The sequence below is a fragment of the Mercenaria mercenaria genome, chromosome 15, assembly GCF_021730395.1.
Source record: "Mercenaria mercenaria strain notata chromosome 15, MADL_Memer_1, whole genome shotgun sequence".
Classification (NCBI taxonomy): domain Eukaryota; kingdom Metazoa; phylum Mollusca; class Bivalvia; order Venerida; family Veneridae; genus Mercenaria; species Mercenaria mercenaria.
Window position 1 is genome coordinate 60,227,071 of NC_069375.1, and position 576,716 is coordinate 60,803,786.

The 576,716-nt window shown below is 34.6% G+C and overlaps 11 protein-coding genes and 1 long non-coding RNA gene across 16 annotated transcripts; 3 read left to right on the forward strand and 9 right to left on the reverse strand.

Annotated features, from left to right (window-relative positions):
* Positions 1-15,488: 15,488 nt before the first annotated feature.
* On the reverse strand, positions 15,489-479,383 carry LOC128549107 (uncharacterized). 2 transcript variants are annotated; one of them, XM_053525361.1, is made up of 15 exons: positions 479,186-479,383; positions 53,606-54,173; positions 52,996-53,154; positions 48,961-49,299; positions 48,053-48,134; positions 40,227-40,820; positions 39,883-39,945; positions 39,215-39,622; positions 38,750-38,974; positions 37,330-37,395; positions 33,211-33,773; positions 32,340-32,498; positions 29,779-30,192; positions 28,367-28,448; positions 15,489-19,698 (listed from the first exon to the last, which is right to left on the reverse strand). In XM_053525361.1, the coding sequence occupies exons 2-15, from the start codon at positions 54,158-54,160 to the stop codon at positions 17,003-17,005; spliced, it is 6,405 nt and encodes a 2,134-aa protein (XP_053381336.1). In that variant the 5' UTR covers positions 54,161-54,173; positions 479,186-479,383; the 3' UTR covers positions 15,489-17,002. The 2 variants fall into 2 exon arrangements, with proteins under 2 accessions (XP_053381336.1, XP_053381337.1); XM_053525362.1 differs by lacking the exon at positions 479,186-479,383 and adding an exon at positions 128,161-128,243.
* Positions 98,298-107,863, reverse strand: LOC128548797 (uncharacterized). The gene is made up of 5 exons (XM_053524276.1): positions 107,303-107,863; positions 106,412-106,570; positions 104,314-104,727; positions 103,374-103,455; positions 98,298-100,032 (listed from the first exon to the last, which is right to left on the reverse strand). Exons 1-5 carry the CDS (start codon positions 107,861-107,863, stop codon positions 99,026-99,028), a joined length of 2,223 nt encoding a protein of 740 aa, XP_053380251.1. The 3' UTR covers positions 98,298-99,025.
* Positions 146,302-148,176, forward strand: LOC128548798 (uncharacterized protein C1orf112-like). Its single transcript, XM_053524277.1, has 3 exons — positions 146,302-146,515; positions 147,114-147,290; positions 148,111-148,176. Exons 1-3 carry the CDS (start codon positions 146,330-146,332, stop codon positions 148,174-148,176), a joined length of 429 nt encoding a protein of 142 aa, XP_053380252.1. The 5' UTR covers positions 146,302-146,329.
* On the forward strand, positions 148,675-149,773 carry LOC128549114 (uncharacterized). Its single transcript, XR_008367474.1, has 2 exons — positions 148,675-148,710; positions 149,495-149,773. It is a non-coding gene; the product is annotated as an uncharacterized LOC128549114 (long non-coding RNA).
* On the reverse strand, positions 153,977-427,904 carry LOC123555994 (uncharacterized). Its single transcript, XM_053524278.1, has 3 exons — positions 427,425-427,904; positions 158,811-158,892; positions 153,977-156,654 (listed from the first exon to the last, which is right to left on the reverse strand). The coding sequence occupies exons 1-3, from the start codon at positions 427,770-427,772 to the stop codon at positions 153,977-153,979; spliced, it is 3,108 nt and encodes a 1,035-aa protein (XP_053380253.1). The 5' UTR covers positions 427,773-427,904.
* On the reverse strand, positions 171,635-172,666 carry LOC128549112 (uncharacterized). Its single transcript, XM_053525375.1, has one exon. The coding sequence runs from the start codon at positions 172,469-172,471 to the stop codon at positions 171,737-171,739; it is 735 nt and encodes a 244-aa protein (XP_053381350.1). The 5' UTR covers positions 172,472-172,666; the 3' UTR covers positions 171,635-171,736.
* LOC128549113 (uncharacterized) lies at positions 192,204-194,143 on the reverse strand. The gene has a single exon (XM_053525377.1). The coding sequence runs from the start codon at positions 193,946-193,948 to the stop codon at positions 193,217-193,219; it is 732 nt and encodes a 243-aa protein (XP_053381352.1). The 5' UTR covers positions 193,949-194,143; the 3' UTR covers positions 192,204-193,216.
* LOC128549111 (lithostathine-1-beta-like) lies at positions 202,626-208,244 on the reverse strand. Its single transcript, XM_053525374.1, has one exon. The coding sequence runs from the start codon at positions 208,055-208,057 to the stop codon at positions 207,320-207,322; it is 738 nt and encodes a 245-aa protein (XP_053381349.1). The 5' UTR covers positions 208,058-208,244; the 3' UTR covers positions 202,626-207,319.
* On the forward strand, positions 322,316-413,181 carry LOC123524644 (uncharacterized protein C1orf112 homolog). Of its 3 annotated transcripts, none has more exons than XM_053525369.1 (23): positions 322,316-322,349; positions 334,317-334,478; positions 338,838-338,877; positions 339,856-339,944; positions 341,185-341,274; positions 341,949-342,089; positions 358,419-358,505; positions 361,731-361,806; positions 362,323-362,546; positions 364,102-364,253; positions 365,772-365,920; positions 369,516-369,590; positions 375,876-375,962; positions 378,087-378,211; positions 378,857-378,939; positions 380,656-380,785; positions 404,474-404,659; positions 405,141-405,365; positions 409,062-409,166; positions 410,686-410,877; positions 411,479-411,655; positions 412,137-412,172; positions 412,962-413,181. In XM_053525369.1, the coding sequence occupies exons 2-23, from the start codon at positions 334,389-334,391 to the stop codon at positions 413,115-413,117; spliced, it is 2,715 nt and encodes a 904-aa protein (XP_053381344.1). In that variant the 5' UTR covers positions 322,316-322,349; positions 334,317-334,388; the 3' UTR covers positions 413,118-413,181. The 3 variants fall into 3 exon arrangements, with proteins under 3 accessions (XP_053381344.1, XP_053381345.1, XP_053381343.1); XM_053525370.1 differs by lacking the exon at positions 322,316-322,349 and adding an exon at positions 322,395-322,543 and having other exon boundaries at positions 334,319-334,478; XM_053525368.1 differs by lacking the exon at positions 322,316-322,349 and adding an exon at positions 325,199-325,268 and having other exon boundaries at positions 334,319-334,478.
* LOC128549110 (uncharacterized) lies at positions 434,277-438,995 on the reverse strand. The gene is made up of 2 exons (XM_053525373.1): positions 437,062-438,995; positions 434,277-434,976 (listed from the first exon to the last, which is right to left on the reverse strand). The coding sequence occupies exons 1-2, from the start codon at positions 437,495-437,497 to the stop codon at positions 434,348-434,350; spliced, it is 1,065 nt and encodes a 354-aa protein (XP_053381348.1). The 5' UTR covers positions 437,498-438,995; the 3' UTR covers positions 434,277-434,347.
* Positions 479,384-493,992: 14,609 nt separating the features above from the next.
* LOC128549109 (uncharacterized) lies at positions 493,993-509,862 on the reverse strand. Of its 2 annotated transcripts, none has more exons than XM_053525371.1 (5): positions 509,751-509,862; positions 506,050-506,623; positions 505,640-505,798; positions 502,148-502,196; positions 493,993-498,323 (listed from the first exon to the last, which is right to left on the reverse strand). In XM_053525371.1, the coding sequence occupies exons 3-5, from the start codon at positions 505,790-505,792 to the stop codon at positions 496,111-496,113; spliced, it is 2,415 nt and encodes an 804-aa protein (XP_053381346.1). In that variant the 5' UTR covers positions 505,793-505,798; positions 506,050-506,623; positions 509,751-509,862; the 3' UTR covers positions 493,993-496,110. The 2 variants fall into 2 exon arrangements, with proteins under 2 accessions (XP_053381346.1, XP_053381347.1); XM_053525372.1 differs by having other exon boundaries at positions 509,744-509,785.
* Positions 509,863-534,338: 24,476 nt separating this feature from the next.
* LOC128549108 (uncharacterized) lies at positions 534,339-553,001 on the reverse strand. The gene is made up of 6 exons (XM_053525364.1): positions 552,910-553,001; positions 549,376-549,949; positions 548,782-548,940; positions 541,803-542,411; positions 540,862-540,943; positions 534,339-537,925 (listed from the first exon to the last, which is right to left on the reverse strand). The coding sequence occupies exons 2-6, from the start codon at positions 549,934-549,936 to the stop codon at positions 535,269-535,271; spliced, it is 4,068 nt and encodes a 1,355-aa protein (XP_053381339.1). The 5' UTR covers positions 549,937-549,949; positions 552,910-553,001; the 3' UTR covers positions 534,339-535,268.
* Between the last annotated feature and the right edge of the window lie 23,715 nt (positions 553,002-576,716).

Consider the following 576,716-nt stretch of genomic DNA (forward strand, 5'->3'; position numbering starts at 1 on the left):
GTAATACGCATAATGTTGTAATGTCTGTGTATTGCATTATTTAAGATAAATACATAAGCTATCAAGTGACTATATATAATACTCAGATTTTTTTCTTTACAAAAGTAAGTACAGATGAAAAAATCTTAAATTCAGTTAAAGGTGGTCGATCATATTACATTTTGAGCAACATTTTTTGACATTTTTCAGTTTTCACATACAATCGAACTCCGATGAGTCGAACTCGAGGGTCCCGTGGAAATTAGTTTGAGTTTTCCGTTGTTCGAGCCTTTCAAATGCCGGCCATTTTGAATTTGGGAATTCGAAGGCATGATGTGGACAATTATTTGGACTAATAAAATGTAATGACTGACACAAAATGAATTGGCAAGCACTTTTTAGTTATCATTTTTAATGTATAATGATTCTTCCTTCACAATATTTGACAATTAATTCTGAGGTGATCAATTAAAATTCACAGTATGTTTAAAAAAGTGTTATCAATTAGAATAGTGTACTAATCGAACAGAACAGATATATTATTCAGCCTTGTACATGTGTACATCGTCAAATATACATTGAACATAATAAAACATCAATAAATAAAATCACAATGATCGAAGTTATACAGGATGCAGAGGATGAATTATTCTGTAATAATTGTTGATAAAGATAATTTATGTGACAATGCGGTTCTAAGATATAGACATAGATTAATTAACATATTTCTATTTACTGTCTTTAACATCTTAATAAACTTATACATACTGGGTCTTATGTAATAACATATATATTTTTTCTTATATCAGTGTAACAAAAACATATTAAGATAAAATGATACTCGTCCTCAACGTCATGGAGATTACAGTATGTAAGTATCATTCACCTCTAACAGTTCTATTTACACCATATTAAATATTAATATTATTTGTCAGTTTGAACATGTAGCGAATGAGATGATACTCTAATTTTAGTAAGAAATATTCTTAGATTACTTGGCAGTATATAATGGTAACAATCGTATATAAATGAATCTTTAGACTAGCCACTAGACTGATAATAATATACTTCTACATTTTTCCTTTTTTGACGAATTTAATTTTATAGAGACAAAAGCCAGTCTATTTTAGAGATTTTCACAGAGGAGTGATGTTGAAATTATCAGACTATGATATTGGACATAGAATATAGACTGGCTCAGTTCACTACATTTAGTCATAAAAATGTAAAAAAAATATATATATCATAGTCTAGGAGCTAGTCTAATGAATCTTTTACATGGTTGTATAAATTCAATACAGCACTGTTCTCTTTATCATTATATGCCAGTTCTGTATAAAACAGTCTATAACTCTTTTCTTAAATAAAGGTGCAAAAACTTTATCGTTTACAGATTCGGGATATTCCCACACATAATTAATACCGTAGGAGTAAAGTCCAAGGGTGTATCGTCCCAGAGGTGTAATGTTTTGATACTGTGGTATCGGCCCTTTGTTCAAAAATTACGACTTGTATTTCTTACGACTCACAATTAATGGCGCGTTGTTTGATGTAAACAAACTGAGGTGAATTATTACACACTTCTTAAATTTCAAAGAAACGTCACGTCTATAACAAAAAAATAAGATAGAGAATTTACCAAATTCATGTATTGTCCAAGTGTCCAGATGTAAATAGACAAGATTTTGGTATTAGGAATCGCAACTCATTCAACGAATAATTCGTCCCACAGCCAGTTCGGCCCATAGGTATTCAACAATACAATACAAATACAATACAAATTTTATTTATTGTCGGTATGGTACAACAAATCAACATTAGCTTTGAACAGCTATTGACCGACTTAACGCATTTGTTTGGTCAATAATGATGTTGTAAAGGTAAATTTTATTTACCGTCGCTTTGTGAAACAATTAATATAAGCTCTGAAGAGCTTTTGAGCGACCCTATTTTAAGAACAGTTAAAACCAATTAAACCTTACCCCCAGCAACTTGCTGGTACCCATTTACAGCCGGTAAACTGAATAGCGAAATCTAGTAGATTTCGCGAAATCTAATCAAATTAGCGAAATCTAGACATAAAATTTAGGAAGTTTTTCTTATCCACACGACGGTCGTGCCGATTAGTATTCTTATCCGCACGACGGGTGTTTCGGTGGCATTTCTATTTTTGGCGTAATATATCTTAGTTAAAAATACTAGCTGTAACAGCATCATGTTCATTGTTTGAGCTATCAAATAAATAGACTGATTGGATATTAAAACAACCATTATTAGTAAATTTAATTGAATAATTCATCCATTGCAAATAAATCAAAAGAATGCAAAGAACATATATTCTTGCATAATTAATAATAGTTAGCATAACTTCATGCCGTTATTTTATTTTTCATATTATGTTTTTAATTCAATAAATCGTGTGTAAGGCAAAGGTAAAGGTAAGCTTTTGAGCGACCCTATTTTAAGAACAGTTAAAACCAGTTATACCTTACCCCCAGCAATTTGTAAGTGATTCAACATAATGCGAGTAGGTGCATGCTAAAATTCTACTTTATGGAGATCTAATAAGGCTTTTGAAAAATTGTTTCCGGTAACATGCCCCCAAAAAAAAAAGGTAGGTAGATCTAGATCAGATTTTTTTTTAAGTGAGACTTTTCAGAAATTATTTATGTGACAAAAAATGAATACAAATAAGGGGGTTATGTCTTTCAAGCATTAGTAAGTTGATTTCTAATGTCACTGACCATGTTTAAAGCATAAAAAGTGCAGTATTGCAACTTTTTGTCTCCAAGGAAAAAAGGGAAAACTTCAGAAAAGATTAACTAAATTTCACATATGTATACAGTATTTTTAGTTGTATCAATAACAAAAATACTCGACAGTCGGACTTTCCAATCATGTCAGCAGATTGTCGTGCGAATAATGAAACTATTCGGCACGACCGTCATGCATATAATTATGAAAATAATCGACACAATGGTCGTGCAGATAAGGAAAATTATCAGCATGACCGTCGTGCCGATAGCCTCAGCCTAAAATTTAAACTAATGAATATTTTTAAAAATCCTTTCAAGCTTTTATTAAAAATATAAATCTACGTGTGCATGTCAATTTTCAAGAAAAAAAAATATTTAGGGTGTTTTTGAAGCGAAAAACGGGTCTAGATTTCGCCCGATTCTACATGTGCGGAAATATCAAGTGTCAGGCAAAATCAAGATATAAAATCTAAAGTGATGAATTTTCTTTTTAAATCTTTTTAGTTTTTTATTAAGAATATATTTATAAGTTTGCATGCCAATTTTCAAGAAAAAATATTTATCTATAAGGTGGTTTTGAAACGAAAAACGTATACTGGTTGGGAACCATTTTCCGGACACATTTTAATATTTTTGGCTCCATTATTCCCTAAAAAAATATTTGACAAAAATGAAGCCCACACTGCACAAACTTCAGCTCCTGCCGCATCCAATGTTGTAATCAGCATCGCGTTGTGACGTAAAATATGGGTTCCGTGGGGCCTCAAATGGGGTCACTAAAAGAAGTTATTTTGCCCGTCAGGTAAACGAGTTTCCGGACAAAAATTTTGACGGTGTTTTGCAGTCAATCTGATATCAAAATAAGTAAACTATTTCTACACATTTCTTGATCATTCATCTCTTCAAAATTGCACTTGAAACATATCCCGACTTCCAATAGCAGCTACGAAAGCAAACCGAGGTTGACTATAAAAAACTCGAATTTCGTCTAACACGAATTCTTGATAACTCCAATAAATATAGAATTAAATTAATGCAAAAATTGACAGCCGCGCACCTTACGTAACTTTTACCGTGAGATTTAAAGTAGAACATGTTATCAGCAGACAATCATTATGTAGTTTAATTATTTAGTCCCAACTTGATACCTCGGCTAGTGTGAACTACTGCGCATGCGCAATGCTATCTTCATGCCCCTTTAAGACAGAAAGTTGTTTTGTAAACGCAGGTGAGTTATCATCAAAACCCAAACATAATACAGCCTTATAATATAGTGGTTTGTTGTAGACATGAAGAACGAACATTTTAATGATCTAGATGAAACAATTACATGAATAACAACGAAATAAAGCGGATATTACATGTGTCCGGAAACTGGTCCTGTCCGGAAAATGGTTCCCAACCAGTACAGGTGATGATTTCGCCAGAGTTTATATGCGCAGAACTTTCAAGTGACATGCAAAATCAGGACATAAAATTTAAGGTGATGGACATTTTTTGAAAATCATTTTAAGGTTTTATTCAGAATATATTTCTTAGTTTACATGTCAATTTTCAAGAAAAAATATTTATATATAAGGTGGTTTTGAAACGAAAAAGGTATACGGGTGATGATTTCGCCAGAGTTTATATGCGCAGAAATTTCAAGTGGCAGGCAAAATCAAGACATTTATAAAATTAAAAGTGATGGATATTTTTTGAAAATCATTCTAAGGTTTTATTCAGAATATATTTCTTAGTGTGCATGTCAATTTTCAAGAAAAAATATTTATATATAGTTTGGTTTTAAAACGAGAAAAGTATATGGGTGTTGATTTCGCCAGAGTTTATATGTGAAGAAATTTCAAGTGGCAGGCAAAATCAAGACATAAAATCTGAAATGATGAATATAATGATATATATATATATTTTCTTGAAAATTGACATGCAAACTTATAAATATATTCTTAATAAAAACCTAAAAAGATTTAAAAAGAAAATTCATCACTTTAGATTTTATATCTTGATTTTGCCTGACACTTGAGATTTCCGCGCATGTAGAATCGGGCGAAATGACCCGTATATGTTTTTCGCTTCAAAAACACCCTAAATATAAATATTTTTTCTTGAAAATTGACATGCACACATAAATTTATATTTTTAATAAAAGCTTGAAAGGATTTTTAAAAATATTCATTAGTTTAAATTTTATGTCTAGATTTCGCTAATTTGATTAGATTTTGCGAAATCTACTAGATTTCTCTATTCAGTCATACCCATTTACAGCTGGGTCGACTGAGGCAATTGTGATAAGGTGCCTTGCCCAAGGACACACCGCAATGGGAGTAGCCAGGATTCGAACCAGGGGCCTTCACCTCTGTAGGAAAGCGTCTTAGCCCCCTCGACCACTGCGTCCACGCACGTTGTATATCATAGGCCAATTTCATTAACATGTGTCCTGTGCAAAGTTCTTGAACACATTCAATGATTGTTTCCTCGTCAATTGTTAAGCACTTCACCAACCATGGTATTCTGTATGACCTACAGCATGGATTTAGGGAAAAAAGGTCATGCGTTACTCAGTTATGTTAGTAAATGATCTGGTCACTTACAATAAGAAACAAGTAGATCTTATACTTCTAGATTTTAGTAAGGCTTTCAACAAGGTTAGCCATGAGAAAGTCCTACTAAAAATGCATGAATATGGAGTCGGAGGTAACGCACTAAGATGGGTCAAAGGCTTCTTAGATAATGGGATCCAATCAGTAGTCCTAAATGGCACTACCTCTGATGCCATCCCGTATCATCAGGTGTCCTGCAGGGTCTGTACTTGGTCCCCTGCTCTTCCTAGCTTACATAAATGACCTCCCACAAAACATCAGTTCCAAAGTCCGTCTGTTTGCAGATGACACGGCAATATATCTAACATTGTCATCAACAAACCAATCTGTCACTCTCCAAAATGACCTAAAACTTCTAGAAAAGTGGGAGTTGGAGTGGGATATGGAGTTCAACCCCTCCAAGTGTCAAGTGATCCACGCCTCTAGAAGGAAACATCCTATCCCTACCAAGTATTACCTACATGGAGTCCAACTTGAATTGGTCAGCTCAGCTAAATACCTAGGCGTGGATATCTCAAATGACCTATCATGGGACAATCACATAAATAGGTCAACCAAAAAAGCTAACCAAACCCTAGGGTTCTTACGAAGAAACATTAAGGTCAAATCCCAACCCGTTAAGACCATTGCTTACCAGACTTTAGACCCAGCTAGAATATGCCTCCGAGGTATGGTCGCCCCACACCCAAACCCAGATAGACCAAATTGAAAGCGTCCAAAGGAGAGCCGCCCGTTGGATCAAGACTGACTACGGCCATACTTCTAGTGTAACAGATATGCTACACTCCCTAAACCTTCGTCGACTGGATTTAAGGCGTATAGATTCTAGGTTATCACTCTTCTATAAGATTCATCATGATCTGGTTGCTATCCCAGTCTAGATTACCTTACCCCAATGACCCGATGTGTCCGCTACGGCCATTCCCTAAGTTATAAGTTAATTACTGCAACCACTGACTATTACAAGTTTTCTTATTTTCCGAGAACTGTGTACCATTGGAACCAACTTCCCGTCAGTGTCGCCCACCTCCCTACCCTAGAGCAGTTCAGTGCCGCAGTTTGCAGCCTTGAACATGTCTCGCTCTAGTTATCCTGCTAACTCAAGTTTTAACCTTTTTATTTCACCAAAGTTACTTTTTTTTGTTTCTTCCACTCTAAATTTTTATCACTATATTCTTTCTCTTTATGATTTTGATGCGCAAAACGTCTACGTCCCCGCAAGGGGTTTGACTGTTACGGAAGATAGATAGATAGATAAGAGACAATCACAGATAGTCCAGGACCCAAATATAAATCCAGCCTCCATTTACTGTAAATATGAAAATAGGCGCTGCCTATCTGATGGGAAAACCTACTTTTTGTTACCTAGTCATACGGATTATAAGATTCTTTCACTGGTCGTAGGTGCAGATAGGAATTTCCAGCCTAGAGTGTAACTGTTTAGGCGGTAACAAGGCTCCTGCCAAGTAACCTCCTAAACAGTTACCCGAGAGCCGGATATTCGCATCTGCACCTATAACCAGTGACAGAATCTTTTTCTGGCATACCGGTATCAAGAAATAATAATAAAAATAAAATCAATCAAATGGCTTTCTTGTCAGAACTGTAGTGAGAGTAGGTTTATATGCCACTTTCAACAGCCTTGCTGTTTGGTTAACCCTTTAGCGACGTGGTTGAGTGTCCGCCTTAAGATCTCAAGGTCCGGGGATCGAGCCCCAGTAGGGACCTTGGTATTTTCTCTCCCAGGGTTTACTTTAATGGTGTCAGAAGTGTTTTACGGACTCATGCGGTGGGCATGGAGTGTCATTCTGGAGAGCTGGTAAGCTCTGAAAAGTAAAGGGGGAGAAGTGTAGTGAGAGTAGGTTTATATTCTCGATATCGACATTATATAATAGAATAAATCATGTTTTCCGGTATTACCCACCAATAAACACCCGTTCCCGGTTTTAAGGTGAGGGGTGTATCGGCCATTAAGCTGTATAGCGATAGTTTTTATATTATCCTTTTTTTAAGGTTTAAACAAAGAGAATGAATAAAAAAAAGTATTGCAGATTATCATAAAACATTGTCATTAAGATTTAGCAAAAATATCCTCAAAAGTTTAATTTATTTATGAAATTTTATCTTTTATTCTACACTGCCGCTTCCATTGCTCGATACCAAAGGTGTGAAATTATTTGCATTTTTCAAGGTTAAATTATTTTTGCAAAAATTTTGTTGCCGATGTCGTAAAATACTATTTTCATTGTGAGAAAGTAAGAACTTTCCTAAAATCTTCTGGCAAAAATAATCGCTGATACTGTACAGATCTGTATATCGGTTAATCTCGCCAGCCCCCTTGACCCTATTTATGGAAATACTGGAAGACGGGATTCATCCTATAATGTCAATATGGTCAATGCCACTTCCAACAGCCTTGCTGTTGGGTTAACCTTTTAGCAACGTGGTTGAGTATCCGCCTTAAAATCTCGAGGTCTGGGGTTCGAGCCCCAGTAGGGACCTTGGTATTTTCTGTCCCAGGGTTTACTTTAGAACTATTTCTTATAGCAGCATATTTAAACAAAGCGTGGGAAACATACATTCGTAAACAGGAAAGATGTCATGACGTAACAGAGTTTAGTTCCGGTTTTGTTTTATCAGTTGCAGCGTAACGTTATGAATTTTTTATAAAATAATGTTTTTTTTTTAATTGAGAAATACTATTGGGAACTGTCAAGGTATTGTAATTTTATTCTGTTTATTTGAAATAAAATATAAATTACTACATAAATCCAGCTGGCTTACGGAAGGTCGGTGGTTCTACCCAGGTGCCCGCTCGTGATGAAATAATGCACGGAGGGGCACCTGGGGTCTTCCTCCACCATTAAAGCTGGAAAGTCGCCATATGACTTATCATAAGTCGGTGCGACGTTAAATCCAACAAAAACAAAAAAAACTACATAAATTTTCTACATATATATGTAGTTTCGTAAATTGGTAATACGTCATTTAAAGCACGCAAGTCATCTTACACCCCCGATTTTTCCAGCACCGGTAAAAATACTGGAAATCCCCGTCTGGTATGCAAGAAGCCTTCTTTCTGCATAAATGAAAATTATGAACAAAGGCAAATGTTTTAAAATGTTTGGTGTAAATGAATGTAGATCTAATCATTTCTTTAAATAATAAGTGCCCTGATTAGACTGACAATGGAAAAAAGTGTCAGTGTGTGTGTTCGGGTTTAACGTCTTTTTCAACATTTTTTCAGTCATATAAACGACGGTGTCTACTTGTAGCAGTGAGCACAATGCCCAACTTTATAGTGCTGCCTCACTGGAATATCACGCCATAGACAATGGCATGATACCCCACCCAGTCACATGATACTGACACCGGGCTGACCAGTCTTAACACTATCCCCTTAATGCTGAGCGCCAAGTGAGGAAGCTGCTAGTACCATTTTTACGTCTTTTGTATGATGCGGCCTGGGATCGAACCTTCGACCTCCCGCACTCGAAGCGGACGCTCTACCACTAGGCTACCGAGGCGGTTAAAAGTGTCCCTGAGTTAAAGATACATGTAATAGTGATATCTGGGTGCTCAGAATCTAGTCCCAATATGCACCATAGGCCACCAATTACTACGTACTAATATTTAAAACTGTCTAGTATATCGTCTTCGGTACATATATCTACACGCGGCCCTATGCGCCTTAACGATTATGCCTTTGCTGTCAATTTGTTTTTATATAGTACAAACTTCTGAATCCAGGAATGCAAAGTTTCTTTTCAGTTCATGTGTTACTATAAGTTTAAAAAAAAAAACCCAAAAAACAACAATTTACACATTAAGCCAGCCTGCATAACATCACGCTCGACCTCATGTTCTTCATGAAACTTTTGTAGTATAGATCATACCGGAACTTACATAATCCTGTTATCCTAAACACAGACTATTGCAATTCTTTTAAATGCTATTATTGTCAAATGACACTCTTTTAGGACAAATTTAGCCTGCTAATACAGCTATGGTAAACCTCTTGTATGGGAGAATGACCGACAACCATTTACATGTAAAATTCCTAGTTCAAATTCTGTCTAAAAAGTTCTTGACTGAAACTGTAACCATGACACTAAGTTCAAACTTCAAGAAATCCAATTTAATTTACCAAACTCCTAACAGTTTAGGGCCTTTTTGAATATGATTAAGGTTAATTTCTTAGCTCAGTAGGGATCGCAGTTGGGGCCTCTCAAGTTTACATTTTACATACAAGCCAACATTTTTTTCCAAGTGTAAAATTGTAGTCAATGAATTGATTTTTTGAGAAAGTAATTGCAATGTATGTGAAAGACTGTGGAAGGGAAGGGAGATAAGCAACATATGCTTTTCCATGCCTTTGAATTTTTGTTCAAAATTTACAGGCAGAACATTGGTTAACTATACACATTAATGATATCTGCTCCAATATTTGCAAAATTTGTGATAAATACATGTATCAGTAAAAAAATTAAAACTGGGCAAAAAAAGAAAAAGAAGCATCCTGGGTTGGAATTCCAGACCTCGCGCATGTGAAGCCATGTACGCTACACCATTGGATGACGGGGAAATTGTGATGTTATTTGGTCAAAAATTATGTATATATAAATAAATTTTGTTACGGCAACATGTATAAACTAATTGATTGAAGGTAAACATTAAGCAGGGTTGCATTTCACTGCCACAGGTGGCAGCATCATTGATTGGTCACCCCCTCCCCACTTGTACCACCTAAGACCCCTGATACAAAACTAAAAAAAAAAATCTGACATTCTCAGCCTTTCCTAAATATTCCTACCCTACCAGACCCCTGATACAACCCTGAAAAAAAAATCAAAACAGTACCGTACTTATTAGAAGGTATAAAGTCTGCTCTATATCCATTTGCCAAACATTGTGGAACATAGGACATTGCCGTTTCAGCGACTCGGAAACATTCGGAAGGCATATCGCTACACTTATCATTCACTTAGATAAAAAGGTCTGCAATTCTACAGTTTACTTCAGATCTAACGAATGACTATGTTCTAACAAAATATTTTACTTTCATGGTATTTCGAGTTATTCGAAGCCATCTTGAAACTGAAACACTCATCCAATCAGATTGCGTGTTACAACGCAGGTACTGCCAACTCCAGATGGCTTCCAACAACAGACTGTTTTATTATACATGTATGTAATATGACTGTTCAAATTATACAACTAAAACACAAGAAAATGTTTAAAAATTAAGGTATTTTCTTTAAGAATGTAACATATTGATGAAAAATAATGTTTTTTTAGTACATCCCTGTTTCCCCTGTAATTTACTGGTAATCCTTGTAACGCGATTTTCCTCTACAATTGTGCCTTGCCATCATTCCCCCAAAACTAAATAAAAATCTCACCAGTCAAGTTCAACATGATGCTTAAATTAATATAATAGTCTTAATATATTTTATGCGAGAGATAGAAATGTTATCAACACAATTGTCGACCATTGTGTGAAAAATTATGAAAAATAATTCACACAACAGTCATACTGATAGACACTTCTTTTTAAGAAAGCATCAAGCGTAAAATAGTCCAAAGGATTTAATGAAAACTTAATATATGGATATTAATATCATAACAGGTACATGTATAACATGTTTCATTCATTTTCGTTTTTTTCAGATGTTAACTGCAGACTTTACAGAAAAATAACAGAATGAATTAGAGACATTGAAAGGATGTTATAATCAACATGTCACAGACTTCGTTTCTGGAATCGGTGGTCACCTGGGATGAAAAACTCTGCCAACAAAACTTGCAGGAAGCACTTCCAAAACTTGTTGTATCCTTAAACTTGCTTTATCATATTTCATACATTATTAGAAAATTCTCTTTTCTTGGTGCTGGAATTTCGAAAGTATTTTGTAATTTATATCATTACATATAAAAGAAGAAAGGCTCTCACGTTTACTGATTTTTGTAAACGTTTACACGTTCTTTCAAACATGAAATGATATCACTGTTAACCGCAATCAACTATAATTGTCCTTAGTTTATTTTACTGGCTATTTCCTTCCATAACTGGGCCCACTTTCTTAAATGCATTATTTTCTCAAATTAAACAGGAAAGAATGTACATATCGTAAATTCTGGGCTATGTTTGGCAACATTTTCGTAAGCTCAAGCTGTTTTGATGTTTCCGGGCTACGGTTGGCACTGTTTCATGCAATTCCATTGCAAAATGGAACAATTTTTTCAATCAAATCACAATTAGCACTGTATACAGCATTCTCACATGGTATTTTTCCATTCTGATAACGAAGTTGTCACTTACGAATCGAGTGTGCAAAATGGCAGTTTACTGTTTACTGAAAAAGAGGCATATAATATTGTTAACGGGCAGAAAAAAATTGTTTCATTCAGTTTTATGAAATCAAGAGACTTACAAGTTTGATGGTTGGAAGTATGTTCGTTTCTTTTAATCGTGTAGAAATTTTGTAAGTTAATGAGTCAAACATGACACGGACGCATTTAAACATGTAAACGGAGCCTTAAAAAGAAGTAAAACAAGTTTTTTTGATAACCTTATTAAGTCTTCTTTTAGATGTCCCATATTTGGGCTTATTTGCCTTCTATTGTGGTTTAGTAGGCATCTTTACAGACATTTCTTACATGCAGCTTTCTTTGAAAGCCTCTTCCCCTCAGAAAATTTCTTTCAGATTTATGCAGTTTTCCATAAAATTAACATTATATCTGACAGGATTTTATTCCCCATTGCAAAAATACAGGACTAATTTTTAGCTCACATGTCACAAAGTGACAAGGTGAGCTTTTGTGATCGCGCAGCGTCCGTCGTCCGTGCGTAAACTTTTGCTGGTGACCACTCTAGAGGTCACATTTTTCATGGGATCTTTATGAAAGTTGGTCAGAATGTTCATCTTGATGATATCTAGGTCAAGTTCGAAACTGGGTCACGTGCGGTCCAAAACTAGGTCAGTAGGTCTAAAAATAGAAAAACCTTGTCACCTCTCTAGAGGCCATACTCTTCAATAGATCTTCATGAAAGTTAGAATGTTCAACTTGATGATATCTAGGTCAAGTTCGAAACTGGGTCACATGCGGTCAAAAACTAGGTCAGTTAGTGTCAAATAATAAAAAACCTTGTGACCTCTCTAGAGGCCATATTTTTCATGGGATCTGTATAAAATTTGGTCTGAATGTTCATCTTGATGATATCTAGGTCAAGTTCGAAACTAGGTCACGTGCATTCCAAAACTAGGTCAGTAGGTCTAAAAATAGAAAAACCCTGTGACCTCTCTAGAGGCCATACTTTTCAATGGATCTTCATGAAAGTTAGTCAGAATGTTCACCTTGATGATATCTAGGTTAAGTTCGAAACTGGGACACGTGCGGTCAAAAACTAGGTCAGTAGGTCAAATAATAAAAACCTTTAGACCTCTTTAGAGGCCATATTTTACATGGGATTTGTATGAAAGTTGGTCTGAATGTCCATCTTGATGATATCTAGGTCAAGTTCGAAACTGGGTCAACTGCGGTCAAAAACTAGGTCAGTAGGTCTAAAAATAGAAAAACCTTCTGACCTTTCTAGAGCCAGACTTTTGAATGGATCTTCATGAAAATTGGTCAGAATGTTCAACTTGATGATATTTAGGTCCAATTTGAAACTGGGTCACTTGCAATCATTCAGTGTGTATACAGCTTCTTAAGTTATATTGTAGTTGATTGTAGCCAGTTATCATTGGCTGGAGTAACACCTGTAGCTGGATTCCCCACTAATCATATTGTAACTAGCGCTACATGTCAGTTCAACTTCCATTCTATTTTTAGAAAGTAATGTTTAATGGGGAAAACCCACTAACCAGTAAACATGAAATATATTTTGAAAAATGAGCGGTTTCGGCCAATGAAATTCAGGTTATTTTTAGAACATATAATAAAGTGTGTTTGCAACCAGCATGGATCAAGTCCAGCCTGTGCATTTGCTCAGTCTGGTTAGGATCCATGCTGTTCACTAATGGTTTCTCTAATTGCAATAGGCTTTGAAAGCGAACAGCATGGATCCTGACTGCACGGATGTGCCTGCTGGTCTGAATCCATGCTGGTCGCAAAGCTACTGTTGGTTTTCTCATGGCCTGGCTCATATATGATTCACCTAACCTAAAGTTACACCGATATCAGTAATAGTCTTTGTAGTCTGAACAAAAATTATTGTGCTGTGTATTTTGATGCTATATATATTGTTGAATTTACGTCTGTTCATAATCAGTTCACTTACACCCATACTTACTTGTCTTCTGTAGGAATTAAAACTTTTCCTGCTTGCATCAAAGATAGCTCCAACACATCTATTAAGAATTATACAAATTAATGCACATTAAATGATATCAGTTAAGACAATACTGAACACTTTGTTTACCTTTCAGGAAGAAGACAGAGAGTTACTATCTGTGATTGTTGATCTGGAGAAAAATGTTTATATGCTGGAGCAGGCAATTACATCAGAGACTTTATCCTCAGTATTCAAAAACAGATTAAAAATGGTCAGCTCTAAATTGTTGAGTTTGATAGATAAAACTTGATATTTTTCACCAAGTGTTGAAATGTAGGTGTGTACTGAGCCTATATTGTTAAGCTACAAAATTGCTAATTATTTCTATGACTGTGTTTTTACTAAATTTTTAATTGCAATAAAAGTTAAAACAATGTCAGTCTTATATTGTTACCAAGCTTTTATCAGTCCCCTACCGGTCTGTATCAGGGATCCAGTCTGTCATAATAACATGTTCATACACGCCATTTACCTCTTCTGTTCCCTCGCCCCTCGCACACACTCAAGAAGTAGATAACTTGTTCATACACGCCATTTACCTCTTCTGTCCCGTCCCCACTCCCCCTACACACACACTTTCAAGAAGTAGATATGTTCATACACGCCATTTACCTCTTCTGTCCCCTCCCCACTCCCCCTACACACACACTTTCAAGAAGTAGGTAACATGTCCATACACGCCATTTACCTCACCTGTCCCATCCACCTCGCACACACACATACGCTTTCAAGAAGTAGATAACTTGTTCATACACGCTCGAACAGCTCACAATTTAAAGGACAGACAGCCGTTTTTCAGCCCAGTATGGGCGATCGGTCAGGTCAGCACTTACAGCCAAACAGCAATATTTCAGCAAGGCTCGATCGGTCAGCTCAGTATTAACAGTACAGGGTCAGCTCATTATTTACATCACAGTGAGCTATTGGACAGCTCAGTACTTACAGCAGAGGGAGCGATCGGTCAGCTCAGTATTAACAGCACAGGAAGTATCGGTCAACCCAGTATTAACAGCACAGGGAGTATCAGTCAGCCCAGTATTAACAGCTCAGGAAGTATCGGTCAGCTCAGTATTAACAGCACAGGGATTATCGGTCAACCCAGTATTAACAGCAAAGGGAGTATCTGTCAACCAAATTTAACAGCTCAGGGAGTATTGGTCAGCTCAGTATTTACAGAACTGTGAGTATCGGTCAGCCCAGTATAAACAGCACAGGGAGTATTGGTCAGCTCAACATTTACCGCACAGGGAGTATCGGTCAACCCAGTTTTAACAGCTCAAAGAGTATCGGTCAGCTCAGTATTAACAGCGCAGGGAGTATCGGTCAGCTCATTATTTACAACACATGGAGTATCGGTCTACTCAGTATTTACGGCACAGGGAGTCAATTTTCAGCCCAATATTCACAGCACAATGGGCGATCGGTCAGTTCAGCAATTACAGCCATACAGCAATACTTCAGCTCAGTATTTAAAGCGCAAGGTTCGATCGGTCAGTACAGTATGATTTGCACAAGTTCATGTCATTATTTATAGCACAGGGGGTGATCAGTCAGCTCAGTATTTACAGCACAGGGAGTATCGGTCAACCCGGTATTTACAGCTCAGGGAGTATCGGTCAGCTCATTTTTTACAGCCTACACAGCGATCTTTCAGCTCAGTATTTACAGAACAGGGAGTAATGGTCAGCTCATTATTGACATCATAGTGAGCTATTGATCAACACAGTATTTACAGCAGAAGGGGTATCTGTCACCTCAGTTTTTACCAACATATTCCGGCTAAAATTGTCTATAGTAACAATAAAAAAAATAAAACATTTTTTTGAAAATTTATTTACAGACTTGTACATCAAATGTATAGATATATATAAGACACAAATCATCAGACTGTGTGCTGAGTAACTGTCTTATGTCGCTGTGAAACACAATATAATGTACTCAGTTATAAAGTCCGGTAAGTTACAGTGGAACATGAAAAGTCATTTTTTCCATATTGACGTTCAAATTTCCTATTGGGAGCACGACGTCATTTGCGACATCAGTTTCATTTCTTTCGTTACGTTTAAAAAGTATTTAACGGCAATATTTGCAATTCCGTTCATGTCAAAGTTATAGCGTAGATGCGTATGTTATAAGAAGATTATTAGATTTGCATCTGGGAATTTGCACTCGTTCTTAAATAATATTGCACAACTGAAATCGCGCAATAATTCCGCTCAGAGCTCGTGCATATTTCTATTATTCTAATAATTTAAAACTACAACGGTAAAAATATCCAAACAGTACTGTACTTTAACGTCGTTTCAAGTATAGAAGACGTTGAATTGTTCTATAATAAGTAAAGAAAGCAGATATTTCGATGTTTCAGAAACATAGCTAACCATCAAGCCAATCAATAAGTGAAAAATATTGACTCGCTGTAAAAGACGTTCTCTATAACAACATTTACTAAATTATATAAAAACACCGAAATCTGCTTTGAAATGTTACACAAGTTCGCACTCTTTAAGACAATAGTAGACATCAATAAACTTTGCCGAAAATATTTAGATCTACTACAGTATACCAATGTCTATGTCAAATTATGACATGACATATTACACATATCGCCGGTCCACAGTCTGTGATATGGAGCAGTCTATTGCTCAACATTAAATTTTGCTGTGCGAAAATTTAGTTCTGATGTCATGTCATAATTGCCAGCCATACCGGAAATGTTACAACTTACATATAGTAGTCTGAATAATAAGCACAGAATAAACTGTTTGAGTACAATCATGCCGACATATGAGTAAGTTCAACTATAAAGTGGTGAGCCGCCACATGTACACATACATTATTATGTCAAAGTAGTTCAAACAAAAAGCAAGTATTCAATATAAAGATAAATCAACTAACCTTTCCAAATTGTTAAGTTATGAATATGATAAGAATATTATACAACTAAAATCCTTCTATTTCATATCAAATATGCATTGCGTGATTAACGCAGTAAATCTGTTTGTCATATCATGTACATGTATATCATGTAGATTATGTAAAAAATGTTATTGTAATTATATATACAGACTAGAACTATCCGAAGTAAAAAGGCTTTAGTTTTATTACAATAATTCACAAATAAAGATATTTTTGCAGTTTGAAAATAAATATTCTAGAAGTACTTCATTTTTTTACACTGAACTTAAATGCATAATTTTATAAAGGTCCTACATGAAATGCTATAATATGAAACATTTGTGCTGTACCTTTTTCATGAAACGGTGTCAACATTTTTGCCTACTCACATGATCTATCTTTGCATTATAATAAACTCATATTCAGAGTCACTATTTCTTTGTAGTAAATCCAAAAAGACCTAAAGGACCTGTATAATCGTCTGTCACACGGAATAAATTCGTTTTCTCTCTAACATACTGGCGTGCAGTTGCTTCTTGTTTTTCATCAAGCATACTGTATCCATATATTGTCCCATCTCTAATGTTCATGTCAGAAGTTGTTACCTTTTCTACTTGTGGCAGCTCAGGAAGACTGTCTATAAACTTGCACCACGTTGTCATACTCATTCTTACACATCTAAGCGTTATTTTTTTCAGATTCTTCATATCACGTGCTATAATATTGTCAGTAAAAATAAAGTTCCCTAACGTTAGAGTACTGAGACTGGCTAATGATAGCAGCAGTCTGATAAGACTTTCAGTATCAGTTTCGCAAGACCTCCTACAATAATGGCCATACAGCTCAAGATGTTTTAATTTATCTGCTTTATATAGAATGTCGCACACTTGTTTCATCATGTCATCTCTTTCAATGGAAAGCTTACATGTTTCTAGATTGTCAGTGTTACAACTGACCATACGAAATGAACCGTCCATAAAATCAACATGTTGAAGTTGTTTATGTTTTGATAGGTCTATCATGTATTCAACGTTTTCATCACTACAATAAATATTGAGCGATATATGTTGAAGACTTGTAGTCTGCTCTAGGAATTTACACAACGGATTAAAATCATCACGTGTTAAAACTCTAGTACTTCCATAGGACTCAGAGTTCACCTGGAGGGAAATTAATTGTCGCATTTTCGGTAATATTGAAACAAGACGTGTTATCATAATATCAGCGTGTATACTCAAATGGATAGTTTCAAGCGTGCGAACATTTCTCTCAAGTATTGTAGTAACTTCATTGTCAATAGACCTACGGCCACCAAAGGTATCAGTTGTATATTTAATTACCTTTAATTGATCACATTTTACTAAATGTTTCACGGCAAGATAAAATTTTTCTTCATAATCATTTTTCTCATAACATTCATAATCATCTTTCTCATAACATTCATAATCATCTTTCTCATAACATTCTATCATGCTGTCTTCACGGTCTACTATTTCTATAGATAGAACATTTTTCAAAACAATATTATCACCATAATGTAGCAAATCCATAGAAGGGTGAAGATCGGCGATATAAACACGTAATCGAGCATTTTTTGTAATCGACATAACTTCTTCAATGCACTTTAAAATGCATGTTTGAATATCATTGATCAATGTATGATGATTTAGACTCATTTGAAGAGGATCCAGCATTTCTTTATTTCTTTCCTTAACCATCATTTTGTCAACAATTGTTACGTTATAGAAATATTCACTAATATTTGTCAACAAACGTGGTTCTAATCCACAAAGTATGATTAACACGTTTGACTGTTCTAAAATATCAACTGCTGTTTTGCAACTACCGAAGTATTTCCTTACGCACTTTTCGCAGACATCTGTAAGATCATGTTCATCCTTCTGCGATTTTAGCATTTCTCTGAACTGACTAGCTATATACTCTGCAGCTAAATATTCTTGCATCGATTTGTGAAAGAAGGAAATTGATGATTGTATACTTTCACTAAAACTTATGATTCGCTCTTCTTTTATAATACCACTGGCCAAACAGTCCTTTATCACATCACTTGGTATGTCCAACTGGGTCAGTGTGGTTTCTTTATTTTTGTCAAACAAGGTGTCGTACGCTAAATATGAAAGGTACTTCGTCAAATGTGCATTTCTACTTGCGGCCTTGATAGCATAAAGTTGGTTTTGACTTTCAGAAGTACCAAGTATTTTCCACTCAAAAAAGCATTCTAACATGCTTTTGTATATATCACACATTGAATTATCTCGGAGTTTATCATTAAACCATAGACAAACTAGTTGTTGCAAGACCAAGGGTGTATGGCTAATGTCGGACACTTTTCTCCTTTCAAGATCAAATATACACTCATCTGCATTTTTACATTTTTGATAGATGTCATTTAATATTTCGACTGTTTTCTTAGTGAGGTTTCTCATTTCATACCGATCAATTCCATTTAGTTTGATTTTTTTATCTACCTCGCTATCACTTATTGGCAGAGCATCAAATTTCCATTGTCTTGTAGTTGTAATAATAGTATAGTCTGCACCGAACCCGTGTCCTGGAAGTCCTGGGGTTAGAAACTGCGAACTGTGTTTTCTTTCTGGGTCCCATTCGTCAAGACCGTCAAGGATAATAAGACATTTACAAGATTCATTTTGTAAAATATCTCCAAGCGCAGGATCACTATATGATTTCTTTAGCATTTCTTCTATACTATTACGATCGGAAAAGTGTCGAAGTGAAACATAAAATAAGAAGTTAAATCTCTTCATTTCTTCAACTACATGTATGTCACGTTCGTCTAAACTGCATTCTTGATACGGATGAGCGATACACCAGAAATGCACCAACATTTTACAAAACGTGGTTTTACCTGAGCCAGCTTCTCCAATTACGTAGATATATTTTGCGGGCTTTTCATCATTTCTGAATAGTTGGTGCGTTGAAATCTTAAGCTCTTTCCATCTTTTAGACTCTTCATCTTTTATTTGTACAGTCATCCAGGGAGAAACATATATGTCACTTACATTTCTCCTATCTTTATGTAGGCGGGGCAACGGAGGTACCTTCATGATGTGCGTTTTATATAGTTTGACCAGCTTCTCCTGAAAGTCTTCAAAACATAATGGCAATATTAGAGCACGTTTGAATTTTATAAGCATAATTATTCTAAACATATATCTTTTTATACACTGGACTGTACTTAATCGAACAGTTGATTATGTTCTACCCATGTCTTTTCCCGTAGAATGATGGTATAATCCCAACAATGTCAAACCATATGAATACCTCTACATGTATTATTTAACTTTATTTCCATTTTTGCAGTATACGGACTGTTTCATCAATATTCAGTATGTCATATAAACCCTCGTGCCTATGGCGTACCATTTGGGTCTAAAGTTTCCATGTACCACAGGTAGTAAAAAATTATACCTGCAGGTATAAATTGAAAATGTACCCGTAGGTATAATTTTTATACCCGCAGGTACAAAATTATACCCGCGGGTATAAAATTATACCTACGGATATAAAAATTGTACCTGCGGGTATAATCAGTGGCGCTTGCGACAAATTTCCGTGATTTCGGGAAAAGAGACGATATTCGTTAGGTAAGTGTTCATGAAACGATAACCGTGAAACGTGTAAATGAAATACGCATGCGCACCGTTAAACGAGAGCCGTGAAACGAGAGTTTACTGCGCCTGCGCAGCGAGAAAAGAAACGATAACCGTGAAAAATCTGAATCGTTTAATACCAGAGAGACATTATCATTTATTACCATAACGGATTTATCTCCACCCCTTTATCTCATATTTAACTTAAGCTTCCTCACCCCCATCCCCCACCCCGCCATTTATTACCGTTTTTTTTTTTTTTTTTTTTTTTTTTTTTTTTTTTTTTTTTATTCAATATTTTTACACTAAGCCTGTGTAAAATTGGAAATCGCCTTTGCTTGAAATAACTATTTCACAACTTCGCTTATTTTATCTAATATTTTTACAGCTAACTGCAAAAAAAAAACAAAGAAAAGAGTAATTAAAAAAGAAAGCTGAAACAGAAAGCAGTGAAAACAGCAAAAAATATCCATATAAAAGTACATAACCTTCTTTCCCATTTCACTAAATTGTTTGATTCCGAACAGGCGTCATTACAATATCTACACTAATTGACATGTGACCAATATCCGGTCCCAAAATGTTCAAAGAGTAATACCGCCTTCGCTGTGTTTTGATCTACTTATAAAAAGTTCTCTTATTAGCACAAACTTGATCTGGTACGGGCAATATGAGCAATATATCCTCAAGGTGAAAGGCGCTATCTATTAAAGTTATTATGGTCGGGCTACAACAGTGAATAGCAATCTAAAAACAATATCAGGAGCTGATTTTCTATGAAACATACCAAAAAGGTCCGAAAAAGATTTCATTATTATAAATTTTATTAATTTACCTTATAATATTAGTTAATTAAAATGTAAATATACATGTCTATTTATAATGTTCTATAATACATAGTTAAATGGCCTTAAATTTTCTGATTACTTAAAAACTTTTATATTATTCTAATTTTAAACATATACATAATTTTAAGCCATATTAAGGCTAATTTTAGACTATAATTAAAAAAAAAACAAACAGGAGACATATCCTTGCACACTCTTTATCTTTTCGATAAGGATGGTCACCTGATTTTATCTAATTAGTTTAAATATAATTCTAAAGTAAAATTTTAAACCGTTTGACATAATAAAAATCAGAAACAAATGTCATTGTGTTTTCGTTTTTCGACAAAGGCCGATTTTGATTTTACCAATTTTATTAAAGTTTTATCAAATTTTATCAATTCTAACCAAATTTTAAACAAGCTAAGCCAGCATTTGTAAATAGATGTTAGGTACCTATGTTTGCATAAACAACATATAGAGCAGGGTAAAAGGTATGTGGAAGAAGTCACCATAGGAAATTCCAGTAGTGAGGACGTACAGTAAACAAGCAGACGACGACAGGCAACCGAAAAACAGGCAACAGGTAAACAGGCAAATTTTAGCTAAGAATTATACCGCGAAATTTAGGTGTCCCGTACAAAGGTAACGCGTGTAGAGCTTTTATTACCCAATAGATTTGCTTCAAACTTTCAACATCGATAAAGGATAGATATAGCTAGAATATCAAGGCACTTTCATTAAGATACAAACATAAAACTAAACAAAAATACATAAAAACGGCCGATTTTCAGTTAAATTACCGGTAAAATTTCATACAGGACGATCGCAAATAGCTATTATGTCTTAAAAGAAAATAAATTGAAATTAATGCGTACATTAAATTTGAACTTTCGGCTAGAAAAGGCAAAAAACAGAATAGCAGAATCTTTAATAATTAAAAAATGCCACCAATTTAAAAACAAACAGTAAAACGAAATCGTTAACCATAATGCGAATAGTAAGGTACATGGAGTAACATATTTATCGATATGTAGCCGTGGCGTGTAATCTAAAAATAAACCTGAGTACGAAAATGTATCGGACGTAAATAAATTGTTGTTATAAAGGTGTTTTTAAAGTCTTTAATAAATTTTTAAGATTTTATAATATTAAATATTGTAGTAGTGCATAGACTTAGTTCATGGGCAGTGGCAGTCTTTTTCTTGCGTGGCTTATGTGTAAGTCAGGAAGGTAACCGCGGGGCTGTAGCCCTCTACAGACGATAGGTTTTTGTTGCACAACACTAATTATTTCAAAGATGTACAATTCTGAAATTGTACATTTTTTACATACAGACAGTATTCCATTCCCATATAAATAGATTTACCTAGTAAACATAGTGCACCAGGTACTGAAAAGAATGTAACCATTAATAATAAAAAATAATATTCACCTTTTTTATTTCCCATGAATTTGATTACGCATGACACAAATGAGCCACGCCATGCGAAAATCAACATAATGGCTTTGCGACCAGCATGGATGCAGACCAGTCCGTGCATCCGTGCAGTCTGGTCAGGATCAATGATGTTTGCTTTCAAAGTTTATTGCAATTAGAGAAACCGTTAGCGAACAGCATGGACCAGACTGTGCGGATGCTGGTCGGAAACGCACTATGTTGGTTTTCTCATGGCGCGGCTTAAATCATTTTACTTTTCAGTGTCATCCTTTTTCCATTATGCATTATCAGCATGATTAGGTATGTCAGAGAATGCAGATGCGTACAGAAAGCGTATCACATGGGACACTAGACCGTGTGGCCGAAACTTTAACACTTTATTGACGGTCAACAATCTTGGCATCTTAACATCGCCTTAACAATTATCAGCAATTATTCTAAACTTTTAAAAATTTTCATCAAATATCTATAAATACATGAGCCACATCATAAGGAAATCAACACAGTGGCTTTGCGACCAGCATGGATCCAGACCAACCTGCGTAGACCTCGCAGTCTGGTCAGGATCCATGTTGTTCGCGAACAGCATGGACAGCGGATGCGCAGGCTGGTCTGGATCCATACTAGTTGCAAAGCCACTATGTTGATTTTCCCATGGCGCGGCTCACATAGTGCGACACCACTTTTTTCTTTAGTGTACTACGCTTCAAACTTGTTATATTAAAAATTCTAACCAGCAAATAACAACCATACATGTAGAGCAAAATCTATCGCGGGTTATTCTGCGTGCAAAGACGTTATCCGATCCAATTGCGCATCACGGTCATAAAAAGTAGTATCCATTTTTTTTCTAACACTGTTGATACTAGTGTGTCGTGTTAGAATCGAAATAATTTCTTAAGTGTGATTTATCGTAGAATAACCCGAGTTTTTCGTTCTTATGTGAAACAATATATCACTCAGGCCTCGGGCCTTCATGATATGTTATTACGCGTAAGAACTCAAATCACGGGTTATTCTGCGACAGACCACGATTGGGAACTTATTATTTCTTAAATATTAATGAACTAAAAACTGACTTTCATAAAAAATATTCTGCATGGAAAGAGTATACACAGTCTTCGTTTTCACGGTGATTGTCAGGGGCGGATCCAGTTTCCAGGGACATGACCCATAGAGGTAGCATATAGATGGGATGCGGGTTTGTTATCCTCTAATCTACCCGCCCGCTTAGCACAGTAGGTACAGAGTCGGTCGCGGGGTCGTGAGTTCGTTCCTTGGGCTGGGCAAATGTTCTCCGTGACTATTTAAAAAAAGACATTGTGTCTGATATAATTAGTCCTCCACCTCTGATTCATGTAGGGAAGTTGACAGTTACTTGCGGAGAACAGGTTTGTACTGGTACAGAATCCAACACTGGTTAGGTTAGCTGACTGAAATACTGTTGAAAAACGGCGTTAAACCTAAAACAAAGTTATCCTCTAACAGGTGCCAGTCAGTTAGTAAAGTAAAGTATAGTGTTACGTTTTTTGTTGCTAAATATGGAGTTTCGTTATGCATGATACTATATAGGATCGGGATGTTCCGACATTTTCCGTTTACATCACGGCATGTTGCTTCCAACACACATTTTTACCCACAGGCACGGGTCCGGTGTTTTTGTTTTTTTTGTTTTTGTTTATTTTTTGTTTTGTTTTTTTTTTCAACCTTTTATATGTTAGTCAAATGAAAAAAAAATCGATGACAAAAAATCCGGTCACAGTATCATATATATTGAAAAGGCGAACTACGCCAGCGTAACGCTATGGGAAGCTACTCGGCAAACTTGTAGAACATTTCAAAAATCAGAGTTTATACACTTGCAGCCGCTACCTGCATGATTGCACCTTTTAAACATTTAAACTGACCGCATAAATTGCTTTGAAAAACACAGTACTAGTCTCTACGAGCGAAATATTTCAGTTATCCCCGGTGATTTTATTCCGGATAGCGGACGTGTTCCTGGTTTTTATCAGTTCGTTTGGCAGCTGAAATCGCCGGGGATATTTGAAATATTTCGCTCCTAGGGACTTGTACTGTGCATTCCAAAGCAATTTATGGGGTGAGTTTAGTATTTATGGAAGGCTTTAAATGTTTCGAAGGTGCAATCATGCAGGTAAAGTCTATATATATATATATATATATATATATATATATATATATATATATATATATATATAAACTGGACCCGTGCCTGTGTTTTTACCTCGTTATTTTAAATACTGACAACATGACTTAGTTTATACATAATTTATTTTAGGTCGATTGTGAAGGAAGTTCTACAACTTATATTAATCACTCTCGACACCTCATTCCTGATGGAATCCATCGCCACGAGGGTATGAGAGAAGAGGCCAGTTTCCCTTTTAATGTTGAGCGCCAAGCAAGGGAGCTACTGGTACCATTTTTCACGTCTTTGGTATGACGCGGCTGGGGATCGAACCCACGACCTCCCGCACTCGAAGCGGGCGCTCAACCACTAGGCTATCGAGGCGGTTTGTTGACACCATGACTTGCGTTGACGAAGTACACACATGTTATTTTTTGATATCTAAATGCACTTACCTTATAAAATATGCACTGTTCCATGCAAATAGAGCACACATAATCCTTTGTGTATTTTATTGAAAAACATGTATAGTAAAAATCACACCCAGTGTAAAGCAAAAGCAAAATTCTTTGAAGAAAGCACCTAAAGTAAGAGGCGGTCAGCTGTTTAGAAGTCAAAGGTATAATAAAAGTGTGCGGAAAAATTTATCGCGTGCAAATTTTATGAACTTGCAAATATCCTAATTAATGGTTATAATCGATAGGTGTGATAATCCAATCAAACTCAATCAAAACTAAACAAAGTATGTGTTTCTTAAATTGATCTTATAAAAGTATACCCGCAGGTACAATTTTCATACCTACGGGTATAAAATTATACCTGCAGGTTTAAAATTGTACCCGCGGGTACATTTCCAATTTATACCCGCAGTTATAAATTTATACCTTATTTATACCTTATTACTACCTGTGGTACCTGGAAACTTTCGATCCAAATGGTACGCTATACATGTACGCCATACATGCCTTCGTAATGACATGCTAACATTGCAGTGTCTTGTTCAATGTTTTCATGCATATTATACTCACAGTTTACACTTTTTTTATCTGGTACACCTCTTTAAATCGGCTAATATATTTAATGTTTAATGTAGTTTAAGATTTGAAACTGAATGAATATATTCCATGTTTAATGTAGCTTACGACTGTAAGCTTACATTAATATATTTTATGTTTGAAGCTAACGATTGAAAGCTAACAATAAATTCAAACTCTCTCTTAAACCATGGCTACAATAAATAATCAACTTATCTTCTATCGTATTCTAAAGCTGATAAGGAGGTACATTTTTAAACAGTAATCTGTCTTAGTTTAAGTACGGTCTGTAGACCCTTGCCATACATAGATGTGAACAGCATAAGCATTCCAACATTGTCATTTAAGATAGAGGATTCTTTATCAGGCAGATGTAAGAAAGACTTAGTACTGAATACATGTGCGTGAAATTAGCCAGCGTAGCCAAAGTTTAGCCAGAGTTTAGCCAGAGTAGCCAGAGAAGTCAGAACTCTGGTTACTCTGGCTAGCCAGAGTTCAGCCAGAGAAGTTATAACTCTTGTTACTCTGGCTGTCCAGAGTAGCCAGAGTTCAGCCAAAGAAGTCATAGTTCTGGTTACTTTAGCTGGCCAGGGTAGCCAGAGTTCAGCAAGAGTAGTCAGAATTCTGGTTAGTTACTCTGGCTGGCCAGAGTAGCCAGAGTTCAGCAACAGTAAACATACTTCATCCAGTATCCAGAACTCTGGTTACTCCGGCTGACCAAAGTAGCCAGAATTCAACCAAGGGAAGGCAGAGTTTCTAGATTTTCAACATGTTCTGGCTACTCTGGTCAACTATAGTAGCCACAGTAGCCCGAGTCACCAGGATATCATTTGCTCTGGTTACTCTGACTGTTTATAACAGAGTAGCCAGAGTTCAGCCAGAGTAGCTAGAGTTACTAGGATTTCAACATATTCTGGCTGCTCTGGTCAGCCGGAGTAGCCTGAGTAACCAGGTACAGTGTTCGCAAAATAGTATCAGTCTTAGCTAAGTTTAATTATGGTACTTAATATGACATTGTCATTTCTATCATGGCATATTTATTTTCAGGTACATGTTTTTTTTACTGTCAATTTGGTGCCATTTTTTTAACAGAAGGAATATGAGACAATACACTGGGGATAAGATATGCCATGAATAAGATCCAGAACAGGTCAATGCCAAACAAAAGACCATGACAGTCAGGTCGCACTACACTAAATCACAGTGCAGTGTGGTATGGCATACAGCCGTATAAATACTGAAGACCCAGGATGGATCGGTGAAAATTAAAAGTGGTTTTACTTAATACATAGTAAGGGTTTTCTGTTTTATTTTAAGCACTAGCGCGATCTAAAACACTAAAACACGCTACTCGCCACGCCCCCCCCCCCCCCCCCCCCCCCCCCCCCCCCCTCCCCTTTGGACAAATTTGGCAGAAGCGACCAATTTGGACAAATCTGAGATAAAACTTTATCATGATTCTACGAATAAAGTTTGATGAATATTAACCACGTGGTTCTCGAGAAGAAATCGTTTAAAGGTTTTATATATTTTCATTTCTAGTGGCCTGTATGAGCCAAGTGCCATTATTTAGATAAACCCGTGAAGGACCTTATAATGGTGCTACAGATCACTTTTGATGAAGATTCCGTATTTTTTTCATGAGAGGAAGTCGTTTAAATGATTAGTCTGCTTTTATCTCTAGCGGCCCCTAAAATGGGTTAATGGGTTTGAAAGAAAGTTAGGGAGGACCTTACAATGTTGCTCCAGAAGTTTAATGAAGATCCGTCTTGCAGTTTATGAGAAAAATTCGTTTAAAGTTGATCCTTGAATCTATCTTTAAAGTTATCCAATGATCATCTTTCAATATGGTATTCTATCTTTAGATTTACTTCCCCCCTAAAACAAACCAAGGGACCTGATTTGAAGACAATTATAAGAAAAAACTTATAAAATGATGCAACAGAAGTTTGTTGAAGATACATGCAGCGATTCATTAGGAAAAAAATCCTTTTTTGTAGGCGGCAGCGGACGCTAAAAGGGTTCATGCGCCTTCATTTGAACAAACTATAGATAGGACCTTTTGGGATGCTAAAGACCAATTTTAAAATCGATTTTATGATACATGTATCATTAAATAAGTTAAAATCGTTCATTCTAACACGATCCGATTCATTTTCCTATTAAACAAAGAAAGAAGAAAGCAGTGAATTATCATACAACAAATCACTGTTCTGACGTCACATTTATTACGTCCTGCCGTCAAGCGGCATAGCGGCGCGCTGGAAAAGAAACCTATTGAAAACGGGCAAATATTTACTGCATCTCATCAAGGATGTACTTTAAAATCCTTTATAACGTGTTAGAATCGAAATAATATATCTCATTTAGTGATTTGCTCTTGAATAAATCATTGCTTGTCGTTCAGATGCGTATTATTATATCACTCGGGCTACGCCCTCGTGATATAATTCCTTCGCATCTGAACTCCAAGCAATGATTTATTCAACGACAAATCAATGGATGAGATATATTATTTCTTAAATAGTACTATTATGTCTGATTTTGTTATATCCATCAGCGATATCTTTAACTACACTATATTTAACATGATAAAATAATGTGAAAGACTATGATCATAAATTAGTTAATGACATTATAAAATGAATTAAAGATATCTAAAAATGTGAATAAATGGTAAAGCGGCATAAAAACCGTTGTAAAATATATTACCTGCTTTTTTCTTGCTAGTCTCTGCTTCTGTATTAGTTTCAGCGGTACTCGTCATTGAACTTTCAATCGTGTTTTTGTGACTCTGCATTAGATAGTTAAGATAGTCCCATTATTTATAGTTTAAAAGTTGTTTATGTTTACATGATAGATAAACATATACACAAAACATCCACAAAAGAAAAGTTCAAAAAGGGTCTAAATAAAGTTAAATTTCTACGTTATGAATATGTACCGTAAAGAAATATTTGTATATAAATTTGATGAAACAGATGTCTTTCTTAACGTTTGGATTCACCATTCAGCGTCAAAAGACTGTTTGGTTCGTCTCTCAAATGATTATGCAAAATAATGTTGCGATTTCTACAACGAATTTGCATGCTACTGTGTATATCAAAGTGTTACAAACAGGGGAAATCCTAATCTGATTTGATTTTTTTCGTTAACAACAATATACTAATGTGATTATTGACTGTAAATTTCGAATGGCTATATTAAGATCTTTCTATAGAAATACAGAAGACACAATTCCAGTAACATTTTTCGTAAATAAGATAGTTTCTAGTTACTCAAGAGGAAAATACTTGTAAACTAACAACAAGAGGGCTATGATGGCATTAAATCGCTATTATGAGCTACGTTGCTTGCATGACCAGTTTTGGTAGATAGTAAATAAAGGAAAATTACTGTAAAATTATATTGAAATAGTGCCAGTGTTTCCTGACAAGAATATTTCAAAGTTTCTACTAAATAGATATGTGTGTTTGGGTGGGGAGGTGGGATAAGAAGTTGAAGGAATAATGTAATATCAAACAAGAAGAGCTTTCCATTACATGCATATATGGAAAAGTGACCACACAACCAAGCGGCCATATTTTTATTTCTTATTTTACGAAACAGAATAATCTTTACAATCTTCATAAAAGGTCACCCTAGCACTCTAGAAACATTTTGTGTAAAATTGTTTTAAAAGTGGGCCTGGTGATTCTGACAGGAACATTTTCAAAGTGTCCAATATATACATATATGGAAAAAAATGACAACTCCTCGTTGCGGCCATGTTTTATGACAAATTAAAATAATTTAAACAATCTTTTAAGAAGGTCACACAAGGGTGAAATTATTTTAAAATCGAGCCATCAGTTTCATACAAGACATTTTCTAACTATTTGCTACTTATTTTCCCTTCTTAAATATAGTTAAAAAGTGGGCGGCTCGCCCTCTGACGGCCATGAATTTGACGAATCAGAATATTTTGAACAATTTTTGTAGAGGGTCACACTGCATTTTCATACGAGTAGATTCTAAATAAATATTTATTTGATATTTTTCCCGTATTACTTTTAATTAATTTTTGTAATTCTAGTCCATTTTGATTTGTTTATGAAAGAATAATTTCATTTTGATATTTTTACCTCTAACTGCGCTTTTGATTCTTGAAGTTTATGCTCTAGTTTTTCTTCTGTTTCTACCCGTTTTTTGGTCAGCTGTTTTTCTATGTCTATTCTTTTCATTTCAACTTTCTTTTTTGACTCATCTTCTCTCATCCTCAATTCCTTTTTGATGTTCTGTCCTGTCTGTTCTAGTTCAGCTTTTTTCATCATCATCTCCTGTCGTATTTTCTTCCTTTTCTGCTCGAGTTCAGATTTAATAACTAAACCTTTTCCTCCAAGCTTGCGCTTGCCTTCAGTAGCTTTAGTTCTTAGTTCATTTGTTGCATCTACTATTGTTTGTTTAAGTTTTCTTTCTTTCTGGTTGATTGCAGCAATGGCAACACGACGGATTTCGGCCTCGTCTGTAGTTGATATGATGAAATCGTCCTTCTTTAGCTATAAGTAAACAGTTTTCAAAACACCTAGGCAAAAAATACATCCAGTAAAAAGATAATTTATTGTGATTCGGTAGATCTGAAAACTTGTGATCTCAAGCAAGATCTAAAAATGGTAGTATTTGGAAAAAAATATAACTATTTTCAAAACAATATATATTTTAATGAAGCTTCTCACAGCTGTAAACTGACCCATGTTCTATCATTACATAATTAAAATGTTTAAGAAATGAAAAATTTTCGGTGTTCATGCAAAATAAACGACAAAATAGGATCGGAAAATTCATGAATCGCATTAGTGATTCACTTTCATTGGCCAATCATGTCCTGTCGTTCATTTCTCATGAACACCGAAAACAAGTTTTATTTCTTCTATTTACATTATATTTCATATCTATTTGTGTAACCCGGCCGCTCTCAGTAGGTAGTGCGTCGGTCTACAGATCGCGGGGTCGTGAGTTCGATCCTCGGGCTGGGCGTATGTTCTCCGTGACTATTTGATAAACAACATTGTGTCTGAAATCATTAGGCCTCCACCTCTGATTCATGTGGGGAAGTTGGCAGTTACTTGTGCTGGTACAGAATCTACGAATACCGCCGTTACATGACTGAAATACTGTTGAAAAAAGGCGTTAAACCCAAAACAAAACAGAAAACAAACAAACAAATCTATTTGTGAGAAAGATTATAAGTAATTATATTTTGTTGCATTTAATAATAAATTCAGCTTCAAGGCCATTCTGTTCACCAAACGGAACAGCTGCGTCATCATCTAAGGAACGTTCTCCCTGACTATAGGCGGACGTCCCGTCATTTCTATGCAGCGTTTACGTAACTTTCGCTCATTTCCTTTTGCTGTCCATACGAAATGAACAAAATACTTTTCAATGGAAAAGAATAGGACGATTGTAAATTTTTAAATGTGTGCCTACTTATTTGTAAGCAATTTGCAAAAAAAATTGAATATTTCGAATTGTCAAGCTTGTTCTAAGACATTAAATTTGAATCATTTCATAATCTATAGACAGATGGTGAATTTGATAGGTTTATCAAATAACACATAGATTCGTGGGGTATTAGATCACTAATAGTAATATTTACAAAATGACCTTTGCTTGGTATATTCTGAAAGGTTATAACCGTGTTTTGCACTATTTTGCATTTTTAAACAACTTTTACCGTGCCTTTTTTATAAATTTTGTATAACATATGGTATCTCCTCAAGCTCAAGTAGAGACAAATTTCAAAGTGATAGCCACTATCCAAAACGTTTGCGGAGAACTCATTTACCATTAATTTTAATAAAAGAAACATCAAACTATTGGTAAACAATGAATAAATACAAAATAAAAATGTCAATATCATTTTTATATGGTGCCTCAACTAACCGGATTTAACGAGACAGAATTCATACTTCAACATTGAAAAAATAAGGTCGGATGCAGTGTTTCTGTTTTGAATTTTGCTTACTCCACTTAAAAATAACCTTAGGGCAGACGTAAAACCTACCTAAATTTCTTCCACACTATATAATCTAAGAGAGAAAGCAAAATAAATAACTTTCACCGCATGTAACTCAATATTTTAAAGATCTGTAAGTCTACCCCTTCTGTTTAAGTAGTAAATTCACTTTGAACACCAAGAAATCGCTTATAAGATTAATCATTTTCCATTTCTCCGCAAGAAATCAATAAGTCCTGAAAGAAGTAAAAACTTACTAGAAAAAAGGAAAATAAGGGGGAAAAATTTGCCCCCCACCCCCACCCCCTAAGAATTGCAGTAAAACTAGGTTAATGTTAGGAACTGAATAATCTTCAAAAGGAGGTTCTCTATGAGTGATCTAATACCTTAAAGCTATTGATATTTGTTGCATTGTAGTCCTCTACCAATATTATTCATATTATGCCGGATCCAGAATAAATTCTTCTGTATCCGGTAAATGACGTTACGCTATGACGTAATGAAGCAGGGTTACCCTAAAAGTGAAATTACGATACAATTCCGAATTCGACCAACCCTATTATTTCAATATTCTTTTCTATCACCCAAAATACCTTATACATCTTCCCATCCGGAACATTTTCGTTGGAAAATATTAACAATAAAAAGAATGCAACATGCATTGATAATCAGTTAGGATTGCTATACTTTTTGCAACTTTTTGACCGCCATCTTAGATTCTTCTCTGTGTTTAATTTCTTTTTCATCTTCCAAGAGTTCTGTCATGTCATCTATATAACTGTTAACCTCAGTGTCATCCAGTTCCATGCTATTTGAATTAAATAGTTCTTTTCTAGCCTTTCGTACCTGTTTAATATAAATATTTTTTACTAGATTTAACGTCGCACCGACACATGATAGGTCATATGGCGACTTTCCAGCTTTAACGGTGGAGGAAGACCCCAGCTGCCCCTCCGTGAATTATTTCATCAGCACCAGCTGGGTAGAACCACCGACCTTCCGTAAGCCAGCTGGATGGCTTCCTCACATGAAGAATAAACATGATATATGCAAATAGTAACACTGAAACAATTATATGCGTGATCTATATCGTGGTTTGACTACAGAATTGACTCTCATTTCTAAAACATTAATTGTACTTTGTCACCTTTATTACCTTAGCAAAGTTACCCTTACGCTCTTATTATCTATGAAAAGGGATATACTTCTTTAAAGTCTAAATAGCTTCAGGAATAATTATCTCCAATGAAATAAACATAGAGTTTGAACACTGGTACTCATTATGTTTTCTTTTACCTGCCCTTATTTAACAGTATGACTGTATAGGTATTTTGTGCAGAGGATCCAAAATATATCGCTGCATTAACTGTGTGTATGGTTTGCAAAGTGCATGCTGTACGCCGCGGAACAACGACTTACTTTTGATATGAAACAAAAACCATCATATTCACGATTTTGTTTGCTGACGAATTAGAATTTTTTTAATTATTACATTCAATTGACACATTAAGTTAAATCTTGTTCTAATAAACAACACATAAAAATATCTGAAATTTACCCTTGAGAAAACATCTCTACCAGTTATCACACACTTGATGTGTTGCTGAAAACCTACGTTGTTCATCAGCAAATGCAGGAAGCCAGGAAGGTCAAACTCAGCTGCTCCTGATTTCTGTTCATATCCTGGAGCATTGACAAAACACTTTGCAATGCTCCATGGTTCAGTGCACCATTTCTTTGCATCTGTATTCCTCCAGTTTGGGGCAGGAGGAGTTGATGCGTGACGTTGAGTTATTTGATCGTAAATGGCACCGCACACGTTATAAGGACAGGATATTTTCCCAGTTGGATGTTGGCAGTTACAATCTATTTGACCAAGCGGACATTGTCCATTTCTCGTTCTGATATGATCAGGCTGAAGTCTGTGTACTTCACAAAGTCCACATGATACTGCCGACAGATTGTGCTTCCACTTGACATTACTTAAGATAGCTGTATGTTGCTGGTTAACTAGATGCTCACAGAATGGTTTCAAACCATCTTTAACGTATTTAAAACCTAGTCCCGCCTTCACCCAGTTCCAGTATTTCTTGTTCTCAAACTGAGATTTGTGTGCCATATCTGTTAAAATAAGATGTTACTACAATTAAACCATAACTGCAATTTTCAAACAATGTTAGACGGTCGATTATTTCTGATTTTAGTATATGCAAATCACTGACTTTTGGACGAAAACTCTGTAAAAAGAAATGGTAAATGTTACAAAGAAATAGTTGTAACTTTCATTATTTGTTAGTAAACATAATCCAGATTTATGATAATAATATGTACCTGTGACAACAAAAATGCTGTATCGAAAAATAAACATTTACATTACATTAGTAATGCAAAATAGATTTCAAGCAGTCAATATCCTCTGGTAAATAACAAAAACACACTCTACAAATTCATACACATTAAGAACGGCGACGCCTGAAATTTCAATAATTTCACTCATTTAATTTTAACATAGAGAGTATATAAGAATTAATCATATCATAAATAACATGAGCAATAATTAAAAGAAAACATAACGGAGATATTTCATAAAGATCAGATAAGTATAATGATAGTTCCAATTTTAAAATTTAAACATTTATGTGTGATACGTACAATTACATTTATTTGCATTTTATTTTTATTACTGAATGATTTATATGGATTAAGGAAAGAAAATAAAAATACGAATACGTAATCAAAACATGCTTTAAAGTTTAGCTGAATTTCTATGATACATACGCATTGCCCATTGTTTTAACACATTGTTTTGATACATCTTTTCATTTGTTCCTGATATTGCTTAAATAGTATTTGATAGCTTTCGTTGAAATTTAAGAAGACTATCTTTTTTTCAAAATACTTTATTTTAACGTAATGAGTTCACAAATTTTATTTGAACTTATAACAATGTGAGTATTTTTAGCTGCATTGCAATGTCTTAGTTTAAACGCAAGTTGTCCTTGATAATGATTGTTTAATCATGCATGGATAATTTATTGACTTTTCTTATAATGATTTTTATGTCGTATAAAAAGAAATATGTTAATAATGTTTACCTGTAAACGTACTGCTAATTTCACAGTGTTATACATGTGTGTGATCTCACTAAGGTAATATATTTTATTTTATGCTAACTAATGAAATACTGTATTCTATCAGTTAAATATATTTCATCACTCACACTGTGAAAATATGACATCTATATTTTTACACTGTGAGAGATATAGCTCCGCCCCCTCATTACTTTGTGTATGAATTTTAAATTATTTGCTTAAAACAGGATGAAAATTGTAACCGCACTTTGTTTTTTATAGTATATTTCTCGATTCAAACTATTTTACTTAAAGAGAATTTCATACCGTTATGCAGCAAAAAAACAAAAACAAAATGGAACTTTATGTTGCATGCGTCTTTATAACGTCACAACACGTGTGACGTCATGTCTGTTTACGTGCGTCTGTTTCTCGCGCTGAGATTAAAATAGTTGCAAAATGCACATCTCAACATAATTGAGCATACAATAAAAAGAAAATTTGTTTGTTTTTCGTGAATACGCGCTCGTGAAAATATTCGAAATTTTCTCACTTCTCAGTGAGATATATTCTATATTCACTCAAAACAAACAAATATCCTCTATTTAATTTTATCTTTGTTTTGATATAAGGTTAGTACTGAGCGTATCAACCTGTTAACTAGAGCATACTAACCCAATATATACACAAATCTGTGCACATACATTCAGAGCAAAATCTCTCAGTGCTTATCTATTACACTGAAAAGTGAAAACAAACTTATAATGAATTTCTTTTTGTTAACTTAAAAAAAACTTGGGGAAAATTGTTTTGATTACGGATACACTTTGACAAATAATAGTGTTGGAACGTTACTATCATATGTGTGCCATATTTTTACAGATAATCTGAGAAGGTAAAACAAATACTTCGCATAAAGGGGTTGTGACGTCGATCCATGGACGCAATGTATGCTCTCCTGATATTAGGACTACGACTGTGAACAATTTCGTTTATGGGATAAAACTGCGCATTCCCGCAAAAATTATGGTAGAGTGACAATCTGGGGAGATATAAAGGTAAGGTGGGACCCCTCTGTTAACAAGGCATATTATATGCCAAATTGTTTGTAATATGTGGCATCTAGCACTGCCGGCATAAATTGTCAAAAATGGTCGCGTTCCGAGAAATCCAAAATGGCGTAAAGGATGGACCCATGATTTGCCAATTACGTCAAAATTGTATGTAACAGTATTGTAATTTTACTTATAACGGTAATGTTAAATACTTGCTTAGATATTACTTATATTGTAATGTGTCTCAAATTGACAGCGCTGAAAACTTCGAGATCAAGGTCATTTCAAAGTTAAATGCAAAAATACTCCCACGATATTATTTCCTCTCTCTACTGTTTCTTATTTTACATCCACTTTGATTATAAATGTAAAAGCAAAATTGATAATCGCATGATTTTATTTTAAAGTCATAGTTTTAATGAAGAGTATTCATATGTTGTGGAAACAAATTCCTTTCATACCAGTAACATGTGTCCAGAATTGTCCCAAAAGTCGCTGTTACCATGATAATTTAATGTTAAAATGTAACAGATTAATTTCAAAGGTATAGTTAAATGTTCGCCTGTGTATTATTTATTCATATGATATATATCAAATTGATATACAATGCTGATTGCCTCGAGAAAAAATTCAAGGTCGTTTCAAAGCCAAAATAACTTAATAAGGCATGTAATTTGGAAATGTTATGTAATTAAATCACATCATGGACCAGTTAGCGTATTTCCCCCAACATCCTTTTAATTACTCTTTGAATACTTTGCAAGGGTATAATATTGAAAAGTATGTGCGTGCGTGCTTGCTTGCGTACGCACGCGTGCGTGTGTGTATGTGCGTGTGTGTGCGTGCGTGTGTGTGTGTGTGTGTGTGCGGAAGGTTTGGTTGATTTGTGTGTGTGCGCGTTTAAACAATTAAAAATAATTTCCTCATTAGAACATAACTTAATTACAAATGTTAAAGAAATAATGCACGCAAATTAACAAAAATGCATGGCAATAAACTACAATGTCGTACCGCCCAATGACAACCCCACCCACCCACATACAGCGCCGTTTTTGCACTGGAGGAAAGGAAGAACATATTTTACAATTGACATGAATGAGATTCTTTTAAAGGTAACTGTTATTTTGATACTGTTTTAGCATATAAAGCAGATTTAATTCCACCTACTCTTAAAATAGAGGACGTTGGTTTAGTTCATTGTCACTCTACCATTAGCAAAACGTTAAAGTAGCATCGAGATAAAAGCATTGATATGCATGTGCATACTTGTATATTGTATTACAATCAGGACACTCACTATCAACACTCACTATCGGCAATTTCTTCTTCAATACATAAATTATGATCTTTATCAGCTAGCGATTTTTTTTCAGTAGTTAAAGGTAATAACAGAAAGTTTTGAAGTCGATTAAATATCATATAAAAAGTTAAAATATTTAGCAATATCATCGCCTTACTTCAGTAACATTCAAAATATTAAAGAGTTTGCTGAAATGAAACGATAGCTTAGAATACGTACAGCAGTCAGAAATTATTAAAGAGCAAAGTTACCTTCATCAACAGGAGAACTAGCATTGTCTTCAACAGCTTCCTGCGACACTTCTGCTGACATTTTACCTATTATGGGAAAAATATAAGATGACACTTTCGAACTGTATTTTAACATTGATCAGTTCTAATTATATATATTTTCCTGTTACCTCGACATATGATTAAATTCAGAACAGTTTCTGTAATACATCTCCTGATATCCACTAGTTAAATAAATTCAGAATGCATGGACCTGAAATGTAAACCAAATTAACAAAATATGTTCTCTGACAACATCCATGCTAATGTCAATCGAATACTCATAACTTCAAGATTGATAGTCAGGGAGTATAGACTCGTCCGCAATCACGTCAATCGAACAGCTTCACAGCTTTAAAGTTGTTATTCATATTGGGTGTATAGATTTAGTCATGTAGAATATTAACTTTCATCGTCAGTCAAACACTCACAACCTTTGTACTTGTAGTTAGATTGAACATTCGCCTCCGCCGCCAACTGAACTCGCATAACCTTCAAACTGGTAGTAAGATATAACATTCACCTTCACCGTCAATCGAACACTAAAAACCTTTAGAATAGTAATCAGGAAGACAAATCACCTCCCTCATCAGTCAAACACTCACAACCTTAAGATTGAGTATAGTCACCTCCCATGTCGATCACACTCTTAAAAACTGAAGATTGGTTGTCACTAAGTCATTTCCGCTCTCTTTCGGACACTCACAACCTTTAGATTAGTTTTTCAATGATTATTGTCGCCGTCCTTGTTGTTTCATGTCAGCCACACACTCATAATTCTCAGACTGATTGTCAGGACGTATAGCCACCTCCGCCGTCAATCGGACACTCAAAATCGTTAGATGTAGTCTTAGACACTACAATTAGCGAACGGGCTTGTCTTAAAACCGTATATATACTCAGCGTCAGTGAAAAGTTACCACTTAATATATACCTCTTTACTATTTTATACAATATCGACATCACTTTTTCATGGCCTGTGCGCGGTCTATTTCTCATAGACCCTGTCTGATCATGTCTCCTAACCCATTTCATGACTGTCAGGTGAGAACAGCATATACCACGTGCAATTTCGCGACATGAAAGTTCGGCGTCAACCATGCCAATGTGGCATTCTCAGCAAGGATATTCTCGTTTTTTAACGTATTCCTTTTATTCTGCCGACTAACTTTCAAGTGCGATGAATGATTTGCGATAGAAAATTCGTACATGTCGACATCTGGAAAAAGTCATTTTGCACGTGCAACCCGTGCCTCAAATGGAGTTAATCGAATTTGACAAATTTTTACACCAGTGACGTCTCAGCTGCGTCAAAAATATAAGGGTCATTAGGGTGGTAACTTTTCAGTGACGCTGAGTATACATGCAAGCTCTTAAAAGTTTATGGTAATGGTTTATATACCTGCTTCCTTAATGGCTGCCTGGACCTGCTCTAAATTTACAGAAGGTGTAAATGTTATTTTTGTATTTAACTCATCGGATACAGCTTTTGATAATTCATTCAATCTATTTGTAGCTTCGCCAGTTTCAAACAGTGACCATATGCGTTCAATTTCTTGTACTGATTCAACCTTTATCGGCACTCGTATTGTACGTTCATACTTCGTAGTTTCCACTGTTTTCGCTCCTGCAAAAATATACATGTTGAGTCTAAATTCCACTATAAATCAAAGGGTTTTGATTTCATTATCAAATATCGTGTAACACGATCTGATTTAAAACCGATCTCCACGCTTGATTACGTGTGATTACAAATGTACATCTTCTGTAAAATTGCACATTAGGAGAAAAGAAACTACCTTGGACGATCTCTTAAAAACTACAGTAAAGGAAATGACTGAAAAAAAGATGAATTATATCAACTCACTTAGTTCATCTAGCAGGTCCTCCAAACATTCTGGTGTAACTGTCGCATCTATTCTGAATTGACCGCTCACATTAGGAAGAGTGGAACTCAGTGCAAGGGCAAGATCATTTAGAGAATCCAGGAAGCTCCTGCTCTCTAAATACATCAGCATGTTTAATATACCTAAATAAGTTGTGCATCTAAATTTAAGTAGGATGCACTTTTGTTCTGCTGAGAGTATTTCAACATCAGTCACGTTTTCAATGTCTTTAAGAATCTTTTTAACAACACTGCGAATTCTCGGAAAGTCATTTTCGTTTTCGACTTTGTTTTTTGCTCTATTAATAACCGTTGTGATGATTTTTTCAGCCAAGTCTATTTTCTTGCTTTCATTTACAGCTCCACTTAACGTTAGCTCAGTATCTATCACTGAAAATGAAATTCTGGAAATCAATCAACTTTAGAAACTGTACCATTACTAAGTTATCTGTTGTGAATGTATTTGTCAGTAAAATAATGTTGTTAAAAACATAATTTCGCGCTAGCCAGATAATTATTACGGAAATGTTGTGGTAACACTATATTTTCTGCGTTAGTTAAGTGATGCCAGAAATATCCAAGCGTACATATATATATATATATTTACATATTTTCGATTTCTTAACCATTGTAAATTTTTGTACGAATACCTTTTATAATCCTTTGATTTCGGTTTTCAGTCGCACAGATCTTGTTTAATTTGTCCATTAGGTCTGTGGAAAAAATGTGGAAAAATAGCCTGTTTAATATTGAAACAAAATGGCTCAGAATTTGACGTAACTAGCTAATATTCTTTTAAAACAGAAAATAATATAAATGATACTTGCTCAAGTTGTAAGCAGCCATACATTCATCAGAAGTCAAGGTAAAACGTAAGCCAGTTCTTGGGTCAGTGATGACATTTTTGTCAAAAACAAAATTAGGATAATCAAAATTCGCTTCGAAATAATCTAAAATCAAAATAGACTGACAAGAATCGTAAAAACACAGATACCTTTTCTCATTTCGCAAAGAAATTTGTTCTGGTTTTTCTGGTTCATTACAGCACGCAATGAGGGTTCTGTATCAGCTACCTGTTTCATAAGTTCTGCTTTTAATGATGGACTGATAGAGCCAGTTGTACATTCCTGAATGATCTTAAAACAGTCGCCTTTCATCTTTTCGCTTAACCCATTCGACAGTGAAGTGAGTGCTTTTTGTAATTTGTTCCGGATTTCTTCGTATTGACCGGCACTTAGCGACGAAGTATAGGCGTAAATCTCATCCCTCATCCTTTTTATAGATTTTAGGCCATTTTTCTCATCGTCGTTTAGTGACTGTTTAAAAACCGTCAGTGACACCGTTGTAAGCATAGCTAAATCCCATGTTTCTACATCGGTTACTCCAGCATCTGGAAACAATTTCTTCCTCTGCTCCTTTAAAAATTTGTCCTTCAGTTTCCTTTTGTGTTGTTTTAGAAGAATATCAAGATTTCCCCCGGCCTTTCGCAGTTCTTTGTACAAAGTTTCCTTTGACATCAATCGCCCTCCTTTCAGTAGCAAACTGGAGGCTCTCAGAAAATATTCGTCTTCCTTGATAACCATGTCTTCTGTAATGGGAAAGCTCTTACTCTATATCTCAATAAAACAACGGAATTTTAGAGGCCATATATACACTGTAGCTCGTCAGAACAACGGAAACACCAGGAAAAATGATATTAATTCTACTCATATACGAAAGAATGGGCAAAGTCTGTGGGTTTTATTCAGTTGTACATTCCTGAATGATCTAAAACAGTCGTCTTTCATCTTTTGCTGAATCTGTAGTCGGAACTTAAAAAAACATTCTGACAAGAAAGTTCCCAGAAAATCTGTATGTTCACTTCATATTGATATTAATGATTATGATTATGTCCCTTGTTTGTTTATTAGCTCACCTGAGCACAAAAAGCTCAATGGTGAGCTTTTGTGGTCAGTGACTGTCCGTCGTCCGTCGTCCGTCAACACCTTCCAGCCTAAACCACTAGTTCAGTTTTGATGAAACTTCACAGAAATGCTCATTGCATGATCCGCATTAAAAATCAGTCAAAGAAATGAATTCCATACAGAAATCTGGTTGCGATGGCAACCGAAAGGAAACATGTAAAAATCTTCTTGTCCAAAACCTCAGAACCTGGGGCTTTGATATTTGGTATGTCCTATACCATGTTTGTTCGAACTATTCCCCTAGGGTAAAATATGGCCCCGCCCCGGGATTCATGGTTTATATCGACTTATATAAGAAACAAAGTCTGATAATCTTCTTGTCAAAAACCACAGGGAATAGGTCTTTGATATTAGGTTTGTGACATTATCTAGTGGTCCTCTACCATGATTGTTAGAATTATGCCTCTGCGACGAAAAGAGGCCCCGCCCCGGGGGTCTCAAGTTTTACATAAACCTGTATAGGAAAAAACTTTAAAAATCGTCTTGTCTAAAACCACAAGACCTAGGCTTTTGATATTTAGTATGCAGCATTGCCTAGTGTTCCTCTACCAAAATTTTTCAAATTAAAGCCCTGCGGTGAAAATTGGCTCCACTCCGGGGGTCTGAAACAAAAAGACCTAGGCTTTAATATTTGGTATGTAGTATTACCTTATGGTCCGCTACTAACTATGTTCAAATTATGTTCCCGGGGTGAAAAGAGGCCTCTCCCCGGGGGTAAGTTTTACACTGACTTTTATAGGAAAAATCATTAAAATATGTTGTTCTGAAGCTCCAAGGCCTAGGATTTTGATATTTAGTATGCTGCATTGCCTAGTGGTCCTTAACCAAAACTATTCAAATTATGTCTCTTAGGCGAAAAGAGGCCTATATACGAAAAAACTTTAAAAGTCTTCATGCCGGAAACTGCAATGCATAGGCTTTTGATATTTGGTATGTTGCATTGCCTAATGGTCTTCTACCATAATTGTTCAAATTATGCCCCTGGGTGAAAAGAGGCCCTGCCCCGGAGGCCCGAAGTTTTAGCATTGCCTAGTCGTTCTTTAAAATGATTTTTCAAATTATGCTCCTGGGGTGAAAAGGGGACCCGACCCGACTTGTTCATGAGCTATATAGGAAAATATATTTCCAAAATTATCTGATCATATTTCCTAGATTGTTTAATTATAATTACCTGATGGCCCCAAGTAATTAGCGGTCACTTGACTGTGACCCTGACCTACTGAACTTGTTTTTTTAAGATACAGATTTGAAATTTGAATGACATGTACAGATTTGCACATCGATCATAACAGCATAGAAATTTGGACCACGTCAGTAACTTTCGATAAATATTTCAATACTCATCTTTAATGTTCTAAGCCCTGACCTACTGACCTTCTTTCTTGTTTTTGAAACTACAGCAAAGAGATTTGTATGATTGTTTAACAGATTTGAATTTCAGTACTTATCTTGACGAATCTTTACCATGACCTTCTCACCTAGTTTTTATTTGTTTTGTTTTTGTTTTTGAAGCTTTAGCAAAGAAATTTGTTCAAGCAAGCAATGAAACTCATGTGAACAATATAGGGCCATCAAGGCCCTCTTGTATACATACATCATTTTTCATTGGATGGAAGTTGCAGGAGGAGTACAGTTCATAATACTAATAGTAATAATACTAACGTATCTGTAATAATCCAAAGAGGCTGAAAAAAATAACAAAACAAAAAAATACGCCTGAATGCAGGTGTCCACTAAATGTTAAGAATGTTTTTACATGTGCATATGTTTGATGTCATGGGAGTGAAATTACATAAATTTGATAATAGACTAGTGTAAAAAATCTTTGACGTTGACGTCTTTCTAAGAATAGGAATCGTTGGTCCAATTCATTTGGTCTGTAATAGGTAAAGAAGCTTTTTCTATGTTTCAGCAGGAAACGCTTACATGTATGTGACAAAAAGAATATTGCATTTATGTCTGTCCACATTGAAATCATTAAACTCGTTGAATAAAATTTATAAAATGCTCGAGAGCTCGTTTAATACATTCAAGATGAAAAGAAACTTATGTAGTAACCTCTATGTATACCAAGTATCAGTCTAATTGGACAGAAACTATAAGAGGATTAAGTATATAACGTATACATATAGTAATATATAGTGAAGTCCAAAAGGAGGGGCATAACTTCAGAAAAAATAAATAGAAAATTTCAGGACAATGTACTGATTTCGGTCTTAAGTTCATTTGAAAATGGTTGAAACGATTGATGGGTGGAGTATCCGCAGCTATAACAGACGAATACATAAAGATTTAATTCCTATATATTCTATAGCTTTCTGTTACAAAGACACACAGCATTGTACATACATTTTATCACAAAACAAAGGGGACGGGCTACGAGTTACTTCAACGAGTGAAGTTTCAGTCAATACACGCAATGATTACTGGAATATGATCTTGCAAAATATATTGTTTTATTTCTACTATTCGAAGAATAGTCTAGCTATTCTACTCACCCTGGCGTCGATGTCGGTGGCGGTGTCGGCGTCGACATGGGCATTACACCTTGAGGTTTTGCATGCAAGTACAAATGGCTATCATTTAAAGGCATATAGCTTTAAAACTTCTTTTTTCTTTTTCTAATTCAATTACCAACCTCACTGGGTCAAGTCCCATAACTCTAACATGTATTTGGAGCAAATTATGGCCCCTTTTGGACTTAGAAAATTCTGATAAAAGTTTTGAATGCAAGTTTCTCCAAAACTAATGCAGATATTGAATTGAAACTTCACATGTGTCTTATAAACCAAGTTGATAGCACCTAGGCCTCTGACTCTGACATGCATCTTGGCCAATTTATGTCTCCTTTTGGACTTACAAAATCCTGTTTAATGTTTTGCGTTCAAGTACATAAAGCTATTTCTTAAAGGCAAATAAATTTAAAATTTACGTCTTCTTTTTCTTAGATCAATTACCAACCTCGCTAGGTCAAGTCCCATAACTTTGACATGTAGTTTGGGCAAATAATGCCCCCGTCTGGACTTAGAAAACTCTGGTTAAATTTTTGTGTGACACTTACTATCTGCAAAACACCTGTGTCTTCGGAGTTATAAAACTAATTGACTGCATTAAGTTTCATAACTATGAAATGAATAAAGAAAAAACCTTCTTGGTTTTAAAAGGGAGGTTAAAATAGGATTCCAAAAAATTAAAGAAATATATTTGACTAAAACTATGTAACCAAACCATGTCCCCCTTTGAATTAAGAACTTCTTAATAAGGTTTTGCATGCAAGTTACTATCCCCAAAACAAATGCAGATAATGGAGGTCTCTCAATATCCATATTTCTAATCAACTCTTGATTTTATTTATTTTTGACATACAAATTTCAGTTGAATTGGTATTGTATCGAATGGTTTTACATAGTTTTAGTCAATTCTATATCATATCTTAATTTTTGGAATCTTATTTTTAACCTCCCTTTTAAAGCCCAGCATATGTTTTTCTTCATTCATTTCTCCTCAGTCAGATGCTTTTTCTATAAATAGAAAGATTTTTGAAATATTTCAGGGACTGAAGATTAATCTTTACAAACAAATTGTGTATAATTGACATATTGGCTTCTTTTAGCTTTAAGCGCAGTCCTGTTTTGCAAAGGAATTTCAATACCAAATTAATGTTTTCATTTTGTTTAATAACACATGTCACTTACTCCAACTCTTTCAAAATAGAAAATATTCCCATGAAAAAATTCTTTTGAACTGTATTATAAGATTTCACTGTTTCCCTGGCAACCGTTCATTTTTGGAAAGGACAACCATGTAGATGATAATCAGTAATATCTTGATCAGGTTTGGTGATAAAACAATAAAAAAGTATCAAAACGGAGGTAAGACACTGGCCTTAAAATAGCAGCTTTTTTTTTTTTATTTAATTAACTAATTTGCATAATCATGAATATTAATGAGAATGTTATAAAATGACAAATTTTATTAGAAAATAATATTTATAATAATAGTTTTAAATCAATTTAAATGTACCAAACAGTTTTGATCTGTTCTGAAAGTGTCTCTGTGTGTTTGTCTTTAAATAATATTTTGTAACATTGATGGTAATGTTTACTCCAAAATTGGTAAGTTTAGCTGATTTGCATAAAATTAACCATAACCACAAAAAAACAAAAACGTCTCTGGAAACAAGATACCACTAAAATTTAATAAAATGATATAACTAATTGTTATCAATGAAATAACAATCATGTGAGCTATATTGTTTGGAAATGTAATTTAAATACCTTTTTGAAGGAGGAATCAGTATGTAACATACTTTACACATGTTACGTTACCATTTCAATAACCTTGCTTTATTACATTAATTATTTAAAAACAATAGATCAGACAGTTTTGATCTGGTCTTAATATCTCATAGTGTTGTCTAGAATAGTACTTTGTTATTCTGAAGGTAAACGATTTTTTTCTACATTAGGTATTTTAGCTAATTGGCATAAAATTATTCTATGCTGAAACAGACATCTCTAGAAGCAAGATATTACTAAAACTGAACAACATGATGAAATAAACTGTGATCAATAAACTTGTGTTATTTGAGCTATATCATATGAAAATATAGTGTAAATACCTATTTGAAGGAGGAATCTGTTTTTTATTTACTTTACACATGTTACGTTACATTCCAGTAATCTTGTGTTATTGTATCATTATTTTCTCAGAAAAAAGTAGAGGACTATTTAGGTATCAAGTTATTAAATACTTTAACAAAATAGTATAGTTCCATACTTTACAAGCAATGAGATTTTTTCCATAACAGTGCTTTAAAATACGTTACTACTGTATTTTGCTGTATTTAGAAATATGTAGAAAGAAATTTGAACTATTGTTATCAATATTATGATATCATAGATTTGTCAAAACGTTCAAGTATTAATTTCTAACATATTTTTTTATTCTGTATATATATATAATGTATACATCCCAGCTAACATCCATACACTGATAATAGGTTTACACTTTGGGGCTGCCTTTCATGGAAAATTATTTTTAATGGAATGTTTCTCTTGTTTTGTGTGATTGTAAGTGTATCTATGCAGTTACTTACGTGAGAAATAAAAGCTTTTGTTTTTGAGTTTCAGAAACACATGCATTATATTGAGATATTTATGGGCTATTAATAAAATATTCACTGTTGAAAAGCTGCACTGAATAAAAACTAAAAGACAAAATGAAATGTTTAGGTACTTTTAGTTATCTTTAGATTTAGCACCATTTAGCAACAGAAGTTCAGTTATGTCATGTTTAGCAGTTAACCTAACAAGTGCCCCTGGATTCTCTACCGGAACTACTCAGTTCTCTACAGGCAAGTGCTAAGTCCTCCACATTGTACAGGTGTAAGTCTACTTCTACTAAGTTGGCTTCAGACACGTTGTCTTTATTGAATCGTCATAGAGAGCAAAGGCCTCATCCAGATATCTGACTTAAGACCCTATGATTCAGCCTATCGAGCTAGGGTTGTTTTTATATGTTCTTAAAATGCTACTTTTAATAAAATTCAAAAAATACTTTTTATAAAATTTGTTGTTGTTTTTTTCTCACAGAAATACTGCACATATCAGCTGTATGATCATAATATCAAGAATGCACGGATGGATATTACTGTATGTTTTATTAAAATTTCATCTAAATTCATTGTTACATGGATGGTGCAATAAATAAATTAGGCAATTTCTGAAATAACAAAAGAAAACCTTTTTATAACTTAACAGTTTAAATAAATCAGTATGTGACAAATTTGGCTTCAAATTCTTCTTAAATATCTTTTTAAAAAGCAATGGTAGTGGTAACGTATTTTAAAGTGTGTTACGGAAAAAACATTGTCTGACAAGTAAAGAAGCATATTGTATTATTATAATACAAAATAGGTAATATTAATTATGTTTCTGGAATATTTTCTAAAAAATGATGAAATACAACAAGACTGTTGAAATGTTAACGTAAAATGTGTAATGTATGTTACATTTTTATTCTTCCTTCAATAAAATGTTAACTCTATGTCTGCGAACATTAAAGACCACATAAAAATAAATTGTTATTTCATTGATAAAAATTCATTTTATCATTTTATTTAGTTTTATGGGTCTCAGAACTTTATTCGTTTTTTGTGACACTGGTTCATTTTATGCAAATTAGCTGAGCACATCCGGTTTTGAGTGCAAAAGATACCATAAGAGTAACAAAATAATATACTGAAAAAGCACTGAGAGACTTTGAGACCAGACCAAAGCTGACTGGTTTATTTAAATTGATTTGAAACTTAGAAAATGTTATTTTTTAACAAAATTTTGTCATTTTGTAACATTCTCATTAATACTCATATTAAAATAAAAATGCGTTTATTTAAAGACAAATGTCTTCGCTCCATTCTGACACTATTTTTATTGTTTTATCACCCAAACTGACTAAGATATGACTAATTATCATCTATATGGTCGTCCTTTTTAAAAATGAACGGTTGCAATGGAAACAGTGAAATCATATATAGTTCAAAAGAGCTTTTTGCATGGAAAGATTATTTTTATTTCAATTTGGTACCTATGAAAAAAGTCTAATGGGGGTGCATGGTTGACCCAATTGGCCCCCGAACTATAATACTGCGTATTATTTATTGCTAGTGTGATCCATAAATGATACCATAATCAGCACAATACTTCAAGGCAAAAATACACAAAATGATATTAAAAAAAGAAAAAAGAAGTTTTAAAGCTATACTAAGAATATAAAAATTGAATTTAGGAAAACACAAAATAGTTAATAAAATTAACGTTAAAATGGCACGACATACAACTATAAAATAAATTACCTGTTCCCTCTCTGTCAGTTGCAGCTTCTTTTCTAGTCTCGGTGATAGTCATCTTCGAACATTCAATCAAGTGTTTGTGACCCTGAAATCAATATTCCGATATCCCCATTTGAAACGTAGTTTATTTTGTTATGCTAATATAACAGATTAACACATACACACTTGTAAGAGCGAACTTTCACTGTAAAGAATTATTCGTATCGGGAATGAAATAGTTGGGTTCACCTTTCAGCACTATAATTTGAAATTCGTAATAAAAATTAATCCTTATCTTTAATAAAGAAGACACACTGTCTGTTTGATTAGCCTCTTAAACGATTATGAATCATATAACTGTTACGAATTCTGCATCGATTTCGTACATCAATTTGCGTATCATAGAAAAAATGTCAAACCTCTTGCACACAGAGGAATTCATAATTTGGTTTGAAGTTGTTCTTTAATCTGTTTTCAAAATTAACTGTCTAAAGTAAGTTCTTTCCATAGAAATACACAGGACGGATTCAAAATATAGGTATATAATCATTGTCCTTTATATGAACATCGATTGTAAGCTGTATTTTGTTTACCTTTATCAGAAACCAATATTTATAATTTTGTATATTTTCAACAGAAACAAATGTTTGTGGTAGAAGTTAATTTTGCGTAAATAAAGCAGTTTTTTTTCTGCCAGAGGAAGGTGCCTGTAAGTAAAACAAATAAAGGAAAAGTCGCAACATTAACCTTGAGCAAGACTTAAAGCGAGCATAATAGTTTTGTATCCAATCTATAATAGTTTATTTAAAAAAATGTTCTCATTAAGAAAGCTACTTATTTTATAACTCTACTATTGAAATTTAAACTATGACTCCGATTGAGATGGGTATTTTTGTTTAAAAATCTAGTAAAATTTTAGTCTAATATTTTACCTCTAACTCTAGTTTTGATTCTTGAAGTTTCTGATTTAGCTTTTCTTTTGCTTCTACCTCTTGCCTTGTCAGTTCCTTTTTGATTTCGATTCCTTTCTGTTCAATGTTCTTTTTTGACTTATTTTCTCTTATCATGGATTCCTTTTTCATTTTCTTCCGTTTCTGCTCGAGTCCCAATGTAAAAGCTAACATTTTCCCTTCAAGCTTGCGTTTGCCTTCCACACCTGTAGCTCTTACTTCGTTGATTGCATCTACTTTTGTCTGTTGAAGTTCTCCAATAGCAATACGAACGACTTCATCCTCGTCTGCCGTGGATATGGCGAAGTTCGTCTGCTTTAGCTGAAAAACAATTGATAAATTCCTTTTACGACACAATATTTTTAGATCTGAACAGATGCAAATCAAACATTTTCAGTACCTAAGGGACAACTTAATAGACAAGACATTATCATTTGTTTAGATCTAACTGGCGTCGAATTATTTAAAGAGAGATTCAATTCGTGAAAAGTACGAATAACTTCATCCTTCTGACAATTATAGAAACATTTTACCTGTTTGTGATATGGGTCAGTAAGAAAGTAAGTTTATTTGTTTTTTACCTAGTTAATACATGCGCGTGATATTCATGATTTCGCCATCATGACCTACTAGTAACCATATTTTATGCAGAATACCAGTCAATAACACATACACATATACAATATTTGTTTTCTTGGTTTTCTCAACTGGATACATACGGTTATGCTGACTAGATTAGTTTTGACAATGTGTCACATTTTAGGCTACTTTATGTTATATGTATCAATTGGTTTAAATTACCAAATTGCATTCAAACAGTTTCGGAAGAAAAGATATAACAATATTTTCCCGTGATGGCCCTGAAGTTCATTATGACCTTTGTCCTTTGACTAATAAACACAAAACACTAGGGTTATCTACTGGCCACAGACAATCATCCTTAGAAGTTAGACACTTGTAGGCAAAAGCATTCTATTATCAGTTATCAGTAGGAAAACCATGGTCGACAAACATGTATTCAGGCTTTGACACAAAAACTAGTGTTCTTCAGTAATAGATGATAGATGAAAATCGATTTCAAGGTCAAGGTAAAAGTCACCATGACATTGACTAAGATTTGAAAATCCTACTTCAAATTCGAAAATGGTCATCTGCAAAAGAAATGCCGCAGCGCAGTGTTCTTCAGTTGACATTTTCAATCTCAAGGTCACTGTGGCATTGACTTTTGGCTTACTATCCCCACCACCCCCCCCCCCCCCCCCATACCCCCCCCCCCCCCCCCCCCCCCCCCCCCCCCCCGCGACCAAAAAAAAACCAACATATTTTCTACTGCCCTCAGGTAATCATCCTGTGAAGTTCGACACCTATAGGCCTAAGCGTTCTTTAGTATTCGATCTAAAAGCGTTTTCGGTCTCAAGGTTAGTGTGACCCTGACTTTTGACATACTGACTTTATAAACAACAGGAATAATCTTCTGACTAAAGGCCAGAGTATTGAACGTCTCAACTGCCTTGGCATGATAATTATTAGTTTGCCATGTGCATTTTCCAATATATTCTGTACAAATCATAATTTATTAAGTAGATAAAGCAGTTAGTGCAGTACATTCGCTAGTTTGTGCTGTACAATTAATAGTTAGTTATGGGCTTTTCCCAATTTATTCGGAACAAATAATGATTTGTCTTGTAGATAAAGCAGTTTGTGATGTACAATTCCTAGTTTGTCCTGTACATTTGCCAATAAATTCGGTACAAATCATAATTTGTTATAAAGATAAAAGTGTACTAGACGAACTAGTAAATGTACAGTACAAACTAATTTATCTACATAACAAATTATGATCTGCACCATATATTTGAAAATGCACATGACAAACTAGTAATTGTACAAAACAAACTACTAAATGGACAGCACAAACTAAGTATGTACCGGACAAACTAGTAAATGTACATAAAAAATGCTTCATCAACATAACAAATTAAGATTTGCATCGAATATATTGGTATATATATATATATATATATATATATATATATATATATATATATATAAATCTCACAAAATGTGAGCCTAGACTTTCTTCAGTTATCAATCGAAAACAGTTTTCCGTCTCAAAGCTATTTTGACCTTTAATCTACTGACCCTTAAATATATAGGGGTCATGTACTTACCACAAACAATCATCTTATGAAGTTTGACGCCAAATCATTCTTCAGTCGTTTAAAGTCTAGCGGTCTCATTGACCTTGACCAAGGGGACACAATTTCCACTCGTCCGCTCGCATTGACGAGTGGAATTTTCTATTCGGTCGTTCTGCACGAGTTAAAATTTTAAGTCACTTCTGGAAGGACTATTTTTCTCTGAAAAAAGGTTGACTCCGGATGACCTATTCACCCCCGAATTACTGACCTCAAGCAATCAACCAAAGGAGTTTGACGCATGTACGTTAAATTGTTAGTTCAGTTATCAATCGGAAACCGTTTTCAGTCTCAACTACTACAGGCAATCACCCTATGAAGTTCGACGCCTGAATGTCTAAGCAAACTTCAGTCATCAATCGGGAAGACGGAAGGATAGGCTGAAGGTCAGACCACTTTAATCCTCCCGTAAGAGATATATGTTTTAGTGATATGTTCGTGAATAAATACACGAAAGTCCTTTGAAAATTATTAGGTATATTTACCTTAAACAGAATATGTATCAATACATTAGTAAAGCTATATAACACCAAACTCTTTCATACTAATTTGCTTAGAAACTGTTGTTTAAAAAAATAATCATGCCGATGAAATATGTTTATTAAAATTTTATGTTTACTTTTTACTGACATGTAAGACATTAGTTTGAGTGCGTGAATTTCATGGTTTTTTGAATTAACGTGCCTTGATTGTCACTAAATTTAACCGATGACTCAATAAGATCATAAAAATGGTTGGATTAAGAAGACTTTTTCCAGATTGTCTAATTTACACTTTGTCAGATATCAGGATTTATTATGATAATAAATTTCATCCAGTCGTGTAGTATTGATTCTTTTGATAAAAATACATGACCTCAACCAAGATCTGATAATGGGTGTATTTGGAAAAAATACAACCCAAAACATGTTCTCTTATTGAAAAATAATCTAGAATATATCATTTTATCTTTCACAGTTCACTTGTCAATTTACTTATGTTCAATTAAAGACATATGATTAAAATGTTAAGTGTTAAGGTGTTTGTGCTTATCTGAAAGCTATAGTGTTAAGGTGTTTGTGCTTATTTGAAAGCTATCTGCCAATGATTCAAAAGATGCGAAATTTAAGAGCTAATTTTAATACAATAAAATGGAAATATCAATTAATCTTCAGAAAGACAATAAATTTGCAAGTTTGATCAATTCATATAGTTTGCCATTCATTCCTTATATGATTTACGATTTCCTATGCCGGATCCAGATTAATAATATTGATCATGTGTTTAAGAATTGGATAGAAATATTCGTCCCGAATGCACCTACGCATTGGGCGGCAACGATGCTTGTTGAGTAACCGCCAATGCGTAAGTGACTGAGGGACGAATATTTTTATCTGATTCGTGTCACTTGACCAATATTTTTTCTTGCATATCGTATACATAATTATAAGATACCAAACAATATATAATCAATGCATGAATCGCCAGTAACAGTTGTCATTATCAAGCACGATAGTCATCAGGCATGGGGTGCCAGATGGGTTTTGCCGGCAACATGTAAAATCACCGGAAATGCCAGTCCAATATACCAAATATACTCAAAGGAAACAGGTACACAGTTATGCTATGACTTCCAGAATCAGACAAGCAATCCTTTAGATAAGCGACATCTTAAATGCGAACTGAATTTGTCAAACGCTATCACTTCATGATTGTATTTTGTCATCGAAAATACCTTATACATCATTCCATCTGGAACACTTCCTTTATAAAACATATGCAATATATACAATAGAAAGAGTGTAACATGGATTGAGATACACACACAAAATTGTTTTACCTGTTGCAGCTTTATGACCGCAGCTTTAGATTCTTGCCTGTGTTTAATTTCAGTTTCATCTTCTAACAGTTCTATCATATCATCTATATAACTATTAACTTCATTGTCTTCTAGTTCCATTGTATGGGAATGAAATATTTCATTTCTAGACTTGCGTACCTGTACAATATATATTTCCTCAGAGTAAATGTACGTTAGATGACAAACATTATTTACAAACAACAACCATGAAACAACTGAATGCGTTACCTGCATCATAGTGGTGACCTGACTTTTTTCTCTTAGTTTTAAAATTTCAATCTAATATAAATACATACAGACAGTAACTGATACATTTTATTTCTTCTATTTTCTTCTTCTTTTGGTTTAGAGTCACCGACACAATAGTTCGGCAACGTAATTAAAAGTTGTTTATACAGAAACAAGCATTAGTATCGGACCTATGGTAGAAAACATTTCTGAGTAAAACAAAATCACCCGTTTTATCCGAAACAATAATTTATACTAATAATTTTTATATACAATTTTAATTACTTACATCGAAAATAGTTATTAACATTTAGTCATTTGTTCTACTCTATTGACAACAAGTATATGATGCAATATTTACCCTTGAAAAAACGTCTTTGCCAGAGATTGCACACTTGATGTGTTGTTGAAAACCTTTATTGTTTATCAGCAGATGTAACAAGCCAGGGCAATCGAACTCACTCACTTTCGATTTTTGTTCATATCCTGGAGCATTTATGAAACATTTTGCAACAGACCATGGTTCAGTGCACCATTGACGTGCATCCGTGTTCCTCCAGTATGGCGCTGGAGGGGTTGATGAGTGGAGTTGAATGATTTCATCATAGATTGCCCCACATACATTGTTTGGACAAAAGGATTTCCTTTTTGGATACTGACAGTTACAATGATCTTGACCAAGAGGGCACGGCTTATTTTGGGCTTGGTGAGGCAGGAGAGTCCGTACATCGCAATGCCCACAAGACACTGCTGAAAGATTTTGTGTCTGTTTAACTTTATTCAGGATATCAATATGTTGTTGTGTAGCCAAGTGGGCACAGAATGGTTCCAAACCTTCTTTAACGTACTTTATACCAAGTCCAGCCTTCACCCAGTTCCTGTATTTGACATTCGCTAGTTGAGCTTGGTGCGCCATGTTTTATATAGACCTGCAAAAGAAGAAAGTAGTTATCATGCTGGGTCAAATTTGTACGTCTTTGATTGTTCGATGCTGCTGAATATAGTGTTTGCAAAAATGTCAAACAAAAAACAACAGCAACTAAATGTTTAGGTATACATAACTTTAAGGGACTTGCAACTTTGTTCGAGTATCACCAGAACATTATATAACAACAATAAACGACTGATCATTTTGACAAAAATATAAATGATGTTTCTACTTAATAATATACAATATATTAAATCAACGAGTTTTCTTTTTTCTTCATATAAGAAACATTTTACACAGTTATGCAACATGACAACATGACATTATGTTGTTTTTTTGTTTTGTTTTTTTTGTTTTGTTTTTTAAATAGATATAAAAATATACTCTCATGTGTTATGATTTATAATAATGATAATTATTATTATAGCAGTAAAAGCAGTCACATAAAATTATATTCTTAACTAAATGAATGCAACATCAAGTGTAAAAGACACAATTATGACATGCATACCTTTTACAAGACAGCACAACTTAATTGCACACCGTATGAAAAAAAAACAAACAAAGAAAACGAAAATATACAATATCATTACATAGATTTAAGCATTTCCTATAAAACGGAACACATTTTCGTAACTATTTCAACATCACTGCAGTGTCCTTGTGTCCTAGAATATCCAGAATGCAAGAGCACTACAGTGATGAAAAAATCTTACAGAATCTGATTCTCCTAAAAGTTTTAGATGCAACAAAAAAAGAGAGAAAAAAGAACTCTCTTATCTAAGAAACGGCCATCACCTTATCTTGAGTTTGTGTTTATTTACATTGTAAAACATGTACACCTACAAGATATTTAATACTTCTATGTTTTGTAACAATTTTAAACTGTTTATTATTATGTAATTGAATAAAAATATACATCATTATTGTTTCAAGAAGCCTTATGTACACAATAAACAGAAGGATTTTTAAACAGATTTAAACCTTGATATTGTGATTATCTGTCTCTACTGGTTATTTCCGATGGATACTAGAGGTATGACTCCTGAGGCATATAGCGCCATTATGGATCCGTCAGCAGCGGCCGTATCAAAATTAACTTTTTAAAGGGCGTTTTGTTACTTTCTAGAGTAATGTATATAATCTATGGTGATGATGTCATTGTTTAAAATGTACATAACATACAAGTTCTTCTTTTGAAGGTAAATCTTGTGTTACTTCTCTTAATGATTGTTCATGTGTAATATTGAAAACATTCCTTTTCTACCCCTGTAATCATGCATTACGCTTTAACAAGTTTTTAAGACCTAATGTATTTTACAAATGCTCATGTGACATGATCTTTTACATTATGGAAATTCAAAAGAAATAGCCTAACATTTCCATCATTCGCATGGAAATCTTTTCTAAATGTCTGATATACCAGGGTAAAGCTTTCCCAGTTTTGCAGAATGGTTAGAAAATTTATTTAAAAAAACACTTAAAACAGTAAAAGTCCTTCTTTAAAAAAGGTCAGTTTAAGTGACAATATTGTAAAACAAGAGGGTCATGATGACCCAGGATCGCTCACCTGAGTAATATGAGATACATGTTTCAAAGGTCAAACTGATGCTAAAATATAAAGAAAGTAGATCAGTAGGTCACATTCATGGTCAATGAATATCAGTTTTAAGATTGGTGTGCTAAATTGTACCGTATTTTCCGGACAATAGATCGCGGCCTATACGTTTAAAAAAGTGAAATTTTCAGGGGTGCGGCCTATGCGCCGAAGCGGCCTATACGTCAATTTATTTTTTCTAAATGGGCCTTTCATGCGGCCTATGCAACGGTTTTAATTTTTCACTTGCATTTTGAAAGCCGATCGAATCATGTAAAATGTAAAGAATGGACAATATTGCCGAGAGGGCCTTTGCAAACTGCTCAAGAAACTTACATTCGGACTTAACAGTTCACTGCATTTGACGGATTAACAAGTGTGATTACCTGTAAATACAACCGATTTCAATGACTATTTATCGAGGACATTCTTTATACGACATGGTCATGTTCGCTGCATAGTGGTGTATACGCCGCGGCCAATATGCCGGAGCGGCCTATACGTTAAATTTTATTTCTGATATAGTTAAAATATACGGCTGCGGCCAATACGGTGCAGCGGCCTATTGTCCGGAAAATACGGTAGGTCATTCAAATTTCAAGGCTGCATCTTAAAAACAAGAAAGTAGGTCAAGGTCACAGTCAAGTGGTGTCATCAGGTAAATATAGTTAAGTAATATGATCAGATAATTTTTGAAGTACTTTTCCTATATAACTCATATAAAAACTAGGTTACCCTCGAGGCGGGGCCTCTTTTAACCCCAGGGGCATAAGTTAAACAATCTCATAAGAGAGCCACTAGGCAATACTACATACCAAATATTAAAAGCCTAGGCCTTGAACTTTCAGTCAAGAAGATTTTTAAAAGATTTTTGTTACGTAACTCTATGTAAAACTGTTGACCCCAGAGCATGGTCTCTTTTTACCTCAAAGACATAATTTGAACAATCATGGTAGAAAACCGCAAGGTCATGCCACATACCAAACATCGAAGACCTATGTCTTGTGGTTTCAAACAAGAAGAGTTTTAAACTGTTTGCCTATATAAGTCTATGTAAAACTTGGGACCCCCGAGGCAGTACTTCTTTTTATCCCAGATGCATAATTTGAACAATCCTGGCCGAGGACTACAAGGTATGCTGCATATCAAATATCAAAGGCCTAGGTCTTATGGTTTCAGACAAGAAGATTTTTAAAAAAATTTACTATACAAGGCTATGTAAAGTTTGGGAACCCCTGAGGCGGGGCCTCTTTTCACCCCAGGGGCATAACTTGAACAGTCTTTATAGAAAATTATAAGATGGTATCACGCGTCAAATATTGAGGGTATATCCCTTGTAGTTTTGGACAAAACAAAATTCAAAGTGTTCCCTGTATAAGTCTATGTAAACCATGTGACTTCTAGGGCGGGGCCATATTTGATCCTAGGGAGATAATTTGAAAATCTTGATAGAGGACCACTAGTGGCTGCATACCAAATAAAAAAGCCCTATGACCTGTGGTTTCGGACAAGAAGATTTTTAAAGTTTTTCATTTCGGTTGCCATGGTGACCAGAGATCTCTATGGAATTCAATGTTTAGACAATTTTAAAGCAGACTATCTAAGAAACAATTTTGTAAAGTGTCATCAAAATTGGCCTGGTGATTTATGAGAAGACGTTGTTTAAAGGAAAGTGTGGACGGACGACAGACGGACGCCGGACGCCGGACCGTGGGCGATCACAACAGCTCACCAAGAGCCTTTGGCTCAGGTGAGCTAAAAACAGAATACTGTATGTTGTCACAGATTTTCTCTCAAACCGCTTGTTTTGTAAAGTTACATTCCCTTGAGTGATTGTTCTTTTATGTTTCCTATGGAAAAAAACTATTGAAAATATTCGCATTTCCACGGGATAGCCTACCTTTTACTGGACTATAACTGATTTAAAAATGGGACAAAAGGGAACTTACAGTTTTGAAATTGATAAGGCTACGTAGCTATCCCCTTGTTATTGACACATGATTTTTGTTTGTTTTGCTTCATATAAGTTGTTTTGCCAAATATTGTCGTGACAAAATCAATTGACGTTCAATTAAAATATTATGCTATTCCTGTGCAATAGTTTTCATTCAATCTCGACGGTCTTACAAAATCCGTCATGAAAATTTAGATTGAATAACACCGCTACAATATCTCATTTCTATCTGATTTTGCAGTGCCTTTGTTTGGCTGATAGTTTGTCCTGCATCAAAGCTTTTGATTTTTATACAACTAAGACAATGCCAGTAAATGATATTTAAATTGGGTCACGATTGCTGCAAGCATCTGGAGTTTCTGAGGTCGATACAGAATAAAGAAGATCAACTATTTACTGTGTTAATGCCTTTATCTATTTCCTAAGAGACAGAATAGTTTAATTTCGGCAAGTTCACTTGCGGTTGGCCGAAAAGCTGTCTTAGAAGTCAGAAAAATGGATTCAATTGAATGATTTTAAAGCTAGCCTATCTTTTCTTCTTATTGAAACACGAATGGCAAGGTGAACGATGTCACAAATGTACGAACATTCTAATTTCTAGTCGTAAGGACTTGATTATAAGATTTCTCTCAGTGAATAAATACTACTAGTAGCTTTAAGCCCTTAAGTTAATCATTATAAATGTTCCTAAGTGTTGCGAATATTTGTTTTCAATATACACACCTATTTGTCTGAGCGCGTCCCTCTTGTTAAATATTGCCATTGGTGGTCAAAGGGTAAAAGGCAGTCGCATGATGTAATGGGGCCTGCTGTTTTTGAAAAGATTATATTTAAAAACTCTAATATATGCATACAGGTAAAAAGTGGCCACACTCCTATACCCTGGAATCCATGTTTTTTACGAAACAAAATAAGTTGAACAATGTCGGTAGAGGAGCACTCAAGGGCTATTTGTGTGAAATTATTTCATAATCTGGCCAGCATTTTCATACAAAAAGCGTTTTAAATGTTTCACTCAATTCATATACTATTAGGAAATCTCTGGTGGCCATGTCTTTTTCAGAATCGGAATAATATGACAAATCTTGGTAATGGATTACACAAGGACCATGTGTGTGTGTAATTATAAAAAAGGTAGGCGAACTGTTTCATACAAGATTTTTAAACTTTCCCCTATATACTTATAGAGATAATAGACCACGCCCCCTGGTGGCCATGGTTTTTGACGAATTGTTTTAAAATTTGAATGATCTTACAACAGGACCGTTTGTTTAAAACAATTTTTCAAACAGACAATGGGTCTATGGGGAAGTTATTAGAACAATTTCCTAATTTTAGCTTTGGTTTACCTTATGTGCAACCAAGCGGAACTGAAGAGTTGTGAAAGAAACATCCGGGTCAAGTTTGATCAACTTTACGGCTCTTAGTGCCTTCGTAAAAAAAGTGTGGCTGTCGCATCTTTTGTAATGAACATAAATGATATTAATTTCCTGTAAAATCCTATTTCCAATAGTTGTTTTCTTCATATTTGTCAAACGTTTGACTATTAATGAATGTAGTAAAAGAGGGTTATTATAATAATAGATCGACCTGGGATGCTGTATTCGGCTCGAGTGGATTTTGCCAGATCGGATCTCACGAGGCGCGCAAAATCAACGGGAGCCGAATACAAAATCCCAGATCTAGCTACTGTTATAACGACCCTAGCCTGGGAAGCCGTTGATAATATTTGTGCTTTGATAGAAGAAATCATACCTAATATTTATGCATTATAGATGCTACTAATGTGCGCTAATTAGTGTTAATTGGCATTCATCGAGTTTCTGATATTATCAACGCCTGGGGAAATCTGAAGGATTTTCCATGTCACTACTGATTATCGATTTTCTATAATTAGCCTAATTAACATGTGATCATATTTGCGCTTGTTTGAAACGAAAACGAGGCAATGATGCCGAAAATTCGGCAATTTTCGTAGATTACTAGGTCTGCATTAACTGCATATAACATCTTGACAACTATGACGCAAATTTAAGTTTAAACTTACATATTTTAAAGATGTTACAACTTGCTGGAAAAGCTATGGGAGGTACAAACTGGAATTTGTTTATGGCCCGGAAATGTTCGGAAACCTTCGGAAGTACACGATTCCGATCTGTCCGTGAGAATTCCGTTTCTATTTTTAGCCATGGATTATTGCTTTCAGAAGTTATCGTTCTTTATTAAACACCCACATATTTCGGGTGTAATAAAGGTGGCGCTTCGATCGGAAAACAGGTTTCCCCAGGCTGTCAATTTGCAGGTAAATAAAAGAGTAGAAATTGTCAGACTGGATTCCCAGGCTATAATGACCCTTTTATTATATACCTCTACCTTTTTGTTTGTTGTATTGTTATCGAAAGAAATTTTCAATGTTTATCGATATCTAAATGGAATTAATTGAAGTTTTTATGTGCGCTATTTATAGAGTTGTGTCAAGTCATGCATATTAATGAAAGTATTCCGGCAGGTACAATACGGAAGGTACTATAAAAGATACAATACGGAATTTGTGTCTGCTTGTTCATATTTTACCGTGAAATACAAGCCGATTTTTTACAGAATTTATATAGGTATATAATAAACACTTTTATTGAAACACTATTTTTGAATTACTCCCTTTATACCTCTAACGGTAAAAAGTTCATGTGCAGTATTAAGGTAGTTATGTGCGTATAAATCGAAACTTCAGACTAAACTAAGAAAATTCAGCAAATAAAAAACATAGGGTCGTGTGCTTGATTTTTGCTAGACGGATTTGAAAAAAAAAATGGTATCCTATGGGCAATCATAACTTTCATAACATTTTCAGAAATAGAAATTTTTCTACAAATTGAATGAATGTTAGGGGGTAAAAGAAACAAGCAACGGCGATGTGGGGAATCACTTGACTTACAAAGGCAGATTACACGGAAAAACGGCCGATAATTTCTCCGATTCGTCAGGAAAATCAAGGTATTTCTATTGATAAACATTTGTTTTAGATGTTCTAATATGTCCTATCATATGCCCCTTACCTTCCGATTTCCTCTGGTACCTTTCCTTTGTTCCATTCACCTATATTTTCCGAGAACACTTGGGAAGTTTGAATACATTCGCAGTATTTGGGATGACGGTATTTACGGACCGACATCATTTTGTTCAGAAAATACTAATTACTAAAGTAAACGACAGTACAATGACATTAAAACTTAACAAAGTATCCAGTCCATCATAAACATGTAACGGACTGGCAAAATCAAAGCTACCAAAAAGAGAATGTCGAAATATACGAAATGGCGCTGAACACGGACATAGTCTTCAAGGGCGCTGTGCACGTACAAGGTCAATGATTCAATCTTATATTATAGAAATACCTATATTGCCACGGGGCTTCTGTGTTTAAAAGTGTTTTACACATTTATAATGTCAACGGTTGAATCGCATTTTCTGAAAAACAAGATCTACGTAACCTTATGCACTGTTTTTGCTACTGTGTATCTTTTTGCTCTATTTATTTGACTCTTAAGCACTTTTCTAGCTGATGAAGATAAAATTACGCACTTGAGAATACATTACGATTTCAATATTTTTGTGTGTAATTTTATAGATAAATAGGACAACTCATTGGCCCAGAAAAAGATCTATTACCTAATCAAATGTGTCAATAACAATCATAAGAACACTTATAAACAGTAAATTACAATATTTTGTACATTTTCAGAATCACAATGTGTCTGTAACAATGTTGTTTCAATGAACTGTTTGTGCAAGCTTCTTCTTCGTTATGTAATATGTAGTGGTTTTACTGAGCGCGCCATTTCCGTCCGTTACACACTGCGTGGATATTAAGAGTTTTTGGTTATTGATATAAAAATATGCAAACAAGAATATTGCGAAAAACAAATTAGGTTTGCGTACATATTTCAAGTATAAAAAAGATGACGATATGGCTCAAAATAATTTTTGAAGAAGGCAATATATTTTTGGAAATTGTTACTTAAGTATCTAACATGCTAGACAGAGAAATAAATGTCTCCGTGTCAAGATAAAGATATATAATCTTAAGGGTTTATAAAATGTTGAAGTACCTTCTTTTATTAAACTGAACAGTAAATAAGGTTGTTTTCATATCAAATGGGGATCTTATATAAAACTTGGAGTACCTTACGTTGCTAAAAAGAATCTTGTACCAGTGTGTGTACATATTATTTCCCACTTCAAATCTAAACGTAAATAAAATTTAATACCAACAATCTGTAATTAAGTGTATAACAAATTGAAGAACACATAAACACATAAAAAAGTGCAATATTTCATACATGATGTTGGTTGGTTGCCTGGGTTTAACGTCGCACCGACACAAATGTAGGTCATATGGCGACTTTCCAGCTTTGATGGTGGAGGAAGACCCCAGGTGCCCCTCCATGCATTATTTTATCACGTGCGGGCACCTGGGTAGAACCACTGACCTTCCGTAAGCCAGCTGGATGGCTTCCTCACATGAAGAATTCAAAGCCATGAGTGAGGTTCGAACCCACATCGATGAGATAAACATTTTACCGACTTAAACCGTCAACAAAGCATTTTAAACTTCCTTTAATCAAACTGAAACTGTAAGAAAATATTGTAATTAAGTGTGTATGAATGTTTTTTTTGTTAGTTGTGATTACAAGTGATCGGTAATAAATTTTCTCGTGTGAACACTTTAGGTATTACGTACTTATTACAAGTCTTTAGAGTAATTGATATGAAAGTAAAAAGTAAGACAAGTCTGAGGATGATATTCAAAGGTTACCGCGTTAGGTAGATCTATCTATAATCAAAAATGTTTTATGTTACAGGTCTGACTGGTGTACCATTGACTTATGTGAAGCACACAGAATGTTTTCCCAAAGTACAGAATATGATGTTTCTGATCTTTACTTTTTTAATTATTTAGTAGTACGTATTGTTTATTCTTGCATGTTTCACAAGAAAAGGAGATTACGCTATTAGAGCCCTACGTCACGTTTATTTTCTTAGCGAAAAAGATACAGCCTTCCCATACTTGTACATTTACGTTTGATTTTTAAAGTCCGCTTTCTAAATTAATGTAGAGTGGAACTTCAAATGAATGAGGTTGGATTTGTTTCTGCATTGATAACCATACAGTATTTTGCATTGTTTTCAATATTGTGACAATAACCCTAAACGAAAATATGAGGTCAGACTTTATACAGGAGTATTACATGTAAAATATGCAGCATATCCAGTTAGAAATTAGAAAGGAAGCAAAGTATTCAATATGATACGTTTCACGGCACCAGATGCACATCATAGAAAAAAAAACAAGTGAAGAAACTTGACATATGAAAAGGTCACTTAAAGGGCTTTGTTGAGGTATGGAGTACATCTCGTTCAAAATCGATATATCTGTATTACATTTTTATCAATTGAAGAATTGAAAATGGTTCTGAAGAAAGTTATAAACGTCAACATGGAAAACTGTTAGAATATAATAAATATTTGAGAATGTAACATTAAGGATATTCTTGACCGATATTATAACCATGACATGAACATAGATTATTGAATATTTGAGTATAGTGTTCGACTTTACTTAAGTATAGTTAATTGAGGGAATACAATGATAAATATTTTGTGAACAAAAAAGAGAAATGATTTGTTGTTTATTTCTTCTAAATGTGTATATTTTTATAACGTAATACAAGCAATTCATCTTCGAATATTTATGAAATGTTACAAAAGCCTCTTTCAAAGAATGCAACCACCCATACGCAGACTGCATAAAAATAGTGTGTGCGTGTGTCCGTGCGTACGTGTGTGTGTATGCGTGTGTGTGTGTTCGGGTTTAACCTTTTTAAACAGTTTTTCAGTATCATAAAAATAGAGGTACGTGCAAATGTATACACGAATACATCAAATGAGAACATGAACACAAGAACACGAAATAATTTAAAATAAACAAGAGGGTCATAATAACCTTGGATCGCTCACCTCAGTAATATACGCTACATGTTTCAAATGTCAAACTGACGCTAAAACATTTGAAAAAAATGTCAGTAGGTCACATTCTTAGCACTAAAAATCAGTGTTAAGGTTGATATGCGAAGCTGTATATTTACTCCAAATTTCAAGGCTGTATCTTTTAAAAAATGTAGATCAGTAAGTCAATGTTACAGGCCTTTGACCCCTAATTACTTTGGGTCATCAGGTAAGTATAATTAAACAGTCTAGGAAATATGATCCAATAATCTATGAAATATTTCCCTATGTAACTCATATACATGCGACCCCCGGGGCGGGCCTTCCCACAGTTAATAAGTTTTATCTTGTTAGAAAACCATAAGGCAATGTCACATACCAAATATCAAAGGCCCTGAGCTTTCATCCAAAAAGATTTTCTATATAAGTCTATGTAAAAATTGGAACCCAGGGGTTTGGTCTTTATCTCGCCCCTGAGGCATAAATTGAACCATTTTGATAGAGGGCCAGTAGGTAATGCCCATACCAAATATCAAAGGCCTAGGCCCTGAGCTTACATCCAAAAATATTTTTTCTATATAAGTCTATGTAAAAATTGGGACCCAAGGGTTTGGTCTCTATATCGCCCCTGAGGCATAAATTGAACCATTTTGGTAGAGGACCAGTAGGAAATGCAACATACTAGGCCTTGCAGTTTCGGACAAGAATATGTTTAAAGTTATTTCTTACAAAAGCTTGATACCCCGTGGATAATTTTTGTCAAGAAGATTTATATTTTTTTATTTTTTTCTTGCAATGGTCATAATTTGCACCATCTTACAGGACCATTAGATAATGTCACATGCCAAATATCGAGGTCCTACGCCTTGAGATTTCGGACGAGAATACTTTTTAAGATTTTCATTTCGGTTACCATGGCAACCGGAGTTCTTTGTGGAATTCAATTCATTGAACAAGCTTGAAAGAGACTACCCTAGGTCATTTCTGCGAAGTTTGATGTAAATTTTCCAGTGGATTTGAAGTAGGAGATCTTTTCAAAAATTGTAAATCGAAGGACGACGCTTGATGGACATTGACTTGTTATAAAAGCTCAACCTGAGCATACAGTTACATACTGACATAAACGTACATGAAGAAGAAACGCGGCCGGCCAGCTCCTCCGACTGGTCAGGAGCAAACCGCCACCTTGAAGTTTATTAAAAATAGAATTACAGCACCAGTATGCAAGACTTCGATTCTTGGTGGAATCTCTTTATTCTTCTTGTTATAAAAGTTATAAAAACAGAACTTGATGAATTATGAAACAAGTAAAGAATCACAACACGAGAAACTGCATACAAATAGGGGTGTGTGAAATCTGTAAAGTAATATTCGGAAATTCTGTCGGTATTCCGAGTTAGGGTTTAGTGGTACTTGGGCGATTTCCTTCAATAACATTATCACATTGACCAAGCCTATGGTGCACGGAGACACTGTTAATACCTATATTGTAACTACAAAACTTTATATTTGTGAGGGGATTCCCAATGTTGTTTAAAGACATTTCAAGAATTGAAACACAGGTGGTTACCGAATTTTTGTATTTTGTAACATTTTCAACACCCGAAGTTCCAGGAAAATTAATACAATGACATTGGTTCATGTGCATATAAATAATGTCACTTTTGCAAAAAGTGTTCTTAGTGATTTTGAAAAGAGTCATTATTATGATAAGTAAGTAATGGTATATGAGATATTAATGTCTTAAATTTATATGAGGTATAAATATCTTAAATTTAAATTCCACTAGGGGATATCACAAAACACTATTTGGGCCATAAAAATGTATTTCAGTATAGATGATTTATGTGTGTATACATCAAAAATGCTGCAGCGGAAGATTGTAGATTTTGTTGTGTGTACACACGAGCTTTATTAAATTGAAACATAAGTATGTTACGAAAATTACTGCAATAATTTCTCAATAGGCGCGACTTCTTCTTTTGTATTATCTTCCCCTTTCAGATCCCACAGTCATGCAATTTTGACTTAGCACTTATCGCCAGATCACTAAACAAATATAACATATCTTAGTCAACGTAAAATCACAATGCAAGAAGTATTAACTGCAATGAGCTGTGAGAAAAAGACAACAGAATATGCAGACAATGTCCGGAAAGTTTTTTTTTGCGTCTTTTATAAGAATGATGTGATACTTATATGCGTCTGTTTTGTATGATATATACATTTAATGGTTGGAATAAAGCTTTGCATACTAATGTGAAACCTGATGCTATACAAGGTTTAAAAGACTTTCTACAAAAAATATCAAATAGAGAATGCCACCTTACAAAAACACAGCCTCCCCAAAACAAAACTCACAGCACGGAGATGTGCGTACCACCAACACACACTCAAATGCAAAACAAACAGACGAGGACAAAACGAACAAAAAAAGGAACACAATTTAATACCATCTTGGAACGGTCAGTGGAGAGCTTAAAACGAGTTATGGTGCGCACCCATTCTCATTCTTGCCTCTATCATGTTCCAAAGTCACGGGACAATATAAATAAAAGTAATTCCCGCAAGGTGAATCCCTGTCACCGCAATGGAAGCAAAAGGCATGACATGTAAAACACAACATGCCCCTGTGTAATTATATAAAAAGAAACCCTTAAGAACCAAGTGCATTTGCAGAAGACATAGCATCAAGATAAGGCGTCGTGCACTCGGGTAACATGTCATGCGCTTGAGATAAGACGTCGTGCGCTCGAGATAAGATGTCGTGCGCACGAGATAAGATGTCGAGCACTCATTATACGAAACAAGATGTCATGCGATAATATAATAATAAAAAAATAAATACTTGTCCTAAACATACTACATATTGCTAGATAAAGTTGATGGCTTAAATATTGAAACTCATACTCTTCGGAACATTAAATTTAAGTACATAGCTAACAAATTATCAGACCATTGTGTAAATAAAGAATGGCAAGATGTGTTATTGAAATATGGCTAGACACAATTAGTCAACTTACCGACACGTGTTACAAAGGGCAGCTCGTCTATCATTGATCATATTTACACAACTAGATGCGATCTAATTACCGAAGTATTAGTACCCGCTTATAGTATAAGTGATTACTTCCCATTATGTTTTACAAGATCACTAAAACATTCAAAATCTAAAAACCAAAATAAAACACATAAAACTGTAACTTACAGATGGTTTAAAAAATTGAATTTTAGGAATGAACTCTCTGTTGCGCCATTTGATACTATTGAAACAGTGACTGACCCAAACTTTCTTTACAATTATTCTATAACATTATTAATGATGCACTTTCAAAGCATTAGCCTTTGGAAACAAAAAGGGTTAAGCGTGATACTCACCCAGCACGGTTTAATGAAGAAATAAAACATGCGATTTTTCAATGAGACCAACTGCTTAAGAATAAAGAATTTAAAAAGTATAAAATTCTGCGAAATAAGATTTCATCAATGATTAAGAAAAGTAAAAAGGATATTTACAATCAGGCTGTAAAAGAAAACAGAAGCACAAGCTATCTTTGGAAAAATATTAGAAATATCTCAAACATGAGTATTGTATACGAGGGCATAGTATTACCGGCTAAGTTAACGAGTAATGGTCGAGTTATAGAGGGACAGACTAAAATACTGAATATGCTAAATGATCATTTCACCAATATATCAAATATTATTAAGAAAACAACTTTAGTAGAATCTGATTTCTCAAACCTTAATGACTTCATTGATAGAATTTTAAAAATTCTAATTTAAAATTAGTACCCATACATATTTTTTTATTGAACCTATAACACCTTTCGAAGTTCAAAAATATATTGATTAATTAGATGTGCATAAATCAACAGGATTGGATAGAACTGGTCCAAATATATTGCGCTACTGTGGTGACCATATTAGAACCTCGTTTGCTTTTATTATGAATACAAGCATTGTAAATGGTTTATTTCCTGATGCTCTCAAAGAGGTTAACGTTCTCCCAATATTCAAAGGTGGTGACAAAGAAGACCCAAATAACTACAGGCCCATATCTATTTTGCCAACGATATATGAGTGACACATATCAAATCAGATCCATTCATTCTTTAAGAAAACTAACATCATTTACAAAAGTCAATCAAGATTAAGCCAGTATCAATCATGTCATACAGCACTACCTAGACTAATAGAAGCATGGCTTTCAGATATAGATTCTGGTAAATATGTCGGAACTGTATTTTTAGATTTACGGAAAGCTTTTGATCTTGTTGATCATAACATTTTATTGCATAAATTGAAACTTTAACATTTTTCAGATAAAAGTGTTGATTTTTTCAAATCATATCTATCAAACAGAACCCAAATGATAAAAATGGGAAACACCAAATCTAAAAGTATACTTGTAACTTCTGGAGTTCCTCAAGGTTCTATTCTTGGCCACTTTTATTCTTATTATATAACACTGATATTACTTTAGCTTCAAAGAGTGGCAATATAGACTTCTATGCTGACGACTCTACTATGTATGAATCAGAGTATGATTTAGATAAAGTGCAAACTAAACTCCAGCAGAATTTAGATGTTGTGCAACAATGGTGCAATTTAAACAATATGTCACTTAATCTAAACAAATGCATGGTTTTGTGTACTAAACAAAAAAGTAACAATTGTAAAGAACTATTTTTAAGTATTTCCAAGCAAGGAATAGAAAATGCCAAGGTTAAAAAATTATTAGGTGTTAATATAGACAACACATTGTCGTGGAATGTTCAAATTGAAACAGATTGCACTAAACTTAGCTAAAAACTAATATTGTAGGGACGTTTATCGTACTATTTGACAGATGAAATGAAAAAGTTATTCTAAAATGCGTATATAATGACAGTATTTAATTATTGTTGTACTGCATGGTGTCAAGGAAATAAGAGTTCTTTAAAGAAAATAATGAAAATTCAAGGAAGAGCTGCAAATATAATTTTTAATAAACGTTCCAAACAAGAACAAATGATATGTTTAAGGAACTTTAATGAACATTATAAAGTAACTTCCACACGGGCTGTCTTATTTACAAAGCTTGCAACAATTTAGCACCTTCATATATCCCTGAAAGTTTAACATGTTCCAGCAACGAAACATACAATCTAAGATCTGCTGCTCATAATGACATAGTTATACCTAAATATCGTACAAATTATGGAAAAAGACTTTTGTTACAATGGTGCAAATGTTTGGAATTCAATACCAAATGAAATTCGCTCAACATGTTCTCTAACATCTTTTAAAAAAGAAATATAAAAAGTATATCTTGCAGTTGACTGCCTAAAGAATCTATTTGTTTATATCAGCTGAATTATAACTAAGCCATTATAAAATAATTGATTATTATAACTAATTGATTGCCTAAATGAAAATTGTATAAATGGATACTTAAAGGCAATATCTATTTTTAGGAGTATTTGTCTAAGAATGAATATGATATTAATAAGGATGAATGTGATACTAATTAGGTTATGAGAGAGTGTAAATTTGGATGTTGTTGTTTTTTAGAAGGCCACATTTAAAATTAAGATGTATCATTTGCACTTTGTATTGATCTATATCTTCATGTGCTACCTTCTATGTATAAAGATGTTATTAATAATATTATTATTATAAAAAGTAAGTCATCAGCTAAATTTAATTTCAGATACTAAAAACGTAAAAAAATAGTAACTTTAAACAGAAGGCATCTCTCATCTCGCATTTATAACCGTATTACGGATTTGATTTTGGTGACACTTCTCGGTACATATGTACCATGTTATCTCGCAGGACGCCATACATGTGCATACAGTTTATGAACATTACTTATCGACAAATTGTTTGTATCTTCTATATTAGACGTTTTAACAAACAAAATATAAAATAAATGCACTGTCTAGCATCGTTGGCGGGAGGGCATGGAAGGCTTCATATATATTACTGGTTTCACCGATTCGTCCGATTCATACAGACGGTACCTAAGTATAGAGAAAGAAATGTATCATTGATCATCGCTCAACTAAGACAATGAAACCTATTTCGTGACATTCTAAAAATGTAACAAAAAAGATTATTTAGATACAATCTCATAAGATATGACATTAAAATCTTAAGAACCTTCACTGAAAGTAATAAATCTGTAACAAGTGTACGGATTTGTGAAAAATTATAGGTGTAATAAACTATAGGCATCTGTTGACTTTTATATAACATAAACAAGACTACGGTTTTATATTTTATTGGTTCATCTAAATTTTAATAAGAGTTTTTTCACTGATCGAAAGGTTATAAATTGTCTGCATTTTTTTTTCAATTTTATAGTTATAATACTCATGATATTTCAACGTTTAGTTATATATATATATATATATATATATATATATATATCCAAATTTAGAAGAAACCACATTTTAGACAAATCAGAAGTTCGAAATCCTAGTAATTTGATAACGATTCTACATATATTAATGCGTTTACACTGGCTTACTGCTTAATGTTTTGCGACACTGTCACAGTTGTAAGTCTTATACAGTTCCGAAATGCACTTTATTTTGTAGAACAAACTTGGATACACACAAAGTCATCAAACTTTAATATCGTGTCCGTAGACTTTCTTCCACTTTTTTGTGGCAGATTGACATCACTCTCTGCTTTCTTTGAATTTTCTGGAGATCTCTCAAAAACTGGCACCATTTTTAAGCATGTCTTATGAAAACTAAATATTTTTCACCATGTGTTATAAAATCTCATCTCAATTTTTCATCTATATGTTTGGCCTATCAGTTGAGCAAAAACACAAAATAGCCTTGTAAAATCCCCAGAAAATACTAACTTTTGCCGATCTTCAGTATTTATAGGTACGTTAACTATTAATACATTTTCTTATAAAAATATCTGCATTCCCAGTAGTTAACCATTACATGGTGAAATATTTTCTAAAGATATCCAATGTGCATCATACACTAAATTAGTTAACTTTAAAATACTAAATAAAATTTACATGTAACAAATGCTCATTAAGTTAGTTAACATTGAAAAAATATATATATTTACTGTGTCTGTAGATATTCTAAAGCAATTAAATGGCATGTACAACAGTCACTTGTTGAAAAAAAACTTCCAGTTTTTTTATTGGGTCGTACACATTTATTCTGCACTTGTTTATAAATGTATTAGCTGTGTACTATTTATAACCAAACACATAGTGACAGTATTATTTATACACATTACAATGTTATCTAATGCAATGTTTGTACATGTTGGTTTTTCATTATGTATACAGAGGTCTGTTATTATGAAAGAAATTTAATTGAATGTGCATTTACTGTCCGGTTCAATGTTTCTTAATATAAAGCGCTTTTGTAGTTGGAAAAGACAATACGAAAACAAGCATGACTCAATTAGATAAAATAATGATGATATCTAATGGATTAAAATAGTTTTTGAAGAACGCAATAAATCTTTGGAAAATATTACTTAACTATCTAATATGCAATAAAAAGGAAAAGAATGTCCTGATGCAACGACCGAAAATCATAAAGTTTAGGATTTATTAAATGTTAAAGTACCTTCTTGTATTGAAATAAATCTTATATAAGGGCTTTTTATATCGGCGGGATATGAGTATTACAACTTGGAGTACCCTACGTTTCTAAAATAAACCATGAACATGATTTTAGTAATGTTCCTGTGTGATTGTTCAGCAAAATATCGTTGAGAAAATACCCACTTGAATACAAAAAGTAGATGCCTTCAAGCACTTTATTGCCTTCAACCGCCATAAGGAATATTTGTATCTTCCTGGGATCGAATTTATGGCTCTCTTGAGTAGTGTGTTCTTTCTATTGAACGTATTTACACAAGTAAACCCAAAAATCCCACGTCGTTTAAATATTCCGGATGGTCGATTCAATGTCACATATTGACACAGACAAGGTAGTGCTTCATTTTTGGCAAGCAATTGCAGAGTAAAATTACAAGTGTTCTGTTACACTTACATTTAAACATCTTTATATGAAATGGTCATCACTTTGATGCTTGATAAGGGATAAACTTAAATACGTATCTTACAGAGCCATCTAAACGTAAATATTGTATGTTTCATTTTGTCCCTGTAACTTTGTTTTATAATATTTTTATATAGTCTCTCGTGTCTCTTTTAGAAAGTTTTTCATGGAACTTTTATGGGATTCAATATGGATGTATTATGTACAGTTATGAAAATGAGACTTAAAATAAATATTGTACCTTTATTGTATTGTATAATAAAAAGTCTCGTGAACAATTATGCATTTCAGGATTTAGCAAGGGTTTTAGAGAAATTGCTTTAATACAGAAGTAGTAACTAACAGAAACACAACTGAGATTTTCAAAACTAATCAAACGTTACCGTGTTAAGCAGGTCGTTTCTGTTATCAAATATGTTTATCTTAAAGAATTGACTGGTCTTACAGTACCAATGTGTTACAAATAAAAGTTTTCTAAAAGTATAAAATATAACTTTGATTATGTTACTTTTGTTACTATTAAGTTGGATATATTGTTTAGACTTTTAATTTTCTATCTTTTAAAATCTGTTTACTAAAGGATTGTAAATTGAATGTCAAATGAATATTTTTGTAATGTTGTTTTCATTTCTCTTTAAGCAACCGGGGGCCTCCGTGGCCGAGTGGTTAAGGTCGCTGACTTCAAATCACTTGCCCCTCATCGATGTGGGTTCGAGCCTCACTCGGGGCGTTGAATTCTTCATGTGAGGAAGCCATCCAGCTGGCTTAAGGAAGGTCGGTGGTTCTACCCAGGTGCCCGCTCGAGATGAAATAATGCACGGAGGTGCACCTGGGGTCTTTCTCCACCATTAAATCTGGAAAGTCGCCATTTGACCTGTCATGTGTCGGTGCGACGTTAAATCCAACCTACCATCTTTAAGCAACCATACAACATTTTCATCGCTTTCAATATGACGTCAATAACACTGAACGAACAACTGAGGTCCATTTTGATACAGTGGCAAATCATTTTGCTGACTTATATTCATTAAAGCGGCACCGATGAGATGACGTTTAGGCAATACAAGCAAAATATGCGACACCTGTAATTTCATTCAAATAAAATATATTTATTAATTTATTAGAAAACAAAGTATTCAATTAGCTACACAACACTACACAAAATACACACCTCAGACTATATTAAGCCAATTTCTAGCAATATAAAAAATAAGTCTCTTAAAAACACTTTGTTGATGTCTGGCTTTAGATGCCATTTAAAATCAAAATCGTGATTTATTGTAGAATTGAGGTTGGTTGTTAAGGAAGTTATATAATTGACAAGCAAAATATAAACATGCAAGAATTTAAGACGAAATTTTCAAGGATGTAACATAAAAGGCATTCTATCGATACACTAAATAAATAATGACATGCAGATAGATAAATAATATGTTGGACATTATTTTCGTATAGATGATTTAGGAAATACAATGATCAATATTTTATGAATAACAAATCAGTGAAATGTTAAGTCTACAGGAAGACACTAAAAAGAAAACGCGACAAAAGATAGTTGGCACGTTGTCGTGTTGGCGGGGCGAAAACACGAAAGCTCGACAAATAAGGTGTCTGTCGTATTTCCGTGTCGGCCGGGAGAAGTCAAGAGAAATAAAATCACGACAAATTAAAGGGCGCAAATAGGAAATACTCATATTCACTAAAATGACATATCGGCAAATCAATATGTCGTGTCGGCGCCCTCTAAACGTCATGTTAAAATGCGTTTAGTTTTCGTGTTTTCCTGCTGTCGAGTTCGACTCGCCAACACGGCAGTACAACATGACATTACAATACGCCCTTATCGGTGAGTATTAAAGTGCTTTTCATCGTGCTTATAAAACTTTTTTTCGACTCGGAAATTTTGTCAATAATTCGAGTCAGAATTATGTGGTACTTATAAGACTTCCTCCGTTTTCAACGTTTTAAAAACGGAAAGCGGTGTTTCTGCGTGAGGCAATCTTTACATAACACTACATTAAGAATTCACGGTATTCTTAAAACTATCTTACAAAGTATATTTAATAATCTAATGATTACTGAGAGGACATATATATTTTATACTTATTATTTTTAAATTATCTGTCAAAATTTGATTTTATAAATGATTTATTCTAAAAGCACTACCAAAAATACCTTTTTGAATTATTTGTACATGGAAACAATTATAGTTTACAACATCGAAAATGTTAAAAAAAAATAAATTAAATAAAAAGCTAAAATGAAATGAAAATAAAATAAGAAATAATGAAATTGTTTTACCTTTAATTCCCAGGACTCGTTTCCGCCATGTTTTAAAGCAAGGTTTTGAATGGCATGCGCATATCGGTGACACATCTTAAATACCTAATAATTGCATAGATACAGTGACGCACATAGAAACAATGACGCATCTACCTACTTCATATTTTATAGCACAAAAAAGATATTGTACGAACAATTGTGAACTAAAGTTTATCTAATAAATATAATAAATTTTAAAGATAGTCTCTCCAAATGCTGTACGATACTTGTTATCAATGATATCGTATTAAAATCTATCAGTATGTAATTGCTTTGAAATATTTCCTGACAAAGTGTATACACGTTTTTACACTAAAAAACTTTCCATTTAGACCTTTAGAATATAAATTTGATCACTTATTTTCATGATAAGGAGTTCGCAGAACATCCCATTAAATCACATCGGATATTGAAATTGCATGTGACCTATCGAGGTATAGTATTGGTAAATGAAAAGAAAATATTTGTTATATGTTTTTACTTTTGCTTTAAAATTAAGACTAATAGAAATCTTTTAGATACAAGTGTAAATACAAAGAACTATTTATTAATAACAGAGTTCATTATAAAACTTTGTAGCGACTCAAATGAAAGGAGAAAAATAATTTCGCTTATGACTGGCATATGAACATTGCATTTATATGATGAATTTTATATATTATAAGGAACGTTAAAGGAGCAAATACATTTTTTTGTGTATAAAAACCATTATATCTTTTATGTATCAAATCTGCATTTCTGAAACACTTTTACATTACATTATATAATGGCTGGAACTATTTTTTCTTGAATTTCCTGGCAGGGCCTTTGCCCTAGTTTTAATTATTTCTTGATTAGAATGATTAATTCATAAGTAAATGATTGGCATCCAGCAAAGATAAGAACTGTCTGAGCCATTTACCCGCTATTTTTCCAATTTTGAAACCTTGAAATCCATTATCGGGAAAATGTATAGTTTCAATATTAAGCAGTAAAACTTGCTGAATTCAGTTTTATGACCTTGTTGTCTCTCTTCAAACAGAAAGAAATATAAGTATATCAGATACTAATTGAGCCACTACAGTCGAAACGAATACACATACCATATTAACGGAGGGTAAAATCAGGGGTTGCAGGGTCTTAAATGTAGTCAAATGGAATTACGTAGGGAAAACACCAAACTCGAAGTGACCAAGGCGGGACAAATTCTCCTTTTCATTTTATTGAATAAAAATATTAAAATTAAATCTGACAAATAAATTTGAATTTTTGAGTCAAACTGGCCAAGTGGAAACTTGGATACAGTTGAAAAAAATCAAAGAAATGATTTTATTTGCCTAGGTAAAATCCAGAGCGTCAAACGGAGCTCCAAGGTTTTGTGGGGCGGGGGAATTAGTCAGTGGGAGGGGAGATTTTGTCTATGTCCCGCGGTATTTATATGGGAGTAGATTTTAGGTATATATATATAACAACGAAATATATATATTTATATATGACTTTGACATGGATCTGTTTAACTTTTTATGTCTGTGCATTAATTATGTTCGATTTTATCATTCTTCCTAATGATTTATAAAAAAAACAAAAACATGTTCTTCCGCTTCCTAGTGTTGTTTTGTGTAAGAGGTTTTTTGCAACTACAAACTTACAAGATAAACGATCCATTTGTTTCATATTTCGAAAGTCAACTAGACTTTGTTAGTTGCTTTCGTTGATAACGGCTATATGTGTTCTATCTTATTTTGTAAAAATCTACTTTCAGATAATTTCAGGTTTTTTTTATCAAACATTAGCATTTGTTTATCTTCAATCAAAGTTATCGGTTGATGGAAGTTAGACCATGTTTGCATGTGCACAAACACCAGAAAACTGTTAATTCTTCTCATTTTAAATAAACATGTTTCTGCGCTGAGATTTCGTTGTGTAGAATTACTTTTATTTAAAGAGAATTCCTATAATTTTTTCCTTTCATAGATTTTTTTTTCAAATTAACATATATGATAGGACAATTTGTGCTGAAAACAATGAACAAATAAAAACAATGGGCCACCAGGCTTGTTTTTTGTGAAAAATTGTTTAGAACACACCCACGTTTTCTGAAACTGCCAGCCATTTTTCAACATTTTCATAATTTTCTGCTTTTTATTAATACTGACCAAAATATACATCAAGACAGCATGATAAGGTTTATTCTCATTGCAGATTTTATTATACGTTTAATTGATATCATAGTCGTAATTGTAATACTACATTCTAACAATAATGGGTACACATGAAAGAATAATATTGTTTTATATTCACTTTTGTGAACCTTTTTCGATGAAAAATACCCATGAAAAAGAACTCTTTCATAGAATATTTTCCTGTTTTTCTTGTGTATAAATAATTGTGAGCATAAAAATGGCTTAAAATGTATGGGTTACCAGGCTAAATTTTATGGTAAGACTGCTTGAATACAACACCTGTTCGGACGAAAAATGGCGCGAACCTGACCAAATTTATTACATGTATATTTGCTAGAAGTCAAAAGACGTTTTAAAAAAATCTTATTTCTCTCTATAACTGAATACTAGATAATCTGAAAGGTGATATTGTCTTATTAGTACTGAGTCAATTGCCTTACATTATATAACCAACACAACTAAAATGTGACGTGGAAACATAAACACAAAAAATGGCAAGATACCTGTCAGGCATGATACTTGTAAATGCAACATAAACCAGTATCAACATTGTGTTTTTAATGATTACCATTCAAAACCTGTTACTGAAGGAGCTCTAATCCAGTTGTAAGGGCTCGTCTTAGCTTATGTCTTGTTGGTATATTAATATACTTGTTGCGATTTAATCTCCATTTGGGTCCTTTCAGTTTTGCACATGGATGAAGAAGGTCGTTTGCAAATAGATGCGAGGGTTGATTTTGCTTCTTATCGAAGGAATCCTCGATTGTTTATACTTGCTGATGTTTAATATATGGACTTAATAGTTCTATGCGCATTTAGATATTGTGAGAGAATACTTAAATAGTATTTTGAGATTTTTGTTGAGTGATTTAAATCTGTAAGTTATGCAGTTTATATAGCAGGGAGGTAGGCTGGTATTATTTGCTTGATTTTAATATAGTTTGTATTTATTGTACGGATATATCTGTGTAATTACCGAAGGATTTAAACATAAATTGATTAATAGCTTTTCTATTATACTTTGCAGTTATCATAATGACTATTTGTTTCGTAATCTGCTACAATTTAATCCTGAAGTATTGAGGTGTTTATTTGTGTGTTACTGGAAGGTCGCGGTTGTCAAGAATTTTCCACGTTGTTCCAAATTCTCGACATGTGGCGGTTAGGTCAGCCTCCTCTAGCATATCTTAACGTTGTGTAATAAGAAGTTTGTTTGTTTCAAGTATACTGTATTAGGCCTCTGTTCACAGGGCCTCCACATCTGCATTTTAAACATATACTTTATATCATATTGACATTTATGTGAAACTGTGACCAATTTCTGCCAGCCTTTAATTTAAACGAAATTAGATACTAATTGCTTGCTATAGTAAAATTGTTAATAGTAAAAGTAATGTATTCATACAACTGTCTTGGGTTGTTCTTTTTAGTATTATTATTTCTGTGCCAAGCTATCTTCAGTAATGTGTTTTTAATGATTACCATTCAAAACCTGTTACTGAAGGAGCTCTAATTCTGTTGTAAGGGCCCTCTTAGCTTATGTCTTGTTGGTATATTAATATACTTGTTGCGATTTAATCTCCATTTGGGTCCTTTCAGTTGTGCACATGGATGAAGAAGGTCGTTTGCAAATAGATGCGAGAGTTGATTTTGCTTTTTATCGAAGGAATCCTCGATTGTTTATACTTGCTGATGTTTAATATCCCACCCTCCACTCCCCTTATTTTGCTTGTGTTCTCCTTTTTCTTTATAATTTCAGGTACATCTGATGTGTTCAAGTTCAGCCGACACCTTCCTTTCCTTCAGTCGTTACAGCTTCACATGGAATATTGGCAGTTTTCACATGTTGATGTATGGACATGACAGTGTCTGTTTTCCAGAACTGTGAAATGTGTATGTGTCATATATAAACGTTTAATGTAGTCACTGATTCTGTATGTCTGATTTTGTATACCTGATCTCCGTTGAATTCTGATCCCAGGTTCGGCGGTTAGGTCAGCCTCCACCAGTATATCTTAACGTTGTGTAATAAGAAGTGTGTTTGTTTCAAGTCTACTGTATTAAGCCTCTGTTCACAGGGCCTCCACATCTGCATTTTTTAAACATATACTTTATATCATATGTATTTGTATATTGAAATTTATGTGAAGCTGTGACCAATTTCTGCCAACTATTAACTTAAACGAAATTAGATACTAATTGCTTGCTACAGTAAAATTGTTAATAGTAAAAGTAATGTATTCACACAACTGTCTTGGTTTGTTCTTTTTAGTATTATTATTTCTGTGCCAAGCTATCTTCAGTAACTGATTATTGATAAAACTTCGCAAACATGTTACTTCATTCAAGATTCCTCGTATATTTAGGATTGTCTGTCACTTGTTTCAACAAATGTTGACTTCAATTCAGTTTTCCATAGTGTCGCAGAAAGATGCGCATGAAAAACTATAGGAATTCCCTTTAAGCACAAGCAATTTTGAAAACGAATGGTAATTGTTCTAATAAAGTAAGTGCTTATCTTTATATAATTAGTTAAGAAATAAGGTTATCACCGTTTATCGAATATAAATTAATAGATACTTGAGATATGTATACGTAAACCCAGCCTTTTAACACACTACTAAACCCCAGGTAAACTACATAGCTACCTCTTTAAGAGGTATACGGTAAACTGCTCTGTCGCAACTTCCAAGGTAGTGCACGTCGCGATAAAAGAACATCAACAAAGGTGAGTGTCATCATATCTTTTGCATTTTTACAAGCAGTGTATCAAATATCAAAAATCGGGGAATGGTAGACGATGTAGATAGGATTTACCTTTACAGAGAACTTTAAGTTTGCTAATTCATTCTTAATTTGTGGTCGTGGTGCTGTTTACCAACAAGGTGATTTAGCAGGAAAATTGGTCATTTTGTCATGAAAGCACTTTCATTGTCAAATATTTACATTTTAACTAATATCAAAAAGCAAACCGAGTAGGCGTGAGATAGCTGTAAAATATATAATGCTTTTGGAAATAAAATATGTACCGAAAATGGTTCGGGAGTAAAATTATTCACTTTTTATTGTGAGAGATAACTCTGTCGTGAAGGAGCTAGTCATGTCGCTAAGGAGATAGCTCTGTGTTGCATGAACAGAGCTCTGTGTTCATATAATTTAAACGTTTTAATATTTACTTTGGGTTGCCCTCACTTGAAATAATATAAAGTTACTGTTCCATTTGATATACATATGTATGAATTTTCAGTATATCGCTTTTATAAAAAGTTTTTCTTGAGGTTATAATTGTAAATTTTGAAAAGTTGTATATTCTGTTAACCTTTTTGCTTAGGTGAGTTATTGTGATCGCTCGATGTCCGTCGTCAGTCGTCTGTCTGTCTCTCTGTCAATAATTAGCTTGTGTATGCAATAGATTTGTTTGTTTGTTTTGGGTTTAACGCCGTTTTTCAACAGTATTTCAGTCATGTAACGGCGGGCAGTTAACCTAATCAGTGTTCCTGGATTCTGTACCAGTACAAGCCTGTTCTCCGCAAGTAACTGCCAACTTCCCCACTTGAATCAGAGATGAAGGACTAATGATTTCAGACACAATGTCGTTTATCAAATAGTCACGGAGAACATACGCCCCGCCCGAGGATCGAACTCACGACCCCGCGATCCGTAGACCAACGCTCTTACCTACTGAGCTAAGCGGCCGGACAGTGTATGCAATAGAGGCTGTATTTTTCAATTGATCTTCATAAAATTGAGTCAAAATGGTTTTCTTGTTTAAGTCTAGATCAAGTAAAAAATGTATCGTCTTGGGTCAATAACTATGTCACTAGGTCAAATTAAGGACATACCTTATCTATGGAATAGGAACTGCATTTTACACTCTATCTTTATGAAATATGATGAGAATGTTTGTCTGGATAAAATCTAGGGTAAATTTGAACATTGCTTAAGTGGAATAAAAACTAGGTTACCTAGTTAAATCAAAGGAAAGCTTTGAATATGTGATAGAGGCTGAAGTTTTTCAATTAATTTTCATGAAATTTGGTCAGAATGATTGCCTTGATGAAATTTAGGTCAACTTTTAATATGGGTTATCTTGGATAAAACAACTAGGCTACTAGGAAAACTAAAAGAAAAAAATGTGTTTGCAACTTTAATCAGAATGTTTGTCTGGATGAAATATTGGTAAAGTTGAAATATGAGTCACCTTAGATAAAAAAACAAGGTCACCTGATCATTTGAAAGAAAAATAATAAGTACGCAATTGGGGCTGTATGTTACACTGAATATTATAAAATTTAGATTGATGACTAGGTCAAGTTCGAATATTGGTGATCTTGGGTCACAAACCAGGTCAAATCCAAGAAAAGCAGGGACTGCATTTCACAGTGGATGATATATGAAATTCAATCACAATGTCTGTCTGGAAGAAATCTAGGTCAAGTTCGAATATGGGTCATCTAGGGTGAAAAACAAGGTTGTCTGATAAAATCTTTATAAAGATCTTTTTATGCAATAAGGGTTCAATTTTATACTGGATATTTATGGAATTGGATCAGAATGTTTTTCTCTAATGAACTCTAAAAGGAGTACTAATGTGGGTCATACGAGCATTATTGCTAGGTCATCCAGTAAAATCAAAGAAAAACTTTCTGAATGCAGTAGGGGCTACATTGTATGCAGAATGATCATAAAATTTGATCAAAGTGTTTACTTTGATCAAATCTACGTCAAGTTGAAATATTGATTATGTAGATTTAAAAACTAGGTCACCTGGTCAAATCAAATAATAACCTTGTGTATGCAATAGCGACTGCATTTTCAGTTAATCCTCATGGAATTTGACCATAATGTTGGTTCTTATGAAAAATCTAGACCAAATTTAAATAGGGGTCCTCTTGGTCAGGAACTAGGTCATCTAGTAAAATCAAAGAAAATCTCTGTGGATTCCATATATGGGCTACATTATTCAAGATGACCCATATTTCAATTTTACCTAGATTTGAGCCAGACAAACTTTCTGATAAAAATTCATGAAGATCCGGTATAAAATACAGTTCCAGTTGCAAACACAATTGTTTCTTTTATTTTCCTAGTAGCCTAGTTTTTCATCCAAGATAACCCATATTAAAAGTTGTCCTAGATTTCATCAAGGCAATCATTCTGACCAAAGTTCATAAAAATCAATTGGAAAACCTCAGCCTCTATCACATATTCAAAGCTTTCCTTTGATTTAACCAGGCGACCTAGTTTTTATTCCAGTTAACCCATATTCAAATTTATCCTAGATTTTATCCAGAAAAAAAAACCCTCATTACTTTAACTTTTATAAAGATATACTGTAGTGTAAAATGCAGTTTCTATTGCATAGATAAGGTATTTCTTTAATCTAACCTAGTGACCTTGTTTTCAACTCCAGATGATACATTTTTTACTTGATCTAGACTTAAACAAGACAACCATTTTAACTGCATATCATGAAGATCAATGAAAAATACAGCCTCTATTGCATACACAAGCTAACTGTTGACAGACAGACGACTGACGACGGACATCGGGTGATCACAATAATACTTGAGCAAAAAGGTTTACAGAATGTGCAACTATTAAACATTTACAATTATAACCTCATGAAAAACTTTAATAAAACAATAGACTGAAAATTCATACATATGTATATCAAATGGAACAGTAACATTATATCATTTTAAATAAGGACAACCCAAAGTAAATATTAAAACGTTTAAATTATATGAACATATATCCCTGTTTATGCAACACAGATCTATCTCATTAGCGACATGACTAGCTCCTTCACGACAGAGCTATCTCTCACAATAAAAAGTGAATAATTTTTACTCCCGAACCATTTTCGGTACATATTTTATTTCCAAATGCATTGTATATTTTACAGCTATCTCATGCTTACTCGGTTTGCTTCTTATTATTAATTAAAATTTAAATATTTGACAATGAAAGTGCTTTCATGACAAAATGGCCAAATTTACTGCTAAATCACCTTGTTGGTAAACAGCACCACGACCACAAATCAAGAATGAATTAGCAAACTTAAAGTTTTCTGTAAAGTTAAATCATATCTACATCGCCTACCATTCCCCGATTTTTGATATTCGATATACTGCTTGTAAAAATGCAAAACAATATGATGACACTCACCTTTGTTGATGTTCTTTTATCGCAACGTGCACTACCTCGGAAGTTGCGACAGAGCAGTTTGCCGTATACCTCTTTAAGAGGTAGCTCTGTAGTTTACCAGGCGTGTACTAGGAATTTGCGTTACATTTTATTTAAAACAATATTGTAAATGTTTGTCTTTCTAAAACATTTTGACGGCATGAGAGCACTGCCTTAATTTCAAACTATCCCGATGTTCTGAAATTTAAGGTAGTTCTGAACGTTTGGATCAATATTTTTTTCTACAATGTAGAATTTAATTTATCGCTGATATTTCAAAACTTCAGAATATACCTAGAAAATTCAGCAAATAAAAAATATAGGGTCGTGTGCTTGATGTTTTGATAGACTGATTTGAAACACTTGGACCTCGCCAATATTTCATAATTGGAGTCTATGGGAAAATCATTACTTTCATAACATTTTCGCAAATAAAGAATGTTGTACAATGTAGATTTTGATGAAAATTCTCACAGTTCTAAATAAACACATGGCCTATAATTTCATGAATCTAGGTACATTGTGCTTATTTTTGTAATATTTGATCATGATTAATGTGAACCAAATATTCACGCTTTTTAAGCCATTATTTAGATTATTTTAACGAGACAAATTTTGTTATATCATATTTTGACTTTAAAGATATAGAAACAGTGCAATTGTAATAAATTCATTCACAGGTTTCAATTAATTCATAAAATGATTTTCATTTCCGAACGCCGAATCCAGGCTTCATTCTACGTTTTCCGGATAAATGACGTGACACCATAACTTCCGGTTTTTCAAACGTGCAGAACTACCTTAACACATAAACGTTATATTTTGCGACGATTTTCATTTAATCAAAAAAAAATGTTAACCATTGTCAGCAAATTCCAAGAAATATATATTTTACCTCAGAATATTATATTATCCAGGACTCATTTCCGCCATGATGAAAAGTCAAATATGCAATGGTTATTACGCATGCGCGTATACTTCGAACACAATAATTTATATTTAAAAAGAAGGTTATCAGTTATGAGGTACAGGTCACATTAAATAAGATGCATTTTCTATCCGAAACAGCCAGTGTATTGAAATATTTCGGTTGACATGATTTAGATGGATGATCAGTTCACCAAAGATAAGGTGTTATCTTATTTTGTCTGTTTAAGCAGCTATAAAAAATCACTGGTACAGTAGTTATCTTTTAGTAAATGTTTGAAAATATTTATTAGTTTAAATTCAAACGGCGTAAAAGTAAAACGAAGTTGTCATATGATTTCCAATTAGAAGTACTCTAGTACATACCATTGAACTTGCAAAACATGTTTGTCAAATTCAGTGTTATATCAAACACCTTTTTAATTATAGGTACTTGGTATTGTAGCTGACGCTCAGGGTTAGAATTAACCAATTGTAAAACATTATGGTATTATCAAATTTAATCCGTGGAGATATAGCAGACCCGTGACGACTGAATTAATATTACACTCTATCCAATATACTATGATTTTGTGCGACGAATGAAGCGAACATCGTAATTATAATTTACCCGACGGGAAAATCTAGGCACTAGAATTTGTGGATTATCTAGGAATGATTCTAATATAAACTTGGTAAATTTAGTTACTAATCTTTACCTATCACATAATACAACAGACTCTTGCCATTTCCTTCATCATACAATAATGAGTAACTGAAAAGACAACAGGGAATAACTCTATGAACTATAACTATAACGGTGTATTTTTACATCTTGTAGTTGGCAAAACAAAATCATAGGATCAAACATGATGCTGTTATATTTCGATCTTCTCAGTTCGACTTTTATGTCGTGTTATTGGTACTGTTTAGTTTTTTCACAACATAATCATTTCGGCCTGGGTGGTTCCAATACTCCCGCTTTCATAGCCTTGGGTATTGTATAATCACCCCTTGGATATGGTGCCTGCTTTTTAATTTTGTCTTTTGACAGTTCCTGTGATTCCCAGGCTCCATAACCTCAGATCCCCTTCCTAAATTCCAGTTTGTTTAGTTCTGCCCATTGTTTTCTCGTTTTGGGCAAACCCATTATTTTATCTGGGGACCAAACGCCGCTCTTCATGGAATTACACGCCTCAACACGTGTATCATTGAAGGTTCCATGTTCACCGCCGATTGAATATATCTGCGGATGTCTCTAAATTGATTTTTGTACTTTTAGCATGTGTAAATGTTGAATTCTGCTCAACGCGGGGCTAGAGGGCGTGGACGGTAGTTTGCATTTCCACTATCGTCCATGAACAGGCTCAATCAAACCGAGCCTGCAACATTTTCGTTTTTGTCGTGTTGAGCGACCTGTGAAGTTTCCACTTTTTTCTATTTCAATACAATTTAATAATGGATGGTTTTAAAGAAATTATCTGTCTGAACTACTGAGAAGATATGCATAAGATGGCATGCTTCAATTCTTATAGGAATCTCACGGTCGAATATCCATTTAATGAAACCTGGAAAAAAACTGACATAATGATTGTGCAAACTGCTTATAACATACTAGTAACTGAACAATTGTTGGTAAACGCGCTATATCAAACACACAAATAAGTCAATTTGTCAAAGTTATAATGCATAACACTAACTGTAGACCTGATAAGAAAATAAACATAACAAGCATAAACTGTTCAGATAATCGAAGGGCTTATGGTTCGAACAAACAATGAGAAAGATCTAGATTTAAATGTTGACCGAATATTATATTATAACTGTTAGGGAAATGATAAGTACAGACATTTTGTCTGTTGAAACTTCGAATAACCTATGTAGTATGTGCAAACGTAAATGCAAAGTTAAGAAAGCCGACGATACTGCGTATCATATCATGATCAATAGTGTGTGACCTCTATCAAAGTCCACTCATCCCTGAAAAAAAAAGACACGGTCATGTTCTAGTACAAATCTACCTTTGACACCAATGGATGGATAATAAGAGTACTTAGATCTCTAAGTCAGCCAATTCTAGAAACAAATCACTTTGTATCACGATACATTGATAGAGCTGTTTAGGTAAGGCAACGATTAATAACCGATATGGAGTTAATTAAGTCACTCTGTATAACGAATTGCCTGATCAATTTCTACACAAACAGAATACCTGTGCATTGAAATCAAAACATTTTGCTAAACAACAAGGCAACCAACTGTGTTGTAAATTCATGTATCCATTTCACATTATTTATTCTGTTGTATCCATATATATAGAAAATATTTCATTTATCAATTACCTTGAATTCATTTAGTTCTGCATGTACAAAGCTAAGATATTTTTTCTAGTGACCCTTTTTTATTTGGTTGTATCCTGAAAAAGAGTACTTGACTTGACCTTTTTGCACTATTGCCCAGCACGAAAATTGGTTTCTGATGTCGTAAAGTTTATTGTCAGACAATAGTCAACACTTACCCCGAGGTCCTGATAAAAACGTTCAATGAATAAATATTTTGTCACTTTTATGGTGTTTTGTTGTTCATTTGCAATTAAATAGTGTGATTTGATGTCCAATAGATACAGTGTAACTTCCGAAAACCGAACGACCGCCAGACCAGCCTAAAAGTTCGGTTTTTGAAAGTTTCCGGAATTCAGAAGTTTGAAAGTTTGTAGTTTGTTTCAGAATTCGGAAGTTCCGGTTTTCAGAGGTTAAAATATATAGAAATAAGAACAAAAAGAAACGGGATCTTGACTTTCGTGCGGTTTTCAAAGGTTTCCGGTTTTCGGAAGTTACATTGTATAATGTTCAGAAATGACAGAAAAGAAATTTACCACAACAACACTGCTGTATATCTTTTGTAATATTGCATATACACGGAATTATTAAATATCACACCTATTTATTAAATATAAACCATTAAATCATGGATTTTTCGGATTGACTATGATCATATCTGAAACACTGATACCATTTCCTAAGATCATGTAATACTCAAAACATTTTTAAACTTCTGGTATGTGTACGTCTGTTGATATTAAAATAAATCAAAGATCAGTCTGTCTATTTTAGTTACTGAAGTCATATATGACTTCGAAGGCAGCAACTGGCTTTAAGTTGGATAGTTATCGTTCGCCTTTATACAAGTCGTTAATTAACATTATGTTTATTTTTGACAATAAAATGAAGAATACTCTGTAAGTGTGCAGGTACAAACACTATTACTTCTACGGTTAAGAGTAAGGAATATAGGCAAATATTTATTAGTCATACTAAGAAATAACTTTGTATTGCAATACATCACAGTTTCAGTAGTTTCTTAGTCTTATATTATTTTGGTTGATGGAAATATCGTAGCCGTGCTTCCTTCTGTCACTACAACTTGTATTTACCTTTTTTAACAATATAGATCATAACTGTAAAAAAGAAGGGCGATCTTTAATCATTTGATGAATGGTTCAAACAGAGCTTAGAACAAAAATGGGAGACAACTTAAAATAAAAAAATATGTTTTTAAGAAATACTTTAGAGATTTTAGCCGTATTAGTTTATATAACCGTTCATTTTGCTGGAAAAAAAATACAGTAATTACGTAACAACTTTAAATTAACTTTTTTAACATACATGTATATTTGGTTGTACATATTCCAGATCAGTTTCTATGCATATATTACATATAATATTACATTTCCTATAAGGCAGCATGATGTACCTTGAACAGAAGGAACTTTGAGATTAAGATTGTTCTTTAAATTTGTTAGTTAGGTTAGTATTTGTCACAATTTATACAGGTGCAAAGTGATAAGGCAACTTTAACAAAATCAATTTTTTTAAAATTTGGTAATCTGCTGTACATGTTCTGATTTAAATACCGATACACTTTAAAAAATGTTCGTAACTTGGCTAATAAGACACACACATTGCTTTTGAGATAACAGCAATGTTGAAATAGTTTGTTTCCTTATCGACAATTGAATTTTGATAGTAATCCTTTGGTAATGAGCTTATCAATTTGCCATCAGACTTAAAATCTTCAGTTCATTTCTGATTTACACTATATAGAAAGAATAAAATGTATACCGTCAGCCTGATGCTTCGCTCTTTAAAATTCGTTTTTTCAGTTTAGTAATCGTTATTATTCGTTATATGTGGAGCTACAATACTTCACCGAGAACAAAGCAAGTTGATGTAAAAGAGCGTAAGTGCTAGACGCGTTTTATTTATCAACTCAAAAGTCCAAAATATATAAGTCGAAACTCAGTCGAAATTTCGAATTGGAAACACAGAGTATCATTTTAGTATTTCGAAATTCTAGATAATAAATAACATGCACCTGAAACTAATGCTCTGCCATTATGGAATTCAGGCCAAGAGGTAAATAGAATAAATAGTTTGATAAAAGACTTCAAAAACGAAAAAGCATTGCAACATGCCATTAATGGGTAGATTGGTAGTATTACTTCAATTACAAATATAGCATCAGAACTACAGTGCAACCTCTACAGAGCGGCCCTCTCTACAGCAAAAACCTCTCCACAACAGCATCATCAAACTTTCCCATAGCTGAAATTTACTATCAATTTAACCTCTGTAGAGCAACAACCTCTCAACAGAGGTCAATATCTGCGTCTCCCAAAGGGTGTTGCTCTACAGTGGTTGCACTGTATAAACATTGTCAAAATAGGATCGTATTACTTCAATTACAAAAAAGGAATTCTAGTATAAAACAAGCGTTTTAACTTGTTGAACAGGTGGCAATATTTATAATGTGTTCTAAAGATGAAATAAAAAGTACTTTTATTCAAAATGTTCTAGATAAAACCAATACGAGTAAGTCTATGTAAACAAAGATATTTAAACAAAGACAGTAAAATGATAAAATGGTAAATATAGATAGCGCATCTAGCGCTATCAAAGGGACCTTGTATTATACCCAAATATTTAACCTCCCGTAAAGAACGCACGTATGAACGCACGTATGAACGCTAAATGATAAATTCTAATGTTTATTTTTGTTTGTTTTATTATCAAGATAAAAACATGGTTCTTGTATTCAAATAATTAAAAGAAGGGGAAAGATATGAAGTAGATTCGAATTTAAAGAATAAAACCATTCATGTAGTCTTTAAAACAAATAGAATAGCTATCTACCGTGTTAGTCACACTGTACATGTTTGATTTCTGTGTTATTCTTAAAGAAATGTTAACTTTATGTATAATCTGAATAACTGGATATGCCTCCTATTAGGGTCCAAGCTGGAAAATTATACCCGCTCGCTCCATGTAAAATCAACCCGCCTCTGAAAAAATCAAAGTTGAGAAAAAAAATTCGCTCGCCCGCTCCCATTTTTATTTTTTTTGAAAATTTTCCGAAGAACTATTAATCAATTTGGTATGGCCTTAAACTTGCAAAACACTTTCGACAAATTCAATGCTGTATCAAATTTAATCTTGATTAAAAGTGCGAGGTATTGTTTCTGTCGCTAAGGGTAAGAATCACTGGGAAAACATTATAATATAATCAAATTTAGTCCCGTAGAAATATTCAAGACTCGTGTCGATTAAATCCAGATTGCGCACTATCTGAATTACGATAATTTTCTGACGGACGGATGAAGCACACAGCATACGACTCCGACAGTGAAAAACATATACAGACAAGAAAATGTGGATTATCTAGGGATGATTCAAATATAAAGTTGGTGAAGACAGTAAATTAACCACATCGGCTCTGCCGAATCTCTTTCGCAATATTGCATATACACGGAATTAATAAATTCTTGACTTGATAGAAACCATGAAAATCATGAATTTGGTCATATCTAAAACACTGATACCATGTCGTAAAAACATGTAATACTTGAAACATTTCTAAACATGTGGTATGCGTACGTTTGTTGATAGTAAAATAAATCAAATGTCACACTGTCTATTTTAGTTACTGAAATGATATAAGTTATGACTGAATTCGAATGCAGCAACTGTCTTCAAATTGTATAGTTATCGTTCGACTTGTTACAATTCGTATAGATTATATACTAATTGACATCATGTTTTGTTTTTTTTTTTGACAATCTAATGAATACTCTGTAAGTGTGCAGGAACACCCGGACTATTACTTTTACGGTTAAGACATACATATAAAATATTATACCTGTATTTATATTATGTCAATGTTATATTAGTATTAACTTAGGTTTACCAACCACATTGTTTTAGCTTTATTTAAATTTTGATTTGCAGAAATTGTCTACGTGTACGAAATACATGTAAGCAAGTATCTGTGATACTAAGTAACAACACTTTTTGAATACATCACATTTTAGTAGTTTCTGATAATATTTTGGTTGATGGAAATAACCTAGTTGGAAATATCTGAGCCGTGCCTTCTTCTGTCACTACAACATGCATCTTCGAACAATAATTATATATAATTAAGTCATACCTGTAAAAATGAAAGGCGACCTTTAAGCAGTTTATGAATGATTCAGATGGAGCGTTGAACCAAAACGGGAGACAATTTAAAATACATGTACAAATTATATTTTTTAGAAACGCTTTAGGGGGGATGATTAACTGTATTTGTTTGAATCGTTGACTTTACTGGGAAAAATAGTAATTGCGTAATAACAGAAAAAAACACAATTTTAAACAGATCAATCGAAAAATATATTAGTAGATAACATAACATTTCTTACAAGACAGCATAAAGTACCTTGTGCAGAATTTTAATTTGTATTTGGCACGAATTATACAGGCGTGAATTGATGAGAACTTTAACAATATCAATTTTTAAATCTTGTTTAGCTTCTTCTTTGTATGTTCTAATTTACGTACCGTCGATGCAGTTAACAAACAAAAACATGTTCGTAACTTGGCCTATAAGACACACACGTTGTTTTTGAGATGACAGCAATGTTGAAATAGTTTGTTTTCTTACCGACAACGGATTTTTGATTGCACCAGATATTTTGTCATTCCTATGGCCAAGTGCTTATTAATTTGCCCCGTGACTTTAAATCCTAATTTATATTTGGATCATTTCTGTTTTAAACTATACAAAAAGAATGAAATAGATACAGCCTAATATTTCAGATGAAGTGACGAGTATCTGACTAGCTAATTCTGTAACATTCCTATACTTTAATTTACGTAAGTCACATCAGCAAATGAAAGAGTCACAAACAAAAATTAGTAACATTAATAAGGTTGCATTAAGATTATGTTAAATCAAACATGGTTTTGCTTTGTATTTGTAGAATAACTTGTGCATAAGTCTTGGATAGTAAGCATTGGGCTTGACCTAACATTCAATCAAGTGAAACATATCAGATTATGATATTCTCTGCCGATAAAGTATACAGTTATGCATACAAGACTGTTTTTTTATGCTTACAACAATACAACAATATGATATACTCAGACGGAAGAAATCAACCTGGGAAGAGAGAGGTTTTATACCAGTAAAGACGGAGTATGTTTTCAGTTGAAATAGGGGGTATGAAACAAAACGTGACTGCCCATGAACAGACTCAATCAAACCGAGTCTGCAATTTTCACAATTTGCCTTGTCCTTGGTGCTTCCGAGGGATCTACTTTCCAGATTTTATTTACACAGGGTGACCATAGAGATAGTAGGTTTAAAACCACTATATGTTGCGCCTCTTCTAGCTGTCACAGATGGCCGTACAGGACATAGCGACACAGAGGTATGTTATCTTCATAGTGCGTAACGAACACCATAACAGGAATTCAAGCACGCCTTAAATAAATGTTGCTAATAAAGGATATAAAGGTTTTTGGGAGGCTCAAAGATTTAACGGCCCGATAGCTAATTGATACACTGACTCGTTCATAAGCTTATCACTAGTGTTGAAGATATTGTTGATTGTCAACAAATATTATTGTATATTTCAGTAGGAAACGCAAGAGTGCAACTCACTGGAACAGTCAATAGCAAAAAACGACAATGAGAAGTTTAAGGTAGTTCTGCACGTTTGATAAACCGGAAGTGATGGCGTAACGTCATTTATCCGGAAAACGTAGAATAAAGCTTGGATTCGGCGTACGGATATGAAAATAATTTTATGATTTGATCGAAACCTGTGAGTAAATTTATTACAACAGCACTGTTGCTATATTTCTAAAGTCAAAATATTATATTAAAACATGTGACACGTTAAAAAATTTAAAAAAATGTCCTAAAATTAGCTTGAAATGTCCGGTTCACTTTAATCTTTGTCATATATCTCAAAAATAAGCACACGGACCTATACATTTTATTTCACCGAATTATAGACCATATGTTTATTTACAACTGTGAGAAGTTTCATCAAAATCTACATTGTAGAAAAAATTCTATTTGCGAAAATATTATGAAAGTTATGATTTTCCAATAGACTCCCATTATGAAATATTGTTTGAGGTCCAAATGTTTCAAATCAGTCTAGCAAAAATTCAAGCACACGACCCTATCTTTTTTATTTGCTGAATTTTCTTACTAATTATGGAAGTTTTGAACAATCAGTGCTTAATCAAATTCTACATTGTAGAAAAAGTTTCGATCCAAACGTGCAGAACTACCTTAAATCAGCTTTATTAGTTTACTGGCGTCAACCCTCACTCTTTAACCCTTATTATGTTTATATATAGAATTACTTCCCATCAGATGAATTTAAAAAGTTCAAACACAAGGATGCACATCCAAATATGAATAAGTCATAATACACGGAACCGTACACGTATACACTAAGTAATTTAGCAGAAGCCAGAGCACCAAAGCATATAACACATATAGGGCATAACGTAGCAGGACAGGGTGCAGTTAGTCCGTGCCTTGAGGCGATTTAAGAGCTTAATGCCACGGAGTCATGTTCAATTTGATATATTGCAAGGACGGGGTGTCTAGTAGGACATACATGACGAGACTGTTACCCCTTTGATACTTCATGCATGAACTTTCCCTTGAACTGGTTAAAAGTACTAAGACATCAAAGTGGCTTTGTGAAAGGGATCATCAAGTGGACGGATCAAAGTATATGAGAGACAGCATTTAAATCTCTTGTTCTTTTCTTGAATATCCCTCCATTGTATGGAACCCTTACACTAAGCAAATATTTGAACGGTTACAAATAATTCAGATAAAGAGCCGCTGATGGACACAAAACAGCTACGCTACCTATGAAACTGCGATATGTATGCTTTCTAATTATTGTCTGTGTCCTCTTGACGAATGAAGAACCGATGTAAGGCTGTTTCTCTAGCTTTATATAAAGACACATGCAGACTGGAATCTTGTTCCACTGCAAGATTCCTTCGATCATGACATGAATATACTAGTATGCATGTGTATAGCTCTGCTATTGTCTTCGACATACCTTTGCAATTCCAAATATTTTCGTTTATCATCTCTCGCTCATTTACACTTTTGAGCCTTTGTTTTTCTCCTTGTGTCCGCACTGTATTGGTCACACTGCACGTCAGAACAGGGCAATTTATGACTTCTAATCAGGAAATCATTTGCAGTCTCAGGGTCAGTGTAGCCTTGATCCCAAACCTAAGGACCCCAAATGCAAGAAAGGTCTTCCTCAATGCTAATTTTTATCTATTAAAAACTAACTCACTGAGTCTCGGCAACAAAACTTTTACCAGCGCTAAATTTGATTCAGTCGTGCGATGCAATATTTTTAAACTTTATGCTGTTTGTCGAGTTAGCCAATTACCAATATTGCCAGTGACAATAAAGTTTCACAAAGAAAATTGTTAATTACAGGCGCACGTGAATTTCGTGCAACACGGCTATTGTGAACTACTGACTTCACGGTTGATTGATTTTTTAAAATGTTACACGTGAAGCTCTTCAAGTGTAATGTGATATAAAAAACACAAGTGATTTGTGAACTAAAGTTTCTAAATAAAAAGTGCAACAGTGATAAAACTGGATAGTTTCTTTTGCTGTTCAGTATAACTTGTAATAACATTTTGTAGCTGACGTTGTTCGAATCAACTTTATGTATAATAGGGAAAGAAAGAATGGATTTCGATGTTTCAGCAACAAAAGCTAACATGTAATAAAAAGAATGTTACATTTGTGCGCATATTTATTAAACCTGTAGAATAAAAAGACAAAATATGCCATAGCTGCGGTACGATAAAATGCTATAATTCTAGTTATAATTGGACTGCCTATACACAGGTTTAACATAAGATTCAGTAAGCAATTTCGCATTATATTTGCAATGAATAATGTTTCAATTTTCAGAATCTGCGTTGCATTTTCTATGAATAATGGTCAATTGTCAGAATATGTATCTTACTGCCATTTATAGTTATATTTTTGTATGATGTAAAAAGGCAAAGAATATATAATTAAGATTAAAACAACGTTTGCATTCCCTTTTAAATAAGAGAACATTAGAACAAAGGTTGTCCATCCTTCATATTTGTTATGATGGCCTTTGAGAACTCTAAAAACTAAGTAAAATCTAGTGCAGGGGCCCATTGTAGAAATACCGAAAGTAGATCACTCCATTCATTTTAATTTTGAACGAAATGACTTTCATAGTAAGCGATAGAGCTTTTTATGAGTTAGACAATGCTATTATTTTTCATAAATCAACATTCCAATGTTCTGTTTCATGTTACAAAGTTAGTCTTAGAAAGTCAAAAAATAGAAAATATGTCGAAATTTATCGACTTTGCCATCTAAAAATAACATTTCTGTATGCATATGGTTGAGGACAGATCAGTAATTAGATTAACAACTATGTCTATATATGAGTTAATTCAACTTTCGGCGGTGAACCTGTATTGAAAAGAAAAGTTGAAACCCCACGAATATTCCGAGTGTCATTAATTTACAGATCTACATGCTTAAAGTAACAACCCTTCACCTGTATATTATAATGTCAAAATCTTTGAAACATGTATAATGAACAAATTAAGTAACTCTCTCTGTGTTTAGGTACAGATATACGTAAATATGAAAACAAATTCATTTTTATGTATTGCATGAAAATGTCATTGTGAATTTGTGAGGAAATTGTATTGGTCTACGTTTACTGAAAACTGATATAATGGTTGACTAAATGTGTTAGGGGTCGTACACCAAAATCACACATTAATACCAGGTATAGATACATTGAGCGTCGAGGACTGCCTGTCATCGCTGACATATAGAACCAACAAGTGTGTTGATTTCGGCCCGTAGAATGTTTTTCCACTCCTGAATTGATACTTTTGTCAGTTCATTGACCTTAAACGGTCTAACACAATGATTAAATTATCCCAATAGGTGTTCGATGGGATTTAAATCTGGTCTTTTGGCGAGCCAGTCATTAATTAATACAATGTTATTCGTCCAGATGAAATTCACAGTATATTTAGCTGTATGACTTCTGACATTATCTTGTTGAAACAGAGTGATGTTGGGATGTTTTGAAACCGTAGAATGACGTACCTCGCAAGGATTTCCTCTCGGTAGCACTGGGCATTCAAACTTCCATCGTTCACGATGCGCAATGCCTACCTAGACCAAGACGGAACATCCATGCCTGAAACGATCTTGTTCAAGAGCATAGCAGTCGGCATAACGTTTATTTCCTCTACTATATACTCGGAGCCTGCTATCAGTTCGATGAATTGAAAATCACGACTAGGCGGAGAAGAGATCAACGCTATTTCATTGTTGCATTAAATAGTAATGGTGTGTACGTGCCCAATTAACATGATTTACGCGGTGACGTCCCGTCATAACACAACCAACGTAAGAACGACATCCACGTCGACCATTCTCGCGCAGACGATTGAGCTCAGTTTTGTCAGATATTGGTTGTATATACCAGGGGTGTTAGCACAAGTGGCAGTTTGGAAGCAAGTTGCGTCGTTGCGCGCGGACGTCCACTACTTGGAAAATGCTCCTGTTGCTTGAAAACGTTGCATAAAGTTTCAATATAACAAGGCTAGGATTGGCAACATCATTCGTCGCCATATCAGTATTAAGCAAGTCAATTCACGTGAAGTCCGCATAAATTGCTTGAAATCTAGGCACACCAAAAAGAAACAAATTTGTTGTTTTTTTTTGTTCATCGTCTTTTTCTTATTGACAACAAATTCCATAAAATCTGACAGAAAGGTTTGGTTTTATTCACTCGGATTGCACTGGTGCGTGCATGCACGAGGAAATCGAGTTAAACGTTTGTGTGTTTGCGTGTGTAATGTTTACAATCAAGTTATAATTGGCTATATTCGACACATAATCGTTCGCCCGAACAAATGTAGGACATTTAACATATTGATTTATTTTCGTAACATATAAAATATGTATTGAAATCGGAAGTTTCTTTTTTTGTTGATCTAGAACAAAAAATAAGCAAAATTCTTTTTTGAATCGCTATAAATATGAAATAAAGTACAACCTAATTTATCGTATTTCAGACATAATTACATTGCTCAGTTAACGCAGCAGATTTTCTTTCGTAATTAAATACATGTATGTCATGTAAGCTATACAATACAATTATATCAGGAAGAATATCTGTGTGCTATACAGGCAAGAGCTCTCTGAGTTAAGTTGCTTTTGCTTTTTATCACAATTATCAACAATTCTACATGTACTTTTTGCATTATAAAAAGAACGATAGTACATGCATTCTTACATTCTTAGAGCTATTATAGAAAGATATAAATACTTATTTAATGAATCTTGAAGTATGTCCAATGTTACATTGAAGAAACGTGCAGTATGTTTAAGAAACATACAGTATATTTTGTAAATTTAATAGGAAACAATTGTATTGTACCTCTTTTTATCAAGAAATACTGTCAACAATTTTAAATTTGGACAAAATTACAGATTTTAACAAGTCACATATGTAAACTTACATATGTGTACATATATATACTTCTTTTGTAGTAAATTGAAACCAATAGGAATCATTACGTGTCACGCGGAATGAATTCGTTTTCTCTTGAACATACTGGCGTGCTGCTTCTTCTTGCGTTCTGTATTCAAATAATGTCTCATCTCTAATATCCATGTCAGAAGTATTTACCTTAACTATTTGCTGCAGTGCAGGAAGACTGTTTATAAAGCTGCGCCACGTTGTCATACTCATGTTTATAAACTCAAGTGTTATTTCGTTCAAATTCTTCATATCACACGGACGTGATATAATATTGTCACTAAAAGTAAAGTTTCTTAACTTTAGAGTACTGAGACTGTTTAATGATGACGGCAGTTTGGTAAGATTTTCTGTAGTAGTTTTGTATTCAGTTGCGTTCAGTCTTATAAATCGTATAAATCTTTCGTCATACAGATCAAGATGTTTTAATTTACCTGCTTTATACAGAGTCTTACACACTTGTTCAATCATGTCATCGCGTGTAAGACCAAGCTTACACGTGTCTAGATTTTCAGTGTTACAACTGACCGTACAGAATGTGCTAAACTTAAAATCAACCTGTTGAAGTTGATTATGTTTTGATAGGTCTATCATGTGTTTGTCGTGCTTATGCTGACGTCTTGTAGTATGATTCAATGTTCTACGATTTGGTATAACTCTGTATAATTTATTACATGTGTCATGCGAATCAAATTTTCGCACTTTCGTAACATCTGAAACAGGACGTGGTGTAATTTGTTTTGGGTTTGTATTTCTCAAACTGATAGTTTCAAGCGTACGAACATTTGTCTCAATTATTAAGATAATTTCATTGTTAATCCTCTCGGCACTATGGAAATCGACTTTAAATTTCATTGTCTTTAACTCCCTGAGGCCGATATCATAATATACATGCTGCGGCGAGATAAGAATTACCACCTGACGTCGAAGAACATCATCTGATCTTATCATAATCACATTCGCATTCAGTCAATTGAAATCATGCATGGAAATATTATTAACTTGGGTGTAAATCATCTATACATATAAAATCTTTAAAGTTTTAACAAATATTAATATATATCCACTTTCGTCCGTAACTTTTATCTAAATAGAATAATAATTTCATTTCGAAACATTCACCATTTTTACACACCTATTACGTTTTAATAAATATTTGAATATTTCCGATTTTATTACTTTTATTTTCAAATGTAAACACAATAAATTCCAATAGATATAAATACATTATTAACACAGAGTATTTACATTTACATTACCCAAAATTAACACCCATTTTTGAGTGAATATCGATGGTTTGTTTTGATGTATAATTAATTTCTAAACATGTACACAAACGTTGTGTGACACGCACTGAGATAGTTAGGTTGTAATACTTACACCCATTTTTGAAGAATTATTAAATTTACAAAAAGCGTTTATTTACACACATTTTTATGTATGAAACATGCTTTGCTGTGTTATTTTATCCATTTTAATTTAATGCGATGTAAGTGTACGAATATTTCCGCTATCTAAAACTTAATATTTTTCGAGCATTCATTTCTCTGATAATGAAATTTCATCGTCAGAATCATCATCCGACAAAACTGATACGTCAAAATCAGCATGATAATAAATATTTTCTTCAATGTAAGAAAAGTCTCGGCTAATTATTTTAATCTTTTGAAATACTGTATGAACGAAACATAGCGGAGTTCGTCTTTTTTATTTCCTTTACCGCATATTTACAAACATTTATTTTAACAAGGAAACTCATTATTAGCATAATTAATTATTATAACATCTAAGAAATAATAGCCGGTATGCAAAATAATTTTGCTTTTATCAGGATTATCAAAAATTAACAAGTACGTGACGCAATCAGCATGATCTCGGTGCTGCGACTATACTCGTCAATCGCCGTCCTGGGGAGTCCTGATAACGCGCCTATAGTCGGATATCGACGCTACAGGGGTAGAAAATATAGCGCCTTTAGTCGTATTTCGGCCCCAAGGAGTTAGTTGGTCACATTTTGTTAAATGTTTCACGGCAATATAAAATGCTTCTTTACTATCTTTTTTACAAATTGCTCTCATTATGTATGGACTTTCCACTATTTCTATCGATAGAACACTTTTCAAAACAATATTATGACCATAACGTAGCAAATCTGTCGATGGGTCAACGAAAAGATCGGCAATATAAACAGGCTGGTGAACATATTTTGCAATAGACATGACTTCTTCAATGCACTTGAAAATGCACGTTTGGATATAATTGATCAATTTATGGTTATCTGAACTGAATTGTTCCGGTACTTTATTTCTTTCCTCAACTACCATTTTGTCAACAAGTGTTATGTTATAGATATATTCACTTACATTTGTCAGCAACCGTGGTTCTAATCCACATAGCATAATTAACACATTTGACTGTTCTAAAATATCAAAAACAGTTTTGCAACTACCGAAGTATTTCCCTAGGCACATTCTGCAGACTTCCGTAAGATCATGTTCATCATTCTGCGAGTTTAGCATTTCTTTGAACTGACTAGTGATGTACACTGCAGCTAGATATTCTTGAATTGATTTGTGAAAGAAGGAAATTGATGATTGTATGCTTTCACTCAAACTTACGTTCCGCTCTTCTTTTAAAATACCACTGGCCAAACAGTCCTTTATCACATCATGTGGTATGCTCAACTGGGTAAGTGTTGAACTACTGAACGTCAGTGTGGTTTCTTTATTCTTGTTAAATTAGGTTTCGTACGCTAAATATGAAAGGTACTGTGTAACCTGTGTATTTCTACTGAATAAATCGATAAGATCTAGTTGTTTTTGAACTTCAGAAGTCCCAAGTGCTTTCCACGCCAGAAAGAGGTCTAACATGCTTCTGTATATAGCACACCTCGAATTATCTTTGAGTTTGTCAATAAACCATAGACAAACGAGTTGTTGCAAGACCATTGGTGTATGGCTTATGTCAGACACTAGACTGCTTTGAAGATCAATTATACACTTTTCTGCATTTTTACATTTTTGATGGATGTCATTTAATGCTTCGACTGTTTTCTCAGTGAGGTGTCTCATTTCAAACGTATCAATTCCATTTAGCTTAATATTTTTATCTACTGTGCTATCACTTAATGGCAGAGAATCAAATTTCCATTGTCTTGAAGTTGTAATAATTGTATAGTCCGCATCGAGGTTACGTCCTGGAAGTCCCGGGGTGAGAAACTGCGAACTGTGTTTTCTTTCTGGGTTCCATTCGTCGAGACCGTCAATAATTATAAGACATTTACCGGAGTCATTTTGTAATATATCTCCAAGAGCAGGGTCACTATATGATTTCTTTAACATGTTTTCTATACTGTCACAGTCGGAAAAGTGTCGAAGTGAAACATAAAATAAGAATTCAAAGCTTTCCATTTCTTTCTCCATGTCAGACACGTTTAAATTGTATTCCTGATACGGATGAGCGATACACCAAAAATGTACCAGAATTTTACAGAACGTGGTTTTACCTGAGCCAGTTTCTCCGATTACGTAGATATTCTTTGCAGGTCTTTCTTTCCTTCTGAATATGTCGTGAATAGAAATCTTAACTGCTTTGCATTCGTTCGACTCTTCGTTCATTCCTTTTACAGTCATCCAGGGAGGTACATACATTTCATGTACATTCCTTAGATCTTTATGCAAGCGGGGCAATGGAGCTATCTTTCTTACGTGTGTTTCGTATAGTTTGACCAGTTTCTTCTGAAAGTCTTCAAAACATAATGGCAATTAAACACCTTTTGCATTCAATAAGCATAGTTATTTTATACAGATGATATTTTACACTTGACAGTAATGAAACTGCTGAATATAGCCTACCCTAGTCTAATTCCCTGCACTGCAACGTTGGTGTAGACAAAAATGTATACCTATTCATGTTTTATATAATGGAATTTCTGTTCGCAGTCTGCAGTTTAAGTACTGTTTCTTAAATATGCAGTATTTACTTTAAACCATACCGCAAATGCTATTATTTCAGTGACAATGATGTTACTGTACAAGTTTGATTAGACCCAAAACGCGTTCCGTGCGCAGATATTGATCTCTATTTTAAGTGCTAGTGTCCCCAAAAGGGATAAGCGCCCCTTTTGGAAGTGAAATAGAAGAAGAAAATTAATGTTGCTACAAACTTAGTTTTATGAAGATCTATCAAGTGGTTCATAAGAAGTAGACATTTATATGTTGCTTTTTATTATTAATAGCGCTAGTAGCCCCTAAATTTGACGAAGTGCGCCCGTTGGATTACATTTTCAGAGTACCTTAGAACGATCTTTCAAGCAGTTAATTTAGGTGTTTGTCATTTGTTTTAGCTCTAGCGGTCCCCAAAAAGGAATCAAGTGCCCAATTTGAACTGTCTTGGCAGAGATACTTAATGATTTTACAGACCAGTTTTTATAAAGATCCTTCAAATGGTTCATTATAAGAAGTTTTTTCTATTTTTAGCTTTAGCGGCTCCATAATGGGACCAAACATCTTTATTTAAACATAATTTAGAGATAATCTTATGATAATGGTATGTTAAATGAAGCTCTGTCAAGTGGTTTAAGTGAGAAAAAGTCGTTTTTCTATTGTTAGTTCTAGTGGCCTTGAAAGACATCAAGTGCCATCTGTTTATAAATTCTTAGAGAGAACCTAACATTGATGCTACGTACCAAATTTAATAAAGATCAGGCAATTCATGAGATGAAGTCGCGTAACTGATTTTGCTTCACGTAGGTCGAAGCATATAACCACCGCATTGTCAGTCCGTCCGTCTTTCCTCAAATACAGTATGATAGTTATGTGGCTAGAAGAACAATAGATAACAGCAACTATTTATTCGGCTTTCTCTGTGGCATTAATGCATGGCTAAAGTGAAAATAGAGAATAAAGGAGTAGCCACATAACTACTTTGCCTTAAGAATGTTCATGTGTCCGTCCGTCTAGTAATACTAGTCCATTTCTCAGTAACGTCTGATTGGAATTCAGCGAAATTTCATAGACAAGTTTATCCTTAAGAGGAGATGTGTATATATTACATGTATTCATATTTTAGTTGGACGATTTTTCATTGAGAAATTGTCTTTTGGTTATTCAACACCAGTAAACTATAGTGACATTATTGTCTCGAGTATGTCACAGCAACCATTAGATGATAATCGGCGAAACTTGCCTTCGAAGAGGAGGTGTGCATATTCAGTTCACACATTTTTTCTCGACAATTACGTGCTTGAGGTCTTGTTTGAAGCGGCTAATGAGAAGCAGTCGTCTAAATTTAATGCTTATTGTTTCTCTCTTTAGCTTTGGCAAGCACTAAAAGGGGTCAAATGACCTCATTTGAACGAACTTGAGAGAGGACCTTTCCAGATCGCTACAGACCAAGTGCAGTGTAATTCAACGAATAATTTAAGAAAAGAAGATGATTATGTGAATAGTGGACAATGGACGATGAACAACTTAACTGTTATGTTCATGTAGCTGACCCTGAAACTTCGGTGCATATAAATTTATAAGTACGAGATCGTCTAGTACACTTACACTTTTTCAATAATGCCTTGCTACGTGAATGAATCTAAATGTTCCTCGACAAGAACTTACAGTTATTGTATTACATTTGTTACAAAAAGCAATTATATGTTAAACTTCAACCAAATGTTTCAAGTCAAACAAGGATCATAATTTGAATTACTTTCGAACAATAGTTCTCTTTCTTGGCTATGAATGAACGTGGGATGAAGAGGATGTATTGTTTGAGACTCATACAGCTTGATAGTAAGTTGCCCGCATTGTAAATAAAGGGTCACAATTCAAAGTATATCTTACCGAGATGTACCTAACGTTCTTATTTCAGCAGGCACGAAGACATTGCGTGAAGTTTCAGACCAGTGCAAGGAGTTTGTCCGAAATATATCTAACAATTAGTTGCTCGCAAAACTTGAACCGACTTTTCTAAGTCAAAAAAAGTTATAGTTTACATAAAATTCCTTTGATAATTACTTTTTCTAGTTATGTATGTAGATTAGGTATCTGAGAAGCATTGTATGTAGTTTTAATCCAATACAAAGAGTTGTAACTGAGGAAGAGCTTGATAGTTAGTGGCAGGCTAAACTTAAACCAAATTTGCAAAATTGAAAAGGGACATAATTTGTACAAAATTCAACTAAGAGTTACAGGACTTTGTTATTTCAGTATGTTTGATAATGCAGTGGTTACAAATGTACTAGAGTATGAATTGCACACAAAACTAAAAAGTAAAAGTGTTATATTCACGATCGAATAGCCATTCTCTAGTATTTGATAAGGATTCTTAGCCTTTCTGCAGCACATGTCACATAACTTGTTAAAGTTCTTGAAGTACTTGTCCAGAATTCCTAAATTGTTTTTTTCAAAACTTTATGTTTTGGTTTAACTTTTGCTTTAAAAGTAGGGATTTTTCTATTTCAGTGGAGGTGTCTCGATTTACATATTTGTTATCTGATTTTAATTTTCAGTGCAAAGCGCCTAATATTTTTACTTTCAAATTGTTTTCTTTGAATATTTAAACATCCCAGTAAAAAGCCGAATACAGAGTAGTTTATTCTTTATTCATTTCTTACCCCAAACGAATACCATTTCATACATAGAAAGTTTTTTTAAAAAAATCAAGGACTGACGATTCATCAAATGAAAATGCGTATCGTTATCATATTTACTTCCCCTAGTATCAAGTGCAATTCCGTTTCACGAAGAAATATTTGATCAAATGTTTTTAATCTTGTCTAATAAGTCAGTTATTTATTAGTATCACATGATACTATATATACTATGTATATAAATCAATTTTAGATATCATTGAAATAACTATGGATATCTCAAATTCGTTAATTGATATTTAAATTTAAAGACTATTTTTGGATATGTTCAATAATACTATTATGTATGAACTACTGATACCCATCAATATCATTGATAACATTATATATGTTTAGAATGTGCCAATATAATTAAAAAGATGTCTCAAAATGAAATAAGGATAGTACCATAAAATGAATTTATCAAACCGACAGCACATTAAAATGCAGAATGAAATTACCTGTTTTTACCCTTCTAGTCACAGCTTCTTTTCTAGTCTCAGTGCTATTCGTCATCGACTCTTCTATCAAGATTTTTTGACTCTGTATTAAATCATATAAACAGTCATGTTATCCCTGTTAAAATGTAGCTTATTCTGTTATGCTTACATAATGATAAGCACAAACCAATTGCAAGAATAAATTTATTATAACATAAAGAAATATTCGTATATCATATCGATGAAACAGTTGTCTTTCTAAATAGTTAGATTTATCATTCGGCTTTTGGAATTTTTAGAAACATATGATCTGCATCTTCAATAGGGAATGCATATTGGTTGTTTGGTTCGCCTCTTAAATAAATAAGACATATAAAACTGTTTCATCGAATTTCTGTTCTACTTTACATATCAAAGAAAGATCATTTTCCGTGTTACAAACGGGAATTCATGATACTTTTCAAAGTTGTTCTAAAATCTATTGTTAAAACTGTATAGCGACCGCGAATTTCATATGTCTACAGAAAGATCTTTCCACAGAAATAAAGAAGACGGATTCTAGGTATAGTTATAAAATCATCCACTTTTAATGCTTTTATAAACACCGATGAAGCTTTATTTTGTTCACTTTTTAAGGAAACGAATGTTTGTAATTTGTATACTTTTAACAGAAACAAATGTTGTTGTCAGACGCTATCTTTTTGTAAAATAAATAGTTTATAATTATGGAAAATACTTGTAAAACAATAAACACAGTAAAATGCACAATGTACCTTAGCTAAGACCTATAACAGATAAAAATGTATAGCCAATACATAACATTTCTTTTATTTAACGTCGCACCGATGATAGGTCAATTATGTTGTCAATAAATGGTATTTATTTGATAACTTCATCATACTGAAATTCAAACCACGATTCAGACCAGATTGGAATATATATTTTCCTTTTAATATTTTACCTCTAACTGCAGCTTTGATTCTTGAAGTTTCTGATCTAGTTTTTCTTTCACTTCTTCCTCTTTCCTTGTCAGTAGTTTTCTGATCTCATTTCCTTTCTGTTCAATTTTCCTTTTTGACTCATCTTCTTTTATCGCCAATTCCTTTTCAATCTTTTGTCCTGTCTGCTCGAGTTCAGCTTCTTTTATCACTAAGTCCTTTCTTATTTTCTGCCCTGTCTCCTCGAGTTCAGATTTAATAACTAAACTTTTCCCCTCAATATCATGTTTTTCTTCGTCAGCCGTAGTCTTAAGTTTGTTTCCTGCATCAGCTATCGTCTGTTCAAGTTCTCTTTCCTTCTTATTTATGGCATCCATCGCAACACGACGGATTCCGGCCTCGTCCGCAGTTGATATAATGAAATCCTCCAACTTTAGCTGTAACAGTCGACAGAATTATGTAAAAAGATGAAAAGGTTCTAGGCGCATGCGCGTACAAATAAGCAATTCTGTATTAAGAGAGTTCAGATAATTAGGCGACCATACACGTTTGACAATATATAAGCTATATCTATATCTACTGTGCTTTATATAGTGAAAATACCGATTTCGTTTGCTAGACTAAGAGAGAAGGAAAGAGCAAATTAATCTATATTCTGTTTCATCAACATAAAGCTGTGAAAATGTAACTTCAAACAGAACTTGAACATAAAACGAATTATTCTTTAAAATTGTTGGTTTTAATTACAAAATAATTGGCTATATTTCAGTAATCTGTTTCTCATTTTATAAGCTTTGTTGTTTCGGAACTCATGTTAATACTATGATTATCTATTACTAACATGCATTAATTAAGTAAAAAGCAATATTGCTTTCTCAAAAGACTTATTTTCCTGACTTTAACCAATAATTTATGGGGAAAGGCAATGTTGTTCTAATATTAATTCTGTCAGCTTGGATTTCTTAAAAGTTTAAAGAAGTAATGAAATTTTCAAAATCGAAGTACAAATAAGCAAGTTATGAGCATTTAAGTTTCTGGCCAAATTTGCTGCCATTTTGTTTCCATTGCAACAAAAAATAAAATTACTGATTTATTAAAAGTTTAGATAGATCTACACATTTGAACTGCATTTCGTTGTAACTGTATACAATGTCTACTTTTTCCAGCAATAATGAAAGAAATTATCATGTTTTACACCTTACACTCAAGAAACATATAAAATTAATGTTTTAAAAGGTTATTTGCTAACTTTTGTATTCAGCAGTGTGTAAATGTTGTCATGAATACACTAAAATGGCTGTCTTCATTATCAGCCATTTTCATAAATTTCAAACTGCCATACCATTTTCAATATTTGTCCAATTTTGAAAATTCTTCAAGCGTTATGAAAGACTTGTTGATGGCTTTCATATACAATTAACATATTTTCAGGCTTTCCTTACCCTTAAATCAGATCACCAGAATGATTCGACAGAACAAACATTTATTACATAATCATTCTCGAGTTACAGTTGTGAGATATTCGGTATAATGCAAACGGATTACTACCAAGTTATAATGTAATTAATAAACCGATTTCAAATTGAACTTCTTAATTTCCCATTGATGGTCGTATTGGCAAGGCTTGAGGCTGATACGAAATCACAGGATTTAATACAAATTTGTTGTTCAACTTACCAATGTTGGCTCGACTCAAAGATACCAATACCATTTAAGCAAAAAGAAGCAAAATATTTTATATATCTATACGAGTTCATTCAATATCTGTTAGCTATTCAAAATTGTTTAATTATACTGCAAAGAAAATGTGGTCACTTTAAAATTCAACGTGAGCGACTTGGCCCTATCTTTTAAAATTGTCAGAATGCTTGAATTCCGTTTTAACCCGGTTTTCTCGTATTGATACTGATTTCGTCATAGTGATTCAGCTATATTTCGTATTGGCTCTACCTATTTCATTTGATTTGCTTCACTGATCTAATAATCTGTATAATATTGAAAGTTCAAAGATAATCCATATCCAAAATACTTGATACATTTTTCCGTCTTTGATATTTCTCTGAGAAAGTATATAATACGAAATGTTTTAAAAGCATTGATAAAGAAACAATATTGTTTTACCTCTTGCAGCTTTTTGACCGCAGCTTTAGATTCCTGTCTGTGTTTTATTTCTGTTTCATCTTCTAATAGTTCTATCATATCATCAATATAACTGTTAACCTCCGTGTCTTCTACTTCCATAGTATGGGAATGAAATATATCGTTTCTACACATGCGTACCTGTAAATATAAATATATATGCAATACATTTATGGAAGGTATTATGTATGTGTACGCTGTACGCAACAGTTTAATCAGAAACCCCGTTTAGGCGGGTTGTTTGTGAATAATACCTTATTCCACTTATTCCACATTCTAACATGACTTGATTTGATTTCCAGTTAAGCAAAGAAGAAAATCAAGCTCTGTATATTCTGCGATAAACAACGGTTGACGCGCGGACTGGTAAGACAGCATTATGACATCAATGATGACGTCATATTGCCGCATGACGTTCGATACATTACTCCTCGCGTAAACGAAGCCCAGTATAATATCTATTAAAATATATCAATGAGCATTTCAGAATGAAAACAATCAAGGCCTTCTTGTTATATACCGTCTAATTTACCACGGTTCATCGTTCAGATGCTTCAGTATTTAACCACTCGCCGGGCTAACGCCCTCGTGGTTCAATTCCTACGCATCTGAACTCTGAACCGTGTTAAATTAGACGATAAATAACTCGAAGGCCTTGATTATTTGTTAAATATAACACAACACTGAATAGTTAACGAAGCAACACTGAAAATGTCAAGAAGATTTTTTGTTCAGCTACATGTACAAATCATATCTAACTTAATAAGTCGTTTATAAAACTTAATATATATAACTTAATGCCTCACGGTTATTATCAGCCAATAGTTGTGCATAATTCATAATACAACAAATATAAGAAAAAATCATATTTACCCTTGAAAAAACATCTGTACCAGTTACCACGCACTTGAGTTGTTGCTGAAATTCTATGTTGTTTATCAGCACATGCAACAAGCCAGTAAGGTCAAACTCAACCGAATTTATCTTCTGTTCATATCCTGGAGCATTTATGAAACATTTTGCTACAGCCCATGGTTCAGTACACCACTGATGTGCATCAGCGTTTCTCCAGTATGGCGCTGGTGGGGTTGAAGCATGGAGTTGAATTATTGCGTCGTGGATGGCGCCACATACCTTGTTTGGACACGGAGTTTTCCCGCGGGGATATAGACAGTTACAGTACATTTGACCAAGATGACACTGTCTAGGTTTGGTTTGGATATGGTCCGGCTGGAGTGTGTGTACATCGCAAAGTCCACATGACACTGTCGAAAGATTGTGTTTCTGTTTGACTTTATCTAAGATAGCAATATGCTGTTGCTTAACAAGGTGGTCGCAAAATGGTTCCAAGCCTTCTTTTACGTATTTAATACCTAGCCCTGCCCTCACCCAATTCCTGTATTTCCTGTTCTCAAGCTGTGCCTTGTGTGCCATTATATAGCTATGTCTGTAAAAAGGGAGGCAATATATGTTATTATAATATGGTATTAGGTAGCATTTAGTACACATCAGTTCGACAATGTTGCACTTAGAGTTACCGCTAATAATAAAAATGCCATTAGATGGTAGCTACGAATGAAGATCTAAGGGGAACAACTCTGAAATGTCACAACTTTGAAGCCATTATGAAAACAGTGGTCAAAAGTGAACGAAGCCTAAATAGGCTCTTTTCTCTAAGAACTCATCAGGCAGATAAGATATAACTAATATTTGTTTAAATCTCTTTATAATCAACATACAACAAGCTCACTTACAACAGTTACTTTATAAGTCGTAATGAAGCTCTGCTAGAAAATTTAGAAATGCATCAAAATTAAGAAGTCTGAAAATTTATTCAAGACATTTTACGACTTTCCGATTTTTTTTTCTGCAAATATTCTAAACTGAAATGCATTTTGCTCTAAACTCGAATAACTTGGTTTGAACATCTGATTTGAAATCCAGCAATTCGAAATAAATTCGTGGTATCACATAAACATAACAAACTACATGTAGAAGTTCGTTATATTCATCACTTCATTTCACTATTTTGAAATTGCTTCAGATGATGTTTTGATTATTTGAAGCATTTCTCTCATATCCAGGAGTGTTTTGTTTCAAACAAGTTTAACAAAAAGGGCCTTTGTCATCAAATATAAATTTAAAGTGCTGGCACTCTGCAAATTTTGGGCATTCTTTAAACTTGACTACTGCACAAAAATGTCCAAATATCACAAAGAGAATTCATCAAGGAAACGCGCCCATTAAATATACTATGTAAAAATATCAGTTAAGTCACGACGAGAAAAGTATCGAATGCGGCGATATCTGAAATAAAATCATGTGATAGATAAAAGGAAGAAATACGACTTTTCAAATATGTCGGTACATAATGATTAATTTTATATTTCACCGACGTTAGATAATGTGTATTCTAAATATAGGGAACAAGTTTAACGTCTTTTTCTGCAAGTGGTGCAAATGGACCAAACTATGAAAGCAGCTCATCGGGTAAATCATTACTACTGTGATCATATCTATCTCCTAGGAAAACTTTCTGGATAATAAATTCTGCGATTAAAATGTTTTGATAGTAGCAATACTAATTTTTTTATTAGATCTATTATGGAATGTTTATTTATTGTAAATTTATAATATTAGGTAGGGGTGTCAGCAATAAATAGCGTATGTGCCTTCAAATCAAAATATCTTCAGTCTAATTACAATCTACACTGGTCGCAAAGGCAGAATCGACCGTATCCACCATGATAATTGGGGGATATGATTTAAATCTATAAATTTCATAGAAATATTTAACTTTTTCATATAACCGCTTTGTAGTATTGTTATATTCTGAACTTATATTAAACATTTGTAGTGTAGGAAACACATTCGAAGTGTATAAAACACATTTGAGTCTATAAACACATTTTATAGTTTATGAAACACATGTGTAGTGTATGAAAATCTCTGTAAAACACATTTGTAGGATATGAAACACATTTGTAGTATAATAAACATATTTGTAGTTCTTTAACACATTTGTAGTGCATGAAATACATTTACAATGTATGATACACATTTTTGTATATGCAACAAATTCGTAGGGTAAGAAACGCATTCGTAGTGTATAAAAGACATGAAAAAAAAAACATTTGAAGTGTATAAATTTCATTTGACTATATGAAACACATTGTTGTATATGGAACACGTTTGTAGTGTATAAAACACACTTATAGTGTATGAAACATTTTTGTTGTGTATCAACACATTTGTAGTATAGGAAAACCATCTGTAGATATGAAAAGCATTTGAGTCTATAAAACACATTTGTAATATATGAAACACATTTGAAGTGTCAGAAACACATTTTAGCGTATAAAATACATTTGTCAGTGTATGAAACAAATTTGTTGTGTATTAACACATTTGTAGTGTATGACCACATTTGTAGTGTATTAACACATTTGATCTGCAAGAAATACATTTGTAGTGTATAAACACATTTGTAGTGTAGTGTATTAAAACATTTGTAGTGTATGACCACATTTGTAGTGTATGACCACATTTGTAACACATTTGTAGTGAATAAACACATTTGTAGTGTATGAAACACATTTGTAGTGTATGAAGCACATTCGTAGTGTATTAACATATTTGTAGTGTATGAAACACATTCGTAGTGTATTAACATATTTGTAGTGTATGACACATTTGTAGTGTATGAAACACATTTGAAGTGTATAAACACATTTGTAGTGATAAAACACACTTGTAGTGTATGAAACACATTTGTAGTGTATAAAAACGTTTGAATCTATAGAACACATTAATGTTGTAGTCTATGAAACATATTTTAGTCTATACAAAAGCAGCACAGCTCTCTAAATTTCCGCGAAATGCAATGTGTAAAACGAAAATGTGTATAATGTGAAATATGTAAATCAGAATGTATAAATTGAAACGTATGCAAAAGTTAAAGGGGTTTATTGATGTTTCATATCATACGCATAGTTTTTCCTTAGCAATAAGATTTCATTTGTGGGTTATGTGTCATATTGAGACATGCCCTATCTATAGTTAGCTGCGTGGAATTGAGTTTATTTTTTTATCAGAAGCAAGGAATTTGGAGGGGTTATTGTTGTCCTTAAAAAAGACAAAATTACACATTAGATATGCAGTCACTAAATAGCGATAATTGGTATCGTATAATGACGGATTCAAATGGTTCTCTAGTTATTTTCGCCCTGTAGAGCTATTTTCCTTATTTAATACATGTTTGCTTAACTTATATGGCAGATTTATGCTTGACATTTATGTAGCATTTTTTAATGATGTAAATGCATTATAGAATTTGTCATGGAAACTAAAGAAATACTGCAAAACTACAATTTTAACTCTCATTGCAGTGTGTTTGTTTGTCTGACTTTATTTCTTCAATCAAAATGACCTCACTTGTCTTTTGATTTTATTCAAGTTGACAATATTCTTTAAGAAAATATAAGTTAAAGACATTTGAAATGGGTCTTGGCTAATGCTGTAGCCATTGTATATCGAATAAAGAAGACCAGCTAATTAGTGTGTTTATGCCCTTTTCTATTGATATATTATACTTAGCAACGAAATAGTCTAAGGACCTCGGACATTTTCCTATTCAGATTGCCTATCCGATTAAGGAAAACTTGACATAGGGATAGACTTCTGAAATTGCATAGTTATGATAGTTGAAGACCATTTCTTGATAAATGCGACTTCATTTTACAAGTTTATGAACAAAAAAGAAGACTTTGTAGACATTTCTCATTCTCTTTTTTTTATTAAAATATGAACATAAATCATTTTTACGTTTTAAACATCTTTCCCACCAGTGACGCAACAAAATAGTTCACATGCCTTTGTAAATAATTATTATATACGTATGCTGCAAAAATGACACTTGGTCACGGGTGGGAAAGTATTTAAAATTGAAACAAACTACGTACAGGGTGTCAGCAAATAAATTTTAACATAAATATTTGACACTTATTGCATGTGTTTCCTAAACCTTACATATATACACAGTTTATTCATTTTTTTTTTACATATTTCAAGCACAGAAAACACTAAACTAAATAAATAGGGGACATAGAAAGTGAAGCTAGAAAGCAGACAGATCTTTATAAGTATATCTTATGAATTTTGCAATCAGAACAGTCTAAGTCCATCGATTGAGTGTTATCAGGATTGAGACAACTGCATCTGTCATAAGTCAAGAACCAAGCAAGTGGCTTCGACATATTACATATGTGTCTTCAACGTAAAGTAGACAAAGAAATACAGACGAACCTTTATGGGAATAGTGCGTCTTAGGTGCAATTTTTTTACCTTTTGTAGGACACAGTTGAAGCGAACATAGAATGCATTTTAAGAGCAACATTTGTTTTTATTTGATCCAGCATCCTATACCCTAACAAAAACTACACCAGACACCATCACATTAACTAACCTAATTGCTTCCAGAACTTACACTGACACCCATAGAACTAATACGGACTCGCCCATAACTAACACTGACACCCCCAGAATTAACATCAATTCGCTCACACATCTGAAACTTATTTCGAAGCCAACCGAAATACTAGTAAGGACCTCAAAGAACTAACACAGACACCCCAAGAATATCTATATAAATAAGGTTGATACTAGCTAGTGAAGTTCCACTGATATAAAATGCTTAAAGTAAGGCATCCCTGAACCCGTAGTGGAATAGGCAGTCTCTTGCACCCCTCCGTTTCAACTGAAAAAGGCCAACTACGCTAATGTATGGCCAGCTACACCACTGCATTTATTCAATAATAATCCTCCACATAATGACCGGTCAGTATTGTACATGTGTATAAATACAGTATAGCAATTGATGTATAGAAAACAAACAATAGGATATGATCAATGCATCAGTGTTATCATGGGCACTCGGGTGGAAATAACTTGAAGTACAGTTAGGGACCAAATGTTTTGTTCCACTCTTATTTTTTCCGTTTCGTTTATTTTGAAAAATGTCAATAAAACTGATAATCTCTATGGTATCAGTTTATTTATTGTGTCAAAATATTTCATAGTAGACATACCTTAAATACCAATGCTTATTTTAACTAAAAATACACATTTAAATTTTTTCAAAAATATGACCCTTAGTTACAAAGTGTTCGAATTTCAAGAAAACGAATATAAAATAAAACTATTTTTTGTGACAGTTTGATAGTAATATAACTTAGTTATCAGTATTTGAAGCTGTTATATAAAACTATCAGCTACTGAAGTCAAGAAATAGCATTGATCTTAGGGCAAAATCCCTAGCATAATGTCCGATGTCCTTTCGCGCTTGTGCACTTGGAAAGGTAAAAGGTAAAGGTAAAGGTAAACGCAGCCCGTAAATTACAAAAATGAACAACATTAGACTAAAACGCGACCTTAAAATACCTTCTAGACTAAATATCATTGTAGTAAAAAAAAAAGAAATCTATTAAATTTTTGAAACAGATCTTCTGGCAAATATAAAGAAAGAACAAATGTGACTTTTCAATGTCAATATATACTATGTAATAATCGCTCTTTATATTTGCACGGGCTTTAAATAGATAATGATCATTTTGAATATAGGTCTATTTCTTACGGTGGTACGGACGGTAAAAATATATAAGCAGCTTGTCGGTTATGACATAACTTAATACATTTATCACTAAACAAAGCATTCTGGAAATGAATTCTGCGGTCATGATCTTTTTAATAGTAGCAATACTGAGTAAAACTCGTAATTTGATTATGAGTATATGTGGGTTTTCACGGAATGCTTTTACTGTTACTGTTTATCTATATCTGGACAGGAAAAGGCGGTTGCCAGCCATAAAACGCGCATGCGCGTTCAAACAAAATAACAACCAAAGGCAATGTAAAATCGTCTAAATTCATTGATGATATTATACAAGAAGTCTAACGTCCTCCGATATTTGAACACTCACACGCAACATGTATTATGTTGCAACTATCGGTTATCTTCTGACATAAATATAGCTAGTGAAACTGAGTTTTAAAATCACAATATTTATATAGTTTACCTCAAAATATTGCAATATCCTGAGCTCATTTCCGCCATGACGAAAACACAGATATGTTACTTTCTTTCTACGCATACGCGTGTACATTGAGATTAAGTAGATATGTATTTCAAAAGAATGTAATTTGTTATTATTCAGATTTGAAAATTGTCAAACGAAGTTCAAGTCGCATTGAATGATAGTTAACAGAGCAAGTAAATACGATCAGATAATTATGTTTAAATAAGATCTTCAGAAGTTTTTCTTTTGTCACATATAATTGGATATGTTTGAAACTGTATATATAATTGAGCAATGTATTATGAATAACCTCAACAAAAACAGATTATATCAATACTATAAATGAAAGTTTATATTCAAAGACCCCCACGCGTTGTGATTTGCGTTAAAATGTATCACCCACCGGAACGTAAAATGCTGCCATAGTATTATATATTTACATGAAACCTGATGGTTGATAAGTTTCTTGTTTCCATAATTGCGACATGAGAATTATCATTCGAGTTTTCGCACTATTCACCCGCGCTTCAAATTATTAAATTGTTCCAAGAAATTAATTTTGTAAACACTGACAGATAAAGAACAAGAAGCGTCTTGTATGTGCGTAGTTTGTGAATTTGAAAGCAATACAACGTCCAAGAAAGACCGATAATGACAAAAAAGAAAACAGAAAAGTCAAGATATCATCTCGGTACAAGCCAAACAGCTTAATATAGGAGACCATGCAGATTAACGGGCCAACCTAAAAGGAATCTTCGCGATAGATAGTGATAGCATATTGCCTAAACTGATATTCCTGTGATGTATGTTTGCAATGTGTTTGCAGAACGGAATTCCCTTTTTATAAACCGAGAAAACCCCTAATCAGCAACCGAATGTTTTTAATCTATCTTATTCGTAAAACAACGATTTTTAACAAAATATTCTGAAAACTATATTGTGATATCAAACATGTGGCATACAGATAAATATTGGAAAAAGTTGGGTATTTTTCTTTTCGAAAAATCTCACACCACAATGTGTGAGTTAGTCGCTTGAATGCCTTGATCGTTGACTAGAAAGTTCTTAAGTATCTGAAACACATTCGATTCAGGTGATGAATTACATGACTATTCGTTGCGAGTATATTCTGGAAACCATTAATGGAGTAACGGACTATTGTCTGTTGTTAAAAGACAGAATTAAAAAAAAATGACAATTCCTAAAAAGGTGAATGTTTTACTTTAACGATAAACTTTACAGAAAGTAACAATAGAAATAAATATAGGTCACTGTGACAGTTAAAGACTAGTACTAAGCAACAAAATATCTTTCATTTCTCTAAATAAAGATGGTTTATTATTATCCAATTCCCCATTTTCAATGAAAACAAATATCTAAGCTTATAACACGTAGTTTTCTTTTATTATTAAAACAAAAAATTCTTCCAATTTTATAGTGAAAAAAAATCAGCGACAATCAACTGCACTCGAATGTGAAAGAACATGTTTAATTATCAATCAGGGCTTCTTACAAAAATACTTTAATAAAGGCATAATTGTACAATAATACAGTTCGAACATGGAAATGTAAACACCTCAAGATTAATACTAGTATGTGATTTAAAGTAATAAATTTTCTTTTTTTTTCAAATCACAGCTCTGCTACCGTTTGGTATGCGCTTCTAGGGGTTTGCAAATGTTTATGTCCGCATAGCTTCTGAGTTAAATGCAAAATATTGCATAACTATTAAAAATGAAATTAAAACCGTCACGCGAAAAAGTTGTGCTGGCGTGATCTTGGAACAAAACACAATGAAATGACAGAAAATAAATGGCTGGAAAGAGTTAACGATCCATCACTCGCGAACATCAGATTAAACATGTACAGTCATGTCTAAACCATTTGATGACGAACACAAACCCGATAAATGTAATATAGTTAAACCTAAGTCAGAATATTAATAGGTGTAACCTTTGATGGCCTCCGGCTCAACTTGTCTAATGGGCACGAGAGTTGTTTAACCTTGATTTCTTTTTCAATCCTACTTTTCCTGATGGCAGGGTACGCGTTCTCCGCCGCTGTTAAGGTGAAAATTTTGCTTATTATTATGTATTTCAGCGGGATCAATTTGATAGTGGCTTGTTATGGCTTTGGGTTTGGTAATTATAGGGGTGTTGAAAACAGATTCCTTACACAATTCCTTACAACCAGATCATTAAGTTCATATTGACCACGTTCTTCTTCAATTTGCATTTCTGTTTTTGCATCAGAATCCTGTTGAGGTGATGACCACAACTTAAGATTAGTTCGCCAGGCAGAACGACAACATAATTCGAAGGCTGACTTGTTCAGCAGATCAGAATCCAATTAAGCACAAATCGAAACACTTGGACAGAGGGCAAAAATATCATGCTACTGACAACATCCATAATAAATAAAATATTTACTTAAGATTGAATTATGCTATTTTCTGATATAAAATTTAAAGATGCATTATAACGTAAAGTAACGTATGAACTTAAAACATATATTTTTATATATGTCCCTCATCAATTTTACTTATACCCTAATAATTCTTAAGCCCAGTGCAAATATTTTCACTTTACAAAGGAACACTTTTCATTCAATGTATAATGATGTCGAATATAAGCAAACAGTAAAAATAGAATGAAAGGAAATTGAGAAAATTGCTACGAACTATCAATGCGACTTGGACTTTTAACATTTTTTTATAATTAATGACACAAGTGTGTTTGAATTTGCCAACAAAAAAGGCACGAGGTTTTAGTGTCATGATTTGACATCGCTCTTATAAAATCCGCGATCAGTTTGAATGATATAAATTGATATATGGTATCGCAAATTCATTAAAATTTTAAATTACCTTGAAATCCTAGCCCTTATTGATCATTCTGTTTCATTTTAAGTCTGCAAAGCTTTTAATGTCCGCACTTAAAATTTATATTAAACTGACAATTAAAAAAACTCGTGCAGTGCCTTCTAACACAATATGAGATATTATATTATGATGATATTGAAGTTTTACATGTTTGTCTGCATGTTTTTATAGAAAATAATTAATGCTTAAATATGTAAAACCAAAAACATGTACAATGTACAATAGATAAGCATAATGAAAATCTACTACAGAATAGAGGGGTATAAGACTCACTTTCTCAAATTTGTTATCATATAAACAGGTCTAGTATTGGTGTCATATAAGCAGGTATTTAGTCATGACCCATGTAGGTCTTGTACACTTTTTGTTATGACTGTTTATGTGCAGTATTAAAACAATACTTGTCTACCTATGTAATCATGCATATTCAGCATTTGGTTGGCAGGTCTATTTTTGACTTACGATTAAAGCATTATGGAACTTGAAAACATTTACTCAAAATATGAAACTATCCAAACCTTAATTTAACATATCAGACGTCATTTTAACCATCTTATCTATTGCAGCTATATAATGTTTATGTTCTTTCATCTTCTAATATTAGCATTGAGTTATGAGTAAGGTATTTTTAACAAGATTTTGAAAGTCTTAGGCCAGATGCATACATCTTTTAAAAGATTTTCAAGTGCAAAAAGTTTATGGTTTGCGCAATCGTTTTGACAAGTACGGCTTATAATGAAAAAAAATATGGTAATAGTATGAAGCTTTGTTAAAAAAGAACTGCTAAAACAATGAACTTTCCTTCTTTCCTTTTGTTATATAACCAGTCTAGAGTACCCTGTGTTTCCACAGATTTTTTTTTCCAAACACTCACTCATGGAAAAGTTCCATTCCCTTGAGAAAGTATTCTCGTATGTTACCCTTTGGGAATGTTGTTGAAAATGTTCGTACTAACATGGGAAAGTGTACTTTTTACCTAGATTGTTTCTGCTTTTTATTTATATGACTAAAAGGCAGCCTTGACACCGACGCGTTATGATAATTATTTTGATGTGTACATGTAATTGCTGTTTAGCCGGGTTTTTCAAAAACTGTAAAAACCTGTGTAGAAACGTTAAAGGAGTTCTTTGATGATTTATATCATACTCATAGTTTTCGTCATTATATTCAATTATAATCTATGAAGTTATTTCATATTGAGACATGCCCTATTTATGGTCAAACTACCTGGACTTGGTGTTATTTCATCTGAAACTGGGTTAAGAGAAGTGGTAATTGTTGTCGTTCATTAAATACTTTTGATAAAAAGACACTGAAAAACTTTAAATAGCTTTAGCTAGGGCTAGGGGTAATTGTTTTCGTTCCAAGAGACGAATTTATATTTTAGATATACAGATATTAATATGAATAAATGGTATTAAATAATTGCGGATTTGGATAGTTTTCAGTTTTCTTTGCGTTTAAATGACGTGACAAATGTATGCTTTTGATAATGAAATAATAGCATTACAGAATTTATCATGGAAACTTAGTAGGTGATACAGCACCAGTACATTTTCAGGTATCATGTTTTATCTCATTTTGAAGTGTGTTTATTTGACTGAATTGATTTCTTGCATCAAACATGACCCAACTTGTCTTTTAATTTTTATCAAACATTGACAATGTTCAAGAAAATATAAGTTAAAGAAATACAAAATGGGTCCTGGCTAATGCTACAGACATTTAAAGTTTCTCAGTGCCATACAGAATAAAGAAGACTAGCTATTTAGAGTGTTTATGCATCATCTATATTTTGATATATTATCCTTAGCAACGGAATTGTATAATTTCGCGCTTGTGCACTTGTGTTCGACTAAACAGCTTTCTATGTAATCAAAAATAAAACTTTGATTTAATTTTTTCAGCAAAAAGGTTCACTCTTTATTATACAATAATTACAGGGTGAACGGTGTGAAAGATTAACCAATATTAAAATTTCAAGCCATATTGATGTTCATCTGGTCAAATTCAGGTGAAGGCAAACACTTGAATCAAAAGACATTTCACATTCTGTACATGTTGATACGCCATGATATTTATTTTTGTTGAATTCCAGTTGGTTAAATAATGCTGTTAATTATCCATTGTTGGTTTCTGCACATGGCATATCCTATCGAGTTAAATAATCATATTAAGAAAACATTAGATATTTCCCTTCAGATAATTATTACTGACCTTAATTTTATTACTATAAATGAGGCTGATGTTCGATAAATTAGATTTAGATATACTTTTGAGTACAATTTTGTCATCATAGGTCAAAGGTCATTCACAACTTGTATATTCTTTAGTACTCAAAATAACAAAAAGGTCCAATGTTATGGTCAACATAGGTATCAGTTAGTCACAATTGCGTAGTAATAACGTAATAACTTGCGCTCAGCAGCAAACCTAAAATAATTACTAATTAATAATTACTTGGGTGATATTTGAATGAATCTTTTGACAGCTATAAACACGATGAATTTTTAAAATATGTAGGTACATAGTAATGATCCCTGTTTATATCTACATCGACTATAGAAAATGAATTTCAATAAAAGGCCTGTTTCTTTGACTGGTACGGACAGTCCTTATATAAACGCAGCTCCTCGGGTAAGACATTATATTTATTTCTAAAATACAACCTGGATAATTAATTCTGCGATCTTGTGTTTAGGTGTCAGAACTGAATAAATAAATCATAATTTAATAATGACTTTATGTGAATCGCACGGAATTATTATTTATTTATATCTACGATATCTCGTATAACTGGATTGAATGAAGCGGTTGCCAGCCGTACACAGCGCATGCTCCTTCAAATAAAAAACATGGTAACCAACGGCGTTGTTCATTCGACTACATTCATTGATAATATTATACAAGAAGTCTTCTTCCAAATTTGACTTTAAACTTTAACAGGCAGCGTTTGTATATTGCAACTATTCATTATCATCTGACATAGATATAAGTAAAATTGTGTTTAAAAAGATTAATACATATTTTACCTCAAAATGTTGTACTATCCAGGACTCATTTCCACAAAGACGTAGCTGTGTTTCTACGCATGTGCGAGTACATAGAGATTCAATAACCTTGTATTTCAAAAGAGTATAATTCATTTATAATGATTCAAATTGGCAAATAGAAAACGAATTTGAGGTCGCATTGAACGACTATTGACAAGTGCGTTTTAGTGTTCTTTCAAAAACTTCTATCTTTTCAGTAGATATTCCATTCCCGTTGCTGGGCAGCTAGGCCACGGCAGTTTCAGCTTCATTTAAGTCAGCAAATCGAATTCCCGTTATATTCTAATTTAGCCTCGGGAATAACTCGTAGTCACAGGGGCTAATGTCAGGTGAATATGGTGGATGATCAGGCGTTTTCCACTCATAATCCGCAATCAGTGGCGTCACGCTATGAGAGGTGTGTGGGACTGCGTTTTCTTGCACATCGGACTGGCGTTTTCGGTAATTTTACCCATGCCGGCAAAACACATCTGGCACCCCCAAGGCAGATGGCTCTCGTGCTGTTAATGACAACTAGTGGTTCATGCACTGATAATATCTTGTTTATGTAAAATACGAAAAAAGCAGGTACCTATATAGTTTCTCTCTGTTCCTTATAGTATATTTCTCGATTCAAAATACGTTAATTTACCGTAAAAACTTAATGTTACGATGCAAACGATAACACTAAAGTGGAACTTTGTTATTGTGCATAACGCAAAACATCATGACGTCACTTCTGCTTTCGGACATTAACTTCGCGCGCTTTGTGTTCGGCAAGCCTCAATACCGCCCAATGTGCAGGTGCCCTCGGGACGGATATTTTTATCCGATTCGTAAACACATGACAGCTATTATTAGTCATGAAGTGTGATTGGTCCGGCTTTTAAAAGTTCTGTGCGCTTTTTAAGCACTATTATTCTCAAGCATTTTCAAAACACTCTATTTGGTGTGCTCTGTTAATAGTTGGATCAACCTGAATCTTGTGACTTTTCAGAACTCCATGAATATCGCATACGAATAAATATCATCAGTTGCTTGATTTTCCATTTTTAGTATGCAAATCTGCTGATTGACGTCTCATTTCAGGCTCGTAAGATCATATCCATGTCTCATCTACTGCTACAATTTTGGAACGAATGTTTTTTCCTTCTACATTAAAGCGCAAAACAAAATTTGTAGCGATTGTTAAGCGACGTTCTGCCTGAGGGGGTACCCGTCGCGATGACACCTTGCGCATTTTACCCTTTTCTGTGAATTCGAATGAACAGAGCCAACACTAATATACACTTTCTGGGCTATCTCTTCACATGTAAGTCATCTGTCTGTTTCCAATAATAATCTCACGCTTAATATATTCAATGTATCCGTTGCACCGATATAACGTCCAGCACGCTGGTGGTCTTTCACTGTATATCTGCCATTCTTAAATTCATTTACCCATCTTGCTACTTTAAAAAATGAAAGAGAGCATTAACAGCAAGTTTGTAAGGCAATACCAATTTCCTTGGCACTTTTGTTTCGGCGACACTCTTATGTGACTACATTGGTCTTGTGACGTTACCACGTCCATGTTGTTTTGAGTGACGTCAATGGAAGGTGCGTGCTAATGACATTTAAAATAGGTCCTAGCTAATGCTGCAGTCACTTCAGGTTTCCGATTGCCGGTTGAAACTGGAAGATGGCGTCAGTCCTTTGTAGAACATGATCAACGAAAATGCATCCTATGTAATCAGAATGATATTGCCGACGAATATCATTATATGTTTAAATACCCGTTCTTCTGTCTGGCCAGGAGAAGACTGATCCCAAGTAAATATCATAATAGACCAAATGCACTAAAATGTATTGAACTAATGAACTCAGCATCCCCAACTTTACTGAAAAATGTTGCATTTTTTTCTAAACGAATAATGTCTTTTTTTTTAACAAGTGATCATATTTTAAAGGGTGCAGCTAAAGTACGGCATACCCTTCCGCTTCTGCCCTAGCAAATGTGATGCTTCTCCCCCAGCCCGTCATGTGGCAATATTACAATCTCTATTTATGTCACTTTATGGCTTTTTAATTCAGGAGAAGTCATACCATATTTTATCTGTAGCCCGAAATTTTCCAGTACCACAAATATGTAACAAGATGTACTATGTATCAATGAATATTAGACACATAGATTCTAGTATAACACTTAGAAATAACTTACCGCAGTTGTATATCTATCCCGCCATGAATAATATACATGTATGTCCATTTTATTTATTTTCATTTAATTAAACAACTGTTACGACACTTATTAAAAATCACATTAGTGAATAAACAATACAGCTCCACGTGTACAAATTCACAACGCGCACAGAATTCTCACTTATTTTGACCTATGTCAACTAGATCGAAAACGCCCCCGCACATGGGGTTTTCCACTAAAATAGTTGATAAATTCAAGGTCAGTATCACCCTTGTGAATGTGTACCGCGATGACTGTATTGTCCACCACATAGAAGGCTTTAAATGTAACAGATGAATAATATGAGGTCAGTAGATCAAAGATAAAGGTCACAGTAACAATTAGATAAACAGTGATTCAGGTTTTATAAACTAGAGAACACTTTGACATACTGTGCTGTAGATGACCACTATAATAATCTGGCACATAGGTCAAAGTTGAAATTCAAACCATACTGAAAATAAATGTGAGTTACATGCCCAGTCACCACTGACAGGCCATCATGGGAGACATATAATTTTGTCTCTTTTCTTTCTGTTGCCATTGTTATGAGACCAGCTCTTAAATTGGCTCTCTTCGAAATTGTGCACTTTCTACTTATTTTTCTCCAGTAATAGTACCTTAACTTTTGAAACCTAAATTTTCACTTCTGTTGCCATGGCAATGAAATATTTTTATACCTTTTTCGCATGCAAAATATAGTGAGTGAATTTAAATCCATTTTATCACTGCTAACAGTTTTATCTTTATAATTAAGTTGTGACAACAAATGATGAAAACTTACTTATCCTACGGAAACATTATTAAACTGATTACCAAATGACCTGTTACCATGGCAACTGAAAGGCTATTTTCCGCTTTCTTTACAGGAGCATTGTGAATTGTCAATTGTAATAGTGATCAGCCCATAAATGTCCAAATATCTAAATATTGAAGACATACCTTGCAAAATAGTTTAAAAATGCTAAATTTTAGCCATGTTGCCATGGCAACTAACAGTAAAAGTACACCTTTTTTATTCACAAATATACCAGACCAAGAATTATTCCTCTGTACATAATTTTAAATCATACTTTGAAACGTTAACAAAAATAAAACAACAAAATATTGTCTTTTAAGACATTTTTAGTTTCAGGATTCCAAAGAGTTATTTCCCTTAGTTAGAACCGTTTCTATGACAATTCTGTTATCGGGTTATACATGTTTAAATAGCCTGATGGGCTTACAGTAATATTTTAATTAAACATTTGTAACAGTAATCATTTATTATTTTGTTTTTCCAATTTATTTAAGTATACCCCCAAGATACGCTAATGCTTTCTTTCAAAACAGCACATAATGCAAACATTAAATTTTCCATAAACAATTGTCCTTGCAGATTTTAATGTTTATTTTTGGAAAATACATGCATTTAGGTAAGAAAAAGTATATACTTTATCATCATTTTGGTGGGGGCCAAAATCGGCTCAAGTCCGACGTACACCTTTCATAGAAAGATTAAACTTTTTCATATGACCGCTCGGTAAATAGTATTGTTATATTCAGTGCTTATATCACACATTTGTAGTGTAGGAAACGCCTTAGCAGTGTATAAAACCACATTTGAGTCTATAAAACACATTCTTGTAGTTTATGAAACACATGTGTAGCGTATGAAACATATTTGACTTAGTAAAACACACTTGCAGCATGTGAAACACATTTGCAGTATAATAAACACATTTGTAGTTTTTAAACACATTTGTAGTGTATAAAAACATTTATAATGTATGCAACACATTCGTAGTTTAAGAAATGCATTTGCAGCGTATAAAAAGCATGAAACACATTTGAAGTGTATGAAACACATTTGAGACAAAATTAACAATTTTAGACTAAAACGCGACCTTTAAACACATTCTAGACTAAATATTATTGAAGTATTAAGGAGAAAAGTATTAAATACGGCAATTTTTGAAATAGATCTTCTGACAAATATAAAGACATAAAAAATGTGACTTTTTTTTAAAAAAAAATGTCGATATATACTAAGCAATAATCTCTCTTTATATTTGCACGTGCTTTAAATAGATCCTGTTCATTTTGAAAATAGGTCTATTTCTAAGAATGGTACGGACGGCAAAAATATGAATTTCAAGCAGCTTGTCTGTTATGACATAACGTAAGATATTTATCACTAAACAAAGCATTCTGGAAAAAGAAATCTGCGATCATGATCTAAACAAATAGTAGCAATACTGAATACAACTCGTAATTTGATTATGATTATATGTGGGTTTTCACGGAATGCTTTTACTGTTACTGTTTATCTATATCTGGACAGGAAAAGGCTGTTGCCAGCCATAAAAAGCGCATGCGCGTTCGAACAAAATAACAACCAACGGCAATCTTAAATCGTCTAAATTCATTGATGATTATATAAAAGAAGTCTAACGTCCTTAAATATTTGACCTTTAACACTCAACATGTATTATGTTGCAACTATAGATTATCTTCTGACATAAATATAGTTAGTGAAACTGAGTTCTAAAATCACAATCTTTATATAGTTTACCTCAAAATATTGCACTATCCTGGGCTCATTTCCGCCATGACGAAAACACAGATATGTTACTATGTTTCTACGCATGCGCGTGTATATTGAGATTAAGTAGCCTTGTATTTCAAAAGAATGTAATTCATTATTATCATGATTCAGATTTGAAAATTGTCAAACGAAGTAGAGGTCGCATTGAATGATAATTAAGAGAGCAAGTAAATATGATCAGATGTTTATGTTTAAACAAGATCTTCAGAAGTTTTTCTTTTGTCACATGTAATTGGATATGTTTGAAACCGTATATATAACTGAGCAATTGTACTATGAATAACCTCAACAAAAACAGTTTATATAAATACTATAAATGAAAGGTTATATTCAAAGACACTACGTATTGTACACACCCACCTGTTGTGAGTTGCTTGAAAATGTGTCAACGGAACGTAAAATGCTGTAATAGTATTATATATTTACATAAACCTGATGGTTGATACGTTTCTAGCTTGTTTTCGTAACTGCGTAATGAAAATTATCATTCGAGTTTTTGCACTATTCACTTGCACTTTTTTAAATTGTTCTGATTAATGACTTTTGTAAACACTGATAAATATAGAACGAGAAGCGACGTGTATGAGCATATTTTTTCAAACTGAAAGCAATAGAACGCCCAAGAAAGACAGATAGTAATAACAATGAAAACAGAAAAGTCCAAATATCATCTCGGTTCAAGCCAAAACATCTTAATATAGGAGACCATGCAGATTAACGGGTCAACCTAAAAGGAATCGTCGCGATAAATAGTGACAGCATATTACCAAAATTGATATTCCTGTGATGTTTGCATGGCTTCTGAGTTAAACGCAAAATATTGCATAACTATCAAAAATAGATTAAAACCGTCACGCGATGAAGTTGTGCTGGCGTGATCTTGGAACAAAACACAATTAAATGACAGAAATAGCAGGAAAGAGTTAACGATCAATCATTCGCGAACATCAGATTTAACATTTACAGTCATGTCTACACCCCTTGATGACGAACACAAACCCGATAAAGGTAATATTGTTGAACCTAAGTTAGAATATTAATGCGTGTAACCTTTGACGGCTCTGACTCAACGTGTCTAATGGGTTCGAGCGTTGTTTAACGGTGATTTCTATTTTAATCCTGCTTTTACTGATGGCAGGGTACGCGTTCTCCGCCGTTGAGGTGAAAGTTTTGCTGATAATTGTGTATTTGAGCGGGATCGATTTGACGGGGGTGGGGGTGGGGGTCGGGGTCGGGGTCGGGGCGTGTTATCGTGTTATGCATTTGGGTTTGGTAATGATAGGGGTGTTGAAAGCAGATTTCTTACACATTTTCTTACAATCAGATTATTAACGTCATATTGACCACGTCAATTTGCATTTCTGTTTTTGCATCAGCATCCTGGTGAGGTGATGTCCAAAACTTATGATTTCTTCGCCAGGCAGAACGACAATGTCATTTAAAGGGTGACTTATTCAGAAGATAAGAATCCAATTAAGCACAAATTGAAACACTTGGACAGAGGGCAAATATATCATGCTACTAACAACATTCATAATAAGTACAACATTTCCTTAAGACTGCATTATGCTATTTTCTGATATAAAACGTGAAGATACATTATAACGCACAGACACGTATAAACCTAAAACATATATTTTATGTATGTCCTTCCATAAAATTTGAATACCCTAGCCCAGTGCAAATATTTTCACTTTACTAAGGAACGCTGCTTTTCATTCAATGTATAATGTATAATGATGTCGAACATAAGAAAACAGTAAAAAAGAGAATGAAAGGAACATTGAGAAAACGAACTATTAATGCAACCAAGGCTTTTAACATTTTTAAAAATAATTAATGCCATAAGTGAGTTTGAATTTGCCAGCAAAAATAAGGCACGAGGTTTTATTGTCGGGCAAGATTTTGTACAAAATTATCAGATAGCTATTTAGTTTAAATTTAAGTGTAGAAACTATGCCTTAATGTTATGAATATGATGTGGTTTGACACCGCTCTCAGTTTGAATAATATATACAGTTACTAATTATCGCAAATTCATAAAAATCATAAAATCACCTTGAAATCATAGCCTTTATTGATCTCTCGGTTTCATTTGAAGTCTCCAAAGCCTTTAATGCATATGTTCGCACTTAAAATTTATATTTAACTGACAATTAGAAAAGGTCGGGCACTGCCATCTAAGACAATATGAGATATTACATAATAATTATATTGAAGATGTACATTTTGTCTACATGTTGTTATAGAAAATAATTAATGCTTAAATATATAAACCAAATACATGTATAAAAGACAAGCATAATGAAAATCTACTACAGCATATATGGGTATAATACTCACTTTCTCAAATTTGGTATCATGTAAACAGGTCTAGTGCTGGTGTCATATACGCAGGTATTTAGTCATGACCCATGTAGGGCTTGTACCCTTTCTCTTATGACTGTTTATGTGCAGTATTAAAACAATACTTGTCTACCTATGCAATCATGCATTTTCAGCATGTGGCTAGCTGCTCTATCTATGTTTTATATAACAATAAAAACATTAAGGAACTTGAAAACATTTATTTCGATTATTAAATTGTCCTAATCTCACATGGAAAAGTTTACTTTTTACCTGGATTGTTACTGCTTCATAATGACTAAAAGGCAGCCTTTTCTCCGACGCGTTATAATAACTATTTTGATGTATGCATATAGTTGCTGTTTAGCCGGTCTTTTCAAACATTATAATGTGTCATGTGTTTTGTTCTCGAAAAAAGAAAACATATATGTCAGTAGCTGTAAATAAAAAGGGAAAGACAGCAATTCAGTGAGTTGCTGCAGAAACAATTTGTGGAAACATATTTTTTGTCTATAAAAGACATTTGCTGTTTATGAAACACATTACATTTTTTGGGGTTTGTAGTAAACTATATAAAACACAGTTTAATCTATATAACTCTAACATGTCTCGGAATTTAATGTTTAAAAATTATTGTGTAAAATGGTAAATGTATAAATGATAATGTGTACAATGAAGTATATGAAGAAACGTTAAAGGAGATTTTGTTGATTGATATCATACTCATAGTTTTCGCCATGATATTTAAATATAATCTATGATTTTATTTCATATCGACACATGCCCTACTTATGGTTAAACTGCCTGGACTTTGTGTTATTTCTTCTGAAACTGGGGCAGGGGAAATTGTAACTGTTGTCGTTCCATTAAATACTTTTAATAAAAAAAATCCTGAGATACTTTAAATAGCTGGACAACAGCTTTAGCTAGGTGTAATTGTTGTCTTTCTAATAGGCGAATTTACATTTTTGATATACAGACAATAGAAAGGACCGTGCCCCTTGTATATACTTTTGACTAGATATCATTCGAGTCACAAGAAAAGTATAAAATACGGCAATATTTGAAATGAATCTTCTAATAGTTATACATAAATGATGACTTTTTTTCAATTATGTAGGTACGTATGAATGACCACTGTTTATACCTACATCGACTAGGGAAAATGTGTTTTAATTAAAGATCAGTTTCTATGAGTGGTGCAGACGGTCCAAATATAAACGCAGCTCCTCCGGAAAGACATTAATATTCAAATTTATTTCTAAAATACAACCTGGATAATAAATCCTGCGATAAAAATCGTTTAATTAGTGTCAGACCTGAATATTATTCGTAATTTAATTATGACTTTGTGTGGATTGTCACAAAATGATAATAACTAGATGGGAGAGGGCGGTTGCTAGCTGTACAGAGCGCATGCGCCTTCAAATAAACGGCATAGTAACCAACAGCGTTGTTCATTAGTCTGCATTTATTAATAAATTTATACATGACGTTTTCTTCCTAATTTGATTTTTAACTTTAATTCTTGATTACCTTACACAGATATAAGCACAATTGAGTTTAAAAACATAATAGTTATATATTTTACCTCAAAATGTTCTACTATCCAGGACTCATTTCCGCCATGGCGAGAAACAAAAACAAAGACGTAGCTATGTTTCTACGCATGCGCGACTACATAGAGATTCGATAACCTTGTATTTCAAAAGAATGTAACTCGTTTATATTTATTCAAATGTGCGAATATCCAGACGTGTTTTAGGTGGCATTAAAGATAATTGACATGTGCGATTTTAGTGTATTATCCAAAAGAGAACGTAAGATGTCATGTTTTGGTCATATAACGAATATAAGAACATAGATAGGACTGTCAGGTTGATAGGATTGTTAGTGTAGTCAGGGTCAGTATTTAACTGTTGTTGTTTTTGTTTGTTTTGGGTTTAACGCCGTTTTCCAACAGTATTTCAGTCAGGTAACGGCGGGCAGTAAACCTAACCAGTGTTCCTGGATTCTGTACCAATACAAACCTGTTCTCCGCAAGTAACTGCCAACTTCCCCACACGAATCAGAGACGGAGGACTAATGATTGCAGACACAATGCCGTTTATCAAATAGTCACGGAGAACATACGCCCCGCCCGAGGAGCGGGCGGGGACAGCAACCTGTAGACACATGGTAGAAGGCTATATGCCATTTGTAAACTACAAATTATAAACAAATTATAACCTGTCAAATATTACAAGAAAAAGTGGTGTTGACTGTTTTGTGGTGAAACGCCGCCAGTAAACGGATTGCGTGGTGCTGTTAACGATCCGGCATTCGTTGCCTAGTAATCATTTGTAATATACCCGCTAAATTCAACATTAAACCTGTCTTATTTTACAGACAATTCATTCTGACGAATGAAAAAAGCGCCCATTTTACGTGCAGTAGCTCGCCCCCTCCCCCACCCCGAAAACTGAAGAATTTAGGGATTTTTAGGGGTACTTCTTTCAACTACACCATGATCTAACATTTTCGACCGAATTAGCTGCGATATAACCTAAATCTTTATCATAAAAATGAATTCAACTTTTCACCCGAAAACGCGTAAGTTTTATAAAATACTGTACACCGAACAAAATAAAGGCAAACAAACGTATTATCAAATGATGGTGTCTGACAGAACATTTTATAATCAGAACTTTCGATTGTCAGTAACAACCTTCCTTGCGAATCATTTAGTGTCAGACAGAACATTTGTGGCCTTCCCATCCGAATTGAACATCTCGTATTTTCGGAAGTAATGGAGATTTCGCCGGGATTTATGACGAGATAGGATGATGTTGGGAATTTTATTGAAGGTAATATCAAACATGTACCTTCAGAAAAGAGAAAAAATCCTCAGATCAGTATCAAACGCAATGAAAATCTGGCTGTGGATTAGCCATTTGTGTGATTATTTTGGTGATTTTTTTTAAATTAAGGAAACATTCCTTTAGATGCCTCTCGAAACCCGACAGGAGTCTTGTTTTCACTGTTACATATTGTGTATAAAAAAATTGAAAATACTTACCGCGAAACGAAAACAATTTCGAAAAAGTTTTACGTTGTCCGATCCAGTGTCATGTTGTCTTTGTGGTGTCGTGGTATCACGCTATAGGGTGTGTGAAAGGAAATCGTGAACATGTACACTTGAGCTGATGCACCAGAATGAAAGTGCACAATACGAACGTAATTCAAAGGCTGACTTTCTCAACAGACAATGCACCTTATCGTGCACATATTGGTCCCTATTGACCGATGGGCAACAACATTTGTATTTAAGTACAAAGATTTCTTCTTGATAACACAAATACATTGAAATCGTAATATTGTCTAATGTAAAATGTGAAGATCAATCATAATAATAATAATACACAAACTGATGTTGGAAGAACTTAAAATGTGTTAAATGTTTTAGTTAAATTGTATCGATGGTGTATTTTATAAAATGGGCGAGATATTTCATTGTTTTGGTGAAACATTTTACGGTATGTCGAACTACTAGTTTTTTGACGATTATCTAAATGAATATATCGGTTTAATCATTAGCAGTTATATGCTCAATATGATACATTCAGCTCAGTTGAAATACTGATTTTATTTACAGGCTATCATTAACAAAAATGTATGAAATAATATTAAGTAAAGCAATTATTTTGCCTAGATTTTTGTTATTTCAGCCGTGATAACAATGTTTAAAATGGGTTCAAACAAGATTTCCAAACAGTAAATCATATAGACACGATGACGCATACTACTATATTTACTTCCTGTTTTAAAGATAACATTAAAATGAAATACCATAGTAGCACTGGAGCGAAAAATGTAAACACAGTTATTTAACGTTTTATATACATGGTAGCCTATTCGTTTAAAGTTGCATAAACTGAGCTATTAGTCATAGCTGGTAAAGGAAGATGACCACAAATCTAAAACCTTACTATTGAATTTCTTTTTAAAACGTAATTCTTATTCTTATGGACACACAGCTTATGCCCCCGGTCTGTTTGTCCGTTCGTTCGTGCGTCCGTCCGCTCGTCCGTACGTTTTAGATTATTTAGGGCCCTCATTAATGACCAGATTTATTTCGCACTCACACTAAACAGTCCTTGAGGCAAGACCTTCAAATTTACCTATATATGATATCATGTTAACATATTTTGCATTAATTAGCTGTATACAAAAAGCAAAACAAGAAGTGAAAGTGTGTAATTTAATATAGATGAAGATCGATGCAAATCAAAAGATTTATTCCTTTCTTTTTACATTATTACTATAGATACATAATAATGATTTCAACGAGCTTTAAAACAGGAGATAACAAACACTTTGAGATATTCTTTCTTTTAATGTATGAAAAATAACTTCAAGATCTATAAGCGTTATGATATAACTTCTGTTAACGGCACATATGCCTCACTTAAGAGGCTGCTGTTTTCTTCCCAGGTAGACAGCTATACTTTGTAAATTACTTATTACAGTACTAGCCTCTATTACGAGAACAAATTTCAGTCATCCCAAGAATGTCGTTCTCTAGATGTAGTACAGTAATTTTACTGTACTATACAGTCATTCCTGTTTTAAGCAGACACCTAAGGGAGCAGCCAATTTGGCTGCCTAAGACTGCTTTTAAATAAGTAAAGCTGATATTTAAATACATATTAAATTTGGGAAGCTAGCTTACTGGCTACTTAAGGCAATGCTTGCTTACGGGTGGCTGCTAAGACAGCTTCTCCAGAGATCACACGTATATATCAGAGACAACATTTTACTCTGTATTTACCAAAGACAGCTTCTCCAGAGATCACACGTATATATCAGAGACAACATTTTACTCTGTATTTACCAAAGACAATTTCTCCAGAGATCACACGTATATATCAGAGACAACTTTTTACTCTGTATTTACCAAACACAGCTTCTCCAGAGATAACACGTATATATCAGAGACAACTTTTGACTCTGTATTTACCAAAGACAGCTTCTTTAGAGATTACACGTATATATCAGAGACAACATTTTACTCAGTATTTACCAAAGACAGCTTCTCCAGAGATTACACGTATATATAAGAGACAACATTTTACTCTGTATTTACCAAAAACAGCTTCTCCAGAGATCACACGTATATATCAGAGTCAACATTTTACTCTGTATTTACCAAAGACAGCTTCTCCAGAGATTACACGTATATATCAGAGACAACATTTTACTCTGTATTTACCAAAGACAGCTTCTCCAGAGATCACACGTATATATATCCGAGACAACATTTAAGTCTGAATTTACCAAAGACAGCTTCTTTAGAGATTACACATATATATGCGAGACAACATTTTACTCTGTATTTACCAAAGACAGCTTCTCCAGAGATCACACGTATATATCCGTGACAACATTTTACTCTGTATTTACGAAAGACAGCTTCTCCAGAGATTACACGTATATATCCGATACAACTTTTAACTCTGTATTTACCAAAGACAGCTTCTCCAGAAATTACATGTATATATGCGAGACAACTTTTAACTCTGTATTTACGAAAGACAGCTTCTCCAGAGATTACACGTATATATCCGAAACAACATTTTACTCTGTATTTACCAAAGACAGCTTCTCCAGAGATTACACGTATATATCAGAGACAACATTTTACTCTGTATTTACAAAAGACAGCTTCTCCAGAAATTACACGTATATATCCGAGACAACTTTTAACTCTGTATTTACCAAAGACAGCTTCTCCAGAGTTTACACGTATATATCCGAAACAACGTTTTACTCTGTATTTACCAAAGACAGCTTCTCCAGAGATCATAAGTATATATCAGAGACAACATTATACTCTGTTTTTACCAAAGACAGCTTCTCCAGAGATTACACGTATATATCCGAGAAAACTTTTTACTCTGTATTTACCAAAGACAGCTACTCCAGAGATTACACGTAAATATCAGAGACAGCATTTTACTCTGTATTTACCAAACACAGCTTCTTCAGAGATTACACGTATATATACGAGACATATTTAAACTCTGTATTTACCAAAGACAGCTACTCAAGACATTACACGTATATATCCGAGACAACATTTTACTCTGTATTTACCAAAGACAGCTTCTCCAGAGATCAAACTTATATATCCGTGACAACATTTTACTCTGTATTTACCAAAGACAGCTTCTCCAGAGATTACACGTATATATCAGAGACAACATTTTAGTCTGTATTTACCAAAGACAGCTTCTCCAGAGATTACACGTATATATCCGAGACAACATTTTACTCTGTATTTACCAAAGACAGCTTCTCCAGAGATTACACGTATATATCCGAGACAACAGTTTACTCTGTATTTACCAAAGACAGCTTCTCCAGAGATTACACGTATATATCCGAGACAAGTTTTAACTCTGTATTTACCAAAGACAGCTACTCCAGAGATTACACGTATATATCCGAGACAACTTTTAACTCTGTGTTTACCAAAGACAGCTTTTCCAGAGATTACACGTATATATCAGAGACAACATTTTACTCTGTCTTTACCAAAGACAGCTTCTCCAGAGATTACACGTATATATCAGATACAACATTTAACTCTGTGTTTACCATAGACAGCTTCTCCAGAGATCACACGTATATATCAGAGACAACATTTTACTCTGTATTTACCAAAGACGGCTTCTCCAGAGATTTCCCGTATATATCAGAGACAACATTTTACTCTGTATTTACCAAAGACAGCTTCTCCAGAGATTACACGTATATATCAGAGACATCAATTTACTCTGTATTTACCAAAGACAGCTTTTCCAGAGATCACACGTATATATCCGAGACAACATTTTACTCTGTATTTACCAAAGACAGCTTCTCCAGAGATTACACGTATATATCAGAGACAACTTTTAACTCTGTATTTACCAAAGACAGCTTCTCCAGAGATTACACGTATATATCCGAGACAACATTTTACTCTGTATTTACCAAAGACAGCTTCTCCAGATATCACACGTATATATCCGAGACAACATTTAAGTCTGAATTTACGAAAGAAAGCTTCTTTAGAGATTACACGTATATATCCGAGACAACATTTTACTCGTTTTTTACCAAAGACAGTTTCTACAGAGATCACACGTATATATACGTGACAACATTTTACTCTGTATTTACCAAAGACAGCTTCTCCAGAGATTACACGTATATATCCGATACAACTTTTAACTCTGTAATTACCAAAGACAGCTTCTCCAGAGATTACACGTATATATCCGTGACAACATTTTACTCTGTATTTACGAAAGACATCTTATCCAGAGATCACACTTATATATCCGAGACAACATTTTACTCTGTATTTACCAAAGACAGCTTCTCCAGAGATCACATGTATATATCAGAGATAACATTTTACTCTGTATTTACCAAAGACAGCTTCTCCAGAGATCACAAGTATATATCAGAGATAACATTTTACTCTGTATTTACCAAAGACAGCTTCTCCAGAGATCACAAGTATATATCAGAGATAACATTTTACTCTGTATTTACCAAAGACAGCTTCTCCAGAGATCACAAGTATATATCAGAGATAACATTTTACTCTGTATTTACCAAAGACAGCTTCTCCAGAGATTACACGTATATATCCAAGATAACTTTTAACTCTGTATTTACCAAAGACAGCTTCTCCAGAGTGTACACGTATATATCCGAGACAACTTTTAACTCTGTATTTACCAAAGACAGCTTCTCCAGAGATTACACGTATATATCAGAGACAACATTTTACTCTGTATTTACCATAGACAGCTTCTCCAGAGATCACACCTATATATCCGAGACAACTTTTAAGTCTGTATTTACCAAAGACAGCTTCTTTAGAGATTACACGTATATATCAGAGACAACATTTTACTCTGTATTTAGCTAAGACAGCTTCTCCAGAGATCACACTTTTATATCCGTGACAACATTTTACTCTGTATTTACCAAAGACAGCTTCTCCAGAGATTACACGTATATATCAGAGACAACATTTTACTCTGTATTTACCAAAGACAGCTTCTCCAGAGATTACACGTATATATCCGAGACAACAGTTTACTCTGTATTTACCAAAGACAGCTTCTCCAGAGATTACACGTATATATCCGGGACAACAGTTTACTCTGTATTTACCAAAGACAGCTTCTCCAGAGATAACACGTATATATCAGAGACAACATTTTACTCTGTATTTACCAAAGACAGTTCTCCAGAGATTACACTTATATATCCGAGACAACATTTTACTCTGCATTTACCAAAGACAGCTTCTCCAGTGATTACACGTATATATCAGAGACAACATTTTACTCTGTGTTTACCAAAGACAGCTTCTCCAGAGATTACACGTATATATCAGAGACAACATTTTACTCTGTATTTACCAAAGACAGCTTCTACAGAGATTACACGTATATATCCAAGACAACTTTTAACTCTGTATTTACCAAAGACAGCTACTCCAGAGATTACACGTATATATCCGAGACAACTTTTAACTCTGTGTTTACCAAAGACAGCTTTTCCAGAGATTACACGTATATATCACAGACAACATTTTACTCTGTGTTTACCAAAGACAGCTTCTCCAGAGATTACACGTATATATCAGATACAACATTTAACTCTGTGTTTACCAAAGACAGCTTCTCCAGAGATTACACGTATATATCAGAGACAACATTTTACTCTGTATTTACCAAAGACAGCTTCTCCAGAGATCACACATATATATCCGAGACAACATTTTACTCTGTATTTACCAAAGACAGCTCAAAAAACACTAAACCTATTATAACTATTATAATATAGAAGACTTTTTATTAACAATATCTATAAAATGTGTCATTTACTTCTAATTTAGTGTAAATATTTAGTTACATTTACGTATATAATAAATATATAAAAATGCAAACTATTTGTGAAAAGGAACAAAGTTTAATATTGATTCTGCAAAAACTGCGACATGTACAGATGTATCTGAACTTCAGATCAGAAACAAAATGATACAATTATTAATTATTTAGTTTCATCTTGTGTGCGTGAAAAACTGTTACTTTTGTATGTAGGATGAGTTAAAGATGTTACTGTATTGATAAAAATGTTAAAATGACAGATTAACATCATTCCGTATTCCGGTATGATATTTCGGAAGTTTTTGGTCGTTATCCCCGAATCACAACAGAGAACACTTTACTGAGTGCCATTCCGCAATCACATCGTCAAGTGCGTGTTAAACGCATGAAACATGGCAGAAGTGATTACGTTGAAAACTTTGTACCTGTGAACCCTATATACCCCACAGATTCTCAGTGAGAATTATATGTAAGGAAATTACTAAAAGGTCATTTTTTTCATAACTGTTCCTGTATGTGGTTTGAAATTAATACTGCATGGATCTCATACAACTTTACTTTCATGTGTTTTTGTGACCGAAAGACATAAAGCTCGTATAACGTGAAACAAATTTTTGTCATAGACTTTCTCGTTTAACAATGTGCGACCCTGAAATTACATATGTCCAAACTGTTCTCCATTGTTTGCTCTGTTCTTCACGCGGATAACGTCATGTGACCTATCCGGTTGCAATTCATATAAGATATCCGTTTTCTGATCAGAATGGTGAAAAGTAAAAAATGCTCTAATCTAAAACAATGAACTATTCATAAACTGCTACGTCCAAAATGTAGAAATAATAAGTAAGGTTATATATAATGGAGAGAAAATTTGATATATGAAATTATGATTTTGATTTTCTCATTAACTTTGGTACAAAATATTTCGCATATTTCTAGAAAAAAAATATTCGCGATTTTACAATTTTACAGATTCCAGATTCATCCATTTTGCTTTTATTGCTGCTCATGAACAAAATCAAACCGAGTCTGCAAATTTTACTGTTTGCCTTATTCTCAGTGCTTCTAAGGGATTTTCTTTTCAGACTTTATTTATTGCATTTATCCATTTATTAATCAAAGGTTTATTTATGCGAACTGCAGAAGATGCTTAAAGCTATATAAAAGTTATATCAAAATTAATAGCTCAGATGATGCATGATTTTGTATAAGGTGAAAACATATTTGTTTTAGCAGTTTTATTAAAATTTATCAGTCTGAGAGAAAAAGACTACTATTCGGAATGAATTGATATCCGGTAGAATAGGTCCACAAATTGAAACGAGTTACAGTCAATATGGTACATGCGACCACTGTCTGTGCTCAAATGCATTGTACTAAACGAATATTCATTTTAGAAACCAACGATCATTCAATGAATTGTCCAAGTAATATGTTAAAGACCATGTATGAAATGTCCTCAAGCAAAAGATGTCCACGGTAAGTGTTTAAGGAGCTGACATGTATGCTTGCCTGTGTAAGACCTGATTTCCCTATCCCTATCCAAGGGAGTGTATGGATCCTTGCATTTTTATATAGAATATGACGTCATTAAAGTGGCAGTTCTACGTCACTTCACCTAATTGCACGCTATTTAATTCATTGTTTTTCCATAGGGAAATACTGAAATATATATCCATGGCGCGTACTCGGACAAAAGTATACTTTCCCCAAAAAGTAGGCAATAATTGACTATCTTCTTTTATTTTCATTTTTATTGTATAGTGTACTAAGGACCAAAAATGCCCTTAAACAAAAGATACCCACGGAAGGTGTCCCCGATCTTATCTTATTTTCAATTATTTGGTTTAGTGTACTGGAAACTAACGACCATTTAAAATGTGTCCAAGCAAGTAAACTATCTTTATCTTTTAATGTATCTGCTGAGACGACCGCTTTTAAGCATTCCTTTAAAAAACATTATTTTAAAAAAACCTCGGTAAGAGTTTACCATCTTAAATAGTTTTTGCAATAATTTATATTGTACAGCGGACTTTATCTAAAGTAAATTCCACCGTTAAAATAAACCATATAATCAAATAAACTACATTTTTTGAAATCTTGAATTACTTACATTATTAAGATAAAACTGTGGTAGGAAAACAAATTTGCAAATAGGAGCCAAAGAACTTTCTACATGTGAGTTTTGTGTTATATTGTTACGTTCATTGTTGTTGATATAAACATGTGCGCAGTCAGTGTGCATGTGTATACATTAAAGCGAAGAAGTTTTAATGTGTACCTGCGATCTTTGAATATGGCTATTGTTGTTGTAACAAAACACAAGGAAGAAAACTCTTTCAAAGTTGCTTCGAGTTTTAAATAATAGTTGTCTCCGCTTATCAATGCTGAAGATAAACCAAGTATATTCGTGTAGAAAAATATATCTATATATAATAGATCAGATTTATACACGTTCGAAGGCGCCTTACATAGCTCATATTTTTGTTGTGTAGTGTGACCTGTGGTTTTCGACCTTCTCGTTTTCCTGAGTTTAATATTGTCAAACAACCTTAAAGATGTCAGTGTATTTGCATATTAGGAGATCAATATACATGTACAATGACGCACCCGATCAAATTACTTCCTGTTTTAAAAATAACATTAAAATGACATACCAGCGTAGCGCGGGAGCGAAAAATGTAAACATTACATTTTAACGATTTTCACAGTGGCCTATTGGTTTAATATTGCAAAATGAGCTGATAATTATAGTTGTTTAAGAAAGATGACCACAAATTACAACTCATGGTTTTGAGATTTTTTCTTTAAAATGTAAAACTTGCTTATAGCTAATTTCCCCGGTTTGTTTGTCCGTTCGTTCGTCCGGACGTGCGTCCGTGCGTCCGTATAAATTCTTGTCCGGGCTGTAACTCTGCCATCCATAAAAGGATTTTGAAATAGCTTGGCATAAATGTTCATCGTAATAGAATGACGTGTCATGCTCTGGACCGAGACTCATAGCTCCAAGGTTAATCTCAGAGTAAGAGGTCAAATATTAACAGGGTCTGTTTCATGTTCGGTCTACAACACTGCCATCCATGAGAGGATTTTGAAATATACTGGCATAAAAGTTTACCATAATGACACGAAGACATAGCTAAACAGACAAGTAAAATATAACAACACTGTAGGACACCGACCAAGACACAGAGACGCACAAGCACACACAGACACACACAAACTACACCGCACACCGCCTAAGGAATCCGGCAGCCAAAATTAAGGTTGGCACGATAATTTACACATAGTTAAAGGGGAGGGTATGTCGAAGCAAGGGAGCACAAATGCAAGGGAAAGAATGGGAGGGGATGTTTGGGGAATGAGGAGAAAAGAGGAAAGAAACGCTAAGAACAAACAAGACAACATACACAGCACAAAATACAAGACGGACGGAAAACAAGTTGAAAATAGCGGCATCGCCTTGAAAGGTTCAGAAACCCATATAAAGGAAACGGCGGGTTTAAACGCGTTTAGGCATGCCAACCTTGCACTTACCCTATTATCAACAAGTTAGACAACACAATGTAAATAAAGTCATTCCCCGCTGAGAAAGGCTCTAACATTAATGAAAAAATACCAGATCTTTCTAAGTAAAACATAAAAATATGGTAAACTAAGGAATAATTACACCAATGTACGCAACAACTTGCCTGAAGTCAGAGCACCAAGAGACTAACTTTTAAGAGCACGACGAAGAAACCTACAAGAGAAAATTTTACTCCTTCCTTTTGTAGGGTTTAGGAGAAAAACATCAAGGAGTCTTATAGGAAAGCGTAGCTACCTATTAACTGTAGAGAGGTCAATCACCAAACATGTGCTGTGCTTCTCGATTTTCGCTTTTTAACAAATTTTACAAATACAGTGTAACTTCTGAAAACCGGACCTTCTAAAAACCGGAAACCTTTGAAAACCGCACGAAACTCAAAGTCCCGTTTTTTCCCTTCTTATTGCTATATATTTTTAACTTCTGAAAACCGGAACTTCCGAATTCTGAAAACCGGACAATTTTTGAAGGACCGTTTATATTTTAACACTAATATTGACTTCCGAGAACCGAACACAAAAATATTTGCGGGTCTGTCTTTAAACATGTTTTAATTCAAAAACACCCGTGGCAAGTTATCAGCGTTCTTTTGTTTATCTATTAGCGGCACGCGATTTTTTGATACACATTATAATCACAATGACCATTTGATGCAAAAGTAAAGAATTAATCAGCGATTACTTTAATTTGTTTTCAATATATAAAAAATGATTTATTAAATGTCTTTCTTGTCGAAAACTTTTGTAATGTTTGAATGAAAGAAAGAAAGATTAATTTTAATTGATAAGTTACATCGATTAAACAACTTTAATCGCTTTATTAACATCAATTAAATATTGATGAACTCGAGACTTCAAAGATGGTAAAATGTAAGGGGAAAATGTTTGAGTAAATGCTATTATTCTTTTATACATGTACAAAAAAAGGAAATTTATTATACGTAATTGATTATCCTTAATGTTTGTAACATATTAATTTGATAATTATCAAATCAATTGATAAATCACTATATACAAATTTGTACAATTAAAAAGGATAATAACCTCCTTCATTCAACGTGTAAGAAAACATAAATCTAGAGCATAATGTCCACTTTGCCGGCAAACTTCAGAACTTCTGAATTCAGGAAACTTCCAAATACCGAACTTTTAGATTGGTCCGGAGGCCGTTCGGTTTTCGGAAGTTACACTGTATCTGATTAAAGTAAGGAATGTGTTTAATTTTGCGAATTTTATAAACTACATCTATATAGTATTCCGGCTTTTAAAGGTGTTCTTAGGTTTGCATTATGTTTATATTATATTTTAGAATATTGATGTAAGTTTATATCGTAGTACATGAACATTTTCTAGACATAAATGCAAATGAGTCTATAAGGAGACCAATTGAAAGCATACAATGCATCCAAGCAATATTATGGAAATAATAGTAGACTTGGTTTGATTGAAACATAATACATTGTCAACTATACTAAATAAAAGCAGACATGTAAGCTGACAAGGTAGAGCACAAGCAGAACAAAGGTTAAGGCAGTAAGTAGTGCACATTGAGCGACCAGTAAGTATGAAGAGCACAAAAAGCGATCAATTAGCTCAAAACGTAGAATACAATGAGCAACATGTAAGCTGACTAGGTAGAACACAAGGAGAAACAGGTTAACACAATAAGTAGAGAACCAGGAGCGACAAGTTAACTAAGTAGGTAGGACACAATGAGCATCATGCAAACTCAATTGGTATTGTGCAACTTGTATGGTGAATATGTACAACTCAATAAGCAACATGTAACTGGTTTGGTACAAACAGGTCAGCTTAATATGTAGAACACATGGAGCGAACAATCAATTTAGTAGTTAGAAGACAATAAGCAAAGCATAGACTCAGTAGGTAGAACACAATGGACAATATGTAAGCTCAGCAGATTGAACATAATAAGTGACAAGCAAGCTCGGTAGATATAACACAATCAGCAACATATAATCTGACTAGGTAAAACAGGTTAATTCAGTAGGTAAAACAAACGGAGCGACAAGTTTACTCAGTAGGCAGAACACAATGAACAACTTGTAAGCTTTTTAGATAGAAAGCATTGTGAAGGTTGCCCACTAAGTAGAGCATATTAAGCGGCCAGTTAACCCGGTAGGTAGAACACAATGCGCAACCTGTAAGGTCAGTAGGTTGAATATAATAAGCAACCTGTTAGTTCAGTAGGTAGAACGCAATAAGCGACTTGTAAGCTGACTAGGTAGAATATATTGAGAAACATGCTAACACACTTAGTTGAGCGCATGAAGCAAACATTTATCTCAGTGGGTAGAACAAAATTAGCATCATGTACGCTCAGTAGGTAGAACACAAAGAGCAACATATAAGGTCAGTTTGTAGAATACAATGAGCAATCAGTGAGCCCAGTAGGTAAAACAAAATGAGCAACTTGTGTGCTGAATAATTAGAACACAAGGAAAAACAGGTTAACTCAAAAAGTAGTTCACATTGAGCGGCCAGATTACTCATTAAGAAGAATATAATAATCAACCTGTAAGCTCAGAAGGAATAACACAATGAGCAACATGTATAAGACTAGGTAAAGTGCAAGGAAAAGAAACAGATTTACTCAGCAAGTAGAGAACATTGAGCGACCAATTAGCTCTGTAGGATTAGCACCCCGTATGCTCAGTAGGTTGAACACCTTAGCAACATCCAAGCAAGCTCAGAATTTAGAATACAATGAAAACATGCCAGTTCAGTATGTAGAACACAATATGTCAATATGTAGCATGTAAGCTGACTAGGTAGAACACTTGTAAGGAGAAACAGATAAACTCAGTTAGTAAAGCTTATTAAACGGCCGTTGAGCTTAGTGGGTAGTACATAACAAGCAGCATGTAACCTCAGTAGGTAAAATACAATGATCAACGTGAAATCGGACAAGGTATAATATAAGGAGAAACAGGTTAACTCAATAAGAAGAACGCAATGACCGACCAGTTAACACATTATTTAGAACACAATTAGTGCACTTAAAGCTTTGTATGTATAACACAACGAGATGCATGCCAGATGACTACGTAGAACACAAAAGCTGGTTTGGTGGAACATTGGACAAAACAGGTTAAATCAGTAAATAGAGCACATGGAGCGACCCATTAGCTCTGTAGGAGCACAATAAACAATATGTAAGCTCAGTAGAAAGAAAATAATGAACACCATGTAAGCTGACTAGGTAGAACACAATGAGCAACAGTAAGCTAAGTATGTAGAACACAATTAGCAACCTGTTAGTTATGTAGGTAGAACACAATGAGCAGTTTCTAAGCTGACTAAGACGATCACAAGGAGAAACAGGTTATATCAATAAGTAGTACACATGGATAGACAAGATACCTCATTAAGCAATCTCTCAGGTTTGCAGAAGGGACACAATGTGGGACGTTTAAGCTGATTAGGTAGAACACAGGAAAACACATCATGTAAACTCAGCAAGTAGAGCGCATGGAGCGACAAATTTGCTTATTATGTAGAACACAATAAGAAACATCTTACCTGACTAGATAGTACAAAAAGAGAAACAGGTTAATCCAATAAGTAGAACACATGGAACGACCAGTTAGCTCATGATGTAGAACAGAATGTGCAACCTGTAAGCTCAGCAGAGGAAATACAATGAGGAGCATGTAAGCTGACTAGGTAGAACATATGGAAAGACAGGTTAACACAATAAGTAGGAGCGACCAATTAGCACAATAGGTAGAACACAACAAGCAATGTGTAAGCTCCGTAGGATAAAACCAATTAACTATATGTGTAGAACATGATGAGCTACTTTCAAAATCAGTATGTAGAATACAGTCAGCATCATGTAAGTTCAGTATGTAGAACATAATGAGCAACATGTAAGCTTAGAAGGTATAACACAATGAGTACCTTGTAATTTGTCAAGCTTGAGACTCTTTCAAGTTAAATGTAATGTCGTCATCAAACTGAAGTGTTACAAGTTACACGTAATATGTATGTAAAACAAGAAAAACAAGAAATAATCATTGATTACATTTAATAACAATGTCAAACCAGAAAGTGTTACAACTTGCATATAATGTATATTACAACATGGGCCTGTTACCAATTACATGTACGATCTATGTCAAACCGCAAAGTTGATACAAGTTGTATGTAAAGTCTTCATAAAACTGGAAACTGTAACAAGTCACACAAAAGTTCTATGTCAAACTAGAAGCTGTTACACGAAACAGGTGTTGTTTTTATCGAAATGGAAACTGTAAGGTAACATGCATTGGTCTGAATGACATGTATAAAAGTAAGAGCTGCTCCATACCGATATTAAAGTAAAGTCAAAATGAAAGTAAAGAACCTGTACGTGTTAATTATAATGTCAAAATAATTAACTCAGATAACATCAATTTAATATAAAACAACAATGAATTATCAATTTCAAATTGATCAGTTGTTAATATGAAATCAAGAACAACTACATTACTTTCAAGTTTACTTGTAATTTGTATTTGGAGATTAACGCAGTAGGATTTAGTTGTAATCATGTACAGGTATATGACTGTTTAAAATTATACATACAATTTAAAGCTCTCTGAATTAAATTGTTTTTGCTTTTTATGTCAATATTTAATATTAATAAATGTACTTTTTGTACTAAAAAATGTGTCACAGACACGGCTGCTCCCGCAACATGAGAAAAGTCACAGGAATGGTACTGCTCACATACAACAAAAAGGACCCTTGGCCCTATTTATTTACAACAAGAGTGTCAGAATGTCACAATATACGCCCGTTATAGCAAATATACACCAGCACCTGTATTTGAAAATGGAATTTTAATTGTGTGGTAGTGCAGTAATTATAGCAATTCTTTGTTGAAAGTCTAAGCCCACACAAAAACCCCTTACCTGGTAAAGATACATTAAAATGCACCTACAATTTGAAAGCAACATCTATGTTGTACCACAGAAAAGTGCTCTTGGATTTTCCGTGCATTATTTCATCACAAGCGGGCACCTGAATAGAACCACCGCCTTTCCGTAAGTCAGCTGGATGGCTTCCTCACCTAAGAATTCAACGCCCCGAGTGAGGCTTGAACCCACATCGATGAAGGGCAAGTGATTTGAAATCAGCGACCTTAATCACTCGATCACGGAGGCAGTACAATCATGTTAAAATATGTTGGAACAAAATAACTTCACATTGATTTGACAATGAAAAACTTTCAATTCTGACTGTTTGTTCTGCAAGTTAAGTTATAACATTGAAACACTATGAGGTAGATGTAAATTTTGGGACAACACAGGCAATCAGCAACAATTAGCATTATCATCAAAGCTGAAATAATTAATATTTTGACCTTTAATGATAAAATTCTAGTATCTTGTGAATAAATGTTTTGTCTGTTTAGTGATTTAATTTAAATGGGATGATTCTATATATTTACAGGTAGAGTCATTGAAATATCTTAAACAGCTTCTTCATCACCATGGCAACACACCAGTTGACCTTCAGCTTCAGCATTCTGCTGTTGAGAGTGGACAGGGGAGACAATCTTCAGTGCATGATTGCTACAGTTGACAGAGTTGTTTGGATTGCTTATATCACACTTGGAAAATGAAAACTTTTTAAGGGTTTGTAATTTTTAAAATAAGATACATTATTGTTTCAATCATTTAATTTTAAAACTGTAAAAAATCTTCTGTTTTCCTATTTTTTTTTTGATAAGATTTTACTAAATTAACAATATATCTCTGTAATGTTTATGTACATATTTTAATTTTGTAATAAAAAAAGGTCCTTTTTAAATATTCGCAGTATTTACACCATTCCTGTCAAATATGTTTTAAAAATTTGTGCTGGTCACACTTAAAAATAAAGACTGTACTCCGGTTTTAGCAGGTAAAAATCTGAAATACATGACTATACCGTGGTACAATCCAAAACATCCTGATATACCATAGAATGAAATGTTAGTCTTGATACTAGACCCTAAATATTTGCAACAAATTAATGCACACATGTATTTCCTTTATAGCAGCAGGTATTCAAATGACATTTACTAAGAAACAGTTCTTAAAAGTATTTTAGTAAAACTGCACAACATAGTTACGAAAGAACAAGCAGTGTAACAACTTTATTATCAAAAAACAAGAGTTGTGTCCCTTTCCTATTGCAGATATTTGATTTACTGTTAAATCATGTTAAAACATAATTACATCATATTTACCAAGGTTTTGAAATTGAATGCGTTGGAATTGAACCAAAAAGACATTTATCCTAAGTAGGTAAATAAAGTGTCTGAAAGATGAACTCTGGTAAATCAAATGATAAAACACCTTGTTCTTTTTCATTCCTAACATGCTTGTTGAAATATAATGATAAAAATATGCTTAACTCTGTTCATCAGAGTAGTACGAGGGCTTTTCAAAAATAAAATAGGCTTTTCCTTTGAAAGTCACATACTTTATAGGGTGTAATGAGAAATAAATGCTTGTAATTTGCAATGTTTATGTAATAAAATTTTGGTCATACATGTTACATGTTCATAACATTTTCACTAATGGGCAAAGCACATAGACCGTTTTAATAACCATAGCTACGCATAACCAGTGCAGTCACTATTTCATCTATCATTTCTTCAGTTTGACCACTTAAACACGGGAGGCGGAAGTTGGCCCAGTTGTTCCAAACTTTAACAGGCGATTAAGCTAACAGTTGATTAACTTTTAGAGTTATTTTTCGGCATTTCAGACGACTTTGAAAAACAAATGTATAAGGTAAGAATTATGAAAAAATGAAAACTCTTTACAATAAAATCAAAATATCAGACTAGTGTTTCTCACAACGTCTAGTATTTTGAATCAAAATTTAACAGGCTGTTAGCTTAGAATATTGTTGTTTGTAACAAATGTAATAATTGTCATCTGTAAGAATAAACAAATAGACAGTTGTTAAGTTATGTACAGATGTTTGCAAACACCAACTGAAACTTGTTATTTATGCGTTAAACCAAACACAAAATGTTTTTAATAGTTTTTTGTTGGTGAATCATGCAGGAATTAATGCAAAACTCTTTAAGTTTTTAAAAACAATTGAGTAACGTTTGATGTAAAGTATTTCAGTGATTGGACCATGGGCATACTCTTGACATTTGAGTATATCCTTCCACATAAATGTGTACTTACATCTGTATAAAAGTGTTATTATTTACCTTTACAGCAACCAATGATTCTGAAGAAGATACCTATGCTGTATAGCATTCTGCTTCAAGACAACAATGCCCTTGTTCAACACACAGCCTTAGAATCACTTACACAATTTGCTGAGAGTACACCATATGAAACACTGGTTCCTGAATGTTTGGGGGACAATCAACAGTTACAGAATAAAGTTGTGGCTTTCCTTAGCAAGGTAAATATTTACATACACCAGAAATATATCATTTGTTTTTCGTTTCGGAAAAAAGACAGATTTAATTCAAGCAGTCGTAACAGTAGAATCAGCAGTATAATGGTGGACACTTTTGGATCATCTTTTGTATGAACATATTAAATTTTAATCAAAAGTAAAAATTGTTAGAGGTCTTATGATTATGTGATAGAATTGTCCTAACTTGAGTTACTGCCTGCCACTGAACAGAGATTTAGTAGATGTGATGTGCCTCCGTTTTTCAGTTGCAGTTGTTTTCTGTCTACCTCTTTCAGCAATCCAAAGGCCTAGAGTACAAACTGGTTTTTAGCTTGACTTTTGAAAGAACAATAGAAGCTATTATACTTGCCCTGGCATCAGCATTGCTTTTAATAGTAAGCTTCTCGATTTCACAACTTCTTTGATGATAATGATTTGTTATAATTGTCCCTGAGAATTGATGCTGTCCCCCCTCCCTCACCCTGCCACTCCCCCACCTCCAAGTTAAAGTATGCATTCAATTCTTCCTCAAATCCTTTTCATATCTTACTAATATTAGTTGGTAGAATCTCCCATTTTCTTTTGCATTCATATTTTTCAGTCAGCTGAGGTGAGTCCAGACTTTAGAGAACTTACTTACTTGAAACAGCAACAGGAAAAGCTCTGCCAACAACATGACAACATTGATATCCAAGTGATAGATGGGCTGCAAGCCAGTGAATTACTTGGGGAAATTAGGAAAGAAGCTAATGGAGATATGCTTGATGACATTGAAGAGGTATATCTATTTTCTAAAAACTATCATCATTGTAAATCATCAGTCAGAATTGGTCCAAAGCTTCATTATCACTTATAATGTACATAGTATCATTGAAAATTTTTCTGTTATCTGAAGAATTTTCACTAAAACAGGCACAACTTTGAGTCATATTTCGGGAAGTTGTCAAACAAAGTGCCATAGTTTAAACCATAATGAGTAAACCTGCAGCACAAATCCTTCAAATAGTAAAATAGCAAAGTGAAATAGCACAGTAAAATAGCAAAGTGAAATAGCAAAGTAAAATAGCACAGTAAATAGCACAGTAAAATAGCACAGTGAAATAGCAAAGTAAAATAGCACAGTAAAATAGCAAAGTAAAATAGCAAAGTGAAATAGCACAGTAAAATAGCAAAGTGAAATAGCACAGTAAAATAGCAAAGTAAAATAGCACAGTAACATAGATAGCAAAGTGAAATAACAAAGTAAAATAGCAAAGTGAAATAGCACAGTGAAAAAGCAAAGTGAAATAGCAAACTGAAATAGGAATTATTTCGGTTCAGCTGTGTATCTTTTCACCTAGTAAAGTTGAGATAAACAATTACGAAATGAAATATTTTTTCGGTATTCATGCAAAAAGATTCACAGAATAGGACTGGCAAATCCATGAATCGCACTAAGGATTAATGTTTGATTTGCCAATCCTATTCTGTTGTTCATTTCGTATTAATACCGGAAAAATGTTCATTTCTTATTATATACATTATGTTTGTAAACAAGATTGAATTATAAATTGCACACATTTTGTTCCATTACACATTAAATCCATTCTGTTCACCAGACGGAACAACTGCGAGGTCATCTACAGAACATCCTATCTGACTTATATGCGGACATCTCAAAGTAGCGACCCGTTATCACTAAGCATCATTGACCACAACTGTTGACATAACTTTTGCGCCTTTCCTTTTGCGGGTCATACAAAATAAATGTTATAATTTTCAATGCAAAAGAATAGGACAAATGAAAATATTTTAATTGGTCTGTCTTCCAGAACATGTATATGTACATGTATTATAATATATGTCTTGAAACCTCAATGTCTGTTACCCTAGTTTTGACATGTTTCTAGCATTTTATTTTTTAGACATGTTTCTAGCATTTTATTTTAATTTTGAACTCCAGATATACCAGCTAATCAAAAACTACAGTATCATATAGTGACCATTTCTTTTACTTCCAGGACAATATTATTATTTGTGTTGCATCAAATTCTTTAAGTCTGAACACCTGCTTCACAGAAGAGTCCTATCCCATTCTGTTGCAATTTCTGTGTGATCGGACATAATTGTGTTGTATGCACCTTTTTCTGTGATTTTTGTTCATATTTTTGTGTTTATTTCACCCTGTTTTAAAGAGGAAAAGATGTCAGAATACTGAAGTAAGATTTTTCTCCATCTTTTAATTAAGTAAAATGGTGATTGTACATGCAGGTGTTCTAGATATAAAGGCAAACCGTAGAATCTGTAAGAAAACTCTTTGGAGCATGGAATACAACTTTAGAAGTGAAATAATTGTAGATTCCATTTGAATGAAACGTGGAACACAATAAAGCAAAATAGTATCAGACTCTGTTTGATTTAATCTGGTTGTCCGACTTTACAAGTACCTGAATATTAGCTCATTTGACAATACATATATGAGCTGCGCCGTGAGAAAACCTACATAATGTGTTTGCGACCAGCATGGATCAGATCAAGTCCAGCCTGTGCATTTGCTCAGTCTGGTCAGGATCCATGCTTTTCACTAATGGTTTCTTAAATTGCAATAGGCTTTGAAAGCGAACAGCATGGATCCTGACCAGACTGCACGGATGCGCCTGCTGGTCTCGAACCATGCTGGTCGCAAAGCTACTTCGTTGGTTTTCTCATGGTCTGGCTCATATATATTTCACCTAACCTAAAGTTACACCGATATCAGTAATAGTCTTTGTAGTCTGAACAAAAATTATTGTGCTGTGTATTTTGATGCTATATATATTGTTGAAATTACGTCTGTTCATAATCAGTTCACTTACACCCATTCTTACTTGTCTTCTGTAGGAATTAAAACTTTTCCTGCTTGCATCAAAGATAGCTCCAACACATATATTAAGAATTATACAAATTAATGCACATTAAATGACATCAGTTAAGACAATACTGAACACTTTGTTTACCTTTCAGGAAGAAGACAGAGAGTTACTATCTGTGATTGTTGATCTGGAGAAAAATGTTTATACACTGGAGCAGGCAATTACATCAGAGACTTTATCCTCAGTATTCAAAAACAGATTAAAAATGGTCAGCTCTAAATTGTTGACTTTGATAGATAAAACTTAATATTTTTCACCAAGAGTTGAAATGTAGGTGTGTATTGAGCCTATATTGTTCAGCTACGAAATTGCTAATTATTTCTATGAATGTGTTTTTACTAAATTTTTAATTGCAATAAAAGTTAAAACAGTGTCAGTCTTATATTGTTACCAAGCTTTTATCAGTCCCCTACCGGTCTGTATAAGGGATCCAGTCTGTCATAATAACATGTTCATACGCGCCATTTACCTCTTCTGTTCCCTCGCCCCTCGCACACACTCAAGAAGTAGATTACATGTTCATACACGCCATTTACCTCTTCTGTCCCCTCCCCACTCCCCCTACACACACACTTTCAAGAAGTAGATATGTTCATACACGCCATTTACCTCTTCTGTCCCCTCCCCACTCCCTCTAAACACATACTTTCAGGAAGAAGTTATGTTCATACACGCCATTTACCTCTTTTGTCCCCACCCCCCACTTGCACACACACATACTTTCAAGAAGTCGATATGTTCATACATGCCATTTACCTCTTCTGTCCCCTCCCCACTCCCCCTACACACACACTTTCAAGAAGTAGATAACATGTTCATACACGCCATTTACCTCTTCTGTCCCCTCCCCACTCCCCCTACACACATACTTTCAAGAAGTAGATATGTTCATACATGCGATTTACCTCTTCTGCCACCTCCCCACTCCCCCTACACACACACTTTCAAGAAAATGATATGTTATACACGCCATTTACCTCTTCTGTCCCCCCACTCGCACACACACGCACACTTTCAAGAAGTAGATGACATATTCATACACGCTATTTACCTCTTCTGTACCCTCCCCCCTCACTCACACACACACACACACACTTCCAAGAAGTAGAAAACGTGTTCATACACGCCATTTACCTCTTCTGTCCCCTCCCCTCTCCCCCTACACACATACTTTCAAGAAGTAGATAACATGTCCATACACGCCATTTACTTCACCTGTCCCATCCACCTCGCACACACACATGCACTTTCAAGAAGTAGATAACATGTTCATACACGCTCGAACAGCTCACAATTTAAAGGACAGACAGCCGTTTTTCAGCCCAGTATTCACAGCACAATGGGCGATCGTTCAGGTCAGCACTTGCAGCCAGACAGCAATATTTCAGCAAGGCTCGATCGGTCAGCTCAGTATTAACAGTACAGGGTCAGCTCATTATTTACATCACATTGAGCTATTGGACAGCTCAGTATTTAAATCACAGTGAGCTATCGGTCAGCTCAGTACTTATAGCAGAGGGATCGATCGGTCAGCTCAGTATTAACAGCACAGGGAGTATCGGTCAACCCAGTATTACCAGCACAGGGAGTATCAGTCAGCCCAGTATTAACAGCTCAGGAAGTATCGGTCAGCTCAGTATTAACAGCACAGGGATTATCGGTCAACCCAGTATTAACAGCACAGGGAGTATCGGTCAACCCAGTATTAACAGCACAGGGAGTATCAGTCAGCCCAGTATTAACAGCTCAGGGAGTATCTGTCAGCTCAGTATTAAGAGCACAGGGAATATCGGTCAGCTCAGTATTAACAGCACAGGAAGTATCGGTCAGCTCAGTATTAACAGCACAGGGAGTATCGGTCAACCCAGTATTAACAGCACAGGGAGTATCGGTCAACCCAGTATTAACAGCAAAGGGAGTATCTGTCAACCAAATTTAACAGCTCAGGGAGTATCGGTCAGCTCAGTATTTACAGAACTGTGAGTATCGGTCAGCCCAGTATAAACAGCACAGGGAGTATTGGTCAGCTCAACATTTACCGCACAGGGAGTATCGGTCAACCCAGTTTTAACAGCTCAAGGAGTATCGGTCAGCTCTGTGTTAACAGCACTGGGAGAATTGGTCAAACCAGTATATACAGCTCAGGGAGTATCTGTCAGCTCAGTATTAAGAGCACAGGGAATATCGGTCAGCTCAGTATTAACAGCACAGGGAGTATCGGTCAGCTCAGTATTAACAGCACAGGTAGTATCGGTCATCCCAGTATTAACAGCACAGGGAGTATCGGTTAACCCAGTATTTACAGCACAGGGAGTATCGGTCAGCTCAGTATTAACAGTACAGGGAGAATCGGTCAAACCAGTATTAACAGTTCAGGGAGTGTCGCTCAGCTCAGTATTTACAGCACATGGAGTATCGGCCAGCTCAGTATTTACAGCACAGGGAGTATCGGTCAACACAGTATTAACACCTCAGGGAGTATCGGTCAGCTCAGTGTGTACAGCACAGTGAGTATCGGTCAGCTCAGTATTAACAGCGCAGGGAGTATCGGTCAGCTCATTATTTACAACACATGGAGTATCGGTCTACTCAGTATTTACGGCACAGGGAGTCAATTTTCAGCCCAATATTCACAGCACAATGGACGATCGGTCAGTTCAGCAATTACAGCCATATAACAATACTTCAGCTCAGTATTTAAAGCGCAAGGTTCGATCGGTCAGTACAGTATGATTTGCACAAGTTCAGGTCATTATTTATAGCACACAGGGTGATCAGTCAGCTCAGTATTTACAGCACAGGGAGTATCGGTCAACCCGGTATTTACAGGTCAGGGAGTATCGGTCAGCTCATTTTTTACAGCCTACACAGCGATCTTTCAGCTCAGTATTTACAGAACAGGGAGTAATGGTCAGCTCATTATTGACATCATAGTGAGCTATTGATCAACACAATATTTACAGCAGAAGGGGTATCTGTCACCTCAGCTTTTACCAACATATTCCGGCTATAATTGTCTATAGTAACAATAAAAAAAATAAAACATTTTTTTGAAAATTTATTTACAGACTTGTACATCAAATGTATAGATATTTATAAGACACAAATCATCAGACTGTGTGCTGAGTAACTGTGTTATGTCGCTGTGAAACACAATATAATATACTCAGTTATAAAGTCCGGTAAGTTACAGTGGAACATGAAAAGTCATTTTTTTCCATATTGACGTTCAAATTTCCTATTGGGAGCACGACGTCATTTGCGACATCAGTTTCATTTCTTTCGTTACGTTTAAAAAGTATTTAACGGCAACATTTGCAATTCCGTTTATGTCAAAGTTATAGCGTAGATGCGTATGTTATAAGAAGATTATAAGATTTGCATCTGGGAATTTGCACTCGTTCTTAAATAATATTCACAACTGAAATCGCGCAATAATTCCGCTCAGAGCTCGTGTATATTTATATTATTCTAATAATTTAAAACTAAAACGGTTTAAAAATATCCAAACAGTACTGTACTTTAACGTCGTTTGAAGTATAGGATACGTTGAATTGTTCTATACTAAGTAAAGAAAGAAGATATTTCGATGTTTCAGCAAAACATAGCTAACCATCAAGCCAATCAATAGGTGAAAAATATTGACTCGCTGTAAAAGACGTTCTCTATAACAACATTTACTAAATTATATAAATACACCGAAATCTGCTTTGAAATGTTACTCAAGTTCGCACTCTTTAAGACAATAGTAGACATCAATAAACTATGCCGAGAATATTTAGATTTACTACAGTATACCAATGTCCATGTCAAATTATGACATGACATATTACACATATCGCCGGTCCACAGTCTGTGATATGGAGCAGTCTATTGCTCAACATTAAATTTTGCTGTGCGAAAATTTAGTTCTGATGACCATGTCATGTCATAATTGCCAGCCATACCGGAAATGTTACAACTTACATATAGTAGTCTGAATAATAAGCACAGAATAAACTGTTTGAGTACAATCATGCCGACATATGAGTAAGTTCAACTATAAAGTGGCGAGCCGCCACATGTACACATACATTATTATGTCAAAGTAGTTCAAACAAAAAGCAAGTATTCAATATAAAGATAAATCAACTAACCTTTCCAAATTGTTAAGTTATGGATATGATAAGAATATTATACAACTAAAATCATTCTATTTCATATCAAATTGCATTGCGTGATTAACGCAGTAAATCTATTTGTCATATCATGTACATGTATATCATGTAGATTATGTAAAAATGTTATTGTAATTATATATACAGACTAGAACTATCCGAAGTAAAAAGGTTTTAGTTTTATTACAATAATTCACAAATAAAGATAGTTTTGCAGTTTGAAAATAAATATTCTAGAAGTACTTTATTTTTTTACACTGAACTTAAATGCATAATTTTATAAAGGTCCTACATGAAATGCTGTAATATCAGCTTAATATGAAATATTTGTGCTGTACTTTTTTCAGGAAACAATGTCAACATTTTTGCCTACTCAAATGATCTATCTTTGCATTATAATAAACTCATATTCAGAGTCACAATTTCTTTGTAGTAAATTGAAAGTCTAATGTATAATCGTTTGTCACACGGAATAAATTCGTTTTCTCTCTAACATACTGGTGTGCAGATGCTTTTTGTTTTTCATCAGGCATACAGTATCCAGATATTGTCTCATCTCTAATGCACATCAAAGAAGTTACCTTTACTACTTGTGGCAGCTCAGGAAGACTGTCTATAAACTTGCACCACGTTGTCAGACTCATTGTTACATATTTAAGTGTTATTTCTTTCAGATTCTTCATATCACACGGACGTGCTATAATATTGTCAGTAAAAGTAAACTTCACAAACGTTAGAGAACTGAGACTGACTAATGATGGCAGCAGTCTGGTAAGACTTTTAGTATCAGTTTCGTCAGAGCAGATAGAAATATTATACAGCTCAAGATGTTTTAATTTATCTGCTTTATATAGATTGCAACACACTTGATTCATCATGTCATTACCTGTAATTCTAAGCTTACATGTTTCTAGATTGTCAGTGTTACAACTGATCATACACAATGAACTAAACATAAAATCAACATGTTGAAGTTGTTTATGTTTTGATAGGTCTATCATGTGTTTATCGCGTTTACTACAATAAATACCGAGCGATATATGTTGAAGACTTGTAGTCTGCTCTAGGAATTTACACAACGACACACTATCATCATGCGTTAAATCATTTACATAGGGCTCAGAGCCCGCCTGGAGGGAAATTAATTGTCGCATTTTCGGTAATATTGAAACAAGACGTGTCATCATTATAATATCATAGTCTGTATTTCTCAAATGGATAATTTCAAGCGTGCGAGCATTTGTCTCAAGTATTGTAAAAACTTCATTTTTAATCCTCTCGTCAGTATCCTTATAAAATGTAAATTTAATTACCTTAAATTGATCACATTTTACTAAATGTTTCACGGCACAATAAAATATTTCTTTATAATCATCTTTCTCATAACATACTATCCTGCTGTATTTACTGTCTACTATTTCTATAGATAGAACATTTTTCAAAACAATATTATGACCATAACGTAGCAAATCCGTTGAAGGGTCAACGTAAAGATCGGCAATATAAACACGTAATCTATCATTTTTTGTAATCGACATCACTTCTTCAATGCACTTTAAAATGCACGCTTGAATATCATTGATCAATGTATGATGATCTAGACTCATTTGAAAAGGACCCAGAGTTTCTTTATTTCTTTCCTTAACCACCATTTTGTCAACAATTGTTACGTTATAGAAATATTCACTTATATTTGTCAACAAACGTCGTTCTAATCCACAAAGTATAATTAACACGTTTGACTGTTCTAAAATATCAACAACTGTTTTGCAACTACCGAAGTATTTCCTTACGCACTTTTCGCAGACATCTGTAAGATCATGTTCATCCTTCTGCGATTTTAGCATTTCTCTGAACTGACTAGCTATATACACTGCAGCTAGATATTCTTGCATTGATTTGTGAAAAAAGGAAATCGATGATTGTATACTTTCAGTCAAACTTACGTTTCGCTCTTCTTTTAAAATGCCACTGGCCAAACAGTCCTTTATCACATCACTTGGTATGTTCAACTGGGTAAGTGTTGAACTACTGAACGTCAGTGTGGTTTCTTTATTTTTGTCAAACAAGGTTTCGTACGCTAAATATGAAAGGTACTGTATCGCCCGTGTATTTCTACTGGTGGTATTGATAGCATACAGTTGGTCTTGACTTTCAGAAGTCCCAAGTGTTTTCCACTCTAGAAAGAGGTCTAACATACTTCTGTATATAGCACACTTCGAATTATTTTTGAGTTTATTATGAAACCATAGAGAAATAAGTTGTTGCAAGACCAATGGTGTATGGCTAATGTCGGACACTTGTCTACTTCGAAGATCAGTTATACACTCCTCTGCATTTTTACTTTTTTGATAGATGTCATTTAATGTTTCGACTGTTTTCTTAGTGAAATTTCTTATTTCATATTTATCAATTCCATTTAGTTTGATTTTTTTATCTACCTCAATACAACTTAGTGGCAGAGCATCAAATTTCCATTGTCTTGAAGTTGTAATAGTAGTATAGTCCGTATCGAGCTCACGTCCTGGAAGTCCTGGGGTAAGAAACTGTGAAATATGTTTTCTTTCTGGGTCCCATTCGTCGAGACCGTCAAGAATTATAAGACATGCACCGGAATCATTTCGTAAAATATCTCTAAGCGCAGGATCACTGTAAGATTTCTTTAACATATTTTCTATACTGTCACAGTCAGAAAAGTGTCGAAGTGAAATATAAAATAAGAATTTAAAGTGTTTCATTTCTTTCACTATGTCAGACACGTCTAAACTGTATTCCTGATACTGATGAGCGATAACCCAGAAATGCACCAGCATTTTACAAAACGTGGTTTTCCCTGTGCCAGCTTCTCCGATTACGTAGATATTTTTTGCGGACCTTTCTTTATTTCTGAATATTTCGTCCATTGAAATCTTAACTTCTTCCCATTCATTAGACTCTTCATGTTTTCCATCAGACGCTTCTTTCTTTACTTCTACAGTCATCCAGGGAGGAACATACCTTTCACTTACATTCCTTCGATCTTTATGTAGGCGGGGCAGCGGAGCAATCTTTCTAACGTGTATTTCATATAGTTTGACCAGTTTCATCTGCAAGTCTTCAAAACACAATAGCAATTACATGTTTGCATTCGATTAGTATAATTATTCTAAACATATGAACATTTAACACTCAACAGTTACCGAACTGCGGAATATATTCTACCCTGGTCTAATTCCCTAAAATATTAGTGTACACAAAACAGAATACGTCTACATGTTTTATATAAGGGAATTTTTGTCTGCAGTTTAAATACTGTTTGATAAATAGGCAATAATTTTTTTTAAACCATCACGCGTTCATATTGAAATTCTACCATTTAAGTGAGATGTTCAATGCTTTCATGTCTATAATACTCACATCTGGTACGTATCTGAGCAGCGGTTACTGCCAAAATTAGTAAATGTAAAATTCATCCTTTAACAAATTAATCAGACTGCAGTGCATTTAAGCACCGTCTAGACTAAAGCCGCAACCTGATCAATAGTATTCAATATTATTGTGTTCAAAGGATTGTATTTTAAAAACTTCATGCCGCTCAATTTACATTAACAAATGCATTGAAAAATTTGTTGCGATGCAGTACAAATGTACAATATGAAATCATCCGAAAACAAATGATACCAAGGTGAATCCATATAACATTACATTAATACGTGCAGTGTAAACCGAAATGATATATTATAAGTTGACGCTGTCTAATCAACAGAAGATTAAGACTTTCAAGTGGTTTGATATATCTTTTTATATATGATCGTTCAGATACGCGCGAGTTTAAAAAAAAAAATCTAAGCATCTGAATGATTGGCCGTGATAAATAAGAAGACAAACTTGCATGTTCAATTGAATATTGTAGAAAAAATATGCTGGGTTTCATTTATCCGAGTAGTAATGAAGCGGACGTCATGCTGCAATTTGACGTCATAATTAACATTATAATGCTCTCTTAGCGGTCCGCGCGTCAACCATTGTTTATCTTGGAATTTACAGAGCTTCACTTTCTTTTTTGTTGAGCTGGCAATTAGATCGATAAATGTTAGAATGCATACTGAAATCGCTATTTGTTAATCAGACTGGTGTTTTAAAACTTGACGCCAACATTAAGAAGTTTATCGCAACATGAATTCATGCGGTGTGAAATTAAATGATCATTTAAATTGACGCCGTCTTATGCATAATGACACCATGCATTCTAATTCTGAGCGACGTATAAAAATTGATGTCATTCATCCCAATATGAAGCCGTTTAACGAAACATGTGAATGTGCATTGTAAAAGCAAGCGATTCGTTACAACTTGACGCCGTGTAATGAATCTTTGAAAATTAGTCTGCCATTATGACTTAGAGGAGACACTTCCAAAGCTCTAATATGTTTTTAACTTTCACCCTTAAATGTAATATAAAAAAAACATTTCGGTTCGTGCATCGCATGCTTCAGTGGCAAGAGAGATCACGATGGCGCAGAGCAAAATTACTTGAAGTGCAATCTACAGAAAGAAAAATACTGAAGAAATAGCAGTTTTTGAACAAACTAAACGTATTTGAAGACTTTTCAATTTTATTCAACATTATGCTCACTGTTTTGTGATATAATAAATACATTTATGAATTTCCTTATTTATTTACGAATATCACAAATGGTGATATTAATAATCTCATTGATGGATATTACATGATACCATTATTATATCATGATATTGTAAATTATATCTTATATCACTCAGGGTATTTGTAGACACGAATGATTTATGGACAATGTTTGATAACTAGATATTTTTAAAACGGTAAATGATATCTTTAACTCTGTTTCATAATACCCATGGATGAACTTCGGATATCAAAAAATGACAATTAAGATGATAAAAAGTAAAATTAAGGATATCATAAATAAATCGATCATTTTTTTTGTGCTATCCCTCAATTAAACTTAAGATATCATCTAATGATATTAAATAAACCATGGATATCAAATTTTCGAGAATTCATCAAAAAGATAATTGATATCCAAAATCAAAAACGATATTTAATATTGCGTTTGAACTACTGATTTCTATAATTGATATCATTAACTACATCATATTTTAAGATGTAACAAAATACATAAATGGATATCACAAATGGAAGTAAAGGATATCATAAAATGATTTAGGATAGCACAAAATATTTTAAAACGATTTAAAATGACGCCGTCTTAGAATTCTGAAAGAAATTACCTGTTTTTTCCTCGCTAGTCACAGATTCATTTCTAGTCTCAGCGGTACTCATCATTGACCCTTCGATTGTTCTTTTGTGTATTAAATAATATAAAAAGTCCCGTTATCCCTAGTTTAAAGGTAGCTTATTTTATTATGTTAACATCATAGAAAAGCAAACAACACGCTTGCAAGAATGAATTTTCACCCAGATATAAAGGAATAGGAATTATCATGTAGATAGAACAATAGTCTTTCTAAACAGATGGATTCATCATTAAGCATTCGAACATTTTACAAGAAAATGTCCAGCATCTTCAACAAGGCACCCACATTGGTTGTTTGGTTCGTTTACGTAACATATAGCTGTTACGATTTCTAAACTGCATTTCTGGTCTGTCTGCATATCAAACAAGAGCGCCGCCAAGCGGGGCAATATACGCCCGAAGGATTACATCATAGGATGGGAGCAAAAAAATCCTTATCAGGTACAGGTATGTAAAAATACACCTAAAAATTGGAGGTACCATCCATGTTGTACCACAGAAAAGTGGTCTCGGTTTTTCCCTACGGCCAATAATAAAAAAGTTTTAAAATAAGCTATTTATAGTAACATAAAAGGGAAGTAATTCAAAAAAAAAATTGTTAGTACAAAAAAGAGATCTGCCAAATAAAAACAAGAGCACCGCAATGCAGAGCAATATACACAATGCAAAGTCATATATGACCTTTGACCCTTAAGTGTGACCTTGACCTTGAAGCGAGTCATCCGGAACATGCACTCCGCACATCGTCTCAGTGTGGTGAACATTTCTGCCAAGTTTCTTTGAAATCCTTCCAGCAGTTCAAGAGTTACGGAGCGGACACAAAACAAACTGATATGACTTTTGACCCTTAAGTGTGACCTTGACCTTGAAGCGAGTCATCCGGAACATGCACTCTGCATGTCGTCTTGGTGTGGTGAACATTGACTCCTAAGTTTGACCTTGACCTTGAAGCGAGACATCCAAAACATGCGCTCTGCACGTCGTCTCAGTGTGGTGAACATTTGTGTCAAGTTTCCTTGAAATCCTTCAAGGGGTTCAAGAGTTACAGAGCGGACACGAAATTGCTAACGGACAGACAAGAAATTGCTAACGGACAGACGGACAGACGGACACCAGCGTCATAACATAATACGTCCCTTCGGGCGTATAACAAAGGACCTACTGTGTTACAAAGCAGGGGAAATGATATTATTTTTCAAAGTTGGTCTAAAACTTATTTTTAAAGATAGATATTAAACGACTGCAGATTTCAAATGTCAACAGTACGATCATTCCATAAAAATATAAATGACGGTTTCTAGATATAGTTACATAATGACTGTCTTTCAATATTTTAATAAACATCGATTTCGCTGTATTTTCTTTACTTTTTACAGAAACAAATGTTTGTATTTTGTATACATATAATGGAAACAATTTTTTTTTGTCAGTAGCTATTTTATTCTAATTAAATAGAAATAGTTGCCAAAATAACCGTGAGATCTAACATGAACATGAATTTTCGATTTGTACCCAATATATAACACCATATCTGAAGTATAGTTTTCAATGATAAACGTATCTATTTGATAACTTTACCATACTGAAATTTACACCGCGATTCAAATACAGATTGAGACATCGACGTGAAGTTGGCAGTACAGCAGTAGCAGCAGTAGGAGCAGTTAACTGCTGTAACTGCTGGCAGTAGCAGCAGTTAACTGCTCCTACTGCCAGCAGTTACAGCAGTTAACTGCTCCTACTGCCAGCAGTTACAACAGTTAACTGCTGCTACTGCCAGCAGTTACAGCAGTTTATTGCCTGTCGCAGTTAACTACCACTAGTTACAGCTGTTGATCGTGTTTACTAACACCAGTTAACTGCTACTACTGCCAGCAATTATAACAGTTAATAAAGCTGTATTACCAGATGATTAGAATGGCATAAGGTAATTATTTTGTCAGTGTCCTACATATAATACTGCCAGCAGTTAAATTGTGTTATTAAAATCAGTTTTACAAGTTTCCTTCAGATGTGTAATAGGCCGTAAAACCTGCCCTTCTCGCTTATACATTTGTCCGTACCGTTTAAAGATCATTGAAGCGTTCTTAATCTATTTCTATCATGAATTATCTGCCTTTAAACTGACTTTCAAGGGCAGAAAATTCAGGATCAAGCCTGGATACCTATGATTTTAATACATATTTTTGTTCTAAACTTGATTCTCAGTAAGTATACAAAGTTTAAAGAAATTCTGCCCGTAGGAAATTTTTTGCCCTATCAAGGAAATTGTCCCATTTACCCTTAAATTCTCCTATAAACTATGTAATACCAGCAGTTAAATGGTTTAAAAGTCTCTCCCGTCGTGACTTTTTATTTAAATCTAAACCGCGATGCACGATGATACGATGACGAAAACGCGATGGCGCGATGGCACGATGATGAAACAACGATGGTACGATGATGAAAACGCGATGGCACGATGATTAAATCGCGATGGTGCGATGGTACGATGGTGAAATGTCGATGTAATATCGCGTTTTCATCATCGTACCATCGCGTTTTCACCATCGCACCATCGTGCCATCGCGTTGTCATCATCGTACCATCGTGGTTTTATCATCGTACCATCACGTTTTCACCATTGTGCCATCGCGTTATCATCATCGTACCATCGTGGTTTCACCATCGTACCATCGCGTTTTCACCATCGTACCATCGCCTTCCGGCTGGAAATGCGTAGTCCCGTGCACTTGTACTTTTGTCAACAATAGATGAATGTATCTCAATGTATTTTGTGAGAAGAAATTTACCATTTAGATTCTGCTGTTTTGCAATATGTTTTACAAAATGTTCAGTGCTCAGTTCATTAAAACTGTGCAAAACCTTCAAGGCCACGTCCTTTGTATTTTATGTATGCATGAAAGTAAATAAAAAGCTGGGTGTAATAGTCACATGATATTATTCAAACTCAGCTTATTCTTGTTAGGATGTAGAAGTTATATAGTGCAATGTGAAAATGAAATTCTATCAAGCCTGTATTTTACTGACACATAAACTGTACCACTGCGCATGACCACCGGAAGGCGATGGTATGATGGTGAAAACGCGATGACACGATGGTGAAAACGCGATGGTACGATGGTGATAATGCGATGGTACGATGATGAAAACGCGATGGCACGATGGCGAAAACACAATGGTACGATGATGAAAACGCGATGGTACGATGATACGATGGTGAAAACGCGATGGTACGATGATACGATGGTGAAAACGCGATGTTTTGATGATGAAAACGCGATATTACATCGACATTTCACCATTGCGTTTTCGTCATCGTACCATCGTACATCGCGATTTAGGATTCAATAAAATGTCAAGATTGTCCAAACGGGACACCGTAATGAGAGCATGTCACTTCCAGCAGTGATATGACCAATTAAAGCAGTTTTAGAGTTTTCTGCGTGTTACTGGCAGCAGTCAAATGGTTTATAAGACCAGTATACCAGTTTTTTTACATGTAACTTCCAGCGATTAAATGTTTACAAGGCTCCTCTTACTGCTAGCAGTAAAATGTTTATGACAGTAAAAAGCAAGGCTCCTGTTACGGCAAACGAGAGGAGTTTACCAGTTTCGAATATATTTCTGGTGTATTTACTGCTAAAAGTTAACCACTCAAGCGGCATTCAGCCCCGAGTTCCTAAAAACAAGAGTTATCCTTGGAAACACCGCCCCACCTCGACCCGGGTTTCTCCCAAACAAGAGTTTTCCCGGAATGGCGGCCACCCGTGCCTGGTGGGGGACAACCCTCTCTACAATGGCCACCCGGTCCGATCCAAAACTCAAGGTCTGGGGCGGAGCTGGGGGCGCCCAAACTGAAGAAAATGAAGAATTCCGAAAATGACCTAAAACCAACTTTGAGACCCGCTCACGAGTAAACAAGAGTTTTCCCGGAATAGCCACTATGCTGGCCACCCATAGACCCTCACCCTCTACAACGGCCACCCGGTCTCAACCCGAACTCAAGATCCCATAGGGACCTCCTATTAACTGCTGGAACGATTTTAGGCCACCCCGACCCACCCCCGCCTCACACCTCGACCCGGGTTTCTCCCAAACAAGAGTTTTCCCGGAATGGCAGCCACACGTGCCTGGTGGGGGACAATCCTCTCTACAATGGCCACCCGGTCCGATCCAAAACTCAAGGTCTGGGGCGGAGCTGGCGGCCCCCAAACTGAAGAAAATGAAAAATTCCGAAAATGACCTAAAACCAACTTTGAGACCCGCTCACGAGTAAACAAGAGTTTTCCCGGAATAGCCACTATGCTGGCCACCCATAGACCGTCACCCTCTACAACGACCACCCGGTCTCAACCCGAACTCAAGATCCCATAGGGACCTCCTATTAACTGCTGGAACGATTTTAGGCCACCCCCGACCCACCCCCGCCTCACACCTCGACCCGGGTTTCTCCCAAACAAGAGTTTTCCCGGAATGGCGGCCACCCGTGCCTGGTGGGGGACAACCCTCTCTACAATGGCCACCCGGTCCGATCCAAAACTCAAGGGTTGGGGCGGAGCTGGGGGCGCCCAAACTGAAGAAAATGAAAAATTCCGAAAATGACCTAAAACCAACTTTGAGACCCGCTCACGAGTAAACAAGAGTTTTCCCGGAATAGCCACTATGCTGGCCACCCATAGACCGTCACCCTCTACCACAGCCACCCGGTCTCAACCCGAACTCAAGATCCCATAGGGACCTCCTATTAACTGCTGGAACGATTTTAGGCCACCCCCGACCCACCCCCGCCTCACACCTCGACCCGGGTTTCTCCCAAACAAGAGTTTTCCCGGAATGGCGGCCACCCGTGCCTGGTGGGGGACAACCCTCTCTACAATGGCCACCCGGTCCGATCCAAAACTCAAGGTCTGGGACGGAGCTGGGGGCGCCCAAACTGAAGAAAATGAAAAATTCCGAAAATGATCTAAAACCAACTTTGAGACCCGCTCACGAGTAAACAAGAGTTTTCCCGGAATAGCCACTATGCTGGCCACCCATAGACCGTCACCCTCTACAACGGCCACCCGGTCTCAACCCGAACTCAAGATCCCATAGGGACCTCCTATTAACTGCTGGAACGATTTTAGGCCACCCCGACCCACCCCCGCCTCACACCTCGACCCTGGTTTCTCCCAAACAAGAGTTTTCCCGGAATGGCGGCCACCCGTGCCTGGTGGGGGACAACCCTCTCTACAATGGCCACCCGGTCCGATCCAAAACTCAAGGTCTGGGGCGGAGCTGGCGACCCCCAAACTGAAGAAAATGAAAAATTCCGAAAATGACCTAAAACCAACTTTGAGACCCGCTCACGAGTAAACAAGAGTTTTCCCGGAATAGCCACTATGCTGGCCACCCATAGACCGTCACCCTCTACAACGGCCACCCGGTCTCAACCCGAACTCAAGATCCCATAGGGACCTCCTATTAACTGCTGGAACGATTTTAGGCCACCCCCGACCCACCCCCGCCTCACACCTCGACCCGGGTTTCTCTCAAACAAGAGGTTTCCCGGAATGGCGGCCACCCGTGCCTGGTGGGGGACAACCCTCTCTACAATGGCCACCCGGTCCGATCCAAAACTCAAGGTCTGGGGCGGAGCTGGCGACCCCCAAACTTCGCGCTTTTACCAAATCTCTATGATGCGATACTACTGCCTCGGTAACGTCCGCCTCGAGAGCGTGAGGTCGTGGGTTCGATCCCTGGTCGCGTCATACCAAAGACACAAAAAATGGTAATAGCAGCTTCCTCGCTTTGCGCTCAGCTTTAAGAGGATAGTGCTAGGTCTGGTCAGCCCGGTGTCAGTATAATGTGACTGGGTGGGATATCATGCCACGTGTCTGAGGCAGCACTATTGTGCTCACTGCCACAAGCAGACACCGTGGTTTATATGACTGAAGAAATGTTGAAAAAGACGTTAAACCGAAACACACACACACGCACACATGATGCGATAGATGGAGTCCTAAAACCTAGTTTAGTGTCTTTACGGAGCCAGGAAATTCGATTCCACAGCAAGCAACTGTTTGTTAATATTTATTCCTATCTTCACGTCAATAATCTTAAAATATATCTCATTGAATATATATGCCTATAAAATACACGTACTCATTTTATTTAGAAAACGTGCCCGGGCCAAATACGAAACCATAATTGAACATACATGTAACTATCTAGAAAAGCGCGCGTTTTTCTACTTTCATTTTCATAACGAGCAAATCAAGGGAATTAATTACATCAAACTTGTTAAAACTACTTTACCATAGGCGTAGGAGCAAGGAAGTGGGTGTGTGTGTGTGTGTGGGGGGGGGGGGGGGGGGTAGCGCACCCTCTCTCCGATTTTGTGCTTTAAATAACAGTAAGGAAAGGAAACATTTAGATGCACTGAATGTACTAATATAGCGATTTACTTGATGTGATGTATTTTGCAAAGAAAGTGAATGTTTTTATTTACACAAAATACCTGATGTCAGCAACACCATCAAACTAGTGTAACAGCTTATTAACTGCTGTAACTGCTGGCAGTAGGAGCAGTTAACTGCTGTAACTACTGGCAGTAGGAACAGTTAACTGCTGTAACTGCTGGCAGTAGCAGCAGTTAACTGCTCCTACTGCTGCTACTGCTGTACTGCCAACTTCACGCCGATACATATTAAGGAATTCTTTTGACGACCTTTAATGAAAATAAAATATACTTGAAAATGATTATGGTAATTTCCTAATTAAGGTGAACGTGATGACGAAGTTGTTGATATATTTTATTAATTTCGAAGTATCCCTGTTTGACCGAAAGTTTAAATGTTTAAACTGATGAACAAAATAAACATTGCAACTAAAAATTTGTGGTCCAAAACAAATGGAAAAACTACAAATTTTTTATCTTACGCGTCTGTTGCAAAAATGATCATCTTCATATAAATGTACAGCATATCAACATTTTTACGCAAAAAGTGGATTTGTATCAGCAGATTTCTAGTTTTAGCCTTGAAGTGTCAATTTTTTTGTGGGTTCATACAAGTTAATAGATGGAGTTGCCAAAGGGGTTGAAACTAAAACGAAAAGTAAATAAGAAGTTAAATTAATAAATAGCTCCATGGTGTAACATTTAAAACAAAGTGCGCATAATATTTTCAAGTAAATGATCGTTTATTTTCGATGAATTATTTTTGGAGTGCATATGTGTCTGGGAAAGGAAAAAGGGCTTAGGAAGGCGTACTAATATACCTTAAGTTTTATTAATGTAGTTTAATTTCGGACTTATTTATCCCGGTGACGTCATCGTGTTTCTTTATGTGTGGATTATCAAATATAGCATTAATGGCAAATTCGATTTTAAATTAAATACAAGTCAATGTAGCTTAAATTCATGATCCACAAGATCACATTCAACTAGAGTTTATCATAACCTTCAAAGTTGTTTTTCATTGACTTACAACAATATATGATACAAGTCATTATTTGTCGTAGATGCTTCTTAGAGTGAACTGTGAACAGTGTTTTCAAGTGACAACGGCAAGAGAGAAAAGTATCTGACTGCCCATTGATAAGCTACAAACCTGATAACGGTATTCCTGAGTAACATCGAAAGTACCGTTATTTATGACAAATGTTAATGATTTTGAATGTATCTATATAAAATATTTGATTATCATCTACTCAGTGGTTTCCTCTGCCATTAAGGTTTTTATTTTAATAGTACCGAGCTTAACTACTACATTGTTATATATTATACATACAAATGTAGCTGGCAACAGAAACGATTTTCAAGAAATAGACTAAGAGCACAATGACAGTGCAAGCAGTAATCAGTAACAATGACGATCATTGATTTGCCTTGGCAATAAAAATGAGATATACAATCCATAATATTTATAGGATGGAAGTAAACGCAAAATGTATTTAAGAAAGTCAAATCAATTTCTATGCCGGTAAACGTTCTTTGAAGTCGATGTCTTAACTTGGAGAGCAATGTTTCCTATGTTTAGTTTTAGTCCTTGAAATTTCTTAGTTTATTTAACATTGTCGGCTCATTGTCTCACCCTACTATTTCACACAAGAACGAAAATCTCGCTGTGCATGGATAATCACAAAACAGTAGATATGCAACAGAAACGAATTTTCAAGAAATAGACTAAGAGCACAATGACAGTGCAAGCAGTGATCAATAACAATGACGAACATTGATTTGCCTTGGCAATAAAAATGAGATATATAATCCATAATATTTATAGGATGGAAGTAAACGCAAAATGTATTTAAGAAAGTCAAATCAATTTCTATGCCGGTAAACGTTCTTTGAAGTCGATGTCTTAACCTGGAGAGCAATGTTTGCTATGTTTAGTTTTAGTCCTTGAAATTTCTTAGTTTATTAAACATTGTCGGCTCATTGTCTCACCCTACTATTTCACACAAGAACGAAAATCTCGCTGTGCATGGATGATCACAAAACAGTAGATATGTATGGTGAATATATAAACACGAATCACTGTCCGGTTCCCCTGAATACCAGCTGAAGAATTCTTTCTGCGAGCCATTTACAAGCAACCATGGCGAACTTGAATCCTTACGGCGACCATCGATGAAAGCATGTTTTCCAAGTCCCTTGAGGATCGTCTTGACATCCCCGTGTTTTAACTCTGAATCAATATCGATCACGTGGCCTCCGTCCTTTTGACATTGTTTTTCTGCGTCGTCGAACGTTTTGGCAGCGACATACAATTTAACACAGAATCCATTTGCCGTTATATTATAGTGTTGTGGACAAAATCCCTCACAAATAGTTATGTCCGTTTCTGTTGTTTTATTTTCTTGTTCAGATGCGGATGGAGTTCCTCCACACGTCCTCGTACGTTTTTTGATAGCAATATATCCTTCTTTAACAGCACTGCAATCTGACCACTGTGTCCATTCATCGCAAGGGTGAAGGTTTTCAAGATTCCTAATCGCCATCCCAAGCAATGTTAACACTGGCTTGTTAAGCTGCCGTCCTAGATTCAGTAACATTTCCCCATTAACGTCTTTCGTGGCGGTTACATTACCTTCCGTTAACGACGTACAATGTACGTTTTTATCAATCGTAATTAAACTTATACAGAAAATGAAGCGCAAAATTCCTATCTTCATTCTTGCTGTTACCACTGTGTTTATATTTCTGAATAAAATCAATATGCTGTCCTTTCAGCTTATTGTATCATAGATTGCACTATAATTGTGATGAATTCAAAATTTTAAAATGTTAGATCTAATATAATCTTTCCTTTTAGGAAAAATTTCCTTGCTTCTTTCGACAAAGTCTACGTCTAGACTGTGGGAGCTACGAAATGTTTAGCTTGATTTTCGTGAGAGGGTTGAGAGTTCTGCTCAGGTTATCTTAACTTTGAAAATATTGAGTAAATATCTTAAAATTCTTTAGTAAATATTTATAAACATTGGATGTAGATTACGCACTGACTTTATTTAAGATAACGAAACTGCGTAGAAACGTCATGACAAATGGAAGATGACTGAAAATTACTGTTTCAACTTTCCTAGCAGAAAAACCAACTGCTTCAATGTTCAAGGAGGATAAAGTTTTCTGCCATTTTATCAAGCATGCAATGTGTTCCAACCCTTCTAAACTTACAATTCATCAATACTTGATTTGACGGGCATCAGAGTCGGCCATTATTTGCTTTTAAATTAGTACTTTTACAGTCACACTAAAATATTATGCAAACCTACAATTGTTATATTACATACCCACGATGTACAACGTTGTTTTGGCATTTCATTTCTCTGGCTTTTGATCAGGCACATGACCTACATGACGTCACGTCGTACAATACTAAAGGTATTGGACCCGTCATGACAATCGACAATTTCTATATGATTACTTTTTCTCGCCATGCAATCCGGTATTCTTCGGACGTAATATAGCAAACACCAGTAATTCGACATCGGATGTTTTAAGGAGTGGAAATGAATCCCAAAATAATTCATTTATGAAATTCTGAGCGCTGTAAGAACACAGAAAAATATAGGGTTTTATTTATAACCTTTATTTGTTGATGACCTCTATTTGTTTATAACCTCATATTTGTTTATTTCATGTACCTCATGTTTTATATAAACTCATTTTTGTTTATTGCCTCATTTTTGTTTATAACTTTAGTTTTGTTTATTATCCTTCATTGTCTATAACCTCATTTGCAAATGCGTAGACATTGTGAGCATTTAAAGTTTTATGCTCATAATACACAGAGAAGGCAACTAAAAATTCAAATTCAACTTTTTAGATGTTTCCGTGTGAAATAACAATCAATTGCGCCAATATACCATATATCGTCAGGTTTTCCCTCCTCGCTTTGTAAAAAACAGAAATATTTGACATTTTAGAAATGACCATCTAAAAAATCTGAAGCAAAATGGACAACTCCTGTTTTGACAGGTTTACACTAATTACGGGATGTCACTAATTATAGTCTTTATATTTCACAATCTTTCAATTTGGAAAATTTAAAATAGTGAAAGCTTTGTTCTTGGGAGATTGCTATCATAGGTTTGTTTATCACAACTCTCCTGCGTCTGAATGATAAATGTTGCTGATATGCAATCTTCCACCAAGCTTGGTATTTTATTTTATTTACTCTAGATATTAACACTGTCATCTGAAATACATAAATGTATTATTTCAGCTTGTTTGTTCAGTGAAAAGCAGATGCAATATCGTCATCTAAGATATGATGCTCATGAGAGATAGCTGTTTTGATCTTAATTAGAAGGACTCTAAAACAAAACACACTGACAAAGGTCGAAAAGTCAACTATGAGGAACAGGTGGATGAATTGAGCGTCTTTTTCTGTTGGCGCACTTCACCTGTTTTATGGAATCCACTAAAAAAGGAAACACGTGTTCAGCTGAAAATCAGTACCAAGTGTAATACTAGTAATAGACAAAAACCCATTAGGTTACCGTATTCATTCCAGTTACAAGTATTACACCAAAATGATATCCAAACAATTACTAGTAAATCAATATGGACATTGTGCAATGTTAAATTCGACACATAAATGTATAACATTTTGTACAATATCTACTACTTGTAGTATAATAGTATAATACTGTTGAATAATCAAAGGGTAGTACATTTTGTAATTCAATAAAAACATCGGACAGAAACACAAAGGCAAAAAGGCTTCTCCTCTTAATATTCAAACTTCTTATGAATTTTCTCTAATTTACAAGCTGTGGTTGCTGAGAACTTCTCCAGACAAAAGTTGTACTAAAGTATACTTCTGTGAATAATCAAAGTGCTTAATCCAAAGTCCTTCCTTTTGACCGACCCTATTTTTTATAATTTATCTGAACCATTCTATTTCAGCATTACTATGTGACTGTTGCGGAATTTTACACTATGTTTGTCAAACAGGGGAACTAGGTGTTTGTCAATTAATCATACATTTCTAAAGTCTTTTTTATGCTCCCTGAAGGGAAAGCATATAGTCGCCGCTTCATCCGTCCGTCCGTCAGTCCTGGTATCCTAGTCCGAAATAATTCTCAGCAACCACTGCTTTAAATCTGCCAATATTATAATAATGAAAAGCTCGTACAAGTGAAAGTGATTTTACTTTATATTTAAATACAATACTTATAAAAATTTGAAAAAATATTTTATTTTAAATATGCAGTTACTGTTATCGGATATAGGATTAGTGTGTTTCATTGATACCATTAATATATGACCTAATTTATAAGCATTATAATTGTTAATATTTATAATTTCTTTAGCTAGTTATTGTTACAGTAGTAGTTTTGATATTCATTTAACCTTTCAGACGATTTAAGGTACTTACATTATGTCAAAATAATACAAAATTTATTTTGCAATTTCTGTTTTACTACATGTAATAGGTAAAAACATATACAAACATACTCAATGCAATGTATAATGTTGATTTGATTGATACATACACCAATTAATAAAGCGATAAATATATTTTTCTTTAAAAGGTACTAACAGTATTTGTATATGCGAAACTTGATTTTCTACAAGCGCAGATCAACTAAATTCTGAACAGAAAAGTGATATCTCAAGACCAGTTGTTTTTTATCACTTTGCTTCACATTATCATCCTGATACTTCTTACCCCATTGAGACATCAATGTAGTTATAATTAGCAATAAATGGCCCATTATCTGACTCTTCTTGAGCAAGGTAGTATGCAAGTCTATACAGTGCATATTAGACACATATTAAATAGCGTCTGTTGGATTACCAGAACAGCATATTAGCATGTCAGGATCGAAGTGATCTATTCGACCATTTCCAAATCATATGATGGTATACCAAACATTTTGCTTGGCGCGTGATGGGTGGGTGTTCATCTCACGAACAGGCACAGTTAAACCGAACCTGTTGTTATGTTGATTGATTGCGTTCTATGCTTCCGAATGATCTTCTCACAAAATTTATTAACTATTCGTATCACAACGGAAGTCTTTATGTGCCGTTTGGTGGCTATAAAAGTCTCACCGTACTTCGACTCAGTCTTTTACATAATTTCCTGGTCATATGTTCAGTTGTACTATAATCATTTCACTTAAGTCGGTTGAAAGGGCATGAAGGGTAATGTACATTCCATTACCTCTCAAGAAGCATTCAGTCAAGTCCAGTCTGCTAGTTTGTTGCTTGGTTGCGAACTATGCTTCCAAAGGATCTTTTCACAGATTGTATTTCATAAAAGAATTATATATGCATAAGAATAAAAAAGTAAAAGTATCTTTTCAATTTTAATTGTCTTTGAAATCTTTTATTTACATGTTGCAATATTTTCTTTTTTTAGTTTTATCCCATTAGTGTGTAACTAAAGTCTAATTGTTCTTTTACTGTTCTATTTCACACACAAATGGTCTGGTGGTTGTGCAAGTAGAGTCATACCAATATGAATTGGCATAATGCAGATATATACATAAAGAACTGTCGGGTTCTCCAGAATTCCAGTTGAAGAATTTTTTCTCTGAGCCATTCATCGCCAACCATGGTGAACTGGAATCTTTACGTTGACCATCAATGAAAATGGCGTTGCTAAATCCCTGCGTTACAGCTTTGACGTCCTTGTTTTTCATCGTTGAATCAATATTAATAACGTGACCTCCGTCCTCTCTACATTGCTTTTCTGCGTCATCGAATGTTTTTCTACTAACATACAGTTTAACACAAAATCCATTCGCTGTCATGTTATAGTCCTTGGGACAAAATCCCTCACAAATACTTATGTCCGTTGCCGTTGTTTTAGTTTCATTCTTCACTGGGGAATACTGATTTTTTCCACATAATCTCGTTCTTTTTCTGGTTGAAATAAATCCTTTATTAATAGTCCCGCAGTCTGACCACTGTGTCCAGTCATCGCAAGGGTGAAGGTTTTCAAGATTCCGAATAGCCATTCCAAGCAATGTTATCATCGGCTTATTAAGTTGCCTTCCAAGATTCAGTAATAGTTTTCCGTCAATGTCTTTGGCAGCGGTGCCGTTACTTTCTATTAACGATGTGCAGTGTACTTTTTCACTTATCATAATATAAATGATAAAGAAAACGATGCGTAAATTTTCTATCTTCATTATTGTATTTTAACACTTCTTGGACTGTTTTCATTCAAAGTTATATTTGATGTCTTCTTACTATATTCCTTAACTGTTTAGAATAAAGAAACGGTGAATTGAAATGTGAAATTTATTATTATTTATAATTCTTTTTCGAAAAATACAACTGACTTATTTCGACAAAGTTTTCTTTCAGACTGTGAGATATAAGAAATTTTAGCTTGCTTTTCGTGAGTTGTTTGGAGTTCTTCCTAGGTTATCTTAATTTTGGAAACATCAAGTAAACATGTTAAAGTTCTTCATAAATTATAACCGTGGCATACAGATAACGTACTACTAGTTTTGAGATAACGAAATTGCAAAGAGATGCAACGACAAACGTAAGACATCTGTAAGACAGCGGAAAATAAATATATGTACATTGTCTTTGAAATTCTTTTAGCTAATAAACAAGAGAAGTATGAATATCTGCATACATGAAAATACAACGTTTCCTGTGCAAGAAGAACGAAAGTTCCCACCATATTATCCAACTCGCCACGGGTTCTAACCTTGCTTATCTTACCATTCAGCAATGCTGGACTTTGGTGGGAAGCAGTCGATTGTTGCTAGATTGAAGACTTCTTCACAGTCAAAATGTATTTTACAGTTATTGACTAATGCTTTTGTCAACAAAACTAAATATTAACGGAAACGTATGTCTGAAATTGTTATAATATGTATCCATGGTGTCCCAAGTACTATAACATGACAGCAAATGAATTTTGTGTTATTTTTTGTTTTTGATTTAACGTTGCACCAACACATAATAGGTCATATGGCGACTTCCAAGCTTTAATGGTGGAGGAAGACCCCAGGTGCCCCTCCGTGCATTATTTCATCACAAGCGGGCACCTGGGTAGAACCACCGACCTTCCGTAAGCCAGCTGGATGGCTTCCTCACATGAAGAATTCAACGCCCCGAGTGAGGCTCGAACCCACATCGACGAGGGGCAAGTGATTTGAAGTCAGCGACCTTAACCACTCGGCCACGGAGGCTCCTGGATTTGAGGCTCCGTGACTGTGCAGCGCTTTCAATCATTCAAGCGAGCGTGTTTCTGCAGGTTATATAATATTTTAATCTAAACTTAAACTGTTTTGATCAAAGACGGTCGACGTCTGAATTATCCAGATAATTATAATGCCGACAGGCTGCTCATTTGTTTTCCAGGCATGTTGTAAAATTATTAATTAAGAGTATTTAAGACCTACATAATCATATGAATATATCATATTTACATCAATAGGCATTCCAACCTTATTAAAGAATAAAAATAGTTATTTACAATTCGGTGCAGTTGGAAAGCTATGACTGAGATTTTGATGTTCCGAGGCAATTTGGCTTTATTTCAACATATCATTTATAAATGAATTAAGGCATTTATGCATGATTTTCACAACTTCGAAGTCTGTTTCGATGTACATATATTGATTCTCTTGAACGTGGTGTCCGAATCGGACATAATAAGATTTAGATCAAATTGCTAAAACGAAAAGACTGTGATCGTAGGGAGATGGAGCTTGCGAAAAGATATATGTGAAACCGTGCTCTTTGATGCCACGAAAAATCTCAAGTTTTTAAATGTCATATTTATATCAGTATATATACTTACGATGCACAGCGTTACTCTGGAGTTTCTATTCTTCTGACACACAGACTTACTGACGTCACCTCGTGAAAATTGGAGTTGACCAGGTGAATATAATTTAATATACTTATCGTGTCATTATCACTTTTTTGCGGACTCACACGTGAGCGTTTTTTTATCGGATGAGTGTATTACACCAGGATATACAGTATTACAATCTTTGCCAAAAGTATTAAAATAAACTTGGTTGCCGTCTGATTTATCCACACTATGTTCTTACAAGAAACTAATTGTATTCAAAATGAAGCCTTATCATAGAAATTCCGTAGAGTTGAAATAAAAATAAATTCATTGTCGGCCATGTTAAAGAGAGATACTCAGTCTAAAACGTTTTCATTTAAGAAATTAATTCTGAGCATTATAAGAACACACAGAGAAAAAATGTTTATAGCCTTATTAAAATTCTTAATTTTCTCTGTAAGTATGTAAAAAATTGGTTTCCTTATCTAGGTTGCCCAGCCAGGATAGCGTTATTTTAGCGTATATATTGATTTGATCCTTAGGGAAGATATGAATATAAGCACTATAATATTAAAGTTGTCAAAAAAATGTGCATTAGCAAATATATATTTTGTCTGCAAGTTTGTAGAATTATTATTACCTCACTTTGCCTATCTCGGTTGCTCAACCGAAATAAATTGAAACTAGATAAATTCCGAAGCTATACGCTGTTTTAGGTAGTTGAAATATCCCAATAGTTATCAAATGCAAAGTAAACTAGAAATATGGAAATCTAAAGAACTTTTTACATTCTTTTATATCATATGGAGGTAATTACTAAATTTCACGAACAATATTAAAATATAAATTTCCAGAAGGGATTTAACTCTATGTATTGGGTCTTTTGGTTTCCTGAATAAAGCTCTAACAGAATACATGAAAACTGGAAAATGTTTAATGTTGCTTAATTGTGATTGAACACTTTTAAGTATTCAATTTGTGTAGTTTACATGCTTTGATATTGTGAGTTGTAAAATTTCATAATACAGAGCTAAGAATTTTGAACGCATGTCTTACAGATTTTACCATGTCAGGGATATTTGTCTCATGAAAGAAAATGGTAGAACAAAATGAGTTTGTACTACAGTTAATTGACATACACCTTCATATGTGTTCAACAATATGTATCTTAGAGTGTATTTCATTTCTTTTTTTCATCTAATAGTGCAAAAATATCTTAATAACTTCTGATTAATGTCTTTGTAGGGTCAATTGCATATATTATGCTTACATTGATAGCCGTTAAAATGTTCAACATACGGATATATCATGTATACACTGATAAACTTTCAAAAATATCTATATAATCATATGGATATATTATGCTTACATTGATAATCGTTGAAACCTGTGAGAAAGTATCTACATAATCATAAGAATATATCACGTTAAAATTGGTAGCTGATACAACCTGTGAGAAATACCTATAGAATCATAGGAACATATCACCGTTACATTGGTAGGTAATGAATCCTGTGAGAATGTATTTACATAATCATACGAACATAACGCATTTACATTGGTAGCTTACTTTGATATCAGTTGAGACCACTGATGATGGTTCAAGCGTCCCTAAAAACAGCTGCTGTATTTCAATTCCCAAGAAATCTATTCAAACAAAAGGAGAACATTCCAGAAACCGCTACACTCTTGCAACCACGATTGTCTACAGACGTCACCTCATCATACAATGTATGAGGTACGTTTTTGTTATCGGAAACATGTGTTTGGACGTTCTAACAATTAACAAGAACGCTTTGAAAATTGACAAATATTTGCCACAGGGTGCGGAGAAGTATACAAGAACCGGGAGGCTATCCTGTGGATTCGATCTACCCAATACTTTACAGGCCGAAATACAAGGCGCTTTATACATTTCCTCTTGAATTTTTTTCACATCGTGACACGTACTTCCTAAAGGCAAGCTTAATTTCCTCTATTCCACATTACATTTCTATTACAAGAATAATGCTTTAAGATATTTTCTACAAACTGGACAGACCACATGTGTGTTCCTTTGAATAAATGCTTCAAAGAGTTCATCAAACCACTTTATAGTAACATTTTATTTCGAACGAGTGTAAGCATTTTTAAATAATAAAGATATTAATTTAAGGGAGTGCTCCTTTAAGGCATTTGTGTGCATTATGCAGTTGATTCCCGTTATTGTGATGACTGAAACCCTATTTGATAGACATTTTAGTATATAAAATGAAACTTGATGTTACATTTTTCTGGTTAGCAGTGTTATAACAGGCCGCCGTGACTGAGTCATTAAGAATGCCAATTTCAGCAAAATTGCTGAGGGTTTAATGCTCCCAAGTGATTGGAACTGCATCAGACGAGGGCAAGAGCGATGCCTATGATTCGTCCTCGTCTAAAGAAAAATCTGTCAATAACACAGGATATGTTTCATTCCTTTATTATTTTACAATATGAGGAAGACATATAAACCAATGAAAGATCTGTTCAAGATCTGTTCCTCCTAGATTTTTTATCCTACTTTGTTTATCACAATTTTTCCCTGGATTTAAGAGATATGCCAACTATTATCAGAGTTCGCTGGTAATTTATTAAACATCAAACTGTAAAATAAATATAGAGAGGATATGTTTATTAAAGATTAAGATATCTTTCATCCAGTGAACACCAGACGCAATCTTGTCATGTAGCATATGGTGTTTACGAGAAATACCTAATTTAACCTTACATACAAAACAAAAAAATGTACTTAATACAAGTCACCATTTTTTATAATATTTGACCAGTGAATATGACTTTTGATATTTTCACTATCAGATATATTTTACCGTAATATTCCAATAATCCACTGGAAAACTTGTGACAAATTTATTTCATTTAGGTCGAACTTATTTTCAGTTCATTTTTTTTCTGCTAAACCCTTATCTTAAACAGGATATATTTATGCATTTCGAGTAAAATAATTAAATTATTCTGTGCAAATATTCCACAGATTACACGATTTTAACATCTAAAGATTGCTTTCAGATCTTTCATCTGTTGCGCTAAAATGCAAATTGTTTTAGTGTGACGTTTTCAACATTGCACAATTCCCCTTTTACTTTATCCATATAAATTTAATTTATTGGATGTCATTTTGGTGAAATACATGTAACTCAAAGGAATATTGTAATGTATCTTAATGTTTTGTTATCTATCACTAATATTATTGTTGATATTGGGATTCATCAAAACGCGTGTTTCCTTGGTTTGTTAAATACACGAGAGTCTCTGTCTGCGTATGTATGTAGATACAAGAAAACATGTGAAGTAACTCAACAGAGAAAAGCATTCACTTAATTTGTTTCTTACAGCTGACGTTTCGACGTTCGCCGGTGTGTTTTGTTTTTGGGTATTTCCGTGTAAGAGCCATCCAGGTGACATGGACTGTTTGTAAATTTAATGAAGTTCACTCACATTTCTAGAATTATGATCGGAGGCTCTCCGATGAATAGTCGTCATAATTGTGTCCTTACGTGTCATTATTACTCAATTATAGCAGATCAAAGAGATGAATAAGCTCAATATATATACACCATTTGAATATGTGTTTTTGTCTGTAAAGAAATGGAATATTTTTCTAGTGTTCCCTCGGCGCAGTTTTGTGGAACACATTTACGCTGGACTCAGAGTCATAAAAAGCTGTTCAGCAGAAGCCTGCAATATTTCCAATCCTATCCTGTCTTTAACATCGAAATTAATTTGTTTAACTTATTACAAATTAATACACACGATAATCAATTGCTATGATTGAATGAATTTTGTCCTAGAATGCTTCCACCTTTAGTGTTTACCTTCTTTGATATGAGTGTAAAATGATCGATGCATAACAGATTCATAAACAGAGCAGTCATAGTCCCAACTTTTAGTGTGTGGAGACAGGTTTAACTTTGACCCCGTTTCAAATACTTACTTTTAAAACAACAGCTAGATCAAAAAGTTTATTTTTTTTACGATTAGCGGTAACCGATGCTTTCTTTCAAATCATGTATAGGTGACGAATACAACTTTTGTAGGCGAATTTATTTTTGAGAATCTCCCTCCTCCTCTTGTGACCTCTCCGCCATAACCGCTCCTAAATTTTCTAAACTCCCTGCGTTCCTACATTCCTCATTCAGATCAGGCATTTAAGGTAAGTAGTAGTTATAAAGTAAGAAAATAGGTCCATATTGATAAATGTCTCTGACATGTAATTTCCTTCGCTTAGAACAGGCATGCTCTGCGATTTAATTTAATAAGGAGGCAGCTAGCTCAAACGAATACTGCTCTGATTACAGTAATTAGTTTCGTTTATGTTTGGATATTTAGGTTTTTAGTCTGCTGCAATACCGATTGCTTATGCAAGTCTAGTCCTTCGGAGCTTCCAAGAAATTCTCAGTGACTTTTCGTCTGCTGTATTACCCTTTTCTTGTATTATTCCCATTAACTTAAAATTTCGAAGGCATTTTCTTTAAGATATTAGACATTTGATTATATAAGATACAGAATGTGGTAAACTGAATTTTCTGCCGTCATTGCCAGTCGAATTATAAGATTTCAATTCACCTGTAGACCCTATCGTTCCTTTTGAACTGATAATTACTATCATAACACTTTTTTTGGAATTACTCTGGATACTCCCGTTTCAACTTCTGTAGCTTAATTAACATAAAAGCAAGAAATATGTGTTAATTACGAGAGCAACATTTAAATACTTTTGAGCAAAATATGTCAGGGTTTTTCCTATGAAAAGTTTACTCATGTGTACAACATTTACGTGCTTAAATATATTCTCCATGTTCAAAGTAAACCTACTGACAGCACTGGAGACCTTTTGAATGATGCATAATGTTATATCTTGTGCTTAAAATATAAAGATGTTATAAAGATAATGTTTTTGAATGAAATAGGGATATTTTCTTTGTTCAGCCACTACCTGCTTGTATTTCTGTGACATACCCGACCCCTATTGCTACCCAATGTGCTCTCTTTTATTATACCAACCATATTAAACATTTTTACACAGCTATGTGTAATATGTATACGCTTACCTAATAAAACGCCCTGCCACGCCTCCGAAGAAATATTGAACTTGAAATTTATATTTTTTTTACAAATTCTCTATCAACGGACAGAGAAACATGTTGGAACTATCGTCAATTCGGCTCTGCGAAAGTTTTGGATCGTATTGGAGGTAACGCATATGTTAATAAAGTTTTTCTTGGTTTTTGTTTACGGAGGCTGATGTGCTTTATCTAAACAAATACTATATCGGCCAATTAAATGAATTACGTTTGATTAAAACTCATATCCTGAACTCGTATCTATGAAGCATTTATTTATTGAATGATGATGACTGATTTTCTCCGAATGTTACCGGGAGAACATAGGTTAATAAATGTTTTAAGGAATTCAGGAATTTCCTGAATGCTTCATTTTTGTATTGGTAGTGAGGGTCTCAAGCGCATGCAATGGGAAAGAATTACTAGACTTCTATAATATTTATTTATTGCTGATGAGTATATAAAATCTTTTCCTAAATCTGTGATAAGTGGAATATTTTAGTTGACATGCATGTAATGTATAAACGAAATTCATGTTCAGCTTCTTTAAATGTTCTTAAAAGTATTGAAAACAGAACGTCGTATCAGGGTCAGAATATATAAAACATTTTCTGAGTTATAAATAGATTTCTTTCAGTCATATATGTAATATTATTCTAATTTAATTGGCTACATGCAAAACGTTAAGGGATTGTATTATTCAGCATGTGCGAATTTCATTTAACTCTGTTTTGGAAGATAGAAATACAATAAATTTAAGTATGTCGGTTCTGGCGATACACACGTCCCCTCGAGACACACAAGAAACACATTTTCTCGATAGATTCAATTTCTTGTCTGTCATTTTGTTCAAAGTTTTGGAACAACTGAACACGGCAATACATTTTGATGAAGTGGCAATACATTTTGATGAAGTGAATTTTGTTTTTTATTATCACTTTTGCAACTGTGACTGAAATTTACCAGTTCATTGCACGAGGGTGTATGCGTAATTTTGCGTAGTCGTAGGAGAAAATAAGAAGTCTGGTGGCTGAAATATTTTGTTTCTCACGGCCGACTTTTCAAGCCTCGTCAGGGTGCTTTTTATTCCTTCCACATGAGTCATCAAGTTCACCAATGGATTTCTCCGAGTTTATAATAAAGTCCATACTACCTTTTGAAAAACAAAATGACTGGCTGGCTAAATGGGCACATTCGGCAAAATGCAACTCTTAGGTCTTAGTTACCATCATGACAGAAATAACCAAATAAACAAGCACATAACGAATTAGACATTCTCCGGCACGTATTTGCTAAGCCCGTGTTTTTTTTTGTTTTGTCAAAACATCGACAGTAAAACAAAATTAAACTGAAACTATTGATCGGTAATATGATCACATCGAAATCATATTACATTTTGCATTGTAATTAACATAATGTGTAGACACAAAATTAGGGAAATACTCTACAATATACTGCAGCTGTACGGTTAATTTTGACATTTTGTTATGATAAAAAGTGATAACAAGGATTATTTTTAGAGATGAAAGGTCCAATCTGTATAACCTCTCACTTTAAGTGATGATGCAACAAGTATGTTAGTGTTCTCCTTATTGCGAAGCGCAAAAAACAATAACTTATACTAACTTTATGAGATCATATACGTCGACTTTTCGTCTTGTGCAGTACCGATTTCTTTTCTAAAGCGAGTTGCTCTAAGATTTCTTGTATTTCTCGGTTTCGTCGCTTTCTAATTTTAAGCAAGTCATTACTTTTCAGCGAGATATTACATACATTTTACTGATTGTACTTATTAAAATCAGGTCGTTAACGTTAGCATATATTTGAAAAAGAGAGAAAACGTTCTATATTTCTTAAGTAACATCTTGGATGATAATACATAAATCAAGGTATCCCTTTTTACTTGTAATTTTTGTTCGAAGGGCTCATTTAACTTTGATGTACCTCCTCCAAAAACATCGTTTTTGCAATGTTCTTAATTGAATTCTATGTGTACATCATTTAAAAGTTCCGCCTACAGACTGTACTGACAGACAACAATAAATTATACTACCATTGTCTTGTATTCTGTGAGTAACATCTGACACCAAGAGGGATCGTCTCTGCACATTAAATATTTATGTGTCCCGCTGCGGTAATATAATTATATTGACCTTCCCAAAATGTAATACAAGTAAACATGTCTCAATAGGTAGCCTTTGTTATTAGGTTATTTAACATTGTTCTGTAAAATACGGTGATATATTTGGACGAGTACCCAGCTGAGAAAACCATATTGGACGAGCCGCTAGGCGAGTTCAATATGGTTTTCTCAGCTGGGTATGAGTCCAAATATTTCTCGTATTGTACAGTACAATGTTAAATAACCTTTTTATTCTATATCTATTTTATCTTACTATAATAATAGTTTAAATTAAAAATGTTTCACTGAATATTGTATTCCTGCCTTTTCTAGTTTTTCCCAGCTTGGTATGAGTGCAAATATATATTATACAGAACAATGTTAGACCTTAAATAACCTTTTTTGTTCTATATTTATTTCACTTCATACGTAATATACGCATTAAAAAAGTATATGGTGCAACCTCCCTACAACAGCCATTTGGCGATTTGGGTGGTAACAATACTCGGCTGAGATATTATGCCCATAAACATTGTCAGCAAGTTTGGTGATGATCGGATGAAAACTGTTCGACTTAAAAGAGGCCGAGATGTAATGCCCACAAACATTTTCAGCAAGTTTGGTGAAGAGCCGACGAAAACTGAATTATAGAGCAGACATGTTTTGGATGCTGACCGCCCGCTGCCATTTATAATCTTCTCCATTTTGTTTCTTAACCGTTAAACAAAAAAATGGTGAGGTAACTATTCAGATAGTCAGGGCTGATACCAGTTTCTAGGTTTCGTCCGGAACGGCTTCTTTTAGCGACTTTTCAAATATTCCAACATCTGATGATCCTTTTTACTGTATTTTTAAGTTTTTGATTATTAACGAACGTTTTAATATCTAAATCAGATAGCATTGTTATCCCTTGAATCGTTTTTGTGTGTTGTAAACAAAAAACAACAACTCAAATTAAATCCAGATTTCAAGATGCATAATCAAACTCTGTACACAGAGCGCCAACTTCATCCGATTTACATTCGGAACATTTTCACGCGTTTCGGGCTTTATCGTATGTTTAACATGGGACGCGCGTGCGTCCAAATACAGAAAATACAGGATTTTTGTACGCACGTGCATCCAAATACCGTAATATATTGTACGGTCACGTGTTGCAAATGAACGTTCGCGATTGGATAGATAAAATAGGTATAGAATAAAATAGATTTTTAAGATATTCAAAGACACGTTTAACGTTTAATGTTTGCTTAAATCAAGGCAAGAACATTTCTGTAGAAAGCCCGGATTGGATTTTAAAATAAAGCCGGGAGCCATATAGTATATAATTCTAAGACCCGTAATGTCAATTGGCAAATTAGTGTTCTTTATGTCCGATTACAGCGCCATTCGGTTTTTACGAAAAGTCGGGTGCGTGTCGAGCTACACTTCTGAAGAATGCCGAATGTCCTTACCAGTCCACTACCTTTAGAAGATTTTTCTACAGCTGATAGATTTTTCACTGATTGTTTCTATTGTTCCTATGGAAAACGAAAATGGTGAACTACCAAATTTGATTATAGAATAGAACTCTGCTTGCCAAGACAAAGGAAAAGAGAAAAAAAGTTGTTTAAAATGAAACATGTATGCGCATGAACCCTTGTAAAACCTAATTAAATCGGATATTATGGTTGGCTGATTTTTTTTCACTGAGTTAATGCCTTTCACTTACTTCTTACTTGTGCATTACTTTGAAGGAAAATATGTTCAAAAAATGTTCCATGGGGCACATGTTCTTTATCTAAAACAAAAACACTTTCACCCTGTATTCATTTCCTATCGAATGAAAACCTGGAAAAGATGTATTTTTCTGTATCTGCTTTTCTCACTTATTCAGTGTCTCCCATTTGGTCCACATACCCATCCAGTATGATTTTATGAAACTGTGACATTCCAATATTTTTTTAGTTTTTGACGGTTTAAATATTGAAAAAAATGACAATGTATAATAACCTAATATAGGTTACTTTTTACGTGAAGTAACCACAGGAGTACATTGCAAAACACAAATACGCGTATGGAAAGATATTTTTTTCGTGGAACCTTAAACTTATATACTCAATGACTTTGCAGAAACCACCGTTCCAAGAGAAATGCCATAAAAGGCGCGACAAAACAGGACAGGTGAAAAGCATAAGGTTTAAATATGTATAGATCATATGCTTTGATTTTCAATACAGAGCTGTTATCCAACCTATTCTAGTATCATTATATTCTAAGTAAACAAATTGTCAACATCTTTGAAGTGTCGGTAGGTGCTGGAAAACAGCAACAGCTTTCCTTTCATCCGCGATATTACACGAAATTACACTCGAATGTATTCACAATGTTTAACAATCGTGTGAACACACGCTGGCTTAAATGGGTTTACTTTATTGACAAAATAATAATAATAATATCATAAAACTCTCTTTAGTTCCTTTGACGGGAATAATTAGTTTCTTTGACAATTTTCTATAACAATTCTTAGTATTGGACGAAAGTTCACTGAAAGCGTTTGCCGTTTCTTAGACAAGCGCTTGACTTTTACCGAACAATACTACAGAAGGTATAATATTCAAAATCAAATGATGTTAATCTGCGGGCTTGGGATATAAATAAATTATCTGGTCTTTCCTTGTTCTCACAACCTAGGGGAATCCGACATTATAAATATATTAACATTATCACTATGAGGATTGTTTTTGGCCTTTGTGTAAAATTGCATCCCTTACTGGACATGTGTCAACAAAAAATATCCAATACTGTTATCTTTGCAAAGTCTCAAATTGAACTTTATATCTATGAACAGGGCCTTCTACAGAAAAAGTGCTGACAGTTAATACTATATAACACCACAATTGTTATTTCTGTGAGGGTTTCCCGATACCACGGTTGGAAATAGTTGAGAAATGTCTCAGCGCATTAAATATTTAAGATGCCCGTCTAACAAATATACGTATGTATTTGTTCAAAGAATATGATAGGAGATTTCTTTGGAACATAACTTCATATATTTGCATGATATTTAACCTTGGTAGACGAATAAAGTGTTTGCATTTAACCAAAATACGGGAAAGAAAATTTAACTTGTTTAGTTAAGGTATTGGACCCCTAATAGTAATGTTTAAAAAATGGCATTTGCTTGGTATATTCTTAAAGTTGAGCATGTTTCGCACTGTGTTGCAAATTTTAAACAATTTTTATCGTGCCGTTTCTTGTAAATTTTGTATAATTTATGGTATTTCCTCAAGCTCAAGTAGAGACAAATTTCAATGTGATGGCCACTATCTAAAACGTTTGCAGAGAATTCATTACAGCATTAATGATTATAAAAGAAACATCCGGTTTTTATAATGTATTGTGAGAATTTCTCAGAAAAAGTCGTTCCTAAGTTAACAGTTCTAATGAAATTACGGTTTACTACGTTAAGTTTTATTTCCACGATAACTTCTGAATAATTTTGCCTTGTCTGTGTACATTTATGCAACTTTGCCAGACTTTTTCAAACACCTAGTCTCTGAGTACTTGTTATGTTGCACAGTTTCCCTCGGCGTATTAACCTGGCATGTTTGATGAAATGTAAAAAAGCAAGAACATAAAAATGGAAAACTTATCGAAAACCAGAATTAAAGTGTTTTCAGTAGTGTGTCTGTATAGAATTTATAACAAACATACTACCACTATTTTAAAATAAGCTTTCATATAAGCAGTTTCGAAGTATGGTCACGTCGATTTAAAAATATTCAGGGTACAATTTAGTTTATACATTATTTATTTTAAGTCGATAATGAAGGAAGTTATACAACTTATATTAATCACTCTCGACACCTCATTCCTGATAGAATCCATCGCCACGAGCGTATAAGGGAAGAGGCCAGTTTCAAACAAGGTCTGTAAACGCTGTCTTATAATGTCAAAATAATTTTCCGTTGAACTATTATAGTTGGAGCCAAAAAGGGAGGTAATAAAAAAATAGAATCAATAAAACATTCTAGTATATTCAGCAATATTCAAACCTTCGGCAAATGTTAAAGAAAGCATTTATCGGAAATAGGAATTAGAATATTTAAAAAATCTGAACCAAAAGACATCTACTAAGACAATAACCAGCATTTACTCAACAATTATGGATGCCACGATTACCACCATTTGCACCACTATTTTTGGTGCTACGATAACCGCTATTTGCACCACTATTTTTGGTGCTACGATTACCGCTATTTGCACCACTATTTTTGTTTTGGTGCTACGATAACCACCATTTGCTTCTCTATTTTGGATGCAACTATTACTACCATTTGTACCATTATTTTTTTGCTACAATTAATCCCATTTGCATCGAAGTTTTAAGTGCCACTGTTACCACCATTTGTACCACCATTTTGGGTGTTCCGATTACCACCATTTACACCACTATTTTGTGTGCGAGGTCCACTATTTTTGGAACCACGACAACCACCATTTTCAGCGCCATTTTTGATGCCCCTTTTAACGCCATCTGTTCCGTAATTTTTGGGACCGCTATTACTACTACTTGAACCACCATTTTGGATGTCGCGATTAACACCTTTTACACCACTGTTTTAGATGCAAATATGACCACCATTTGCGTTACCGGTTTGGTAGCAATAACGACCGTTTGAACCACATTTTGGGTACCACGATTACAATTATTTGCCACACAATTTAGGGAGCCGAAGTTATTACTATCTACATTACAATTGTGAGTACAGTGCTACAGTTACCACCAGTTGCACCGTTATCTTTTGAGCGAGCTGTAATAATCACCATTTACATCACAATAATGGGTGTCAGGACTATTACCATTTGCGCTACAATTTTGGTTGCCAGGAGTAATGACATCTGCAGATTATCAACATTTACACTATTGTTTTAGGTGCCGCGATTACCAACCTACGATTATCAACATTTGCACCACAATATTACATCACCATATTGGGTGCCATGATACCAACATTGTCACCACCATTTTGGGTGCTACTATAACCACCATTTGCGCGATCAGTTTAGGTGACACGATTTTGATATGTGCCATTGTTAAACTATTCATAACTAGGTTATCACGAGTCACGACCATTACACTGACTCGTATGCACGAACATATCCTTGTAAGCTTTGTTAGAAAGTTTGAATCCCGCTGTTGGACGACCTTGTTTCGATTGTCCTCACTTTTAAACATGCCGTTTATTACACCAGGTACAGATGACTAGCTATTTTGATCCGCAGGTCAACAACACAGGATTTGTCAATATCAAGTAAAACAGTAAAAGCCCAATTTTATCGTAATCATTCAGTACACTATTTATCTCCCTAGGCCTAAATTATAATCTTAAGTTCATATGCAAATTTCTTTACATTAACACTTAAATATCAAAAGAGACGAAACGTACTCATTTTGAGGTCATGTCATTAACTGTAGAATTCTGCAGTCAAAGTATAATATTTTTCTGATTTAGATGTTTTGTTTTTCAAGCTTTCTGCAGACAGCACGATTTCAGGTCTAAAAATTGCTTTCAGCTGTCGCAAATGAAGCAAAAAAATGTACTTAATTTAAAAGTGTTTGTTTAAACATTACACGATTCCCCTTTGAGATATTTAAGAAAAAATATCTCTTTTGATTTAATTATTTTTCGATTTCATTGAGGATTTCTTTTTGTAACTAAGCGGTTTACGACGATGCATCTTAATGGAGCAGTATTGTTATTCATTACAAGCGTTTTTGTTGAGATTTTGATTCATCGTCAAACGTACGTCTTCAACTGGTATATTCCATGAGGATATCTGTTTGAGTTAATATGTGAGTGTAGAGGCAGAGGGGAGGGAACAGTGGTAAAGGTGAAAATTGATCACTTGTTCCCCACTGCTGAAGGTTCAGTCGACGCCATAGCGACTTCATGTCTCTTTGTTTAAGCGTCATACTGCTAATTTGAGGGCAGTCCATGTGTCTGAAATAATGACCAGAAGAGTATGTGGGATCTTCGATGCAATCCTTACATGGATGACTAGCAAAATCCATATTAAAATAAACAGAAATAAGGTCAAAAGGTACATAACATTTGACAATGGGGTCATGAGTAGGATGTTCTTCAGGATTTGTCCGACGGTTTTGTCGTTGGCTTGACAAAGTTATACACACTTCTTCAGTGTATACGGATCGGCTCGGGACTTTGACATTGACATATAACACGTGTATGCCAATCATATATTTATGTTTAAATGCGATAAAAGCTTTTTTCTCTGCTATTTTGTTATCCCCCGATGAAAGTCGGAGGGATATAGTTTTGGCGTTGTCCGTCCGTCCGCCCTTCCGTCCGTCTTTCCGCCCGTCCGTCCGGAGCCATATCTAGGAAATGGTTGGGAATATTTATTTAAAACTTCATATACGTGAACACCACTATGAGTTCTTGTGGCCCGTCAAGTTTCAGTCAGATTGCCCAAGTAACACTAGAGTTATGGCCCTTAGAAGTTTCTAGTGTTAACCTTATAGGGTACTATAAATATGGCAATTTCTGCATCATAACTTTTGATATATATGACCTAGAACTATGAAACTTAAACAGAATTTAGATCACCATAATGTGGTTGTGTACACACAATTTCGTTCGGATTTATTTGTAAATTAAGAGTTATTGCCCTTTAATTGTATAAAAATCCACATATTTGTACATACCAAACTTACCATTTGGTAGAATTTCATAAAATTCTTACATTCTTTTCCATCAACATTTATTGTAAACATGTGAAGTTGTGTACCCACACCAGGTCACCTCGATACCTTGATCACACCCCTCCAAATCCCCCGACTCCACCACCCCCCCCCCCCCCCCCCAAAAAAAAAGAAATCGTTACTTATTTTAGATTTTTTTCAAACAAACTTCATATACATGTTCACCATTTGAGGTTATGGGCCCATCAAGTTTAAGACAGATTGCCCAAGTAACACCAGAGTTATTGCCCTTTAATTGTCTAAAAATCCACATATTTGTACATAACAAACTTACCATTTGGCAGAATTTCATTAAATTTCTTTCATTCTTTTCTGTGAACATTTATTATAAACATGTGAAGTTGCGCACCCACACCTGGTCACCCACTTGCCTTGGTCACACCCCCTCCTCCTCCCCCCCTGCCCCCCCCACCAAAAAAAAAATAAATTTTCATTTCTTATTTTAGATTTTTTTCAAACCTTCCACGATTATTTATCAACATGCAAGTTGTACCATTCCCCCACCTCACTCCTCCACCCAGTCATGCCCACCACTGATCATGCATCCTCTGCCCACCCCCAACTTCACCCTTCTACCTTTTTTTTTCATTTTTAATTTTCCATCAATATCTATAATCAACATGTGAAATTTTGTTTCCTCTCCCGTTCCCCCGCACCCCTACCCCCTAAAAAATAAATATATACATATATACATATATATATTTCCATTCCCTTTTTTTTAAATGTTCAAACCTTCAACATGTTAAGTTGTGACTGCACAAAGCTTGCCCTCAGTCATGTTCAAGATATCTTACCTGTGTTCTCTTAAGGACATTCTGTTCTTTTATATACAAATGTACATGTTAAACAGCAACACCTGGTGCCAAACCACTCAAAGACAATATTTCGTTCCAGTTAAACTTCAAGCTCACATTTCAATTAACTGCATTTAATTTTAAAAGCTAAGCTTATTACAGTAAGCATATCCCATTCAAAATAAATTCTTTAGTCAGGATCAAAGTATCATACATTTATTATGTACTCTTTAATTAAACATTTGTTTTCTGTCAAATTGATTTTGACTAATGAAATTATTTGCTTCTTATTAACATCCTTAACTTTTTGCCGTATATATTTTTTGCCATTCCTCACCACAAACCCTTTCGGCGGGGGATACCAATTCATCGAATTTGCTTGTTTCAGATTAATTTAGTTTTGAGTGTCTCACTTGAGTTACCTCCTCCAACCATTGCTATTCTCCGCCGAAATTATATGCAATCTGCAGTACGCGCGCTTACCGAATTTCAGATGAGAGACCTAAGGTAACCAAACTTATAACAGTCTCTGACATGCAATTTCGTTGGCGTGTTCTGCGTTTTAAATTCTTTAAGGAGGAAGTTTGTTCTAACGAATTCTGTTTTAATTACAATCATTATCCTTTATTTTGATATTTCTAGAAATTATTGGCAACATTTCGTCTGCTGCAGTATCAATGTCAGATTTAAAGCAAGTCGTTCGCATATTTTTTAATTAAAGTGAACCTCGATGTAAAGTCATCAGACTCCAAGGTTGAGTAATACTGTTGGGAAACCTGTCTTAGAAACAACCTGATCCTTTGTTGATTTCAAGAGTGTGCTCAGAAAAAAAAACACATAAATAAAAGAAAAAAGAAATGAAAACGACTAGATGCCTGAATTTTGAAACTGATCAGAACCTCAGACTCGGATTTCGTATAAGGCATTATTTTCTGGAAGTATTTTTGAGTATGTGTGACTTTAGCTGAAATCGGTCCTCATTTAATGCAAAAACGAAATAAAATCTCAAAAATCTAAACAAGTTTTCCGGATAATAAAGTGCATCCTTATCTGCCTTCACGTGACTATGATAAGCCACTTGGAGCCTTTAAACGACCCTTTAATATCACCAAATTATTATCTGAATAGCTTCTTTGTTGAAATTAGCAAGAGAGAGAGAGAGCATTAAATTAAAAATAAATAACCCTTTCTTCAAAGAATCGTTCAAAAGCGTCAAGAAATTTTTTTCCTGACCTATGAGTCTAAGACGAAATACAATTTTGCAGGAAGAGTAAACGATATATATTTTATGGTCCACGGTAAAGCCACAGAAGGGGTATTTCTGCGATGTTTTTGTTTTCGGGCTAATAAAGGGGTATGCAAAGAAGATATAATCTTTTCAAAATATCTGAAGATATCAACTAACTTTCTGTTACCACTTTTGGCATCTTCTTGGATTTTTCATTTCCTTCCCCCACTCCATCCCGATATTTGCGGAGGGGACATGTGGCCAAAGTCACACGTAGCTGTTTTTATTTACAGTTCAGTTTACATATTTGCCCAATATAAAACGCATCTCCCTGAAAACTGGCAGTTTAAATAACAACAAAGCATGTGTTGATGAAACTGAAATGGGCTCTCATTAAACAACTACAAAATTCATCGCCGATTATAAAGTTTATTCATTTTTACAGTGACAGAATTCCGCTTAAGTCGGTACGAGGGGACATAAAGGGTGTTGAACATCTTATAAACTCCCAATGAGTAGGCTCAGTCAAACCGAGGCTGCTGTTCGTTTGCTTGGTTGCGTTCTATGCTTCCAAAGGATCCCCTTATAGATTTTATTATTTAATCACAAACTATGCTACATTGTATTTATATTTAGCACTTGCAATTTGGTTTTGCTTTTATTTCTGTTTTTTTTTTGTTTTGTTAAAAGTCTAAAGTACCTAGATAACACGTGAAATTATAGCCAGAAACGATCTGTGATTTGAGTGGGAAGGTCGAATCTATATTTAGAATTCATGCCATTTTGGGAACACAATTTTGAAATGTGGAATTTTGTATCCATTTGCCGCTAGACCCAAACTTTGCGAATGTGATAGTATAAAGGCAACATATTTACATAGAAAGGATTATTTTGCGAAATATTTTGCATTTGAGTTAAAATGATTCACTGTGTTATCAACATTCTACACAGCACTACTGACATCAGAACTGACATTATACTGTCATTTCTCAGAAGAAAAAAGCTCGCAATGGTATGGATTTGTTGGGTAGAATAATAATGAACACGAGTCTGCCGATAATAAAAAAAATTGTAATAGAAATTGCAAAATGCGGTAACAAAACACCATTCTTATCGAATGTGTCAAAACAATATTATCTTATTTCCTCAGTGCTTACAGAAAGTAAACAGTGACTGTAAAAGAACGGTGTTAACAAATCAGACATAAATTTTAGTTTCGTATTAAAACTCGAGTGTTGACTTTATATTTATAGATAAAGCGATTCCAGGCAAACCCGAGAACATGTTCTTGTTATGATTAATGATAAAGCAACAATTCATATTACTTGTACATTTATTTGCTATTTAATGTCATTATTTTCCGCTTAAAAGCTAAAATATTAAGATACCGCAGTCGGATTTAAATTTGTTCGTTTGTTTGCTTTGGGTTTAACGCCGTTTTTCAACAGTATTTCTGTTATATAACGGCGGGCAAATAACCTTACTAATGTTCCTGGATTCTGTACCAGTACAAACCTGTTCTCCGCAAGTAACTGTCAACTTCCCCACATGAATCAGAGGTGGAGGAATCAAATCGTCACGGAGAACATATGTCCGGCCCTCGGATTTAATAGTACAGTCAGATAAAATGCAAGCCCTATCATAGCAAAGGATCAATTCTTTTGTTGTTAGTTCGATTTTGTATTGCGGCGGTAAAACAACTTCCATATACTTGGACTCAGTGTTGTTATGTTTTGTGATCTTTCGTGATTATGGAGTTGCTGGCAATAGAGGGCGTGACTGGTGTTGCACATATCCTCTTACAGATTTTCTTTGTAATGATTTTTTCAGGGATTTTCCTAGCCGTTTTCCTTATATCCCTTACTTAATTTCTTTCATTGTTATTTTATTGTGATATATTTACCTCGTACATAAATTAAATGTATATAATTATATTTGATTTGATAATTCACTTTTCTCGTCTGTCATATCGGCTTCGAACATTTTTCACTCAGAAGCTGGATTCAGGGATTCAGCGGTTTATTGTTAACATGAAATAATCTTTTGCAAAAAAAAAAAAAAAAAAAAAAAACAACAAAAACGCACACACTTTAAAACAAGCTTTAATGTTTTGATGCAAAAAGAAAACTGTCATTGCAGAGTTTACTGATATAGCGAAAGATATCGGTATACCTTACCTCCGAGCTCTTTTGTTAATTTGCTTTTTTATGTAGCACAATATACTTTCACAAATAATATTTTTTTGTGAAAACAGGGTAAGTGGGAAAGTATAAGGCAGGTCGGATCACTTGACCTCAAATAGATTCAGTCCATCTGTCTAATAGTAATATACACTTCACTTACAATATATGTATTCGTTTATATTGTAAAATCATAAGTACAATTGATTGAACAATCAACATCTTCTATTTATTTATAGGTCAATAAACGCTGTTCTAACATAGTGTCAAAATTGTTTCTGTGTTCAATTTCAATCCCTCAGAACTAGAGGTATGATGTGGTGCGCACGAGATAAGATGTCGTACGCTCGAGATAAGTTTTCGTGCGCTCGAGATATGATGTCGTGCGTACGAGATAAGATGTCGTGCACAAAAGATAAGATGTCACGCGCTCAAGATAAGATGTCGTGCACATGAGGTACGATATCGTGCGCACGAGATTATTTAATCTTAAACATATGCATGTCCTAAACATAGCACCGTACGTCTGAGCACTCTTGGTATTTACAAGATATAGAAATGAAGTTCGAGCGGTTCTTTTTACATTTCACCTTCTGTTGGTTCACTATTTATGTAGCACAATATACTTTTAAAAATAGTCTTTTTTGTGAAAACAGGGCAAGTTGGAAAGTATAAGGCAGGTCGGATCACCAGACCTAAAGTAGATTCAGTTCATCTGTCTAATAGTAATATACTCTTCACTTACAATATAATATGTATTCTTTTATATTACGTGTACTAGTATGTAAAATCGTAAGAACATTAGATTGAACAATCAACATCTTCGATTTATCTATAGTCAATAAACGCTCTCCTAACACGGTGTCAATTTTTTTTTCTGTGTTCAGTTTTGTCCCTTAAAATTAGTAAGCGTATTGTCTTACTGTGTTATTTCACACAAGAATGGTCTGTTGCTTGTGCAAGTAGAATCATACCAATATGAATTGCTAGGGTGCATCATTATACATAAATAACTGTCGGGTTCTCCGGAATTCCAGTTGAAGAATCTCTTCTGTGAGCCATTCATCGCCATCCACGCTGAACTTGAATCCTTACGCCGGCCGTCAATGTGAACGTAGCTCCCAAATCCCTGCAGAACCTTCTGAACATCGCCGTTTTTCAACTCTGAGTCAATATTCATCACGTGACCACCGTCCTCACTGCACTGCTTTTCTGCGTCATCGAATGTTTTTCTACTAACATACAGTTTTACACAGAATCCATTCGCCGTAATGTTATAGTCTTTGGGACAAAATCCCTCACAAATAGTTATGTCCGTTTCCGTTGTTCTATTTCCCTGTTCTAATGAAGGCGGATTTATTTCACACGTTCTTGTTCGTTTCCTTGTAGCAATGTAGCCTTCTTTAACGGCCCCACAATCTGACCACTGTGTCCAGTCATCACAAGGATGACGGTATTCAAGATTCCGTATCGCCATTCCTAGCAATGTTAACATTGGCTTATTAAGCTTTCTTCCAAGATTCAGCAATATTTTTCCATCAATATTTTTCGCGGCGGTTCCGTTCCCCTCCGTTAATGACGTACAGTGGATCCGTTCATTTATCATAAGGAAAATGACAAAGATAACGTTGCCTAAAGTTCCCCTTTTCATGTCTTGTTTGCATACTTCAGAAACTGTTTTTCTGTTGACACTTAAGAATGTCCAAGTGTTTGAAATTCAAGAAAATCTTATAATGAAACCAGTTGAACTAATGAATTAAAATATCTATATTCAACGATAAAAGTCTCTTTTCAGAAAATTTCAAAATCTCACTTATTTGTTCAAGTCTTATTTCCAGACTGTGAGATCTACGAAATGTTATGAACTTGCTTGACGTGGGAATGTTTAGAATTCTGATTCTATTATCTAAATATAATTAACGTAAAGTAAACATTTTTAAGAGTACGAAATTGAAATCGCATAGACTGACGACAGACACCTGAAATGAATATAAGAAAAAAAGGTACCGTTGCGCTGCATCATGTAGAGAACGAAAACAAGCAGATTCAGATGGTGAAACTTAACTTTTGCCTTAGAGCTGATTACGTTAAGGTATTAGGCCCATAATAGAGTATCTCCTTTTTGAAGAGTACTCAATTTCTACATAATCCTACATTGACAGTAATTTTCAGGGGGGGGGGGGCGTAGGTTCAAATCTCACTGGGACCAAATTTTTTTTCCCTTATTTTTCTTTTTATCTAGTGAGTTTTTACTTCTTTCAAGACTTGTTATTCATTTATTGTACAAAAGTGGAAAATATTCATTTGATAAGCGATTTCTTGCTGTTCAAAGTGAATTTACCTCTGAAATAGAAGGGGTAGAGTTAGACATCTTTAAAAATACTGAGTTACGTGCGGTAAAAGTTCTCTATTTTGCCGTCATTCTTAGATTACATATTGTGGAAGAAATGTAGGTAGGTTTTACCTCTGCCCCACAGTTTCTTTTAAACAAAGTGAGCAAAATTCAAAACAGACCCACGGGATTCGACCTTAATTTTTCAATGCTGGAAATAGAAATCTGTCTCATTAAATCCATTTACTTGAGGCACCCTTGAAAAAATGATATTGACACTTTTATTTCTTTGTTTTATAGTTGTTAACTAATAGTTTGATGATCCTTTTATAAAAAATAATGGTATAATGAATCCTTTGCAAACGTTTTGGATAAAGGCCACCACTTTGAAATTTGTCTCTTTTTGAGCTGGAGGAAATACCATAAATAACACAAAATTTATAAAAAACGGTACGGTAAAAGTTTTTAAAAATTTGCAACAAAGTGCGAAGCATGGTCAACTGTAAGAATATACCAAGCAAATGCCATTTTTTAAACATTACCATTAGGGGCCTAATACCTTAATCTGGAAACTTTTAGCGTCATTTTTGCACGATATCGTAGACCACAATCATAAAGAATATTGCTCGTTTCTACAAGGCGATTGAAAAGCAATCTCTGAATCTGTTTGTGTGGATATCGGGTGCTTTTCAGATCAGGGCCGTATTCATAAAGCATCTTAAGTATAAGTAAAAGAAATTGATTTTTTACTTAAGTATTACTTAGGTAAGAAATTTATTTTACTTAAGTATATTTGTTATATATAAAACAACTTAATAAGTAATTCTTGTTTTTTATTGTGGACGAAAACATTAAAAAAACAACATTAATTTCAGACAGATACAACATGCACAATTATGTTTAAAGTGCTTTTATCTGAAAAACAACACTTTAATCGTACTCACCACGCTATTTTATTTTCAGACTTAAGTCATTTTTTATCTATCTTAAGTTTAAGCTGTTTTATGACTAGGACTTAAGTTTTTACTTAGACTTAAGCTGAAATCACAACAAACTTAAGTAAAATCTTTAACTTAAGTCGAAACTTATACTTAAGATGTTTTATGAATACGGCCCAGGTGTTTTTGGCTTATGTTGTTTTCTGTTCTCCTTGTCCTCCCTCTCTTACCAAATTTTATAGAAGCTCAGGATGACCTACACTAATGAGACATTTTATCAGCTTTCCCTTTACCGAATACAGAAATAAGACACCTTAGAAAAATATACTTCAAAAAATATTTGAATTGAAAAAAATGAATTGGAAGCAAGATTACGTGTCCCAAATCATTAATGCCAGATATATGATTTCCTTTACTTGGAAGGGGCGTGCTCTGCATTTAAGTTGTTTATGGAGGCTGCTAATTCAAACGATTTTTTTTCTGCTTTAATTACAATAATTATTTTCTTATTTCTAAACATTCTTGGAGAAGTTTCGTCTGTTGTGGTAAGGATTTCTTGTCTGAAATAAGTATCTTGCAGAATTTTGTAAAAGCATCTGAAAAAACACACATTATTTTATATTTCTTCAAGTGGACTTTATAAATATTTTGTCAAAAAGTGAGTTAGATTTTGTCCTTGTACGTGCGTACGCCCGTCTGGACGTCTCTCCGTCCGATTTTGTGTCGTGCGTATACATCACAAAACGTTTTTACTTGGAATCATCGAACATTTTAAGTGTGTTATTTGGCATGTGAAGATAAGATGTGCATCAAAGTTCTTTGTTTTGGCATATTGTCTTGGCAGACCAAAGTTAACCCCTTTGTGGAAACGACTCGTGGATTCAATCTTCATAACAGACATTGTCACGGAGAACATACGCCAAACCAGAGGATCGAACTCACGACCCCGCGATCCGTAGATCTGTACTTCCCCTATTAATCTAAGCGAGCGGGTTCATAGGAGATTAAAGATGGTCTGCTGACAATGATAATATGATAGGGTATGTTAAAATGACAATAGTCCCGTATTTAAGTCAAAAGACCTTGTTTTTTCGACGAGCCAAGAGAAACTTTCCATGCGTACTATTATGTGTAGTCATGTGATTCCCGCCGTGTTATAATCAGACACATTTTGTTAGAGGTATACAGCAAAGTTCGTTGTTTCTTCGGTCTTATCGAAACAACAGCTGGAAAATAATAACTTAATCTGTTTTTATTTTTTGCAGTTTTTTTCCTTTTAACCATTTCAATGTGAAGATGTTTAGCTGATTCACTTCAGATCAATATATTCAAAATCTTTCTTATTAGGTTACTCTCTCACCCATTGCCTGTCCCTCACACTACTTTACCGAGATATTGAATATCATACATGCAATTTACAGGACGCGCTTTCACCGAATTTCAAATGAAACATCTATTAAAATGGTAGTTCAGAGCAAAACAACAACATGTCTAAATTGATTACAGTTTTTAACATGTAATTTCTTCTGCGATTAAAGTTGTTTAAGGGGGCTTTTAGTTCCAACGATTTCTGCTTTAATCACTATCATTACTTTCAGTGTTCGGATATTTCAACTTTTCGTCTGCTGCTGTAAAATTTTTGTGTTTACAGGGATTCGTTTTCTAGGTAGTTTTGGTGACCTTTCATCTCCTGCAGTTCAAAGATTTTGTGAGAATACATTGTAATGGCATTTTTAGATTTTAGACTAATAGTAATTTTTACTCTAAAGTGTTTGATACATCATATAGTTTTATTTCGAAGTATTCCGGACATGGCCTAAAGGCTCATTACCGCGACATTGCTTTTAACTACTGAACAAAGTAAACCCTAAAAAGTTGTATTTTAACTTTTCATTTGTTATCAAACATTTCGCTTCTTAATTATGTCTTTACAAATAATATTCTTGATGCAACATTATATCGTGTCTGTTTTGCATGTGAATATTAGAAAGTAAACTAGGTTGCCCATAATTTGTATCGCTAGTTGTCTAAAAGCAGATATGTCCAGAGTATTCCGATTGCCAAATAACTGGTAATGCGAATCTTTTCGTGTTAAACTAAAAACTGCCTTTGCGATCAGTGCAGACCAAGATCAACCTGCACATCCTATTCAGTCAGTAAATGTTCAGTGAACACCCATTCAAATAACAAATAGTATTGCCCAAACTGAATGATGGACCAGTCCATTTTAGAAATTCAGCAGCGTAAGGGTTAATAAAGTGAAAAGGCGAATCGTAACTACCAGTATACTGAACCAAAGAGCTGACCCGCCATTTGCTAGTTTAAACATTACTGAAATTATATTAGATATTTTAAGGGGACAGTTAGATCGATCTATAAATATTAACATATCTAAATCTCAACAATATTAAATTTCACAAAAATAATTTTTTTAATTTTTTATTAATTTTACTACAAAGGCCCGTTCTTAAAAGGTCACAAAATACACATGAAAGATGCGTTTTTAGAAAATGAATATATACAACTTATATAGAAATAATAAAGCGTAGATTTTGTGATTTTTTTTCTAGGAAATGTTTAAATTTCACACACATATTCAATGCTCTTTAATGATAGAGCATGACAACGCCATTTATTTCGTTTTTGTTGCATTTTCTTCCCTCATAACGTTTTTTCGCTAGTTTGTAAATGCTAGATCTTTTAATGTACTTTTGTAGCTTTTCAAAGTTGAAATCGTGCATGGAAGTAGCGAATTTATTTGATGCATATTGCCTCTTCGCATCGAGACTGGACGCTATGTTGGTGAAACGCCGGACAAAGACTTTGTAAATTTTGTAATTCTCAACAGACAGAAGATGAAAGATGGTTTTTAAATTGTTCCTTGTTTAATAATGTGCGATTGGAAAGCTTTAGCGAGATGCGATGAAACCAAGAATACATTTCAATGAGTGACAATATCAAATTTAAACATCTGTTAACCTTATATTCTCGTAAATGCGCAAAATTCCTTGTAAAAGCTTGGACAATAAAAAGAACGCTATGTATTCATGAACTATAGTTCTATTACTATTTATTCGTATCTATGCATGTTAGGTAGATATCCGATAATTCGAACTCGATTCATCAATTTAGTCGGTATTTACGCATCACCTAAAGCTAATTACTACATGACGGTATATATTTAAGCACGCATTTTCCCGTTAAGTGTGCCCATACTTGAACTTGAAACAAACCACTTTTGAAATATACATGTATGACATTGTTGAATAGGCCATGCGAATCAATCAACCGCAACGATTTAGACTTATCGGATATCACCAGCACATGAAACCACGTGATGATAACAATTCTTCACAATGGGTGACTTATAAGCCCATTGGGCCGGGTGTTAGAATATGTATTATGATATTAATGTATTTTGATTATGCAAAACACAATGCCACTTTAATAAACTATATTCTATTCTATTCTCTATGATAATTTGACTTTTTTTGAAATTGTGAAAACCTATCAACAGCACATTGTTCTAAGCGTAGTTGTACCAAAACACCAAAAGATAATAGGTAAGGGTAGATTTCTCGGAAGCACAGAGCACTAAAAACACAGCTTAAAACTTACTCAAAGTAAAGGGGGAGGGGATGCAAAAAGTAGCGTAAATGCAAGGGAAAAGATGGAGCAATAGGGAGAATGTGGAGGAGGAAAAACGCTTACAACAAACAAGAAAACATACGCAACAGACAATACAAGACAGACAAAACAACCAGTTGAAAATAGGGGCACCGCCTTGGAACGGTCAGTCACCTATATAAAAGAAACTGGGGGTATAAACGCGTTTAGGGCATGCCAACCTCGCATTTCCCCTATTTTCAACAAGTCAGACAACACAATGTAAATAAAATCCCCGCTGAGAAAGGCTCAAACATTAGTGCAAAAATAATAGATAAATAAAGCAAAACATAAAATTAAGGTAAATCTAAGGTATAATTACACCAATGTACTCAACAACTTGTCTGAAGTCAGAGCAACAAGAGCCTAACCTTTAAGGGCACTATTAAGAAGACTATAAGACAAAAATCAACTCCCTCCGTCCGTTGTATGTAGGATTTAGGAGAAAAGCATCATGGAGTCCTACACTTTATTAGTCATCGCACCATCAAATAGGAAAACGTAGTAATTAACTGTAGAGGGGTATGCAAAGTAACTGTGTCCGAACTATTGTAATTTGAATAGTGGAGAATTTAGCGGTAACGATATCTAGTTTCTCTGTTTAAAATCATTTCACTCAGTTATAACCTTGCCATATTCATGAAATATTCATGAAAAATATTCAGTTAAAGATAATATATATGAAAAATATAGGTCGTAAGGCGACGTTCCAGCTTTTTATGGTGAAAGAAGACCACAGGTGCTACTCCGTGCATTACGTATGAGTACATTACGGAATTCCGTTAGGGCCATTGCCTTTGAATGCTTTGATCTGAAACGCGTTAACATCATCGCACTGTCGCGTTATCATCATCGTAATGTGCGTTATCACCATCGTACTATCGCGTTATTATCATCGAAATGTCGCATTATCACCATCGTTTTATCGCGTTATCATCATCGTATTGTGTTATCATCATCGTACCGTCGCGTTATCACCAATGTACTGTAACGTTATCACCATCGTACTGCCGCGTTATCATTATCGCACCATCGCCTTCCGTTGCGCATGTGCATGCTCAAAATTAGAAGATTAGAAGTTGTATTTTTAGAACTACAGCTCCCGCTCTCGCAATAGGGCAATATGCAAGTTCGGGCCGTCTTCGCGTGTGAAAATCATGATTTTTATTGATGTTCCTCCTACAGCTACAGCTGCTAGTTAGCCAAAAGCAATATAATTAACCATTCATTTTGTATGCCTTTTCAGCTTTCGTCAACTAAAGAGATATTTACAGAAAATGAATTTAAGGAGGCTGAGCATTTGGGATGTTGAACACGTTCAAAAAGCTATGCAGATATTAGACTGCATTTCTCTTTCCTTTAAAATCATAAATACATTTTTTAGTAAAGGGGCGTTAACTCTGTCCTTCTTGTCTGTAAACCGCTTTACTTTTTATTTAACATTTGCAAATCAAAAATGATATGCTATCTACTTTTGCAGACAATTGCCAGACTTCGATGCATTAAAATGAAAATATGGACCATGCAAACTGCAAAAAAAAATTCTTCGAATATTTGCGATGCTCCGATTTGAGTGTGGTTATGGAATTCAACATCGATAACTTGAACTTTACAAGACATGCACTTGCTTCAGTTTAGCAGCCATCGTATTTGTGAAAATATTCATCATTATATTTGTGAAAATATTCATGTAAAAGTCTTTTAAAAATCCGATTATGGTAAAATATGACACTCTCTTTTGTTAATCTTATACTATATAGAAAATTCAATGACCTGTAGAGTTTTTGCCGAATTACATATTAAGATTTAGCTTAAATACGTTTTGCAACCCATGTACAAGCAATAGAAATCATTTTGAATTTAAACAGTGCTTTGTAACAAGATGCGATAGTACGTTGATGATTTCGCGATAGTACGATGGTGATAACGCGACAGTACGATGATGATAACGAGACAGTAGGATGATGATTACGCGACAGTACGATGGTGAAAACGCGACAGTACGACAATGAAATTGCGAAATCACGGTACTACGATAACGAAAACGCGATAATACGATAGTACGATGATGAAAACGCGACAGTACGATAGTGAAAACGCGATAGTATATCGCATTATCATCATCGTACTATCGTACTATCGCATTTTCGTTATCGTAGTATCGCGTTTTCATCATCGTGTTGTCGCGTTTTCGCTATCGTAGTTTGCTGATTTCGCATTTACAGCATCGTACTATCAGTTATCGCGTTTTAGGTCAACACATTCAAAGGCGATGGTCCTAACGGAATTCCGTAGTACATTGGTAAAACCACCGGGAGTTCTGTAAGCCGGCTGGATGGATTCCTTACAACCTACGCAAACCTTAAATATGTACTTCCTGTAACGTACAGATACCTTTAGCAGAAGTATTATACCCGCAGTATTTGCAGATTCTCGTTTAACTTGTTTAAGTCCTTTGGTTAGATTTGTGGCTGTCATAAGGGTACAAAAGTGTATGAGTAAAACTTGAAAAAAAAATCAAAAGCTGCAACAAATAAATTTAACACGTGCAGAAGTGTTTGTAAATTTCTGCTCATGTAAAAGGCTTGTAATGAACCTCTCTGTAGATATATACCAATCTTGGTCAGAAACACTATCATTACATTAACCATTATAATCCTTGTTTACACAATGTGCCAGTGTTTTCTTTTTAAAGATCTGTTTTTATCAACTATGCTTGATAAATGAGTTCAAAAAGAGGGTTTTCATGAAAAGGAAGTGATTATGCGGAAGTATTTACCAAGATCTATAAGGCCAAATGATTAATTTCAGGTTTGACTTACTTGATGAAACAACAATATTTGTTGTACATTTAGATTTGGCCTTGAAAAATAAATATTTAGCATGCATATTGTTATTTACTATTTACTGGCTAGTAATGTTTGAACAAGCTTTCTGAATTGTACTCAGTGTACATTGTGCGCACTTAGGACATGTTAAGAGGAATAAAGGATCCTGTTCAAGCCGTCGCTTAAAGAGAATTCCTATAGCTTTTTTCCTTTCATAGAATTTTTTTAAATTCACATATATGATAGGAAAATTTGTGCTGAAAACAATGAACAAATAAAAACAATAGGTCACCAGGCTTGTTTTTGTGAAAAATTGTTTTGAACACACCCACTGTTGCTGAAACTGCCAGCGATATTTCAACATTTTCATAATTTTCTGCTTTTTTATAAATACCAACCAAAATATACATCCAGGCAGCACAATACGGTTTTTTCTTTTTACAGATTTTATTATATACTTATTTGATATCATAGTCATATTTGTAATACTCTATCCTTACAATAATGGGTACAAATGAAAAAAAATATTGTTTCATATTTACTTTTGTGAACTTTTTTCAATGAAAAATACCCATAGTGAAGAATATTTTTTTTTAAATTTTGAAAAAACTCTTTCATAGAATTTTTTCTTTTTCTTCTTGTGTATAGATAATTGTATTGTGAGCATAAAAATGGCTAAAAATGTATGGGTCACCAGGCTAAATTTTATGTTAAGACCGCTAGAATACAACACCTGTTCGGACGGAAATGGCGCGAACCTGGCCAAATTGATTACAAGTATGTCTGCTAAAAGTTAAAAAAAAGTTTTAAAATTCTTAATTCTTTCTATAATTGAATACTAAATAATCTGAAAGGTGATATTGTCTTATCAGTACTAAGTCAATTATCTTACATTATATGAACAACACTGTCTTTGTACTAAAATGCGATGTGAAAACACAACCACAAAAATAGCAAGATACCTGTCAGGCATGATACTTGTCAATACAACATAAACCAGTATCAACATTTGATTACTGATATAACTTATCAAAAATGTTATTTCATTCAAAATTCCTCGTATTTAAGATTGTCTGTCACATGTTTCAACAAATGTTGACTTCAGTTCAGTTTTCCATAGAAAGTGTCGGCTGCGCAGAAAGATGCGCATAAAAACTATAGGAATTCCCTTTAAATGAAGAATTTTTCCTTGCTTCAGCTAATACACAGCGTTCCAAATTATAAACCATTCAAAACAAATTTAAACAAGAGGGCCAAGATGGCCCTAGGTCGCTCACCTGAGAAACACCATAACAGTGTTAACATGTTTGACCTAGTGAATTCATGAAAACAAATATTCTGACCAATTTTCATTAAGATTGGAACGAAAACATGGTCTCTTAAGTGTAAACAAGTATTTTCTTCAATTTGACCTAGCGACCTAGTTTTTGAGCCAAGATGACCTATATTTGAACTTGACCTAGATTTGGTCAAGGCAATCATTCTGACCAAATTTCATCAACCTCAACGGAAAAATACAGCCTCTATCGTATACAAAACGTTTTTCTTTGATTTATCCTAGCGACCTAGTTTTTGACCCCAGATGACCCATATTCAAACTTGACCTTAATTTTATCAAGACTATCATTCTGACCAAATTTCATGAAAATCTTTGAAAAATACAGTATCTATTGCACAAACAAAGTTTTTCTTTGACTTTGACCACAGATGACCCATATTCTAACCTGACCTATATTTCATCAAGGCAATCATTCTGACTAAATTTTATGAATATCCAGTGTAAAATGCAGGCCTTATTGCGTACACAAGGTTTTACTTTAATTTGACCGGGTGATCTTGTTTTTTACCCTAGATGATCCATATTCAAACTTCACCTAGATTTTATACAGACAAACAGTCTGATCAAATTTCATAAAGATCCGATGTAAAATGCAGCCCCTATTGCATACACAATGTTTTTCTTTGATTTGTCCTAGTGACTTAGTTTTGACCTAAGATGACCCATTTTCGAACGTTACCTAGATTTCCTCAAGGAAATCATTCTGACAAAAATTCATGAAGATCAATTAAAAAATACAGACTCTAGCATACACAAGGTCTTTCTTTGATTTGACCTAGTGATCTAGTTTTTAAACCCAGATGATCCATTTTCAGATTTGACCTAGATTTTATCAAGTTAATCATTCTGACAAAATTCATGAAGATCAGTTGAAAGATACAGTCCCTATCGCATACACAAGGTTTTTCTTTGATTTAATCTAGTGACTTATGTTTTGACCCCAGACGACCCATTTTCGAACTTAGCCTAGATTTCATCAAGATCATCACTCTGACAAAATTCTATAAAGATCAATTGAAAAATACAGCCTCTATCGCGTACACAATGTTTTTCTTTGATGTGACCTAGTGACCTACTTTTTGACCTCAGACCTCCCATTTTCGAACTTGGCCTAGATTTCATCAAGGTAATCATTCTGACAAAATTTCATAAAGATCAGTTGAAAAATAAGCCTCTATCGCATACATAGGTTTTTTCTTTTATTTGACCTAGTGACCTAGATTTTGACCCCAGATAACCCATTTTCGAACTTGTCCTAGATTTTATCAAGTTTATCATTCTGACAAATGTCATGAAGATCAGTAGAAAAATACAGCCCCTATCGCATACACAGAGGTTTTCTTTGATTTAATCTAGTGGCCTATTTATTGACCTCAGACCTCCTATTTTCGAACTTGGCCTAGATTTCATCAAGGTTATCATTCTGACAAACTTTCATAAAGATCAGTTGAAAAATAAGCCTCTATCGCATACACAACGTTTTTCTTTGATGTGACCTAGTGACCTAGATGTTGACCCCAGATAGTTCATTTTCAAACTTGTCCTAGATTTTATCGAGGTTATCATTCTGACAAAATTTCATGAAGATCCGTTGAAAAATACAGCCTCTTTCGCATACACAAGGTTTTTCTTTGATGTGACCTACTGACCTACTTGTTACGCCAGATGACGCATTTTCGAACTTAGCCTAGATTCTATCAAGGTAATCATTCTGACAAAATGACAAAAATGTTGACAGAAGACAGACAGACAGACGCCGGACATCCAGCGATCACAATAACTCACCTGAGCATTGCTCAGGTGAGCTAAAAGTAGTAAAACTTACGCATAAATTTTCAAAATTTATATCGATGGGATTTGATGTTTGGTAGTTTGCGTTATTTTCAAGCAACTGGTCCATAGAAATTTGAAAAATATACATGTAATACTAAATTATGTGCCGATCTCCGCCTTGTTGGACATTACATTTATGTTAGCCAGTCAATGGACTTGAATGTTTTCTGCTTTCTTACAGTTACTTTTACAATTTCATTTGAATATATATCTTATCATATTTTAATTGAATTAATAAAGTTCAAATATAAAAAAAGTTGTTTGAAAAGCCCACTGGGCTTCTATAGTAAACAGTATCATAGTAAACGTCCGATCAAGTGCTCATGGTTCTCGCTTTAAGTTAAAAATGGTGTGGTAAAAATTAAAATTTGGTCGGTCAAAAGGTAGTCGGCCACGCAATGTTCATAATTGTGATGATATTAATCACGTATTTCTTTTGTCTTATGTTTATTAATCACACATTTCTGCTTTATCGGTGTGTTGTTATTTTGGTTATTCAGTGTGCAGTTAGGCAAAATATATTTTAAAAACAATTACTGAAAACTACGTTCAACCTAGTTATGTGAAATTTCAACACTGGGACATTATTGCAAATGCATCAAAACGAAGATATGTAACAGTTCTTTGAAAATGGTGTGTCTTCAAAGGCGCTGAACTGTCCGAAAGTATTGCCCCTTTATGCAGCCCTTTTCCGGAATTAAATGTATATATCAGTAAACTGACGGTTGTTGTGTTGAGTAGTGTACATGTTTTATATACTGTTTAATTTTCGTGTGAACCAAGCTTCATTTAGTTCTACCGGATATTATTTGTGTCCCCTCTAAGGACCATCCTTAAACGGGTATTTGCTACGGTTAAACGGGTCATATTATCTGAATTGAACTATATTTTAGTTCGGTCAAAGTAGATGATTGGCGGATTATCTGAACTACATTATATTTTAACCAAACCAATTTTACGGATGGACTGGTTATCATATCTGAATTGTACTATATTATAGAGAGTTACCATAAGTCCTCTTTGCACAAGGGAAACAATGTGGAAACAATACGCACGCATGAATGTACACTATTAAACCTATGTTAAACCTAACCCTAACCTTTAGTCAGTATATAGTACACTCAATATGTGCGTACATCCAGTACGGGCGATTAATGTTGGCGGAAACAATCTGTTTATAGAGTGAAATTTATGAGTGAACACCCTTTGCCAATCATAATCCTGTCTATGTTGTACCAGTGCAATGGAAAAGTAAGCTATAGGATAACACAGTCATGCATTTTACAGTCCTGAAATTGTTTTCTTTGATTTTCTTATTTCTAGATATTTTTCTCATTCTTTGATGACGCATTCCTAGTGAAATTCTGTTGGTTTTAACATATTTTAAAAATCGTCTGTTTGTCGACATATTTCATCCTCTAAAATGTCATACTTTCTCTAAGGCATTAAATGATTAGATCTTTACATAATTTTCTATACAAAGTGCTGACCCTTACAGTAATTATGTATGATTTTTCCTGCCTAGAGGTAAAAAGTGCATGGTTTGCATGAAATACTATGTATACAGTCACCTAAGCTTCAAATATTTTACCCATGATCATTTTTTTCAGTCCAAATATCTACTTTTCAGAAAATGATATTTCAAATATTTTTTTCAGACTGTGTACTTTGATGCAGTTAGCTACACATATATTTGAAATAGATAGTGATTACTTGTTTGTATTTTAAGTTCCAGTGCCTATATATTTGAGTTAAATCAAAGTTACGAATGAATGGGTTATCTACATTGCACTATCAAAGCTTTTTAGTCCATCTTTTATAAAAGGAAACACTACAACTACTAAGATGCAACGTTAGTATATTAACAGTTTGTCCCCAAGACAGGATAAGACATGTACATGTATTCACTTCACGTATAATGAGCACACCTGTTTTCTTATACCACATGTTTGTAAAATAAAAACAATTAAGGTCATCTATTTGTTTCTAAGTCTATAAAAGTTCTAGAAAATATTTCCCTTACAAATGGCGTTACAATGTTTTTCTACGTTCAGTTTTATCCCTTGAAACTGTTATATTTCAGTTACTATTTCACTATTTCACACAGAAATGACAATGTGGCTGTGCACGATTGATCGTACCAGTAAGTATTGCTAGGATGCATTTGTGTGCACAACAAATTACTGTTCGGTTCCCCTGAAGCCCATTTGAAGTATTTTTTCTGCGAATTATTCTGAGTCATCCACGGTGAACTTGAATCTTTACGACGGCCATCGACAAACACGTAGCAGCAAAATCCTTGCAGGACATTCTTGACGTCTCTATGTTTCAACTCAGAATCAATGTTAATCATGCGTCCGCTGTCATTTTGACACTGTTTTTCCGCGTCATCGAAGGTTTTTGGACTTACATACAGTTTTATACAGAATCCATTCGCCGTCACGTTATAGTCCTGTGGACAAAATCCCTCACAGATGCTTACGTCCGTTTCCGTTGTTCTGTTTCCCTGTTGTAATGAAGGCGGATTTATTTCACACGTTCTTGTTCGTTTCCTTGTAGCAATGTAGCCTTCTTTAACGGCCCCGCAATCTGACCACTGTGTCCAGTCATCACAAGGATGACGGTATTCAAGATTCCGTATCGCCATTCCAAGCAATGTTAACATTGGCTTATTAAGCTTTCTTCCAAGGCTCTGCAACATTTTCCCGTCCACGTCTTCTGCGGCGGTTCCATTACTTTCCATCAAGGACGAAGCACAGTTTATTTCCATTTTTACGGTGGCAAGTATGATACAGATAACGGTACGTAAAGTTCCTTTCTTCATGTTGTCTTATTTTTACACACGTTCAAATTTATTTTCTCTATTAGTGAAATATATTTGTTTTCTTTTTTTGTCCTTGCAACAGAGTATTATGCAGTCATGACAATAGAAAAATGACTGCAAAATGAATAACTACAATCAGTTTATCCGACAAAAATTCACCTCCAAACTGAAAGATGCAAGGGCGTAGGTTGTATAAATTTAGTTAATATATTTAAGTTCAAAAATATAACAACCTGTTGCATTAATATTAAATAATTTACTCCGAACATTATTTAATTATATAGATTGAAACCAGACATTCAGTGTAACAAACCAGAAAGGTCTTCTTACTTTTGTTAATACTTCTGTCGCTACATCAATAAGTGTCAGAAGAAAAACGATTGCAAGGCTGGAACAGATTTTTTGTGTAATAAATTACAAGCAGAGGTCCGTTACAAATGAAAAACATTAACATCAAACATAATGTAGGAAGTCTTGTTTTCACGGAAAATATGATAAAGCATCCCGGAGAACACTTTAACCACACGGTGATTGTACTGTGATCGCTCTTTATTCAACACAATTCTCCTTTCCCCACGTATTGATGGAGTTATACTTTTTAGTTTTCGTTCTACAAATCCGAAAAGGAGAGCCATTGGTGATTTTTGAGAGTTTTTTTTTTAAAGTTTTTATAACTGAGCGAAATATTGAAATGCATCTTAATGTGGTCGTATCGGTATCATTACAATGATGTCAAATGGTGATAAAACTGTTTAAGAGTCCCAGAATGCAACAATATCATTTATCTTTATATAGACTGAGCTTAGAGTATCAATCAGTCAGATGCTGCTCTCTATACTTAATCACATATTAATCAAAGATGATGTGTTTAGTTCGTGTAGTTGGAGCCTTTCCCCAGCTTCCGAGTGTTCTTTGGTCCACGAGCATTCTGCTACTAAAATAGACCCAGCTCTGTATGGACAGATATCGCATGTTTTTGTAATTTCAAGGCGAGAAAAATTTTTTGGTCATTTTCGGATCAATTCAGTTTTGACTACCTCGCTTAAGTATTGTTATTCTCTACCGTTCATGTTGTATCGAGACATTGTATTATATCCAATCCACAGTGCGTGTGGCGTTTATCTAATTTCAGAGGATAAACGTTATATTCACAAAGTAGACAGAGAGGCGTGCCTAAATTATCTTCTTAGTCTGGAAGTGACGTGCTCTGCGTTAAAGTTTGTTTAAAGAGGCGGCTATTTTAAATGATTTCCGCTTTGATTATAATAATTAGTTTAACTAGAAACATCAGGCGTATTTAAGTTTGCTACAGTACCGATTTCGTATGTAAAGGAAATCTTTCGCAGTTTTGGAAAAGTAAATGTATCTTTGAAAGTATATTGTATTTGACTTGAAGTTGACTTTAGGAAAAAAGTTATTGATATTGTTATATGTCCTTTATGAGCATCATAAATATGATGGTAGTGTTTTTTTCTAAAATGCTATTATAATTAGTCACTATACGCACACAAAGGTGTGTTAGTAACCAAAGCCAGTACCACGGGCAACTTGTTACGCTTTAGTCCGTACAAGAGCATTATTATAATACATTAACTTACACATTCCTTACTAAAATGATTGAGAGGCTTAAACTGTTTTTGTCCAGCTGCAGACGCTCTGCCTACAATATCAAATAAACAGAAATGTAATCAATCCATCAGAAAGCACCGAGGGAAGACAAGGCACAAATGAACAAAATAAACAAAAGTGTTTTTGTGTTTATTTTAGCTATGGCGTGTTCAGATTAAAGTTATAGTATCTGAACTGTAGTTTTTTGTATTCAGACAAAGCAAAATATTCTGGCGTATAATTCGTTATGTAATTGAAGTACAAAGTAAAAGTAACTTCTTAATGTAGTTCAAATACAAAGTAAAAGTAACTTTTATATTTATTTTTATATTCTTTTCAAATTCTATAAAATGATTGAGAATCTTCTATTAGTTTCACTTTCATTTTGTCATAATACTGTTAACAAGATTGGAGTATTTTCCTTAATTTTTGTTTTGATTAATGTGAATGCATTGTTTATTCTTCCCAGCTGATTTTTATTATTTCTTTCGGTTCCTCTGTGTATAGGTAGGGCTTTTAATGGGTGTAATTGACATATCGTTTTCGCATCTCTTTGCGCATTACTCGCGGCATTAGTCATAGTTAATGCATATTTCAAAATGATATTTGTGACAGTGAAATAAATTATCGTCTATTTGAAATTAGAACTGTTCTGTCTTATGTGTCATGGACTGTATGCTCGTTATATATGAAGCTTATATATGTATTTACAAAATACCTTAAGGATGTACGATCGTTTTTTCAGGATATCCGCCATTTTGAAAAATGTTTCTTCGAATATTGCTTTCTAACAAAAGTTTTGCCAAAAATTAATGCTAAATAATTAAAATATGGCTAATAATGTACCGTTTAACCAAATATATTATGCTTTTTGCGAGAAAAAAAACTTTCACCCTTATTTTTGGCTGGCATTTTCCTAAAATTGACGTAAGATTTACAGTTGGGTAGGGGTATGTAATTTCAAATATCTATTAAAGTAGATCAGGTTTGGTTTTGATATTTTTCTGACTGATACATATAATGTTAAGCTATTTATAATATAAAAGTATTCAAGATAGCACTTCATATTATCTAGAAAATATAAATTAAAACAAAAAGAACAAAAAATATCAAAATCCACCACAGTTTTTTCATAATAAATCTCTTAGATGCACGGTGACCCCAACTTTTTTTCTTTCCATTTTGAAGCATTTTTGTATGTCAATAATGCTGCAAAATATTTTAAAAATCTTAACGTCAGAATTTTGTTTGTAGATCTAAATACGTTTTTTCCATTGAAAATAAAGTGGGTGGGGTAATTATGACAACATGTAAAACCTAAGGAGATTTGTAAGTGACAGTTATGCTTATATAATACTGACATCACCATATATTCATATTAACCTGTAAGACCTGAAATCCCTATAAGATTAAGTAGGATATTATATGTTTTATAAAGTACCAGCATTTTTTCAATTTTACAAAATTTCAGAAATGCGTAAACAGTGGGTGAAGAAAATACCCTATAAAATTAAAACGAGTTCGGTGACCTATGTTTTTTCTGCTCTTGTTTGTCTTAGAAAATAAATGTTCTTCAAGCTCACAGGGTACAAAAAAATTCTTAACGTTAGAAAAAATTCCCCCATTCTTAACGTCAATAAAGTGCACTGCAAATCACTAGTAACTAGTCCTTCACAACCTTAATTATTATGACCTTAAAACATATGATTGCAAGAAGGGTAAACTAACTTAGCAGCTATTTCAAAAAAAAGAAGGTGTTTAACTTTTTTTCACAACATTTTTGAAGCTCGAAAATAAATTTTCTAAAGCACGTGATAATTGTAATATTATTTTTATGCAATACAGAAAACTAACCAAACTGAAATTTAGAGAGGGAAAATGATCCTTGAAAATCAACATGGTAAACTTTTGATTATTTTACGTGAATGGACTGCAGCCTATACATGTTATACAACTAGTGAAAAATTGTCATGTCATTCGATGCCGAGAGATACAATGTATTGGACGCTCGATTAGCGAATTGCCCTGCCTCACGGTGAATTAATGCAACAATGTTACGTAAAATTACGTTGGCAAAATAAAGGATTAACTTTAGGTTTGCATGTTATAAATTGAACTTATAGCAGCTCTGTGTGTAGGTACACATTAGACAATAAACGAATAAACGGGGCCGTACATACTCGGGGTTGAACCTGAAGAAGGACAGGAAAAGTAAGTAGTAAGTAAAGAAATAAAAAGATCTAATTTGATTTATTAAAAAGTAAATGCATAAAACGACGTTACATGTACCTTTACACCTACAGTTGTCAAATTATAGTTTCTTTTCATTTTTATCATATTCTGTATAATTATAAACATAAAACCTTGATTTTGTTGACTCGATTTAGTAAATGAAACCGATATTGGACTTGGAAAAGAAAACAAGCGTTTTACCAAAGAAGTTGTACAATGCCCCCTTAATAATAAATAATGGAATCACCCACTCGGATGTTATCCCATATCGAATAACACCACCATGCACGTATCTTAAATACAGTAACCTTGAAACCAGAACAATGAGTGATATATATATTCAAGTCAAGTTATGTTTTAGTTGTTTTTGCATTGCATAAGCAATCAATGCGATCAACTGATGACCACTGCTGTTGTGGAGGGCAGTACGTCACAAGTCTAGGTGACATAGAAACTGAAACAGATGTCTGATCAACAACTGGATAACTTTTAGTACTACAGCCGTCAAACTTTAAAGAATTATTGGTCGTCTGTAGATGTTGTTTAGTGGTCAGTATGTCAAAAATCTAGGTCACAATGACATTGACTTTTTTTTCTCCAGTGACATAACTAGAGCGCGATTCAAGTATCGCCTTCATCATTATCATCGTCATAGGATGATTGCGTCTTATCAGTAGAGTTCCATGTTGGTTTAGAGAAGGGCAAAAATAAGAGTCCCAATGTCGCGGAGACCGACAGCTATTTCTGACCAGTTACTGAAGAAACTTCGTTTATAAAACCACCAAACTGTATTGATGATTGTTTATGGTCAGTAGATTGTAGTCTGATATTGTTACTTTGTGCAAACAGCATCTCCGCTCCAGCAAATATCAAGTTGGCTCTGACTTACCATGTGAACGTCACTTAACTGTCTGGTGGTCAGTAGGCGACTCTTTCGACAATAGAGCACTTTGATTACAAATTTGTGTTTGACGTGCTTATCTAACTTTACTTTCTTACCTGCTTGAGACATTGGGGCAGATGTGGCAAAATTAAAAAAAAAAAAAAGATGAATCTTCTTGAATCTATGTACGTGATGTACGTGATGAACATCTTTGCGTCTGGTTTTTATTAGGAAGTTTCGCTTGGTTTTCAGTGCACCGAGACAGATGCGCTTTAGCTAAACACATTCTGTGTTGGTCAATTTAAAATTGCAAGCCTGATTATAATACATCCCGGACCTGTATGTATGACGCATTTATTCACTGAACAGCGAGGACTGAATTTCACTGTATCAAAACTAGAACAAATAGCTACGAAAAAAGGTTATGTTTTAAAATGCTAGAATTTCTTGAATGCTACATTTTCTGTCTTATTGTTGCAGACTCCAGCAGATGGGAAACAGTTCACAGACTCGTATAATGTTTATTATTTTCAGGAACGCGTGCAAAATATTTCCTCAAACTGTTATAGACAGAAATCATTTTATCGATGACATTCGTGTAAATTATTATTGTTTTGGAACAACGGAACACGGCAATACATTTTGATGACGTGGAATCGCTATTTCTTATCATTCTTGCAGTGGAGGTTTAAGGTTAGTTCATTTAACAAATTCGAAGGTAATTATGTGCTGATGCAGGAGAAGAGGAGAGGTGTGCGATTGGAACATCGTGTTCTTCACAACTGAGTAAATGATCTTCGTCAAGGTATTTTTAATCCCTTCACCTGAGATTTTTTGATTTAACGTCACAACAATACGGTTATGGGTCATATGGCAACTTTCCAGCTTTTGATGTTGGAGGAAGAGTCCAGGTTATCAAGATTGGGCACCTTGGTGAAACCACCGACTTCTTCACATGAATATTTCAACGAAAAGTGAGGGGCAAGTGGTTTGAAGTCAACGACCTTAACCATGAGGCAACAGTGACCCCCTAACCCTTTACATCAGAGTCATCCAATTCACTATTGCACGGTTCGGGCTTGTAAAAAAATGACAGCTCGTTTGTGAAATAGTTATCGGATGGCTGATAAAATGTCACTTTTAGACTTAAATTGTCAACAACCATTTCATCCAATTTCCAATATTTCCCATCAAAACTGTTATTCTGTGATGAAATACTGGAAAATAATAATTCTGTCTATTTTTACAATCTTAAGTACGCGCCTTCATAAACTTTCAAATGAGTCATCTAAAAGAAATAATACTTTTATGCAAGAAAACACGCCCAAATTTCTAATATGTAATTTACGTAGCTTGGAAAGAATGTGCTTCGTGTTTTAATGCCTATTATTGACAGATAGTTCAATCATTTCAAACGATTTCTGCTTAATTACAATAATTATTTTCTGTGTTTGGATATTTCGACTTTGAGTCTGCTGCGGTACTGATTTCCTATTTAAAGGCGATCGTTTTAAGACATATTAAGGACTTCTTCCGACGACCTTTAGTGAAAATAAAATATACTTGAAAATGATTATGGTAATTTCCTAATTAAGGTGAACGTGATGATGACGTTGTTGATATTCTGCATTTATTTCGAAGTATCCCTGTTTGACCGAAAGTTAAAACGCTTTGTAAAACTGATGAACAAAATAAACGTTGCAACTAAAAATTTGTGATTGAAAACAAATGGAAAAACTGCATATCCTTTTACCTTACGCTTCTGTTGCAAAAAAAAATGATCATCTTCATATAAATTTACACCATATCAACATTTCTACGCTAAAAGTGGATTTGTATCAGCTAAATTCTAGTTTTTGCCTTGAAGTGTCATTTTTTTGTATGTTCATACAGTTAATAGATGGAGTTGCAAAAGGGATTGAAACTAAAATAAAAAGAAAAGTAAAAAGAAATTAAATAAATAAATAGCTTCATGGTTTAACATATAAAACACAGTGCGCATGAAATTTTCAGGTAAATGATCGTTTATTTTCAATGAATTATTTTTGGCCTACAAAAGGAGTGCATATGTGTCGGGGAAAGGAGAAGGGGCTTAGGAAGGCGTACTAATACACCTTAAGTTTTATTAATGAAATTTAATTTAGGACTTATTTATCCCAGTGACGTCAACGTGTTTCCTTATGTGTGGATTATCAAATATAGCATTAATGGCAAATTTGATTTTAAATTAAATACAAGTCAATGTAGCTTAAATTCATGATTTACAAGGTCACATTCAATTAGAGCTTATCATAACCTTGAAAGCTGTTTTTCAATGACTTACAACAATATATGATACAAGTCATTATTTGTCGTAGATGCTTCTTAGAGTGATCTGTGAACAGTGATTTCAAATGACAACGGCAAGGGAGAAAAGTATCTGACTGCCCATTGATAAGCTACAAACCTGATAACGGTATTCCTAAGTAACATTGAAAGTACCGTTATTTATGACACATTTTAATGATTTTGAATGTATCTATATAAAATATATGATTGTTATTAATATTACCAGTGGAGATGCAGAGAGAGCGCTCAAACTGATATATTTGATTATCATTTACTCAGTGGTTTCCTCTGCCATTTAGGTTTTTATTTTGATAGTACCGAGCTTAACTACTATATTGTTATATATTATACATACAAATGTAGCTGGCAACAGAAACGATTTTCAAGAAATAGACTAAGAGCACAATGACAGTGCAAGCAGTAATCAGTAACAATGACGAACATTGATTTGCATTGGCAATAAAAATGAGATATACAATCCATAATATTTATAGGATGGAAGTAAACGCAAAATGTATTTAAGAAAGTCAAATCAATTTCTATGCCGGTAAACGTTCTTTGAAGTCGATGTCTTAACTTGGAGAGCAATGTTTCCTATGTTTAGTTTTAGTCCTTGAAATTTCTTAGTTTATTAAACATAGTCGGCTCATTGTCTCACCCTACTATTTCACACAAGAACGAAAATCTCGCTGTGCATGGATAATCACAAAACAGTAGATATGCAACAGAAACGAATTTTCAAAAAATAGACTAAGAGCACAATGACAGTGCAAGCAGTGATCAATAACAATGACGAACATTGATTTGCCTTGGCAATAAAAATGAGATATATAATCCATAATATTTATAGGATGGAAGTAAACGCAAAATGTATTTAAGAAAGTCAAATCAATTTCTATGCTGGTAAACGTTCCTTGAAGTCGATGTCTTAACCTGGAGAGCAATGTTTGCTATGTTTAGTTTTAGTCTTTAAATTTCTTAGTTTATTAAACATTGTCGGCTCATTGTCTCATCCTACTATTTCACACAAGAACGAAAATCTCGCTGTGCATGGATGATCACAAAACAGTAGATATGTATGGTGAATATATAAACACGAATCACTGTCCGGTTGCCCTGAATACCAGCTGAAGAATTCTTTCTGCGAGCCATTTACAAGCAACCATGGCGAACTTGAATCCTTACGGCGACCATCGATGAAAGCATGTTTTCCAAGTCCCTTGAGGTTCGTCTTGACATCCCCGTGTTTTAACTCTGAATCAATATCGATTACGTGGCCTCCGTCCTTTTGACATTGTTTTTCTGCGTCGTCGAACGTTTTGGCAGCGACATACAATTTAACACAGAATCCATTTGCCGTCATATTATAGTCTTGTGGACAAAATCCCTCACAAATAGTTATGTCCGTTTCTGTTGTTTTATTTTCTTGTTCAGATGCGGATGGAGTTCCTCCACACGTCCTCGTACGTTTTTTGATAGCAATATATCCTTCTTTAACAGCACTGCAATCTGACCACTGTGTCCATTCATCGCAAGGGTGAAGGTTTTCAAGATTCCTAATCGCCATTCCAAGCAATGTTAACACTGGCTTGTTAAGCTGCCGTCCTAGATTCAGTAACATTTCCCCATAACGTCTTTCGTGGCTGTTACATTACCTTCCGTTAACGACGTACAATGTACGTTTTTATCAATCGTAATTAAACTTATACAGAAAATGAAGCGCAGTAGTTTTAAAGTAAGAAAATAGGTCCATATTGATAAATGTCTCTGACATGTAATTTCCTTCGCTTAGAACAGGCATGCTCTGCGATTTAATTTGATAAGGAGGCAGCTAGCTCAAACGAATACTGCTTTGATTACAGTATTTAGTTTCGTTTATGTTTGGATATTTAGGTTTTTAGTCTGCTGTAACACCAATTGCTTATGCAAGTCTAGTCCTTCGGAGCTTCCAAGAAATTCTCAGTGAGTTTTCGTCTGCTGCATTACCCTTTTCTTGTATTATTCCCATTAACTTAAAATTTCGAAGGCATTTTCTTTTAGATATTAGACATTTGATTATGAAAGATACAGAATGTGGTAAACTGAAATTTCTGCCGTCATTGCCAGTCGAATTATATGATTTTTTTGCATCACCTGTAGACCCTATCGTTTCTTTTGAACTGATAATTACTGTCGTAACACCTATTTTTTGGAATTACTCTAGTTACTCTAGTTTCAACCTCTTCAACTTAATTAACATAAAAGCAAGATATATGTGTAAAATTTTAGAGCAAAATTGAAATACATTTGAACAAAAAATTCTTAATTTCGCCATTTTTTTTTCCCTGTGAAAAATGTACTCATATGTAAAAAAAACAACATGTGCTTCAAGATATCGTCCATATTCAAAGTAAACCTACTGACAGCACTGGAGACCTTTAGGATGATGCATAACATATACCTCGTGCTCAAAATATAAAGATAATGTGTTTTGAGTGAAATAGAGATATTTTCTTAAGTCAGACACTACCTGCAGGTACTTTTGTGATATACTCGACCCCTATTGCTACCCAATGTGCTCTTTTTATTATATGCACGATCTCAACCATTTTTACACAACTGTATGCAATATGAATATACGCTTACCTAAAAAACGCCCTGCCACGCCTCCGAGGAATTATATTGAATTAGCTTCACTTGAATTAACATGGTCTTAAGTACATGAAGTATTGCGCAATATTGACAGGTCTTTGAAAACATTCTCTATCGACGGACAGAGAAACATGTCGGAACAATCGTCAATTTGGTTTTGTGAAAGTTTCATGTCGTATTGGAGGTAACGCATTACCTAAGCTTGACGTTAATAAAGTTGGTCTTGATTTTCGATGTATGGAGGCAGATGTGCTTTATCTAAACAAAAATTGGATCAGTCAGTTAAATAATTTACGTTTAATCATAATACATATCCTGAACTCTTATCTAGGAACTTACTTATTGAACGATGATGATTGATTTCAACTGAATATTTCTGGGATGTCATAGGTTAATAAGTGCTTCAAGAAATACATTGATTTTCTGAATGCTTCATTTTTAATGTATCTCAAGCACATGCCATGGGAAAGAATTACTAGACCCATATAATATTTACTTATTTCAAATTAATACGTAAAAACGTTTCGCCAAACAGTGATAAGCGGAGTTTATAGTTGACCTACATGTAATTTATAAAAGAAATTCATGTGCAGCGTCTTAAAACTTCGTTAATAGTTTACTAACGTTATTACTAAGCTATTAAATAAGTACTGAAAAAAACTTTGTATCACGATTAGAATAAATATAACATTTTCTGAGGTCTGAATAAATTTCTGTCGTTCATATATGTAAAATCATTCTAATTCAACTGGCTACATAAAAATATTGTTTTATTTCAGCATGTGCGAATATTATTCAACTCTGAATCTGAAGATTGAAAAGCAACAAAGTATGTCAGTTTAAGTGTTACACACGTCCCCTCGAGACGCATAAGAAACAAATTTTCTCTATTGATTCAATTTCTTGGCTGTCATTTTGTTGAAAATTTTGGAACAATTTATACGGCAATACATTTTAATGAAGTGGATTTGGTTGTTTATCATCACTCTTGGAAATGTGACTGAAATTCACCGAGGGTGTATGCGTAATGTTTCTTAGTTGTTGGAGAAAAGGAGAAGTCTGATGGCTGAAACATTTTGTTCCTCAAAGCCGATTTATCGGGCCTCGGCAGGGTGTTTTTCATTTCTTTCACATGAGTATGCACTTGTCCGTGTTTGTAAGAATGTTCATACTACTTTTTGAAAATTAAAATGACTGGATTGTTAAATGGACACTTTCGACAAAATGCAACTGCCATCATGACAAAAATAATCAAATACACAAGTACACTACGAATTAGAATTCCCCGGCACGTATTTGCCAAGCCCGGATTTTCTTTTGTCAAAACATCGACAGAAAAAAAAATAAACTGATGATCTATACATGTAATATGATCCCATCAAAATCATATTACATTTTGCATTGTAATTATAGGACAATAGGACAGCATATCAGTATTGTTCATCGATTTTGATTTATTTATTTTAGTTTATCGTTGGTAACATAATGTAAACACAGAATTAGTGAAATACCCTAGAATATGCTGCAGCTGTACAATTAAGTTTGACATTTTGTTATGATAAAAAGTGATAACAAGGATTTTTTTAGAGATGAAAGGTCCGATCTATATAAGGTCTTACTTTAAGTGATGATGTAATAAGTATTTTAGTGTTCTCCTTATTGCGCAGCGTGAAAAACAATAACTCATACAAACTTTATGAGCTCCGATACATCGACTTTTCGTCTTCTGCAGTATCGATTTCATTTCTAAAGCGAGTTGTTCTGAGATTCCTTTAAAACTTTCGGTGCTTTTTTATCGCTTTCTAATTTAAAGCAAGTAGTTTAGATACTTCTAGAAATTTTTAACGAGATATTACATAATTTTTACTGTTTTTACTTACTTAAGTCAAATCCTTAGCAGATATTTGAAAACGTTTTGTATGTTTTAACTTAAAGTAACATTTGGATGATAATATATTTCAAGGTATATCTTTATACTTGTAATTTTTGTTCGAATGGCTCATTTAGCTTTGATGTATCTCCTCCAAAATCATCGTTTTTTGCAATGTCCTTAATTGAATTCTATATCTTTTAAAAGTTCTGTTTACAGACTGTGCTGACAGGCAACACTGAATTATACCACCATTGTCTTGTAGTCTGTGAATAACATCTGATACCACAAGGGATGGTCTCTGCACATTTAATATTTATGTGTCCTGCTGCGGTAATATAATTATATTGACGTTCACAAAATGTAATACCAGTAAACATGTCTCAACGGGTATCCTTTATGATAGATTTATAAGATATTAAAACACACGTTTAACGTTTACTGTTTATTTAAATAAAGGATATAATATTCCTGTAGTAAAAGCCCGGATTTTAGAATAAAGCCGAGAGCCGTATAGTATATAATTTCAAGATTTACGTATTAGATCTGTGATGTCAATTGGCAAATTAGTGTTCTCCAATACGACGTCATCCGGTTTTTACGAAAAGTCAGGAGCTTGTTTATTTATGTCTGAAGAATGCCGAGTGTCCTTAACAGTCGGCAACCTTAAGAAGATTTCTCTTCAGCTAATTTTCGCTGATTATTTCTATTGTTTCTATGGAAAAATAAAATGGTCCACTACCAAAATTGATTATAAAATAAAACTCTGCTAGCCAAGACAATGGAAAAGGGAAAACTGAATATAACCTTGTACAACCTAATTTAATTGCATTTAGGAACAAAAGCAAAAAAAAGAAAGAAAAAGAACGACCCAGACCTTCAGCACCTTGATTTCTTGATTTCATGCATCGTGCCGCATTACGCTTATCCACCGGCTATTATTTTTCACTGAGTTAATGTCCTTCATCTACTTGTGCATTGTTTTTAAGAAAAATATGTTCAGAAAAACGTTTCATGGGCCACATGTATTTTTATGCCAAAAAAACTTTCACCCTGTATTGATTTTCTATCGTATGAAAACCCTGTCACAAGGAAAAAGGTGTATTCTTCTTTATCTACTTTCCCCATCCATTCAGCGATTCCCATTTGGTCCACATTCCCGTCCAGCATGTTGTTCTGAAGCTATGACCTTCAGATATTTTGTTTTGAATTTACGGTGAAACAGTAGAATGTTTAATAACCTAATATAGGCGACTTTTTACGTAACGTAACTACAGGAATACATTGCAAACGCTAATATGCGTATGTAAAGATATCTAAAATAAACGCTGTGGACCTCAAACTTATATACTGACGAAACAGAACAGAACAGCATATATAAGGTTTAAATATATATAGACCATATCTTTCCATTTTCAATACCGAGCTGTTATCCAACCTGCTCTAGTACCATTATATTCTAAGTAAACCAATTGTCAAACTCTTGGAACGGTTGATAGGAGCTGGAAAACAAAATTCTTTTCATTCGCGATATTAAGTACAAGAAATTACACTCTAATGTACTAAAATATTTAAGGATCTTGTGAACACACACTGGTTTTAATGGGTTTACTTTATTGGCAATAATATAATACGATAAAACTGATTAGTTTGTTTGACAATTCTGAACAGCAATTCTTAATATTGGACAAAAGATCACTGAAGCGTTTGTCGTTTCTAAGACAAGCGCTTGACTTTCTCTGAACAATACCACATAAGGTATATTATTTCATACTCGTTTCTATTCCCCTTTAAGTAAACTGGTACCGGAAACGGCGATATTTTTCTATACACTGACGCCTGAATTTCATATCGGGTGCGTGACGTAATTCAGTGTGTGTTGTTGCAACTGTTTTTCTATTTAGTTCAGTATCGTCAATCCTATTCAGGCTATTGAACATATAATGATATTTACGTAATATTTACATGCGTAGGTGCGTATGTAATAAAATGTGATTATCTTTGCATTGGGAAATATGCACTCGTTCTTCAGCGGGTGAATATTGCGCTCCTAAAGTCGCGCAATATTTCCGCTGAAGAACTCGTGCATATTTCCGATACAAAGCTAATTATCTTTAAATATTCAAAGCGACATGATAAATATTCCATGTTCCAATTTTACTCATCGAAAATGAACATTTTTGTTTCATGATATTAGTAAACCAACTGAGGGCTTTAAATGAAATGAAATGTTTCATTTTACAATTTTTGGGAAGATCAAAGAGCTTTCTTTTAAGAATATAATAGAGGCATCATTTTCGAAAGCAACAGCTAATCATCTTGAATGTGTACATGTATAAAAGTTATGGGCAGGAAGTGTATATATGATACCTAAAATTGAGCGATTAAGGTAGCAGGGTACACTTAGATTCGAAAATTTTGGACACGGCCAGGCTTACATGTAGCGAGTCGCAATATTGCACCTCCATAATAATGAGCAGATTCAGGGTGGCCATTTTATAAATTGCGTGTATGTTTTGTGCTTTTATCTAATGGCAAGCTCAGCACTTTCATACAAGAATACAGAAAGTTATCAAAACGAAAGGTTTACATATTCCATTAAAAATAGCATGCCAAAATCATCAATTTTGCACTTTTTGAACAGTCTGCAATGATCCTGCTGCAGGAACAATGCCCAATTTTATTGCATTTCTCAATTTAATAGTCCCTACTGAACTACACGATATAAACGGAATGTGGGCCCATTCAGCTCGTTCCTTCACAAAATAGCGAAAACGTTCCTGAGTATCGATCAACAAGCACGGAACCTTTCCGTGAATTTGAATTTCTCGCGCCAAAGTGACTAACCGATTCATACAAAGCTAGCAGCAGTTAGTTTTACATCTGACATCAGAATGTTACATGTATCGGCTGTTTAAATGTTTAAATGTTCTAAAGAATTAACAATCATTATCTCTCAACTTAATTTACAGACATTCAAAATCACGAAGTTGTAATTATAACAAATATTGACGGGGCCAAAATTCGAAGTGTACCCTGCTTAATTAAGTTGTTACAAGTGATGTCCTATTAAGATAGCACATGCTCAGCAGTAATTCGCATGCAAAAATGAACGCTTATAACATTTGAAATACATGTATATGATTAAGCAAAACGCTTATGACATTGTGAAGACCGTAACTCGCATTAGCGACAGATTAATTATCACAGAGATAAGACATTTATGATAGGAAAGAAAATATCCCCAGAGTTTCATTTGCAGCTCGCAATCCTGTATTTAAATAAAAAGTGTGGTTAAGGAATAACAAAGGAAAACATTGACGAGTGTTTTTGATAGAAATTTAATACAGCGGGATAAATTGAGTGTATAATTTGTGCAAGATCACTCAAGGGAAGTTCTGTTTCTGGTTATTTTGTACAGTTCTGTTGAGTGTAGTTCATTGAATACAGTATTTCGCATTGCCAAACATGCCACTAGATCAAAAGGATTTAAAATTACCAAGAAAACACATTCTTTACTAGTTTCGACCTTTATGTCTTCGTCAGAAAACATGCCACTGGAATACAAGCAACGTATGTCATAGCTTTGAATAATGACTGGTGGGTTGGAGACGATTGGGAATCGGGGTAGGGTGAAAAAGGTTCAACTTATATATATTGTGTTGCAGTAGGTAATATCCTAGGTTGTGAAAGGTAAATCCTGGCTTGTAGAAAGTAATTTCTGTGGATAGAGAATGTAATTTATAGCATTGAAATGACAAGATACGAATGTAATAAAAAGATTATTAGCTTTACATCGAGAAATATGCAGTCGTTCTTTAAACAGCGGAATGATATTGAGTGACTTTAGGAACTCTTGTATATTTCTCGACACAATGCTAATAGATGTAACATTAGAGAATTGACATGAGACAGAAGCAGCAACCTAATACTGCTGTGTCGAACAAAAAATGTGTAAGAAATTACACATCATTCTGATGTCCGGTTTTGTCCGGTCATGAAGTTAGTAGAGAGCCATTCACTCAGTGCATGGGGTTTCGTTGCTGTTTTAACTTACTTATAAATTTAGAAATAACTATTTTAGCTGGTACCTTGTACCTATGTTTGGTATTTCATCAACTCGTAAATGTTTTTGTTTCTGACAGTTCAATATATACAGCGTTCCACTCTATAGACTATATTTTATTTGATCTATTCGGCTTAATATACTAGCAGTCCTGCGGGGAAATGATGAAATATTCTTGGTATAGCCAAAGAGGTGCAACTGGAACGATAGTACTGCCGTAGTTATGACGAATTTCACACTCATCATTATTGAAACATTTTTATGTTTCTCTGTCATTTCATGAGACTTTCTTGTAAGTTTTTGGCGCGCTAAACACTCCAGCATGCATCAGTTAATCGTATTTTCATCTGCATAACTGTATTGCACAAAATGAGTTTATGGTTAAAATATATATTTATATATACCCAGGATATAACTTTCTCCAAACAATGAAATAACCTTCCCCAATAACATTATTTTCTTCAATATCCTGAATAAGGTTGACTTATAAACTTAACACACAACGATACACATTAAAATGACGTCAAGCATGCGTTATAAATTCAAGATTTTAATATGAAAAATGTTGATGTTTCCACTTCTATTATGTCTTAATTCAGGGGGAATAAATCCGGGTATGTAACAATAAAGCGTATCGGATTTACATTTCATAGTTCTGCAATTTTCGAATAAGACCTTTAAGTAAAACAGATTATAAGTTATCAGGAAACTGGTTATATTTCTGACTTGTAAATTTATTATAATATTTTAATGGGGCACACGCGGCGGATTTTTTGTTATTTTAAGCGAATTTTCCTTAATTAAAATTGATTAAACTGTGTATGAGATCCTCGCAGCATTTTGTTTGCTGCAAATCAGATATTTTTTTCTGATTAAAAGCAACTCATTCTCAGGTGAATATCTATTTTATTTCAGTTTCTTTTTAAATGACTTTAGTATGACCTTATTGATATATAGAATAATGTTTGAAATACTGCTTTTTACTTTGAATTCATGTCTGAAATATTCAAGTACGTGAAAACTATTTATAACTTATAAGAAAGAGTGCTACAAAGAAAATATTTCTACCTGTTATTTGTAAAATACGGTATGCAAGAAAAATAATCTGCCAGAATAAAATGCTAACATGTAGACGATATGCAAGAAAAAATATCAGTCATGTGTTTACGAATCGGATGGAAATATCTGTCCCCCGGCCACCTGCGCATGGGCGGTAATTCGGCAAGCCTCATTACCGCCCAATGCGCAGGTGCCCTCGGGACGGATATTTCTATCCGATTCGTAAACACATGACAGATATTATGAATACATAAGGGACTGTTTGCGTTTGTATGTGGATGCAAGGAAACAGGGGAAGTTACCCGAAAGCTGTCCAGTGGAGGCCTCTGCCTACTCTACTTGCCCTGCCTTAAACATCGGTATATAATTTGTTTTCCTAATTATCAATTAATGAAGAAACAAAAACAATAATTGATTGTTACTAATGATTTTTTTTACGTAAAGTGCTTCCATCTTTAGTTTTTAATCTTCTGAAATATGTGTGTAAAATATTGATGCATCAACAATTCATACACAGATCAAAGAGGACTTTGAGAGTCTATTCCAAACTTTGAGTGGGTGGGGACAACATGAACTTTCATCCCGATTCAAATATTACTTTTAAAAGCAACAGCTGGAAAACAATAATAATTTATTTTGAAGAATAGCGGTTCCTTTCATTCAAGTTATTTAAACGTGACGAAGATATTGGCAAATATATTTTTGTAGATACATTTAGTTTTGGGAATTTTGCACCTCCTCTTGCCCTCACCGCCCCAATTGCTCCTATATATTCTATAGAACGTTAAATCCACAGCGTTCCATTTTTATTATGTATTGCAAAGTATTTACAAATGCATTTCAAATTAGACATTTAAGGTAAATAGTTTTAAAGCCAAGAAAATAAATAATGTCTCTAACATGTAATTACCTTAGCTTAAAATAAGCACGATCCACAATTTAAGTTGTTTAAGGAGACAGTAAGCTCAAACACACAATAATTAGCTTCGGATATTTCGGCTTTTCGTCTGCTGTACTGATTGTTTATTCAAATCGAGTCCTTTGGTGCTTTTGAATTTCCATAAGCTGCAATACCATTTTCATATTATTCGTATAAACTTAAAAACATAGCAGCATTTTTTTTTGAAAATATTAGACATTTGATTACATATCATACTTGATATATCATTCAGTTATAGAAGTGTTCCTGTTGATTTTAAACCGAAAACCGAAAGGCTCCAAAACGTTACAATTCTTTAAAAGTAATAAACAAAATAAACGTATTTTAAAAGTCCATTTTATAGATACGTTTATCCACTGAATGTTGTAGTTCTTTATATAAACTTATGACATGCCCGTCTGCACGTTAACGTAAGACAATAAAAGAGGATACCCATACTTTGAGTCTGAATCTGAAGAAGGAACAAAAGTAAAAAAGTAAACATTTTGAAAAATTATATGCTTAAAACAGTAAGACAAATTACAAGGTTTTTCCAATGGAGTTTATATTGTTCATCATTTCTGTGGTATTTACAACTTTATGGGCCGTTTTGTGCAATAAAGATTTTGACACATTGTCTCCATTTGTCGCTGGATCCATAGGAAAGTTAAAAATATCTTAGTTAGCATGAATTTAACAAACGGTAACAAACAGATTTAGCTATCTTGTTCCCGCGAGTTAGTGAACCAGTCGAAATTTGCGTAACATGCGTAATAGCTATGTCGTGGTAACGAGTTAGCTATGTCGTTTGAACGACCTACTATGTCGTAGGAACGAGAAAGCAAGTCGCTCCCACGAAATAGCTTACGTGTTCCCACGAGTTCGTAAGTCGTTCTCTCGACATAGCTAGCATGCGCTACTCTTCTTTATTGCACTATTCTTTTTGTTTTTGTATTACACTTCTCTTTTTATTATTGCGCTACTCTTTTTTATCAATGCAATACTTTTTTTAAGAAACTGCAATTCTCTTTTTATGTCGTTCCCACGACTAAATATCTCGTTACCACGACATACTAAGTCGTTCCCTTAGTTAGTATCTCGTGGGAACGACATAAAATAGAGAAGTGCAATTAAAAAAGGAGCAGTGCATGTCACCTTTGTGACACCATAGTTTTTACAGGTAATACTGATGATAATATTATATTTTTAAACACAAAAAGAAAATGTGTTTTGATTAGAATAAAGATACACGTACATCTTAGTTCAAACACTACCTGCTTGTACTTCTATGACATAAACGACACACTCCTATGGCTACTCAATCTGCACTCTTCTATTATAAACATACCTTCAACCATTTTACACAGATAAGTTTAATATGAATATGGTAACCTCAATAAAAGCGACCTCTATCCAATAACTGGAGTCTTTTTGTTCATTCATCTACCAAACTTCATAGACTATATACAAATTGTCTGTGGATTCTTGTTAAAATGAAAATTCTGCTCAAACAAAGATCAGACCGGTGTTGACTTAGCCTGTGAAGTAAACCACACTAAATTCTTACTGGTCCACTGTCAGGACATTACAAATCAATTTTCGAGATGTTGAAGCTTCACTGGAATTTACACGGCCTCACCTATATGACGTTATGGGCAATATTAACAGATTATTATACAAATTCTTTACCGACGGACAGAGGCACATATCGGAACAATCGTCTTACAGTAAGTAACGCATCGTCTCAAGTATGACGTTAAGAAATTTTCTCTACAGAGGCAGATGTGCTTTATCTAAACAGATTGTATCGGTCAATTAAACAATTTACGCTTTATAATAACACATATCCTGAACTCGTTTCTATGAAACATTTATTCATTTAAAGATGGTGATTGATTTCCACGAATTATTTCTGCCAGATGATTAGGTTAATAAATGCTTCCAGAAATACAGGATTTTCTTGAATGCTTCATTTTCTTGTATAGTTATTAAGGGCCTCAAACACAAACCATCGGACAGAATTAATAGACTTATATAATATTTACTTATATCAGAAAAAATATGCCAAAGCTTTTCCTGAAACTGAAGTAAGTAGATTTGTTATCGTTTACGTATGTTTAATTTGTAAAGGAATTCATGCATAGCTTCTTAAAACTTCGTTAAGTTTCTAAAACAACGATATCGCCGAATTATTAAATAAGTTCTGAATACAGAATATTCAACCAGAGTCAGAATATGTAAAACATTTCTTGGGTTATGAATATAATTATATAAATCTTTCGTTCATATATGTAAAATTATTCTAATTCAATTGACTACATGCAGGACTGTCGGTTAAGAGATTGTATTATTTTAACATGTTCGATTTGCATTTAACTCTGTTTTTTAAGATCAAAATACAATAAATATAAGTATGTCAGTTTTGGTACTACACACGTCCCCTCGAGACCCACAAGAAACACATTTTCTCTGTTGATTCAGTTTCTCGGCTGTCACTTTGTTGAAAGTTTTGGAACAAAGGAACACGGCAATACATTTCGATGAAGTGGTATTTTGGTTTATCATCACTCTTGCAATTGTCGCTGAAATTCAGCGGTTCATTCCACGAGGGTGTATATGTCATTATTCATAGATATAGACGTAAGGGAGAGGTCTGGAGGCTAAAACGTCTTGTTCTTCACAGCCGACAATTTGACCGTCGTTAGGATGTTTATATTCCTTTAACATGAATCATCCAGTTCTCTAATGGATGGTCCATGGTTAAAATAAATTACACGCTACTTTTTGAAATAATGATTGGATGGTGACATGGGCACATTAGATAAAATGCCTATCTTAGCTCTTACCTGCCATCATGACAAAAATAATCAAATTCGCTAAAGTAAGCATATAGACACGTATTATTGGGTGTCTGTTATAAATACAACATTCTCCTAGTTTACTCGGCACGTAATTGTCAAGCCCATATGTGGTGTTTTTGTAAAAAAATAAAGAAACAATACATAAACGAAACCTAATCAGAATGGTAAATAAAAATTGTACCGGAATCGTAAGGTCATCACCTATGAAGACGATATAAATTTATAAACTTAGTCTTTATGTCATGTTTCTTTTTCTATTCAAGAATAGCGACAACAAACGTTTAATATTGTATTTACGTCTGTAGAAGCCCTTGGGATATGTTGGTGACCTTGACATTCCACCCTAATCATTAACAAATCCCGCGAGCTTCTTCATGTCATGTTTTATTCTGTGCAAGAATAGCGACAATACCGGTATTTTGTTTGTATTAATGTCTGCAGAAGCCATTGGGATATGTTGGTGACCTTGACCTTCGGTCTCAGTCAACAACAAATAACACGAGCTTCTGCAGAAGTTAATACACCAAACAAAACGTGTATTATCCCTAAAATATATTACTTGTAATCAGTGCACGAAAGGATTATTTAACATTGCTGTACCTCCTATCACATAAATTCTCCTGAAACATCGTTTTTGCAATGTCTTTAATTTAATTCTAGAACTTTTAACAGTTCCTTCTTCATATTGTGCTGACAGGCAATACTAAACTATTAAAAGTTTACCACCATTATCTTGTATTCTGCGAATAACATCTGGCACCACGAGGGAAGCTAGTCAACAAATGTCTCCGTGCATTTAATATTTATGTGTCGTGCTGCAGTAATATAATTATATTGCCGTTCCAAAATGTATTAGCAGTAAACAGTTCTCAAGAGGTAACCTTCATGATATATGTGCAAGATTTTCTAAATTTTTAGACAAGTTTTTCGTTTATTTTCATTTAAATGAAGGCAAGGACTTTGCTGTAGTAAAGCCTGGATTTTAAAATAAAGAAAAGAGTCGTATAGTAAGTATAACTTGAAGACGAAGATAGCAGACCCGTAATGTCAATTTGCAAATTAGTGTTCTTCATGTCCGATTACGGCGCCATCAGGTTTTTACGAAAAGTCGGGGGCGTGTTGAGCTACGCTTATGACTGGAGAATGCCGAGTGTTCTTACCAGTCCACTACCTTAAGAACCTTTATTCTACAGCTGATCTTTCACTGATTGTTCCTATTGTTTCTGTGGAAAACGAAAATGCTCCGCTACCAAATTTGATTATAGAAAGAAGACAATGGAAAAGAGAAAACCTGTTTAACATGAAAAACGTACGTTTATACCCTTGTAAAAAAGAAAAGAAGAAAAAGAAAATGTCCTCAGGCCTTAATTTCATGAATGATTAGCATCGGATCAAATTGCAAATATCCTACGGATATAATGGTTGGCTGATTTTTCACTGAGGTAATGCCCTTAACTTACTCGTGCATTATTTTGAAGAAAAATGTGTTCAAAAGTATTGCATTGGGCTCATGTATTGTATTTTTGTCCAAAAACCTCCACTCTGTATTCATTTCCTATCGGATGAAAACCATGTCATATGGGAAAAAAGTTGTATTTTTCTGTATCTACTTTTCTCATCCATTCAGTGACTCCCATTTGGTCCAATGATTTTCTGACACTGTGACATTCCAATAATTTTTTAGCATTTGACGGTTTAAATATTGAAAAAGGACAATGTTTAATAATCTAATATAGGTGACATTTTACGTTAAGTAACCCCAGAAGTACATTGCAAAACACAAATACGCACATGTAAAGATATTTGAAATATACCCCATGGAACCTTAAACTTATATACTCCATGGCATTGCAGAAACCAACGCACTAAGAATAATGCCATTGAAGGTGCGACGAAACAGGACAGGTGAAAAGCATAAGGTGTAAATATGTATAGACCATAACTTCCATTTTCAATATCGAGCTGTTATCCAACCTATTATAGTATCACTATATTCTAAGTACCGTAAAATCATTAAATTTCGTGGGCATGAAATTTCGTGGTGTTGGTCAAAACGGCAATTTCGTGGGGATATGAATTCGTGGATTTCAACTTTTGAACATAAAACGAATGGGAATTTTACTTGTTTGTTTGGATTAAATTTCGTTGATTGACTCAAACACGAAATCCACCAAAATTAGTCCCCCATGAATATTAATGATTTCACAGTAAACCAGTTGTCAACATCTTGGAAGGGTCGATAGGTGCTGGATAACAAATTCTTTTCATTCGCAATATGAAGTACAAGAAATAACACTCGACTGTATTCACAAATATTTAAAAACCATGTGAACACACGCTGGTTTAAATAGGTTTACTTTATTGATAAAAATAGTATAATAAAACTCTCTTCGCTTTCTTTGACGGGAATGAATAGTTTCTTTGATAATTCTCGACAACAATTCTTAATATTGGAAGCGTTTGTCGTTTCATAGACAAGCGCTTGACTTTCACCGAACAATACCGCAGAAGGTATAATATGCAAAATCGAATGATTTTAATCTGTGTTAATCTGTGATATGAATATCAGGTCTATTTTCTCACAACCAAGAGAAGTCAGATGTTATTGAAAAAATAACTTTATCCGTATTAGGGTGATTTATGGTTTTTATATTAATTGCATTTCCTACTATACATCAGTCAACATAAATTATCAAAAGTGTTGTCTTTTGGAAAGTCATAAATTGAATTTTAGATCTATAAAAAGCGCGTTCAACAGAAAATTTTCTGACAATCAATACTATAAAACACCACAATTGTTAATGAGATTTTGTTTTGTGTGAACGTTTTCTAACACCGCGTAAATAGTGGAGAAATGTCGCAGCGCATTAAATATTTAAGATGCCATTCCAAGAAATATACACTCCATGTGTCACTCCTTTTCTTGCAGTTTTCTTTTATCGTTTTCTGAAACTTCAGGGGTCTTACATGATAGACATCCTGTTCTCTCTTTTCATTTACTTTAGCATCCGTGCCACAAAATATACAGCTGGTGTCAAATCTAAAAATATTTTCATAACTTTTTCTGGTTTTCTGAGGAGTGGAACTCTTATGCTCTGAAATTTTTACTTGGCGGCTTTGGTTTGGATTGCAGTACTGTCTTCGACATTCAGAATGTACAACTTGACCATGAATAGCACCTGGAAAGAAAAATCTGAAATGAATAATTTTGAAAACAACATTACTTCAACCATGATTTAAAACAGATTGTCAAATGCATATAATCTGAAGTCTGTTCCTAACATTACTGTATGATTTAAAACTTTCATGCTCCCTACCATCATGGTTTTACCGTTATAGAATATGCAACTTTATATACAAACTTTTTTCTTCTTCATGACTGTCACTGTGCCTAAAATGATCATTTTCATCATTATGTTTACCTTTATTTCGCGCAGATAAGACTCTGGCAACCAATCTCTTCAAGTTTTGCAGTGTGTGTGTGCCATCTTGTAGCTTGCAAATAATGCATACCGGTACTTCACTTTCTTCACTAAAATAAAAGGCATATACAATCACGTATCACAATTTGAATAATTCAGAAGGAGAAAGATGTACATAACATTATTTTGATTTTGCATCGCACCTGACTACTGTGACATGGCATGTTTATAAAGCATTGTACTGATATAACTGACAGTGATACGGTTTGTTGGGTAGCGAAGGTGTCGTGATTTTCGTTTCGGTCTGATTGAGTTTTCGAACTTTCCAAAGCCCTGGTAACTGTATACTATTTATGTTTGTATGTTCACAACTATCAATATATTAGAAAATAGTATCATTTTATATCCAATCATACAAAAATTACCTCATATTTCAGGCCCAATATTAAATATCGTTTACCACCATATGTCAATGCCTTCTAACTCTATACCATGAAGCTGAAATGAAATAAATGGAATTGATATAAAACAAATTTTATGTAAACTGAGACAAAAAAAAATGTTACAAACATCAAGAAATATAATACTATTAACATCATGGAATATGTTTCTCTTTGCAAAAAAATAAATTGATGATTTTTTTGTGGAGCTTAGTTCCTTATGCGCTTCCGTAGAAAAAGAAAATGAAAATGTATCACCCGATTTTCGTGTTTCATTTATTGCAATTTCCGATACACATTCAGATAAATTTATGCATATTCTTATTTGAATCGTTTTGTTAATAGCTTTTTTTTGGTCTTTTTACAAAGTATTGCAATGTAACTGTACACTGCTTATTTGTTTTATGTTCACAACTGAAAATATATTTTAAATAGTACTATTTTATATCAAATTATACAAAAATTACCTCATATTTCAGGCCCGATATTGATAATGTGCAGATAACCTGGTTTACCATCATTTATCAATGCCTTCTAACACTATCCCATGAAGCTGAAATGAAATAAATGGAACAAATTTAAAACAATTTCTATGCAAACTGAGATGGAATGTTGCAAAGACATAAAATATCATTTTATACGATTTAAACCATTAAATATGCATTTTATTGCAAAAAAATAAATTTACGATTTTTTTGTCGAGTTTTGTTCCTTATGCGCTTCCGTAGAAAAAGAAATTGAAAATGCCTCACCCGTTTCCGCGATTTTTTGCAATTTCCGACTTAAATTTAGAAAAAATCATGCATATCATTAATGGAATGTTTTTGTTATGGCTAATGTTTGGATTTCTCAACAACATTATACACCGTTGAACTGTAATTACAAAAACCTGTATTTGTTTGAACATTTTGTTCACTTCCGGTCACGATGACATGTAAAATCAAGTGAAAATCATGTTAGTTTTAGATAAATAAAAACTTGTTTACTCTGATTTAATTAAAATTTAAGGTGAATACATGTTTCTTCTCGAAAGACACCCAGTAGACCTTATCTCACTGTTGCTACGTTTTGACCGTTCACATGTGGTTGTTTACATACATTTACGTGTTTAAGCCAAGATATTTACTAGAAATTAAAAAAAAATCAGAAACAAATATTAATAAGTACCTACCTTTTCAAAGAATATCCGATCCTAAGTTTTCGATTATCAATAAATATCGTTCATGATTTTGCAGCCTAATTTTTGGATTTTTTTACCTTGACACCGGTTGTAGTATGGTGGACGATAGGGTACATAATTTATTTTTTGAAAATCGTCCAAATTTGAAACTATATTTTCTACATGTAAAATAAAAAAATCTTTGAGGACTTTTGGTATGTTTTACCTACATGCATATACTTATTGTTGGTGAAGATAAAGTTTCTGTTGGAATTAGTTGAACGCAATAACCTATTTCTCTTAGCCTAGTATGTAATTGTTCAAAGAATGTAATAGGAGAAAACTTTCCTCGAAAGAAACACTTTATATATCTGCATGATATTTGAACTTGGCAGACGATTAAAGTGTTTGCTTTTACCGGAAATGCGAGAAAGATAAACGAACTTGCTTATTAAACTCGTATTTGGTTCATATCATCAGAAAATAAACAAGAATATTTCTAAAACTTAACAAGATTCCTACAATATATTATTAGAACTTGTATGTTAAATGCACCGTTCAAAAAATTTTGACATTGTAAAATCTGCTTTTTTAGTCATTTTTGTTCTGCATTTTTAAGAATGGTACCACTTGTTACAATTAGTAAAACAGGAGAGATATCCATATCATAAATGTTTAAACGCATTGGTAAGGGAATCTTTTTTTTATAAATGCCACAGTCGTCTATTCGCACACACACCGTCCCCCATAATTTTCATAGTGACACTCAATCTGAATTCGTGACGTTTTAAAAGTTTCGTTTAACGACTCTCTATTGTGGTATTGATTAAAGTGTGGATGCTTTCATCTGCTCAAGGGACAATACGTAGATTGTCTGTTTTTCCCCAAAACATTAGCATTATGACATTACGTACAAATTTATATATAAAACACGACACGTATAAAGAAACGACGTTATAATGGAATGGCAGTAAATAAACTTGTTAAGTTAGTAACATGCCGTTGTCTTTGACGCATAAATATATGATAAGAATTTTAAATGTTTAAGCATGATGGCCATTTTGATGCGATATATGGACACAGTAAAATTCATGCGGCGGACCACGTAAAACGTTCGACCACAGTCTTTTCTTTTTAAGAAAAGTACTGAAAATGTTTGACAGACACTCTATTGTTCACAGTCGTCTACGACCTGCTTTCATTTATTCAAGAGTTATCAAACAGAGTTACGGAACTGTTGTTTTTTTCTCAGAATGCGAAATTATGATTGGTCAATGTAAGGAGTTAGCTCAGAATGACCGCGCAGTGTTAAAGGTTTAATTAAGAATGATTTACTAATGTCAAGATTTATCACAGAATGATTGGTCAATGTTACGATTTACAGACTGAGAATGGTCGGTAAATGTGGATATTTGGCAGAGAATGGTCAGTCAATGTCAATATTTAGCTAAGAATGGTTAGTCAGTGTCAAAATGTAACACCAATGATTGGTCAGTGACAACATTTAGCACCAGTGATTGGTCAGTAACAAGACTTAGCACAGAATAATTGGTCAATGTAAAGATTTAGCTTACAATGATTGGCCAGTGTCAAGATAAGCTCTGAATGATTGATCATTGTCAAAAGTCTTAGCTCTGAATCAGTTAAATCAGATGCTAGAAGTTTGAGGTCCGTCTCAAATTTCAACCTTATGGCATTGATGAAAACTAACTTCTTTCAGATATATGTAGATCAGGCAGTACTTGAATGTAAGGCACTGCTTGTCCATGCATATAGAATGTACGTATGGAGCAAAATGTTTCCATTTAAATGCCAACAATTTTTTCTTCTTTGAAATGGTCCATTGTACTTATGTGCTTGTGTGCAAATTTCTTTACATTTGCGTAGATTAAGTATACGGAATGACAGGCAAATGTTTTCGCAAGAATTAAGCCTGCGGGTTTCAAGGTTTATTTAATTGATGAAATAAAGGTGTAATATGACTTCATATCCTTTGATAAAAATGTTCAGTTTTCCCAATGTCCTCAATACTATTTCTTAATGTTTGAAGACATTCAAAAGTAGCATTTATCATGTAAGAAAAAGTGCGTGACAATCCCCGGAAAATAACGCAAGCGATATGATAAATAGTCCATATTCCAATTTACTCAGCAATAATTTACGTAATTACGTCTTTTTATTATATTAGTAAACCAACTGAGGGCTTAAAATATTATCAAATCAATTCTGATAGAAATCATATCGGTTGATATAATAACATTATTTTGAGGCTGGTTCTCTGAAACATTGAAAATTGATGGACCGTGTGTTTCATTTTACAATTATTGGGAAGATCAAAGAGCTACTTTTGTTTTTAACATAGCCTCTGTTCTCAAGAATATCATGCAGACATCATTTTCGAAAGCAACTGTTAATTATCTGGAATGTGTATAAAAATTATGAGCAGGAAGCGTAAATATTGTGATATCTAAAATGAAGCGATTTAGTTGTTACAGGTGATGCCGTATTATGATAGTAAATACGTGATAATTGCTCGGCAGTACCTCACATGCAAAATGAATGCTTATAACATTTAAAATATGAGTAAACAAAACGTTTATTAGATTGTGAAGACCGTACAGATTAATTATCAAATCGGTTTAGATATTTATTGTATTTGCAATACGTAGTCCTGTAATTAAATAAAAGGTGTGGTAACCGTTAAGGAATAAAGGAAACCATTGATAGAAATTTGAGACAACGGGATAAATTAAGTGCATATAATTTGTGCAAGATGACTTGTTCTGGTTATTTTGTAAGTTCTGTCTAGTGTAAGTCATTTAATACAATATCTTGCGTTACCAAATATGCCACTGGAATACGAGCAACGTATATTATAGCTATGAATAATGACTGACTGGTGGGTTGGAGACGATTGGGAATCGGGATAGAGTGAAAAAGGTTCAACCCTGAGTTGTAGAATTATACATATTGTGTTGCTCGCTTGGCGCTCAACATTTAGAGGATAGTGCTAGGACTGGTAAGCCCGGTGTCAGTATAACGTGACTGGGTGGGGTATCATGCCACGTATCTACGGCGTGATATTCCAGTGAGGCAGCACTATAAAGTTGGGCATTGTGCTCACTGCTACAAGTAGACACCGTCGTTTATATGACTGAAAAAATGTTGAAAAAAGACGTTAAACCCGAACACACACACACACACACACACACACACACACACACGCACGCACGCACACACGCACACACACACACATATTGTGTTGCAGAAGGTAATATCCTTGGTGGTGAAAGGTAAATCCTGGATTGTAGAAAGTAATTTATTGGGATAGAGAATGTTATGTTATATCCTGGGTTGTAAAAGGTAATATCCTGTGTTGGAAAAGATTATTTCATTGTTTGGAGAAAGTTATATCCTGGGTATATATAAATATATTATAAATTTTAACCAGGAACTCAATTTGTGCAATACAGTCACCAGAAAGTCTCATGAAATGAAAGAGACTTAAAAATGTTTCAATAATGATGAATGTGAAATTGGTCATAAACACGGCTTTGCACCTTTTATACTAAGCATATCTAATCATTTTCCTACAGGACAATGTAAAGAGCTAGGAAATTAAGCCGAATATATTAAGTCAAATCAAATCTAGTCTAAAGCGTGGAATGCCGTATACATTGAATTGTCACAAACAGATACATTAAGGGGGAATAAATCCGAGTATGTAACAATAAAGCATATCTGATTTACAGTTCTGCAAGACTGGAATAAGACGTTTAAGAAAAACAAACTAAAAGTTTTATCAGAAAATTTGGAAACAAGAAATCATGTACCAAATTGATTATATGTCTGACTTGTAAATTTTTCTAATTTGAATGGGGCACGTGCGGCGTTTTTGTTGTTGTTGATGATAGAGTCTGTTATAATTTTAAACGTTTTTTCCTTAATTACAATAAATATTTTGTGTACGAGTTCCTTGCAGCATTTTGTCTGCTGCTAATCCGATTTTCTTATTAAAAGCACCTCTTTTGCAGGATGTATTGAATTGCATTGTCCATACTTGGGTCCTGAAACGGGAGAGTGAAATAATAAAAAAATAAACAGAAAGATCAAATAAAATTTGCACATGCATAATACCCTGTTGCATGGTTATAGTCTAACCCTTTACCCCAAACTGGATAGAATTATACATTTAAAGCACAATGCATTTATTTATTTAAGTTTGTGCAAGTGTCCTCCTTTATCTGTTACTAAAAATGCAAAATATTTCAGTGTGTGGATAACTCTAACTGAAAGTAATATTGTAATGCATCTTAATGTTTTGTTATCTATTACTAGTATTACTGTTGATATTGGGATTAATCAAAACGCATATTTCCTTGGCTTGATTAATACATAAGGGACTGCGTTTGTATGTGGATGCCTAGAAACAGGGGAAGTAGCCCAACATCAAAATGGCGCTCAATTCACTTGTTTCTTACAGGTCTTACAGGTCTGTCCTTTCATGTCTGTGATTGTAATAAATTCACTGTCATTTCTAAAATTATGATCGGAGGCTCTTCGATGAAAAGTCCTATAATTATGTTCTTGTGTGGCTGTATTACTCAATAACTAGTAAAGAACATGGATAAATAAGGATACTAATTATGCACATATCATTTGATAACGTGTTTGTGTCTGTTAAGATTTTCCTAACTTTCACTCGGAACAGTTTTTTGGAATCCATTTTCTTCGTAAAATGCTTCCATCTTTAGCTTTTAATCTTCTTAAATATGTGTGTAAAAATATTGATGTATCAGAGATTCATAAACAGATCAAAGAGGACTTGGAGAGTCTACTTCAAACTTTGAGTGGGTGGGGAGAACATGAACTTTGATCCCGATTCAAATATTTCTTTTTATAAAAGCAATAGCTGGAAAACAATAATTCAATTTTTTTGAAGAATAGCGGTTCCTTTCATTCAAGTTATTTAAAGATGACGAAGATGTTGGCAAATACAACTTTTGCAGATGCATTTAGTTTTGAGAATCTTGCACCTCCTCTTGCCCTCCCCGCACCAAGTGCTCCTATATTTTCTATAGAACGCTAAACCCACAGCGTTCCTATTTTCTTATGTATTGCAAAATATGTAAAAATACGTTTCAAATTAGACATTTAAAGTAAGTAGTTTTAAAGCCAAGAAATTAAATGTCTCTGACATGTAATTGCCTTAGCTTAAAATAAGCATCATCCGCGATTTAAGTTGTTTAAGGAGACAGCTAGCTCAAACACACAATAATTAGTTTCATTTATGTTCGGATATTTCGATTTTTCGTCTGCTTAGTGAAGTAAACCACACTAAACTCTTACTGGTCTTCTCTCAGGATATTACAAATTAATTTTCGAGATGTCGAATTAGCTTTACTTGAATTTCCAAGGTCTCACCTATATGAAGTATTGGGCAGTATTGACAGATCGTTTTACAATTTCTTTATCGACGGACAGAGGCACATTTCAGAACAATCGTCATATAGGAAGTTACGCTTTATCTCAAGTTTGACGTTAAGAAATTGCTCTACAGAGGCAGATGTGCTTTATCTAAATAAAATGTATCGGTCAATTAAACAATTTACGTTTTATAATAAAAAATATCCTGAACTCGTATCTTTGGTTGAAATAAAATGTAAGCTACTTTAAGGAATAATGGTTGGATGGCGACATGGGCACATTAGATAAAATGCCTCATCATGACAAAAATATTCAAATATCACGCATTATTTGACGTTTGTAATAAATACAACATTCTACTAGTTTTACTCGGCACGTATTTGTCAAGACCATATTTTTTTTAAACCTAAACAAATCTGTTATATATGTGATATTCACATCTATATTTTTTACATGTACATTTTGTATATTTTCTAGAAGTTTGGGTGGTCTGAAACTTCAAAGAGTTAAGGAAGGCCAAAGTGATTATCATTTGTCATTAGAACCTTGTTACCAAATCTCTCCATTCAGTTTATAATTAGTTCTTCAAAGTCTCTTATTTTCCATATTGATTGATATGTATCATTAACACCTTACTGTAAAATCTTTTGAATCAGTATGTTTGTTTCTTTGATATGTCATTGAATGCTGCCTTTGTCATTGCTTAAACAATTATATTTCTGTACCTCTGTATTTCTGTATCAGTTTGCTAGAATCTTTAGACCTGACAACATCTTAAATTTTATTCTGGATATATTATTTTGATAAACATCAAAAACCATAAACTGACTTTTTGCTATTCCCCAACAACAAAACAACGTATCTATTACAAATCCTTAATCAGACTGAAGAATGTTAAATAAACTTTACGCCGGAATCGTAAAGTCATTACCTATGAAGACAATAAATTAAGTCTTCATGTCGTGTTTGTTTTTCTATTGAAGAATAACGACAACACGCGTTTATTTTAATTGTATTATCGTCTGCAGAAGCCCTTGGGATATGTTGGTGACCTTGACCTTCGGCCTCAGTCAACAACAAATAACACGAGCTTCTGCAGACGTTAATACTCCAAACAAAAACGTGTATTATCCCTACAATATATTACTCGTTATCAATGCATGAAATGCTCATTTAACATTGCTGTTCCTCCTATCGCATAAATTCTCCTGAAACATTGTTTTTGCAATGTCTTTAATTGAATTCTAGAACTTTTAACAGTTCCTGCTTCAGACTGTGCTGACATGCAATACTGAACTGTATCGCCGTTGTTTTGTATTCTGCGAGTAACATCTGGCACCACGAGGGAAACTTGTCAACAATTGTCTTTGTGCATTTAATATTTATGTGTCCTGCTGCAGTAATAAAATTATATTGACGTTCCCAAAATATAATAGAAGTAAACATTCCTCAACAGGTAGCCTTCATGATGGATGTGCATGATTTTCTAAATTTTTTGACAAGTTAATTCTTATTTCTTTAAATGAAGAGAAGAACTTTGCTGTAGTTAAAGCCTGGATTTTAAAATAAAGAAAAGAGGAGAGGATCTATAGTATAACCTGAAGATTAAGATAGTAGAGCAAGAATGCCAGTCAGAAAATTAGTGTTCTCCGTGTCCGATAACGGCATCATCCGTTTTGTTTTACGAAAGGCCAGGTGCGCATTGAGCTACATTTATGTCTGAAGAATGCCGAGTGTCCTTACCAGTCCACAACCTCAAGAAGATTATTCTTTAGCTGGCAGATTTTTCACTGATTGTTTCTATTGTTCCTATTGATTATAGAATAGAACTCTGCTTGTCAAGACAAAGGAAAAGAGAAAACTTTGGCTTTGCAGAAAGCAATGCACCAAGGGCAATGTCATGATAAGCGCGATGAAACAGGACAGGTTTATAATCATATATTAATAGACAGTTTGCTTCCATTTTCAATACCGAGCTGTTATTCAACGTATCCTAGAACCATTATATTATATGCAATCTTGGAAGGGTCGATAAGTGCTAGAATACAAATTTCCTTTCAGTCGCGATATTAAGTACAAGAAATCACAAGCGAATGTATTCACAAATTTTCAACCATAGTGTGAACACACGCTGGCTTTAATGGGTTTATTTTATTGACAAAAATAATATGATAAAACTCTCTTCACTTTCTATGACGGGAATGATTAGTTTCTTTGACAATTCTCAACAGCAATTCTTAATATTGGACGAAAGTTCACTGGAGCGTTTGTCGTTTCTAAGACATGCGATTGACTTTCCCCGAACAGTAGCATAGAAGGTATTGTATATATAAAAGTCGCATGAGGTAAATTTGCGGGTTTGAGATATGAGTTTCTGGTCTTTTTTATTCACAACCTAGAGAAATCAGACGTTATTAATATAATAACATCATCAGTATGAGGGTGGATTTTGGCGTTTGTGTAAAACAATTTACTGGACATCAGTCAACGTAAATTTTCAAAAGTTTAAATTGAATTTTAGATCTATAAAAAGCGCCTTCTACAGAAAAAATGCTGACAGTCAGTACTATATAACATCACAGTTGTTAATATGATTGTGTTTTCTGTGAACATTTTCTAACACCGCGGGCGGAAATAGTGGAGAAATGTCTCAGCACATTACATATTTAAGATGCCAGTCTGAAAATTATACTTACGTAATTGTTCAAAGAATGTAATAGGGGAAAACTTTCCTCGGAAAGTAACACGTTATATAATTTATCTGCATGATATTTGAACTTGGTAGTCGAATAATGTTTTTGCTTTTAAGTACAATGCTGGAAATAAATGTCAGTTGATTTAAAATCAAGCTCATATCAGAAAATAGTAATAAAATATCTAAAACTTAATAAGAGTCCTACAAGACTTGTATGTTAAGTAGACCGTTCAAAAAATGGCGGTATAAAATCTGATTTGTTTTATTCAAGTTAATCTTTTCCTACATTTTTAAGAGCGGTATCACCTCTTTCCAACAGTGAAACAGGAGAGATATCCAGTTCCCTCCATAAGACGCAGTGATGAGAGTATCTTGTTTTATCAATGTCACACTCGTCTGTTCGCATCCATCTCATACTGAAACTTTGAATTCGTAACGAGTTCCGATAGACAATTCTGATTTAGTGTTGATTTAAGTATGGACGGGACAATACATTGATGACCTAGGTGGTGTTAAAAAAATTGACTTAATGACATAAACTACAGACTGATATATGGAAGTCAATTCGCATTACATAAACGACACTTTAAATAAATATTGCAAACTATTTACACGCCGTTCTCTTTGACGCATAAATATAACATAAGTATTTCAAAAATTTAACCCTTTTGATCATTTTTTTGCGATATATTAGCGCTGTAAAATTCATGCGGCAGTATGTTTTTATTATAAACTTGGAACATTCGACCGCAGTTTCTTCTTGTTAAGATATTGGCCAAACAAAACGCGTGAAAATCACCGGAATATAACGCAGACGATTATATATATTCTATGTTCCAATATTAATCATAGATAAATAACGTAATTACATTTTTGTTTTATTATATTATTAAACCTACTGAGACCTTGAAATTACATTATATCATTTCTCACAGAGATCATATCCGCTGATGCAATAACATTATTTTGTGAACATGCAAAATTAATGGACGGTATCTTGTATTTTACAATTATTGAGAAGATCAAAGAATTATTTTTGTTTTTAACAGCGCCACTGTTCTGAGAATATAATGCACGCATCATTTTAAGAAAGCAGCAGCTAATTTTCTGGAGTTTGTATAAAAACTCTGGACAGAAAGAGTAAAATATGATATCTTAAATGGAGCGATTTACTTGTCACAAGTGGTACCCTATAATGAAAGCACATGCGGGATTGTTGCTCGGCAGTAATTCGCATTCAATGAACGCTTATTAAATTTTGAACAAAACGTTATTATATGAGTCGGTAAAAACGCTCATTAGATTGTGAAGACCATTGAATTGTGAAGACGGTAATTCGCAATAACGATACATTAATTATAAAAATGATCAGACATATTTTTTCCAAAGTTCCGTTCGCAGTACGCAATCCTGTAATTAAATAAAAAGTATGATTAAGGAATAACAAAGGACACCACTGGTTAGAGTTTTTTTGAACGAACTGATAGAAAATTGTTATAGCGGGATAAATTGGGTGCATAATTTGTGCAAAATGACTCAAGGGAAGTTCTGTTTCTGGTTATATTGTACAGTTTTGTTGAGTGTAATTTATAAAACCGAAATTGTAACTATATAGCGTATCCGTTGTGCAGTTCTCATTTTGATAAAACAGTTTATAAGTTTTCAGAAAATTCGCCAACAAGAAATCATGTCCAAATTGATTACATGTCTGACATACAATTTCCCTATTAAGTATGGAAGGGGCTTGCGTGGCGTTTATTTTGTTCATAGAGCCTGTTAGCTTAAACGATTTCTCCTTAATAACAATAATTATTTTGTGAATGAGATCCTTGCAACATTCAGTCTGCTGCTAAACCGATTTTCTCATTTAAAGCAAGTTGTTCGCAGGTTTTTAGACCTTGAAAGTGAAACTTCTGTTGTTTTTTTCCAGTTTTTCTTAAAATTAGAATCAACTTACCGATATATAGGATAATGTTCGAAATACCTATGTTTATTTTAAATTCATGACACGTGATAGCATAATAATTCCAACGTTATATTAAAACGTACATTTTTGATAACAAAATACAATTTGTCTCTTTATTAACTTACATATACATGTATATCATGTTATGTAACAATTTTTTTTTGCATCTTAACATATCAAACGAATTATATCGTCCAAATTGTAATGTACGGCAGATAAAAGTTTCTAATGAACAATATTTTTCTTCGTTCTCGAAACATGCACGTAATGCAACTAAATCAGCAATCAAATAATATAGCGCTTTGGACCTTCAGTTGTGATTGGACTGTCGAGCAAAATCATATTCACTACTCTCGCCTATTTGAGTGTTGTTTAGTATCTTTATATTCGTCTTCGCGCATGAATTCATAATTTTACAATTTTCGGCGTCTTTTCTGCCGTTTTAACAAACAGTATGATTACGAATGAATAAATTTTATTTTTTTGCCTGGCAACATGAAATTTGTTAAATCTGATAATAGCCCATGTTTATTCATACAATATATTCTGATTAGTACTCTAATCCTACCGTAAAGAATAAATGGCATAATCGTGTCAGATTAAATTTATCACTTTAAATTATGTCATACTGCCGTTTTATATGTGATAGAAATAATGTGATAGAAGTAATGGTAGTAGGAAAGAATAAAGTTTTCATATGTTTTAAATCGGAGTAAGGACAGTTTTATTTTTAAACACAAAAGAGAAAGTCTTAGAGATTAAATTTACTTTATTGTGTGCAAAATGTAGAACATGTTAAGCCTTCATTTTTTACCCCGATAGTTTATGTCTTAGAAAAAAAGGAGAAAGATTGAGTTTTACACACTTTTAATATTGAGTTTTACACACTTTTCAGAAACAGGAAATCATTGGTTGCGTTTTTACTCCGCTGATATTTAGAATTACAGAAGAACAGAACAGAACAGAACAGGAAGTTTAATAACAGTACACTACAGGTACATTGTTAAACATGATTTACATAATACAATTTTAGAGGTCACGCATACAATGAAATTGGCTAATATTATGACAACACATATGGAAAACTTTTGCAATATAAAATAGAGACATAATTCCATCAAAGCAATACAAATGTGCTGAGCTGAAAAAGAAAAAGTATTTAAAAGTTATTAACTTAATCCTTAATTCATCATACAAAGTGGAGAATGAACAGAATTAAAGCGAAAATGAGATATGTTTTCCAATTTAAACTCTGTGAGATGCTTAATCATATAGGAAATATAAAAGTTCTCTATTTGCTAACTGGTAATCTGCAGGTGAGTAGATAGTTCATTTCGACTATTATTTGCTTTTACAATAAATTTACATAAATTAAGTAAGATAGACTTGTTTTCGGACTGTAACAATAGCGTAAACTTGAGCATGCTATGGGGGTAAAATAATAACGTTTAATAAGCTGACTTCTTAACTGCTCATATGCTTTACACTTCAAAATGAAGTGGTACTCGTCTTCGACATCGTTTAAATCGCAAAACTGACATATTCTTTCATGACGTTCTAGACGGTTTCTACCATACCTCCCAGACTCAATACGGAGCCTGTGAGCAGATACACGAAGTCGCGTCAAAGCAGACCTGAAAGTTTTACTTTGAAATAGTTTTTTTCAAAGCAGAAATCTTCTTTAATATAAAAATATAAATGTGTTAACACGCTATTATTTCTTATGTCAGTACGCCACTGCTGCAAGTAACAATCTATTAATCTTTGCTTGAATATCGGTAAAAATAAATTTATTTCAACACTTTGGGGGAAATCCCATACTTCAGCAAATCCTAGATTATGCAAAAACGTTTTTACCTTACTGGCCCAGTTATTAACACCGTTATCACATTTACTACAGGCATTCAGATATATATTTTTCAATATGATATTATCGGTGGTGATCAGTTTGAACCAGTACTTAATTATTTGTATATATCTAGTTATGAATAACGGGTATCTCCCTAATTCCCCGTATACAGCAGCATTACCTGTACTTGGCTTAACACCTAATATGGCTTTGCAGAATTTTAGGTGTGCTCGTTCTATCAAAGAATTAAAATAAAAAAATTACAAAGAAGCCGTCTAAGATTAAGGCTGGCTTGCATGTATTACTTGACAATATTTCATGTGACAAATCGTCCTGCAAAACAACACAAACAAACACATTGGCTATTAGAATTAAGTGTTAAAAGAGAAAGAGGAAATTTTTAAAGGTAACCTTCCTTTAAGACCACAACTATTGAGCAACCTTTTGCCCTAACCAGCCAGTCACTGACAGCCAACTTCCAACTTTGAGATTATGCTCTTGTTTCAACCTGTCCTAGGTAGTCACCTGCCTATAGCAAATAAAGTATGTCTCTTTCTAGCTGGTAACTAAATACAGGTTTGATAAAATACGTATATGAAACAGAAAACCTCTTTTATTTTACAGTTTTTCTGATGTTGTATCCCCGCCTAACAAACATGAGAAAACAAGATTTTGAACGATAAGGCATGGGATTTATTAAACAATTTATAAAAAGAAATTGTTGATCCATTTAAAAAACAATAAAACTATACTAAAACTTAAATAAAAAGCAAATGCAAAAACAGCAAAATAAACAATCATTAAAATGAGCCGCACCTTGAGAAAACCATCCGCGCAGTTTGGTCAGGATCCTTGCTGCTCGCAAACGGTTTCTCTAATTGCAATAGGCTTTGAAAGCGAACAGCATGGATCCTGACCAGACTGCGCGGATGCACAGGCTGGCTGGTCTGGATCCATGCTGGTCGCAAATGCACTATGTTGGTTTTCTCATGGTGCGGTACAAATATCTGTGGAAGTGTTGCTTTAAATTATGCAGCGAAGTTATAATTGAATAACCAATACTCTACAATTTCAGTTGCCTGGAGGATGCCCAAGTCTCTCCGGCGTTCTCTGATAAATTTGTGCCATTAAATTTCTTCTAATATCATTTGTCCCGATCAAATGCAACAACAATCAAATAAAAGCTGAGGAAATAAAGATAATGAATTTCAATTAAGTAGGTGATGTTCTAGATAAGGCGATAATTCAATCTTGATTGCAAATTGATTTAAAGTCATTAAATGATAAAATACTATGAAGCCATTGTGTATTTCATGTTACAGATTTACTCAAAGTTTTTAGAAGCAGCAACTTGTGATTGGACATTAAAGTACTGCTTCGTTTAGAATAGCAATTAAATTGCCAGGAAGGATATGAAGGGACATTATTTCCATTTACGTACTTTCAGCAACTTTTTATTCATTGGAATCCATTTCTTGCTTTCGAGATGGCTTAGTTTAGCAAATTTGCAAAGCAAATATCTTTTATTCTATTTAAAGTTGCATAATTACCATACTTAAACATATGTCCGTCTAACGGTGATGCAGGGCACAAAGAGAATGTTTTCATTTTTATGCAGTTTTTATCAGAAATGCTGTCACTTATGGTCGTACAATAGTGATTAGCATTTTAAATGAATGATCAAGTAATAAGTAAATTTTGTGAATAAAGTATTAACTTTTATTCGATGCTGTCCCTGTTTAACTCAAATTGCTCCAAAGCAGCCTCTTCGATTGACTTAAAATTCTGAATAGCTCAATTCACAGACAATATGCCCACAGGAAACACCAATATTATTAATGACAGTATATAGTTTGTTGTGAAAGAGTTTTGGCACTGCGGGTGGAATTTGTTGGTAAATGTCTCCAGTCATCAAATATTTAAGATGCGTGTCTCAGTAATAGATATAGATGTTGCAAAATGTACCGACAGGAACGTTTCCGCCAAAGGGTCAATGATATCTAGCACGGCAGACAAATTACGCTGTCTCTGCCTTATTAACTGCAGAGTATCAGGCCGTCGTATTTTGTGTGCGTGTCGTAAAAAATGAACAGGGTTTTAAATTTTTGAAGGTTAGTCTGTTAAGTATTTTTCAAGAGTTGCTGACATTACAGTTCCGCTTTAAAATGAAACATAATCAAATTTCTAAAACTTTAATGATATTATCCTTATTTCTGCACATTTCCGCTAGTGAAGACAAATTAACTCGGAATCAAGTTCGTTGTTGATCCATCCCTAGAAAGTCAATGAAATGAGTCACACCGTGAGAAACCAACATAGTGCATTTGCGACCAGCCTGGATACAGACGAGTCTGCGCATCCGCGCATTCTGGTCAGGATCCATACTGTCCGCTTTCAAACCTATGTGCAACTAGAGAAACTGTTAGCGAACAGTATGGGTCCTGACGAGAATGCGCGGATGCGCAGGCTAGTGTCATGCAGTGACATTAGTGCTTAACAACGGTCAATTGTATATGTAAAATCTCGATCTTTGTTAATAATTTTAAAAGAACAAATTTAGAACGAATTTACATGCTGTCTTTATAAAAATGTTTTATTTCTTACTAAACATTGATAAGATCTTGCAGTGTCAAACTAATTGCTGTTATAGGTCTGCTAATAGTCTTATTATATTTTATTACATAATCTTAATATCAGTTTAGTAAGATAATAATCTTTTGACACGCATGGACAGAGGTCCCTGGTCACGTTAAATCTCACTAAGTATCGCAGTATGCGAGATTTGTTGCTAGGGGACATGTAGGTTTCCTGCAATATCATTGTTTAATATTATTGTTGTCATGAACGTCATAAAAGTCAATGATAACCGTAAATCAGAAGAATTTTACCTACGAAATAAGAAGGACATATACTTCTGTGTTTCATGTTGAGATATCCGACTAGATAATTACAAAGTTTTAATTTAATTGGTTTATAGAAATTATAGTTATTATGTGGAGATCCATATGTTGTTGTTGAAAACTGAATAAAAGAAGAAACAGATTCGGGATTTTGCTAATTCCCTCAATTAAGCGGACTCCAAACAAACAAATAAATAATACTCGAAAACACCGACTTTGAGCAAACTTTCCCCACAGAAACTTTATGTAACACACGTAGCGTTACACTAGTCTGGATCCATATTGGTCGCAAATGCGCTATTTTGGTTTTCTCACGGTGCAGCTCAAATGCCTTTTATATCAGAATATTCATTTTGTAAATATGTCTGATTTTTAGCATATGCACCGGTCCCACATTAGTTTGATGCAGGAAATCTGTCTGAACTTTCAATATTTGATAGGTAGAAATGTCACACTGTTCTAAGATGTTAACAATTACCGATCATTGGCCTCGGATACATTGTGTGGGCTGAATGGTTTGTGTACGAGGGACATATTATTTTCTTCCAGTAAATCTCAAATACTAGTATATGTTGAATATTTCATCACGACTGACGAATGTGCAAGCATCCAAATTTCAAAAATCTTTATCTGATGCTGAATTCGTTCTTATGAGAAACAAGGAAATTCAGGGGTGGTATAGTACGTCATCAACAGGTGCGCGCAACACTTCCCGATGCGGCTTTTTTTGTGTCAAAACATCTCGATTCGGTGAGTAAACTTGCGATTATTACATTGATAACTAATAGATTTGGAAATGACATATAGTCGAAAGTACCCGCACATGCGTCTAGTTTATCATTTACGTTTGCATTTTTCAAGAAAGCCTTCCGTTTAAGAGAACATTCGTGCACAATGCACTTCATGGAAACACTTCCCTATTCACCACACCATATTATTTCGCATAACAAGAGTTTACATGCATTTGTGATCAATCCAAGCATTGACGGGTATTCTTTTACGGTAAACAGATGTCAGTGATACCTTGATTAGTCATTGGAATCTAAACTTTCCGAAAAATCGGTAAACTAAATTTCGCCTTCCCGGTTCACCAACTGAATTCATGTCCTTCCCGGCACACCAATTTCCAGCATGACTGACATCGGGCTGGTGCTCATGTAAATGTGATCACGCTTGCCTGGAAGTTCTATTTATTCGAATAACTAACTGTTAGAGTGCTTGCACTAGATGGTCTGTAAACTTCATTTAAGCATTTGAAGATAATATTGAAAGAACGAGGCATATCTTGAACATATGTTGTATACTATAAACGTGCATATGTATGATAAATGTTCTATCATGTCCTTATATTTGTTATTTTAAGTACATGAAAGATGAAAAAGGAAACGAAACTTCTAGTCTGCATCAATGGAATTGTCAATATATGTTAAAAAGGACTGCTGAGTGATCGGCATGCAAGATATAATTGACGTATTATATTTTCCAAAAGCTGTACGACATAATATTTGAGAAGTGGAGAACATCCTCTAACGGAATTACCCCAGACAAGGATTTCAACGTTCAACTAGGTCTCCGTACCAAACACGACTATGTCGTTTGCTGTTTGAAGGTATGGATATAAATAACTGATTTATTTTCAATAATGTTTCAGTAGATAAACCTTAATAAGGGGTATAGTTAGATAGGCACTTCGACACATGATGATATAAATAGAAAGTATTTTGGAAACCATTAGTTAACTTGTTACTCTAATCATTTTTTCATGATAGCTATATATAGGGTGTGATCGAAAATAGTCGAGTATGATGGCTTTGATTCCGAACTTGAGTTCAAGGTAAAACTCGATGCGGCAAATAAGAATATGCATTGATAATATGCTAAGTACAGCAAAATTATATAGTTAAATTATAATCATGTGCTGTTTTTTAAAGGAGCAACCTTTTAATATATTTTTAAAGGTATAAAGTCGCACCAGTGCAGTTTAGCTTTTAATGATATGCTACTATTTAATTTTGTTTAATGTTTCAGGGTCACGTGATCATCACAGTTGCTCGGGAAAAATGAGAAATTACTCTACCGCGCCAACGAAATGTTCTTATTAAGATCTTTTAGATGTGCGCAGGGAAAGAACAGGAGTGACTGCAACCGAATTATAATTACCACGTAGTAGGATGGAACATCGACTGAATCTACACTAGTAAGCGGTTCAGGATTTAACATTTGACTAATGTTCAGATTTTGCTTGCAAATCTTAGTGCACCCAGTTACATGTTAAAACTCGAAGTGAGCTTGAACAGTGGTAGAACAATTTTACTTTGCAAAAAATTGAAATTCACCTTAAGTTTCATTAAGATCGCATATCTGACAAATTCGTTCCACATTGTATGCTTTAATTTTCTTCGACAAGAAGTAGTGTACATCTCTATGTCACATATTCTCAACAATTGGAAATATTCAGACCCGACAGGGAACCCTAAAATAATTACAATCTTCTGTGGTAAATTTAGTGTAAAAGAAAAACGATAAAAGACTACATGTATTAGTAATTAATTATCACATATTCTAAAACGCACAATAACATGGTTATTATGAAATTAAAGGCGTTTTATTTTAAATGGCTGTTTGTTTTCATCCACATTCTGAATAGACGACAGCAGCTTTCTTTGGAAAAAGTCAACAGCTATAGAGGAAGGAATTACACGGAAAAGAAAGCTCTGAATGTTATTTATAAGTTACCGTTAAAACCAATTATTGCCATGATATACACCATGTACATGAATTATGAAAATTATAAAAAGGTTGGAGTGGAGATGCACTGCCTATACTTCAAAATCGACAAAATCAGAATATAATAACTCTTGAAACCATTAAACTGAAAAATGTTGAGGTTTTGCGCAACTACACTAATTATAACTCAGAAATTTCATTAAAACACACAAAAATTGATAAAATTGCAATGTAGTATAATCTGTGAACGTTTATTGACCGAAACAGAGATAACAAGAATATTTATATTGTTGTGTTTTACCCGTTATGAGCATTAGTGTCAACTACATTTCAAACAAAGTTTAATACTGCTGTTGCCTTTCATTAAAATCTGTCAAATGTTATTAAGAAGAAATGAAAAGCACTGACAAGACTCTGTGACTTCAACACAGAAAGACAAAACAAAAAATGTTTCAATAAAAAAATCACAATTGTTTGATGTCACGCAAAATCACATTAAATTCCGTCTACAAAAGCTGTTCATGGCTAAATATTGTAGTGCCCTAGGAATAGGAGACCGTCTTTTATTATCTGTTTATACTTTAAATGTCAGTGTCACATAGTTTATGTACATGTACGATACATTACCGGTGCTTTATACTGAGAGGATTTTATCTGTTTTTAATGATATCTCATGTTATCTAATGTGGCAGTCACCTTGATTTCTATGTTAGGAACTGATTTAAACCAATACTCATGCCTGTCACCTCATTTTATTGATGTAAATGCTGTTTATTTTTACTACACATGTTGTCGATCTATACTGTCAGCCATTTGTCGCTTTGCATTGTGATTAGTGACGTCATAAAGGTCATATTTGTTTATGAAGTTTTATGTCAAAATTCGATTTATTTTCAACTTAAGATCAGTTTTTCACACTTTCTGTACAAGGATCGGAGAAGACAATGTAAGGGTTATGTAATTTAATCTTTATTCTTTTGATTCATAGTAATTTTCATGCAGTTTAATAGAATTTAATGGTTTAATCGTTGTTTAAAGTGAGGACATGTATGTTTTCATCCGGCATATTTTTATGACGGATTCTGTCAAACCCGCAGTTTTTTGTGACGGATTCCCTCAGCCTGCAGGGATCCGGCGGATTATTATGTTGGTTTTCCCTCACTTTTTCTTGTGTGATTGCCAGATTTCTGGAGAGTATATAAGGGTTCCCACTCAGATTTTCGAGGACTTCGACCTCTTTGGCTTTAGGGTAAACATTGATTATTTCATTATTTTTTTTAGTAATAATTTCATTGAAAACTTGGATTAAGTTAGGCATTTGTTCAATTTAAGTGCATTTTGGACATTTTTGAGAGGTAAATTTTTGCTTTTGATCAAAATTAGTATTTGTAAGTGGGAAACCTTGTAGACACTTTTTATTAATTTTGAACATTGTTTTAAGCACTGACAGACTTTAGATCCATACTTTGTGCATTTGTGCCATTAATTTATTGATATTTGCTCATCCATTATTTATTAGACTGATACTTTGTTAAGGGAATTTATTAAAATAAATTCTTTGTTTTAAATTGACATTGATCTTAGTCTTCTGTTTAAGTTTACTTGAAGACAATTCCCCCCACTTAAAAGTTTCCCTTTATTTTACCGAAGTCCAGCCTTGGTTTAATATTGTGTTCACACATTGTCTGTCCGTCCGTCTGTCTGACTCGTGACATAGTAACCTAGTATCCTGGTAATAGTAACCTAGTGGAGCTCACTGGAGCAGTGGAGTCAACAAGGTCCAGACTTGTTGCTGAATTATTGTGATTGTGAATTGTCCGTCCGTCTGTTTCATCATTTTCACAAACATCCACAGCAAGCGGGTATTGTTCTTTCTACAATCCTGATTTTTTTTGACGTGTCATTTTATTCCCGAGAAATGCATGCATAAATTACTATATGCAGTTTATGTTCATCTGTCTACGGATATCATACTGCTGAACCCCAAGTGTTTAGCTTCATAATTTAATTCTGATAAACAGAATATCTCAGGTGTGTCTGTTGTGATCTGAAAAAGAAAGAGTAAATCTCTGTCATAATATAGCCCTTGAAGGTAAATTAAGCACTGTTTTTACTGACATAAACGTTCATTTATTGCTAAATACTAGTTTTGCTGGTATGGCAACCTAAGTACCATGCGTCAAAATAAATTGAACGGCTACATATAATTAAGTTAACACGGGCGGTGAGCCGGGAAGTGCATCGTTTTACCTGGTGAACCGGAAAGGCGAAATTTTATATTACTGATTTCTTTGAAACTATAGATTCCAAAAATTAATTAAGGTATCACTGACCTCTGTTTGCCATAAGAACACCCGTCAAGGCATTTAGTCATTAGAAATGCATGAAAACTCTTTTTATGTGATATAATATGGTGTGGTGAATGGGGAAGTGTTTCCATGAAGTGCATTGTGCTCGAATGTTCTCTTAAACGTAAGACTTTCTTGAAAAATGCAGACGTCAGTGATAAACTAGAGACACATGCGGGTACTTTCGACTATATGTCATTTCCAAATCTATTCGTTACCAATGAAATACTCGCAAGTTTACTCACCGAATCGAGGTGTTTTGACATAAAAAAGCCGCATCGGGAAGTGTTGCGCGCACCTGTTGATGACGTACTATACCACCCCTGAAATTGTCGATAATTAAACAGCGTAGCATACTTTACCATGATGTATGTTTACCGTTTGCGAATTAAACAAACTGAGTCTCGTTTGAAATACAAACTGTTTTAGCGATATTGCATTTCTTAATTAACTGTTTTCAGTATCTTGGAAACGGGTCGACAAGCATTTGAATATAATTTTCAGTTTATTTGCGGAATTCAAATATAAGAAATTACAAAACAATTTATTTCACTTACGAATACAAGCCTTATTTTGTCAACAAAAAATTGTGTCACAAAACACTCAGAAATGATCATCACCAACAGCAATCTATATATTTGAGAAAATTACAGTAAAGCTTCCATTGTTTTTAAGAAAAGCGCGTGACAGAGCAGACGATATATTGTTTACCGTCTTTACATTTATGTTATTGGATTGTTATTTCACTATACTTGTCCACATTATCTCACTTCGAAGACAAGTTATATCAGACGTTAATATAAAAATATTATTCATATGAAGGTGGTTTCGTAAAGGTTGAAACAACGATAGACGTTTTGAATCGTTAAGGGGCATATCATTGAACTATACAGTGACATTTCTGAGAAAGTATTGCAGATAACATTTAGAAAATGGCGTTTAATTATCGGAAATATTTACTGCAATTTTAGATGATATGACATTTGTACGATTTAGCTGTTACAAGCAGTGTGCAGTGATGATAGATAACACATACACACGATAATTGCTTGGCAGGTATTAAACCAGCAGATAAAATGGATTCTTATGAGAGTCGTCTGAAATAGTGCACTGCTCAGTAATTTAAAAAAGCGGTACAAGAGTGTGAAATAAAACGCATATTATTACAAAGGCGATAATTTGCGATAACTAGTGCTAAATCATACGGCCATCTCTTTTAGAAATCATATAATTATTGTATATGAGAAAACATCTCCCATGAATTTCTGTTGGTAGAAAATAATCATAATCCAATCATTTAATAAAATGAATGAAAAGAATAACACAGAATATCATTTCCTGAGTTCTTTGGATTAATTAATTTGCAGTAACATTTTACAAAGGGTTAGAGTTTGTGTATATCTAAAGCAAGATGGTTGGATGGAAACGCTCTTCTTCCTGGTTATATGGTATTGTTTTGTGGAGTGTTCTGGACTTTACAATAGGTAAGTCAATGTAAACATTATTTTGCATTATCAATGATATAATTGCAATGTACTATGTCAGTGGATTAATCCGAACACATATCTATGCAGCAAGACAAAAGAAGTACTAAGGGGAAGTGCCAAGTAGCTAGAATATACAGTGTATAACAATGTAAACGACCTAGATTTTTTCAGTAAATTGAGAGTAATAACCCGTAAAAAATATAACAAGAACAATTTTTATCATGAATCAGTGTGATTGATATAAGTACAAACTACCAAATGCAAGCTCATGTTTTTATTTTTGAATTTCAAAGTGTCGTTTAAACAATATCCAAACCGGAGTGAGCGAATTGTTCTTAAAAATTCAAATATTGGTGGTCATCGTAAATGTTGTATATATGTGTAATACACTTAACAATACTTCTAATGCCCCAACCCCCTCGATACTTTGGATAATATCTTTCATATTGCTTGCATTACATTTTTTAAATTTCTCTCATATTCACAAAAAAGAAATATTTTGAATAAAACATAAAATCCAAAGGTACCATGATATCATTTTTCCTGTTCCCTATCCCAATTTTTAAAAAATCTGAAGAATTTACTATAATATCTACAACTTACAAGCTAGTGAATTTGGATAAAAAGCAACTTGAGAAAGATTTGACACCCACTTCCCATCCCATTTAAAAAAAAAAAGAAATTTAAATAACATCCTTACCCTACCATAGTTTGGTTTGTTTTTAGACCTTTTATCAGTAAAAAGTCGATATTTCTCTTATGAAACATTTTCTCGCCTTGTTAAAAACTACTTTACTGTGTACTTTAGTGTCTTTTATTAAAAATCGGTAGAGGTTATGAATTGAAAAAATGATGTCCTTGCTCAATTTGATTTTGTTGAAATTTTAACATGTACAGAACATTATATTCGTTTTAAAATGTTAGAAATTTAAAACATGTACAGTTAAAATTATAAAGATGTCACTAAAATATCCGGGGAACATTAGAAGTACTTTTAAAAATTCTATATTTACCCTTTTTCGTGAAAATCTAATGTTGCGTATTTTCAAAATATAAAACGACCGATTCAAGTATAAACTTCTCATCTGTACTTTTCCTATTGCCAATTGCAAGCAAGATCATTGCACATGATTACAACTGGGAAACGAGATAAATAACGCCAAATGTCTCAAAATCTATTTGAATATTGAGTTTTGCCACTGCAATCACCACAAAGAGACAATTCATTATTTTTACAAAACTGCAGATCAATACTTTTTGTTTCCATCTTTAAGAAACACAAAGTCTGTATCGAATAAGGCTTGCACAAAAGTTACATGCAATATATGACAATATTTCATGTCAGAATTTCATAATAAAGTGGTGGAGAATATATTATTATTATTATTATTTATTATTATTATTATTATACCAGATTTAATAATACATATAATACATATATATATATATATTTTTTTTTGAAATATTCATCTGTATCAGCACATTAAATTCCGCTTTCGGCTGCAGTAAAAAAAAATCGCCCAGCTGTATATGATGCCCTCATGTTCAAGCGAAAAAATGATAGAGAGTTATAACGGAATCTATTACCATTTTGGACACACACAAATTAAATTAATAAACACTGTAAACAATAATATTTTCGGTTGTAATTAGATACATTAAAAAAAGAAAACAGACGTGGTCTTAAAGAAAATTTGAAGAATGATTTTGAGAAAAAAACTAGAGCCTCGTATATAGACAATCAGTGAATAAAAACGGGCTGGAATGGCTTTCTGTTTCCAAAAAGTTTAAACGTAGTCTTGAGACGTCTTTAATTGAATTTTAGATCTTCTACAGACAATAATTATAATGTCAGGCAATAATCCTCAAAATCGCTGTCGTTAATATGATCTCGTTTCCGTGAACGATTTCAGACACCGCGGACAGAAGAAGTCTGAAGTGTCACCGTGAATTATGTATTTAATACGTTCGCTCTGTAATATTATATTAAAGGTGCTCCATAATATAATAAGATGAAATTGTTCGCCCGAAACAACTGCGAACAATGTCATGTAGATAAACCGTAAATACAGTCTGACCATCTTTTTAAGTGGACTAATTTCATAAAAACTGTTTTAGACAAAACGGGTAATTCATATCTCTAGCATACTCAGGAAAATATATGGGAATGTTATGTCCATAAACTTGTCAAATCAACGTTAACGGATCAATTTAAACAGGAGTGGTCCTCAAAATTAGAAACTTCTAATAAAGGTAAAATGTACAGTTGTTATAAAGACTCTGTTGACCAGGAGAAATATCTTACTTCGTTACCTAGTTTATTAAGACTGTCCCTGATGCATTTTCGTACCGGACACCATAGGTTCCCTATTGAAACCGGCCGCTGGGCCCAGTCATTTGTCCCACATGAAGAGCGCAAATGTCGACCATGTCACTTTAACAGTCTTGGTGATGAAATGCACTACTTATTAGAATGTCCCTTCTTTTTTGATAAAAGATCAAAGCTTATACCAAAAAGATTCTATAAAAGGCCGAATATTATCAAGTTTAAAGATTTATTATCAAGTACAAGGGGATCTATTTTGACAAATCTTGCTTACTTTGTTAAAGATCTGATTGAACTTTTTAGGAGGTTTTAACAAATTGCGTTAATTCACGTTCTTTTTAAATCCATTATCCATAGTAAATGTGTATCGCATTTTCATCAATTAAATCATTCTGAAATAGTATTTTAGCCAATCAAATCGCGCGACTGTCATTCATTCATATAAGTAGATCGTCTAATACAAAGAAATTCTCGTGCGAAAGTACTTCTGTAGTCACTCTGTATTGAACTTAAGAAAACATTGTAAATGGTATAACTCTCTTCTCTTTTGTTAAAGGATTAATTTTCTACAACAATACCCATATGACATGTTAATTGATAAAGTGAAAATGTTTTTATGTATAGGATATAAGATTTAATGCATTTAATAAAAGTTGCTATATGATTATGAAATACCCTGTAGATCCTCATGACAATTTTACACACGTTTTTCTCATAATGCACGATTGCGTTTTTCTCGGGTTTCTCGCCTTCGTGATATTGGACTTTCGTTAGCCCGGGATTCTCGTGATGCTATTAATTGTGTTTACACATGTACACTGATGTACGGAATAAGCAGTAGTATTCTCATGAGTGGCGGCGGGAGGAGATAAATTTTGTGACATTTTAGAAAGGATTTATTTTAATTCATGGCTAGGATAAAGTGATTATGTTTTTTTATTTAAATGTGTACAAGGAAACTTTCTTTGTGTTAAAAATTACAAGGGTATGGCGGATTATGATAATCAGATAATGTTTCACTGAAAGTATAGTTGAAATCGGACAGCTGGAGAAAATGAATGCTGCATGTGCACTGAATGAGAAAATGGGTTGTTTGTTTACACGCCTGACAATATACTGTTGTGATTTATTAGTTCAATGACAGTTTTTGTTGGGTTTTACATGAACTTGCCCGAAAATCTTCAAATTTAGTGCAAGAAGACTTACAGAACAGACATTTTAATATATTATCGGTTAAAACATTGTCATGACGTCACTCCTTTGTTCTCGCTGTACTGTATTTTTAATATTGGACTGCTTTCAATGGGACTTAGTTCAGTATTTTCCACGTGGAGTCCAATATTATTTTAATATTGGACTGTGTATTTAATATTGGACTGCACGAGGAAAACGATTTATATACAAAATCAATGTCTTCGTGTAGTCCAATATTTATCAATACATGTAGCGTAATTCCATATAGAAATATTGTAATCAAATGAAAGCAGTCCAATAAAATAACACAGTACTGATAATAAAAGGGAAAATTAATATCAAAATTAAATTTTATGTATAGATCTAGATGCAAAATTTTAAAAATAGCATTATACATATATGTATTCTGCATGCGTCAACGTAGTCTTACTCCTTAAACGACGTTTCCCTAGAGCAATAATTTCTTCCAGTTTTAAAAATTGTGCAAGAATTTATTGCTCTCTATTGAAAAAGCAGTTTTATAAGACCAATCATGATACTGTAAAATCATTTAATTTCGTGGGCATGAAATTTCGTGGTTTTGGTCAAAACGGCAATTTTCGTGGGGATATGAATTCGTGGATTTCAACTTTTAAACATAAAATGAATGGGAATTTTACTTGTTCTTTGGGATTAAATTTCGTGGAATGACTCAACCACGAAATCCACGAAAATTGGTCCCCAACGAATATTAATGATTTCACAGTAGTTCTTTTAGGCCGTACTGTCAATAGCCTTTATGATTTTGTTAAGTTTAAATGAAATGTCATCAATATTTTTCAAGTAATGCTCTAGAAAAAGCCTTATTTTGTATAATAAAGGGAGATAATTCAACAGCTAGGTAAGGTAGAGCTATGGTTCTTTGACACTGCTCTTTGATTGCTCTATGATTATGTGAAATTTTAATAAAATGCCGTTAATACCTTTTAAGCTATATAACGGACGGACGGGCGGACGGACGGAAAGACGCACAAAGTGTCAAGCAAAGTGCTCGCCCTTCGGGAAGCATAAAAATAATAGTAATAATAATTTGCGATATACGAAAATTAGGTGAAGCATTGCATCATCGTATACATGGCTCATATTTTGTTATGTCACATTCCACATTTCCCGTATTTATCCGTTCATCTGTACATAAAAAAAACTAAACAAATGCTTACACGTTAATGTTCATGTAAACCCCTGAAAATGATATGAGCCGCGCCGTGGGAAAACGAACAGAGTGCGTTTGCGACCAGCATGGATCAAGATTAGCCTGCGCATCCACGTAGTCTGGGCAGGATTCATACTGTTCGATAACAGTTTGTCTAATGGCATTAGGCTTTGAAAGCGAACAGCATGGATCCTGGCCAGACTGCGCAGGCTGGTCGCAAAACCAATATGTTGGTTTTCTTATGGTGCAGCTCATAGATTTGTTGGGTATTGACAGTTACAGTTTATGTTTATTTAAGTATTACATCCGTATTGAAAAAAAAAACTGTAAAAAAAAACAGGATGTTCATTTAAAAAAAAATGAACGTTGATTGCACCCTACGTAGAATAAATTGCCTTTATTTCTTGTATTTGAAGCCAGTGTGAAGCATTTGCTCACATTTGTTCAGTCTGTCAGATGGCCTATTCGGAAAGAAAAAGGAACTGCAATTAAGGGACACATGTACTTGCATGAACCTTAGTTTTGTCGAAATATCTTTTAACTTTGTACTCGTATATTCTATTTCATTCTATGCTATTTTATGAAATACTGAGATTTTAGTGAAAATAAATTTAATAGATTCAAAGTGAATGATATTAAATATATTTTTCAGTATTTCAGTTGGGACTACATTAAACATCCGTTGTAATAATAACAACATAAATACGAGTAGCTTCGAGTGCATCAATAAAAATCATACTGAAAGCAAGTTTTCCTTAGTTTTCTGCATCCGCCTCGCCACTATGCGTCTAAAGGAACGAAAATAATATGATTTGGACTTACCAGTAGCTGTATCCGATAATATATTAAAATGTCTGTTCTGTAAGTCTTCTTGCACTAAATTTGAAGATTTTCTGGTAAGTTCATGTACAATCCAACAAAAACTGTCATTGAACTAATAAATCACAACAGTATATTGTCAGGCGTGTAAACAAACAACCCATTTTCTCATTCAGTGCACATGCAGCATTCATTTTCTTCAGCTGTCCGATTTCAACTATACTTTCAGTGAAACATTATCTGATTATCATAATCCGCCATACCCTTGTAATTTTTAACACAAAGAAAGTTTCCTTGTACACATTTAAATAGAAAAACATAATCACTTTATCCTAGCCATGAATTAAAATAAATCCTTTCTAAAATGTCACAAAATTTATCTCCTCCCGCCGCCACTCATGAGAATACTACTGCTTATTCCGTACATCAGTGTACATGTGTAAACACAATTAATAGCATCACGAGAATCCCGGGCTAACGAAAGTCCAATATCACGAAGGCGAGAAACCCGAGAAAAACGCAATCGTGCATTATGAGAAAAACGTGCGTAAAATTGTCATGAGGATCTACAGGGTATTTCATAATCATATAGCAACTTTTATTAAATGCATTAATGTGAATAAAAACCGGATTAATTCAAGAATATTTTACGTCAATGGTTTATACGTAATTTTTTATAGGTTATGTCATAAAAACAATGTTTTAAGTAAGATATAAGCCTCAAACGATCCAATATGTAAAATACTGGACGGTCCTCAGCGCTAACGCGCTTCGGACAGTCCAGTATTTTACATATTGGATCGTTTTCGTCTTATATCCTATACATACAGCTACTGGTAAGTCCAAATCATATTATTTTCGTTCCTTTAGACGCATAGTGGCGAGGCGGATGCAGAAAACTAAGGAAAACTTGCTTTCAGTATGATTTTTATTGATGCACTCGAAGCTACTCGTATTTATGTTGTTATTATTACAACGGATGTTTAATGTAGTCCCAACTGAAATACTGAAACATATATTTAATATCATTCACTTTGAATCTATTAAATTTATTTTCACTAAAATCTCAGTATTTCATAAAATAGCATAGAATGAAATAGAATATACGAGTACAAAGTTAAAAGATATTTCGACAAAACTAAGGTTCATGCAAGTACATGTGTCCCTTAATTGCAGTTCCTTTTTCTTTCCGAATAGGCCATCCGACAGACTGAACAAATGTGAGCAAATGCTTCACACTGGCTTCAAATACAAGAAATAAAGGCAATTTATTCTACGTAGGGTGCAATAAACGTTCATTTTTTTAAATGAACATCCTGTTTTTTTTTTTTAAAGTTTTTTTTCAATACGGATGTAATACTTAAATAAACATAAACTGTAACTGTCAATACCCAACAAATCTATGAGCTGCACCATAAGAAAACCAACATATTGGTTTTGCGACCAGCCTGCGCAGTCTGGCCAGGATCCATGCTGTTCGCTTTCAAAGCCTAATGCCATTAGACAAACTGTTATCGAACAGTATGAATCCTGCCCAGACTACGTGGATGCGCAGGCTAATCTTGATCCATGCTGGTCGCAAACGCACTCTGTTCGTTTTCCCACGGCGCGGCTCATATCATTTTCAGGGGTTTACATGAACATTAACGTGTAAGCATTTGTTTAGTTTTTTTTATGTACAGATGAACGGATAAATACGGGAAATGTGGAATGTGACATAACAAAATATGAGCCATGTATACGATGATGCAATGCTTCACCTAATTTTCGTATATCGCAAATTATTATTACTATTATTTTATGCTTCCCGAAGGGCGAGCACTTTGCTTGACACTTCGTGCGTCTTTCCGTCCGTCCGCCCGTCCGTCCGTTGTATAGCTTAAAAGGTATTAACGGCATTTTATTAAAATTTCACATAATCATAGAGCAATCAAAGAGCAGTGTCAAAGAACCATAGCTCTACCTTACCTAGCTGTTGGATTATCTCCCTTTATTATACAAAATAAGGCTTTTTCTAGAGCATTACTTGAAAAGTATTGATGACATTTCATTTAAACTTAACAAAATCATAAAGGCTATTGACAGTACGGCCTAAAAGAACTACTGTGAAATCATTAATATTCGTTGGGGACCAATTTTCGTGGATTTCGTGGTTGAGTCATTCCACGAAATTTAATCCTAAAGAACAAGTAAAATTCCCATTCATTTTATGTTTAAAAGTTGAAATCCACGAATTCATATCCCCACGAAAATTGCCGTTTTGACCAAAACAACGAAATTTCATGCCCACGAAATTAAATGATTTTACAGTATCATGATTGGTCTTATAAAACTGCTTTTTCAATAGAGAGCAATAAATTCTTGCACAATTTTTAAAACTGGAAGAAATTATTGCTCTAGGGAAACGTCGTTTAAGGAGTAAGACTACGTTGACGCATGCAGAATACATATATGTATAATGCTATTTTTAAAATTTTGCATCTAGATCTATACATAAAATTTAATTTTGATATTAATTTTCCCTTTTATTATCAGTACTGTGTTATTTTATTGGACTGCTTTCATTTGATTACAATATTTCTATATGGAATTACGCTACATGTATTGATAAATATTGGACTACACGAAGACATTGATTTTGTATATAAATCGTTTTCCTCGTGCAGTCCAATATTAAATACACAGTCCAATATTAAAATAATATTGGACTCCACGTGGAAAATACTGAACTAAGTCCCATTGAAAGCAGTCCAATATTAAAAATACAGTACAGCGAGAACAAAGGAGTGACGTCATGACAATGTTTTAACATGTATTACTATTTAGATATTCCACAACCGATTGTCCATACCCATAATATATATTGTTTTTCTATAATAATTATTTGCTCACATGCTATTGTAGAATACTTGTATTTTGTAATCTGTGTCTTCAAAATAAAGAAAATGTTCTGTTCTGTTCTGTCAAGGTACTGAGCAAAAGAATTATTTTAAATCACAAACAGTTTTCCTTCTAGTTGTAGTAGCACTGAGTTCCTATTAAACTGATATCTTTTGCAATCGATCAGCGCTGAAATATACAACTAAATTTATTGACGTCCTTTAAGAACCCGACACTACTCTCAAAAGCGTTCAAAGTTATTCAGCATTCCTCTGAACGCATTGTGACTTCAATGAGTTTTCTTTATTGACGAAAAATAATAAAATAAATCTCTCATCACTTTCTTTGACAGAATAGATCAGTTTTATTACAATTCCGAGCAGCAATTCAGACGATTGGAAAAAATTTCACTACAGCGCTTTTGGCAAGTGTGAGCAAAAGCATGTAACCGCACAGAAAAAAAATATTACAAGTCACGTGTTAATCGCCAGACACGTTACGTTATATCTCATTAAAGTAGTAACTTAACTGGCGTTTTTTAGATTATAATTCTTTCTCTACATGATTTTACTTCTGAGAGAAATTCGATGAGAAGTTCGTATATCAACAGCATTTATATGAGACGCTTTCCATTGTTGGACTTTTTTGTTCATTTAAGATAATTGAGAAGTTTGTTGTCATCAGAGCCAATAGAGTAGGCACCAATTTAGAAGGCAGTAGTTAACTGAATTCGTACACAAAGGCAGAACTGAAAATAGATCAGAATTCTAAAAATAGATCTACGAAACCTGCACAATTAAGCTATTACAAGTTGATTTGCCATGATGATAAAAACACGTGATAAGTGCTTGACAGTAATTAGCTCGCAAAAAGGATATTAATAAGAATCGGAGACATTTGCAACGCTCATTAATTTATAAAAGTTGTATTTGCGAGTTCCATCATTAGGTTTAGAAGGACGTGATCTATTGGGAATTTTAAAAGAAATCAGATAGTTATTGTTTGAACAAATGTATTGTCCAGAGTTCCATAGGCTGTGAATATTTTTTTTAATTTAATAAAATAAAGAGAAGAGCATAATAAGAGTTGTTCGAATTAATTGAAAACGACCTAAATATCTTAACAGTAGGAAGTATTGGGCAGTATTGACAGATCGTTTTACAAATTCTTTATCGACGGACAGAGGCACATGTCAGAACAATCGTCATATAGGAAGTAACACTTTATCTCAAGTATGACGTTAAGAAATTTGCTCTGCAGAGGCAGATGTGCTTTATCTAAACAAATTGTATCGGTCAATTAAACAATTTACGTTTTATAATAAAAAATATCCTGAACTCGTATCTGTGAAGCATTTATTCATTTAACGATGGTGATTAATTTTCCAACAATTATTTCTACGAGACGATAGGTTGATAAATGCATCAAGAAATACAGGATTTACTTGAATGCTTCATTTTCCTGTATAGTTATTGAGGGCCCCAAGCACTTACCATCGGACAGAATTAATACACTTATATAATATTTACTTATTTCAGAAAAATATGCAAAAGCTTTTCCTGAAACTGAAATAAATAGATTTATTTTCGTTGACGTATGTGTAATTTGTAATTGAAATTCATGCATAGCTTCTTAAAACTTCGTTAAGTTTCTATAAACATTACCCCCGAATTATTAAATAAGTTCTAAATACAGAACATTCTACCAGAGTCAGAATATGTAAAATATTTCTTGGGTTATGAATATATGTCTTTCGTTCATATATGTAGAATTATTCTAATTGAATTGGCTACATGCAAGACGTTAAGCGACTGTATTATTTTAACATGTGTGACTAGCATTCAACTCTGTTTTAGAAGATCAAAATACAATAAATTTAAGTATGTCGGTTTTAGTATTACACAAGTCCCCTTGAGACCCACAAGAAACACATTTTCTCTATTGTTTCAATTTCTTGTCTGTCATTTTGTTGAAAGTTTTGGAACAAAGGAACACGGCAATACATTTTGATGGTATTTTTGTTGTTCATCACTCTTGCAATTGTCACTAAAATTCATCGGTTCATTCCACGAGGGTGTATGTGTCATTATTCATAGATGCAGGCGAAAGGGAGAATTCTGGAGTCTGAAACATCTTGCTCCTCACAACCGATAATTTGACCGTCGTTAGGATGTTTTTATTTCTTTAACATGAGTCATCCAGTTCTCTAATGGACGGTCCATGGTTGAAATATAATGTAAGCTACTTTAAGAAATAATGGTTGGATGGCGACATGGGCACATTAGATAAAATGACTTCCTTAGGTCTTACCTGTCATCATGACAAACTATTCAAATATCACGCATTATTTGACGTTTGTAATAAATACAACATTCTACTAGTTTTACTCGGCACGTATTTGTCAAGACCATATGTGTTTTTTAAACCTAAACAAATCCTTAATCAGACTGAAGAATGTTAAATAAACATTACGCCGGAATCGTAAAGTCATTACCTATGAAGACAATAAATTTAGTCTTCATGTCGCGTTTGTTTTATTATTGAAGAATAACGACAACACATGTTTATTTTAATTGTATTATCGTCTGCAGAAGTTCTTGGGATATGTTGGTGACCTTGAACTTCGGCCTCAGTCAGCAACAAATAACACGTGCTTCTGCAGACGTTAATACTCCAAACAAAAACGTGTATTATCCCTACAATATATTACTTGTTATCAATGCATGAAATGCTCATTTAACATTGCTGTACCTCCTATCACATAAATTCTTCTGAAACATCGTTTTTGCAATGTCTTTAATTGAATTCTAGAACGTTTAACAGTTCCTGCTTCAGACTGTGCTGACATGCAATACTAAACTGTATCGCCATTATTTTGTATTCTGCGAGTAACATCTGGCACCACGAGGGAAACTTGTCAACAATTGTCTCCGTGCATTTAATATTTATGTGTCCTGCTGCTGTAATAAAATTATATTGACGTTCCCAAAATGTAATAGAAGTAAACATTCCTCAACAGGTAGCCTTCATGATAGATGTGCATGATTTTCTAAATTTTTTAGACAAGTTAATCCTTAACTTTCCATTTAAATGAAGGGAAGAACTTTACTGTAGTTAAAAGCCTGGATTTTAAAATAAAGGAAAGAGTAGAGGATCTATAGTATAACCTGAAAATTAAGATAGTAGAATGCCAGTCAGAAAATTAGTGTTCTCCGTGTCCGATAACGGCATCATCCGTTTTGTTTTACGAAAAGCCAGGTGCGCATTGAGCTACATTTACGTCTGAAGAATGCCGAGTGTCCTTACTAGTCCTCTACCTTAAGAAGATTTTTCTTCTATAACTGGCAGATTTTTTTACTGATTGTTTCTATTGTTCCTATTGATTATAGAATAGAACGCTGCTTGCCAAGACAAAAGAAAAGAGAACACTTTGGCTTTGCAGAAAGCAACGCACCAAAGGCAATGTCATAATAAGCGCGACAAAACAGGACAGGTATATATGTACACGTATAGACCGTATGTTTCCATTTTCAATACCGAATTATTCAACCTATCCTAAAATCATTATATTATAAACAATCTTGGAAGGGTCGGTAAAAGCTAGAATACAATTTTCCTTTCATTCGCGATATTAAGTACAAGAAATCACAAGCGAATGTATTCAAAAATATTCAACCATCGTGTGAACACACGCTGGCTTTAATGGGTTTATTTTATTGACAGAAATAATATGATAAAACTCTCTTCACTTTCTATGACGGGAATGATTAGTTTCTTTGACAATTCTCAACAGCAATTCTTAATATTGGACGAAAGTTTACTGAAGCGTTTGTCGTTTCTAAGACATGCGATTGACTTTCCCCGAACAGTAGCATAGAAGGTATAGTATATATAAAAGTAAATCTGCGGGCTTGAGATATGAGTTTCTGGTCTTTTTATTCACAACATAGAGAAATCAGACGTTATTAATAAAATAACATCACCAGTATGAGGGTGGATTTTGGCGTTTTTGTAAAAAAATTTACTAGACATCAGTAAACATCAATTAAATTTTAGATCTATAAAAAGCGCCTTCTACAGACAAACTGCTGACAGTCAGTACTATATAACATCACAGTTGTTAATATGATTGTGTTTTCTGTGAACATTTTCTAACACCGCGGGCGGAAATAGTGGAGAAATGTCTCAGCACATTACATATTTAAAATGCCAGTCTGAAAATTATACTTACGTAATTGTTCAAAGAATGTAATAGGAGAAAACTTTCCTCGAAAAGTAACACGTTATGTAATTTATCTGCATGATGTCTGAACTTGGTAGTTGAATAATGTTTTTGCTTTTAAGTTCAATGCTGGAAATAAATGTCAGTTGATTTAAAATCAAACTCAAATCTGTTTTGGTTTATTCAAGTTAATCTTTTCCAACATTTTTAAGAGCGCTATCACCTCTTTCTAACATTGAAACAGGTGAGATATGCAGTTCCCGCCATAAGACGCAGTGATGAGAGGATCTTGTTTTATCAATGTCACACTCGTCTGTTCGCATCCATCTCATACTGAAACTTTGAATTCGTAACGAGTTCCGATAGACAATTCTGATTGTAGTGTTGATTTAAGTATGGACGGGACAAAACATGGATGACCTAGGTGGTGTTAAAAAATTGGCTTTATGACATGATTAAATACAGACTGATATATGGAAGTCAATTCGCATGACATAAACGACACTTTAAATAAATATTGAAAACTAGTTACACGCCGTTCTCTTTGACGCATAAATATAACATAAGTATTTCAAAAATTTAAACCTTCTGATCATTTTTTTTCTGCGATATATGAGCACTGTAAAATTCATGCGGCAGTATGTTTTTTATTATAAACGTGGAACATTCGACCGCAGTTTCTTCTTATTAAGATATTGGCCAAACAAAACGCGTGAAAATCCCCGTAATATAACGCAGACGATAATATATATATATATAATATATATTCTATGTTCCAATATTAATCATAGATAAATTACGTAATTACATTTTTGTTTTATTATATTATTAAACCTACTGAGACCTTGAAATAACATTATATCATTTCTCACAGAGATCATATCCGCTGATGTAATAACATTATTTTGTGAACATGCAAAATTAATGGACGGTATCTTGTATTTTACAATTATTGAGAAGATCAAAGAACTATTTTTGTTTTTAACAGCGCCACTGTTCTGAGAATATAATGCACGCATCATTTTAAGAAAGCAGCAGCTAATTTTCTGGAGTTTGTATAAAAACTCTGGACAGAAAGAGTAAAATATGATATCTTAAATGGAGCGATTTACTTGTCACAAGTGATACCCTATAATAATAGCACATGCGGCATTGTTGCTCGGCAGTAATTCGCATTCAAAATGAACGCTTATTAAATTTTAAGCAAAACGTTATTATATGAGTCGGTAAAAACGCTCATTAGATTGTGAAGACCATTGAATTGTGAAGACCGTAATTCACAATAACGATAGATTAATTATAAAAAAAGATCAGACATATTATCTTCAAAGTTCCGTTCGCAGTACGCAATCCTGTAATTAAATAAAAAGTATGATTAAGGAATAACAAAGGACAACACTGGTGAGTGTTTTTTGAACGAATTGATAGAAAATTGTTACAGCGGGATAAATTGGGTGCATAATTTGCGCAAAATGACTCAAGGGAAGTTCTGTTTCTGGTTATATTGTACAGTTTTGTTGAGTGTAATTTATAAAACCGAAATTGTAACTATATAGCGTATCCGATGTGCAGTTCTCATTTTGGTAAAACAGTTTATAAGTTTTCAGAAAATTCGCCAACCAAATTAATTACATGTCTGACATACAATTTCCCTATTAAATATGGAAGGGGCTTGCGCGTCGTTTATTTTGTTCATAGAGCCTGTTAGCTTAAACGATTTCTCCTTAATAACAATAATTATTTTGTGAATGAGATCCTTGCAACATTCAGTCTGCTGCTAAACCGATTTTCTCATTTAAAGCAAGTTGTTCGCAGGTTTTTAGACCTTGAAAGTAAAAATTCTGTTGTTTTTTTTCCAGATTTTCTTAAAGCGGAAATTAGAGTGAACTTACCGATATATAGAACAATGTTCGAAATACTAATGTTTATTTTAAATTCATGACACGTTATAGCATAATAATTCCAACGTTATATTAAAACGTACATTTTTGATAAGAAAATACCATTTTTTCTCTATATCAACTTACATGTACATGTATATCATATTATGTTACAAATTTTTGCATCTTAACATATTAAACGAATTATATCGTCCAAATTGTAATGTACGGCAGATGAAAATTTCTAATGAACAATATTTTTCTTCGTTCTCGAAACATGCACGTAATGCAACTAAATCAGCAAGCAAATAATATAGGGCTTTGGACCTTCAGTTGTGATTGGACTGTCGAGCAAAATCATATTCACTACTCTCGCCTATTTGAGTGTTGTTTAGTATCTTTATATTCGTCTTCGCGCTTAAATTCATAATTTTACAATTTTCGGCGTCTTTTCTGTCATTTTAACAAACAGTATGATTAAGAATGAATAAATTTTAAGTTTTTGCCTGGAAACATGAAATTTGTTAAATCTGATAATAGCCCATGTTTATTCATGCAATGTATTATTATTTATTTAGTACTTTAATCCTATCGCAAAGAATAAATGGCATAATCGTGTCAGATTAAATTTATCATTTTAAATTATGTCATACTGCCGTTTTATATGTGATAGAAATAATGTGATAGAAATAATGGTAGTAGGAAAGAATAAAGTTTTCATATGTTTTAAATCGGAGTAAGGACAGTTTTAATTAACACAAAAGAGAAAGTCTTAGAGATGAAATTTACTTTATTGTGTGCAAAATGTAGAACATGTTAAACCTTCATTTTTACCCCGATAGTTTATGCCTTAGAAAAAAAGAGAGAACGATTGAGTTTTACACACTTTTAATATTGAGTTTTACACACTTTTCAGGAACAGGAAATAATTCTGTTGCGTTTTTACTCCGCTGATATTTAGAATTACAAAGAAGCCGTCTACGATTAAGGCTGGCTTGCATGTATTACTTGACAATATTTCATGTGACAGATCGTCCTGCAAGACAACACAAACAAACACGTTGGCTATTAGAATTAAGCGTTAAAAGAGAAAGAGGTAATTTTTTAAAGGTATAAACCATCCTTTAAGGCCACAACTATTGAGCAAACATTTGCCTTAACCAGCCAGTCGGCCATCTTCCAAATTTGAGATTATGCTCTTGTTTCAACCTGTCCTAGGTAGTCACCTGCCTATAGCAACTAAAGTATTCTCTTTTCTAGCTGGTTGCTAAATACAGGTTAACTTTGATAAAACACGAATATGAAACAGAAAACCGTCTTTTATTCTAGAATTTTTCCGATGTTGTATCCCCGCCTGGTCGCAAATACACTATGTTGGTTTTCTCATGGTGCGGTACAAATATCTGTGGAAGTGTTGCTTTAAATTATGCAGCGAAGTTATAACTGAATAACCAATACTCTACAATTTCAGTTGTGTAGAGGATGCCCAAGTCTCTCGGGCGTTCTCTGATAAATTTGTGCCATTAAATTTCTTCTAATATCATTTGTCCCGATCAAATGCAACAACAATCAAATAAAAGCTGAGGAAATAAAGATAATGAATTTCAATTAAGTAGGTGATGTTCTAGATAAGGCGATAATTCAATCTCGATTGCAAATTGATTTAAAGACATTAAATGATAAAATACAATGAAGCCATTGTGTATTTCATGTTACAATTTTCTCAAAGTTTTCAGAAGCTGCAATTTGTGATTGGACATGAAAGTACTGCTTCGTTTAGAATAGCAATTAAATTGCCAGGAAGGATATGAAGGGACATTATTTCCATTTACGTACTTTCAGCAACTTGTTATTCATTGGAATCCATTTCTTGCATTCGAGATTGCTTTGTTTAGCAAAATTGCAAAGCAAATATCTTTTATTCTATTTAAAGTTGCATAATTACCATACTTAAACGTATGTCCGTCTAACGGTGATGCAGGGCACAAAGAGAATGTTTTCATTTTTATGCAGTTTTTATCAGAGATGCTGTGTAAGATGCGGAAAGATAAGCCATAGGAAATGATCGCAAATGACGGGCGCCATTTCGCCATGTATTGGGGGCCGTGTACTTGGATGATGTGCTCGTTTTGTAGGCCACATTTCAGACACAACGAATAAGGTTAAGTAGTTACTGATACACAGTCATTGCATAAAGTACACCCCATCATTTTCCTAAAAGACTAAAGTTGCCCAATTATTGTCCAGTTTTCTTGTATAAAGTTTGTTAATTAGACTAGTTTTTATGTCTTATCAATAATTTCCATTGTGTGCGGATGAATGTACTTACATGTGAAGCAATATGTAGGAAATAAATAAATTTCCATTTATATCTTATGTTACAACAGACAACGGATTCTGTTTTTATGTGTTTGTAATATTCTAATTATCTACAGATATAGCTTTTAAATCGTTATCTTTAATCTTGGAAACCACCTGGAACCACTCTTATGAAATTTGCCATATTTTCCTTTTGAAACAGTAGACACATGTTCAAGCTTTAACTAACAAAGTTCTTCGTTGTTTGTTTTATTCGTACGTACCTTAAAACATAAAGACATGATTCTTCCTGTTGAAGCTAGAATCATAGTTGATATTTGACCGGTATAACATGTTTTAATCTGAGGACGATTTAAAGAGTAATTTCAAAGAAGATATATATAGCTCGGAAGTGGGACTGGGGTCTGGGCTCTAGGCATGGAAGTAGGAACCAGTCAAAAGTAGGAACCAGTCAGTTCACTTATGGTCGTACAATAGTGATTAGCATTTTAAATGAATGATCAAGTAATAAGTAAATTTTGTGAATAAAGTATTAATTTTTATTCGATGCTGTCCCTGTTTAACTCAAATTGCTCCAAAGCAGCCTCTTCGATTGACTTAAAATTCTGAATAGCTCAATTCACAGACAATATACCCACAGGAAACACCAATATTATTAATGGCAGTATATCGTTTGTTGTGAAAGAGTTGGCACTGCGGGTGGAATAAGTTGGTAAATGTCTCCAGTCATCAAATATTTAAGATGCGTGTCCCAGTAATAGATATAGATGTTGCAAAATGTACCGACAGGAACGTTTCCGCCAAAGGGTCAATGATATCTAGCACGGCAGACAAATTACGCTGTCGCTGCCTTATTAACTGCAGAGTATCAGGCCGTCGTATTTTGAGTGCATGTCGTAAATCATGAACAGGGTTTAAATTTTTGAAGGTGAGTCTGTTAAGTATTTTTCAAGAGTTGCTGTCATTACAGTTCTGCTTTAAAATGAAACATAATCAAATTTCTAAAACTTTAATGATATTATCCTTATTTCTGCACATTTCCGCTAGTGAAGACAAATTAACTCGGAATCAAATTCGTCGTTGATCCATCCCTAGAAAGTCAATGAAATGAGTCACACCGTGAGAAACCAAACATAGTACATTTGCGACCAGCCTTGATACAGACGAGTCGGCGCATCCGCGCATTCTGGTCAGGATCCATTCTGTCCGCTTTCAAACCTATGTGCAACTAGAGAAACTGTTGGCGAACAGTATGGGTCCTGACGAGACTGCGCGTATGCGCAGGCTAGTGTCATGCAGTGACATTAGTGTTTAACAACGGTCAATTGTATAATGTAAAATCTCGATCTTTGTTAATAATTTTAAAAGAACAAAAAGAATTTACATGCTGTCATTATAAAAATGTTTTATTTCTTACTAAACATTGATAAGATCTTGCAGTGTCAAACTAATTGCTTTTATAGGTCTGCTAATTGTCTTATTATATTTTATTACATAATCTTAATATCTGTTTAGTAAGATAATAATCTTTTGACACGCATGGACAGAGGTCCCTGGTCACGTTAAATCTCACTAAGTATCGCAGTATGCGAGATTTGTTGCTAGGGGACATGTAGGTTTCCTGCAATATCATTGGTTAATATTATTGTTGTCATGAACGTCATAAAAGTCAATGATAACCGTAAATCAGAAGAATTTTACCTATGAAATAAGAAGGACATATACTTCTGTGTTTCATGTCGAGATATCCGACTAGATAATTACAAAGTTTTAATTTAATTGGTTTATAGAAATTATATTATTATGTGGAGATCCATATATTGTTGTTGAAAACTGAATAAAAGAAGAAACAGAATCGGGATTTTGCTAATTCCCTCAATTAAGCGGACTCCAAACAAACAAATAAATAATACTCGAAAACACCGGCTTTGAGCAAATTTTCCCCACAGAAACTTTATGTAACACTCGTAGCGTTACACTAGTCTGGATACATATTGGTCGCAAATGCGCTATGTTGGTTTTCTCACGGTGCGGCTCAAATGCCTTTCATATCAGAATATTCATTTTGTAAATATGTCTGATTTTTAGCATATGCACCGGTCCCACATTAGTTTGATGCAGGAAATCTGTCTGAACTTTCAATATTTGATAGCTAGAAGTGTCACACTGTTCTAAGGTGTTAACAATTACCGATCATTGGCCTCGGATACATTGTGTGGGCTGAATGGTTTGTGTACGAGGGACCTATTATTTTCTTCCAGTAAATCTCAAATAATAGTATATGTTAAATTTTCATCACGACTGACGAATGTGCAAGCATCCAAATTTCAAAAATCTTTATCTGATGCTGAATTCGTTCTTATGAGAAACAAGGAAATTGTCGATAATTAAACAGCGAAGCATAATTTACCATGATGTATGTTTACCGTTTGCGAATTAAACAAATTGAGTCTCGTTTGAAATACAAACTGTTTTAGCGATATTGCATTTCTTAATTAACTGTTTTCAGTATCTTGGAAACGGGTCGACAAGCATTTGAATATAAATTTCAGATTATTTGCGGAATTTAAATATAAGAAATTACAAAACAATTTATTTCACTTACGAATACAAGCCTTATTTTGTCAACAAAAAATTGTGTCACAAAACACTCAGAAATGATCATCTCAAACAGCAATCTATATATTTGAGAAAATTACAGTGAAGCTTCCATTGTTTATAAGAAAAGCGCGTGACAGAGCAGACGATATATTGTTTACCGTCTTTACATTTATGTTATTGGATTGTTATTTCACTATACTTGTCTACATTATCTCACTTCTAAGACAAATTATATCAGACGTTAATATAAAAATATTATTCATATGAAGGTGGTTTCGTAAAGGTTGAAACAGCGATAGACGTTTTGAATCGTTAAGGGGCATATCATTGAACTATACAGTGACATTTCTGAGAAAGTATTGCAGATAACATTTAGAAAATGGCGTTTAATTATCGGAAATATTTACTGCAATTTTAGATGATATGACATTTGTACGATTTAGCTGTTACAAGCAGTGTGCAGTGATGATAGATAACACATACACACGATAATTGCTTGGCTGGTATTAAAACAGCAGACAAAATGGATTCTTATGAGAGTCGTCTGAAATAGTGCACTGCTCAGTAATTTAAAAAAGCGGTACAAGAGTGTGAAATAAAACGCATATTTTTACAAAGGCGATAATTTGCGATAACTAGTGCTAAATCATACGGCCATCTCTTTTAGAAATCATATAATTATTGTTTATGAGAAAACATCTCCCATGAATTTCTGTTGGTAGAAAATAATCATAATCCAATCATTTAATAAAATGAATGAAAGGAATAGCACAGAATACCATTTCCCGAGTTCTTTGGATTAATCAATATGCATTAACATTTTACAAAGGGTTAGAGTTTGTGTATATCTAAAGCAAGATGGTTGGATGGAAACGCTCTTCTTCCTGGTTATATGGTATTGTTTTGTGGAGTGTTCTGGACTTTACAATAGGTAAGTCAATGTAAACATTATTTTGCATTATCAATGATATAATTGCAATGTACTATGTCAGTGGATTAATCCAAACACATATCTATGCAGCAAGACAAAAGAAGTACTAAGGGGAAGTGCCAAGTAGCTAGAATATACAGTGTATAACAATGTAAACGACCTAGATTTTTTCAGTTAATTGAGAGTAATAACCCGTAAAAAATATAACAAGAACAATTTTTATCATGAATCAGTGTGATTGATATAAGTACAAACTACCAAATGCAAGCTCATGTTTTTATTTTTGAATTTCAAAGTCTCGTTTAAACAATATCCAAACCGGAGTGAGCGAATTGTTCTTAAACATTCAAATATTGGTCATCGTAAATGTTGTATATATGTGTAATACACTTAACAATACTCCTAATGCCCCAACCCCCTCGATACTTTGGTAAATATCTTTCATATTGCTTGCATTACATTCTTTAAATTTCTCTCATATTTACAAAAAAAAAGAAATATTTTGAATAAAACATATGAAAAAGTCAATAAAATCCAAAGGTACCATGATATCATTTTTCCTGTTCCCTAACCCAATTTTTAAAAAATCTCAAGAATTTACTATAATATCTACAACTTACAAGCTAGTGAATTTGGATAAAAAGCAACTTGAGAAAGATTTGACACCCCCTTCCCATCCCATTTTTAAAAAAAAAGAAATTTAAATAACATCCTTACCCTACCATAGTTTGGTTTGTTATTAGACCTTTTATCAGTAAAAAGTCGATATGTCTCTTATGAAACATTTCCTCGCCTTGTTAAAAACTACTTTACTGTGTACTTTAGTGTCTTTTATTAAAAATCGGTAGAGGTTATGAATTGAAAAAATGATGTCCTTGCTCAATTTGATTTTGTTGAGATTTTAACATGTAAAGAACAGTATATTCGTTTTAAAATGTTAGAAATTTAAAACATGTACAGTTAAAATTATAAAAGATGTCACTAATATATCAAGGGAACATTAGAAGTACTTTTGAAAATTCTATATTTACCCTTTTTCATGAAAATCTAATGTTGCGTATTTTCAAAATATAAAACGACCGATTCAAGTATAAACTTCTCATCTGTACTTTTCCTATTGCCAATTACAAGTAAGATCATTGCACATGATTACAACTGGGAAACGAGATAAATAACGCCAAATGTCTCAAAATCTATTTGAATTTTGAGTTTTGCCACTGCAATCACCACAAAGAGACAATTCATTATTTTTACAAAACTGCAGATCAATTCTTTCTGTTTTCTTTTTTAAGAAACACAAAGTCTGTATCAAATAAGGCTTGCACAAAAGTTACATGTATAATATGACAATATATCATGTCAAAATGTCATAATAAAGTGGTGGAGGATATTATAAAATATTTAATATCTATATCAGCACATAAAATTCCGCTTTCGGCTGCGGTAAAGATCGCCCTGCTGTATATGAAAGTACCCTCATGTTCAAGCGAAAAAATGATAGAGAGTTATAACGGAATCTATTACCATTTTGGACGTACACAAATTAAATTAATAACCACTGCAAACAATAATATTTTCGGTTGTAATTAGATACATCAAAAAAAAGAAAACAGACGTGGTCTTAAAGAAAATTTGAAGAATGATTTTGAGAAAAAAAATAGAGCCTCGTGTATAGACAATCAGTGAAACAAAAATGGGCTGGAATGGATTTCTGTTTCCAAAAAGTTTAAACGTAGTCTTGAGACGTCTTTAATTGAATTTTAGATCTTCTACAGACAATAATCGTAATGTCAGGCAATAATCCTTAAAATCGCAGTCGTTAATATGATCTCGTTTCCGTGAACGATTTCAGACACCGCGGACAGAAGAAGTCTGAAGTGTCACCGCGAATTATGTATTTAATACGTTCGCTCTGTAATATTATATTAAAGGTGCTCCATAATATAATAAGATGAAATTGTTCGCCCGAAACAACTGCGAACAATATCATGTAGATAAACCGTCAAGGTACTGAGCGAAAGAATTCTTTTAAATCACAAACAGTTTTCCTTCTAATTGTAGTAGCACTGAGTTCCTATTAAACTGATTTCCTTTGCAATCGATCAGCGCTGAAATATAAAACTAAATTTATTGACGTCCATTAAGAACCCGACACTACTCTCAAAAGCGTTCAAAGTTATTCAGCATTCCTCTGAACGCATTGTGACTTCAATGAGTTTTCTTTATTGACGAAAAATAATAAAATAAATCTCTCATCACTTTCTTTGACAGAATGGATCAGTTTTTATTACAATTCCGAGCAGCAATTCAGACGATTGGAAGAAATTTCACTACAGCGCTTTTGTCAAGTGCGAGCAAAAGCATGTAACCGCACAGAAAAATATATTATTACAAGTCACGTGTTAATCGCCAGACACGTTACGTTATATCTCATTATAGTAGTAACTTAAGGTAGTTCTGCACGTTTGATAAACCAGAAGTGATGGAGTAACGTTATTTATCCGGAAAACGTAGAATAATACCTGGATTCGGCGTACGGAAACGAAAATCAGTTTATGAGTTAAGGGCAATCCGTGAGTAAATGTATTAAAATGGCATTGTCACTATCTTTCTAAAGTTAAAATATGACATTAAAACCACTTACACGTTTAACAATTCAAAATGATGTCTTAAAAATAGCTTGAAATAGGCGGTTCACTTTAATCATAGCCAAATATCTCAAAAATAAGCACACGGACCTATATATTTTATTTCACCATATTATAGGCCATATGTTTATTTGCGACTGTGAGAAGTTTCATTAAAATCTACATTGTAGAAAAAAATCTATTCGCGAAAATGTTATGAAAATTGCGTTTTTCCCTTAGACTCCCATTATGAAAAATTGCGTGAGGTCGAAAAAGTTTTAATCAGTCTAGCAAAAAATCAAGCAAACGAACCTATTTTTTATTTGCTGAATTTTCTTAGTATATTCGGAAGTTTTGAAAAATCAGAATTTAATCAAATTCTACATTGTAGAAAAAATGTCGACCCTAACGTGCAGAACTACCTTAACTGGCGACTTTAGATCATAATTCTTTCTCTACATGATTTTACGTCTGAGAGAAATTCGATGAAAAGTTCGTATATCAACAGCATTTATATGAGACGCTTTCCATTGTTGGACGTTTTTTGTTCATTTAAGATAATTGAGAAAAGTTTGTTGTCATCAGAGCAAAAAGAGTAGGAACCAATTTAGTAGGTAGTAGTTAACTGAATTCGTACACAAAGGCAGAACTAAAATAGATCAGAATCTAAAAATAGATCTACGAAACCTGCACAATTAAGCTATTACAAGTTGATTTGCCATGATGATAAAAACACGTGATAAGTGCTTGACAGTAATTAGCTCGCAAAAAGGATATTAATGAGAATCGGAGACATTTGCAATGCTCATTAATTTATAAAAGTTGTATTTGCGAGTTCCATCATTAGGTTTAGAAGGACGTGATCTATTGGGAATTTTAAAAGAAATCAGATAGTTATTGTTTGAACAAATGTATTGTCCAGAGTTCCATAGGCTGTGAATAATTTTTTAATTTAAAAAAAATGGAAAGAAGAGCATAATTAGAGTTGTTCGAATTAACTGATAACGACCTAAATATCTTTACATCTTTACAGTAGGATAGAAATATATGTATATCTAATGAAATAAATGTGGATCGACAGACGCTTTGTTTATTGTTATATTGTATAGTGTTGTGGAGTGTTATGACAAGTAACTTATTAAAATCATTTATCAAAGCTTAGCCGCCTTTACAGAACTCCGCATAGAAATAGGGATAGCTTTGAATATATAGACGTGCCCATTAACACATATAATGATAAGAAAACATAGAAGTAAACAAATAGACACAAACATGTATTAAGAAGACACAGCAGCTCGCGGTTAGTGGCAGAATCTCCACTGGATCGTTTAAACGACTTGACTGGTGACAAGCCTCACCAGTAAACCCCAATATTCTATTTCTATTTAACAAAAGGGTGTAGATAAAATTATTTTCCGGCGAACCCAATACAAACGTAACAGCTATATATCGTCACTGAGTGCCAAAATACTTAAATAGGATTATAGGAGTCATTTTTCTGATGTTTTAGTAGGAGTATTTAGCCAGAAATGCTGTTCAAGATACGGATAAATATGGCATATCAAAATGATAAGCGCCTATTAGCTAGGCGTAGGGTTGGGTCTAGTTTTGATATCTTACGAAATCAGGTAAAGTAGAAAGTGACCTACAGGTTTATTTTTTATGTTCACTTCTTCAAAGAGATAAATCTGCCATTTGTCGTCCTGTATCGATTTCTTCCATTCATTATTCTTTGTTTTCTCCCTTCAAAACGCTTTGTTACGTTCCATAAAAGTTATTTCTCTTTACTATATATATATATGTGATAAGAAGTCCGTTATGAAAATTCCATGTGTTTACGGATTGTTAAAAGTATTTGCTTAAAAAATCTGTTGTTAGCAATTATACAGTTCATATCAAAGAACTAAGACCGAATTATTTAATCTAAATGGTAAAATATGCGGATCGTCTAGTGCTTCGAGCTAGTAATTTATATTTTTGGGCGCAATGGTTCCCATGATTATGCCCTGCGTCGCGATGTATTTTTCCACGCAGAGGTAGATGTATAGTCAGATAAAGTAAAATGATTAAATGATATTTGAAATGCCAGGAAATCGAGCTTTTGGCCGCTATATGATAATTTGTACATTATTGTATGCATCAGTTTTGATATAGATTAAATATAATCAGACGTTTCTGCCACTTCAAACGCAAGCATTATCAAAATTGCGGGTTAACTTAATCAGTCTGCCATTATTTCTACAGATGTAGAATTATTATAGTTCTGGAAATTCTGATGATGATCCCTTGTAGCATGGCCTATCATTTTTTGCATAATGGTTTATTTTGCAAATCGAAAATGTTACAATTGTATGCACCTTATGAATTAATTACGTGTTTTTGCGATGATCGCAGAATTCAGGACTCCGCCTAATTGATAATGTTACTTTTATATAAATATATAGTACGGGGCAGTCATTCCATTCTCCGACTGTTGATTTTCAAAGGAAAATGTTAAGCGTAGGCTTAAGAGCCTTGGCATGTATGCACCATCTGAGTAACTATCATACCTTATCTATTGATTTGTATTTTGAAAAAGTACGCGCTAATTACTTTTGCAATACTAAAAGAGAGTCACGAAACACCTAGGAAAGTACATGAAATTTAGTTTAATATTCCCTTGACGTCCAACCGAAATATTGACGTGCTGCATAGAAAAAAAACCCCAAACAATTTAGTAGCAAGCAATGAAAACAGGTACGCCGAAGCAAGAACTTGTTCAAAACATGACGACAACGCCTTGCACAGAGCAGCATGCTGTCAATATGTTCCCTGTTCAGGTAGGAATTACACAATGCGACCGAATAAGGTTCTCCAAATAGAAAATTTTATTTTCCGTCAGGATAGTCAAATCATCGTGTTAGGTTAGGGCTAGTAGTTTATTTCTAGTAGTTGTCGTAACGTGTTATACTATGTTTCGTATTTTACAATAAACGATCTTTTTCTTTTATTAAGTCGTGAGATAAATATCTTGAAAACCTAATTCATGGGAGTACCATATTCATCAAAGTGGTCGGAAACCGTTGTCTGCGACATCTTTAATTGAATTTCAGATCTCTGAACGAGGCCTCCGGCTGACAATATAGCGGCAGACAATAATATACAACACTACAATTGTTAATGTGAACCATTTCTGACACCTGCATGCAAAAATAGTCTGTAAAGTCTCCGCGCATTAAAAATTTAAGACGACTGTCTCAGTAACATATAAAGATATATTAAGAAGTGCACAAAGTTACCAGTATGGCTGATATAAGGCTTTATAGACAAATTACGCTGTCTCTGTTACCTAAATACAATGATAAAAAATAAATAGATACAAATACATGGCGTTTATATAGCTAAAAAGTTATAAAATATTTTATTGCACTTTACAATTACATAACACACATTTTAAGCATATAAATTCAAAATATGAACAGGATTCTAGTACTTAGATTTAGACATATATTTTGTATTTAAAAAAAAAACAAACACATTGTTCATGAAACTGACTATACAAATGCGTTTTCAGTTTTGATCTAAAGCTGGCTTCAGACTAAATGTCTTTCAGGTAGCTCTATAGATCATTCCACCATTTGGGACCAACAACAGCCATAGATCTGTCTGCTAATTTTGTTCACCGTCTAGGGATGTTAAAGTTAGTGTCAATTTGTGGTCGCAGTCTGTAGCGTTGTCGAGTAGGTACAAACATTTCCCTGAGATATACTAGAGCTGTAACATTGATGACACGGAAGACTATTACTAAGACTTTGAACATGACAAAGCCTTAACTGGAAGCCAGTGTAATTCTTTCAAAAGTCCAGCACTTTGTTGTTCATAGGAAGCATTCATGACTACTCTAGCGGCATGATTTGTTAGTAAGTTTGTTAAAGATAAATAATATGAGTGGTAAGATACGATTCAAGAGCTTGTATTATGGAAATCATTTTTGCTTACAGTTCATATCAATTAATTTTAGTATTTCATGTTAAGAATTCAATATCTGACATCAATATCAGACATCAAACATCCTAATACTTAACCAACATTAACCCGGAATAAGGAACGCAGATTTCCCGGTCTTGCTTGGCCATTTTTGTCTTTGGTTGAAAGGTACAAAGAAAGACTGACAAAGGCTTGGAATATAGCTTTCTTTTTCCCGGATTGCTGTGCTGTTAAATAAGGGAGCAATTTGGTTTTCTTCGTAACTCTAAATTAAAGGCATATTTTTGAGTACATTCTGTAACGCAATACTGGTGTTCTCGCACATTCCCACATTATTTTGATACAGTAGATCTTTCCGAACAAAAACGTTTCAGTAGGCATGAATGTAGATAAACCAATAGGTAGTGTTAATTAAATGGTCAACTGTCATCTACATGGGTTGTATCATGTCTGTCAAATATTTATTCAGTATTAAATACTAAATTTCTTGGTCCCCCTGTATTATGCAGTCACATGCCTGAAGCAGTCAGTCCTCAATTGACTATTTGCTCATATTCCGATTTGCTTTAAGCAGCCAGATTATATTGCTCAATTGGTTTGCTGCTTAATATAGATTGACTATACGTAAAAAGAAAAGTATCACTTTTGAAGAAAATTACTTATAAGCAGAGAAATGAAACGCATGACCTTTATAAAGAATTCCATCTACCCATGTCTCATATATGCTAAATTTGTCTGCAAATAAATCCGTTAAAACAGTTTACATTGTATGTTTGATCATGTATGACAAATAAACAAAAATCGAAAATTTAAAACTCTTAACACCGTTTAAAACATGACGAATGATTTTTTATTGTATTGCTATTGACATGAAAGAAATGATTGGAAATTTGGAAATACTTAAACGGTAGCCCATATTTTGTGTCAAATGTGTACCCTTCGACCATTAAAATAATTTAAAAAGATAGTAACAGTGCCATTGTAATCAGTTTACTCACATGTTGCCGTTAATTAATAAAATGATTTTCATTTCCGTACGCCGAATCCAGGCTTTATTCTACGTTTTCCGGATAAACTACGTTACGTCATCACTTCCGGTTTACCAAAGATGCAGAACTACCTTAATGAACTTAATATTTAAGTAAATATTTAAGTAATTCTTTATGGATAGTTTTCTTCTCATTTTTCCGAAAGCAACGTCTTGTATTGAATTTTAAAGCCTTCGATAGACAAACTGATGGCACAGACAATACGTAATATCAGCACAAGTGTTAACATGATCTTGCTTCTGGGAACGATTTCTGTCATCGCGTGCGGACAAGTCTCAGATGTCTTCTCAAATTCTATATATATGACTTCTGTCGTATTATTACCATTAATATGTTTATGGAGACGCTCGAAACGTTTGATAAGAGGAATGCTTTTGCAAAAGGCAGCTTTCTAGATTACGTTGTAGAAAAATTAGCAAGTGGTCGTGTATTTGTTATGGCGTTTATTAGACCCTAATATTTTGCTTTCGTGTCGTCAAAAATCGTCTCGGGTGCAAGAATAACGATAGAGTTTTAAACTGTATCAATATAACTTGAAGATAACTGGAAAAGTGGTTTAGATTCAGAGGTTAGCATTTCGATGGAAAGATAGAAATCAAAAATCAAATCACCCCTGATATTAACTTCAAGTTTAAATTTTATTTTAGTGTTTTAGTAGGTACCACACATAATCCTACCAGTGAACATAAGCTTAGGATCAGAACATATATTTTCTAGCCTTTCTGATGCTTTTGTCTCGAGAGGTTACTAAACTTATGATAACTATTGATACAAAAAGGCCAGACGTAGTCGGATAATTATACTTTTCTGACCTTTCTAAAGTCAAGTACATGAGAAATCCATCATTTTCCAAAAGTAATGAAACAAGTCACACTACAGCCGAGATTTCACAAAACGCGTACAATTACATATAACGTCAATGTCAATAGTTTCAACCGGACTGTTTAGTCATTTAACACTAAATGTTGAGACACGCTAACATATTTAATGAACTGGGAAGTTCTATTCAAGCATGTATCAATATTAAGTAAAAAAAGATTATTCATGGGAATTCTAACATAACAAAAAGCAGCTGCATATAAATGTTTATAAATTGCATTTTTTTCTAATTGACTGACTGGAATGAAAATTTCGATCATTCATTTCAATTATACACGTACACAAAACTTCTGTGATATGCAACATGCCTGCGAACACAAGTATTCATTTTCTTGATGAAAAATTGTATCAAGGCTCTCACTTCACATTCTTTGACAGAAATGATATTTTTTGTTTCAAAATTTCACCAGTAATTCCTTTATTTGAACAAATTTCTTAGACTTTGCAAGGAATATTACAGACAACATATAATTAATTATATACAACTTACATGCTAATCCTCGATACTTTATGTAATTACCTTTTCATTTAATTATATTAGTCAAGATTTTAATCTATTGGCTACTATAGAAATTATGTCAGACACTAATTCAATATTACTATTGGGATGCGAGTTTCCTCATGTTTCAACATAGATGGTCGTTTTGTATTAATTTTCAATTATTTGGGAGATCAGAGATCTATATTTTGTTTAAATATACAATTCGATTGATTTTTCTATGAAAATAAGTTTATACATTTTGTTAAATGAGGTATGAATAAACTGTCACATAATAACCTGATTTTTGCTTGAATTATTTCTTACGACAAATTGATTCTCTTATCTTCGTTTTCAAAATATATTTCATGTCCCTGAAGTAAAAATACGTTTTAAGATACACACTTTTTTAAAATTTATTTGACAGATGATACAATTAAGTATTTAACCAAATATCTGTTACTAAGTAACATGTTCTTTAGCCCGTCTGGTCAGCACTGACATTAAATGTTATCATTTATCACATAATACCAAACTCTTTTCCATCATATTTCAGCTGTATTCCATTTTTATTTAACAGTTTTCAATATTTCGGAAATGGGTCGACTAGAGCTTAAATATAAATTTCAGTTCGTTCTTTCGAGACTTTACACTCAATTTATTTCACGTACATTCAAGACACTTCCGAATTCAAGCCTTATTTTATTTACGCAAATGTGCAACATTAACCACTTTTCTCTTTCTTTGGGCAGAAATTATTAGTATGTCATCTCAGTAAATTTCAGTGATGCGTTTGTTATTCCTAAGAACAGCGCGGGACAGAATAGCTGATATATTAGTTCTACTCACGTGTTAACCGTCGTTACATTATTGCTTTGTTTTTTCACTGTGCCTGTCTGCATCATCTCACTTCTAAGATAAATAATTTCAGATGCTAATATAATAATATTTATATAAGGTTGGTTTCCTAAAGCCTAAAACATTGATTAATGTTTTGAATCGTTTCGCAGGAATATCAATGAAATTCTCTGAAAGTTTTGCAGACTGTATTTTAGAAAGTGATGTTTAATTATCGAATACATTTACTGCAGTCTCAGATGATATTTTGCGATTTGCGTGATTTAGCTGTTACAAGTAATGTGTAGTGATGATATATAACATATACGTGATAATTTCTTCACAGGTATTAAATAATGGATTCTTGTGAGAGTCGTAAATATTGCCTTGCTCAATATCGTTTTTTTAACAGTATAAGAGAGTGAACTAAAACACACATCGTTGTTTAGGCAACTTGCAATAACGTGTGTATAATAATACGATCAACACTTTTAACAGAGATCTGATATTTATTGCTTCAAAGAATTTAATCTCCTAAGAATTCTACTGGCACTGTATAAATGAATTATTTAATAAAATGAATTAGTGGAATAACAAAGTTCACAGTGACTATAGTTCTTTGGATTAATTAATTGCAGAGTGATAAATCTTGTGTGCATCTTTTGCAAGATGTATGGACGGAAGCGCTGTTTATGGTTGTATTGTATTGTTTTGTGGAGTGTTCTTGAATTTGTAACAGGTAAGTCATTGCATACAATTGATATGTTGCATTATCAGATATATCATTGGAATAATAGAACCGCATATCATATTCATAGCCAGGATTTCTAACGGCAGCGACGGGGAAAATCAAGTTTTAAACGGGTTTGGGTAAGTTGACAGGGAATAAGGCGGTTTAAATGTTAAAACTAGAAATTTTTGGACTATATAATTGCGCACAAATAATACATGCGGATGCTCTTCACAAACTGTAATCAATAGAAAGACATCCGGACAATGACGATTGCAACCTTTGCCTAAAGATAAATGGTATTGGATAATATTTATCAGTGAAATGTGAAGTCATCGATTGCAAAATAACGAACTAATTTTTCAACCACAATTGTTGTAAGAAAATGTATGTAAATATTTGAGAATTAGTAAATATTTCCGGACGTACGCTCACGATGCTATGCTATATTTGAATCTTAAAAGTGGTAACATATTAATATTTCTTATTCATGTGGTGAGATTTATGAAGAAGTTATTACTTAAAAGTTAGTTAACCAGGAAAACATATTATCATATTTAGATATTTCCTTTTTGGATATACTGGTATTAGAAACCATGGTATATAGTATTTTTACCAAAGTAAGGGCGTAATGGATGGTAGAAAATATAAATCGAAAACGTTTTTTCATAACAGTTGTTTATAGTAGTTGTCATATGTCTAATATTACTTAGAAGAATACATTAAAAAAAGTCTTTAATGAACATATAAGTGCCGTGTGGCGGCTGTAAATAGTCACCCCGTACTTGGATTCAGTGTTGTTATATTTTCTGATCCTTGTGGATCATTGAGTCCATTCAACATATGTCTAATAGAGTTCCGCTTAAGCCGGTGCTAGGGACATGAGGGCAGTTGCACATTTCATTATCTCTCATTAACAGACTCAATCAAGCCGAGTCTGCTATTATTCTACTTGCATTCTTTGCTTCCAAGGGATCTTGTTACAGATTTTATCAATACGTTTGTCTCTGTGGTACCATATTATATATGCTCTAAAATATGATAAGGTAAAACTAGTTGCTGGTACCTAACTTTATAGATACATTTACGCCTCACTTGTAATTTTAACTCGTGTTTCATTAAACAGAACCTTCCTCAAGAAATAAAATCATGGAATTTAAGAGAAGAAGAAAGTGCTCGGCTTTATCATTATAAAATGAACTTGAAAGTGTCCTATACAATTTCATTAGACTTTTGAGAGAGGGAAAGTACTGAACTGTTTTATTATAATTTAAAAATGAGATAACTATATACTGTATCATAACGTAAAAGTAAAAGATTCTATCATTAGTTTGACAAGTAATGTCTGTCTGAATACTCGGCGGTTTGTTGATATACAACTCTATACTAATTCTACGATGAAATTGACCGTTTCCATCAGCGTAAAAGACAGATTTGCAGTTTGCGTGGTTTCTGTCAAATAATTTTGGAATTATTGGATTATTAATTACGTTTATAAGTGTCGATGTTTTGGAAATACTCAAATACGTACAGAGGCGTTCAATATTCCGCTAACACATGACATGTCGACTTAAATGAGGTTTGTTATGACCAAAAAAAAAAATAATAATAAAGAAAGAAAGAACTCTGCTGTAGCATTTGTCGTGTCTCGGAAAAGCGCGTGACTGAACACACGATATATTATTTCAAGTCATGTGTTAATCGTCGATACTTTATTACTTTATTAGCTTTTCATTAAATTATGATAGTGAACTGTCTGCGAGATCTCGAGTAGCTGGTTGTGTTCCTATAGAAAAATATGAGGCTTTTATATAATACCATTCTTTGGGAGTTAATTTCCTAATATTTCAACAGTGATGGACACTTTTATCGTTTTATAAGTATCAGGGAAATGCTGGAACTATAACGAATTATTTGTCTGAGACAATAAGTGCAGACAGCATATTAGAAAGCAGCAGGTACTTACCGGGACATTTTCTAAATATCAAGAATAACTGCAATCTCTGATGGTTTCTAAAAATAGATGCCGGACAATTATGTTCAAAGCGATATGTTATAGTAACAATAACAATACGCGATAATTGTTTCGCCGTTGTTAGCATTCAAAGTTGAATTAATGAGTATCATTGCAACGCTCATTAATTTGAAATGGCAGCATGATGTAGTCCTATCAAACTCCCGGTAAATTGTAACGATAATGACAGATTCATCATCTGACTGATGATTATAATTGAGATCAGATAGTATTGGAGAGGAAAAACATCTTAAGAGTTCCAGTGGCCGTGAATGATTCTGCAGTTTCATAAAAAAATAAAGGAATAACAAAGCGTACTGTGCAAGAATATTCGAAATATCTTACAGTGGGATAGTATTTAGTGCAAAATGACTCGAGGGAAATTGGTTGTATGGTTATATTGTTCAGTTATGTGGAGTGTTCTTAGGTTAACAACAGGTAAGTAGATATTGCCGGAATATTAATAAAATTTTATAGACGTAGCCGCCGAGGTCTTATTGATCCGAAAATGTCTTCTTTGCAACTTCTTTAAATGTGATATCTAAAGAAGAAAAATGATGATATGACATGCAAAATAATAAAAATTGTTAATATGATTTGTTTTTCTGTGAACATTTTCTGACACCGCGGGCGGAAACATTCGGGAAATATTTTTCGAGCATTAAATCCATCAGGTTCTTGTAATTTTTGAGATATAAAGATATTTAAACGACTTCTTGGTATTTGCTGGTAATGTATAAAACGACGATCAAAAAGCATTTGGACTGCAAAGAACTCTGAGGTGTAAGCATGTGCTTAATATACAATAATGTCTGAGAAATATATACAAAAATCAAAATTTCGAAAATAAGTTAAAACGAATTATTAATATGTTCTTATAAAGGAGATAAAGGGCAATACTGTTTGTATCAAGATATATTTTTATGCGCCTCCAATGACCCTTATGAGCGACTCCTCCAAAGACTGTAAGTAATTTTAGTAGGAGAATAGTGTAAGATGTAGGATAAACTCCTATTCCAGAAGCTTCTTCGTTCTTAAGCGTGCTACCGGTAACTAACTGTCGAGTTATGAGTCATGTCTCAGAATGCAAACTTGTCTCAGAATTTCAAGATTCGTTCAAAGTCGCCCCATGTGGTTCTGGGACGATATCTGTATGAAAAGAATTGGAACTACTGCCTTATCCTTGCATGATCGTAGGAGGCGACTAATAGGGTCTTAACATTTGGTTTTGCAGTAACTCTGTGATTCCAGCAGGTATGCAAGTTTTGATTCCATACCTCATGTTTTTATTTCGATGTAAATGAGATATGGAACCAAAATTTGTAGTCCTGTTTGGCGCCATATAACCTATACTGTGTTGGTGCGCCGTAAAACCCAAATGAATAAATAAATCGTTCAAAGTCAGTCAGTCTGTCAGTCAGTTGCTTGTGATTGAGACTGGCATCCAAATTCAGACGTACACTCATGGATTAAAGTTCGTTTGTATAGAAGAACAAAATGGTTTTATTTAAATTAGTAATATTAAGGGTAGGGCAGTTGCCATTTACGTAATAAGTCATAAGGTCTGAATACAAACTGAACATGTATATAGACGTCAAAGTATAGATCAATTTATTTATTTTGTTTTGTTCGGTTAAAAGCCGCACCGGCACAATTATATGCCATATGGCGACATTCCAGATTTGATGGTGGAGGAAGACCGGGTAGAACCACCGACCTTCCTCACATGAAGAATTCAACGTACCGAGTGAGGTGGCTCGAACACATATCGGTGAGTGGCAATTGATTTAAAGTCAGCGACCTTAACCACTCTGTCACGGAGGCCCCACGTATTGTTCAAGGACATTTTTAAAATCACTTACAGGTTTCTTCTAATTAAAGTAACATTGGGTTACTATTAAACTGATTTCCTTTGCAACGGATAAGCGCTGGAATGTTAAATTGAATTCATTAACATGCATTACTCTAATGCGTTCAATGTCTTTCAGCACTCCTCTGAACGCATTCCTACTTAAATGGGTTTACTTCTTTGACAAAAAATAATAAAATAATTCTCTTTTAACTTTCTTTGACAGAAAAGATCAGTTTTGATTTCAAGTCCTAGCAGCAATTCAATAGATTGCAAAACATATCACTAAAAGCGCTTTGTCAAGTTTGAGAAAAGTGCGTAACCGCACAGACGATATATTGTTTCAAGTCACGTGTTAATCGCTGACACGTTACGTAAATACGTTATAGCCTACTATTTTAATAACAAAAGATCTAAATTATTTCTCTACGTGACCTTACTTGTGAGAGAAATTATATTAGAAGTTCCCTAGATGCTTTATTTAATTTATAAATGATAGAAAAGAATTTGTTGTCTTCCGAGCAAAAAAAGAGTTGGTACCAATTTAAAAGGCAGTAGTTAATCATCGGGAATTCGCACAGCAATAAAAAAATAGGCCTATGAATCCTGCGCGATTTAGCTATTATAAGTTTAGGAGTTGATTTGCCATGATGATAAAAACACGTAATAAATGCTTAGTAATTAGCTCCCAAAAAGGATATTAATGTGAATCGGAGACATTGCAATGCTCATTAATTTATAAAGGTTGCATTTGCGAGTTCAATCATTAAATCGAGAAGGGCGTAATTTCTCTAGAACTAAAAAGAAAATCTAATTAATGACTTATGTAAACATATTACATAATAAAGACATATAAATATATAGGTGAGTGTAGTGAGCCATAAAATTACAGAAAAATGGCAGACATATAAAACATACAAACCTCTTCGATAAACAGCTATTGCAAACATCTCCAAGGACGTAGGTACAGCTGCTTCGATGGCACTCATGTCCATGAATATCTAATTATTCCAGGACTTTTACATCATATACCTGTTTATAAGGCAAAATACAAATTGTTGAAATATTTGATTATGCTTGTTTTTTTTTCTGTTAGAATATATTATGCGAACCAGTGTAAGATAGAGTTAAAATCAATTAATATTAAATAATTTCATTTGTCAGCTTAATGTCCTGTTGGACTTAAGTCCTTGCTCTTTAGTATATTACTTGATAATGGAACCCTTTTTGCATGTCTTGTAACTGTTAAAACTGCACTGAAACAATGTATTTTTGTGTAAGTAATGATGTGGTATTATTATCATAGCGCTTTTCCAGTTTATTAAGTTTTACTTATATTGTTATTTCTTAACTAGGTGCTTTGAAGTTAAAAGTATCAAGAATAAACGCAAGACGAAAGTCCAAATGTCAAAGACGAGTCAGACGTCTTTACAGCAATCAACATTGAAAAAGAGATAGTTTTAAATGTACAGACGTGCATACAAGCAGTAATAAAAATCATAGAAATAACAAACAGACACAAACATATATGAAGAAGAAACAAAGCAGGACACGTCCAGTGGTAAAACCTTCACTGGGGAGTTTAATGTTCTTGCCTGGCGGCAAACCTCACCCATTAACCCCCACCGAGTTCCTATTTAACAAGACATTGTAAATAAAACTACTCCCCGGCTGGCGGATCCTTAGCACATACTGCAACCGACACTGAGCCTACGAAAATGTAAATCGGACCATCAGATATATTAATATGTAGTAGTAATTAACAAGAGCTGAATAATTGCATTGTAGACCAAGTAATGTTCTAGCGTGAATATGTAGCCAGAAATGCTGTTAAGATGCGAATAGATATGACATATGAAAAGAGACGATTAGTTAGGTATAAAGTTGGAAATACTTTTTGTAGACTATCTTATATACACATAACAAAATCGGGTAAAGAAGCTGGTGACCCACATTGTTTTCTGTTCATTTGTTCCATCCTCTTCATAGAGATAAATTACCTATTTGTCGTCCTTTATCGATTTGTTCAATTTATTATTTTTTCTAATTCTTCTCCCTTTAAGACTTTATTTACGTTTCCGAGAAATTGATGCTCTTTACAATTTAATTGTGAAAAAAGTCGGTAATGAAAATTCCATTTGTTTAGGGACGGTTGCTTCGAACAAATATTTAAAGATACAATATACTTAATACAACTAATTGATTTTAAAATATTTATTAAAGCATATTTGCTTAAAAAGGGCTATTGTTAGCCATTATAAGTTCATATCAAACTAAGAGCGAAATTAATATTAAACTATATTTATTTTTTTGTTGGGTTTAACGTCGCACCACAATTGTAAGTCATATGGCGACATTCCAGCATTTATACGTGATTATTTCATCACGAGCAGGCACCTGGGTAGAACCACCGACCTTTCGTAGGCCAGCATGATGGCTTCCTCACACGGAATTAAACTGAATGATAAGATATTTGTTTGTTTGTTTTGGGTTTAACGCCGTTTTTCAACAGTATTTCAGTTATGTAACGGCGGGCAGTTAACCTAACCAGTGTTCCTGGATTCTGTACCAGTACAGACCTGTTCTCCGCAAGTAACTGCCAACTTCCCCACATGTAAGATATATGGATCGTCCAGTGCCTCAAGCATTTTACCATACGTCACAGTGCATTATTCCGCGCAATGTCGGATTTTAAGTCCAAGAAAGCGTACTGAAGCATACAAAGACAATGAGTCAATGCCAGAAAATTCTGATATAGATTAAATATAATGTATCAGAATTTTCCAGCACTTCAAACACAAACATTATCAAATTACGGGTTAACGTAATCATTACTGCCATAATTACTACACCTTATTAAAAGTGTCAACGTGTATTCGCGATCGCAGACTTCAGGACTGAAGCTAGCTAATAATTAATAGTATTTTCATCATTAATGTATAGTTCGGAAGGGTTGGGTTTGGGGGAGGGGATGCAGTCATTCAGTATTCGTACCGGCCATTTTCAGACAAAAATGGGAACACTAAAGAACCTTGGTATGTATGCTTAGCATTTTTAAGTAACTCTCATACTTTATCCTCACATTTATATCGATTTATATAGTACGTTCTAATTAGTTAATTTGTAAATGCCATTAGAGAGTCACGAAACACCTTGGAAAGTACATGAGTTACTTTTAACTTTAATTTTCTTTAATTGACGTGGAATGTCAAATTATGTTTAATAACCCCTTGACTTTCAGCCGAAATTTTGATATGATGCACTGAGAAATAATTTAGGAATAAGCAGTAAAAAGGTACGCGGTAGCAGGATTTAAAACACGACGGCGACACCTTGCACTGACCTACATGCCGTCATTGTATTCTGTGGTCAGGTAAGAACGACCCGGCAAGGACGAATGAGTTTCTCCAAATAGAGAATTAAATTTTCCAGCAGGATGATGCACAAGGATATGGTGCATTTTATGTACATTTTAGGGGCATCCGTGGTCGATTGTTTAAGGTCGTCGATTTCGAATCATTTGTGCCGCACCGATGTTTGTTCGAGTCTCGCTCGAGACGATGAATTCTTCATGTGAGGAAGCCATCCAGCTTGCTAACGGAAGGTCGATGGTTCTACCCAGGTGTGCGCCCGTGATGAAATAGTGCACGGAGCGGCACCTTGGGTTTTCCTCCACCATCAAACGCTGGAAAGAACAATATCAGTGTGTCGGTATGACGTTAAACCAAACTGTTTAATGTTTTATAATAAATGCTCTTTTATTAAATTGAAAGATAAATGTCGTGAAAAGTCTATTCAAAGTATCACATTTACCAAATTGGCCGGGAACCTTTGTCATTTTGACATCTTTAATGGAAATTCTGATCTCTGTACGTGGCGTAATGATGGGCTATATTAGAGTTGTATATGTGATCTTTTGTCTGAACGATTTCCGACACCTGTAGGCGAAAATAGTCTGATATGTATCAGCGCATTAAATATTTAAGACGACGGCAGTATATAAAGAAATATGCGAAAATGCCATAAGTTATCAGCATGGCTGATATCTAGCTTTGAAGACAAATTAAGCTGTCTCTGTTAACCTAAACCCTGTTAGTTCGTTTATCAAAAGTTTCTTAAGGAATTAACATTCAGGAGTATAAAATAACGAGTAGTCCTACACGTTATTACCATAGCTGAAAGATGAGACAGTCAAATACCGTGCATTTAAAACTTGAAGCTGAATAAAACCAGTGGTAAGTAACAACTCAAGAGTTGGTATTATGTACATCTGCTTATATCATATTGATTAATTTTAGTATTACATTCTAAAGTTCTCAAAATCTGACATCAATATCTGACATCAATAATTCTACAACTGAACCCACATAAGGCCGGGATAAGGAACGTGGATTTCCCGCTCTTTTTTGGTCATATTTTTGTCCTCGGTTGAAAACTACCATTAAAGATTGGTCGATAAAGGCCGGGAATTTAGCGTTGCATTTCACGGGCTTCTGCCCCGTTATATGAAAGAGTAATTTGATTTTCTGTATAACTCCGAATTTATGTATATTTATTAAGATATTCATTTTGTGAATGTAAAAAGCTTAAAACAGGTTGTGCTATATTATGAATATATAGCAATCGTCACTTTTGAAATAAATTACTTTTAAGTACAGGAACGACGCCCCAAAAGCACAGCCTTTATAAAATTAAGCCAAATTATGTCTGCAAATAAATACCTCAAAGTAAAGACGAATAAACAATAATCGAAAATTTGAAATTCTTAACATGATGACGTTTCAAACATGAAGAATCGCTTGTGTTATCATTGGCAACAGGAGAAAATGTGGAAAAACTTAAACGGTGGCTCATAGCTTTTAGTTCAAATGTGCACCCTTCAAAATTATTTAATACTGAATTCTTATTTAAGAAAAGAACTGCCACTTTGGGACAGACATTCAGTTGATCTTTGTCTTTTAAGACCTTCTCAAACGGACTATTAAGGTCAGCCTTCAGATTGGTCAAAATCATAATTTATTTCAAATTCAAACAAAGATATGCTAGACTTTTGAGATTAATCTCCAAAATTCAGAGATGTTATCTTTGCCCAATGGCCTCTGTTTTAGTAGCAAATTATATTTCTATACAACTTTGGTATGTAGGAGAGTGCAATTGCTTTTTACACCACTTAAAAGTATTCTCAAAATTCGTTTACAGTCACTTTATACTCCTGCAAACGCATGATCTGACTTCAATGGTCTTTTTAAAATGTTATTGGCAAAAATAATGAAGTATAATTATCTTATTTTTTAGAACATTTCTTACAGTCCTCAACAGTAATTTTTTTAGAGTTTAGAAAAAAAAATGCACCGAATCTGACGTTCTAAATAAAACACGTGGTAGTCCGGAAGATATCTTATTACAGTCATTTTTGTAATTTCTTTTATTTTTATTTTATTACAGTAGTAATATAACGTCGGGCTGGCTTGACATCTTAATTTCGTGCCCCTATTATCTCACTTTGAAGACGTTAAGTTGGTAACTTTATTCGTAGGGTGGTTTCCAGAGTTTTCGATATTGATTACCGTTGGGAAGATTGTAGGACTATGTACAGCTTTGCTGTTATACGTGTAATTTGTCTGAGAAAAAAAAGAGGATTTGTTATGTATTGCAAATTATATTTGCATGGTTGAACAATTACAGGTAACGTGATTTAATGATAACAAATACACAGGAACTGCTTCTGAATCGGAGACAGTGTGCTGCTTAAACTATTTTAAAGGCAATATTAGTGGATCCCATAAAACGCGCGCCATATTTAGCAGTAACATCTGAATTATAATCTGAAAGAGATCAGATTTATATGACAAAGAGATAAAATCTCTAGAGTTTAGTTTGCAGTAAATCATCATGTAGATTCACAAAAACATTAAAGGAAACATATAGCAAACTAGAATTGTTTGGATTAATTTATAGGAAGAAATATCTTTTATTGGGATAGGATTTTGTGTATATTTGATTTAAGATGGCTCGAAGAAGGTCGTGTTTCTGGTTATATTGTACAGTTCTATGGATACTGAATTTTGTAGATTTTTAAAGCGTTCTCTTGTATTCCTTAAAATTGATTGATGTGAACATCTAAATTGGCAAACATTTTGGGATATTTTTGACAGAATATGTTTGTCAATTCTTTGAAACTTAATTTAAGTACATGTACTTTTAAATTATTTTATTTGTACTTTGAAATATACTGATAAGATGTAGTTTTTCCTCTAGTTTATATGTTTTTGATGATATTCGTTCTATTTCTTGCATTTAGTGAGAACAGTTTTGCATGTATGGGAAAATGTTATCAACCAATCAAATTGCAGTATTTTTGGCGATTCTCTATAAATATGAGCTTATCGGTTATTTCTTTTCTCTTCTAGTTTACACTTTTGGAATTAGCACTTCTTCTTAGACTGGAAATTATTAAAAATTTAGACCCAATTATAGGAACTTCAAACTTTATTCTTATTGGGGAATGAATTAAAAATTTTGAGTTTATGTTCAATTTATTTGCTTAAAAGTTACTGAAATGTATATGCATTTTATTTGGAATTATTAGTTGTGGAGTTTTCTGATAACACTAACATATATTTCTAAAAGAAGTAAATTTCAGAATTGGTGTATATATTTATTTGTAATTGTGAATCTGTGGTTATGAGTAGACTTTAGCTTTAATAGATTTATAAAACTGAACTTACCCTTGTGTCTTCAATTAATTTTACAAGTGTTAACCTTCCTATTTATAACCCTTGGGTGGACCTCTGGTCTAGTGGTAACACGCTTGATCCAGAGGTCCGGAGTTCGAATCCCGGCCCAGGCACTGGAAATTTCTGAGATGCTCTTGAGTGTCTCCCATCTAACTAGAGGCCTGTACTGGTTCTTCCCAGGAAAGACGGCTTCGCGTGTATCGGTACTATACACCGGGCACGTTAAAGAACCAGACTGTCTATTCGCAGAGAGCTAGGCTATGTAAGCCGGACACGTCTGTATCTAAAACGTCTTCTCTGTCTGTTCTGGGGGCTTTATCTTAATATGTCCCTCTGGTCAGATCGCTCTGTGTCTGTACTAGTAGAGGATGAATTTCGCGCCCTGTGTGGCTACGTCTGCGATATGTTAAGCGCCTTTGAACGTGTTTATCATGAAAAGGGCGCTATATAAATCTGGTATAATAATAATAATAATAATAATAATAATTGTAGAAGTTTAATATTAAACATAATATAGAACTTTGTAATTATGAATCTGTGGTTGTGAGTAGACTTTAGCTTTAATAGATTTATAAAACTGAACTAACTCTTGTGTCTTCAATTAATTTTACATGTGTTGACCCTCTATTTATAACCTAAGTGGTGTTATAATAATTAAACTTATTATTACAGCACTTAGCAGTATTATTACTTGGAAATTAACACAGAAAGTGTATTCTTGTTTCATTCCTTATTCAAAGTATTTTTGAAAGTTATTGTTATCCTAAAATCTTGGTTGGGCAGCCCAGTTAGAGTACAATTTTAAAAATACCTGTATAGAGATTAAGTGCTCAGTGCATATCAGTCTGTGCAAATGATCGTTGGTAAATCAATCGAATTACCAAACCCAAAGAGACCATCTTTAAATGCTTGAAGCCAATGTGCAAACATCATATCAAACTACAATCGTTTTATTATTGACAAAATCAATTATGAAATTGAAATTTGTCGTAGCATATTCTCTCCGAAGAGATTTAGTAAGTAATTACGACTTGATTAAATGCAGTGTGGCAATGAAAGTATGTGACTGTGTTGATTAATATAATATATTTGTTTGTTCGTGGAATGAGCTGAGTCGAAGACTCGATGTGAGCTACTGCGACCGAAAGGAATCCCGCGTATGTCGTCTGGCCTCGTAAATGGTTACTTCGGGGAACCTAACAATTTTAATTTATGTGGATTTCTCTCAAATTTACTTAGTAGATGTATATACAGTATAAACGTAATAGGAACGCTCTTTCTTATACCGACCAGATTCCATTATTAACCCCAGATTTATGGGCATTAACTTTTGTCAAAATTTTGATTTAACGTTTTGGTACACTTTTACTTTTAACGAATTTCAGCCAAACATACACAATAGCTATATGACCGACCTGCTTCCATAATTGTTGTCAGAGTTATTGTACTTTAATTGTCTATTTTAACATTGTCCAGTGTACACTATCAATACATATTATAAAGTTTGAGTACACTGAGACAAAATGAAACTGTAAGGTCACAGCACTGACTCCATTATTTCTTTCAAAATTTTGACCCTAGAATTCACGCAACACAACAATGATATATGATAATGAACTATATAAGGTATCCAGGCATTACTTTTCTGTGAGTATTGGAGGGCGTCTCTCTATGCCTCTTTTTTTAACCTTCTTTGTCTATATAGATTCACCATCTTGAATTGGGAGGAGTGACCTTTCGGGATGGGTCATAAGAGGTTTTCGTAATATTTGTACCATTACAGATATATAAAAATGTAATGTAACATGACGCAGTCATATTATGTAGTATTCTAAAGGAGACAGAAGGAAGTTTTACGTAATGAAAAAAATGACGGAAAACGTTGACGTCATGACTTCATATAAGGACGTCATCAAAAACAAGACATATTTTCAGATGGCGTTTGTACATACAGACATTCGTGCTTACTCAGAAGGGGATTTCTGGTGTTCTTTAACGGCTGTATATTTAGTAGTTATTTATAATTTATTTCTAAAAACGAATAAAAATCCCGTACCAGTAGTATATACGAGGCGTTGGAGAGTTGTGGGCATAGGGCCATTGGGCTGGTGCATTGGGGGCATGCGGGCATCGGGGCAAGCGGGGGCATTTTAATCCGACATCTCCCTAATCCGGCTTAAACCCCTCGTAATTGGGGAGCGGGTGGCAGCAATTAAGCAGGTTAATACCTTCAATGCGGTAAACGTTGTCGGAGTGTGGTCCGCGAAATTTCAAGATCATATAGCATAATATAGAATATGTTTATTAAGGCAAAATTGTATAAACACAACCTACAGGTGCTGCGCGGCCCTTTGTTCTATTATAATGAACGATACGTCACCGTATGCAATAAGATGACGAAAAGAAACATACCTCGACTGGCCCGTCTCGAATTTCTCCTTTGGTGTCTGGTATAAGATTTATAAAAAGCTACACACAAAGTACAAATGTCATGTACTGCATAATACAGTACAAACAAAAGCAGCAAAAATGAAATAATAACCACAATGTGTAACCTTAGAAGACGAAAAAATTTAGTATAGCGAAAAGGGAGCGGTAATCACAAACAATTAAATTTACTAATATTTTCAACTAATGTCACACACATTAAAGCTTTGGCTTGCCTTCTCAGAAAAGTAAACGTTTGACTTTTACATGTACATATTTGTAGTTTCTCTTCCAATACTTATAATTGATTATTAGACACTCGACCAAAATTGATCTCGAGGAAACAAACCAAAGGCATAACACCGAACTTGGCCGAATATTATAATATGAGAACGCACAGGAACGATGTAATATATGCACAATTTGAAAGGTTAATTAAAATATCCCATTTTTTAATATCTTAATTTTATTTAAACAGAAATAGCTTGTTGTGAATGTGGTGATTATTAACAGAATCTTAGACATGGATACCAATCTCTCAGATCAGTACAATAATAAGGAAACATTCCAGATTGACAAACGATTTTAAAGTTTTGTTTTATTTCAGTTTATTAAAATCACGGGTTGTTGTTTTATTGCATTCATTTCAAGAACGTAATCCCCTTCAATGCGCCAATCGTTGACAATCGGGATTAAGAAAAACGCACCGAATTAGTACCGAAAACTAATCTCTATTGTAGAAAAAACAATAAGTGGGCATTCGATTTAGGAATGATACACTACCTCTATGTAAAACATTAATCGTAAAGGGAATAAACACCGACATATAGGCGAATAGGGCAATATTGGTTAATGTTTTATGTCAAACTCTGAGTTTACTACATCTTAACAACTGTCATGAGAATCCGTACTTGATAGATCTGGTTCCCGAATTCTATGACAAGTTTGATTATCTTTACACGTTTCAATATATTATTATTTCCCATTAGGTTAAGTGACTGAAAGAACTTACCTCCGACGGGCCGTCTGCGATTCTTTTTTTGGTTGTCCTGTCTAAAAACTTATAAAATCTACACAAAATTACCCAGTCATTTACTGCCTAATATAGTACAAACAATAGCAGTAAATGAAATTTAATTAACAACAATCGTAACATTAGCAGGCGAAAACATTTATATACGTGTTCAGGGAATTACGTACGATATTTCAGTGTTTAGAAAGTTACCTAAACATAACACCCTCAGCCGGTTTACAACATGAATATTCCGTCCCCTTATACATATTTACAATATATTCTGACAATGTAGTTTAACAACATCTTTATGAGTAAAGAACCGAATATCTCAGATCCGTAAAATAGTACGGAAACCAATAGAGAGTCAAACAATTAATGTTTGTTTTATATTAATTTACTTATACACCGATTGTTGTTTTATTTGTTTTATCTTAAGATACTTATCGCTTCCAGCGCATCGTTACAATTGGGATTAAAGTAAAAAAGTGCCCACCTGTAACGAAACTAATCTCTATTGTACGAAAAAAAATAAGTGGATCTGTATATATAGGATGTACAATACCTCGGTTGTACGGAATCGTAAAGAAAACACCGATCATATACGAGAGCAACGGTAAAGGATAAGTAAAAACATGACAAAGTTGTTACTGTAGAACGAAATATGTATTAGTATTATAAATAAAACAATACGCAAATTTTTCATAATAAAAGAGTGGAGGGTACTTTACTGAAAAATGTTTACGCTAAAAATAAAGCGCTAAACGTACTGACAGTTAATTTAAATGTACGTTAAAATTAATTAATGGTCTTAAAATTGTAAAACTAAAACGTTGGCTGGTTGTTAATCACGCGGAAAGCAAATGTTTCTTCAAACTGCATAGCTTGAAAAACCTGGGACTACTTCATTGCTTTCAAACATAATCATCAAGTCTCATATTAGTGAACATCTAGAAAACATGTCTTTCATCATCTAAAATCGACAAATGGACCACAGCGCTGATCTACAGGTAGATCTCATATCTTCGGTTCAAGTCTGATTGGGGATTCCACACCACACTAATTTACAAAAGGTGAACGATGTTTTAATGGCAAAAGCACAGTACAATATTTCTTACACATACTCTTCTTGAAGTACAATTGTTCTAAAGCTCTGAACGTCCCCTAGCGAGGGACCAGTAACAGAAATGAGTTCACCCCCCATCATTTGTAAAATTCGGTTAACAAAACACTGTTCAAAACGACCGCTAACAAGTAAACACTTAGACATAGGCTGTCATATAAAGAAATACCTATCGAAGACCAAATATCTTTCAATGTTTTCTATCACGTAAAGTACCAATTTTATAGTGTTGTTAATCCGGTATTTTTGGGTGAGTCAGGGACGAGTAGTTTTATATCCGATAGTTAATATTCATCAAAGTATTACAACGATATTGAAAAATTATTTTACATATATGTACGCTTTCAAGATTGTTAACAGTTTTTATTATGTTTTGAAAAGGGTCATAAGTATACAACAGACTAAATAGCAAGGAGTGATCTCCTATAAAAAAAAAAAAAGGAATAAAACACATTGAGTCCAAGAAAGAACTTGTCAATATAGGCGTAAAAAGGATATGAAAATACTCCGTGTTCCTATCCATTCAAATTAATATTGAGGTAAAGAATACGGGTTTAAAGCGTGTGTTTTGCAATAGTCACTAAAGATGCAAGTTATAAGTACAAAATCAAAGCGCTAAACGTACTGAAATAATTTAATGTTGAAACAGGTTAATTTAATTAGTCATATAAAGTGGAAGTTTAGTATAAAAGCGTTGAAAGTACTTTATTATTTCAGACGGAGAAACACATTCCTCGGTAGTAAGGAAGATATTATTAGCAACTCGGTATTTGCCACTTTCTAACGCGTATAAAAAGGTAATGAAAATAGTCAAAATAAAGTCGAAAGTGTGATGGAAATTATTCCACTAGGGAAAGAAAAAAGAAAACTTGATGAAATGAAAAGTCAATTTGTTAGGTCGTTTTTCTTTTTGAAAATAGTAGTTTCTCTATATTATTCTGACCAAATCCGATCTTTGTTATTATTATGTTTTGAGAAGGGTCACTAAGAATACAAACAATATAAAATTGCCTCAGGAGTGACTCCTAATAAAATTAAACAAACAAAAAACAAAAAGGACCATTGGGTCTGAAGAAAGATAGGTCAAATATAGGCTTCTAAAAAGGATATTGTAAAATACTCCGTGTCTGCTATTCAAATTCAATATTTTAGGTAAAAAACAAATACGTGATGTGAAAGCGTGGTTTGCCGATAGTCACATAAAGGCTAAACTAAAATGTATGCGTTATAAAAAACAAAGCGCTAACCGTACTGAAACCAATTGTCATAAGGTGAATACGTTGAGTGACCAAGCAATAAAAAGTTATCGTACTTCTAATCAATGGTAGTTTATAAATACTATCTATCTGCATTAATTAAAATACGACGATATGATAATGACGAAGCAATTGTTTTGTCTCGACAACACCAAAGTGGATATACTCGAGTTCTCTTTACAATTTTAAATATGCTAGGTACGTCGTAGATACGCAGAATCTGTCTCATTCATCACACTGTTGGGTGTAGCAAAGGTTGGGCTGTCACAAAGGATCATACTTGTTTGAGTAATAAACCGAGCGTGCAAAGCCAAAGACGTTTATACGTAACAAAAATTGTACTCAGAAGAGAGTACGTAACGGTTTACTTTATTATGGCATTATCCAGGACGTTATTGACTACGAAAAGATGTTGTGACTGGGGACGGAAATGACAAGGTGTGGACATGATGACGAGCATTATAGACATGTTCAGTTACAAGTGAAATGTAAAGGACTATCGAGAATCTCGCTCAGAAAAACAATCCGCCTGGAGGAGAACGTTTGAGGGCAGCCAGAAGCACTAACGCAGACACGCATGCTTAAAAATAAACGAAACAGTCAAATTAACTAACATGTGACCATTTTTCATCACTGGCGAAAAATGACGGAGGACCCTTCAGTTTAAAAGTAGAAAAATTGATCAACCTATCTACGAAGTTTAAAACGAAGCTTGTCATTTATAGAACCATGTAATTGTTTGGGAAAATGAAAAGCGTGGGTTGCTGGAAGACGGAAAAATGCAACGGGTTTGGGAAATGTATGAACGACATTATCGACATGTCATGTTACACGTGAAATGTAAAGATATCGAGAATCTCGCATGAAAAACAATCAATCCCGCTGGAGGAGACGCGTTTTGAGGGTAGCCAGAAGCGTTCTAACGCAGCACGGCATGCTTTAATAGCGAATACGTAAATAAACGAACAGTAGACATTTTTTTTCTCAATGGCAAAATGACGGGAAAGAAAACTCAAGTTTAAAAGTAGAAGAGTGATCACAACACGGAGGAAGAAAGAGATCTATCAAGTGAATATTTACTTAACAATTCAGGCAGAACTCCTTCAACAAGGAACGTTTATTCCATATGGTCTTTTTACCCCTTCCTTCATACACATCAGTACAGTGTCTATAAACGCATTTACTTGAAGATGAAGAACAACTGGTTTGCTATCAATATTAAATCTGTAAACGAAAATTTGAACGAATATAGCCCAGATTTTATAGAGTACATATGCATGTGTAGTTTTAACTGATACTGAAAAAAAAAATATAAAAAATAGTGCGTGTTAAATATCAGTTAGATCTATATAGAACCATGTTTCGTTCTAATGTAGCGATTATTTTGCGGGCGTTAATGTTAAAAGTATTTCAATTATTTTCTTTTATTGCAAAATTTCTATAAGAAGAAAAAGTAAATTAGTTTTGAAATTTAGGATCGCTAAACAGCTCTGTAATATTTAAGACCGTATTTCTTAACTGGACAGTATGGTGGAAAAAATTTGCGCAAAGATAATTCTATTATTGATACATATATGTAAAAGTTTGAATAGTTTAATCAAAAGCGTTTGAACTTACTTTTTTTTTTATTTGATTTCAGTCGGAGAAGTTCTTTCTTCGTATTTGAAGAACATTCATATACTTTGGTGTATAAAAACCCAATAAATTGAATTTGTTTTGACAGAAAACGAGGAATCTTCTGGTTGGACGTATTGTATACCCATAAAAATAATCGTATCATTTATTCGTATTTATTCGTTTCAACATGTTTGACAAATGATTATCATGCTTCACTAAGCGTCTCTAAAAGTTCAATGAGAATGCATCAAACGATATCTAAGTTTTTCGTAAGCAGAATAAGATTTGTTATTATCCTTCTCTACGAACTGGAAACCAATTATATGGAAGTTCTTGGCACCACCTGTATCACATCTTTGACATAAGCGCTATTTCTCATTCTCAGGATATAAGTCACCAGTAACTTCACTGATTGCCTCAATTCAAATTCATCTATGAAAAACGAACATATCGATTTCAAGTGTCTTTAAAAGATATTTAAAAGTGCTCTTTTTCTTACGCCACTGTTGATGTCTTCCGTGCGGAAAATGTTTGTGGCGTTATTGGCCAAGAGCCAGTTTCTACGGTCGTAGTCCAACACGTCATATAACGGTATGTAGGTCTTTTCAACACAGCAGAAAATATTTTTCCACCATAGATTCCATGCAACCCATCCATCATTTATAAATGCCTCTTTCGGCCTGTTTTATACCCAAATGCGTGTAATTTGATGAACACAATCAGCAAAAAAGCTTATTTTCGTTTAATGAAATTAAGATTACTTCCTTTTATAACGAACCTAGAATAACACGGATAGTAGGTAGTGAATGGCTCCAATGCATTGAATTACACAGTGCGCTTTCAAATAATAAGTTTAATATAATACATTATAACTCGTAAATAGCATCGGAATGACTGTATTGTAGCTCATTAACGGGCAACGTGACATGTTTTCAATATTTCTAAGAGAAGTTAAGTACAAAAATTCAAATTTTTATAAACCTTTAGTAATGGTAGATATCAGGTTAGTTATTTCTATTATCAAACGCGGTTATATGGCCCTTTCCAGTCTGAGGATTGCTGTGCAATGACTGTGTGGTCACTTGAAAAAACGAATCCAATGAGGCGTAATATCTTTAAAAACTACATGAAATTTCGAAATATATCAGTGTTTTTCAAGTTACATTTAACATGTCAGAGATAAATAGTTCTGTACAATTTCCGATTTCCGCGAATTAAACGAAAGGTGATCACGTAGGGCATAGCGACGCATACGAGAGAGAAAAGAAGTAGAAGAACAGAAAACAATAAAAAATAGACTGGTGATCCCTAGTTTTTTTCGTGCGTATTTCATAGAAATCCGTATTGCAGTCTGGTCCCGAATTCTATGACAAGTTGTACGGGTTGATTTCAGTTGTCTCGTCTTTTCATGCAACAAAACATTAGTGTCTCAAACACTGAGCTGTGAGAACATTCGACGCTAAAAACAAATTTAAAGCTTAATAAGCCAACACTTCATTTTTCTATTCACCATGTTGTAGACATTTTATTTGGATATTAGTATGATATAGCTGAAAACCCTCGACCACGTTCGGTTTTCGCTGGATAGATTATTATTGGCGCGTGGATATCTTTCAATGGAGGGCGTTTAGCAAAAAGAAAAAAAAACTAGCTGAGGCAACAAAGTATGCATTACTTAACAAAAACTTTCTTTTGTGGCTATATCATAGGATCATTAAATCATTAGCACAAAAAATTACTAACTCTATACAAAAAGTGATTCGCGTTTACAAAACTACCCGGGGATGCATTCAACAAGATTGCCAAGTACCTTTAACAAAAACGTTTGAGAGTTACAAAAACTACTCGATAATTACAAAAATCGATTGAAATGACAAAAACGTACCGGATGAAACAAAATAGTTTTTACACTATATTAATTTAACGGATTTACCATTTTTTGTGACTATTCGCCGGCTAAAACATCATAAGTCTTTACCAAAAAATTACTTAGTGTTATACAAAAAGTTGATTAGCGTACAAAAAACTTACCGAATGCACAAATATGCCATTACTTAACAAAAAAACTCCTTGAGAGTTTACAAAAACGACTCGATTAAGACAAAAAATCGATCGAATGACAACTTTACCGAATGCCAACAAAAAACTCGCTTTTTTTTACACTATATAATGAACGGGATTTTAAACTTTTTGAGGCTGTTCGCGCAAAAATAGCATTAGTTCTTTACAAACTTACAAATCGATACAAAGATTCGATTATCGTTTACAAAAATTACCCGAATGCAACAAAATAGGCCTTAACTTAACAAAACTTCCGAGAGTTACAAAAAAATGCTCGATTAATACAAAAATCGATCGACATTGACAAAACACTTACCCGAATGCAACAAAACTCGATTTTTACACTATAAATGTACGGGATTTAACATTTTTGAGGCTGTTCGCGACCAAAAAGATCATTAGTGTTACAAATAACTTACTTAGGTTATACAAAAAGTTGGAGCATTACAAAAACGTACCGAAGAAACAAAATATGCCATACCTGGACAAAACTTCATGAGAGTTACAAAAACTGCACTCGATTAATACAAAAAATCGATGACAATGACAAAAACTTACCGATGCAACAAAAACTCGATTTTTACACTATATATTAACGGGATTTAACATTTTTTTTTGTTTTTGTGAGGTGTTCGCGCAAAAACATCATTAGTACTATACAAAACTTACTTAGGTCTACAAAAGTTGATTAGCGTTACAAAAAACGACCCAAATGCAAGAAAATATGGCAGACCTTTAACAAAACTTCTGGAAGTTTACAAACTGGACTCGAGAATACAAAAAACGATCCGACATTGACAAAAATTACCCGAATGCAAAAAAACTTGATTTTTTACACTAATAATTTAACGGGATTAACATGTTTTGAGTATGTTCGCGCAAAAAACATCATAGTCTTTTACAAAAATCTTACTTAGGTGATATAAAAAAGTGATAGCGTTTACAAAAACTTACCCAAAGCAACAAAATTCTGCCATAAACTTTAACGAAACACTCTGAGAGTTTACCAGAATTGACTGATTAATTACAAAAAAAAATCGATCGACATTGACAAAAACTTACCCGAAGGCAACAAAACTCGATTTTTACCTAATAACTTCACGGATTTAACATTTTTGTGACTATTCGCCAAAAATATCCTTAGTCTTTACAAAAAACATACTAACTATATACAAAACGTGGATTAGCGATTTACAAAACTTACCCGAATGCAACAAAATATGCCATTTCTTGGCTCCACTATGGCTACGAGTTGCGTAAACTCTTCCATCTCTGGACACTGCCTTCGGTCAATGGCACCAGCAAGCGCCCTGGGTGTGAAATTCACACCATAAGTACTGTGATCAGGGAGTTGCTGTGCCTGACCGAAAGCAGTTCCTAAGGAGAGGGAGAGTTGACGCAACTCGTAGCCATAGTGTAGACAAGGGAAATGGATATTTTAGTTGCATTCGGGTAAGTTTTTGTAAACGTAATCCACTTGTGTATAGAGGTGAGATGTTTGTAAAGACTAATTGATATTTTTGCGCGAATAGTCACAAAAAATGTAATGTCCGTAAGTTATATAGTGTAAAAAATAGAGTTTTTGTGTGCATTCGGAGTAAGTTGTTGTCAATGTCGATTCGATTTTTTTTTGATTAATCGAGTTCAGTTTTTGTAAAATCTCAGGAGTTTTCGTTAAGTTTATGGAGATTTTGTTGCCATTTGGGTCAGTTTGTAAACGCAATCAACTTTTATATATAACCTAAGTAGTTTTTGTAAAGGACAATGTATTTTTGAGCGAACAGCCTCAAAAAAATGTAAATCCCGTTATAATTATATAGGGTAAAAATCGAGTTTTGTGCCCTTGGTAAACGGTTTTGTCAATGCGATCGATTTTTTTGTATAATCGCAGTCAGTTTTGAAACTCTCAGGAAGTTTTGTTAAAGGTAAATGGCATATTTGTTGCAGTTCGGGTAAGTTTTGTAAACGCAATCAACTTTTGTTATACCTAAAGTAAGTTTTGTAAAGCTAAGATGTTTTTAGCGCGATAGTCACAAAAAATGTTAAATCCCGGTCAGAATAGTGTAAAAACAAACGAGTTTTGTTGCATTCGGGTAAGTTTTGTCATGTCAATCGATTGTGTATTAATCGAGTCAGTTTTGAACTCTCAGAAAGTTTTTGTAAAGGTATGGCATATTTGATGCATCGGGTATAAGTTTTTGTAATAACGCGAATCAACTTTTTGTATAGAGTTAGTTAAGTTTTGTGTAAAGACTAATGATATTAAGATACAATGATATAGACCACAAAAAGAAGTTTTGTTAAAGGTAATGGCATATGTTGTTGCACTCAGCTAAGGTTTTTTCTTTTGTGCTAAACGCCCTCCAGATTTTGAAAGATAGCCATTGGCGCCATATAATCTATCAAGCGAAACACGAAAGTGGTAGAGATAGAGGGTTTTCAGCTATCGGCAATACAATATCCAAATAAAAATGTATAAAGACATGGGGATGGATAGAAAATGAATGCTTGGCTTTTATTTTACGCCATTAATCTTTCTTTAGAGTCGAATGTTTATCAACAGCTCATTGTTTTATACAATAAGGTTTTTGTTTCATGAAAAGACGAGACAAACTTAAATCACAAAACATCGTACAAATGTAATAGAATTCGGGACCAGACTAGCAGTACGGATTCTCATGAAAATCCGCACGAAAAAACTAGGGTCACCATCTAGTTTATTGTTTGTATTTTACTATTGTCGATCCGTAGCGGTAATGCTAAGGCCATTAAGTGATCACCCGTTTTGTTTAATTCGCGGAAATCGGAAATTGTAAAGCAACTTTTATCTTGACGTGTTAAATGTAAATAGACAAAACATGATATTCAATATTCATGTAGTTTTTAAAGATGATACGCCTCATCTGGATTCGTGTTCAAGTGACACACAAGTGCAGTGCACAGCAATCTCAGACTGGAAAGGGCCAGAGTACCGCGTTTTGATAATAGAAATAAGCTAACAATAAGATATCTAACATACTAAAGGTTTGTTTTATTTTTTTGAAAAAAATTTGAAGTTTGGTAACTAACTTACTTCTTAGAATATTGAAAACATGTCACGTGCCGTAAGCTAACAATACAGTACTCGATGCTATGTACGATTGATTATGTATTTATTAAATGATTATTTGAAGCGACCTGTGTAAGTAAATACATCGAGCCATTCATACCTCATAGTGTGTGATTCTAGTTCGTTAAAGGAAAGTATCGTAATTTCATTTGAACAGAAATAGCTTTTTGCGATTTGTGTATTAAGTACACGCAATTTGTCGAAAAAAGGCCGAAGAGCAGTTATAAAGGATAGAGGTTAGCATTGGATCTATGTGGAAAAATCTTTTCCGGAATGGTGAAGACCATCATACCGTTATATTTACGTGTTGGACTATCGAGCCGTATAAACTGGCTCTTGGCAAAAAACGCCAAAACACATTCCCCCGGAAGCATTATAAAACAGTGGCTTAGAAAAAAGAGCCCCATTTTATATCTTTTAAAAGACACTTTGATCTAATGAGTCTGTTTTCATAGAGAATTGAATATTGAGGCAATCAGTGAAAGTGACTGGATGACTTATATTCCTGAGAATGAGGAAATAGCGCGTTATAGTAAAAGATGTGATACGAGGTGGTGGGCCAAGAACTTCAATATAATTGAGTTTCCAGTCTTAGAGAAGGATAATAACAAAATCTTATTCTGTACGAAAACTGTAGAATCGTTGATGCAAGTCTTCATTAGACACTGTTAGAGCGCTTATGAAAAGCATGATATCAATTGTACACGAGTTGAAGAAATAACAGACGATAAAGGAATACGATTATTTATTTGTGGTATACCAATACGTCACCAAAGCTTCATAGTTTCTGTCAAAAACAAATTCAAATTATGGGGTTTTATAACACAAAGGTATAGAGTTTCTTCAATAACAAGAAAGATCTTCTCCGACTGAAATAAATCACAAAAAAAAAAGTAATTCAACGCTGTTGATTAAAATATTCAAAACTTTACAGAATGTATCAATATAGAATTAGCTTGCGCATTTTGTCAACCATGACTGTCCAGTGTTAAAGAAAACGGTTCATTAAAAAATTACAGAAAGCTGTTTAGCGATCCTAAATTCAAACTATTTACTGTGTTCTTATAGAAGAAATTTTTTGTGCTATGAAAAGAAATAAGTTGAAAATATTTTAACATTAACGCCCAAAATATATCGCTACATTAGAACGAACAGGTTCTATATAGATCTAACGATATTTAGACCGACACTCTTTTTTATATTTTTTTTCAGTATCATTTAACTACACATGCCGAGGTAACTCTATAAAATTGGGATATAATTCAAATTTCGTTACAGACTATATGATAGAAAAAACACGTTGTATCTTCATGTTCAAGTAACGTTTAAGAAATGTAAATGATGTGGAGATATGAAGGTAAAAAGACATATTGGATAAAACGTTCCTTGTGGCGGAGTTGCCGAATTGTTAGGTAAAAGGTTCTACTTGATAGATATCTTCTTCCTCCGTAGGTGATCCTCTTTCTACTTTTTAAAATGAGTTTCTCGTCTTTTGCCAGTGAGAAAAAAAAAATGTCTACGTGTTAGTTATTACGTATTCGTCTATTTAAGCATGCGTTGCTGCGTTTAGAACGCTTTATGGCTACCCTCAAAAACGCTTATCATCACGGCGGGATGATTGTTTTCTGGAGATTCTCGATAGTCTTTACATTTCACGTGGAACATGAACATGTATATTTAATGCTCGGCATACAGGTCCAAAACCTTTAATTTCCGTCTCCCAGGCAAAACAACAGCTTGTCATTTTCCAAGTACAATAAATTGTTCTATAACTGACCATCTTATTCGTTTTTAAATTCGTAGATAGGTGTGATCCATTTTTGTAGTGACTTTTTAAAACTGAAGTCCTCGGCATTTGTCGCCAGTGAGGAAAGAAAATGTGTTCAACCTGTAGTTAATTTACGTGTTTCGTTATTGTTAGCATGAGTGCTGCGTTTATAGAATGCTTGGCTGCCCTCAAAACGTTCTGCCTCCAGGCCGGGATGTTTTTCATGCGAGATTATCGATAGTCTTACATTTCACTGGAACATGAACAGTCTAAAGGCTCGTGCATAAAGTCCAAAACCTTTAATTCCGTCCCCCAGTCAAACAACTCTTTCGTAGTCAATTACCGGCTATGATATCGACCATAATAAGTAAAAAGCTTACTTACTCTCTTCTGAGTACAAATTTTGTTATCGTATAAACGTCTTTGGCTGTGCACGACTCGGTTTATTACTAAAAACAAGTATGTCCCTTTGTGAACAGCCAACATTTGTACACCCGAGACAAGTTTGTGGATGGAAATCGACAGATTCAGCGTATCTACGACGATACCTAGCTACTTAAGTGTAAAAGAACTCGAGTATATTACACACTGTTGGTGTGCGAGACAAAACAAATGCTTCGGCCAGTATATCTACGTCGGGCATTTTAAATTAAGGAGATAAAAGTTATTTATAACTACAATTGATAGAGTACGAGAACGTATTTATGCTTGGTACACTCATACGATTCACCTTGAATTGGTTCCGTACGTTTAGCGCTTGATTTTTAAACGTCAGAAATTTAGCGCTTGTGTGACTATCGCAACCACGCGTTCACCGTATTTGTTTACTAAAATATTGAATTTGAATAGACAGACAGCGGATATTTACTATCCTTTTAGAGACTATTTGATCTAGTCTTCTTCTGAACCAATGGCTTTTTGTGTGTTTGTTGTTTATTTGGTATAGGAGATCACTCTGAGGCAATTTATATTTTGTATTCTTATGACCCTTCTCAAAACATAATAAAACCAAAGGACGGATGTGCGTCAGAATAATAGGAGAAACTATTTTCAAACAAAAAAACGACTAACAAAGGACTTTTCATCAAGGTTTCTTCCTTAGTGAATAATTTCCATGACTTTTCGACTTTATTTGACTATTTCATTACCTGTTTATAGAGTTTAGAAGGGCCACCGAGTTGCGTAATTTAATAATGATCTTCCCTTTACATAACGAGGAAGTGTTCCCGACGAAATAATAAGTACTTTCAACGTTTATACTAACTTTCCACTTTAAAATGAGCTAATTAAAGTAACGTTTCACATTTAAATTATTCAGTACGGTAGGATTGATTTTTTACGTTTTATAACATTTTCATCGTTAGTGACGATTGCAACCACGCTGTTTACCGTATCTTTAACCTAAATATTAAATTTGAAGGATAGACGCGGAGTATTTACATATCCTTTTTACAGACTAATTTGACAAGTTTCGTTAGACTCAAGTTTTTATTCCTTTTTTTTATAGGAGATCACTCCTTGGCTATTTATATTTTGGGTATACTTATGAACCCTTTTTCAAAACATACTTAAAAAACTGTTAGAATATCATTGAAATACGGTAAATATATGTAAATAATTTTCAATATAGTTGTAATGACTGTGATGAATATTATTAACTAACGGATAAGAACTACTCCCTGACTCACCCAAAAATACCGGATTAAACACTATTAAAAAATTGGTACTTTAAGTGATGAAAACAATTGAAAGATATTGGGCTCGATATTTGTTAGTCTGGATATTGACAGGCCTATGTCTAATAGTGTTACTTGTTAAGTCAGTTGACAACAGTTGTTGGTTAGACAATTTAAAAATGAAGGTTGTTGAAAAATCATTTCTGTTACTGGTCCACTGAGTAGGGGAAGTAAAAAAAAATAAGCTTAGAAATTAGTGTACCTTTAAAGAGAGTATGGTTGTTAGAGAAATATTGTACTGTGCTTGACCATTAAAACAGGCGTTCAACCTTTTTGTAAATTTAGAGGTGGTGTGGCACCAATCAGGACTTGAAGACGGACGATATGAAGATCTAACCTTGTTTAGATCAGCGACTTGTGTCCATTTTGTCAGTTTTTAGATGGGGATGGAAAAAAAGCATGTTAATCTAGAATGTTCACTATATGAAGACGTAAGATGATGAGTTGAAAAAAGCAAATGAAGTATAGTCCCAGCGTTTTCCAAGTATGCAGTTGAAGAAAAAACTAGTCGCTTTCAAACGCTTTGATTACAACCAGCCAACGTTTTAGTTTTACCAATTTAGAACATTAATTTAACGTACCTTTTAATTACTTCAGTACGTTAAGCGCTTTAGTTTTTAGCGTTATAACATTTTCAGGTAAAGTACCTGTCAAACGCTTTTATTATTAAAAATTTCGATGTTTTATTATAATACTAATAATAATTTCGTCTACGACGAGTAACAATTGAATGTTTTTTACTTATCTTTACACTTTTCTATGTATATACGGTGTATTCTTTACGTTAACGTTAACAACGAGGTTATAGTGTGCACTATATATACAGAATGCCATTTGGTTTGTTCTAAATAGAGATTAGTTTCGTTACTACCTGGTGGCACTTTTACTTTAATCCCAATGAGAAAAGATTGGTGCGCATGAAGCGATAAGTTATTGAGAATAAAAAGCAAAATAAAACCACAAATCGTGTATAAGTAAATGAATATAAAAACTAAAAAACATTAATGTTTTGACTCTCTATGGTTTCCGTACTATTTTACGGATCTGAGATTATTAGGTATCTGTAATCATAAAGATGTGTTTTGTTAAATACATTTACAGAATTTGTAAATATGGATGAAGGGGACGGCATAGATAGATAGTGTAAAACGGTGAGGGTGTTGTTTTAGGTAGCTTTCTAACATGAAATAATCGTACGAAGTACATTGACAACGTATATAAAATGTTTTAGGTTTCTAATGTTACAGATTGTTGTTAATATTTCATTTTGATGCTATTGTTGTACTATATTAGCAGTAATGACTTGTAATTTGTGTTAGATTTCTAAGGTTTTCGACAGGAAAAACAAAAAGAAACGATAATCGCAGGCAGACAGGCCCCGTAGGAGGTAGGTCTTTCAGCACTTAAAATAATGGGAAATAAAATAAGGATATGATAAAGTGTAAATTAATAATCAAACTTGTCATAGAATTCGGGAACCAGATCTAGCAAGAAGGTTTATGAAAGTTGTTAAGAGTGTATAAACTCAGAGTTGACATTAAAACATAAACATATATTGCACTTATTCGCCAATATGTCGGTGGTATTCTGTACGATTAAGTTACAATAGGAGGTAGTGTATCATCCTATAATAGAAGGCCACTTTTATTGTTGTTACAATTAGAGATTAGTTTTCGGTATAATTCGGTTGTGGCGTTTTTGACTTTAATCCCGATTGTCAACGATTGCGCATTGAAGGATTAAGTATCTTGAAATGAATGCACAGAAAACAAAAAACCCTTGTATTTATAAAAACTGAATATGAAACAAAATTATCGTTGTCTATCGGATGTTCCTTATTATGTACGGATCTGAGATTCTTGGTATCCATAGTCATAAAGATTCTGTTTAATTAATCAACAAGGGATCAGCAACGAAGCTAGTTCGTTTAATATAAAATTAGATATTTAAAAAAGTGATATTTATTAACTGTCAAAGTGCAATATCACGTCTGTGCGTTCGAATTATAATATTCGGCCAAAGGTCGGTGTTAATTCCTTTGGTTTTCCTGAGATAAATTTTGGTTCGAGTCGTCTAATACTCATATAAGTATTGGCAAGAGAACTTAAAAAAATAGTACATGCGAAAGTCCAACGTTTACTTTCTGATTGAAGCAGCCAAAGATTTGAAGTGTTTTACATAGTGGAAAATTAGTAAAATTTTTGTTGTGTTACTCCCTTTTCGCTTATAATTAAATGTTTCAGTCTCTAAGGTACACATTGTGGTTGATTATTTCATTTTTGAAGCTTTTGTTTGTAGGGGACTGGATAGCGTAAAGACTTTGTAACTTTGTGTTAGCTTTTAGAAAGTCGGTAGACAGGAGAAAACCAAAAAGAATCGCAGACGGCCAGTCGGAGGTATGTTCGTTAAGTCATGTATTGCATAAGGTGACGCTTATCAGGTATTGAAATAGAACAAAGGGGCGCAGCACCCCTTTAGGTTGTAGTTAGACAATTTGCCGAATTAAACATTTTCTATATCATTGTATATAGATCTTGAAATTCGGACACATCCACACGTTTCCGCATGAACGTGATTAAGCCGGATTAATGCTGCCCCGATGCCCCCAATTACGAGGGGATTAAGCCGGATAGGATATGTCGGATTAAAAATGCCCCGCTGCCCGATGCTCCAATGCCCAAGCACCAACGCCCAATTGCCCTAAGGCCCCAACTCTCCGAAACGCCTCGTTATATCTATAGTACCCTGACAGTGCCTGTTTCGATAGTATATTAATTAAAAAAGAACGTTATGTTATCAAAAATTCATAACGTACGCTTGCAACTGATAACAACCAAAAACGAAATACTAAAACATTGTTATTTGTCTGGAAACGTCATGACGTTATTTCGTTTATAGACGTGCTTTACCACGCTTTGTTTAAAATACGGGCTATAAGAAATGTCTGAAAGAAAGCCGTTCGATTGATTTATTTTATTGTCCAGTTATAATAATCACTTCTTGAATCGGTATGCAAGAAAAAGATTATGTCATGGTGATAGGTGCAGATGGGAATTATCGGCTCGGGGTAACTGTTTAGACGTAACTCGGCTGGAGCTGGTACGCCCCAACAGGTACCCTCGAGACCGGAAATTCCCATCTGCACCTACAACCAGTGAAAGAATCCTATAAGCTTTATGATCACCCCATTAACATAATTATAGAAATAGAAATGTCATTAATTCATACCCAGTGCATAAACCGTGATGTGCACTCTCTCAAATCTAATTACCAAATGAATTATTAAGTGCACACCACGGTTTATGCTGTGTGAACAATTTAATTATTAGTTCAGTTTTATTTCGTATCAGGTGTATTATTATTATTATACCAGATTTATATAGTGCCCTTTTCATGATCAACTTCACGTTCAAAGGTACTTTACATAGTTCAAATACAGCCACACAGGGTGCATAATTCATCCTCTACTAGTACAGACATAGAGCGATCTGACCAGAGGGACAGAGTGAGACAAAGCCCCCACGACAGAGAGATCAGAAATCAGATACAGGCTTGTCCGGCTAACTTAGCCTAGCTCGTTTCGAATAGACAGCCTGGTTCTTTAACGTGCCCAGTGTATAGCACTGATACACGCAAGGATTGCCTGGGTTCCTGACCAGTACACCTCTAGTTGGGTGGGAAACACTGAAAAGCGTTTCTGAAATTCCCGAGTAGCTGCCGGGGATCGAACCCCCGACCTCAGGATTGGAAGGCCAGTGAGCAAACCACTGAGCTATCCGTCCACAAGAATGACTTTTTGATACAATCATTTCCATAATTCTGTCGAATAATCAATAAAAATCTGTTTCAATTTTTATAATTTTTGACGCCATAAAGTTATCCGGAGTGCATTTGTAGCTGTTGTTGTTGTTGTTTTTATTATGGATGTCCTATGATTCACTGAAACTAAACTAAACTGGATACAAATTTACAAGATACACAATTTATAGATTTACAGTTATCGAGCTTTGAATATATGTTCAGGAAGGCTAATTCTTGTCATTCTAGGCGCTTTCTAGTTTATATATCCGCAATCTTAAGGCATAAAAGATTATTAACTTAGAAAGTATACTTCCAGAATCAGTTTGGGTGGAAATAAGAAAAACAAATCAATCTTATTTATTATGTTCGATATATAGACCACTTCATCATAAGGTCGATTTGGGATCATATCTGGACAGTCTTGAAATGGTATTAAAATTAAGGCAATATGTGATAATTGTTGGAGATATAAATGAAGATCAATTAGATATAAATAATCATAGATTTAAAAATGTACTTTTAGCAAATAAAATTATCAATATTATTAATACACCGGCAAGAATTACGCAAAATACTAAAACATTACTACATCCAATAGCAGTAACAAACATTATCCATGTTTTTGACTCGAGTACTTTTGAAACAAAAAGTGAAATTAGCCATCATTTCGGAACATTTGTTTACCACAAAGTTGATTTCAATTCTAATAAAAAGCTGGCTTTGTTAAACTTTATACAGTGTAACTTCCGAAAACCGGACCTTCTGAAAACCGGAAACCTTTGAAAACCGCACGAAACTCAAGGTCCCGTTTTTTCTGTTCTTATTACTATATATTTTTAACTTCTGAAAACCGGAACTTCCGAATTCTGAAAACCGGACGATTTTTGAAGGACCGTTTGTATTTCAACACTAACATTGACTTCCGAAAACCGAACAGAAAATTTTTTGCTGGATTAAAAGTGTCACCTGTTAATTCAAAAACGCTGTCAACATGTTTTTTTGTTTATCTATCAGCGGCCCGCGTTTATTTTGACACGCTAGATAATCACAATGATCATTTGATGCAAAAGTAAGGAAGTAATCAGTGATTACTTTCATTTGTATTCAATTTATGAAAACGTGATAATTAAATATCTTAGTGTGAAAGAAAACTTTCTTAATGTTTGAATGAAAGAAAGATAGGTATATACTAATTCATTTAGTTACATCGATTAAACTATGCATTGTCAACATTAATGAAATGTTGACGAACTCCGGACTCCAAAGATGGTAAATATTTGCGTAAATGCTATTATTAAAGATAATTACATGTATGTTTTTCTTTTTATATTTGTTATTTATGTATTTATTATCCTTAATGTTTGCAATTAATATATTAATCAATTAATTATTTACTTTTAATAAAATAGTAATGTTAAAAAGGATAATAATCTCTTTCATCCTACGTATAAGAAAACATAACTCTTGTGCACCACTTCAACTTTGCCTACAAACTTTCCAACTTCTGAATTCCGGAAACTTCCAAAAACCGAACTTTTAGGCTGGTCCGGAGGTCGTTCGGTTTTCGGAAGTTACACTTTAATTAGAAATACAGATTGGACGTTTATACAAAAATTTAATGTAGATGAGTCTTGTTCTATCTTTACAAATATTTTTTTATGGATTTTGCAAAACAATGTATTCCAACATATTATGCGCTAGTAAGGCCAAAAGATAAACCTTGGTACAACAGTAATATCAGAAGGCACGACAAAGAGAAGCAATTTCACAAGGCTTTGAATAGTGGTAAAATTATCTACAAACAACTTAGAAATCGAGTAAACAATATGATGAAGCACGCTAAAGAAACGTTTTATAATTACTTAGAATTCTCATTACATGATACGAATATTTCGAATCCACGCCAATATTAGAAAATTGTTAGAATGTTTGTAAAGGATAAGACTTGGCAAAATGAAAGTATACCGCCAATAAAAAACAACAACGATACTTACTGACTGTCTGATGTAGATAAAGCGAATACAATTTCTCACATAGAGGAAACTAACACGCGACTTCCATACTTTACTTTTAAAACACAGTCAGTGACAAATACCTTGGAGTTAACCTCAGTGATGACATTCAATGGGAGAAACACACCCAGTCAACACCAGCCAAGGCTTTCAGGTCACTTGGTTTCCTCCGGCGCAACCTAAGGGACTGCAGTAAGCAAGTCCGTGTCTATGGTCCGTCCAACAATGGAGTTTTCTGCCTCGTCACGAGATCCCTACAAAGTGGAAGACATCTGATTCAATTGTTTAGACAAGGTGCAGAACCGTGCTGCTCGCTATGTCTGCAACAACTACAGAGACAGACACCGAGGTTGTGTGACTTCAGTAGTCAACAGTCTCGGCTGAGAATCACCCTGGACAGGATCGCCGTAGATTCTTACGTCTGACCATGCTATTCAGGTTATAAATTACTTGTACAGCTTGGTTAAAATCCCTGATGTAGCAATAATTTGACCGATTATGGTAATTACCTTTGCAATATTTTGACAGCGAGTCAATTTTAGCTGTGACCTGCAGTTTTGTAATTGTTTTAGCTGGGCTAAGCACGCACCGGGCCAAGTATGCAAGTATGCAGCTTTGCACAGTAGTGCACAGTAGTGTTTAGCCCATCTTAAACAAAACAAAAAACAAAAAACAAAAAAGAAACGTTTCATTGCACTGGGTCTGTTATAGGTCGGCCGATTTTCAAAATATGTGCCCCCCCCCCCCCCCCCCCCCACAACACACAATCTGAACATGCTTCCTACGTAGCCTGTGAAATATCGGAATGTAAAATCGGTCTAACTGAGGTCGCATTATTTAGACTAACGGATCGACGGTCGGTGGTTCTACCCGTGTAAAACTGTTACAAGAATGTGAATTGCCCATTTTGTTTCTATAAGTACATTTTGTTGCTTCGGAATGCCCTTGAGCCGCACAGTAGATCAATATGGGGCAAGGAAGGCCGCACTCGTATGCGTTTGTGGTATCGAATTCAGGTCTTTACACCTCCGGGACAATACACCCTAGGACTTTACACCTCCCAAACCTGAGACATTACTCCTCCCAAAGAAACTTTAATTATTTTATTAAAAAATTGTGAGTATAAAAAATGTAATGTTAAATTACAAATAATAATCCAATTATGTATTTAAATCATAAAATATTAAATGTAAATGTAGTTTTGAAATACATGTAAAAAATATGGCTTTCAGAGAAATACAATAAAAAATTATATATTTTTTAAATCTAAGTTTTAGTCTGTATTTTTTTCAGTGATTTTAAATAATTTAGGAGTCAGAATTTTTTATGATATGTTGCCGTAATATTATTTTTTCAAACAAAACCAATGACAAGACATTTCAAGAATCTGTTTTACTATAAATGCTTGACAATAATTATCATAGTGAAAAAAGATATTACAAGTATATAAATTGGGAAAATATATAATTAAGATATTCTTTTCTTACTGATTGTTATTCGAAAATATACTTTTATATGATTTTAAAACTTCATGATAACCAGTACTAGTTTATTTATTTATTTATTTATATATTCTTTTAATAATAATAATCTGACAATCCTTTGATGAGTTCCAGGTGTAACACAAAATGTTTACTCTGCTAAGGATATATTAATCTAATCACGTCTCCATTAATGGAATTACCGACAGGTGCTAAAATAGTTGCTTGAATAAACTGTCCATTGTTCAATTTCAATTTAATTAATTTCTCACAGGTCATAATACAATTTAACTGTTCCTAAATATTCAAATGTATGCTGTTTAGTAAGTAATACGCATAATGTTGTAATGTCTGTGTATTGCATTATTTAAGATAAATATATAAGCTATCAAGTGACTATAATACTCGGATATTTTTCTTCACATAAGTAAGTACAGATGAAAAAACCTTAAATTCAGTTAAAGGTGGTCGATCACATTACATTTTGAGCAACATTTTCTAACATTTTTCAGTTTCATATACAGTCTGGAACAACTGATACGTATTAGACCTTCCTGATAAGTCGAACTTCGATGACTCGAACACGAGGGTGCCGTGGAAATTAGTTTGAGTTTGCCGTTGTTCGAGCCATGAAAATGCCGGTCATTTTGAATTTGGGAATTCGAAGGCATGATATGGACAATTATTGCGACTAATAAAATGTAATGACTGACACAAAATGAATTGACAAACACTTTTTACTTAATATTTTTTAATGTACATGTATAATGATTCTTCCTTAACAATATTTGACAATTAATTCTGAGGTGATCAATTAAAATTCACAGTATGTTTAAAAATGTGTTATTAATTAAAATACTATAATAATAGAAAAGAACATATAGACCATTTTACACTGACCTATTTGCATAGCAACGGGAAACAATTTTCAGACTTGTGTACATCGTCAAATATACATTGAACATAATAAAACATCAATAAATAAAAGCACAATGATGGAAGTTATACAGGATGTTCACATTTAACAGATACAGAGGATGAATTATTCTGTAATAATTGTTGTTAAAGATAATCTATGTGACAATGCGGTTCTAAGATATAGACATAATTTATTTACACCATTTCTGTCAGTTTGAACATGTAGCGAATGAGATGATACTCTAATTTTAGTAAGATATATTCTTAGATTACTTGGCAGTATATCAAGGTAACTATCGTATATAAATGAACATTTTACATGGTTGTTCCTCAGGGCACAGTGTTGGGATCTCTTATGTTTCCCCTATATGTGTGACAATGTTTCTAAAGGTACATTTATTAAACTGTTTGCAGATGATTGTCTTCTATACTGCGTAATACGAATTTTTAGAGACCAACTACAGCTCCAAAAAGATTTTGATGCCCTTGTTGATTGGTCTAAAGTTTGGCTAAGTGCCATCAGTTACAAATTACAACAAAAGAGAAAAGTTTGAATACCAGCTACAACATAGACAATACAGCTCTCCAGAGGGTAGATAGTAATCCATACCTTGGAGTGGAATTAACATCAGATCTGAAGTGGAAAAAGCATATTGACAATATAACTGGAAAAGCCAATAAGATCTTGAACTTCTGAGACGTCATCTTTAAAACTGCAGCCAGGAGGTGAAACAACGGGCCTTTACATCTCTGGTACGGCCACATCTGGAATACTCATCCTCTGTGTGGGACCTGTATCACAGGCAATATATAGAAGCTCTAGAAAAGTACAACGCTGTGGAATCCGTTTTGTCACTGGAAATTACTCATATAGAAGCAGTGTCACCACCATGCTTGACAACTTGAACTGGCCTCGGCTTCACAAACGTAGAAAAGATAATTTTTTAAGACTCGTGACATTTTATAAAGCTAGCCTATAGCAAACAATCGCCAGTGATCATTCCTGACTATGCCAACCGTCGAAGCTGCCATGAAACCAGAACCAATAGTGAATCATTAATTGAAGCGACGGTAAATAAATTTTACCTTTACCTACCTTTACCTTTGAATTCGGGGCAAACTATGAACCGTACGAATGGCTTCCTTGCTCGTATACCATCCGTGATTGGAACGCCCGTCAACCAGACCATGTGCAGGCCCCCACTGTAGACGTATTCAGCCGTCGTCTACAGAAGCTTGCAGCTTAGACAGTACGCAGGTTTTAAATAATTGTTTTTAATTGTAAATATGGAGCTTTTAACAATTGTGGTTACGTCACTTGTCCGTAACTGTGCTTTTTCTTTATAGCTGTTTTAATTTTTTCATTTTTTTGTTATTACTATATCATGTGTTTGTCGGAAAATAGCTTTAAGCTAATGTTAATTGTTAATTTGATTTTCATATCCGACGTTAAATAAAGTTTCTTGTATCTTGATACCGTGGTATCTGCCCTGCGTTCAAAAATTACGACTTGTATTTCTTACGACTCACAATTAATGGCGCGTTGTTTGATGTAAACAAACTGAGCCTGAGGTGAATTATTACACATTTCTTCAATTTCAAAGAAACACCACGTCTATAACAAAAAATAAGATAGAAAATTTACCAAATTCATGGATTGTCCAAGTATCCAGATGTAAATAGACAAGAATTTGGTAGTAGGATTCGACATTCCAAATCGTATCGAATAATTCGTCCCACAGCCAGTTCGGCCAATAGGTATTCAACGCATTTGTTTGGTCAATAATGATGTTGTATATCCTAAGAGACAATTACAGATAGTCAAGGACCTAAATATAAATCCAGCCTCTATTAAATTTTACTATAAATGTGAAAATAGGCGCTGTCTATTTGATGGGAAAGGAAATGTCTAGTCGTCCGGTAACAAGGTCCCAGAAAAGTCACAAATAAGTTATATAGCTAGGCACTGGCTATGATTACGGTACCGTAATCCTAGCCTCCGGTTCTAGGAATACGGAAGCTCCGTATTCCTAGACAACCCTGTGAGGATAGGCAAGGATTACAGAAGTATATTAAAGTATATGTTGGGACACGTATTCTCGATATTATCTACATTATGGATAAAATCCCGTTTTCCGGTATTAACCACTAATAAACGCCCGTTCCCGTTTTCACGGTGAGGGGGGTATCGGCCATTACGTTACATGGCGGTAGTCTTTAGATTATCTTTTTTTAAAGTTTTAAACAAAGAAAATGAATAAAAAAGTATTGCAGATTATCATTAAACATTGTTGTAATTAAGATATAGCAAAAATATCCTCAAAGTTTACTTTATTTTTGAAATTTTATCTTTTATTCTACACTCCCGTTTCCGTGGCTCGATACCGATGGTGTGAAATTATTTGCATTTTTCAAGATAAACAGATTATTTTTACAAAAAAATGTTGCCGAAGTCGTAGAACAGTATTTCCATTCTGAGAAAGTAAGATCTTTCCTAAATTCTTATCTTCTGGCAAAAATAATCGCTATATTGTACACGGTCTTTATATCGGTTAATCTCGCCAACCCCCATGACCCTATGTAAGGAAATACCGGAAAACGGGATTTATCAATAATGTTGATATGGTCAATAAATGACGTTGTAAACTAACTTATTATACTTGATTTTTCATACCTGCCTTATTATTTCGTGTTTTCTATCCACCGTTTTGGGTTAGTCAGGGCCGGACACTAACCATTTCAGGCCACTGGTCCTAATAGCAGTTTCCGTTAAATTTTAAAATAAAACAGTTACTGGTCCTCCAAATATCTTACTGGTCCTTGTTGCTTTTCACTGGCCTCAGACCAGCGGACCAGTGTTTGTGTCGAGCCCTATTAGTATAATCTTAATGGCGGCGCGTGGAAATATATTAGAAATATGAGTGTCAAAGTTAGATTTAAAAAAAATTTCTATACTTTGAATGTTATGATTTATAACCATATTGTATGTTATTAAGGACCATTTGTGTTGACTTGATGAAAAAAAATGCAGGTATATACAAAAAATAGATAATTCTATAATATTTCCGCGCACCGCCATTAAGATTATACTAACCAAAACAGCCGATCGATAGCACGAAATATTTAGTGAAATTAAGTGAAATGAGTAAGTTTACAATGTCATTTATGCATGTCCTAACATAAATTTGATGTCTCCTAAATACTTCCGTAATCCTAACCTATTCTCGTAGGGTTGTCTAGGAATACGGAACTCCCGTAATCCTAGAACCGGAGGCTAGGATTACGGTACCATATTCGTAGCCACTGCCATATAGCTAAATCTAGCTATATATAGCTAGAAGTAGCTATAAAACCAATAACAATTGTTTAAACATATGTGTATATTAAATGTAAAATAATTATTATCCCATTCAAATGGTTTATGAGACAGAAGACAATCACAAAGAATAGAGGTCTATGCAGTTTCAGTTTCAATACATGTTGCGAATTTCTGCGATTAGTCATTTATAAATTTGTCTTAAACTACTATAATTATCACAAGTGAAAAATTCAGTGATGATTTAGTGCAGAATACTGCCACATTTATTGAAAATGTGACTACAAAGATCTTAGATTTGTGTTATTGTCTTTCATCTTATAAACCTTTTAGACGTAACTGTGACCATTTTGCATCTTGTTTTCACATATTTTGCATTACTGGTATTGGTTTTATAGCTACTTCTAGCTACAAATGTACATATAGCTAGATTTAGCTATATAGCTAATTTGTGACTTTTATGGGACCTGGTAACCGGATGCCTAGACTGTGTTCTAGTCATCCGGTTATCGGACATCTAGCAAATCCTCGGGGGATTTTCTAATCAGTCTGGTAATTGATTTCTTAATGACTTAAGTATTGATTTTAGATCTATATAGCTTTAAATAGGGGTGGGCAATATACCGCGGTAGACCGGTTATTGCGATGTTTTTTCCGACGATACGATATTGCGATATGATTTTCGAATACCGGTTATTTTATAACATTAAGTAACACTAACGTAAACCAAGAAGATTCACAGAAAAAATCCTTTTCTTGCCAGCACGATTCAACTTTGTTTTCATTTTTCTCCTTTCATTTCCGGTGCAGGTAGCAGACTGGTTTACAGCTATTTTACGGACCCAATTCCACATAATAAAACCAATAAGAAAATTTAGATAAATATAATTTCGTATTTGTCAACGACTCATTAGTAATTTTTCTATCAACTAGAATTTATTATTCATACAACAGCTATACCACTTTCCTCGTTTAAAATCGGTGAATTGAGCAACCTGTGTTATATGATTGTATCCGTAAACCGAATGTAGTGCCGAACAATAAACTAAAGCAGTCTACTTTCGCTTTTGAATATCCGGTAATCGGCGTCATAGCATGATAGCAACATGTCGGACTTCGAGATTGTTGAAAATAAAGGCAAAATCATCAACAGTTAATAGTATTTGTGTATGACAGTTTGACAATACTCCCCATTATCTAGTCAAAACTTTTTTTTTTTTTTGTTTACTGGTATTTTTATTTATATATCCACATACAATATTGCAATATATTGCAATACCAATTTTCGTGGCAATACCCACCCCTAGCTTTAAATGATATTTTGTAAAAGGAAGTGTCTATTCTTACGGTACCGTAGGATTAGCCTCGCAGGCTATTCTTACGGCTCTCCCGTAAAATGGTTTACTGGCAATAACTCCAGGCTTGGGCCTAGTGTCAGGAAAATTGATAGTTGGGTTGGCCATCACCAGCAGATGACCTCTATTGATTTTGAGGTCATTAGGTCAAAAGTCAAGGTCGCATTGCCCAGGAACAGTTAAATGGTTTCTGATCTTCTTATCCAAAACCATAGGGCATAGGGCTTTGATATTTAGTATGTAACAAAATCTAGTGATCCTCTATCAAGATTGTTCAGATTATTTCCCTGGGATCAAATATGACCCCACTCTGGGGGTCACATGGTTTATATAGACATATATTATAGTAAAAAAAACTTGTCCAAAACCACAGGGCCTAGGGCTTTGATATTTTGTATATGACATCATCTAGTGGTCCTCTACTAAGATTATTCAAATTATTCCCCTAGGGTCAAATATGGCTCTGCCCTGGGGGTCACATGGTTTACATAGACTTACATAGGGGAAAACTTTGAAAATCTTCTTGTCCAACAGGGCTTTCGGTAGGTTCTGAAACTCAAGAGTCATTAACTCTTCAGCCTAAATTTTCAAGGGTCAAAATCAGATTTTCAAGAGTCAAGATCAGCTTTTCAGGGGTCAAGCTACATGTATACTGTTATTAATGCAACTCCCACAGACTTTATCTAAAACAAGTACATTAGTTGTAACAGATTTTCTTAAGCAATTCATATTTTAGTTGTCTTATTTTGCACATTGCCTAAAAGTGGGTGGGGTTTGGTGCTTTGCATAATTTTATTCTCAGCAAATTCTTCTAAATAAGAGCTGCTTTGGCAACCGTGATCATATTTTTCTTAAATGCAGACGTTTTATTGGCTTTTTAGTCAGATTTTACTAGAAAAATCTTGTAAGAGATGATAAAAACTTTCGAAAATGGCGGTCTCGAGAACGAGTGACAAATACGGAAAACGAAAGTAAACATTTGAAATTCTTGAAAAAATAACTGTTTTAAATTTCATTTTCTCATCATACCACGTATAATTTCTGCTTATTTAATTTGTTTTGACCCAAACAAAGCCTCGGCAATGATAATAAATTTGCTATAGACCGTGACGGCCGACCGGCTCATGTAATCGTATCGAGCACACAAAATAATTAACAAGTTGTACAAACACGATAATCTAAGGCTGCATTGTTTATCAATTAACTTTTACTTGTGCCGGCGAACAATATTGAAATTCACTGGGATTTTGATTGACAAGGGGCAAAACTTTCGAATTTTAGACGCATCATTTGAAGTAAGTTTCCGCGAGTCAAGCCGACACACGTGGCATAATTTATGCGGGTCAAATACGAGTTTTTCTCGATTTTCCCGGGTCAAAACACGGGACCTCGGGTCAACCGAATGCCCTGTCCAAACCACAAAGACTATGGCTTTGATATTTTGTAATGTAGCATCATTTAGTTGTTATCTACCAAGTTTGTTCAAGATATCCCTCTAGGGTCAAATATGGCCCCGCCCCAGGGGTCATATGGTTCATACAGACTTGTATAGGGAAAAACCTAGAATCTTCATGTCCATAACTTACATCATTCAAATTGGACCACATGTATAGTTTTGAGTGGCAAGATGAGCCTTGACATGAGTTGACCTTGATCTTGACCTAGTGACCTACTTTCACATTTCTGTAGCTACAGCCTTCAAATTTGGACCACATGCACAGGTCTGTGTATGGAAAAAACTTTGACCTTGTTATTGACCTAGTGACCTACTTTCACATTTATGAAGGAACAGGCTTCATATTTGGACCACTTGCATAGTTTTTTAATAAACTTTGACCTTGATTTTGACCTAGTGACCTACTTTCACATTTCTCAAGCTACAGCCTTCAGATTTGAACCACAAGCATAGTTTTGTGTACTGAAATGAACTTTGATCTTGAGATTGACCTAGTGACCTACTTTCACATTTCTGAAGGTACAGGCTTCAGATTTGGACAACTTGCATAGCTTTGTGTTCCGAAATAAAATTTGACCTTGATTTTGACCTAGTGACCTACTTTCACATTTCTCGAGCTACAACCTTCAAATTTGGACCGCGTGCATATTTTTGTGTTCTGAATTGAAATTTGATATTGATTTTTACCTATTACCTACTTTCACATTTCTCAAGCTACAGCCTCCAGATTTGAAGGACATGCATAGTTCTGTCTACAGAAATGAACTTTGACCTTGACATTGATCTAGTGACCTGCTTTCACATTTCTCAAGCCACAGTTTTCAAATTTGGACCACATACACATTGTTTTGATTTTGACCTTGAGCTAGCCTTGAAATTTGGAACATTCAAAAATGTAGATTGGATGGCGCCAAGATCACTCTGTAATCTCTTGTTAGGTTAATAGGTTAAAGGTCAAGGTCAGATTAAACCAGAATGGTAGAACTTTTATTTACAGTGAGCATATAATTTCTGTTCCTTGTGCAATTACTGAATGCATCAAGGGGGGCATTTTGTATTCGACAAGCTCTTGTTTCACTTAATATTTCATGCCTGCCTTATTATTTCGTGTTATCTTTCCACCATTTTTGGGTTAGTATATTCTTAATAGTGGCGTGCAGAAATATATTAGAAATAATATGAGTGTCGAGTGGCATAATTAGATTTAAAAAAAAAAAAAAAAAAAAATGGTTCTGCCCAGGTGCCTGCTTGTGATGAAATTGTGCACGGAGTGGCACCTGGGGTCTTCCTCTACCATTAAAGCTGGAAAGTCGCCATATGACCTAAAATTGTGTCGGTGCAACGTTAAACCCAACAAAATAAAATAAAATAAAAAAAAAAAATTCTATATTTTGAATTTTATGATTTATAACCATATTGTATGTTATTAAGGACCATTAATTTTGTGTTGACTTGATGAAAAAAAATGCAGGTATATACAAAACATAGATAATTCTATATTATTTCCGCGCACCGCCATTATACTAACCAAAAACTTTGCAAAATTTACGGGAAGTCATGATGGTGACGTCATTCACCGCATTCTCGCACTGGCTTTAGGTTTTTAGCTCGATTATTCAAAGAATAGTAGAGAGCTACATTTGTATTGGACTCACCCATGCATCGGCGTCCGCGTCCCAATTTGGTTAAGGTTTTGTATGTAAGCTGGTATCTCAGTAACCACTTGTGGGAATGGATTGAAACTTCACACACTTATTCACTGCGATAAACTGACCTACATTACACAGGTTCCATAACTCTATTTTGCTTTTTTACAAAATTATGCCCCTTTTTCGACTTAGAAATTCTTGGTTAAGGTTTTGTATGTAAGCTGGTATCTTAGTAACTACTTGTTGGAATGGATTGAAACTTCACACACTTATTTACTGTGAATAACTGACCTACGTTGCACAGGTTCCATAACTCTATTTTGCTTTTTTACAAAATTATGCCCCTTTTTCGACTTAAAAATTCTTGGTTAAGGTTTTGTATGTAAGCTGGTATCTCAGTAACCACTTGTGGGAATGGATTGAAACTTCACAGACTTATTCACAGTGATAGACTGACCTACATTGCACAGGTTCCATAACTCTGTTTTACTTTTTAGCTCGACTATTCATAGAATAGTAGAGCTATTGGACTCGCCCATGCGTCCGCGTCGGCGTCTGCGTCGGCGTCCGCGTCCCGATTTGGTTAAGTTTTTGTATGTAAGCTGGTATCTCAGCAACCACTTGTGGGAATGGATTGAAACTTCACACACTTATTCACTGTGATAAACTGACTTACATTGCACAGGTTCCATAACTCTGTTTTGCTTTTTTACAAAATTATGCCCCTTTTTTGACTTAGAAATTTTTGGTTAAGGTTTTGTATGTAAGCTGGTATCTCAGTAACCACTTGTGGGAATGGATTGAAACTTCACACACCTATTTACTGTGATAAACTGACTTACATTGCACAGGTTCCATAACTCTATTTTGCTTTTTACAAAATTATGCCCCTTTTTCGACTTAGAATTTTTTGGTTAAGGTTTTGTATGTAAGCTGGTATCTCAGTACTCACTAATGGGAATGGATTGAAACTTCACACACTTGTTCACTGTCATGATCTGACATGCACAAAGCAGGTCCCATAACTTTATTTTGCTTTTTTACAAAATTATGCCCCTTTTTCAACATAGAAATTTTTGGTTAAGTTTTTGTATGTAAGCTGGTATCTCAGTATCCACTAATGGGAAAGGATTGAAACTTCACACACTAGTTCACTGTCATGATATGACATGCAGTGCAAAGGATCAATAACTCAACTTTGCATTTTACAAAATTATGCCCCTTTTTCAACTTAGGAGTTTTTGGTTAAATTCTTATATGTAAGCTGGTATCTCAGTACCCACTAATGGGAATGGATTGAAACTTCATACACTTGTCCACTGTCATGAGCTGATAAGCACTTTGCAGGTTCCATAACCCTATTTTACTTTTTTACTAAATTATGCCCCTTTTTCGACTTTCTTATTCATTCAAGCGACAAGGCTGTTAAATAGTCGAGCGTTGCTGTCCTCCGACAGCTCTTGTTTTACAAAATTATGCCCCTTTTTCGACTTAAAAATTCTTGGTTAAGGTTTTGTATGCAAGCTGGTATCTCAGTACCCACTAATGGGAATGGATTGAAACTTTACACACTTGTTCACTGTCATGATCTGACATGCACTGTGTAGGTCCCATAACGCTACTTTGCTTTTTTTTTTAAGATTATGCCCCTTTTTCGACTTAGCAGTTTTTGGTTAAGTTTTTATATGTAAGCTTGTATTTCAGATTCCACTTATGGGAAAGGATTGAAACTTCACGCACTTGTTCACTTTATGAGCTGATAAGCACTGTGAAGGTTTCATAACCCTTTTTTTCATTTTTACAAAATTATGCCCCTTTTTCGACTTTTGTATTCATTCAGTTGACAAGGCTGTTGAATAGTCGAGCATTGCTGTCCTCAGACAGCTCTTGTTATTGTTTGTTTGCACTCCACTCAGAAACTTGACGGCCTTTACACTTCCTTACTGTTTTAAAATTGTTTTTCAGTTGCATGTACAGTTTTCATTACGAAAAAATAATAAAAAGAATTTAGTAAAATTTACGAATTTCTGTGACTGATTCAAAGTGATCGGATGTACTTGTAGACAACCAGTCTGCGTTGTGTACATAAACCGGAACCGGAAAACATTGAAAAAATTGCCTCAGTATAATTATGCGGACAACAAAGACGAATAACTATATACGGACATTACCATCTCGGGGATTTTCATCCCCTATTACAGTACATCAATTGTACTGAAGTCATTCAATTGATGTATTTTCAACCAATTTCGGAAAAGACATGTAACCACACTTGGTTATTGTGTTCCAAGTAATTTGTCAGGTCTGAATTGCTGCACACATGTCAAGCTAATGTGTGACCCTTTTGAGTAATTGCTTATATTTTCATAACTTGTTTCAGTTATCATAAAATATTACAAAGCCCTCCTGTGCCAATTCCTTGTTTTGAATGTGACTAATGCAATTATTTCCTGAATCCTTGAACTTTTATCTTTCCAGCTATGCAGTAAACTTTTTTTTATGCAAGGCTAATAAAGTTTTATGCAAAAGGTTTAAAGCTATAAAACTCTTAGCATCCCATTATGCTTATCAGGTCATGATCAGACTAAAAAGAGAATTTGATTAACCACAGATTGCTACTTATCTCACTGTATAGGTCACTTTGTGAGAACAGCAAAATGATTTTTTGAATAACTTACCTGAGTTAACTTCTATTTTATAACTAATACAGGTTTTAAAATGCTTGAAAAAATAACTGAAATAGGTCACATAAGTTAAAACAGTTAAACCCCTGACTGTAAAAGTTAAAAAAAACAACAACAAAAAACCCCCAAAAAACAACAATTTACACATTAGCCAGCCTGTGTAACATCACGCTCGACAACATGTTCTTTATAAAACTTTTGAAACTGCACTAGTATAGATACAGGAACTTATATAATCCTGTTATCCTAAACACTGACTATTGCAATTCTTTTAAATGCTATTATTGTCAAATTACACTCTTTTTTTGGACAAATTTAGCCAGCTTATACAGCTATCATGGTAAACCTCTTGTATGGGAGAATGACAGACAACCATTTACATGTAAAATTCCTAGTTCAAATTCTGTCTAAAAAGTTCTTGACCGAAATTGTAACCATAACACAAACACTGTTGGTCAAAGTTCAAGAAATCCAATTTAATTTACCAAACTCCTAACAGTTTAGGGCCTTTTTGAACATGTTGAATATGATTAAGGTTAATTTCTTAGCTCAGTAGGAATCACAGTTGGGGCCCCTCAAGTTTACATTTTACATACAAGTTAACATTTTTTTCCATGTGTAAAACTGTAGTCAATGAATTGATTTTTTGAGAAAGTAATTGCAATGTATGTGGAAGGGAGGGGAGATGAGCAACATATGCATTTCCATGCCTTTGAATTTTTGTTCAAAATTTACAGGCAGAACATTGGCTAACTATACATATTAATGATATCTGCTCCAATATTTGCAAAATTTGTGATAAATACATGTATCAATAAAAAAATTAAAACTGCCATCTCGTGGGCTGAGCGCGAAACTATTGTAACTGTATATAAATAAAGAACAAGATACAATAGTTTCGCGCTCAGCCCTCGATCTGGGCAAAAAAAGAAAAAGAAGCATCCCGGGTTCAAATTCCAGACCTCGCGCATGTGAAGTCGTGTATGCTACACCATTGGATGATGGGGAATTGTGACATTAATTGGTGAAAAAAATTGTATATATTAAATACATTTTGTGACGGCAGCATGTATAAACTGATTGATTGAAGGTAAACATTAAGCAGTGTTGCATTTCACTGCCACAGGTGGCAGTATCATTGATCGGTCACCCCTTCCCCACTTGCACCACCTACGACCTCTGATACAAAACTATAAAAAAAAAAATCTGACATTCGCAGCCTTTCCTTAATATTCCCACCCTACTAGACCCCTGATACAATCCTGAAAAAAAAATCAAAACAGTACTTATTAGAAGGTGTAAAGTCTGCTCTATATATCCATTTGCCAAACATTCCGGAACAGGACATTGTCGTTTCAGCTACTCGGACACATTCAGAAGGCATATCGCTACACCTACCATTCACTTAGTTAAAAAGGTCTGCATTTCTACAGTTTACTTCAGATCTAACAAATGACTATATCTAACAAAATATTTTACTTTCATGGTATTTTGAGGTGTGGAGCCATCTTAAAACTGAAATGCTCGTCCAATCAGATTGCGTGTTACAACGCAGGTACTGCCAACTCCAGATGGCTTCCAACAACAGACTGTATTATTGTACCCACCGACAACAAAGTTGTAAGGGGGGGTATACTGGTTTCAGGTTGTCTGTCTGTCTGTCTGTCTGTCTGTCCATCTGTCTGTCAGTCCGTCTGTCCGTAGACGCAATCTTGTGCGCACCATCTCTCCTTATCCCCTTGACAGAATTTAATGAAACTTCACACAAGTGATCAGTACCAACAGTAGTTGTGCATGGGGCATGTTAGGTTTTTTTAGAAAAAATATTTGCAGAGTTATGGGACTTTGTTTTTTTGTTACTATACTATATACATAGACACAATCTTGTGCGCACCATCTCTCCTGATCCCCTTGACACAATTTAATGAAACTTCACACATGTGATCAGTACCAACAGTAGTTGTGCATGGGGCATGTTAGGTTCTTTTAGAAAAAAAATTTACAGAGTTATGGGACTTTGTTTTTTTGTTACTATACTATATACATAGACACAATCTTGTGCGCACCATCTCTCCTCATCCCCTTGATACAGTTTAATGAAACTTCACACAAGTGATCAGTAACAACAGTAGTTGTGCATGGGGCATGTTAGGTTCGTTCAGAAAAAATCTTTACAGAGTTATGGGACTTTGTTTTTTTGTTACTATACTATATACATAGACGCAATCTTGTGCGCACCATCTCTCCTCATCCCCTTGACACAGTTTAATGAAACTTCACACAAGTGATCAGTAACAACAGTAGTTGTGCATGGGGCATGTTAGGTTCTTTCAACGACAAAAATTGCAGAGTTATGGGACTTTGTTTCTTGTTAACATACTATGTACATACAGTCTGCATATGCAATCTTGTGCATGCCTAATCTACCAAACCCTTGCACACAATTTAATGAAACTTCACACAAGTGATCAGTACCAACCCTAGTTGTGCATGGTGCATTTTACATTCTTTTAGATAAATATTCTGCATAGTTTTTTGTTACAATACTGTATACATACAGTCTATATACATACAGTCCACATAATTATGCAATCTTGTGTGCGTCAAATTGCAAAGTACTGTGTCAGTGCATGCGGGGGGGGAGTACATTCATCACCTTTAGTGATAGCTCTAGTTATACATGTATGTAATATGACTGTTCAAATTATACAATCAAAACACAAAAAAATGTTAACTGGTAATCCTTGTAACGCGATTTTCCTCTACTATTGTGCCTTGCCATCATTCCCCAAAAACTAAGTAAAAATCTCTCCGATTAAGTTCAACATGATGCTAAAATTAATATAATAGTCTTAATATATTTTTTGCGAGAGATAGAAATGTTATCAACACAATTGTCAACCATCATGCGAATAAGTAAGAAAAATAACTCACACGGCAGTCATGCTGATAGACACTTCTTTTTACGAAAGCATCAAGCTTAAAATAGTCCAAAAGATTTAAGGAAAACTTGATATAAATATCATAACACGTACATGTACAACATGTTTCATTCATTTTCCTTTTTTTTCAGATGCTAACTGCAGACTTTACAGAAAAATAACAGAATGAATTAATGACATTGAAAGGATGTTATAATCAACATGTCACAGACTTCATTTCTGGAATCGGTGGTGACCTGGGATGAAAAACTCTGCCAACAGAACTTGCAGGAAGCACTTCCAAAACTTGTTGTATCCTTAAACTTGCTTTATCATATTTCATACATTATTAGAAAATTCTCTTTTCTTGGTGCTGGAATTTAGAAAGTGTTAACTATTTTGTAATTTATATCATTACATGAACAGTGCTATGAAAAAAGTAACATAGTGGCTTTGCAACCAGCGGCATGCATATAAAAGAAGTAAGGCTCTCATGTTTACTGATTTTTGTAAACGTTTACACTTTCATTCAAACACGAAATGATATTTAAAGTTTAAACAGCAATCAGCTATTGTCTTCATTTACTTTGACTGGCTTTTTTGAAGTTTTTCCCTTCTATAACTGGGCCCACAATCTTAAATGCATTATTTTCTCAAATTAAAAGGAAAGACTGTATCGTAATTTCGTAAATTCTGGGTTATGTTTGGTAACATTTTGCAAGTTCAGGCTATTTTGATGTTTCCGGGCTACGGTTGGCACTGTTTGATGTAATTCCATTGCAAAATGGAAAATGGGACAATTTTTTAAATAAAATCACATTTAGCACTGTATACAGCATTCTCACACAGTAGAGTTCCATTCTATCACTTATCATATGAATCGAGTGTGCAAAATGGCAGTTTACTGTTTACTGAAAAAGAGGCACATAATATTGTTAACGGGCAGAAAAAATTTGTTTCATTCAGTTTTATGAAATCAAGAGACTTACGAGTTTGATGGTTGGAAGGATGTTCGTTTTTTTTTAACCGTGTAGAAATTTTGTAAGTTAACGAGTCAAACATGACACAGACTTATTTAAACGTGTAAACGTTTGAGCCTTAAAAAGAAATAAAACAAGTCTTTTTGATAACCTTAATAAGTCTTCTTTTAGAAGTCCCATCTTGGGACTTTTTTGCCTTCTATTGTGGTTTAGTCGACGTGTCTTTACAGACATTGCTTACATGAAGCTTTCTCTGAAAGCCTCTTCCCGTTAGAAAATTTCTTTCAGATTTATGCAGTTTTCCATAAAATTAACATAATATGACAGGATTTTATTCCCCATTGCAAAAATACAGGACTAATTTTTAGGCTGGCAAATTTATTCGCCAGACTATTATAACCATAAATCGAAATTCTGCAAAGTTCAACAAAAGTTCAAAGGTGCTGAGACTGACAACACAAAACCATTTCATGCGCAATTCAAATAGTTCGCCATGTTTATCAGTTTTGCCACAGAGTTGTATAAAGATTGTTAAACTTACCTGTTTCAGTAAATCTATTTGCTTTAACATGTTATATTAATGTTTTATACTAGAAAGATAATATTAGAAAATATTACATAATGATGGTAAATTAATTCGCCCCTATGAACGAAATGTCTGTATGAATGGAACTTTTTCATAACTCAACACTGTTGACCGTTTCGTTATAGATTATGACCCCGGTCTGTAAATAGCTAATTAAACAAACGCTGGTTCCGAGAAACAATTGTCGATTTGAGTTACACTGCGCATTATTCGACGACCTGACATAACATGGAAAATGAGAAATATGAAATATCAATTAAAATGAACTTATAGTGATACGAGTTATGTCAGGTCTTATATTTAGGGCTAAAGTTGTAAGAATCTATTCTTTCAGATCATTTGCTATAGGTACTAAGGGACGTAATCGCTGCGTGGAATTGCCACAGTAACGTGAGAAGAAACAAATGACCACTTTCTACGAGTTGTATGTCTAAAGAGTGACCATGCTATATATTCTTTTTTTCTTTCTTTCTTTTTTTCTTTTTTGCTATTTCTATACTAAATTCATTTTAGAAACATTCTGGTGAATGCTGAAAGATATATTGCAAAAAGTGCCTTGTCACCATTTTGTTTAAAGGGCGTAGATATAAGCGATTTTTGTTTAAACATTTCAGGTTATTTTAAGATAGTGGACCCGTAACGGTAATGTTTAACAAATGCATTAATTGATACAGTCCTGAAGTTAACACTGTTTCGCACTGTGTTGCATCTTTAAACGACTTTTACTGTGTCGTTGTTGTTTGATTGTTTTTTTTTGTTTTTTTTTTGTAAATCTTGTATAAATTATGTTTTTTCCTCCAGCTGAAACAGAGACAAGTTTCAGAGTGATAGGCATTGCGCAAAACGATCGCAGAGAAGTCATTTTACCTCATATTTTTCTAAATGAAACCTCAAAGTATTGCGTAACAATTATAAAACACAAAATAAAATTGTCGATAACAATTTTTCTTGGGAGCCTCGAGTAAGAGAATTTAATCGGACAGAAATTAAGCTCCAACTCTTAAGAATTATAGCCTTGCTCTCTGCATTCAAAAAGAACCATAGGACAGAAGTAAGACCTACCTACAAAGATGTCTAAACATTCACCCTTCAGGTTAAATTCAATTTAAACAGCAAGAAATGGCTAATCAAATGAAAAATGTCCGCTTTTGTACGACAAATCAATGATAATAAGTATTGTAAAAAAAAACAGTTTTTCTAACAAGAAAGAAGAAATATAATGAACAAAGATTGGTCCTAGTGGGGCTTGAACCTACGCCTTCCTGAAAAATTAGTTAAAGCAGCCTATGGTAGGAATGGAATACTTTTCAAAAAAAAGTAGGTACACTATTACGGGTCCGGCAATTTTCCTAATTATCGTATTAGGGAAGGAACAGGACTAGACCATAAGCATTAACAGTCCGGTTTATAGTGGTATTCCCTCATACCGACAAGAAAATCACCCCATCTGATCAGTGTTCATACATTCATAAATGTGTTTGTGTATGTGTGTGGGTGGGGAGGGGGTTGCATATCGAAGTATAGATGTTGTGTTTGCTACCTTTATACTTTATCTGATATTATGTCCCTCAATGTTTATTATTGCTTCTTTATAAACATATATAAACGGTTATGCCACGCCAATTGCCCAATTATAACGTGAACCCAGATTCATGATCGAATCAAAGTACTGAAAGTACAGCAAGGCTGGCTACCACAAAACACTGAATGAAAATTGTGCGGGAAAGATGTTTGCAAAATCTTAGATATTATGGGTTTTCCATATCAAACTAAGGCGAGCATAGAGTATTGTTGTGATAAACCATCTTGATTAACTTGTGCATCAAAGTAAAAGTTCAATCGAGAAACCTAGTTTATCGGACGTAAACATGAGTTCAAGAGAGTAAACTATAGTTTACGCCCGTCATCCTGTGTGTTTGCTCGAATATTTATGTTAGTATTCGATAATCCTAGTTTTTCGATTAAGAATGTAATTATTTGATAATTTGATTGCCGAGAACCATTGTTTACGGACGTGAACCTATGTTTACGGCCATGAACTTGGGTTTACAAGCGTGAACCATAGTTTACGAACTTGAACCTAGGTTTACGTTCGAAAAACTTGGTTTCTCGAACAAAACTATGATTTTTGGTCATTATCCTATGTTCACGAGCGTAAACCTATGTTTACGGTCGTAAACCCATGTTCACGGTCGTAAATGTAAGTTCTCGATCGTTAACATATGTTCACATTCGTAAACTATGGTTTACATTCGTGAACCCTGGTTTACTCCCGTAAACATAGGTCAACGCTCGTGAACTTAGAATAACGGCCAAAATTCAAAGTTCAATTGAAAAACCTAGTTGAAACACGGGTTCACGGGCGTGTTTTCGCTCGGAAATATGGGTATGTGTTAGAAAAACCTGGTTTTACATTCGAAAACCCTAGTTTATCTATTGTTAATCCTAGTTTTTCGACCGTGAACCTGGGTTCACGTTATTATTGAACAATTGGCGTGTCATAACCGTTTATATATGTTTCTAAAGAAGCGATAATAAACATTGAGGGACATTATATCCGATAAAATATAAAGGTAACAAACTCCGCATCTATATTTTGATATGCAATCCCACACACACACGCACACGCGCACGCGCACCCCCACACACACACACACACACATCATGTATGAATGTATGGACACTGATCAGATGCGGCGATTTTCTTGTCGGTATTAGGGACGTTTTGGGCTCGAACCCGGCTATAAACCGGACTGTTAATGATTATTGTTTTAGTCACGTTCCTTCCCTATACGATGGTTAGGAAAATTGACGTACCCGTAATAATGTACCAGTGTTTTATGGTAGCCAGCCTTTCTGTACTTTCAGTACTTTGATTTCTCATAGTAAAAAAATCCTGTCATGCATACATTTTATGACACATTACAACACTGTTTTCTGAAATTAATCTCATTAAAGTACTACCAAGTTATCAACCAGTGTATACATTGTAATATGTTTCAAGGAAAGGATACAGAAAGTAAAGAAATTAGGCAGGGTTTACCAATTGCGTTGTATAGTCTTGACTGTATAGTTTGGATTTTTCGTCTTTAATTCTTGAAACAGAGTCACCTACAGGGCGCAGCAGTTCTTCAAGAGGAAATAGGTAATTCATTTTTCTTTGAAAAAAGATCAAATTTAAAGCATTTGATAATGAATGGTTAGTGGGCATCTTGCTTTTGATATCAAAGTATTAATTAACTTTTCTCCTTCTGGCAGCAAGTGATTCTGCCTTTGCGACCAGTGCTATTCAGTCAGTAAATTTTCAGTGAACACCCCTTCGAAAAATAAATAGTACCGCCCGGCCAAAAATGAATGATGGGCTAGTCCATTTTAGAAATTGAGCAAGGTAAAGGTTAAGGATTCCAATACAGAAGATATTTGATATGTATTATTCATTATGGTTTGAGTTAATTTTCTAAACAGGACAATCTTGATCCAGCATGACAGTTTTGTTAGCTCGACTATTCGAAGAATAGGGGAGCTATCCTACACGCCCAGGCATCGGCGTGAGCGTTAACGAGAGTGTCACACAAATGTTAAAGTTTGCCTACCACCCCAAATATTTCATTGAGATATTGCTTTCATATTTTGCATACTTGTTTAACATCATGACCCCAGTCTGTAAAAAGGAGGAGGCAACTTTATCAAGCATTTTGACTGAATTATGGCCTCTTGTTGACTTAGAATAGGCTTACTGTAATGTTAAAGTTTCACTCATAGCTTATATTATACTATTAAGCACTGAGAATAGTCGAGCGCGCTGTCAACTGACAGCTCTTGTCTTCAAAAACTATTTTGTTTGAACTTTTTTACTTTTGTACTTTTCAAGAATAAGTGGTTCAAGTAACATGGTTGTCCTGCAGTAATTTTTGTTTTCACTGCCTTTTAAAAATCGTCTATTAAGAATAAGTAAAAATTAGTAACATACATGTATGACCAGAAATGGTAGACTTTCTTTTTAAAAAATGTGCCAAAACAGACTTTTCCTTGTTCAGTAGCTTATTGTCATCTAGGTAATCTCACTTCAATGTAATTTGAAATATTAAGGTGGAGAGAAATAATGTTTTGTATTATGTTACAGGTATATTAAAGATCATCTGTGTATCATTCTTACCATGGGTACAGATAGAAGAAGCTGAACATCTACTGTTTGCAGATATTTCCTCGAAGGTGAAAATTTAATTCATATCTGTATACATTGATCATATTCTTACCATAGAGAATTTAATCAGTGAGGAATGTCACAACATGCACAATGAAACAATGCTCGCTGTAGCTTCTATGGTTTGGACACTCAGAGTTGCTTGGGCATCTGCGGTTTTTGGCTGTTTTCACTGTATTTTATGTTTGGATGTCTTGAAGCCTTGTATAATTTGAACATTTTGCACATCCCTTTTGTGACCTTGAGCAATGTGTTTTACTGTAGTTGGTTTCAGTTGTTTACCAATTACTTCTCTAAAAGTACATGTAATACTTAAGAAACAGTACAAGAAATAACTGAAAGGCAACTTTTAACAAACAAAGTCTTCATTTACATGATTTTCCTCCCCCAGTCGCTATGACTTCAGATTTTTAGTTGAGAAAGGATATTTTTTTTTCTTCAAAATAAAGTTATTTGGTATTATTTAAGAGCGAAAATAATACATAGATTTACTATTTAGCTTAAAAGTTCTTATTTGAAAGAAGTTGCTGTTGTTGACAGTAAATTATTAGTTTGAGATATATATAATATTTGAAGTTTTAAATGGCACAGTTAGTCCTTTTTAAAAAAGCATAAACCTCCTTTAGAAAATGACTCGTATTCAGAATTAGGCTCTAGACGAAATGTTGCTTCTTTAAGCAAAGCTTGAGGTTTTGAAATATACCTAGACTGTATGCATACAATTTGTGTAACAGAGATTACTTGGAAAAGGCTGGAAAATGGTGAAAATGTTGATAAACATGAGCTGAAGAAATTCTAATACATGTAAATCCTATATTTCAGTTTGCATCCAGAGGTGCTTTGATCACATTTCAATGTTAGATTGTTTATATTTTCAGTTCCTTATTGCTAGTATTCTTTCAAAGAATAAGTAACAATTGCTTGCCCTTGCATGAAATAATGCGTGCAGGGGCATCTGGGTTTTCAAATTCCTCCGCCATCAAAAAGCTAATAAGTTGCCCAAGACATAATTTGTATTGATGTCTCTGTGTGTTTTAACCTTTAGACTGCTGGCGGCAAGTGATCTTATCATTGCAAGCTGATCTTAGAATGCACTGTGTGCTATTCAGTCAGTAAATTTTCAGGGAACACCCCTTTGAAATAAGTGGTACTGCCCAAACTGAATGATGGACCAGTCAGTTGTAGAAATTTAGGGGAGTTTAAGGTATTTTGTATAGTTAACAAACATTATTCTGTATACATTTTCAGGGATGCTCGGTGCTTGACAAAGTGTTAGGAGAAATAAAGTCATTACCAAAGCATTCTGCCGCACATGGGGACTTGCAGGCTCTGTTAGAGGTATGGATAGAATATAAATGTTACCTCAACAGAACAGTTTTGGCACTTTTTGTCTCTGCGAATGTTTAATATTTGAGCCGCGCCTTGAGAAAACCAACATAGTGGCTTTGCATCTGTGCAGATGCGCAGGCTGGTCTGGATCCATGCTGGTTGCAGACCCATTATGTTGATTTTCTTATGGCGCAGCTCATTTGTGAAATGTATTTGAATTTGTTTTCCTAAGTCAAATTCAGGAAATCTAGTCTTTAGAAATTAAAGGTGATATACATGTATTTTGTTGCCTTGTTCTGTTAGAAAGCAATGTTACCAAATTTGAATTTCTTGACAAGAACATTTAAGTTATTTATATACTGGATGTAAATGATTTAAGAAACAATAAATATGTCCCTACATTTATCAGTTAATAAAATATGGGCTTTCCGATTAGATCACGAGTGCATAGCACTCTTGTTGTGTCACGGAGAAGTGTCATAAACGTGAATGTAACTATTTAGCAAACTTTCTTATGAATTTGAACAAGTTTTAGCAAAATATTTAAGGAATATAAATTTACATATATTTTTTTCAAAACAAAAAAGCTGTTAGGGTCAGAACTGTAACCCTGAGAACAGATATTTCCTGGCCTAAGGAAGAACTTATCATCAGAAAATTAGTGTTTTATTTGTTTATTTCAGGTTTTGGTTGAACTGCTAGACTGTTTCACCCAATGTATCAAATATGCCCAAGGGGCAGGTAACTCTCATGAGCTGGCTTCAGTCCATTCTCTACCATACGGAGCTATTTATTTGCTGAAAGGAACATACACTCATTGTAAGGTAAGCAGGGATTCTCCTGATAGTGTTTATGTTATAGGAGCAGGTATCGTAGTCGCAACTTGATGGTGACGGTTGTCCTTAGGCTGATTATTCATATCAATTATTTCATTGTAGAAATAAGGGGTGGGTAGGGTAGCCGTCAATTTTAAATTTATGAATGCAAAGGGATGAAGCGTTTTACATACTCTCCTTTTCAATAATAGGTTGTATCTAATTATGTATTATAATACAAAGATCAACCATCGGGGTCAAGTTGCGTCCACTATATTTGCTCAATTGTAATGATCCACTTTATACTGTACATTGCAGTTTTAAAGTCGTCAAACAGCATCTCCAGTTTTGCTAGTTGGATTTTTAATTAATGGCAGACATGTGCTTAAGACCACTGTTAAAAGGGGTGCTTACTAAAAAGATACTGACTGAATGGCGAACAGTGCAGACCATGATCAGCCTGCACGGATGTGCAGGCTGATCTTGGTCTGCACTGGTCGCAAAGACAGAATCACAAGTCACTATTACTATAAAACCTGATTATAAAGGTGTAATGTTATTGCCCCATTTAACCAAAAATAGTGAGCATTTACCTGTGTTAAGAGACACCTGTCAACACAGACCACATTTTTAGCTCGACTATTCGAAGAATAAGTAGAGCTATCCTACTCACCACGGCGTCGGTGTCGGCGTCGGCGTCACACCTTGGTTAAGTTTTTCGTACCAGTCCACATTTTGACAAAGTCTTTTGAGATAAAGCTTTGAAACTTTCAACACTTGTTTACCATCATCATGGCCAGTTATAGGCAAGAGCACATAACTCCATCAAGGATTTTGGCTGAATTATGGCCCCTTTTGACTTAGAAATCATGGTTAAGTTTTTCGTACCAGTTCATATTTTGACAAAGTCTTTTAAGATAAAGCTTTGAAACCTTCAACACTTGTTTACCATCACCATGGCCAGTTATAGGCAAGAGTACATAACTCCATCAGGGATTTTGGCTGAATTATGGCCCTTTTCGACTTAGAAATCTTGGTTAAGTTTTTCGTACCAGTTCATATTTAGACAAAGTCTTTTGAGATAAAGCTTTGAAACTTTCAACACTTGTTTACCATCACCATATCCAGTTATAGGCAAGAGCACATAACTCCATCAAGGATTTTGGCTGAATTATGGCCCTTTTTGACTTAGAAATCTGGGTTAATATTTCGTACCAGTTCATATTTTGACAAAGTCTTTTGAGATAAAGCTTTGAAACTTTCAACACCTGTTAACCATCACCATGTCCAGTTATAGGCAAGAGTACATAACTCCATCAAGGATTTTGGCTGAATTATGGCCCCTTTTGACTTAGAAATCTTGGTTAAGTTTTTCGTACCAGTTCATATTTTTTGTAGTGTTTGACATATGGCTTTGAAACTTTTATCACTTGTTTTGTATAATAGTCTCTATCTGTAGGAAAGAGAACATATTAACTCTGTCATCTATTTTGGCTGAATTATGGCCCTTTTTGGACTTTGAAATTGGTTCTGTTTTCATACAAGTCCATGTTTTGTCAAAACTATTTGACATATGGCTTTAAAACTTTGAACACTTGCTTATCATTATGATTTACATCTGTAGGCAAGAGTACATAACTATTTTGACTGAATTATGGCCCTTTTTGGACTTTGAAGTTGGCTCATATATTGCCATTTAGTGCAAGACTTATCCAAATCAAAGTAATACAGGAACATTGTTTGTCTAATCTATTTATTTCTTTTGTCTGAATATCGGTGGAAATATTTTGACCCCATTCTTCAATCAATTCTTCGAATAGTCCAGCGCGCTGTCATCAGACGGTGGTCTTTTCAGTTATATGAACATGTTTGCCTGTCATCTAATACAAAACTTTTCCAGGTAACTAAATTGCATTGATGTGCAAACCAGTACTTACATTATGTTAAACCAGATTTAAAAATTAGCATCACCGAAATTGGGTCACGAGTTTGTTCATCAATGACATGTACTGAATTATTTTGACAATCTGATTTGACCTATCATGGTTCGATGCAACATTAAATCCAACAAAAAAAAAAAACACTAATATTTTTACTGGCTTAACTTGCGGGAAAAGAACTATTGCAGAAAATATTAACAAATACCAATATTTTGTATGTGTTTATTGCACAAATGTAAACCAAGCATTGTAAAACACATACAGAACAAATAAGCAAGAATGTACATAATAATAAAGAAATTTTTTTTATAACAGTGGGGTTGTTTTATTTTTGATTTGATCCTTTATGAAAATATTTCATGATCAAAAATATATTATAGTTCTAAGTGATTGATAAATAGTATATATAACATACAATATGTTTAATACTGTTAAATTTTTTTAATTTCGTGGGCATAAAACATCGTGGTTTTGACAGAATTGGCTATTTTGTAGCAACATGAATTTGTGGATTTCTTATTTTTGTTTTGAATCGAAATTATAGAATTTTCCTATCTGTCAGAATATAATTTTGTGGATTGATTCAACCCAGAAATGCATGAAAATAAGTCCACTATGAAGATGATGAACATTTAGTGATTTTGCTGTGTGTATTTTATGTATAAATTTGTGCAAAAAGTCACAAGTTATACAATTGGTGTAGTTAATGACGTACAGTTTTTGACCTGCAGTATTTATTGCAAAATAGTTTTATTCTTTTGGGTTAGTGACACAGGTTTTCTTGATATCACATACATTTTTAATAAATATGAAATAAGAAACCTGCAATGTTCAGTTTAAAATGTGTTGAAAATATATTGTTAGTGTTGCTCTATACCATATATCTATGGGAATGATGCATTTTGTGGAAGGAGTGCATTTTCAGCCCCAACCACCTTCATTGGTGGAGATAAAAAATAGCTGGAGGACCTTGAATTTTACAGCTTGAAGGCTAAACCACTCTCTGTGCTTACACACCTCAGACAGTTTGATACAGGACAAATGTAGCAACCCTGTTATGTTGTAATAATATAAATTATGTTGATTTATCATTCAGTATTCTTACATGGAGTTGTGTCCCTTGAACAATTTATAACAATTGTGAAGGAATGGCTTAATAAACTGTTTTTCTAAATGTAAGGGTTTGGCAGATTATGTATGTTGATGCTGTGATCACAGCTTTGTGGATGAAGATACTTTAGAGTCTAGATTGGTGTCGAAGCCTTAATTAAATGTTTGTAAAAATATTTGTTGAAAATACATTCATTTATGCACAACATATGTGTAGTGAAAACACAGCCAGGCACAGTTTATTATAATGATTTAGTGAAACAATAATTTTACCCTTGTTGTAACAACATAATCTAGAAACTATCACTCGCTGTTTCACCCAACAGTATTTGAATATTTTTGACCTTTGCCCATTTTAATAGGTCACCTGGACCAAAATCCATTATAATAATAGGGCCTAAAATAAATATTTTTTGTTTCCCCACCCCCTGTTGCCTACCAGAAAATTGCCACCAAATATACTTTTAACACAATATAAAAGCAGCGATTTTGATTTAGGATGTATGTTTTCAATTCTTAAAGAAACTATTACTTCAGTTTTGTTACTTTTGAATCAAACTGATGGTACAGATTACAGATGTATAATGGTTGGTTGTGCATTGCTGAACAAGTAGATAATGTTCGGTAGGCACAGATTGATTTTATAGATCACACATTATATTAAATGCAACTCTTATTGAAAATGTATTTAATTTAACAAAAAACAAATGTATAGAAATAAATAAAATAAATCCTGACCTAGCTACCCTGACTTTAATGGTATGGGTTGTAGGACTTGAAACACAGTAATTTAAAGGCTGGCCTAATATTTAAATACATGAAAGTTCAGACAGAATAGAAGTGTGTATGGTAATGTCAAAAATAACATGAGATCATGACTTGACATAATAACTTTGTTCCCCAAACTGTGCAACAATATACTATCTAGCAGTCTGTAGATTTTACTACTTGTGTCACTTAATACTGTTGTTACAGGAGCTTAAACTGATGTAACTCTTAAAACCTTTACGTTAGAAGTTATAAAGTACAACGGGTGAAGTCTCGACAACGGCATCTTCTGTGGAATTCCCTCGAGGGGTGGTGGCCCTTCCGGTCTGTAATTTCCATCGTCATCAAAATATAGAGGAACACCAGTCTTTGAAATGAAAAGCCCGCACAGAGATGTCATCTCCCCTCGGACACATTTGGAATTTGGTCGTGATGTCTGTGTCATCTGTTTCCTTCATTATATTTCTGAAATTTATAAATTGTATCATTAATGTATTGATACAGATGGGCGTGCACTGGCTTTATTGAAGAATATTCATTATTGTAGGAAATCTGTCTTTCAGGTAGTATCTTGTAATCACCACTGGTCATTTAAGAGGTTATGAACATAGGTGTAACAGGCCCCAACAATATAAAACAGTGTAAACCCACATCCTGCTAAATAACTATAATGAACTTGTCCATCTTCCAATTTTGCCTTTACTGTTAAAAGGGGTGCTTACAAAAAGGATACTGATACACAGATATGCAGGCTGATCTTGATCTGCACTGGCCACAAAGGCAGAATCAGTTGGTCCAGCAGAACAGTCTTGGAATGCATCCTTACCATTGATAAATTCAAAACTGAACTTAGAGGCCACCAATCAGGTGTTGAAATTTTGGGATAGGCCTGCAGACTTATAACCTTTGGGCTGCAGCCTGGGGTTTCAAATTAAGTTGTGGAAAGCAAATATACAGAGCATAAGTAATACTATCAGTATTACTGATTGGGAGGCACATTAGTAACTTGCAATGGAAATTTAATGGCAAATTGCCTAATTTGACTCTAATACAGGACTAATGACTTTTAGAATATCTGTCATTTAAGAAACTGGTTTAATGAATATATATTGGCTTACCCTTGTGCAAAGGTTTGTACCGTCCATGTAGAGGATATGTCCCTTACATCCGCCACCGTAACAGATCAGTTGGTAGTTATTCTGATGGGGACTGCACCAATGTATCACTTCAAAAAATGCTGAAATATTATCAAAATAAGGGAACTGCACAGGAAGAAATCTGAAACATATCAGAATATTAAGTGACTCTCATCCGAAGATGTCTTAAGTATAAACTGTAAAAGCCCTTTAGGCCACACCAAATTGATGTCTTGTTCTTCGGATTTTTTTCAAAAATATTGGGGCGAGTGAGCGAAAAAAAAAATTAAAATATTTTTTTTCAAATCATCATTTGTTGAAGCGAGCGAAGAGCAATGAAATAAAAAAAAAGAGTAAATAATCACTTGTGTCATATTAAACACCAGATCAAGTGTGTTTCTGTTCATAAACCGGAAAAAACAAATGTGTGTGAAGTAACATTCAGACAGCATTGTCTTTGAAGCATTGAATTTTTAATGTGTGATACATACAATAAAAGGTCAGAAATATATCAGCGCTATTATTATTCTTAACAATTTTCTCTACCTGTGACATTAGACCTCTTAACCCTTAAAGTGCTGGATAACATGTATCTATTACAAATGCAGATCACGCAGTACTCAACTGAACCTACTATCCGACAAACAGGTAATCAGTTTGGTGTGGCCTTACAGTATAACCACTGTTTACAGCACCTCACATGAGTGCATGTTATATAAATTATTGTTCATTAATCTCTCTTAAGCAACTACCTTTGTAAAACGTTTCCAGTCTTCCTTGAGAGATTGCACTGTAATTATGTTTCCCACCACACAGTGGTATGGGAGACATATTGATTTATTCCAGTCTGTGTGTGTGTGTGTGTGTGTGTGTGTCTGTCACAAAGCTTGTCCGCACTCTTAAGTCGAACATTATTCATCTGATCTTCACCAAACTTGAACAAAATGTGTTTGACCATAAGAGCTTGGCCGAGTTTGATAACTAGCCAAATCTGTCTAGGCACTTTTGAATTATGGCCCTTAAATTACTGATAGAGTCCACTCATCCAAGCCGTCTAATTGGGTCCATTCATTTAATCCATCTACAGAAACTAGACATTTTTCATAGGGGCAGGTGTGGGAGACATGTGCTTTTCTCTAAAGAATCTCTAGTTCTTATAGTGATGGGTATAAGTTTACATTTTGTGAAGCTTCGCTGTAACAGAATAAATCAGAATTTTGTCTGAAATTACCTTTTTCGGTGCATGAGCAATGATATTTATGCAAAAATAATCTAATTTATGTTTTAATAGTTCTTGAAATACATGATACAGATCAGCCAAGTTCTGTGGACGAAAATGATAACTTACTTGCTATGTTTGTGTACCCTCCATCAGTCCGTACTTCTCCGCTGTCTGTGACCCAAAGATATCTGTGAATATTGTCAGTGTTTGTGGCAAGAAATCGTAGGATAAATTTCTCCTCGTGTACATCGCCTTCATCTTCCTCGCGGGTGTAGGAACAGTACTGAACCGGTTCCTGGCTGTCCTGTTGCACTATTTCACCTTCTGCCGTCTCAGCCGGGCCCGTTGAATATATCTCCTGTTGGTTAAGAAATTTGAACATAATTTATACACTGGAAAAAAACTTCAAGTGTTCCACTCAATATTTTAGCAATATCTATTATATTACTAACATTGATTTGAAATAAATATACTCATCAATGTGGGTTCGAGCCTCACTCGGGGTGTTGAATTCTTCATGTGAGGAAGCCATCCAGCTGGCTCACGGAAGGTCGGTGGTTCTACCCAGGTGCCCGCTCGTCATGAAATAATGCACGGAGGGGCACCTGGGGTCTTCCTCCATCTTTAAAAGCTGGAAAGTCACCTTATGACCTATCATGACTTTGTGTGGGTGCGACGTTAAATCCAAAAAAAAAGAAGAAATAATTATACAGTTAAAACTCGGTTACATCTCAAATTCCAAGAGATCAGTGTTTTACTTTGAGATTTGTAACTGATATTGGACTTAAGGTGATATTTTGATCGTTTGTTTTTGGGACGGAACTTGGAAAATTTCATTGAGACTAAGCCAGAATTTTGGATTAGTGAGTTTGAGAGATTGAGATTCAAAGGTATTAATTTGCTGGTAACATAATCTATTAAAAGTTTGATTAAAATTGAATAATGCTGTAATATTATTTCCTCTTTAAAATACAATTTTCAACAGTGCTATTGCACTGCAAAACTCATGCAGTAAGAAATGTTCCTTTATCATTCCCCCTTGACATAGGATTGTATTATGGGAACACAAGCGGCGGCTGGTACGTGCGCGCAGGTGTCACAATGTTAATTGGATAAACTTTATTCTACAAAAAAATCCAAGCTGGATCACCAGCGCCTGTCTTGAGTTATGGTATTAGAATTACTCAAAAGTGTGAAAATTGACAGTGTCCACTCTATAACTTGAGCAGTTCTTATCCATTTTTCACCAAACTTAGTTGCAATGAAAATGGATAGTGTCAGCCCTTTAACTTTAAATTAACAGTTCTTATCCAAGTTCAGTAACCAACTAGATGGTCTTTTGTTGCTCTGTATTTGTGGCCCTTGAAATAGTCAATCTACTAGTCTTAACAATACTTCCTATAATTTACTATTTCTTACACTAAACAATGTGTGAAAAAAATTTGGTGCAGTTTGAGAATTGTAAAAACTTAACCCTTATCATGTTGGCATGATTGATTCTGTCTTTGCAACCAGAGTAGATAATTATCAGCCTGCACATCTGTGCAGTCTATTCAAGATCAGCACTGATGGCCATTTAGTCAATATCTTTTTTGTTAAGCACCCCTGGTAACAGTTCATGGTACATTCCAAATTGAAAGATGGACAAGTTCATTATAGAAATTCAGCAGGGTAAGGATTATTAAATGTAGAGAGGGAAACATACCTTGACATCCTCTATGAATAATGCTGTAATATTATTTCCTCTTTAAAATACAATTTTCAACAGTGCTATTGCACTGCAAAACTCATGCAGTAAGAAATGTTCCTTTATCATTCCCCCTTGACATAGGATTGTATTATGGGAACACAAGCGGCGGCTGGTATGTGCGCGCAGGTGTCACAATGTTAATTGGATAAACTTTATTCTACAAAAAAATCCAAGCTGGATCACCAGCGCCTGTCTTGAGTTATGGTATTAGAATTACTCAAAAGTGTGAAAATTGACAGTGTCCACTCTATAACTTGAGCAGTTCTTATCCATTTTTCACCAAACTTAGTTGCAATGAAAATGGATAGTGTCAGCCCTTTAACTTTAAATTAACAGTTCTTATCCAAGTTCAGTAACCAACTAGATGGTCTTTTGTTGCTCTGTATTTGTGGCCCTTGAAATAGTCAATCTACTAGTCTTAACAATACTTCCTATAATTTACTATTTCTTACACTAAACAATGTGTGAAAAAAATTTGGTGCAGTTTGAGAATTGTAAAAACTTAACCCTTATCATGTTGGCATGATTGATTCTGTCTTTGCAACCAGAGTAGATAATTATCAGCCTGCACATCTGTGCAGTCTATTCAAGATCAGCACTGATGGCCATTTAGTCAATATCTTTTTTGTTAAGCACCCCTGGTAACAGTTCATGGTACATTCCAAATTGAAAGATGGACAAGTTCATTATAGAAATTTAGCGGGGTAAGGATTATTAAATGTAGAGAGGGAAACATACCTTGACATCCTCTATAATTATATCTGTGGTGAACTCTGCAGAATGGATAAAATTCCAGGGATTGTAAATCTTAAACGTGTCATCCTCTTCGTCAGACATTTTTCTTTTGTTATACAAGTTACTTTGTTATAAAATAACTTACATGGTACAAGTCAACCTGAAATGTAAAAGGATGTTTTAAAATCATCGAAGTGTACAAATATACCTGTAATCTGATAAGTGATAAAATGAGTTGCACTTTTTAGCTCACCTGTCACATAGTGACAAGGTGAGCTTTTGTGATCACGCAGCGTCCGTCGTCCGTCCGTCCGTCCGTAAACTTTTGCTTGTGACCACTCTAGAGATCACATTTTTTGTGGGATTTTTATGAAAATTGGTCAGAATGTTTACCTTGATGATATCTAGGTCAAGTTCGAAACTGGGTCACGTGCCTTCAAAAACTAGGTCAGTAGGTCTAAAAATAGAAAAACCTTGTGACCTCTCTAGAGGCCATATATTTCACAAGATCTTCATGAAAATTGGTCAGAATGTTCACCTTGATGATATCTAGGTCAAGTTCGAAACTGGTCACGTGCGGTCAAAAACTAGGTCAGTAGGTCTAAAATAGAAAAACCTTGTGACCTCTCTAGAGGCCATATATTTTTAAAATTTCTTCATGAAAATTGGTCAGAACGTTCACCTTGATGATATCTAGGTCAAGTTCGAAACTGGTCACGTGCCGTCAAAAACTAGGTCAGTAGGTCAAATAATAGAAAAACCTTGTGACCTCTCTAAAGGCCATATTTTTCATGGGATCTGTATGAAAGTTCGTCTGAATGTTCATCTTGATGATATCTAGGTCAAGTTCGAAACTGGGTCACGTGCGGTCAAAAACAAGGTCAGTAGGTCTAAAAATAGAAAAACCTTGTGACCTCTCTAGAGGCCATATATTTCATGAGATCTTCATGAAAGTTAGTCAGAATGTTCACCTTGATGATATCTAGGTCAAGTTCGAAAGTGGGTCACGTGCCTTCAAAAACTAGGTCAGTAGGTCAAATAATAGAAAAACCTTGTGACCTCTCTAGAGGCCATATTTTTCATGGGATCTGTATGAAAGTTGGTCTGAATGTTCATTTTGATGATATCTAGGTCAAGTTTGAAAGTGGGTCACGTGCCATCAAAAACTAGGTCATTAGGTCAAATAATAGAAAAACCTTGTGACCTCTCTAAAGGCCATATTTTTCATGGGAACTGTATGAAAATTGGTCTGAATTTTCATCTTGATGATATCTAGGTCAAGTTCGAAACAGGGTCATGTGCAGTCAAAAACTAGGTCAGTAGGTCTAAAAATAGAAAAACCTTGTGACCTCTCTAGAGGCCATACTTGTGAATGGATCTCCATAAAAATTGGTCAGAATGTTCATCTTGATGATATCTAGGTCAAGTTCGAAAGTGGGTCACGTGGCTTCAAAAAGTAGGTCAGTAGGTCAAATAATGAAAAAACGTTGTGACCTCTCTAGAGGCCATACCCTTGAATGGATCTTCATGAAAATTGGTCAGAATGTTCACCTTGATGATATTTAGGTCAAGTTTGAAACTGGGTCTCGTGCCTTAAAAAACTAGGTCAGTAGGTCAAATAATAAAAAAACCTTGCGACCTCCCTAGAGGCCATATTTTTCATGGGATCTGTATGAAAGTTGGTCTGAATGTTTATCTTGATGATATCTAGGTCAAGTTTGAAACTGGGTCAACTGCTGTCAAAAACTAGGTCAGTAGGTCTAAAATTATTAAAATCTTCTGACCTCTCTAGAGGCCATATTTTTCAATGGATCTTCATGAAAATTGATCTGAATGTTCACCTTGATGATATCTAGGTCAGTTTCGAAACTGGGTCACGTGCGGTCAAAAACTAGGCCAGTAGGTATAAAAATAGAAAAACCTTGTGACCTCTCTAGAGGCCATATTTTTCATGAGATCTTCATGAAAATTAGTGAGAATGTTTACCTTGATAATATCTAGATAAAGTTCAAAACAGGGTCACGTACCTTCGAAAACTAGGTCAATAGGTCAAATAATAGAAAAACGTTGTGACCTCTCTAGAGGCCATATTTTTCAATGGATCTTCATGAAAATTGGTCAGAAAAAACAACGTCATACTCAAAACTGGGTCATGTGGGAAGAGGTGAGCGATTCAGGACCATCATGGTCCTCTTGTTTAGTTGTAGTATAAGAATAAAAGTGATAGTGAAATTTTTAATTTCACTGGCGTATATGGCAAGCCAATTGTCCAATAATTACGTGAGCCCTAGTTCATGGTCGAAAAACTAGGATTAACCATCGATAAACTAGGTTTTTCGAACGTAAAACTAGGTTTTTCGAATACTAACCTATATTTTCGAGCGAAAACATAGGATAACGCCGTGAACCATAGTTCACGCTTGTAAATGTAGGTTCACGATCACGGTCGAAAACAGGTTCATGTCATAAACTATGGTTTACGAGCATGAACCAGGGTTTACCAGCATAAACATAGGATAACGATCGTAAACATAGTATAACGACCGAAACTCATAGTTCAATCCAGAAACCTAGTTTATCAAACGTAAACCATGGTTTACGGCCGATATATTAGGATTATAGAATCAACAATGAATTTCGGGCGTGAACATGGGTTTACGGCCATGAACCTATGTTTACGACCGTGAACCATAGTTTACGGACCTGAACCTATATTTTCGAGCGTGAACCTATGTTTACAAACGTGAACTTGGGTTTACGAGCGTGAACTTAGGTTTACGTTCGATAAACCAGGTTTTTCAAACGTAAAACCAGGTTTTTCAAATACTAACCTATTTTTTCGAGCAAAAATTTAGGATAACGTCTTAAACCATAGTTCACGCTCATAAACGTAGGTTCACGTTCGTAAACCCAAGTTTACGGTCGCTAACATAGGATAACGACCGGAATTCATAGTTCAATCGAGAAACCTAGTTTATCGAACGTAAACCATGGTTTACGATTGATATACTAGGATTATGAAATCAACTATCAACGGTCGTGAACCTATATTTACGAGCGTGAACCTAGGTTTACAGCCGTGAACTACAGTTTACCTTCGTAAAACCGTGTTTATCGATTTGTAACAATATGCCAAGCCAATTGTCAAATAATTATGTGAACGCTAGTTCACGGTCGAAAAACTAGGATTTCCGAACATAAAACTAGGTTTTTCGAATACTAACCTATATTTTCGAGCGAAAACATAGGATAACGCTGTGAACCAAAGTTCATGCTCGTTAATGTAGGTTCACGATTGTAAACCCCAGTTCACGGTCGTAAACATAGGTTCGCGTTTGTAAACTATGGTTTACGTGCGTGAAGCGGGGTTTACGAGTGTAAACATAGGATAATGATCGTAAACATAGGATAACGACGGAAACTCATAGTTCAATCCAGAAACCTAGTTTATCAAACGTAAACCATGGTTTACTGTCGATATATTAGGATTATAGAATCAACAATGAATTTTGGGCGCGAACATGGGTTTACGGCCATGAACCTATGTTTACGGATGTGAACCTATGTTTACGACCGTGAACCATAGTTTACGGACCTGAACCTATATTTTCGAGTGTGAACCTATGTTTATGAACGTGAACTTAGGTTTACGAGCGTGAACTTAGGTTTACGTTCGACAAAACCAGGTTTTTTAAACGTAAAACCAGGTTTTTCAAATACTAACCTATTTTTTCGAGCGAAAACATAGGATAACGTCGTAAACCATAGTTCACGCTCGTAAACGTAGGTTCACATTCGTAAACCTAAGTTTACTTTCGTAAACATAGGATAACGACCGAAATTCATAGTTCAATCGAGAAACCTAGTTTATCGAACGTAAACTTGGTTCACGAGCGTAGACTATGGTTTACGCCCGGTATCTGATGTTTTCACTCGAAAATATAGGTTAGTATTTGAAAAACCTAGTTTCACGTTCGAAAAACCAAGTTCATCGATCGTTAATCCTACTTTTTCGACCGTGAACCGGGGTTCACGTAATTATTGGACAATTGGCTTGCCATAGGCGTAACCCTGCGGGTTTTCTTGTTAATTTTCATTGTACTGAGAAAATTTAGTCAATGATAAAGTATTGAAAGCTAAATAATAGAAATATCTAGCGTCGTTAAACCTTGATAATTTGTATGAAAACCTGATAAAGCTTATATACCACGGTGGATGAAGTTGTGGATGGGCCATGCGTTCATGTCCCCTTCAAATCTTATTATGAGTTTCATGGGACCTTGAAATTAAAAGCTAACTATTGTCATTTTTGGTTCATTTAACTGCGTTCCTAAACTTATAAAACATCCATATACTAAATATATTTTTAGGAGTCACTGGAGTCTGGGGCTGGTTGAGTCCATACTGACAAAATAAGACCACTTACTATAATAGAGAGACCCCATTTCTGATTAAGTAAAAGCAATTTTGCACATACAATACTGTATCTGGAGCATACTGTGAAATCATTAATATTTGTGGGGGACTAATTTTCGTGGATTTCGTGTTTGAGTTAATCCACGAAATTTATTCCCAACGAACAAGTAAAACTCCCATTCATTTTATGTTCAAAAGTTGATATCCACGAATTCATATCCCCACGAAATTGCCGTTTTCACCAAAACCACGAAATTTCATGCCCACAAAATTTAATGATTTTACTGTATCCCTGAAAAACTATACCCTCTAGCCCAAAAACCTAGATCTGCAGCTGTATTGATTTGGGCTGATAAAAGCAGTTATTGTAATTTCGCTTTAAATGTTAATTATGATAAAGAACTCGGCAGGCTGTCCAGATAAATTATAGATTCATTTATGTAGGTTTAGATTATGCATTAGATAATATAATGACACCCAAGATAAATGTTTTTATAAATAACTCTTCCTAGTAATGAGGAAAAATAGCTATACAGCTATACATTCAGAGCTATACAGTCAGAGCTATACAATCAGCTATACAGTCAGCTATACAGTCAGACCTGTGAAAGAAGTCAATTGTATTAAGTAGCCACTTGTCATATATGCAACCACTTTTACCGTTTCTATACTTTTTGAGTAAATGAACCATTATTAAGCACTAACTTGTCATATTACTCCTTCTTTTGACTAGGTGCTTAAAGCAGGTTTAATATACTGTAGTAGATGATTAGCCACCTGGCAGACACAGGTCTGAATTTTTCTACAGTTTTTGACAAGGGAGGTAATTGAACTGCTTGAAATTTAACAGGAGAAAATTTGTCTGAAGTCTGATTCATATGAAGAAGTTGTTACTTGTGAAGGGCACCTCAGTTCTGATTGAGAAATCTGGTGGAGAATCTAGAACTAATGACAAGTTGCAGCCACATTGTTAAAATGTTATTAAACCCATAATTATATACCAAGCAAGGAGTCTTCACAGACTTTTAGTGTCAAGGCTGTAAATAAATAGTCATTTTCTACTGTCAGTCGAACTTTGGCAACTGTCAAGGATGTAATAGTTGTTTTCTACTATCAATTGAACTTTGATGTTGAGTTGTTATTGAGAAATAATACAACTCCAGTCCTTAACACTGTGTCTAAATAACATTATGTACTAGGTATATTCTTCATATTGATTGAACTAAAACATGGTGTCATAAATCTAATAATATAACATATTATCAATTGATATTTCAAATTAAATATCAATATCTTACTGCCTATTAGAAGAAATATTAATGTATGCTGAAAATAATTTTACCTTCTGATATGGTTATTCCCAATAAATGTATACAATAGTATATAACAGTGTTACTGATATCCAGTGTTGAAAGTGTATTTTATTGAATTTGTACAATGATTTTAGACAATGTTTTCACAGTCGTGCCGTGTCATGCTAAATGTTTTACTCCCATGTGTAGTGAAATAGAGCATTACAGTAAATATGCTATACAGTAAAGACGTTGGTATAGATTTTCCCTGTTCAAGGCCAGTAAATCCTGTTGTAGTGTATAGGACAGGTTGATTATTCGTTCTAACATTAAATTTTAAACAAATACTCTAATCTTTGCTGATAGGATCTCTTTACAGATTAGCGGGTTTATTTTTAGATATTCTTACTTTTATTTAAGCAGTATGAAAAGTATGATTTTTATTGATTAAATTGATGGAAGCTTTTTTTAAAGTTTATGTATGGTTTAAGATAAAGTAACAAAATGTTTAATTTTATGAATTAATTAAAATTGTAGAAATGATGAAAATGATGTACAGTTACTACAAGCCATTAAAAAAAGATGTAAATGATATAGAACACAATCCTTAATATGTAAAAAGATATTATCATAAAATGAGAAATATCAGGTATCAAAATATTCAAGTTTACCTTAAACCCGCTCAAGTGATCTCCCTTGGGTATGCTGCTTTGAATAAGGCCATTAAAAAATAACCTATGCTTATGTTTAATTGACCCCCCGAACAAACAAACAAAAATAAAATAAAAAAAGAAGTAGAAAATATTTTTTTTTAATAAGTAAAAGTGTTGTAAAAAAGTGAATGAACTATAGTATCTTAAAATTCACTTCAGACGTCTAATAAGAAATTCATGGGGGAAAACAACTTGTTGGAGCCAAGCGGAACTTTAAAACACAGATGTTTTTCCAGGCCTTTTCTGCATTACGCATAATATTTTGTTAGCTTGTATACACATAATTTCCATCAATCATTGTTGAAATCGTCTATAACCACCCTGATGTTTGACATGTTGTTCTCCCCTTCCATGTTTTATCTTTTATTGTTTATATAGTTAAACAATAATAAAATACAAATAGATAATAAATGCTTGTTTTATCAAATGAGTGATCAGCCAAGCTAATTAAAGGATGGTCTACACTTTAAAAGTGATCTTTTGTTGAATATGACAAATTTAGAGTAATCTACATTGTAGCATTGATTTCATATATTTCACAAAAAATAACAAAAAAAAAAAAGAATTTCTACCATAACTCTGTGAAAGATATTCTGTCAGAATTTGTGGAAATAATAAATTAAAAAAATAAATAGAATACATGTAAATGAAAATTATTTGAAAGAAAATTAGATGATATTTTGTTACTTTTTGCTGTCATGTGCAGCAGTAGTGGTGATTTGAGCCACACCGTGAGAAAACCAACATAGTGCATTTGCAACCAGAACAGATCCAAACCAGCCTGCGCATCCGCTTAGTCAGGTCAGGATCTATGCTGTTCACTAACGGTTTCTCTAATTGCAGTAGGCTTTGATTTAAGCAAACAGAATGGATCCTAACCAGGGTGCGCAGATGCGCAGACTTGTCTTGATCCATGCTGGTCGCAGATGCACTATGTTGGTTTTCTCATGGTGCAACTCAATTTTATAAGTAGACAGCATTTTACTAGGCCATAAGGTAATAGGAACCAGCAAACTTTTGCATGGCCTTTTTGTATATAACTTGTGTACATCTGGAAATTGAATATCTTTCAGAATATACTTCCCTCATTAACAAAATAGCTTTTTTAAGCAGGGGATATATTTACTGAAATTGCTTGTATACACATTACATTTGACCCAGGCCCTAAGTGCATGGCAGTTGAGGTCAAATGGTTGATGATCCTTTTCATTCAACATGTATTACAATTTGATGTTTTTAAAATCAATGTTTTTCAGGACAGTAGTGAGATATACGGGGATGCTCTGGCTGGTGTAACAGAACCACTCTCTGTGCTGTTCAAGAAGGCACACGCTCTACAACTGGTAAAATTTTTGGTGTTTTATAAATTAACCCTTATCATGCTGAACATGATTTATTGTCTTTGCGACCAGTGTAGATCATGATCAGCCTGCACATCCATGCAGTCAGATGATGATCAGCACTGTTCTCCATTCAATCAGTATATTTTTGGTAAGCATCCCTTTTAACAGTTAATGGTACTGTCCAAATTGAAAAATGGACAAGTTCATTATAGAAATTCAGCAGGGTAAGGGTTAAAGGCATTGACCTCTAGATTGTACGACAACAAAAAAAGTTTTTGAAATTTAATTCAAACTTAAAATAGTTCTTCCATCTTTCACCCACATCATATGACACAAGGTGCATAATTCTGGTACAAATTTTTCATAAATTATGCTCCCTTTTACTTAGAATTTAAGGTTAATTTTGATGCATTTTCACTATATCTTAATAATTACTAAATGGATTTGATTCAAACTTGAAGTAGTTGTCCCACATCATATGATATATGATGTATAACTCTTGCACCAATATTTTATGAATTATGCCCCCTTTTTGCTTAAAATTATACTCGTTTAGTGTTTTGATATACTTTATCTTTATATCTCTTATAACTTCTTATAACTTAATATTTTTGACACAGATTCAAGCTATTGTGCAATATCTTCATCCACCATTGGAGTCATTAAACACTCCAGTGACAGCTCCAGCTGCCTCAGATATGCCTAGTTTCACTATCCAGCATCGAAGTAGTCTAGCGAGCTGTCTCCCGAGCTGTCTCCTGTTACAGCTCCTGTTACTAATTTTTTTATGCCGTCTCTGAGCGAGGCGTATTATGTGGTCACTTGTAGCGGGGTGCTGGTGGTCAGCATCAAAAAGCATTTCTGCTCTCTGTGTAAAACAGTTTTCATCTGATTATCACCAAACTTTAAGTGACAATGCTTGTGGGCTTAAAACCTCAGCCAAGTTCGATAACCAACAAAATCACCCCAGACACTCTTGAGTTATGGCCCTTGAATTACTAAAAAACTGCAAATTTAGCCTTGTCTGCCCTCCAAGTCAAAGAGTTTTCATCGGATCTTCACCAGACTTGCTGACAATGTTTATGGGCATAATATCTCGGCCAAGTTCAATTACCAGAAAAATCGGTTCAGGCACTGTTGGATCATGCCCCTTGAATTACTCGAAAAACTGCTTTTTTAACCTTGTCCTTTCTCTAAGTCAAACAATTTTCATCCGATGTTCCACTAATTTGCATATAATGTTTGTGGGCATAATATCTCTTCCAAGTTCGATAACCAGCCTAATCTTCCCAGGCACTGTTGAATTATGACCTTTGAATTCCTCGAAATCTGTGAATTTAGCTTTCTCCGCTCTCTGAGTCGAACAGTTTTCATCTGATCTTCACCAAACTTGCTGACAATGTTTGTAGGCATAATATCTCAGCCAAGTTCGATAACCAGCCAAAGCGCCCCAGGCACTCTTGGATTATAGCCCTTGAATTAGGCCAAGTTCGATGACTGGCTTATTTTGTGACAGTCTGCCACTCTTGTTCCATTTAAAATTGAAAAGCGTTTGTAACAGGGTAGTGAAATTCAACAGCTTTAATTATTAAACTTTATATTTAATGAAAGATAAGCACATATTTCTCTGTAGTGGGTTGGTCAAGAAGCAGGAAATTTTGTATTGACGCGGCGGCTTTGATTTGAAGTTCAAAATGTTCATAATATGGCCAATCTTCCAGTTTTGAAGAAAGATCATATTAAGCCAAAATCTGGAGGTCAGTGCCTTTAAAGACCTAACATAAACATTAAATCATTTGTCCTTCCATAGAAGTGAAGTCTTGCGAGGGAAAATAGTAGTATACATTTTCATGATTTTGAGGTTTCAAGAGCCAGGGGTGTAACTGTTTTAAGTTATGTAACCTATTTCAGTTACTTATTCAAGAATTTTATAACCTGTATTAGTTATAAAATATAGATAACCCAGGTAAGTTAATCAAAGAAAGCCTTTTTGCTGTTCTCACAAAGTGACCTTTAAATTGTAATTAGTAGCAAACTGTGGTTAATCAAATTCTCTTTTAGTCTGATCATGACCTGATGAACATAATGGGATGTTAAGAGTTTTATAGCATTAAAACCATTTGCATAAGACTTAATCAGCCTTGCGTAAAAAAATTTACTGCATAGCTGGAAAGATAAAAGGCCAAGGATTCAGGAAATGATATTGCATTAGTCACATTCACAATGAGGAATTGACACAGGAGGGCTTTGTAATATTTTCTGATAACTGAAACAAGTTATGAAAGTAAACCCAATAACTCAAATGGGTTATTAACTGTGATAACTTGAAACAGTTACACCCCTGACTGTTCAAGGTAACGCAAGGACTGCAGTGACCTTTTGGTCAGCTGGTTTGAATTTCCTTCTTTGAATAGCTTGCCTTCTCATCATGTTGACATGTTGAGTTTAAAACCTAGCTTAGAATGTGGCAGCTCGTTGGTTCTACCAAGGTATGCATTATTATGTCTGAAGTAATGGTAGGAGGAGCCATAACCGTTAAATGCTGGAAAGTGCAAATAAACTAGGTCTATGTTCATTTGCTTTGTGATTATCAAAGTCACTTATTATACTAAAACTTTGCATTAGAGATCAGTTTGTAATTACAGACAACTTGGCAGCTTCAGTAAGATGTCTTTGCCATGAACAAGTTTATCGCTAACTCGACGGACTGTCTAGCGTCCCTAAATTTCCTAAACTTTCCTCCTTTTTTCAGTTTGGCTAAAATTCCTAGAAAAAAGGAAAAGTCAAAGGAGAATTCATCAAATTTCCCTACTTTCCCCCCCTCCCCCCACCCCCAATATTCCTGTTTTGTTTTTATATAATATTGGAGTTTTGGAAGTTAGTTAAGATTATCTCCATCAAGTTTGATAAATAGCTAGATAGTATTTACCACACTTTGAGTTATAGCCCTTGAATAAGTTTTGAAATTGAGAAAATTGACAGCTTGTTTACTCGATAAGGAGATTATTTTAAAAGCAAAAAAGAATTTGATGTGGCAGGTGTACATTGTGGCAGTTCCCACTCTCCCTGGACTTTGTAGTATTTCAAAGTCCAACAGTGGGAAACTGCCACAACTACATCAGAATATTGTGTACTTGACTTCTCATACAGGTTCTGTCTAATTGAAGTGAATGTTGGTAAACATTATCAGCATCAGCTGACATACGCTTTTGTTTTAATGTGCAGGCATTGCTAGGGTTACTGGACAGCATTGTGATCAACAGCAGTGTCTCCCAGCAGGACATAGAGGATCTTTGCTATGGTACGTATAAAAAGGAGTTACATACATGGTTTGTTGGTAACCAGATACAGGAAAAATTTATATAAAAAAAGTGAACTGTAGTAGTTTTTAGTAATGACTACAGTTTTTGGTTTAACAACTTTTCATGTCAAATTCAAAATGATAGGACCTCTGATCAAGTGGTTAAGGTTGCTGATTGGGGCGTTGAATTCTTCATGTGAGGAAGCCATCCAGCTGGGTTATGGAAGATAGGACTGGTGGTTCTTTAAAGCAGTCGCTAGAGAATCATTGTGTAAATTATTGCAGTAATTGGAAAGTGATATATTTATTACCTAAAATATAAAAACCAAAAATCGTTCAGAAAACTTTAATGTCTAATCTTAAATGATAAACAATTCCTTTAAACTTGTAAACCCTAATATCATTTATTATCAAAGATGGCAGTTCCTGCGGAAGTGCAAACATTCGGACTACGGTAGTAAAGTACTTGCACAGTATTGATAAATAGCTATTCATTGCTGTATATAATTATTCCAGTGTGTCAGGGATTATTTGAGATATGTCAGATTGTGTCCAGTTTGGACGTGAAATTGGTCGTCAGTCTGTGGAAGGCTGTATCCCGGTTGTCAGGACGACACAAGAACCAGTTGAAGGATGGGCTAGATGTAGATATCATGGTGACCTACCTGTGCACGGAGATCAACAAAGGTTACATGTATTTGTTGCAGCTGGCACCACCATGTGAGGACAAACAAGAACTGGTGAGAATCTGCCTGTTCTATTTTACATATCATAAAGTGAAGAAAGTTTGTGAATGCCATAAAAATATTACTTTTAAGGGACTGATTTTCATGTCATGGTTATGTTACCCCAAAATTTATCTCAAAATTAAATTAAAATCATGTCAGTTTTGTTCTAGTGAAAAATACCCGTTTCAGACAATACGTTAGATCTAAGGCAATAGATGCATTTTCTCACAGTATATAGTTGAAGACATTGCACTACTGAGTTCAAAATTTAGACTTTCACAAAATTAGTGTTAAGTACAAAGACATTTTAGATTTTTCCCTTGGTTTCAAGTTTAGTTGTTATCAACAAAAAACAACTAATTCAAGGTGATAAGTTGGAAAAAAGCCGGTTGTGTAAACCGAATCACAGTAAAGACTTTTATCTGAATTCCTCATTTTTTAGCTTGACTATTCATAGAATAGTGGAGCTATTGGACTCGCCCATGCGTCGGCGTCCGCGTCTGCGCTGGCGTTCGCGTCCCAATTTGGTTAAGGTTTTGTATGTAAGCTGGTATCTCAGTAACCACTTGTAGGAATGGATTGAAACTTCACACACTTATTCACTGTGATAAACTGACTTACACTGCACAGGTTCCATAACTCTATTTTGCTTTTTTACAAAATTATGCCCCTTTTTCGACTTAGAAATTTTTGGTTAAGGTTTTGTATGTAAGCTGGTATCTCAGTAACCACTTATGGGAATGGATTGAAACTTCACACACTTATTCACTGTGATAAACTGACCTACATTGCACAGGTTCCATAACTCTATTTTGCTTTTTTACAAAATTATGCCCCTTTTTCGACTTAGAAATTTTTGGTTAAGATTTTGTATGTAAGCTGGTATCTCAGTACTTACTAATGGGAATGGATTGAAACTTCACACACTTGTTCACTGTCATGATCTGACATGCACTAAGCAAGTCCCATAACTCTACTCTTTTTTTTTCAAAATTATGCCCCTTTTTCGACTTAGCAGTTTTTGGTTAAATTTTTGTATGTAATCTGATATCTCAGTATCCACTAATTGGAATGGATTGAAACTTCACACACTTGTTCACTGTCATGATCTAACATGCACTGTGAAGGTCCCATAACTCTACTTTGCATTTTTACAAAATTATGCCCCTTTTTCGACTTAACAGTTTTTGGTTAAGTTTTTGTATGTAAGCTGGTAGCTCAGTATCCACAAATTGGAAAGGATTGAAATTTCACACACTTGTTCACTGTCATGATATGACATGCAGTACAGAGGTTCAACACTTCTACTTTGCATTTTACAAAATTATGCCCCTTTTTCAACTTTTGTATTCATTCAACTGACAAGGCTGTTGAATAGTCGAGCGTTGCTGTCCTCCGACAGCTCTTGTTTTAGTGTCAAACCACTAATTATCTTACTATATCGAACTTTAAAAACAAATATTTATAAATATAGATTTAGGGAGAGAAATTAGGCTGAAATTGGATTATTTTGATGGAAATATGTCAGTGTTCATGTATCTTTGCAGACTGGTTTCATTAATTTCAGAGTTTATCCCAGGGAGACAGTGCAGCCTTTCAGAAGTCCCTGAAAGTGCTTGGCTACCAGCTGAGGGTTATAATTTCATTGTTGGACAGTTTTATAGACACTGTGAGTGACTGTGTGAAATCGGCTTATGACATGATCATAGCTATATTTAGGTGAGTTGCACACATTAACCAAGTATTTGTAGTTTTTCAAATTGAAGCAACTATTATTAATCAGGTAAATGCTTAAGCATGTTTAGAATCACAAATTTAGCTTTTATACCTAACTGTTTTTGGGCCTATGTGGCCAAGTGGTTATGGTCACCGACTTCAAATCACTTGCCTGTCACTGCCGTAGTTCAAAACCTTTTTTTGGGGGAAAGTAGAATTTTCTTTATCTGCGGAAGCCAACTAGCTGGCTTACAGAATGTTGAAGGTTCAACCCAGGTGACTTCAGTGTGCGGAAATTATGCCTAGAGGGTGGTTAACCTGGAAAGTTACCATTTGACCTGTAATTGTGTCAGTATGATGTAAAACCCATCAGGAAAAATCTTAACAGAGTATCATAAATCTGAAGACCTATCCAAATTTACCATTTTTAGCTCGACTATTCGAAGAATAGGGGAGCTATCCTACTCGCCCCGGCGTCGGCGTGAGCATGAGCGTTAGCGTGAGCGTCACACAAATGTTAAAGTTTGCGTACCACCCCAAATATTTTCAAAGTCCATTGAGATATTGCTTTCATATTTTGCATACTTGTTTACCATCATGACCCCAGTCTATAAAAAAGAGGAGGCAACTCTATCAAGCATTTTGACTGAATTATGGCCCCTTTTCGACTTAGAATAAATGTTAAAGTTTGCGTACTACCCCAAATATTTTCAAAGTCCATTGAGGTATTGCTTTCATATTTTGCATACTTGTTTACCATCATAACCCCAGTCTGTAAAAAGGAGGAGGCAACTCTATCAAGCATTTTGACTGAATTTTGGCCCCTTTTCGACTTAGAATAAATGTTAAAGTTTGCGTACCACCCCAAATATTTTCAAAGTCCATTGAGATATTGCTTTCATATTTTGCATCCTTGTTTACCATCATGACCCCAGTCTGTTAAAAGGAGGAGGCAACTCTATCGAGCATTTTGACTGAATTATGGCCCCTTTTCGACTTAGAATAAATGTTAAAGTTTGCGTACCACCCCAAATATTTTCAAAGTCCATTGAGATATTGCTTTCATATTTTGCATACTTGTTTACCATCATGACCCCAGTCTGTAAAAAGGAGGAGGCAACTCTATCAAGCATTTTGACTGAATTATGGCCCCTTTTCAACTTAGAATATGCTTATAGTAATGTTAAAAGTTTTACTCATTGCTTATATTATACTATCAAGCACTGAGAATAGTCAAGCGCGCTGTCCACTGACAGCTCTTGTTAACCCTGTATTCTTTTCAATTTTTTACTGGTGTTTATACTTTATTTCATACTCTTCATTAAAGAAAAGGATGGAGTTCATGTTGGGTGACTGAATAAAATACTTAAACATTTAAAACTCAACGGGACATGCTAAACAAATCAATAAGGGGATAATTAGCCAAATTAGTATGCAGGGTATATAACAAAAACTTTATATTATTTATATAAATATATATTATACTGATAGTACAAATCAGTATGTTGAAATACATTTCAGGAGTTTACCACCTGGTATTACTGTTGTTAATATTGCTGTAGCGAGTATAGATGAAATCAGACGTCATCTTGTGAATGGTATAGAGCCTTTGGTTAACTTGCTTGTTCAGAACAGGACCTTTGTGACCTTTATATTAACCCAGGATAGTGGTTTGTATATCTTTATTTTGCTTTTGTCTATAGAGATGAAATATTGTGAATGTTTTTATGTTTCATATATACAGTCATCAAAGAATAAGCTGTTTGTTGGTTTTGATGGAGCCATTGGTCAGAACAGAACTACTTTGACTTGTGTGACTTTTGTCAGGAAAAGTTCTTACCTTCATGATTCACATGTATGATCCTTGTGCGCTATCTTAAGGTGGAATGCGCCCCAATTTTTTTTGCCGAATTTCGTCCTGAAATTTATACTGTATAAAATTCAACATATATGCGATTGAGCTCCGGTTTTACTTTGTCGCCATATTTATCGTGTTTTTTGCTATTGTGTCACAAACATGGCCCCTAACGTCACTTTTCGTGCAACACCCAGTTCCGGGTTCTTTCGGTATTTTTCCTTTTCCGCGCTCTGAATGTCATATCAATGAAAAATACAAAATATTTGTCATTTTGCATTCAGAAATCGCTACTTAATGGTATAAAATCCAGCGAATTAAGATTTACGCCTAGGACGTCAGAGGCGATATTGTGACGTGAGAATGGAAAAAATCACATCAAGTTTTGTTACAAATTTTGCCTTAAAATCGAGTTTATAAAAAATCGACTCGATAAAAAACCGTAAAATTTTGGTATGTTGTTTCGCGGTGTATGTACGTCTAATAGACACACAAATACTTAGGGGTCACCGACTTTAATTTTTCAATACTTGACGATATTTTACCCCTACCCCATTAAGACATGACACGTTTAATCGTCATTTTTTAACAGAATAATCTAAAGAATATGCGAAGCTGCATGTATTAACGGTAAATTCGGAATGAATTGATGAAATAAATTGACATGAAAGTATTGAGAGACATATGGTGAGATTTGCTAAAAAAGTCGATTTTTTTAAACATGTAATAACATTCAAGTGATTACGGAGCTGAAATATCTTAATGAGATATTTGATACAGGGTGTAAATTATGTAAATGGCATTTCGCATCTAAGGATATTATCGAAAAAGACTTTTGATCATTGGTTAATCAACATGTATTATGTGTGTTGATTCCTTGAAATGACTTATAATTATTTAGATTTAAGTGTTCAGATTGTGAACACGAAACTACAGTTTCTACATCTATATCCAGGGCATCCGGAGAAACAGAAATGGCTTTTACTTTTTCCGTACTTCTCAAATCTGAAAGCTGCAACTTGTGAGGGTTTTATGAAATATTTTCAAGCATTCATTATAAAGAACTTGTAACTGCACTTGATCAGAAGGTTCCCGCCAAGAAATAAATTATTTACATTGGACCAGCATTTGTGCTTGATTGTAATAAAAAGACACCGTCTCAAGAATAAATTCTCTGCGTCTGACCAGCTGCAATACTTTATAGTCATTTGAAGATCTTTTTTTAGGATAAAGTCTGTTCGCTGGACCAGCTACTCTGCCTTACTATGACTTCACTGTCTTTGTCTCTTTGTCTCTCTCGTGCGGAAGGTCGGGGCTTTGATCGCTAGTCGTTTACCAAGGATATAAAAAAGTGATACCAGTTGCTCAGCATTATGCGTATAGAACAGACTCTTCTCTCAACTCGTAATCTCGTGGAGATAGGTGTCTAAATTGGTAGAATTTGTTTCATGATTTACAGTAAATTAATCCATGTAAAAAATAGTAATTTCATATCAGATATAGCATCTGGTATACTGTTTTCGTGCTGATAATACATGTGAATTGGAGCAACAGCCCGACATGCGTCGATGAATATTTCTGGTAAAATCAGGCAAACCCTCATGTCATAAAATTACATAAGAACAAAAATTCTAAATGTTTAAAACATGTTTAAGTACCTATTTTCACGAAATTAAAACATCAACTGACCGCATACTAGCTTTTTTACAAAGCAAAGTTAGCATTTTGCCTTAGACTGAGAAGATAAGTAACATCTTTTCTTCAAGCTTTGAATCTTCATTTTGAAACCATCAATAGGAATAACAAATGGATGATAAAAGTGGATATATTGTCCATAAGTATTGACCTGGCCCTCAATAGAGAAATAACTACAGCGTAACTATTCTTTATAGGATTTAAAAAATATCGCATGTGCAAGTAGCTGCGGGGACAAAACGATTAGCCATCAATCTCGGAGTTGTGGGTTGTAGTCCTCAGTCTAACATCTTTTTTTTCAAATTTTATCTCCAAATTTTACAGGACGAAAATTAATACACTTATCTATTTCTTTTTTATGGTTCATTTATTGAAAGAAATATACTTGTATTCAAGATATTTTGTAGTAAGTGTCGAGTAAAATCTTTAAAAGTATCTAAGATAAAAAGACAAATTACTCCCGAAAATAGAAACTATAAGAGAAATCAATTAGAATTCGTGAAAATCTTCGCAAAAGATATTGTAAGAATAAAAGCAAATACGGTAACACTTCATTATATTGAATTTAAGAAATGGTCTGCGGTAATTTCATACCCGTGGTAACCTGCGTGGAAGTCAGACGGTTAACTATAAAGGTTATTTGTATAATTTTAGATCTTTTCATGATACAATATTGTGTAAAGGAACGAAAACGTCCGAAAATATTAGCGAAGATTGATGAGTGTCAGGTCAAATACTTACGGACAATTGTATAAGATATACATTTTGTCAAAGGTGTTTCCTTTCACAAGTACATGGCATCTGAAGTTGAGATCGAATATATCGTGAACATTTCTTATAATAAATACATCTCGTTTTTAACACGAACGTGAGTTGTGTAAGTTGAAACACATTCCTTTTTACTCTAACGTCATATAGCCACAGACCATGTGGGGGTGAGGGTAAAGTTATGTTATATTGCAAAAAATTAAAGTCGGTGACCCCTAAGTATTTATGTGTCTACTAGACGTACACACATTGCGAAACAACATACCAAAATTATGCGTTTTTTTATCGAGCCGATTTTTTATAAATTGAATTTTAAGGCAAAATATTTAGCAAAACTTGATGTGATTTTTTCCATTTTGACGTCAAAAAATCGTCTCTGACGTCCTAAGCGTCAATTTCATTTCACTGAATTTTATACCATTGAGTAGTATTTTCTGTTTGCAAAATGAACATTATTTTGTATTTTTCATTTATATGATATTCAGAGCGCGGGAAAGGAAGAATGCCGAAAACACTCGGAACTCGGTGTTGCAGGAAAAGTGACGTCAGGGGCCATGTTTGTGACACAATAGCAAAAAACACGAACCATATGGCGAAAAAGTAAAACCGGAACTCAATCGCATATATCCTGAATTTTGTACAGTATAAATTTCAGGACAATATTCGGCAAAAAAATTTGGGGCGCATTCCACCTTAAGACCTAGCAGAATGGGCTGTACAGTGGAAACTGCCTTGTCAGACACCTGTTTTTAGCAGCCACTTGCCCTAAGTAGCCAGTCAGCAAACTTACCAAATTGCCTTTGTGTTTTAATTTTAACTTGTTGAAAGCAGCCACCTGGCTTCAACAGCCAGATTGTGTCACTGCCTTGGCCAGCTACTGAATACATGTTTGACTGTATACATGATTGATATTCTTGTTATTTAAGTCTAGGTGATTCATTTTTCAGAGTGTAAACCAGAAGACAGACTTGCTTGGTTAGAGCTCCTGCTGAAGATTGCAGATTGTCTACCTAAACAAACAGGTTTGGAAAATATGAAAAATTGGTTAATTCAAAGTACTTGTCCTACCATAGGGACCAAGGTTTTCTCTTTTCTTTAGCTCATGACCTTTTGTGAGTTTTTCTGATCGCTCGGCGTCTGTTGTGTGTCTGTCATCTGTCAACATTTAGCTCGTGGATGCGACAGAGGCTGTATTTTTCAACTGATGTTCATGAAATTTGGTCAGAATGATTACCTTGATGAAATCTAGGCCGAGTTCGAAAATGGGTCATCTGGGTTAAAAAACTAGGTCGCTAAGTCAAATCAAAGAAAAACATTGTGTATGCGATAGAGGCTGTATTTTTCAACTGATCTTCATGAAATTTGGTCAGAATGATTACCTTGATAAAATCTAGGCACAGGGCTTTTTCAGGGTTTTTTGGGAAAAAGGCCCCTGGTCAAATTGGGAATTTTTAACGCGGTAAATTGTCAAAATTGGGAAAATGTATCAAAACAATCAGATGATTCTTAACATATAATTATCAAGTTTTACCTGAAGACATTCAGATGAATTACAAAATTAATATAAAGTGTCCCCTTGAGAAATTTTGGGAATTTTTTTTTTTTTTTTTTTTTAGAATTGTTTTCCAATATTGACAAAAAATACAGTAACATCTTCATTTGTCATCTTTAAAACTTTTGTTTACAGTTTGTTTTCACCACAGTCATAACTGAATTTTCCAAAAAGTAGAGTGGCAAAGTGGGTGTATGTTCGCGTGAAAAACTGGGTCGCGAAAATATGTGACAATTGATTTTAATGGTATAAGAACTATCTGTCAACATGTTTTGGGTACTTTGTTTAATTAATATTGATCTTTTCTTGCATTTTGAGAGTTTTTTGCATACAAATCATACATTTATTAAGCAAAATCTTGTATTCAATTTTTGCCAAGGTTGCAGACGCCAATGTCACGTCATGTTACTAAAAATAGAAACGAGTTAGTTTTTCCAACATTTTGTTTGATTTTCTTGGCAAACAAAACTTACTATGCAAGAAATATCTTTGAATAACAAAAATAAAATGATTTCAGTTGAGAAATCTTTCTTTGGATTGGGAATTATTTGCTCCAGATTGGGAAAAATGGAGCATATTTGGCATTGGGAATGGGGCCGAATATCGGCCCTGTGAGACAGGTTGAAAAAGCCCTGTAGGCAGACTTTGAAAATGGGTCATTTGGGGTCAAAAACAAGGTCACTAGGTCAAATCAACGAAAAACCTTGTGTATGCGATAGAGGCTGTATTTTTATCCCCTGACGATAGTCGGATGGATATAGTTTTGGCAATGTCCATCCGTCTTTCGGTACAAAGTCTGTGGACACCGCCTGCCCGTCCGTCCGCCATATCTAGGAAATGGTTGGGAATATTTATATAAAACTTCATGTATATGTTCACCACTGTGAGTTTTTGCGGCCCGCCAAGTTTCAGATAGATTGCCCTAGTAACACCAGAGTTATGGCCCTTAGAAATTTCTAGTGTTAACTATGTAGGGTACTATGAATATAGCAATTTCTGCATCATAACTTTTGATATATTTGACCTAGAACTATGAAACTTATACAGACTTTAAATCACCATAATGTGGTTGTGTACTCACAATTTTGTTCAGATTTATTTTGTAAATTAAAAGTTATTGCCCTTTAATTGTATAAAATTCCACATATTTGTACATAACAAACTTACCATTTGGTAGAATTTCATTAAATTTCTTTCATTCTTTTCCATGAACATTTATTGTAAACATCATGTGAAGTTGTGTACCCACACCTGGTCACCCCCTTACCTTGATCACCCCCTTGCTAAAATCTAGGTTAAGTTTGATTATGGGTAATCTTGGGTCAAAAAGTAGGTCACTAGGTCAAATCAAAGAAAACCCTTCTGTATGCAATAGAGGCTGTATCTTTCAATTGATCTTCATGAAATTTGGTCAGAATGATTGCCTTGATGAAATCTAGGTCAAATTCGAATATGGGTCATCTGGGTATAAAAACTAGGCCACTAGGTGAAATCAAGGAAAAACCTTGTGTATGCGATAGAGGCTAAATTTTTTCAACTGATCTTCATGAAATTTTGTCAACATGAAAGCCTTGATGAAATCTAGGTCCGGTTCGAATATGGGTCATCTGGGTTTAAAAACTAGGTCACTAGGTGAAATCAAGGATAAACCTTGTGTATGCAGTAGGGGCTGGATTTTCATAAAATCTGGTCAGAATGGTTGCCTTGTTAAAATTTAGGTCAAGGTCGAATATGGGTAGTCTGGGGTCAAAAACTAGGTAAAATCAAAGAAAAACCTTGTGTATGCGATGGAGGCTGTATTTTTCAACTGATCTTCATGAAATTTGGTCAGAATGATAGCCTTGATAAAATCTAGGTCAAGTTCGAATATGGGTCATCTGGGGTCAAAAACTAGGTCACTGGGTCAAATCAAAGAAAATACTTACTTATACCATAGATTTTTGCTCCAATTTTAATGATAATAGGTCAGAATATTTTTGTACCCCCCGACAACAAAGTTGTAAGGGGGGGTATACTGGTTTCAGGTTGTCTGGCTGTCTGTCTGTCCGTCTGTCCGTAGACGCAGTCTTGTGCGCACCATCTCTCCTTATCCCCTTGACAGAATTTAATGAAACTTCACACAAGTGATCAGTACCAACAGTAGTTGTGCATGGGGCATGTTAGGTTCTTTTAGAAAAAAAATTTGCAGAGTTATGGGACTTTGTTTTTTTGTTACTATACTATATACATAGACACAATCTTGTGCGCACCATCTCTCCTCATCCCCTTGACACAATTTAATGAAACTTCACACAAGTGATCAGTACCAACAGTAGTTGTGCATGGGGCATGTTAGGTTCTTTTAGAAAAAAAATTTGCAGAGTTATGGGACTTTGTTTTTTTGTTACTATACTATATACATAGACACAGTCTTCTGCGCACCATCTCTCCTCATCCCCTTGACACAATTTAATGAAACTTCACACAAGTGATCAGTACCAACAGTAGTTGTGCATGGGGCATGTTAGGTTCTTTCAGAAAAAAAAATTTGCAGAGTTATGGGACTTTGTTTTTTTGTTACTATACTATATACATAGACACAATCTTGTGCGCACCATCTCTCCTTATCCCCTTGACACAATTTAATGAAACTTCACACAAGTGATCAGTAACAACAGTAGTTGTGCATGGGGCATGTTAGGTTCTTTCAGCGACAAAAAATGCAGAGTTATGGGACTTTGTTTCTTGTTAACATACTATGTACATACAGTCTGCATATGCAATCTTGTGCGTGCCTAATCTACCAAACCCTTACACACAATTTAATGAAACTTCACACAAGTGATCAGTACCAACCCTAGTTGTGCATGGTGCATGTTACATTCTTTTAGATAAATATTCTGCATAGTTATATGACTTTGTTTTTTGTTACTATACTGTATACATACAGTCTATATACATACAGTCCACATAATTATGCAGTCTTGTGTGCGTCTAATTGCAATGTACTGTGTCAGTGCATGTGGGGGGTACATTCATCACCTTTAGTGATAGCTCTAGTTTTCCATGAAATCACTAGGTCAAACATGTTTACACTGTTATGGTGTGTTATTATGTGTTTCTCAGGTGAGTGACCTAGGGCCATCTTGGCCCACTTGTTAGAAAACCTACCAGATGGCAACACGCAAAATAGTTGATAACACCAAGTCCCATAACTTTGACATGTATTTTGAGCAAATTATGCCCCCTTTTGGACTTAGAAAATGATGGTTAAAGTTTTACATGCAAGTTACTATCTCTAAAACTAATGCAGATATTGAATTGAAACTTCACATGTGCTTTGGGGGTTATAAAACTAGTTGATGGCAGCAAGTCTCATAACTCTGATATGCAATTTGGTCAAATTATGTCCCCTTTTGAACTTAAAACTCTTTTGATATTTAACCTTTTTATATGCCCATTTGAAAAATTATGGGAATGCCCCTGGCAGGCGGATGGGCGGGCGGGCAGGCGGCGTCCACAGACTTTGTACGGAGCATATCTTCTTCATGCATGGAGGGATTTTGATGAAACTTGGCACAGTTGTTCACCATCATGCAGAGATAGACCCTAAACTTTTCAGTGATAGTATTACATTAAATAAAGTCAAGAAATTGATTTCCAAGTCCTTGAAATAACCAAAAATGATTTCACAAATGTGAAGTTTATGATAGTTTTGTTAATATCTATAACAGAAGTTTTAATTTTTAATATAAAGTTGTGATCCACCAAGAATGACAACTCTTGCCTTGGGCTAGTACTTATAAGTAGAGATCTATTAGTTTACTTCCCTTGCAATTACACAATTGTGTGGAAAATGAAAACTGTTTTAGACACAATATCATACCATTTTGCACAACAAAATCATTTAGGATTTATTCATTTGTGTTTGATTTACCCCTCAAGACATGGTTCCTATGATTCTGTCAACTTACATATGGTAAAAAATTAACTTTTAACAAGCCAATAATAAAATGAAGTACCAGTAGGTAAATATTAGTGCAGATAATACAGTTTTGCTTGCATCAAAATGTCACAATAGAACCACTTTTGTAATACAGAGCACCTGGTAGGATTAGTAAAGGTGCAATTATATTGATCATCATGAGACGGGGTGTCTTGCGCAAGAACCAGGTCCCTAGGTCCAAGGTCAAGGTCACACGTTGAGGTCAAAGGTCAAATTCAAGAATGAGTTTGTCCGGAGCATATCTTCTTCATGCATGGAGGGATTTTGATGAAACTTGGCACAGTTGTTCACCATCATGAGACGGAGTGTCATGCACAAGACCCAGGTCCCTAGATCTAAGGTCAAGGTCACACTTAGAAATCAAAGGTCAAATTCAAGAATGACTGTCCAGAGCATATCTTCTTCATGCATGAAGGGATTTTGATGTAACTTGGCACAATTGTTCACCATTATAAGACAGAGTGTCATGCGCAAGAACCAGGTCCCTAGGTCTAAGGTCAAGGTCACTCTTAGAGGTCAAAGGATACAAGAATGAAAACTTTCTCCGGGGCATTTCTTCTTCATGCATGGAGGGATTTTGATATAACTTGGCACAAATGTTCATCACCACGAGATGGAGTGTCTTGTGCAAGAACCAGGTCCCTAGGTCTAAGGTCAAGGTCACACTTAGAGGCTAAAGGTCAGATACAAGAATGACTTTGTCCGAAGCATTTCTTCTTCATGCATGGAGGGATTTTGATGTAAATTGGCACAATTGTACACCATCATGAGACGAGGTGTCATGCGCAGGTCCCTTCTTTAGAATTACTTCCCTTTGTTGTTACAATAAATAGCTTATATTGCAACTTTTTCATTTTTCATTACTAGTCGTAGGGAAAAATCGAGACCACTTTTCTGTTGTACAACATGCATATTACATCCAATGTTGAGGTGTATGTTGACATACAGGGTAAGGATTTTTGTGTGGACTTACAATTTTTTTTATTATTTTTTTTTTATTAATTTTTTTTTTTTTTTTTTAAGATGCACTTCCCTTAGTTGTTACTATAAATAACCTATATTGTAACTTTTTTTATAATTGACCATAGGAAAAAACCAAGATCACTTTTCTGTGGTACAACATAGATGTTACTTTCAAGTTTTAGGTGTATTTTAAGGTATCTCTACTTGGTAAAGATTTTTTTTTTTGTGGACATAGAAAAACAAAAGAATTACAATAGTTACTAAACAACCACAAAGTTAAGATTCCATTTGCAAACAGCTGCTATTTGCTAATTTGCTGCAACGGGCATATATTGTGACATTCTTGCACTCTTGTTGGGTAATATTTTCCTGCTTCTGGGACAATATTTCGAATAGTCGAGCTTGGCTGTCTTACGGACAGCTCTTGTTAATTTGTATTTTCAGAGGAAACACTTGACTGGTATCAATTTTTTGTCTCACTAGCTTAACAAAGCAAAGAACCAGGTGTGATGCATTACTAGTCTAATCCGTCATGTTCCATGGCCTGGATTTAAGTCTGTGTTACAGGGGAGATAAATCTAATTGATCTTTGGGTGTTTACTTACGGTTGATTATTTTCCCAAAACAGACAATTGTCGCGCATATATATCATAATTTGTAAGGCCAAGATCTCTTCCCAATTTCCTGATGAAAAGCCCCGTCAACATTTATCAGAACTATATGTACCAAGTCAGTGAATTCTAGATTTGTATAATCATATTTCAGGAGGCTTCCAATCAATTCTACAATTTTTTTGTTTTATTTCAGATGATGTGTTTGAGAGCTGGATGAGAAGTTTGAATGACAATGCAACTAGGAGTATATTTGACCAAATTTTTTTGGCTACATCTCAATGTAAGTATTTTGGAAAGCATGTTAAATGAACAGGGGTCCTGAAATATTTTCAGAGTCTACTTGTCCACGGACAAGTTGGGCCCACAAATCCACTTGTCCGTACCAAAGAAGAACTTGTCCGTACTTTTTAGTTTAAAAAGGAAAGGATCAGCATTATCATTACTAAATAAACTTATAATACAAACATACACTTCTGTTGACTTCTATTTTGACTTATATAAAGTTTTTATGTTGTGACTAGAACCATCCATTTGAAAATATGTGATAACTAGCAAGCTAAGTGACTAGAACATCCACTTGAAAATATGTTATGACTAGCAAGCTAAGTGACTAGAATGGCAAAGTTTTAGTGAAAAAAACATCCAAAGTTCTCTGCATCTCGAAAAATGTATGCTGCCATTTGCAATCTTACGCGTGATTGAGTGTTGCTATAGACACGTGGACTGGTTTACTACATTTAATGATCATTATTGGAAAATTATACTGTGAAGTTGAAAATGAGTGCCAGTCTGGGGATTCCCGTTATCTACTTTCATTTTTGATTTTCAGAAAATCGATTAGCTAGGTTGGCGCTATGTAAAAAAATTTAGTAGCCAAAATTTGCGGCTTAATTTTTCGAGTCAGTTGTTTTGATAAGGGTCATAAATGGTCACAAATAGATTAGATATTGCCTTTAGGCATGCGGAAATCACAGATGACGCCGATTAGTTTCGTTTTCATAAAATGTTTACCACGGAAATTTTACTTGTCCCCGGACAAGCCAGCTTCTAAAAACTGCTTGTCCAGACCGAGGAATCCACGAATCTGACAACTCGGACTGCTTATTTCAGGACCCCTGATGAATATAGAAATTGATAGCATTCAAACAACTGTTATGTCAGAAAACTTCATCCCTTTTCAGCTCGACTTTTTGGAGGAAAAGTAGAGCTATTGCACTCGCCCCAAGAAGGCGTCGACGTCCCCATTGGTTAATGTTTTTGATAAAGTCAAATATCTCTGTTACTATCAAAGCTATTGTCTTGAAACTTAAAATAGGTATTTACTGTAAATAACTATCAAAGTCTACACCAGGAAAAACAATCCCCATAACTCGGATTTGAATTTTGACAGTTGTGCCCCTTTTTAACATGGAATGTTAAAAGTTTTTTTTATAACATTGTATATCTCTGTTACTATAAAAGTTATTGACTTGAAACTTAAAATAGTTATTTACTGTCAAAATCTACACCAGGAGAAACAATCCCCATATGTTTGGTTTGAATGTTAGTGTTTTGCCCCTTCTGAACTTAGGATTTTTTGGTTAAATTTTTTTTATAAAGATTTTACTGGCAGAGCTCTAATTCAGAGTCAAGCACTGACAAAAGCCGAACACACTGTTTACGGACAGTTCTTGTTGAGACAGAAGACATTTTGATAGATCCCTTCCAGGGTCAAATTCTTTTCTATGAGAGACTATGTGAATTCCTATTTTCCATTTAAATTCACATAAAAGTAGTTTAACTGGTTGTAGTTCTGTTGATACTTTGGTAATAAGTGAGTAAAACAGACGGAAAAAAAGAGAACTTTTTTCTGTTTGAATCCATGTATGTTTTCCAATTTATCTTGCTGACCTTTACCAATTCCAAGGGAGGTAATTCTTATTTTGTAGTAACTACATTCTGTGTTGTACCGCTATTCCTGTGAATATGTAAAATTTAGCTGAGTCCCTATAAAACATTGGATAATTTCATAACTAAGATATTTAGAATTATTGCTGTGTATATTAAAGACAGTGGCTGGGTAATTTAATCAGATACATTGTATTTGGACATTTTTCCTGACTTTTCATGTCAGAAGATCTGCAATGACCTTGAAATAATTGCTGTTTTTTCCTGATAAGGTGTGAAATACTATCTGCTTGAGTATGTCAGTTTGATTCTTGTACTAACTAAAACTGTTCTATTTGCAAGAAAAAGAAATTAAAGAAGAAAATCAAGGAGCAGAACACAAAAAGACTATTTGTAATAAAAAGATTTCAGCAAGTGGTAATATCTTATTTTTTTACACAGTGGTCTGAAATTGTTGCCATGTTGTTCTGTTTAACTTGTCATTACGGATAAATGTTAGATTTCATTGACATTGCAGGTTACATTGAGATGTGTATGCCGCTAACAATCAGAACAACAAAAGAAGTCCTTCTGTATGAGTACGTCTGTACTCATGTTTGTGGTCTTGTTGGAAGTCTGCCAGTCAAATACTTTTGTGTTCTAGTAAGAAACTTGTATATTTAATACATAGCAGATAGAAAATGTAATTGTTAAAGCCATATTCTGATGGAGTATTGGATTGATTTAATACCTTTCTAAATGTTACAAGAAATTTTCACAAGTTTTTTTGACTTGTTTTAAAAAGGTCAAGTGTTTCTTACTTGACAATAGTGCCGTTGTGTTTATTTTTTCAAGTTGTCACAGAAAAAATAGTGACGTTTCTTGAGGTTCCAACTGATAACCTTCAAATGGCAGTTTTTGGTTGAGCAATGATTAAAATTGCTGACTTCGAATCACTTGCACCTCTCAGATGTTGGATTGAAACCACACATTGGATGTATAATTCATGTAAGAAAGCCATCCATCTGGCTTATGGACAGTTGATGGTTCTACCCATGTGCCTATCCACTCCTGATACAATGTCCAGATGGTCCCCTTGGGGTTTCCACCACAAGCAAAAGCTGACCTGAATTGTGTTTGTGTGACATAAAACCCAATTAAAACAAAGCAAAAGTGAACGTTGTCGAATGTTGCCTATTTATAGAAATCGGAGCTTATGTTTCGTGGGAATGGGAAAGTTGCTTTAAGTGACAGACCATTACATATAACACAATTAAATTAAAATAGTTGTAAATTTTTACATTTCAGGAGGAAAGCTTACTCAAACATCTGTTCTCTGTGAATGTCTATGTTTCTTCCCTAGCGGAAGATGTATGGTGCTTTACAGCAAGGTATTATTACCCATTGATATATATCTCTTACTATTAATATTTTCATTACTTCATTCAGTTTTATTGTTAGCTCACCTGTCACTTTGTGACAAGGTGAGCTTTTGTGATCGCGCAGCGTCCGTCGTCCGTGCGTCCGTCCGTGCATAAACTTTTGCTTGTGACCACTCTAGAGGTCACATTTTTCATGGGATCTTTATGAAAATTGGTTAGAATGTTCATCTTGATGATATCTAGGTCAAGTTCGAAACTGGGTCACGTGCGGCCAAAAGTAGGTCAGTAGGTCTAAAAATAGAAAAACTTTTTGACCTCTCTAGAGGCCACATTTCTCAATGGATCTTCATGAAAATTGGTCAGAACATTCACCTTGATGATATCTAGGTCAAGTTGGAAACTGGGTCACGTGCGGTCAAAAACTAGGTCAGTAGGTCTGAAAATAGAAAAATTTTGTGACCTGGCTAGAGGCCATATTTCTCAATGGATCTTCATGAAAGTTGGTCAGAATGTTCACCTTGATGATATCTAGGGCAGGTTCGAAACTGGGGCACGTGCGGTCAAAAACTAGGTAAGTAGGTCTGAAAGTAGAAAAATTTTGTGACCTCTCTAGAGGCCATATTTTTCATAGGATCTTTATGAAAATTAGAATGTTCAACTTGATGAAATCTAGGACAAGTTTGAAACTGGATCACATGCGGTCAATAACTAGGTCAGTAGGTCTAAAAATAGAAAAACCTTGTGACGTCTCTAGAGGCCATATTTCTCAATGGATCTTCATGAAAATTGGTGAGAGTGTTCAGCTTGATGATATCTAGGTCAAGTTCATAACTGGGTCACGTGCAGTCAAAAACTAGGTCAGTAGGTTGAAAAATAGAAAAACCTTGTGACCTCTCTAGAGGTCATATTTTTCATGAGATCTTCATGAAAATTGGTGAGAATGTTCACCTTGATGATATCTAGGTCAAGTTAAAAAGTGGGTCACGTGCCTTCATAAACTAGGTCAGTAGGTCTAAAAATAGAAAAACCTTGTGACCTCTCTAAAGGCCATATTTCTCAGTGGATCTGCATGAAAATTGGTGAGAATGTTCAGCTTGATGATACTTAGGTCAAGTTCGAAACTGGGTCATGTGTGGTCAAAAACTAGGTCAGTAGATCGAAAAATAGAAAAACCTTGTGACCTCTCTAGAGGCCATATTTTTCATGAGATCTTCATGAAATTTGGTGAGAATGTTCACCTTGATGATATCTAGGTCAAGTTAAAAAGTGGGTAACATGCCTTCAAAAACTAGGTCATTAGGTCAAATAATAGAAAAACCTTGTGACCTCTCTAGAGGTCATACTTTTCAATGGATCTTCATGAAAATTGGTCAGAATTTTTTATTTTGATGATATCTAGGTCACATGTGCTCAAAAACTAGGTCACTATGTCAAATAATAGAAATATAGACATCATACTCAGTTCAACACTGGGTCATGTGGGGATAGTTGAGCGATTCAGGACCATCATGGTCCTCTTGTTCATTTACTTCAATGGACAGCTTACTAGGTGTTTTCTATCGAGGATACCTCTTTGTTTTCTTATGGTAAGACGTATGCTTTCCTATCACTAACACATTTCAAAGATATCATAATATATATAAACAGCAGCAGTTTTTCCTTGTATGCCAGCAGATGAAAAAGAGATATTTGAATGTTGTAATTCTGTGATTTTCTGTTTCTCAGGTTTGGGTCAGCAGAATTGTGTTACCAGCATGCAAAGTTACTGGTGGAGGTCTGTGAAATGACTGCCTATCCCTACAGCATTGTAAAACTTGTTAAAAGACTTATCAAGTTCTTGGCTCCAGACCATCAAGTAAGGAAAGCTATGTTTTAGGTTTAAGAAAAATGAGCCAGAAATTTTAAAGCAAATTTAATGTGACAATTACTTGAAGGTAATTCGAGTAACTCACATGTATGTTTAGGTCTACATATGTGAAAAACTTTTTGATGAATATTCTGGACAATATTTCACTCCAGCGGATATTGTGTGGCCAGTAGGTCAGTCGCCTTGACTACATGCTCTTAAATTATAAATGATCACTTCCTCTGTTGAATCACATTTTTTATATGCCTTATCGTATGTATTTTGTGATGGCACTTGTTTTCTGCCTGCCTGTGTCTTAGCATTAAGTTTCTGCTCTGTAGAAACTTCCAAGTGCTTTGATCTATGATCCTCAGACTTAATAGCTGCATTGTTCAAAGGTATTTGATAGCCGCTGTTGATTTTGAGGTCAGTGGGTTTAAAGTCTTATGTCAAAAGCAGCTTTTCTCTTATTATCTTGCACACTTGTGTCGTTTAGTTTATATCCCTACATTTGTAAAGACTCACAAAAAGTATTATAACCAATGTAACCAAATAATACAAAACGCTGAATTCTGCTTAGTTAGATGCATACTTTTTAAAAATAGACACTAGAAAATCCCAAATGCTATTGTGGGTGGGGGTGGGGGGGGGGGGTACATATTTTTAGCTCACCTGTCACAATAGCAGCTTTATTATGTCTCCCCCCACCTCTGGGGGAGACATATTGTTTTTGCCCTGTCCGTCCGTCCGTCCGTACGTCACACTTCATTTCCGAGCAATAACTGGAGAACCATTTGACCTAGAACCTTTAAACTTCATAGGGTTGTAGGGCTGCTGGAGTAGACGACCCCTATTGTTTTTGGGGTCACTCCGTCAAAGGTCAAGGTCACAGGGGCCTGAACATTGAAAACCATTTCCGATCAATAACTAGAGAACCACTTGACCCAGAATGTTGAAACTTCATAGGATGATTGATGATGAAGAGTAGATGACCCCTATTGATTTTGGGGTCACTCCGTCAAAGTTCAAGGTCACAGGGGCCTGAACATTGAAAACCATTTCCGATCAATAACTAGAGAACCACTTGACCCAGAATGTTGAAACTCCATAGGATGACTGTACTTGAAGAGTAGATGACCCCTATTGATTTTGGGGTCACTCCGTCAAAGGTCAAGGTCACAGGGGCCTGAACATTGAAAACTATTTCCGATCAATAACTAGAGAACCACTTGACCCAGAATGTTGAAACTCCATAGGATGATTATACATGCAAAGTAGATGACCCCTATCGATTTTGGGGTCACTCTGTTAAAGGTCAAGGTCACAGGGGCCCGAACGTTGAAAACCATTTCCAGTCAGTAACATGAGAACCACTTGACCCATAATGATGAAACTTCATAGGATGATTGATCATGTAGAGTAAATGACCCCTAACGATTTTAGGATCACTCTGTTAAAGGTCAAGGTCACAGGGGCCTGAACATGGAAAACCATTTCCAATCAGTAACTTAAGAACCTCTCGACCCAGAATGTTGAAACTTCATAGGATGATTGTTCATGCAGAGTAAATGACCCCTATTGTTTTTGGGGTCACTCTGTTAAAGGTCAAGGTCACAGGGGCCTGAACATTGATAACCAGTTCCGATCAATAACTTGAGAACCACTTGACCCAGAATGTTAAAACTTCATAGGATGATTGAACATGCAGAGTAGATGACCCATATTGATTTTGGGGTCAGTCTGTTAAAGGTCAAGGTCACAGTGGCCTGTTCATGTAAAATCATTTTTTGGAAATAACTTGAGAACCACTTGATCTACAATGTTGAAACTTAATAGGATGATTGGACATGCAGAGTAGATGACCCCTATTGATTTTGAGGTCACTTGATCAAAGGTCAAGGTCACAGGAGCCTGAACAGTTGCTTGAGAACCACTAGGCCAAGAGTGTTGAAATTTAGCGGGATGACTGGACATGCCAAGTAGATGATCCCTATTGCAGTCAACCATCAGTTTCTCTTTGACTTTCGCTCCTGACCTCTATTGACTTCTTGCCTATAGGACTTTGCATTGGGGGAGACATGCGCTTTTTTACAAAAGCATTTTCTAGTTTATGATTTGATTTTTACGAAACTTGCACACAACTTGTATCACCATAAGATCTTAGTTCCTTTCTTGAACTGGCCAGATTCCATCATGGGTTCCAGAGTTATGGCCCCTGAAAGGGCCAGAATTAGCTATTTTGACCTTGTCTGCACAATAGCAGCTTCATTTATGACTTTATTTTAACCAAACTTGCACACAACTTGTATCACCATAAGATCTTGATTCCTTTCTTGAACTGGCCAGATTCCCTTATGGGTTCCAGAGTTATGGCCCCTGAAAGGGCCAGAATTAGCTATTTTGACCTTGTCTGCACAGTAGCAGCTTCATTTATGATTTGAATTTAATCAAACTTGCACAAAACTTGTGTCACCATAAGATCTTGGTTCCTTTGTTGAACTGGCCAGATCCCTTTATGGATTCCAGAGTTATGGCCCCTGAAATAGCCAAAATTAGCTATTTTGACCTTTTCTGCACAATAGCAGTTTTAGTTATGATTTGATTTAAACCAAACTTGCACACAACCTGTATCACCACAAGATCTTTATTCCTTTCTTGAACTGGCCAGATCCCGTAATGGGTTCCAGAGTTACGGCCCTGAAAGGGCCAAAATTAGGTATTTTGACCTTGTCTGCACAATAGCAGCTTTATTTATGATTTGATTTTTACGAAACTTGCACACAACTTGTATCACCATAAGATCTTGGTTCCTTTCTTGAACTGGCCAGATTCCATCATGGGTTCCAGAGTTATGGCCCCTGAAAGGGCCAGAATTAGCTATTTTGACCTTGTCTGCACAACAGCAGCTTCATTTATGATTTTTTTTTAACCAAACTCGCACACAACTTGTATCACCATAAGATCTTGGTTCCTTTCTTGAACTGGCCAGATTCCATTATGGGTTCCAGAGTTATGGCCCCTGAAAGGGCCAGAATTAGCTATTTTGACCTTGTCTGCAAAATAGCAGCTTCATTTATGATTTGAATTTAATCAAACTTGCACAAAACTTGTGTCACCATAAGATCTTGGTTCCTTTGTTGAATTGGCCAGATCCCTTTATGGATTCCAGAGTTATGGCCCCTGAAATGGCCAAAATTAGCTATTTTGACCTTGTCTGCACAATAGCAGCTTTATTTATGATTTGATTTTAACCAAACTTGCACACAACTTGTATCACCACAAGATCTTTTTTCCTTTCTTGAACTGACCAGATTCCCTCATGGGTTCCAGAGTTATAGCCCCTTAAAGGTCCAAAATTGGCTATTTTGGCTTTTGCAGTCATATAGAGACTTCATTTATGGTTTGATTTGATACAAACTTCCAAAATATCTTCAACAACAATAAATCTTGGATTCCATGACGAACCTGTCAGATCCAATCGTAGGTTCCAGAGTTATTTTATATCTTATTACCTCCCCTGATTGTAATCAAAATGGATTTTTATCAGTAAGTACTTATAGGACTTATTTGAAATTTCATTATTGTCATTAGTTGGACTGACACAATCAGGGTAGATAACTATGGACTGATTTTAATTCAAATTACCTCCCTTTATTTCAAATTAAAATGGGTGTATCTCCACAGCTAATGAAGATACTGATCTGAAATTTCATTTATGTCAACAGATTTATTTGGCAGATCCTTCTTTTGTTCACTTACAATATTTATTTTTAGCTCACCTGTCACAAAGTGACAAGGTGAGCTTTTGTGATCGCACAGCGTCTGTCGTCCGTCCGTGTGTGCGTCTGTGCGTGCATGCGTGCATAAACTTTTGCTTGTGACCACTGTAGAGGTCACATTTTTCATGGGATCTTTATGAAAATTGGTCAGAATGTTCACCTTGATGATATCTAGGTCAAGTTCGAAACTGGGTCAAGTGCAGTCAAAAACTAGGTCAGTAGGTCTAAAAATAGAAAAACCTTGTGACCTCTCTAGAGGCCATATATTTCATGAGATCTTCATGAAAATTGGTCAGAATGTTCAGCTTGATGATATCTAGGTCAAGTTCGAAACTGGGTCACATGCCATCAAAAACTAGGTTAGTAGGTCAAATAATAGAAAAACCTTGTGACCTCTCTAAAGGCCATGTTTTTCATGGGATCTGTATGAAAGTTGGTCTGAATGTTCATCTTGATGATATCTAGGTCAAGTTCGAAACTGGGTCATGTGCCTTCAAAAACTAGGTCAGTAGGTCTAAAAATAGAAAAACCTTGTGACCTCTCTAGAGGCCATACTTGTGAATGGATCTTCATAAAAATTGATCAGAATGTTCACCTTGATGATATCTAGGTCAAGTACGAAAGTGGGTCACGTGTCATCAAAAAGTAGGTCAGTAGGTCAAATAATAGAAAAACCTTGTGACCTCTCTAAAGGCCATATTTTTCATGGGATCTGTATGAAAGTTGGTCTGAATGTTCATCTTGATGATATCTAGGTCAAGTTCGAAACTGGGTCATGTGCCTTCAAAAACTAGGTCAGTAGGTCTAAAAATAGAAAAACCTTGTGACCTCTCTAGAGGCCATACTTGTGATGGATCTTCATAAAAATTGGTCAGAATGTTCACCTTGATGATATCTAGTTCAAGTTCGAAAGTTGGTCACTTGTCCTCAAAAAGTAGGTCAGTAGGTCAAATAATGAAAAAACCTTGTGACCACTCTAGAGGCCAAATTTTTCATGAGAGCTTCATGAAATTTGGTCAGAATATTCATCTTGATGATGTTTAGTTAAAATTCGAAACTGGGTCATGTGCGGTCCAAAACTAGGTCAGTAGGTCTAAAAATAAAAAAACCTTGTGACCTCTTTAGAGGCCATATTTTTCATGGGATCTTCATGAAAATTGGTCTCAATGTTCATCTTGATGATATCTAGTTCAAGTTCGAAACTGGGTCACGTGCGATCAAAAACTAGGTCAGTAGGTCTTGAAATAGAAAAACCTTGTGACCTCTGTAGAGGCCATATTTTTCATGGGATCTGCATGAAAATTGGTCAGAATGTTCAACTGGATGATATCTGGTAGGTTTGAAACTGGGTCACGTGCAGTCCAAAACTAGGTCATTAGGTCAAATAATAGAAAAACCTTGTGACCTCTTTAGAGGCCATATTTTTCATGGGATCTGCATGAAAATTGGTCAGAATGTTCAACTGGATGATATCTAGTTTAAGTTTGAAACTGGGTCACGTGCGGTCCAAAACTAGGCCATTAGGTCAAATAATAGAAAAACCTTGTGACCTCTTTAGAGGCCATATTTTTCATGGGATCTGCATGAAAATTGGTCAGAATGTTCAACTGGATGATATCTAGTTTAAGTTTGAAACTGGTTCACGTGCGGTCAAAAACTAGGTCACTAGGTCAAATAATAGAAAAACCTTGTGACCACACTAGAGGCCATATTTTTCATGAGATCTGTATGAAAGTTGGTCTGAATGCTCATCTTGATGATATCTAGGTCAAGTTTGAAATCGGGTCAACTGTGGTCAAAAGCTAGGTCACTAGGTCTAAACATAGAAAACCCTTTGGACCTCTCTAGACGCCATATTTTTCAATGGATCTTCATGAAAATTGGTGAGAATGTTCACCTTGATGATAACTAGATCAAGTTCAGAACTGGGTCAAGTGCGGTCGAAAACTAGGTCAATAGGTCTAAAAATAGAAAAACCTTGTGACCTCTCTGGAGGCCATATTTTTCATGAGATCTTCATGAAAATTGGTGAGAATAATCACCTTGATGATATCTAGGTCAAGTTCAAAACTGGGTCACATGCCTTCAAAAACTAGGTCATTATGTCACATAATAGAAATACCTTGTGACCTCTCTAGAGGCCATATTTTCAGTGGATCTTCATGAAAATTGGTCAGAATAAACTACGTCATACTCAGTTCATGTGGGGACAGGTGAGCGATTCAGGACCATCATGGTCCTCTTGTTTTTTAATTACTTCCCTTTTACGTTACTATAAATAGCTTATTTTTAGTAACTTTTTGATTATTGGCCGTAGGGAAAAACCGAGACCACTTTTCTATGGTACAACATGGATGGTACCTCCAATTTTTAGGTGTGTTTTGTCATATCTATACCTTGTAAGAATTTTTTTTTCTTTTTGGTTAAATTTCTTCCCTTTGTTGTTCCTGTCCTTTGGACTTAGATATTTTTGCAATGATAACAGGTGAGCGATATAGGGCCATCATGGCCCTCTTGTTTCCATATTTTTACCAAACAAACCTTGTCTGTAAATGATCACAAAATCATTTATTTTCTTCAGACAAAATGCATGGAATGTAAATTTCACAGTAAAGAAATTTGCTATATACACAAGGGTAAACATGTCAGGTTTATCAGTTGCTAATTCTGTGATGCTTCATATGCACTCAATCTGTTTTTGTTCTTGTTGGTTGTGTGAAGTTAACGCTTCTCCTTGCTGTTTGTGACAAATGGGTGTGGTGTTTTTAACATTGCTGCATAACTGCATGTTCTTTGTTGAATATATACCATTGACCAGTTATAGTCAAACAAGTCAAATTTCACAACCATAGTTATCTATCATATGTTAAAATATAAAATTAATGCAGCAGAGTTCTGCCGAGGATTTCAGCACGAGGGGCCCATGGCCCATCTACCTTGAAAACATGGGGCCATTCTGAAACTTTTTGGGCCTTTCAAAAAGAATCAAATTTTACATTTAAAAAAACTTTACCTTTCTTATAAAAAACTTTACCCTTCTTATGCTTTAAGAAGTGTAAAGTTTCTTAAAGAGAATTCCTATATTTTTTTTCCTTTCATAGAATTTTTTTAAATTCACATATATGATAGGAAAATTTGTGCTGAAAACAATGAACAAATAAAAACAATAGGTCACCAGGCTTGTTTTTGTGAAAAATTGTTTTGAACACACCTACTGTTGCTGAAACTGCCAGCGATTTTTCAACATTTTCATAATTTTCTGCTTTTTTATAAATACCAACCAAAATATACATCCAGGCAGCACAATACGGATTTTTCTTTTTACAGATTTTATTATATACTTATTTGATATCATAGTCATATTTGTAATACTCTATCCTTACAATAATGGGTAAAAATGGAAAAAAATGTTGTTTCATATTTACTTTTGTGAACTTTTTTCAATGAAAAATACCCATAGTGAAGAATATTTTTTTTTAATTTTGAAAAAACTCTTTCATAGAATTTTTTCTTTTTCTTCTTGTGGATAGATAATTGTATTGTAAGCATAAAAATGGCTAAAAAAGTATGGATCACCAGGCTAAATTTTATGTTAAGACCGCTAGAATACAACACCTGTTCGGACGGAAATGGCGCGAACCTGGCCAAATTGATTACATGTATGTCTGCTAAAAGTTAAAAAAAAGTTTTAAAAATTCTTAATTCTTTCTATAATTGAATTCTAAATAATCTGTAAGGTGATATTGTCTTATCAGTACTAAGTCAATTATCTTACATTATATGAACAACACTGTCTTTGTACTAAAATGCAATGTGAAAACACAACCACAAAAATAGCAGGATACCTGTCAGGCATGATACTTGTCAATACAACATAAACCAGTATCAACATTTGATTACTGATATAACTTATCAAAAATGTTATTTCATTCAAAATTCCTCATATTTAAGATTGTCTGTAACATGTTTCAACAAATGTTGACTTCAATTCAGTTTTCAATAGAAAGTGTCGGCTGCGCAGAAAGATGCGCATAAAAAACTATAGGAATTCCCTTTAAATGTAAAATTATACACAAAGTACATGTCATTAATTCTCTTTTCCTTATAACTTAACCATGTATGCTCAACCAATAAGTTCTTCTGAAAGCTCTGTTTGTCAGACATTTTACTCTTACTTTTTCGCTTTACTCAAATTACTTGACTGGGTGGGGGTGGGATCAGTCTGTGATTCTGAGGTTGTTGTTTAATGTTCAGCGATATCTATATTTGAATCATCGTTTTTGTTCAATGTATCATTTTTATTTGTATCTTTCCCCGGTGTAACTAAAGTCTGGTTCATTTTCCTACAGGCAGGACTGAAAAATTCGTGCATAATCGCTTTTCATTTCGGTGCGGTCGCCATTTTGATACAATCATGGTGCAATTATCATGACACATTATTTTTTCAAATCTGTCGCAGTGATCTCCCCTGGAGGTAGGTCTATCTACCGTGCAAGACCGGCGAACTAGCGATCATTATCAGGTTTGAGATTCAGATTTTCTGGCGCGCCAAAGGCCCAACGGCGTGAAATTTGGTGCGCCATTCATATTTTTTTCGCGCAAATGGCGCAAAAATGCAGCCTCAGCAGAACTCTGATGCTGGTACATAGTGAACATATTGAACAGTCTTTTATTTTGTTTTAAATATTAATACAGTAAATTAGTGGAAGCATTGTTAATGTTTATGCATGAGTGCTTCAGGTATTTCTGTTACTTGTATCTATGCTACTTGGTATACTAATATTTCACCCTGTGTAGTTCCAACATAGAGCTTGTTCTCCTTATTGTAGTAAAAAAGACAAGATATTCTACCAGAATATACATGTGTTTCTTCCGTGTCTATTTCTTTTATAGTCTTGAGATTTGCTGAGAGCTGAATTAATGGATATTTCCTGGGTGATGACAAAAATGCGACCAAAGGTGAAAATACACGCAATTTACCTACTATATAAACAGACCCAAAATGGTCAACAGCTAAACCACTTCCTCTGTTAGGAAAGCTTTCACTAACTGTGATTATCTTTCCATTGCGGCTTGTTTTCTTAACTGTCAGTTTCCTAGACCCACTGTTTGTATCAGTTACTCTGTCTTCTACATAAAAGATTTCGCTGCTCTGGTTTACTTTTATATATCTAGGCTCATGAAATCCTGTTAATGTTTTTATTGGATCTCCTCTTGTGCTCACAATTTGTACACAACCAGGATCTTGACAGGCTACTAGAAGATTTGGTTTAAAGTACTCTATGCCATAACATTTTTTCCCCATAGCAATTTCATGGGCCAATGAAAGCTTGCCAGTTTGTGTTAAGCACAGAAACTGAATCTTTCTAGCTTCCGGCAGTGTCGTTGCTACTTTTTCTATATCCACACAGGTCACATCAAATGGTTTGCTTTCCAGTTGTATTGAGGATGTTAGAATGTCCTGCTTTAAGTTGATAAGTTTTATTGATGCATTTTTATCATCAGCAACTACAAGCTGATCCGATACTTTACACAATCCAGTTATACTTCCGTTCTCTTCATTTTTGCAAGCATTTGATTTGATAATGCTTTCATACATTAATTTTCTCTTTAAATCTGATTTGTCTAGAAGTCGGCCAAACCTAAATTCACATTCAGTGGACATGAAATAGATTTCGTCTGTTTGTGCCAGAAACTCATAGTTTTGTATTTCTGTGTCATTTTTGGTGACCTGCATATCTGACTTAATTTTTTCTAAGTCAGACTTTATGTTTTTCATAGCAACAAATAGTTCACATTTTTCTCCTGCCTTCTTTTTTCTGTCAGTGGATGTTTTCATTTCCTTCACTTCTGTTTCAGCTTTATCAGTTCTGGAAAGTATAAGTTGAAGTTTGTGGATATCTGTATGGTGCATGTGTTCTGATTGTTTCTTTAGATCTTCCTCACTTTTATTTATTTTTTCAAATGCATCATCCTGTTTGGCTTGAAGCTGTTGTCTCATTTGTCTGTCTTCATTATTAAGTTTTTTTAATAGATCAGCCTTTTCTTTATCTAACCTTGCAATGACTTCAGCTCTTTTTTCTTCATGTGCTTCAATTTCTAATGTTTGTCTAGTACTCAGGACATCCAGAAGATGTTCATGTTTTTCATGAATTTGTCTTTTCAGTGTGGCTTTGTGCTTCTGGATTGAAGTGCAAGCATCTTTTTTGTTCGAGTTAACTCCTGTGAGATTTGATACTACCCTGTCCCTTTTTGCTGCAAGTTCGTCTAGAGTTTCATCAATTGAAAGGGATAATTGTCTTATTTCATCTGTCATTTTGTCAGATTTGACAATTGAAGGAATATGACAAATTTCAGAACAATTGTTGTGTTTTTCAGTTTTACATTTAAGACAAGCAGTTGTCTCACATGATTGACAATAAAACTTTATTATCTCCTTTGGATGCTTTTGGCACTTGTCGAAACAGAAATCTTGTGGCATATTAGAACTGTCCAGCAGGGTGTGTTGTGTAAGGAGTTTCTTGTGATATCGCAAACATATTGAACACAAGTACTCAACACAGTCAGCACAAAATCCATCGGCTTTGACCCATGTTCCAAATTCCTTTTCACAGTCTTCACAGTACATTTCCTTTACTTCATCCGACATTTGAGTTAATGAATCAAAGTCTGTTTGAAGACCATTGGGGTCTTCATCATTTCCAAGGGATGCACCTGCCATTTTTTTTAGTAAGAAACTAAAATTTTATTCTAACAAAAAGTATCTGTAAATCATTGAATTAACAATAAATATTGAATTTCTGATTTACGTGCAGCAAGTAATGTAAAGATTGATGCTTATTATCATGTTGATATGTAGTTCAGTTATCTAGTAATCAGTCATGACCTTTCAGGATAACCTGCTTGCAAATGTACACCATGTGATTTAAGATTACTTATCAAATCTTGCAAAGTTGAAGTGATAACATTACATCCAGTTGCATGGTTGTGTTAATGTGTTAATATATAGACCATATTTTCTTCCTTACACATGTTTAGATGTCATTGCCTGCAGAGAATTATTTTTGAGAAAAACAAGGACAGAGGGTTGGATAATACACAACATTATTTAACTGAAATACTGTTAAAATACTGCTTCAAAACCAACTCAATAAACATGATTAAATATGTGAGAGTTGTTCAGTAAAATGTAGACTGACTCTAAACCTTTGTTCCCCTCATTTGCAATTTAAAATACCTTGGAACATTTATACCTTACATCACACGGTACAAAACTATAGGTTATTCAATAAATATAGCAACATGCGAGTGGCCCTGAGATGACGTTAGATGTCTTAAATGTAAAAAAAGTCAATAAATGCAAATAAAAACAAAATTAAATCACATCAGAATCATTTTTGAGATACTTGAATGATGTTTCCATAAAATATAAAGTCAGTTAGTGACATGAGTGTAAAATAGAATAAGCAACTTTTTGTCCAAGATATGTTGTCTTACATAAAAATGGTGTCACATAGTTATAAATCAATTGCCTTTCAATGATCTAGGTTCGAGCCCCGTTCAAGGTGTTGAATACTTATTATGAGGTAGTCATCCAGCTGGCTTACAGAAGGTCGATGGTTCTGCATAGGTGCCTGCCCAGGATGAGAAGCTGGAAAGTCACCATTTGACCTACAATTACGTAGGTGTGATGTTGAACCCATCAAAAACAACACAGATTCTCCAGAAAACAAGACTTTTAGTTGATTTACTGGAAGAATTTAGCTCAGTTATCCATAAGCACTAATTTAGATAAGTTGATAAGGCCAAATACACCTATAAATGTTTTATGATTTCCAATGAAAAAAATGACAAAAGAATCAAAATTTTACATGCTTTGCCTTAACCAAAAGTAATACAGTATATTTTCCATATAATTAAATGCATAATCAGATTGATAAAAAAAAAATTATAAACATTACGAAGATGTTGCTTATGTAGGCTGAGCAACATGCCAGTTATTCAAACAAATGATCATAGGACAAGCATCTGCATGATAACATATTAAGGTGTCTTTTATTTTCTAGTTTTTAGCTCCTTTATTTGGAGAATAGTGGGGGCTATTCTACTCACCCAGGCATCGGCGTCTGCGTCTGCGTGACCCTCCTTGATTAAAGTTCTTCGGCAACCTTTGTTTTTCTGTCATATCTTTATTACTATTGCTTATATCTTACTGTAACTTCACATAAACATTGTCCAGTATACAAAAAAGTATGTGTAGGGACTGGGCCCATTATACCTAAGGTCAAGGTCACCAAGGTGTTATACTTAGGTAATTTTTAAGGTTAAAAGATTTCGGCAACCTTTATTTTTATGCCCCCGAAGGGAGGCACATTAGTTTTCAACTGTCCGTCTGTTGGGGACATCAGGTCAAAGGTCAAGGTCACAGGGGCCAATGTTAACTTTTTGCATGAAGGCACTTTACATGCGAACCACTTCACCCAGGACCTTCAAACTTCACATGCTGATAGTACTTATTGAGTACACCACCCCTACTTACTATGGGTTCACCAGGTCAAAGGTCAAGGTCACAGGGGACAACGTTAACTTTTTGCATGAAGACACTGTACTCGTGAACCACTGCACCCAGGACCTTCAAACTTCACGTGCTGATAGTACTTATTGAGTACATCACCCCTACTGACTTTTGGGTCACTAGATCAAAGGTCAAGGTCACAGGCGCCAATGTTAACTTTTTGCATGAAGGCACTTTTCTCGCGAACCACTTCAACCAGGATCTTCAATCTTCACGCTGATAGTACTTATTGAGTACACGACCCCTACTGACTTTGGGGTCACCAGGTCAAAGGTCAAGGTCACAGGGGCCAACATTAACTTTTTGCATGAAGGCACTTTACTCGTGAACCACTGCACCCAGGACCTTCAAACTTCACGTGCTGATAGTACATATTGAGTACACCACCCCTACTGACTTTGGGGTCAAAGGTCAAGGTCACAGGGGCCAACGTTAACTTTTTGCATGAAGGCACGTTACTCGCGAACCACTGCACCCAGGACCTTCAAACTTCACATGCTGATAGTACTTATTGAGTACACCACCCCTACTGACTTTGGGGTCACCAGATCAGAGGTCAAGGTCACAGTGGCCAACGTTATCTTTTTGCATGAAGTGTGCTTACTCGCGAACCACTGCACCCAGGACCTTCAAACTTCACATGCTGATAGTACTTAATGAGTACACCACCCCTACTGACTTTGGGGTCAAAGGTCAAGGTCACAGGGGCTAACGTTAACTTTTTGCATGAAGGCACTTTACGCGCGAACCACTGCACCCAGGACCTTCAAACTTTACATGCTGATAGTACTATGAGTACACCAACCCTAATGACTTTGGGGTCATCAGGTCAAATGGGCCAATGTTAACTTTTTGCATGAAGGCACTTTACATGCGAACCACTTCACCCAGAACCTTCAAACTTCACACGCCGATAGTACTTATTAAGTACACCACCCCTACTGACTTTGGGGTCACCAGGTCAAAGGTCAAGGTGCTGCGGGGGCATTTATCACCATTAGTGACAGCTCTTGTTCTGTCATATCTTTGTTACTGTTGCTTATACGTTATTGTAACTTCACATAAACATGTCCAGCATACAAACAAAGTATGTGCAGGGACTGGGCCCATTATACCCAAGGTCAAGGTCACCAAGGTGTTATACTTAGGTTATTTTTAAGGTTAAAGAACCTTTGTTTTTCTTCAATATCTTTAATACTATTGTTTATATCTTACTGTAAGTTCACATAAACAGTGTCCAGCATACATGCAAAGCATATGCAGGGGCTGGGCCCATTATACCCAAGGTCATGAAGGTGTTAAACCTATGTTGTTTTTAACGTTAAAGTTTTTTGGCAACCATTATTTTTTTGTCATATCTTTATTACTATTGCTTATATCTTACTGTTAGTTCAGCATACAAACAAAGTATGTGCAGGGACTGGGCCCATTATACCCAAGGTCAAGGTCACAAAGTTGTTATACTTGGAATTATTTTCATGTTATTTTTTTTTTCGAAAGCTTCATTTAAAGAAATATCTTTGGTACTTTAAAAGATAATAACTTGAAATTAAAAATATTTCTTTATAATCGTCATCTGTATGTGTGGTTACAAACCACATAACTCTAAGTATATTTTTGACAGAATTATGCCCCTTTTGTACTTAAACTTTTTTTGCCATCTTTGCTTTCTGGATATAACTTTAATGCAATATAAGATAAAGACTTGAAACTTAAAATGTATCTTAATCATCATCATCTGCATGTGTGGTAACATTCCCCATAACTCCAATTTTTATTTTTGACCAACGTATGCCCCTTTCATAAACTTTTAACAAACTTCGTTTTCTGGACATTACTTTGGTATTATATAAGATAATGACTTGAAACTCAAAATATATCTTTACCATCATCATCTGCATGTGTGATAATCCCAATAACTCTAATTTATGTTCTTGACAGAATCATGCCCCTTAGTGTATCTTCCTTTTCAAGTAGAGGTCTGTTATTGAGACATGTATTCATTTTACTGTCAAATCACCAAAAAGGGGAGTGCACTGTCTTTTGGACAGCTCTTGTTAGCTCATCTGTCACATAGTCCACATTTGTCCGCTGTTCGTCCGTCATCTGTCTGTTCATCTGTCCGTCCATTCACAATTGCTTGTGAACACGATAGAGACCACATTTTTGCAGTCAACTTTAATCAAACTTGCACACAACTTGTATTGGCATAATATAATCTCACTTCCTTTTGAAAACCAGCCATATCCCATCATGGGTTCCAGGGATATGGCCCTTTAAAGGGCCAAAATTTGCTATATTTGGCTTGTAAACACGATTGAGACCACATTTTTGCAATTAACTTTAATCAAACTTGCACACAACTTGTATTGGCATAATATTTTAGTTCCTTTGGAAAACCAGCCATATCCCATCATGGGTTCCGGAGTTATGGTCCCTTAAAAGGCCAAAATTTGCTATATTTGGCTTGTAAACACGATTGAGACCACATTTTGCAATCATCTTAGAGTAAACTTGCACACAACTTGTATTGGCATAACATGTCATTTTCTTTCAAAAACTAGCCAGATCCAATCATGGGTTCCAGAGGACTCTTAAAGGGCCAAACTGTGCTATTTTGGCTTTTGCAACCATAATTTAGAGACTTCATTTATAGTTTGACAAAGAATCTTGGATTCAAGATGAATCTTTTAGATCCAATCATATGTTCCGGAGTTGCGGCCCCTGATTGATCCCTGAAAGAGCCAAAATTTGTTAATTTTTTCCTTGTGAATGTGATAAAAGTGACATTTAAAATTGATTTTAATCACACTTACCTACAGCTTAAGTCACAATAAGATCTCTGTTCCTTTCAAAAACCGGCTAGATTCTATCATAGGTTCTAGAGTTACTTTTCGAGTTTGGCACTTTCAGCCATATAGAGGTTTTATTTATGCTTTGATTTGTTACAAACTTGCACAGAATGATTATTTTGATGATGTCTAGGCCTGGATTGAAACTGGGTCATTTTGGGTAAAAACTAGGTCATTGGATCAGATCAAACGAAAAGCTTGTTAACAACCTAGAGGCCACACTTATGACCCTATCTTCATGAAACTTGGTAAGAATGTTTATCTTGATGATTTCTAGACCAAATTTGAAACTGGGTCATATAGAAGAGATCGTGTTTGTACACAAAACAGTTGTATATTCTATTTTTAGAACTGATAAGACCAAGATCTGGTGGGCATACGCCGAGCGACCACGTTTTTTGTTAACAGTGATGTTTTTCTGCTTAAATTTTCTTAAAACATAACTAATATCAATATTTTTTTTAATCAGTGGAAAGGATATTAAACAAGCAATTTATTGATAACTTTTAATTAATATTTCGAAATAAAATGGATTAATTATGAACGCTTAACTTACAGTGTTTTTTTCTAAAAGTTTGGAGCATCGCTATGCCGCTATTAAAATCATATATCATTTAAAACAGTAATTCATTTTCAAAAGATATTTGAATATGAAAATCGTAAGCATTTCAAAATTTTTTGAATTTTTAAAATCCATAGATGAACGTAAAAGTTATTAAAAATTAAAAATTTCGATCCCATACACAAAAAATGAAAAAATATTTTGTTTTGCCCACCATCAGATTAACGTTAATGCGTGACGTCAGGGCGATCTTTCCTATAGGGTCAAAAACTAGGTCATCCGGTCAGATCAAAGGAAAAGCTTGTTACCACTTTTGAGGCCACATTTTATGAACCTATCTTCATAAAATTTTGTCAGAATGTTTTACTTGATGATTTCTAGACCAAATTGGAAACTGTGTCATATGGGGTCAAAAAAGGTCACCTGGTCATGTCAAAGGATAAGCTTGTTGACACTCTTGAGGTCACATTTCTATGACTTTATTTTCATGAAACTTTGTTAGAATGTTTATCTTGATGCTTCCTGGGCTAAGTTCAAAACTGGGTCGTATGTGGTCAGAAACTGGGTCACCCAGTCAGATCAAACAGAAAGCTTGTTAACACATTTGTTCATTTGATGTGCATGAAACTCGGTCAAATTGTTTGTGTGCATGAATTATCAGACGAATTTTTGTCTGGGTCATGTAAGGTCAAAAACTAGGCTACAATGTTATATCAAAGAATAAGCTTGTTTACACTCAAGAGGCCACTCTTATTAGTCCAATCTTAATGAAAATTGGTCAGATTATTTGTCTCCATGAAGTCACTAGGTAAAACTTGTTTACACTCTTATTGTTTGTTACTCAGGTGAGCGACTTAGTGCGATCTTGGTCCTCTTGTTAATTTATGTCAACAGTCTGAACAATTAACCCTGGTACACGAATTTCAGATTGTATGCACACCTGAACTTTACGGTGAGTTGTCAGTGCAGGTGGATAGTCTGTTGTCCTACTTAACATTTTTAACACTTCTGAGATTGGATTGCTCCTGGTAAGGTTTTAAGATTATTATGTCTTCTACACCACTGTGTGGTTGGAGACAGTGATTTATTTCTGTCTATCTGTCTGTCCATCTGTCTGTGACAAATCTTGTGCGCACTCTAAATAAAAAAATTCTCATCTGGTCTTCTCTAAACTTGAACGAATTGTTTTGCCAATAAGTCCTCATCCAAGTTCAATAACTAGCCAAATCAATCCAGATATTTCCGAATAATGGCTCTTGGACACATTGTTTTTAGCTCACCAGAGCAAAAAGTGCTCAAGGTCAGCTATTGTGACCGGTCATTGTCCGGCATCAGGCCTGCGTCGTCCGTCAACATTTACCTTTTGGACAGTCTAGAGGCCACTTTTGTGACCCAATCTATATGAAACATAGTCAGATTGTTAGTCTTGATGATTTCTAGGTCATATTTGAATCTTGAACATGTGGGGTCAAAATCTAGGTCACCCAGTCAAGTCATAGGAAATGCTTGTGAACACTTAAAGAGGCCACAATTTTGAATTTTGACACAACCTTTATGAAACTTAGTCAAAATGTTTTCTTGATGATCTCTAAGTCAAGTTCGAAACTGGGTCATTTGGGATAAAAAACTAGGTCAGTAGGCCAGATCAAAGGAAAGGCTTGTGAACACTCTAGAGGGCACAGTTGTGACCCAATATTTATGAAACTTAGAATGTTTGTCTTGATGATTTCTAGTTCAAGTTTGAATCTGGGTCATGTAGGGTCAAAAACTGGTCAAATGAAAGGCAAAGTTTTTGAACAGTTTAGGGGCCACAATTTTAACTCAATCTTTATGAAACTTGGTCAGAATGTTTGTCTTGATGATCTCTAAGTCAAGTTTGGAACTGGGTCATGTGGGATCAAAAACTAGGTCACTATGCCAGATCAAAGAAAAATCTTGTCAACACTGTAGAGACCATAATTTAAGATTGATCCTGAAAATTAATCATAATGTTTGTCTTGAGGTCATGTTCAAATCAAGGTCATGAAGGGTCAGATACTAGGTCAGTAGGCCAGATCAAAGGAAACGCTTGTGAACACCCAAGAGATCTAAGATGTGAATGAATCTTTATGAAATTTGGTTAGAATATATGTCTTGATGATGTCTAAGTCAAGTATGAATCTGGGTTATGTTGGGTCAAAAACAAGGTCAACAGCCAGATCAAAGGAAAAGCTTGTGAACACCCTAGAGGCCACAGTAACTTGTTGTGAATCAATCTTTATGAAATTTTGTCTAAATGTTTGTCTTGATAATCTCTAGGTCAGTTTTGAATCTAGGTTATGTATGGTCAAAAAGTAGGTCAGTAGGCCAGATCAGAGGAAAAGCTTGTGAGCACTTTTAGAGGCCACAGTTGTGATCCAATATTTATGAAGGTTTGTCAGAATGTGTGTCTCGATTACTTCTAGGTCAAATTCAAAACTGGGTCATCTGGGGTCAGAAACTAGGTCAATATACCAGATTAAAGAAAAAACTTGTGAACACTCTAGAGGCCACAGTTGTGACTCAATCTTTATGAAACTTGGTCAAAATGTTTGTCTTGATGATCTGTGGCTCCAGTTTTAATCTTGGTCATTTTGGGTCAAAAACTAGGTCACATGGTTAAATCATTGGAAAAGTTTGTGAACACTCTGATAGCAGATGTGACTCAGTCTATATGAAACTTGGTCTTGACGATTTTTAGGTTAAATTCAGGTCAAAAACTAGGTCAGTAGGCCAGATAAACTCTGGTGAGTCATATAGGGCCATCATGGCCCTCTTGTTTGAAAATCAAAGCGATGAAAGTCTGATTGGGTTGTATCAAAGCACTGATAGTCTGATTTGGTTGTTTTTGATAATCAAAGCTGGGAATTAAAGATATACTGGTTGGGAACCACTTTCCGGACACATTTTCATATTTCGGCTCCATTATTCTCATAACAAATATTTGACATAAATGAAACCCACACTGCACAAACTTCAGCTCCTTCCACATCCGATGTTGTAATCAGCATCGCATTGTGACGTAAAATATGGGTCCCATGGGGCCTCAGATAGGGTCACTAAAATAAGTTATTTTTCCCGTCAGATAAACCAGTATCCGGACAAATATTTTGACGGTGTTTTATTGTTAATTTGATATCCAAATAAGTAATTAAACTATTTCTACACATTTCTTTATCATTCATCTCTTCAAAATTGCACATGAAACATAACCCGACGTTCAATAGCAGCTTCGAAAGCAAACCGAGGTTGACTAAAAAAAGCTCGAATTTCGTCTTATACGAATTCTTGATAATTCCAATAGATATAGAATAAAATTAGTTCAAAAATCAACAGCCCTGCATCTTACGTAACTTTTAGCGTGAAATTAAAAGAAGAACATGTTAACAGCAGACAGTCATTATGTTGTTTGATTATTTCTTCCCCACTTGATACCTCGGTATGTGTGAACTACTGGGCATGCGCAATGCTATCTTCATGCCCTGTTAAGACAGAAAGTTGTTTTGTAAATGCAGGTGAGTTATCATCAAAAACCCAACCACTATACAGCCTTATAAGATAGTGGTTTGTTGTAGACATGAAGAACAAACATCTAAATGATCTAGATGAAACAGTTACATGAATAACAACAAAATAAAGCGGATATTACATGGGTCCGGAAATTGGTCATGTCCGGAAAATGTTCCCAACCAGTATAGGGAGTAGACCTAACACTCGAACATTTCTCATCAGGTCTGTCTACTTTTCTGATGCTTAGTCAGTTGTAAGAGACATGCGCTTTTTTCAAAAGCACCTCTAGTTGGGGATGTCTGTCTGTCTCTATGTCGTCCAAAGTTTCTTAAATAAATATATTAGTGTCTTCTTTAACTATCAAGACCATTTCAATCAAACTTCATAATGTTAATTTTATGTTTTACTTATTAATATATTATTATTGCACTAATGTTAGAGCCTTTCTCAGCAGGCAGGCATTTTATTTACATTGTGTTGTTTTACTTTTTATACGCCCGTTTGAAAAACGGGACGTATTATGGGAACGCCCCAGGCGGGCGGGCGGATGGGCGGGCGGGTTTTTCCCGGAGCATATCTTCTACATGCTTGGAGGGATTTTGATGAAACTTGGCACAGTTGTTCACCATCATGAGACGGAGTGTCGTTGCACAAGAACCAGGTCCCTAGGTCTAAAGTCAAGGTCACACTTAGAGGTCAAAGTTCAAATTCAAGAATGACTTTGTCCGGAGCATATCTTCTTCATTCACAGAGGGATTTTGATGAAAGTCAGCACAATTGTTTATCATCATCAGACGGAGTGGCCTGCGCAAGAACCAGGTCCCTAGGTTCAAGGTCAAGGTCACACTTAGAGGTCAAAGGATACAAGAATGAAAACCTTGTCCGGAGCATTTCTTCTTCATGCATAGAGGGATTTTGATATAACTTGGCACAAATGTTCACCACCACGAGGTGGAGTGTCATGCTTGAGAACCAGGTCCCTAGGTCTAAGGTCAAGGTCACACTTAGAGGTCAAAGGATACAAGAATGAAAACCTTGTCCGGAGCATTTCTACTTCATGCGTAGAGGGATTTTGATATAACTTGGCACAAATGTTCACCACCACGAGGTGGAGTGTCATGCGTGAGAACCAGGTCCCTAGGTCTAAGGTCAAGGTCACACTTAGAGGTCAAAGGATACAAGAATGAAAACCTTGTCCGGAGCATTTCTACTTCATGCATAGAGGGATTTTGATATAACTTGGCACAAATGTTCACCACCACAAGGTGGAGTGTCATGGGTGAGAACCAGGTCCCTAGGTCTAAGGTCAAGGTCACACTTAGAGGTCAAAGGATACAAGAATGAAAACCTTGTCCGGAGCATTTCTACTTCATGCATAGAGGGATTTTGATATAACTTGACACAAATGTTCACCACTATGAGACGGAGTGTCGTGCACAAAAACCGGGTCCCTAGGTCAAGGTCAAGGTCACACTTAGAGGCCAAAGGTCAGATACAAGAATGACTTTGTCCGAAGCATTTCTTCTTCATGCATGGAGGGATTTTGATGTAACTTGGCACAATTATACACCATCATGAGTCGAAGTGTCATGCACAGTTCCCTTTTTTTAGAATTACTTCCCTTTGTTGTTACTATAAATAGCTTATAGTGTAACTTTTTCATTTTTGTGTGGACTTGCAGTTTTTTTGTTTTTTTAAGGATTAACTTCCCTTAGTTGTTACTATAAATAACTTATATTGTAACTTTTTTTATAATTGTCCGTAGGGAAAAACCAAGACCACTTTTCTGTGGTACAACATAGATGTTACTTTCCAAGTTTTGGTGTATTTTAAGGTATCTCTACCTGGTAAGGACCTTTTTTATGGACTTAGAAAAACAAAAGACTTACAATGATTACTAAACAACCACAAAATTAAAATTCCATTTGCTAATGCAGGTGCTAGAGTAAAGAAATTGGCTGTGATGGGCGTATATTGTGACATTCTGGCACTCTTGTTACCCCTATGCACTTACGATTGAAAAATGGAGTTAAACCCAAAACAAACAAACAAACTATCTATATTTCCCATAAATTAATATGTACTTGTTTGATGTTTGAAGCAACCCGTCAGTAATATTTTTCCACTACAGCTTCTTAAAAGAATTGTTGTGGGCCGACTTTGCAAATGCGTAGCTCTGAGGCTGTGTTTTTGTCGCTCTTTGCTTCCGAGAAATCCACCTTCACCTATTATCTTTCATGGGAAAGTTCCCTCCATGGTCTCCTTTTGTATTCCTTCAAAGATCGGCAGAATTCTGGCTGTCATGGTAACCAGAAGGAAAAACTTAAATAATCTGAAATTGTTTCACAGAAATGTCCCTCTGATGACACTCTTCCATATTCATTCATATTCTGTTTTGTTAAAGTGTGGCTGTCAAGGGGCAGGTTTAATTTGTTTTCTGTGTAAGGCTGTAATAGAAACATTTGAAAATCTTCTTATCTGAAGAAGCTGGGCTGTTTTCAAAATCATTTCAAGCAGTGTTCTCCAAGCGGGCTGTGAAAGTCAGAGGAGGGATTGCCCTCTTGTTAACTAATCTTCTCCTTTGAAATTATTTTTATTACGGTTAGGTCCTCTTAGGACTGCTTTTAATTGTTGGACTTGGCAGCTGGAGTTAAAGATAGAAATTTTTTTTTTATTGTCTTCTCGTAAACTGCTTAGTGGATCTTCATCAGACTTGTTGCCTCTCCTAAATTTATTTAAATGGGAGCTTGTAGGACATCAAGTATCTCGACACAAAATGTGTATTGCTGTGTGGTCACAGACATGCTAGATAAATGGTATCAGAGTACCTAATTTGTTAAGGCTGTAACTCCCTGAAGTTTATTTTATTCAGTTGAGTATTTAGGACCATTGATGACCTGCTTGTTGATAAAATTGATATGGAATATTTTGTAACACTCATATGATACAAATAGTGCAATCTGATAACCCAGACTGTGCTGATGTATCTTTATGATAACTCAGTTTTATTGAAATTTAGACTCTTTATACTGTATTAATTAAAGTTCTTGTTTACCTTTTGAAACCTCCCCTTTGGTGAAATTTTAGTATTTTACCCCACATAGGCCTTGGTTTACAATGAAGAATATACTAAACTATTTATTACAAGTAGAAAAAAAGTTTCCAAGACAGGTTATTTTCTGTTGAACAACACATTTTGTCATATATCATAAGTTTGTTTGTTTGTTTTGGGTTTAACTTAGTTTTTCAACAGTATTTCAGTCATGTAACGGCGGGCAGTTAACCTAACCAGTATTCCTGGATTCTGTACCAGTACAAACCTGTTCTCCGCAAGTAACTGCCAACTTCCCCACATGAATCAGAGATGGAGGACTAATGATTTCAGACACAAAGTCGTTTATCAAATAGTCACGGAGAACATACGCCCCGCCCGAGGATCAAACTTGCGACCCCAAGATCCGTAGACCAACGCTCTTACCTTCTGAGCTAAGCGGGCGGGCTCTATACCACAAGTACTATATCACACGTACTCTGACAGTTACTGTTCAGGTCCTATTTTGTAGAAGAAAACAAACATCATTTTAAAAAAAAAAAAGATTTTATATCTACTTTAGATTTATATGATAAGATTATTTAGTGTCTTAACATATTTCGCCAGCTACTCCTGGTGTTTGAAGTGTTAAAATTGTCATGAAAAGTCGAGTGAAATACAAACTGCTCTATGGATTGATTAATGTACTTTGAAATCATTAATATTCGTGGAGGGCTAATTTTAGTGGATTTCATGGTTGTGTCAATCCAAGAAATTCAATTCCAGCAAACCAATAAAATTCCCATTATGTTCAAAAGATGAAATCCATGAATTCATAAACCAACGAAATTGCCGTTAAAATTGACCAAAACCAAGAAATTTCATGCCCATGTAGATGTAATAGAATGATTTTACAGTATGTAGTGAAAACTTGATAAATCAAACTCGCTTTCCTCAAAATTCTAGTAAAAGGGGTCTAGTGGTTAAGGTGTCAGTCGCTCAGCCCAGGGGTCACGACCATGACTTCACACAAGAAACCAGTACTGGTTTTTCCAGGAATTGTACTTGAGAGTGTACTGTGTTGGTGAGCCGTGAAACCCAAATAAATAAATAAATAAATTGTCCGTGAATATCCTTGCATCTTCATCTGAAGGTTGTATCAACTTGATGTATAGCAGAACTATGGCTAGCTTTAGTTTGTGTGTAGTTTTGTGTGTTTAATGGCATTACCCTTGTTCATGTAATTGTATGTGTTTGTATTTAAATGTTACAGTTTTGACCATCACTTTAGACATTATTCATCATTTTAAAACCAGTTACTTCAGTTCAGCTTTCTTGAGAGGCACTTGAGACACTGTTCATCATTTCAGAACCAGTTGTTGAAGTGTTACCCTCCTGACCATGATCATGTTAGACTGTGGTGTGATATATTTGTACCTGTGTTACCATCAGCAGTATCAACTGAAGCCTGGACTTCATTGTTAAAACTGGCAGTTGAGGATGTACAGAACTTCATATCCGCAAGAAACAAAACATATGCTGATCTAGCGGATTTGGTAGGCTTTGTTTTTGCTGGTTTTGTTTTCTTTGTTTCCTGCAATAAGTATTTATAACATAAATCTGCTAAATGTACAGTCATGTTCAAATTTGTTGGAACAACATAACTTCACATTGAGTTGATAGTGAAAAACTTTTAACTCTGTTTGTTTGTTCTGCAAGTTATAAAGTTATAAAATTGAACCACTTTGAGGTAGATGTGAATTTTCGGACAACATTGGCAGTCAGCCACAATTAGCCTTATCATTTTGAGTAAGTTTTCAAATAAGAAAAATGATTATATCCTCTGAAGTTTATATCACAAAAGTCATGCAATATTACTTTGAACTGTTTCAATGATTGATCACAGTTTTAAACTATTTCTGTTAAAGCTAAAATAATTAATATTTGACCTTTAATGATAAAAACTAGTATCTTGTGATTAAATGTTTTGTCTGTTTAGTGAGCAAATTTTAATGGGATAATTCTATATATTTACAGATACAGTCATTGAAATATCTTACACAGCTTCTTCATCACCATGGCAACACACCAGTTGACCTTCAGAGTCAGCATTCTGCTGTTGTTAAGGAAACAGCAGCTCAGCTTTTGTCATTGTGGGATAGAGAATGGACAGGGGAGACAATCTTCAGTGCATGTTTGTTACAAGTGACAGAGTTGTCTGGATTGCTTATATCACACTTGGAAAATGAAGACTTTTTGAGGGTTTGTAAATAAAATACATTATTGATTTAATCATTTAATTTTAAAACTGTAAAAATCTTACCCTAATTTTCTGATAAGATTTTTGTCGAGCCCGCTTGCGGAAGCGAAAACATAGTTGTCCAAATGTCAGTTCGGTGTATGTGCGTCCGTGCGTGCTTCCGTCCGGATTTGTTTATCCGGACCATAACTTTGACATGCATGGAGCAATCTTGTTTGTATTTGGTATGAATGTTAACCTCAGTGAGACGGAGTGTCATGCGCAAACCCCAGGCTCGTATCTCAAAGGTCAAGGTCACATTTACAGGTCAAATGTTGAATTCAAAAATGACTGTCCTGAGCATTTCTTCTTCATGCATGGAGGGACTTTGATGTAACTTGGCACAATTGTTCACCATCATGAGACTGAGTGTCATGCGCAAGAACCAGGTCCCTAGGTCTAAGGTCAAGGTCACACTTAGAGGTCATAGGATACAAGAATGACAACTTTGTATGGAGCATTTCTTCTTCATGCATGGAGGGATTTTGATGTAACTTGGCACAATTGTTCACCATCATGAGACTGAGTGTCATGCGCAAGAATCATGTCTAAGGTCAAGGTCACACTTAGAGGTCATAGGATACAAGAATGACAACTTTGTATGGAGCATTTCTTCTTCATGCATGGAGGGATTTTCATGTAACTTGGCACAAATGTTCACCACCATGAGACGGAGTGTCATGTGCAAGAACCAGGTCCCTAGGTCTAAGGTCAAGGTCACTCTTAGAGGTCAAACGTCAGATACAAGAATGACTTTGTCTTGAGCATTTCTTTTTTATGCATAGAGGGATTTTGATGTAACTTGACACAATTGTTCATCTTAATGCGACGGAGTGTCATGCTTAAGCTCCTAGAATTACTTCCCTTTGTTGTTACTATGAATAGCTTATATTTGTAACTTTTTTATTACTGGTCGTAGGGGAAAATCAAGACCACTTTTCTGTAGTACAGCATGCATGTTACATCCAATTTTAATGTGTATTTTGACCTATCTCTACTGGTGTGGATTTTTATGTGGACTTAGAATTTTTTATATATTTTTTATATATTTTTTTTAGATTTACGTTCCTTTGTTGTTACTTTAAATAACTGATATTGTAACTTTTTGCAATCTCTTTTTTATTTGGCATAAATGTTTGCCTCAATGAGATAAGGAGTGTCATGTACAACTCCCTGTCCTTTTGACAGCTGGCGGGCTCGACATATTGCCAGTGGGCATCTAGTACTAAATTAACTGTATATCTCTGTAATGTTTATGTACATATTTCAATTTTGTAATGAAAAAGTTCTTTTGAAATATTGGCAAAGTTTACTTCATTTCTGTCAAATACTTTTGCTCACCTGAGCCAAAGGCCTATGGTGAGCTTTTGTGATCGCTCAGTGTCCGTTGTGTGTCATCAGTCGTCCATGGTATGTCATCCGTTCGTCAACATTTCCTAAAAAATATGCTTCTTGAAAACCACTGGGCAGAATAACACCAAACTAAACAGGAATAATCCTTGACTAGCCCTCTTTCAAAATTGTTCAAAGAATTTAATTCCAGGCAGAACTCTGGTTGCCATGGCAACTGAAAGGAAAAACTTTAAAAATCTTCTTATCCAAAACCACATGGCCTAGGGCTTTGATATCTGGTTTGTAGCATCATCTAGTGGTCCTCTACCAAGACTGTTCAAATTATCCCCTAGGGTCAAATGTAGCCCTGCCCCGTGAGTCACATGGTTTATATAGACTTATATAGGGAAAACTTCGAAAATCTTCTTGTACAAAACCACACGGCCAAGGGCTTTGATATTTGGAATGTAGCATCATTTAGTAGTTCTCTACCAAGATTGTTCAAATTATCCCCCTAGGGTCAAATATGGCCCCACCCTGGGGGTCCCAAGTTTTACATTGACTTATATAGGAAAATAAGTTTAAATATAGATCTTCTTGTCTGAAAACCACAAAACATTGGCCCTTGATAGTTGGTTTGTAGAACTGTCTTATGATTCTCTACCAAATTTGTTCAAATTGTACCCCTGGGGTGAAAAGAGGCCTTGCCCTGGGGGTCTCAAGTTTCACATAGACTTATATAGGAAAAAACTTTAAGATTCTTCTTGTCTGAAACCACAAGATGTTGGCTTTTGATATTTGGTATGATGCACTGTCTAGTACTCATCTACCAAATCGTTCACATTATGCCCCTGGGGTTAAAAGAGGCCCCGCCCCGGGTTCACCTAGTTATTATATGAGTTATATAAGAAAAAATACTTAGGAAATTATCTGATCCAATTTCCAACTGTTTAATTATAATTACCTGATTATCCCAAGTAGTATCGTGTCAGTTGACTTCCATTGACCATGAATGTGACCTACTGACTTTCTTGACATTTTAGCATCAGTCTGATATTAGAAACATGTCTATGTCTATGTCTATGTTATACTGCTTAACAATCGTTATCGATTATAACTAGCAGGCGCTTTGTCAGGGATAGCTGTTAAAAATATAAGAAATCAGAGATTATGTGCATCTCAAAGATAAAGTAAAAGAACTATTTTACAGGTCAGGTTAAAAGTAAAAGCAGGAAGTTGAATTAGAACTGATAGAAGGGTGGTAGCTGCCCAACAAATACTTCTAAGTTGGGACTAGCTTGCAAAGACACGGGGAGACTGTTCTACAGACATATGCTTCTGGGAAAAAAGGAGTTTGCATGATAAAGTGTCTTTGAATACAGTATCAAGTAGTTCAAGTTTCTAGTAGCTTTAAGGTGACTGTGGTCAACAAAAACAAGGTGTTGTTGGATCTTGTATAACATAGTAACTGAGCTGATCTTACGGCGTTGTTCTGGGGTTTGCCAGTTTAGTTCATTTATCATTTTGGGAGACACTACTGGTGTAATTGTAGTCATTGTAGACATATCTTGCTGCGGATCTTTGAACTTGCTCAATTTTATGGGTTAGGTATTTTTGCCATGGATGCCATATGGTGGAACAGTACTCTAACTGGGGTCTTACATAGGTTTTATATACAGCCTCTTTGACTCTTTTATTTGGGGTTTTGACATTACGTTTGAGGAATCTTAGGGAATTTTTGCTTTTGATGTTACATTATTGATATGATTGGTCCATGATAGGTCTTCACTAATGGTTACGCTTAAATATTTGGCAGAATCAGCCGATTTTAACTCTATATCATGCAGCTTATAAATAAGGGAATATTACAGGGTTTCTTTTGCGACTGATTCTTAGGACTTTGCACTTATCTGGATTGAATTCCATGGACCAATCAGACTCCCATGTAGCTCATATTACCCAGGTGAGCGATTCGTGGGTCATCATGACCCTCTTGTTCAAATTTTGTGCTGGTCACACTTAGAAATGAAAACTGTATTCCTGTTTTAGTAGGTAAACATCTAAAATACCTGACTGTACATATCCAAAACATCCTGGTATACCACACAATGAAATGTTAGTCTTAATACTACGCCGTAAATATTTGCAACAAGTAAACCCACACAATGTATTTCCTTTGTAGCAGCAGGTATTCAAATGACAGATTTACTAAGAAACATAGTTCTTAAAGTATTTTTGTAAAAATGCACGACATAGTTACGAAAGAACAAGCAATGTAACAACTTTATTAACAATAAACCAAGAGTTGTGTCCCTTTCCTATTGCAGATATTTGATTTACTGTTAAATCATGTTAAAACCGACAGTGTGAAGATTGCAGCATGTCACTTCCTGAAGGGATGTAAGAAGGTGAAGTTTGCGCCTGATTCAAAGGTCAGTTGTAACAAACGACATTTTTTTCATGAAGTAACAAAGGCCTTTGCATAGGTTATCGTCATATTTACCATGGTTTAGAAATTTAATGCGTTGGAATTGAACCAAAAAGACATTTATCCTAAGTGGGTAAATAAAGTGTCTGAAAGATGAACTCTGGTAAATCAGATGATAAAACACCTTGTTCGTTTTCATTCCTAACATGCTTGTTGAAATATAATGATAAAAGATATGCTTAACTCTGTCCATCAGAGTAGTACGAGGGCTGTTCAAAAATAAAATAGGCTTTTGCTGTGAAAGTCATATTTTGTATGGTGCAATGAAAAATAAATGCTTGTTATTCGCAATTTTTATGTAATCTAATTTTGGTCACACATGTTACATGTTCATAACATTTTCACTAATGGGCAAAGCACATAGACCATTTTAATAACCATAGCTACAGATAACCAGTGCAATCACTATTTCATCTATCATTTCTTCAATTTGACCACTTAAACGTGGGAGGCAGAAGTAAACAACATCTAAACAAATTGAGTATTGTTGTTTGTAACAAATGTAATCATTGTCATCTGTAAGAATAAATAAATAGACCTTTGTTAAGTTATGTAGAGATGTTTGCAAACACCAACTGAAATTTGTAACTAATAGAGATGACTTAACAAAAATGTTTTTCATCCGTGTCTTGGTCATCAAGTTGAAAAAAAAGATTTCGCAAATTGCTCAGAATTTGATAGAAGATGGCGAATGGTAAGGAAGAAATTGAAATCTATGTGATTTGATGTTAACTTCAGTCTGTGATGCTTCTGATTAAGAACAACTACACATAGTGTGCACCCTATCTGAAGAGGCATCCATTGCCGAGTACTTCAGATGTTTTCCCCCTCACTTCTCTGGGTTGGAAACCTTGCCTAAGGTGTAGAGTTCTTCTATATAAGGAAGTCATCATGATCCTGAAATAATGGACACCTTAGGTTTTCCTCAGCTTGAAATAAACAATTTGACTTAAAGCCCTGTGAAATATACACCATTAATCTAAGTGTACAAGTATAAGCAAAAGTATAATTATGGAACTGTCAGTTTAGCTCAGTAGGGAGAGTGCAAATCTGCAGATTGCTGGGTCTTGAATTCTATCCTCGGGCAGGCGTATGTTCTCTGTGAAGATTTGATAAGAGACATTATGTCTGAACTTTTTTGTACACTCCTCTGATAATTCATGTGGGGAAGTGGTAGTTACTTGTGGAGAACATTTGTCCCAATACAGAATTCAGTAACCCTGGTTAGGTTAACTGCCCACCATAACATGAATGAAATACTATTGACCAAACACAAACTGTTTTTGATAGTTAATTATTGGTGAATCATACAGGAATGTAAAAGTTCTTGAATATCTTTCAGTAAGTTTGATATAAAGTATTTCAGTGTTTGGACCACGGGCATACTTTTGACATTTGAGTATATCCTTCCACATAAATGTGTACTTACATCTGTATAAAAGTGTTATTATTTACCTTTTCAGCAACCAATGATTCTGAAGAAGATACCTACGCTGTATAGCCTTCTGCTTCAAGACAACAATGCCCTTGTTCAACACACAGCCTTAGAATCATTTACACAATTTGCCGAGAGTACACCATATGAAACACTGGTACCTGAATGTTTGGGGGACAATCAACAGTTACAGAATAAAGTTGTGGCTTTCCTGAGCAAGGTAAATATTTACATACACCAGAAATATATCATTTGCTTTTCGTTTCGAAAAAAAAAAAGACAGATTCAGTTCGAGCAGTCATAACAGTAGAATCAGCAGTATAATGGTGGGCACTTTTGGATCAACTTTTGTATGAACATATTAAATTTAAATCAATAGTAAAAATGGTTTAAGTCAGGGGTCTTATGATTCTGTGATAGAATAGTCCTAACTGGAGTTCCTGTCTGCCACTGAACAGAGATTTAGTTGATGTCATAGGCCGCCATTTTTCAGTTGCAGTTGTTTTCTGTATACCTCTTTCAGCAATCCAAACACCCACAGTACAAACTGGTTTTTAGCTTTTGGAAGAACGATAGAAGCTATTATACGTGCCCCGGCATCAGCATTGCTTTTAATAGTAAGATTCTCGATTTCACAACTTCTTTGATGATAATAATTTGTTTTAATTGTCCCTGAGACTTGATGCTGTCCCCCTCCCCACCCTGCCACTCCCCCACCTCCAAGGTAATGTATGTATTCAGTTCTTCCTCAAATCCTTTTCATATCTTACTAATATTAGTTGGTAGAATCTCCCATTTTCTATTGCATTCATTTTTTTCAGTCAGCTGAGGTGAGTCCAGACTTTAAAGAACTTACCTACTTGAAACAGCAACAGGAAAAGCTCTGCCAACAACATGACTGCATTGATATCCAAGTGATAGATGGGCTGCAAGCTAGTGATAAACCTAGGGAAATTACAAAAGAAGCTAATGGAGATATGCTTGATGACATTGAAGAGGTATATATATTTTCTAAAAACTATCCTCATTGTTAATCGTCAGTCAGCATTGGTTCAAAGCTTCATTGTCACCTATAATGTACATAGTAACATTGAAATTTTTTCTGTTATCTGAGAGAATTTTCGTTAAAACAGGCACAATTTTTAGTCATATTTCGGGAAGAATTTTCAAACAAAGTGCCATAGTTTAAACCATAATGAGCAAAGCTGCAGCACAAATCCTTTAAATAGTAAAATAGCAAAGTGAAAAAGGAATCACTTCGGTTCAGCTGTGTATCTTTTCACCTAGTAAAGCTGAGATAAACAATTACAAAATGGACATAATATTATTAGTTGTGTTGCATCAAATTCTTTAAGTCTCATCACCTGCTTCACAGAAGAATCCTATCCCATTCTGTTGCAAGTTCTGTGTGACCGGACATATTTGTGTTGTATGCACTTTATTTATGTGATTTTCTTTTTATTTTTGTTTTTATTTAAGCCTGCTTTAAAGAGGAAAAGATGTCAGAATACTGAAGTAAGCTTTTTCTCAATCTTTTAATTAAAATGGTGATTGTACATGCAGGTGCTCTAGATATAAAGGCAAACCGTAGAATCTGTAAGAAAACTCTTTGAAGCATGGAATACAACTATAGAAGTGAAATAATTGTAGATTCCATTCAAATGAAACATGGAACACAATAAAGCAAAATAGTACCAAACTCGGTTTGATTTAATCTGGTTGTCCGACTTTACAAGTACCTGAATATTAGCTCATTTGACAATACATATATGAGCTACGCCGTGAGAAAACCAACATAATGTGTTTGCGACCAGCATGGATCAGATCAAGTCCAGCCTGTGCATTTGCTCAGTCTGGTCAAGATCCATGCTGTTCACTAATGGTTTCTCTAATTGCAATAGGCTTTAAAAGCGAACAGCATGGATCTTGACCAGACTGCACGGATGCGCCTGCTGGTCTGGAACAATGCTGGTCGCAAAGCTACTTTGTTGGTTTTCTCATGGCCTGGCTCATATATATATATATATATGTTTCACCTAACCTGAAGTTACACCGATATCAGTAATAGTCTTTGTAGTCTGTACAAGCATTTTTGCGCTGTGTATTTTGAAGCTATATATATATTGTTGAAATTACGTCTGTTCGTGATCTGTTCACTTACACCCGTACTTACTTGTCTTCTGTAGGAATTAAAATTTTTCCTGCTTGCATCAGAGATAGCTCCAACACATATATTAAGAATTATACAAATTAATGCACATTAAATGAGTTAAGACAATACTGAACACTTTGTTTACCTTTCAGGAAGAAGACAGAGAGTTACTATCTGTTATTGTTGATCTGGAGAAAAATGTTTATAGGCTGGAGCAGGCAATTACATCAGAGACTTTATCCTCAGTATTCAAAAACAGATTAAAAATGGTCAGCTCTAAATTGTTGAGTTTGATAGACAAAATGTAATATTTTTTACCAAGTGTTGAAATGTATGTGTGTATTGAGCCTATATTGTTCAGCTACGAAATTGCTATTTCTATGACTGTGTTTTCACTAAATTTTTAACTGCAATAAAAGTTAAAACAATGTCAGTCTTATATTGTTACCAAGCTTTTATCAGTCCCCTACCGGTCTGTATCAGGGATCCAGTCTGTCATGATATCATGTTCATACACGCCATTGCCCTTTTCTGACCCCCACCCCACCCTGTAGCACACACACTTTCAAGAAGTAGTTAACATGTTCATACACACCATTTACTTCTTCTGTCCCCTCGCACATATACGTACACTTTCAAGAAGTAGATAACATGTTCATACATGTCAATTACCTCTTCTGTCCCTTCCTCCTTCAAACAATATCTATATATATATATATATATATATATATATATCTATATTCCATTTAATAATTCATAATATGGTAACATGTCGTCAGTGGTCTAGTCAAAGTTCAAAGTCACAACTTACAAAATTTATACTCACTGGCACCGGACAGGCCGTCATGGCATGGTGGGGCATACGTGTTTAACAAGTGAAATATATTTGTATTTCGATTCTACATTGGTATGTCGATACAACTGCTTGTTGAAAATAAAGACTATCTGTACATTCTCTTGATAAAATGAGCATGCTTTAACGCTGAACTAGCACTAAACGTGTAAAAAGATAGGAAATGAATATATCGCATTCAACTCTTTGACTATTGAATTATCTGGTATGGGACCATATTACGCATGCATTTTGCCATGGAGCTAACATATAAAATGGTGTGTATAAACAGTGTGTCAGCGCGACAAATATGTCTGTAAATTGGTTAACATGAGTTTATTCCTCTGCGAAAACACCTTTGGAAAAAAGCAGCAATTTTATGGTAGAATACATGTAACAGACATTCCAATTTTAGTTAATTTCAGCTACCAACAGGGACCAGTTCTTCGAACATTTACCAACTGTTAAAACTAACTGCCTGTTGAATTTTCAATCCATAAGTTTTACTCTGATATTTTTATGCCCCCCAATGTGGGCTTATTAAAATCGCACTGTTCTTCCGGGCGTCTGTCCATCCGTCAGATTAATTCTTGTCCGGGCTGTAACTCTTCCATCCATAAAAGGGATTTTAAAATAACTTTGCATAAATGGTCACCATGATGAGAGACAACGTGTCATGCACAAGACATAACCCTTAGCTCCAAGGTCAAGGTCACATTTGAGGTCAAAGGTGAACGTGGTATGTTTCATGTCCGGTCCATAACTCTGCCATCCATGAAGAAATTTTGCTTGAAAGAACTTTGCATAAATGTTTACCAAAAGAAGTGGACATGCCATGTGCAAGACCCAGACCCCAAATTCCAAGGTCAAGTTCAGACTTACATGTCAAAGGTTAACAGGGTATGTTTCGTGTCCGGTCCATAACTCGGCCAATTATTAGGGGATTTTGAAATTACTTGGCATAAATGTTCCTCATAATGAGACGAAATGTCATTAGCAAGACCCCGACCCTCAGCTCCAAGGTCAAGGTCACACTTAGAAGTCAAAGGTTAACATGGTATGTTTCTTGTCGGTCCATAACTCTGTCATTGATGAAGGGATTTTGAAATTACTTTGCATAAATGTTCCCGATGTTGAGTTGAAGTGTCATGTGCATGACCAAGACTCTTAGCTCTAAGGTCAAGGTCAAACTTAGAAGTCAAATGTGTTTCTTGTCTGGTCCATAACTCTGCCATTTATCAAGGGATTTGAAAATATTTTTACACAACTGTTAACCATAATGAGATGTGTCACACTTATGACCGTGGTCAAGGTCACAAAGTGATAAGTGATTTTTTTTTGCGCATACAACCGTGGCATTCTAGGTCCTACTTCAGGGGCATTTGTCATCAGTAGTAACATATCTTGTTATTTGACTGTTAAGACGTCTTACTGTTCACAATCCTTAACAGATACATATATGTTTCTAAGCCTTTAATATGAAATATAAGCCTAAAAGTTATTATAACCAAAATTATGGTGGCTTTTATGGTCCGTCTCCAGTCCGTCCACACTTTCCTTGAAACAACATCTCCTAAACCATCAGTTCAATTTTGGTGAAACTTCACAGGAATGATTTTTTGGATGGTCTAAAATGCAAGGAGCGATTGATAAGTATGACAAGGACATGGGCTGGTTAGCTTAGAGGGAACACGAAGAAGAACGACAGTTTTAGCTCTGTAGGAAGAACAAAAGGAGAAAAATTAAAGCCGTGAGTGACCCGTCAGCTGCCTATGTAGAACAGTTAGCATACAACCTGTAAATTCAGTAGATAGATCACAATCAGAAGGCAGTCACTTATCTCAGTAGGAAGAGTACAATGAGTGACCGGATAAGCAACTAAGTAAAGCACAACGAGTGACTGGTTAGCTAAGTAGGTATAACATAAGCAGTGGTTGAGCAGCACAGTTGGTAGAGCACAAGCAGTGGATAATAAGCTAGTATGTACAGCACATGAAAAATAACATATTAGCACAGCAGGTAAAGCACAATGAACAAGCAAGAGAATAGTTCAATAGGTAGATTTCTTTGTTTTTGGTCAACAGTATTTCAGTTATGCAACGGTGATTTTAACCTCACCAGTGTTCCTGGATTCTGTACAAACCTGTTCTGCGCATGAAACTGACAATTTCCCCACATGGAACAGAGGTGGAGGACGAACGATTTTAGGCACAATGTCTTTTATCAAATCGTCCCGGAGAACATACGACCCCGCTGTTTGTAGATGTGCGCACTCCCTATTAAGCTTAGCAGGCGGGCTCAATAGGTGGAGCACAAGAAACGACGGATAAGTGCGTTATCTAGAGTACATGTAGCCACTGGATAAATATAAACAATGAGCTAAAGATCCTTTAGCTTAGTAGGTAGAGCACAAGGAACGACCGGTAAGCTTAGAAGGTAAAGCACAAAGAGCGACTTATTAGCTTAGCAGCTTGAACACAAGGACCGACTAGTAAGCTCAGTTCGTAGGGTACAGCGATCAACCGTTTAGCACAGAATGTAGAGAACAATGAGCGAACGATCTTAGAATTTACTGCACAGTGAGCAATCAGTCAGTTCAGTATTTGCAGAAAAAGGAGCGATCGGTCAGGGCAGAATTTACAGCACATGGAGTACCAGTCAGCTTAGGATTTACAGCACTGCGAGCTATTAGTCAGCCTAGATTTCACCGCCCAGGGAGCGATCGGTTAGTTCAGTATTTACATCAGTGGAAGCGATCGGTCAGCTCAGTATTTACAGCACAGGGAGTATATGTCAACTGAATAATTACAGTACTTGGAGCGATCGGTCAGCTCCGTATTTACAGCCCAAGAAGTATCGGTCAGATCAGCATTTAAAGGGCAGGGAACTATCGGTCAGCTCAGTATTTACAGCACTGGAAGTATCAATCAGCTTAAAACTTGCAGCAGAGACAGTGATCTTTCTGCTCATTATTTACAGCACATGGACTTGTCAATCAGCTCAGAGTTTACAGCAGAGTGAGCGAACGGTCAGCTTAGCATTTACAGCACAGAAAACAATCGGTCTGGTCAGTACTTACAGCACAGGGAGAGATCGGTCAACTTGGTATTTATAGGACAGACAGCCGGTTTTCAGCTCAGTATTCACAGCACAATGGGCGATCGGTCAGGTCAGCACTTACAGCCAGAAAGCAACATTTCAGCTCAGTATTAAAATCACAAAGTTCGATCGGTAAGCTCAGTATCAACAGTACAGCGTCAACTCAGTATTTACATCGCAGTAAGCTATCGGTCAACTCACTAGTTACAGCACAGGAAGCGACTGGTCACCTCAGTATTTACAGCACAGGGAGTATCGGTCAGCTCAGTATTTACAGCACAGGAAGCGATTGGTCAGCTCAGTATTTACAGCACAGGGAGTATCGGTCAGCTCAGTATTTACAGCACAGGAAGCGATTGGTCAGCTCAGTATTTACAGCATAGGGAGTATCGGTCAGCTCAGAATTTACAGCACAGGAAGCGATCGGTCAGCTCATTATGTACATCACAAAGTGAATTCTGTCAGCTAAATATTAACAGCACTGTGAGTATCGTTCAGTACAGTATTTACAGTACAGGGAGCAATCAGTCAGTTCAGTATCTTCATCACAGTAAGCTAACGGTCAGCTCAGTATTAACAGCACATGGAGTATCGTTCAGCTCAGTATTAACAGCACAGGGAGTATCGGTCAGTTCAGTATTTACAGCACATGGAGTATCGGTCAGCTCAGTATTAACAGCACAGGGAGTATCAGTTAACTCAGTTTTTGCAGCACGGAGTATCGGTCAGTTCAGTATTTACAGCACATGGAGTATCGGTCAGCTCAGTATTAACAGCACAGGGAGTATCGGTCAGCTCAGTTTTTGCAGCACAGGGATTATCGGTCAGTTCAGTATTTACTGCACATGGAGTATCGGTCAGCTCAGTATCAACAGCACAGGGAGTATCGGTCAGCTCAGTATTAACAGCACAGAGTATCGGTCAGTTCAGTATTTACAGCACATGGAGTATCGGTCAGCTCAGTATTAACAGCACAGGGAGTATCGGTCAACTCAGTGTTTGCAGCACAGGGAGTATCGGTCAGCTCAGTATTAACAGCATAGGGAGTATCGGTCAGCTCAGTATTAACAGCACAGGGAGTATCGGTCAGTTCAGTATTTACAGCACATTGAGTATCGGTCAGCTCAGTATTAACAACACAGGGAGTATCGGTCAACTCAGTTTTTGCAGCACAGGGAGTATCGGTCAGTTCAGTATTTACATCACATGGAGTATCGGTCAGCTCAGTATTAACAGCACAGGGAGTATCGGTCAGTTCAGTATTTACAGCACATGTAGTATTGGTCAGCTCAGTATTTACAGCTCAGGGAGTATCCTTCAGCTCAGTATTTACAGAACAGGGAGTATCGGTCAGCTTAGTTTTTACAGCACAGGGAGCGATCTTTTAGCTCAGTATTTCCAGCACGGGGAGTGTCGGTCAGCTCATTTCTTACAGCCTATTCAGCAAATGTTTAAACTCAGTTTTACAACAGTGCGCGATTTGTCAGTACCAACAGCACAAAGAGCGATAGGTCAGCTCAGTATTGACAGAACAGGAAGTATTGGTCAGCTCAGTATTCACAGCACAGGGAGTATCGGTCAGCTCAGTTTTTACAGCACAGGGAGTATTGGTCAGCTCAGTATTAACAGCACAGGGAGTATCGGTCAACTCAGTGTTTGCAGCACAGGGAATATCGGTCGGCTCAGTATTAACAGCACAGGGAGTATCAGTTAGCTCAGTTTTTTACAGCACAGGGAGTATTGGTCAGCACAGGGAGTATCAGTCAGCTCAGTTTTTTACAGCACAGGGAGTATTGGTCAGCTCAGTTTTTACAGCACAGGGAGTATTGGACAGCTCAGTTTTTACAGCACAGGGAGTATTGGTCAGCTCAGTTCTTATAGCACAGGGAGTGGAGTATTGGTCAGCTCAGTTTTACAGCACAGGAATTATCGGTCAGCTCAGTTTTTACAGCACAGGGAGTATCGGACAGCTCAGTTTTTACAGCACAAGGAGTATCGGTCAGCTCAGTTTTTACAGCACAAGGAGTATCGGTCAGCTCAGTTTTTATAGCACAGGGAGTTTCGTTCTGCTCAGTTTTTACAGCACAGGGAGTATTGGTCAGCTCAATTTTTACAGCACAGGGAGTATTGGTCAGCTCATTTTTACAGCACAGGGAGTATTGGTCAGCTCAGTTTTTACAGCACAGGGAGTATTGGACAGCTCAGTTTAGTTTTTACAGCACAGGGAGTATTGGTCAGCTCAGTTCTTACAGCACAGGGAGTGGAGTATTGGTCAGTTCAGTTTTACAGCACAGGAATTATCGGTCAGCTCAGTTTTTACAGCACAGGGAGTATCGGTCAGCTCAGTTTTTACAGCACAAGGAGTATCGGTCAGCTCAGTTTTTATAGCACAGGGAGTTTCATTCTGCTCAGTTTTACAGCACAGGGAGTATTGGTCAGCTCAATTTTTACAGCACAGGGAGTATTGGTCAGCTCAGTTTTTACAGCACAGGGAGTATTGGTCAGCTCAGTTTTTACAGCACAGGGAGTATCGGTCAGCTCAGTTTTTACAGCACAGGGAGTATCGGTCAGCTCAGTTTTTACAGCACAGGGAGTATCGGTCAGCTCAGTTTTTATAGCACAGGGAGTATTGCTCATTTCAGTTTTTACTGCACAGGGAGTGGAGTATTGGTCAGCTCAGTTTTTACAGCACAGGAAGTATCGGTCAGCTCAGTTTTTACAGCACAGGGAGTATCGGTCAGCTCAGTTTTTACAGCACAAGGAGTATCGGTCAGCTCAGTTTTTACAGCACAAGGGGTATTGGTCAGCTGATTTTTATAGCGCAGGGAGTATCGGTCTGCTCAGTTTTTACAGCACAGGGAGTATTGGTCATCTCAGTTTTTACAGCTCAGGGAGTATTGGTCAGCTCAATTTTTACAGCACAGAGAGTATTGGTCAGCTCAGTTTTTACAGCACAGGGAGTATCGGTCAGCTCAGCTTTACAGCCTACACAGTGATCTTACAGCTCAGTATTTACAACACTGGAAGCGAGTGGTCAGGTCCGTATTAACAGCACAATAAGCGATCGGCCAGCACAGTATTAAAAACCCATGGAATATCTTCATCGTTGCTAAGACTACCAACATATTTCAGCTATAAGTGTCTATAGTAACAATAAAAAAACACATTTTTTGGAAAATTTATTTACAGACCTGTACATCAAATGTATAGGCATATATAAGATACAAATCATCGGACTGTGTACTGAGTAATTGTTTTATGTCGCTGTGAAATGGAACTTCTGGCTGAAATATTTTCAAACCTCTGATGTTTCAGATTCTAAGATACTAGTATAACCATTTATATATCCTAATTATATCTGTTTGCAATTTCACGGCAAATTTCAGGTAAAAGATATTTTAACGGTACATCACACATACATGTATTACGACAAAGGTGTGTTTTAATGTGAACACAGACATTCGCCATATTCCATAACACAATATAATATACTCGGTTATAAACTCCGGTCAGTTACAGTGGAACACGAACCTTTATTTATTCCAGATTGACGTTCATATTTCTTATCAATAGCATGGCTTCATTTGAGATATCAGTTTCATTTCATTCATCACGTTTAAAATCACGTTTAAAATGTCTTTTATGACAATATTTGCAATTTCATTCATGTCAAAGAAAGATGATATCATTTATTAAATAAGTTTTAGCGTAAATGCGTATGTTATAAAAATACTATTAGATTTGTGCATCTGGGAATTTGCATACGTTCTTTAATAACATTGCACAAGTGAAATCGCGCAATATTTCCGCTCAGAGATCGTGCATATTTCTACATATTATTCTAATAATCTAAAACTACAACGGTTTAAAAATGTCCAAACAGTACTGTATTTTAAGGTCGTTTCAACTATAGCGGACGTTGAATTGTTCTATAATAAGTGAAGAAAGAAGATATTTCGATGTTTCAACACACATAGCTAACGATCAAGCCAATCAATAGGTGAAAAATATTTATTTGCTGTAAAAGACGTTCTCTATAACAACATTTACTTAATTGTAACTAACAACTGAATCTGCTTTGAAATGTGACACAAATTCGCACTCTTTGAGACAATAGTAGACATCAATAAACTTTGCCGAAAATACTGCAGTATACCAATATCCATGTCAAATTATAACATGGCATATAACACATATCGCCGGTCCACAGTTTGTGCTATACAGTAGACCGGTCTCATGTTCAACTTAAATTTTGCTGTAAGAAAATTTAGTTCTGGTGTCAAGTAATATTTGCCAGCCATACCGAAAGTGTTACAACTTACAGTAGTCTGAATAATAAGCACAGAATAATCTGTTCGAGCACAATCATGCCGACATATGAGTAAGTTCAAATTTAAAGTGGCGAGCCTGCACATGTACATTACATCATAATGTCAATGTAGTTTAAACAAAAAGCAAGTACATGTATTTAATATAAAGATAAATCAACTAACATTTTCAAATTATGAATATGATAAAAATATTATACAACTAAAATCTTCCTATTTCATATCAAATATGTATTGCGTGACTAACGCGGTAAATTTATTTGTCATTATCATGCACATATATATCATGTAGATTATGTAAAAATGTTATTGTAATTATATATACGGACTAGAACTATCCGAAGTAAAAAGGTTTTGGTTTTACTACAATAATTCACAATAATCAAGATATTTTTGCAGTTTGAAAATAAATGTTCTAGAAATACTTCATTTTTTACACTTTTGAACTTAAATGCATAATTTTATAAAGGTCCTACATGAAATGCTATAATATAAACATTTGTGCTGTACTTATTTCATGAAACAATGTCAACATTTTTGACCACTCACATGATCTAACTTTGCATTATAATAAACTCATATTCAGAGTCACTATTTCTTTGTAGTAAATGTAAAAGGATATGTACTATCGTCTGTCACACGGAATAAATTCGTTTTCTCTCTAACATACTGGCGTGCAGATGCTTCTTCTATTTCCTCAGGCATACTGTATCCAGATATTGTCTCATCATTGTATATATTGTTTGTCACACGGAATAAACTCGTTTTCTCTCTAACATACTGGTATGCAGATGCTTCTTGTTTTTTATCATGCATACTGTATCCAGATATTGTCCCATCTCTAAATCGCATCGTGTGTTTCCACCTTTACTACTTGTGGCAGCTCAGGAAGACTGTCTATGAACTTGCACCTCGTGGTCATACTCATTGTTACCCCGACAAGTGTTATTTCTTTCAGATTCTCCATATCACACGGACGTGCTATAATATTGTCAGTAAAAGTAAAGTCCTCTAACGTTAGAGAACTGAGACTGACTAATGACGGCAGCAGTCTGGTAAGACTTTCTGTATCAGTTTTGTCAGAGCAGCTAGAAATATTATACAGCTTTATAGAATAACGACTATGCAGCTCAAGATGTTTTAATTTATCTGCTTTATATAGATTGCAACACACTTGTTTCATCATGTCAGCACTTGTAATTTTAAGCTTACATGTTTCTAGATTGTCAGTGTTACAACTGATCATACGCAATGAACTACCCCTAAAATCAACATGTTGAAGTTGTTTATGTTTTGACAGGTCTATCATGTGTTGATCGTATTTACTACAATGAATATTGAGCGATATATGTTGAAGACTTGCAGTCTGCTCTAGGAATTTACACAACGGAACAATATCATCATGTGTTAAACGACTTCCATAGAGGTTAGAGTCCACCTGGAGGGAAATTAATTGTCGCATTTTCGGTAATATTGAAACAAGACGTGTTATCATTATAATATCTCCGTCTATATTTGTCAAATGGAAAATAATATCATTGCCTGTATTTCTCAAATGGATAGTTTCAAGCGTGCGAACATTTGTCTCAAGTATTGTAGTAACTTCATTTTTAATCCTCTCGTCAGTATACCTATTAAATGTAACTTTAATTACCTTTAATTGATCACATTTTACTAAATGTTTCACGGCACAATAAAATGTTTCTTTATAATCATCTTCCTTATTACGTGCTACTATCCTGCTGTATTCACTGTCTACCATTTCTATAGATAGAACATTTTTAAAAACAATATTATGAACATAACGTAGCAAATCCGTTGAAGGGACAACGTAAAGATCGGCAATATAAACACGTAATCGAGCATTTTTTGTAATCGACATAACTTCTTCAATGCACTTTAAAATGCATGCTTGAATATCATTGATCAATGTATGATGATATAGACGCATTGGATAAGGATCCAGAATTTTATTTCTTTCCTTAACCACCATTTTGTCAACAATTGTTTCGTTATAGAAATATTCACTAATATTTGTCAACAAACGTGGTTCTAATCCACAAAGTATAATTAACACGTTTGACTGTTCTAAAATATCAACAACTGTTTTGCAACTACCGAAGTATTTCCTTACGCACTTTTCGCAGACATCTGTAAGATCATGTTCATCCTTCTGCGATTTTAGCATTTCTCTGAACTGACTAGCTATATACACTGCAGCTAGATATTCTTGCATTGATTTGTGAAAAAAGGAAATCGATGATTGTATACTTTCAGTCAAACTTACGTTTCGCTCTTCTTTTAAAATGCCACTGGCCAAACTGTCCTTTATCACATCACTTGGTATGTTCAACTGGGTAAGTGTTGAACTACTGAACGTCAGCGTGGTTTCTTTATTTTTGTCAAACAAGGTTTCGTACGCTAAATATGAAAGGTACTGTATCACCCGTGTATTTCTACTGGTGGTATTGATAGCATACAGTTGGTCTTGACTTTCAGAAGTCCCAAGTGTTTTCCACTCTAGAAAGAGGTCTAACATACTTCTGTATATAGCACACTTCGAATTATTTTTGAGTTTATTATGAAACCATAGAGAAATAAGTTGTTGCAAGACCAATGGTGTATGGCTAATGTCGGACACTTGTCTACTTCGAAGATCAGTTATACACTCCTCTGCATTTTTACTTTTTTGATAGATGTCATTTAATGTTTTGACTGTTTTCTTAGTGAAATTTCTTATTTCATATTCATCAATTCCATTTAGTTTGATTTTTTTATCTACCTCAATACAACTTAGTGGCAGAGCATCAAATTTCCATTGTCTTGAAGTTGTAATAATAGTATAGTCCGTATCGAGCTCACGTCCTGGAAGTCCTGGGGTAAGAAACTGTGAAATATGTTTTCTTTCTGGGTCCCATTCGTCGAGACCGTCAGAATTATAAGACATGCACCGGAGTCATTTCGTAAAATATCTCTAAGCGCAGGATCACTGTAAGATTTCTTTAACATATTTTCTATACTGTCACAGTCAGAAAAGTGTCGAAGTGAAATATAAAATAAGAATTTAAAGTGTTTCATTTCTTTCACTATGTCAGACACGTCTAAACTGTATTCCTGATACTGATGAGCGATAACCCAGAAATGCACCAGCATTTTACAAAACGTGGTTTTCCCTGTGCCAGCTTCTCCGATTACGTAGATATCTTTTGCGGACCTTTCTTTATTTCTGAATATTTCGTCCATTGAAATATTAACTTCTTCCCATTCATTAGACTCTTCATGTTTTCCGTCAGACGCTTCTTTCTTTACTTCTACAGTCATCCAGGGAGGAACATACATTTCACTTACATTCCTTCGATCTTTATGTAGGCGGGGCAGCGGAGCAATCTTTCTAACGTGTATTTCATATAGTTTGACCAGTTTCATCTGCAAGTCTTCAAAACACAATAGCAATTACATGTTTGCATTCGATTAGTATAATTATTCTAAACATATGAACATTTAATACTCAACAGTTAACGAACTGCGGAATATATTCTACCCTGATCTAATTCCCTAAAATATTGGTGTACACAAAACAGAATACGTCTACATGTTTTATATAAGGGAATTTCTGTCTCCAGTTTAAATACTGTTTCATGAATATGCATTTTTTTTAAACCGTCAAGCGTTCATATTGAAATTCTACCATTTAAGTGAGATATTCAATGCTTTCATGTCTATAATACTCACATCTGGTACGTATCTGAGCAGCGGTTACTGCCAAAATTAATAAATGTAAAATTCATCCTTTAACAAATTAATCAGACTGCAGTGCATTTAAGCACCGTCTAGACTAAAGCCGCAACCTGATCAATAGTATTCAATATTATTGTGTTCAAAGGATTGTATTTTAAAAACTTCATGCCGCTCAATTTACATTAACAAATGCATTGAAAAATTTGTTGCGATGCAGTACAAATGTACAATATGAAATCATCCGAAAACAAATGATACCAAGGTGAATCCATATAACATTACATTAATACGTGCAGTGTAAACCGAAATGATATATTATAAGTTGACGCTGTCTAATCAACAAAAGATTAAGACTTTCAAGTGGTTTGATATATTTTTTTATATATGATCGTTCAGATACGCGGGAGTTTAAAAAATAAATAAAATCTAAGCATCTGAATGATTGACCGTGATAAATAAGAAGACAAACTTGCATGTTCAATTGAATATTGTAGAAAAAATATGCTGGGTTTCATTTATCCGAGTAGTAATGAAGTGGACGTCATGCTGCAATTTGACGTCATAATTAACATTATAATGCTCTCTTAGCGGTCCGCGCGTCAACCATTGTTTATCTTGGAACTTACAGAGCTTCATTTTCTTTTTTGTTGAGCTGGCAATCAGATCGATAAATGTTAGAATGCATACTGAAATCGCTATTTGTTAATCAGACTGGTGTTTTAAAACTTGACGCCAACATTAAGAAGTTTATCGCAACATGAATTCATGCGGTGTGAAATTAAACGATTAATTTAAATTGACGCCGTCTTATGCATAATGACACCATGCATTCTAATTCTGAGCGATGTATAAAAAATTGATGTCATTCATCCCAATATGAAGCCTTTTAACGAAACATGTGAATGTGCATTGTAAAAGCAAGCGATTCGTTACAACTTGACGCCGTGTAATGAATCTTTGAAAATTAGTCTGCCATTATGACTTAGAGGAGACACTTCCAAAGCTCTAACATGTTTTTAACTTTCACCCTTAAATGTAATATAAAAAACACATTTCGGTTCGTGCATCGCATGCTTCAGTGGCAAGAGAGATCATGATGGCGCAGAGCAAAATTACTTGAAGTGCAATCTACAGAAAGAAAAATACTGAAGAAAAGAAATAGCAGTTTTTGAACAAACTATCTGAAGCCTTTTCAATTTTATTCAACATTATGCTCACTGTTTTGTGATATTCTAAATACATTTATGTATTTCCTTATTTATTTACGAATATCACAAATGGTGATATTAATAATCTCATTTATGGATATTACACGATACCATTATTATATCATGATATTGTAAATTATATCTTATATCACTAAGGGTATTTGTAGACACGAATGATTTATGGACAATGTTTGATAACTAGATATTTTAAAAACGGTAAATGATATCCCTATCTTAATATTATGATATCTTTAACTCTGTTTCATAATATCCATGGATTAACTTTGGATATCAAAAAATGACAATTAAGATGATAAAAGTAAAATTAAGGATATCATGAATAAATCGATTTTGTGCTATCCCTTGATTAATCTTAAAATATCATCTAATGATATTAAATAAACCATGGATATCAAATTTTCGAGAATTCATCAAAAAGATAATTGATATCCAAAATCAATAACGATATTTAATATTGCGTTTGAACTACTGATTTCTATAATTGATATCATTAACTACATCATATTTTAAGATGTAACAAAATACATAAATGGATATCACAAATGGAAGTAAAGGATATCATAAAATGATTTAGGATAGCACAAAATATTTTTAAAACGATTTAAAACGACGCCGTTTTAAAATTCGGAAAGAAATTACCTGTTTTTTCCTCGCTAGTCACGGATTCATTTCTACTCTCAGCGGTACTCGTCATTGACTCTTCGATTGTTCTTCTGTGACTCTGTATTAGATAATTTAAAAAGTCCCGTTATCCTTAGTTTAAAGGTAGCTTATTTTATTATGTTAACACCATAGAAAAGCAAACAACACGCTTGCAAGAATGAATTTTCACCCAGATATAAAGGAATAGGAATTATCATGTAGACAGAACAATAGTCTTTCTAAACTGATGAATTCATCATTAAGCATTTGGACATTTTACAAGAAAATGTCCAGCATCTTCAACAAGGCACCAATATTGGTTGTTTGGTTCGTTTACGTAACATATAGCTGTAACGATTTCTAAACTGAATTTCTGGTCTCTCTGCATATCAAACAAAGGACCTACTGTGTTACAAGCAAGAGAATTTATATTATTTTTCAAAGTTATTCTAAAACTTATTTTTAAAGATAGATAGCAACTGCAAATTTCAAATGTCTACAGTAGGATCTTTCCATGAAAATACAGATGACGGTTTCTAGATATACTTACATAATGACTGTCTTTCAATGTTTTAATAAATATCGATTTCGCTGTATTTTCTTTACTTTTTACAGAAACAAATGTTTGTATTTCGTATACATATAATGGAAACAAATATTTTTTGTCAGTAGCTATTTTATTCTAATTAAACAGAAATAGTTCAAATACAGATTGAGACGGGTATTTTCGTTTAAATGGAATCGTACCTCTAACTGCTGCTTTGATTCTTCAAGTTTCTGCTCTATTTTTTCTTTCGCTTCATCCTCTTTTCTTGTCAGCTGCTTTTCGATCTCAATTCCTTTCTGTTCAATTTTCGTTTTTGACTCATTTTCTGTATTCAACAATTCCTTTTTAATTTGCTGTCCTGTCTGCTGGAGTTCTGCTTCTTTTATCACCAATTCCTGTCTTATTTTCTGTCCTGTCTGCTCGAGATCTGCTCCTTTCATCACCAATTCTTTTATTACTTTCTGACCTGTCTGTTTGAGTTCGGCTTCCTTCGTAACCAAATCATTTCTTATTTTCTGTCCTGTCTGCTCAAATTCTGCTTCTTTCATCACCAAATCATTTTTACTTTCTGTCCCGTCTGTTCAAATTCTGCTTCTTTCATCACTAATTCTTTTGTTATTGTCTGTCCTGTCTGCTCAAGTTCAGATTTAATGACTAAACCTTTCCCCTCAATATTGTGTTTTCCTTCGTCAGCTGTAGTCCTAATTTTATTTCCTGCATCTACTATCGTCTGTTCAAACTCTTTTTCCTTTTCTTTGATTGCAGCCATGGCAACGCGGCGGATTTCAGCCTCGTCTGTAGTTGATATAATGAAATATTCCTGCTTTAGCTGTAAAAATCGAACGAACTGTGTAAAAAGATCAAATGTTCTAAAAGCGCATACGCATAGAAATAAGCTATTCTGTTATAAGAGAGATACGATTATTGTAAAAGACAAATAATTTCGAATCTTTCTGACGACCATGAGTTATTGTTTTACCGTTGTGATTTCAAACACATGTCAAATAAGAAATCAGTTTCTGTTATTAATTAGATAATATGTGTGCATAATAATGATGTTTTTGCTGATATGACCTGCATATATCTGGAAAAAACTTGCAATGTAGAGAGCACACTAAGAATGTACAATATTTCACGTTTGTTATATTGACTGCCACTACTAAATACATAAACTCGCCAGCTTAGCTCAGCAGGAAGAGCATTGGTCTACTAATCGCGGGGCCGCCGCGAGTTCAATCCAAGGGCGGGATGTATTATCTCTGTGACGAATTGATAAAAGACATTATGTCTGAAATCATTCGTCCATCACCTCTGATAATTCATGTGGGGAAGCTGGCAGTTAGTTGCGGAGAACAGGTCAGTACAGGTACACCAAAAACAAAACAAAAAAAAAAACACTAAATACATTAGGTGGCGATAAAAGTTTGACAATTTGTTATTATTGACTTGTAATATACAATATTAGTTTCATAAACAAATACATGAAACTCTACAGAACAATGATACAGTAGAAGGAATTTTAACATAAAACGTATGTTTAAGTTGTTTGTTTTGATTACGCAAGAAATGCCTAAATTTCATTTCTGTTATAGAATTCATATTGAGCTGATTGTATATCTAAGTATTTTTTTATTTCTTACTCAAACAACATCAATGCGTATTTAATAATGCTTGAAAAAAAAGCATAACCTTTTGATTTGAATGTTCCTGACTTTCACCAATGTTTAAAAAGGTCATTAGAATGATTCTATAGAAAGAATATTGATAAAACAGTTGTTCTCGAATTGTTCTCGAAATACGTGTTGTCAGATACCCGGTATTTGCAAATGGATAACTACTAAGTTATAATAATGATATTAGTAAACTGATTTCAAATTGGCCTTGATATTTGCCGAAGGTTGCTGCTATTGACATGGTTTGAGGCCAGTGTAAAATCAAATGCTTTATGACAATGTTATTATTCAACTTTACTAGAATTCAATCAATACAATTTAAGCAAAGATTAGCCACAATGTTATATGTTTACGAGTTCACCTGACAACTATTTTAAGTGGCTTAAATTAATTCTAATGTAAACGAAATTTGGCAACTATAAAAGTCAACGTGAGCGACATGGCCTTCTCTTTTAGCTAAAAATGCTGGAATTCTTGAAATGCTTGAATTCCGCATCAACCTGGCTTTTTCGTACTAACCCTGATTTTCTCATATTGGACCAAGCGAGTTTGATCACCTCTACCTATATTCTAACAATAGGAACGTTTATTTAACAACGTGTATAATATTGAAAAGCTTAATGGGAATCCATTACATCAACCAAAATTTTTACAACACTTTTCTATCTAGTGTGTTTCCTTGAAAATTTATACAATAAGAAAAGTGTTGCATGCATTGAGACAAGAACAAGTTGTTTTACCTCTTGCAATTTTTTGACCGCAGCTTTGGATTCTTGTCTGTGTTTAATTTCTGTGTCATCTTCCAACAGTTCTATCATATCATCTATATGACTATTAACCTCAGAGTCTTCTAGTTCCATGCTATTAGAATGAAATATATCGTTTCTAGACATGCGTACCTGTAAATATAAATCGTATACACATAGATACGCGACGCTGCATGAACAGAAAGTATTATGTGTGAGGCACGCTGTACGCAACAGATTATCTAGAACCCTTACTTAGGCTGGTCGTTAGTGAGTTATCCCTTATTGCATAAACAACACTGTAAAGTTCATGAGGCAATAATGGAAAGTTAAAGAAGTTCTTTATTCATTTAAGAATCATAACAGTATTATTTAAAAGCTTTTTAACTTAATGCCGCACGGTTATCATAAACCAATAGTTGTGGAAATTGCATAAAACAAGAAATATAAAAATATAAGAAAAAGAAAAATTACTATTTACCCTTGAGAAAACATCTGTACCAGTTACTGCGCACTTGATGTGTTGCTGAAAATCTTGGTTGTTAAGCAAAACATGCAACAAGCCAGGACAGTCAAACTCAACTGCTCTTATCTTCTGTTCATATCCCGGAGCATTTATGAAACATTTTGCGACAGCCCACGGTTCAGTACACCACTGCTGTGCATCGGTGTTTCTCCAGTATGGCGATGGAGGGGTTGAAGCATGGAGTTGAATAATTTCATCATAGATAGCACCACATACCTTGTTTGGACAAGGAATTTTCCCGCGGGGATGTTGGCAGTTGCAGTGCATTTGACCAAGAGGACACTGCCTAGTTTTACTTCGGACATGGTCAGGCTGGAGTGTGTGTACATCACAAAGTCCACATGACACTGTCGAGAGATTGTGTTTCCGTTTTACTTTATCTAAGATAGCAACATGCTGTTGGTTAACAAGGTGGTCACAGAACGGTTCCAAGCCTTCTTTTACGTATTTTATACCAAGACCTGCCCTCACCCAGTTCCTGTATTTCTTGTTTTCAAGTTGTGCCCTGTGTGCCATTATATAGCTTTGTCTGTAAGAAAGGAACCAACAAGCGTGCGTAATATTATAGTGTCACTCATGGTACTCATCGATCCGTCAATGTCAAATTAATATTCACCACAAATCATAAAAACTGCGGTGATATATTTATTTTTAAACCAAAGTTAGCAATGTTTTAGTTCCCATCTATCTATAGAATATAATGTATAGCTGTTTAACTTGCACAATTTTTACAACGTTATATGGATATAAAATATTTGGGACATTCTGTATAAAATCTTCTCTAGACCTAAACTTTAACGTAACTTGAACATTTTGAATTGGATGATTATCGCTTTCATATCTTTGGATGTTGTTTAACCCTAAGCCTGCTGGCGGCAAGTGGTCACAGCACAGTAACCTTTTGTTCTTACAGCCACCTAAGTATGCAAATGTAAGCTTGGACAGATAGAAACAGACAGACGACAAAGTGGTGACTATATGCCAAACTCCCATATTCGAGGATCATGTAAATCTTTAAAATTCTTACTATCTCACACATCTTGTAGAGTCTTGTGAGAATGTAGTCCGTGTTCAGACAATGTGTTTTGTTCACATGAGATAACTCCTGAGGCTATTCAAATTTTGTATAATTATGTCCCTTGTCTTCTCAAAACACTGGATAATCAGTCAGGAAAGATTGGCCAGAATATATTGCCTGGTGCACAGTAAAGTGCCCAATTCAGCAAAAAATCATGTACATAGCCCCATCTTTCAAACAGTACATGAAAGAACTATGAAATAAAGTTTATAAATAAGGTATGATACAGATGTAGATGTGGAGGTGAACATTTATCATGAAAATTTAGAAATAAAGTAGTGCGACAAGTTTAAGTAGGCAAAAATTAGCCATTTTTGCATGTAACGGGTTAGCATCTAAAATTTCATCATTTTTGTAAGCTGTCTCACAGAAATTCTGTTCTTTTTTACATCTTCACTATTAAATTTTGTGAAAGAAAAATATCTTTGCTTTCATTTGATATATAACATCATGTTCTTCTATATTTCTTGTTCTGAGAATCATGGTTTGAACCAAAGTTGTATGGATGTAACGCCCTAGAAATCTGAAAATGCTATACTTAAAAAAGTGAAGAAAAAAGTAGTATCTTTTGGTGCTAGAACATGTGGGATGGCCTTGGAAAGTTTGAAAAATATGTAAGTTGAAATAGTCAAAGTATCATTTCTGTACATCAAGTCTATAAACAAATATAGCCGAATATCTCATCAAAAGTTAGTTTGTGACAAAAAATCCGTAATGTCCGTCCCCCTACCATAAACTTTATTAAGTGTTATAAAACTAGAAATTTGCAGCACATTTTTATTACATATGATGACATGAGTAACATTTCCAAAATTTGTTGAAATCCATCAAGCAGTTTTTTAGATATTGACAAAAGTGTAAAAGTTATATGTAATGTCCGTCCCCGTAATGTCCGTCCCCACTTATCATTGATTTTAAATGTTGTATATATATTGTTATTTTCTATCAAATTCAATTCCTTTTATTTCTGATTTACCAATAAGAACTGAATCTTTTAAAAAAAATGCATTTAAAATCAGTAAAGTACATTATTTTGTGACATTTTGTGACACAGTGTGTGTAAAAAAATGTCAAAATTTGTTGAAATCTTCAGCAAAATGAATCAGTTTCATACATGAATTTTACTTTCATATAAAGAACTCATGAAAAAACATGAAAAAAGACTAATGAGTATATCTATAAAGTAACACTTTGCCAAACATTATCTATAAGCACATTTAAAGTGTTGGGGGACAGACATTACATTTTTGTACTAAAACTACATGTTGAAAAAAGTAAGTAGAGTTTTAGTCTTCTGTCTTCTTGAAATTTATAGTGTTGTAATTTATAGGTTTTAACATCATATCCAGAAAACTATTCCCCCCTTTTGTCCCTTAGTAATTACAAAAACGTTTTGAAATGCTACCATACTGTTTAAACACTTGATTCCCCTCCCCTAGTGCCCTACTGTATATTTCTTATCTTTTATATTTTCTCATATTTTCATCAACACAATAAAGGGTCATAAGATGCATCAAAATCATTAAAACAACATAATTAATTAGTGACCTATTGAGATGGCAACAACATGCCATAAAACACAGGTGGCCATAGAAGATCACAAAATCACACTTTCTCAACAGGGTGCCAATATACAAGGGACCATAAAACCCCTAAACTGGATCTTAATTGATCATTATGGAATCTTTACCTAAAACAACACTCTTTGATGTAAGTATTATAATCCAGTGTATTGTATAAAATTAAAACCCCTAGTAAGGATATATTTTGCCTTTTTTGCCAAGGACTTCCCCCTTTAAAAAAAAAGTATTATATTAAATTAAACCATGAAAAATAAAAGACTGGTAAAAGTATACAAACAAGTATACAAAAAAAAAACAATGTGCTGAAGTGTTATATTTTTTCAATCATAGACAGAACATTATTATGTTATCATTATTTCTTTTTGTACCATTAACACAGCACTGATAGAAAGCTAAACTGATACAGTAATGTTATGGTCATCTACATTTAATATGCTTGTATTCTACTGGAAGGTTGTTAGATATGGATTATTTTTATGGGAATGCATGTACTGCATGTATGTTTTTTTTCTTTGAAACAGAACAGTACTTGCATATATATGATAATATGCAGTAAAGAATTGATTGTAAAGCTGATTTTGACAAATACTGCTTAATATTAGCAGAATACTTTTTGAAAATTAGTAAAAATGAAATACTTCAATCTTGCTCGCTTTTTAACTGCTATTTGAATGAATGTCTGAAATGAATTTCCTTTATAATTTAGTAAAAACATTTATTATATTTATAGACATATTACCTATTAAAATGACACAAATGTTTCCTTAGTTAAGAAATTTGAATTTCAGAGTAATTTATGTTCCAAAGTAGTTATAAAAGCTGAACCAGTCATTTTATGTAATGTCCGTCCCCCGTTTCTGGCACTATTTATTTATGATATTTTCTGCTTAAATGTAATATAAATAAGAGTATTTATGTTTCTACTTTGTTGTTTGTATTAATTAATTGCTTTAAAGGTGTTTTCCTGCTGTAAATGTTCCATTTTCCAAATTTTATATTAAAGTGAATTTTACAATTAACAGAAAATAATCGTAATTTCAAAGAAATTAGCTATTTTTTTTTAAAAAATGGAAAAGCAAAGAGTTAAGGCTTATATTTTCTTTATCTGTGACCTCAAACTATTAGAAAATACACATAAAAGAAGTGGTTTTGCATAAAACATTTACAGTAGGAATCTAATTTGAATGACAGTGTAATGTCCGTCCCCAACCCGACATGGCAACTTAAATCCACATTTTTGAAAAAAATTCTCAAAAAGTTATCTATTTGGGTACTGATCCTTGTGCACAACATGTTGAAGTGTAGAAAAAAGGTATTTTTCAAGGCAAAGTAAAATCTTTATTTTTTGACTTAGATGCTAACCCAATTGGGCACTTTACTGTGCACCAGGCCATATATGTAAGAGAAATGATTTTAAAAAATTAAGAAGATTATCTAGTCTGTAGTCAGATTAATTAATGATAAAGTTTTGTCAGAGATTTATGTATATTAACTTAAAATATTAAAAAGTTCTAAAGCTACTTAAGATTGCAATATTTGCAATTCATTTTTACCTTTTTTATTTTCATATGAGGGAAATAGGTATCCCATGTTTTGTAGAACTGTGTTCTGCTAACTGCTTGATAGGACCACTGGGCACTTTCCAGTTTATACTTTTCAAACAATGAGGTCTTTTTTGTTCTGTATGGCAATAGAACATCTCCAGAATCAGGCATTCTGTCTCCGTGATATGTACCATAGTCTTCTAGCCAATTTATCAAAATTAGTGTTTTTTCACTAGAATCTCTTGGTTTTTTACCAGGTAATGAAGCTACATCACGTCTGTCCATGTCAATAGCACGTGAAAAAGTATTTTTGTTCACTCTGTATATTATCAGAAATGCTTTAGAACAAACTTGCAAATTGGAAGAAATAGGAATATATTTAAATTTCCCAGAAGTTGTGGAATGTGATATGTAGTATTTGAGCAGTTGCATCCGTACCGTTCTAGAGTTTGTCCAAAATGACTGTCTTAGTTCTCGTACACTCTTAAAAGTCACCTTTTTAATACATTGTTTACCACATAAACATTTTTCACTAAGAGCACTTTTAATACTGAGGAGACTTAATGCTTTGCTTTTCATCCTTTTCCCACTGCTTACTTCAGCTGAAAAAAAAAAGATGTATATAATTTTAAATATATCAATGTTTGAATCACTAAAACCATTATTTTAACAATATGGCCAAATGGTCCTATGTCGCTCACCTGAGAACAGCTTGATCAAATTTAATGAATATTGCATGTACACACTAAGTCTTGTTATTCTTTAATTTGATTTGGTGGCCTAGTTTTTTACCCAAAATGAACCATAGTTGAACTTGACCAAAATTTCATCAATTTCACCCTCGTGATAATTAATTCCTTTGCATCTGAACTCCAAACAATGATTTATTCAGCGACAAATCACTAAATAGACATATTATTTCTTAAACACTCTTGGAAATAAGATCTGATACTTTTTTTAGTATTTTTTCCTATATAATTCAGATAACAAGTGACCGTCATGGCGGGGCCTCTTTTCACACCAGAGGCATAATTCGTACAATCTTGTTAGAAATCAACTTGGCAATGATACATACCAAATTTATATCAAAGGCCTAGGCCTTGAACTTCAGACAAGAAGATTTTTTTATTTTTTCCCCCTCTATATCATAAGTCTATACAGATGTAAAACTTGGGACACCCTGGGTGGGGCCTCTTTTCAACTAAGGGGCATAATTTGAACAATTTTGGTAGAGGACCACTAGGCAATGCAACATAGTAAATATCAAAAGCCTAGGCCTTGCAGTTTCAGGCAAAAAGATTTTTAAAGTTTTTTCCTATAAAAGTCTATGCAAAACTTGGGAGCCTGGAGCGGGGTCTCTTTTCTCCCAGGGCAGGGTAATAATTTGAACAAACTTGGTAGAGGACCATAAGATGATGTCAAATGCCAAATGTCGAGGCTAAGCCCTCTACGCCTTGCAGTTTTAGACAAGAAGATTTTTAAAAGCTCTTCCATTCGGTTGCCAAAACTGGCAACCAGAGTTCTGCATGCAATTCAAGACTGAACATTTTTTAAAGAAGACCATCCAAGGATCATCCCTATAAAGTTTCATTAACACTGGTCTTGTGGTTTAGGGGGAAATGCTGTTTAAAGGAAAGTGTGGACGGACGGATGGAGCCCGGACATTGAGCTATCACAATAGCTCTCCCTGAGCACTTTGTGCTCAGATGAGCTGAAAGTGTTGTCTCAACTCTAAACTATTATGTTTAAAGTACTAAATGCATACTACTTTATTCATTCAATAACACATTTAGACATTAAACACATAGTCTGGTCTGGCAACTTGTTATTTCAGTTGTCTCCCACAACTGCCTTATCATCTTAACAGTAAGTCGGTCTTTATATATTGTTTACTCAGTACAATTATACCTTTGAAGAGTAAAAAGGCTGATTTTGGGTAATTCAAGGGCCATAATTCTCAAGTGCCTGGGGCGATTTTGCTAGTTAATAAACTTGGAAAAAACATTTGGTTCAAATCTGGTAAAGATCGGATGAGATCTGATCGACTTAGAGCCTCATGACAGGAGTAAAAAAAACAAGTTTTGGTAATTCAAGGGCCATAATTCAAAAGTGCCTGTGCCCATCTGGCTAGTTATCAAACTTGGCCGGGGACTTTTGGTCAAACACTTTTGTTCAAGTTTGGTGAATGTTCAACTTGGAGTGTGGACAAGCATAAAAAAGCTGATTTTTAGTAATTCAAGGGCCATAATTCCAAAGTGCCTGGGCCGATTTGTATAGCTGACGAACTTGGCCAAGGACTTAAATGGTCAAACACATTTTGTTTAAGTTTGGTGAAGATTGGATGAGAAATGTTTGACTAAGAGCATGGACAAGATTTGTGACAGACAGACAGACAGACAGACAGACAGACAGACATACAGACGCAAAGACAGGTGTTGTGTTATATAATATGCTCAAATAATTATATTGATCTACCAAATGAAAGTGCTTTGCAAATTGGTAGACATAATTATGTAAAACAAAATAATTTTGAGGGGATATCTTTTTGTCAAATATTGGGAAAAACATAATTTTTGGAGTAGGAGGAAGCTAAATTTCCAATCCCAAGACAGCCCCAAAACACTTATAACAAAATGTATACCATACAACTTGTAAAAGTTTAAAAAGGCAATGAAACTCAGTCTTACATGGTAAGAAATGGTTGACATGGTTTGGTGGTCTTATTTTAGCTCTCACTGTTTCGTAATCCATCACATCTGCTGCTTGAAAGGATGTCTGTGCATTAAAGCAATCATCAGGATAGTCTGACATGTCATCCAGTGAAATACCAAGTTCGTCACTTGAAGAACTTTCTAAAGAAATTCCAAGCTCATCTTCAGTTGATGAATGTTTTTCACGATCTCTTGAGGGACCGAAATCAATGTTAGACTCTATTGTGAGTTCATTAGAACATGGGACTTCATCTACAGGTTCTCGCTCAGGAAGTATCACTGACAAAGTGTTACCAAAATGATATTGAGGTGAATATTGTTCATCATCTGACATACTAGATTGCGATTCACAAAGTGAGATTCCAAGCTCATCTTCTGTAGAGATTTCTTCTAGGGACAGTCCAACCTCCATTTCTGACGACAAAGATTCTTTATCACTTGGTTGACAATTTGTTTGACAAACCTGTGAATACAAAAGTAAAGGTTAGCAGGTTTCTATAATAATTTATATCCTTAGATGCTGAACATTAATAAACAAGAGAGTCATGATGACCCTGGATCGTACACCTGAGTAATATGAGCTAGCCTAAAGTGTGTTTTTTTTTTACATGGAGGGGCGGAGTTAATCTCTGGCTTATGCAAATAATGGTAATCTAAAAACTAGAGGGCCATGGTGGCCCTATATCGCTCACCTGTTATCATTGCACTTGAGGACAAGAAGGTCCTCAGAAAAAATATCTAAGTCCAAAGGACAGTAACAACAAAGGGAAGAAATTTAACCAAAAAGAAAAAAAAATCTTACAAGGTATAGATATTTTAAAATACACCTAAAAATTGGAGGTACCATCCATGTTGTACCACAGAAAACTGGTCTCGTGTTTTCCCTACGGCCAATAATAAAAAAAGTTACTAAAAATAAGCTATTTATAGTAACGTAAAAGGGAAGTAATTAAAAACAAAATTTTGTAAGTGGACAAAAGAAGGATCTGCCAAATAAATATGTTGACATAAATGAAATTTCAGATCAGTATCTTCATTAGTTATGGAGATATAACAATTTTAATTTGAAATAAAGGGAGGTAATTTGACATAAAATCAGTCCATAGTTATCTACCCTGATTGTCTCAGTCCAACTAATAACAATAATGAAATTTCAAATAAGTCCTGTAAGTACTTACTGATATAAATTCATTTTGATTACAATCAGGGGAGGTAATCAGATATAAAATAACTCTGGAACCTATGATTGGATCTGATTTGTCATGGAATCCAAGATTTCTTGTTGTTGAAGGTATTTTGGAAGTTTGTATCAAATAAAACCATAAATGAAGTCTCTATATGGCTGCAAAAGCCAAAATAGCCAATTTTGGACCTTCAAGGGGCCATAATTCTGGAACCCATGATGGAATCTGGCCAGTTGAAGAAAGGAAGCAAGATCTTGTGGTGATACAAGTTGTGTGCAAGTTTGGTTAAAATAAAATCATAAATGAAGCTGCTATTGTGCAGACAAGGTCAAAATAGCTAATTTTGGCCCTTTCAGGGGCCATAACTCTGGAACCCATTACGGGATCTGGCCGGTTCAAGAAAAGAACCGAGATCTTATGGTGACACAAGTTTTGTGCAAGTTTGATTAAATTCAAATCATAAATGAAGCTGCTATTGTACAGACAAGGTCAAAATAGCTAATTCTGGCCCTTTCAGGGGCCATCACTCTGGAACCCATTATGGAATCTCGCCAGTTCAAGAAAGGAACCGAGATCTTATGGTTATACAAGTTGTGTGCAAGTTTGGTTAAAATAAAATCATAAATGAAACCACTATCGTGCAGACAAGAAATTGTTGACGGACGGACGGACATAAGACAGTAGGCAATGGTAGGATAATGTACAAAATGTATTTATTATAAATGATAAAAGTTTATTTATATGTCACATTCATCTAGTAGGATCCAAGAACTGACTCTTTCTATACAACCAGGCATTTTACTTTGTTTGTAATCACTGCACCATGCAATTTCATAAAAAAAAATAAGAAAAAATATGAATAATACAAATATGTTGGTACAACAATAATCGCTGTTTACATCTGCACCGAATTTAGATAATGTGTATTATAAATATAGGTTTGTTTCTAAGAGTGGCGTAGACGGTCAAAATATGAAAGCAGCTCGTCGGTTAAAAAAGAACTAATTATATCTCTAAACAAACATTTTAGAAAATAGACTCTGCGATTAAGATCTCTTTAACAGTGGCAAAAATGAATACAATTCGTAATTACTTTATGATAATATGTGTGTTTTGATGGAATGCTTTTCTTAGTGGAGGGAAAATAGAGGTTGTCAAATGTTAATAGCGCATGCGCCTTCAAACAAAATAGCAACCAAGGGCGTTAAATTCATTGAGGTTATTATACAAACCTCAAACTATTTTATTATCCAGGGCTCATTTCCGCAATGACGAAAGAAAAAACAACAAACAAAAAGGCATATGTAACTATGTTTCAAATCATGGGCGTGTACATAGAGATCCAATAACCTTGTATTTCAAAGGAATGTAATTCAATATTATCTTTATTCAAGTGTGCAAATTGTCAAACGTGTTTGAAGTCGAATTGAGTGATAATAAGTAGGTGCGTTTTCTTATTCAAAGTCAAAAAAAGGCAGAAAACATTTAAAGATATTTTACACTATTGGTAGAAAACCACTAGTCAATGCAACATACCAAATATCAAAAACCTAGGCCTTGCTGTTTCAGACAAAAAGGCGTTTAAAGTTTATATAAGTATGTACACTTAGATTCCCGGGGCAGGGCCTCTTTTAAGGTCAGAGTAACAATTTCATCCTTAATAGAGGATCGCAAGGCAATACTACATACCAAATATCAAAGGCCTAGGTGGGGTGGTTTATGACAAGAAGATTTTAAAATTTTCTACATATATAAGTCTATGTAAAACTTGGAAACCCCTAGGCGGCATAATAATTATATGATAACCCGAGGGGCATAATTTGAACACGTTTCATAGAGAGCCATGAGATGATGTCACATGCTAAATATCAAAACTCTACGCCCTGCGGTTTTGGACAAGAAGGTTTTTAAAAAAATTTCCTTTCGGTTACCATGGCAACCAGAGTTCAGTGTGGAATTCAATTTTTGAACAAATTTGAAAGGGGGCACCCAAGGATCATTTCTGTAAAGTTTGGTGTAAATATGTCCAGTGGTTTTTAAGAAGATAATTTTAGGAAATGTTGACGGACGTCCGACGGTCACAAAAGCTCACCATGAGCCTTTATGAGCCTTGGGCTTAGGTGAACTAAAAACCAAAACAAATTGTGGGGAGGGGAATTGTTGGCAGGGGTGTGGGTAGGGGCAGAGGGGACATACGGAGAGACAATGTAAAGAAACACAAGGAACTAAACGTAACAAAAATTCGGGGTGCTTTCTCGGGGGTAATGTGAGATTGAGCTTGAAGGAAATTGATAGGTCATTGAATCAACATATATGTTGAAATATTTTGAAATTGGGCCACCAGTTTCAGAAATTGTCAGCATAGCCGCATACAGTAAACTAGGCTTGCTTACAGGCAGCCATGTCTTTGGCTTACAGGAATTCGGCATAGCGTCACCCGAGGAACACTGCCGTCAAATTATTTTTAAATTAGATCACCGATTTCATTAAGTTATCAAGTTTATTCTAAAATCGGGCCAGCGGTTTGAAAGCAGAATATTTTCAATTTATTTCATAAAACTACAGAAAAACCAGCCCTGCCACAAGAAGGTCATTTTTTTCTGAAATAAAATGATATGAAGCAAGCTAGAGGCGGGCCACCCATGCTGAAGAAGTACATAATATACGAGCCCCTACGGCGGGCATGTTCTTAATGAAACAGAACGATTTTGAGGAATTTGGTAGAGGGCCACTAGGATCATTTCTGTAAAGTAATTTCAAAATCAGAACAATGGTTTCTAAGGTGTATATTTTTAATTTCTCCATTTTTATTGTAGAATTCTGCTTAGATGACTTTAGGTTTGAAAGAATCTGAAAGGTGACCACAAAAGGAACATTCTTGTGAAGTTTTTCTTTTTTTTTAATTGGCTTGGTGGTTGAGGAAGAGACGTTATTTCAATTAATAGTGGACGGCAAACATCCAGCAATCTTAAAGCTAACCTTCATATGACTTAAGGCATAAAGGTAGTAATTGGCCGGATATGCCTCCGTGGTCCACTCCAATGTAGTCCATATCAATATATAGTGCAATTTTCCCACCGCCTAGTAAAGGGCATTTTCATACCAAATATAAGATTTATCGACACTTATGTTTAAAGAGAAATGTCTGCGGATGATTTTAAGCTACGTTATATGTTTCAAAAGTTGAGTCGAAGCTGTTTTGTAAAATGAAAGTAAAAGTAGGTATTTCCTGATGTCTACCTAAGCAATATGCGTTTTCATCACGTGTCTCAGTCACTTGACCATGGTTTCACACCCCATATTTTTTGGTATTTTTTATTGCTTAAAGACATACCTTGAAGACAAGGTAGTCTCGCAGGAAGTGAAAGGCTAGAAATGCTGATTATGTTATAAATGGTTATTTTTAGAAAATAGTACCGGAGGCATTTAATACCTTCTAATCTCAAAGTAATGTATATATAGGGAGACTACGATTAACTATTCAATAAAGAATAAAGTTTCTTTCTTAGGAACTAGTTATTTAGTGCAAGCTGTGTTATCTTTAAAGTTACTAAAAACCGTTTCTTTATGGACAGTTATTAAATATTGTTTCGATGTTGTTATAATTCAATGAGCAACAACCGATTAACTTTTGCATAGATGAAATATAAATCTGAACATATGCTGATAACTACCAATTCAAATGTAATCCTACGCAGGTTACACAAGTAGTCCAAATATAAATAGCACTGGTATTTATTCTTTTCCTCGTGCCTTTTCTCAGTAGGAGTAGGACTGTGTTACACGATTGTTCTTCTGTATGTACTTGTATATGTGGCATTCTATCGATATCTGCATGCTCCTATTGCATTGCTAGATAAGAATGGCGGTGTAATGATTTTAGTTTCATAAGATATAGAAGGAAGCTAAAATTCCGAGGGTTGTAACTTTTTGACATAAAAGTAAACAACCCTTTTTCTTTTTCTATAGTAGTGATATAGTTCTTCATGGGAATGCAAGACGTCCCTGGAAATCTGATATTCTAGAAAGTGTTAAGCATTGAATGGATTTTATATGAAACTCTATACCCACAACATCACTAATGCATTTCTAGAAGATTGGGCCATATCCTTTGAAATATCTTACTGGAGTTATCTGGAGTAGCATTTTATTCCTTTGATGTACAAATATTAGTTTGTTAAAAAAAATACAATGGCCACAGTTTATAAACCGCATTGATACAAAGCTTAATTTTCAAAGTCGACTATCTAAGGAACATTCCTGTGAAGTTTCATTGAAATTGGCCAACATTTTTAGGAGGAGGTGCTGTTTAAAATAAAATGTTGAAGGACGACGGACGGACAACGAATGATCACTGACTACAATCAATAGATCGACATGCTTGAGCACTTTGTACTCAAATGAACTCAAATAACATTTTTAGTCAAAGAAATGCGTCCATTAAATATCCACATGCGGTGACATTTAAAATAAATCCTTTGACAGATAAAAAGAAAATATATTACTTTTATAAATATTTCGGTACAAAGATAATGATTTCTGTCTATATTAAAGGCTCATGGTGCCTTCGTAAAAAGTGATTGTCGCATTCTTTGTAATGAATATAACTTATATTAATTTCGTGTTAAATATTATTTCCAATATTTTTTCTAAATAATTGTCAAAAGTTTGAATATTAATGAGTTTATTAAACACTTTTAATGAAAGTATTATTTCCGATTTACTCCCTTTATAGCTCTAACAGTCAAAAGTTCATGTGCAGTATTCAACTTAAGTATTTTCTAACCATGCAGTTATGCATTAACATCAATTTGGATAGCTCAATCAGTTTTTATCATAAAATGTAAAGCCTAGTGGAACTTTGAAAAAGGTGCAATATATATATATATATATATATATATATATATATATAGGGAGCAAATTCTGTGTCTGTTTCTATCATTTGTGCGGACAGGCCAAAATATAAAAGCAGCTTAATACATAACTAATCGTATCTATCTCGTACGTAAATATTCTTGGTCATTTTTATATAGTAACAATACTGATTTAAATATTATGACGGAGCTTTTATTTATTGTTTATTTATTACGTGGGGTGAGCGCGGTTGCTAGCCTTAGAGCGCGCATGCGCCTTCAAATCAAATCCGTTGGCAAGCAACGCCGTTGTACGGGTAAATTTGTCTATATTCATCGAATATATTATATAAGAAGTCAACACTTCTTCCGACTTTGATTTTAAACTTTAAAACACAGCCTTTAAACGTTGCAACCACTGATTATCATCTGACATAAATATAAGTATAATTGAGTTTAAAAACATAATAGTTATATAGTTTTACCTCAAAATATTGTACTATCCTGGACTCATTTCCGCCATGACGAAAACACAAATATGTAATTTTACGCATGCGCGTGTACATAGATATTCCTTAATAACCTGGTTTTTCAAAAGAATGTAATTCAATATGATAATGATTCAAATTTGCAAATACATGTAGTCTAACGTGTTTCAGGTCGCATTGATCGATAATTAACAGGTGTAGTTTTAGCGTTCTTTCCAAACCAACAAGTATGAAGTTATGCCTTTGTCATGTATAATTGAATGTCTTTCAAGCCTATATATATTTTAAGTATTGAACATTTGTATTATGAGACTCCTAAAAATATTCTATAAACGCAAGAAATGAGGGGGTATATACAGAGACAGAATATATTGTAAATATATAAGGTATTGGCCGGTAGACAGAGTCCAGTAATAAAACATTTAAAGATGTATCACATGGTTACACACTTTTAGGGTTAATCTGGAAATCCTTTACTGGTACCGGACTATTAATTGTTCATAAGAGTCAGGAATAAAATTGATTTTCCAGAAAAATGCACATAAAAGAACCATAGAAATATCGGATGTGCTGATGGTCTAGTGGTAACACGCTTGACTGTCAATCCAGAGGTCCGGGGTTCGAATCCCGGTCCAGGCATTGGAAATTTTTGATATGCTCTTGAGTGTCTCCCACCTAACTTAGAGGCACGTACTGGGTCGTCCCAGGAAAGACGTCTACGCGTGTATCGCTGCTATACAGCGGGCACATTAAACAGACGAGCTAGGCTAAGTTACCCGGACAGGCCTGTATCTAAAACGGATTTCTCTCTATCTGTTCTGGGGGCTTTATCTCGCTCTGTCCCTCTGTCGATCTGTGTCTGTTCTAGTATAATAGGCTGCGTTTGCTATATGTAAAGTGCCTTTGAACGTGTTTATCATAAAAAGGGCGCTATATAAATCTTGTCTAATAAAAATAATAATAAATATATGTGAACGTGACAGTTAAAGACTATTAAGCTTAAGATTAACTTCACTTCTCCGAATAAAACTGTCATATGATCAACCTATTCACCGTTATCAATGAAAACAATTAAGTCTACAAAATGTTTTTCATTGACAGCAATGTCAGGTGGCGATACGTAGGTCCGATTAAATAAGATTGTAATCGAAACATTTTACGGCACCGGTTTCACATGCCTAATAGGACTCGTGCTGAATGGGCAAGGGCATTATTTAGCGGCAATAGCCGTATCAATCCAAGTGTAGTTGATGCCAGAATAGGCATAGTTGAACGTTCTGCTAATAATTGCTTGTTGGAGCGTGATCGATTTGAAGGGGGAAGTGTCTATATGGCTTGGGGTCTGTAATGATAGGATTAGGGTGAAGACAGATTGGTCTTCATTCCTTACAATCTGAATAGCAAGCGTTATATTGGCGAGGGTTTTCACCCAGTAAGCATCATGCTATTAACATCATTCGTATTAATTAAGCACAAAGTTTCCTTCTTGATAAAACTAAAACATTGAAATCATGCTATTTTCTGAGATCCATTATCGCAATAACACATAAAATTATAGGTTATATACAGTTTATAATGGGTGTTGTTTGGCGAACTTAAATGTTTAAAATGTCACTGAAGTAGTATGGACGTGATGTTTTATGGTATGGTCCGGGCTATTTTGTGGAAAGGTCGGGACATTTTACTAGTTTGTTTATCAATTATCTCAATGAATATTTCAGTTGAATATATGTCACCGTCATACACTAAATTTACGCCCGAAATCGGTCATTCATTAATGATGTGAATAATATACATTGTATGATATTAGATAATAAAAGAATTTCAAGGTTTGGTACAAAGCTAGACTAATTAATTGATCACCAGCAATATTAAATATGTTTAAATTGAAAGAAGGTTAATAAATGGATTCATTGATTTGTTTTACTTGTTATCATTACAAATAATATATAAGATAATACTAGTATGAAGTTAAGCAAAACTATTCAACCCAGATTTTTAGTATTTCCCAGGCCATTTTTCCGCCATGTTTACAAGGAATGAAATGGGTTCAAGCCTGTGCAGGATTTATAAATAGTAAATTGCATAGATAGAGTGACGCACCTGACTGTATTTACTTCCAGTTTAAAAAAAAACAAACATTAAAATGAAATACCGTAGTACTGGAGCGAAAAGTGTAAACAAAGATAATGAAGGATTTTCATAGTAGCCTAGTTTAATGTATTTCACTATGATATCAAATTCAATGAAGAGTATTCGAAGGCATAAAGTCATTTAATATCCTCATGATTCTTTGATAGCCTAGGGCAAGAATTTTTACTTTTCTCTGCACAGGAATGATATATAATTAATAGCCAGATATATATTACACATGATTCCAGAGAGTAATATATTCAATGCCGTTCTAAAATTTTCAAAATTGCAATTGATCATCATTAAATATAAATATCAGTAAAATTCGTAGTCACATAAGTATCATTTTTGTTGACCAATATCAACAGAATCAAATATATATATATTTCACCTCAAAATATTGACTTATCAAAGACTCCTTACCGCCAGTGTATGTATATGCGAATGCACATATACAAAATGATGAAACATATGACAAGGCTAAAATTTTGTAAAAGCTAGTCGGGGCCTGTTTATTATGCTAATGTTCAACATAACTGAGACTAAAACATTTTTAACGACATATACTGTTATACCACTACCCATTTACGCAAAAAGGAGAAACCGTTCATTTATAAAGAGTCACTTTGGGTTTATTAATTGCAATAGCTGGTTCTCCGCTTGACAATGCATTTGCAGCCATGTGATTCGTTGTCTACCGTTAGACTGACCTGCCAAGACAGGTCGCAACAAGTTGGCTTTTTTTTTTAAAGAAACCTAGGGGATGTCCAGTGTTGCTCCTTTAAAAGTTGTATCAGAGACATAGATAACAATTGTTATCTATGTCTCTGGTTATATGATAGGTTGTGCTATAGACGAAAAACAGTTTCACTGTTGCAGGTCACTGTGACCTATTTAGGGTCATAGTCACTGTGACCATAAGCTAATGACCTTAAAATCAATATTTCATCTTCAGGTTATGACCAACCTCCGCCGGTCCGAGGACTGTAGGCCCAAGCATTTCCTAGTTACTTAATTCCATTTAAAACTGTTCAAAAGCTGCCACTGCAATAATTGTACACTGAACTTGGCCCTGGTAAATTGCCAAATTAGCATCTTACCATTTTTGCGAGAACCTCACCTGACAGGCTTGTTTGTCAACTACCCAGTGCGTTTGGGCCTAGGAGAATAGCTTTCGAGAGGCTTAGAAGAAAATCCCAATCGAACGGACGACTGTTGGATGTGAAAAAAATATATCATTCTTTTTTTTCAAATGTATTTTTTTCAGAGACTTTTTATTGTTAATGTGCTATTTGAAAAAGAAATTCTAAATATTTTATTTGTTCTAGTTTATTACTCAGTTTGTAAGGTTTATATGTCGAATTGTCGCCTTGTTTTGATCACGTGATTAACATCTCCGACTATCGGGTGGAAGACACAGAAGCTCGGAAGAGCTCTTCTTATTCCGGCAGATCGTCCGAACGGGGCAAACGAACCCGCCAGTTGAACAATAAATTCATTTAATTGAACGAAATACATTTTAACGTGATTCAATTCATATGCATATCTTCGAATACTGCGAAAAAAAAGAATAGTAAATATATATCTATATATTTTTGTTAATAACTGAACCGTTTCCAACATTTGTAACAATAGTATTACACTATATTTCTTTATTTTAAATGAACAATTATTTTCGTCTTAGAGGATTTCAAAACTTACATGTGCGCAAGCGCATTGGGCCATTTTAGACTGGCTCGCCGTAATTTGCGCTTGGAAGTAAAATCTAACGCCGTAAAATTAGTAGATTAATCTAAATCCTACTAGTTTGAAAGCCAACACTATGTATAGACCTCTCCAATAAGGACAGTCAAGACCGTCATATTTCATTTACGATAGTTCTGTCCGTTTGATAAATAGGAAATAATGGCGTAACATCTTTTATTCAGATAATGAAGAATAATGTCTTGGCTTGTCATACGGATCATCAGACTAGAAATTTATGGCATGACATAGATAAATTATATGAAATAAAAGCTATGTAATGCTCACCAGTACCAGTCATAACACAAACATGAGAAAAGAATTCCTCTAATTTCCATTGTGGTCCCTGATATTGGAGGTATGACACATAAAGTCTTGCACAAAATTACATAATTCAGAAATGCATTTGAGATCACAAGTGACATATATCACAATCAAAGCTTGTTCCACATTATTGAAAACATGAGATAGTTCATTGCAGAATTTGTCAGCAAAACTTTAAAAACTACCATTGATATTATATTCTAAAATGAATACAATGATATTATTAAAATGAAATCAGTACTGCAGTAGAGTAAAATATTGATAAATTACATTGAGAAAAATACCTTTAAGATTCTCATAATTCAACATATTAAAAGATTTTAAGAGTGACTAAAATGAAATTAACTGGCCATTATATTATTATTATTATATCATTATTATTATACCACACTCTTTTCATGCTCTTGTACACGTTCAAAAGTGCTTTACAGAATAAATTGCAAAAATACAAACAAATACGTATACAAAGATAATGCATTCCACATTAAGAAAAATCATGAATGAAAACAAGTATAAAAAAAAAGATAAAAAAGAAATAAATGTATCGGTCAGTTAACAAAATATTGTACAAAGAAATGGGTTTTGAGCAGGCTTTTGAAAGCAGCTAGCGTGTCAGCTTCCCTGATCTTGACAGGAAGGATGTTCCAAAGCTTTGGAGCAGTGCACGAAAAGCTGCGATGGCTTTACATCATGGTTTTAGATTTTGGCATAACCAGTGACAGCGTGTCTTGTGATCTTAGGGTCCTGACCGGTTTATACACTTCTAGCATATCCCTAATATATATGGGCTTTGATGACATGCTTGAATGTGTGGGAAGATTCAATACCACTAAGATGTTGAGTGAGACTGCTCCACAGAACAATACCATAAAAAGCAAAATATTTTCTACCAAAGCTTCCTACAGTCTGGTAAAGAAACTCGCCCTGTGTCACTAAAAGTATAGCTAGCATCAATTTAGTCGGAAGAAGGAAGTGCAGACACTCTGGATCTGGTACAACCGTCACGGACATGAGCAATGGGTACAAAATGCTCTTTAAGGTATTTTTGGTGCTGTGTCTGACTTTATTTTATGCACATGACAGAGAGTTATCTGATCTATTCTCTTTGGGACAGGTAACCAGTTAGGAGACTTGAATTGATCTAACCCAACATGAGACCTACTATCAATATTCAAGACAAAGCAGACCTACTTATTCTGGGAAGTCTGAAGGCTATTTTTTCAATACTAGGGCAAACTAGGGTACCAAAAAGATTATACATAGTCAAAGTGACATTGAACTAAGGACATGATCAAACGTTTCTTAGTGTGAATATCCAAGAACTGACTCTTTCTATGCAACCAGGCATTTTACTTTGTAACCACTGCACCGTGCAATTTCATAAAAAAATAAGAAAAAAAAAATGACTCATTCAAATATGTTGGTAGATAAGTAATAATCTCTGTTTACATCTGCACCGAATTTAGATCATGTGTATTTTAAATATAGGTTTGTTTCTAAGAGTGGGGTGGACGGTCAAAATATGAAAGCAGCTCGTCGGTTAAGAAATAACTAATTATATCTCTAAACAAACTTTCTGGAAAATAAACTCTGCGATCAAGATATCTTTAATAGTGGCAAAAAATGAATACAATTCGTAATTACTTTATGATAATATGTGTGTTTTGATGGAATGCTTTTCTTAGTGGAGGGAAAATAGCGGTTGTCAACCGTTAATAGCGCATGCGCCTACAAACAAAATAGCAACCAGGGGCGTTAAATTCATTGAGGTTATTATACAAGAAGTCTACACTTCCTCCGATTTTAAACTATTGATTATCTTCTGAGGAAAATGTAAGTTTTAAAAAAAGAATAGTTATATTGTGTACCTCAAACTATTATATTATCCAGGGCTCATTTCCGCCATGACGAAAAAAGAACAACAACAAACAAATAGGCCTATGTAACTATGGTTCAACGCATGCGCGTGTGCATAGAAATTCAATAACCTTGTATTTCAAAAGAATGTAATTCAATATTATCTGTATTCAAGTGTGCAAATTGTCAAACGTGTTTGAAGTCGAATTGAGTCATAAGTAACTGCGTTTTCTTTTTCAAAGTTTCATTCCAAGAAAAGGCAGAATATGATAAGATACTGATGCCGTTTAAATAAGATCTTCAGACGTTATTCTTCATTACTTATTCACATATAATTCGATGTGTTTGAAATTGTATAAATTTATATTATCAAGCAATGTATTATGACTAACTTCGACAAAAAATGTTTCTATAAATGTAGGGTAATATACAAAGACACTATGTATTGTACATATTTTAAGCGACTAACCCAAACATTGTGATTTGTTTTAAATAAAAGTATCACCGGAACGTAAAATGTTGCCGCTCTATTATATATTTACATGAAGGTTGTTCCAAAATTAAAAATTAAGAATTAACATTTGAGTTTTTACACTATTCACCTGCACATTTATTAAGAATTTACTTTTGTAAATACTGCCAAATTAGATTGAGAAGCGATGTGCGTGCGCACAGTTTGCTTTGTCTCCCAGGATTTCAAAGCAACGGGACGTTCAAAAAAAGACCGATAGTGACCACATACATGTGTAAGAGAACAGATAAATCCAGGGCCAACCTAAAATTCGTCGCGATAGATAGTGATAGTATGTTAGCAAACTGGTTTTCCATCACTCGAGATCACGTGATGTTTGCAAGGTGCACGCTGAACGGACACCCATTTTTATAAACCGGGAAACCCTGTCCAGAAATCAAAGGCGACCGAATCCAATAGAACACATATTGGACCTTCTTGGTTGGAGGGCAAAAATATCAGGCTATTAACAATATTTGTAATTTTCCTTGTTTTTAACACAAAAACATTGAAATCATGCTATTTTCTGATATAAAAAGGGAAGATTTATAATAACAGTAGCATACAAAATTATAACTTTTATACTGTATATAGAGTTGTTGGGCGAACTAAAGATATTAAAAATGTCATTGTAATTTTATGGTATAGGCGAGATATTTTATGGCATTGGTGGTATATTTCATGTTAGGGCCGGGATATGTTTCTAGCTTGTTTGATAGTATGTCAACTTCAGACATAGAATTTACGCCCAAAGCCAGTCATTGATTTATGATTTGATATTATTAAGTGAATAATATGTAATGCATAATATTTATTAATAAAAGAATTTCAAGGTTTGGTACAAAGTTAAACAACTTTCGATGAATTTATTTACTGATCTTTTGCAATAAAATATGTGTAATTTCAGACATTATTAAATGTAGCTCAAATTGATTGATTGATTGATTGATTGATTGATTGAAAGGCTATCATTTTATAACATGTATGAAATATTATTAAACTAAGCAAAATTCTTAGGACTCGTTTCCGCCATATTGAAATTCTGACCATGCTTTAAAGAAATAAAATGCGTTCAAGCATATTCAGAATTCATAAATAGTAAGTTGCATAGATACAATGACGCACTTGACTATATAGATTTACTTCCTGTTTAAGAAAAAAAAAACTCTTTAAAATGACATACCGTAGTGGCGCTTGAGCGAAAAGTGTGAACAAAGATATTTCTATAATAGCACAGAAGCTACATTAGGCAATCAGGCAACACTACACAGGCTTGATGTTCCCTTTCAAGGTATCCGGTCCACAAATAAGCAATTTCTGTATAATAGTGCTATCAGAATATATCAAATATTGATGCCTGATAACCTCATTAAGTTTGGTTTTATTTAAAATGGTATTGTCTACTAAAAAAGAAAATGTAAATTACATGACATAAATATGCTTCAGAGTTTTCAATTTTTTTTTTACTTTATAGTTTCCAATGATACTTCTACAGAAATCCAGTATAAAATGTATCATTTCGCAGTCAAAAAACAATACTATAGTGATTCGAGCATATCATTATGGTCATGTTATTTACTAATTCTTGTTCAGCAGACACAACCCTTCGCTTTCAGATGATACAAAAACATGGGTTTACAAGGCATCGAAATGTTATCTATTTGCGGATCATATACCTTAACAGACAGATACCTGCGACATGCGTTTCCAGTGACAATATGAGCTTATTATTTCGACCAGTTAAATAATAAAAATGCGTTGACTAGATATACCCGTTAGTTGTCAGAAAAAAAGTAAAATCAACCAAAAGAGGTTGTGTTTTATTTACTTGGAAAAATAATTACATCTCTTCTAGTTTAATCTTTAATTTTTATATGAAGCAGAATTATTGTTGTGGTTTTAATATGTATTGTAATACAAGATATGTGCACTTCGATCATTGAATTAATTCATTATGTACATCTGGAGTATTTTAACTCTGAAACTTTATGGTTTCAATCATTTGATGTAAATATCTATCAGTAAAACTGAGTCACACAATTATATTTGTTAACAAATATCAATGGAGTCCAGAAAAAAATATATTTTACCTCAAAATATTGTACAATCCAGGACTCATTTCCGCCATGACGAAAAGCAATAATGTAACAATGTATATACGCGCATGTGCGTATATATTATTGGTGAGTGTCAATATTCATGCGCGGAGGCTGAATTGACAAAGTAGCACCCCCCCGCCCCCCCCCCCCCCACGAAACAATAGGAGTTTTATACATGAACTGTCAACACGTGGTACTCGAAAGTAGCGGAGAAACTCGTCTTCCTTTCCGTACAAAATCCGCCTTGCACTTATTGACCAAGGCAGAACACCCCGCACCGCCTCCCCTTCATATTATTGAATAAAAACATTAAGATATAAATTTTAAAGACAACATGAAATGTGTATTAACTGAAAAAAAAAATCACAGGAGGGAGGAGGGATTTCATCTGCCTTGGTCAAATCAAGGTCGGCTAAGATACCTATAATGATGGCTTTTAACGTAAAAGGAATATAATGATGCTAACGTGATTTCATGTGACAATTTAAGAAATACAATAAACTAAATTAAACAAGAGGGTCATGATGACCCTGGATCGCTCACCTGAGTAATATGAGCTACATGTTTCAAAAGTCAAAATGATGCTAAAATATTAAGGAAGTAGGTCAGTAGGTCACTAAAAATCAGCTTTAAGATCAATGTGCAAAACTGTACATGTCATCCAAATTCCAAGGCTGTTTCTTAAAAACAAGAGTAGACCAGTAGGTCAAGGTCATAGTTAGGTGACACTTAATACTTGGGGGCATCAGGTAATTATAATTAAAGAGTCTAGGAAATATGATCTGATCATTTTAGTATTTTTCCTATATAACTCATATAACAAATGACCCCAGGGTCGGGACCTCTTTTCACCTCAGGGCCATAATTTGAACACTTTTGTTAGAGATCCACTAGGAAATGCTACATACCAAATATCAAAGGCCTAGGCCTTGAACTTTCAGACAAGAAGATTTTTAATTTTCTTCCTATGTAAAATTTGGGACCTCGCACATTGAGCGGTCACAAAAGCTCACCATAAGCCTTGGGCTCAGGTGAGCTAAACAACGAAACAAATTGTGGGGAGGGGAATTGTGGGTGGGGGTGGGGGCAGAGGGGACATACGAAGAGACATTGTAAAGAACCAAAGGAACTTAATGTAACAAAAATGTGGGATGTCGGGTGTAACGTGAGATTGAGCTTGAAGGAAATTGATAGGTCATTGAATCAACATATATGTGAAAATATTTTGAAATTGGGCCACCAGTTTCAGAGGTTTTCAACATAGCTATATACAGTAAACTAGGCTTGCTCATAGGCAGTCATGTTTTTGGCTTGCAGGAATTCGGCATACCGTCACCCAAGGAACACTGCTGTCAAATTATTTTGAAATTAGACCAGCGATTTTAGTAAGTTTTCAAGTTTATTCTAAAATCGGGCCAGCGGTTTGAAAGCAGAATATTTTCAATCTATTTCATAAAACTACAGAAGAAAAACCAGCCCTGCCCCATGAAGGCCATTTTTTTCTGAAATAAAATGATTTGAAGGAAGCTGGAAGCGGGCCATCCATGCTGAAGAAGTACAGAATATACGACCCCCTACGGCGGTCATGTTTTTAATGAAACAGAATGATTTTGAGGAATTTGGTAGAGGGCCACTAGGATCATTTCTGTGAAGTAATTTCAAAATCAGAACAATGGTTCCTGAGGTTTATATTTTAAGTTCGCCCTTTTTATTGTAGAATTTTGCTTAGATGACTTTAAGTTTGAAAGTATCTGAAAGATGACCACAAAAGGAACATGCTTGTGAAGGTTTTTTTAACTGGCTTGGTGGTTGAGGAAGGGACGTTATTTAAATAAATAGTGGACGACAAACATCCAGCAATACGACTTAAGGCATGAAGGTAGTAATTGACGGACAACAGACGGACAACGAATAATCACTGACTACAATCAATAGCTCGACATACTTGAGCACTTTGTACTCTGATGAGCTCAAATAACATTTTTAGTCAAAGAAACGCCTCCATTAAATATCCACGAGCGGTGACATTTGAAATAAATCTTCTGACAGATAGAATGAAAAAATAATACTTTTTTAAATATTTCGGTACAAAGATATTGATTTCTGTCTATATTAAAGGCTCACTGTGCCTTCGTTAAAAGTTACTGTCGCTTTTTTGTAAATTATATTAATTTCGTGTAAAATCCTATTTCCAATAAATTTTTTCTAAATATTTGTCAAAAGTTTGAATATTAATGAATGTAGTAAACATTTGTATAGAATTATTTTTTCTAATTAACTCCCTATATGGCTCTAACAGTCAAAAGTTCTTGTGCAGTATTAAACTTAACATTTTTCTAACCATGTAATTATGCATTAACATCTATTTGGATAGCTCAATCAGTTTTTAACATAAAATGTAAAGCCTAGTGGAACTTTGAAAAAGGTGTATTTTATATATAGGGAGCAAATTCTGTGTCTGTTTCTATCATTGGTGCGGACAGGCCAAAATATAAAAGCAGCTTCTCGGGTAATACATAACTAATCATATCTATCTCGTACGTAAATATTCTTGATCACTTTTTTATATAGTAACAATACTGATTTAAATATTATCACGGAATGTTTATTTATTGTTTATTCTTAACGTGGGGTGAGCGGTTGCTAGCCGTAGAGCGCGCATGCGCCTTCAACTCACAACATTCTTTGGCAAGCAACGCCGTTGTCTAAATTCATTAATACAAGAAGTAAACACTTCTTCCGACTTTGATTTTAAACTTTAAAACGCAACCTTTTAAACGTTGCAACCATTGATTATCATCTGGCATAAATATAAGTATAATTGAGTTAAAAGCATAACAGTTATATATTTTACCTCAAAATAGTGTACTTTCCAGGACTCATTTCCGCCATGACGAAAACAAAAACAAATATGTAGTTTTACGCATGCGCATGTACATAGATATTTCTAAATAACCTTGTTTTTCAAAAGAATTTAATCCAATATGATTATGATTCAAATTTGCAAATAGTCTAACTAGTTTCAGGTCGCATTGATCGATAATTAACAGTTGTGGTTTTATTGTTCTTTCAAAACCAACCAGTATGAAGTTATACTTTTGTCATATATAATTGAATGTTTGTCAAGTCTAAATACATTTTAAGCATTGTATTATGAGACTCCTAAAATAATCTATAAATGCAAGAAATGAAGGGATATATACAGAGTTATAATGTATTAATTATACAAGGAATTGGCCGGTAGACAGAGTCCAATAATAAACACATTTAAAGATTATCACACGGTTACACATTTTTTGGGTTAATCCGGAAATTCTTTACTGGTACCGGACTATTAACTGTTCATTAAAATCAGAGATAAATTTAATTTCCAGAAAAATGCACATAAAGTAACCATAGAGATATCGGAAGAGCTGATGGTCTAGTGGTAACACGCTTGACTGTTAATCCAGAGGTCCGGGATATGAATCCCGACCCAGGCACTGGAAATTTTTGAGTATCCCCAAATAACTAGGAGGCATGTACTGGGTCTAACCAGGAAAGACGGCTTCGCGTGTATCGCCGGGCACGTTAAACAGACGAGATAGGCTAAGTTAGCCGCACAGGCCTGTATCTAAAACGGATTTCTCTCTATCTATTCTGGGGACTATCTCACTCTTCCCGTTGGTCAGATCCATATGTGTCAGCACTAGTGTACTAGGCTGCGTTTGCTATATGTAAACCGCCTTTGAACGTGTTAATAATGGAAAAAGCGCTATATAAATCTTGTATGATAAAAATTATAATAAATATATTTGATCCTGGCAGTTAAAGACTATTAAGCAACATCAAAGCTTAAATTTCACTTCTCCGGTTAAAACTGTTTTATGAATGTCAAGGGCATCATTTAGCGTCGATTTCCATATCAATCTTAGTGTAGTTGATGGGAGAATATGCGTAGTTGAACGTTCTGCTAATAATTGGTTGTTGGAGCGGGATTGATTTGAAAGGGGAACTGTCTATATGGCTTGGGGTTTGTAATGATAGGGTTAGGGTGAAGACAAATTTGTCATCTTTCCTTACAATCTGAATACCCAGCGTTATATTGGCGAGGTTCTTCACCCAGTGGACGGAGGGCACAAGCACCATGCTATTCACATCATTCCTATTAATTAATTAAGACAGGACAAGCCAAGACATAAGCATTAAGCACAAAGTTTCCTTCTTGATAGTACTAAAACATTGAAATCATGCTGTTTTCTGAGATCAATTATCGCAATAACACATAAACTTATAGGTTATATACGGTTTATGAAGAGAGTTGTTGGGCAAACTTGAAATGTTTAAAATGCCGTTCTTGCATAAAAACTACTTTTTTTCACTGGATCCGCCCATGTATAAACGGGAGAAAAATCGTGTGCAAACAAGGCAGTTCACGTGCTGTTAATACATGATTTTTATTTTTGAAATGCCTTGCCAGGGATATATGTATGTATTTTTGCGGACACTGATATTTGGCACCTGCGTCTTGTTTCTTCCATAACAACCTCTTCTTGTAGCATTACAGATACAATGTAATCCATAGTATGTTTAGCTGTATCTGTTTCCAACCCCAAACGTACTGCCCTCATCAATGTACGCACTAGCTTCTCTTAGAGTTCACTCCCTTTACAAAGCGTCTGCTCAGTTATTGTAAATAACTGTGAATAAATAAGTTACGTGTGTAACTTGTGCTATTGTTCGTTTTTAGGTATTATATTTATGATTTTGGTAAGTATCAGTCAGTATTTTTTTATCTAATTTCTCGAAGAATTTATACAAACAGCTTAAAAACTCGACAATACGTTCGTACTCATCCGTACACCAACTGCGTGTCCGTACTCAATATAACTCAAATGTAATGTTATTATTCTTGAAATTGTGATCAAGTCCACCAAATTGTGAAATGATATGAACAATTATTGGTAATTTTATGTTTGTAATAATGAGCGATAAAAATATCGCTTAAAATCTTCAGAATGTGCTTTTGATAGTGTTGTTTATTTCCGGGCCCTGGATACGGATATCTAAAACATGTTTAACGTTTCCAAGAACAACAGGAATGGTAAATAAAAAATGTACCGGAATCGTCAAGTCATCACGTATGAAAGCAATACATAAATCGGCGTGACACATTTGTTTATGCAAGAATAGCGACAATACACAATTGTTTTGTGTATTAACGTCTGCAGAAGCCCTTGGGGTATGTTTGTGACCTCGATCTTCGGTCTCGGTCACAAACAAACCCGCGGGCTTCTGCAGACGTTAATACACAAAATAAAACGTGCATTATCCCTACATGTAGTAGTATGGACGTGATATTTAGTGGTAAGGTGGGGTAGTTTACTAGTTTGTTTGACAATGATATCAATGAATATTTCAGTTGAATATGTCACTTTCATACACTAAATTTACGCCCGAAATCTGTCACTCATTTATGATTTTGATATCGTTAACTGAGTGAATAGTATATATGCATGATATTGAATCATAAAAGAAGTTCAAGGTTTGGTACAGAGCTAGACTACGTTCGATGTACTATATTAACTGATCACTGGCAATTTAAATATGTGTAAATTGAAACAATGATGCTCAACTGAATTCATTGATTTTATTTACTAATTATCATTACAAATAACATATATGATAATTTGAAGTTAGGCAGAACTATTCAACCCAGATTTTGGTATTTCCCAGGCCACTTTTCACCCTTGTTTACAAGGAATAAAATGGGTTCAAGCCTGTGCAGGATTTTATAAATAGTAAATTGCATAGATACAGTGACGCACCTGACTGCATTTACTTTCTTTAAAAAAAAAAATAAAATGAAATACCGTAGTAGTACTGGAGCGAAGTATAAACAAAGATATTTAACGATTTTCATAATAGCCTATGCATTTTAATGTACTTCACTATGATATCAAAGTTGAAATGAAGAGTAGTCGAAACCATAATTTTGTTTAACATCCTTATGATTCTTTGATAGTCTGTGCTAAGTATTTCCACTTTACTCTGTACAGGAAAGATATATAGAGAATAACAGGCTACTGTCTTTTGATATCAATGTTATCAGGTCGAGGCTGATATGGGCTGGAAGGGGTGAAAATTTCACTTCCAGTTCCAGACTTTATAGTTTTTAATATCACTAAATGTACACTGATCCAAGAATTATAATTAACTGATTCAAGAATAATAAGTAACACAAATACTTTTGCTAATACTTGATAGAATGTGCATGCCTTAAATAAGGCATAAATCAAGAATTAGTATATCATACATTGTCAAGTGTATTGTAAACCTTTCCGAGAATCGATCCATGTAAACATTGTGATGTCATGATGAACGTTTCAAAATGACGTCATTCAGTGCTATTGTCTGTGTGATAAATTTAGAGACAACCATATTCAAGGACATTTGTTGAGATTACAGAATCTATGTAGAAAAAAAAGTTGTGCAACATCGAAACTGGACTCTGTAATAAAATTCAATCTTGAAGGAAACTGATGTAAAAACTATTCCGCCAATATGGGAGGAGCTTAATTTTGATATCAGGTCAATGACCTGATAACAAAATAAAATATCAGGTAAGTGATATCAGGCACTTTGCATAGTAGCTGCATGATAAATTTAATAGTCAGATATATATTACACATGATTCCAGAAAGTATTATTTTCAATGCCGTTCTTAAATTTTCAAAATTGCAATTGACTATTGATCATCTTTAGATATAAATATCTGTAAATTTTAGTCACATAAGTATATTTTTTGTTGATCAATATCAGCAGAATTAAGTAGTGATATATTTCACCTCAAAATGTTGAACTATCCACGATTCATTTTCGCCAGCGTATATATGCGAATGCACAAAATGATGAAATAAATATGAACAGATTAAAAGTCGGCGGCCTGTTTATAATGCTTATGTTCAATATACTTAATTATAATGACAAATACTGGTATAACATAGCCCAATAACGCAAATAGGAACACCTTTTATTTAGAAAGAGTCTCTTTGGGTTTCTACATTGCAAAATGAGTTTCTCTGCTTGCCAATTTATTTGCAATTGCTCGCACAGAACAAAAAATGTGTCCATTGGGTTAATATTTTAAAATAAAATTCTGTCGTAAAAATGACCCACTGAGACAGATGATAATATGGATTCAGATCTGATAATAGTAGAGACCGCCGGGTTCCATCTAAGGTAGTCCTGCCCGTTTGATAAACAGGAAGTAATGGTGTAACGTAATTAATGCAGGTAATAAAGGGTTAATATAAAAAGGGCATCTTGCGACGTTAATACACAAAACATACGTGTATATTCTTTCATTTAAACATAAAAAGACGACAGTGTATTGTTTTGATATGTGATGATATTTTACTATTCTAGTACATTTTAATTCCCATTCTGTTGTTCTTGGCTTTACATATCAAAAACTTGGGCCTAACAATTAACAACACTACAAAAAAGCATATACTGAGGGTTTAACAATATTTTTTATTAGAAACAATTAACTGTGCATATTACTTAAATTGCACAATTTCAACAAAATTAACTTTAAAGTTTGAGTACAAAAACAATTTGAGAAAGGATGAACAAAAATGTAGAAAACAGCTTTTAAGATTTTTATGATTTCTGCGAGAAATTATATAGAACATACCGCCTGATACTTCCCGAGAAACATTAAAATGATTCATCGCACAAGTTACAAGCAATTCGATACATTCAAGGTTATTTGTAAAAATCAACGAACCAGTGTTCAAAAAGGGGGTAAACAGAGATAGAAGCGAGTGCGGTTATGGTTGAAAACTGATAAAGCGAAACATACTGTGAATTAGATTGCAACTTGTATGCTACAAAATGGAGTTTGTTATGAAAGAAACAAGACATAGATACCAAATTTCCATCTGCCTAAGGATATGTGTCCGTCTCTGGAAAATCGTTTTATGAATCAAAATCGTACACCAATAGCACTTGAATGGCAATTTTAACATACATTTTTTTCTCCTGTTAATACATGGGCAGATCCAGAGAAACATTTTAAAGTAGTTTTATGCAAAAATGTAAACTAACGTCTTGGCCTGTTATAAGGAAATGAAATATGTGGTTTTAGTGGTTAATGGCACCCCTTGAGTAAATTTATCAAAACAGCAACGTTACTATATTTGTAAGATAAAATATGATATTAAAACGGTTGACACGATAAATAATTCATATCTCATTAATAGTATCTTAAAATCAGCTTGGAATGTTCGGACCCCGTTAATCATGGGTAAATATTTCAGAAACAAGCTCATGGACCTATACAGTCATTTTAACCATAGTATAGATCATAATTATATTTATTACCGGCTGTGAGAGATTTCATTAGAAAATACACAGTTGAAACGAATTTTATTTGCGAAAATGTTATCTAAATCGTTATTTTCCTGCAGGCTCCCATTATGAAAACTTGTGTAAGGTCCACATTTTCTGAATCAGTCAAGCAAAAATTCAAGCACATAACTTTGCATTTTTTTGCTTGCCGAATTTTCTAAATATATTTCAAAGTTTTAAATATAGGGTTTCATATAATTCTACATTTTAGAGAAAAAAGGAATTCTTTCGTAATACATATTTATAACTGGTTGATAAAAGCTGCTTAGCCTACTAATAATGATAAAGTTTCAAATATTTGTAAATTTAATAAATGCAAACTGTTAATATAAAAGGTAGCCAGTGGAAGGGTCGTTGTGTTTTTGAGCCGGAAATACACCGATATACAACACACATGTAACATGCAAATCCTTTTGTTTGAACATATGATCCCTGATACTGTTTTATCAAGATATATACTAGATATATTACACAGTGTGAATCATTAAGGGATTCTACTGCCGATTAAATTTGATGAACTAAGCAATTACTTATTATTTATTTGTCTTTTAGATACTACATATATTTACACACAGTTATGAAAAGAAAATTGAGAAAAGTATAAAGAGCTATTACATTGTACTGTAATATGGGCTCCTAACAGTTTTAAATAATCAATGCGTGTCTGCATCTGCTAAAAATGGGCCCGATGCTTTACTGTCGGACAAGAGTTCAATACAATCTGTGAATAATTCCTTATAAAGAAGTGACCTACTGGAATTTTACTGTTGAATATTAATGTAATCTCATGGTTTGACATCACTACTATGCAACCTTTTGTCAGTTTGAATAATACTAGTAATACTGAATCATATCTCAAATCACGGAGTCTCGATGAACGTTATCTTAACTGTTTTAGTTTTTTTAGCTTTATGTCGTTTACACGTTTATATAGATTAATCAACAAATATAAGTATTGAGTAAGTATTCCTTTAACAAGAATTTGATGATATAAATGCATATATATTTTTAAAACATGCATGTGCAAGATAATAATGGAAACGCAAAAGAATTATCATTTAAATCCCTACCATTCTCATGGAAATCCTTTCTGACATGTTTCAAATTTCCAGGGAACGGTTTTTCATAAAAACATGGGAATGTTTCGGAACGTCATCTAAAATCTATAAAACAGTAAATCATTTCAGATAATTTAGCCATAATAAGTACATAATACAGATATAGAATACTCTGTGTTTTCACATATTTTTTGGAAACACCTTTTCATGGGAAAGTTTCATTAATTTGGTAAACTGTTCTCTTATGTTACCCTTGGGAAAGATGATGAAAATATTCGTATTCCCAAGGTAAAAAAAATGATTTTTACCTGGCTTGTTACTACTTTATAAATATAATAAAAAGTACCAATGACATTTTATTCGCTGACATATCAATATCTTTATTTTGATGAGTTTTGCCGGTCATTTAAACTAGTATATTGTGTCATGATTTTTCAAAAAATGTTAAGTCAGTAGCTATTAATAAAAAGGTAATGACAGCAGTTCGATAAGATGCTACAGTATAAATTTGTAGTCTATAAAACACATCGGTAGTCTTACAAAAACGTTTGTTGTCTTTCCAAAACCATAGAAGATGTGATCAGATATTTATTGTATAAATCATAACTTTAGAAGTTTGCTATATATATTTATCATGTTTATAATCATTTTTAGTAGTCAGTAAATCAATGTTCTGGTATTATTGTATGCATAACCAGCCATAATGTTTCAAATCATTCTGTGATTATGTAAATGTTTAAATATCATATTATTTTCTTTTAATCAGCAGATAATTTTCAACTTTAAACGGTGCAAATGACCGAAGGTAGCCTGTTAGGGAGTCAGTTGGAGATACACTAATAACTGGTCTTTATATATTAACTTGGAAATACTAATTGTCACTGTTTATGTTAACAAAGTACCGGCTATCATTCATCCGATCAGATAAAGATTATATTAGTTAAACACAAGAACAGTTTTGTGGCTCTTGTTTGATTAAGACCCCTGGATATACTATAGACGAGTGTCAATTAACAATTTTTTAATCATTATAAGAAAAAGTGCAAGGATATAAAACGAAAAACTGTGTTTGTCAAAATCAAAATCAAAGTCCTATTATATTGTATTTAAGGATGTGTGTGTGTGGCGGACATACACACAAAATTCATGGAGAAAGTAAACTTATAGAAAACGTAAACTAAACATAAACCCAAAGAAACACAATGTTAGAGCCAGCCTCGGAACGTATAAATATACCATTTAGGAATGCAAACCGGTTAATGGTCACCAAACATCAAATGAATTGCCACCATATTTCTGAGTTTAGTGCAGTTTAATATACGTTCTCACTGCCAATTGAATCCTGTACTAATCAGTTAGGCACAAGTGTCAGTTGAGTTGTTAGGTATTTTCAATTATATATTATTTAATATAAGTGAACCTTTTACTTATGAAGAAGAATTGAACATTTATATTCTGACAGTCATTGTAAGAACGATAGACCTGTGTGTTCTGCTGTATCAATTATAAATGATATTATGAGTTTATATGTATCAACTCAACTGCTAATTGATTAGTACACGCAGAACATAAGGCATAGTATGTAAACCGCAGACAAGTTTGTTTAAAGTACCGGACCTAACGAAACAAATACAGAGTGTTAGATATTATATGATACCATTTCGTGTGTCCATATTTTTCTGACAAGATTTCTTTAATGTTGTCTGTCAAGGCTTTTTTCTTAGATCTTAAATATATTACATGTAAATATTAATGTCTCAGATGAATATTGAAGGTTATCAGTAGTTATGACAAAGTATGTTCCAAAACGACGTTTTTTTTTCATAAATTAGGACGCTTATTCTTTTTAACGGAACATCTCAGGTCGCTTAACGCAAAAAAAAAAAAAAAAAATGGACCTTCTCAAGAGACAGCGCGCTTGACTATCTCGAGGTTTGGCACATCTGAGGAAGTTGGAGCAGACACTGGAATAACTATTTTTAGTTTGAATCAAATTCAATGATAAATAACAAAGATATAATGAAAGTGCGCCAACATGTCGCAGAAATCCTAAGTAAAAAGGGGGCATAATTCATGAAATATTGGTATGAGAGCGATGATTCTCGTGTCATACGATTTTTGTTATGATCATGATGATGCGATACAAATATTTTAAGTTTTAATCAAACTGTGTAGTAAAAGCATTTAAGAGAGAAAGTGCACCAAAACTTAACCATGAAATTAAGAAAGGGACATAATAAAATGTTGGTTCCAGAGTTATGACTCTAGTGTCATATGATGAGGATGATGATGTGCTACAAGTATTTTAAGTTTTAATCAAATCCATTTGGTAATAACAGTTAAGCGGTATAGTGCATCAAAACTTTACAATGAAATTTTTATGTAGAAAGGGGGCATAATCAATAACATATTGGTGCCAGAGTTATGACCCTTGTGGGTAATGATGTGCTACAACTATCTTAAGTTTTAATCAGATCTGTTTAGTTATAACAGGTATAGAGTGAAAGTGCACAGAAACTTTAACCTGAGATTTTTATTAAAAAGCGGACAAAGCGAATGATATATTGGTGTCAGAGTTATGACATTTGTTTCACATTATGTTTGTTGAACGCCGTAATACAGTCATGTAACGGCGGGCAGTTAACCTAAGCAGTGCTCCTGGATGCTGTACCAGTACAAACCTGTTCACCACAAGTGAGTGCAAACTTCCCTACATTATTTATCAGAGGTGGAAGACGAATGATTTCTGACACAATGTATATATCACATCGTCACGGAGAACATACGCCCCGCCCGGGGATTTAACTCGCGACCTCGCGATCCGTAGACCAACGCTCTCCCTACAGAGCTAAGCGGGCGGGCCTTCACAATATTATTATTAGGTTTGAATCAAATTCCTTGTGTAATAACAGAAATTTAGGGAAAATGATTCAAAATCAACCATTAACACTAAGTAAAATGGAGGCATAATTCATGCAAAAGTATTGCCAGACTTATGGATGTTGTGCCTTATGGTGTGGGGGATGATGAGAACAACTATTTTAAATTTGAATCGAATCCCTTCACCAATGACTGAGACAGAGAAAAATGCATTTAACTTAAACCTGAAATTCTAAATGGGATAATTCATAAAATTTTGGCGTGAAAGTTATGGCCCTTATGCAAGATGACGTGGGTGATACGGATAGCTCAGTGGTTTGCACACTGGCCTTCCAATTCTGAGGTCCTGGGTTCGATCCCCGGCAGCTACTCGGTAATTTTCAGAAGCGCTTTCCAGTTTTCCCATCTAACTAGAGGTGTACTAGTCAGGAACCCAGGCAATCCTTGCATGTATCAGTGCTATACACTGGGCACGTAAAAGAACCAGGCTGTCTATTCGCAACGAGCTAGACTAAGTTAGCCGGACAAGCCTGTATCTGATTTCTGATCTCTCTGTCGTGGGGGCTTTGTCTGTGTCTGTACTAGTAGAGGATGAATTATGCGCCCTGTGTGGCTGCATTTGAACTATGTAAAGCGCCTTTGAACGTGAAATTGATCATGAAAAGGGCGCTATATAAATCTGGTATAATAATAATAATAATAATAATGATCATGAGGAATAACTATTTTAATTTTGAAGCAAATCAATCAATACAATTACATAGAGAGAAAGAAAAGCATCAAAACTTAAACCATCATGCGGACCCGGAAGGACGCTGACGCCGCCGCCGTCGGGTAGTAGGATATCTCTCCATATACTTCGAGCTAACAGAATGTTGCAGGCTCGTTTTGATTAATCCTGTTTATGAACGGTAGTACAAATGCAAGCTACTGTTTACGCCCTCTAGCGCTGGGTTGAGTACAGCATTTCCCCAGGGTCTTGTTACAAGTACCAGAATACAATTTAGAGACATTTATTGATGTCTTCACGGATCTTTCAATGCAAAATGTCCGTAAATATAATGGATTAACGAGAAAGCAATAGGCTAAAACTAAATATTTTAGAATCCGAGGTTTTGAAACTTAAATATCATAGAAACGGTCTTAGAATTCCCTTTTATAACATAGTCTGGAATAAATAACTGCAAAGTGCTATAAAACGGAAAAGAAAGCGGGTGCGTATTTTAAATCACCATCCTTTAAAAAAAAGAAAAGTTATTCGTCTCTAGTATTACAGACTTTAGGTTAAACACAAATGTACGGTTATCAAATCTGTCTGAATATGTTTTTCAGGTAAGAGTACCACATATTATTTGATACCGGTAGGACAAATAGTAAGCTAAAATATTCACGATTGAATCAAGAGTGTAAGTGCATAGGCGAACAGCTACAATGCACTTCTACACCACAACACTGGATGAAGGATATGTGTACTAAAATACAAAGCAATAGCTAAATGTATTTTGAGAATGCATTCTTGAACGCAAATTTTCATCAAACTAAAATACAAATAGGCTTTAGATGTATTTAAAAACATCCGTTTTACCATATTTAAAGAAAAATAAATTTAAACAAATTATCTATTTTATTAATACTGATATTAGTACCACACGGTTGTACGAAAACCAAACATATTTGTCTCTTATATCTACAATTCTTAGAATGTGTGCCAGGTTTAAACGATAAAATAAATGATTTCTAAAATAACGCTAGAATATGAATTACATATTTATGTATTCATAAATGAAAATGACGATACCATAACTTTGGCCAAATATGAATTAGAAGTACCTTTCCTTCTTATACAAACTCCTCTTATAATGATAATCTAGTTGGAAAATGGAAAATGAACCATAACAGATTGCCTCGTGCACAGACTGATAAATCTAGAGACCTTTGTAGAATTTTACATGTTTACAAAAGCTCATTCACCTGGAGTTTGTAAAAAGCTTTACAAATGATCCGATTATACAATCACCATGGCATGGCGTTCACTTGCAATTATTTCAGCATCAAAGTGTATTCATAATACGATACTAAACAACATACTAATATATGTGTATATTAAACACCAATATATGGGTAATGAACAGCAGCATGCCACATTGCATAACCATAACGTTAACATTCTGTTTCTCTTTGTTATACTTACTTTAATTGCAAAAAAAAGAGAAATTAGAGGGATGTCTACTTTAATGATATCTGATGTGTAACGTTTGTCATCTAGAATAAATCTTACTTTTCTATGTGGAGAAAACTTGTGTATGTTAACAAAATAAAAAAAAAAACCTACCCCAAGCAGTTCGCTCATACTGAAATATTTTGGTGCAATTTAACAATATCAGAAAAAGTCTAGAAACATATATTTTACCTGAAATATTAAGTTATCCAGGACTCATTTCCGCCATGATGTAAAGCAAAATATATTACCAGTGTCTGCGCATGCGCGTAGCTAGTGGATAAACAAGGACTGTAGTCTTATATTCCAAAACAACTTCACAAACTATTAGTGGATCAACAACTTGTTAAATAACAACGTCAAAAAGAGCCCAAAGAAAAAATAGTCTAAGGTCAAATATATGCAAAATCAAATCGAAGCACTGTTTTGTTTAATTTTTTTTTTAATTTAAGACACATATCAATATATCGAAAACGTATTATTGAAAACGAGCCAGATTAAAGCATGTTTGTAACATCTGAATAAACGCAAATGATCATATCTTTAATTGATCGTTTATTGTATTCAAATTTTGTAAGCTATAAATTAGATCAAAATTTGAACAATGCGAAACCTATTAGTAAGCTATATCTTTATCGTCCTGGCACAATAGTTTCTACCTAATATATAAGGCAGGTCACTGCCAAATCAAATTATAAGTCTCTGCTGGTCTAGAGGCTTCTATTAAATGTCTATATTTCTCTAAAATCTCGAAATTTCACAATGAAACTTGGCAATATGTTTGGTATTACATCTTTCTCGAAAATAGAGATGAAAATGGTGTAAAGTTTGATAAGAAACATTGCTTATAGGAATAAGGTCAATAATTCGGTCGAAAATGTGTTTCCGTGGTGTAGTCGAATAATAAATAGATCCTAATTTTCCCGAAGTCAAAGTATACATAGTGCTTATCTTTCTCCATTTCCCTGTGTCCTTTCTCAAAAGCTCCGTGTTTTATTCTACTTTTTACTCAAGCGTGTTTCGGTGGTACGTATCACTGAGCTTTTCGTCTAAACCCACATTTTCCTATCACATTCTAAGCAAAAATGGTGGCGTAAGAATTAAAAGTCGAATGAATATTCTGTAATAAAATAGAAGATAATCATTATAAAAATGTAATACATGGTATAGCAAATTTTCAAATTTAATGTCTTCTTTGTAAGTGGTATTAGTACGGCTTGCGTGATGGCGGTACAATACTTCGATGATAGATTTTTTTTAACTAACATGTACAGAAATTCTTTTTGTTTTTTGCCACATACTGGAGTGTCAATATTAAATTGGCGGTCATTCAATAAGTATTTTGACCTTAACCTCTTTAACACTACTTGACGTTATATTTACCTAATAATACACGCAACAAAAGCCAAAACAGTGTTACAAATATTGATAAAAAATATAAGATTGTCTTAACCACATGCTATTATGACTGAAAAATAAACATCAGTATGACCTTCGTTTATTCTGTTTATCAATATAAACCGCGTGGAGTGCCCACCTGTACAGCAAGATAGATTTTCATTCCAGATAAAACAAGACATTGGTTCAAACTACATTTTAAACAGAATCCAAATATAATACTCTATTTTAATGAATTGTATGAATAATTATTCAAATCGAATGAGTGAGTGTGTCTCCGAAGTGCCATAGATGTCAAATCTTTATATCACCCGATGATAACGGTTTTAGCGGAAACGAGGCTCTGCTGAGATATCGCAAAACAGTTACCCGAGAGCCAGATATTTCCGTCCGCTCCCTTCTGTCGGTGACAGAATCGTTTTTCTTGCATACAATATTATTCAAATAAAAGAAAATAGAGTACAACCAAAGTTTATCTTATAAGAATTACTTGACTGATGAAGCGTATGAATTGTTGCATTTTTGATCATTCATAACTTACAGCTCACTACGGTGGCTCAGATGTGACATATTTTTATACTAATACGTGCGCACGTAATAACTAATACGTGCGAACGTAATAAATAATACGTGCGCATGTACCTGTATAAAATCATCAGCGCACATATTAGTACGGACTATGTGCGCTGATATTTTTTATACCAATGCGTATATGTTTTTTTTGCATGTAATAAGTTATACGTGCGCAGATGTTTATTTTTAAGTAATACATTTGCACGTATTAACTATTACATGCTCAAGTATTTATTTATACGTGTGCGGATATTTTTCCTAGTACTGATGTTTTTTTTATACCGATACTTGCGCAAGTAATTTTAAACCAATACATGCGCATACACGCATTAAGTTTTAAGTGTGTTGATAGCTCTTCTACTAATATGTGCGCTGATGATTTTAATAGTGATAAATGCCAATACGTAACATATTTATTAATGACTTGAGAAGTAGGTCGAACTATTTGAGTATGACGGTATAGAGGAATTGAAAGATAAGTGAAAAGTGAAACAGCTGAACATGCTGAAAGAAAGATGTTATTGTTATACTTGGTATTAAAAATATGTACAAAAGCTCATCCTTCGTTTTTTATTTGTTATATATATTACAGAACAATACCAGGGAACAATAAATGGTAACATTTCATTTTCAAATCGAAAGCTAAATAGGCAATCTATCTCTGCCAAAGTTTTCTAATCAAAACATTACTACAGTATTGTTGGGATTTCTTTGCTTGTATAAATTGTATTCGAATTTATTGAATGGGGAAAATAAACCGCTACTTGGATCGAATAATACCATATTTGTTCCGTACTTAAATCATATTAGATTATCTTTGCACAGATGAAGATATCTTATTAACCTGTGTTGTATTTACGTTACTGCCATTATGTCTGAGCAAAACATCTTACGGGACCGGATCAAATGTTATACATTTGTCAAATTGAATTTGACGAGATGCGTCTTATTGTCATTTATACAAAGACAGGTGATCATCTTATATCGTCTGTTTACCAGACTGTTGTAAATGAATATATCATTAAAATATATTGTGTTCATGTTTAATGGTATATCCTCATCTTGGCCTTTGTTGTAGATTGTTAACTCCTCAGATACATTCGGGACCGCTGTCCACTGGACCGATATTGTGCCGCTACTGCTCCACAGACAGAAGTGATTATAGAACGCACTTTTATTTGTTATGTGTTTTTGTTTCAATTAAAATCACTGCCAAAAAAATGAATTTAAGTGTTTGCTTATTTTTTTAAACTACAGCTCTTCCATTTATTTACATAACACAGATATTATTATTATTATTATTATTATTATTATTATACCTTATTTATATAGCGCCCTTTTCATGATCCATTTCACGTTCAACGGCGCTTTACATAGTTCAAATGCAGCCACACAGGACGCATAATTCATCCTCTACTAGTATAGACACTGAGCGCCCTGACCAGAGGGACAGAGTGAGACAAAGCCCCCACGACAGAGAGATCAGAAATCAGATACAGGCTTGTCCGGCTAACTTAGCCTAGCTCGTTGCGAATAGACAGCCTGGTTCTTTAATGTGCCCAGTGTATAGCACTGATACAAGCAAGGATTGCCTGGGTTCCTGACCAGTACACCTCTAGTTGGGTGGGAAACACTGAAAAGCAATTCTGAAAATTCCCGAGTAGCTGCCGGGGATTGAACCCACGACCTCAGGATTGGAAGGCCAGTGTGCAAACCACTGAGCTATCCGAGTGTGTTTATCATGTTTTGTATCAAAGTATATTTTAACGAAATTTATCTTATGCTTTTAAATGAAATACAGTTTTTTTTCTTTTTTGCACTGCTACGGAACTACACTTGAATGCGAAAGAATATGAATTATAAATAGTAAGATATTCCATGCAAAATCTACTGCAGTAAAGATATAGATGTACATGAACATTTACAGGATCATGAAGATATGCGTTCCATCGTATAGAATCTAAAAGAGGTCTGAAAACGTCATAGAACTATTTGACAGTTACACACTATAGATATCGTGACGTCGTGAATTATGACGTCATGATGCAATGCGCGTGACGCTGTGCGTGTAAATTAATATAATTTGTTTAAAATCATTGAAGGTACATAAAATAAAAAGGAAAATTTGTTTGTTTCAATGTAAGATCAAAATATATTTCACTCGTGAACACCATAATTCACATTTTCACTCGTGGCTGCGTCACTCGTTAATATATTTAAGAAATAATAATTTCCCAAAAGTGGTTTATCGTAGAATAACCCGAGTTTTGATTTCTTATGTGTAATAAAATATCACGAAGGCCGTAGGCATGAGTGATATATTATTTTAGCATAAGAACGAAATACAAGGGTTATTTTACGATAAATCACACTTGGGAACTTGTTATTTCGATTCTAACACGACATACTAGTATCAAAAGTGTTATAAAAAAATGGTAACCACTTTTACAACCGTGCTACGCACCTGGATCGGATGATGTCATTGCACGCGAGTTGTATATCGCAGAATAACCCGAGATAGATTTTGCTCTACATGTATGTAGGTTATTGGCTGGTCGTGTTAGAATTAATTATTGTGTTCACTTGGTGAAATATATTTTGATCTTACACTGAAACAAACAAATTTGCTCTATATCATTCAAACATATGTTGTTCTCGGCAGGTCATATGGGATACGTGAGAAATTGATTATCAGGCTACCGTCGATTGATATCAATTTTATCAAGCTCGCCAGATATAGGCGGAATGAGTTCAGTAAACCTCACCCCTTCAAATCTATATCAACATAGCCTGATAAAAATGATATCAGTGATATAAAACAATAGCCTCTCATTTTCTAATAAACAAAGGCTTATCATTCTGTAATTATTCGGCCAAAAATATTTACAACTTAATAATTTACAGGGTTATATATATCGTAATATCTGAGTTCATGTTTTAGTTTGAATTTAATATACATACTCGATACTGAATATTATTTGATAGAATAGTTTCGATCTTAAATTTTAATTTAAATTTTAATGTGAGCGCTATTATGGTTTATGTTGTAGTGTACCTGTGATTAAGGAACGAAGCATTCCTTTTGTATATTTAGCCTTGTTCTATTTTCCACTTTAATCTCCTATCCCATTCCCCTCCTCCCCCTTACCACTTCCTCCCCCTTTATCTATATTTGCATAAAATTTGAATATAGATCTACTTGTTGGACTTTTGAAGCAACCAGTCTGTAATAATTTTCCGTTACAGTTTCTTTTTATTGTGGGCTTACTTTGCAAATGCGTGACACTAAGGCGGTGTTTTTATCTAATGCTCTATGCTTACAAGAAATCTACCCTCACCTATTATTTTTTAAAGACGCACTAACACAAAATAAGAGTATTCTTTTGTATTTCCACGATGGTAATTATACATGTTTGCATTATTGCATGAAGATATTAAGGAAAAACAAGTATCAGGTTACAAATTGACAGTGACATATATTTGGTGCAAGGCAAGCTGTTTAATGTCTGAATATAGTATTTCATAGATGTAGTAGTATGCACAGTTCTTGATGTATTAAGACTAGTTTATACCACAATTTGTATCTACAGTGTAAGATAGCTATCATTCTATCTTTATATAACTATACTGAAAAGAAAATGACTGAATAAAGTTGCAGACATAATTGTGAGAACACATCTTAAGGGAGGGCCTAAATTGTCAACCTATTATCTTATAGAATTACACTGTTTTATACCAGTATTATTAGAATGATTTGCGAGAAGCTCATGTGCGAGGAAAAAGTAGGTCACCAGGTCGTGGTTGGTCTTTAAAACAAACCCCTCCGTGGTAATTTTGCAGCGTATTTCAACGGTGAAAATAAAACAACAATATCGTCATTTTGATAGACAACGATCTAAAATGCATATTGGAAACCCCAAAATATATAAAAGCATCACTATGATGGAAGAAGTACCGTTTTATGCTTCAAACTATTACATTAAACATTAAACTACAGTAGTCGGTTTATAAACGTTAATATCAAAGCCATTGGTTCTCAATTTGAGTTTGCATTGAATTACTATTGCCATATCATGGTCAGTTATTGTACTCGCTTGAGAAGTTGAAATGATTTATATCTTTATACAAAAATATCAGTTACATATTATCTTTCGCGCTAATACAATGCTTTAAATTATTTATTCGTTCATGTTTGACTTTGATTTTATGTGTTATAGAAATGGACAAAGGATCTGTTAATTCAAATCTATAACACATTGCTTTTTTGATCATTTGAAAATAGAATGATATATCCTTTTAAGTGAGAAAACTGTATATTATGAAATATCTGATTGCACCCTGGTAAAGATGTGTATTTGACATGTAGTTTTATCGCAACTAATCACATAAACATCTGTCTATAGTATATAACATAATATTATCCTGTAAACTTATTAGAATTAAGCATATTATATGTAAACTAAACACTTTTTGATGGAAATAATCATGATAAGAAATGTTTTCCTACCGAATTCTTTATATCCATGGGCCGACACTGTTTTTCAGTCACATTAAAGTCAAGAGCGGCAAAAAAGAGACATACAGGAAAGTAAATTATTGTAGATATTATAAATGCTTCATTGAAAGCTTATATACCGGCACAAACTGAACAATTACGTTCAATATGAACTGATTACGGAAAATGACCTCTAAGTGGGCATGTACGTACATATATAATTAACTATTTAATAAATCAAGTCTAAACAAATGCTAGTTGACTCTGCTACATAACCCACACATTGCTGGAATGTCATATTTAAAAAGGAAGTAAATAAGATAAAAAGTGAAAAGCTTCAGCATCCATGTTTAAAATGCAAACCGCCTGATAGTTTCACTTCAGCGTTTATCATGAAAAAAACACACACACAAAACTACAAAAAACAACAAACAAATATCTCATCATTAAGTTGCAACAATGCTCAAAACATTCTATTTAATTTAAAAAAAGAAAGGACTGTACAGTTAGCAACATGACAATACGAGTTTTTTTTTCTTTCTTTCTGGTGGCCTCGCCAGCATCACGGTAAGCAGTCTATTGACGTATGTGGTATTTTCAGGTGCTGTCTTTCTTGGGGTCATGGCAAGAAAAACATCCACGAATTAATACAGAGAAATGTTTCCAAAATGAAGAAAGGTTATATTTGAAAAAAGTTTAAATATATATTAAATGACGCTGCACATGTTTTTACTTCACTAACATTTAACGGAACTTTTTACCATTGTCAATATGAATAATCACAATAATGTAAAGAGTTAGTATGCCTGTTGAGATAAATAACTGTTATAGAAAACTACCTTTGCACAGGTAATACAAGTAGCATAATGTACTGCGAAATATGTAATATTCATCAATATATACATTTTGTTGTTTTGATATTGTTGTTTTGACTATCCTCACTATTAAGTCCCAACAATCAAAAACATCGCTTTCACCTGACATGTGAAAAATGTGAACCACGTTTCATACAGGCACGAATATGCAGTAGATGTCAGTGGCCTTAACCACTTAGCCACGAAGGCCCTAAATATGCTTGTTAAATAATGAGCAGAATCCAAGTAATACATTTTTACTTCAAAATATTGTACTACAAAATTTATGTGTACAAAGACAAAAGCCTAATATTATATATGGCACTAGGTTTTACAATGTGCGTATATATATAAATTCAATAACCAAAAATTTCAAAAGAATGTAATTGAGTCGAGCAAAGAGAAATCCAAAATAATGCATTTGCGACCAGCATGGATCCAGGCCATCCTGCGCATCCGCGTAGTCTAGTCAGGATCCATGCTGTTCGATAACGGTTTCTCTACTTGCAATAGGTTTTGAAAGCAAACAGCATGAATCCATGCTGGTCGCAAATGCACAATGCTGGCTTTCTCATGGAACGGCTAAATTTAATATTATTGTGATTCAGATTCAAATAGTCAAATGAGTTTCGGGGCACATTGAACGACAATTTTCAGCTGGGTTTAAGGAATTTGTCCCAAAATGTATATTACAACATGTAATACGATCAGATATTCATTGTTAAAATAAAAACTTTAGAGGTCATGATATAGTCAATAAATGCTCCGGTATCATTTAATTTTGTCTTCTTAAACCGCAATTTTTTTCTATTAATCAGCAAATATTTCAAAATTAAACAGACTGAGTGCAAACGAGCAAAGTTTCCTTCGAATTTGTCACAGTCAGAGATACACTATTTTTCACTAGTTATATTTCTTTTTAGTATGTATCTCAATGATATAGAGGAAACTTTTGTTTTAAAGGGTGTAGAAGGCGTAGATATAGAAACATTGAAACTGTGCTTATTATTGTATGCAGACGACATGCACTCAGAACACTTTTGTATATGGAGAAACTGGTAGAATTTCATTTATGTTTAGACGTTTTTTATCTATAATTAGATATTGGTTAAAGATTTGCTCTAGTTCGGACACAAAATATATAAAAGTTGCATATAAGATGTTAATAACAGATTCAGATGTTTATCCAAACAGGACAAACTGGGTGACCGAAATAAAATTCTTATTATCAAAACTTGGTTTCTATGAAGTGTGGATTAATCAAGGTGTTGGATATGTAAACAATTTTCTTTCAATTTAAAAGACAATTTTGTGCAAGATTGGCAAGCAAGTTTAAATGAATCGTCCAGAGCTCTGTTTTATAGATCTATTGCATTTTTTAGATTTAAACCGTATTTGAATATTACAAATGTTACTAAATATCGTATTGCATTATCAAAATTAAGAATGCCATCTCATAGACTTGAAGTAGAATGTGGTAGATGGAAAAAGCCTCAAAGAACTCCATTTGATGATAGAAAATGTACAATATGTAAGTCTTTAGAAGACGAATATCATTTTGTCATAGAATGCTCACTTTATTCAGATTTAAGGAAACAATACATTAAGAAATATTTCTGGTATTTGCCAAATTATGTTAAATTTACTGATTTGATGAATTCTACAAATGAATAGGAAGTAAGAAAACTATCAACATACGTTTTTAAGGCGTTTGAAAGAAGAAAGGTGTTCTCTAATATTTAATTTCAATAATATCGGAGAAGATTAATTGTATGATTTGCCAGGTTTTAATGTTATAAAATTAACGGATAACATGAGACGTCTAATCACAAATACGTTGATTCATATGTAAATTTGTCTCTCCCACAAATGCTAGATTTGTGTTGTATTTTATATATTGTATAATGTGTCAGATAAATATTATAGTTAAACTCTGGAACAATTGTGTGACTTTTGTTTGACTAATACCCATAGAAACACTGTAGATGAGTGCCATTTAACATTTCTCTTTAATTGTTTATAAAAAAGGTACAATATAACGAAAGCCATATTTCGAGAAAGCAGCTCCACACAAAATGCATGGAGAAAGTAAACTTATAGAGAACGTAAACTAAACATAAATCTGAAAAAACACAATGTTAGACATAGGCTCTGAATGTAATAAAAACACCACTAAGGTATGTAAACTGCATTATGTTTACCAAACATCAGACTGTATCGCCAACATATTTCTGAGTTACATTTCAAATATACGTTTTCACCGCCAATTTAATCCTGTACTGATCATTTACGAATACGTGTCAGTTGACTTGATAAACATTTCTATTATTTCATATAAGTGAACCTTTTATTTATGAAGAAAATGAGAACATTTTATTTTCTGATAATCATTGTAAGATCGATAGGTGTGTTCTGCTATATCAATTATAAATGATATAATGAGTTTATATGTATCAGTTCAACTGGTAATTGATTAGTACACAAGTACGCAAGGACAAAAGGTAAAGACACGTCTGTTTAAAAGTACCTGAGAATGAACCTAAAGATACAATTATAGAGTGTCAGATATTATATAATATAATATAATACCATTTCGTGTGTCCATATTCGTCTAGCAATATTTGTTATGTATATCTGTCAAAATTATTCTACACATATAACGCATTCTTAGATGGGTAAAAATCAACCTCTTAAATGAATATCGAAGATAATTAGTAGTTCTGACAAAGTATGTTCCAAAAACGACGTTCTTTTTACATAAATTGGGACACTTATTCTTTTTTAACGGACTCCCTTCGAAAATACAAAATGTAGGAACATCTCAGGTCTCTCAGAGTAATAGACCTTGTGTCATATGACGTCCATGGAAAATTGTGTGCTGGCTGCACGATCAGGATGCGGCATGTTATTGATGCCCGTGTGGGGATTGCCAACTGCGACATGTCTGTGGGCTAAGGACTTGCGAAGATTTTTCATATTTGTATAAGTTTTTACTAAACAAAATTGTACAGGCTGTGGAACCCATAAATCCATACGAAAATGTGTTTGCTCTGCCACCTACTGCCTCTGCACGGAAGCTGCACGGGAAGGATGATACGAGCAGTCTAGGGGTCTAGGGGCTCCGCAGAAGCATCGCGGACCAAATGTGAAGCAGGCATTAACTTGGGGAAGTGGGTAATTCATACACATTGGTGCAAAAATTATGGCCCTTATGCAAGATTTTGTCGGTTATAATGAGAAATAACTTTTCTATGTTTGAAGCAAGTCTATCATGTAATGAGAGAGGTAATGTGAAAGAGAAAAACGGGAAATTGCATCAATTTAACTGAGACGTGGACGCGGCAGGACGGCGATACAGACTCCGGGGCGAATATGATAGCTCTCCATATACTTTGTATAGTCCATCTAATAAAAATATTGCAAGCTCAGTTTGATTCAGCCTTTTCATGGGCGGTAGTGGAAATGTTGACCTTTATGCACACCCTCTAGCCCTGAGTTGAGCAGACCTCAGCATTTCCTCAGTGATTTGTTACAAGAACCAGAATACTATTTAGAAATATCCACAAGTGTTTTCATACGACGGTGTACATCGAACCTTCAATTTTCATGAAAAGGAAAACCCATCAAAATAACGGATTAATCCTAAACAAGAACGCATGGAGTAAAACTAAATAATTTTCAATTTAGAGAGTATGTCCGAGGTTTAGGAACTTGCATATCATAGGAACGGTCCTAAAAAAACCTTTGATAACATAGTCAATTATAACAATTATTAATTGCAAACTGCTGCAAATCGAGAACTGGAGAAATGGAAACTTATTTAAGATGGTCATACCTTTTAAAAATGTTGAATTCTCCAGAATTTCAGCTTTTGTGTTACACAAGAATGTAATGTACCGTTATCAAGTCTGTCTGAGTATGTATTCCAGGTAAGAACATTTACAAATTTAAGGGTAAAGCATATTATGGGATACAATTAATGTCAACCAGGTAGGTCTTAGGACAAGAAGTACGCCAAAATATTCACGATTGAATCCAGGATATTAGTACATAGGCCTAGACGTAAATTATCTATACACTACAACTCTTGATGAAGGATAAGTGTACTAAAGTACTAAGCAATACCTTGAATATGTTTTAGTTTAAGGTAGTTCTGCACGTTTGGATCTAAATTTTTTCTACAATGTAGAATTTGATTAAACTGTGATTTTTCAAAACTTCAGAATATACCTAGAAAATTCCGCAAATAAAAAAGACAGGGTCGTGTGCTTGATTTTTTGCTAGACTGATTTGAAAAATTTGGACCTCACGCAATATTTCATAATGGGAGTCTATGGGAAAATCATAACTTTCATAACATTTTCGCGAATAAAATTTTTTCTACAATGTAGCTTTTGATGAAATTTCTCACAGTTGTAAATGAACACACAGACTATAATTTTGTGAAATAAAATGTATAGGTCCGTGTGCTTATTTTTAAGATATTTGACCACGATTGATACGAACCGGACCTTTCACGGTAATTTTAAGACATTATTTTAATTATTTTAAAATGTCATATGTTTTAATATCATATTTTGACTTTAGAAATATAGCGACAGTGTCTTTGCAATAAATTTACTCAAAGGTCTCGGTTAATTCCTAAAATGATTTTCATTTCCGTACGCCAAATCCAGGCTTTATTCTACGTTTTCCGGATAAATGACGTTACGCCATCACTTCCGGTGTATCAAACGTGCAGAACTACCTTAAATATACGTTCATTCCTTAACGTTAACCTTCTCTTTCTATTTTGTCCTTACTTCGATTGCGGAAAATGGAAAATAGAAGGGGTGCCACTAAAATGATATCTAATATGCAAGGTTTATCATCTAGAATTAATCATACTTTTCTACAATGTTCTATGTGGAGAAACCTACGTATGTTAGGTAAAGCGAATGCCAAGAAGAAAAGCTGTACTAAGCTGTTTACTAATCTGCAAACAATTTGGGTGTTAGTAAACAATGTCCGAAAACGTCTAGAAACATATATATTTTACCTGAAATATTAAGTTATCCAGGACTCATTTCCGCCATGATGAAAATCAAAATATATTACCAGTATTTGTGCACGCGCGTATCTAATGGCTAAAATATTAGTAGATCAACAAGATCTTAAACTACACGTCAAAAAGAGTCCCAGGTCGAAAATAGTCCAGGTCAATAGGCAGAAATCACACCACCGTTTTGCTTCATTTAATGTTTTCAAATTAAAATACACTTATAACGCAAACGCATTGTTATAGAAAAACAAAGCCATTTTAAAGCATGTTTGTAACATTTGATCATTTCTTTAATTGATTGTTTATAGGATTGTATTAATCTTTTGTAAGCTATAAAGTAGTTCCAAATTTAAAAAAAAATGCGATACCTTGAATTACGGGAATAGCCCATTACGTTGCAACTGAAACCATTTAAATGTTGGTTAGTGATATTTATCTTTATTGCCGTGATATAACACACAATAGTTAATACTGTTTATAAGGCAGGTTACTACCAAATCATTTTAAGTCTCCGCCCGTCTGTCAAAAGTAGTCCAAATATTAATAGTGCTTATCTTCACTTTTCTTTGTCCTTCTCAATAGCACCGTGTTTCGTTTTCCACTCTTTACTGTTCCGCGTTTCACTATGTATCACTTAGCCTTCTGTCCAATTAGGCATGTTCCTATCGCATGCTAGGTAAAAAGGCGGCGTAAGAATTAAACATCTAATACATGTTCTATAGTAAAACAGAAGAAGATGGTTATAAAAATTGTAATACAAGAGATAGAAGTGTAATGCATGGCCTGTTTATGAGATAGAAAAAGGTGGTTATAAAAATGTTGTACATGGTCTAAATATGAGATAGAAGAAAGTCGTTATAGAAATGGTGTACATGGACTATATATGAGATAGAAGAAGGTCGTTATAGAAATGGTGTACATGGACTATATATGAGACAGAAGAAGGTCATTATAGAAATAGTGTACATGGACTATATATGAGACTGAAGAAGGTCGTTATAGAAATGGTGTACATGGACTATATATGACATAGAAGAAGGTCGTTATAAAATGTTATACATGGTCTACATATGAGTTAGAAGGTTGTCATAATAATTTTACACTAGGTCTTGCAAATGTTAAATTTTGATTTTGTCTTAGTCAGTGGTATTAATGATTTTTTAAGATAACATGTACAAAAGTTATTTCTATTTAGTTTTTTTTTTTCGGCCACTTAATTGGTGTGGCAATATTAAACTGGCGGCCATTCAATAAATATTTTGACCTTAACCTTTTAAACATTACTTAACGTTATGAATATTATTATTTGCCTTATAATACACGCAAGACAAGCCAAGAATAGTGTTACCACTATTGATAAAGATATACGATTGTATATACGATACTGAAACATAGACGTCAGTATGACCTACGTTTGTTCAGTTTTTCAATACAAACCGCATGGAATGCCCACCTGTACAGGGAGATAGATTTTCAACCAAGGTAAATGAATAAGACCATGGTTCAAACTACATTTTGAACACAATCCAAATGATATGCCTTTTTCATTATTTGTATTAATATTTATCTAAAATGAATGTGTGCCTCCAAAGTGCCACAGAATTCAAACATTTATATGTTCATGCAAATAATGCATTATATCTGCATGCATTAGGAAAACATAATGATTTAAGCTATTTCTGAATGTTAAGGTATTTTCATTAACAGTATCAATAAAATTACCAGTAGTTGTGGATTGAAATTTCTTACCCGATGGTAACTGTTTTTGCGGAAACGAGGCTCAGCCGAGATAAAGAAAAACAGTTACCCAAGAGCCAGATCTTCTACCGATGGCAGATTCGTTTTCTTGCATACCATATACTTCAAATAGTAGAAAATCAAGTACAATCAAAGCTTATGTTTTAAGCATTATTTAATTAATGAAGGGTATGAATTTACGCATTCATAATCTTTCATAAATTACACCGTGATAGAGAGTCATCACTACGGTTGCACACAGGTTGACTTAATATTTATTATTCTAATACGTACGCACGTAATAACTAATACGTGCGCATGTATTAGTATAAAATGTCGTCAGCGCACATATTAGTACGGGCGTACGTACTAGAATAAAAATATCCTTGCACGTATAAAGTAATGCGTGCGCACGTAAAAAGAGATAAGTGAGTAAATGTTTTTTTTATACCAGTATGTGCGCAGATGTTTTTTTTAACTCATATGTGCGCAGATCTTTTTAAACTTATATGTGCGCTGATGTTTTGTTTATTATTATTATACCAATACGCACGCAGATGTGTTTAAACTAATATGTGCGCTCGTATTGGCTATTATTTATGCATGCAGTAAGTTATAGGTATGCAGATATTTTTTGTATGTTTTACGTGTGCTGATATTTCTTCTACTAATATGTGTCCCGATACTTTATACTAATAAATGCCAATACGTAACAAACAGTGCAACCTCTGTAGAGCAACATCTTTTGGGAGATACAAATATTGACTGCTATGTATAGTGGACGCAACTTGATCCCGATGGTTGACCTTTGTATTATAATACATAATGAGGCACAACCTATTATTGAAAAGGAGCGCGAGAAAAAGGAAATATAAATTTATTTAGATAAAAATTAGTGCATTGGAAAGTTTTAACTGATCAAATGTAAATATATATACTTTGATACTGCAATATATACAAACTAATTCAATATAAATATACACAGCTACACTAAGCACCCTTGATTACTATAATGAAGTAATCGAGATGAATAATCAGCCTAAGGTCAACCATCGCGTTCAAGTTGCGACTACTATAGAGGTTGTTGTTCTGTTCAGGTAAATTTGTTAGTAAATTTCAGCTTAGGGAAATTTAAATGATGTTATAGAAAGGTTTTTGCTTAAGAGAGAGCCGCGGTTGTACTATATTTATTAATGGCTTGAGAGGTAGGTCGGACTATTTGAGTAGGGCCATACAGAGGAATTGAAAAATAGGTAAAAAGTGAAACAGCTGAAAAAAGATGTCTTTGCTATACACGGTATTTAAAATATTTATCCTACCTTAAAGGCAAAAATCAAGGGGTCAGATAAATTTTACTTTTATCTGGTCAGTGACTAGATAAAGCTTGGCGGACTACTTTTTGGATTATTTTTAAACGACACCATCTTGTTTTTGAAAATTACTGCTAAAACATATTTATGCAATATTTTAAACGCGCTTTTATTAGATACGTGAGACCATGTCACAAATGTATAGTGTATGAATATCGTATTTGCAATTACTACAAAAAGTTTTTATAACGGAAACGCTCGGAGAAACGGAAAGTGCCTCATATATAACGGTTGTTTGGATTTTAGCTTTCTACACTTCAGTCTAGGAATATATTGCATCTGGAATGGAGTTTTATTGAATAAAATCATCGAGGAAACGGTTTGCCTATTTGTTCTGGCAAGCGGCGTTAAGGCGTGTATATAAGTCACGTCAATCGTTTGCTTGGTGAGGATGGGTAATCCGGCATTCAACTGAACTTCGGACAAAACTTCACTTGGCAGCAAATTAAAATTATTCTTTAACATTCAGCAGAACAGAGAAGTCGGACACAAAGCAAAACAAGGTTAGCCTTTGTTTTCAGCTCTTATTTTATAATAATTTCATTTTAAAGACCTGTTTGTGCAATGGTGGGGCGTATTAATTTCTGTGCAAGACAGACTCAGATCTAGTTGGTGGTAAATTTTGAATTTTAATTAAAGAAATATTTTAGATCAGAAGGTAGGATAAATAGAACATTAGGTTACTGTCTTATCAATTCGAATTTATTAAGATCGTCAGAGCCTCGAATTTTATATTTTCTCCGACTCAATAAATTTTAATTTATAAGACAGTAGCCTAATATTCCCTATGTATAAATACTCATTCTTCGTTCTTTATTTGTTAACAGATCAATATAAAATAGAGTAATACAAGAGAACAATAAATGGTAACATTTCATTTTAAAATTGAAAGTTAAAAAGTTGTCAAAGTTTTTTAATCAAAACGTTTTTACAATATTGTTTGAATTTCTCATGTTGCATTTATGATATTGGAATCTGTTGAATAAGAAATAAATGGCCGATCGCTACCGGGGTGGAACAGTACCATTGATTTGCATTGTGCCATCAAGGTAATTTATACTGAAGTCATTGATTTAGAACTTGAATCATTTTAGTTTATCTTTGTGTAAGTGACATAATCTGATTAACCTCTATTGTGTTTACGTTACTGCCTTTATAATTGAACAAAACATAAAGTCTTTAAATTTGCTTTATAACAAAATTTATAGGGTTACACATGATTCTTACAGGTACGGATCAAATGTTTTACATCTGTCAATATGTTCTTTTGTCAGTTGAACAATGACAGGTGATTATCTTATAACGTTTGTTCAACAGCCTATTACAAATGTACGTATCTTTTAAGTATATTTTTGTCAATTTTTAATGGTCTGTTTTCAATCTGTAACAGGTAAATTATCATTTAGCATTTGTTTTATATTGTTAAATCCTCAGCGACAATATGAACCGCTTTCCACAGAACAGTAAGTCTGTAAATGATTGTAGATATTATTTTATAAATATGTTAACACATCATTTGAATTTGACAACAAAATTTTGCGTGTGAACAACCGGATCATATATTATAACATTTAAATTAATTTCCGTAATAAATGTTTTACATGATTATTCTCTGCACATTAATTTTTGTGATAGTGACAGTTCGAAACTATACTTAGATGAGGTTTACACTTACGCGTTTCGTTCAGAAATAAGAAAGTAGTCGCCGTTTTTTTTCTATATACTGCTAGTATCTGAATCTTCATTCATTTGATTCAACGTTGTTATAATCTCCTGAATATAGGATTAATCAATGTGTTATCATAACGACTGAATTGAACCATTGTATACTATGACAAATGCGTGTATAAACTCTTTTAATACACATAGTATTACTAATAGTTGTTTCGGGGCTTGATATATGTATTGCGATTTTCTTGAATATTGAAAATTATTATGTTGTTTGAATTGTATAACAGTATGTCTTGAAACTCTTTTGATTATATATTGATAATATTATAAATAATATCATATTGATATATATGGACGTGATCTAATTAATCCTAATCAAATTATAATTAATTTGATTTGAGTTTGTTTCTCTAAGTTCTTTATTATATTCATAAGACAACAATTTTGAACACGTAATTAACTATTTAATAATTCAAGTCCAAACAAATGCTAGTTGATTCTGCTATAAACTCCGCATTGCTGGAATGTCATCAAAATTAGCGTCATGTTAAAAAGGAAGTAAATTAGATAAAAAATGAAAAGCTTAAGCATACCTGTCTGAAATGCAGATCGCAGTTCAAGTTGAACGGTTGGTATCAAAAACCAAATATCTCATCATTAGGTTGCAACAAAGCTCAAAACACTCTGACAAGTGACTGGAAAGTTTATGTAATCCATTAAGTACAGTAAGCAACATGCCAACACGAGTTGTCTTTCTTTGTGGTGGCCCCGCCAGCAATACGGTAAGCAATCTATTGTTGTATGTGGTATGTCCAGGTGTTTTGTCTTTCCTGGGGTCATCGCAAGGTAAACATCGACGAATTAATACCGTGAAATGTTTCCAAACAAATGAAGTAAGATTATGCTGGGAAAAAGGGTTTAAATGGATATAAAATGTTTCAGCGCATTTTGTTTTTATTACTAATATTTTGATGACATTTTTTGTATTGTACATATCCATATTCACAGTTGAATGCCCACAAAACGAATAGGGTTATTATGTCTGTTCAGATAAATAACTGTTACAGAAAACTACTTTTGTACAGGTAATGCACTGCGAAATTTGTACTATTCGTGGGGATATGCATTTTGTAGATATCGTTGTTGCGACAATCCACACTTTTAAATCCCAACAAACCCCCCCCCCCCCCCTCCAAAAAAAAAAACACCGCTTTCACTTTACCTTTAAAAAATGAGAACCAAGACTTCATACAGACACAAATCATCCGCTGTGGTCAAAACTCACGAATTGACTTGCTAATGAAACTACATTATTTCAAAATAATCCTAGATGACTTCTAATATACCTTATATGTTACAATCTCACCAGACTTTGTGCCGCAATGTTTGGTTGCAGTTATTTTCTGAGTTACCCTTACATCACTGTAATGGTAAAAAGATCAAACGGGCTTTTATCTGTTACCTTACATACAGCTTAACCCGCCTATAAAGCAGGTTAGCTTCGTATGATTCCGTAACTACCAAATTTCTCTTTTACTGGACATAAACGTACATCGTAAATGCTATAAGTTTTGCAGAATTTTGCAACATCGGAACACAAAAGGTTGTATTTAATCTATTTTATGTAGTTCAACAATATGAAGTATATTCTTGTGCATGTTGTATTTTCTATTAAATATGTCATAACACCGGGGGAAAAAGTTTGATTCCAGTATATTTACTAGAATTTTTTAAAGAGTAACCACACTGAAGTAGAGATATGCCCCGCAGTAGCTAAATTGAAAGCGTTGTTTCTGGCGGAGTCGACTGTCCAGACGCTTAAAGTATAATTATCAACGGCCTTTCAGCGCTGTATGTAGACAACAATTTCAAGGCTGATTGGCAAAGTAGGTAGAGAATAAGGAACGGCCTATTGGAGCAATAGGTAGGGAACGGGGAAGAACCGATCAACGCAGTAGGTTGAGAACAAGGATTGTACTTAAAATGATAACACTTTTAACGTGGGAAGAGGAAAATGAAATATTATAAATTATTAGGAGTCTTGGCTTATATTCTATATGCTCAACAGGTAACATTTATAAAAGAAAAATCGTAGATCGTTGGTCCATTCCGCCAAACTCAAGGAAAGTGACTATTATCACTGAGATACCGGATGTGACTTTGAATAAAAGGTAATAATAAAATCACAAGAAAAATGAGAACTATAGATATCAAGTAACGGTGAGTTAAAGTAATAGGTAAAGAACAGTGAGAGTTTCATTACTCACTGACAGTAGGTAGAAAATAGTGAGGATCAGTTAGCTTAGTTAGGAGTCTTGGCTTATATTCTATATGCTCAACAGGTAACATTTATAAAAGAAAAATCGTAGATCGTTGGTCCATTCCGCCACACTCAAGGAAAGTGACTATTATCACTGAGATACCGGATGTGACTTCTGAATAAAAGGTAATAATAAAATCACAAGAAAAATGAGAACTATAGATATCAAGTAACGGTGAGTTAAAGTAATAGGTAAAGAACAGTGAGAGTTTCATTACTCACTGACAGTAGGTAGAAAATAGTAAGGATCAGTTAGCTTAGTTCAGTAGGTAAAAAGGCCTATTAGAATACCAGGCGAATCCATTAGTTCAGTACCTGGAGAAGAAATGGCGTCCTGTCAGCTCAGATTGTTGAGAACAAGGAACAGTCAATAAGAGCAGTAGGCATAGCACAAGGAGAGCCCATCTTGTTTTGCAGTTTAAAAACAATGTAAGGCCATTTAGAGCAGAAAGTAGAGCAAAAGGAACGTCTGTAAAATCAATGGGTAGAGAACAAAGAATGGCCAGTTAGTTCAGTTGGTTGAGAACAAGGCACAGACAATTAGAGCAGTAGGTAAGGCATAAGAAGAACCTATTAGTTTAGTGGGTAGGGAGCATAGAACGACCGGCTATTTCAGTAGGTTGGAAACAAGGCATAGCCAATTTGAGCAGAAGCTGTACCATTAAGAGCGTCACTTAGTCCAGTAAGTAGAGAACAAAGTTTGGCTTGTTAGCTTAGTAGGTTGAAAAAAAGGTACAGTTAATTAGAGCAGTAGATAAAACACAATGTGCGTCAATTAGTTCAGTGGGTTGATAATTTGAGCAGAAGCTATAGCATAAGTTGCATCAGTTAGTTCATTGGGTAGAGCACAAATAGTGACTGGTTAGCTCAGTCAGTTAAGTAGTTCGAGAGCAAAGTTCGGCCGGTGAGTTCAGTAGGTTGAGAAGAAGGCACATCCAATAAGAGCAGTAGTTAGAACACATAGAGTGTATGTTGGTTCAGTGGGTAGAGAACAAAGAATGGTCGGTAGGCTCAGAAACCAAGGCACAGCCAATTAAAGCTGTAGGTAGGGCAAAAGGAGAACTCCGTTAGCTCAGTAAGTTGAGAACTAAGAGCGTCCGGATAGCGAAGTAGTAAGATACAGCAAGTAAGTGGAGTAGGTATAGTACAAGGAGTGTCTGCCTAGCTATGTAAGCTTGAAACAAGAACGGTGGCTTAGGTGAGAAGGTAAAGCAAAAACAGAGTCTTGATTGCTCAGTAGGTGAGAGTGAGGAGTGACTGGTCAGTTTAGTTAGTAAAGCACAGTAAAAGACCATTTAGTTAAGAAATTGAGGTTTAAAAAACGACCAGTTAGCTCAACATGCGGAGTACAGTTAACACAATGGGCAAATAATTGGTAAGCTCAGTAGGAATAACTCAGTGAGTAACTAATACAATAAATGTAAGAGCACAGTATATAGAGTACAAGAAGTTAGCTACTGATAAGCTCATTAGGTAGACTACAAGAAGCTGACAGGTTGGCGGCTCAGTAGGTAAAATGTAAGCATATTGAGCGAGTAAATGATTTTCGTAGGTAGAAGAGCACAATAAGTGACTTGTTATCTTAGCAGTAAAAATTCAAGGAACAACTTGTTGGCTCAGAATGTAGAGGAATACGAGCAACCGGTCGGCTCATTTAATAGAATCGGTTCAGAAAGTAAAATACAACCAGTGATTGGTTAGTGTGAAAAGAACAAGGACTGGTTAGCTCAGAAGAAACACGGAAAAGAGTGACAGTTTTAGCTACTTAGGTAGAACGGAAACCGTGAGCGACCCGTCAGCTGCCTATGTAGAACACAATTAGCAAACGACCTGTAAATCAGCGACCAGTTAACTAAGTGGGTGTAACACAATGAGCTAGAGACCCGTTAGCTTAGTAGGTAGAACACAAAGAGCGACAAAACTTGGAGCAATCGGTCAGTTCAGTATATACAACATAGGAAGCATCGGAGTGTCAGTCAGCACAGTAATCACAGTACTGGGCGCGATCTGTCAGCTCAGTACTTACAGCACAGGGAGCATCGGTCAGGTCAGTACTTACAGCAAAGGGAGCGATCATTCAGCTCAGTATTTACAGCAGGCACAACGATCTTTCAGCTCTGTATTTAAAGCACTAGTAGCATTCGGTCAGCTCAGTATTTACAGCACAATACGGTGGCACAGAGGTGATATCCGCAACACTTTATTTATATTGTGGCCACAACTTAGTAAATTGTGGTCAAACCTTAGTAAATTGTGGCCACCAGTTACTAAGTTGTGGTCACAACCTGGTAAATTGTGGCCACAACATAGTAAATCGTGGCCACATTTTAGTAACTTGTGGCCACAACTTAGTAAATTGGGGCCACAACTTAGTAAATCGTGACCTCAACTTAGTAAATTTGTGGCCACAATTTGATAAGTTGGTGCCACAATATAATAACTCGTGACCACGACTTATATCAGCCAATCGAAACTATAAATAGATGGATAGACGGACGTAGGGATAAATAGATTGGATGGAACCTAAGTACCTACCTACTTATTTATTTGTCTGTACTTCCGTCCGTCTATCTATCTATCTTCCAGTCCTGTCTCACCTCTCTCACGTAGACATTTTGTGCGTCCATTTCGTATGGTTGCTGAATTCTATCATTTTGCGTCGAGCGAAAACAGGAGATTTAACAAGTTAAAATGCGAAGACTGAAGCAGGTTGAAAACTCTATTTTTGCAGGGACGAGGAGCGAAAACACGATAATTACCGGGGTCGCGGGACGAGAATTATTAACTGGTTTGTTGGGGACCACTGTGCCATCGTAGCACAGGGAGTATCGGTCAGTTCAGTATTTACAGCACAGAAAATATCGGTCAGTTCAGCATTTACAGCACAGGAAGTATCGGTTAGCTCAATATTTACAGCGCAGAGAGCGATCTTTCAGCTACGTATGTAGAGCACGGGGAGCATCGGTCAGGTCAGAACTTACAACATAGGGAGCGACCAATCAGCTCAATATTAAAGCACACACAATGATGCATCTCAGGAGCGATCGGCCAGGTCAGTATTTACAGCACTGGGAGCATAGGTCAGGTCAGTACTTACATCATAGGGAGTGACCAGTCAGATCAGTATTAACAGCAGAGACAACGATCTTTCAGCTCAGTGTTTAAAGCACTAGGCGCGATCGGATAGCTCAGTATTTACAGCATAGAGTACCGGTCATCTCAGTATTTACAGCACAGAAAAATATCGGTCAGGTCAGCATTTACAGCATTAGGGGTATCGGTCAGCTCATATTTTACAGCAGAGATGGCTTCGGTTAGCTCAGTTTTCACATCACAGAGAGCGATTTTCAGCTAAATATTTAGAGCACGCGTAGCATCAGTCAGGTTAGAACTTACAGGACAGGGAGCGACTTTTCAGCTCAGTTTTAAAGGACACACAACGATCTTTTAGCCAAGTATTTAAAGCACAAGGAGCGATCGCTCAGGTCAGTATTTACAGAACAGGGAGCGATCTGTCAGCTTAGTACTTACAACAAAGGGATCATCGGTTAGGTCAGTATTTACAGCATAGGGAGCGATCAGTCACATTAGGTTTTACAGCATAGGGATAATCGGTTTGGGGAGAATTTACAACGCTGGGAGTATCGGTTAGCTCAGTAATTAAAGAACGTGGAGCGATCGGTCAGTTCAGTATTTACAACACTGGGAGTATCAGTCAGCTCAGTAATAACAGTACTGGGAGCGATCTGTCAGTTCAGTACTTACAGTACAGGGAGCGTTCGGTCAGCTCCGTATTTAAAGCACAGGTAGTAAAGGACACACACTTTCAGCCAAGTATTTAAAGAACAAGGAGCGATCGCTCAGGTCAGTATTTACAAGACAGGTAGAGATCTTTCAGCTAAGTATATACAGAACAGGGAGCATCCGTCAAGTCAGTACTTACAGCGTAGGGCGCGACCAGTCAGCTTAGTATTCAGGCACAAAAAAGATCTTTCAGCTAAGTAAAGCTCTAGGAGCGATCGGTCTGGTCAGTATCTACAGCACAAGGAACATCTGTCAGCTCAGTACTTACAGCACAGGGAACATCGGTCAGGTCAGTAATTACAGCATAGCGAACGACTAGTCATCTCAGTATTTACAGCAGATAAAACGACTATTCAGCTAAATATTATAAGAACTAGGAGCGATCGGTCAGCTCAGTATTTCCAGTACAGCAAGTACTGGTCAGCTTAGTATAAAGTTTTACAGCACAGGAAGTATCAGTCAGCTCAGCATTTACAGCACTGGGAATATCGGTCAGCTCAAAATTTACAGTAGAGGTGGTGATCGGTTAGCTCGGTATTTACAGCACAGGAAGTGAGTGTCAGATACGTATATAAGGCACGGGGGGAATCCGTCAGGTTAGTACTTACAGAATAGGGTGACACCAATCAGCTAAATGATAAACCACACACAACGCTCTTTCAGCTTAGTATTTAAAGCACTAGGAGCGATCGGTAAGGTCAATAAATACAGCACAAGGGACGATCTGTCAGCTCAGTACTTACAGCACAGCAAACGACCGGTCAGCTCAGAATTTACAGCAGAGACATCTATCCTTCTGCTCAGTATTGAAAATCCAATGTGCGTTCGGTAAGCTCAGTACTTACAGCACTTGAAATATCTGTCAGCTTAGCATTTACAGCGGTGGGAGTATCGGTCAGCTCAAAATTTTCAGCAGCTGTGGCGATCGGTTACCTCAGCATTTACAGCAGAGGGGGCGATCTTTCAGCTAAGTATGTACAGCACGGGGAACATCGGTCATTACAGCAAAGGGAGCGACCAGACAGATAAGTATTAAAGCACACACATCGATCTTTCAGCTCAGTAATTAAAGGTGCGATCGGTTAGGTAAGTATTTACAGCACAGGGAGTGATCTGGCAGCTCAGTAATTAAAGCAGTGGGAGCATCGTTCAGGTCAGTTTTTACAGCATAGGGAGCGACCAGTCAGTTCAGTATTTACTGCAGAGAAGATGATCTTTCAGCTCAGTATTTTAAGCAATAGGAGTGATCGGTCAGCTCAGTATTTACAGCACAGGGAGTATCGGTCAGTTCAAATTTTACAGCAAAGGTAGCGATCAGTAAGCTAAGTATTTATAGCACAGGGAACGATTTCTTCCAAAGTCGGTAGAGCTCAAGTAGTTAAAACACAGGGAGAATCGGTTAGTCGGTTAGGTCAGTACTTACAGCAAAGGGAGCGATCAGTCAGCTCAGATTTTACAGCAGAGAAAACGATCTTTCAGCTCAGTACTTAAAGCACTAGGTGTGTTCGGTCAGCTCAATATCTAAATCACAGGAAATATCGGTCAGCTCAAATTTTACAGCTGAGGTGGCGATCGGTTAGCTCAGTATTTACAGCACAGGGAGCGATCTTTCAGCTACGTATGTAGAGCACGGGGAGCATCGGTCAAGTCAGTACATCCAGCCTAGGGAACGGCCAGTCAGTGCAATATTAAAGCACACACTACGATCTTTTAGCTCAGTATCTAAAACACTACAAAGAGCGATTGCTCGGGTCAGTATTTACAGCACAGGGAGTGATTGTGCATCTCAGAATTTATTTACAGCATAGTGAGCAATTGGTCACGTGAGACTTTCACAGCAGGGGGAGCGATCGATTAGCTTAGCATTTACAGCTTAGGGAGCGATCGATTAGCTCAGCATTTACAGCATAGGAAGCGAGCGGTTAGCTCAGTATTTACAGCATAAGGAGCAATCGTTTAGCTCAGTATTAACAGCACATTTAGCAAAGTATTTACGGAACAGGCAGTTTCGGTATTCGATATTTATGGCACTAGGAGTGATCTTTAAGCAAAGTATATACTGGGATTGATCGGTGTGGTCAGTATTAACAGTACTGGGAGCTATCTTTCAGTTCAATATTTACAGCTCTGAGAGCGATCGGTCAGGCCAGTACCCTCAACACAAGGAGCGATCGGTCGGCTCAGTTTTTAGAGCACTCGGGGAGATCGGTAATCTGAGTATTTACAGCACTGGGAGTGATCGGTCAGGTCAGTATTTACAGCACTGGGAGCGATTGGTCACGTCAATATCTGCAGCACTATGTTCGATCAGTTAGGTTAGTATTTACTGCACTTGTAGCGATCAGTCAGCTCAGTTTTTACAACAGCGAAAACGATCGTTCAGCTCAGTATTTTAAGCAATAGGAGCGATCTGTTAGCTCAGCATTTACAGTACAGGGAGTATCGGTATAAATCTTACAGCACAAGAAAATTTGTCAGTTCAGCATTTACAGCACTCGAAGTATCGGTCAGTTCTATTTTTACAGCAGAGGAGGCGATCGGTTAGCTCAGTCTTTACAGCACTGGGAGCTGTTTTCAGCTAAGTATGTTGAGCACGGTGAGCATCGGTCAAGTTAGTGCTTACAGCATAGGGTGCGACCAATCAGCTCAATATTAAAGCACACACAACGATCTTTCAGCACTAGGAGCGATCGGTCAGATCAGTATTTACTGCACAGGAAGCAATCTTTCAGCTCAGTACTTACAGAACAGGGAACATCGGTTAGGTCAGTACTTACAACTGAGCGAGCGACCAATCAGCTCAATATTAAAGCACACATGGTGATCGATTAGCTCAGTATTTAAAGCACTAGGAGTGTTCGGTCAGCTCAGTATTTACAGTACTATGAGAGATCTGTCCGCTCAGTATTTACAGCACCGAAAACATCGGTTAGCTCAAATTTTACAGCAGAGGTGGCGATCGATTAGCTCAGTACTTGCAGCACATGAAGCGATCTTTCAGCTACGTATGTACAGCGCTGGGAGCATCGGTCAGGTCAGTACTTACAGCATAGGCAGCGGCCAGTCAGCTCAATATTAAAGCACATACAACGATCTTTCAGCTCAGTATTTAAAGCACTACCTAGAGCTCAGGTCAGTATCTACAGCAGAGAGAGCGACTTGGCAGCTTAGAATTTACAGCATAGTGAGCAATTGTTCAGGTCAGATTTTTACAGCAGGGGTAGCGATCTATTAGCTCAGTATTTAGAGTTAAGGGGGTGATCGGTTAGCATAGTATTAACAGCACATGGATTGATCTTTCAGCAAAATATTTACGGAACAGGGAGTATTGATATTTGGTATTTACGGCACTAGCAGCGATCTTTCAGCAACGAGTATACAGCATTGGGAGTGATCGATCAGGTCAGTATTTACAGTACTGGGAGCTATCTTTCAGTTCAATATTTACAGCACAGAGGGAGATCGGTCTGGTCAGTACCCTCAGCGCAAGGAGCGGTCAGCTCTACTTTTACAACACTCAGAGCGATCCGTAATCTATGTATTTACAGCACTGGGAGTGATCGGTCAAGTCAGTATTTACATTACTTGGAGAGATGAGATCTTCCAGCTCAGTATCTACAACACTGGGAGCGATTGGCCAGGTTAGTCAGGTTACAGCACTTGAAGCAATCAGTCAGCTCAGTATTTACAGCACTAGGAGCAGGTCAGTATTTGCAGCACCGGCAGCGATCGGTCAGCTCAGCATTTACAGCACTGTAACCGATCGATCAGAGCAGTATTGAAAGCACAGTAAGCGGTCGGTCAGCTCAGTATTTACAGGAAAAGAAGTATCTGCCAGCTAAGACTACCAACATATTTCGGCTAACGTTGTCTAAAGTAACAATTAAAAATAAAATGAAAGCGTCTTTTTAATAATTTATTTACAGACTTGTGCATCTAATGTATAGACATACATAAGGTACAAATCATCAAACATTTTACCTAGTAATTCTGTGATGTCGCGGGAAGAAGGAGCTTGTGACTGAAAAATTTTCGAGCCCTTCAAATTACCGACATTTCAGATTCTAAGATATAACCATTTCTAAGCGTTTGTACATTCATTAAATCACACTGTAATATTAAAAAATGTATTTCTGACGTGATATCTTACATGTTATGTCGAAGGTGTGTTTCACTGTTAACACAGACATTTACCATTTGACATAACACAATGTAATAGACTTAGTTATAAACTCCGGTAAGTAACAATGGAACATGAAACGTCAATATTTTTCCATATTGACGTTGATATCTCATATCACGAGCATGACGTCATTTGCGACATCATTTTCATTTGTTTCGTCGTGTTTGAAATATCTTTAACGACATTATTTGCAAATCTGTTTTTGTTTATTATATTTTCTATAAATAACCTAAATTTCACTGGCCGAAAACGCTCATCATCTTTGAACATAATTATATTTCTTGCTTAATGGTTTGTGGGTTTTCTCCAGTATATAATATAGAATGGAGCTTCACACAGTTATTGTTACTTTCAAACATTAAAGATGTTGAAATAAATATGTGTTACTTATTCAAACCCGAACCCATATAATAAAACAGTTACTGACTCTTGAGTCATTGGATATGAAGTGATATTCACCGGAATAAGGCAGTATTGTAAATTGTATAAGATCATTTATCAAATAAGTTTTAGCGAAGATACGTATGTCATTAAAAGATTATTACTTTTGCATCGGGAAATTTACATTCGTTTTTTTCGCTGAATAATATTACACACATAAATTCGCGCCTTTTTTCCGCTATAGATTTTACATATTAGTCTAACCTAAAACTACAACGTTTTTTTTTAAAAAAAATGTCCAAACAGTACTGTATATTGACGTCGTTTTAAGTATAGGAGACGTTGAATTGTTCTATAATAAGTAATGAAAGAAGACATTTCGGTGTTTCAGGAAACATAGCTAACCGACATCAATCAATCAATCAGGAGAAAAATATTTACTTGTTGTCAAAGACGTTTCAATGCGCAGGTGCCCTCGGGACTGATATTTCTATCCGATTCGTATACACATGACATATATTATTAGTCAAAATAATTGAAACAAACAGTAAGTATTTAACATAAGAATTAATCAACTAACATTTTCAAATTGATAAAATATGAATATGACATAAGGTACAACTAAATTCCTTCTATTTCATATCAAATATATATTGTTAGATTAACGCGGTAATTGTTTTTGCCATTATAAAGTTATTCATGTAAATTATGTAAACGTGTTAATGTAATTATATATACAGACTAGAAGTATCCGAAGCATTTTATTACAATAATTCACAAATATGAATATTGTTTGCATTTCAAAAAAAGATTATTCTAGGAGTACTTCATTTTTTACACTTAGTTAAAATGCAAACTGTTTAAAAATAATACATTAAATGCTTAATATAAGCTTAATATGAAACATTTGCGTTGTACGTTCTTTTCCATGAACCACTATCAAAGATTTTGCCTATTCGCGTGATCTTAGTTTGCGTTATAATAAACTCATATTCAGAGTCACACTTCCTTTTGTTGTAAACTGAATATAAAAGGTACCTTCGTCTGTCACGCGGAATAAATTCGTTTTTTCTCTGACATACTGTCGTGCATATGCTTCTTGATTTTTATCACGTATACTGTATCCATCTCTAATATCCATATGAAATAGTTTTACCTTTACTATGTGTGGCAGTGCAGGAAGACTGTCTATGAATTTGCACCACGTTTTCATACTCATTGTTACCCTATCAAGTGTTATTTCTTTCAGATTCTTCATATCACACGGACGTGCTATAATATTGTCAGTAAAAGTAATGTCCCATAACGTTAGAGTACATATACTGACTATTGATGGCAACAGTCTGATAAGATTTTCAGTAACAATTCTGCATTCTATTTCGTTATACACTCTAGATACCCTAAAGAACAGAGTGAGATATATCAATTTACCTGCATTATATAGACTGTTACACACTTATTTCATCATGTCAGCGCTTGTAATAACAAGCGTACACGTTTCTAAATTGTCACTGTTACAACTGACCACACAGAAGGAACTAAACATAAAATCAACATGTTGAAGTTGTTTATGTTTTGATAGGTCTACCATGTGTTTGTCGTGTTTCTCACAATCAATATCGAGCGCTATATTCTGAAGACTTGTATTCTGATTCAGGTATTTACACAACGACAAAATAGCATCATGTGGTAAACGTCTTGCATAAAAAGTCTTCACCTGGAGAGAAGTTAGTTTTCGCATTTTCGGTAATATCGAAACAATACGTGTTACACTTCTCTCGTCTATATCTATGAAACTAATAGATTCAAGCGTGCGAACATTCGTATCAAGTATTGTAGTAACTTCATTGTTAATCCTCACGTCACTTTGAATACTGGCATCAAACTTCATTACCTTTAAATGGTGACATTTGGTTAAATGTTTCACGACAACATAAAATGCTTCCTTATCATATATGCCGTGTGAATTTCCCTTTATTTCTACCGAAAGAACATTTTCAAAAATAATATTCTGACCATAATGTAGCAAATCTATTGAAGGGTCAATGTAAAGATCGGCAATATAAACAGGCGGGTGAACATTTGTTGCAATCGACATTACTTCTGCAGTGCACTTTAAAATGCACGTTTGAATATCATTGATCAATTTATGATGATCTAAAATGAAATGTTCCGGTACTTTATTTCTTTCCTCAACTACCATTTTGTCAACAAGTGTTACGTTATAGATACATTCACTAACACTTCGCAACTGTGGTTCTAATCCACATAGTATAATTAACACATTTGACTGTTCTAAAATATCAACAACAGTTTTGCAACTGCCAAAATATTTTCCCATACACTGCTTGCAGACACTTTCACCCGTGTGCAATAATTCCGACGACTTTAGCATCTCTTTGAACTGACTAGCGACATACACTGCAGCTAAATATTCTTGCACTGATTTGTGAAAGAAGGAAAATGACGATTGTTGACGTACACTTGCATGCAAACTTACGTTATGTTCAATTTTTAAAATTCCAACGTTCAAACAACACTTAATCACGTCATTTGGTATGTTTAGCCGTTTTAGTATTAAGTTGCTGAATGTCAATGTGTTTTCTTTATTTTTGTCAAAGAGTGTTTCGTACGCTAAAATGGAAAGGTACTGTATCTCACATGTGTTTTCACAGAGGGTCTCGAAATCACTAAAACAGTCGGACAGTAACGAATCGGTCATATACTTTGGTGTAATCATCTCGAATTCTTGATTTTCTAAAACCTTAAGTGTTTTCCATTCAGAAAAGAGGGCTAACATACTACTATATAAAGCGTAATTTGAAGTCCCTTGGAGTTTATTGTCAAACCATAGACAAATCAATTGTAGCAAAATCAGAGGTATTTTGCTTAAATCTGAAAACTGACTTCTTTCGAGAACACTTTTACAATCTTCTGCGTCTTTGCTTTTATGAAAAATATCATTTAACTTTATAACCGTTTTCTCAGTTAAGTCTTCAATTTCATGTTTATCAATTCCTTTCAATTTGATCTTCTTATCAACCTCACTATCTGTTACTCGTAGAGAATCAAACTTCCATTGTCTAGAAGTTGTAATAATGGTGTAGTCCGCATCGAGCTCGCGTTCTGGAAGTCCTTTGGTCAAAAACTGCGAACATTGTTTTCTGTCTGGTGCCCATTCATCGAGTATGATAAGACATTTATCAGATTCATTTTGTAAGATATCATCAAGCGCAGGATCATGATACAGTTTCTTTAACATTTTCTCTATACAGTTACAGTCGGAACAGTGTCGTAGTGAAACATAAAATAAAAAATTAAAGCTTCCTATTACTTTAACCATGTCAGATTCGTCTAATGGGCATTCTGAATATGAATGCGCAATGCACCAGAAATGCACAAGGACTTTACAAAACATGCTTTTACCAGAGCCAGCCTCTCCGATAACGTAGATCAATTTTGCAGGTATTTCTTCATTCTCAAATATGTCTTGCATAGAAATCTTAACTTCTTTCCATTCTTTCGAATTTTCATCCTTCTTGTCTACTGTAATCAATGGGGGTACATACACATCATCAACATCCATCTGAGTTTTTTCAGGTTTGAGGGGCAATGCAGATGTATTACTCACGTATTTCTTATATACTTTGCCTAGCTTTTTCTGAAAGTCTTAAGAAAATTAAAAAAAGCAATTATACTTTTGATATATTTTGATATAATATATATTTTGCACATTGTTAATTAATTGAGCTGGAATGCAGAATGCAGAAACATTTTCAACGTCTGTATGCCTGTGATGGCTGGTGCCATTTACAAATTTTCAAAACTCTAAGATGAAATACGGGAGAAATATTTCGCATTTAATTTTTGTAAGCAGCGATCCTCTATTTGAAGTTTAAAATAAGTGGAACTGAAACTTGCATTATTAAATGTCATTGTGTTTAAGGACTATTAAGGGCAATCGCGGCATGTTTATTATCCCCCGACGAAAGTCGGAGGGATTTAGTTTCGGCGTTTTCCGTTCGTCCATCCGTCTTTCCGTCCGTCTGTCCGGAGCCATATCTAGGAAGTGGTGGAGAAAATTTAAACAAAACTTCAAATACATGTTCATCACTATAAGGTTATGCAGCCCATCAAGTTTCAGCCAGATTACCCAAGTAATACTAGAGTTATGACCCTTAGAAGTTTCTAGTGTTAGGGCACTATATATATAGCAATTTCTGCTTTATAACTTTTGGTCTATTTAACATAGAACTATGAAACAAATTCATTTAGACCACCATAATGTGGTTGTGCACACGTACTGTATATTATAACCATTTGGTAGATTTTCATAAAATTTCTTCATTCTTTTCCATGAACATTTATTATAAACATGTGAAGTTGTGTACCTACACTGCCTTGGTGACACCCTCTCCCCCTCCCAGCAACCCCATCCACCCGTCCCCACTCCAAAAATGTTTTTTTTCATTCCTCATTTGTTTTTCAAACCTTCCATGCATTAATATTTATCGATATGCAAAGTTGTACTGTTCCCCCACCTCGCTACTCCACCCAATAATGCCCACCGCCCCCGATCAAGTATCCCCTCCGTTTGTTTTAATTTCACACCAATATTTATAACCAACATGTGAAGTTTTGTAACGTCATCCGGTCAACTTCGCCCCACCCAACCAAAAAAGAAAAACGTTTATTTCCTATTCCTTTTTTTTTAAAAGTTCAAACTTTTACCACCATACCCAACCCACCGCCAGCCATGTTCAAGATATCTTACTTGATTGTGCTCTCTTAAGTACATCTGTTCTTCTAAGTTGAAATGTTCATGTTCAATAGCAACACTTGGTGCAAAACTACTCGAAGACAATGATTTCGTTCTAGTTACGCTTCAAGCTCACATTTTGAATAACTCCATTTAATTCTAAATGCTAAGCTTATTACGGTAAACATAATTCCATTCAAATTAATTTCATTAGTCAGGATCAACATAACATACATTTATTATGTACACTTAAAGCATTCATTTTCTGTTAAATTGATTCTGAGTTTATTTGCTTCTTAGTAACATCCTTAACATTTTGCCAGATATTTTTTTGCCATTACTCACCACACATCCTTTCGACGGGGGATACCAATTCATCGAATTTGCTTGTTAAATTTGTACAGTCAAAACAACGAAACGAGGGAAACGACGAAACTGCGATGGTGAAAATCAGCAGAAATAAAGCAACGATGGTGAAAAAATGAAATCACGCTGGTTAAAAGTCGAAACAGTGATGGTGTAAAGTCGAAATTATATCGACTTTCTGTGTTTTCAACATCTAGCCCCATCGTATATTAATTCTTCACAATTTTAGATTCGATTTTTCACCTTCGATGTGTCAATTTTTCTCCGTCGTACTTTCGTTATTTCGCCTTTACATAATTTAATAGACATCTTGCATTGATATCCTACCATGATGATAATAAATAAAAGAAGAAACCCGGCTTTTGATTAAATAAACAGGATAAACGCCACTTATTCAGACGACATAATATGTACGTTTGTTAAACGTCAGTGCGCATGACAGTGAACATGCGAAACTATGATGGCAAAAAGCCGAAGCCATGATGATGAAAAGTAAAGAAAAAAATATTACGAACCTTTAGTAACACCGACCTGACGGAATATCTATAAATTTGTCTTTATGAATAAAGAAGGATAAAACTATTTAATAGAAAAGGGCCTTTTTGGAAAATAAAATAACAACATTACCCCCAAAAATGAAGTCTATTTTACTCCGGATCTTATGAATCTTTGTTTTTTTTTCTTAAGTAATCTGATGTTTTTTGGTCCCTTTGGTCATTTTATAGACCCACCTCAGTTTATATAGACTCTTTAGAAGTAATTGACTTCTTCAAATATAACAAGATAAGATGATGTATTTTCCACAAATAATAAATAAAAACGGTATCCCTAAAAAAAGTAAATAAATTATTCAAATTTTGTTATGTGTTATTTATTTTGCAGTTAAAAATGGTTTTCTTGGTCCGTTTAGCAGTTTAGTAAGTACAGTGAGCATTTTCAAATACAATAAGTATATATAACTGACATATTCTCATATGATTTATTATACAAGATTCCATCAGCAACATTGAACTATATTTTGGACTACTTCACATGTACATGTAAACCTGAGCAGTAACTTCCTGTTTTGGTGGTACAGTAATCAATCCACCACCGGTGTTTCATTGTTTCGGTTTCTTAACACCGTAGTTTGGAATTTCCACCATCGATGTTCCGATTTCTTAACGTCGTTGTCTCGTGGTTTCAACAATACTTAATTTAATTAGTAGTCTGTGATGGTCCCATGGGGCACCATACATAATGTTATCATTGCAGCATAGAACGAATCTCTGCTTACATATTATCTGCGACACTCCCTTAATAATGTTCTGTTACTTTCATAGGTATTTGTTTTTTTATTAGATATTCCGACGATCCGTTGTCGTATTTAGGTAAAAAACTACCAACTCGAATGTAAACCTGTGCAATTAATTTCCTAGTAACATGTATTTGTAGCATTCTATCGAAATCTCCTCAGTTTTATCATATGCCAGATGAATAAGCCGGGTAAGAACTACATTCTCGGAAACACATCAGAAGTACATTTTGGGTTTGTGGGAGTTGGGGAGCGAAGCGCAACTTTCTTCTATAAAACGTAACATTCCCTTATTCTTTTATATAGCAAATAGTTCTTTATGGATATGGAAATAACATTATTTAGGAAAAGGATATTACAGAAAACCAAAAAATAAAGCCAGATTTAGCGGTGTTCAGCCTATAGGAAAATTATTAGTGCCGGTACGTAATAATATGCATTTAGTCATTGTGAGGAATTATTTAGGCAGAACTGGTTAAAAAACGTCGAGATAAGTCAATTGTATTTTCCTGAATTGCACACACATTATTTAAAGTTTATATATTTTGAACCATAGTTAGGCATGCCGTTGTTAGGAACAGCAGGGAAACGGCCACTTTTGAACTCGCGATCCTTTTCGGTTCAGCGCCGTGTAACGGCAGTTAACTTGGATTCTTTATCAGTACTATTCTGTTTTGCATTCGCATCTGCCAACTTTTCCACTTGAATCAGAGATACAAATCAAGTTATTCTGTCCGAGATACAAACTTTTAACAAGTTATCACGGAAAATATGCGCTTCGAATTCTCAATCCCACGATTCAAATGTCAGTGCTCTCCTTACTGATTTAAGCGGGCGAGTTATACAAAATATTGCCGTGCATTAAAGTTTCAAAACGTTTTACAAACTAAGACAAAAAATATTTTGTACTTCTAACGCTTTTTCTGCATGCATAAAATCGCAATGTCACAGCTAGTAACGTCAGTGAGTATATATGTCTTACATTCTCAATCTTGACAATAAAAATAAATCAATCACAATCTCAGATTCAAACAACTTTTAAATTTGATTTTCAAAAGTAATAAATAAAATTACCTGCTTTCTGTTTGCTTTTCTCATCTTGTCGTTTAGTCTTCGCAATATCCTAAAACAAGTTCATTTTATTTTGAATGAAATGAGTACAAATTTGAACAACAGAAAAATGCAAATATGGGTTCGAAAACGTTCTCTCAGCTATATGAATTTTGAAAGAGTGTGCGTTCACCATGAAATAATGTTAAGCGATATATCGAGAGATCAAGTCTTTCTAAGTACATACAGTAGGACTTGTAGCTCTAGCATTTGACATTTAAATTAATATATTTTTCATCTTAACTTATGTCATCTTACCTGCTGATGGTTCGTCTATAAAATTATTTAAAAAATATAACTGTTATGATTACTTCAACTTATTCGTACTCTATCATGTATATCTAAGATAGAACATCGACCGTGATATAAAGTTTAGAATTTTCTAAAAATTTATTTCTAAAATTTGATAATGATCAGGAATTTTGAAAGTGTACGTTATTATCTTTCTGCAGAAATGCAGCTGACAGACTAAAGCAATATGCTTCTAGCAATAGTGATATCATAATTATTATGTTCCCTTTCTATGAACAAAGATTACGTATTATTTTGGTTACTTTTAACAAAAACAACTATTTACTAAGTATGTTAGTGGTTGATTTTGCTTAAATTAAGAAGCTTTTAATTTTTTTCAAAACTGTGAGAAACAGTGTATAAAATAAAAGAAAATACAAAATTTATATAACCTTTAACAAGACGTTGTCAGAGATAACTTTTCAAGAGTCAAAATGTGTATGATCTTTTTGCTGTATTGAAGTCGAAATCACTTTTTGGTTCCAGTTCAATGAGAGACAAATAGTTTCATTCTACATGGCCTAGAATAACTTTATTTTAATATTTTTACATTATTTCACGTTGGATTTATGCGTTATTTTAAAATCTGAAAGCGCGTACGCCTACAAAGTGTATACGCGTACAAACAAGCAATTATGTTTTAAAAGGGATGAGATAAGATCCGTAAAAAGGACAAATAATTCAAATCCTGTTCACGACCATAGAGTCATTGCTTTACCTTTTATTGATTTAAAACACGTGTCAAATAAGAAAACCAGTCTCTGTTATCGGTTAGTTAAGGCCTAACTAAACTTAAGGAACCAGCATGGGAGCCATCTGGTCTAGTCGCGTAATGGCTGCCAGGTATTTGAACACTAATTTTTCACTTGACATGGCAACAGAGGCCTAAATTGAGGCTAGTTTCTGTTTAAATTTCATTGTGGATGTATTGTTGACATTTTGGTAGGGCAAATGGGAGAGCAGGTTGTATTTGGTGAAGTCAAGCTCAATTTTAGTATGAGTAGTACTTCCAGGTCACAGCAGTGTGATTTTGATGTCAGTTTACAGTAAGTAAATGTGACCAGAGAAATCTCTCTTAGAAGATACATGACCCCTACTTTTCTCTTCATTTTATATCAGTTTTATCATAACTCTTTAAAATGAGGTAAGGATTTGTTCTCTGAAATAGGTCTAGCTATGTTTGGTAGCTCTTTGAAAAAGGTCAGTTTTATATAGAATATATAGGGAAAACTATTTAGGCTATTGTGACCTATAAGAAAATGTGAGCAAAAATTGAGATTTGTCCAGATACTGATATAAATGAACTAGTTTGGTCAGATTTTGGTATAAAATGAGCATTTCATTGAAATTTTGCTGCAAAAATTGATAAAAACCCAAAAAATCACATTTTCACTGTTTTGGGGTATTTTTTTTTTTAAATGAAAATTTGCACTCTAAATTATGCCCATCTATACCTTTCAGAGGGGACATTTGGTATATTTCAAAGTGTTAATGTGTAATTTGCTTGCAAATTATGGTAAAAATTTATGAAATAGGGCAAAAACCAGCTCTGGCTAGAAGAACTGGTTAAAAATTATGTCGCGACATCAGTTTTGAAGGAAAATTGGCGCAGGGACCCGCATTACTGGAAATGCCATAAAACCTGGAAAACTGATTTAATCAAGCTGAAACTTGGTATTTTTCATGCAAATGTGTTACTGGTGCTATACAAATGAAATTGGGACTATTACAGAAAAACAGTTTTTCTTATAGGCCTAACTAAACTAAAGGAACCAGCATGGGAGCCATCTGGTCTAGTCGCGTAATGGCTGCCAGGTATTTGAACACTAATTTTTCACTTGGCATGGCAACAGAGGCCTAAATTGAGGCTAGTTTCTGTTTAAATTTCATTGTGGATGTATTGTTGACATTTTGGTAGGGCAAATGGGAGAGCAGGTTGTATTTGGTGAAGTCAAGCTCAATTTTAGTATGAGTAGTACTTCCAGGTCACAGCAGTGTGATTTTGATGCCAGTTTACAGTAAGTAAATGTGACCAGAGAAATCTCTCTTAGAAGATACATGACCCCTACTTTTCTCTTCATTTTATATCAGTTTTATCATAACTCTTTAAAATGAGGTAAGGATTTGTTCTCTGAAATAGGTCTAGCTATGTTTGGTAGCTCTTTGAAAAAGGTCAGTTTTATATAGAATATATAGGGAAAACTATTTAGGCTATTGTGACCTTAATATGTGTGCGAAATAATCATGGTTTGGCTGATATGACATACATATTTCTAGTAATAAATTGCAGTGTAGAGTGCACACAAAGAAATCTACATTATTTCACGTTGGATTTATGCATTGCCACTACTAAATACATAAGGTGACCATTAAAGTTTGATCACTTGCTATTATCGATTTGCTTAGCCCGGCGGCATTCAATGTCCCTGAATTGTGAAAATGTATATAAGATCAGTTTCATAAACAAATACATAAAACTCCACCGTGAATGAAACTGTAAAAATTGCTTTAACATAAAACATATATATTTTTTTAAGTTCTTTGTTTTGATAACGTAAGAAATAACTATAATTTGACAATCGTTTTCCTATTCAATCAACTTTTGTTATTATTGAATGTCTGGTATAACAAACTTGTGTAATCAAATGACTTTCATGCGTATTCAATAATGCTTGAAATATATCTTGCCGTGTTAATTTGACTTTTCCTAACTTATACCAGTTTTGATAAGATCATCAACATCAGACTTGACGAAGGTTGGTCGTATTTGCAAGATTTTTGGCCAATAGAAAATCACACAATTTATAATTATGACAAATTTATCATTCATCTGAACAACATTTGCTACAAGTTTATATATTTACGAGTTTATCCGACACCTGCTGACTATTCACGATAAAACTTAAGACCAGGTCTTCCCTTTGAAACTAACCAGAATGCTGGAATTCCGTTTAAGCCCGGTTTTCTCATAACAGCTCAGCCGTGTTTTGTATTAACTCTACCTTTTTCTCATGATGTGGCCGTTTATTTAATAATGTGTATAATATTGAAAAGTCATAAAAGAATCTGATATATCATTCAAAATACTTAATACACTTTTCCCTTCGGACTATTTAACAATACGAAGTGTATTACATTCATAAATGAACAATAAAATTGTATTACCTTCTGAAGCTTTTTGACCGCAGCTTTAGATTCTTGCCTGTGTTTAATTTCTATTTTATCTTTCAACAGTTCTATCATATCATCAATATAACTGTTAACCGCATTGTCTTCTAGTTCCATGCTATTAGAATGAAATATTTCGTTTCTAGACATGCGTACCTGTAAATATAAATATATCATGCAACGCCGTATCAACATGAATTATTTTGTGTGAGGGTACACAGTATCTAATAGATTATTTGGAACCCTGGCTTATATGGGTAGTTTGTTAATTATACATTATTCCATTAAAAATGTAAAGTAAATGACATGTTTATACAACTTTATAACTTCATACCACAGGGTTATCATAAATCATTAGCGGTGTATATTTCATATAACAACATAATAAGAAAAGACGTCATATTTACCCTCGAGAAAACATCAGTACCAGTTATCGCACACTTGATGTGTTGCTGAAATTCTATGTTGTTAAGTAATACATGCAACAAGCCAGCACAGTCAAACTCCACTGCTCTTATCTTGTGTTCATATCCAGGTGCATTTATGAAACACTTTGCGACAGACCACGGTTCAGTACACCACTGCTGTGCATCTGTGTTTCTCCAGTACGGCGCTGGAGGGGTCGAAGCATGGAGTTGAATAATTTCATCATAGATGGGGCCACATACCTTTTTTGCTCATGAAATTTTTCCGCGTGAATGTAGGCAATTACAGTACATTTGACCGAGAGGACATTGCCTAGTTTTGGTTTGGATATGGTCAGGCTGGAGTGTGCGTACATCGCAACGTCTACATGTCACTGTCGAAAGATTGTGTTTCCGTTTAACTTTATCTAAGATAGCAGTATGCTGCTGGTTAACAAGATGATCGCAGAAAGGTTCCAAGCCTTCTTTTACGTATTTTAGACCTAGTCCTGCTTTCACCCAGTTCCTGTATTTCTTATCCTTAAGCTGCGCCTGGTGCTCCATTGCTTAGTTTTATCTGTAGAAATGAATCAATATGCGTGTATTATATGGTACTACAAAGGGAGTCAATACACAGTTGGTTAATGTTGCACCTAGAGTTATCTCTTATCATAAAATGCAGTGACCTACCAATGAAGATCCCACGGGTACAATTCTAATTCGGTCAAAACTTTATAGCCATTATAAAAACAGTAGGCAAACGATAAGGAAATCTAAACTGGCCCTTTAACCATAATTCTTATCATGCAAACAAATTATGACTAACATTAAATATATTTGTAATCGACAATCAACATGCACACTTTTCTCTTGGCTTACACTTAACAGTTATTTCATGAGTTCTGGTGAAGTTCTTCTAGAACATTTACAAATGCTTCAAATTTAAAAATACTTAAACTTTATTCAAGACATTTAACAACTTTTCATATTTTTTTGCAAATATTAAACTTTAAGGTTTTTACATAGAATGTACATTTTTGCTCTCATCGAAGTAACTTGGTTTACACATCATTTGAACTTAAATGTATATCCAACAATTCGAAATAAAAGAATTCAAAAGTGATATCACAATACGTAACACACTACATATACAATCTTGTTAAATTCATCATTTCATTTTATCATTTTGAAAATGTTTCAGATGCTTTTATCATTTAAGCTTTTCTCAAACAAACTAACAAGATTTAACATTTTAAAGTGGTGACACTATGCGAATTTCGGGCATTTTTCCAATTTAGCAACTGCGAAAAATGCCGAAATATTACATGGAGAATACGACAGAGAAAGGTGCCCATTAAACATCCTATTGACTAAATATTGGTCAATTCACTACGTGAAAAGTATTAAATGTGGCGATATTTAGAATTTTTAAATAATCTTCTAGATAAATGGAAGACGTATGACTTTTTCAAATATGTCGGTAATATGTAATGAATGTTTATATCGTACCGACTTTAAATAGTAAGTAATGTGTATTGTAAATATAGGGAATAAATTTTACATTTGTTTCTGTGAGTGGTACAAATGGACCAAAATATGAAATCTGCTCCTCGGGTATGACATAACTAATCATATATATCTCTTAGGAATACATTTTGGATAATAATTTCTGCAATAAAAATGTTTTTATAGTAGCAAAACTAATCTAATTTTGATTATGGAATATTTATTAATTGTTTATTTATAACTTGTGCCTGGAAATTGCTAGCAGTAAAGAGCGCATGCGCATTCATATCCAAACATATGAATACACAACATGGTAACCAACAGCGTTGTACAGGTAAATCCGTCTATAATCATTGATAATATTATACATTCCAGAAGTCGACACTCCTTCCGAATTTAAGTTTAAACTAAACACGTAACGTTTATATGTTGACTCATTTCCGCCATGACGATAAACAAAATCTGTACATTTACGAATGTATACGTACATAGAGTTTCAATAGCATTGTTTTTCAAAAGAATGAAATTCAATATGGTAATGATTCAAATTTGCAAATAGTCAATGGAGTTTCGCATTGAACGATAATTGACATGTGCGGTTTTTAGTATCCATTATGGAGTTATGATTTTGTCATACATGATTAGATATTTTTCAAGCCTTTACATATTTTAAGCATTGTAATATGGGACACCTAAAAAAAACAATTTCTATAAACGCTAGAAATTAAGGGACACAGGGACATAATGTGCTGTTAATAATATAGAAGTTGAAACTCTTACTTAAAATGCATATAAAGTAACCATAGAAATAAATCAGTTAAAGACTATTAAGATACTCAGATCTTAAAATTCTCTTCTCCGGATACAAATGTCTAATGATCAACCTTTTTGCCGTTTTCAATAAGAAACAATAATTAAGTCTATAAAAAGTTTTGCATTAATTTTTGAAATACAGTCAGCAATAAATCTTGTATTTTCATAGTGAAAATGTTTTGGTACACAACCGCAATTGAACGCAGAAGAACGTGGTTGATAATATGTTAAGACTTATTATAATGGTACTTCATTAAATGCTTAATTTCTAGGCGACAGGAAAATGTTGAAATAAAAACAGTGAAAAATCACAGACCGTCAAAACATCATCATATCAAAATGTTATTGAAATCAATAAACATCATAGAGATATATCTCTTTTCCCTGTGAACTCTCTGCTCCCGTGTGGTATGCTCTACTAAGTGCCTGCTAATCCTACTCATGTCCGAGCAGCTCAAAGCGTACAAAATTGCATAGCTATCAAAAATTACATGAAAACTGTAACGCCATAGTGTTCGCCGATGTCATTATGTTTCACACAAAGTTACGCTGGCGGCTTAAATTGTGTTAAACTCTTAGAAATGTCAAGAAATAACAGAAACAAAATGCAAATGTTAAATAATATTGCACTCGTAAAAATCAGATTTTGTCAGTGACACTTGAGTACAAATGCAAACACGATAAAGGTCGGTTTGACTTACTCAGGTCAGATTATCTTTTCTGCTCTGATTCAACGTGCCTGATGGGACACCTAACAAATGGACCAGGATAATGTTTAGCGCGGAGATATCACTTTCAATACAAGTGTTGTTGAGGTGAAAGTTTTTCAGCAAATTGTGCATTGGAGCGGGATCGATTTGGTGATTGCGGTATTATGGTTTGGGGTATGTTTATGACGGGGTAAAACAGATCTGTTGGCATAGCATGCAAACTGAATACCCAACGTTATATTGACGACGTTCTTCGTTCTGCTTTGCAATAGCATCCTGCGCATTTTGGATCTTTTTGGATGGAGAGCAGAAAGCATCATGCTATTTATAACATTCATATTAAGTACAAAGTTTCCTTAACATTAAATCATGCGATTCTTTAATATAAAAGTTGAAGAATCATTATAACAATAGCACATAAACACAAAACATACATTTCCTTATTATGAGAGCTGTTGAGTGAACTTAAAATTGTTCAAATGTCATTGTAGTTTTATGGTATGTGCGCGATATTAATGGTTAAGGCGGGATATTTTACTAGCTTTAACACATTGATTGATCAAAAGCACTTAAATATATTTGACTTGATATAATGGTATTTAATTTATCGATTTTATTTACAGGCTATTTAAAAGAGTGTTTAAAATAATAAAAAGTTAAGCAAAAACATTTTACCAAGCCTTTCGTTAATTCCCAGGACTCCTTTCCGCCATGTTTACATGCAATAAAATGGGTTCACGCATGTGCAGAATTTATAGATAGTAAATTACATAGATACGACGATGACGTACCTGCCCATATTAACTTTCCATTCAAAAGAACTTTAAAATGACATACCGTAGTAGCGCTTAAGCGAAAATTGTAAACAAAGATATTTAACAATTTTCTTAGTGGCCTACACGTATTTATATCTGTCTATCTATCTAGTTTATTATGAAAGCGAATTCTATGAAGAGTAGTCGATGAAGAATTGTTTCGACATTTTTTATTTAATATCTTTAAAATTCAACAATATCCTAGTGCAAATATTGTCATTTAACCGTACACGGGACTGACAGCAAGTTTTAATGCTTTCTCTTAATAGTGCCCTATACGGCTAAATGTAGGTTTAGAGATCCAATCACTGAATTGAAATTGATTTAGCTACTGCTGGACCGTAAAGGTACACCAAAAATTCAATAATTTCCGTACAATAATTTGTGTTAATATGATGTTATACAAAACAACTCCGCCTTGTGCGGACAATCGGTTGCTAACGATTTCACGTCATGCCGACCTTATCAATTTATTATTCAGCCTTTTCACGGTACAAAGTACTAAAATTTGGTGAAATTTGCTTATCTACTATTGTTTTAATACTATCCAGGATTCATTTCCACCATGACGAAAGGCAAAATATAGATCTATGTATACATGCGCATGCATAAGTACTTCGGGCATAATAAAATTGTATTTCAAATGAATGTAAAACTAGAGTTGTCACTGGATCCCGGAGTGACGGGTTATACCCCACAATATGGCCTTGTCACTAAACTAAGCCAATGTCAAAGCCGAACTTGCTTGACCTTTGACCTACTGACCTCAAAATCAATTGAGGTCATCTGCTGGTCATGACCCTATGAAGTTCCGTGATCCTCGGCCCAATCGTTCTCAAGTTATTGTTCAGAAAAGGTTTATATGTTCCGGGTCATTCTGACCTTTGGCCTATGGAACTAAAAATCGATATGGGTCATCTGCTGGTCAAGACCAACCTCCCTATTACATTTCATGATCCTAGTTCCAAGCATTGGAAAGTTTTTTACACCTGTGTACCAGAAATTATTTAAATCGGCCAAGCCTTTCATGGGTTATCAATTGGAAACCATGAAATCCAACGGACCGACACGCTCACCCCTATATACCCTCCACCACCAAACTTCGTTTTGTTGGGGTATAAATAGTGATGCATTAGTTTTATAATAGGTTAGTCAAAGCTTATTAGCCGGTCATTATAAATCACTTAAATGTGAAGAAATTGTAAACTTATGATATGAAATCCGTCATATGATACGTCTTTCGATTTACAGTCTTTTGTTGTTTTCATTCATATTATCATAATGTCGAAAATTAGCAAACAATAAAGAGAAAATGAGAATTATAATTATAACTATAACTGTAACAGCGAATTTAAACATATTTATGATTAATGTTCTAACACTTTTAAGATTTTCTTTTATATGAACATAGAATGGTTTTACCGTTTGTTTTCTTGTCGCTTTTAATTAAATCATATTTTATTACTTTAAAAAAAATATGTATCATAATAAGTACATGGAAGCAGGTACATGGAAGCAGGTACATGTAATTTGTTTAAAGCAGATGAGTTGGACCACAAGTATGACCCACTTAAAACCATGATTTATTTGCCAACAAATTACGCAAAACTAACATATATTACCCAACCAAATGCATATTTACCGCAAATTATGGGCCTGAAGTTTTAGTGTCGGAACACAATAATATCTTTGAATTGTTCTTTCTAAAGATGTGATTTGTTTGAAATTTGTTTGTTTCATGAATATCCCATGGTTAGAACACGCCTCTATGAAACCCTTGATCAGTTCGTAGTACGAGCTAAATAAAATTAGAGCATATCTCAAATTCGTAAAAATCATGGAGTCTCCTTTGAATCATAGCTTAGTTTCACTGTATACATTTAACTGACAATTACAAAAAGACTTAGGTCAAACAGTGCCTTCAAAGAAAATGAGTTATAATGATTTGATGAAATTTAAATGATCATACTGCATGTTTTATAAACAATAATTAATGTTTACACCAGGCAAAAAATGATGCCTAACAGACAAGCATAAAGAAAATCGGTCGCACAGTCATAAACAAATATGGATGTTAGATTTACTTGCTAAAACTTTTTTTCATGAAAAACATAATCAATGATCGTAAAGCATAAACAGTTAGAAGGACTTATCTTCACATTATAGGCAAGAAAAAAATCTTTCAAAAATTCATAAAAATTGACTACTTTGAAAGTGACTAGTGGTACTGGCTCACTGATATAATATTTTTGTACGATTTTCTTATAAATAACCAAAACTATTGTGCAGAAGATAGTAAACCATTGCAACACTTCCGAAAAGAAATGCGGAAAATTTGCATTCTTCTTCCATATTTTGCAAATATCTAACGCTTATTTTCACTCAATTATACATATAGACAGCTCCATTTCTGAAGTCATATAAACATCTCCAGTACTAACGCTATTATAGAAAGCTAAAGTAATGGATCCAGTACTTGGTGTCGTATATGCAGGTACATACTGAGTCTCATAACCCTGGTGGGATTTGAATTCGTTCCGGTTAAGCTTTTTGATATTACGGTGTGATCACCACTCACTTTTTCTCTTATTAGAATAAAAGAAAATAGTTTTTTCTTTTCATTCTGAGTTTTATTGTTTTATCAATAAACTTTATAAAGACTTTTAATTTCAATTTTAATGTATGTAAGTCGCTTTTTAATCTACTAGCATCATTGATATACTTTCTCTAAAGCGCATCACAGAGAAACATATAGTTTCATAAATAAGTTGCTATATAATTTTCAGACAAGTTTCTTTGTTTGTTTTTAGTTTATCGCCGTTTTTCAACAGTATTTCATTTATGTAACGGAGGGAGGGGCTCAAAACCTATCCAGTGTTTGTAGATTGTGTACCAGTACAAACCTGTTCTCCGCAAGTAACTGCCAACTTCCCCATATGAATCAGAGGTAGAGGACGAATGATTTCAGACACAATGATTTTTATCAAATCGTCACGGAGAACATTCGCCACGTCCAGGGCTCGAACTAAGGACCCCGAAATCCTAGATCTTTAGATCTGCGTTGTCCCAATTGAGCTAAGTTTCAGGATCAACCTCTATTCAACGAACAAATTCCAGCCAGCCAAACAGTGACGTTCTCCAGATGTTGTACTGTACAACTAACCTCTCTGAAGCATCCAGCCAAGTAGGGAAGACGGGTGTATTATGACTGTTTAAGACAGGTGGCTGAATAAGACAAGTTAAAATTTGAACAAACTTATTTTGGAAGCGGCTGACTGGCTACTTAATCAATGGTTGCTAAATACAGGTCACCGCTAAGAAAGATTTTCCAGAGATTACACTGTATTTTTCAAAGACAGCTTAACAATATCACTATATCAATAAACTGAAGACTTCTTAATATGTATAAAGATGGTCATTTACTCCTAATTGAGTGTGAACATTTTGTTACGTTTACTTTGTGTATACTAAGTTGTTTATTATTTGTTTTGCAAACATTAAACGTCACACTTTCTGTGAAAATGATCAATTTTTGATTCTGTCAAAACTGCAACATATACACATGTATCTGAACTTTAAAATAAAACAAAAATAAACAACGATAATACCGATATAAAACATTTAGTATGTAGGATGCGTGAAAATGTTGTTGTATGTAGGATGAGTGAAACATGTTGCTAGATTATAAAAAGGGTAAAAAATGACAGATTAATAATATACAGGCGGTCAGGCAATAAATAAAATTGCGTTCTTAAGGTTTAGCAGTATATCACAAAACAAAAGATTTTTTTTAGAGAATGAACAGCATCTTGATACACAGCTTATCTGTCCAATACATGTTTTACTTTTCTGTCCCACAGAGTTGGATACCTAAAATATTCTGTTTTACCTAGTTATGTAAAGTTTAAACACTCGCACGATGTTGCAAATGCATCAAAATGAAGACATGTAACAGTTTTTTTTAAAAATGGTGAGTTTTTAAAGACGCTGGACTGTCCAGAAGTTTGGCCCCTTCATGTAGTCCCTTTCCGGAATTCAATAAATATATGAATAAATTGACAATGGTTTTGTACAATAATATAAATGTTTTATATGCTGTTATATTTTCATGTAAAACAATGCTTTCTTTCTATGATTTGATGACGTTCGAACTTTTTTTTCTCCGAAACCTGGACCTATACCTTAAGGTTGTATTTTGACACTTACAGTCGGAGTTTTCCGTGGGATTCCGTATGGTATTTCGGAATATTTTGGGCGTTAAGTTAGCGAACAAGAGCTAACAAACGGGAAATGACAAACCGCATACGATTACTGAACGGATTAGGTCGATTGTCACTCAGCGTCCAAAACGAATGCGTTAAGACGTATAAAACGCCTCTGCTCTTAGTACTTTGAGGCCGAACTTCTGTACCCACTCTACGGACACCCAGTGAGCTTTATGTGTAAGGAAATTACTGAGAATTTAACGTTTTAGAAAACATGCATTTAAATTTCCAGAATTGTTCGGTGTTGTTAGCTTTATTTGGTTCGAAAGCAATACAGCTTGAAACTGGTACAAGTACAAGTTTACTTGTAAGCATTTTTCTCAGTTGTGTCTGAAAATGAATCACATATTTCTTTGTTGATTTTCGTTATAGGATTTTTTATTTCGTTGAACAATGTGCATATGTCGTTCTTTTGCACTGATATTCACGCAAATAGCGCCGGGAACCTAATCCAGTTGAAGTTGTTACACAGTATCAGTTTATTGTTTAGGATGATGAAAAGAGAAAATGCTGTCATCGAAAAAAATTGAGCCACACCATGAGAAAACCAACATATTGTGTTTGCGACCAGCATGGATCCAGACCAGCCTGCGCATCCGCGCATCTGCGCATCGGCTGGTCTGGATCCATGCTGGTCGCAAAGTCACTATGTTGGTTTTCACATGGCGCGGCTCAAATATTAATTATTTGCTACATCCAAATCTTGAATATTCGGTGCGGTTATATATAGTAGGAAGAAATCATTTTGATCAATGAAATTAAAAGTCTGATTTTCTTCTTAATTTAAATGATGCATGCTTTTGTATAAGAAGTTATATATTTTTATATAAAGAGTTCGCAGCATGTTTTGCTCAAATCTATTTCTTCATGTTCACAGAAAAAAAGATCTCTTTTAGGTCTGAATTTAGCACTGATGGCCAATATTAACATGAGTTAAAGCGCCACCACCCGTATGAAGCAACATTTACCCGAAAAGAACGTCCGTATGTTGTTCTTTATAAATACGCCCCAGATAAACGGACATTTACCTTATAATCCAATACCATTTATAACTTGTCCAAGTATTAGTAAAAGCACGCGAATAAAAATGCCCTAAAAGGATATCCACGGTCAGTGGCCGCGATCTTATTTCTTTTTTATTTATTAAGTAATGTGTACTGAAAACAAACGACCATTCAATAATTTCGAAGCAGTCAAACTAATCTGTTCAAGTAGCGGTTGCAGAAATGAAAAGAAAAAAGAATAAAAGCAATATGTCTTCGTTAAGAATTCGCCAACTTAAATAGGTATGCAATATTTATATGGTATAGTGTACAGTAATAATATGCAGTAAACTGCACCGATGAAATGGTGTATCAAATAAAACTTTACATTTTTGTTTAATTCTTTCGATAAAACTGTGAAAGAGTATTTTATGTTTAAAAAAATGCAGACGCGAGTCCAAGGATTTGGACAGCGAGTGTGCACGTACAAACATTTCAATGTGAAATCTGCATTCTTTGAATGTAGATTTGTCATGAAACACAAAGAAAAATACTCATTCAAAGGTTTTGGAATAATAGATATACATTGTCTCCCCTTACCAATATCGTTGAAAGAGAAATACTCGTCTGCTTTACACATAAAAATGAGAACGCTATATCTTTGTGGAATATTGTATATGTGTGGCAGTGTTCTTTGAATGTGGCCTTTTGATAGTCCATATCAATCTATAGTTCGATTTTCCAGCCTTGCAAAGGCCATTTTCATGCTAGATATAAGCTTTATAAGGACGAATGTATGCGGATGGTTTTAAGTTACGTTATATGCTTCAAAAGTTGAGTCAAAACTGTTTGGTAAAATGAAAGTGAAAATAAGTATCCTACTTTTTAAAATACAAGGGAGAAAGCTCTTTCAAATTGTTTTGAATCGTAGATGAAAGTTGTCCGCATTTACCAATATCGGTGAAAGAGAAATACTCCTCTGCTTTAGACATAAAAATGTAAACGCGCTATTTTAAAGAGTGAAAATGATTTTAAGAATGCAAATAAATAGCCGAAGCCGAAGAAACTATTTCTTGCATGTTTTGTTTGCTTGTTTGAATTTTTAAGTGTAATCATTCCCATGTGGAATGCAGTACGCGTGACTGCGTTCTTTTAATGTGGGTTTTCCAGTTGTCGTTTTATAAAACACAAGGGAGAAAACTCTTTCTAAGGTGTTTCGAATTATAGACAATAGTTGTCTCCCCTTACCAATATCCATTAGAGAGAAATATATTCTGCCTTAACGATATTCATATCATGCAAAATGTAATGATTTTCCCGTAATGTTATTTGCGATCATTTCAGATGTATATGCGTTGTTTTTATTTGATTTCGTGGTATATTTAACTTTAGGTGCGTTTGTGAAAAAACTCTTTATGAGGTGGTGATATCTTCCTGCCTTACAGATGATACAGAATATCGTACGGAAGTTACATTACATTTAATTAATGTTTTCTAAAAGAGGTCTGAGTGTATGGAAATTTGAAATAAAACTGTTTTGCATAAGACTTGTAAATTAGCTATCCATATTTTCCATTCCAAACTTGTGCCAAATATTGTTCCTTTATGCTTTCAGATGATCGTACTTTTGTGAGAAATTGATATACTTCCTTTTAGATTTAAACTTGTAAAAAATGTATGTATTGAATTTATGAACCCATTATATAACATATAGAAAATTCGTGCTTGTTAATGCCTTTAAGCGTCGTAAAATTACTCACCGTTTACGTCTGGTTTGTATATTACGTGCAATTTTTAAAGTTTAAAACTATCGTGAAAGATTCATGAAACTGGAAGCATGCAACCGATACACTAATTGTAAAAAGTGTGATTCTATTGGATTCGACGAAAAATTATAGCTGGTTTGATGTGGCGTTATCACCAATATTCGACAATAATTAATTGATCTTAATAGACAGCCAGATATAAGCACCTCTTATCACTTACAGACTCCTTTGTTCGTCAGGGGTTGACATAAATAACCTATTGATCGCTTTTAAGAGGTCTATGATAACTACAGGACCTGTCGTATTATTTACAATACAATAGAAGCATGAGAAGTTTTGCATGTCATCATAACAGTTTAGTGCACTTGTGGGTGACTGCTCCTCACAAAATAAACGAACGTGTTTCTAAACATGGATGGTTCCAAACTGAAAGGGAAGAAGCATTTCATAAAATATTTTGATCGCAAAATGCAATACATATCCGTAGACCTGACCAACGTATAAACCAGGCCAGTCTATTTTATAAGTACAACATTTATTAAACGAGGAGAAGATTCATTTACAATCACCCGTTTTTAGATATAATCAATTCTACATAAAATTGTATCTTTAAATTTGTTCTAAAAGATACTTTGCAATAAAATTCAAACATTCAAATTACTTTTCATGACATGTTCCGGGATTGACTAGAATTTGTCTGTTAAAACGGGCCTACATAATAAAATTGGCTTGAGGTATCTTCTAATGCTTTGTGAAACTGAACAAAAATGATAATAACAAATGATAAAATCGCAACAATACAAACACCACAACTTTCCTCAGAGTTCATTAATGAAAATTGCAACGATTTTAGAACGTTTTACATGAAACATAAATTTCAAACCTGTTTCAAAACTGTTTTTTTTCCCAGTTTTACTATCCCGGATATTCTTTTTATATATTTCCGGGGATGAACCTACATAACAGTTGAAAAATGTTTTCAAGACATCAAAGTCTTAAGTAAAAAAGACGGGTGGAAGATTTGAGAATGTACATTCCTTAAGTCAGTGTCCTACATTCTATACTAGAAATTGTAGGGTTACATTTACTACACAAGTGACTGACAACCCAATTTTCTAGGATAATCTTTCATACACCAGTAAATGTGAACACTTAGAAAAAGTGTTTTGATGAGTTTCAGGCAATATTAAATATAGTAAAACACTCATTAAGGGTCAAACTTATAATAAGCTGTTATTTGCGTAAGTTACATACTAGGAAACTGAAATATATCGTCAAATGCATATTCTGTACAGTATATATATGTTTTAAATGTAAATAAGATGTTGTTTTGTTGGGTCTACCGTGGCACCGACATAAATACAGATCATATGGTGACTTTCCAACTCTGATGGTTGGGGAATACCCCTGGTGCCTCTACGTGTATTATTTCAACACCGGCGGTCACCTGGGTAGAACCACCGACTTTTCATATGACAGCTGGCTGGCTTCCTCACATGAAAAATTCAACGACCCAAACGAGGCTCGAACCCATATCGGTGAGGGGCAAGTAATTATTTTGAAACAAACATTATGAATCCTAATAATCTGTATTTTATTGGTACACAGTAGAACCAAAATCAACAATTTCTCATTATACAGTTTTATTTGCATCTCCATCTATTCCTTTCAGAACATAAGTCTTACCACGATTTCTATGTTACTTTGCTAATGACTTTCCCATGTTTACACTTTTAAAGATGCATAATATAGTTTGTTTTTTAGTTTGAGTAAACTTTTTGTTTCCTTTACGTGTGTAAGAGATTCACCTGGAGGGGATTACTTTTATTTACACTGTCCCGTGTCTTTGGAACATGGTGGGGGTAAGAGTGGGGTTGGGTGCGCACCATAAACCGGTTTAAGCTCCCCAGTGGTGTTTTTGCCACTGACCGTTCCAAGGCGGTGCCCCACTGTGTTCCTTTGTTTGTTCGTTTTGTCCTTGTGTGTTGACTTTGTGTGCGCGCGTGTGTGTATGCTTATTGTTCGTCTTGTCCTGATGTGTTGGCTTTGGGTGTGTGTGTGTGTGTTGTTCGTTTTGTCCTGATGTGTAAGCTTTGTGTGTGTGTGTGTGTGTGTGTGTGTGTGTGTGTGTGTGGTGCACGCGTTTGCGTGCTGGGGGGTTCGTTTTGAGGAGGCTGCGCTTTTGGTGCGTGGCTTTCCCTGTTTGATATTTTCTTTGTTTTTATACATTTATAGAAATTTGAAGTGTTAGTGTAAATGAGATTAAACAAATTTCTCAAACAAATAAAAATTTAGCAAATGCGCCATGAACCGACCGTGCATTTAACTGACCGTACATGTCACTGACCGTGCATTTTACTGACCGTGTATTTAACAGATATCTTTAACTACAGTTTTTTTCTTGAAACCTTAAAAATAGTTACATTTGTAAGTAGGTTTAGTTACATCTAAAACAATATGGTTTAGAGAGTTCTGTGCCTTGAGGTATTGATGTATCAGCATCATTTATTCAAACTGCATGGCTCAACATACATCATTTATCCATAAAACATGACCCTCATATACACTATTTCTTTCGTATAAACATGTTCCTGTGCAATGCATTTATTCTTGAATAAAGAATCGTTCTGCTATGCAATATTTAGAAAAAAATGGTTCTTCTATGCATTATTTTTAACAATGTGTCCCGACACACTAGTTAAATCATGAATTTAAATTCAAGACATCCTGTCTCATTATGTGCATTAATTACATACAGCAGTCCAAGAGAAAAGGCAATTTGATGTTTTTCCCCTATTCTTAGCTCTGTAAGCTCCTAAAGGCAGATAAGTAAACCCTTAAGAGCAAGCTTTACTATGAATCTTATAAAGATTCTCCGGATTATATTAGGTGGAAAATCATCCAGTAGTTCACTAGAAGTTGTTCAAGGACTTTTTTCCATTTCTAGCTCTTGCAGTCTCTAAATGTAGTCAAATGGAACTACGTAGGGAAAAAACAAGTTTGTGTAACTTCTATTGACTAACGTATGAGAAAAAGTCATTTAATTATCATTGTATACTGATTTTCCGTTTCAAACAATATCAGTCTTCTAGCGCAGTAAAACTGAAGGGCGATCGACAACCGCACACTGACTCTGGACCATCCATTCGTGCTAAGTCCTCACCCTGAACCCTTAGGTCGGACGATTTTAATGTAGTGGACTCCAAATAAAATGGGCTTCCGTAAAAAATAACCAAAAACGAATGCTGAAATCGCGTACCTCATATATTACTATTTCTTTGTCTGTAAATGATACAATCATCATCATCAACACATCATTATCATCATCCCTTTTTAAAAGGATCTCATAGAAAAATAGTCAATACTGTACACTACCAGAGTATAACACAATTAAACCTTTCAAAATTACCTGATAAAGACATTCGAAATTGGGATCAGCAGACGGTTTTATCATTTCAATTTGAGTGTGTGAGTGTGGGGGTGGGGGAGGGTGTTCAGGTTATCACCGATGTGTTGTACTTGTTTACTTAAACTGCTATTTCTCAAGCCGGACATAATGGCCTTGATAATAACCAATCTATACATGCATTTCAAGCTAAAGAAAAACGGTACATCTTGAAATGTACAAATGTGAACGAAGTATGTCGGTTTCCACCTTAAAACATTGTTTATGTCACATTCTAATATGAAAAAATCACCCGGCATATTGTTATCACGTCAATTTTTTTGGCTGCCATACTTGAGCCCTGAAAAGAGCGCTACAACATTTGGTCTAATCCACTGATACGACACGACGCTCGACACATGATTGAATGAACGACAATACGACACGGCATCTCGACATTGTCGTTATACATTGTTGTTATGTAAACTTCTTTTAGATCGTTGTACCACAGGCGATGCGAGACACGAAAATAAACGACACGAACACGATACACAGTGCTCTCAAATGCAAAACAATGCGCAGCAATCGGTATTTAAAATCTCGTTGATGTAAACAGACTTTTATAGTGAAAACTCGATAATTTAGTTTTATTGAGAAAAAAATATTATTATATATTAAAGGTAACACCAGAGAATTTTCGCTAATCTTCATATCTATACAAAAAATGAGTGTAGCATTAACAAATAATCTTAATTGGAATACAACATAACGGATTAAGATAGATAATGCTGTAATTCGGTCGATCTGAAACGATTCAGAAGTTTTCCGTCTGTTTAGAACATGTTACAAGGCAATGTACTTATTCCCTCACGTAAGCGCATAAACATATCAAAATTAATATTGTTATCATATTAAGATTTGACAGCGAACTTTCAAAGATGTTAGTAAAATATCTGTTAAGTCCTGTGCAATATTTTTAATGACATATGAGTCATTTAACGTATTAAAATATGAGTTATTCATGTATCTCAGAAAACCATTGGTCGGAAAATGTCTTCGTTGATATTTGTTACGCAGAGGGAAAACAATGGACGAACTGGAGAGGGAGCTTTTCTTTTTTTCTTCGATACCAATTTATGTATCGATATCTACATACGCATTTTCCCTATTCTAAAGTCTAAACTACGATTCAGTTTGAATTCCAAATTATAATCTTCTCTCCTTGCCTCATCATCGGTGTATATTGAAACTCCTTCTTCAGTAATATTTAAGCACACTCCAAACGTTTGGTATTACAGCCAATAAAGCTTTTAATTGCCGGTTCCATCGATGTAAACATGCTCCTTGGTTTTTTTAGAGGTGGGTATATGGCGAAAACCAGTATGATATGTTACATTAGTCTATGGAAAATGAAAATTATTGATGATATCTATAGTTATGTAAATTTTACAAATTAGATTATTGCCCTAGGACTCAATTTGATCTTAAAAATGTAAATTTAATGCACATCTCAAATTATTTATGCTTGCTAATTCAAGTATTGAGTCTCTTTGTTCCGGATTTCCTGTCAGATGATTTGAGATCCGATTAATTGGTTGGTTATAATGCCCAAATACTTGTTCCGCAAAGAAACCTTGCGTGAATATGCATACTATGGTGTTTATGAATTGCTGGTTTAAATGTTGAAATAGTATTTTCTTTGTTATTAAGAATTAAACCTTCATATAATTATAATCTGGCTGGAGTGGAATTTTGAACTATTCTACTCTGCCATTGAAGTGTCGATTTTAGGAAGACTAATCAAGTTGAATTTATTTAAGTAAACTGAAACAGCTATATATATTTCAGAGAAAAAGGTAATTATATGTCAGACAGTTACTATACAATAAAAACCCAATCTGACTTAAGTACTTGATCTTCTAAACGAAGGTCTGAGAACGACCCATTCACATTCGTCTTCTGTATATTTTGGATTTCCAGTATTGCTATTTTTATTTTAACCAATCAGACGACTTGTTCGAATGTCAAAGAGTAAGAAAAATGTGCATTCATTCCAGGGTTCGAACCCGGGACCCCTCACTTACAAAGCAAGTGGCCTACCGACTGAGCTAACCGGCTATCTGACATATTACGACATAAGAATTGAAAATATCAAAAGTCAAGGCTACAGGTAGATTTGCAAAATGTTGTAAGTTAAGCTCTGATTGGCTAGCGAAAGGGTCGTCAGAACGAGGCTATGAATAGGTCTTTCTCAGATCCTATGCGTAGCGTAATAGGAGATGTACTTTAGTCAGATTGATAAAAACCCTAATGACAAACCCTGTTTGATGTGAATCAGTTAAGAAGTAATCTAGTGAAAAATCGCGAAAATGACAATTTTAGGAAGGTGTTTGATTTAGCCAACCTTACTTTAGATAAACCTTGTTGATATTATACCTAGTCTACCACTTGAAGCAAACGAATAGTAAACTTAGTTTGACTGGGTCTATGCAATAAAAATGACATTTTGTTATCACGTCATATATTTTTTCTTTTGTACATAGAGATACCACAAGTGTTTCTCCAGGCATTATTTCAGACATGGACGGGAACCTGGGTAGAACAACTAAGATTTCGTTACCTAGATACTTTTATTTCTAAATGTATGTACATTTGCATTTTCCCGGTGAAACAGGCTACAAATAGCTTCAGCTACACACAAAAAAGACAAGATGCAAGAATTTGTTTTGAAAATACATAGACTTGTGAATCACAAGAATGAACAGAAATATTAATCATCAGACGGAGTATAAATGTGTTGTCGCATCATATAAAATGGACCGAAATATTTTCAAATCTCCGATGTTTCAGAGTTTAAAATATAAAAACTTCAGTATACGTGTACTGTTTGTCTCTGTATTTAGATTTTTATCTAGCAGTGAAAACTTATTATTTAACGTGTCAACACACATATTTGTCGAAGATCTGTTTCAGTGTACATAAACACAGATATCTAACAGTCTATTCAACATAATATAACGTTGTATAATGGTTTTAAAAAAGTAATTAACAAATATTTTACATAACATGTAATGTCTATATAAAACTAGAAACTGTTACAAAGACCATGTAATGCTTTTATCAAACTAAAAACTATTACAAGCTGCGTGTAACGTCTCCGTCAAATTAGAAACTGTTACAAGTTACATGTAATATATTCGTTAAACTGGAAATTATTAAGGTTCAATCAACTGGAAACTGTTTTACGTTTCATGTGATCTCTCCGTCAAATGGAAAGTGTTACACCTTTCATAAAATCTCGCCGTCAAACTGGAAACAGCTACAAGTTACATGTAAGATCTTCATCAAACTGGAAACTTTTACAAGCTACATCTAATGCCTAGGTCAAACTAGAAACTGTCATAAGGTTCATGTAATGCCTATGTCAAACTAGAAACTGTAATACGTTATAGGTAATAGTCTGAAGGACAGACATAAAAATGTAAGAGTAGCACCCCACCGATATATGAGAAAATCTGATCGAATGTGAAGAGCCTCCATGTGTTATTTATTATGTAAATGTAGTTGAAACATCCAACATTTATTTAATAAAGCATAAAATAATTTACCAATTTAATTTGATTTATCAGTATGAACTAAAGTACAACTAAAATCCTTCCAATTTAAAATAAGATATATATTGCCTGATTAGCAAAGTATTTTTTTTTATTAAAGACATATGCATGTATATTATGTAGACTATACACATGTACTTTTCTTTCATGTATATCTGTATTTCTGAATGGCATGACTGGATGTAGTCAGATATGAACACTAAAATATGACCTTTATTTTAGAGAACCTGTTGGCTTGATTCAAAGTTTGGAAACCAGGTTTTCGTGAATTTTTATATATAGTTTCTTGTTTAATCCATGTACCCATTAGGAATTGGACGTGATAATGTACCACAGCTGTACTAGCAGGTGAACTCATTTCTAGAAAGAATATGTTCTGCAAAATGCATCAGTTAGAATGCAGTTTCTTTGCTGCGGTGAGTGAGGGATTGTGTATGTTAAACTATTTAAGGGCAATTCAAATTGGAAAACAAAATACATTTTACATGTAACTATGATTTTTTTTATTGAAACTTTATCTAACACATGTGATAATATATATAATTATTCAATATCAAAACAGTGTATAGGTACCTCTGCTTGGTTTTTGTTTCATTTTTCCAGGTATACATATTTATTAAAGGAGCCTTTCAGAACACTTAAAAAATTGTTAAAAATAAACAGTATTTACTAATTTTGAATGAGATATATGTCAGCTGAAAATTTAGAAAATGACTAATAATGGACGCAGCTGTTTTAGTGTGTTTATGGCATTTTAAGCAAATTTCTTTTTTAAGACAGATTAATTTTTACATTTCTTGCGTATAGCATGGTCATCTCTTTCATTCTTTCTGGAAAGGGCAGGAAATTAATAGAAAAAAAATTGAAACAAGTCGCTACTCTTTTTACCAAATACGGAAATGTTTGTAATTTTCTCATTTTTAAGCCGATTTTGAAATTTCATACATTTCCTTAAACTTATCAGACAAAAAATACATTAAAATAATGTTATAATTAATTAATGATTAATAATTTGAAAATTTTATTTACCATATTTCAACGAAACGAAACCAGTCTGTAAATGATCAAAATGTTACTTATTTTTATCTGAGAAAATGTTTCGAATATAAATTTGGCAGTAAAGAAGCATGCTATATACACAAGGGCAAACTATCAAGTTTATCTGTTGCTAATTTTATGATGTTTCATATGCACTCAATCTGTGATGGTAACACTTCTCCTTACAGTAGCCTTAGACATTGTTCATCATTTCAGAACCGGAACCTGTTACTAAGTATGACACTCCTGACAGTAACATTAAACATTGCTCTTCATTTCAAAACACATTACTGAAGTGTTTCCCTCTGAACATTCACTTGAGATATTGTTCCTCATTTCAGAACCCAATACTGAAGTGTTTCCCTCTGAACAGTCACTTGATACATTGTTCATCATTTCAGAACCCCAATTACTGAAGTGTTTCCCTATGGTCAGTCACTTGAGACATTGTTCCTCATTTCAGAACCCATTACTGAAGTGTTTCCCTCTGAACAGTCAATTGAGACATTTCCCTCATTTCAGAACCCATTACCGAAGTGTTTCCCTCTGAACAGTCACTTGAGACATTGTTCCTCATTTCAGAACCCATTACTGAAGTGTTACCCTCTGGACATTCACTTTACACATTGTTCCTCATTTCAGAATCAGTTACTGAACCTTTTCTGTCAACACCCCCCCCCCCCCCCCCCCCCCCCCCCCCCCCCCACACACACACACACACACGCGCGCGCGCACTTTGAGGAAGTAGAGATATTGTTTTGCCCAATTTCAGTTGGTAGACCATTTGTTTGTGTACCAGTAGCTACATATTTCTTGTAGCTATGTAACACATGAAAGCTTGGCCCTTCAGTCTTCAAACAATACTTTAGGATGAATGCACGTGGGTAGTAAATAACCTTCATTGTTCACTTTTCATAAGTTAAAGTGACTTCAACTTGATACTGAAAATCGTTTCTGTTATTTAACTAAAGAACGCTTTGTCGTGCACTAATTAAAATCTTATATAAAAAGAATGATTGCCTGTGGTCGATTCATAAAGATGACCCAAATTGTCTTGTCACATTGATCCCTAAACTGAACAATGTGGGTATTGCACATTTCAGTCATCTCATAAACAAACTCAGCCGAACCGAGTGTGCTGTTATGTGATCGGTTGCTTTCTATGCTTCCTAAGGATCCTTATATATATTTCTATATTCCATTTAATAATTCATAATATGGTTACATGGAGTCAGTTGTCTAGGTTAAGTTCAAGGTCACAGATAACAAAATTTATACTCACGGGCACCGGACAGGCCGTCATGGGGTGGAGCATACGTGTTTAACAATATTTTGAATTCTAAATAGACGAGTGAAATATATTTGTATTTCGACTCTACATTGGTATGCTGATACAACCGCTTGTTGAAAATAGAGACTATCTGTACATTCTCTTGATGAAATGAGCATGCGCTAACGCTGATCTAGCACTAAACGTGTAAAAAGATAGGAAATGTATATATCACATTCAAGTCTTTGACTATTGAATTATCTGGTATGGGACCGTATTACGCTTGCATGTTGCCATGGAACTAGCGTATGAAATGGTGTGTAAACAGTTTGTGAGCGCGACAAATATGTCTGTAAATTAGTTAACATTCCTCTGTTAAAACACCTTTTAAAATGAAAAAAGCAGCAGTTGTATGGTAGAATACATTTAACAGACATTCCAATTTTAGTTAATTTCAGCTACCAACAGGGACCAGTTCTTCGAACATTTACCAACTGTTAAAACTAACTGCTTGCTGAATTTTCAATCCATAAGTTTTGGTCTGATATATTTATGCTCCCGAATGTGGGCTTATTAAAATCGCACTGTTCTTCCATGCGTCTCTCCGTCCGTTCGGTTAATTCTTGTCCGGGCTGTAACTCTTCCATCCATAAAGGGATTTTAAAATAAATTTGTATAAATGGTCACCATAATGAGAGAAAACGTGTCATGTGCAAGACCTAGACGCGTAGCTCCGAGGTCAAAGGTAAACATGGTATGTTTCGTGCCCGGTCCATAACTCTGCCATCCATGAAGAGATTTTGTTTGAAACAACTTAAATGTTTACCAAAATAAGTCGACGTATCATGCACAAAACCCAGACTCCTAGTTCCAAGGTCAAGTTCAGACTTACAAGTCAAAGGTTAACACGGTATGTTTCGTGTCCGGTCCATAACTCGGCCAATTATTAAGGGATTTTGAAATTACTTGGCATAAATGTTCCTCATAATGAGACAAAGTGTCATGAGCAAGACCCCGACCCCTAGCTCTAAGGTCAAGGTCACACTTAAAAGTTAAAAGTTAACATGGTCTGTTTCTTGTCTGTCTATAACTCTGTCATTGATGAAGAGATTTTGAAATTACTTGGCATAAATGTTCCCTATATTAAGATGAAGTGTCATGTGCAAGACCAAGACCCTTAGCTCTAAGGTCAAGGTCAAACTTAGAAGTCAAGGGTGTTTCTTGTCTGGTTCCATAACTCTGCCATTTATCAAGGGATTTGAAAATATTTTTACACAAATGTTAACCATATTGAGAAGATGTGTCACACTTATGACCGAGGTCAAGGTCACAAAATGATATGTGATTTTTTTGCGCATACAACCGTGGCATTCTAGGAATAAGGTCAGTAATTCGGACGAAAATGTACTTACGTGGTGTAGTCGAAAGAAGTCCATAATGAATAGATCCTAATTTTCCCAATTTTGCGCAAATTCGTGTAGAACGAGTGCTTTAATCACATTTTTTCACTGCTAGAATACATTCTACATGAAAGGAGACAGTTTTCATGTTTATACACCTAACATGGCAAATTTTGCAGATCGAAACCGGAAGTAGGTGTTTATTGTGCGGACATGAGCAAATATGAGCCATTTCATTTTTATACGCCCGTTTGAAAAACGGGACGTATTATGGGAACGCCCCTGGCGGGCGGGCGGCGTCCACAGACCTTGTCCGGAGCATATCTTCTACATGCATGAAGGGATTTTGATGAAACTTGGCACAGTTGTTCACCATCATAAGACGGAGTGTCATGCGCAAAAATCAGGTCCCTAGGTCTAAGGTCAAGGTCAAACTTAGAGGTCAAAGGTCAAATTCAAGAATGACTTTGTCCGGAGCATATCTTCTTCATGCATGGAGTGATTTTGATGAAAGTTGGCACAATTGTTCATCATCATGAGACGGAGTGTCTTGTGCAAGAACCAGGTCCCTAGGTCTAAGGTCAAGGTCACACTTAGAGGTCAAATGGTACAAGAAAGAAAACTTTGTCCGGAGCATATCTTCTTCATGCATGGAGGGATTTTGATATAACTTGGCACAAATGTTTACCACCACGAGGCGGAGTGTCATGCGCAAGAACCAGGTCCCTAGGTCTAAGGTCAAGGTCACACTTAGAGGTCAAAGGATACAAGAATAAAAACCTTGTCCGGAGCATTTCTTCTTCATGCATAGAGGGATTTTGATATAACTTTGCACAAATGTTCACCACTACAAGGCGGAGTGTCATGCGCAAGAACCAGGTCCCTAGGTCAAAGGTCAAGGTCACACTTAGAGGCCAAAGGTCAGATACAAGAATGACTTTGTCCGAAGCATTTCTTCTTCATGCATGGAGGGATTTTGATGTAACTTGGCACAATTATACACCATCATGAAACAAAGTGTCACGCGCAGTTCCCTTCTTTAGAATTACTTCCCTTTGTTGTTACTATAAATAGCTTATATTGTAACTTTTTCATTACTAGTCGTAGGGAAAAATCGAGACCACTTTTCTGTAGTACAACATGCATGCTACATCCAATTATGAGGTGTATTTTGACCAATCTCTATCTGGTAAAGATTTTTGTGTGGACTTACAATTTTTTTTTTGGATTTTTTTTTTTTTTTATATAATTATCTTCCCTTAGTTGTTACTATAAATAACTTATATTGTGACTTTTTTATAATTGACCGTAGGGAAAAAACAAGACCACTTTTCTGTGGTACAACATAGATGTTACTTTCAAATTTTAGGTGTATTTTAAGGTATCTCTACCTGGTAAGGAGTTTTTTTGTGGACTTAGAAAAACAAATGACTTACAATGATTACTAAACAACCACAAAATTAAAATTCCATTTGCAAATACAGGTGCTAGAGTAAAGAAAATTGCTGTGACGGGCGTATATTGTGACATTCTGGCACTCTTGTTTTCATTAATTTATGATAGAACTTTCATGAAAAATAGGTGTAGGAAAAAGTGATGTTCTATAAAGATACGTAAAGATCTAGACGACCTGAAATTTTTTATATGAAACAAAGAAGGATTTGAATTACTAACCTTCAACCTATAAGAGCTGAAATTAGACTTTTCTCGGAACACATCACAATTAGTCTTAATAGTCATCAATCGGTTGTCTATGTTATGAAATGGTGTTTCCAGTGCAAAATAATCATGAAATTTTAAACATTTTGAATTTTGACCATATTTTGCATATTTCTGCAGCGATTTCTGGGATAAAAAGGCCAATTGCTTGTCTCCAGAATGTCAGAAAATGTATAAAATGCATCCATCTGGGCCTTTTTCATGACGGAATGAATGATATTTCAGAATCCAAGTAATAAATAATGCAAACAAGTGAAAATTTTACCAAAATTTACAGACAAGCGAGCATAAAGCCTAAATTTAGCCCAGTAAATGGGTAGGGGTTCGGTGCGCACCATAAACCGGTTTAAGTTCCCCAGTGGTGTTTTTGCCACTGACCGTTCCAAGGCGGTGCCCCACTGTGTTCCTTTATTTGTTCGTTTTGTCCTTATGTGTTGGCTTTGTGTGTGTGTGTGTGTGTGTGTGTGTGTGTGTGTGTGTGCGTGTGCGTGTGTGTATGTGCGTGCGTGTGCATGTGTGTGTGCGCGTGTGTGTGTGGTGCACGCGTTTACGTGCTGTGGGTTTCGTTTTGAGGAGGCTGCGTTTTTGGGGCGTGGCATTCCCTGTTTGATATTTGTCTTTGTTTCAATGAAATGTCTATATTTCTCTTAAATCTTGAGTTTTCACAATGAAACTGCGCAAATTCGTGTAGAACGAGTGCTTTTATCACATGTTTTCACTGCTAGAATACATTCTACATGCAATGAGACAGTTTTCATGTTTATACACCCCACATAGCAAATTTTGCAGATCGAAACCGGAAGTAGGTGTTTATTGTGCGGACAAGAGCAAATATGCGCCATTTTTGGGTAGCAGTCCATAAGTGACTGGCATTTCACTATGAACTACATACCCCTCTATTTTCTTTTCATTTTTTCCCATTAATTAATGATAGAACTTTCATGAAAAATAGATGTAAGAAAAAGTGATGTTCTATAAAGATACGTAAAGACGACCTGAAGTTGTCACTTTTATATGAAACAAAGAAGGATTTGAATTACTGACCTTCAACCTCTAGGGCCTACTTCGGGGGCATTTGTCACCAATAGTGACAGCTCTTGATTTTTGACTGTTAAGACGTTTTACTGTTCACAATCCTTCATACATACATGTATGTTTCTAAGCCTTTAATATGAAATATAAGCCTAAAAGTTATAATAACCAGAATTATGGTGCATTTTATGGTCCGTCCGTCCGTCGCCCGTCCGTCCACACTTTCCTTTAAACAACCTCTCCTCCTAAACCATTAGACCAATTTTGATGAAACTTCACAGGGATGATTCTTGGATGATCTAAAATGCAAGGAGCGATTGATAAGTATGTCAAGGACATGGACTGGTTAGCTTAGAGGGAACACGAAGAAGAGTTTTAGCTCGGTAGGAAGAACAAAAGGAGCACAATTAAAGCCGTGAGCGACCCGTCAGCTGCCTATGTAGAACGGTATACAACCTGTAAATTCAGATCACAATCAGTAGGCAGCCACTTATCTCAGTAGGAAGAGTACAGTGAGTGACCGGAAAAGCAACTTAGTAAAGCACAACCAGTGACTGGTTAGCTAAGTAGGTAGAACATAAGCAGTGGTTGAGTAGAACAGTTGGTAGAGCACAGGTAGTGGATAATAAGCTAGTATGTACAGCACGTGGAAAACAACATATTAGCACAGCAGGTAAAGCACAATGAACAAGCTAAAGGATAGTTCAATAGGTAGATTTCTTTGTTTGTTTTCAGTATTTCAGTTATGTAACGGTAATTTTAACCTCACCAGTGTTTCTGGATTCTGTACCAGTACAAACTTGTTCTGCGCATGTAACTGACAATTTCTCCACATTAAAAAGAGGTGGAGGACGAATGTTTTTAGGCACAAAGTCTTTTTTCAAATCGTCACGGAGAACATACGACCCCGCTGTTCGCAGATGTGTACACTCCCTATTAAGCTTAGCAGGCTGGCTCAGTATGTAGAGCACAAGAAACGACGGATAAGTGCTTTTTGTGGAGTACATGCAGCCACTGGGTGAATAACAAAGAGCTAAAGACCCTTTAGCCTAGTAGGTAGAGCACAAGGAGCGAACGGTTAGCTTAAAGCACAAAAGCGATTTATTAGCTTAGTAGGTAGAACACAGTAATCAAATAGTAAGCTCAGTTTGTAGGATACAGCGATCAACCATTAAGCACAGGATGTAGAGAACAATGAGCGATTGGTCAGCTCAGTATTTACAACACAGCAGCCGCTTTTTAGCCCAGTATTCACAACACAATGGGCGATCGGTCAGGTCAGCACTTACAGCCAGACAGAAATATTTCAGTTATGTATTTAAAGCACAGGGATCGATCGGTCAGCTCAGTATTAACAGCACAGGGTCTGCTCATTATTAATCACAGTGAGCTATCGGTTAGCTCAGTACTTACAGCACAAGGAGCGATCTGTCAGCTCAGTATTTACAGGACAGGGAGTATCGTTCAGCTCAGAATTCACAGCACAAGGAGTATCGGTTAGCCCGGTACTTACCGCACATGAAGTATCGGTTAACTCACTATTTCGGCACAGGGCGTGTCGTCAACTCATTAATTACAGCACAAGGAGTATCGGTCAGCTCAGTATTTACAGCACAGTGAGCTATCGGTCAACTCATTATTACAGCACAGGGAGTATCGGTCAGCTCAGCACTTACCGCACATGGAGTATCGGTTAACTCATTATTTACAGCACAGGAAGTATCAGTTAGCTTAGTATTAACATCACAGTGAGATATCGGTCAGCTCAGTATTAACATCACAGTAAGCTATCGGTCAGCTCAGTATTTACAGATCAGGGAGTATTGGTCAGCTCAGTATTAACATCAAAGTGAGATATCGGTCAACTCAGTATTTACAGCACAGGGAGTATCATGCATCTCAATACTTTCAACACAGGGAATATCGGTCAACTCAATATTTAAAGCACAGGGAGTATCGTCGACTCAGTATTTACAGCACAGGGAGTATCGGTCAACACAGTATTGACATCACAGTAAGCTATCGGTCAGCTCAGTATTTACAGATCAGGGAGTATTGGTCAGCTCAGTATTAACATCAAAGTGAGATATCGGTCAGCTCAGTATTTACAGCACAGGGAGTATCGTGCACCTCAGTACTATCGGCACAGAGAATATCTGTCAACTCAATATTTGTAGCACAGCGAGTGCCGTCAACTCTGTATTTACAGCACAGGGAGTATCGTGCATCTCAGTACTTTCGGCACAGGGAATATCGCTCAGAGTATCGGTCAGCACAGTATTGACATCAAAGTGAGCTATCGGTCAGCTTAGTATTTACATATCAGGGAGTATTGGTCAGCTCAGTATTTACATATCAGGGAGTATTGGTCAGCTCAGTATTAACATCACAGTGAGCTATCGGTAAGCTCAGTATTTACAGCACAGGGAGTATCGTGCACCTCAGTACTTTCGGCACAGGGAATATCGGTCAGCTCAACATTTAAAGCACAGGGAGTGTCGTCAACTCATTAATTACAGCACAGGGAGTATCGGTCAGCTCAGTATTTACAGCACAGTGAGTATTGGTCAGCTCAGTATTAACATCACAGTGAGCTATCGGTCAGCTCTGTATTTACAGCACAGGGAGTATCGTGCACCTCTGTACTTTCATCACATGGAATATCGGTCAACTCAATATTTAAAGCACAGGGAGTGCGTCAACTCAGTATTTACAGCACAGGGAGTATCGTGCACCTCAGTACATTCGGCACAGGGAATATCGCTCACTATATATTTAAAGCACAGGGAGTGTCTTCAACTCAGTATTTACAGTACAGGGAGTATCGTGCACCTCAGTACTTTCGGCACAGGGAATATCGCTCACTATATATTTAAAGCACAGGGAGTGTCTTCAACTCAGTATTTACAGCACAGGGAGTATCGTGCACCTCAGTACTTTCGGCACAGGGAATATCGCTCACTATATATTTAAAGCACAGGGAGTGTCTTCAACTCAGTATTTACAGCACAGGGAGTATCGTGCACCTCAGTACATTCGGCACAGGGAATATCGCTCACTATATATTTAAAGCACAGGGAGTGTCTTCAACTCAGTATTTACAGCACAGGGAGTATCGTGCATCTCAGTACTTTCGGCACAGGGAATATCACTCACTATATATTTAAAGCACAGGGAGTGTCTTCAACTCAGAATTTACAGCACAGGGAGTATCGTGCACCTCAGTACTTTCGGCACAGGAAATATCGCTCGCTATATATTTAAAGCACAGGGAGTATCTTCAACTCAGTATTTACAGCACAGGGAGTATCGTGCACCTCAGTACATTCGGCACAGGGAATATCGCTCACTATATATTTAAAGCACAGGGAGTGTCTTCAACTTAGTATTTACAGCACAGGGAGTATCGTGCACCTCAGTACTTTCGGCACAGGGAATATCGCTCACTATATATTTAAAGCACAGGGAGTGTCTTCAACTCAGTATTTACAGCACAGGGAGTATCGTGCACCTCAGTACTTTCGGCACAGGGAATATCGCTCACTATATATTTAAAGCACAGGGAGTGTCTTCAACTCAGTATTTACAGCACAGGGAGTATTGGTCAGCTCGGTATTTACGGTACAGGGTGCATTTGTCAGCTCAGTATTTACAGCACAGTGAGTATCGTTCAATTTCATTCATGTCAATGAAAGAAAATATCATTTATTAAATAAGTTATCACTAAGATGCATATGTTATAAAAGATTATTAGATTTGCATCTCGTTCTTTAATAATATTGCACAACTGAAATCACGCTCAATGCGCGTGCATATTTCTACATATTATTCTAATAACCTGAAACTACAACGGTTTAAAAATGTCCAAAAAGTACTGTACTTTAACGTCGTTGCAAGTATAGGAGACATTGATATTGTTCTTATAATTAAAAAAAGAAGATATTTCGATGTTTCGGCACACATAGCTAACCATCAAGCCAATCAATAGGTGAAAACATTTTATTTGCTGTAAAAGATGTTCTCTATAACAACATTTACTTAATCATAACTAACAACTAAATCTGCTTTGAAATGTTACACAAGTTCGCACTCTTTAAGACAATAGTAGACATCAATAAACTTGGCCGAAAATATTTACATCTACTGAGGTATACCAATGTCCATGTCCAATTATGACACATAACACATATCGCCGGTCCACAGTCTGTGCTATAGACCAGTCCAATGTTCAATTTTAAATTTTGCTGTTCTGATATCATGTAATATGCCAGCCATACCGGAAATGTTACAACTTACATATGATAGTCTGAATAAGAAGCACAGTATAAGATGTTAGATCATGCCGACATATGAGTAAGTTAAACTATTAAGTGGCGAGCCGCCACATGTACATATACATTATATATTGTAATATCAAAGTAGTTTAAACTAAAAGCATTTAATATAAAGATAAATCCACTAACATTTTCAGTTTGATAAGTTATAAATATGATAAAAATATTACACAACTAAAATTCTTCTATTTCATATCAAATAGGTATTGCGTGATTAACGCGGTAAATCTATTTGTCATATGTACATGTATATCATGTAGATTATGTAAACGTGTTATTGTAATTATATATACAGACTAGAACTATCCGAAGTAAAAAGTTTTTGGTTTTATAACAATAACTCACAAATAAAGATGTTTTTCTTACAGTTTGAAAATGGAAAAAAGTTCTAGAAGTACTTCATTTATTTACACTGAACTAAAATGCACAATTTTATAAAGGTTCTACATGAAATGCTGTAATATAACCCTTAATATGAAACATTTCTGCTGTACATTTTTCATGAAACATTGTCAACATTTTTGTCTACTCACATGATCTATCTTTGCATTATAATAAACTCATATTCAGAGTCACAATTTCTTTGTAATAAATTGAAAACATAATATATATTCCTTTGGCACACGGAATAAATTCGTTTTCTCTCTAACATACTGGTATGCAGATGCTTCTTGTTTTTTATCAGGCATACTGTATATATCTCTAATATCCATGCGGCGTGTTGTTACCGTTACTACTAGTGGTAGTGCAGGAAGACTGTCTATAAACTTGTACCACGTGGTCATACTCATTGTTACACTGCGAAGTGTTATTTTTTTCAGGTTCTTCATATCACACGGACGTGCTATAATATTGTCAGTAAAAGTAAAGTTCTCTAACGTTAGAGTACTGAGACTGACTAATGATAACAGCAGTCTGGTAAGACTTTCAGTATTAGTTTCGTCAGAGCAGATAAAATAACACTCCAGCTCGAGATGTTTTAATTTATCTGCTTTATATAGATTGTTACACACTTGTTTCATCGTGTCAGCACTTGTAATGTTAAGCTTACATGTTTCTAGATTGTCAGTGTTACAACTGACCATACTGAATGAACTCGAGAAAAAATCAACATGTTGAAGTTGTTTATGTTTTGCTAGGTCTATCATGTGGTAATCTCGTTTACTACAAGAAATACCGAGCGATATATGTTGAAGACTTGTAGTCTGCTCTAGGAATTTACACAACGACACACTATCATCATGCGTTAAACCACTTCTTCCAAAGGGCCCGGAGTCCATCTGGAGGGAAATTAATTGTCGCATTTTCGGTAACATTGAAACAAGACGCGTTATCATTATAATATCATTGTCTGTAATTCCCAAATGGATAGTTTCAAGCGTGCGAACATTTGTCTCAAGTATTGTAGTAACTTCATTTTTAATCCTCTCGTTAATACCCCTCTGAAGTGTAAATTTAATTACCTTTAATTGATCACATTTTACTAAATGTTTCACGGCACAATAAAATTTTTCTTTATGATCATCTTTCTTATAACTTAAAGGTGGTATCAGGCTGGATAGACTGTCTACTATTTCTATAGATAGAACATTTTCAAAAACAATATTATGAACATAACTTAGCAAACCCGTTGAAGGGTCAACGTAAAGATCGGCAATATAAACACGTAATCGAGCATTTTGTGTAATCGACATAGCTGCTTCAATGCACTTTAAAATGAACGCTTGAATATTATTGATCAATGTACGATGATCTAGACTCATTTGACGACGACCCTTAACCACCATTTTGTCAACAATTGTTATGTTATAGAAATATTCACTAATATTTGTCAACAAGCGTGGTTCTAATCCACAAAGTATTATTAACACGGTTGACTGTTCTAAAATATCAACAACTGTTTTGCAACTACCGAAGTATTTCCTTACGCACTTTTCGCAGACATCTTTAAGATCATGTTCATCCTTCTGCGATTTTAGCATTTCTCTGAACTGACTAGCTATATACACTGCAGCTAGATATTCTTGCATTGATTTGTGAAAAAAGGAAATTGATGATTGTATACTTTCAGTCAAACTTACGTTTCGCTCTTCTTTTAAAATGCCACTGACCAAACAGTCCTTTATCACATCACGTGGTATGTTCAACTGGGTAAGTGTTGAACTACTGAACGTCAGTGTGGTTTCTTTATTTTTGTCAAACAAGGTTTCGTACGCTAAATATGAAAGGTACTTCGTCACATGTGTATTTCTACTGGTAGTATTGATAGCATACAGTTGGTCTTGACTTTCAGAAGTCCCAAGTGTTTTCCACTCTAGAAAGAGGTCTAACATACTTCTGTATATAGCACACTTCGAATTATCTTTGAGTTTATTATGAAACCATAGAGAAATAAGTTGTTGCAAGACCAATGGTGTATGGCTAATGTCGGACACTTGTCTACTTCGAAGATCAGTTATACACTCCTCTGCATTTTTACTTTTTTGATAGATGTCATTTAATGTTTCGATTGTTTTCTTAGTGAATTTTTTTATTTCATACCTATCAATTCCATTTAGTTTGATTTTTTTATCTACCTCAATACAACTTAGTGGCAGAGCATCAAATTTCCATTGTCTTGAAGTTGTAATAATAGTATAGTCCGTATCGAGCTCACGTCCTGGAAGTCCTGGGGTAAGAAACTGTGAAATATGTTTTCTTTCTGGGTCCCATTCGTCGAGACCGTCAAGAATTATAAGACATGCACTGGAGTCATTTCGTAAAATATCTCTAAGCGCAGGATCACTGTAAGATTTCTTTAACATATTTTCTATACTGTCACAGTCAGAAAAATGTCGAAGTGAAATATAAAATAAGAATTTAAAGTGTTTCATTTCTTTCACTATGTCAGGCACGTCTAAACTGTATTCCTGATACTGATGAGCGATAACCCAGAAATGTACCAGCATTTTACAAAACGTGGTTTTCCCTGTGCCAGCTTCTCCGATTACGTAGATATTTTTTGCGGACCTTTCTTTATTTCTGAATATTTCGTCCATTGAAATCTTAACTTCTTCCCATTCATTAGACTCTTCATTTTTTTCGTCAGACGCTTCTTTCTTTACTTCTACAGTCATCCAGGGAGGAACATACATTTCACTTACATTCCTTCGATCTTTATGTAGGCGGGGCAGCGGAACAATCTTTCTAATGTGTATTTCATATAGTTTGACCAGTTTCATCTGCAAGTCTTCAAAACACAATAGCAATTATATGTTTGCATTCGATTAGTATAATTATTCTAAACATATGAACATTTAATACTCAACAGTTACCGAACTGCGGAATATAATCTACCTGGTCTATAAATTCCCTAAAATATTGGTGTACACAAAACAGAATACGTCTACATGTTTTATATAAGTAAATTTCTGTCTGCAGTTTAAATACTGTTTCATAAATATGCAATACTTTTTTTAAACCATCACGCGTTCATACTGAAATTCTACCATTTAACCAGACTGCAGTGCATTTAAGCACCGTCTAGACTAAAGCCGCAACCTGATCAATAATGTTCAATATTATTGTGTTCAAAGGATTGTATTTTGAAAACTTCGTGCCGCTCAATTTGCATTAACAAATGCATTGAAAAATTTGTTGCGATGCAATACAAATGTACAATATGAAATCATCCGAAAACAAATGATACCAAGGTGAATCCATATAACATTACATTAATACGTGCAGTGTAAACCGAAATGATATATTGTAAGTTGACGCTGTCTAATCAACAAAAGATTTTAAGACTTTCAAGTGGTTTGATATATTTTCTTATATATGATCGTTCAGATACGCGGGAGTTTAAAAAAATAAAATCTCAGCATCTGAATGATTGACCGTGATAAATAAGACGACAAACTTGCATGTTCAATTGAATATTGTAGAAAAAATATGCTGGGTTTCATTTATCCGCGTAGTAATGAAGTGGACGTCATGCTGCAATTTGACGTCATAATTAACATTATAATGCTCTCTTAGCGGTCCGCGCGTCAACCATTGTTTATCTTGGAACTTACAGAGCTTCACTTTCTTTTTTGTTGAGCTGGCAATCAGATCGATATATGTTAGAATGCATACTGAAATCGCTATTTGTTAATCAGACTTGTGTATTAAAACTTGACGCCAACTTTAAGACGTTTATCGCAACATGAATTCATGCGGTGTGAAATGAAACGATTCTAGTGGCGCCGTCTTATGCATAATGACACCATGCATTCTAATTCTGAGCGACGTATAAAAAATTGATGTCATTCATCCCAATATGAAGCCGTTTAACGAAACATGTGAATATGCATTGTAAAAGAAAGCGATTCGTTACAACTTGACGCCGTGTAATGAATCTTTGAAAATCAGTCTGTCATTATGACTTAGAAGAGGCACTTCCAAAGCTCTAACATGTTTTTAACTTTCACCCTGAAATGTAATATAAAAATAATATTTTGGTTCGTGGAATAAAGTCTGGATTAGGCGTACGGAAATGAAAATCATTTTATGAATTAATAGAGACCTGTGGGTAAATTTATTACAATGGCACTGTTGCTATATTTCTAAGGTCAAAATATGATATTAAAGCATATCACCCACTAAACAATTCAAAATAATGTCTTAAATTAGCGTGAAATGTCCGGTCCACTTTAATCATGGTGAAATATCTCAAAAATAAACACACGGACCTATACATTTTATTTCACCAAATTATAGAGCATGTATTTATTTATAACTGTGAGAAGTTTCATCAAAATCTACATTGTAGAAAAATTTCAATTCGCGAAAATGTAATGAAAATTATGATTTTCCCATAGACTCCCATTATGAAATATTGCGTTATGTTTAAATTTTTCAATTCAGTCTAGCAAAAAATCAAGCACACGACCCTATCTTTTTTTATGTGCTGAATTTTCTAGGTATATATGAAGTTTTGAAAAATCAAAGTTTATTCAAATTCTACATTGTAGAAAAAAAGTCGATCCAAACGTGCAGAACTACCTTAAAGAAAAATACTGAAGAAATAGCAGTTTTTGAACAAACTAAACGTATGTAAAGCCTTTTCAATTTTATTCAACATTCTAACATGGTTCGATTTGATTTCCAGTTAAACAAAGAAGAAAATCAAGCTCTGTATATTCTGCGATAAACAATGGTTGACGCGCGGGCCGGTAAGAGAGCATTATGACGTCAATTATGACGTCAAATAGACGCATGACGTCCGATACATTACTCCTCGCGTAAATGAAGTCAAGTATTATATTTATTAAAATATATCAATGAGCATGTTAGAATGAAAACAATCAAGGCCTTCTTGTGATTTATCGTCTAATTTACCACGGTTCATCGTTCAGATGCTTCAGTATTTAACCACTCGGGCTAACGCCCTCGTGGTTCAATTCCTACGCATCTGAACTCTGAACCGTTGTAAATCAGACGATAAACCACTCGAAGGCCTTGATTATTTGTTAATTATATACACTGTTTTGTGATATTCAAGATACATTTATGAATTTCCTTATTTATTTACGAATATCACAATTGGTGATATTAATAATCTCATTTATGGATATTACATGATACCATTATTATATCATGATATTGTAAATTATATCTTATATCACTAAGGGTATTTGTAGACACGAATGATTTATGGACAATGTTTGATAACTAGATATTTTAAAAACGGTAAATGATATCCTTATCTTAATATTATGATATCTTTAACTCTGTTTCATAATATCCATGGATGAACTTTGGATATCAAAAAATGACAATTAAGATGATAAAAGTAAAATTAAGGATATCATGAATAAATCGATTTTGTGCTATTAATTAATCTTAAGATATCATCTAATGATATTAAATAAACCATGGATATCAATTTTTTGAGAATTCATCAAAAAGATAATTGATATCCAAAATCAAAAACGATATTTAATATGTTCAAGGACACTATTGCGTTTGAACTACTGATTTCTGTAATTGATATCATTAACTACATCATATTTTAAGATGCAACAAAATACATAAATGGATTTCAAAAAATGAATAAAGGATATCATAAAATGAATTTAGGATATCACAAAATATTTTAAAAAGATTAAAACGACGCCATCTGTAAATTCTGAAAGAAATTACCTGTTTTTTCGCTGTTAGTCACAGCTTCTTTTGTAGTCTCAGCGGTATTCGTCATCGACCCTTCAATCAAGTTTTTGTGACTCTGTATTAAATCATTTTAAAAGTCCTGTTATCTCTAGTTTAAAGGCCATGTTTACATCATAGATAAGCACAAACACACTTGCAAGAATGCAAGAATGAATTTTCACATTGATATAAAGGAATATCAAGTAGATGAAACAGTAGTCTTTCTGAACAGCTGAATTCATCATTTAGCATTTGGACTTTTTAAAAGAAAATGCTCTGCATATTCAACAAGGCACCCACATTGGTTGTTTGGTTCAATTACGTAACATATAACTGTTACGATTTCTACACTGAATTCTCGGTCTACTCTGCACATCAAAGAAAGGACATCTTCCGTGTTACAAACAGGGAAATTCATAATAGTTTTCAAAATTATTTTAAAACCTATTTTTTTAAAGGATAACGACTGCAGATTCCAAATGTCTACAATAAGATATTTCCATAGATATACAGCAGACAGATTCTAGATATAGTTATATAATCATTATGTTTTAATCTTTTTATTAACATCGATTTAGCTGTATTTTGTTTACTTTTTTACAGAAACATATATTTCTATTTTGTATACATTTAACAGAAACAAATGTTTGTGTCTTTTCGTAAAATAAATAGTTTAATATTCTGCCTATGGAAAATACTTGTAAAAACAATAAATACAGGAAAATACAAAATTTAACCCTAAATAAGACCTAAAACAAATATGAAAGTTCATTTTGTAGCCAATATATAACAGTTATTTGAAATAATGTTCTATATAATAAAGGTATTTATTTGATAACTTCACCATACTGAAATTCAGATTAGGATTCAAATCCAGATTGAGATGTGTTTTTTCGTTTGAAATGGTCTAGTGCAACTTTACTTTAATATTTTACCTCTAACTGCAGCTCTGCTTCTTTAAGTTTCTGCTCTAGTTTTTCTGTTGCTTGCTTTTCGATATCGATTCCTTTCTGTTCAATTTTCAATTTTGACTCCTCTTCTTTTATCACCAATTCCTTTTTAATGCGATGCCCTGTCTGCTCGAGTTCAGCTTCTTTCATCACCACTTCTTTTATTATTTTCTGTCCCGTCTGTTCGAGTTCAGCTTCTTTCATCGCCAAATCCTTTCTGATTTTCTGTCCCGTCTGCTCGAGTTCAGCTTCTTTCATCACCACTTCTTTTATTATTTTCTGTCCCGTCTGTTCGAGTTCTGCTTCTTTCATCGCCAAATCCTTTTTTATGTTCTGTCCTGTCTGTTCGAGTTCTGCTTCTTTCATCACTAACTCTTTACTTATTTTTTGTCCTGTCTGATTGAGTTCTGCCTTGATAACTGAACCCTTCCCCTCAATATCGTGTTTTCCTTCGTCAACTGTAGTCCTAAGTTTGTTTCCTGCGTCGACTATCATCTGTTCAAGTTCTTTTTCCTTTTCATTAATTGCAGCCATCGCAACACGACGAATTTCGGCTTCGTCAGTAGTTGATATAATGAAATCCTCGTGCTTTAGCTGTAAAAATTGACCGAATTATGTAAAAAATATCAAATGTTCTCAGAGTAGATATCTATACGCATATAAATAAGCTATTCTTTTTAAGAGAGATGAGATAACATTCGTGTAAAGGACGAATAACTCAAATCCTACTGCCGACCATACAGTCATTGTTTTACCTTTTATCGATATAAAAGACATGTCAAGTAAGAAAATCAGTTGATTTCTGTTATTTGTTAGGTAATATGTGTGCGAAATATCCATGGTTTTGCTAATATAACCTACATATATGTAGTAAAATATTTCAATGCAATATGCACACTAAGAATAAATGTACAATACTTCACGTTTAATTTACTGATTGCCACCACTAAACACATAAGGTGAGGCCTAAAAAAATGTGTTTGTTTCCTGTAACATGCTGAAAAAAATGGGGGTCGTAGGTAGGAATTTTTTTTTTTTTTTTTTTTTTTTTTTAGTAGGTGTCAGAACATTTCAGTGTTTAGTAACCTTACTATTGCCGATTAACTAGTAATCAAATAAAATTGTTGAAAATTTGCTCCCGCCTTTCAATAACAGATGTTGTTCATACAAGTTTTTTTCTACACTGATTCCTTTTGTTCAGTAAACATTGTGTAACAGGCAAAGTTCATAGTTTTGCAGACAGACATAGCTTCGGGCCGTTTTTGCCAATTAGAGATTTTCGGGGCCACAATTAATCTTTTGTCGCAAATGGCTCAAGTGCAACCGACAGCGTGACCCCTGAACAAGTGGTACAAACATGATAATAGGCTGCTCTTCTACGAATTGTTTATCAATTAACGTTTACACACTGATCAATAAACACCTTTCATAATGAAGGACATTATCGTACTAAATACAAACCGCGAGATGACCACGTGTCAGTCGGCGCGTGGCGTGATTGACATCTGTCAGTAGCTAATTAGTATATGACGCTCCGCCTACTGCTATACTTCCGCTTGTGGCGGCGAACAGTATTGAAATTCACTGAGATTTTGATTGACAAGGGGCAGAACTTTTGAACTCGATATGCATCAAAGAAAACTTCTCGATTTTCGCGGGTGAAAACCCGGAACCTCGAGTCTACCGACAAACAGGCTTTTCGCCATGTTGTTTCATGTCGACGGAACAAGGAACATTCGTTACTATGCGCGACGAGGTCGGGTACAACTAAATTATCCCTCCCTATAATCAATAAAGATATGATCAGAATCTCGAATTTCGGCCCATAAAAAAATTGCGGTCGGCGGTAAAAACTTACGGTCGGTCGGGTTACAGGAAACAGACATATTTTTTTTAGGCCTGACCATATAAGTTTGACACTTTACTACATTTTAGGCCGCTTTGTATATTGTGTAAGCATCGACTTGGTTTGTCGGACTGCATTCAATGTCATTGAAAAAATGAGAACAAAAGTGCAGATATATCTATGATCTTTCATAAATAAATACATAAAACTCTGAAAATGAAACTGTAGACAGAGCTTTAACATAAAACGTATATTTTAATTACATAAGAAATGGCTATATTTCAACAATCAGTTTCCTATTTAATCAGCTTTGATGTTATCAAAACTTTGTGTATCTGTTAATTATATGCATTACTAATTTTTTATTTTTTATTTCTTACACGACTTCCGTATGTATTCTATAATGCTTGAAAGATAGCCTGCCCTTTTAATTTGAATTTTCCTGAATTTCTCCAATGATTCAATACGATCATCAGAATGATTTGATAGAACAAAATATTGATAATACAATTGTTTTCGAATTACATGTTGTCAGATGTTCGGTATATGCAAATGGATCACTATCAAAGTATAATGTTATTAATAAATTGATTTCAAATTTGCCTTGTTACTTGCTGACGGTTAGTCGTATTGACAAGGCTTGACGCCAGTGTGAAATCACATGATTTAAGGCAAATATTATTCAACTTAAAAATATTGGCTAGAATTCAAATATACCAATATGATTCTAGCAACAAGGTGGCCATGAGTTTAGTTGCTTGCTTGGACAAACTTGTTTGTTTTAGCTTCACTGACAAAAAATTGGTGAGTAGGTCATGGTTAAGATTATTCAAGATAACTACTGCAATTTGTTTAAAAATTAAACTGGTGGTTCAAGTTTCTTTGCTTAGCTTAAAAAAACAAGAAGGTAGGTCAGTAGTTCAGGATTAAGAATATTAAAGATGAGTATTGAAATCAGTATCAAAAGTTATAAAAACGGTACAAATTTCTATGCTGTACCTTCAAAACAAGAAAATAGGTCAGTAGGTTATGATTAATTTGTTAGGTTTAACGTCGCACCGACACAATTATAGGCCATGTGGCGACTTTCCAGCTTTGATGGTGGAGGAAGACCCCAGGTGCCCAAAGTCAGCGAACTTAACCACTCGGCCACGGAGGCCCCTAGGTCATGATAAAGCAATTCAAGATGAATATTGAAATCTTTATCAAACATGCTTGAGGTCCAAATTTCTTTGCCAATGCACCAAAAGCAAATAAATCTATGTAAAACAAGGACCACCCGGGCGTGGCCTATATTGAACCCAGGGTCATGATTTGAAGATTCTTGGTAGAGAACCACTAGAGCATAACACATACTAAATATCTAAGCAATTGGTCTTACGGTTTAAGACAAGAATGTTTTTTAAATGATTTTCCCTGTACAAGAGTCTATTTAAACCATGTGCCCCCCCGCCCCCCCCCCCCCCGAGCCGGGGTCATATTTAATCCTAGGGAGATAATGTGCCCTATGTAAGCCTTTGTAAACCATTGTACCCCCAGGGCGGAGCCATATTCGAGCCTAGGGAGATAATTTGAACAAACTTGGTAGAGAACCATTAGATGATTCTACATACCAAATGCCAAAGCCCTAGGCCCTGTGGTTTTGGACAAGAAGATTTTCAGAGTTGTTTCCCTTTATAAGTATATAATAAATAATGTGACTCAAGGGCGGGGCCATATTTGATCCTTGGGGTATGATTTGAACAAACTTGATAGAGGACCATTAAATGATGCTACATACCAAATATCAAAGCCCAAGGCCCTGTAGTTTTGGACAAGACAATTTTCAAAGTTTTTCCCTATGTTAGTCTATGTTAACCATGGGACCCCCTGGGCAGAGCCATATTCGAGCATCGGGGAATAATTTGAACAAAATTGGTAGAGGACCATTAGATGATGCTACATACCAAATGCAATAGCCCAAGGCCCTGTGGTTTGGAACAAGAAGATATTCAAAGTTTTTTCCCAATATAAGTCTATATAAACAATGTGTCTACCGGGACAGGGCCATATTTGACTCTAGGGGAATGATTTTGACAAACTTGGTAGAGAACCACTAGATGATGCTACATACCAAATATCAAACTCATAGGCCCGTGGTTTTGGACAAGAAGAATTTCAAAGTTTTTCCCATATATATGTCTATATAATGCATGGGACCCCCGGGGCGGAGCCATATTCAATCCTATGTGGATAATTTGAACAAACTTGGTATAGGACCATAAGATGATGCTAAATACCAAATCCCAAAGCCCTAGGCCCTGTGATTTAGACAAGAGGATTTTCAAAGTTTTTCCCTATATAATTCTATGTAAACCATGTGACTCCTAGGGCGGGGTCATATTTGACCCTATGGGGATAATTTGAACAATCTTGGTAGAGGACCACTTGATGATGTTACATACCAAATATAAAAGCACTATGACCTGTGATTTTGGACAAGAAGATTTTTATTTTTTCCTTCAGGTTGCCATGCAACAAGTATGAAATTCAATTCTTGAGAACAAATTTAAGAAAACTATCCATGGAACATCCCTGTGAAGTTTCATCAAAATTGGCTTGGTGGTTTAGATATGTTGTTTAAAAGAAAGTGTGGACGGACGGACGACGAACGGACGGACGGACGACGGACGTTTAGCGATCACAATAGCTCACCTTGAGCACTTTGTGCTGAGCTGAGCTATAAATAAGCCAATTTTTATATTACTACGAGTTCATTTTTTAAGTATTTAAAAGTGTTGAATTCTACTGTAAACAAAATGCGGACACTATGAAATTCAATGGACAAGACTTGACCTTTTCTTTTAGACCAGTCAAAATGTTTGAAATCCGTAGTAATCCGTAGTAGCCCGGTTTTTCCGCACTGACCCTCATATTGGCTAAACAGAGTTTTTATTAGCTCTACCTATTTCACATAATGTGGCCGTTTATCCAATAACGTGTATAATATTGAAAAGTTTAATAAGAATCCATTACATCAACCAATTTGAAAATACTATGTACATATCACCGTGCATGTGGTCCATGCATGTGGTCCAAATTTGAAAGCTGTAGCTTGAGAAATGTGAAAGTAAGTCACAAGATCAATTTCAAGGTCAAAGTTCATTTTGGTAAACAAAACTATGCATGAGGTCCAAATTCGAAGCCTGTATCTTGAGAAATGTGAAAGTAGGTCACTAGGTCAATCTGAAGATCAAAGTTCATTTCGGTACACAAAATTATGCATGTGGTCCAAATTTGAAGGCTGTAGATTAAGAAATGTGAAAGTAGGTCACTAGGTCAATGTCAAGGTCAAAGTTTTTTCGGTACACAAAACTATGCATGTGGTCCAAATTTGAAGGCTGTAGCTTGAGAAATATGCAAGTAGGTCACTAGGTCAATGTCAAGGTCAAAGTTTTTCGGAACACAAAACTATGCATGTGGTCCAAATTTGAAGGCTTTAGCTTGATAAATGTGAAAGTAGGTCACTAGGTCAAAATCAAGGTTAAATTGCATTTCGAAACACAAAACTATGCATGTGGTTCAAATTTGAAGGCTGTAGCTTGAGAAATGTAAAAGTAGGTCACTAGGTCAACATCAAGGTCAAATTTTATTTCGGAACACAAAACTATGCATGTGGTCCAAATTTGAAGCCTGTACCTACAAAAATGTGAAAGTAGGTCACTAGGTCAATGTCAAGGTCAAATTTTATTTCGGAACACAAAACTATGCATGTGGTCCAAATTTGAAGACTGTAGCTACAAAAATGTGAAAGTAGGTCACTAGGTCAATGTCAAGGTCAAAGTTTTTTCGTTACACAATACTATGCAAGTGGTCCAAATTTGAAGGCTGTAGCTTGAGAAATGTGAAAGTAGGTCACTAGGTCAATGCCAAGGTCAAATTTCATTTCGGAACACAAAACTATGCATGTGGTCCCAATGTGAAGCCTGTACCTTCAAAAATGTAAAAGTCGGTCACTAGGTCAATGTCAAGGTCAAAGTTTTTTCCGGTGCACAAAATTATGCATGTGGTCCAAATTTGAAGACTGTAGCTACAGAAATGTGAAAGTAGGTCACTAGGTCAAGATCAAGGTCAACTCATGTCAATGTTCATCTTGCCACTCAAAATTATACATGTGGTCCAAATTTGAATGCTGTAGATTATTGACAAGAAGATTTTAAATGCTTTTCCCTATATAAGTCTATATGAACCATGTGACCCCCGGGGCGGGGCCATATTTGACCCTAGGGGGATAATTTGATCAAACTTGGTAAACAACCATGAGATGATGCTACATAACAAATATCAAAGCCCTAGGTTTTGTGGTTTGGACAAGAAGATTTTCAAAGTTTTTCCCTATATAAGTCTATGTAAACCAGGTGATCCCCAGGGCGAGGTCATATTTGACCCTAGGGGGATAACTTGAACAATCTTAGTAGAAGACCACAAGATGATGTCACATGCAAAATATCAAAGCCCTAGGTCCCGTGGTCTATATAAACCATGTGACCCTGGGGCGGGGCCATATTTGACCCCAGAGATATAATTTGAATCACCTTGGTAGAGGACCACCAGATGATGCTTCATATTAAATATCAAAGCCCTAGGCCCTGTGCTTTTGGACAAGAAGATTTTCAAAAAATTTTCCCTATATAAATCTATGTAAATTATAAAAATTAACAAAAAAAAAACAACATAACTCACTCATAAATTGTTGAACCAGTCTGATTATCAGGGGGACATAACTAGGGTACCAATACATCATTTTGACAAAGTTTGGTCAAAATCCCCCTAGTAGTTTCTGAGGAGATGCGATAACGAGAAATTGTTAACGGACGGACGGACGGACGGAATGACGGACCACGGACGCAGAGAGATTTTAATAGCCCACCATCTGATGATGGTGGGCTAAAATATATGCTCCAAACAATGATTTTCTTCAATGACAAATCACTGTTCGGGATTAGGTTATTTCTTAAACAAACGAGCTGTTACTACAATGATCTACTTCATCAGCCAACATACCTACTCAGCTTTCCATCTGGAACATTTCCTTGAGAAAATTGTTAATGCATTGACACACGAACAAAATTATTTTACCTCTTGCAGTTTTTTGACAGCATCTTTAGATTCTGGTGTGTGTTTAATTTCTTGTTCATCTTCCAACAGTTCTATCATATCATCAATATAACCGTTAACCTCAGTGTCTTCTAGTTCCATGCTATTAGAATGAAATATATCGTTTCTAGACTTGCGTACCTATATAATATAAGAACATACAAACTTTAACTGAAATTGATAATGACAAATAGTATGTACGAACAGCATCTCTGCAAAGTTTCTCAAATCTTATCATCTATATCTTGAGCAGATAATGGAAACAGGAGTGAAAACGTGCAACAAAGCGATTCTCACTGCTTGTACGTCACAATTATTTGACTGTAGCGCCTAACGCCATACATGTAGCGGTGCGATGTAAATGAATATGACACGGGACCTAACGTTGTCAAGGATAAAAGTGTTCGAATCAAAATGATATATCTCAAGCAGTGTTCTCTTAAAAAATATTGTTTTACATTATACATATCATTATATCAGTCGGACTGCGCCCTTGTGATAATGATTTCATTCAACAATAAAATCAGTTTGGGATACATAATTTCTCAAACAAGTGAATGGATTAATAATATTTACCCTTGTAAATACATCTGTGCCAGAAATCTTACACTTGATGTGTCGCTGAAAACCTTTATTGTTTATCAACACATGTAATAAGCCAGGACAGTCAAACTCATAAGCTTTTGTCTTTTTGTCATATCCCGGAGCATTTATGAAACATTTTGCTACAGACCATGGTTCAGTGCACCATTGACGTGCATCCGTGTTCTTCCAGTATGGCGCTGGAGGAGTTGATGCGTGGAGTTGAATGATTTCATCATAGATGGCGCCACATACATTGTTGGGACACAACTTTTTCCAGCCCGGACGCTGACAGTTACATTTAATTTGATCAAGAGGGCACTGCTTAGTTCTGGTTCGGACATGATTAGGCTGGAGAGTCCGTACATCGCAATGCCCACAAGCCACTGCTGAAAGACTGTGTGACATTTTAACTTTATTCAGGATATCAATATGTTGTTGTGTAGCCAGGTGGTCACAGAATGGTTCCAAGCCTTCTTTAACGTACTTTATACCAAGTCCAGCCTTCACCCAGTTTCTGTATTTGACATTTGCTAGTTCAGCTTTGTGCGCCATGTTTTATATCGACCTATAAAAGAGGAAAGTTGTTATCGTACTGGATCAAATTTTCACGTCTTTGATGGATGTTCGATGCAGCATGGACTGTGACTGCTAAATATAAAGTTTGCAAAAATGTCAAAAAGCCCGACCATTTAACAAACTGTATAGGCATATAAAACTTTAAGGAACTGGCAACTTTGATCGATTATCACTAGAGCATTACATAACAACAATAAACTACTGATCATTTGAATAAAATATTAATGTTTCTACCTCCGTATATAAGATGCATTATCTTAAAGATTTTCCGTCATACATGAAAACTTTTTGCACAGTTTTGTAACAAGAGACATGATGTTCAGAGTATTTTAATATAAATATATAGAAAATTATCCATTCATGTGTAATAACAATGATTATAATTATAGCAATAAAAGAAGTAACATAAAATTATATTCTTCACTAAAGGATGGAACTGATAAAATTATGACATGTAAACATTTTACAGCATGACTTTCAGTGTACACCAAATTGAAAAACAAAGAAAACGAAAATATACAATAATTCATCCTCATTACCACTTATCATTACATAGATTTTAAGCAATATTTTTTTTTTAAACTATAAAACGGAACATGTATACATTTCCATCAGGTATCATTCATTTACTTATATTTTGTAACTCTTTTCAAATTACTGCAGTGTCCTTGCATCCAAGATATTTTAGGAATGCTTTATTTTAAATATTTTAAGAAAGGACCTGGAGCTAAAACATAACCGCTGAATGTGTTATTAAAGAAATGGCATCCTCCTACTGTTGAGTTTGTGTTTTATATTGTAATACATGTACACATATAAATAAATTGATTTTTACAGGTTTTGTATCAAAGTTTAAAGGGCTTTTTTTATAATTTTGTTACATAATAAAAATGTACATCATTATTGTTTCAGGAAGCCTTATATACATTATGCATCTGTCAATATTTTGCCCGCCCGGGGGAGCGGCGGGCATACACGGGACTTATGACAGAAGACCATTCCCGACAGGCGGGAATTTGACAAACATTTGATGTACCAATCAGGCTCTAGGGTGGGATTTAGACAAAAAAGGTTGTCTCTAGGGTGGGGATTTAGACAACAAAATTTTTGAAATGTCAAATTCCCCTGGGTCAGCAAGGCGCCCCTCAACCCCCTCCCGCCCCCAAAGGGCAAAATATTGACAGGTGCATTATAAGCATACTGAAGCTTTAAATATATTTGGTAACTTACATCGACAACATTGATATAGTGGTCACCTGTCTATAGTGGTTATTTTCAGACAGTCCCTTCGGTGGCCAGACAGGCGAGACCATCAAAATTATGACGCGTAAGGCACGCGGCCATATTGACTGTTTTGAAGGGCGTTTTTGTTACTATTTAAAGAGGCACCACAAAATAACTGTATTCTTTTGTATTTCCATGATGGTAATTATAACATGCTTTGCATGAAGGAAATGAGAAATAACAATTACCTAGCTACAATTTGACAATGACATATATAAGGCCAAGACAATGTGTTCAATGTCTTAAAATGTTATTGAATTAATATAGCAATATGTACATAAAGTACAATATTTAGTTAAAATTTCAATCACATTTTGTTTTAACAGTGTAAGGTAGTTATTCCTCTGTATTCTGTTATATTTTATCATTTACAGTTCTTAAACGTATAATGTTGACGGGGAAAGAAAATCCTGAGGGTATTGTGTTTGCGTAGGTTTCACTATAGTCGCAGTTTATAAAACGTGACAGGCATGGAAAATATTTGTATGCACACAGTATTAGATCTATATAATGATTATCTGAAACCAAAGTACAATGATAAAAGAATCTAACCGAAATTGATACAGTTTAAAAACTGGGTATATGTCCTTGCGTGATCACCCTATTGTGCGATCCACATTTTTAGACAGATGTATAAATATAGATAAAGATGTTTTTTCATACTACACTAGATTATGTTCACTTGTCTTTACTTTAGAATTAAATTTGGAGTCTGCTATTGTCTATTGATTTAAGTCTGCTTACTGCTAGAAATATGCCACTCCTTTGAACTCCTTGATAAATGTTTATCGAGCATTTTGGTATTAACAATTCAGGCAATGTAGCCTCTTTGAATTATCGTTTGGAAAAACAAAATGTGGAGTAAAGAATAGAGACATACAACTTCAGAATATATAATAGGTCACATAATATGACTGATGCAAGTAAGAAGAAGGAGTGCAACCACGAACAGCATTGACGCATTATCATTATCAATTTCAGAACCTTTCTAAACCCAGAGCTGAAGCATAAAAACAAAGAAGTAATACGACGTATATTATCATTGCATTGAAAAAAAACTATACTAAATTTTAAGGTCTACGTTATTTTGTTAATACGCAATTACGTAGTAGGAATTTTATGACGAAATACTTGCGTCAGAAGACAGAATTTACACATGCATGAGCACCCGAAAACAATTAGTTCTTATAATCCCAAGTTAAATGTACTTTTGGTTGAATTTTCTCTTTGTTATTATTTTGCGCCATGTGTAACTATGTTTAAAGCAATTTTAACCAGTTTTTAAATCGACACAATAGTCGAATTGGAAATGTTATAACTGAGAAAATAAATACTCGCGCTAAATGTGTCTTTCAGAAATAAAATGATTGACGTTTCTTTATGTTCTCCGAGGTTACTGTTTTTCTGATTTATCATAGAAACAATGCTGCATTGCGCGCCAGAATCATGCATTCAACAATGAACGATTGGCAAAAGCAATCAAATTGCCTGTACTCATGGATTAGAACTTATTTCTATGTCAATTATAAACATCTCTGATCTGTTTAATTTGTAAACAATGTATTATGTGACTGTTTGTATTTGATATAAATCTCGGTAAAACTGAGCCTCAACCTATTTAATATAAACAAGTGTAGGCGAAAAAATAAGTAAGATATATTTTACCTCAAACTGTTGTATATCCAGGACTCATTTCCGCCATGATGAAAAGCCGAAAATGAATCAGTGTTTACACTAGCGCGTGAACTTCAAATACAATAATCAGTATTTCAACATTATCTGGGACAATAATGATAATGACAAGATAACGTTTAGGTCTTATTAAGCGACAATGTACGGTTGGAGTTTTCTGTCCAAAACGACGTAGTTAAATACTTTGTTAATAAGAGTTTATATTGGAATTGAAGTTTTAGTTGTATGATCAGCTTATCAAGTTAACATATTATGACACTGTTTCATGTGTCTAACTCGCTATAATGGCAAATCACTATATGAGCCGCACCGTGAGAAACCTAGCATAGTGCATTTGCGACCATCATGGATTCAGATCAGCCTGTGTATCCGCACAGTCTGGCCAGGATACATGCTGGTCGCTTTCAAAGCCTATTACAATTGGAGAAACAATTAACGACCAGGATGGATCCTGATCAGACTGCGCGGATTCGCAGGCTGGTCTGTTTCCATGCTGCTCGCAAACGCACTATGTTGGTTTTCACGCGTCGCGGCTCAATTATCTCTAAGTAATTGTTTTGAAATTTTTGATAAGTATTGATTTAAACAGTACACAATTGAGGATCCAAACAAACGCTTAAAGGTACATTTATATATACACAATAACACTTGCAATAAGAACAATTAAGTACTAAAATGTAAAGAGTACCGTCTGTGGGCGCTAACGCTTACCTGTTCCGAGGTCTAATCACTTGGAAAACGTTATGATTTTTTAAAATATGATTGAAGATATTGAATAAAAGTGTCGATTTAATTCATATTGCGCTCTTTCCATATACAAACTGTCATGCAAAGTATCATGCACATTTTTTGACTGACGGAGGGGACATGTAACAAACGTGTAACACTTATAAGGAGTAGAAAGAAAAAAATATTACATAAGGATGCTTTTGTCAATATAAACGTTATGAACTAAGTAATAATTCTTGTTTATCCGTCACGTAATACAACGTTAGATTTACAACCTTTTGTCTTTTGTGTCGTACTTTCCACAATCGGAAAACAATCAAAAGGAAATAAAAAGACTATTGGTAACGGTTATACAAATTACTAATTACTGTGACAGGGTTTGCGTGTCTTTACTTGACAAAAGAATGGGCCTAAGGTCGGAAAAGATTTCACTTAAATCTATGAATAGTTAAAAAAATAGACTTGACTTGTCTGAATTTTATTTTATAAAATATGCATGTGTTTCTCAAGATATAACCATTTATTTCTTAGGAAAATCTCACGATTTGATATATTTTTGATTAGCTTGTATAATTATCTCGAATTTTTCAAAATTAAAGCCTCCGTTATAAAATAGTCTCATTTAATCCCTTGGCGTGATTGAAAGTCCCCCCTATCGTTTACTGTGGGCATGTTTGACATTATTCGGACTAGAAACAATATTCATGCAAATCATGCATGTTTTACTTCTAGGCATAAATAAGTGAACAATGAACAGAAATATATAATGTCAGTTAGGGGAAGGATAAATACAGACATTCTATCTGATGGAACGTTCGATTACCTATGTTAAACGTAAATGAAGAAGTAAGAAAACTTTTAATATACTGTACTTTGTTAAAAGGTATACAATTCAACCATAAAGACATCAGGCATAATCGTTCAGAAAGATTAAGGTATAATAGGTAAACTATTTTGTTCATGTTACTTTTTGTCTTTTGCTAAAAAAAGAGAGAAAAACTAAGGGTGTGTGTTTTCAAAAATACTGATTGTATTTTCAGCGTGATACATTCGTAACAGTGGATATCTATTACCATGATTATGATTTAAAAACTAAAATGATATTGCTGCACCATTTTTCATTGGACTGTCTACGTATAGTAATAATATTGCTTTAATTTCTAAAAGTTTCGGTAAATGATTTGATATCTTATTAAAACACCAAAGACCTCCTCCAGTTCCTTGTCAAGTACGTAAGAGACACCGTGGAATGAGTTTACAAAATTAATATTTCTGAATGAAACACCTATGTAAGACGATCTTAACGCACCAATTTTCTACGTCTTATTGATCTTATTTCATTATGCTGGCTCGATCGGCGATAATATTTTCTATGAAAACTACTTAAGATACCGAACATCTCCAATTCCTGGCTCACACCTTTTCCCTTCAATAACAAAGTGCAACAGGACAACCTAAAACAAAATGGCGGTTCGTTTATGAAAAGTGACCAATCGAAAGCTGACTTACAATAGCCATATTGCATCAAAAGGCAGAGTTCATCTTTATTGAATAAAAGAGCTCAATGACACGCAAAGGACCAATCTATCGCAAGTAGAATATTGCATCAAATCGCTTCTCCCTAATTGCAGAAATGAGCTTAACATGCACATGTAGGTCATTGGTCCTGATAAGATTGCCATTCCATAATAAGATACCAACTTCAAACTTCATAGGCTTCTTATTCTTGGATAAATCCAACTTGGTGTTAATAAGTCAAATGTGATTATCAGAGGGAAGCATGTACGTGAGAAACACTTCACAAATATTTTTCTACCTTATAGGCATTGATTTTGATTTAATTTATACTAATTTTAGGTTCATTATGAATCAATTTATTTCGGCTCAGATAAAGCTCTTTTGAAATCTCATTTCTAATGAAAGTCATCGCCGTGAGTGTAGGAGAGATGGGAAGCCTCTTTCTTTTTAATGCTGGGCGCCAAGCAAGGGAATTTCTGGAACCATTATTACATCTTTGGTATGACGCAGCCAGGGATTGAACTACAGACCTTGAGCACTCGAAGCGGTCGCCCAATTGAGCTATCGGGACTATACTATAAACGTTCAAGGACCCTTTTTAAATGTAGCGTTTTTAAAAGCAATCCTTGTTGAATTTATATTTCACATACAAGATTTATCATTCGTACCGTGTGCTGAAGAATGTACGTTGTATGGCTATATAACAAGAGACTTACATAAAAATGAATTGTGATATTGACCAATCTATAGTTTAATACTAATTTAAAAGTTTTCTTGGTTAATTCAAAACTTTAAGGAAACAAGTTTAGCAATTTAATAATTGTTTATTTTTCTGCGATGTCACTGTTTTTGTCTGTTAGACATAAAAGAATGAAATGTAAGGTTAGATTTTCCGGAAGCACAGATCACAGCAAACACGACCAGAGCCATGCAGCGAACAGTAGACCGGCAACAAATATAATTGTATTAGTGTGTAAAACGCTTTGTCATTTAAAGATTGTGCTGATCAATTGTTTTAATATATCGTCCTGGCAATTGTGTTTTTGATCGTTTTTAATCTAATTATATATGTTCTAATATTCTGGCATGTTGACGTCTGAGGACAGTAAATTGAACCGAATGGAGCGGTGGTCTAGTGGATAAGGTGTCGGCCGCTCAATCCAGAGGTCGTGGGTTCGAGCCCCACTCGGGTCAAGACCATGACTTTTCATTTGACTCCAGTACTGGACTTTCCAGGAAGTGGACTCGAGAGTGGTTCAAATAACCTTTAAACTTTCATCACAATCGAGCTAAACAAATAAGTATCAATAAACTAATTAAACCAAAGGCCACTCTGTGAATTTTTATTTCTGAAATCATGATACTTTATGACACTAAATGAAGATGAATAGATATCGTCCGATTTTATACAATTCGGTTATCTACTATATAGAGATAATGCTTATTTTTAGCAAACAAATGAAGAATACTGTATACGTGAGTGTGAAAGTTAAATCTGCATCTTTGTTTAAAATACATATAATATTATTGTAAACATGTTCGTAATAATGCGGAAAATATGTATTATAATAATAAGGAAAAAGTCCACAAACCGATATCACGTAGTATTAGATCTATTAAGATATTTAATAGATAATTTTATCTCAACGTTTGCAAGAAATACATGTAAAATCTAATAGTTATATTTAATCATAACACTTTTTTATAAGTTCATGTTTTTCTGTACTTTCTGTTATATTGTTGAGTAAAAATATTTGAGCTGAACTATCTCATGTTACTGCAAGTAATATTATACAATTATCGACTTTTTCATAGGTTGATATCAGGATTTATCAAACCGAAAAGAGATATTTTCACCGAGCCGAAGGATAGTTGATAAATCCTGATATCAACCTATGAAAAAGTCAATAATTGTTTTATTACATGAATAAATGTATAGTTAGTCTTGTTATTACAATTGTATCTTTAATAAAGAAATAAGGAATAAATTTAGACCAAATCAGGTCGATATTGGTTTTCCAAGCACCTACTTCGATCTATTTTTATTATTGTGCTATAACCCAAGGTAAATTGATATGATATGTACTCATTACTTTTCGAACCGTTTTCAGCCAATCAGAGAAACAATAGAATACAGTCATGTAATAACAATCTTTAAATGATAACTGAGTATACCGGTAATTTATAAATTAGGCGGGTGACCTTCGAATAGTAGAACAAGGCTTGAAATATTTAAAAAGTTACATTCTGAAATAAAAGAAAATATGCTTTCATGTGTTAGGGATTTTCAGTCATATTAGTTTGTAAAATCTTTCAATTTAATGGTAAAAATGGCATTAACAACAGGAAATAAAAACTTCAAACAAATTAATGACAGCCACTATACTTATTTCAGATTATTTACCTATTTCATATATAAAAAAACGTTCAAACAGAGCTATGATTATACATATTTCATATTTAAAAACCTTCAAACAGATTTATGATTATACATATTTCTGATCAGTTTCCTTCTTCATTCATAAAAGTTACAATTTCCGACGGTAATGTATTTGTTGTGTTTGTCCTACAAGGCAACATGATACACCTTTCGCTGAAGTCATTGTTAGATTAAGATGAGATTTAAGTTAAATCAGTACTTGTCACGAATGAAACAAGTGTGAATTGATAACACAGTTTCAACAATATAAAGATTTTAAAACTCGGTTATCTTCTGAACATGTTCTACTATTCGGTCTGTACAGTTTACGTGAGTAATTGCAAGTATATTGTGGACAAATCTGTGAAAATGTCCCTGTCTGGTCACCTACATCTACTATTTCGCAAAGCAACTGTGATATACATTGATTATATCATGATAATGAAATACGATAAAATGATAATTTTGATAATTTTTGGAATATGTTCAGACGAGCCAGTTGGTTGTTCGTGTAACGCATGTCTCCACCGGTGAACATAAATACGTTCATCTTGAAATCATATTTAAATTTTATTTGACAGTAGCAATACTGTGAATAAAACGAAGCCTTAAGTTGTTTATGAGATGACAGCTATATTCAAATAGATTTTCTGTGTCACTTTCAACGGAATTTGGATTTCGTCTAATGTTTATTTATTATATATGTATATACGCACGTAACCATGTATTTATTGTAGCTTGTGAAACTTTAAATTATTGCAGTAAGCCGTGCTATTAAGCAGCCAACCTGTCTTAAGCAGCCAGTGTCTCATTTCCCAAGATTGTCATTCATTCTATTAATTACCTGCATTAAACAGCCGCCTACAGTAAGCAGCCATTTGTCGCCTTCCCTTGGCTGGTTGCTAAGGACAGCTTTTACTGTATAATATTATGTGGGATTTTATGTGTTTTATAAAGTATCCCTATTTTTATATTTCTCTCATTTCCGAAATGCCTAAACATTCTGCAAGTAAACTGCATAAAAAACAAAGAGTGTGGTGGCATGTTACTGTCTTTGCAGGTAAAGTCGTCTTCTATGGAACTAACACGACCTCTTCAAAAGACAAATACTGACACAGTCAGACTACCATAACAGCTAGCCCCGCCCACCTCCTTTCGTGAGTGCAGTTGAACATGATGCCTTCGATTATGCTATAAATGCATGCGTGCATATAGCTCTACCAATGTCTTAGACTTGTTTTAAATGTATTTTCATAAACCTTTGTTTTTACTCTTGTGTCCACTTACACTGTATTGATGTTCGCATGCACGTAATGACACCATATTTTACGACTTACCATCCGGCAACCTTTTAAGTTTGAAGGTCAGTCATTATATTTTAGAAGAGATTTCGGAAACTCTTTAGTCTCCAGATCCCTGTAAACTTGACGAAGTCATCCTGCAATGTTTAAAAGCTGTAGCTGTTATATTCATGACAAGAGTCCGTAAATATATGATGTTGACAAAATATAACAATTCTTTTTCAACAAGGATTCACTGTGGTCTCAGTTTGAAGACTTGATAGACATGGAAAATATTTTTATACATATAAATCTTATAGATTAAATAATGTTGATCTGAAACTGAATACAAAGATAAAGTGATCTTATCGAAATTGATATAGTTTAAAAACTTGGTATATGTCCTTGCGTGATCACCCCATCACGCGATCTACTTTTGAGACAAATGAACAAAATACAGGAAAGGATATTTCCTTGTACTAGATTTTATTCACTTGTCTTTGTTGTAGAAATCAAATTACGACCGCTTTACTGAACAATTAGGATGTAAGAAACATGTTGTTCCTTTAAAAGCTTGATGAATCCATCTTTGGTTAATATTATATTACGATGCGTACGATCCTGACAATAAATTTCTTGCTCCTAGTATTATCGTTTAGAAAAAAAAAGTGAATTAAATAATAGAAGCATGCAACTTAAGAATACATAGTAGATAATAAAATCTGTAAAAGAGATCCTTTGGAAGCAAAGAATGCAACCAAGGTGAATAATAGAAGACTCGGTTTGATTGAGTCTGTTCATGAGAGGTAATGAAATGTGCAACACCTCCCATGCCCTCTTACACCGGCTTAAGCGGTAAGTCACATAGTTTGGCTGATAAGTGCAAGAACAACCGAAATCCTTCCAACTTTTCACGAAAAGCATTGACGCATTATCATTATCAATATCTAAGTAATTTTAAAACTCGTTTTATTGTTTTTATAGTTTTATCAGTATTTATAAAATAAAACAGAAGTCTTCGTTTTTAAATGTTCAGTAACCGCAGAAATTGCGATAATAAAGGTCGTTAGCAAGATAAATATTTTATCTGTGTCGAACCGGGCTGAATTGGATTAGCAAACAAAGTTGCATATCAACAACTGAAGCACAGTGACATGATCACACATCAAACTTATTCATTGATATATAGCATATAACAAGAATGTATGCCCTGCACAAAAGGCTCATAAATTTAAAAGTACGGTGTACTGAAATCATTAATGTCCATTCTAACTATCCAGCCAAATTGTGGTTTACACTAGCTACGTAAAGCGTCATTATATTAATTCTATTATGCTCTAAATTAGGTGGGCTGGTGGTCTAATGGTAATACGCTTGACTGCCACTCCAGAGGTACAGGGTTCATATCCCGGACCAGGTCCTGGATATTTCTGAGATGCTCTTGAGTGTCTCCCACCTGACTACGAGGCCTGTACTTCTTCTTCCCCCCAGGAAAGACGGCTTCTCATAATAAAATATTATAACAAAATATGAACTGATTTAAGGAAAAGGTAAAATAATTTGTAAACAAAAACGTTTTCGGAAGTGTTTCGGTATTTGGCTCTATTTAATGTATTTACAGAAATTTTGCAGTACACCATGTATTATTACAACACCAAACAATCTTAAAGACCTTGGCTGATTTCTTTTCTTGAGGGAGCGACTATAGACTTTTCCTGTCTTATACTATGTGAAGAAGTTGTGATGTGAATTGCCCACATAGAACAGACAATTACGGATAGAGAATACGTAAACATCCGTAAAATTAATGTAGATATGTATGTAGCTAAACTGCATGACAAACTGCACTGAACCAACCAAATCAAATTAGCAGCTTTCCAATTTATGATAACCTTATGTATCTTGTTTTAACCTTTACACTGTTACATTTCCAAAATGGATTGGTCCATCATCCGATTTGGGCAGTCCCGCTTATTAATCAAGGGTAATCACTGAAAAAAAAATTGTCTGAATAGTGAACAGTGCAGACCATGATCAGACTGCAAAGGCTGAATCACTTGCCGACAGCAGGCTAAAGGGTAAGTTAAGACAAGAGTGTTATTTGATTACTTTACAGCAATGTACACATTTATCTATTAGTGTATTGTGCCTGTTGTCTTCGATATGTCAACAGTTTTATTTACTTAATTTGCAGCAGTAAATACATTTATGTCATGTGTGTATTTGATGTAGATTAATTCACTGAAGGTTTTAACAGTGGTTTTTAAAATGGCAGTTTTATATCGGTTGCACTGAAGTCACGTTTGATAAAGTCAATGTGGAAACAAAATCACCGGTGAAACAAATGCAAATTGATAACAAACACTTAACCGAAATTACAAAACCTTGAAAACTTGATTAATATATCTATTTCATGTTCTAATTAAATACTGATAGTCTATTTGCTTGAGAAAAAAAAAATGCTTAACAGAATATTTGATTTTTGTTTCTAATTCTATAATCTTTTGCTTGAAGTATTAATAAGTCGTAATAGTTGTGTTGTTCTGGCGAGTCAGAGTAACAATTATAACAATATACGTCTTGCTCTTTGAAAATAAAAAATATCAATAAACGGTATTATTACTTCAGTTACAAAAATAGAATTCTTATGAGCAGTGTTAACCGCCAAAATTAGTACTTAAACAACTTATTCCTTAAAAAGAAGTCAGTGCAGTGCATTTTAGAATCGTTTTGTCTGAAATACCATCACTTTCAGTAACTTACCATTCATTGCATTGCTCTTAGATCCCATTTGGTACAAAAGTTCCTTCCATCCATTTTAACATGAATCGATACGCTAAAAAACTTGTTGCGATGAGCAGAAATGCGAAACCGTCGACAAGTTATGTTGCCATGCATACCAATATGAAGACATTAGACGAAAGATGAATTTGTTAAACAAAACTGTCGTCTGCCACCCACGTCTGATTCACTTGGAGAAGCTGTCAGCTACTTGTGAAGATAATACTAGTATTAAATCATGGAAATACTGCATGGCATCAAGTTTTAATACGCCATTCTGAATTGCGCTAGGTGGTTTCAGTATGCATTAGACGGCGTCAAGTTGTAATAAAGCATTTCCTTTTACATTGCATGTCTTGTTGAATCGCTTCTGATTGAACTGCATGCTATTATGTTTTGTCGGATGAATTCATATAACGGTGCGTTGCAACAAGGTTTGTTATTCAATGTATTGTTTCTTGTTTAAATGGGCGCCATGAAGTTTTGTAGTAAATGGTTTCAAAAGACAATACGTAAACCTATTGGATGGGATATAGTTTTAGGCAATACGGTGTTGAAATGCACCGCACCTATACTGACTTGTTACTGGGGCTTTCGGATTTTACTAGTTTGGTAATAACCGCCTCCCTATGAATTTTAGCATGAACAAAGTCAATTCACCTTTAACAAATGATAAACGTATAAATGTGTTTATATGCTTAAATGACAATATCCGACTGTTTGCAATGTACTAGATAGCATCAATACGAGTCTAGGTAAACAAACATGCTTAAACAAAGACAGTAGAAATGATAATATTGTAAATATATACGGTGTATTTAGTAACAGTTACCCAAAGTGACCTTGGATTTTAAGACTTTGATATTGAACCTCCAGTAAAAACGAACATGCGAAAGTTAAATTTTGATTATTTCCGCTTGTTACAAAATTCAGATTAAAACATTCTGGATATTCGATCAATAATAATTGAAAACATTTAAAAAGAAAATAAGAAAAATTGCAATTTGAGAAGGAAACAAGGACATTTCGTTTAATAACATGTAAGACATACTATATGACGAAACGTTTGGTTTGTTAAATATTTTTTAAAATGCATTCGTGGTAGGTCAAAGCAAGAATCTACCTGTAGCACTAACAGAGGCGTTCTGTTTCTTAGCTGGAGTTAATCTTATCAAGACACACGAACCGTCTCCGCTGCAATAACGATGATATGGAGGACTTTGTACCTCTGTTCCCTATAAACAAAGAACTTCACACCAGCACATTACTCTTTAAAAGAATTACATATCAGTTTTGTGTGTTATAACATGTTTTTGCTGTAGTCCTATCTACGGTTTGGAAATGGTACACGTATCATTTTTGTTGTTGTAACAGAACACGTATTTAGGTAAAACAGTATTCTGTCAGGTGTTGATTCGTCCGGCAATATGCAGCCTAAGAAGTCCATGTGTCGCGGAACTGCCCACCCTGTGCTACAAACATATAGCGCATTAAACGATTTGTACTTCTGAAACCAGAGATCTCTTAAAATTGGAAAATGTCTTTATTTTTATCTGTAAATTTATCTGTTTAACAAATGCATATAAATGTTTCTGCAAAAACAAACAAAAACAATTTCCTCGGTATGTGTACTCCATTTCGTAGTAATTTATGTGGTTATGTGTACACGGTATTCAATTTACAGCACCATTGAAAAGCTGTATACTTATAAAAGATTTTTGAAGCATTTTAGTTTTCAAAATAATACTGTGAGTGTGTTATTTAAAAAATAGAAATAAAAAAGATTTTTAAAACTTCACATTGAGGCCTTAGAGATTTTTTCTTGTATATTTGTGTTTCTTGATTTTTAAATGAGTTCTGCGTTGATCATTACGTTCATCAATGTTAATGTGAGCGTGTGCACAGTGGAAGTATACGTGCAAACATTTACACGATCCCTATTTCCGTTTGCTATTGTGAACGGGTGGCTGAATTCTTTTGATGTAAGTTTTCCTGGTAGACTTTTGCAAACACAATGGTGGAGGAAACACTTTCAATGTTGTTCTGAACTATAAATAATAGTTTTCTCCCCTGACTAGTTTCGAAAGTAGTTTGTATATCTAACTATGTCTAATATTTCCACTACAATGTACTTCATGCTTTATAATTCCACTGTATTTGCACTAGGAAGAACACTAAATATTCCAAATTAATTTGTTTCCTCTCTATTAGAAATTTGCTATCATCGTAATGATATCGGGAATTCCGAAAATTATTTTAGCTGTTTCCTGATGTTGATATGACACAAGTTGCAGTAATCAGCATATGATGCGCTTCAATTTATATGTACAGTTCTTGTATATGTATATAGTGTTCTTAGCACTGTGTTTTCGGTGCTTACATAAATATGTGTGTTGTTTGTAATGTTCACATGTATGTGCGATGCTTTTGTTTGATATATTTAACTTTATGTGGGATTGTAACAACTGTCTATGTGTGCTTTCAACTTTATATTTATTTACCTAGAAATGTATAAGTCTGTTTTACATGTTAATTTTACGGCTATTTCTACCGACTTTAGTGGAATGATTGACATCAAGAAAAAAGTTTTACATGTACAGGAAAGCGTTAAGTTATACAACTGAAATAATCCCTGTGTAAACAGTTTCATATAAATTTACTTTTACATGTGAAAGGAAACAAAGGACTGTATCTCCTAGCTTTAATGCATTTTTTTTTGTAGAAAAGTAGAAAAAGTTTAACATAAAATGAATCTATGCAATGTCCTAAAGCTAGTCTTCATTTCTATAAGAATGGTTGTGTATTTATGCAATTAGATAGCTAGTAAGTAGCTTTCACGATATTACTCTAAACGTTTCAAGATATTTGTGCATCTTCCTCCTGAAAACGTTTCAGCAAAACGTACTGGTTCGAGTCGTAAATTCGGCTATTTTTTGCGTTTTTTTTTTAAATTGTTCTTTATTTATACGACTGATTTGTACAAAATTTCTTCTATATGCGCTTTAATACAAGCTACATTGATTGTTATCATTAATGGCAGTTTACAGTATGGTAAACAATAAAACCAAGCTTAAAATAACGGACATGTTTAGCCTCCACAGTTTACTTTCTAGAGGTTGAAAATAATGTCATTTGTGTTTTATTTCGCGGAAATCGTGTAATGTGTACACAAAACCACCTCGTGTCGATAGAATGATCACTGAATCGTAACATAGGTAAATATCTCGCTCACACGTTCACTGACCTTGGTACAATATACATTGCTTTATAGCGTATTCATTACACTTTACACAAAATGACTGGGAAAAGAGCTGAAATTGTGCTTGAAATTAGGGCCTACATAAAAGGTAGGTCGCAACTCGGCATGAAGCTTGTAGATATTCACCGTGAGGTGTGCGACATTTATGGGGAGGGGCAAATGTCTCACAGGACTATTTGTAGGTGTGTAGCTAAATTTAGGACCGGACAGCAGCAACTCAAAGATGCTCCTCGCACAGATCGTCCTGCAACAACTACGTCGAAAGGTAACATCGAAAAAATCCTCAATTTGCTTAAAAAGGATACCCGATTCACCGTAAGGCAATTGGCCCAAATGACAATCTTGTCGTTAGCACGAGTTCATGGAATTATGAAGAAACACCTAAAACTTAGAAAAATAAATGCAAGATGGATACCCCATTGGTTAACAGATGAACAAAAGAGGACCCGTGTAACAATTTCAAAAAAACTTAAGAACATGTACCCAAATTTCAGCAAAAAGGTTTTTGATAATATAGTTACTGGTGATGAAACCTGAGTTTATTATTTTGAACCAAAGCGGAAGTATTCCAACCGAACTTGGGTCACCAAAATTGCGAGACGCCCAAGTATTGCCAAACGAATACGAACGGTGAAGAAGGTTTTGTATGTATTTTTTTCACTCAAAGGGTCCAATCATTCAAATTCCGGTACCAAAAGGCCAAACGGTCACAGGAAAAATCTATAAAAAAAGTTGTTCTAAGAAAATTGAAGAACTGCTACAAAAGTCACCGCCCCAAAACAGGACTTAAGTACCTCCGACTTTTACATGATAATGCACCCGCTCACAAGGCACGCATTGTGACCGAGTTTTTGGAGTTAGAGAAGGTTACCGTCCTTCCACACCCTCCGTTTTCGCCAGACCTGGCCCTCTGCGACTATTTTCTGTTTCCCAAACTTAAATATCATCTGTCTGGAAAGAGATACAAATCAAGAAATGCCCCTGGATCTGCTGTTTATCAGTATCTGATGGGTGTTCCCATAGAAGAGTATGAACAATGCTTCCAAAAGAGGATTGACCGGCTCAAAAGGTGTATTCAGGCTGACGGAGAGTATTTTGAAGGGCAGAGCAAGTTAAAATGATCAGAACATTTGCAATATAGGAGAACCGATGCAAATGACATTACTTTTGGAACACCCCTCGTATTCGGCCACTTTTTAAACATAAAGTTGGATACATTTTCAACACTGTCTTTGAAATAAATCGATGCTACACCCAAAATTGTTCTTTTTTTTCAACAAACTGCAATCAATTTTCAATAGCGCCTGTCATCCTTCTCACACCAGCATGACGTAGTTTGATTTTTACGTCACAGTTTATCACATGTTCTAGCATAAAACTGCTGTTCTTGTCATTTTTCGGTGGTGTTTAACAGTAGGGTAAAGATATTCTTACGCTCTTAAAACACAATGAGCAATATGTAAGCTCAGTAGTTAGAACATAATGAGAGATCTATAAGCTGATTAGGTAGATTACAAAGATGTCCACAATAAGTGTTCGATGCTTCCTTTTTAGTAATTTTGTGTATGCATTGTACGTCTTTCTTCATTCATATTTCGGTTCTTATTCTTTTGATGAATGAAAAAAGTCCATGCATTGGTGTAAGCTCAGTCGGTAGAACACAAAGAACAACATGTAATATCAGTAGGTAGAACATAATGATCTACATGTAAGCTCAGTCGATAGGACACAACGAGCAACCTGTAAGCTTGGTAGTTAAACGAAATCCGATACATGTAAGCTCAGTAGGTAGAACACAGCGGACAACCTTTAAGCTCAGTAGATAGAACACAAAGAGCAACATATAAGCTAAGTAAGTAATACGTAATTATCAACATGCAAGCAAAATAGATAGGAAACAATGAAAAAAAAAAAACGTGCGCTAAGTAGGTAGAACGAAATTATCAACCTGTATGCTAAGTAGGCAGAGCACATTGCGCGAAATGTAAGCTCAGTAGGTAGAGCACTATGAGCACTCTGAAAGCTCAGTAGGTAGGCCAGAGTAAGAATAGTTGAAAGAGCACAGTGAGCAACCTGTAAACTCAGAAGGTAACGCACAATGAGCAACCTTTGAACTCCATATGTAGAAAATAATGAGCAACATTTAAGCTAATTAGGAAGAGGACAATGAACAACATATAAGCTTAGTAAGTAGAACACAGTGAGGAACCTATTAGACCTATTTGCGCAGTAGATAGAACACAATAAGCAACGTGTAAGCTCTGTAGGTAAAACGCAATAAGCAACATGTAAGCTCAGGAGGTGGAACACAATGAGCAACATGTAAGCTCAGTAGGTAGAACAAAATGAGCAATAGGTAGGCTCAGTCGGTAGAACAAAATGAGCAACAGGTAAGCCCAGTAGGTAGAACACAATGGACAACAGGTAGGCTCAGTAAATAGAAAACATAAGCAACCTGTTAGCTCAGTAGGTAAAACTCAATAAGCAACATGTGAGCTATGTAGGTAGAACACAATGAGCAACAGGCACGCTCAGTGGGTAGAACACAATGATCTACAGGTTAGGTCAGTGGGTAGAACACAATGAGCAACATGTAAACTCAGTTAATAGAACGCAATGAGCAGCATGTAAGCTCAGTATGTTGAACACATAGACCAACCTGTAAGCTCTGTAGGTAGAACATAATTAGCAACAGGTTAGCCCAGTAGGTAGAACACAATAGGCAACAGGTAGGCTCAGTAAATAGAAAACATGAGCAACCTGTTAGCTCAGTAGGTAAAACACAATAAGCAACATGTGAGCTATGTAGGTAGAACACAATGAGCAACAGGCACGCTCAGTGGGTAGTACACAATGAGCTACAGGTTAGGGCAGTGGGTAGAATACAATGAGTAACATGTAAACTCAGTTAATAGAACACAATGAGCACCATGTAAGCTCACTAGGTTGGAAACAATCAGCAACAAGTAAGCTCAGTAGGTAGAACACAGTGAGTAACATGTAAACTCAGCAGGTAGAAAACAATGAGCAACAGGTAAGTTCAGTGGGTAGAATGAAATGAGCAAACTGTAAGCTCAGTAGGTAAAGCGTAGTAAGCAACATGTAAGCGATGGGTGTAGAACACAATGAGCAATATGTAAACTCAGTAGGTAGGAAAAAAATGAGAAGGAGGTAAGCTCAGTAGGTACAACACAATAAGCAACATGTAGGCACTGGATACAGAACGCAATGAGCAGCATGTAAGCTAAGTATGTTGAACACATAGATCAACCTGTAAGCTCAGAAGGTAAAACGTAATAAGCAACATGTAAGCTCTTTAGGGCGAACATAATAAGCAACATGTAGGCACTTGATACAGCAAGCAAAGAGCAGCATGTAAGCTCAGTAGGTAGAATACGACAAGAGGACCATGATGGTCTTGAATCGCTCACTTGTCAACACGCAACCCAGTTCATTGTGGCTAAGTTTCATTGAAAACCACCAAGTAGTTTTACTATTTTTATACCTAAGGACCTAGTTTTTGACCGCACGTGACCCAGTTTCGTACTTGACCTAGATATCATCAAGGTAAATATTCTGACCAATTTTCATGAAGATCATTGAAAAATATGGCCTCTAGAGAGGTCACAGTGATTTTCTATTTTTAGACCTACTGACCTAGTTTTGGACCGCACATGAACCAGTTTCCAACTTGACCTAGATATCATCAAGATGAATATTCTGACCAACTTTCATAAAGATCCCATGAAAAATGTGACCTCTAAATAGGTCACAAGCAAAAGTTTACGCACGGACACATGGACGACGTAGACCTACTGACATAGTTTTCGATCGCAGTTTACCCAGTTCCGAACTTGATCTAGATATCATCAAGGTGAATATTCCGAAAAACTTCCATACAGATCCCATGAAAAATATCGCCTCTAGAGAGGTCACAAGGTTTTTCTATTATTTGACTCTATGACCTAGTTTTTGATGGCACGTAACACAGTTTCTAAATTGAACTAGATATCATCAAAGTGAACATTCTGACCAATTTTCATGAAGATCCATTGAAAAGTATGGACTCTAGAGAGGTCACAATGTTTTTCTATTTTAGACCTACTGACCTACTTTGTACGCACGTGACCCAGTTTCGAACTTGACCTAGATATCATCGAGGTGAACATTATGACCAATTTTCATGAAGACCCATTGCAAAATATGACCCTTAGGGAGGTCACAAGGTTCTTCTATTTTTAGGCCTACTGACCTAGTGTTTGACACCAGTTTCGAACTTGGTCTAGATATTATCAAGATAAATACTCGGACCAAATTCCATACAGATCCCATGATAAATGTCGCCTCTAGAGAGGTCACAAGGTTTTTCTATAATTTGACCTAATGATCTAGTTTCTGACGGCACGTGACCAAGTTTCAAACTTGACCTAGATATCATCGAAGTGAACATTCTCACCAATTTTCGTGAAGATCCATTGAAAGGTATGGCCTCTAAAGAGGTCACAAGGTTTCTATATTTTTAGACATAATGACCTAGTTTTTGACCGTACGTGACCCAGTCTTAAACTTATACTAGATATCATCAAGGTTAACATTCTGACAAACTTTCATGAAGATCCATTGAAAAATATGGCCTCTAGGGAGGTCACAATGATTTTCTATTTTTAGACCTTTTGACCTTGTTTTGGACCGAACATGACCCAGTTTTAAATTTGACCAGGTGAACACTCTGACCAACTTTCATAAAGATCCCATGAAAAATATTACCTCTAGAGTGGTCACAAGGTCACAAGCAAAAGTTTACGCACGGACGCACTTTGTGACAGGTGAGCTAAAAGCAACATGTAAGCGCTGGAGGGAGAACGCAATAAGCATCATGTAAGCTCAGTTCGTAAAACACAGGGAGCATCCCTTAAGCTCAGTAGGTAGAACACAATGAGTTCACTGTAAGTTCAGTAGAAAGAACACAATGAGCACCCTGTAAGGTCAGTAGGAAGGAGCCACATTTAGCAACCTCCACGCTAAGTAGGTAGAACATAATAAGCAATCTGTGAGCTCAGTAAACAGAACAAAATACAATAAGAAACATTTAAGCACTGGATGTAGAACGCAGTGAGGAGCATGTAAGCTCAATAGATAGAAAACAATAAGCAACATGTAAACTCAGTAGGTAGAACACAATGAGCAGCCTGTAAGCTCAGTAATTAGAACATATTGAGCAACATGTAAGTTCAGTAGAATACAATGAGAATCCTATAAGATGACTAGGTAGATTACAAGGATGTCCACAATAATTGTTCGATGCGACTTTTTAGTAATTTTGCATATGTATTGTACATCTCTCTTCATTCACATTTCAGTTCTTATTCTTTTTAGGAATGGAAGAAGTCCGTGCACTGTTGTAAGCTGAGTCGGTAGAACACAGCTAGCAACATGTAATCTCAGTGGATAGAACAGGATGATCTACATGTAAGCTCTCTCGGTAGGACACAAAGAGCAACCTGTAAGCTCAGTAGGTAAAACGCAATAAGATATATGTAGGATCAGTAGGTAATACGCAATGATCAACCTATAAGCTCAGTAGGAAAAACGAAATCAGATATATGTAAGCTCAGTAGGTAGAACTCGGCGAATAACCTGTAAGCTCAGTAGATAGAACACAATGAGCAACATGTAAGTTAAGTAAGTAGTACGCAATGATCAACCTGTCAGCTAAGTAGGTAGAACACAATGAGAAACATGTGCGCTAAGTAACTAGAACGCAATTATCAACCTGTAACCTAAGTACGTAGAGCACAATGAGCAAAATGTAAGCTCAGTAGGTAGAGCGCTATGAGCCAAATTTGTTCGTGTTGGCGGGTCGAAATGTCGAAGAAAGGTCGAAAACAGCTTACTTGTTGTGTGTTCGCCTTTCAATATTCAGTGCGAATACACGAAATTACGAAATAACGAAATTTTAGAGGCGAATACACGAACTTTTGTGTTAATCACTTTTCGTGTCGGCGGATATCAAAACTTTATGTTGTCGCCCTTCTATTGTCGTGTTTTCGTGTGTATGCCTCGAAAGACGAAAGGCGAACACCTGAGAAATAGGCAGTTTTCGATCTTTCGACCTCTTGTTACATCGACACGGCGACACGAACACACGACAAATGTGTAATTTCGTCCTTTAGAAATCAGCGAGCAACCCATAAGCTCAGTAGTTAGAACACAATGAGCAACATGTAAGCTAAGTAAGTAATATGCAATGATCAATCTGTCAGCTAAGTAGGTAGAACACAATGAGAAACATGTGCGCTAAGTAGGTAGAGCACATTGCGCAAAATGTAAGCTCAGTAGGTACAGCACTATGAGCACCCTGTATGCTCTGTAGGTAGGCCAGAGTAATAACATGTAAGCTCAGTAGGTAGAACCCAATAAGCTACATGTTAGCACAGTGAGCAATCTGTAAACTCAGAAGTTAACAAACAATGAGCAACCTTTAAGCTCAATAGGCAGAACATAATGAGCAACCTTTGTGCTCCAAAGGTAGAACATATTGAGCAACATTCCAGCTCAGTAGGAAGAGGACAATGAACAACATGTAGGCTTAGTAAGCTAAGTAGGTAGAGCACATTGAGAAAAATGTAAACTCAGTAGGTAGAGCGCTATGAGTACTCTGTAAGCTCATCAGGCAGGCCAAAATAAGCAACAAGTAAGTTCAGTAGGTAGATCACAATAAGCAACATGTAAGCTCAGTAGACGGACCACAATACAATAAGGAACATGTAAGCACTGGAGGTAGACCGCAATGAGAAACATATAAGCTAAGAAAGTAGAATCAAATGAGCAACATGTAAATTAAATCTTAGTCGGTAGAGCGCAATGAGCAACATGTGAGATCAGTAGGTAGAACACAAAGAACAACCTGTAAACTCAAAAGGTAACACGCAATGAGCAATCTTTAAGCTCAATAGGCAGAACAAAATTAGCAACCTTTGAGCTCCATATGTAGAACATAACGAGCAACATTTAAGCTCATTAGGAAGAGGACAATGAACAACATACAAGCTTAGTAAGTAGAATACAGCGAGGAACCTATAAGCGCTGTAGATAGAACACAGCGTCCAACATGTAAATATAGCAGGTAGAACACAATAAGCAACGTGTAAGCTCTGTAGGTAAAACGCAATAAGCAACATGTCAGCTCAGGAGGTAGAACACAATGAGCAACACGTAAGCTCAGTAGGTAAAACAAAATGAGCAAAGGTAAGCTCAGTAGGTAGAACACAATTTAGAACAGGTAGGCTCAGTAAATAGAAAACATGAGCAACCTGTAAGCTCAGTAGGTAAAACGCAATAAACAACATGTGAGCTATGTAGATAGAACACACTGAGCAACATTTAAGCTCAGTTAACAGAACACAATGGGCACCATGTTAGCTCACTAGTTAGGAAATAATCAGCCACACGTAAGTTTAGCAAGTAGAACACAATGAGTAACATGTAAACTCAACAGGTAGAAAACAATGAGCAACAGGTAAGCTCAGTGGGTAGAACGAAATGAGCAAACTGTAAGCTCAGTAGGTAAAACAAAATAAGCAACATGTAAAAGATGAATGTAGAACACAATGAGCAATATCTAAACTCAGTAGGTAGAACAAAATGAGAAGCAGGTAAGCTCAGTAGGTACAACACAATGAGCAACATGTAAGCTCAGTGGGTAGAAAACAATCAGAGACATGTAAGCTCAGTAGGTAGAACAGAAGGAGCAACATGTAAGCTCAGTCGGTAGAACACAGAGAGCAAACTGTAAGCTCAGTAGGTAAAACGCAATAAGCAACATTTCAACGCAATAGGTAGAACACAATAAGCAACCTGTAAGCTCAGTAGGTAGAACACAAAGATTAACATGTAAGCTCAGTAGATGAGTGACTTGTAAGCTCAGTAGATAGAACACAATGAGCAACTTGTAAGCTCTGTAGGTAGAATACAATGAGCAACCTGTAAGCACTGTAGGTAGAACATAATGAGCAACATGTAAGCTCAGTAGGTAAAACACAATGAGCAACATGTAAGCTCAGTAAGTAGAACACAATTAGTAACCTGTAAGCTCTGTAGGTAGAACACAATGAGCAAGCTGTAAGCTCGGTAGTTAGAACACAATGAGCAACAGGTAAGCTCAGTAGGTAGAACTTAATGAGCAACATGTAAGTTAAGTAGGTAGAACACAATGAGCAACCTGTATGCTCTGTAGGTAGATCACAATAAACATCCTGTAAGCTCTGTAGGTACATGTAGAACATAATGAGCAACATGTAAGCTCGATAGGTAGAACACAATGAGCAACATGTAAGCTCAGTAAGTAGAACACAATGAGCAACCTGTAAGCTCTGTAGGTAGACCACAATTAGCAACTTTTAAGATGAGTAGTTAGAACACAATTAGCACCATGTTAGCTCCGTCGGTAGAATGCAATGAGAAACCTTTAAGCGGACTTCAAGATGTCAAGAATAAGTGCTCGATGCTACGTTTTAGTAATTTTGCGTATTTATTGTATGACTGTCTTCATTCACATTTCAGTTGTTATTCATGTGAGAACTGAAAAATATCCGTGCAGGTATGAAATCATTGAGCACTTGTAAGTTCACCCTACATTCGTAAATGATACCAAATAATCAATCAATATACCAATCAAATATTAAAATCACTCTCACAGTTTAGCCAAACACATTTATTTGTTGTGAGTAAATTTAACATCATTTGACGTCTTTCCAGATTGTCTGACAGGACCTGCCAGGACACCATGTGCTCATTCAGGCGTTATTTCTGGCATGTGCAGGCATCTGGGAAGAACAACCAATATTCTGTAGGACATATACTTTTAAATCTTTAATTCATGTGTATCTACACTTTCTCTGTCAGGCAGACTACCAACTGAATACTCTACAATATTAATATCTAAACAAAATAATGATATGTGTTTTAGTATTTATTTACACACACAATGAGTAATTTGAAAGCTTTATAGGTAGAACACATTGAATGACCTGTAAGCTTAGTAGGTAGAACCAAATGAGAAAGCTGTAAGATCAGTAGGTAGAACACGATCAGCAACCTGTAAGCTCAATAGGAAGAACTCAACGAACAACCTGTAAGCTCAGTTGGTTGAACGAAATCAACGACCTGTAAGCTAGGTATGTAGTGTACAAAATGCAACCTGTAAGGTAATTAAGAGGAACTCAAAGAGCAAACTGTAAGCTCAGCATGATGAATACAATGTGCAACTTTAAGGTCAGTCGGTAGAACGTAATGAGCAACCAGTAACCTCAGTAGGAAGAACAAAATCAGCAAACTTTCAGCTCAGCTCAGTAGGTAGAGCACAATATGCATCCATTAAGCTCAGTAGGCAGAACTCAATAAGCAACCTGAAAGCTCAGTAGGTAGAACCTAATGAGCAACATGTAAGCGCAGTAGGTAGAACTCAATAAACAACATGAAAGCTCGGAAGTTGAATACAATGAGCAACCAGTAAGCTCAGTAGGTAGAACATAATGAGCAACCTATAGGCTCAGCCGGTAGAACACAATGAGCCACATGTAAGCTCAGTAGGTAGTACAAAATGAGCAACAAGTAAGCTCAGTAGGTGGAACATAATGAGCAACCTATAAGCTCAGTAGGTAGAACATAATGAGCAACATGTAAGCGCAGTAAGTAGAACTCAATAAACAACATGAAAGCTCAGTAGGTAGAGCACAATGTGCTACATCTAACCTAACTAGGTTGAACTCAATAAACAACCTGAAAGCTTAATAGGTAGAACACAATGAGCAACATATTAGCTCAGTAAGTAGAACACAATGAGCAACCAGTAAGCTCAGTAGGTGGAACATAATGAGCAACCTATAAGCTCAGTAGGTAGAACATAATGAGCAACATGTAAGCTCAGTAGGTAGAACTCAATGTGCAACACGTAAGCTCAGTAGGTAGAACTCAATGAGCAACATGGAAGCTCAGTAGGTAGGACATAATGAACAACATGTAAGCTCTATAGGTAGAACACAATGAGCAAAATGTAAGCTCAGTAGGTAGGACTCAATGAGCAACACGTAAGCTCAGTAGGTAGAACACAATGAGCAACATGTAAGCTCAGTAGTTCGAACATAATGATCAACATGTAAGCGCAGTAGGTAGAACATAATGAGCAACATGAAATCTCAGTAGGTCGAACATAATGAGCAACATGTAAGTTCAGTAGGTAGAACTAAATGAGCAACACGTAAGCTCAATAGGTAGAGCACAATGAGCAATATGTAAACTCAGTAGGTAGAACATAATGAGCAACATGTAATCTCAGTAGGTCGAACATAATGAGCAACACGTAAGCTCATTAGGTAGAACTAAATCAGCAACACGTAAGCTCAGTAGGTAGAACACAATGAGCAACCTGTAAGCTCTGTAAATAGAACACAATGAGCAACCTGTAGGCTCTGTAGGTAGAACTCAATGAGCAACACGTAAGCTGTGTAGGTAGAACACAATGAGCAACATGTAAGCTCAGTAGGTAGAACATAATGAGCAACATGTAAGCTCAGTAGGTCGAGAATACTGAGCAGCATGTAAGCTCAGTATGTAGAACTGAATGAGCAACACTTATGCTGAGTAGGTAGAACTCAATGAGGAACATGTAAGCTCAGTAGGTAGAACACAATGAGCGACCTGTAAGCTCTGTAGATAGAACACAATTAGCAACCTGAAGGCTCTGTAGGTAGAACTCAATGAGCAACACGTAAGCTCAGTAGGTAGAATTCAATGAGCAACATGTGAGCTCAGTAGATAGAACGCAATGAGCAACATGTAAACTCAATAGGTAGAAGTCAATGAGCAACACGTAAGCTCAGTAGGTAGAACACAATGAGCAACACGTAAGCTCATTAGGTAGAACTAAATGAGCAAACCTAAGCTCAGTAGGTACAACTCAATGAGCAACACGTAAGCTCAGTAGGTAGAACTCAATGAGCAACACGTATGCTCAGTAGGTAGAACGCAATGAGCAACATGTAAGCTCACTGGATAGAACACAATGAGCAACATGTAAGCTCAATAGGTAGATCTCAATGAGCAACATGTAAGCTCAGTAGGTTGAACTCAATGAGCAACATGTAAGCTTAGTTGGTGGAACACAATGAGCAACCTGTAAGCTCTGTAGGTATATCTCAATGAGCAACATGTAAGCTCAGTAGGTAGAACTCAATGAGCAATATGTAAGCTCAGTAGGTAGAACATAATGAGCAACATGTAAGCGCAGTAAGTAGAACTCAATAAACAACATGAAAGCTCAGTAGGTAGAACATAATGAGCAACACGTAAGCTCAGTAGGTAGAACTCAATGAGCAACATGTAAGCTCAGTAGGTAGAACATAATGAGCAACATGTAAGCTCCGTAGGTAGAACACAATGAGAAACACGTAAGCGCAGTAGGTAGAACTCACTGAGCAACATATTAGCTCAGTAGGTAGAACACAATGAGCAACATGTAAGCTCAGTAAGTAGAACACAATGAGTAACCTGTAGGCTCTGTAGGTAGACCACAATTAGCAGCCTTTAAGATGAGAAGTTAGAACACAATTCGCACCATGTTAGCTCCGTCGGTAGAATGCAATGAGAAACCTTTAAGTGGACTTCAAAATGTCCACAATATGTGTTCGATGCTACGTTTTAGTAATTTTGCGTATTTATTGTACGTCTGTTTCACATTTCAGCTGAAAAATATCCGTGCAGGCATGAAATCAATGAGCTCTTTTAAGTTCACCCT

What these genes read in the sequence shown, in the direction of transcription:
- LOC128549107 (XM_053525361.1), bottom strand. Translation starts at nt 54,160, where the DNA reads ATGGCGCACCAAGCTCAACTAGCGAATGTCAAATACAGGAACTGGGTG. An exon ending in CGGTCAAAAAGTTGCAAAAA is followed by an intron (nt 30,193 to 32,339) that starts GTATAGCAATCC and finishes GTTTACTTATAG; the next exon opens with CTAAAGAAGGACGATTTCAT. An exon ending in AATCAAAAGCGCAGTTAGAG is followed by an intron (nt 28,449 to 29,778) that starts GTAAAAATATCA and finishes TATCTAATGCAG; the next exon opens with AGTCACAAAAACACGATTGA.
- LOC128548797 (XM_053524276.1), bottom strand. Translation starts at nt 107,863, where the DNA reads ATGGCACACAAGGCACAGCTTGAGAACAGGAAATACAGGAATTGGGTG. An exon ending in CGGTCAAAAAGCTGCAAGAG is followed by an intron (nt 104,728 to 106,411) that starts GTAAAACAATAT and finishes CGACTGTTACAG; the next exon opens with CTAAAGTTGGAGGATTTCAT. An exon ending in AATCAAAGCTGCAGTTAGAG is followed by an intron (nt 103,456 to 104,313) that starts GTAAAATATTAA and finishes GATTTAATACAG; the next exon opens with AGTCAAAAAATCTTGATAGA.
- LOC128548798 (XM_053524277.1), top strand. Translation starts at nt 146,330, where the DNA reads ATGATTCTGAAGAAGATACCTATGCTGTATAGCATTCTGCTTCAAGAC. An exon ending in TTGTGGCTTTCCTTAGCAAG is followed by an intron (nt 146,516 to 147,113) that starts GTAAATATTTAC and finishes CATATTTTTCAG; the next exon opens with TCAGCTGAGGTGAGTCCAGA. An exon ending in TGCTTGATGACATTGAAGAG is followed by an intron (nt 147,291 to 148,110) that starts GTATATCTATTT and finishes TCTGTTCACCAG; the next exon opens with ACGGAACAACTGCGAGGTCA.
- LOC128549112 (XM_053525375.1), bottom strand. Translation starts at nt 172,471, where the DNA reads ATGAAGATAGAAAATTTACGCATCGTTTTCTTTATCATTTATATTATG.
- LOC128549113 (XM_053525377.1), bottom strand. Translation starts at nt 193,948, where the DNA reads ATGAAAAGGGGAACTTTAGGCAACGTTATCTTTGTCATTTTCCTTATG.
- LOC128549111 (XM_053525374.1), bottom strand. Translation starts at nt 208,057, where the DNA reads ATGAAGAAAGGAACTTTACGTACCGTTATCTGTATCATACTTGCCACC.
- LOC123524644 (XM_053525369.1), top strand. Translation starts at nt 334,389, where the DNA reads ATGTCACAGACTTCATTTCTGGAATCGGTGGTGACCTGGGATGAAAAA. An exon ending in GAACATACACTCATTGTAAG is followed by an intron (nt 342,090 to 358,418) that starts GTAAGCAGGGAT and finishes AATGTTTTTCAG; the next exon opens with GACAGTAGTGAGATATACGG. An exon ending in TCAAATACTTTTGTGTTCTA is followed by an intron (nt 378,212 to 378,856) that starts GTAAGAAACTTG and finishes TTTACATTTCAG; the next exon opens with GAGGAAAGCTTACTCAAACA.
- LOC123555994 (XM_053524278.1), bottom strand. Translation starts at nt 427,772, where the DNA reads ATGAAAGAAGCAGAATTTGAGCAGACAGGACAGAAAATAAGAAATGAT. An exon ending in AATCAAAGCAGCAGTTAGAG is followed by an intron (nt 158,893 to 427,424) that starts GTACGATTCCAT and finishes TTATATTATTTA; the next exon opens with ATACACAAAAGAACAATCGA. An exon ending in GACTAGCGAGGAAAAAACAG is followed by an intron (nt 156,655 to 158,810) that starts GTAATTTCTTTC and finishes TGTGTTTTGAAG; the next exon opens with ACTTGCAGATGAAACTGGTC.
- LOC128549110 (XM_053525373.1), bottom strand. Translation starts at nt 437,497, where the DNA reads ATGGAGGTTGGACTGTCCCTAGAAGAAATCTCTACAGAAGATGAGCTT. An exon ending in TGTCAACCATTTCTTACCAT is followed by an intron (nt 434,977 to 437,061) that starts GTAAGACTGAGT and finishes TTTTTTTTTCAG; the next exon opens with CTGAAGTAAGCAGTGGGAAA.
- LOC128549109 (XM_053525371.1), bottom strand. Translation starts at nt 505,792, where the DNA reads ATGTCTAGAAACGAAATATTTCATTCTAATAGCATGGAACTAGAAGAC. An exon ending in CGGTCAAAAAGCTTCAGAAG is followed by an intron (nt 502,197 to 505,639) that starts GTAATACAATTT and finishes AACTTGTTTTAG; the next exon opens with GATATTGCGAAGACTAAACG. An exon ending in GAAAAGCAAACAGAAAGCAG is followed by an intron (nt 498,324 to 502,147) that starts GTAATTTTATTT and finishes AATTTTCTTAAG; the next exon opens with ACTTTCAGAAAAAGCTAGGC.
- LOC128549108 (XM_053525364.1), bottom strand. Translation starts at nt 549,936, where the DNA reads ATGGCGCACAAAGCTGAACTAGCAAATGTCAAATACAGAAACTGGGTG. An exon ending in GCACAGATGTATTTACAAGG is followed by an intron (nt 548,941 to 549,375) that starts GTAAATATTATT and finishes TATATTATATAG; the next exon opens with GTACGCAAGTCTAGAAACGA. An exon ending in GACTAACAGCGAAAAAACAG is followed by an intron (nt 537,926 to 540,861) that starts GTAATTTCTTTC and finishes TGTGTTTTGAAG; the next exon opens with ACTTGCAGATGAAACTGGTC.